Here is a 439228-nt window from a genome sequence, read left to right as displayed (position 1 = left end):
ACTGGCAGTGTATTGTTTTTTTTTTTTGTTGCCTTGAAACGCCTCTTCCTCTAAGTCTCTATTCACACTACCATGACTTGTCAGGCGACTTGTCAGCCTGACAAGTCGCGGCCCATGCAGTGCTACAGGACCCATTCTAATAGGAGCGACACAAGTCGCTCCAACTTAGAAAAAGGATCCTGTACTACTTTGGGGCGACCTCGGAGCGACTTGCATAGACATTCATTATATGAAGTCCGTGCAAGTTGCGTGCAAGTCGCGGTGCACGCGACTTCACAGGTCGCCCCCGTAGTCGTGCCGCTTCAGTGTGAATGCGGTCTAATTGCTTATATGTGCAAGGCCACATAAGAGTTGGTTTACTAAAGGCAAATAGACTGTACACTTTGCAAAGTGCAGTTGCTCCAGAGCTTTGTAAATGAGCAGAAGCTCTGCTAAACTTCCATCATCCAATCATGTACAAGTGTAGCACCCTCTCCTAGGTAGGTGCTCTAGATAGAGAGAGTATAGTTTTTGGCTATCAGAGGAGCAGCAGGCAAATTCTATATTGCTTTCTGCTTAACAGAGAGCAGGATCTGTGAAATGGTCTGCTCATGGTGCTCAGTGTGTGATTCATCTGGTCTAGGGAGTGATTCACACTGGTCCAAAAGGGAGGCATATTGGACAGTGAAGGAAACCAGGCCAATGGGTACACAGATTTTGATACAGCTTCAGTGATTGGCACAGACTGGTTGTCTCAGTGCATTCTGGGGTGTGATATAAAAGCCAGGAGCACATGTGTTCAGGGTCTTTGGCTGGTGAGCAGAGTCCTGGAAGGAGGATGGTGGCTGCCTCCTCCTCTGTAGCAGTTGTTGCATGGTCGCAGGCAGTCGGCCTGGTGGACCAGAAGAAAGCTGAACTCAGGTCCAGGAGAACTGACTGGAGGGGTTGAGACACTGTAGACCCTGGAAAAACAGTATCGTGAGTACAGGGGATCATGTCTAAGGGCCTGACCTGAGAGGGGGCCACCCCGGAGTAGTGTAGTCAGAGGACAGGTGTCAGTTGGTGGAGTGAAAGGGCATGCTAGGCGAGTACCCTGAAGATAGTTACCCAATAGTCATCTACTCAGAGACTTATTCCTAAAGTTCATCTAGTGGCAAGGTGAATCTGAAGCTTGGCTGCATCTACAGACAGGAGTCCTCATCTTTTGTGAATAGTTCAATTCTGGGGTATCCCACTCTTCCCTTCTCCCATCCCTATTTAAAATAAAAAACACAAAAACAACTACAACCCCTTGACTGTTTATTGACTGAGCCAGGAAGAAAAGAGTTAAATTGTGCATGCTGCAGTTGCTAACGGTAACCCAGGGGGACCCGAAAGTGTAATATCCAGAAGTCCTCAAGGGGACAGTGCTACATTTGGGGGCTCATCCGGGATTCGCCTCTGGGTTACCGCAATGGTTGCTAATAGCAACGGCCAGAAAATCTTGCAGAATAACGTCATGCTTTTTCAAGAAATGTGCTAGAGTGTCAGCGAAGAGAGTGATGTCTGCTCTACAGGGACCAGGGAGAGTGGGATGGAAGATCGAGTTCACAATGATGGTTGCCAATGGCAACGGATGGACTTTTGTCAAGGAAACAAACTGTTCTTAGAAATGTGCTGGAGTGTCAGCGAAGAGAGTGATGTCTGCTCCACAGGGACCAGGGAGAGTGGGATGGAAGATCGAGTTCACAATGATGGTTGCCAATGGCAACGGATGGACTTTTGTCAAGGAAACAAACTGTTCTTACAAGAAAAGTGCAGGAGAGTTGGTGAAGAGGAGATGCACCATATTGCACAAAAAGACTGTGTCTGCTTTACAGTAATGGGTGCAAGTGTGGAGGAAGAAAGTGGTGACCCAGGACACAGGGATCCGTGTGTGTTGGGGGTCGTGTCTGTACATGCACTATAAAGAAAAATGTTGACCATGCAATTCATGACAGCGGGACAGTTTTCCTGAATAGTGTGGTGAGTGATATCTGTGCGAATACTGCAAAGAAAAGTGTTGACCGTGCAATTCATGACAGCGGGACAACTTTCCAAAACAGTATGGGAAGTTATGTCTGTACATTTGCTGTAAAGAAAAATGTTGGCTGTGCAATGTCTGACAGCGGAACAATTTTCCAAAGCAGCAAGGGAGATCAGTTGGTTTGGCAAGATGGATGTGCAACTGAGGCCCAGGTAGAGACAGTAATGGCGGATGCGTGTGGATTGGGGAACAGGATCTGCCGTACAATGATATTCGTGCTGGCTGAGCAGAGTTGGAGCGGCAGTGAAGAGGTTACTGTACCACGTGCACTGGAGATATCTGCCTAACAGGAGGAGCCACCACCAGAGAGCCAGCTAATCTGAAGTTGTGGGTGGAGTCGCTGCCCACAAGCTGCCAATCCGAACGGAGGAAGGGAGCCAAGACATCACTTCCACATTTGTGTGTAGCTGAGAGAGAGACACATGTGTGGAGGAGCAAGATGGGAGGTGCCGGAGTGAGCTGGAGCGCAGGGGCTATGCCACGTGTTGGCGGAGTACCTGAATGGTTGGAAAAGTCACAGGAGTCGGTCCTGTGGGACACCGGAGTGCGGTTGGTGTCCAAGGGAGCACTGGCGCAGTGCAGCAGGAAGGACAAGGAGCACTTGGGACTGGTATGTGCTTGAACGTGTCTATGCAGCTGCAGGCCTGGAGTCCATGCTGACACTGTGGTGACCTGCTTGTGCAGGCTGTGAAGAGTGACTGTGAGCCCAGAAAGCTGTGTGTGATGTGGGAGATAGGAGTCACTCGGGAAGTGTTGATGCCCATGAGGATCCCTGTAGGCAGAGGAAGGGCAGTGTTGCAAGCGCTGCTGGAGCCAGGGACAGGAGTGCAGACTTACACTGCGCATGCCGGTCCAGGGAGACTCACGCCTCGGAGGTGAAGTGCACCCAGGTTTTTCAGGCCAAGTCGCGGCCGGGAGAAGGGCCAGCTAAACCTTCACAGGCAGAACAAAATCCAATGAAGTCAGAGGGGATTCAATGGGCTCCCGGGAAGAGGGTCAGATGTCAGATGTCAGAGTACAGAGGATCGTGTCTAAGGGCCTGACCTGAGAGGAGGCCACCTCGGAGTAGTATAGTCAGAGGACAGGGGTCAGCTGGTGGAGTGAAAGGGGGTGCTAGGTGAGTACCCTGAAGATAGTTACCCAATCAAGTCATCTACTCAGAGACTTAATCCTAAAGTTCATCTAGTGGCAAGGTGAATCTGCAGCTTAGCTGCATCTCCCGTCCCTATTAAAAAAAACAAAAAAAAACAACTACAGCCCTTAGACTGTTTATTGACTGAGCCAGGAAGAAAAGAGTTAATTTGTGCATGCTGCAGTTTCTAATGGTAACCCAATGGGACCCGAAAGTGTAATATCCAGCAGTCCTCAAGGGGGCAGTGCTACACAGTGAAGCTTTACTTCATTTACTAAATAAACAAGCAAAAAATTGGGGGAGCAAACCCTGAACATGTATATCTAAAGCCGGTGCAGCTATGGACCAAGCGACATGTATATTAAAAAAGAATAGCGCACACATGCAAAAGAAATGACTATCAAATATGGAGACAATCCATAAATAAAAATGGGGATTTGGTCCCACCATATGGCCATATCATGCTCAAGCCCACCACTGCGTCAAAGTACCCCATTATCAGTGGGTCCTACACTATCCATAAAAAAGGGGTGAATCCAGCCTCTCTAACCCTTGGAGACAACACTCCTTGCTGGGGCCTGGGAGAGATGTGCTAATGCACTACAAGGGACTCCTCCTATATCTACTTGATAGTGGACACTGATAGAGTACAGGTGTGTTTGGGGGGTGGGGTGCTCAACCCCAGAAGTCTGGTCAGACCGAATACATAATAAACAAGCAAAAAATTGGGGGAGCAAACCCTGAACATGTATATCTAAAGTCGGTGCAGCTATGGACCAAGCGTCATGTATATTAAAAAAAGAATAGCGCACACATGCAAAAGAAATGACTATCAAATATGGAGACAATCCATAAATAAAAATGGGGATTTGGTCCCACCATATGGCCATATCGTGCTCAAGCCCACCACTGTGTCAAAGTACCCCATTATGAGGTTGAGCACCCCACCCCCCACACACACCTGTACTCTATCAGTGTCCACTATCAAGTAGATATAGGAGGAGTCCCTTGTAGTGCATTAGCACATCTCTCCCAGCCAGGAGTGTTGTCTCCAAGGGTTAGAGAGGCTGGATTCACCCCCTTTTTTATGGATAGTGTAGGACCCACTGATAATGGGGTACTTTGACGCAGTGGTGGGCTTGAGCACGATATGGCCATATGGTGGGACTAAATCCCCATTTTTATTTATGGATTGTCTCCATATTTGATAGTCATTTCTTTTGCATGTGTGCGCTATTCTTTTTTAATATACATGTCGCTTGGTCCATAGCTACACCGGCTTTAGATATACATGTTCAGGGTTTGCTCCCCCAATTTTTTGCTTGTTCATTTACTAAACTCTGGAACAAATGCCTTGTAGAGTGCAAACGTGCTTAGTCTTTTTGCATTTAGTAAATCAATCCCATAGGGTAACATGCAGGGGTATTTAGAAACAGCAGTGTTAAAAACATTCAGTGAGCATGAAGTCTAAAGATTGTGCTCCCTGCTCAAAAAACAACCTGTACCAAGGTATTTCTAAATGGATTGATAAATTGATATCCTTCCACAAACTGTACACAGAATGTATTTTGTGATTTTTTTTTTTTTTTTTTTTAAGTTTAGCTAAATAAAAAAAATTTCCCCTACAGCTTTTAGTTACAATACTTACCTGTAATAAAGCATGTCTCTTGATGTGCATGCTGCTGAATCGTGTAGATCTCTTCACTGCAGGGCTGCCCTGTCCTCTTCCTGCTTCTGAACCTGCAAGTGCTGTGGGGGTTACCAGCTTCAGGTCTCCAGGCTCAGCTGCACTAAAGGTGATTTGATAGGGACATGCCCCTTCCTGACCTCTCCTCCAATGAGAAATGGCCTTTCACTAATTACACTGCCATACCATGATCTGTGAATGGAGGAGAGTCTGATGAGTTACAGGATTATCTCCCCATTCACAGGTTAGTTTACAGGGAGTTTCATCAATGAAAGAACTTTTTTAATAAAGGGGAGGGCAGGAGCAATGTGAGTGTATGTGTGCAATACCTGTGGGATCCCTGTGGAAGATGGGAACCACTGCAGTAAGTACTGTTACCACCACTAGTTTCGTGCCCAGCAGCTGCACTTCTGCCTTTTGAACACAGGAGCTCACCTGTTCGGCATTTGCACCATTTAGAGAACATTGCATTTTATTCATAAATGCAAAGTGTCCTTTAATTGGATGAGGTAGTGATTGTGACTTCACCACCCCACCTCTTGACCTCATCCAATCAGGGAATACTTTCAGTGTTCCCTGAGTGGCATCTGTGCCAAGCGGGTGACCTCCTGTGCTCACAATGCAGCAGGACAGCTGCTCGGCATGGGACTTGTAATCCAGTGGAGATCCCTGAAGTAGTGATGCCTATCTGACATGAATAAGTGATTTGTCTTTTTTGGTAATGCAGTGCAAGCAAAAATGAGGGTTATAAAAATTGCACTTACCCAGGCTAGTGCTAGTGCGGCCGCAGCTTACAGCAGGGGGTCCAGTGCGTCCCTGTTCACCGATTCGGGAGAAATTGGATCTGACTTTTTTTCTGCACTTGCACCTGAAATGGAGCCAGTGACCACGGCCACCCTGGAGGTGTGTGAACCGGCTTCATTGAGAGAAACCCACATCTGACTCGCATCAGCGTAAACCCAGCCTTATGACTACTATCTCACAAATATGGTATTCTAATAATGGTATGCAAGTATACATGTAATGGTACTACTAAGGGGTGCTCATACCTTCATACTTAAGAGCTTGCGAGGGGGGACACCTCAGGGGAAAAAAAGGACTAGTAAAAAGTGAGCATGGTAAGTTACACTAAATATTGCTTATGGCTTAAAAAAGTCTGAGCCTACTTGTATATACACCACACATGTATGCCACAGTCCTTGTACTCACAAAATACTGCCATGGCAAAAAATGACATATTTTCAGGACAATATACACTAAAAAACACAATATAATACTTATTTTTTGGTAAAATATTAAAGAAGGGATTGCATCTAGTATATAGATATCCAGCATATCAAGCCTTAACACCTAAGCCTGTGAAATGGCGGAAAACGTTGGCACCCAAAAATTGTCCACAGATGACACTTCAAACTCCTTATCAATTTTGAGCCTACCATAAATAATGACCCTAGAATTATTGTTCTCATTGTTCTCATTGTGACATTTGTGGCAATAACTTAATAATAAAATGTGTGGGGCGCAATTACCATTTAAGTATACATGCATGCTTTACATGTGCTTTTACAAATGTGTGACCAAAGTGACAGGGGTGCTAATTTTGTTTAAAATTATTTTTATTTAATTATATTTATTTTTGACACTCTTTAATTTTATTTCCATATCCAAAATAGCAAGTGAGAGGATATCTCTACAAAGTGAGGAAATCCCTACTTGGTACCAGGACTGGTGTCCCCACAGGAAGATTTCCACTCTATTCCTGTTCTGGAGACAGTTAAAAATTTGGGGTTTTCTTTCACTTTTGGAGTCACCAGGACACAACGATAAAAAACCAGATAGGTGTTCTAATCCATCTCTGTCCAAACTAAAAAAGGCAAGGGTGATGGACTTTCCAATAACTTGAACACTGTGATTGGCTGTCACAACTTGGTCACTGTGCTGGGAGCGCGCAGTGAGAATGCTCTTCTCAGCCCCCATGAATGCATATGTGCTGCATTGACCACTTAAAGGATTTGTAAAGTCCGAAGGTTTTTTATCTTAATGCACTCTTTGCATTAAGATAAAAAGCCTTCTGTGTGTAGCAGCCTCCCCAGCACCCCTAATACTTACCTGAGCCCCCTCTCTCTCCAGCGATGTCCACGAGTCCCTCAGATGTCCGGGACTCTCCCTCCTAAATGGCTGGGAGTGGGACACAGCAGCGGTGCCATTGGCTCCTGTGGCTGTCAATCAAAGTCAGTTAGCCAATCAGGAGAATGTGGGGACGCTCCGTGTCTGAATGGACACATGAAGCTACAGCTCGGCTCGGGTGCCCCATAATAAGCTGCTTGCTGTGGGGGCACTCGATAGGAGGGAGGGGCCAGGAGCAACAAAGAGGGACACGAGAAGGGGAGGATCCGGGCTGCCTTGTGCAAAACCAACTGCACAGAGGAGGTAAGTATAACATGTTTGTTATTTAACCGATTCCGGCCCACCTGCCGCAGTTTTATGTCGGTATTTTGACATTAAATACCGGGGTTATGGCAGCAGATAGTGACTCTTAAAAAATTACTACAGGTTACCAGTTTGGAGTTAAAAAGAAGGTCTAGAATTATTGCTCTTGCTCTAACAATCGTGGCGATACCTCAGATGTGTGGTTTGAACCCCGTATACATATGTAGGTGCGACTTGCATATGCGTTCGCTTCTGCGTGCGAGCTCGAAGAGATGGGGTGCTTTCAATTTTTTTTTCTTATTTATTTTACTTTTTTATTTTTTATTTAAAGACCTCAGATCTCACATTAACACTTAAAAGCAATAAAAAAAATAAATAAAAAATAATTGGCCCTTTAAGACCATTGGCCATGACGATGCTTTGGTTCTCCAAGGGCATAGAGACGAGTGGGTGCCATCTTGCCCTCACTCGACTTCCTGCCCATCTGCACATGGGATCGGATAGTTTTCCCCACTACCGAGGAAAATGACTGGGAAGTGACGGGAGGGGGGTGGGCACCTCTCCCGCCCCCCATAAAAGTGATCCAGTGGCAAAACCCCCGCTGGGACCACTGTTATGCTAAAGTGGAACGCCCAGCTTTTAAAAATATACCAGGGTTATGGCAGCTATCTGCTGCCATAACCCTGGTACCTACCATCAAAATAGTGATGTAAATACACGGTGGGCAATCAGGAAGTGGGTAAGGCCCACCCTTTCTACTGCTGCACATATGCGTTACGTGATTGGCAAGAGGTAAAGGAGATGCATTGTTGTTGCACGCTGCACATTGGGATTTGTCTTTGCAATGTCTTGGTGAACATTCTATGTACTGTATGTCCGTGGGAAGCTGACCACAGCAGCTGCTTCTCCTATCAATGTCTGCATGGGGCACTGAAGGCATTCTCTCAGACTGACAGACTGCGGGAGATTTCTTTCAGGGGTCGCAGAGATTATTTGTGATATTCCGCAGACATGAGGGGGAAATATGAGATTCTCAGCTACATAAAGAAATAATTGTAATACAGCAGGAAGGAAATTGTCCCTGGTCATATAATACAGTGGGTACGGAAAGTATTCAGACCCCCTTAAATTTTTCACTCTTTGTTATATTGCAGCCATTTGCTAAAATCATTTAAGTTCATTCTTCTTCCTCATGAATGTACACATAGCACCCCATACTGACAGAAAAACACAGAATTGTTGACATTGTTGGAGATTTATTAAAAAAGAAAAACTGAAATATCACATGGTCCTAAGTATTCAGACCCTTTGCTGTGACACTCATATATTTAACTCAGGTGCTTTCCATTTCTTCTGATCATCCTTGAGATGGTTCTACACCTTCATTTGAGTCCAGCTGTGTTTGATTATACTGATTGGACTTGATTAGGAAAGCCACACACCTATCTATATAAGACCTTCCAGATCACAATGCATATCAGAGCAAATGAGAATCATGAGGTCAAAGGAACTGCCTGAAGAGCTCAGAGACAGAATTGTGGCAAGGCACAGATCTGGCCAAGGTTAAAAAAAGATTTCTGCTGCACTTAAGGTTCCTAAGAGCACAGTGGCCTCCATAATCCTCAAATGGAAGACGTTTGGGACGACCAGAACCCTTCCTAGAGCTGGCCGTCCGGCCAAACTGAGCTATCGGGGGAGAAGAGCCTTGGTGAGAGAGGTAAAGAAGAACCCAAAGATCACTGTGGCTGAGCTCCAGAGATGCAGTCAGGAGATGGGAGAAAGTTGTAGAAAGTCAACCATCACTGCAGCCCTCCACCAGTCGGGGCTTTATGGCAGAGTTGCCCGACGGAAGCCTCTCCTCAGTGTAAGACACATGAAAGCCCGCATGGAGTTTGCTAAAAAACACCTGAAGGACTCCAAGATGGTGAGAAATAAGATTCTCTGGTCTGATGAGACCAAAATATAACTTTTTGGCCTTAATTCTAAGCGGTATGTGTGGAGAAAACCAGGCACTGCTCATCACCTGTCCAATACAGTCCCAACAGTGAAGCATGGTGGTGGCAGCATCATGCTGTGGGGGTGTTTTTCAGCTGCAGGGACAGGACGACTGGTTGCAATCGAGGGAAAGATGAATGCGGCCAAGTACAGGGATATCCTGGACAAAAACCTTCTCCAGAGTGCTCTGGACCTCAGACTGGGCCGAAGGTTTACCTTCCAACAAGACAATGACCCTAAGCACACAGCTAAAATAACGAAGGAGTGGCTTCACAACAACTCCGTGACTGTTCTTGAATGGCCCAGCCAGAGCCCTGACTTAAACCCAATTGAGCATCTCTGGAGAGACCTAAAAATGGCTGTCCACCAACGTTTACCATCCAACCTGACAGTACTGGAGAGGATCTGCAAGGAGGAATGGCAGAGGATCCCCAAATCCAGGTGTGAAAGACTTGTTGAATCTTTCCCAAAAAGACTCCTGGCTGTATTAGATCAAAAGGGGGCTTCTACTAAATACTGAGCAAAGGGTCTGAATACTTAGGACCATGTGATATTTCAGTTTTTCTTTTTTAATAAATCTGCAACAATGTCAACAATTCTGTGTTTTTCTGTCAGTATGGGGTGCTATGTGTACATTCATGAGGAAGAAGAATGAACTTAAATGATTTTAGCAAATGGCTGCAATATAACAAAGAGTGAAAAATTTAAGGGGGTCTGAATACTTTCCGTACCCACTGTATGTCTATTTATGTAGGCCGAGATAAAGCCTGACTTGAGCCTTGTACTGTATTGTTCACTCACATGAACCAACAGAGATTCAGGGAAGTTTTTTTTTTTTTTTTCACGTAAAATACACATTACAATACTGTTTTTTTAGACAGTATTTATCTTTTTTACATTTTAGGCCCATTGTGCACAGAAGTATTTGATGTATCTATGAACAGGAGAGGTGCACCGGAATTGTGCCCTGTGAGGAGGTATGTAGGCAGGTGCAGGTTTTCCTCTGTCTAGTAGGTGGCACTGTGCCATCATACAGATAGAGTGGAGTTTGTTAAAGGGTCAGTGGGAGCAGCTGTCCGATTGGATGCTGCAGCCTCAGGTGACCTTCAGTAGCCATCTTTGATGAGGGAACTTTCAAAATAAGGAACCTCACGTAATTTTAGCGTGCCTCTGGTGGAGCCTATCTCCCAACTTTTTGAGATAGGAACGAGGGACACTTATTAGCAAAGATTTTATAGATATAGGACAGACACCCTGCCACGCCCCCTTAAAGAAGAATTGTACAGAAAAAATGATGTGTACTGGTGTCCTTTATACTGGCTTTTGGAATTTACAAATGCAACAATTTAGAAACTAGATGAAAGTTTTAGCACTGGGAAACACTCTTTGTTAGATAAGTAGTGCATTTTATGTACAATTATATGGCTCACACCAAAATTAGGGACAAATAAGGAGGAAAGGAGGACTTTGTTCTGAATGAGGGACAGTCCCTCAAAATCAGGGACAGCTGGGAGCTATGGGTGAGTGAATGGTGAAGAGAGGAACTTGCTTGTGAGGAACAGTGTTTAATGCTGGCCATACACTATACGAAAAATCGTTCAAACTCATTTTCGAAAAACGAACACTCGGCCATGAGAGTAGACGATCGTGCCATCATGTAATGACCGAATTTTGATTGATAAATCATTCAATGGACATAAATGACTACATTTTTCATTCATTTTGTCACATATGCCTAGTGCAAACAGTTTGGGTGAGAAACACATTAACCTTTCAATTTATCCTTCGTTCGGCAGAATTTTCCAAATTGTTCCTATGATTTTTCAGCTCTGAAAAGTTAAAACCAATTTTCTATTTATGCCCATTAACTGGACGAAAAATGAACGAATGGACCAAATGACAGATTTTTGAACAATTTTTCGGCTAGTGTATGGGCAGCATAACTCAGGGTTCGGTTTCCTGGCTTAATGGAATAGCTCAGGGAAGGCTTCTTCTTAATTATTTACACTTCAGTGAGATGTGTGGAGATTTGGAGCCAGTGCAGACTGCAGGGACATCCTCTGCCTTTGCCTAAAAGGTAACTGAAAACTGTCCTTAACATAACATATAGTGTATGTGCTGGGAGACTGTATATACATCTTCACGATACAAGGTACCGAACTTAGGCCCCGCCTACACTTAGGTAAGGGAAGCCCGGGAGTACCTTGTTGCGTTATGTGCTATGGTGCGCTACAGTACTATTATTTCTGAGTCACACCCCAATGCAGCTTGCTGATGAACATGCGTTGAAGTGCAGGGGTGCGGTGCGCTGCCAAGAATGCTACATGTAGGATTTTGGTATGTTTTGGTGTACTGTATTACACAATGTTAACTTGTTTGTGTATTAAACACACAGCAAAATTGTACAAATTTTGGGGTTATGGTAAAGCATGTGCAACTCCAACACATCACCTGTTTTTTTTTTTGCAATGCGGTACCTTCATTCTGAAAGGCACCCCAATGCAACTTGCTGGCAGATGTATGTTGCAGTGTGGTAAAACACTAATGAGCATTGCAGTATGCCGCCATGCACCTTTTATGATGCGCTCTGGTGCATTTGGCACTCTATTCAAATGAGCGGTCTCCCTAAATCCAGTGCGTGGAAACATGTAGCATAACACATGTTAATGCATGTGTGGTAACATACTGCAATATTTTGAATAGGTCCTAAAACAAATCCTTACTCAACTTTGTAGCCACAGGCACTGTGGAGTGATTTGCCTTTTAAAAATTGCTTTAATTGCAAAACATGTGACCCTGTTAGTATTCAAAAAATTAGTTCTTTAATCTCTAATTAGGCAGTTCTCTGCTAAGTTACCCGGAGATTTTAGGTAGCTATCTTAATAAGAGATTCTTTTAAAAGGGTACCAATGTGTAGCGTTTCTCCTGCAGGAGCCACTAGAAGATTTGGGTCCTCTGTTTGTCACTGAGCCCTGGGCCGACATCACTACAGTACCTTGGCCAGGTAGTCACCTGGCTGTAACACAAAGAAAAATATGCACACACTTGTAAAATAAGTTTGTAGTACTACTCCCTTGGGAGCTGCTGGTTACGGATTCCCCTTGGTTACCCATAGCAACAACATCACAATAAAGCATGTTCAAAGTGCTTGGCTCAGTCAGAAAACAGTCTAGGGGTTTTGTTTTTTTGTAGTTTTATTTAAGAACTTGGATAGGAGAAGGGATGAGTGGAATACTCCAACTTGAATGAACTATGCACAATTTGCTGGGACATTTAGACATACCTGAATGCGGCAAGGCCGCTGCTTCACCTTGTCACTAGCAGTGAAGAATAATTTAATGGACTTGTATTGCTCTGTGAATCGCTCTTCAGGGCCCAACTAGGCACCCCCTTTATCCCTATTCTTCAGGGTTCTACACGGCACCCCCTTTACTGTACTTCTCTCTGTGTGAGCTAGCTCCTTGATCCCCTGACTTCATTGGAGTGGTCCCCTTCCTGGGCCGACCCTTTGGCAAGTCCCTTAGTACTCACAGACACTGTTTTTCCCGAGAGACTGTGCCAGCAGCTCCACCGTCAGCTACACTGGATCCTCTGTAGCTTAGCTCAACACCTGGTTCACTAGGCAGACTGCCTAAGGCCACCTTCCTCACACACAGCAGGTGGAGAGACAGCCGTCTGCCTCCTCCTGGGACTCTGCTTCCCACCAAAGACCCCCTGTCAGATGTCCCCCACCGGCTTTTATGAGCAATCCCAGGAGGCATTGCAAGAATGCCCTCCCATTGGGACTCCCATAAAAGCCAATGTGTTACTGGCAGACTTGTATAAAGTACTCAAAATTTCTACTTGAGTAAAAGTACAAGTGCTCGATCAAAAAATTACTTGAGTAGAAGTGGAAGTGCTCGCAGAAAAAGTTACTTAAGTAGAAGTACTAAAGTATTCAACATTTTTTTTACTTAAGTATTGCAAGTAGTTTTTTCAAAAAATTTGCTACTTAAGTACTAAAAGTAAAAAGTACCAGTAGTTTTGAAAAAAAAATTCTACTCAAGTACTGAAAGTAGAAGTACAAGTACTGTGTTATGTAGTTATTAAAGAAATAAGTCAAAAGTTTGAACATCATATTGTTTTTATTATTTCAAATGATTTATTCAAATGATTAACCTGTGTTTGTTAGTAGTTTCTTGATGCACTTTAAGCGCTGTAGCACCATTTATTTGTTTGTTTCATATTTTCTTTTTATTGGAAAGATTTGGTATAGCAGCTTTTATTATACACAGCCTTTATTTTCATATGCGCTGATTTATAAATGACATTATACACATTTTTTTGAGCTTTATGCAACCTGCCATCTACTGTTCTGGCAGTGGTAATTTTTTTAAAAGTAACTAGTAACTATGCAGCACAAAAAAAAAATACTTGAGTAGAAGTATCGAAATCATCGAAAAAATGTAGTGAAGTAAAAGTAGAAGTAGGAGAAAAAAATTCTACTCTAGGAAAGTACAGATACCGCATTTCGGTACTTAAGTACAGTACTTAAGTAGTTCTACTTCGTTACTATACATCTCTGGTTACTGGCTGGGTTTCCTCCACTGTCCAACAAGCTCCCTCACTGGATACAGTGGGGACACTCCCTCAGACCCAGTTAATCACACCTGGAGACATGCAACAGGCAACCTAACAGATCAGGCTCTCATGATAAGCAGAAGGAGCAATAGATGCTTTTTCCTAGCACCTACCTAGGAGGGTGCTACACGTTGTATTAATATCAAAAATAGTATGGAAGGCAAGGAATACAGTCAACTGAAAATATCGATAAACAGCAAAAGAAATAATGCAACACAATACATTACCCCTTTTAGACATGCCCACCCATCCTGCAGGACTGAAGATGTAAACCATAACTCTGGGACTGAGAAATTTTCTTCAAGTGAGCGGAGTAACAAAAACACCACGCTAACTTACTTGGGGCCCTCCATAGGAAGAGACTAAGTTTAGGCTTCAGGGAAATTGTTAAAGTTACCACCCACTAAAAAACCATAAAAATCTGATGGATTTATCTGCCAGCTAGTTGGAGCTAATTAGTTGATGCACAATGAGGGTCACAATCTCTTCAAGAAGTAAACTGAATAATCTCTTAAGATGGTCATCAGCAGAGTTTCCCTTTAATAGATGAAGTTACTTTAGTAGATGGGGGGATGGGGGGGGGATGTACGTCCCTTTAAAGTGATATTAGATTCTTGTTTTTGCTTTTTTTTTAAACAACTCATCTCCTCTGTGCAGTTGGTTTTGCACAGAGCAGCCCGAATCCTCCTCTTCTCAGGTCCCTCACTGGCACTCCTGTCTCTTTCCTCCTGTTGGGTGCCCTAACAGCAAGCAGCTTGCTTTGGGGGTACCCACACAGGTGTGCTCCCAACCAGTGGCTCTTTGTGTCCATTCACACACGAAACCGTCGTTCGCCCCCCTACCCCCCCCCCCCAATCTCCTGATTGGCTAACTGTCTGTAATTGACAGCAGCCAGAGCCAATGGCTCTTGCTACTGCCAAAAGTCAATCAGGAGTTCAAGTCCCCAGAGAGGCAAGGCTCTCGTAGACATCCTTGGATCGAGAGGGGGCTCAGGTAAGTATTAGGGGGGCCGCTGCACACAGAAGGTTTTTCACCTTTTAGAATGCATGAAGGTAAAAAACCTTGTGCCTTTACATCCACTTTAAATAGAGAAGTTTAACTTGAGCAGCTAATTCCTTCCTTGGATGGCTTGAACTTGATTTAGGGTAGGTGCAGAGTTCTGCCTAGTAGGAAGTGATAGGGTCAACCAGGGTTTTTTTTCTCATAGAAAAGGTGCAGGAACTCACCCTCCCTGCTTAACTCTCCACCCCAACCACGCCAAAACCCCATCCACAGCCACACCTTCCTTAGAGAAGAGAATTATAGCGGCACCAAATAATTGTAATAAGTTAAGGCTTAGAATACAAGGCGCGGAAAAAAAAAATCAGCAAAAGGGATTGTACTTACATTTAATACGAATATGCAACATACAGCCCTGTGTACAGCGTGCAAGGGTCAGGAATATGTAACAAACAGCCCTGTGTACAGTGTGCAAGGGTCAGGAATATGCAACACACAGCCCTGTGTACGGCGTGCAAGGGTCAGGAATATGTAACATAGAGCCATCACACAGAGCGCAGTGGTAAAGCATTTGTAATATGCAGGCCAGAATGCAGGGCTCAGGAGTATGTAACATAAAACCCAATGTACAGAATACTGCATTCAGGAGTGCCATCCAGAGGCCATTATTATGTAACATACAGCATAGGATACAGAGTATAGAGGTTCTGAGTATGTAATGTACAAGGTGTTACAAAATTCTCACCACTGGACCCTGCATACTGTGCCATACATTACATACTCTTGGTCACTGAATTCCGTATGCTTTACTGTCAAAAGTAAACATCAAATCCTCCTCTCTTCACATCTCTTTTCTTACCTCTGCATCCCTCATCCACATCTCCCCTTTTCTTTCCCCTGTCCACAGCTCCAATCTGCACCCCCTCATCCACAATTCACCTTTGCCTCCCCATCAACATTTCACCTCTACACCCCTCCAACCACAGCTTACACCCCCAGTCTGCAACTCACCTCTCCACCCCCATCCACATTATTTAAGCCCCCCTCATGCACAACATCTAAAGGTCATCCCAATCCACAGCTCTCACCTTTGCCACCCCCATCATGTTTCACCTCCAGCTTCCCCCCACAGCTCTCACTTCTGCACAACCTGCCCCACCCTCCACAACTCTCATTTTGCACAACCTGCCTTCTGCTCTCTGCAGCTCTATTTTTTGCACAAAGCTCCCCCCTCCTCATCTCTCACTTTGCACAACCTGCCTTCTGCTCTCTGCAGCTCTATTTTTTGCACAAAGCTCCCCCCTTCCTAGTTCTCCTCCCTGCAAACCCCCCCCCAGCTTTCCTCTCTGCATATCCCCCCCCCTGTTCTCTCTGCACAAATCCCCCCAGTTCTCCTCTTTGCAAAATTCCCCCAGTTCTCCTCTCTGCAAAGTTCCCCCAGTTCTCCTCTCTGCATAACCCCCCCCTAGTTCTCCTCCCTGCACACATCCCCCCCCCCAGATTTCCCGTCTACCCAAATCTCTCCCCCCCAGCTTTCCTCTCTGCAAACCCCCCCCCCCCCCCCCCGTTTTCCTCTCTGCACAATTCCCCCTTGGCTCTCCTCTCTACACAAATCCCTGACAGTTCTCTCTGCAAAATTCCCTCCAGTTCTCCTCTCTGCACAAATAACCCCTAGTTCTCCTCTCTGCACACATCCCCCAGTCCTCCTCTCTGCACAAATCCCCCTCAGCCTCTCCTCTCTGCACAAATCCCCCTCAGCTCTCCTCTGTGCACCAATCCTCCCAGTTCTCCTCTCTGCAAAATTCCCACCAATTTTCTCCTCTCTGCACAAATCACCCCTAGTTCTCCTCTCTGCACACATCCCCCCAGTCCTCCTCTCTGCACAAATCCCCCTCAGCTCTCCTCTCTGCACAAATACCCCTCAGATCTCCTCTTTGCACCAATCCTCCCAGTTCTCCTCCTTGCACACATCCCCCCCCAGTTTTCCCCTCTACCCAAATCCCCCCCCCATTTTCCTCTCTGCACAAATCCCCCCAGTTCTCCTCTCTGCAAAGTTCCCCCAGTTCTCCTCTCTGCACAACTCTCCCCCCCCCAGTTCTCCTCCCTGCACAAATCCCCCCCCAGCTTTCCCCTCTGCCCAAATACCTCCCCCCCCCAGCTTTCCTCTCTTCACAAATCTCCCTCAGCTCTCCTCTCTACACAAATCCCCGCCAGTTCTCCTCTCTGCAAAATTCCCTCCAGTTCTCCTCTCTGCACAAATAACCCCTAGTTCTCCTCTCTGCACACATCCCCCAGTCCTCCTCTCTGCACAAATCCCCCTCAGCTCTCCTCTTTGCACCAATCCTCCCAGTTCTCCTCTCTGCAAAATTCCCACCAATGTTCTCCTCTCTGCACAAATCACCCCTAGTTCTCCTCTCTGCACACATCCCCCCAGTCCTCCTCTCTGCACAAATCCCCCTCAGCTCTCCTCTCTGCACAAATACCCCTCAGCTCTCCTCTTTGCACCAATCCTCCCAGTTCTCCTCTCTGCAAAATTCCCACCAATGTTCTCCTCTCTGCACAAATCATCCCTAGTTCTCCTCTCTGCACAAATCCCCCCAGCTCTTCTCTCTGCACAAATTTCCCCCAGTTCTCCTCTCTGCAAATATCCCTGAAGGTCTCCTCTCTGCACAAATCCCCCCAACTCTTCTCTCTGCACAAATCCCCCCCAACTCTCCTCTCTGCACAAATCTCCCCAGTTCTGTTCTCTAGACAAATCCCCCCCAGTTCTCCTCTTTGCACAAATCACCCCTAGTTCTCCTCTCTGCACACATCCCCCCAATCCTCTCTGTACAAATCCCCCCCCCCAGTTCTTCTCTTTGTACAAATCCTCCCAGCTCTTCTCTCTGCACAAATCCCCCCCAACTCTCCTCTCTGCACAAATCTCCCCAGTTCTGTTCTCTAGACAAATCCCCCCACAAAGCTCCCCCCTCCTCATCTCTCACTTGGCACAACCTGCCTTCTGCTCTCTGCTCACACCTGTGTAACCTAAGCATTAGTATGCTATCAATCTATAACAGAACACAAAAACTAGGCCAAGCGACAGGTGTAGGTTAAATTAATGTATTAAACAATGCAGTTAAACAATGCATAAATCAATGAACAGACAATCAAACAGGTACTAGATAAATGAGCACTGGCCAATAAACTAGCAATACCTTTAGCTGTAGCAAAGTTAAACCAAATTATAACTGGTTAAACAGGGTTAAAGTATTGACATCAACCAAAATAAAGGTCCTCATGTGCACGCCATGCATATAGCCCCAATAGGGGCGAGCCTATGTGTTTCTGACAAAGGAGTACTCCTGGAGGTGGCTATAAAGTACTGGCACCTAATTGTCGTGTTGGCTGGCTTTTGTTGGGGCCCTTTTGTCGGTGATACATGTGTATCTGTCCCTTTAAAAATGTGCAGTAGATGGCTAGTAGGCTGCTGAACAAGGAGCAGTCTATATTGTCTTAACTGTGTTAATGTTAGAATAAACACAAATGGTCAGCTCACCCCTCCTGGTACACACCAATCTGCTTCAGATCACCTTGGTCTGCATTTGGAGATTTGGAGAAGGCTGAGAGCAAAATTAGGTATTCCTATACTTGAACAGTATAGCATACTTATTTAAAAGGTCTTTAAGTACACTTACACTTCCTCGAGCGGCTCTGTGAGACAGCGGGTGATTTCACGGCTCCTCCCTTCCGCACGCGTGACGTCCCATAAGGGAAGGGACTTCCTCAGCGGCTTGCCGCTCGAGGAAGTGTATGACTGTTACATTTAGCAAGAGAGGATGTGATGTGCCTGCTGTATGCTGTTATTAAGTAAGAGGCTTTCTTATGTTTTAATTAATAAATGTGTTAGACATACTTCACTATGTGCGATCCCTTGCCTTTCTTTGAGTCACACCACTAAGAGAGCAAGCTTTTGGATTGTCTAATCGGTATCCCCTGGAGGTATTTGGAGCAACTGGGATCATCCCATCCATCCATTCTGCCAAAGGTTTTATCGTCAGTGTTCAGTTGCAAGTGGAATCTGTCCTGGTGTTTTTGACCCTTTGTGGTCAGTGCTTTGAGGTGAGAGGCCATTCTATCTGGTGGTGGATTTGTAGTTTCAAGACCACAGCATTGGTTCTGAGTGCATCTTTATCCACACAGGGCCCTTCCTTCTTTGCATGGACTATATTTCCTATTCAATTGGTTCATTTTAGTTTTAGCTCTGCACTAATTTCCTATCATTGTTTTTTTGGTTATTTAGATTAACTTTGAGTGTCAGCTGCTTTTGTCTTTAGTGGAGGTGTATGCGCTGATATATTTTCACTTTTGAACCTGGTCTTGTCTGCTTTAACAAAAAAAAATGTTTTGAATCACCTAGAAGCAGGACTGGATTAACATAGGAGCTATTGGAGCGGCAGCTTCAGGACCCTCCCTCAATATAGGCCCATGCCAGTGGCTTATCAATATCTATGAGTGCCATCTTGAAGGAAGAGCCCACTGTGCACTGCACACATGGAGGAGACACGTCTCAGCTGCTGCAGCCCAGTCCTGTTTCTGCTGATGCCTGGCTCCTATCACAGGATCTGTTACACTCACACAGATCCTCAGTGTTTGGGAGCTGCAGGCAGCTGTCTAGGGTAGGGGTGCTGATATCATTCTAACCAGCAGGAGCCCGGGAGGAAGGAAATATTCCATGCTGCTGAGATGAGGTCAGTAAACCTATTAGAGAGGGCGGATTGTGCAAAAACTGACCTGGGGGGTGTAATGATTGTGTTGGGGGACAGAATGCTGCTACCCCCATGTAATGTGCTCTCTTGTGCCCACAATGTAATGTCCTGTACTATGCATTGCCCTCTATGTAATGTTAAATGCTGCCAACCATATAATGTGCTGTGCCATGCAGTGCCCACAATGTCATGTGATGTGCCATGCAGTGATCACCATGCCATGTGCAGTGCCCACCATGGCATGTGCTGTGTTGTGCCATGCAGTGCCAACCATGTAATGTTTTATGCCCATAATGTCATGTGCTTTGGCATGCAGTGCTTATAATGTCATGTGTTTTGGCATGCATTGCCCACCATGTAATGTGCTTTTCCGTGCAGTGCCCACCATGTAATGTGCAATGCCATGCAGTGCCCACCATGTAATGTGCTGTGACATGCAGTGCCCACCATGTAATGTTTTGTGCCCATAATGTCATGTGCTTTGGCCTGCAGTGCCCGCCATGTAATGTTTGTGCCCATAATGTCATGTGCTTTGGCCTGCAGTGCCCACCATGTAATGTGCTGTACCATGCAGTGCCCACCATGTAATGTTTTGTGCTCATAATGTTATGTGCTTTGCCGTGCAGTGCCCACCATGTAATATGCGGTGCCATGCAGTGCCCACTATGTAATGTGCTGGGCCTGCAGTGCCCACCAAGTAATGTGCGATGCCATGCAGTGCCCACCATGTAATGTGCTGTTTCATGCAGTGCCCACCATGCAATGTGCTGGGCCATGCAGTGCCCACCATGTAATGTGCTGTGCCTTGCAGTGCCCACCATGTCACATGCAGTGCTCACCATGTCATGTGCTATGCAGTATCCACCATGTCATGTGCTGTGCCAACCATGTCATGTGCTGTGCCCAGCATGTAATGTGTTGTGTCCACTGTGTAATACGCTGTGCAGCAGTGTCCAACATGTCATGTGCAGTTCGCACCATGTAATGTGCTGTGCATCGCTCACCATGTAATGTGCTATGCCATACAGTGCCCACCATGTAATGTGCTGTGCCATGAAGTGCCCACCATGTAATGTGCAGTGCCCACAATGTCATGTGCTGCGCCATGCAGTGCCCATCATGTAGTGTGCTGTACCCACCATGTAATGTGCTGTGCCGTGCAGTTCCCACCATGCCATGTGCAGTGCCCACCATGTAAATTGCTGCGCCATGCAGTGCCTACCATGTAATGCGCTGTGAATTGCCCACCATGTCATGTGCCGTGCAGTACCCACAATAGAATGTGCTGTGCCGTGCAATGCTCACCATGTAATGTCCTATGCTGTACAGTGCCCACCATGCCATGTGCTATGCCATGCAGTGCCCACCATGTCATGTGCTGTATCCACCATGTAATGTAGTGTCATGCAGTGCCCACCATGTAATATGATGTACCCACCATGTAATGTGGTGTCATGCAGTGCCCACCATGTCATGTGCAGTACCCACCAAATGTTGCGCTGTATCCACCATATATTGTGCTGTGCAGTGCCCACTTGTAATGTGCAGTGCCCACCATGTAATCTGTTCATCAGTGCCCGCCATGTCATGTGCTGTGCCCACCATATAAGGTGCTGTGCCCACCATGTGCGTGTGCTGTTCTGTGCCCACCATGTAATGTGCTGTGTTGTGCAGTGCCAACCATGTCATGTGCTGTTCCCACCATATAATGTGCTGTGCCCACCATGTATTGTGCTGTATTTTGCAGTACCAACCATATAATGTGCTGTGCCCACCATGTAATGTGCTGTGCCATGCTCACCATTGAATGTGCTGTGCAGTGCCCACCATGTAATGTACTGTGCTTTGCCCACCATGTAATGCGCTGTATACATGTATCCGCCATTTATTTTGCTGTGCTCACCATGTGATGTGCCGTGTTGTGCCCACCATGTAATGTACTGTGCTTTGCCCCCCGCCCTATGTAACATACTCTGCTGTGCCACCCATGTAATGTACTGTGCTATTACCCCCCATGTAATGTACTAAACTGCCCCCCCCCCACATAATTACCCCCTCTCTCTTACCCCCCTCTCTCTCTCATCCTCTTAACCACCATATCTCTCTCACCCCCTTCACCCCCTCTCTCCTACCACCCTCTCTCTCACTTCTCTCTCTCTCTTTTTCACCCCCCTTGCTCTCTCTCGCACTCTCTTTCACCCCCTCTCTCCTACCACCCACTCTCTCTCTCACCCTCTCTCTATCCCTCTTTTTCTCAGCCCCCCTTCTCTCTCTCACTCCCTTTCTCTCTCTTTTTCTTTCTCTCACCCCCTCTCTCTCACTTTTACCCCCCATCTCCCCCCTCTCTCTCATCCCCTCTCTTTTAGCCCCCTCTCTCTCTTTCAACTCCCCCCTCTCCCTCAACCCCTATTTCACCCCCTCTCTCTCTCTCTCTTTAATTAAATTTGTTTTAACAAAAAAAATTGCAAGTTTGCTTTTTCATTTTATTTAGTTTCATAAAGAGGCCCACCAAAATCCTTAGCACCAGGCCCATGATGCTCTTAATCTGGCCCTGCCTAGAAGGTGATTTTTTGGTGGAAATCACTACAAGGGTAAGGGTAAGGGTAAGGCTCCACCTATTCAAATAAAGACTCAATCTACTAGTAGTGTGGAGGCCTTCTGGGCTACCTGTCATTAGGTGTCTGCGGCTCAGGTCTGAAAAGCTGCAAAATGGTCTTCAATACATGCAGTACCTTTTTGGAGTTTTACCAAGTGGACATAAGGGCTGCTGAGGATACAGCTTTTGGCTGCAGTGTTTTGCAAGCTGTGGATTATATGGTGATTTATGATAAAAAAAAAACTGGACTTCTGTATTTACCTGTAAAATCCATTGTTTGGAGTACATCACGGGACACGGAGGTCCCTCCCCTTTTTCTGGGAGTTCATTGCCTGCTACAAAACTGAGGAGCTTGAGGAGCTTCCTGAGTGGCGGTGGTGGTGGTAGGGGGTGGGAGACGGTATATAGGGGAGGACTTCCTGTCTGTTTGGTCTGCCAGTGTCCACTCGGGTTGAAGTAAATGAAGATCATATGTGGTTTACAAATCCCCACAAGGGAGAGTATTGTACCCAATCCTCATGTAGAAACAGCCAAACTAGCCTCCCTGGCTTGAAGGATAATAATTAATAAGGATAATAATTATCCCTAATTATGAAGGATAATTATCCTTCAAGCCAGGGGGCTAATTTGGCTGTTTCTACATGAGGATTGGGTACAATACTCTCCCTTGTGAAGATTTGTAAACCACATATGCTCTTCATTTACTTCAACCCTATCCGGTGGACTATCAGTCATCTTTTAACCCCTTGAACATCAGGATATATATATATATATATATATATATATATATATATATATATATACTGTATATATATATAGATATACATATATATATCTATATATATACTGTCCCTGTAGATGGTGGGGCATTCCGCCTAGTTCCCCTGGCTTGTACCCCATATGTTTGTGGTTATACTAATCAGCAGGTTTTATGTTCTATAGTCCCCCGTGTTTCGCAATTCTGGACGACCAGTGGGCCTTAGTTTGAGAAATTAAAACAATCAATCTCCTGAAGAAGCTGGTCATTACCTGCGAAACATGTTGGGGAAATAAAATGCTCAAATCTGGAAGTTTCTTATGTCATGCCTTTTGAGTGTACTAAACATCTATTGCCTTAGTAAATATCCAGCCCTGTATGGTTATATAAAGTGCCTTGCGAAAGTACCCGGCCCCCTTGAACTTTTCAACCTTTGGCCACATTTCAGGCTTCAAACATAAAGATATAAAACTGTAATTTTTTGTGAAGAATCAACAACAAGTGGGACACAATCATGAAGTGGAACGAAATTTATTGGATATTTCAAACTTTGTTAACAAATAAAAAATTGGGCGTGCAAAATTATTCAGCCCCTTTACTTTCAGTGCAGCAAACTCTCTCCAGAAGTTCAGTGAGGATCTCTGAATGATCCAATGTTGACCTAAATGACTAATGATGATAAATAGAATCCACCTGTGTGTAATCAAGTCTCCGTATAAATGCACCTGCACTGTGATAGTCTCAGAGCTGGTTCACACTACCACTACCAGAAAGTCGCCCCGTGACTTGAAGAGACTTGTTTAGAGACTTGGAAGAGACTTGGAAGAGACTTGTGCACTACTTTGAAGAGACAGGCGACTTTGTCTGTGGGGAATGCCTGGCTAATCTCTTTCTTCTTCCTGGAAAGTCTGATAACAAGTCGTGTCAATTAAGATAAGGAGGCAACTCCCATTGAAGTATATGGGACAGTCGGATCACAGGTCGCTTCAAAGTAGTACAGGACCCTTTTCTGAAGTCGGAGCAACTTCAGTAGTGCCAATTAAGACGGCACTGATTGATTAACATTGCTTTTGTTATGTCAAGCTACCTGGGGCAACACAAGTTGCCTCACAAGTCGCGCTAGTGTGAATGGGCTCTTAGAGGTCCGTTTTAAAGAGCAGAGAGCATCATGAAGAACAAGGAACACACTAGACAGGTCCGAGATACTGTTGTGGAGAAGTTTAAAGACGGATTTGGATACAAAAAGATTTCCCAAGCTTTAAACATCCCAAGGAGCACTGTGCAAGCGATAATATTGAAATGGAAGGAGTATCAGACCACTGCAAATCTACGAAGACCTGGCCGTCCCTCTAAACTTTCAGCTCATACAAGGAGAAGACTGATCAGAGATGCAGCCAAGAGGCCCATGATCACTCTGGATGAACTGCAGAGATCTACAGCTGAGGTGGGAGACTCTGTCCATAGGACAACAATCAGTCGTATACTGCACAAATCTGGCCTTTATGGAAGAGTGGCAAGAAGAAAGCCATTTTTTAAAGATATCCATAAAAAGTGTCATTTAAAGTTTGCCACAAGCCACCTGGGAGACACACCAAACATGTGGAAGAAGGTGCTGTGTTCAGATGAAACTAAAATCGAACTTTTTGGCAACAATGCAAAACGTTATGTTTGGCGTAAAAGCAACACAGCTCATCACCCTGAACACACCATCCCCACTGTCAAACATGGTGGTGGCAGCATCATGGTTTGGGCCTGCTTTTCTTCAGCAGGGACAGGGAAGATGGTTAAAATTGATGGGAAGATGGATGGAGCCAAATACAGGACCATTCTGGAAGAAAACCTGATGGAGTCTGCAAAAGACCTGAGACTGGGATGGAGATTTGTCTTCCAACAAGACAATGATCCAAAACATAAAGCAAAATCTATAATGGAATGGTTCACAAATAAACATATCCAGGTGTTAGAATGGCCAAGTCAAAGTCCAGACCTGAATCCAACCGAGAATCTGTGGAAAGAACTGAAAACTGCTGTTCACAAACGCTCTCCATCCAACATCACTGAGCTCGAGCTGTTTTGCAAGGAGGAATGGGCAAAAATTTCAGTCTCTCGATGTGCAAAACTGATAGAGACATACCCCAAGCGACTTACAGCTGTAAACGCAGCAAAAAGTGGTGCTACAAAGTATTAACTTAAGGGGGCTGAATAATTTTGCACGCCCAATTTTTCAGTTTTTTATTTGTTAAAAAAGTTTGAAATATCCAATAAATTTCGTTCCACTTCATGATTGTTTCCCACTTGTTGTTGATTCTTCACAAAAAATTGCAGTTTTATATCTTTATGTTTGAAGCCTGAAATGTGGCAAAAGGTCGAAAAGTTCAAGGGGGCCGAATACTTTCGCAAGACACTGTATATGTACTCCCCCTATGAATATCAATTATTTGGGCATGTGTCTTTTGTTTCTATTTTAAATCTATTTAATTGTTTAATTAAAATTTATATTTTTTATATTCCTTTTGTATATGTCTATGTGCTTAAGGTACCTAGAAAGTCCTATGTCTTCTTTCTCTGGAGACTTCTAAGTTGGGGAACCAGTCTCCTTTTTCTTTTTTGCACAATATTTGTTGGACGTTGGTACTAGTACCTGGGTTTTATTAAGTGGCTCTTTCAACTTTTTTTGTTTTTTAATATGTTAAAATCTGTTTTTGAATAAAGCTTGTAATTATGTAAGTTCATGTTTGGCTATACAATATTTGCTTAATATACATGCAAGGGGTACTCTTTGCTTAACAGTGATGCACAATATCGTGTCTTGCTGATCCTTTTGCTTTATACTAGACAGGGTCTACCTGATTAAAAAACAACGCTACATTCTCTAATATTGGGAAACAACAATACTCCTTGTAACTGGATACCATGTGATTTAAGCTTCTTAAGCTGGCCATACATGGGGAACGAAACTAGTTGGTTTGCAATTCTTCGTACGATTTTCTAATAGTTAATGGGTTCCAGTTGACGATCGTTTTCGACCATACTGGCACATGGTGGCAAGGAAAATCGCAAGGAAAATTGTACTTGTTTGTTATCAGAACAAATTAAACTCCAAAGCTGGCCAGAAAATAAAATAGTAGGAACATTTCTGTGAAAACATGAACATTGATGCCTCAACTAATTTTGTGCGAAAGCAACAAAAAAAATGTGTTTGATGCCCTGCGGCTTATTAGACTAAAGAGGGAGGTGTGGAACAGCAGCTTATTAATGGCAAGAGGTACATTTTAAGCATAATAGTAATAATAATAATCTGACTTGGTAATCAGGCACTCTATTCATCAGATGGTTATATTTAGTGATTGCAACAACTCCTCACTATTTAAAAAAAAACTCTGTTTTTCCATTGGACCAGAATTGTTCTGTAACCAGACATTTCCAGAGACAAATCCCAAACTCTAGAAAAGTCTTTATGGTTGCCACACAGGCTTCAATTTTATTACCATTATCAATATACGGTTGGATCAAGATGATCAAATTGGCAAATAATCAATTTACCCTTCTGATCGATTTAGACTTGCTTTAGATTGGATTTAATGAAACAGTGGTTTGGCCAGGGCAGAAGATTATAATTTAGCGGCATCACTGAGATGCTTTGTTTATTAATACGATTGTATTGCCATTGATCATAAGACTACATGGTGGAAACAGAGATAATGCTAATGATATGCAAACTTTTTTATCTTTAAGAGGAACTTTACTCTGTTTAAAAAAAAAAAAAAAAACTCAGCAGCTACAAATACTGTAGCTACTGACTTTTAAGAAATAGATGCTTATCAACCTGTGGAGTCCAGTGCTGTTTTCCTCTGATGCGATTCTTCATTGGGCTCTCTGGCGCCGCTGGGTGCTGCAGCAATAGCCAGCTGGAAACTGGTAATGTCACAGATTAACATACATATTTAATAGTGATATCCACTCCAAAGGCTTTTATTCAGAATAATCACATCACAAAAAAAAAGTGCAGCGTTTCGGGGTCACCCAGGACCCCTTCCTCAGGCATGCCTGACATCACATGGTCCTGTTACATGCTTGATGAAGGGGTCCTGCATGGCCCTGAAATATTCCTGTGATGTCATCACTCTAAATGAAAGCTTTGGACATTACTTGAAGATCAATGGTGTGCTGGCAAATATGTACATGTCCCAGGAGGTTTCGGGTGTGGGGGGGGGGGGGTAGGGGTTCCGTGTAGGAGGGTTGGACCAGGCTGACTTATAGTAGAACATCACTCTCTCAATAACTATTGTCTATTTTTGATCCTTATGCAGTTAGCATTAGTAAAAAGATAGGGAAGTATGTTGTATTTACCTGTTTTATTTTTTTCATTTACTTCCTTGTTTCCCGGTCTAGGCAAATTATGTCATACGTCCCAGCAGTCTTCAGGAGGGGGAGGGATTTTCTCAGCTAAGCACACCCTCCTGCATGCATGCCTGAGCTAAGGGCAGATGGAAGTAAATGTTACATGAATCATCTTCAGCTTCTCAAGATGGCCATAGGCCAGAAATGTTAGAGGGTGTTTTTTAACGTGATTTTTCAGCAAAATAAAAGCATGGAGATCTGGATTGATGAGTGCGTTTGCTTTGAATATTACTAATGAATTAAATATTATTTTTGGTTTGTGATGCTCAGATGCAGTGTAGTTCCACTTTAATTCAAATTAATTCTAAGTAATTGTAGAAGGGAGCAGGGACTCATCACAAAAAGATACCCCCCCTTCCCCAAAAGAACTAAAAAAACAAATTTGTCAGAGCGCAAGGGGAGGTAAGGGATGAGCGGTCCTCTTATTTTTAAGTGAAGGTTTGATTTAACTATTAACCACTTCCCGACCACCCGTCGCCTTTTCACTGTGGCAGGGTGGCTCTCCTGCGCAAACCAACGTAGGTCTACGTCGGTCGCGTGTGTGCCGGCGGCGGCGTGCTCCCGCCCCCACTCGGCAGCGGGGAAGCCGATGCATGGGTCAGGCGGCTTTGATTGCTGCCTGACACCCCCGATCGCTTCCCGCTGAGAGAGGAGAGTTTACAACAGCCGACCGTTCTTCTCCCTGCAATGACCATAGAGCTCATGTGATCCTTCTATATAGGATCATGGACATGTCTCTATGGTAATTTCAGAAGCCACCCCCCCCCCCCACAGTTAGAATCACTCCCCTAGGGTCACCTTTAACCCCTTGATCACCTATACTGTTAACCCTTTCCCTGGCAGTTTCATTATTACAATAACAGTGCAGATTTTTAGCACTGATTACTGTAGTAATGTCACTGGTACCCCCAAAAGTGTCAAAAATGTAAGTCAGGGGTCCAATCTGTCTACCGCAATGTCGCAGTCCCGCAAAAAATTGCAGATCGCCGCCATTACTAGTAAAAATAAAAAAAAAACAATAAAAATTACTGTCAGGTCCCGGACTTGAACCTGGGACCTCCATGGTGTCTGGCAATGACTCTACTCACTGAGCTACCTGGAATGCTGGACAGCTCCCTGGACAAATCCTTGAATGATCCTGCTGTGAATCTTTATTGCCTTGAACCTTGAACCCTTTGCTCCTCCCATGAACTTCCTGTTATAAACCATGTCTTTGCACTTCCTGGTCGCCAGAATATTGTGCCTTAAACAGCCGATATCTCGCTTGTCTCTCCTGCTGCCGTCTGTATCTTTGCTACCATCCGTTATCGACACTTGGCTTGTTCCTCGACTACTCTTCTGTTTGATCCCAACCTGCAACTACTGGTTACCGACCTTTGGCTACTCCTTGACTACGCTTCAGCTTAATCCCTATCTGCTACTGGACTCTGACTTGCTCACTTCCTGGTGGGGCGATCTTGAGGACCGCGACCTGGTGCTAACACGCAGCAAAATCCATCTCCACCTTCAGGAGCGCTGGTGAAGACCGGTTAGTACTTAGACTCCGCACCTCAGGTGAGCCTGCGTCATCTGCCTGGGTGACCTGTCAGTGTTCCTATCCTGCTGGTTCCTGTGTGACCTGCGACTGCTATAGCTACTGGTCTTCGAGCCTGACCCCGGATCGTGACAGAATATTCTGGCCCAAAATATGGAGGCCGCTATAGCAAGCATCGTGACTCCTCTTAGGCAACAAATTGCTGAGCTGCAAGAATTTGGTGTTACCTGCCAAGAAAAAGTTAATAAACTAGAAAGTCTATTGGAAAGACAACAGAAGGAGATTCATGCTCTGCAGAGACTACTACTGGACCGAGGTGATACTATCACACATATGCCTCAGCCTTTACCATCCAAGTTTAATGGAGACCGCCATCATTACAGGGGTTTCCTAAATCAGTGTCGTTTATATTTTCAAACACACCCTGCTGCATTTCCTTCTGAGAAGAGAAAGGTAACCTTGATTCTCGAACTTCTGACTGGAGAAGCTCTAGCTTGGGCCTCCCCATATATTGAGCAGGACAGTGCTATTTTAAATAATCTGCAGACCTTTTTGACCGCAATGGATCAGGTTTTTGATGATCCCAACCGCTGTGCTACTGCTGAAGCAAAGCTGCATAGTATGAGGCAGGGAAGACGCTCTGTCGCTGAGTACACAGCAGAATTCAGATGTTGGGTTGCAGATACTACTTGGAACCCTGCTGCGCAAAAGAGTCAGTTCCGCCGAGGGCTTTCTGAACAGGTAAAGGATGAGCTCGCTAGAGTTGAGACTCCTGATGATCTTGATGCCTTCATCCAATTATGTATCAAAATTGATCAGAGACTTACAGAAAGGAGGAAGGAGAGGCTGGGAATGTTTGCAAGTAAGAGTGGCATGCGTTTCTCTGCTACTCCATTTGTTCAGCAGGATTTCAAAGTTGCTCCTAATTCTAACACTCCTGAGCCAATGCAGGTAGATGCAATTAAGAGATCCATTTCCATTCAGGAGAAAGAAAGAAGACGTTCTGAGAACCTATGTCTTTACTGTGGAGATTCTGGTCATTATGCAATTAACTGCCCTAACAAGGTTAGAAGAACAATTGCATCGGTTGATGTGATCACGCCTGAACAAATAAACTCCATTAGCCAGTCCATCTCCCCGTTGGTCCAGGAAGAAAATAAAGTAAATTCTTCACTACCTCATTTTGTCCTCCCTATTAAACTTATCTCTGAGGGCATTGAGATTCCTTGCTCTGCTATGCTGGACTCTGGTGCAGGGGGGAACTTTATGGACATAGACTTTGCCAAAAACAATATGATTCAGACAAGAAATAAATTAGCCCCAGTCGATATGGAGACAGTGGATGGATCACCCTTAACTTCAGGACCTGTTACCCATGAAACAGTCCCTTTGGTTCTCCAATTTGAGGCTAACCATCGTGAGACCATCAGTTTTCAGCTGATTACGTCACCTAAATTTCCTGTGATCTTAGGCATCCCTTGGTTTTCCACCCATAATCCCTCAATCAATTGGGAAGCACGCGTTATAAATTTTACATCCCCCCATTGTGAGGAATACTGTAGAGAGCCTTGTCCAATTAGTTCTCCACAGATTAAGGAAACGCAGTTGGATGTGGTTACAGCACAGTCATATCTCAAACTGCCTCCACAATACCATGAGTTTCAGGATGTCTGTGATAAGAAGAACGCCGACCAGTTACCTCCTCATCGCCCATATGATTGCCCCATTGAGCTACTCCCAGGTGCAGAAATACCTTTCGGCCGCCTATTCAATTTATCAGAACCTGAATTAAAGGTGCTCAGGGAGTGGCTTGATGAGAATTTAGAGAAGGGGTTTATTAGACACTCAACATCCCCTGCTGGAGCAGCCTTGTTCTTTGTTGAAAAGAAAGACTCTACCTTACGTCCTTGCATTGATTACAGGCACATGAATAAAGTTACTATTAAAAACCGTTATCCTCTCCCGTTGATCTCTGAAATGTTGGAAAGACTTCGTTCTGCCAAGATTTTCACAAAGCTTGACTTGCGGGGGGCTTATAACCTTGTTCGTATCCGCCAAGGAGATGAATGGAAAACCGCCTTTAGAACCAGATACGGACACTTCGAGTCCTTGGTTATGCCTTTTGGTCTTTGTAATGCCCCTGCAACCTTTCAACACTTCATCAACGATGTTTTTCGAGATCTGTTGGACCAATTTGTAGTTGCTTATTTGGATGACATCCTCATTTTTTCCAATAACCTAGAGGAGCATCGCAAGCATGTTTGCACTGTCCTTGAAAGATTAAGGCAGAATCGACTTTATATCAAATTGGAGAAATGTGAGTTTGAACAAACCCAGATCCAGTTTCTGGGGTATATTATTTCACCAGATGGAGTAAGCATGGATCCTGAGAAGATTAGAGCAGTAGTAGATTGGCCTGTCCCTGCAAACGTTAAGGAAATTCAAAGATTCATCGGGTTTGCCAATTTCTACAGGAAATTCATCAGAAATTTCTCTAAGGTGATAGCTCCGATTACACAGCTGACAAAGAAAGGGGTGCCCTTTGTGTGGTCATCTAATGCTCAGGCTGCTTTTGATAAGTTAAAGACTCTGTTCACTTCTGCACCAGTATTGGTACATCCCAATCCTGAGCTACCGTTTGTAGTGGAAGTGGATGCTTCTGACTCTGCTGTGGGAGCTATCCTTTCACAACGAAGCGGTGAAAAGATGCAGCTTCATCCTTGTGCTTACTTTTCTCGTTTAATGTCTTCAGCCGAGAGGAATTATGACATAGGGAATAAGGAGTTACTGGCAATTAAGGAAGCCTTTTCTGAATGGAGGCATTTGCTGGAAGGTACTAAGCATCCTGTGACTGTTCTCACTGATCACAGAAATCTAGAATTCATTTGTTCGGCCAAAAGATTGTCTTCTAGACAAGCACGTTGGTCGCTGTTCTTTTCTAGATTTAATTTTATTATCTCATATAGACCTGGGTCAAGAAATGGTAAGGCTGATGCCTTATCACGGATGTTGTCTGGGCCTTCCCAGGAGAACAATGCTGAATGCACAATCCTGTCTCAAAAGAACTTCCTAGGTGTCACAAGTTCAAAGGCATTCTTGAGTCTCCTCAAAGAAAGTTACGAGAATGACTCACTCCTCAATAATCCTCCTATGGACATCAGTCTTGAGTTCAAGAATGGCTTTTGGATTAAAACGCATCGCCTCTATGTACCTGAGTCTGCTCGGGTTGAAGTCCTCCGGTTGAGTCATGACTCAAAACTTGCTGGACATTTTGGAGTTTCTAAAACAGAGGAACTTTTATCACGCTCCTTTTGGTGGCCTGGGTACAAGAAAGATGTTAAAAGGTATGTAGCCTCGTGCCTGACCTGTGCACGCAATAAGACACCCCGAGCTTCTCCTTTGGGGTTGCTCCAACCACTCCCTATCCCATCAAGACCATGGGGGTCAATTTCTATGGACTTTGTGGTTGATTTACCCCCCTCAAAAGGAATGACCACTATCTTGGTGGTCGTTGACCGCCTCACCAAGATGGCTCACTTTATACCAGTTAAGGGGGTACCCTCTTCGGAACAAACTGCAGAGTTGATGGTTCGAGAAATCTTCAGACTACATGGAATTCCTGAAGACGTTGTGTCAGATCGAGGAGTACAGTTTACTTCAAAGTTTTGGAAAAGCTTTTGCTCAGCTTTAGGAGTAGCAATCAACCTGTCTTCTGCTTTTCATCCTCAGTCTAATGGTCAGACTGAAAGGACCAATCAAACTTTAGAACAGTACCTTCGATGTTTTGTTAGTTATCTTCAGGATGACTGGGTGGACTATCTTCCCACGGCAGAGTTTTCTTACAACAATTCTAGACATAGCTCAACCTCTCAAAGCCCGTTTTTCTTAAACAATGGTTATCATCCAGTTTTTATTCCTGATCTCCCTATCTCAACTCCAATTCCTGCTGTAGCCAACAGATTAACTATGTTGCAAGAGATTCAGGAGAAATTAATTGAGACTTTGAAGGAGGCTCAGGAATGTTACAAGAAGGCTGCTGATAGACATCGCCGATCACTTCCTACCTTTCAAGTGGGTGACAAGGTTTGGTTATCAACCAAAAATTTGAAGGTCCATGTTCCATCTGCAAAGTTGGGACAAAAGTTTGTGGGACCTTTCCAGATTTCTGCTCAGGTCAACCCAGTCACTTTCCGTTTAAAACTTCCCGACAGTATGAGAATTCACCCAGTTTTTCACATATCACTGCTCAAGCCATTTAAGGAAAATCCCTTTCCTGGAAGAATTCTTCCGCCTCCTCCACCTGTTGAAGTACAGGGTGAAGAAGAATTTGTAGTGGAGAGAATTCTTGATTCCAGGATGTTTAGGAATAAATTACAATATCTGGTTCAATGGGAAGGATATGGACCAGAAGAAAATTCCTGGGAGCCAGAAGAAAATGTTCATGCCCCTAGATTAACAAAGGAGTTCCACCAGAGGTTTCCTCTTAAACCTGGTCCTAAGACGTCCAGCGGACGTCCTGGGAGGAGGGGAGTACTGTCAGGTCCCGGACTTGAACCTGGGACCTCCATGGTGTCTGGCAATGACTCTACTCACTGAGCTACCTGGAATGCTGGACAGCTCCCTGGACAAATCCTTGAATGATCCTGCTGTGAATCTTTATTGCCTTGAACCTTGAACCCTTTGCTCCTCCCATGAACTTCCTGTTATAAACCATGTCTTTGCACTTCCTGGTCGCCAGAATATTGTGCCTTAAACAGCCGATATCTCGCTTGTCTCTCCTGCTGCCGTCTGTATCTTTGCTACCATCCGTTATCGACACTTGGCTTGTTCCTCGACTACTCTTCTGTTTGATCCCAACCTGCAACTACTGGTTACCGACCTTTGGCTACTCCTTGACTACGCTTCAGCTTAATCCCTATCTGCTACTGGACTCTGACTTGCTCACTTCCTGGTGGGGCGATCTTGAGGACCGCGACCTGGTGCTAACACGCAGCAAAATCCATCTCCACCTTCAGGAGCGCTGGTGAAGACCGGTTAGTACTTAGACTCCGCACCTCAGGTGAGCCTGCGTCATCTGCCTGGGTGACCTGTCAGTGTTCCTATCCTGCTGGTTCCTGTGTGACCTGCGACTGCTATAGCTACTGGTCTTCGAGCCTGACCCCGGATCGTGACAATTACATAAATCTTTCCCGTAGTTAGTAGACGCGATACCTTTTGCGCAAACCAATCAAAATACACTTATTGCGATTTTTTTTACCAAAAATATGTACCTGAATACAAATTGGCCTAAAATGTTTTTTATTTTGAGAATGTCATATTGCAGAATGTGAAAAATATTGTTTTTTTCTTTTCAAAATTGTTGCTATTTTTTTTTTATAGCGCAAAAAATAAAAATCGCACAGGTGATCAAATACCACCAAAAGAAAGCTCTATTTGTGGGAAAAAAAGTATTTTGGGTACAGCATCGCACGACCGCGCAATTGTCCGTTAAAATAACACAGCGTCGAATCGCAAAATAGGGCCTGGTCATTAAGGGGGCAAATCCTTCCGGTCCTAAAGTGGTTAATCAAAATCCTCTTCCACTGTCATATCGAATGAATGGGTTGACAATTATAGATCAATTATTCCTATCGGTAGAGATTAAACAGAAAATAAATTGTTCATTGATTGAAGTGTGTATGGACATCATACGAATTCAGGGACAGTTTGCAGCCATGATCATTGAAGGAAATAGTTCAGACCTACAGAGTAGAACAGGTGGAGCCCCAACCGTTCATTGATATATCATCATGATCGCATAGCGTGAGCCCTGTCAGCATCCTGAATCATATAAAAGACTCCTGCTTTGATAATGGGATTTCTTAAACTTTGGTGCCCACCTCGCCCCCACAGTTCCTAAGCCCCGAGGTATAAAGATAATAAGCAGGATTACTGCCTACAAGTCCCAACAGCCGTCCACTCCTACTTATTCCTTACAGAAGAAATGTCTCTGTCTTGAATACAAACTCCTTGCATTACATTGTTTCTGCCCTTAAAGGGTCAAAAGCTTAGACAGTTGTCGAAATCTCTGTGCCCACTTGCCCTGGTAAGAGGCAGTGGGAGGCGGCTGGAAAAGTTAGTGGCCATTTGCTCGGGGGGCTGCGTGTCACAAAATGCAGCTCTCCCTGTCTGCGCGTCTCCTGCCAGGCAGAGCTATTAAAGCTATTTTGAAAGTGACCCTTGGGCTTAAGTACATTCAGAAAGAGAGAGGGGAGAGAGCAGGCAGCAGCTGTTTGGAACCATGACTGAAGATGACGGATTCGGTTGTGGTGGAGGGTCAAGTCAGATTGAGAGATGGAAAAAAGGTCAGCGAAATGGACATTACTTTTTTTTTTTCCGCCCGCTTTTAACTTTGATTTTCGGAAAACATTTTACCCTGGAATTTTTAATTTGCCTGTTCATGCCGCTGCCTAATACTTTACTTTGTTTTCCTGTTTCAGTGGAAGAATAGGTGGGTGCTGCTTCGGAAGCCCTCTCCTGTGGCAGGTACTGTTCTCGTATTTTTCACCATTGCGTCTGTTCTTTAGCCTGTACTGTAGACATAAATTAAGAAGAATAAATGAGCATGCTGTCGTTGGCCGGATTCTATTCTAGCCGGCCATCCTGATTATAAAGTTGACTCACTGAAGTCATGCTGTCAGGGGAGCATGCTTCTGGGAACGAGCTGTGTGTCTGACAAATAGACCTCAGCTGTCTCAAAATCTTTCAGTATAACGTCTTCAGTAAGGCCAGCCATATGGCCGAATTTTTCTAGCAAGTCCTGATCATAGTTTTCAACTGTCCCTCTTTTAACACTGAATCTCTGTGTCTGTTTTATTGTCATATCTGTACCTTTTTGAATTGACTTATAGATCCTTTAAAAATGTTGTTTTCCTCGACGGGAAGATTGGATATGAGGTTAGGGTTACACATGTAATCATAGAAAAATATCACATTTATTTAGTCCAAACTGTACAATTTGATTTAGAGATCATTTAAGACATTTTTTTTCCTCAGCAGGAATGTTGGACTTTAAATTTACCACCACACTTGTAATCATTACAAAAAAAAAAATCACTTTTAATAGTATTAATTTAGGAACCCAAAAAAATAATTTGTATGTTATTTCAAATGAATTCTAAATAAATGTGATATTTTTAAATAATTGTACCATTAAAGTTCTACACGCCTGTTTTGGGAAATAAAAAAAAAAATCTTAAAGGATCTATAAATCAAATGGTACAGATAGGACTATATAAATGTGATATTTTATACACTTATCATGTATAACCCTAATCCCAAGTCTGACATTCTTGTTGAGGAAAAAACAATTCTTGAATGATCTATTAATCAAATATTACAGATAGGACTATATAAATGTAATATTTTATACACTTATACATGTGCAATCCTAACCCTAACCCCAAGTCTTACATTCCTGTTGAGGAAAAAACAATTCTTGAATGATCTATAAATCAAATATTACAGATAGGACTATATAAATGTAATATTTTATACACTTATAAATGTGTAACCCTAACCCCAACCCCAACCGCAAGTCTGACTTTCCTGTTGAGGAAAAATAAATCTTGAATGATCTCTAAATCCAATATTACAGATAGGACTCTATAAATGTAATATTTTATACACTTATAAATGTGTAACCCTAACCCTAACCCCAAGTATGACATTCCTGTTGAGGAAAAACATTTCTTGAAGTATCTATAAATTTAAATGTTACAGATAGGACTAAATAAATGTTATATTGTTATAAATATAAAGTGTAACCCTCACCCCAAATCGGACATTTCTATTGGGAAAGGGAAAAAAATGTCCTTGATGCAGGTTTACGCATGTGTACTTTGGCCCAGGATCTTGAATATTGAGTTATATATCCTTCAAATGAATGTGCTGGTTCCACAGTCCATCGTGTATATTATTGCAGAGGTCAGTTGACATGGCGGTATGCAGGAAAAACAATGATCTCATTCATAGAAGCAAATCCTTTGTTGAAATGTTTTATCACAGAGTGTTTTTATGTTTCTTGTAGTAGCTCATTTTGTGCTGATATTGACCAAAGTGCCTCATAAATGGTGATAGGCTACTCTGCCTAAAGGTTTGGTGTATTTGGTTTGAAGTTTGGGGAACCTAAGGCTTCACTTGCACGGGTGTTTACACATGCTGCAAATCCTATCGGCAAGAATTTGTGGATTCCTGCGGCAGGGATTGATAGATGTGTGCAGATAGCCATGATCATCACATCATCACAAGTGGTTGCTGGCTGTGTGAACAGCCACAAATAGCTGTGACCACCACCAGTCTGCCATTCACTGTATGGGTCAATCAAATTCACTGGGATTCACAGCCTGTGTAAACGCCCTCACAAATAAAGCCTTACTGTCTTATCTGCACTTAGGATTTGTTTTTTAGATGCGTTGATAATGCAGTGTATGTTAGAGTCAGTGGCAGAGCACTCAGTGCACACTAACTGCAAGAGGGTTGGGGCCACTGTGCTCTCACTCACTGCACACATTTGGGATTTGATTCATGGCTGCGACACTGTCCTTTAAGCTGCTGCCATGCCTCTCACTTGGGGCTTCAGCTCAAATTTGATCCATGTATGCCAGCAGTGAACCTGCCTTGTGAAAGGCTCTATAGTTAACTCAACTAAGCACCATGGCAGCATATAAACTGTCTAATTGGCTGGGGCCAGTTTGTGTGTAGACAGAACCCTGCAGAAATGACAACCCTGTTCTGTTCACATAAAACTTCTTGGGTGAACAGCATATATTGATTTGTACTGAGTGGAAAATCAGGCAGGTGCCTGAGAACAGGTTAAAATGCCTTTCCTAGAGGCATCCTCTTCTCTGGGTCCGGCCCACTAATCCTAATAAATATGGGACAGTGGTTCAGTACAAGAGTGCCCTCGGAGAGTCCCACAAGAGTTCAGCTCAAGAGTCAGCTCCCGAGAGAGATGCAGTAGAGAGCCGCAAAGTCTAGGGCCTGCATCAGGTCCATTGCCTGGAAGTCATTTGAACCTGGGATTTGCCCCAAAGACACTAGCACTGGAAGAATGCCTAATTTGGACTTTGTACTGCATGAATACTACCTGTGCAGGTATGACGGGGCAGCGCACAGCCTGTAGTAAGAATTAAGGAAGGATTACACTTTTCAGTGTTGGACTCTAATTACCTTTGCATTTTTCAAAGTAAAGCATTTGAAATGTTGTCCCTGCCTGGTCTAAGTTACTAAAAGGGGTGTAATGCAATGTAATGTAACTGGCACACACATGGTTCACCGAGTGGGTCCTAAACACATTGGGGTATGAAGATCTCACTGTGGGGAAGAGAAGTGTGAAGACACAAGTGGTTACCTAGGGTAAAAGACATTTTACAGCAGCCTGTTGTGCATGTACCTGTTATAGGTGGAATAGCCTCTAGCAGTGAGAGAGATGTTGTCAGCACTCCTTCCGCCAGCGGTATATCTCTTATGGCTACGGTAGTGGATTTGCACCACAGAGGTTCCCATCCGGTATAGAGGTGCAGAAGTTTGAGAGCTTTGTTAAGTGGACATTTGGAGCCCACGTAGAATTCACGGCGGGGCCCACTCCACTACTGGGGAATTGTATTAGAAAACACTGGAAAGGTGGATGTGGACAAGGCTCGGCATGTCCCTCCTAAATTCAGAATACAGAGAAGGTGTACATTGTTATGGGGAACCGAGAGTTAACTGAAGAACAGTTGCAATGCAAGTATACTGGGTGAACATTTATCTCTAAAAGTAGAGGCCCACCCTAAGGTTGAGTATTTCTCCACGGCAGCCTCAGCCTTGTTCCAGGGCATTGATAAAAACTGCACAAAGCAAAGGTGCCCCATGTGTAATGAACTTACCCTGTACAAGGTGCCTAGCATAGCCCAGAAGAACCCACCATGGGGTAGGCCTCCTATGTGACCCACACTTGGCACCCAAGGATGAGAGGAACATTGAGGAGGTACCACCCACCTACCCTTGTACGCCTGTGACAGCTGATGCTGGTCACACACAGTTTTTTCAGACAGTATTTACAGCTACCTACAAGAATCTGCCAATTCTTGATATAAGTCGCTTAATGTCCACTGCTATTAAACTGTGTAAATGTAGCCTTATAGAACTTCACAGGACTGATAATATTGTTTGATTAAGGTACTGTGGACACTGCATTGCCCTATTAAAGGGGCAGGTGCAGTGTCATATTATAGTTGCCAAAAGCCCAAATCCTGTGGGACAGTCTTGGGATTTTGGACAACACCCCACAGTTTTCATGTCCTGGGGGTTATCCTGCATTATCCAGGACAATGAGCACTTGCCCATTGTGAATCCTCAGCAGCTGGTGGCTGGTACTCTGAGAATGCTAGGATAGGTGGAAGAGTCATGTGACATATGGCCCTATGGTTTTCAGGCTGCCTTCCTATCAATGCTCCCTCCTCCTTTTACACGTGCTGCCGATCTAAGGTTAGATACTGTGAAGCGGCATTATCTTATTCAGAAACATATGGTTTCCGGAGTTCAGTCCCTTCTTCCAGAAAGCTGCATGTTTTATCTTGGGCTTGAGAAGTAGCGTTGTTATCCTAGGACAGAAAGTGTTTTATAACTACAGAATACTTCTGGCTCTCCCCATCTCAATAACATAGAGGATAAGTGTTCTGTAGTTCAGCTAGAGAACTGAAGCTGGCCATAAATTTTTCAAATTTCGTCCCGTTCCTGATGAACCAGTTGAAATCTGCTTAGTGGGTGGTCCTTTTTGCCTCACGCCCCTCGTCCTTTGATTGAATATGAAATGGAGGCAGCCAGAAAATAACTGCTCGAATGCAGATGTAGCTACTATTTGGTATTTTGACAACTGCCATCGGTGTCTGTCAAAATACAATAGCCCAGCAGGGGGCTGTAGTGTTGGTGGAGAAATCTAGTAGATTTTTTTTTGTACAGCCAGTGTTAGGCAAGCTATCCATTATGCAGATTTCTTTCCTTTAACCACAGGTTGAAGGAAAAAAAAATTGCTTGATTCCCCCATCAACACAGTCAGTGTTTATAGGGTAAATAAACAAAATAAAGTGTAGCGCCAATATATAAAGTACAAATATTTCTGTATATTCCTTTGTACTTTATATATTGGCGCTACACTTTATTTTGTTTATTTAAATTTTTAGGTTGGAAAGGCTCCTTTCACACGGGTGGTGCACCCAACGGTGTCCGTTCTGCTCAGCGGGGATTGGCGGATCGACAGGCGGATGACAGGTCCGTTTTCGCTCTGTGTGCAGAGATGGAGCTGTCAGATCCCCACTCTCCTCTATGAGGAGATCAGATGAGAACGGACCGCCTGTCCATTCTCATCCGGTCTTATCCGACCCGATCCTCCAGACGAATGGAATATAGGGTTTCCATCCGTCCAGATTTCACGGACAGGATCAGATCGGATAGCAGCGGGTGTCAGCAGACATGTCACCGCTGACATCCGGCGCTCCATAGGGCTGCATGGAGCATCCGATCCGGTCCGCCTGAAAAACTGACAGGTGGATCGGATCGGAAAGCCCGTGTGAAAGGGGCTTTATACTGCCTTTATGTGCAAGCAGCCTCACACATATTTTTTTGTATCACAGATTTTTTCACTTATACAGGTTTTCTTTTGCAGCGTTGATAGGGGAATACCTCCCACAGCACTATTGTGTTCTGCTGGCAGGGAGCGCGGGGAACCATCCCCACTTGCAGAAGACAGTAATCACTGCCGGCAGCTATAGGACGTCATCGTGGCTCCGGCCACTTACACAGCCGTAGTGCGCAAACCCGGAAAGAAGACTGGGGGGAAGATGGAATGCCCTGTCAGCGGTGACAGCGCACCGCTGAAGGGATTTGTTCAAAGGTAAGTATTTAATAATGTGCGATGCGTTGTCCTTGTGGCACCCCTCACCTCACACGATACCATAGTGTCTAGGGCAGCTATCCCTCCTGCCCACCCCTTGTCCAAACCCTGCCCCCTAGAATAACAGTGCTGTTGTCCAAAGAGGTCCCTATGCTGCTTAATCTAGAGTGTAGGCACTCTAATACAGGAGGTGTGTTACTGGCCAGATCATGAAAACAAAGGGAAAAAAGCCTACAACATAAAAAAAAAAAAAAAAAAAAAAAAAAAAACGAATGCAGCCACCACATCTAATGATTGGTAAGCTGCAATATATTACATTTATGGTTTGGGGTTTAGTATCACTTTAAATAAGTGTTCTTGGATTTTGATACACTTTAATGCATGCGTTATTCAATCTGCAAGTGTTCAAATTTAGAGTTGCATGTCCTGGAATTTAGGAAAAATCTCTGGAAGTAATAAATACAGCTAGTATCTTTAAAATATTAAATAAAGTTTAAGGTTCCCTCCTGAAACTGCCTATAGTTATATCAATGGAGACAGAGGGGGACTGGTTACATCAAAGCACATTGCTGTCATATAAATAGAAAGAGGATACAGAAGTCAGGTTAGCGTGTGAGCAAGAGGACTGCGAGGAAGGGGAGAGACGGAGGCCTCCGCCGTGGTTTCATGTTACTGGACAGGCAGCGGACAGAACTGAGAAAGCTAAACTTCCTATTCCTTCTGATTTCTGCTACATACTGAAAGAACTGTAAAAATGTTTTTAAATCAGGTAGATTTCAGTCTTGTTCATCTACAGTGATTGCGGTGACTTTGAAATGGTGCCCGCTCTGCTTTGGTGCGACTTTTATAGCGACTTTGATCCAAAGAATGTAAGGTCGGATCAAATTTTTGAGCAAAAATTGCATTAAAGTTGTGTTCCAAAGTCGCAATAGAAATCGTGTGAAATAATGAATATTGAGCCAAAAGAATGATAGCAGAGAGCCATGACTTCATCAGCTTGTTGTTGTTCCCACAGGCTGGGAGACTAGAAAAAAACATGCACCAATGGAAGGAACGCCAGACTAAAGTCTAAAAGAGTCTAAATGTATTTAACCGGTTGCCGACTGCGCACAGTATATTTACTGCGGCAGTCAGCCCCGGCCAGGCAGAGTGACGTAGATCTACGTCGCTAGCCTGTCACCGGGTTTTGAGCCAATAGCGGGAGCGAGCGCGTGCCCGCTGAGGCTCGTTCACAGAGGAGTCCGGGCGTGTGACCGGCGGACTCGATGTCCGCCGGTCACACTACGATCGTCGGTAGAGCGGGAGAAAGGCGGACGGCTTATGTAAACAAGCCGCCTGTCATTCTCCCCTGTGTAAAAATGGAGATCAGACGGTTCTACTATGTTGAACTGTTGATCTCTGTTTTTACAATAGGAGACCTGTCCCATCACAGTTAGAATCACGCCCCTAGGACACACTTAACCCCTCCCTCTCCAATACAGTTAACCCCTTCCCTGCCAGTGTCATTTTTACAGTAACAGTGCATATGTATAGCACTGATTACTGCATTAATGTCACTGGTACCCCCAAAAGTGTCAAAAATGTCAGTCAAGGGTCCGATCTGTTCGCCGCAATGTCGCAGTACCGCAAAAAAAATCGCAGATCGCCGCCATTACTCGTTAAAAAAAAAACACCAAAAATGACAAAAATCTTTCCCTTTGTTAGTAAACGCGATAACTTTGGCGCAAACCAATCAAAATACGCTTTTTGCGATTTTTTTTACCAAACATATGTAGCATAAAACAAATTGGCCGAAAATGTTAAAAAATTTTGATTTTTACATTTTTTTGGGGGCAATTTGAATAAAAAAAAGTGAAAAATATTGTTATTTTTGCAAAATTTACGCTCTTTTTTTTGTTTATAGCGCATGATCAAAAAATCGCACAGGTGATCAAATACCACCAAAAGAAAGCTCTGTTTGTGGGAAAAAAAGGACGTGAAATTCGTTTAGGTACAGCGTCGCACGACCGCGCAATTGTCCGTTAAAGTCGCACAGTAAAAAATCGCAAAAAAACCCCCTGGTCAGGAAGGGGGTAAAATCTTCCGGGGCTTAAGTGGTTAATTTCGTGTTAACTCCTGAATTAATTTGGATACTCTTATCCTTCCATTCCATATTTTATTCTATTGGTGAATGTTTTTTTCTGGTAACCTGCTGGGTACCCACTGGAGGGTAGCCCTGCCTGTTGTAAGCAGCCTAACCGGAGCCAGTCAGCTCTCTGAATGCTTTTGTCCTCTCACAGTCCCTTTGCCTCTTTAGTGTTTTTTCTTCATTGAAGCCTTCACAATCTGGTGTAAGAGAGGTGACAAAGTTTAGTTGCTTAACTGCACCAGAGAACTGTCAGGCAGTGGGGTGCGTCAGACCATATCTGGAACTGAGTGCTGATTAATGAATCTAACACTGGTGTCTATTGAACTGCACTGTCATATTAGTCATATTTCTCAATTGCTGTAACAGGAAAGAAGACCATCAAAATGGATGTTAATACATTGTTGGCTTGATTGTAAATCTATTTATTTTCTTTTCCTGGGGTGGTGTGCCGGGAAGGGCGCAGCTGCCCTGTGGTAATGTGCAGGGAAAAGAGTGGCAGCTCTGAGGTGGTGTGCTGGGAAGGTAGTGGGGGCCAAGGGATGATATGCACAGAAGGAAGTGAACCTCTGGGGTGGTGTGCAGAGAAGGAAGTGGCAGCTCTGGGGTGGTGTACAGAGAAGGTAGTGGTAGCCCTGGGGTGGTGTGCAGAGAAAGGTAGTGGTAGCCCTGGGGTGGTGTGCAGAGAAGGAAGTGGTAGCCCTGGGGTGGTGTGCAGAGAAGGTAGTGGTAGCCATGGGGTGGTGTGCAGAGAAGGAAGTTGAAGCTCTGGGGTGGTGTGCAGAGAAGGTAGTGGTAGCCCTGGGGTGGTGTGCAGAGAAGGAAATGGCAGCTCTGGGGTGGTGTGCAGAGAAGGTAGTGGTAGCCCTGGGGTGGTGTGCAGAGAAGGAAGTGGAAGCTCTGGGGTGGTGTGCAGAGAAGGTAGTGGTAGCCCTGGGGTGGTGTGCAGAGAAGGTAGTGGTAGCCATGGGGTGGTGTGCAGAGAAGGAAGTGGAAGCTCTGGGGTGGTGTGCAGAGAAGGTAGTGGTAGCCCTGGGGTGGTGTGCAGAGAAGGTAGTGGTAGCCATGGGGTGGTGTGCAGAGAAGGAAGTGGAAGCTCTGGGGTGGTGTGCAGAGAAGGAAGTGGTAGCCCTGGGGTGGTGTGCAGAGAAGGTAGTGGTAGCCATGGGGTGGTGTGCAGAGAAGGAAGTGGAAGCTCTGGGGTGGTGTGCAGAGAAGGTAGTGGAAGCTCTGGGGTGGTGTGCAGAGAAGGAAGTGGAAACTCTGGGGTGGTGTGCAGAGAAGGTAGTGGTAGCCCTGGGGTGGTGTGCAGAGAAGGAAATGGCAGCTCTGGGGTGGTTTGCAGAGAAGGTAGTTGCAGCTCTGGAGTAGTGTGCAGAGAAGGAAGCGGTGGCTCTGGGATGGTTTGCAGAGAAGGTAGTAGTAGTAGCCCTGGGGTGGTTTGCAGAGAAGGTAGTGGCAGCTCTGGGGTGGATTGCAGAGAAGGTAGTAGTAGCCCTGGGGTGGTTTGCAGTGAAGGTAGTGGCAGCTCTGGGGTGGTGTGCTGGGAAGAGTGTGGCAGCCTTGGGAAAGAGTGCAGAGAAGACACTGGCAACCCTGGGGTCATGTGCCTGAAAGAGCACGGCAGCCCCAGGGAGGGGCACCTGGAGGTGTGCCCTTCTCTGTATAACACAATATCAAACAGGCACTCATTCATTACAGAGGGGACTTTATATATCACTAGCTACCAATTTCAAGCTTACATAGACAGGCAGGGATGAATGTTGCTGCAAAGTCAGGCTAGATTTGCTAATGTTACTAATTTTGTTTCCTTGATTTGCTTCGTAATTTAGTTTATTATTTTCTAACAAATTCCAAACTTTTAGAACAATTCAAAATCAATTTAACAACTGATTACTCATCAGCTGTCAGCGGGCTTCCCCACTGACAGCTGAATTGTATATAAAAGAATGCTTGCAATTGAAACTTCTGGGGAAAAAAACAGCGTGCCCTCCCCCCCAAAATTCAGGTCAGAGGTCCCCTCCTCCTGAACCATACCAGGCTACATGCCCTCAACAACAGGGGGGGGGGGTGCTTTGTTGATGGGGACAAGGGCTTCTTTCCCACAACCCTGGGCAGGGGTTGTTGCGGTCTGTGGGTGGGGGGCTTATCAGAATCTGGAATATGTACCCTATACTCATTCACAAGGGGGGTGGGCGGGATCCGGGGGATCTTCAAGGATCTGATAAGTCCCCCATCTGCAGACTACAACAACTACCACTGAGGTGCTCGCTCAACACCCCCCCCCCCCCCTTCCTGACCTGCTGGGCTGATATGTATTTTGTTTTTGTTTTTTTTCTGAATTTTCTATTACAGGCATTCTTTTGTTGTTTACATTTCAGCTGTTAGTGGGGAAGCCCATTGACAGCTAATGAGTCATCGGTTGTTAAGGACACAGTGGCCAGCTTCCCAGCCCACTCCTTAGCAACTAGCTATTCTTCAGAATTTGAATCGGTTGATCATTTTTTGACCGATCGGAATTCGAATTGTTCCAAAAATTCTGAATTCATTAGAAAACGAATAAACTAAACTAATGTAGCAAGGTTTCCAGGCCTGTGGCCTGTGGCCTGATGTGGGTCTGCCATTAGTACCGGTAGTCTCTCCAGCCCATGTGAGCTGTGACCCTGGGTGTGATAACTGAAGCAGCGACAACTCCGGCATCTTTGTTTGTGGTTTTTATTTGATTTAAAGGGGATGGGAGAAGGGAATGAGTGGGATACTCCTTGAAGCTTGAACTAATTACACATGGGACTTTACTCCTGAAAATGCCCGTTGGCGTTTCCTCACCACCAGCCGGTGCTCACTAACGCTGAATACTTTGTAGAACACAGAAGTCCTGAATCCTCAACTTTTAATCCAGAAGACTCAGGACTGAGAACTGTAGAACTCCTGACCCTGTGGTGCTGTATAAATCACTGAATACTGTCCCCCGCTTTGGCCAGCTTGAGGTAGTAAGAAGTAGAACTCTGTATAGCTGTACTTGCAACTGACACACTCTATACAATTAAGGGCCCAGCTGCAGGTGCCCCCCTTTGACTTTAACTTTTCAGGGTCCACTGACTATGTACCCCCTTTGTAGCTTCAGGGTCCTCAACCTAGGTACCCCCTTTGCAGCTAGCTAACACTGGATCCCAGAACCTCTTCCGGAGTGGTCCCCTCTAACTTCAGGCAGACCCCCAGGGGCGATCATCAGTACTCACGACCTGTGTAGGCTTTCCTGGGACTGGACCCCTCTCTCTCTCCGCAGGCTCTCGGCACACCGGATCCCCTCAGCTCAACTCAGCTCTCCCTGGACACTCAGGCGTCACCCTGAGACATCCACCTTCCTGGGACTCTGCTCCCGCCAAAGACACAGTGCCACGCACTTCCCCCCAAACTTATACCCACTCCCAGAATCCTTTGCAGCATAATCTGCCTTCTGGGGTAGTTGCAAGCTGGGATGTGTCCCCTGATTGGGCTTCCCACACTGCCCTATGAGAAACCTCTGACAGGAGCCAGTGGGGATACTTCTCCCCTCAGCAGGCACATCTGGAAGCCCTGACACCCTAGCTAAATAAAATCACAGCCCTGCTGTTAGGCAGAAAAGGCCCACTATACATTTACCTAGCACCTACCTGTAGGGTGCTACTCTAATTTTCATGAATTTCAACAAATTACTATTTCATTCAGAGATTCAGATACATCCAAATCTCTGAATAACTGAAAATTCCTCTGAATATATAGGAATGTTGGCTAGCAAAACAGGGAACTTAAAATTGTGCTAAATCCATAGCCAATGTCCTATTTCAAGCATCCAGAAGAGGCAAGTGTGTGAAATGGGGAGTTGGTTTCCCTTCCTTCAGGTTGCAGTCAGTAATTATTTTCTCAGCATGTGCATTGTGGCTCAAGTGTTCTCATTAATGAATCAGAAAGTATTGCAGTCACACAGCTAGGCAAATAGCATTTTCAGGAAGCGGACAGCAATGACAACTCCTATATTTCTTCCACTGCAGTTTTCCTTTAAAGTTTAAATTCATCATGTATCACCTCCACATTTTAGCTTACAATTTGTAACATTTATTGATAACAAATCTACAATTAAAATTGCACCAAAATCTGAGCTTATATTTGACTTTAATTTCATTTTCAAAATTCAGAATTTGACTGTGCAAATTATTTGTCCCACTTCTGAGCTCTTCTGTAATTCAGTAATTTGCAAGCCGTACATCGTTTTTTTTCTTCTTTTTTTTCGCATTTATAAATCCTTTTCCTTTCTGTTACCCCTGCATCCCACTATAAATAAATAGAAGAAATTATTTCAAAACTGCATCAAAAGCAGAACATCATGAATAAAACATGGGCCTTCTATGCTATCATTATTCAGCATTTGTAAAAAGGCATTTACATAACTCTGTAAAATTTGTAAGTAAACCTCAAATCTCCCAACGAAAATCAAATTAATAAAGAGGCTTATGACAGGGCTCTTTTTTTTGTAGTTTTATCATGGCAGTCACGTATGAATTCTAAAAATATTGCTCATTCTTTGGTAATTCTTTATCTTTTCCGGTCTCCAAAAGAATCTGGTTATGTGCTTATTCGTAGAAATAAAAGAGAACCGGAGGAAAAGAAAAGTCACTGCCTTGCCCAGCATCATCCAGGGAGATTTGTGTTACCTAGTGCAAGTTGTAAAGTGCAGTTACATTTGATTACAACAGGCAGCACATATGCTTACTAGCTGTTAGGAACCAGAACCATTTTTATTATATTTTTTTTTGCAAATTTTTCAAAACAGGGCAAGCGTGTGGAAACCAAACATTCTTTTAGAATCCTATTATGGTTCAAGATATATGGAATAATATACATGTCCACACTCCTTGGTACCATGCTGTGAAACAACATGTTGAGTATTAGTGGCTCTTGGTTCCAGAGCTGTGGGGCTGTAGTTCCTGCATAGGGAAGGGGGTGGGGGTCAAAGATGATAGAAATAAACTATCCCAATTCATCTGAAGAGAAAGAAGGAGGATAGGTAAAATAGAAGGGGCTTAGGGGATGTGGGATGTGGGAAAGGCAGGGAAGGGTGTGATGAATAAAAGGGAGGGGAGAGGGGTAGGGGTGGGGGGCTTTGCACCAGTTTTCACCACCCACCTTCCTTTTCTCCCAGAGGGTGGAGAGGACAGTATCTATATTTAGTAGCTATATTTATTGTGATGCACAGCTTAAAGTCTTGGTCAGGGACTATAGTGTGGTATTTCTTCTGCCTATAGCAGCTTCTGTTTCCTAGGCATTGAGGGCAGGGGTAGTAGATGGGTGACACTTCCTCCATGTTCCCCTCCTCTCTTCCTGTTAATGTATACCACTACTGTCATCTTTGCATTTAGGAGGGACATGCAGAGCCGATGCCCTCTCCACCTGTCCAGCCTATCTCCGCCGCTTCACTCTAGATAATGGAATGGGGTCCCACCATACTCATGCGTGCACTCACCTAACTCTTCTGCTTTCATACCCGTGTACAGCTTGAGGACCTCCGTGGCGCTAATCTGCTCCCATTGTTATGGGAGACGGACCGCTCACAGAGAGATTTCCGACAGCATCTCCCTCTCTGCAGCAGGCTGTCTCACCTGCCACAAGCACACACTTCAAGAAAGACTGCTTGCTAAGCCTTAGGTAACCACTTGCTTGTATTCCACACTGTATTAACTCTTACAAAGCTGTCTTCATACCCCAATGCGCTTTTAACTGACCCGAGCTGTAGACTATGTGTGTCGGTTTCTTGCATTGCACCTCTTTAGTAACTTCAGACCAGGCAAAGAGAAGTCTCAAAAGCTTTACTCAAATAACTTAGGCATGACAGTCAAACAAAGGCAACAGACTTGCCCTAAACTAACTAACTCAAGGTTTGTGGCTGCCCCAGCCTACCTGCACAGGTAAGAGTCCATTTTTGGCAAAATCCACGCTGGCAGTGTCCAGGATTGGTATCTTCAGAATGGACTGCAGGTACCAACAATCCCTCTATGCCATGGAAGGCTCCTGAAACCAGGCTTTCATCAGCAGGAACTTTGGACTTGGTATGTCACAGCAGATTGGTAGGATAGACTCCAGCAATGGCATCAGCAGTGGAGACGGCAATGAGTGACCCCAGGATCCGGACCCCTATTCCTTATCTAATGCCACATTCCACAGGGTGGGTGCTTCAGCTACCATCACTGATGTCTGGTCATCAACTGAAAGGGCCATTGGGTTTTTTTCCCTTTTATAATTTGTAGAACATTAGCTTATATCCTAGGCAAACATCTACAGGCTCCTGACTGGATATTGGCAGTGGTGAATGACAGACTCCCATTTAACATCAAGTACATAAATGAAATATTGAGCCCCACCAGTTTACTATAGATGAAAAGGGTGCTAATTTCTACCAGTGCTCAGTCAGTGACCTACAGCAAATGAATGGATTGCAGGGTAAAAATCACAGGATCATTGGCGGAGCAAGAAAGAATGTGGAAATCTCCTAACCATGGGCCACAATCTAACCTTGGGGGTCACCTAAACTATTGCTTGTTTAGTGGTTTCAAGCCTGAGAAAAAACAGCTTCAAAGTGGACCTAGCACATAGTTTTCCATGCTGAGTGCATAAGTAATTTGTGACAATTAAAAGTGGTTATTACCTCTCACAGAAATCATAGAACTCCTGACAATGCCTTTAGTTGCATTTTCTATCCCCAAAGACAGCACCATTTTTGTTCAGGCATTATCAAGGCCCTAGATTGAGATGCTGGTTCAGGAATGACACAACCTGTTGCTTGTGCTATTCTTGATGGAAATTAAAATTGTTGAACACAGACTAGGCACTACTGCAACTTCTCCCTTTATGACTTGCTACAGTTACAATTTTGCAGTCCATACAATAGTGGTGAAAAAATAAGACTAGGCAAATTATAAAATGTACAGCTTTTTAAAAAAATATGCTGTTGCTTTAATTTATAAGTTAGGAATTTATTAATGAAGGCTTGCAAAGTTACTGAAAGGACCACTCCAATGTTGTAGTAGTCATAGGCATAGCGTCTAGATGTTTTTAGAAAGGCTTCTGAATGCCAATGGAGTTGAAAACCAAGCACATTTTAGTGATCCAGTAGACCCCCATCTGGCTTACAAGTGAAGGCAAATGAAAGAAAATGTTTTTAAAGAGAAACTGGGTTTTATTTACTAAGGGAAACTAGGCTTCTCACTTTGTATGGGAAGTTGCACTTGCAAGGGAATTTTCCCAAGAGCTTAGAAAATGTGGTTTCATGTTAGAAAGAATACCCAATTAGGTGCAAGGTAAATAAAAGTAAGGTAAAATAACAAAATTTTTGCTTGCACACAATAAGATGATGGAAGCCAGCAGAGCTTCACCTCATTCACTAAGCCCTGGGGGAGATTGCCTTGCGAAGTGCAACTTCCCTTGCAAAATAAACAGCCTATTTGCCTTTGGTAAATAAACCTCCATGTCAGCTTGCCAACATAGTGCAAAGTGAAAGTGACTTCGCAACGGGCTGACCCCTTACTACTAACGTTGCCAGCAATCCCATGCTGCTCCTTTATTCTCTGAAGCGACTACTAAAATATCTGGTGTGGATGACTTGAAGGAGCAGTGATATCATTCCCCAATCACGTGACAGTGCTTACACCCAGCGATTGGTTGTTAGCACTGTCAAAAGGGAGGAGGTCATGTACTCCATATAAAGGGAGATGAATGGCAGCCTTAGCCCAGGCTCTAGCCAAGCCATGCATGGCGTAGGGGGCATGGCCTGGCTGGAGTCCGGGCTGAGGCTGCCATTCATCTCACTTCATGCACATGGGCCTGCTTCATGATGTGCAGTTTATGGATCTTTTCCTTTAACATTTCTGCAGGCATGCAAGGTATTGTAGACAGTTGCAGAGAAGAAAGGAGTGGCATGGGTGGAACAAGGAGTTGGGAATTGTGTTTGCAGAGATATTGTTCCTTTGTCCTGCATGGACAAATCACAGTGTCCCTTTAACAATACAGCGAATCATATATGTAAAAATATTAAAAAAGTTTTTCTCTTTGCTGCTATTCTTTTTTTTAAATTCAAGTTCAAACCTCCTACAATTTTCTAATGAAATGTGTTAAATCTAAAATGTATTTCTTGGGATTCAGATATATATTTGTAATAATTATTAGAAACCATTAGCTGGTTATATCATGTTCTGTAGTCTGAACAGTATGTAGATAGATTTCTCAGTATTTAATCATCCTCCTGAAATAAAATGCAGACATATTTAGAATGGAGCCACTGATGTAAGGTGTTATTGAAGGATAATGCAATAGTACTAAAGGCAAAAAGGCTGTTCACTTTGCAAGGGGAGTTGCACTTTGCAAGGGAATTTCACTTGCAAAGTGATCAGCCCATTTTCCTTTAGTAAATCAACCCCAGTGAAGTTTAGTGGACACACCAGAAACAAAGAATGAGACAGAGTTCCACACTCACTTATGTATTCTGAGTTTGGCAAGAAAGATGGAGAAACTTTTAGTTGTTTCCACTTTAATAAATCCTAGCAGGTGCCAGGGACTGCAGTAACCAAATCTGTGTAACTGGATTGGCAATCAAAGCTATAGCTCTGTGGTTTTATTGGCTTTCACAAATTACTCATTGATGCATACATATCATTCATTATCAATATAAAGTCTGTGTAGGCCTCTTTAACACTGAAGCTGAGATTTACCACACTCAATAGGTTTCAGAGCATGAACATGATGCCTAGAACTTGCACATTGGGCAGGATATCAGATCAGAATCCAGGAGAGAGTGCAGTTATCTAGAAAAAGTAGCGAGCCAAAAAACCCTAGGAGGATAGAACATCTGGGAACTCCTGCAAAAAGTTTTGGTGTCATAGTTGTGATTGAATGTTGAATCATTTAGGAGATCATAGTTGGCTGTGGATTTAAATGGAAAAGCAATTTATAATAACCATTTGTGGACATTGGACGTGTCAAGTACATCCCGAAGAACTTTAAGAGTATGTAGCGCACAGACAAGACTGGTCTGGCGGTTAGTTCCCGGATTCCATTCCATTTTTTTTCTTTTGGGTAGAACTTGGATAGGGTATGGGTGAGCCAAGAGATACTTTACTAACTGTAAAGTTGAAAATGAGGACATTAACTCTGCACTAAGACTTCAGGGTGAAGGCACCGCCTTTAAAGTGTTTAGATGAACAGTACTAAACAGGGACTCCTCAATAGGAATACAGTCCTAAGTACAAATAGTGGCTACTAATCTCCCAGAAAAGCCAACGAAAGTCTCTAGATCCAGAAGGCTGGCACTCACTGTTTCCTGATCACTGTGCAGCCACGTGCAAGGTCAGTCAATGCCTGTACTCCAGTTGCCTGTGTCCTGGATCCTTAGGAAGCTTTCTGTAAATGCTCCAGGAGGATTGAACAGAGGTCCCCCAACCAAGCAGTAGCTGGGACCACACATAAGTTGCTTGTAGCTCCAAGCAAATTTCCCAAGGATGCCACAGGCCTCAGGCTGGGTCTTACTCCCCCAGGAACAAGGGATCTTTTCTCTGGACTAGCACATTTATATCCCCCATAGCCCCCTGCTGGTCATCGGCCATATTGACCAGGCCGTATTGGCTCAAGAGATATTAACATGCAGGCTGGGGTCATATCTTCCAACCCACTATGCTCCAGGGGAAACAATTGAGGGGGGAAGTAATGCATACAATGCATTTAGGTACAAAAAAACCTGAAGCCTTTACTTTAAAGCAGAGTTCCAACCAAAAGTGAAAATTCTGCTATAAGGCCTTCTCCCCGACTCCTGTTTGTGAAAGGGAGCTTTCGGGGAGAAGGAGGGAGCAGGTAACCGATTTTGACAGGTACCTGCTCCCACTTCCGTTCCGGTCACCTTAAGTGGTTGGAAGTGGAAGGGGTCCTCCCTGAAGTCTACTGGGACACATGACAGGTCCTAGAAGACTTTGAGACCAGTCACAGAGTGCAGCACCGCTCACGCATGCTTAGTGGGCACCCGGCTGTGAAGCCGCAAGTTGCCACAGACAGATGCCTATAGTAGAGATGCTGACGCCACCGAGGGAGGACACGGGGAGAACATGGCTGGATCGTGGGACAGGTGAGTGGCTGTTTAGTAAGTCAGCAGCTACACTTTTTGTAGCTGCTGACATTTAATAAACAAAAAAATGACTGTAACTCAGCTTTAAACTTTTTTCTTAGGACTTGTTCACACCTGACTAAATTTCTAGTGCTTAACAAACGCTGCTATAGCGTTTTTATGGAATTAGTATGGGTATCAGACTGGCGTCAATGAGACATTTTCCAATCATTAAAAAACGCCTCCTAAATGCCCTATGTGCGGTTTTGAAGCGTTTGATGAGCGTTAAGGTGCGTTAAAACTGTTCCACAATGGAAAGTGACAGAAATAAACAAATTTTAATGCCCCAAAACCGCACTGCAACTGCGTCGCAAGAACCTGCCAGAGCGTTTGCTGAGCATTACAATAGACTTGAATGGGAGGCATTGAAAGGCTCAAACACCTCCTGACTCAACATGAGGCATACATTTTGAAGCGACACTAACGCTTCATGCTTTGATAATGTAAACAGCACTGTGTGCTGTCTATTTTATTTTGTGCATAGGCGTTTGAGGGGCATTTTTAACGCCTCTCAAACGCCTGCTTTTAATGCCAGTGTAAACTCAGCCTTATCTGCTGCCATGTTTATTCATTTTTGTAGCAGTGTGCTGAAAATACACACACAATTGCATAAATAAAACAGCTTTTTCATTTGTAGATAACTTTTGCAGTGCTTTGTACTAAAAACTTAATTTTGATATTATTTTAAGCAGGGCAAATTATAGAACAGAATCCTCATTTATCTGCAGAAGCACAGGTTGTTTAAAAGCTATTACTTCTTAAACTAGAACAAAGCATTACCTAGTAGATTCCTTAGAAAAAATAATCAATTTTGCAAGACAACATTGCCAAAAGAAGTCTTTGTCCTTAAAAGAAAAAAACAATCTATACATGCCTTGCTATCTTATTATAAGTAATGAAAAAATAATCTGGCCTTCTCTATAAGTGGTGTACAGATGCAGGAGTTGAAATGCCTAAAGTGGTTGTAAAGGCTCAAAGTTTTTTTACCTTCATGCATTTTTTGCATGAAAGTAAAAAACCTTCTGTGTGCAGCAGCCCTCCCCCCCCCCAATATTTACCTGAGCCCCATCTCGATCCAGCGATGTACACAAGAGCAGCGGCTCTCTGGGGACTCTCCCTCCTCATTGGCTGAGACCTCAGCTGGAGCCAGTGAGCTAATAAGAAGAGAGAGGGGGCGGGGCTTAGCCGCTGTCCAGTGTGTGAATGGACATGCAGAGCCATGTCCTGGAAACAAGCCTACTTGGGTGCCCCCATTGCAAGCTGCTTGCTGTTGGGGCACTTGGCAGGAGGGAAGAGCCAAGAGTACTGGCGAGGGACTCAAGAAGAGGAGGATGCTTGTTTGTTATTTGTGAGATGTTTGTTATTTTTAAAATAGAAAGCTTTTGCTATTACTTTAAATAGTAAAGCAGATTTTCTTTTAAGGAAATATATGCTGTATTCATAAGTTAAAGAGGAAGTAAACCCTCCTCTGCAAGTTGTACCTATAGGTAAGCCTATGATAAGGCTTACCTATAGGTACTGTAAATATCTCCTAAACATGTACCGTTTAGGAGATATTTACCTTACATGCAGCCAGTGACATCACTGGCACATGCGCTCTGAAGGAACGGCCGCTGGTGCCATTGCTTCAGAGCCCCGTGCCGTGGCCGTCGGCTCCCGCGCGCGAGCGTGGGAGTGACGTCACCGCGGCTCCGGCCAGTCAGATGGCCAGATGCCGCGATCCCAGAAGACGGGAGCGACTGAACATGTCGTCTGTCATACAGGTAAGCGGGCGGCACGGCGGGGGCTCATTCTAAGGTAAGTATTTCATAATGAGCTAGTATGCGATGCATACTAGCTCATTATGTGTTTCTCTTTCAGGGTGAAAAAAATAAAAAAAAACTGGGTTTACAACCTCTTTAAGTGGAGTTTCCCTTTTAGTGCCTATAGGCTCTACCTCTGTATTTAAAGCCAGCTCTCCCATACACATCTTCAATTACATGGCTGTAACCTACACCAGGGTGAAGACAGTTGTCCAGCTTGCATGTTTACATTTTATACGTTGGCTAAGAACACTCCGAGTTGTTTTAAATAAAGCATGGGCCAAAATAACCGGCAGAACTGGATATTGTTGCTTTGGTTTTATTATCATAGCGTAGAAAGAAAGAGGAGAATGTAATTTACATAACCGAGCTCTGTATAAAAATAATATGGAATTTGACAGGAAATGTAGCACTTCATTAAAAGGCTCCAGATTATTCCTGTCCAGGCAGATATAGAATATTGTAAATGTTCTCATCTCCAATGTGTTTCTTCTCTTCCAGACTGCCTGCTGATGCTGGTGTACAAGGATAAGTCAGACAGGACGAAGGGGCACAAGGAGAAGATCAGTGTCACATTGGAGGACATCTGTGGAGTAGATGCTGGGCTTTCCTATGAGGGCATGGGCCACACTGTTGCCATTATCAGTTTCTCACAAGTCATCATGCTGGGATTTGATAATAAGGATATTATGAATGCTTGGGATGTACGGATACGTTACAGCTTAGGGGAAGGTAACTACATTTTTTCCCCTAAAAATTTAAACCTCAATATATTCCTTACCTAAAGAGTACAAATATTTTAATGCAACTTCAAACTCCAAAATCAACATTTCTGGATACATCAGTCTCCTTGGTCCCCCACTGCTCTCACTGGTTTCTCCTGTTGGCTTCCACGTCACTACAGGAGATAAGCAAATACAAGTTTAATAAATAAAGTACAAGGTAGATCACAGTCAGTATAACACAAACTAATACATATCAAAAAGGTTGTTGAGAAGGAATTGTACAGATACAGAAGGCCATATTGTAGGACCCTCATAAAAGACAAACAAAAATTGGTATATACCTGCAGATTACATGCAAATACATGCAAACCCTAAACAGTCTAATTTGGCACCCTAGCCAGCCAGTTGTTCCAAAATGTAGAATCATCCTTGGCATTAAAAACATAATAAACATTAGGGAGAGCTCAGAGAGATCCTAACCAAAAAAAGAAAAAAAAGGGGGGGGGGGAGCGGAGGAAAAGGGGAGGTAGACAAAACAAAGAGGAAGGAAGGAGGGGAAGAGCCGGAACAGGAAAACGGTCAAAGGGAGAAGAAGGAGGAAAAGAAGTGAGGGGGAAAGGATAAGAATGGGGAGAAACCAAGAGAAGGGGGGGGGGGGCACAGCAGAAACATAGCCATTATACAATGCATGTACAAATCATCAGAAACAAGCTTTTGAAGGCAGTTCCGTCTCATATGTCAACTTATAAAGCGGTAAGACTGTGTGCACTGCAGTTTTCCAGCTAGCCACAGTGGGTGGAGTGGACTGTTTTCACCTCACAAGAATTTCAATGTAAGTTTCAAAAAATTAATAAATAGGAATAATTTCAACCATTTAGTAGTCTCTATGTCCTCCATGAATCCCAGGAGCACAAGTCATGGATCAAGCCTAAGAGAGAAATCACATAGAGTATTTAGAGCATCAATCACTGACTCCCAATAGGAGCAAATAAGTGGGCACTGCCACATTATTTGAAAGAAAGTGTCAGTAGAGGCACTGTGTACAAAGAACACTAACCATAGGTTAGATTGTAGCTAGTCTCTACAAGGGTGCAATATACCCTGTGTAAAAACTATAATTGTATGAATCTATCCTTAGCAATGATCATATTGGTAAAGTAGGAACTGATACAGTCTTCACAATCGTCCTCAGTGAGATCAGAATATCTCTCTTCCATTTGTCAAAAGTTCTAGTCAAGGTTGAGGCATGACTCCAGATCAACATTCTTTGCAAACATTCTGCAAGTCTGCTGCAAGTTCTGGTTTAGATATGTTGTGAAATAGTTAATCCACCACAGGGGTCACTATTGTTGAATTGTCATGCTGTAGACCAGAGGCGTAACTAGAACCTTTGGGGTCCTGGTGCAAGAAACCATGAAGGGCCCCCCAATCCCCTGGCCGGAGCCCTTTCCTTCAAGCCTGGGGCTCTTCCCACTGATCCTGGGGCCCTTTACTCTCATTGCGGGGCCCTTTATTATGGGGGGATCTTTCACAAGTTCTGCAGTGGGCCCCCTTCCTGCCATCTTGGGGCCTTCCCACGGTGATGGAATGCCAGGGCCTGGTCGCCAGTGTGACCTTTGCGATCCTGGAAGTTCACCCACTGGTGTCAGTAGTTTTTATTTTTTGGTATTTTAATTGTATTATTTTTTATCATTTTATTTTATTTTTCTATAATGTCACTGACTATGACTCTGTCCATTCAGAAAAGGAAGGAGCTGGTAAATTACATATTTACCGACCCCTTCCTGGTTCTCTATTGTGACACATCCCTTGCAGCAGCTGGCAGGAGAGGGAAGGGAGGTAAGGGGGGGGGGGGACCAGGAGAGCGCACAGGGGCCCAGAGACAGCAGAACACAAGTGAACTTGATAGAAGGAGTGGCCTGGGCAGCATACAGAGGAACCAATCTCCTCCTTTTTCCTCCTGCAGCTGCAGGAAAAAGGAGGACAGTGATTTCTCTACATGCTGCCCCCACTGCCCCTCCTATCCAGGTGTACAGGGGAGCCGCACAGGCCCCCTGGAGTATGGGGCCCGGTTTCAATTGCAACCACTGTAGTTACGCCCCTGCTGTAGACTTGCAGAGCTCTTGCTGTAGACTCACCACTGCAACTTTTCTCTTGCTAGATACTTGCCATGCAAATTTGCTACAAATTGGAAAAGTGTCAACTAGAACTTGTGCTTCCAGTGCTCTGCAAGTGTACAACAATGAAAATGTGCACCAAGTTAACAGACTTACAATTCAACACTGCCACAAATTTGTGTCAAGTTATTCTTGCTATCTGGGCTGTCCCTTGCTATAAGCCTGACTAACCCTATCAGACTCTCCCTGACTACACTTTTTAATTATTAAAGGCCCCTTCTGTGATTCAGATTGTGCTATAGATAGCACATCTGCACATATAATGGCCACTAAAATCGTGCAAGATCTCTTAGACATGAACCTTAGGAGAGGCTTCCCAAGATTGGTTTTATTCTGTGCTCCACCTAGTGCCTGTAGAAAATGTCAGGCTTGCTACCGCTGTGTTAATGACTAAAAGGAGCTAGTGGTTTAGTGATCACGGGACTGCTGTATCACTTCCTTTTAAGGCTGGGGTTCACATTTTAAGACTCTTATCAGAGCATGGAGTCTCCCTGCTAAGGAATGGTGGGGATAGAGAGCATATGGCTACCTCCCATCTGACCCATACCAGCCCACATGCTCTCAACGTGGAGATGGTACTTTGTTGGGGGGGGGGGGGGGGGTCATGCCAAAGCACCTTGTCCCCATGGTTCCTCTGGTTGCTCATTTACAAAAAAATACAATGAAAATAAACACACCACGCATTTGAAAAAATCCTTTCTGAAAAAAAAGTCCCATAGTATAAATCCTTAATCAATGATGTCGTTCAGCAATGTAGATTCTAATCCTTTCCCCAGTGGGCAGTTAAATGTAAATAAAGGGATGAGGGATCCTGGCTGATGTCAGTGACCATATATGGCCATGACAAAATATAGCCCCCTTCCTGGCCCATACTAGGGCACATACCTTAAGGGTCTTGTATGGATTTGTATGCCGTTTTGTGCTTTGTTTTTTTGCATGGGTGCCCATTAAATCCATACCAGACCCTCATCAAAGATAAGACTACATTCACACGGGCAATAATGAATGAACAGTGCAATCCGGTGGCAGGAGTTCCAGATGTATGTGAACAGTTGCAGCCAGAAAGTCTGTTCAAATAAACGCAAGGCTGACAGTGGTCTGTAGTTGTCTGCATGGAATTTAACATGGAGCAACTACCTGCAGCTAGGAACAGATGATCGACTTTGGACTTAATTGCTTCATGTATAAATGTGGACAGCCTGGTATTCATTTGTACAGGTTTCCTAGACACATCTGTTCGCATACACCTGTGGTTTCTGATGCAGGAGTTTGCTGTTTGGTCATAATTGCCCATGTGAATGTAGCCTAAGGGTTTGGAATGTACTTTTAGGGGGAACCCCATGCCATTTTAAATGCTCTACCAGACACTTGCCTAGGATCTGAGTCTGGTATAGCTAAAGAGAATCTCCAGCTGATTTTTTTTTTTTTCTAATGAAGCAGCTGGGAAATGTCATTTACAGTCAAATTAAATGTTTTTTATTTTGTAAATGTCACTTTTGCTGTAGCACATCCTACAGATCTACTTCACTTCATATTCCTAAAGCATGCTATTTAAAGGAATTGTGTATTTTTAATGCTTCTTCTTTATTAAAAAAAAAAGAGCTGCTTCCTGTCAAATGATATTTTTAACATTCTTTTTACATTGGTACTTGTCCCCCAGGACAGTGCCCAGCTACCTTTGCCCTTTGACAATTCTTTGCCTATTAGCCTTGAAAATTGAGAAATTGATTTTCAAGACTCTCCTACCATTGATTTTAATGAGGTTCACATTAAACTCCACAATATTCAGATTTTGGATGTGTTTCCCGAACTTGCCCTCTAATTAAAACCAACCAGATTCCCTGTTCAATACTTCCTATTATCACTAACCCGATTGAGCAGCAGCAACACTCTTTGGGTTAACAACTACTGCTGCTGCTCACCTACTCTACCTGCTCACAGGCAGTGATCCTTAAGCCCCGTACACACGATCAGATTATGGAACGATCTGTCGTCCGTTTTTTGTGGCATGCTAGTCTGATGTGGAAAGCGAAGAGGTTATTTTCATACGAATTTTCCCGTACAACAGAATTCTACTTCAGAAGTGATGTCATGTGTTGGATTGTTTTGTATGTGTTCTTTCGTCTGAGCATGCCTAGTCTTGCTCTTAAGATTTTTTTCCGTTGAAATCTGTACTAATGAGACGAAAATCGCACGTTGTTTTGACAGACGGCAAAAATTATATAGCCTGCACATCAGGATTTTGTCTGCCGAAAAGTCGGAGTCAGCTGTCGAAAGCACCATACTAACAATCCGAAAATCGGCAGATCGGTCGTCGGAAAAAATTTCCTTTCATATTTTCTTATCGTGTGTATGGGCCTTTACGCTCCAGCACTTCTAAGTGTCTCCTTGTGCTGCTTTTCCTCCCCTTCTTTGAGCTATGCTGTACAGGGACTTCATGAGGCTAATGTCAAGTCAAATGCAGGTACTGTACTTACACTATTTGCATTTAAAAAATACTTGTCATGAAGAATTACCAGCAGATGAATAAATGGCGGAGCTGCATTAATTTGTGTCTTATATGTCTGCCTGAAGTAAGGATTTAAATTAGTAAGTGCCATTTTCTGAACTTTGATCAACCACGAATAATCCCACTAATTAGTTAGAGCAGGCTTTGGTATAATTTGTTATTATGGAGTTTTCCTCTCTTTCATTTTAATCTGGACATATGGTATTTTAATGTGTGTTTATGTGAATGTATCTGGTATGTGGATTATCCCATCAGCAAATGTTTAAGACCATAGAAAATTGATTTATATTTTTCAGGGAATCATGACAAAATTGACTTACTTCAAAAAGTGAAACAGAATTGCTGACAACTGACGAGTGTTAAGTACAGCTTCAGGTTGCTATTCTTTTGCTCAGTGCAGTCTCTTTATCCCATATTTAAAGCTAAACTCCAAGCAGATATAAAAGCACACCAATTATTGCAGTAATATATTTGTTAAAAAAAAAAAAAATAACAAAATACATTTTGAACTGAAGCTAGTTACTTCTGAGTTAATATCAGCCTTTTATGAACTACTGTACAGCGACACTAACAGAGAGGGAGGGGCACCGCAAAGAGCCAATCAGGTATGCTGAAGTGTACATGTGCTGACAAGAAACATGCTGAAAGGAGAGAGCAGTGTGAGCCCAGAGGTGAACTTCTGCTGTTCATTTTATCTAATCACAGGACGGAGGCAGGAAGAGGACCTAAATTTACTGGTATTTTTTGGGCATTTTTTTTAAAAGTGTTTTTGCAGCTTTTTACAATAGTTTTTAAAGCGTTTTAGAAGTTTATTACAAACATTTTATAGCTTCTGCGTTTTTGTTTAGCCAATAGAAAGCCCTAGAGGAAGGAGAGGGAGGGGAAATTAGGGGTGGAGAGCCGCTGTTTAAGCAAAAAACGACAAGCGACAAAATGCTTGTAAAATGCTTTAGTCAGGCATTTCTATTGAAGTCTATGGGACCAAAAACACTTGCAATCTGCTTAAAAGACTCTCATGTACTTTTTTAACGTTTTTTTCTTCAGACGACAGAATGCTCAGATTTGAACAGGGGCCATTGAAATGAATGGGATTTGGCTTATTGAGCGTTTTAGAGCTTCAAGCAGAAAATGGCTCAGGTGTTTATAGGGCCTAAGTTGTAGTAGAGAAGGTGTGTAGTGTGTAAGATTGAATAAATCTCAGCATTACAGAGTTTGGCCTTTACTTGCCACTCAGGCCAACTCTGACACTTTTCTCCTACATGTAAAAATCATAATTTGTTTGCTAAAAAATTACCCAGAAACCCCCAAACATTATATATATATATATATATATATATATATACTGTATATATAGGTTAACAGAGGCCCTAGGGAATAAAATGGCAGTCATTGCAATTTGTTATGTCACACGGTATTTGCTCAGCAATTTTTCAAATGCAATTTTATGGAAAAAAAAAAAACTTTCATTAATAAAAAAAAACAAAAAACACAATATTTACCCGAAATTATAATGTGACAGATGACATTGCGCCGAGTAAATAGATACCTAACATGTCACACTTTAAAATTACGTACGCTCGTGGAATGGCGCCAAACTTCGGTACCTAAAAACCTCTATACGCTACGCTTTAAAAATGTTTAAAGGTTACCAGTTTACAGTTACAGAGGAGGTCTTGCACTTGAAATATTGCTCTAACTCTAACGATTGCAGCGATACCTCACATCTGTGGTTTGAATGCTGTTTACATATGCCGTCATATACATATGGTAAACCGCTGCCGCTGGTGCATTTATTCTCCCTGATGGCATGAGCGGGATCAGAGGGCCGTGGGATGGGGGTGGGGGTCCCCTCCCGCCACCTGTAAAAGCAATCAAGCAGCTAAACAGCTGCTATGACAGCTTTTACATTGCAGGTAATCCCTTGCTGAAGAAAAGATATCTGAATGATGCCTGCAGCTGTAGGCATCATTCAGATATTGCCACTTCAATTCTCCGATGTCATATGATGTCAACCTGGGGAAAGTGGTTAAAGAAGATCTGCCATTATAATTTCTGTTTACAGTTGGTCACCTATGGGACAAAGTACATATAGTACTTTCCAATGTTTCTAAGTGCTTTCTAACAAACGTTAAGAGGTCTGACCGGTCCGAAAACAGTTACGAAGGCTGATTCATACCTGAAGCTTGTCTTGGCTGTGTGCACTTTCCCGACATAAGCATCGGCAAGAGTAATGCATAGGCTGACACAACCTCCTACCTCTGTATTGTGATAGGGCTTAGAATTTACACTGAAAAAAATTATTAAGCTGGTGAGTCCATGCAAACAGCTGAAAAAATTCACGTGAAAAGTTAATTGCGCTGATTCTCCCCTCTTCCCTGACAACCTCTGTCAATAGCACTGGTCCCTAGTAGTATACTGACTATGCTCTCTTGCTACCTGTTCTTGATGTAGACATGCCTAATGTTAAAATCAATGACAGTAGGGAGGTTGCCACGGGACCTCATCAAAAGTTTTCTAAGGGGCCCCATGATCTGTAGTTAGACCCTTGTTTAAACCATAAATCAAAAATGTAATGTCATGCTTTGCCTTGTGAATAGTCCCGTAGTCTTCTGGGACCTGTGATATGTCCCAGAAAACTGCTGGATGTCATTTGCCATTTTCCCAAAGGGAAAAAAAAACAATGTTGCTGTAGCTGCTTGAAAAGTCTTGGCTGGAGTTAAGCTTTAAAATGCAAGCCAAGTCTATCTAAATCTAATAGTGCATCTAACACTACCCTCCCCCAGAATGACAATTTCGAGGTCCAAGGGGGACTTCAATGCTCCTCTGTCCAGAGTGGAGACACCTTAAGAAACTGTATCACTTGCTGGGTCACCAGATGAAAATAATGGAAAGAAGTCTAAAATAAAAAAAAAGAAAACCTAATGCAACCATCGAAATTTAGGACTGGTAAGCTGCAGCTAGGGATGCACTCAGGCGTGTTCAGATCCTAGTCCCAACCCACCTGAGCAATCCTGCCAGAAAGCTGTCACTGCGCATCGCAAATCATAGGCAGTGAGGCATTTCCCGGCCCGCAGCTGCACATATGATTGATATGATTCATGATTGGCGATGTGCAGTGACGGTTGACTGGTACGATTGCTCAGGTGGGTTGAGACTAGGATAATTAACCTCACATCCCCTGGAAATATTTACATTAACATGTAACCAGCAGGCATTACAAAAGGCCACCAAAAGCTAGGGAGAACCACTTGGTTTTTGTCCAGTCATATAAATTACACTGTGTTGTACTTTCTTTGTTTTGATAAATTATTGTCTTTTTGTAGATAATTTTGCTCTCTAAAAATACTCCTAAAGAAGCTGATATATTCACAAAACATGTTGAGAAGATATGGATAAACTTCGTGTGATAGATAGACCATTAGGTTCAAGCAATTGGTATCACTATGTAATTATCCACTTAAGAGAGAGTAGTTTTAGTTCTTATGTCAAGGCATAATAATCATTTATGTGTTTGTTGTCCATTTGGGTACCATGAAAGTCCGCATAGCCTCCATATCATTTTTTCTATACAAAGATACTTCAGAAGATATTGCCGTGTAAAATTGTCCAGTAGCAGGATTGTTTTAATTTGGTATAATCAGTGGAAATGTAGTCTCTTTATGAAAAAGTACAAGACCTTAGTATGCTGAAAAAATAGAGGAAAGTCACACAAGAAAGAAAGATACACAACAACAATAACAACATGCTGATGCATTTGACCACAGAACTTTTACCTTCTCAGTTCACAGGTTTCATATTGCTGTACTGCCTGGCACCAAACTCGAAACTGGACCTGCCACACTGCATCTGTGCAATGACATCTTAATTCTCGCTAGAGATCTTCCGCCAGTTGTGATCGGGCAATGGAAGTTGTCTGACTTAAGACGATATGGAGCTGTTCCGAATGGCTTTGTCTTTGAAGGAGGAACACGGTGTGGATACTGTAAGTAGTGCATTATGCATGTGATTATTCAAGTAATTTTTAACAAATTTGAGAAGACTTGTCAGAAGGTGTCACTCCTGATAATTGGGGCTAAACTGCTTTATCTTGGAGTTTACATGAGCTTGTTAAGTTGGGTTCTACTACTACTAATCGCGTATAGCACATGTTAAAAAACAATTTATTACCTCCACTGTGCTCTAGCTTTTAGCTAGTCTCCACACTTTCATAGATGCATGCATATGTCATCACAATGTACGTCTTGCACAGCAACGTGCATATACACATGCTTATCACCTGGACTTTGTTCTTGTTGTTGCATTTGCCCCAGGGAGTGATTGTGCATTTAATAAATGCAGTTGACTGGCTACTTCAGGATATTATTTATTTTGTATTTTTAACCATCACGGGGTGTATTTAGTCTTGGAGGATATGCTTATAGTGCCAGCTTTCCATTGTCAACTTTATTGAATTCCTAGTTGCTATGTTGTGCTGCCTGCCCTGACCCTGAACCTACATTTTGTTTTATTTTTTTGGTTTTCAAGTGTTTGTTGTTTATTTTCTTGTTTTGACATTTCGTTTGTTCTTACTACTTCTTCTGGCAATTTTGAATGGTCTTGGCATCTTAGTGGTCAGATGCTTTATTCCAGCTTAAATGTCCTGTAGAAATCCAACCACTGGTATGCACATAAAAAAGGCTGCTGGTAAGGTGAAGACTGCTGTGGGGTGGGTAATTTATCTGAACAGCTGCAGAACCTTACTTTGTATACTTGTATACTTGTATACTTGGACTTTGTATACTTGACTTAAAATGGAGGAAAAGCCTAACTTTAGCTATTCTTCAAAATGTTCCCTCACCATTACTTTGCTTATCCTACCTAACCTGTATAAATAAAGATGTGTATACTTATTATGTACCTATTTTTAAACCCCTCTGGTGACATGATCCGACAACTCTAGCTCCCCTGTGTCAGTGAGCAGCAGTTGCAAGGGAGATGAATGAACGCTGACAATGGCTGGGCCATGAGAGCCTATAGGACATTACAGTTGCAACTCACTGTCTTACTAACATCCCCATGTATTGGTCTAAGTGACATTCTTCTTTACTTATTGGGCCCATATTCGGAGAGGTGATATCTTTTCATAGTCACTTAATGTAGCTAATCAAAGCCTCCCCAAGAATCACAGGATTAATGATCAGAAGCCCCTGGATTCCTTATGATAGGACAATTACTGTGTCTGTTTACTGTCTATATATGTAAGCGATTTGGACTTGTGCACAGACATTTCTGCAGTTCTATTGCATAGAGCAGAGTGCAAGTCATTGGCTAGAATTAGGTCTGTTAAGCAAGTAAGCATTTGTCATTTTGCACAGTAGAGTAAGTATTGGCCAGTGATGGATGCATTTGGCCACTTAAATCTGTATTGCAATATGTGAAAACTAAGAATCCCTGTTTTTATTTCAACTTTTACTTAAAATATGTAAGGGAGTATAGCAGTATAGAGAACTTTAGAATTGTCTATTTTCTGCCTTGCCAGAGAGTCTCTTGTGTCTGAAATTGTGTTTGAAAGTGTCTGTTGGCACATGAGAACTCATTGGGTTGATCTGCCTCATTTAGTCCACTGTTAATAAAATAGCACAGTCTGCCACAGTCTTACCAATGTCCTTTGGTATCAGTTCCTAGACAATATAGTCCTGTAAACATATGCATGTTTGGCCACAAGTAGAAATGTGAGCTAATGGGTTCTTTGTGCCAAGGTAAATTTTTCGCTCTTCTGTCTATCTTTAACATATCAGGTGTATCTGATTTGCAGGTTTTTAGGACTGTGCTTGGAAATGCCCCAATTCACATATTTGTGTCTGTACTGTAGATTTGTTTCTTTTTATACATTATCAATCAAATGGCTTTTAGTTAAAGCAATAATTTATCTTTAACAGATAAATAAACCTATACAGTAAATGCCAGTAAGCACATCCTAATTGTGAATCCAGTGTTGTATGGCCTACTAAGATTGAACCATCCATGAGAGGCTTGAAGTGGTTGTAAAGGCAGAAGGTTTTTTGTCTTAATGCATTAAGATATAAAAAACCTTCTGTGTGCAGCAGCTTCTCTCAGCCCCCCTAATACCACCTGAGCCCCATTTTGATCCAGCGATGTTGCACGAGAGACTCAGCTGTCCGGGACTCTCCCTCCTCATTGGCTGAAACAGCAGCGAAATTGACTCCCACTGCTGTCAAAGTCAGTGAGCCAATGAGGAGTGAGAGGGGCCAAGCCGCATCTCCGTGCCTGAAGTCTCGACCAAAAATCTAGAAAAAACATACCTGATATAAATGTTATAAATTAAGTTGCAGTTCAGTGACTAAAATAAGTATTTGTTCCCCAAGCAAAACATTAGCTAGTACTTGGTGGAGAAACCCTCATTGGCATACAAGGGCATGCAATAAGGTAAGACGTTTCTTGTAGTGGGTTAACAGGTTTGCACATGTCTCAGGAGAGATTTTGGTCCACTCTTCTTTACAGATCTTCTCTTAATCCTTAAGGTTTCTTGGCTGTCGCTTGGCAACTCGAAGTTTCAGCTCCCTCTGTAAATTTTCTATAGGAATAAGGTCTGGAGAATGGCTAGGCCACTCTATGACTTTAATGTGCTTCTTCTTGAGCTACTCCTTTGTTTCTTTGGCAGTATGCTTTGGTCATGTTTATGCTGGAAGACCCATTAACGACCCATCTTCAGTGTTCTGGCTGAGGGAAGAAGGTTCTCATCCAAGATTTTACAATTCATGGCCCTGTCCATTGGACCCTCAATGTGGCAAAGTTGGCCTTTACCTTCTCACTAAGGTTCTTGCTGATTGTTTTGTAGACCATTCCAGCCTTGTGCAGGTCTACAATCTTGTCACTGACGTTCTTTGAAAGCTCTTTTGTCTTGCCCATGATGGTGGATTTGAATGGAAGAAAGAGATTCTGTGGATAGGTGTCTTTTATACACATGACGAGTTGTTAGGAGCACCTTCTAAATTTCTCAAAAACAGGACTAATCTGTGTACCACATGAGAATATACTGTGGCCAGTCTTTGGGAGCCAGAATTATTGTTGGTTGATAGGGGATCGAATATTTTTTTTACTCACTGAACTGCAACTTAATTTATAACATTTGTGGGCAAACTTACAAAATCTGCAGAGGATCAAATCATTATTTTCTCCACTGCTCAAATGAACAGTAAACAGCACATAAAAATATGTTCTTTGGAGTTCTGGCATATAGAGCCAACTCCGGACTCACAACTATAACAATGTAAAATAATGAGTTTGAGTGTTTCAGCACTCTCACTGAATTTACCAAAGTTCAATAATGTAATATGTCATACAAAACAATAACTGTCATTTTTGTGGTTTCCTGACCTCCTTATCCCCTTAAGCCAATAACACATCGAAACACAATATAGTAAGCAAACATATACATCTCACAGGACTGGAGGTGCCGTACATTGCTATGGCTTAAGCTTTAGACAGAAAAATAATGAATAACCATAAAGAGCTGATCACATAGAAACAAAGGCATTGGGAGTTCGAGTTCTTACAGAATGGCCAACTGTGTATATAAATGTATATAATGATATCACACTACTACAATGATGTACACAGCTGTCCTGGCACGTATGCCTGATGCCTTTTTTTTATGTGATGAACTCTTTATTCCTATTCATGAATATTCATTGTTTTTTGTGTGAAGCTTAAACTAAATACACTCCTACAAAAAAATCTGACACATTAATTATATAGAAGGCACTTGTCGGCTCTTACTCTCAATGTGCTCCCTCGACGCTGGTGTCCGCTAAAAATCCTGTGCAAACAAGAGCTGGGATTTGTATAGGGCTTGCCGCCTTATAGTGCATGTTCTATACACTGTGGGGCTGATACACTGAAATGTTTTATTTAGCTTAGTCAATCAGGTGTATATGTGTTGACTTAATATATATAATCATTTGTGAGCAGAGATCTTGATTTTTATTTTTTTTTTTCTTGTGCGTGATTTGGTATTGTTTGCAATTGAATTCATTTTTTAATTGAATTTGCTTGTTTATTCCATTTTATTTTTTCAATATCATTTAATTAAAATTTTCACTTAGCTTCATCCTCAATCACCAAGATAAGGTCAAATTTACTGTTCATTGCGGTGTTAATGTTTTGTCCTTGTGGTGCTTTGACAGCACAGTGATATTGAGTGGGCTGCCTGAATGAAATGTACATTAGTGCGTATCATAATGTACAATAACAATGGAATGTACATTAATAATGGAACTTTTAAACTCCTTGCACAGTGGGTCGTCTAGCTGCTGTGTGTCTCTCCTGGTGTTGTAGTGCACTTGGGAGGCATAGGTGCAGTGCCAAACCCTTCTTCCTGTAGCTTTTCAAAGTCTATGGCAGGCTATGGCTGGACAGGGCTAAATTCTGTACTGAGCAGTACTCTTGTTGTTTAGGGACCTATGTGTTCTGTGGCATACGGTACAAATATCCTATGCAAGTTACGGTATTTGTGAGTAATTAAAGTGTACTCAAAGATATGACTGGCAATTGAACAAGCTGAATTAGTCTGTATCAGGTGGCAAGTGTGACGTCTGTGGTTGTGTTATAATAAAGCAGACATCCTTGACACCAGTTTTGCAGAGAAAAGCTGATTGGTTGTGTTGGACTTGCTGCCTCATTGCAAGTGAGCATTTTTAATTTCCCTGGCGATGGGCTTTAATAAGGAGATAATCTCCTGAAATGTATCCTAATTGAAATACATAGTCTTTTAAAGTGGTATAAAGCATTAATGAAATGCATTTTTTGTATTAAGGTAAAGAAGTGTTTAGGTATTAGTATCCCCCTCACCCCCCCCCCCTTTTTACTTACCTGAGCACTTATTGAATCCAGCGCTGTGCCCATCTGCAGCGGCTGGCTCCCCTTACTTCCTGTTCTCATGGCTTTGCTGAGGCTCCCACGGTTGTCAATCAAAGCTAGTGATGAGGTAGTGGGTGGTGGAGCAGTGTCCCACTGTCTGTTTTAATAGACCCAGACAGTGAGACCCAGGAGCAAGCCTGCATGAGTGCCCCCATAGAAAGCAGATTTCTATGGAGGCACTCACCAGAGGGAAGGAGCCAGAAGCACCAGCAGGAGGCCCAAAAAAAGGAGGTTCGGGGCCATTCTATGCATTTCTATTGCCCAGAGCAGGTAGGTATACATTTACAATACCTTTAATGAGAGGGGGAGTGGAAGCAATGTGTACTCCAGATGGCCCCATGTCTGCTTGTAGGTTGGTGGTAATCAACTGCCTGTGTTAACCATCTCCCTGGCTGCCTTGTGAAAGGAGGTATAAACCTTTAAAGAGGTTGTAAACATCGGTCAGGAAATCTGAACAAAGCACACATATCGGTAGTGTTTACTTGTCTCTTTCCAATGCTCTAAGTGTCGTTTCTCTCTGGCGCTTCATTCCTCTGCTATCAGCATGAATCTCTTCTGACAAGTTGTCTTGACATCAGAGATAAAATGGTAACGGGGAGGGAGCTCAGCACACAGCTTGTCTATTCACAACACAGCTCTGCACTTTCCTTTGTTCCTGTGCCATGTGTGTGTGTGTGTGTGGGGAGGGGGGGGGGGGTGTCCTTTTCCTCTAATCAGCTCTCACACACTATACAAGAGCTCTAACTGCAGCTCCCCACCCACTCCAAAGATGCAGAAGGATTTTATCTAAATTCAGCACTTTAAAGGGATGTAGAGAAGAGAAGACTGCAGATAAACAAGTAAAACTTATGTAGGAGAATTTGTTTAATTTCTGTGTATCATATGAGGCCAGTCACTTCACTGGGTATATTGAAGGGTTTACAACACTTTAAATAAAAACAAAATGTACAGACAAAAAAGAAGTACGGGTAATAATACTGTAGCTTCATTTGTGTGTATTTAATATTTTTACTCTTTTTTTTTTTAACATTTAAACTTATAGTTTGCAGTTTTTGCACTTTTGTGCCCTTTAAGTCCATTAGGAGTACTGTGCGTGCTTAGTCATCTTACAAATTCTATAAACTAATATTTTTTTTCTTCTTTATTTTGATCTGATAAAGTTCTTTTTAGCATTTTACTCCTTTTTACCTTTCAATGTAAAATAAAAATGAAATGTAAAAAACAAAAAAGACGGCCAGATAATAATAGTTTCATTTGTGTTACACTTCCATACTTAACAAAGTTGCAGTTTTTGCACTTTTGTGCTCTTTTAGTCCAGTAGGAGTATTGCACTTGCTAAACTCATCTTACAAATTCTATAAAACTTCTTTTTTATATCGAACAAACCTTTTTTTTTTTAAGTTTAGTGATATCCTTCTGATAACTCTGCTATGATTCAGTTACTTTCCCTCTTACTAATTGTTATGAAAGACGCTGCTTAGTACTTGTCAGGCAGACTCTGACTCCAATGATTTCCTTTTTCTTCCTTTATCTTGATATTCTTCTCTTCGGTGTATTAACCATTCTCATCTATAGTCATTCCGCCTCCCAAAAGACTGCCACAGATGATTACTCCAGGCAAAGGTACCATTGTATTTCCCGAAAAGAATCTTATCATGCGTTACAGAACATTTAGCTGAAAAGAAAGGCGATGGAATAATTTTTTTCAGTAAATATTTTAAAGTGCACCTGTCACCTCTAGATAGGATTTTCTATGAGCTGACTCATTATTCAGTTTGGAAGAAACAAATGAAATCGCTGAGGTGTGACTCACTATGTCGTGTTATATCACAGGGAAACTGCCACCCCCCCCCCCCCCCCGCCCCTTCAGCACAGCAGCATGACATCTATGTATCAGGCCATGCATTGCTCTAAATTAAGCCAGAAAGGAAAAGTATTAAAGCAATGTAAGTCTTAGTTTACCCTTTTGTTTGGGATGGGGGGCATAAAAATAGGTGTATTTTTTGCTCCCCAGCTGCCCTCCTTAAAGTGGAACTCTCCCCTTACTATCAAAAATAACATTAGGAAAAAATGGGTAAGAAAGATATCAGACTGTGCAGGCCAGAGGAAGGATCATATATTCAATTAGTAAAAAATGTCCATATTTTTTTGGTATCAAACATTTAAAAACATTGATGCCGATGCATCCATTTGCATTTAAAAGCACAAAAGTAACAGTTTTCTGCATGTGGTGATATAGCCAGAGAGTGAGCACTAATATATATTGGGTCCTCACATGCCGATGCGTTTCACCAATTGCTTCATCAGGGCTTTGAATGGCTGATCATACATGCATTGGCATTAATGTTTTTAAATGTTTGATATCTAAATAAAATATGGAATTTTTTACTAATTGAATGTATGCTCCTTCCTCTGGTCTGTACAGTTCGATATCTTTCTTCCCTATTTTTTCCTAATTGTTTACACTACGGATGATGGCCTTATATGTCACACCAATTACCAAACATTTTTAAATCTTAAAGTTAATCCTCTATAAAAGAGATCTAAAAAAGTCTGTGCCAGGTCTGTGTCTCTGTTTATGTGCATATACACATGCACAGAAATGCTGCAACAGATCAGAGAGTGACCTGCTGCGTTCCTGCGCATGTGTGGGGTCCGAGTACGTCTTTCTCGCCTAGACGAGAATGATAGATCTGAACTTCCTAGTAAAAAATTACTTATAGGGAGGTATGTGGAGAAAGAAGAGGAAAACAATATTTAAAAAATGGTGAAGGTGTGCTTTAAGCGGACAGGAGTGTACGTATGACGTGTCCGCAATGCTTTGTTTTGCACTGTGACAAAAATGTTCCCCCCTGTTGCGTTCAGTTGGCACAAAAAACAAAACCACAGGCATTCTGGAAATTACAGTTTTGTCTCCTGAATGCCTTTCAGTCTCACCATTGCCTGATAAGCAGTTTACCCCGCATCACCCTTCGAAAGCCCAATTTAGTGGTTCATGTATTCTCTCTTCAACTCTAGCTGCTCATTGGACAATTAATTGCTGTCATCACATCTTTCCAATGAACGGATGAATGACCTAGAAAAATGGAAAGCAAAAGCAGGAAATAATAGAATGAACATCCTGACTGTGCAGGGTGGCAGTTGTGAGAATTTCTAGACTGACAGTCACTGCTCTGCACACAGAGCAGATTGAGAACTGAGCGGTCGTTCAGTTCTCAATCTTAGAGCTGACATGGGACAGCTGCAGCATCAGGGTAATAGAGGTGAGTATGTTTGTTAATTTTTTTTAAACTCACACTACTCCTTTAGGCTCTATTCAGGATGGCACGGTACTGGAGGGTCAGAAGGGGAGGGCCAGGAGGGCACTGTACTGGAGGATCAGGAGGGTATAGTACTGGAGGGTCAGGAGGGGACGATACTGGAGGGTCAGGAAGGCTGGGGTGTCAGAAGGACATGGTGCTAGGTGTCAGGAGAGCATGGTGCTGGGGGTCAGTGCTGGGGGTCAGGAGGGCATGGTACTGGGGGTCAGGAGGGCATTGTGCTGAGGGTCAGGAGGGCATGGTACTGGGTGTTGGGAGGGCATGGTGATGGGGGTTGGTGCTGGGTGTCAGGAGGGCATGGTGCTAGGTGTGAGGGGGCATAGAGCTGGGCATTAGGAGGGCATGGTGTGACGGAGGAGGGTATCAGATCCCTGCCCTTCTCACTAACTCGTGACCAAGGGCCAGCCAATCTCACACCCTGCCGTCACTTGCGTAACAATGCCACTCTCAGTTGCACCCGGCACACAGATTTTCCAGCTTGCGGGACCACAATCTAGATGCCAGCAGGCTGAGAGCGATTGTCACCGGGCTAATTAAGCAATTAACCCTTTCACTGCCACCACCGCTACATTATTATGAGCCCATCGGACGCTCGTAATTTTAGCAATACCAATTATGACTTTAGAATAATCATCTGTAACACGCGCTGTCACCACAGACAGGAATATTCAGAGGATTTATTCTATACAGTAGCACTCCTCAAGAGGCAGGTTTGTTGTTAGTTTTCATTAAGAGCTTAGGGACAAGTATAACACTTTTCAAAATAAAGTTTAATAATAAAAAGGTTAAAATTGGTGCAAATAAAATATTTACCGAAAAAAGTGTTTCAAAGAAATAGCGACATAATTCAGCAATTTAGAAAATTAAGATAAAATTGAGAAGTAATGATACTTGCATTCAATGTCCTAAGTATTTATCAGATTTCAGAAGCTTAGCCAGTGTGATCAGTCCTCAAACTTGATAGATGTTTCTTTCTTGATGGTACATGAGAACTCACTAACCCCATCTGCCTCTCTGTTTTTCTCTGAGACCACAGAGGGTGGTAACAGAGGTCCCTGACCAATAAACACAGTGGCCATGGGCGGCCCTAAAGTTTACGACAATACCAAGGAACCTCCCGTATAGACAGATTTATAACATAATTCATATCTCGAAATATGTAATGGTTACATTCTTTAAACTGCTACTTTATCATTCAGCATGTGATTTGGTTTCAAAAGATACTAAACATGAATATATTATCACACAGGGAATATCTTATTGCGATTTTCTATTCTATATGTGATAGGGTGATCATGCAGGGTCTCGATTCGATCAGTATTTTATTTTGTATTTAACTATATACTTTCTAGAGACATATCTTGTTTGTGTTTAAAGTTATGAATTTGTGTGTAAATGTGTTTAATTAACAGAGCTCTTGAATGGCTCTGTTTTATGACCCATTAGCCATTATCCTCCTTTGCTCGGTTATGGCCCTACGACCTGGCCGGAGTATCAGAACAGATATCCGTCCAGACATTTGTTCAGATAAGGCTTGTTTGAAGTCGGCTTGTTTGAAGTCGGCTTTCTGCATTCCAGGAATTTATTGAGGTAGGGTGTGTGAGTGAGGGCCTTTGGTAAACTGTCATGGCTGCTTGACAAAATGGTTGCTGTGACAAAATGGTATATCCAGTGCAGGATATCATTAGACATGGTGCTGGAAGTCAGGAGGGCATAGAGCTGGGTGTCAGGAGGGCATGGTGCTGGTGGACAGTGATGGGTGTTAGGAGGGCACAGAAGTTGTTGTTTTTTTAATGCAGAGTGGTGCAGGGAAGGTGCAATGGCAAACCCACACATCCCTGCTGGCAATAACTGCTTCCCACCTGGTATCACCCACAAGTCCCTTGGAACAGGGAGGAGGGCTGGTGGGGATAAGAGCAGAAGAGGAAGAGCTCGGGCATGTACAGGGAAGAGCTCAAACCCACATGGGCTATTCCTAAAGGCTTCCCCCACCACAGCTACACATATGCCAGGGGCAGGGGCTGGCTCTGCACTCTAGGATTGGGTGAGCGTGCACCTGCGCCACTCGGTAGCACTTGGGAAAAGACCTGGTTGGCAGGACAGGGACATGTTTGCGAGTTACCCGTCATTCGCCCGCGATCGACAGGTAGCACGTGATGAATGGGTTTCCGACCCCCGATAAGGTGTCCATTTAAAAGCAATCTAATTCCAATCTGTTACAGTTAGGTTCAGAACTACAGAAAGGGATGCAGTCCCTTCCCTTTATTTCCAGGCTTAGATGGACTTGAATATAATGGGATGTAACAAGTCTGCTCATAGACCTACATGAAACTTCCAAACAGGTCCATCTGAAAAAGTAATAGAAATGCTGTGTGAAAAGGGCTTAAGGGAGGTCCAAATATCAATTTAGAACTTTAAAACACACCACTGTTTGCTTTTTTCATTTGGATGTAATGTTACAACGCAGAAAAATAAAATAATGTGCTATAAAATTTTGGCATCATAGCAGGGAATATGTCATTCTAGGACATGGTTCTTTTCCTGTATAGGTATGTACAATCTAGATTATGTAGTTCGGACCTCCAGTGAACCTTTCCACCATATTCTCAGCCACAAACTGCTGTGATTAGGAACTGGCCTCGCTGTATTTAATCTTATAGATCTTAAAACTGGTAGTTGGGTTTGGCACCAACATCCCTCACAATACAGAAGAAGAGAAATCTAAATAAATGGGACTTTAAGGCCTCATGTACACTGCTGCTGATAAACGGACATTTAGGAGCAGTTGGGTGTTTTTTCAGCAGCCCCTGAACTCTCCTCTATGTTATCGTTTCTGTCCATGTACACGGAGACGTTTATAGTCATTTAGAGGCAGTTGAGTTTAGTGGCATTTTTTTTTTTAAAGCAAAAAAATGCATTCATACGGAAGTTTATTGGCATTTGAAACGCCAATTGCTTGTAACAGCGTGCAAATGCATCTAAACTTGGTAATACGCATTTATAAGTGTTTAGTTTATAGCTGTTTTCAATGGGGATACATTTCTAACAATTTTACAATGTAAAAAAGCTTCTAAACGGAAACGCCGCTAAACGTGCATAAACGCGGCATGTAAATGCAAAGAAACGGACGTTTTTAACCGTCGGTTACTAACTGTCAAGTTCCATCGCTCAGGAGAGGCCTTCAAACGCCCTGTGTACATGAAGCCTAAAACATTAACTATCATTAAAATTTCTTACGCTTTAATTTTTATTCATCCCAAAATTGATCATTAGATCCATAAAGGGCATACAGCTATGGCCACCAAAGTCCTGTACTTTATCACAAAACAATATATGTGACTATTATTAAAATGATTGTTTCAAATTTTGCAATCTTTACCCACACCCTTCTGCATATTACTTACATGTTTCTCTATTATACAAATGGTCAGGGAGGCCCAATGACAGATACAGTTTGTTTAGTGGGTTCAAGAGCCAGTGGCATCACTACAGGGGGGAGTCCTCCCCTCTGTGTGCCCCCCACCTCCGCTAAATTAGACTGCTGCATTGGGAACGTTGGGACTGTCAGATTGGGACATCTTGCAGAGTACCAGTTTTGATTATGGTATCTTATATGCCTCCCCTATATATTGTTCCTGGAGTCACCACTGCCAAGAGCACCCCACTTCTTCAGTTTCAGTGAAACAATAAGAGAAACAAAAAGTCTGCTACAAATAAAAGAACAAGAGTACAATTTGTACCTCTCTGCAAGACCAAGATGGGTTAGGATCCCCGGTAGATTAAGATACCAAAGAGAAAAAGAATAAGCTATTGCGCTGACTGGAACCCAACCATCATTAAATGGGGTACATAGGAGGGCCAGTAGAGTAGTAGGGAACACCAGGTATAGTGGATCCAGCTACTCTCAGATTAGGTCTTGAGACAGGGGCGTAACTACAGGGGTTGCAGGGGTTGCAATCGCTACCGGGCCCCATGCTCCAGGGGGCCCGGTAGCAAACCAGTGGGTGAACTTCCAGGATCGCAAAGGTCACACTTGCAACCGGACCCTGGCATTGCACCACTGTGGGGAGGCCCCAAGATTGCAGGAAGGGGGCCCACTGCAGAACTTGTGAAAGAATCCTGCTGCGGGACCGTAATAAAAGGCCATGCAACGAGTGTAAAGAGCCCCAGGATTAGTGGGAAGAGCCCTGGGCTTGAAGGTAAGGGCCCCGGCCAGGGGTCTGGGGGGCCCTTCATGGTTTCTTGCATCAGGGCCCTGAAGGTTCTAGTTACGCCTCTGTCTTGAGATCCTAATGCACATATAAAAAACAAACACAAGAGACTGCCTCCATCTAGGTGTACCGATTTATTAAAAAAAAAAAGTCAAAAAAAAATGAACACTTTAAATAAAAGTGGATCAAGGCTTGTCATAAACCCATGTAGACCTTCAAAGGATCACCACGAGGCTGTAGACCTTTGCAGGCATGTGGCTAGTTGAAGCAGATTTCTTGATGGAAGTGCAGCTGTCAGGATTCAGGCTGGAACATAAGCAAAAGCACCTTCCAGAAGTGGCTGTGGCTCTAAACAGCACCTCTCTCAGCTGGGTGATATCAGGAAGTGGAGGGGATGTGGAACATGTAGTCACACCCCCCCCCCCATTTTCTGTCATCACCCTGCCGAGAGATAGCCAACTAGCCTGCAGCCTTACGGTGGTCCTATGAAGGCCTTTATGGGTCTATGACAAGCCTTGATACATTTTTATCTAGTTAGTGTATTTCTATTGCCTTTATACTTTTTAAAAATAGATTAAACCAGTCCCCCAAAAAGGTGGAAAGGCCTGAGATTAAGTAAAGAGACCTAGTACTTTAAGTGTGACAGATTCCATAAAATCCCAACTCCTGAAAAACAACCCCACACCATGATCCCCCTCTCCACCAAATGATTTGGGATGAGCAAGTTTGGGGTGGAGGAACTTGACTGGCCTGCAGAGAGTCCTTACCCCAACCAGATAGAATACCTTTGGGATGAATTAGAGCGGAGACTGTGAGCCAGGCCTTCTCGTCAACATCAGTGCCTAACCTCACAAATGAACTTCTGGAAAAATGGTCAAACATTCCCACAGACACACTCCTAAACCTTGTGGACAGCCTTCCCAGAAGAGTTGAAACTGTTATAGCTGCAAAGGGTGGGCCAACTTAATATTGAACCTTACGGACTAAGACTGGGATGCCAATAAAGTTAATGTGGGTGTAAAGGCAGATGTCCCAATACTTTTGGTAATATAGTGTACATAGGTAGTGGCTAAGGTCAGCTAATTTTAACTTAAAAGATAAGGTAAAGAGGTCACAGTAACTGATCCAGACTTTCAATGTATAAATAAATGTATGGTCAGAGCAGAAACCATACATCATCCCATGTTATTTTTCCATGGAATGACCTCTAAACATATCAAATGAACCCGATGGGGGACTGGAATATGGCAATTAGTCTAAGTGTTGAGGACTTAGCTTAACAAACAATCTGAAACAGAAACTATCTGCACTGTTTGTAGCACCTAATCAGATGTTTTTATCCAATCTACTGATACTGTCAAAATATGAAAAGTAATATAAGAGGTTTCTTTAAACCAGAACCGTGTCCAGGCTGTGGGCAATCAAATAGGAACATATTCCTTACAAGCAATAATTAGACTAAAAAAAGCCCTTACTGGCCTCTGTAGCTGCATGCACTGCTGAGGAATCCATCCTCAAAGTTCACAATTGAAGCAGTGAAGTTGTTCAACATTAGAGATAAGAAGGCTTGAAGGCTGTCAATGCTGGCAGGGGGGAGCCCAGCTGTTAAGAGAAAATTAAACTATAAAACTCCTACTGTAGACTTTGAGGGTGAATTGTTTAGCAGTGCCATGTCACACTTCCCAGAAAGCTGTGGGCCTCACCTGACAGTGCATCTTTATCTCTTACTATTGGGTTTGGTATTGTTAATAGCATAAGACCCAATAGTGTGATTATGTCGGAGTTTGGGGAGCTTTGCTCTGAGGCCTATTACATAGAATTGTATCGCTGGTTGACAAGGCTTAAATGCCTTATCCCAAGATAGGGAACTTGCTACCCATCTGGTTTTGAACAATATGGTATTAGAACTGAAAAGGTTCTTTTATTGCAAAGTAATGTGTCCAGTTTGGGATATTAAAGCTAACCTTTCAGTTCTTTTATTGGGCAACTTTCTGCAGCCCAACATATAGCTATATCTAGTTGGATGAAGTTCCTGTGATCCTCATTAATCCACATTGAATTGTTAATGCTCCCTGAGGCTCCATTAGAGAAATTTAACTTCACTTTTCTGTTCTGCTAACATTTTATTAACAGTCCGCTCATTTTTCAAGAAAATTGTCAGGCCTAAGGGGAAATCACATAGATGTAATGACTGTGGATGCCTGGAAGATTGTGGGTATGGAGATGTCTATAATATGCTCACTACATTTGCCAAACTCTCTCCCTCTACTGAACTAAGCATATACTGTATTTGGGATTATTATTGCAGTTTCCCTAAAGTAGTTTTGAGTTGATTTTCACAAATTTACAGGCTCACAATTCCTTTTTTATGTTACTGTATTGAAGGGAAAAACAGATATTATAGGTAATGAGATAAACATGCCATTGCTGATCTCTTTTTCTGATAATGCTAATTTCATGGCTGTCATGTTCCACCAATAGCTTTAATACTTTGAGCCACTGACACAGATCAAGTATGCAAGCACTGTGGCTCAAAATATTAAAGCTATTATGGCAGTATAAGTTAGACTAGGTTCATATTATTGCTAGCTGAATGTAGGGAGCCCATTTATTTTAATGGGCTCACCTACCTGCAGAAACAAGATATACCTGTGCTCAGATCCTGATAGCTTGTACATGCATATAAACTACCAAGTGCTAAAGGGGTATGACAACCAGGATTACTGGTTTCCCACCTCTAGCTGGATTCTGCGTAACAAATATGGCAGCAGCTGAACCAGAGGAAAGGCATAGATCAGGGAAAACTCCTCTCAAGGAGTCATCAAGGCATCCACTCCGACTGCGAGTGGATCTCTGGTCCTGGACACAAATCTTTTCAACTTGTTGTTGAACCTGGATGCCAACAGATCTACATCTGGGACCCCCCAGCATTGGCAGATTGATGCAAAGATCTCGAGGGGTAAGGAAAAATCACCCTGAAACATCTTTATACGACTCAGAAAGTCTGCCTGCCAGTTTTCTATTCCTGGAATGAAAACTGCTGACAGGCCTGGAACAATATTTTCTGCCTTGGATAGAATGATATCCACCTCCTTCTGGGCTGCCTGACTTTTGGTGCCTCCCTGATGGTTGATATAAGCCACAGCAGTGGCATTGTCAGATTGTACCCTGACAAGGTAACCCTGAAGTCTGGGCTTCCAGTACTTTAAAGTCCGACAAACTCTCAGGTAGCTAGGTTGAGGCCGAGGTGCTGAGAGGGCTTCCCTTGCAGCTCGGTGCGAGTCACCCCTGGAGGTGGTACAGGAGGTGACGCGTCCCAAGGAGCGCTGGATGCGTATGGAGTCCAGGTGGGTGGAGCAGGTACGCACCTGAGACAACTTCCAGGATCTCCAGTGGTATAAAGCAACATTGGTGCAATAGTAAAGGCCAAGCTGGGGGTCATACACAGGTTATCAGTCCGAAGGTAAACAGAGCAAGCCGGGATTGCAGCAGAAAGAGGAGCAGGCAAAAGCAGAGTCCGTTAGGCAGGCCGAGGTCATTCACAGGTAATCAAGCAGGAAGGGAGCAGGAGAAAGGGTAGTCAGGCAAGCCGGAGGTCAAACACTGGAGAGAGAGATCAGACGGGTCCGGAGATAAGCCGGGTCACAATGGGTAAGTAAGAAGGATTCAAAGGGCACAGGTCACAGAAAGCTGACGATAATCCAGCACTGGATGGAGCCGGAAGTAAGCTCATATAGGGGCCGGGCTGGTGCGCTGTGCGTCATGTCGCACATGCGCCATGCCGGCACGCACGCGTGCACGCGCAGGCGCGCTCCCGCGCATGCGCACTGGCAGCCGTCTGTGGCGTCCACTGGCCGCAAAGCTACGGCCACGTCCCTGACAAAAACATTTTGACTTAGAGTTGAAGCCGATTGATCTATTACCAATAGATTATCTTCATATCCTATTACTGATATCCCCTGAGACCTTAGAGCGGCCAATACTGGAGCTAGGATCTTTGTGAACCCTCTTGGAGCCGTGGCCAATCCGAAGGGCAGGGCCACAAACTGAAAATGATGGTTTTCTACTGCAAAGAAGGTTTTCTACTGCGCATATGCACTGTCAAAAGGGCAAATTGTGACATTTGCTGTATGGAGTCTTTAAGAGCATCCACTGCAAAACATAAAGTGTGGGGCAGATCTGTCAAATCTTCCACAGACTGTCCTTGAGAAGGAACCATCCTGGAAATGCGCTTAATACGGTCTTTTAAAGACTGACAAACTCCTATAGCTGCTACTGCTGGTTGTATCGCAGAACCTGCAACAACAAAGAAGGCTTTTAGCAAGGATTCGAACTTCTTATCAGCTGGATCTTTACAAACCTGGGCATTATCCACAGGACAAGTTAAACTTTTGTTAACTGAAGAAATGGCAGCATCCACAGTAGGTATACTCCATTTTCTCGTGAAATTTTCCTCCATGGGATACAATAGTGAAAACCTTTTAAGAGAAACAAAAATCCTATCAGGATGATCCCAATCAACATACATTACCTACTCTAAGCAAAGAAAAAGAGACTTTAGACATCTCTAAGGGAGGATATTTGTATTCAAACCGGACCATTTCAGTGAGAGACTGAATTAACAATCTGTGGGGTTGAGAGGCCGAATATGACTCCTCAGATCCTGACTCCCCAGAAGTGGAAACCTCAGCTTGACCTTCTACAGGGTAATTTACAGCTACTTCTTCCACATTCTCTGCCCAATCCTGAAACAAAATCAGGGGGTGGATCGGGTGAGGGGGATCCGTCACATTTCCTCCCGCCTTGTGATGCTGCGATCATGCCAATCTTACCCTCAAGCCCGGTTAATGCCGATGCCAAATCGTACTTAGTGATGTAGGTTGCAATTGAAGTGTTGGATGTAGCTACTATGCCTTAAAACCATAATGGCTCAGTTTGGCTAGTCGCCTTTGGCCTATCAGGGGAGGAGAACACAGAGGAAGCACGACTAGGATCTTCAAGTTCTGAAGGCGGCACCACAATGTCCCTTCCAGCTGTGCCCCCCACTCCTCTTTCAGGAGGACATTGCTCTGAGGCAAGACAAACTTGAGGTACTAACTTTAGTGTACTAATGGCTTGTGCCAAGCTACACAGCTTATCACACACAGTACTGATTATCCCAAAGATACAGAACCTGTCTGTGCCTGTAAACCTACACCCACAGTGACTCACGCAACCCTGCTGCTGCTGCTGCTGCTCTGTGTCCCTCCAGCCTTCTGACAGAGGCTTGCGTGTTGGAAACACTTCCTTAAAAATTATGCAGATTGCGGTTGTACTGCACATGCACGGCATGCTCTGTGGTGTTCACATGCACTCCAATCGCGTCATGACACGCCCCTCCTGCTCCAAGCATATGCTTGTTTCTTTAAATGACGAGTCTTCGCGGACGATCCTTCGTCACAGACACACCACTGGAGGCGTTGCTTGATCCGGAGCTTCTAAAGAGACAAATGCACAGGTGCTTTTGCGCCAAGGCAAAAAACTACACGCCAAACAACATGGAGTGAGAACAGCATAAGCAAGCAAGCGCGCTTTGTCACAGCTGATACCTTTCAGGTGATCAGCATAGGGTGAAACAATATGTTTAAACAAACAAGGTGTGCTTTAACACAGCAGATTTACTTTCTGTTTTGCACAGGGAGAACAAATAAAATGTTTAAACAACCAAGGTGTGCTTTAACATGCTTTAGCATAGCTAATACACCTATTGTCGTCTCTTGTAGAGACCAACATGGCACTTGGTAACTGTTATATTTAAAGGGAGCAGTGCATAAAAATATTTTTACAAATATTTTTAAAACTGACTTACCAGTCTCACTGCAGGATTCCGTCTTGTAACAAGAATCCAATCTTCACCCATCTAGGTGAGTTTAGGTCACTTGCTGACCTATAAGGATTGGGTCCCCTTGTTTTGAGGGACCACTCCCTTGGACCTGTAGAGCCCCCTGCCGGAGCGCCTTTGGGATTGGTTTTACCAAGGGTCGGGATCCCAGGGTCCAGTGCCTAAAAAGGACAACGTTTCAGGCAAAACCTTTATATCTGCTTTCCCGAGGATCAGGTACCATCCTTTTAGTCTTTGACTATTTTGGATGGATTTGATTGCTAACCCCTTCGATTCAGAAATAACTGATCGGGATTTGTAGCATAATCTTCTTTCTTCTTCTTTGAAAAAACATAAAAATGTGGAGAGCTTCTCCACATTTGACCATCACCTTTAAGACACTGGCGAAAAAACTGAGGTACTTCCTGTTTAGGAGGGGTTATATTGGGGGACTTCCTGTCTGATTGGTTGCCAGTGTTCATTCACCTGAAGGTGGCCTATAACTCATATAGTAATGAATATTGCTTAGTGTCCCGTGATGTATGATAAAGAAATATATAATGCTGGAAGAAGGAAAGCCTGGGCATAAGACCTGCCAAATGATGTGATTAGTCTCTTCTACCATCACTAAGTTCTGACTGCAGGATCATAAATAATATCTAATTAAAAAAATAAATATACATACACAAAGAACAATTAATATTATATAAATAAGCACAATGTGAAAAATTATTGGACAACTCACAGGAAATATAAACTTAAAGAGTCCACCCCTATCACAAATACTGTGTTTCTCCAAAAATAAGACCTACCTTGAAAATAAGACCTACTGTTTTTTTGGGGGAGGGCTGCAATATAAGCCCTACCCCGAAAATAAGCCCTAGTTTAAAGTGTTTTTTAAATCCTAGAATCCACTCTATTACTGTTTTATATAATGTCCAATGTGTGTGTTTCTGTATTATAATTGTGTCAAATACCTTCGGTACAGTGCCGCTCGGCGCTCAGCTGATCCCCTTTTCTTCTCCCTGCTGTCAATGGGGAATCTCAGCCCCTCCCCTCTGCAGTGCTAAGAGCGGGTCACAGAAGTGTCGAGTATTATATTATAATTGTGTGAAAAACCTTCGTTAGAGCCCCACTTGGCACTTCCGTGACCCGCTCAGAGGGGAGGGGCTGAGATCCCCCACTGACAGCTGGGAGAAGAGAAGGAGATTGGACATTATATAATACTAGGACATTATATAATACTAGGAGAAGAGCACTCCAGGGGGTCACGGAAGTGCAGAGTGGCGCTCTAACAAAGGTATTTCACACAATTATAATACAGGAACACACACATTGGACATTATATAATACTAGGAGAAGAGCGCTCCAGGGGGTCACGGAAGCGCAGAGCGCTGTAAGGAAGGTATTTGGCACAATTATAATACAGGAGGGAACACACACAATGGACATGATATAATACTAATAAGAGTGGATTCTTGGATTTTACAAACTTTTTTACTTGGTTCACACAAGGGATTCCTGAAAGGCAGGGAGGGAGAGGGGGAGAGAATACAGCACATTACAGGATTAGCCCTCCCCCGAAAATAAGCCCTACTGTGTCTTTTAGTGTGAAAATTAATATAAGACCTGGCCTTATTTTTAGGGAAACACGGTAGCTCTTTTACAGGGATAGTCCACTCATCCTTTAGTTTGATGGGAATGTCATTTTTGCATGTTGTACAGTATGTACTACACTTCAATGACAATAACGCTGTAAATCCCAAGAAACGATGGCGAGAATGACATTCAAGTCAGATTATATGGGGAATTGTGCTGCACAGTTTGTCTGTAATGAAAGCTGGGGCTTTCCAATGAATACAAATTCAACTACAAATGTTTGAAATCTGGGACTGCCCCTAAATATTTAGCACATTTGACAGCTATGAGAATGGCATGCAAATGTGATCATTGTTATTCCCCAGGACAGACCCTGCAAACCTAACTTCTTTTATTTTTAAAGGTGAATGCCATATGTACAATTCATATCTTTTGATGTAGCAGACTGAAATGTTGCATGGTTATGCATACAGGTGGCCCAAATTTAAGTGCATAGGGCTTTTGTTTTTTTACCGGGGCATTCTTTCTGTGTAAAATGTTCTGATGGGAACAGCCAAACACACAATTATTCTGCTGGACAGGTATTCCTAACTTTACCCATCTGAGTCTCCCTGCAGTCTAAATATGCACAGCCATAATCCTTCAGAAAGAAATGATTTACAATCCTGCACTGCCCTATTGCATTCTATAGTTAGCATTCATAGGGAGGCGTAAATTTTAAAGTGGATCTTCAAGTAATCCTTGACTCCACCAGCTGCTTATGTTTACCTTTCTTTTGCTCTTCCACTACTGCATCCAGGCTTCAAAAGTGAAGAGAAAAAGCACTTCATTTGCTTTAAATTGCAAATAAAAAGCTGATGAAGGACTAAGGACAAAAATGGGTCATTGCTGGAGCTGAACTGAACATAAGCACTGCCGTTTTGGAGGAAGAGAAGTCCCAAAATACCCCTACATGTTAGAACTGGGTATTTTGCTTCCTCCGAATGGGTCGGCATGGGAGTAAAGGAGCAGCTAGCTCTACAGTATATTAAACATAGAAACAAAGAAGCAACAACATGCTCCCACTCTGTTTTTATCTCTTGTGGCTGAGTATGTTGAAGTAATAAACACAATCTGGTCAGTAACTTTGACAACTACATGTTATGTGCATTGCTGTATGAACATACAGTATGAGATTTAATGCTATCTTTGTATTAACTACTTCCCAACCGGGCCAATTCTGACACTTCTTTTTATTTTTGCTAGAAAATTACTTAGAACCCTTAAACATTATATATACAATATATATTTTTAGCAGAGGCCCTATAGAATAAAATGATTGTGTTGCAAATTTTTAAGTCACACGGTATTTGCGCAGAGGTTTTTTCAAACGCAATTTTGTTGGAAAAAATACACCTTTAATTCATTTTATTGTACACAAACACAATAAAATCACTTTTTTTTTTTTTGTAAAATATAAAAGATGATTACGCTAAATAAATAGATACCTAACTTGTCACGCTTTAAAATTAAAGTCCACCCATGGAATGGTGCCAAACTATGGTACAGTACTTAAAATTCTCCATAGACAATGCTTTAAACGCCTTTACAGATTAACAGTTTACAGATACACAGAAGGTCTTGTGCTGGAATTGTTGCTCTCACTCTGACGTTCGTGACAATACATCACATGTGTGGTGCCATCACTGTTTACATATGTGTGCGAAATTAAGGTATGCGTTCACATTTGCATGTAAGCACAGGGGGACAGGGGGCGCTTTACATTTTTTAATATTGTTAATATTTATTTCATAAAAAACTTTTTTTTTTTACACTCTTTAAATTTTTCTTTTCGTATTACCTTTATTGCTATCACAAGGGATGAACAACATCCCTTGTGACAGCATGGGCCGTGACAGGTCTTCTTCATGGAGAGATCTGGGGTCTATTAGACCCCAAATCTCTCTTCTGCCTCCAATGCAGTGGATAAGGTTGATCTGATCAGCTGCTTTCTTGGCCGCTAATGGCCAGGAAAACAGAGAGGCAGAACTAGAAGTGACAATCTACTCATCGTTTTCTGTTTCTGGGGTCACAGAGAGGGAGGAGCAATGTCAGTTTCTCTCTGTCTTCTGTGCAGACGTTGCCGCTGGTCGTATCACTCCCAGACTCCGCGATCAGATGGCAGAGCTGGGGAAAGGCAGCGGCTGGGGGGGGGGTTCGGTCCTCCTTCCACTACCCACAGAATTGAGTAGCTGTTCAGCCACTAAAATCAATTCGCCGGCTGAAATTTTTCATACCGGGATGATGCCTGCAGGTGTTTGCATCATCCCGGTGTAACCACTGCACACCGAGGACTTCCATGGACGTCCTACGGTGGGCAAGTGGTTAAAGAACATCCTTGTACTTATATTTGAGCATCCCTAAAGAAGAGCAAAAATCCTTATTGTCGAAACGCATTGGATGTCTCTATAGGCTGCTTATCATGGTCAATGATTTAATCCATAACTAATAATGTGTTGCTATTGTTTACTGTTTACAAGCTGCAATTTTTTTTAATTAATTTTCTATATTTGTTTTGTAATAAAGTACAATGTTTATACTTTGGAGTTTCAATAGTTTGTTGTGCCTATAATAGTCCCCCTTGGTCTTTTGGAGGGTATTCGTTCTTTTGTTAACTTTAGGATGATGTCACTCCCTTAGAACTCCACCATGCATGTGTATCTAGAAACAAAGAAGAGAAAAAACAAAAAAGGACGAAGTGGTCAATCAACTCCAACCCATTTTATTACTTTTTGTCTAAGTATAGATCTATGTTTGTCCCAATTAGTGACAGGCTTGGATTTGGTCAGAACTTGAGTTCGGCTGAACCTAGTAGGCAGCTGTCATTCCTGGGCCAATGATCTGTGGCCAGGACCACTGCATGTACACAATGGGGCAGTAATGCTCATAAATCACTGATCTAATTAGGCCCTGTGGCCATAAGAAGTCTATGATGTCTTAAGAATCCCCACCCTTTTGTGTATGAGCAGCTGCGGGGAGCGGAATTCCCCTTCCTCAGCTCAATTGTCCTGCATGGAAGACTTTCAGGTTCAACAAGGGTTCAATCTGAATCCAAAAGGAAGCCCATGGTCATCCTTGTTCCTGAGCATCTTTAATTTCACTTACTGTTGATTGACTCACTACCTTTGCTTGAAGTCTGCTCCAAACATCAAGTACTCTTTCAGTAAATAAAGTACATCGAAACCCAAAGATTTGTTTTAAATATAGTAGGCATTGGGCAATGGTAAAACCTCTTTAGGCTTTGTGTTTTTTTTTCTGTATTTGTCCATTAGGGAGATTTCCTTTTATTTCTTCTCTGGGAGACACAACTAAAGGTTAGAATAAATCTCTCAAAAGTCATAATTTTATGTCTTAATGTGACTTGATTGGGGGGATTTCCCTCCATTCCTTTCCCTGTGACACCTGCACAACAGGAGGAACTACAATACCCGGAGGAATTGTGGAAGTATTTAACTCTTAACTTATCCTCTGCATCAAATACCTGCCGCTGGTGGCTTGGAAGCAGAATGCAGCAACTTTGGAATACAAAGGTAAGTATAGAAGTGTTTCTTTTACAGGTGATCTTTTGGTAAAAGTGACTGCAGTGGGTCATTTCAAGGTGAGCACAGGAGAGATTAAAACTGCTTAAAATCTGAGTTTTCTTTTAACCTCCCTGGCGGTATGATTATGTCAGGAATTATGTACCAAAAGCGGTACAATTTTTTGATATTTATAATTTATAATATATATATATAATATATATATTATAAAATATAAATATTATATTAATAATAAATATATTATAAAATATAAATTATAAAATATAAATATTATAATATATATAATATATATAATATATATTAATAATATAATTTATAATTTACAATTTATACAATTTTATATTTTTCTGATACTAAGGTGATACAGTGTAATCCTCTCAGATTACATTGTATCACCTCCTTTTTATGTGTTTTTGTTGGTGCAACATTTGAATTTCCCTCCCAGTTCCGCTCCCATGCATCATTGCTGCAGGGAACGGAACCAGGAAGTCATCAGAGCGACGGACGGCGCGGCGGGGATCTCGGCGGCGATCACAGCAATGGTAAGGAACCCCGCTGCAGGCTCTGCACATCTACTTCGAGCGTGACTCGGGGATACCGATCCTAGCATGAAAAAACCACCCCGAGTTACGCTCGGGGTTACCGCTAAGGGAGTTAAGCCTAGTACACATGGGCCGAATGTCTGGCGATATTGGCTGGTTCAAAAAAATTGTCCGACATTTGGCCTGTGTGTATGGCAGCCGTTCTGACAGAAGCCGGCCGCGCATTCTGGAAAACCAGCAACTGACCGGCTCCCTATCAACGCTCTCAGCCAATGACTGAGAGCGCTGATCGGAGTGTTCTGGCGGGGGCCGCCTCCTGTCAGAACACATTAGAACAGCAGGGGGAGATCGCTGTACTAACATTGGATTGTTAGTACAGCGGCTCTGGCCAGAGCTGTAAAAAAAAACTAGTGGTGTGTGCTAGGATTTAGTCTGGAGGGTCTTTTTGTTATTTTTACCATCCTATTAGAGAGTGGTCTTCAGCAAAAACACATTTTCAACTAGGATAATTCTCTCTTGTTTTGTGATATTCACAGCCAGATGATGGCTTTGATGTGCCATTTGTTACTTATTTAAAGCTAACCTCATTTAATGCAATTAGGCTAGATTAATGAAAGTAACTGGATAGCATTGTAGAACAAGTGAAGCACAATCGTACAGCACACATAATAGTCTATGTCACGGCATTCCCATCAATCTTCTCTTCTAAGTTCTGAACTCCCAATGTCACGGAAAGGTGACAGGTTGATCTGTGTGTTGGCGAGAGGCATTGCCCACGGGGTAGAAATGAGGCAATAGACTAAGACAGGCGTCCTAGAAATTCATTAAATTAATGTTGTAGGAATCTTTTTAATTGTGTTTGGTCAATGTATAGAACTAATGTTATACCTAATATGCATTTTCTCCTCACTGTGCACCAGGAACAAAGCAGTAATTGTATGCATTAGCATTACGGTTGTCTGTATGAGCTTGGAAGGCTGTGGTGTCTGTTAGGAATCACCGAGATACTTTTTCAACAAGAGCAGACATTGAAATAGCCAGCAGCAATCTTTATCCTTTGTATTAAGAGTGAATCATAAGTTCGTTGCAGACTTACAGGAATCAGGGGCTCTATATTTAATGGGTTTGCATAATAAATAAAAATGGAACTCCAGGCAATTTTTCTTTTCAGTTTAGATAAGTAAGAAACGGATAGGTAAATTCTTTCTCTCCCTTTACACCTCTCTTTTCTTTTTTACACTTTTTTTTTTTTTTACCATAAATGATCTTTTATTTTGAAAAATTATAAAAGATACAAATGTAGCAGGATTCCCAACCGTTTTGCTGGATATGGGTCCCCCTGGGCCACCGGGTGCAACAAAAGTACCCTTGTGCATATTCCTCCAAGTGTGAGCGATGAGACAATGATCAGTCCAGTAGCTTTGGGTTTTTTAGGTTTATTTGAGAACTTGGATGGGAGAAGGGAATGAGTGGGATATTCCTTTGGCTCAACTATGCACAATTTCCTAGAGACAACTGAAAATGCTTCTTGGCGCTGACTTGACGCTGGCTAAATGCCGGTCAATGCCGGTTGATGCTGGTTAACGCTGGCTTGCTGCCTGTTAACTCCAAACTGACCTTGGACTGCTTTCTCACTTAAAGAAGTCCTTGCTTTAGCTCCCTAAGCACTTCTTGCTGAGGTAGCTACGTGTGCTGCTGCTGCGCTGCTAAACACTTCAGGGCCCACACCGGCACCCTCTTTCTCTCACTTATGTTCAGGGCTTCAACACTGGCACCCCCTTTCTCTAAACCTTCTCCTTAGGTTAGCTGGCTCCTGGATCCCCTTGACCTTCTGGAGTGGTCCCCTCTCCTAGGCAGACTCCTGGGCAGTCTCAAGTACTCACGATACTGTTTTTCGTCGAAACGTTTGCCCAGCAGCTCCACTCGGTCCACAGCACTCTGGATCCCTCTCTGCAGCCCAGCTCAACCTTCGTCCTCTAGGCCAACTGCCCAGGATACTCTCACTTGTGCTGACAGGAGGAAAAACAGCCGTCACCCTCCTCCAGGGGCTCTGCATCCCACCAAAGACACTGCTTCATGTGCTCCCCTCAGACTTATACCCTATACCAGGATGCTTTGCAGCAGATTCTGCCCTCTGAGATGGATACAAGCCCTGGCGTGCTATTGGTCAGGTTTCCTCCACTGTCCAATAAGAACCCTCATTGGACACAGTAGGGAGACTCCCCAGACTCAACAGACACCCTGACAGCACATGACAGCCTAACAAAATGACCCTACTGATATGCAGACAGGGCCACCCATATGCTTCTTCCTAGCACCTATCTAGGAGGGTGCTACACAAAGAAATAAGGCACACAAATCAAATCTTCAATCATTGCATCAATAAGAATAGTAATCCAGCCATGCTGTGGGTTGCCCTTCTATTATCCTTTTCTCCTTTTCTCTATGCTTTTTCTCAACTACACCTGCAAAAATACTGAATATCTGGCATACAAAAAATCCCCTAAACATGCCCTGCTGGGGGGCAGTAGTGGAGGGCGCCCCCGAGACACACCAGACTACTAATCAGATTTATATTTGTAGCAGCAAGAATAGTGATTGCAAAGTAATGGAAGTCGACCGCCATACCATTTGAACTGCTCAAGGCAAAATTATTTTTGTTAATGGTCAATGAATGCCTTTCGGCACGACTAAATGACAAAGTGAGGCTCTTTGAAAAGGTTTGGAGCCCGTGGATGGCATATATGGAGGGGGATCCCCGAGTTGGACCAATATAGGCCACATCTATTACGAGCGAGCTGGTAATTTACTTTAATTTATGCTAATCTAATCTAACCTGAAGTATCTCCATCTAATCTATAATATCATACCATCCTATCCCCTCTTTCTCCATTTCTCCCCCCCTTTTTTTTGTCTTTCTTATTCTAATCTCTTTTGTATTTCTTTTTTATTGTCTAAGTATATTTTAAATATAAAGAATGTTCCGGCTGGGCCACATTTACTAATATTTATCCCCATCAAGGTCAACCCATATATGTTACTCTCAGCAATACTGACAATGCTTTTGTGGCATAATAACCATGATCATCTATCAATGTGTCTGTACAACATTGTTTGTCTGTATTTCCGTATTGAATATTCAAATAAAAACATTGGAAAAGAATATCTGGCATACATCAGACTCGTATAAGTGCCGGATAGAATACCCCTTTTGTGAGATGTGGAAATAACAATTCATGCTTTTCATACTGTAGTGTAATGCATGTCAACATACACTATATTGTCAAAAGTATTGGGACGCCTGCCTTTACACGCACATGAAACTTTAATGGCATCCCGGTCTTAGTCCGTAGATTTCAATTTTGAGTTGGCCTACCCTTTTTAGCTTTAACAGCTTCAACTCTTCTGGGAAGGCTGTCCACAAGCTTTAGGAGTACATCTATGGGAAGGTTTGGCCATTCTTCCAGGAGCGCATTTGTGAGGTCAGGCACTGATGTTGGATGAGAAGGCCTGGCTCGCAGTCTCTGCTCTAATTCATCCCAAAGGTGTTACACCATAATCCCCCTCTACCAAATTATTTGGATGAAAGCTGATAAAAAAGGGGGGTAGGACCTCTCTCAGCTATATATAGCTGTCTGTGTACACTTTACAAGGCTTTAGAGCTCTGCTCCTGCCCCCCCACCCAAACCAATCACTGCAGCCAAAAATGAAAATTCTAATCTAAAGATTTAAAATACATAGGTAAAATCTGTGGTTATGTGACGTGCCATGTCCTGAGGTATCTGCCCTCGTTGCTGCCTGGGTCACACTTACCCATTGGCTGTCCAGTAGAGGGGTCTCTCAGGATCCAGAAGACTGTAATGACATAATGGCATCATGATGGGGGGACCAGTTGGAACTGACTGCAGTAATGTTCATCAGTCTCCACTCCTACAAGAGATGCCAACAAGAGACACGGATAGAGAATTTAGGTAAGTTGGGACTGGGTGGATGGCAGGAATCGGCAGGGGCATTTTTATTTGTCCTAAGATGGGTTTTAATTTATTAACCACTTTATCACCGGAGGATTTTGCTGTCTTACGTCCAGGCCACTTTTTGTGATTCGGCACTGTGCAACTTTAACTGACAATTGCGCGGTCGTGCGACGCCATGCCCAAACTAAACTTACGTCCTTTTTTCCCCACAAACAGAGCTTTCATTTGGTGGTATTTGATCACCTGTGCGATTTTTACTTTTTGCGCTATAAACAGAAAAAGAGCGTAAATTTTGGAAAAATAACAATATTTTTCACATTTTTTTATGTGAAATTCCCCCCCAAAAAATTAATGTTTTATTTTTATAATTACATTTGTGGCCAATTTGTTTTCTGCTACCTATGTTTGGTAAAAAAAAATCACAATAAGCGTATTTTGATTGGTTTGCACAAAAGTTATTGCGTTTACTTAACTAAGGGAAAGATTTATTTCATTTTTGGTGTTTTTTTTTTAACGAGTAATGGCGGCAATCTGCGATTTTTTTTGCGGGACTGCGACATTGCGGCGGACAGATCGGACCCTTGACTGACATTTTTGACACTTTTGGGGGTACCAGTGACATTACTACAGTAATCAGTGCTATACATATGCACCGTTACTGTAAAAATGACACTGGCAGGGAAGGGGTTCATTTTATTGGAGAGGGAGGGGTTAATGTATGCCTGGTGCTTACTAACGTGTGTGGGGGGAGGTGACTGAGTGACATAGGGACAGATCGCAGGTTCAGCTATGCTGAACCCTGCAATCTGACCCTGCCTGTCACTTAGGAGATCTGCCCGCTTTGTTTACACAAGCGGGCGGATCTCCAGACTCGATTCCCCGACGATCGGGGAAGAGCGGCGGAGATCACCGCCGCTCCTCCCCTGGCCCGACTCCTGCTGTGACTGAAAACAGCGGGAGCGAGCCTCCGGCGGCGCGCCGCCCACAAGGGGAGGAGTCCAGCGACGTAGGTCTACGTCGCTGGATGGGAACGAGCCACTTTGCCGCAGTACAGTCAATGTGACTGGTCGGCAAGTGGTTAAAGGAAGAAAAGACCAACACCATTTTTTAACATCAAGGCCTGTTCACGCCAATAAGGTCTATTGCTGTGTATTTAACACACACTACATTGCACATTAACATGCATTGTGTTAAGGCAGCCCATTCAATTGACTAAAAAAATGACATGCACAGGCAGGCACAAGTGCATTGCGAAAGTGCCATTCACAGTACATGGCACTGCAATACACCAAAATGCGTAACATGCATTACAGCACGTATTACCACAGCTCAGTGGTGTAAATGGGCCCCTACACTTTGCTTGCAAATGAAATAACTGAATCATTCAGCTCATTGGAGTAAGTGGGAGTTAAGAGTTTAGGTTAGAGATGAGTTCGGAGAACACTCAAAATCATCTACGTACCTTATATATCATTTTTTGATTCAGCCTTGACAGGGCTTTTATGGCCTCCTCATGGATCTCAGCAGAGCCATAACATGTGAAGTCATGTGTGGGAGGTATTTCCAAAGGAACAGTGTAATTACTGAGTGATGTGACTCTTTGGCAGTGTGAGATTGAATACCTCTCATGCCAGACCTGGGCCATTATTACATTGGGTATAACTGTGTCCAGGGGAATTAAGGAACAGGTGCAGGCAACAAGTGAAAGTATTCAGTGAGCTATATGCGTTGTTCATTTTTATTTTAGATGTTTACAACCACTATAACCACTTCAACACCAGGCCAGTCCTGACACTTCCCACATATATGTAAAAATCCACATTCTTTTTTTTTGCTAGAAAATCACTTAGAACCCCCCCCCCCCCCCAAAAAAAATGATATAGCAGTGGCCCTAGAGAATAAAATGGTAGGCGTTCCCATTTTTTATGTCACACAGTATTTGGTCAGGACTTTTTTAAACACAATTTTTTTGAAATAATACACTTCAGTGAGTTTTAAAACACAATATAATACCCAATTGTTTGGTAAAATATAAAAGATGGTGTTGCGCCGAGTAAATAGATACCTAGCATGCAGTGGCGGCTGGTGCTCAGTAATTCGGAGGGGGGCGGCAGACCAACGCAGCTATAATGTTCACAGTGATACCTCATGTGTGGTGCGAACACTCTTTACATGTGTGTGCACGACTGCATATGTGTTTGCCTTTACGTGTGAGCACAGGGGGACGAAGGCATTTTAGGTTTTTTTTATTTTATTTTATTATTTATTTAAAAATTACATGGTATCTTTAATTTTTTTAATCTCCTTTATTGTAATCAGAAGGCATGAAGGCATGAACAACATCCCTTGTGTTAGCATGGGCTTTGACAGGTCCTCCTTATGGAAAGATCGGGGGTTAATTACATTCTTTAACTATTGCATGCCTGGACCATTTCCTTATTACCGTATGCATTTACTGTATGTAATTATTTCCTTTAGTGAATTGACTTTAATGCATTAAATACTGAATGTTTTTGCTTTTAAGGTAAATACGACATAAAAGGAATAGTAAATTAAAATTTTTAAGCATCGCATTTGGTTTTTGGGAAAAATGTGGCAGATTACCTAAATACCGCATGTGAAATGCTTTAGTGAATTGAGCCCTGGATATTTACGCTGTTGGGAGGTGAGATAATGAAAGTCGTGGCGTCTCTTTTTTTCAATCTTCATTGTATTGTTACGTGTGTTTTGGTAATTGATTGAAGCTAATTATCACTGATCCTACTAAGATAGATAGATAGATAGATAGATAGATAGATAGATAGATAGATAGATAGATAGATAGATAGATAGATAGTCTATCTATCTATCTATCTATCTATCTATCTATCTATCTATCTATCTATCTATCTATCTATCTATCTATCTATCTATCTATCTATCTATCTATCTATCTATCTATCTATCTATCTATCTATCTATCTATCTATCTATCTATCTATCTATGAAACTGCTTTTTTGCTTGACGAAGGGGTGGTGGGAAACTGTTGCCAGTTTGTAACAAGTTATGCTGAGCTTACTGAACCATATAGGCTAATTAGAGCAGAGACTGCGAGCCAGGCCTTCTTGTCCACATCAGTGCCTCACTTCACAAATGCGCTTCAGGAAGAATGGTTAAACATTCTCATAGACACACTCCTAAACCTTGTGGACAGCCTTCTCAGAAGAGTTGAAGCTGTTATAGCTGTAAAGGGTGAGCAAACTCAATATTGAACCCTACAGACTTAGACTGGAATGCCAATAAAGTTCATGTGCCTATAAAGTCACTATATTTTTGGTAATATAGTGTACAGTATGTTTCTAAAGGTGCTATTAACATGACATTTTCATCACATGTCGGTAACATCCTATGCAACCCATACAAACAAAGAAACCAAAACAATAAAGTTCAGAAATGACTGTAGGTTATGTGTAATAAAATGGAATGGCACAGGGAAAAAATATTGAACACGCTAACTGAATCCTTTGTTGGTAATTACAGCTTCAAGATGCCTCCTGTATGGAGAAACTAGTCACATGCATCGCTCAGGTGTGATTTTGGCCCACACAAACAATCTTTAGTTCTTTCCATAGATTTTCTATTGGATTCAAGTCAGGTGATTGGCTGGGCCATTCTAGCGGCTTTATTTTCTTTCTTTGAAACCAATTGGGAGTTTCCTTGGCTTTGTGTTCGGGATAATTGTCTTGCTGAAATGTCCATCCTTGTTTCATCTTCATCATCCTGGTAGATGGCAACAGATTTTTATCAAGAATGTCTTGGTACATTTTTTCATTCATCTTTTCTTCAATGATATGAAGTTTGCTGGAAAACAGTCCAACACCATGATGTTCCCACCTCCAAACATCAGTGCTAATATGGTGTTTTTGGGTTGATGTGCAGTGCCATTTGACCTCCAAACATTTGTTTTATGGCATCCAAAGAGTTCAATTTTGGTCTCATCTGACCAGACTATATTCTTCCAGTATTTTACAGGCTTGTCTAAATGTTGTGCAGCAAACGTTAAATGAGCTTCAACATGCTTTTTCCTCACCAATGGAGTCTTGTATACAGGCCATAACGGTGGAGTGCATTATTTATTGTTTTTATTATTATTATTTAAAAGATACTTGTCCACAGAATCTCTTTCTTTCATTCAAACCCCACCATCAAGGGCAAGACCAAAGAGCTGTCAAAGGACATCAGGGACAAGATTGTAGACTTGCACAAGGCTGGAATGGGCTACAAGACCATTAGCAAGAAGCTTGATGAGAAGGAGACAACTGTTTAAATGATTATTTGCAAATAAAAGAAATACTGTATAAAATACCCATCAATCACCCTCTGTATTTCGCCTCATGGGGTAAGGATGATCATAAGAAAGTGAGGGATCAGCCCACAACTAAATGGGAGGAGCTTGTGATTGATCTCAAGGCAGTTGGGTCCACAGTCACAAAACAAACCATTGATAACACAATACGCCGCCATGGATTGAAATCCTGCAGTGCCCGCAAGGTCCCTCTTCTCAAGAAGGGACATGTACTGGCCCATTTGAATTTGGTTAATGACCATCTAAATGATTCAGAGAAGGGTTGGGAGAAAGCGCTGTGGTCAGATAAGACCAAAATTGAGCTTGGATTTAACTCGATTGCCGTGTTTGGAGGGAGAAAAATGCTGACTTTGACTCTAAGAACACCATCCCTACAGTCAAGCACGGAGGTGGAAACATTATGCTTTGTTTTTTTTTTCGCTAATTGTACCAATGGATGAGCCATGTATTGTAAAATATTGGATGAGAACCTTCTTCCCTTAACCAGAACACTGAAGATGGGTCGTGGATGGGTCGTCCAGCATGACAATGACCCAAAACTTACTGCCAAGGGAACAAAGGAGTAGCTCAAGAAGAAGCACATTAAGGTCATGGAATGGCCTAGCCAGTCTCGAGACCTTAATCCTGTAGAAAAATTATGAAGGGAGCTGAAACTTTGAGTTGCCAAGGGACAGCCAAGAAACAAGGATTTAGAGATCTGTAAGAAGAATGAACCAAAATCAATCCTGAGATGTGTGCAAACCTGGTCACCAACTACTAGAAACGTCTTACCTCGGTGCTTGCCAGCAAGGGTTTCTCTACCAAGTACTAAGTCATGTTTTGCTTGGGGATCAAATACTTATTTTACTCACTAAACGGCAGCCAAACTTATAATATTTGTATCATGTGTTTTTCTGGATTTTTTGGTTCATATACTGTCTCTAACATTTAAAATACATCTATGATAGAAATTATAAACCCTTCATTTCTGTCTATAAGTGGGCAAACTTACAAAATCTGTAGGGGATCAAATATGTATTTCCCCCACTGTGTGTATACAGTCAGGTCCATAAATATTGGGACATCGACACAATTCTAATCTTTTTAGCTCTATACACCACCACAATGGATTTGAAATGAAACAAACAAGATGTGCTTTAACTGCAGACTTTTAGCTTTAATTTGAGGGTATTTACATCCAAATCAGGTGAACTGTGTAGGAATTACAACAGTTTGTATATGTGCCTCCCACTTTTTTAAGGGACCAAAAGTAATGGGACAAATTGGCTGCTCAGCTGTTCCATGGCCAGGTGTGTGTTATTCCCTCATTATCCCATTTACAAGAAGCAGATAAAAGGTCCAGAGTTAATTTCAAGGGTACTATTTGCATTTGGAATCTGTTGCTGTCAACTCTCAATTTGAGATCCAAAGAGCTGTCACTATCAGTGAAGCAAGCCATCATTAGGCTGGAAAAAAAAACAAAACAAACTCCTCAGAGAGATAGAAAAAACATTAGGTGTGGCCAAATCAACTGTTTGGAACATCCTTAAAAAGAAAGAACGCACCGGTGAGCTCAGCAACACCAAAAGACCCAGAAGACCACGGAAAACACCCTTCACAACAGTTGGCCAGATCAAGAACACTCTCCAGGAGGTAGGTGTATGTGTGTCAAAGTCAACAATCAAGAGAAGACTTCACCAGAGTGAATACAGAAGGTTCACCACAAGATGTAAACCATTGGTGAGCCTCAAAAACAGGAAGGCCAGATTAGAGTTTGCCAAACAACATCTAAAAAAGCCTTCACAGTTCTGGAACAACATCCTATGGACAGATGAGACCAAGGTCAACTTGTACCAGAGTGATGGGAAGAGAAGAGTATGGAGAAGGAAAGGAACTGCTCATGATCCAAAGCATACCACCTCATCAGTGAAGCATGGTGGTGGTAGTGTCATGGCGTGGACATGTATGGCTGCCAGTGGAACTGGTTCTCTTGTATTTATTGATGATGTGACTGCTGACAAAAGCAGCAATATTATCTGCTCATATTCAGCCAAATGCTTCAGAACTCATTGGACGGCGCTTCACAGTGCAGATGGACCCGAAGCATACTGTGAAAGCAAGCAAAGAGTTTTTTAAGGGAAAGAAGTGGAATGTTATGCAATGGCCAAGTTAATCACCTGACCTGAATCCGATTGAGCATGCATTTCACTTGCTGAAGACAGAACTGAAGGGAAAATGCCCCACGAACAAGCAGGAACTGAAGACAGTTGCAGTAGAGGCCTGGCAGAGCATCACCAGGGATGAAACCCAGCGTCTAGTGATGTCTATGTGTTCCAGACTTCAGGCTGTAATTGACTGCAAAGGATTTGCAACCAAGTATTAAAAAGTGAAAGTTTGATTTATGATTGTTAATCTGTCCCATTACTTTTGGTACCTTAAAAAGTGGGAGGCACATATACAAACTGTTGTAATTCCTACACCGTTCACCTGATTTGGATATAAATACCCTCAAATTAAAGCTGAAAGTCTCCAGTTAAAGCACATCTTGTTTGTTTCATTTCAAATCCATTGTGATGGTGTATAGAGCCAAAAAGATTAGAACTGTGTCGATGTCCCAATATTTATGGACCTGACTGTATATATATATATATATATATATATATATATATTATCTCAAAAAAGTGAGTACACCCCTCACATTTTTGTAAATATTTTATTATATCTTTTCATGTGACAACACTGAAGAAATTATACTTTGCTACAATGTAAAGTAGTCAGTGTACAGCTTGTATAACAGTGTACATTTGCTGTCCCCTCATAATAACTCAACACACAGCTATTAATATCTAAACTGCTGGCAACAAAAGTGAGTACACCCCTAAGTGAAATTTTCCAAATTGGACCCAAAGAGTCAAAATTTTGTGTGGCTACCATTATTTTCCAGCACTGCCTTAACCCTCTTGGGCATGGAGTTCACCAGAACTTCACAGGTTGCCACTGGAGTCCTCTTCCACTCCTCCATGACGACATCACGGAGCTGGTGGATGATAGAGACCTTGCGCTCCTCCACCTTCTGTTTGAGGATGCTCCACAGCTGCTTAATAGGGATAAGGTCTGGAGACATGTTTGGCCAGTCCATCACCTTTACCCTCAGCTTTTTTAGCAAGGCAGTTTTCGTCTTGGAGGTGTGTTTGGGGTCGTTATAATGTTGGAATACTGCCCTGCGGCCCAGTCTACGAAGGGAGGGGTCATGCTCTGCTTCAGTATGTCACAGTACATGTTGGCATTCATGATTCCCTCAATGAACTGTAGCTCCCCTGTGCCAGCAAAACTCATGCAGCCTGCAGCCCCAGACCATGACATATACTGTATATATTTTGTGTATATATAATTTTGATGTGTGCATTTAGTAGTTAATATATATATATATATATATATATATATATATATATATATACTGTATATATATATATATATTAATACCTGTTATACAATCCTGAAATGATAATGGAATGACCAGACGGATAGGCAGACAGTGTGGTTGGTTTTTGTTACACAATGATCATGCACACTCTCATTATTGCAGACAAGGTCAGCAAGTGTGTGGAATGTTTATATGCTGCTAATTTGCTTCATGCTATCTACAATGTTAAATCAGATTTAATTCTACTTATTTGTTGCCATAATAAAGCAGAAATGGAAGAAGCAAGTGGCATGCTGTCAAAACCTTAACAGCCATCTGCCGCTGAAACAAGCTGAAAGTCTGAAACCACTGCGAGTCTTTGTATTAAAAAGACACATGGAGCAGGCAGCGGAACCTGTCAGAGTGACACCCACAATACGTTAGGAAAGTTTCTAGCAGCTGTATACATTTTATGAGACAGATCAGGGCTGATTTGATAAGAGAAGTGGGGGTTTTGTCTGTTACATCCAGATGCTACCTTCAGATTTTTAACTGCACAGAAAATGACAGCTAGAATCTGATTGGAGGTATCGTTCAATCTTTTTTTTTCTTTTCATAAGTATAATTAATCTGCAGATAGAAGTAATCCAAATCTAAGTTTTAAGCAGATAGCAATGCAGTTAAAGCAGTGAGAAATGTGTTTAACCACTTCTGGACCAGAAGGATTTTCCCCCTTAATGACCAGGCCATTTTTTGCAATTTCGCACTGCATGATTTTAACTGACAATTGCGCGGTAATGCACAAAAATTACATCCTTTTATTTTTTGCGATATAAACAAAAAAAGAGCAAAAATATTAACAAAAAATGACATTTTCTACTTTTTCCACTGAACTTAATGTTTGTCATACATTTAGGCCAAAATGTTTTTTTAACTACATGTCTTTGACAAAAAAAATATCAATAAGCGTATTTTTATTGGTTTGCGCAAAAGTTATAGCGTCTACAAACTATGGTGTATATACTGGAATTTACGCAGCTTTTACTTTCTGACTGCCTATCTCATTTCTTGAAGTGCTAAAATGGCAGGGCAGTACAAAATTCCCCCAAATTACCCCCTTTTGGAAAGTAGACACCCCAAAGAATTTCCTGAGAGAGATGTTGAATCCATTGAATATTTAATTTTTTTTTTTGTCGCAGGTGTTTGAAAAATGAGGAAAAATTACTAAAAAAAAAAACCAAATGATTTTTTTTTTTACACAAAGTTGTCATTGAAAGGATATATTGCTCATGCATGTCATGGGTATACAGTGGGTACGGAAAGTATTCAGACCCCCTTAAATTTTTCACTTCATATTGCAGCCATTTGCTAAAATCATTTAAGTTCATTCTTCTTCCTCATGAATGTACACATAGCACCCCATACTGACAGAAAAACACAGAATTGTTGACATTGTTGCAGATTTATTAAAAAAGAAAAACTGAAATATCACATGTAATTCAGACCCTTTGCTGTGACACTCATATATTTAACTCAGGTGCTTTCCATTTCTTCTGATCATCCTTGAGATGGTTCTACACCTTCATTTGAGTCCAGCTGTGTTTGATTATACTGATTGGACTTGATTAGGAAAGCCACACACCTGTCTATATAAGACCTTCCAGATCACAATGCATGTCAGAGCAAATGAGAATCATGAGGTCAAAGGAACTGCCTGAAGAGCTCAGAGACAGAATTGTGGCAAGGCACAGATCTGGCCAAGGTTACAAAAAGATTTCTGCTGCACTTAAGGTTCCTAAGAGCACAGTGGCCTCCATAATCCTCAAATGGAAGACGTTTGGGACGACCAGAACCCTTCCTAGAGCTGGCCGTCCGGCCAAACTGAGCTATCGGGGGAGAAGAGCCTTGGTGAGAGAGGTAAAGAAGAACCCAAAGATCACTGTGGCTGAGCTCCAGAGATGCAGTCAGGAGATGGGAGAAAGTTGTAGAAAGTCAACCATCACTGCAGCCCTCCACCAGTCGGGGCTTTATGGCAGAGTGGCCCGACGGAAGCCTATCCTCAGTGTAAGACACATGAAAGCCGCATGGAGTTTGCTAAAAAACACCTGAAGGACTCCAAGATGGTGAGAAATAAGATTCTCTGGTCTGATGAGACCAAAATAGAATTTTTTGGCCTTAATTCTAAGCGGTATGTGTGGAGAAAACCAGGCACTGCTCATCACCTGTCAAATACAGTCCCAACAGTGAAGCATGGTGGTGGCAGCATCATGCTGTGGGGGTGTTTTTCAGCTGCAGGGACAGGGCGACTGGTTGCAATCGAGGGAAAGATGAATGCGGCCAAGTACAGGGATATCCTGGACAAAAACCTTCTCCAGAGTGCTCTGGACCTCAGACTGGGCCGAAGGTTTACCTTCCAACAAGACAATGACCCTAAGAACACAGCTAAAATAACGAAGGAGTGGCTTCACAACAACTCCGTGACTGTTCTTGAATGGCTCAGCCAGAGCCCTGACTTAAACCCAATTGAGCATCTCTGGAGAGACCTAAAAATGTCTGTCCACCAACGTTTACCATCCAACCTGACAGAACTGGAGAGGATCTGCAAGGAGGAATGGCAGAGGATCCCCAAATCCAGGTGTGAAAGACTTTTTGCATCTTTCCCAAAAAGACTCCTGGCTGTATTAGATCAAAAGGGGGCTTCTACTAAATACTGAGCAAAGGGTCTGAATACTTAGGACCATGTGATATTTCAGTTTTTCTTTTTTAATAAATCTGCAACAATGTCAACAATTCTGTGTTTTTCTGTCAGTATGGGGTGCTATGTGTACATTCATGAGGAAGAAGAATGAACTTAAATTATTTTAGCAAATGGCTGCAATATAACAAAGAGTGAAAAATTTAAGGGGGTCTGAATACTTTCCGTACCCACTGTATGTGGAATTACTCTCCAAAATACATTCTGCTGCTTCTCCTGAGTACAGGGATACCACATATGTGAGACTTTTTAGCAGTCTAGCCGCATACAGAACCCTGAAAACCAATCACTACCTTCAGGCTTTCTAAGGGTGTAAATTGTTGATTTCACTCCTCACTACCTATCAGTTTCGGAGGCCATGAAATGCCAAGACAGCACAAACCCCCCCCCCCCCCAATGACCCCTTTTTGGAAAGTAGACAACCTATTCTATTTGCTGAGAGGCATGTTGAGTGTTTTGCAGATCTCACTTTTTGTCACAAAGTTTTGAAAATTAAAAAAAGAAAAAAAATGCATGTTCCTTTTTTTTTCTTCATTTTCCAAAATAAATGAGAGCTGCAAAACACTCACCATGCATCTTTGCAAATACCTTGGGGTGTCTATCTTCCGAAAAGGGGTAATTTAGGGGGGTTTTGTGCTATCTTGGCATTTCATGGCCTCCAAAACTGTGATAGGTAGTGAGGAGTGAAATCAACAATTTACGCCCTTAGAAAGCCTGAAGGCGGTGATTGGTTTTCGGGGTCCTGTACGTGGGTAGACTGCCAAAAAGTCTCACACATGTGGTATCTCCATACTTAGAAGAAGCAGCAGAATGTATTTTGGGGTGTCATTTCAAGTATATTCATGGCATGTGTGAGCAATATATCATTTAGTGACAACTTTGTGTAAAAAAAAAAAAAACATTTAATTGTGGCAAAATATAAAATATTCCATGGATTCAACATGCCTCTCAGCAAATAGCTTGGAGTGTCTACTTTGCAAATTGGGGTAATTTGGGGGGTTTTGTGCTATCTTAAAATTTCAGGGCCTCCGAAACTTTGATAGGTAGTGAGGAAGTAAAATAAGATGACTGGTTTTCGGGGTCCCGTACACAGATAGGCTTCCAAAAAGTCTCACGCATGTGGTATCCCTGTACTCAGGAGAAGCAGCAGAATGTATTTTGGGGTGTCATTCCACATATACCCATGGCATGTGTGAGCAATATATCATTAAGTGACAACTTTGTGTAAAAAAAACCCCATAAAAAAACAAATTGTCATATTCCCGAAACTTGTGGCAAAATAGAAAATACTCCCATGGACTTAAAATGCCTCTCAGCAAATAGCTTGGGGTGTCTACTTTCCAAAAATGAGTCATTTGGGGGGTGTTTGAACTGTCCTGGCATTTTATGCTCAATCTTAGAAGCTTATGCCACACATCACCCACTCTCGAAGACCAAGCCTTTTCTGTGACTTTTTGTTTACATGAAAAAATATATATTTTTTTACTAGAAATATACTTTGAACCCACAAACAGTATGTTCATTTTTTAAAGCAGAGGCTCTACAGAACAAAATGGTGGGTGTTGCAATTTTTTTGTCATACGGTATTTGTGCAGAGATTTTCCAAACGCAATTTTTACGAAAAAATTATTATTTTTTAAATTTAATGCATAAATACACTATGTATTTTCTAATTGTTTGTTAAAATGTAAAATATGATCTTGTGATGAGTACATAGATACCAAACATGACATTCTTTAAAATTGCGCACGCCCGTGCAGCGGCAACAAACTACGTACATTTTTAAAAGCCTTTAAAAGTCTTTACAGGTTATCACTTTAGACTTACAGAGGAGGTCTACTGCAAGAATTACTGCCCTCGATCTGACGTTCGCGGCGATGTCTCACATGCATGCTGCGATTGCTGTTTACATATGACACTAGATCAACGCTTGTGTGCGCCTTTGCGCACAAACACGGGGGGGGTCAATGGTGCTTGAATTTTTTTTTTAAATATCCCCTATGATAGCAATCTGTAGTGACAGGTACTCTTTTTTAAAAAAAATTGGGGTCTATTAGACTTTATCTTTAGATCTCTCCTCTGCCCTTAAAGCATCTGATCACACCAAGATTGGTGTGATAAGATGCTTTCCCAATATCCCAATGGCGCTGTTTATATCTGGTGAGACTGAAGTCATGGAATGCTCGTAGCTTCCGGTATCTTAGGCCATAGAGATGATTGGAGCCATTCTTGTCTCCAATCAGCTCTATGGTCAGATGATGGAACCACTGGCTGCACACTCGGGTTACCCAGTGGGACTGGAGAGACTGAGAAACTGTGGAAGGCAGCGGGAGGGGGAGGGAGTTCCCTCCCACTGCTTGTAAAAGCAGTCTAGCGGCTAATTATCCACTAGGATCACTTTTACATGTATGCCGACCGATGGCTGTAAAAAATGATACCAAGATGATGCCTAAATCTGTAGGCATCATCCTGGTTTGACCACTCAAAGTCCAACGACGTACCAGTATATTCCTTGTCCTTGTTTGGCATATATTGTATAGTTCTTTTTTTTCAGGCAGCCTGTGGGATCTGACGCTGTCCTAGATTGACGCTAAGGATCTGAAAGATCTGTACACTATAAAAGTGACACTGTGACAAGTCAATGAAAGCGTTAACTGGTGTTGATCAGGGGGTTAAATCTTTATTGGGGGGGGTGGCTGGTAACCTAAACCTATTAGGGACAGAAACTAATGGTCTCTAAAGCTAAATGAAGTTACAGGGCACACTATTACAGTAATCAGTAAAAAAGCTGTATACTGTATATAGTGTGCACTGTGACAGGGAGTGAAAGGGTTAACTAGGAAGTGATCAATGGGTTAAATGTGCCTATGTGTACAGGTGTCAGTGTGATGATTGTGTACTCAGGGTTAGATGCTCTCTTCTCTCAAGCTTGAACTGAAAAGAGCTCCATGAGGGGAGAGAGCATAATTTCCTGTGCCTGTGTTTACAAAACACAGGCACAGGACAGTCTGGCATTGGACTCAGAACCGATCAGGTCAAGGCCAAAAATCATTGGCCTGGACCTGATGACTGATCAGTTCTAAACCGAATCAGACCATCGCGGGGAAGGAGGGCGCGCTCGTGCAGGAGAGGCTGCCTGCTGCAGTAAAACTGCAACGGGAGGTCTGGAACAGATTAATTCATGTAAGATTTTTTTTATAACATTTTTTAAAACTTAAGATAACAATGAATTGCCCATTAAAAGATAGAATAACAAAACTAGCCTTTGTTGCAATATTCAGTTTGAATCTAGAGATTTTCCCTGCAGTGCTTTTTTTTAACCACTAGATGTCCTCCATCTGATGGCCAGAATAATGTAACTCACTTCTTCTGAGCCCAGGTTTTTCCAGACCCGCCCCAATTTGTTACTAGATAGTGAAAGGATAAACTACAATGTAAAGAGTTCATCTCCCTGTTGCTGTGCTTTCTACTAATGACATCATGCACAGCTGTCTCTATCACTCTCGTGAAAGTTTGCCAGCAGGGGGGAGTCATAGGAGAGCCAAGGAGAGCTGAAGAGCTGGAGGGGGCTGTATGAGGGTGGAGATACCAGATGGCTGCAGAGATCCATGAGTATCATCAGGAGAGGAGAAATATTCAAGTAAGCAGTGGTGTGTCTGTCTGTATATATGTGAGTGTGTGTGTGTGTGTGTGTGTGTGTGTGTGTGTGTTTGTGTGCTTCTGTGTGTCTGTGTAAATCCAGGAAATGAACAGTCAGAAGCTTTATCTGCCAACAGTTAAAATGGCTGCAGCCAGTCTTAGTGGAGGGAGATTTCTGCAGCATATTTGGCAAGTATAGAATCACAGTATTTTTAAAAAAATATGCAAAGTGATTGGAGGGAAGCTTCAGAATGGCAAATATGTTTTTATTACAAATTATGTGAGCAGTCCCTCTTTTTCTTAATTTTCCCTTTTTTTAAATGTTTTCAAAATTAAATCCAAGGGTACCCTACTGACCACAACCACTTTTATTGGGGGTGGGGGAAGAGGCGGAGTGGGGGTGGAGATAATAGTGGCATTGCAAGCATGCCACACCAAATGTTGGGTGTGGACAAATTGTGGGAGGGGCTTAAAGGGGTATGGTTTAAACGCTTGCCGACCGCCTCACATAAGAGTATGGTGGCAGACCAGCTCTCCTATGCCATATCACATATCTAGTTTGTGGTCCAGGCTCTCCATCTGTTCTGTGAATAGTCACAGCACAAAGAAAATATATACCTGAAATCCCAATAGCTTGTTCATGTATTTGAACTATCTATAAGCTATTGGGATTTGAGCACAGGTATATCTTTTTTCTGTTGTAATGCAGGTCACTGACCAAATCTGAACCTAGTTGCTCCCCCCCACCATGAGTCTTGACCTTGGATCTTGATCAATATAAACAGTATAGAGCTCTGTCCTGTCAGCGGGGATGTTCCGGTTTTTATTTCCTTGGACAGCAGGGAATAATAACCGTCACATGCCTTAGTAAAAGCAGCTCACAGTACACACATAAACACAGGTTAGGCACATATTTAACCCTTTGATCGCCCTAGATGTTTAACCCTTTCCCAGCCAATGTCATTAATACAGTGACAGTGCATATTTTTAGCACTGATCACTGTATTAGTCTCACTGGTTCCCACAAAGTTTCAAAAGTGTCAGTGTTAGATTTCCCACCATACTATTGCAGTCCCGCTATAAGTCGCTTATTACCGCCATTACTTATATTAAAAAAAAAAAAAAAAAATTCCAGTATATATACCATAGTTTGTACATTCTAAAACTTTCATGCAAACCAATCAATATACACTTATTGGGATTTTTGTTTACCAAAAATATGGAGCAGAATACATACTGGCCTAAATTAATGAAGAAATTTGATTCTTTTATTTCTTAGTGGATGTGTTTTATAGCAGAAAGTAAAAAACATTGTAATTTTTTCTTAATTTTTCAGACTTTTTTTGTGTATATCGCAACCAATAAAAAAAAAACAGTGGTAATCAAATACACCAAAAGAAAGCTCTTTTTGTGTGAAAAAAATGGTCTGAATGTCATTTGAGTACAGCGTTGCATGACTGCGCAATTGTCAGTTAATGTAATACAGTGTCAAAAAGCAAAAATCTTCGTGGTCATGAAGGGGGGGGGGGGGTGTTAAATCTTCCAGAGGTCAAGTGGGTAATAATAACACCTGAACCTAATTTTCAGTGCAGGCCTGTGCAGGCACTGTGACAACCAAGGGCAAGGAGGGAAATAATCCACATCCTTACCTTCTGCAATAACATCTGCACAAGCTGAGGGGGGGGTTTCATCAGTAACCCCTGCCATAGCCTAGAGCAGACACCCCTCCCTTCTCCTGTTTGATGCCAATCACATATATTTTGCTAAGATGGATTACCCTGTACCCGCCTGGTCTTGAAGCACCATTATTAAAGCTGGAAAGAAATCAGGGACACATTCTTTTACCTGAGACAAAAACAAGGACATCTGGGGCTGTGCTTGGAAGCCAGGGACAAATGATAAGCTTATATGATCCTCTGGGATTCGTAGCGCCAGTTACCATCCAGGGTAAAATGATGCTAAGAGACTTCACCACAGAAAACGCTGATTGGGATGATCCACTTCCCATGGAAAAAAAAGACCTGTGGATAGGATGGAGAAAGTCTCTTGAAGGTTTGTCCAGCCTTCAGGTAGCACGTCCATATGCTTCCGTGTCATCAACTGAAGTCAAGACATCCGACCGAGGCCCTACATCTGTTTTCCAACCCCTCTTGAAAGGCAACAACAGACTTTGCACATGTAGCACTGCCCCCTTGAGGGCTGCTGAGAATTACACTTCTCGGGTCCCCCTGGGTTACCACTAGCAACTGACAGTAGATAAACACCATTAAAAGTTCTTAGCTCAGTCAATGATCAGTCCAGGGGATTGTTTTTTTTTTTTTTTATAACTGGGATGGGAGAAGGGATGAGTGGGATACTCCAACTAGTAACTATGCACAATTCTGAGGACATACAAATGAAATACAAATGAAATACAATTTCATTTGATTGTGTCTTTCACTCACCTATTAGCAGCAACCATGGATATATTTGATTATTTTGATAATAGGAATATTATAATTGATGACATCTTCTCAGGAGATAAAAACAGAGGCAGATATGAGGACATTACACAGTCCTTTAAGAAATTAGGTATTCTTATGCAAAAGAAAACCAGGGCTTGGTGGGATATTGTGTCATTTGAGCAGTATATAGCCCACCAACTCACCCCAAGACGTCTAAGGTGGGAAGTCCCACCTAATGACGGACTTGAGGATGAGGAGTCATTAGATGAGTGGTTTATCTTTTTCAATTCTAAAGGACAAGACCTCATGAACTTCCTGCTTACTCGCAAACGCAGGAAACTTGCGATAATTGAATCGCATATAGCTGAGCTCAAAAAGAAATTGGAGTCACTTAAAGACTCTCCTGAATTTAACCAAATAGCAGGAGAACTAAAGAAAAAATTAGAAAAAACAGATAAAGAAACTCAGGAAAAAAAGAGAAAGAAGTTCATTAGGGATATGAATGATTATAGAGGGAATGAAGTCTTTAAGTGGCAGAAAGATCTTCAGAGTAACTCTATATTACCATCCCGTGACAGTACACCGGAGAGAGTAAACATGACACCCCCTGTATGGAGCAGAGCGCCGCCTGCTCCTGCAAGGCGGGAATCTAACAACACTCCTGTACCCACCTACCATGCACCACAAAGAGGTAATGGAAGGGGGAGGAGAGCAGGAAGAGGTGGACCAAGAGGAAGAGGTAGAGGTCAAGGGAGGAACAATGGTGGCCCTTATCATCAAACACAGGGAAATGGCGGCCCATATCAACAGGCACCAAGGAATAGTAATGGCCCGTATTTCCCAACACAAGGGAACAGGAATGGTCCCTATCAGGCAGAACAAGGGAATTGGTACCCCCAGGAACCAAGGGGCACCCTGGATCAACGACAAGACATGAGGGACGAGTCAATATATGACTCCCCTCGCCCGTCTACGTCATATAATATCCCCACCATGAATAGGTTCACCCCACTCTACCCGACAGCCGCAAACAACAATCCCCCGGATGTTTTTTTAGAGAAACCCGGTGCCCTGTGGGGGTACAAGGGTCCAATTGGAAAACAATCTGGGGAAAAAAGAAAAGGAAAAGAGGACGACGAGCAGGTCGACGCCTCCAAAAAGAGCAAAACCCAATAGGAGCAGGCATATTCAACATCAGTGGCATACCTTTGACCAAGGAGGAGACGAAAGTCTTAGATAAAGGGTTAAAATATGCCCCAGTGAAAAACCTAAATAAATTCGACACATATGTTAGCTTACAGAAATACATGAGGGGTTTAAATCAGAAGAAGTATTTCCTATCTAAACCAGACCATCGCCCCATGAATAGTGAGAGAACACACTACTCGATGTTGAAAAACAAATCTGTGTTCAATCCACCAAATAAAGATAGTAAATATATGGAGGTTTTTAAAAATCTGGTGTCACAAGATATCGAGCAATTAAAAGTTAGGAAAATTCAAGACCCCCAATGGATTAAAAATGGTATTACTAGCCTGGAAGCTAATAAACAGCTGGTGATAAGACCAGCGGATAAAGGGGGGGGGTATTGTTGTCATGAGTAAAGATTATTATAATAATGAAATGGAAAGACAACTTTCAGACCCGAATACATATTGTTGCTTGAGGGGTAACCCACTCAATGTATATAAAAAAGAACTGGATGTACTAATTCAAAATGGGCTGGATGACGCCATTTTGAATAAAAAAGAAGCACTTTATTTAAACCCTACCGCCTGTCGAACCCCTATTATATACTTTCTCCCTAAAATCCATAAGTCTGTGGAGAAACCTCCGGGGAGACCAATCATTAACGGTATTGACTCCCTGAGCTCCAGATTGGGCCAATACATTGATTTTTACTTGCAGCCATTGGTTACCCGGACACCAGCATATACAAAAGATACCAAACATATCATTCAGGACCTACAATCCCTTCCTATCTCAGAGAACTGCATTCTGGCGACTGCAGATGTAGGCTCTCTGTACACGATCATCGGGCATGATGCCGCAATGAGGGCCGCATCATGGGCCCTGGATGAGTCGGGATTGGATGGTGATCATATAGAATTCCTGTTAGAAAGTTTGGATTTTTGTTTAAAACATAATTATTTTTGGTACTCAGGGGACTTTTTCTTACAAACCAAAGGCGTGGCTATGGGGGCTAGATTTGCCCCCAGTGTAGCCAATTTATTCATGGCCCAATGGGAAGCAGAAGAGGTTTTATCCAACAGACCCCCAGAACTGATCTTTTACAAGAGATTTATAGATGATCTGATCATGATTTGGGAGGGAGATTTGAATTCTTTTAATGATTTTAAAGGTAGAATGAATTTTAACAATAGGAACATTGTTTTATCATGGACTGAGAGCAAAGAAAAGATACAGTTCCTCGATCTAGAGATTTTTGTTCTAGACGGCCAGTTACACACTAGAAATTTTTTTTAAACCTACTGACCGTAACTCGTATTTGTCTATGGACAGCTGCCACCACAGGAATTGGCTTTTTAATATTCCGAGGGGTCAGCTGATCCGTATTAAGAGGAACTGTTCTAAGGAGGAAGATTTCAAAGCACAGTCCCAAATATTGGTAGACAGGTTTAAAATTAAAGGGTACGATATGAAAAAAGTGTCTTCTGATTTACAACAAGTATCCAATCTGAATAGAACAGAACTTTTAGCCAACAAGGCTGTTGCGTCCAGGGATGATAATAGAAACAACAGCAACTTTAAACTAGTGCTAGATTACAAAGTTCAGCATAAACAGGTTGAACGCATTGTGTTCTGTCTTCTTACACATTCATACAGTGTGTAGTCCAACATTCAGCATAAACCATTCCTGTCTCCCAAATAAAAGGCCTGTTGTATGTAGTTTAACAGGTTTATTATGTGATGGCAAACAGGGTTGTAGAAATATGGTAAAACTATAAGAATACAAAAGGACATGTATAAGTACAGAGTATAAGAACTGCATGCATCATACATAACATAACAGTGAAGCACATGGTACAATGACTGCCTATACATAGGACTGCATGGCTAGCTAACAGTCTAACATCTACACAGTTAACTTTCCTGAGTAGTAATACAAACAACTACACAGCTCTGCATACTAGATGCCCTAGTTACAGAGGTAAGTGACTCACCAGATATGCTGTTACACAGATGGTGGAGTTTTAGAAGAGAGACATGAAGAAGCAGCTCTGATTCTGTGTCCAGGAGACTGAGGACTGCCCCTTCCTCTTCCCAGAGTGCCTTGCAAGAACCCACAATAAGTAGGACCTCCCACAAGGCAAAATTATACAAGAAAAACAAGATGTAGTACAACTAACGCCACTAGATGGTGCTATTACCTAGCTAATAGACTATTATTGACAGACTATGGCAAATGGTTATGAAACCCTGGCTGGACAGAACACTCCCCGCCTGGCGTCAACTGACGCCACTACAAGGTAGATTAGGTGAAAACAACAAAACAAGTTCCGCCACTGGCCTAAGGAATAACTTGCACTCGCCAAGCTTCCGCTTTGCGTATGTTCCCATCTTTGCTTGGGAATGTGTTGGTGATGAGGCCCAATGGCCACTCATTTCGATGCAACTGGTTCTAAGATGAGCTTGCTCAAACACCTCTTAGCGACGACTATCCATAGTCCGGCAGCTCGTAGATTCCCTTCGGTAAACAATAGGCCTTGATGTTTCACTTGAATGTGATGGTGCCGTACAAGCAAGGTCGTGACGTGATGATGTCCAGGAATTATTACAGGATGTTTCTCCCCAAATTCCACTTTGGCTTCTTGAAGACGGCCTCCTATTCTGAGCAGCCCATTTTTGTCAATGATGGGATCAAACTTCTTCAAAGCGCTATCCTTGGAGACTGTTTGGCCTTTGTTGAGGTAATCTCTCTCTTTAGCATAACATTCACCTAGTATAGTGCGAATTATTAAGTCTTTGGACCTTTCCATATTTGGAACAGTAAATGCGTGCTTACAGTGATGCCAACCTTTGCATGGCTTCTGGTTAACCGGAAATGTCAACTTGTATGGTTGAGCTATATGAACAAGACAGGCTATAGCACGAACAAGTGACATCCAGGTGGAGAAACTTTCAAAACGATGAGACTTGAGTTGGTGGTCTGAAGTCACCGTATGTAGAACCGATACTTCAGGTCGGATTTCTTCATCCACATCCGGGTCTACTAAGTCGAACAAGTCAGATTCGATGTTGCAAGACATAGAACGGTACAGGAATGCAGGGCCCGTAAACCACATCGTGTCTTTAAGATGGCTTGCTGCGACAGATCTAGTCGCATGGTCTGCAGGATTATGGTGTGTGGACACATAGTGCCACTGTTTAGGACAAGTGGATCTCCTGATCCTAAGTACCCGATTGCTGAGATAGACATAGAAGCGTCTTATTTCATTGCAAATGTATCCTAGGACTACCTTGCTGTCTGTGTAGAACTCGACTTCCTTGATTTCCAGATGTAGTCCTGTTGTTATAAGTTCCGCCAACTCCACTGCAAGCACCGCTGCACAGAGTTCCAATCTGGGTATCGTGTGCTCGCGGAGTGGTGCCAGTTTGGTCCTGCTCATAACGAAACCCACATGGCATTGTTCTTTGACATCTATAGTCTTTAGGTACGCTACAGCTGCAATCGCCTTGACTGAAGCATCGCAGAAAATATACAGTCTTTGCATCTTGACTTCAGTTGATGACACGGAAGCATATGGACGTGCTACCTGAAGGCTGGACAAACCTTCAAGAGACTTTCTCCATCCTATCCACAGGTCTTTTTTTTCCATGGGAAGTGGATCATCCCAATCAGCGTTTTCTGTGGTGAAGTCTCTTAGCATCATTTTACCCTGCATGGTAACTGGCGCTACGAATCCCAGAGGATCATATAAGCTGTTTATAGTAGACAGGACTCCTCTGCGTGTGAAGGGTTTTTCGTCTGTGCTGATTTGAAAGGTGAATGTGTCTGCCTTTAAATCCCAAAGCAAACCAAGGCTTCGCTGCATAGGAAGGGAGTCTGTACTAAGATCCAAGTCCTTTAGACCACTTGGGTGGTCTTGGGTGAGAAGGCCTCCATTAACTCACGGCTGTTGGAGGCGATTTTGTTCAACCTCAAATTAGATAAGGCGAGCATCTCTTGAGCTCTTTTCAGGAGACTGATTGCGGTCTCAGTCGTGGGTGTAGGTTTCAAAAAGTCGTCCACATACTCTTCTGAATATTGTAGGGGGGGTGCCATCTCTGCGTGGTTGTTCTGAAATATTCTTTCCATGAAGGTAAAGAAGTGTTCTTTCATCACTAGGTTCCTCTGGAGTTTGTGTCTGAGGGAGATAAATCGATTGTAAACAAGTTCCTTGTTGTTAGGTAGGCGCCGTCTTTGGGGTCTAAACGGTAAAGGTGCGACCCAGCCGTTTGATTTGTCTTTTACTATTCCTTGATCCATGATATCCAAGAACAGCCTGTCTTCTATGGACATTGCAACCCTGTTGTCTTCTCTTGTTCTGTGGAAGACTGTGCACCCTAGGTGATCTTGCTCACCATCACAGGCATGATCTTCACAGGAGGAATCCACATAAGGACAAGGCACAGGATCTTTGTGTGGAAATTCTTTTATCAGGAAACTACTCTGACATGGCTGGAATAGGGATGGACGTCCATTTTCAAGTGTGTTGGTGAGCATACTGTAGACTGAGGTCGGCTTGTGTACCCCTCCTAGACAGACGTCTCCTATGATGACCCATCCTAGGTCAAGTCTCTGGGCGTATGGAGCGTTTTGGGGTCCATTAATCTGTCCTCTAGCCTTGTGAACTTGTAGTATGTCTCTTCCAAGGAGTAGGATTATTGGAGCTTCTGGGTCCAGCTCCGGTATCAGGTGAGCTATACGCTTCAAGTGGGGGTGGTGTGCTGCCACCTCAGGTGTAGGTATCTCAGATCGGTTGTCAGGAATGTGATTACACTCCAGTATGGTTGGCAGAGACAAGCAGGTCTGACCATCTATGGACTCTACTTTGTAACCAGTTGCCTTCCTCCCCGCCGTCTCAACGGTACCTGCACATGTTCTTAAGGAGTAGGGAGAACCAGGCCCTATGATGTTGAATGTGTTGAAGAAGGTGGATTTAGCTAGAGACCTGTTGCTTTGGTCATCCAAGATTGCGTATACCTTGATCGCCTTGTCTCGGTAACCGGCCGGGTAAACTCTGACAAGGCAGATTTTTGAGCAGGACTTCCCTCCAGTAAGTCCTTTACATATCTCTGTACACTGAGAAGTGACTATTGCAGTGTCTACGTCGGTGTCTATCTGCTTTCTGTCATGCTCCTCTGCTTGGGATGATACCTGAGAGGGTGGTCCAGGGTGCAAAGCCGTGTTGTGTTCCGTGCTCCCACATTCTGTGCATGTCACACTGACCTTACAGTTCCTGGCGAAGTGTGTTGTTGTAGTGCAGCACCTGAAGCAGACGTTGTTCTCTTTGAGGAATTCTTTGCGGTCCTCTAAAGACTTCTCCCTGAAGGCTCTGCATTTCTGTAGAGGATGTGGTTTTTTGTGCAATGGGCATTGCTTGCTAACGTCTTCCAGTTTGTTCCCTTCTTGATAAGGCTTGAACGACCTGAAAGGAGAACCTGTGGAAGCAACATTCGTTTTGTGGACTGCCACTGGTGTTTTGTGAAGTTTGACACCAGGGGCAGTGGGACATGACAGTGTAAAATCAAAACTGGGATCATTTCTGATCCTTGCCTGTTGAGCAACAAAGTCTACAAACACCCTGAAGGGAGGAAATGGTACATTATGAGACTGTTTATAATGAGAACCATGTGTGATCCACTTCTCCTGTAAATTATAAGGAAGTTTTTGGACAATCGGATTAACACCTCTGGCAGTGTCCAGGAATGCTAGCCCTGGTAGATCTCCTTCTGCCTGAGCAACCTGTAACTCTATTAACAAGTCACTGAGTTCCCTGAGCTTTTGGTAACTCCTTCCAGCCACTCTGGGAAAAGTTTCAATTCTTTTATATAAAGCATTTTCTATAGCTTCTATTGACCCGTAACATTCATCTAGTCTTTCCCACACCATCTTTAAACCTTTGCCCGGGTAGTTTATGTTAATGTCTCTGATTCTTTTGGCATGTTCAGCAGATTCATTTCCAAGCCATTTTACCAAGAGATCCAACTCTTCACTACAGGAAAGATCTAAGTCCCGTATGGCGTTCTGGAAGGAGGCTCGCCATGACCTGTAGTTCTCAGGTCGATCAGTGAACTTTATAAGTCCCTTGGTAACCAGTTCCCGTTTAGCAAAGAACTTAGCAAAGTCCATGACCGCATGGTTGGCGCCAACACTACCTGGTGTGCTGTTATGCTGCGTGTGTGGTGTATCACCATACCTTTTGGAAGTTTCTGGCTTAGGAAAATCTGTATAATACCGCTCTGATGCGAAGGGTGTCCCTTTAAGTTGAAGCGAAGGTCGTAGCTTTTGTCCCGTAGAGCGGTAGTTGTGGTCGCGATCACTTTGCCGCATACCTTCTTGCTCGAGGTACTGTGATTCAAGGTAGGGTCTTTGACTCACTGTATACGCTGGCTGATATACCGGATCATAGGTGTCATCTGTCTTGGGATGCTGGTAGACATATTCTGAGACGCGCTGTGCTGGATCTTGTTGATCTAAGTCTGGTCCGAGTACTTGGCTGTGTTTCTCAGATTTAGGACAGTCTATGGCTTCTAAGCACTCTGCTTTGGCTATTGCGGCTGCCGCTTCTTTCTCTGCTGCAAGTTTTTCCAGTGATATCTTTAGTTGCATCTCTTGTGCAGCAAAGGAAGCCCTTACTTTTGCAGCCTCAGCTTCTGCACGGGCGAGAGCAGCCATTTCTTTTATGGAGGACTTGCTAGAGCGGCTCGCTTGTGACCTTGTCCTGTATGATGATGCCTGGCTGGTGGACATGGTGTTTCTGTTGCTGGCTGCTTAATGACTCCGTGCAGGCTCAGTCTAGGTAACAACAGACTTCAGTGTGGTATGGCTTGAGCTGTGCTTGCTGGGGGTTACACTCTCACTTCTTGTGACTGTGTGGCAACCGCTGCAATCATGTGCGCGGGAGCGCGTGGCTGATGGCGGTTCCGTATAGTCAGATCCACTATCGCTGGTGACTAGCATCTGTTTTACTGTTCTGTCTTCTTACACATTCATACAGTGTGTAGTCCAACATTCAGCATAAACCATTCCTGTCTCCCAAATAAAAGGCCTGTTGTATGTAGTTTAACAGGTTTATTATGTGATGGCAAACAGGGTTGTAGAAATATGGTAAAACTATAAGAATACAAAAGGACATGTATAAGTACAGAGTATAAGAACTGCATGCATCATACATAACATAACAGTGAAGCACATGGTACAATGACTGCCTATACATAGGACTGCATGGCTAGCTAACAGTCTAACATCTACACAGTTAACTTTCCTGAGTAGTAATACAAACAACTACACAGCTCTGCATACTAGAAGCCCTAGTTACAGAGGTAAGTGACTCACCAGATATGCTGTTACACAGATGGTGGAGTTTTAGAAGAGAGACATGAAGAAGCAGCTCTGATTCTGTGTCCAGGAGACTGAGGACTGCCCCTTCCTCTTCCCAGAGTGCCTTGCAAGAACCCACAATAAGTAGGACCTCCCACAAGGCAGAATTATACAAGAAAAACAAGATGTAGTACAACTAACGCCACTAGATGGTGCTATTACCTAGCTAATAGACTATTATTGACAGACTATGGCAAATGGTTATGAAACCCTGGCTGGACAGAACACATTGTAAGAAAGCACTGGGGGGTGCTTAAACAAGATGGAATTTTGGGACCCCACCTCCCGGAGAGACCTGGCTTCATATATAGGAGAGCTCCTATTTTGAAGGACAGGCTGGCCCCGGGAGTGATAGATCCCCCTAGACCCAAGAAAAATACAATTTTTCAGTTCTTGTCTGGATTCCATGCGTGCGGCAGATGTGGTGTTTGCCAGCAGACTAAAAAAAACACCAAAAAGAAGAAAACTTTTATTTGTAATAGCACAGGTAAAGAATACCAGATTAAAGACCTAATAACATGTACCACAATTGGGGTTGTTTACATGATGGAATATGGGTGCGGACTCCAGTACGTAGGACGCACCTCCAGAGCCCTAAACGTGAGGATAGGGGAACATATCTCTAACATAAAGAAGGGGGAGGTTTCACACAACGTATCCAAGCACTTTAAAATGTTTCATGATAAGAAACCTCATTCCCTGAAATTCTGGGGAATTGAACATGTCCAACCACACTGGCGAGGAGGTAATTATATTCGCCAGCTTAGTAGAAGGGAATCCTTTTGGGTCTTCGTGGCCAAGGTGTTGGCACCCAGAGGTTTAAATAAGGATTTTGATCTAAATTGTTTTATTAGTAATAGATAACACCCCATCATGCATTATATTTTTATCTGAGACCAAACATTTTAATAAAAAAAAAAAAAAAATTTACATATATATATTTTATAACATTTATTTCAATTGCCAACATTTATTATTCCAGGTTTTAGCTTATTGATGTACTTTTAATATTTTTAATATTGTTAATTATGGTATGAGATTTTGTGAATACGTGTTTTAGTTGTTTTAATGTAAACCAGAGAGGTATCTGCGCCACCACGCGATCTCCGCAATGTGCAATAGTAATTTGATCAATGCCCATACATTAAAATTGCCCCATTAGCGATATGAGCCAGTGACACCGCCGTAAACATGCCTGGTTCGGAGGTTCAGATGTCCTGTTGTGAGCTATGAGCAGGGGGAGGGACTGAGATCTGCTGGCCAATCCACCTGAGTGTTGATATATTTAAAGTGAGGCTTGGCACGCACTAGCCACCCCTACCGAGGAAGTCAAAGGAGCATTACGCTAGACGTAACGCGTGTAGGGGGACGGAGCGTGCGTGGCCGACGCAGAGTCTCTCTCTGGTAACAGATCGCTGACATCGCTTATACAGCAGGCACGGCTGAGTGCCCAACAAATGTGAGTTGATCTGCCTTTCTCTAATAAAGCACACCCTTATTAGTAAGCAGAGAGCACTAGATTTCTTCATCTGTTTTTTATATGTCCCGGGATCCCTCGAGGTGCAATACAGTGTGGCTCTTTCCTGGAAGTCTGATCCATGATACATGTGATTGCTGGCCCGTTTGGGTCCTTTAGGAAGGTGAGAGGCTAATTCACCTGGTGGAGGGATTCACTAATTGGTGTTTACAACTTGTTTTCATCACTGGATTTTCTTCAATTGGATACGGGGACACTCTTCATATCACTTTATTGGAAGCACACACATTGCTATGTGCCTTATGAACTGGATATGATTTATTGTATTTAAAGTCATCACTTTTTTATTATATTTCTGGCGCATCACATTTTGGTAGGATTGACAATTCTGAGGACAACTGACTGCAGAATGCGGCAAGGCCGCTGCTTCACCCTGCCACCGAAGTGAAGATACATTGCCTATTCCCGCTTGAATATTCTCTTCAGGGTTAACAACTTGGCACCCCCTTTATTCTCACTGCCTGTGTGCTGACACCCGTCTGCTGACTCTGGAGTGGTCCCCTTCCTGGAAAGACCCTTTGGCAAGCTCCCCTGCACTCACGGACACTGTTTTTCCAGAGTTTCTCTGCCTTCCCCTCCACAGTCAGCTTCCACTAGACCTCTGGGTTCAGCCACACTTTCTGGTCCACTAGGCCGACTGCCTGTGACCACCATCCACAGCAAACAGGAGGAGAGACAGCCGTCACCCTCCTCCTGGGATCTGGCTTCCCAAAGACCCCCTGTCACATGTGCCCTTGACTTTTATAACGTATCCCAGGATGCACCACTGTTTGTGCCAACCCACTGAGATAGTTACAAAAGCCAGTGTGTCACTGGCTGGGTTTCCTCCCCTGTCCAACATGCTCCTCTAATGGATACAGTGGGGACACTCCCTCAGCCCAGATGAATCACTCCCTTGACGCATGCACCAGGCCTAACTACTAATCAGGCTCCCCTGATAAGCAGACAGAGCAACTATATTTTCCCTGCCTAGCACCTACCTAGGAGGGTGCTACACGCACTTTGCTGTGATAAAGCTTTGAAGTTAAAGAAATGTGATCCTATGTGCTCTTAGCAGTAGCTACATTAGTGAGTACAGGAGTGTCTAAAATTCCCATGTACATAGTTTTAATTATGCCAGGAGAGTGTTGGGAAGCTGCAAGTATTGAAAAAAAAAAAAAAAAGGTTTATCAGAAAATGATGTTCCTCCAGTAGAGTTGAACATGATTTAGGCATATGGCCCATTTAAAGTTGATGAACATGCACCATTTCCTGCCTAATCCACAATTCAAATCCTGTTACTTTCTGAAGTGCTGGATAATTGTAATTATCCCACATGGAAGTAAACTGAAATATCCCTTTAAGGGCATTGTTGATTTCACTTTTGACCAGATGATATCCAGCATATGCAGGGTGGGTGCACTATATAACATGTACAGTAGCTCACAAAAGTGAGTACACCCCTCACATTTTTGTAAATATTTTATTATATCTTTTCATGTGACAACACTGAAGAAATGACACTTTGCTACAATATAAAGTAGTGAGTGTACAGGTTGTATAACAGTGTAAATTTGCTGTCTCCTTAAAATAACTCAACACAAAGCCATTCATTTCTAAATCGCTGGCAACAAAAGTGAGTACATCCCCTAAGTGAAAATGTCCAAATTGGGTCAAATTAGCCATTTTGCATCCCCAGTGTCATGTGACTCATTAGTGTTACAAGGTCTTAGGTGTAAATGGGGAGAAGATGTGGTAAATTTGGTGTTATCTCTCTAAGTCTCACATACTGGTCACCTGAAGTTCAACATGGCACCTCATGGCAAAGAACTCTCTGAGGATCTGAAAAAAAGAATTGTTGCTCTACATAAAGATGGCCTAGGCTATAAGAAGATTGCCAAGACCCTGAAACTGAGCTGCAGCACGGTGACCAAGACCATAAAGTGGTTTAAGCAGGTTCCACTCAGAACAGGCCTCGTCATGGTCGACCACAGAGGTTGAGTGCACGTGTTCAGCGTCATATCCAGAGTTTGTCTTTGGCAAATAGACGTAAGAGTGCTGCCAGCATTGCTGCAGAGGTTGAAGGAGTGGGGGGTCAGCCTATCAGTGCTCAGACCATACACCGCACACTGCATCAAATTGGTCTGCATGGTTGTCATCCCAGAAGGAAGCCTCTTCTAAAGATGATACACAAGAAAGCCTGCAAACAGTTTGCTGAAGACAAGCAGACTAAGGACATGGATTACTGGGACCATGTCCTGTGGTCTGATGAGACCAAGATAAATGTATTTGGTTCAGATGGTGTCAAGTGTGTGTGGCGGCAACCAGGTGAGGAGTACAAAGACAAGAGTGTCTTGCCTACAGTCAAGCATGGTGGTGGCAGTGTCATAGTCTGGGGCTGCATGAGTGCTGCCAGCACTGGGGAGCTGCAGTTCATTGAGGGAACCATGAATGCCAACATATACTGTGACATACTGAAGCAGAGCATGATCCCCTCCCTTGGGAGACTGGGTATTCCAACATGATAACGATCTCAAACACACCTCCAAGGCGACCACAGCCTTGCTAAAGAAGCTGAGGGTAAATGTGATGGACTGGCCAAGCATGTCTCCAGACCTAAACGCTATTAAGCATCCTCAAACGGAAGGTGGAGGAGTGCAAGGTCTCTTAACATCCACCAGCTCTGTGATGTCTTCATAGAAGAGTGGAAGAGGACTCCAGTGGCAACCTGTGAAGCTCTGGTGAAACCCATACCCAAGAGGGTTAAAGAAGTGCTAGAAAATAATGGTGGCCACACAAAATATTGACACTTTGGGCCCAATGTGGACATTTTCATTTAGGGGTGTACTCACTTTGGTTGCCAGCGGTTTAGAGATTAATGGCTGTATGTTGAGTTATTTTTAGGGGACAGCAAATGTACACTGTTATACAAGCTGTACACTCACTACTTTACATTGTAGCAAAGAGTAATTTCTTTAGTGTTGTCACGTGAAAAGATATAATAAAATATTTACAAAAATGTGAGGGGTGTACTAACTTTTGTGAGATACTGTAAATGCCAATTAGGGAAGATTTTACTTAACTGTGTTTCATATAACATAAAAAAAACGCAAAGTAAGCAAATAATTTCACGCAAACCACATTAATAAAAAGCTTCCTTTATAATGTATAACCACAGCGATATAAGGTAATATAAAATATATATTGCCCTTGAGAATGTCTATGGTGACAAAACGTGTTGGGAAGAGGTGCAAATATTGTACAGGTGGCATTTTTTTCAAAGCTAAATGCACTTTTAAGATTTTTTAATAACCAACCTCAAATGATCTATCCTATTGAGGCATTTATTTTTAGTTTGTGAGGATACCGGTGGATTTGAATATGACGTCAGAGGTGGCTAAGGCCCATTCCTAATGCTATATGGCAGTGATGGGGAACCTTGGCACCCCAGATGTTTTAGAACTACATTTCCCATGATTCTCTACTACACTGCAGAGTGCATGAGCATCATGGGAAATGTAGTTCCAAAACATCTGGGGTGCCAAGGTTTGCCATCACTGCTATATGGTGATTGTACCGTACCTATAAGCTTTGAGGTCCACCGTTCTGGTAAGCCTTAACTTCATATTCAGATTTGGCACGAGTCTCACTTCTAATGTTGGATTTTAGAGCAAGATTTGTGTATAAAATATACTTGCTCATTTGGAAGCATTTCTAGCAATAACTACATTTTTCACCCAGGATAAGTTTGGTAAAGTACAACGTACAGATTCCAGGCAAATGGCTAAATGCATCGTTGAAATACATGTATGCTGACTGTCTTACCAACCAAAGTATTTGTAATTCTGTACCTTTCAACTTTCTGAAATGAGAAAGGGGGAGCTTTTTAACACAAAGTATATAGTGAAAGGATGCACCCCAATTAAGCAGGTTATCCGAAAAATGAAAGCCTAACTTTAGGTAATACATTTTTTTAAATCAGCACAGTACTTACATTTAATGAGAAATGTCCCTTGTGCTGATGCTGGCTGTCCTAGTTGAAATCTGAAGTCCTCCGCCCCCCACTTTCGCTATACCCCTACGGCTTTAATCCCATGGTGCTGTGGAGGTTAAAACAAGCCTTGGACCTTGTCCTCCCTTTCTGCCCTCTCCACCATTCATAGAAGCTGTACTATAGCTTCCATCAGTGAAAAGCACACTATGATTGGAGGAGGTGGACCTTTCATTCCTCCGCCCATCTTCCATCATTGAGCACTATTGAATGATGGAAGCTACAATGATACAAAGTATTAAAGTAATAAATATTTATCCTACCAAATATCTGGTAAAACCTGGTAGTTAAGGCCTCCCTCCCTTTTCATCTCCACCCATCAATTTTTAACCGACCGCCATTCATCCTGGTGCTCACTGTGACTCCTTTACTAGACCCTGTTCTACTAGTTTACTTTTGAACCATTTTTTTTAAGAACTGTATATTGTCATTTTCAATTCTTTCTTCGGGCACATGTTGTGGCCCCTGAAATGCGTTCTCACCAAAAATATAAATAAAATAAAAATATATTTGTTCTACCTTGGCCGATCGCTGAAAAATGTATTCTAGTGATGCGTTTTGGGGAAGGAAATAAAAATAGAGATGCACCAAAATTTCGGCGGTCAAAAGATACTGGGCGAAAATGGTGTTTTTGGCATTTTGCCGATAGAGGAAAATGGTGCCGATAATGGCACCGAAAACATGTGCGACTTTGCTACGATTCTGCCACGATTTTTACCACGATTTTACTGCGATTATGGTGCATTTTTCATAGGTCATGTGACTAAAAAAATGCATCAAAAACGTAACACGAGTTGCGTTTTTGATGCGTTCTTGCTGCATTTTCATTGCATTCAATAGGGAGGTGCGTTTTTAATGCAGTTTTTTTAACTGACCAAAAATGCAGCAAGCAAGATTCTTAACACCACAAAAGAAGTGCAATGGACCAGTGTGAAGCCATACATGGAATTTAAAGGGATGCATTTTTATTGAGCTTTTCTTGCGCTAAAGGTGCTGATAATAGCCGACAATAAATTCATATTCATTTTTCATGATATTAATTAAAAAGTTAAATATAATACAATTATATATAAATATACTGTGTATATAAATATATATATATATATATATATATATATATATATAAATAAATATATATATATATATATATATATATATCTATATATATATACGTATATATATGTTTAAAAACTGTAATTTTCGGTTTTGGTTTTTGGCCAAGTGCATCCTGCATTTTTGGTTTCCATTTCCGCACCAAAATTTACATTCAGTGCACCTCTAGAAATAAAGATTCAGGGTTACTTTTAGAAGGGTCTTTGACTCCCAGGCTTGTCCTTGCTAGGATGCCAGTATAAGAAGGATCTTTGTGTCCTGGCCGGGCTCTTGCCAGGAGAGGAGGTCTTCCCCCTTGAACTTCTGCATGGAGAAGAAGCCAGTGTGACGAGAATCTTCACAGTTAGGCTTTGTCCCACCCAGGGGTTTGTGTTAGAGGCCTGTTGGAGCATGGATATAGTTGCCTCCATGGGGCATCCTAGAGATCTGGGAAAATAAGCAAATATTGTCAAACAATAAGTGGCGTGCATTGAATAGAGGCATATGTTACTTGAATCTTGGTGTGCTTTGTGTATTTCTTCCAGATTTGTCCAGTGATCCAGTGTGAAACTTTGCCCCTGCGTAGGATCTTCCTGTAATGAAGACCGCTCACTGCTGTTCTCTCTGGGTGACTGGTCTTGTCTCCACTCCCTTTTGTTGTTTTCTGCAGGCAGCCTGTAGTGGGTGGAGTCTGCTGGGTCACTGCTCTTTGCACAGGGTAAGTGCAGCACAGTGATGATGTCACTGCTATGTTTAAAAGGTAATAACTGGGTTCGGAAAGGCATGTGGTGCTTCACAAACTGTCTGAACGTACCGTATATCCTTTTTGGTTACTAAGGAATACATTTTAAATGAACATTTTTGTGCCTTGAATTCAGTTTTAAGGTTAGTATAACTTCCTTACCAAAAGTGGTTTGCTTTCTCATTGCTGCCTATGCATTTGGAAAATTCATTGTACAACGTATGATAACATTACAGCCAAGTGTTGCTAATGACAGGATTAGTCTTTTAACGTGGTACGGCTTGCAGCATATTGCATTACACTCAGCTCCTCTGCTCTCACAGAAGAGAGAGGCCTTCTATCCAGTAAACAGCTGTGTGGTATTACACTGATACATGACACATATAACTCGGCTGCCAAATGTTTGTGGGATGAACTCAGATCCAAGACATGACGAAGATGTAGGGTAGTTGCAGTAGGATTTCTGAATTGGGGCTTTAACCTTTTACAAGGACGGAAAATGTACATTGATAAAAGACAGATCTCTTCTGTGGGAGTTGCCGCGGTCTGACCCGTCAGCTAAAGGGTCACAGGGCTGTGCCGCGTGGGCTGCCATGATTCAGGAGGCAAGGATGGTTCTCCTTTTATTAAAGTGTTTCTATTTGTTTGCCAAAAAGACACACATGAATTGTCTCCTATTTATCCATATATTTTAGCAGTGCAGCATAGTCCGTAGAAAAAAAAATGATGTCATTCTGGAACTTGGATGAGGGCAGAGACTATTGTCTATGAGAAGACTTCAGGCATATCTAAACTGAAGAACAAAAAATGTTACATATTGCAGCTTACGAGTCCATAGATGTGGTGGCTTCATTATTTTCTATTATTTTTTAGGTAAATTGTTCACAATTACCAAAAAAGCACCTGTGGATCCTGTCAAAAATCATGTCATTGTAATTTCCTGTACACTGTACTGATATATCAAACAATATTTATTAGCTATCTCAGGGATCTACTGTGAACTACAAAGCAAAACTCCTCTATGCAATGTAGATGGGATGAAGGGAGGGGAGGAGTTTTCTAGTCCAAATCAGTAGCGCAATCTATTGTAACAATGCTGTTGCTCCTTAAATACAGTGCAGTGAGTGAACTTCAGGGGTATGAGGAGAGTTCAGCTAGCGAATTCCACCTAGAAGTTTCTTGTAGATACCTGGCAATGGCATCACTGCCAAAAATATTTTCTTTCTTTATTTATGGTGGTAAGTTTTTTTTTTAGTTATACACTGCTCAAAAAATGAAAGGAACACTTTGAAAACACATCATATCTATCGGGTCTGCAGATCAACTTCTCCAAGACTACGGCCATGAACATTACTCTGTCTGCCGATGTAGTGGAACAGCTCCAAGAACATTTTCCATAGTGCTGGGCTCCTCAGTCAGTCGTTTACCTGGGCATCAGATTACCACCCTCATACTCATCCTTGTTCTCGGCCAATTACTATACATTGCTCCCCACCCTATCCTCTCTTATGCAGGCATGACCTGTTTCTTTCTTGGATCGAGAAAATCTATGCAGTCAAAATGACAATTCTATCAAAGATTCTCTACTATTTCCACACTCTACCAATACAAGTACCCTCCTTTTTCCTCCGACTGCTCCAAAATCAAATCTTACAATTCATCTGGGCCCTAAAACACCCTAAGGTCCCTAGAGCCACCCATTACGCTCATAGATTACAGGGGGGCTTTGGGATCCCCAATATTTCTAAATATTACACCGCAGCGCAGATTTCCCAGCTGACAATGCTTCATGTGGTGTTGGATCTTTGGGTGTTGCTTGAACTTCCCAATTGTGACCCGCTCTCAACACAATCCCCACTCTGACTACCCCATAACTTGCGCCCCCCTTCTCTGAGTCCCCTGATGCTTTAAAGCTTACAGATTAGGGACTCAGGCAACTTGATGTCTACCTTCTTACCACTATTGCCTATCACAAACAATCCTTATTTCCCTCCCGGCTTATTGGAACCCCAAGCGTTCTCATGGTGGACATCAAAGGGCTTTACGCAGGTCTGGGACTTCCTCTCCTCTCGCTCCTTCCCATCCTGGAGGGACATTCACGAATCGCATGAGTTCCCTAACGGGGAACACTTCTGCTATCTCCAGATGAAACACTGGATCACAGCTCTACGCTGTACCTCCACATATCCTTACCAAAAGACCTTCTTTGAACATACATGCCAACATGCGCCAGGAGCCCCAGGTCTCATCTCATCCATATACGCCTCCCTAAACGGATGTGCATCATCGTCACCCCTCTCCTGTATGTTACAATGGGAGCGGGACCTCCAGTCCCCAATAGACAGGGAAGACTGGGGGAAGGCCTGGAAGATAGTAGCAAAATGTTCTTTCAATACAAATACACTGGAAGCCACATACAAGGTATTATTTAGGTGGTACTGGGTCCCCTCACAAATTTCCCATGCTTACCCAGGGAGTGATGATAGGTGCTTTCGCAGATGCGGGCAAAGAGGGGACGTTCTGCATACCTGGTGGTCCTGTCTGAGACTGGTGGGGTTTTGGTCCAGGGTTTTTGGCTTGCTCCAATCCCTTTTTCATATCACGATTCGTTGAGACGCAAAACCTCTTACACTGTCCAATCCCTGGGCTGTTTGCGTCCCAACAGAAGTTGGCCATCTACCTTTTTTTTCTCAGCCAAGCGGACCATAGCCCAGGCCTCGAAGACCCATAGCCTTCCAAGGAGTAAAGTCTCATATGTTCGCCCTGATGTTTCAGCAACAAACGATTCACACTCTAGATTCTCAAAATTTGGGGACCATGGATTTCCTATGAGTTCCCCTCGCTCCAGACGGCTTGTGCAGGCCTCCTCTGACTGTTCCCGGCGGCGTCCATGAGTCCCAACTCATCCCTTCTCTCTTTTCTCTCCCTCTTCTGAAGCTATAACCTCTTCCAGCTCTCTCTTGCTGGCTCCCTAGATCCCTTCTCTATCTCCCCTTCTTTATATTCTCAGGAAAAATATGGGGCTTGTTCCAGAGTCAACCCCCGCGGAGTGACTTAAGATTGGGCAAAGATGTGCGATTTTCTGCATTACCTTGCCCTCAGGGGAATTCCCCCTCTATTCTGCTTTGTTTGCCCCAATACATTAAGCATTTACTGTTATTATCTCTATGATAGAAAGGTTTACAATGATGTATAAACTTTCGATCTATGTTACAATTTATTCTTCCTGTATTACCTGTACATTGGTAGCCCCTGCGTGGGCAATATTTGTGCTGTAGTGAATTCTATATTCTCCTTGAAAACCAATAAACATATTGAAACAGAAAACACATCATATCTCAATGGGGAAAAAATCTCATGCTGGATATCTATACTGATATGGACTGATTAATGTGTTAGGATCAAAATGTGTTAGGATCAAAAGGATGCCACATTGTTTGATGAAAATGAAAATTATCAACCTACAGAGAGCTGAATTCAAAGACACCCCAAAAATCAAAGTGAAAAAAAAAATGATGCAGCAGGCTAGTCCATTTTGCTGAAATTTCATTGCAGCAACTCAAAATGGTACTTAGTAGTTTCTATGGCCCTCACATGCTTGTATGCATGCCTGAAGGCATGCTCCTATTGAGACGATGGTGTTGTCCTGGGGTATTTCCTTCCAGATCCTTGACCAGGGCATCACTGAGCTCCTGAACAGACTGAGGTGCATTGGCTGAACCAAAACATATTGTCCCAGAGGTGTTTTATTGGATTTAGGTCAGGCGAGCACGGGGGCCATTCAATGGTATCAATTCCTTCATTCTCCAGGAATTGGCTGCATACTCTCGCCACATGAGGCCCGGGCATTGTCGTGCACCAGGAGGAAACCAGGACCCACTGCACCAGCGTAGGGTCTGACAATGGGTCCAAGGATTTCATCCCCAACCTAATGGCTTAGGGTACCATTGTCTAGCCTGTAGAGGTCTGTGCGTCCCTCCATGGATATGCCTCCCCAGACCATCACTGACCTACCACCAAACAGGTCATGCTGAATGATGTTACAGGCAGCATAACGTTCTCCACGGCTTCTCCAGACCCTTTCATGTCTGTCACATGTGCTCAGGGTGAACCTGCTTTAATCTGTGAAAAGCAAAGGTCACCAGTGGCAGATCTGCCAATTCTGGTATTCAATGGCAAATGCCACTCAAGCTCTATGGTGCCAGGCAGTGAGCACAGGGCCCACTAGAGGATGTCAGGCCCCTAGGCCACCCTCATGAAGTCTGTTTCTGATTGTTTGGTCAGAGACATTCACACCAGTGGCCTGCTGGAGGTCATTTTGCAGGGCTTTGACAGTGCTCATCCTATTCCTCCTTGCACAAAGTAGCAGATACTGATCCTGCAGACTTTCTATGGCCCTGTTCAGCTCTCCTAGAGTAACTGCCTGTCTCCTGGAATCTCCTCCATGCTCTTGAGACTGTGCTGGGAGACACAGCAAACCTTCTGGCAATGGCACGTATTGGTGTGCCATCCTGGAGGAATTGGACTGCTTGTTCAACCTCAATAGGGTCCAGGTATCGCCTCATGCTGCCAGTAGTGACAATGACCCTAGCCAAATGCAAAACTAGTGAAAAACAGTCAGAAAAGATGAGTAGGGGAAAAAATGTCAGTGGCCTTCCTGTAAAACAATTCCTGTTTTGGAAGTTGTCTCATTGTTGCTCATTTCATTAACAGCAAAGCGGCTGAAACTGATTAACAACCCTCTCTGCTACTTAACTGACAAGAGTTTAATTAACCTGATGCTCTACTCTGATTAAAAAGTGTTCCTTTAATTTTTTGAGCAGTGGTATAGTTGTAAAATATTGCATTTTATTATTTAGCATTTTCCATTTGGCATGTGGCATTTTAGGCTGCTTTTCTATGTTTTAGTCTCTCCATTTGCTTCTTTAATGAAAAATTACATCTTTAGTACAAAGAAATGAAGGACATTTTGTAATATGATCTAGTTTTCTAGCCAGCTAGCAGGTGTGGCTTTAACCTTCTTAGCGGTATTCCCGAGCGTGGCTCGGGGTTAAATTTCAGAGCCAAAAGCGGTAACCCTGAGCCACACTCGGGGTACCGCCAGAAGCATCGCTGGATCCTGTAAAAGAGGTTTCTTACCTTGTCACCGGGATCCAGCGATGTATCTCAGCAGTATGCGGCGGCGGATCTTCCTCCCGATCGTCGATATATATATATATATGTGTGTATACATACATACATACTTTAACTTATTTATAGTTTTTTATTATATTATAATTTATGAATTTGTGTCTCAAACTTTATAATACCCAATATGTTATAAAGAACAACGCACAGTAAAAAAAAAAAAAAATATGTAAATCGTTGGTTTGGGCTGCTCATTCTCAAGAATTACATATTATGGTACCGCTTTCAGCACCTAAAATCCGAAAGAATCATACCGCCAGGGAGGTTAAAGCCCAACTCCTAACAAAAATATTTGTTATAATTTTGAATATTTTGTTCCAGTGAATGCAGGACAAGAAATGAGGGCAGATGTTCTCACAAAGACAGGAAGACACATATAGTAAAAATTTCCTGGCCAAGGTTTTAACCCGTCCCCATTTTGCAAAAAAAAAAGTGTTCTTTTCCTGGAAAGATTTCAGTGCGTGAGCATGTACGGCTAGGCTATATGTAGGCTTACATCTATATGTGTCGGGAATGCACGAAAAAAAATTCACACAGGATGCGCAGCTCTTTAGCAGATATGTGGCTGTACCATTTATTGTTAATGGAACCTTCACACATATTCAAATACACACGCTTGTGGTTTGGTGCAGTGCATTTTATTTTGGAAAAGAGAGACTTCTTTTCCTCATTTGTTGTGTGTAGGGCAGTCTATTTAAATGAATGGGCTTCCCTACACACAATGTGGGGGATCACGTCACCACTTGGTCGCACTGGTAGGTATTAACCAAGCCTAAAAGGGTGTTAAGTGGTAGACGGTTTAGTTCTCTGGTCACAAGAGGTCACCCATTCCCTATATTTATTTGATTTATTTATTTCAGGTACTTTGTACCTGAAGTTGGATTGTACAAAGAGAGCTGTGGAAAACAGTAAGAAAAGTACGGGTGTCAGAAAAAGGGAGCAGGGTTGGGCCCCATGAGAAATCTTGGGCGCCACTTCTGAAGAATGTAGTCTACCCAGAAAACACCTTTCCAAAGTGGGGTAACACCACCAAGACTTTCTTTTCTAGTGGGCTTTGCTCACGGTAGAAAAAAGACATTTAGAACTCCCCTGGTTGAGTACAAGAAGTTAAATCATTGCATCGTCCATGATCTATTCTAAGCTATTGTTTTGCTGCCGTTTGCACATCAGTAAATACAAAAGCAGAAGAGAACTTTGGGACTCATCACTTCTTATTCTCATCGCCAAAGGCCTACATCTGGGGAAGTAAATCGACCTATGGATCGTCCTGAGGAGGGGCAGAAGTTGTGTGTGGTTTTACTTTACTGTTTAAGTGGTACAAGGACTTGGGGTGCAACGGGTCCTTCTGAGAATATAGGTTCACGTTAGCAAGATTTGGACCTGAAGCCTGCAAATGACACCCGAGAAATAGTATGTTGTCCCTGCATTTACTTGGCCCCACCTACAAGTGTTGTCAAGCTAGGACAGGAAATGTGTTACTGGCATAATTATCAAGGGAAAATAAAAGGAAAAAGCGAGAAAAAAAAGGAAAAATAATTCAGCCACCACAATTAAGGACTGTTAGCACTTGCCGACTGCCCCATAGCAGCGTGTGTGCCGCTGGAGCGCCGCTTTTGCTGTGACAAATCAGTGGGTGTCGGCCAACTGATGTCTGCCGGCCCTCTCTGATCATCGGGAAGACACACAGGACAGAGATCTGCCTATGTAAACTAGGCAGAGCTCCATTCTGACAGGGGGGAAGTGATGGATTTTCTTTCCCTGCAAAGCGGGGATAAAATCCATCACTTCCCTTAGTAAAAGCACCTCATACAGTACACAAAAACACTGCTTATGCACACATTTAACCCTTTGATCATCCTACATTGTTTACCCCTGCCCAGACAGTTTCATTAGTACAGTGACAGTGCATATTTTTTAGCACTAATCACTGTATTAGTGTCACTGGTTCCCACAAAAATGCCAGTGTCTGATTGCCCACCGCAATATCGCTATAAGTCATTAATCACCGTCATAACTAGTATAAAAAAAAAAATTACAATATGTATCCCAAAGTTTGTTGACGCTATAACTTTTGCGCAAACCAATATACAGTTATTGGGATTTTTTTACCAAAAATATTTAGCAGAATTTATGAATAAATTCCTTTTTTTTACATTTTTTTGTTGGATATGTTTTATAGCAGAAAGTAAAAATGATTGTTTTTTTTCCCAAAAATGTTTTATTTTTTTTCATAGAGCAAAAAATAAAAAAGGCAGTGGTGATCAAATACCACCAAAAGAAAGCTCTCTTTGTTGTACTGCGTTGCATGACTGTGCAATTGTTAGTTAAATTGATGCAGTGCCATAAAGCAAAAAAATGGCCTGGTCATGAAGGGGGTAAATCTTCGGGGGGTCAAGCGGTTAAGCTGCTATGTATATATAAGATTTTTTGTTTTTATATATTTTTTAACTTTATACACAAGTATATATATATATATATTATTGTTGATAGTTATTGTTTTCTAGTAACCCCTGTAACTATCAATTTGCATACCTCCCAACTTTCTGAGATTGACATGAGGATCACCTATAAGCTAAAGTATGTAGGCATAGGACACACCCCCTGCCACGTCCTCCGGAGAATTCTCCCAAAAAAAATGATTGGTTAAACCCATAAGTGATTTTTTTTACCACTACTATGCCTTTATATTGGCCTTAGGAATGCAGACATTTAGAATTGGATGAAAGGTTTAGCCCTGTAAAACACTTTTTGATAGATAAGTTGTGCATTTTATATACAAACCCAATTCCAAAAAAGTTGGGACACTACAAATTGTGAGTAAAAAAGGGATGGACTAATTTACAAATCTCATAAACTTATATTTTATTCACAATATAATATAGATAACATATCAAATGTTGAAAGTGAGACATTTTAAATGTCATGCCAAATATTGGCTCATTTTGGATTTCATGAGAGCTACACATTCCAAAAAAGTTGGGACAGGTAGCAATAAGAGGCTGGAAAAGTTAAATGTACATATAAGGAACAGCTGGAGGACCAGATTGCAACTTGTTAGGTCAATTGGCAACATGATTGGGTATAAAAAGAGCCTCTCAGAGTGGCAGTGTCTCTCAGAAGTCAAGATGAGCAGAAGATCATCAATTCCCCCAATGCTGCGGCCAAAAATAGTGGAGCAATATCAAAAAGGAGTTTCTCAGAGAAAAATTGCAAATAGTTAGAAGTTATCATCGTCTACAGTGCATAATATCATCCAAAGATTCAGAGGATCTGGAACAAACTCTGTGCGTAAGGGTCAAAGCCGGAAAACCATACTGGATGCCCATGATCTTCGGGCCCTTAGACGGCACTGCATCACATAAAGGAATGCTACTGTAATGGAAATCACAACATGGCCTCAGGAATACTTCCAGAAAACATTGTCGGTGAACACAATCCACCGTGCCATTTGCCATTGCCAGCTAAAACTCTGTGGACCAAAAAAGAAGCCATATCTAAACATTTCTCTGGGCCAAGGCTCATTTAAAATGGACTGTGGCAAAGTGGAAAACTGTTCTGTGGTCAGACGAATCAAAATTTGAAGTTCTTTTTGGAAAATTGGGATGCTGTGTCATCCGGACTAAAGAGGACAAGGACAACCTAAGTTGTTATCAGCACTCAGTTCAGAAGCCTGCATCTCTGATGGTATGGGGTTGCATGAGTGCGTGTGGCATGGGCAGCTTACACATCTGGAAAAGCAACATCAATGCGGAAAGGTATATCCAAGTTCTAGAACAACATATGCTCCCATCCAGACGTCGTCTCTTTCAGGGAAGACCTTGCATTTTCCAACATGACAATGGCAGACCACATCCTGCATCAATTACAACATCATGGCTGCATAGAAGAAGGATCCGGGTACTGAAATGGCCAGCCTGCAGTCCAGATCTTTCACCCATAGAAAACATTTGGTGCATCATAAAGAGGAAGATGCGACAAAGAAGACCTAAGCTGAGTTGAGCAACTAGAAGCCTGTATTAGACAAGAATGATACAACATTCCTATTCCTAAACTTGAGCAACTTGCCTTCTCAGTCCCCAGATGTTTGCAGACTGTTATAAAAAGAAGAGGGGATGCCACACAGTGGTAAACATGGCCTTGTTCCAACTTTTTTGAGATGTTCTGATGCCATGAAATTTAAAATCGACTTATTTTCCCCTTAGAATGATACATTTTCTCAGTTTAAACATTTGATATGTCATCTATGTTGTATTCTGAATAAAATATGGAAATTTGAAACTTCCACATCATTTCATTCTGTTTTTATTCACAATGTGTACAGTTTCCCAACTTTTTTGGAATCGGGTTTGTACAACTATATAGATCAGACCAAAATGAGGGACAAATGAGGAGGACAGAGGGACAGAGGGACTTTGTTTCTGAGCCAAGGACAGTCCCTCAAAATCAGGGACAGTTGGGATCTATGATTTTGACCATTGAAAATGAAAAACACTAAAATAATGGATCAGTCACAACAATGTCCCAAGTCTTCTGATCTTAAATGTTTCTATTTGATTGATTCAATTTAAAGATCAGAAAGCTGTATATCATTTTCTGGGAAATACAATGGTTAAGCTGCAACCCTGAAAGCAAAAGGATTACTCATCACTGGACTGCAGGAAAACTTGTATCACGACAGCACAGAGCTTTTTCAAGGAATACACTTAAAAATGAACGCAATGAGCAGCGCAGAATGTGTAGGATTATGTATTCCTGTTTGCCGTAATGCAATAAATAATTTTTGCACAGTCCAGTGATGCTGTAATCCTATTGCTTTATATTTGTATTCTGTTTTGATAAAAGCAAACCAAACTGGCTCCTGGTGTTTGCAGAGAAATGACTCACATTGGAGCCGTATATTCTTTTCATCATTAAAAAAATGTGAACTTGATGTAAACAATTTGAAACTTTTACTAAATGAAAATACACAGCACTTTCCCTGCAAACAACCACATGGCATGGAGTTAGTAGTGTCAGTTGATACAGCCAAAGGGGTGTGATCAGAGGAAAAGAAGACGCCTAGTCATGTCCTATACTATAGCATGGGGTTCACTGTGAATTTTGTGCTCTCAATGTCAGGTTTATTATAAGGTGATGTAAATAACACAGCATTTATGTCTAAGCATAGAGCGTGCCTTACATGTCAGCGAGCAAAGACGTAGAAGAAACAGAGAGCGAGCTAAACAGGCGGCACAAGCACTCCAGCTATTTCAGGTATATCATTTAGCTCAGCTATACATATAATTTTCTCTATTTATATGCCAGCTACGTTTATTTGCTCTGTAACACACTAAGGCTAAGATCTCACTAGCCCATGCTTTTAAAAACAATCCACAGTGTATCATTTTTCAGAGTGTAGCTAAGCAGCCACTGTCATGCATTCAGGAGGCGAGCCTGACACCCCCCCCCCCCCCGATGTCAGCTTTCTTTTTCTTTTTTTTGCTGAACATCAATTTACAATGTGGCTAATGTGCTGCAAATGTGAACAAACCATTTGGCTCATGGTTGGGGCTCTACCCCATTGACTTGAATAGATGAGTTTGACAGGCAATGTCACCTGTCAAAGCATCGTGACGGGGGCATGTGAACAACCTCCTCCGACTGTATTTTATAACTTGGGGGGTGGCTGGGGGGCATTAAAAATGTGGCTCACCCATCTGTTTTTACTGACCCCCCCAGCCGCTTGTAAAAGAGGCCTTATAGTAGATAGTATAGAGCCATTTACAACATACATAATACATACTGAAAATGTGTTTTCCATTTTTCGTGAAAGCTTTAATCCACCCAGAATTAAGAACTGATTTTTGAGTAGAGTATATAGATGCAGTAACGCACACATTTAGGCGTGAATGGACCCATTTAGTTTACTTAGGCCTCATTCACATTTGTGAATGCGGCCTTTGGCAATTACCGACAGGAGACTCAGTGGGCACCTATTTACAGAGTTTCTCACTGGTTCTCCTGTATGTAATTGTAAATTACCCCGATTTGAAAGTGTGAAAGGGGCCTTAATACTGTTCTATATTGCAGTGCATATATGTAAACCAACCACATAGAAAACAATGGTGTTTCTAATAGAAATACAGTTTGATGCTGTAAAATTCAATTTTTATTTTTTTTTTTGTAGGAATTCAATAGGTCCTAAAGAAAAACAATCAGTTTTTCAGAAAAAAAAGATTTTTTTTCAGAAAATCAGTAAACTAAATACACTGTGGTTGGTTAGCTTTAATACTAAAGTTCTACCTCTTCGGGCATGTACTAGGAAATTAAACTTGTCTATAGACATTTGTTGCTTCAATAGGGTTAATTTATTCCTGTTTTAACCAAACATTCACACATATCTCAGTTTAATACAATTTGAAAATGTGTGAACCATGGGCAAAAGTTATGTGAATATTGGGTGAAAACATTGATAAATAAAGTATATGTTAAAAACAAGTTTTCCATTACCCACAAATTCTTTTGTTCTGACAGTAGAACCTGTTCCATTCGCTAAGGACATCAAATGGGAAGTGAATGTTAGCTTTCAGCACTGGTACAGCTGCAGCTTACAATAAAAACAAGTCCATCTATCTATCTACCTAGCACTATAAAGCTCCAATAAATAGGACACAATTCAGTTCTGGAGACTGCTGAAGTCTTTCTTGGAATTAGAACTGTCTGAGATGGCATAAATCTACCTAATGACTGATTCATGAAACCTGATTCACAGATTCCTTGCTCGTCACGTCAGATAACTGTGGAGGTTCTCCGTCACAGCTTGGACTAGCATGTCCCAGGCCTATTTCCAGAGCTCCCTGCTAGAGTCTGAACCAGCATACAACGAGCCAGCATTGGATTCCATAATCACTGGCAAGTTCAGTTAGCACAAGAGTATAAAGTGAAAATGCTGGGAAAGGAGAATGGAGCTCCTAAATTGTTGTGTGAGGTCTACTTCATTACATTAGTATATATGTATTATGTATTCAGGGGAGAAAACCAAAGCTTGATGGGATTTCACAATCTGCAGGGATCTCAGAGTTGCTGTAAAACATGTCTGGGTTTTGGCTCCATGCTTCTCATTGCCCTCTATTGTTTGGCTTCTTTTCTCTTACATTCATTGACGGACACAGCCCCATTGGGTTATACTGCCCCCTACAGGAGTAGGACACTAGGCAAAAAATAGTCTGGCTATGCCTATGGGCAGTCCCAGGGAGTATACTCCCTCTCTCTGCTATAGGTCTCTCAGATTTGTTCTGCCTAGTCAGGACCTAGCTCCTTGTTGGGATCTCTGGTCCTGGCAATTTTTTCTTTTTAGATAGACTTTTTTCTCCTGTTTTTTTTTTCCTGTGATATCTACAATCAACTGCCAGACTGGGTGACAGGCTGGATAATCTAGATCTAGTGGTCACCCCAGTCTGGCCAGCGAGCACATGCAGACCTCAGCTCCGTGCTAGGTAGGCCGCAACATAGCCCCACTGGACGGGGGATAGCCTGCGCCTTGCGAGGTTGCATATGACCGGGTCTCGGCTTGAGTGGCAGCGTTCTTTCTGACCGACAGCCCCCCATTTCGGTGATGAGGGGTTCTGTCTGGAACAGTGCCCATCTGGTTCCTGATATGGTGGGTAGCTGTACCCCTTCTCCACTGGAGGGTTTTGGGGTGGACGTGGGCCCCTCCTTGGGATGGTCGGACACCCAGGTTTCCCTCCTTCCCGTCAGGCACCCCCCTTCATCTGTCCCCCCATCCTACCCCCCTCACCTTTTGCTGGGGCTGTGTGGGTCATCTGGTCGACCTCCGGGGGTGGGGGCAAGGCGCTATGCTGGTGGATTTAGCACTTTGACCTTATAAGACTCCTGGCACACACTCTGTGTGTTATTCTAGATTACAAACAAAAGAACTGGGGGGGGGGGGTGGCACACCCTTAACATGCATGTCTAAAGCTGGTGCAGCATTGAACCAAGCAACATGCATATTTACAGAGAATAGGGCACACATGCAAATGACTATCAAATATGAAGGCAATCAATAAATAAAAATGGGGATTTTGTCCCACCATATGTTATTCTAGATTGCCTGGATCTTCTGTCCCAATGATGGAACTTACTTTACAGTCACTGTCTTTAATGGCATGGCTATTGAAGCCCAGGTGCTGAGGCTGAGGCATATTTTGCATGGTGGCAGGAATGGAAATTCCATCACAGGAAATACTTCATGGGATGCATCCTTACCTTTCTACTAACCAGTCTAGATCAACTTTTGGCTTACTCTCAAGGTTAGATCTTGGCTCTAGCAATTATCTTTCAAAGATCGCTTGTGTCTCAGTACCTTAAAAAAGCCTTTGTACAAGGTGTTGCTCACAAAGCTTTTCTTATTGTATACAAGAAAAGGTTGTCTTGATGCCTGGGTCCTCTTGTCTATCTAAGGTAGTCTTTTTTCATCGTAACTAGGACTTTATCGTTTTCTCTTGCTGCTCCTGCTCCTTTTTTTTTGGGGGGGGGGGCGCAAACAGAAAAATATAATAGGCATTGCTTCGCGGCAAAAAACGCAGCAAAAAATTGCGTGACTTTGAGGTCACACAAGTGTGAAAGGGGCCTTCAGTAATCAAGGTACAGTGCCTTGAAACAACAATAGATCCCCTAAAGCAACAATAGATGCCCCAGAACAATAGACCCGAGCAACAATAGATCCCACAGTAAAGATAGACCACTTTCCACAAAATAACTCCCCCTCCAGCAACAATAGCACCACTTAAACAACAATAATAGATCTCCCAGTAGCCAGCATCAATAGGCCCTATAGCAGAGGTGTAGGAGAGCACTGGGGGTGTAGAAGAGCCCTGGGGGGTGTAGGAGAGCCATGGGGGGTGTAGGAGAGCACTGGGGGGTATAGGAGAGCACTGGGGGGTATAGGAGAGCACTGGGGGATGTAGGAGAGCACTGGGGGGTGTAGGAGAGCCCTGGGGGTGTACGAGAGCCCTGGGGGGTGTAGGAGAGCCCTGGGGGTGTAGTAGAGCCCTGGGGGGTTTAGGAAAGCACTGGGGGTGTAGGAGAGCCCTGGGGGGTGTATGAGAGCACTCTGGGGGGTGTAGGAGAGCCCTCGGGGGTGTAGGAGAGCCCTGGGGGGTGTAGGAGAGCCCTGGGGGACGGAGAGCACTGGGGGATGTTGGAGAGCAGTTGGGTTGAAGAGCCCTGGGGCTGGTCAGAGAGCACTGGGGGTCAGTAGAATGACACCGGATAAGAGGAGCAGTAGAGGCAGCTGCATTTTGAAGAATCAAGCTCTGCATTTCCTTCTGCAGCCTAAGAATGCCTGCTTCTCCTCCTCCCCCCTCCTACAGGCTTTCAGAGGATGCAGAAGGAAATGTAGAGCTTGATTCTTCTAAATGAAGCCGCCTCGTCATTCCTCCTACCCAGGTTCACAAGGGGGGCGGCGGCCGCACTCACGGTTCTCTCTAATCCAGGATCTGTGGTGCCTACAGCAGCTGCCTCCTCTAGCTCCTCTCCCCTTCATGGTCATGCTGAACCTAGCTGGCTGCCATGTGCCCACGTTGAGGGGCAATCGAGAGACTGGATGAGAGGCTGTGACGCCCAGCCCAAGCACCGCCCCTATGACGTTAGACGTCCTGATTGGTCCAGGCTGGGCGAATCACAGAACGGCAATCGTGAATGGGAGTGTCGGGGGCGCATCGCTCTGCGCCCCAAGGACACTCTAAAAGGTAATCACATCAAAAGAAAAAAGGGACATGATGCCAAAACCCCCACTCCTCCCATAGCCAGCAATGTGTCCGGCGCCCCGCTGCAATATTAAAGGTACACTTTTTTATGCTAATTTTACTGTGACTAGCCTTGGGGGGGGGGGGGGGGTGGCGCCCGTGCGCCCCCTATTGACCAGCCGCCACTGCTATGGGCATAAGGACAAGGTTCTGCCTTTTCCTGTCAAGGCACAATCCACTAGATCAGTTGGTCCCTCTTGGACTTTTCAGCATCGGGCAATCTATCCCAGGCTGCCACCCATTCTTCTGTTCACATGCTTCCCAAGTTTTAACAGGTGATATTAATGCCTAAGCTAATGCAAGCTTTGAACATAAGGTCCTTCAGGCAACTCTTTGAGCTGCAAGTAGCCCACAGTTAACCCTGTTGTAGGCCTGTTGGTGTTTTGTTTGCTTTGATGGACATCTGATATATTTCAGAACCCTGTGTGTCTTAACAACTTTACGTCTGCCTGCAGTAATATTACTGCGGCAGAGTGGCTCGTTATTATCTGACGACGTAGTACTACGTCGTCAGACAGTCCCCTTTCTCTCATCGGGAGTCACAGCGGGAGTCGGGCCAGGGGAGGAGCAGCGGTAATCGCCGCCGCTCTTCCCCGATCGTCGGGGATCTAGTGTGGAGATCCGCCTGCTTGTGTAAGCGGGCGGATCTCCTAAGTGACAGGCAGGGTCAGATTGCAGGGTTCAGCATAGCTGAACCCTGGATCTGTCCTTGTGTCACTCAGTCACCTCCCCCCACACACGTCAGTAAGCACCAGGCATACATTAACCCCTCCCTCTCCAATAAAATTAACCCCTTCCCTGCCAGTGTCATTTTTACAGTAACAGTGCATATATATAGCACTGATTACTGCAGTAATGTCACTGGTACCCCCAAAAGTGTCAAAAATGTCAGTCAAGGGTCCGATCTGTCCACTGCAATGTCGCAGTCCCGCAAAAAAAATCGCAGATCGCCGCCATTACGCGTTAAAAAAAAAACCACCAAAAATGACAGAAATCTTTCCCTTTGTTAGTAAACGCAATAACTTTTGCGCAAACCAATCAAAATACGCTTATTGTGAATTTTTTTACCAAACATAGGTAGCAGAAAACAAATTGGCCAAAAATGTAAAAAAATTTTGATTTTTACATTTTTTTGGGGGGAATTTCATATAAAAAAAATGTGAAAAATATTGTTGTTTTTTCAAAATTTACGCTCTTTTTTTGTTTATAGCACAAAAAGTAAAAATTGCACAGGTGATCAAATACCACCAAAAGAAAGCTCTGCTTGTGGGAAAAAAAGGACATAAATTTCGTTTGGTTATGGCGTCGCATGACCGCGCAATTGTCAGTTAAATTCGCACAGCGCCGAATCGCAAAAAGTGGCCCAGACGTAAGACAGCAAAATCCTCTAGTGGTAAAGTGGTTAATAAACGATAAAGAAAATGTTTTTTTCTCCTTCGTTCATTGACAGACACAGCTCCTGATTCTTCTTAACACGTGGGTTATACTGCCTCCTACAGGAGTAGGACACTAGGCAGGAAAAAGCTTGGCTACGCTATGGGCAGTCCCAGGTAGTATACACCCACTCTCAGCTATAGGCACTCAGTTTTTTCTGCCTAGTCCAGAGTAAGGACCTGGTTCCTTGCTGGGATCTCTGGTCCTGGCATTTTTTTCTTTTTGAATGGAAGTTTTTCCTATGTTTTTTCCTTTTCCTTTGTTATTTTGTTCCTGTGAGAATCTACAATCAATTGGCGGACTGGACGACAGACTGGATAATCTAGATCCAGAGTGCCCCCCCAGTCTGGCCAACAAGCGTGTGCAGACCGCAGCTTTGCGCTAGGGCAGTCGCAACATAGCCCAACTGGACGGGGGCTGGCCTGCGAGATAAACGTCTCGCCAGGACGCATACGACCTGGCCTTGGCCTGAGTCGCAGCATTTCTCCTGGCTGACTGCACCCACATGAGGTTATGAGCTGGCTGTTGCCACATGCTCTTAAGGGGGGCTGGTTGGAGTTGCTGCTGACCTTATTTTTCCTGGTGCAGGGTTCTTTGCCACTCTGAGGGTTGGTGACTGGGACAGGGATGTCCTCTGGGCTCCTTGCGGCTGTTGTTGGCCTGGGAGAGTGGATAGTTTAGCATCTGCGGGTACGCGCCTCACGTAGACCTCGGCTTTGCGATCTACTAGTTGGAAACTACGTGAGGCGGCCTCTGTGAGGGTAGCTGAAGCCACTGCCTCCTGTTTGGGCATCTGCCCTACCCTCCGCTGCCCTTGGGTGGTCTGCTCCATTGGGGCTCGTGTCCAAGCGGCTGGGCCCCCACAAAAATGTAGGCAGCGGCTTACGGCTGAGTCAGGTGCCTCCATTTGGGGTCAGCCCCAGTGCATTTAGCTGAAGCCCCCACTCTTCTTTTGGGCATCTGCTGAGCTGGGATCCGTGCACTTGTTGCTGGGCCTCCACAAAAATGTAGCCCACGGCTTGCGGCCTGCTAGGCCGCGTGGTCAACTTGGTGCCTCCTTTGGAAGGGGTGGCGCTGTCGGGACACTTCATTTTTTAATTTTTTTGCTCAGGGGGTCTGGACTCTGGCAGAGTCTAGACTGCCGATTAATGTTCTGGAAATCCGAGCGATCAGCCTTTGTCTGGCTCATTGGACAATTCGTCTTCAGGGGTGTCCGGTACAAATTCATTTGGACAATGCCATGGCCGTGGTTTGTGACAATCACCAAGGGGGCACAAGTAGTGTCCTGGCAGCTCAGTAAGTAGCCAGCATTCTAGAGTGGGCTGATCGATTTTTTTCCAGCCCCCTCAAATTTCTGCCATGACTCCTGTGCAGGATCAAAGGGATTCCGTCCAGACTGACATCGCCGGTCTTGATACGCCGATCGGGTACGGCTGGTCGCAGATGCTCCTTGGGGACTTCCTCTCAGGGACGATCTGCTGTCCATAGGATCGATCTTCCATACTGCTTTACAGTCGCTGGCTTTGATGGCTTGGCTGTTGAACGCCAGGTGCTGAAGGATGAAGGTTTGTCTGAGTTGGTAATTCCTACGCTGTTGAAAGCTAGGAAATCTACTTCTAGGAAGATTTACCATTGTACATGGAAGACGTACTTTGCATGGTGTGAGTCTCTTGGGGTTCATCCTCACTCCTTCTGGGTGGATCAGATCTTAACCTTTCTTCAATGGGGGGTTGAACAGAAATTGAACTTGAATACCATCAAGGGCCAGGTATCGGCTTTTGTGGTCTTTTTCCAACGACCTTTGGCCCCACACTCCCTGGTGCGTACCTTTCTTCAGTATGTCCGACATTTGGTTCCTTCAGTGTTGCCATCCTGGGATCTTAATGGGGTGCTTTCAGCTCTACAGAAGCCTCCCTTTTAAAATATTCAGGAGGTTTCCCTGATTGCACTGCCCCAGAAGCTGGCCTTTTTTGGTGGCTATCACCTCTGGACGCAGGGTGTCGGAAATGGTGGCGTTATCCTGTCATTCACCTTATTGGTGATTCAAAGGATTAAATGGCGCTTCACCCCTGTCCGTCATTCCTTCCTAAGGTGGTCTTTGTCATTTGTTTGAAGACATTGTGTTGCCTTCCCTGTGTCCCATGCAAAACATCTGAAGGAAATTGCCTTGCATGCCTTAGATGTGGTCCGGGCAATTAGGGTGCACTTGGCAGCTACGAAGTCTTTTAGGAAGTTAGACTCTCTATTTGTCCTCACAGGCAGACCTCACAAAGGGTTGTCCACTTCTTCTGCAACCATTTCCAGATGGATCAGACAGACGGTGGTTCAGGCCTATTGCATCAGGGGTCAGGTTCTACTCTTCTAGAGTCTTCTCGGCTTCTGTTATCAAGCATCAGTGATGCAGTTTTGCAAGGCGACCACCTGGTTGTACAAAATTTTTATATAGTGGATCTGGTGGCATCTGCGGATGCTTCTTTTGGCCTCAAGGTTTTGCTGGCTGCTGCTTAGAGAACCTGGTCCTCTTTGAGGGTGTATTTTTTATTTTTTATTTTTTTCAGGTGAGCTCCAGTTGTTTATGGTTTAGCTCCATGTTACCTGGTTGGCTATGGTTAGCCTTGGGAATTATTTTCTGCTTTTTTTTTTTACACCTCATGTTTAACACTGCTTTGGGATGTCCCAATGGTTAAGAAGAATCGAGAGCTATGTCCGTCAATGAAGGAAAGAGAAAATAGGATTTTTGACTTACCGTATCCATTTCTCTGATGTTCATTGACGGACACACTGCTTTAAACAAAAACTGAGCGCCTATAGCTGAGAGTAGGTGTATAACCCCTGGGACTGCCCATAGGCGTAGTAAAGCTTTTTCCTGCCCAGTGTACTACTCCTGTAGGGGGCAGTGTAACCCAATGGTTAAGAAGAATCAGGAGCTGTGTTCTTCAATGAACATCAGAGAAATGGATTTTACGGTAAGTCAAAAATCCCATTATTATCCTGCCATAAACGTCTTTTCTGGTAGGTCATTACAGGACAAAGGTCTCACTCCTCTGTCCTTTGATTATGCCTGGTCCTGCTTTTGCACAAAACTAAAGTATGATGGGAGAGGAATGGGTTATCCTGTCTGGCTGACAGCTTTGTTTGCTCAATCTCTTATAAACAGCAGTGTAGCCTATACATTTCAGGATTACTTTTACCCTTTGTCCCTTAATAACCCCCCCCCCCCCAAAAAAAAAAAAATTATAGGCAGTCAAAAGTCCTGTTTTAGTTTGCGTCTGTGTCCTTATTGGATACTTGCCACAACATCATCTATCTTGATACAGTTTTTCCCCAATGGGGGATGCCACACTGTATCCAAAACAAATAAAAAGTTGGATGGAGCCAGGCTTTATTCTAATGGAGCTGCCCCACCTTATCCAAAACAGAGAAATCAATGTTAAATCTGAGTTACTCTTAAAAGCTAATGTATCCTTTCTTTAGTAATCAAATATGCATAGTATCTACGTAGGTGTCATGCAACAGGGAGTGCAAGAGAAACCATTGGGCTAGATATAGGAATTCAGGGACAGAAATGTTGTTGCCAGGGTCCAAGAGACAAAAAGACCAGTGAATCATAGCACACCTTGGTTTCTGGATATAAATGTTTACAGTATATGTTTTAGGATGATTGACCTTTTAATATTCATTCATATATTTCTACATTACCTTTTTTGGTAGCCTACTATGATTATTCTAAAATAGAGAAAAGCTTAGTTCATTCATCTCCATGTGTAGATTTATCTCATGTTTTAAATAAGTGTGTGTTATAGTAAGACTTATTAGCTTATTTTTTAAAGCGCCGTGGGTTGTAAAAGTCAAACATCAATGTGTAACTGGCAGCTATAAAATAATATACCATGTACAATCAAATATGATTAAATTGAATGCATGAATTAAGCCATCATTAAAATGGCTTAAAATGAGTAGTTTTACCATATAAGGACATGAGTGATAGAAATGATAAACTTCAATTAAAATAAGTGTAACACCAGTGTGCCGTGTACATACTGTCTACTGCTGTGTGCTGTGTGCGTTCATTTATCTATGTAGCGCAGTAATACAGGACACTGGTTATTTCTAGAGTGACAGAAACATGTGTCTTGGTGTCAACTGTCACTGGAACAGGAAGAAATAGCAAATCTTCCCAGGGGGAGGCGGACAGCAATAAAAACCCCATAGAGGTTCTAAACCTTCCTTAGGGCCTGCGTTGACAGGCTTTGGGCTTTTAATGATGGCTTCAGTTTGAGATGCAAACGACCTGCAATTGACCTCCTTCTGATTTGTATCTGACCTTCATCACTTAGGTTTTGCATTCCTTTAGACTTGTATTGCAATACAAAACTTTATTGAAGCAAACAAAAGTTGGCGGACACCAGTCCAATCCCTGTCCATATCCATAGAATATACAGATAGCAAAAGAATTGTTACATTTTCATCTCATTTATTGGAGAATATATTTAAAACAAATGGCACCTACTGCACTGATGATTAACCTCTTTACAACCGCCCATCACCTAACCATGCAACAAAAATGTAGGGCAGTAGGGAAGGGTTTAATGCCCACATGCTGCACATATGCGTCACTGGGCAGCCAAAGTTTATGTACTGAGAGTGTGATGGCTCTTGGTCTGGGCTAAAAATAGGTAGCCGGTGGGACCAGCTTTCGAGCATGTGACTACTGTGACAGTGCATTGTCAATCTTCTATGGATGGAGAACATGATAGCAAACAATGACTTCAAACAAGATCGTATTCTCTCAAAATAGTACATATATCCTGTCTCTCTGCACAGCTCACAGCAAGGAAGCCATACTACCACAGGTCAGTATTCACTAAGACTTGATTGATTATTTAAACCTAATCAATAAAGATTATGTCAACACTGACCAGGGGTATTGCAGCTTCCTTTCTAAGGAAAGGTACTTGCAAATGGATTTCTTTAGGAACCTCTCTTCTTACTTTACTATGACCCCCTTAACTCCATTTACTTACCTATCCAATGGTGATTGTTGCTTTCTCTTACTGTCCTGGGCTGAGTCAACACCTTCCCATCCCTTCCTTTTCCTGTACTCCTTTTTGGATTGTATTATCACCTGTAGATGAATTTAAAGTGAGTGAATAAATAAAAATATAAGTGAAAGTATATTGTGTGTTGCGGTAAATTTGTGCCAGGCTTAAGTGCAAGGTCACACGCAGTGAGGTGAAAGAAGGGGAGGGGTTGTCGGGACTTTTGATGAGGTGCCTGATGGAAACTCAGGCCCCTCCATCCCTGATTCATATATAAAATGGGGGAAAAGTTGAGACTTTAAATGAGACGCATAAGCGTGCCAATATCATAATGAGACATATTTAATGCAATAGTAAAAGCATCGCAAATTACAAAAATCAAGAAAAGTTTGTTAAATAAAATACAAAGTAGAAATGAGCTGGAGTGCATGGATAAAAGTGTTTTTTCACAAATGGACACACTATGGTATGGTAAAGTAGTCGATATATGGTGCTGAATAGCATCGAAGTAAGCCCGACGCGTTTCTGTGGGTACTGATCCACTTCATCAGGGGAAAGTATTGTAGTGTGTCTGAAAAAAGTAATATGTATGTAATATATTACACAAGTACCAAAAAATATGTGTAATATTGAAAAGGAAGAGGTATATCAAAACTAGTCAACTTACAATGCAGCTCAGATCTACTGGTGTGCTCGTATGGATTGCGGGGTATAGCCGGAAGTGCAAACATCTCTCCCCGGAGCTGAGGGGGTACGTGGAATGCAGACAGGCAGGGCACAGAGATTGGCGGAGACTAAAGGGAACGAATGAAAAGGAAGAATGATAATAGGAAAAAATATGAAAAAATAGATAATGAAAGAAGGGAAAAGAATGAGTGAAATGAATAAAATAGAATAGACTTGATACTGTGAAGAGGCATAGATAATGGATGGCTGAGCAAACGCCAAGTCTTGAGTAAATGGGTATGGAAATATACCAGCTTTGGAGCATGTGACTACTGTGACAGTGCATTGTCAATCTTCTATGGATGGAGAACATGATAGCAAACAATGACTTCAAACAAGATCGTATTCTCTCAAAATAGTACATATATCCTGTCTCTCTGCACAGCTCACAGCAAGGAAGCCATACTACCACAGGTCAGTATTCACTAAGACTTGATTGATTATTTAAACCTAATCAATAAAGATTATGTCAACACTGACCAGGGGTATTGCAGCTTCCTTTCTAAGGAAAGGTACTTGCAAATGGATTTCTTTAGGAACCTCTCTTCTTACTTTACTATGACCCCCTTAACTCCATTTACTTACCTATCCAATGGTGATTGTTGCTTTCTCTTAATGTCCTGGGCTGAGTCAACACCTTCCCATCCCTTCCTTTTCCTGTACTCCTTTTTGGATTGTATTATCACCTGTAGATGAATTTAAAGTGAGTGAATAAATAAAAATATAAGTGAAAGTATATTGTGTGTTGCGGTAAATTTGTGCCAGGCTTAAGTGCAAGGTCACACGCAGTGAGGTGAAAGAAGGGGAGGGGTTGTCGGGACTTTTGATGAGGTGCCTGATGGAAACTCAGGCCCCTCCATCCCTGATTCATATATAAAATGGGGGAAAAGTTGAGACTTTAAATGAGACGCATAAGCTTGCCAATATCATAATGAGACATATTTAAGGCAATAGTAAAAGCATCGCAAGTTACAAAAATCAAGAAAAGTTTGTTAAATAAAATACAAAGTAGAAATGAGCTGGAGTGCATGGATAAAAGTGTTTTTTCACAAATGGACACACTATGGTATGGTAAAGTAGTCGATATATGGTGCTGAATAGCATCGAAGTAAGCCCGACGCGTTTCTGTGGGTACTGATCCACTTCATCAGGTGCAAGTATTGTAGTGTGTCTGAAAAAAGTAGTATGTATGTAATATATTACACAAGTACCAAAAATATGTGTAATATTGAAAAGGAAGAGGTATATCAAAACTAGTCAACTTACAATGCAGCTCAGATCTACTGGTGTGCTCGTATGGATTGCGGGGTATAGCCGGAAGTGCAAACATCTCTCCCCGGAGCTGAGGGGGTACGTGGAATGCAGACAGCCAGGGCACAGAGATTGGCGGAGACTAAAGGGAACGAATGAAAAGGAAGAATGATAATAGGAAAAAATATGAAAAAATAGATAATGAAAGAAGGGAAAAGAATGAGTGAAATGAATAAAATAGAATAGACTTGATACTGTGAAGAGGCATAGATAATGGATGGCTGAGCAAACGCCAAGTCTTGAGTAAATGGGTATGGAAATATACCAGCTTTGGAGCATGTGACTACTGTGACAGTGCATTGTCAACCTTCTATGGATGGAGAACATGATAGCAAACAATGACTTCAAACAAGATCGTATTCTCTCAAAATAGTACATATATCCTGTCTCTCTGCACAGCTCACAGCAAGAAAGCCATACTACCACAGGTCAGTATTCACTAAGACCTGATTGATTATTTAAACCTAATCGATAAAGATTATGTCAACACTGACCAGGGGTATTGCAGCTTCCTTTCTAAGGAAAGGTACTTGCAAATGGATTTCTTTAGGAACCTCTCTTCTTACTTTACTATGACCCCCTTAACTCCATTTACTTACCTATCCAATGGTGATTGTTGCTTTCTCTTAATGTCCTGGGCTGAGTCAACACCTTTCCATCCCTTCCTTTTCCTGTACTCCTATTTGGATTGTATTATCACCTGTAGATGAATTTAAAGTGAGTGAATAAATAAAAATATAAGTGAAAGTATATTGTGTGTTGCAGTAAATCTGTGGCTTAAGTGCAAGGTCACACGCAGTGAGGTGAGGCACCCACCCGAGGGGGGAATCGCACCGTGATTGTTTTTTACCAGGATAATCTCAAACACTGGTGATTGGGACCCCCTCCACCACATAGGAGCACTTCATATGGACAGTTTTGAATTTATATTGTTTATATTATTTTTCACATAGTAACATATCGAGCACGTTTACCAGGGGCGTAACTACAGGGGTTGCAGGGGTTGCAATTGCAACCGGGCCCCATGCTCCAGGGGGCCTGTGCAGCTCCCCTGTACACCTGGATAGGAGGGAGGGGCGGTGGGGGCAGCATGTAGAGAAATCACTGTCCTCCTTTTTCCTCCTGTAGCTGCAGGAGGAAAATGGAGGAGATTGCTTCCTCTGTATGCTGCCCCCACCGCCCCTCCTATCCAGTTCACTTGTGTTCTGCTGTCTCTGGGCCCCTGTGTGCCCCCCCCCCCTCACTGTGCTGATGGCTTCCTCCCTCCCCTCTCCTGCCGGCTGCTGCAGGGGATGTGTCACAATAGAGAACCTGGATGGGGTCGGTAAATATGTAATTTACCAGCTCCTTCCTTTTCTGATTGGACAGAGTCATAGTCAGTGACATTGTAAAAAAATAAAATAAAATGATCAAAAAATAATACAATTAAAATACCAAAAAATAAAAACTACTGACACCAGTGGGTGAACTTCCAGGATTGCAAAGGTCACACTTGCGACCGGGCCCTGGCATTCCACCACCATGGGGAGGCCCCAAGATGGCAGGAAGGGGGCCCATTGAAGAACTTGTGAAAGGGTCCCGCTGCGGGACCGTAATTAAGGGCCCCGCAACGAGGTTAAAGGGCCCCAGGATCAGTGGGAAGAGCCCCAGGCTTGAAGGGAAGGGCCCCGGCCAGGGGTCCGGGGGGCCCTTCATGGTTTCTTGCACCGGGGCCCTGAAGGTTCTAGTTACGCCTCTGACGTTTATATTGCACGTGGTTTTTGACCATTATGATATTGTGTTCACATTCACAGTTATTCCATTCACACTGTGTCATTTTCATGCAAATTTGTAAACTATACACATCTGGCCACTCATTAGAGCGATTTTCTGGCTCTCAGGTATAGCACTGTTCTATTTAGGATTTATCTCTCTATTGGGAGACTATTGAGTCAGCAAGTATTCAAGCACACCAGGCACAGATTTACTGCAACACACAATATATTTTCACTTATATTTTTATTTATTCACTCACTTTAAATTAAACTACAGGTGATAATAGTTATAGCAACACATAGTGACATATAGGTTTGCGCAGCACATAAACACAATCCATTCATCTTTATCACACTCTATTTAGGGGAGTGAACCATGCTAGCAGCATTACCACCATAGATTGCTCGCAGTCTTATTTAGTATTACTGTACTCCTATTTCTTTGAATGCTAGAACAACATTTTTTTTGCCATTCGTTTGGGGATATTTGTCCTCACTTCCTAGCCAAAAGGCACAACATGAACTTGAGGAGAAATGCCCCTATAGGAAGTAATATTTGGGACAAATGCTCTCAATGGAGGATTTCCCCTAATTTCTCTTTTAGTGACAACTAAACATTTTCTGTCTGGGTGACAGTGGTGGACAGTGGCTCTTTTCTGAGATGCGTTTTCTTAGGTTGTATTTGTTCAGAATTGGCAACAGAGTTTTTGGAATCAGAGAGATAGGTGGGGTGGCTTGGTATAATAAAAGGGTCAGGAGGGGTTACATTTTATTTAAAGCTATTCTTTCTTTTTCCACCAGTGGTACTAACAGAGATAAATGTAGTTTACTAGCTTAGATTGCATTTTACTGAACCTTAGATTGAGAGTCAGTAGGATTGATTTTGTAAAACTGGAAGCACAGAAGGAAGCACATACTGTATGTATTGATTATTCTTCAGATGTGAGAACGCTTTATAACCTGAGCATTTTTTTCACTCTATGTTCACTAACAATTTTCATGCTATTATCAAAATAGCCATGTAATAACATTAATGATCGCAATATAGGGGTAGTTTTAGATTTTTTCCACTTGAGATAAAATCACAACTACTGCTTTAAAAAAAAAAAAAAAAGCTGTGTTCTATAAATGCCTAGTAAGCTGTTGTTGTTTTTTTTTTTTTTTTTCAGTACGAGCCAAAATACTGATATGAAAAGTCAGATATTTTGGGAAGATTAAATTAGTTTTAAATACAATTGAGTGCCTATATATTTGTATATTATGTTTTGAATTTACAGGAACTCATAGTAAAGAACTACTGTATAATGGCAGGTTGCTGGCGTATCATGGCTATTAAGGGCCTGTGGAGCTTGGGACTTATTGTCCCTTCTATCAGCATGAAATAGCGATACATATATGTACTTCTTTCCTGCCTGGAGCCATCCCTGCACCACAAATAGGTTATTCATTGCTGTCGCCCGGGACTTTCAGGTCCGGGATATGTCGCCCTCTTTGGTCGCATGAAAAGTGCATCCCTCTGTCCGCCTGAGGCTACCCCTACACCATAATAGATCCTTTATACCTAAAGTTGAGTATCCATAACTTTGAATATACCAGGGAGAGGGTTCGGGTAGTCGAGTTTCCCAGGAGACTACTATCAGTGGAGACTATAAGCCTTGCCTCTGTGGTATACGAGGGTCCAAATATTTGAATCCAGCGTAATGAGATTATATATGACGCTAACATGGATTTTGTATTCTGAATATGGAAGCAGTGATCTCTAACCAGTAGTTGTGTCGCCACAACCTTGTCATCTACTCGGAGTCATTACCAATAAGGAAATACCGGTCTGTCATGGTCTCTCAGGCCCTGAGGAAGCCTTGAGCGAAACGCGTCGGCTTGCTGGGGACCTACATTGACCGTAATCCATCTTGAGACCTACCCTCCATCCTATACAGGCTTTTTGGTTTTGTTTCCCTCATGGGATGTATTTCTATGTTGTGAATGACTCATTTTGCTTGATTTTAACAATTTTGTATGTTAGTCTATTGCACAAAATATGCATGGTAGCCCATGCTTTTTACCGTATATACCAATAAAATGTTATTTGGTTTTATAAATTGGTTTTGCGTCTGATCCTTCTACTGCCACTAGCCTGCAAAGCCCCATCCTTTCTTTCTCTATCTATTTTTGCTGGTATCCCCATAGGGGTAAGGGCCCAAACTACACGGCAATTTTTGTATACTGTATAATGGCTGCCATTCCTCTCCCCTTCTGAAAGTAGTTCTCTGGCCCAATGCCTTTGGTGAGATATCCCAATGTTTGAAGTGACTGTAAAAGATTTTTTTTTTTTTCACAAATCACAAACATCCCTATACTTACCTGCTCTGTGCAATGGAATTGCACAGATTCCAATGAAATTGCACAGAGAGACCCTGAACCTACTCTTCTCAGGGCCCCTGCCAGTGCTTCTGGCTACTCTGCATTATCCAGTGCCCCCAGGGGAAGCCGCTTACCATAGAGGCACTCCTGCGTGCTCGCTCCGAAGCCTGCCCCCTGCTCCCTCATTTCTAGCTTTGATTTATAGCACTAGGAACCAATGACCAAAACCCCAGCAAAGCCAGTGAGTCAGCGAAGTGAGGGGAGAGAAGAGCTGCACAGCGCTAGTTTGAATGAGGGCTCAGGTAAGTATAAGGCAAAATGAGAGCCAAATTCGATGCCTAAACATTTTTTACCTTAAGGAATGCATTAGGGTAAAAAATGTTTAGGCTTTAGAACCAGTTTACATCTGTGAATTTTGTTAAAGTTCAATGAAACACATATTTTTCACATGCTACCACAAAGCATAGTAACATTTTATTTTGAACGGCACCCCAGTGCAACTTGCAAACACATGTGTATTGCAGCACAACGTACAGATGGGAAATATTTGTGCGTTGCATTTAAAAAATGATGTTTGTTTAATTTTAGGTGCATTGTGGGGCATTGTCAGTCCCTTCAAAATTAATGGGATGCCTTATTGCAATGCATGTTATTCCACAGAATTCCCCCCCCCCCCCCACAAAGTTTTTTTTTGTTTTTTTTGTTTTTTTTTCAGTAATTTAAATCATAAAGTGAAACTCATATATTTTATATAGATTCGTTACACACAGAGTGACATTTTTCAAGCATTTCTTTTAAAATTAGAATATTTTACAATACCAATAAAAAAAAAGGATTTTTAAAACAGAAATGTTGGTTTGAAAAGTATGTTCATGTACAGTATAGTATACATTCAGTACTTGGCCGGGGCTCCTTTTGCATGAATTACTGCTGAGGTGTTATGGAAGTCCAAGTTTCTTTGATAACGGCTTTCAGCTCGTCTGTATTGTTGGGTTTGGTGTCTCTCCTCTTTCTCTTGACAATACCCCACAGATTCTCTATGAGATTTTGGTCAGACGAGTTTGCTGGCCAATCAAGCACTGTGATACCATGATCATTAAACCAGATATTGGTACTATTGGCAGTGTGGGCAGGTGCCAAGTCCTGCTTGAAAATGAAATCCGCAGCTATAACTTTTGTTGCGCAAACCAACCAATTTTGCTTATTTGGATTTCTTTTTACCAAAAATCAATGGCGGAATTCAAATTGGCCTAAATTTATGAAGAAATTTAATTTTTTTACATTTTTTTATTGGATGTGTTTTAGAGCAGAAATGTAAAAATATTGTTTTTTGTTGCTCTTTTTGTGGGGAAAAAAAGACATAAATGTTATTTGGGTACAGTGTCGCACGACCGCACAGTTGTCAGTTGAAGTAATGCAGTGCAATATCGCAAAAAATGGCCTGGTCAGGAAGGGGGGTAAATCTTCCGGAGGTTAAGTGGTAATGAGTACAGACTTAGGGCAGGCTTACTCTAATGTTGTTCAAAAAACATGACACCTTCTCCTGAGAAACTTCTACAAAATGTTTTAAGCATGCTACGTGAATAGGAACAAATACCAAACACGTTTCTCAAATATTCTCAATTTAATCAAATTTGACAGCAAACGTAAATATGCTTTAACCACTTGTCTGCTCACCACTGCTCTTCCCCGATCGTCAGGGATTTAGTGTGGAGATCCACCTGCTGGTGTAAACGCAAGCGGGAGGATCTCCTAAGTGACATGCAGGGACCGATTGCAGGGTTCAGCATAGCTGAACATGCGATCTGTCCCTGTGTCACTCAGTCACCTCCCCCCACACACGTTAGTAAGCACCAGGCATACATTAACCCCTCCCTCTCCAATAAAATTAACCTCATTCCCTGCCAGTGTCATTTTTACAGTAACAGTGCATATATATAGCACTGATTACTGCAGTAATGTCACTGGTACCCCCAAATGTGTCAAAAATGTCAGTCAAGGGTCCGATCTGTCCACCGCAATGTCGTAGTCCCGCAAAAAAAAAACGCAGATCGCCGCCATTACTCGTTAAAAAAAAAAAAAAACACCAAAAATGACAGAAATCTTTCCCTTAGTTAGTAAACGCAATAACTTTTGCGCAAACCAATCAAAATACGCTTATTGTGATTTTTTTTTACCAAACATAGGTAGCAGAAAAAATTTTGATTTTTACATTTTTTGGGGGGGAATTTCATATAAAAAAAATGTGAAAAATATTGTTATTTTTTCAAAATTTACGCTGTTTTTTTGTTTATAGCGCAAAAAGTAAAAATTGCACAGGTGATCAAATACCACCAAAAGAAAGCTCTGTTTGTGGGAAAAAAAGGACGTAACTTTTGTTTGGGTACGGCGTCGCATGACCGCGCAATTGTCAGTTAAAGTCACACAGTGCCGAATCGCGAAAAGTGGCCCTTACGTAAAACAGCAAAATCCTCCGGTGGTAAAGTGGTTAAATAATCTAAAACTGCAAACTAAAACTGTAATCATTAATGTACATGGGACATCTACTGCCTGCACCCAGAGATTATAGAGATGCCAAGGCTTAGACAATGCACAGGCAGGATTATTAAACTATCTAGCAAACTTGCCATACTTATTTGATGTTTGTGAAACATTAAGGAGACTGACAGAAGAAGACAGGGTATGGATCTGGAAAACCAGCTACGATGAGTCCCTGAACAAATAAAAAAACTTTTGACTGCCACATCCAGTCCTCCGTTACTAAGATCTCAATGAAGAAAGAATAGTTCAATGTGATGCCAGTGAGAAATGACTCTATTGCAAAGCAGTCAGCCAGTTGCCTTTGCATTAAGGACACTGTCACCAACAGCGCACAGATTGAAAAGAAATGTCTGGCTATTGTATATGGCTGTCAAAAAATGTGCCCAGTATATATGGAAAAAAAGCTTATCAACATTGAATTTGAACACAAGCCACTGGAAAGTTATTTACAAAAAAAACTTTTCCTGGAGCCCCAAGAAATATACAGTGAAACTACAAAAATACAACCTAAATGTGACATACAAAAAAAGAGTCCAAAATATATATTGCAGACTTGGCCAGAGCAGCACTGCTAAAAAGACAGGTCAAATAAGATACTCCAGACCATGAAATATTTTCAATCCAAGCTGAAGAAACTTTTTTTTAGAAAAAAAAAAAAAAAAACAAACCCAGTGGTGATTAAATACCACTAAAAGAAAGCTCTATTTGTGGGAAAAAATGATAAAAATGTAATTTGGGTACAGCGTTGCATGACCGTGCATTTGTTATTCAAAGTGCGACAGCACTGAAAGCTGAAAATTGGTCAGGGCAGGAAGGGGGTGAAAGTGCCCAGCATTGAAGGGGTTAAGGGGGTCGAACACTAGACTGCGACAAATGAAAACTGAGCATAGAGATTTTTCAGTCATTAAAATGGTCTGACAAAAATGAAAAAGTTTTAGAGATGAAATCAGTATGGAATTCTGTATAAAGAACACGGGGTCATCCAATTCACCTAGGCATGAATCTATTCAAATGGGTCCAGATGCAATTCCAGCAATAAAGGACTAAAACCTGCAGCAAATATCTATGTACCCAAGCAGACAAAAGAACCCCTTATGACACACAGATTACCCTGGAGTAAGCTGGGCATGGATTCTGTATCAGGACATTACTACTTAATAATAGCTGATTATTATTCAGACTTCTGGGAGATAGATGAACTGTGCAAAACCAATAATTGCATTCTACAAGGTACATTTTAATTGCCATGGAACACCCAACTCTGTCATCACAGATAGTGGAAAAATAGGGATTTACACTTTACATCGTACATAGTTAGCTATATATTTTATTTTTATGTGTTGTATCTTCAGGACAGGAGTCAAGGGCAGCAAAGAGAGATAATCAAATGGAACAACTGCAGCAATAAAAAAAAAGTTCCAACCCTCTCTTAGTGGAAAAAGAACATTTTTACGGTGGATAAGTCTTGAATTGGAACTCAAAACCAACAATAAATAGGAGAAGTTTGTTTTTTTAGCAGAAGAGACGTGCAAAGTTGTTTTTTTTATTTTATTTTTTTTGCCTAAAACATTTTTCTCCTGGCTACTATCAGTTTTTGAAGTTCTATGTACAGTATATTGAAAGACACATTCACATACAGTGTATACTACTGACTCAGTCCCAGCATCTGTAAGATGTCGACAATGAAACATGGAGTGTTGGAGATGATGGAACTCCTGTTCACATGCACAGGAGTTTACAACATCAGTGGCTGGTTAGTGTCTAAAATAAAGAGCAGACATAGACAGCCTGGACCTGGAGAGGAGAGGCAAGTGGACCATAATGTGCAGATGCTGATGATGATGTCCTATTTGACAAAATGTGTTGGGTGGAGCCAGACGTCATAATGTTACCATGCACGCGGATGTACACTGATTGGTTCCTGGACATTGGGAATTTAAAGGGCTATTATTATTCATTACATTTGAGTATTTTTAACCTATTTTTTAAATAAAGTCAGTCATTGGTTTTACAGTATAAAGTGAACTTGAGTGCAGAGCTGATGATTATGACAGTGTTTAAAGAAGTGAAAGTCCAAACAAAGGAAAAATTCCTCATAAAGTGATGAAAGTATATTTATACATAAATATAAAGTCCGAAGGGTGAATCCAAATATGTAATTAGCAGTCAAGAGACAGCTGTATGAATCGCTATATTTAGAAAGGATCCTCCAGTGATAGACACAAAGGGGTTGAGTTACTAAAGGCAAATAGACTGTGCACTTTGCAAAGTGCAATTGTACTCTGCAAGAGCAGATGCTCTAGAGCTTATTAAATTAGGTAAACCTTCACTTTGCAAAAAAGTACCCAATCACGTGCAAGGAAAATAAAAACACCTGTATTTTTGCTTGCACATGATTGAATGATGGAAGTCAGCAGAGCTTTTGTTCATTTACAAAACTCTGGAGCAACTGCACTCTGCAAAGTGCACAGTCTTTTTGTCTTTAGTAAATCAGCCCCAGAGTGTCGGCAATGGTTTTACACTATTGGGAGTGTCTGGCTCTTTTTTCTTCTCTTTCCATATATATGTGGTCTTTAGAGGTTATATACAGAAAGAAGTGGTGGAGTTCCATATTATACTGGCTTCATTGCAATTATAATGGCTAAGCACACTTTGATTACTCATAAAATGGGGGTCTTGTTTCTCTGGTAAGCATTCACATATGGCACGTTTATGTGGATGAGCCTAGTTGAAGATTAATTTGTTTTAACTCTGTTACACAGAAGGACTTTGTGTATGTTTTTATTGGAGTTTTAATTATCTGTACACTTCTTGGTATTTATATACACTTTTTTGCATTCATACGTATTGGCCATTTTTTGGAATAATTCTGCACTAGCTTTTAATTTAATGTTTATTTATATGATATATCTGAGACGCGAGCAAGTGCAAGCTGCTTTTCTTTTGTTTTAGTCTATTGTGACCATAAGGGGGGTTTCATTAGTGTTTGTGCGTGTATGCTGCGACAGTTGTTTTACAATATCGATGTGTCTACTTTATAGTTGCATTAATCAATACTGTGAGCACCTTGCATATTCAGGTCCTCACAATTCAAATATCTGATGAAAGTTTTGCCAATCAACTACATGTAATGCAAACATAACAGACATTTAACAGTCATTACACGGCAGGATGTGCAGAACAAGCATTTTACTGCACTCCACGTGTAGAGTATTCGTGGATTTCTAAAATTACAGTATGTTGTTTTTTTTCCAATTTCCCCAGTCAATCATGAAACTCCAGGGCATCAAGCAAAGTCAATCAATGAACTGTTACTACTCTCCAGGGGAAATTACAGCTGTGCTAGAAGTCATAAAGGCCATGTACTTTTGCTCACTTTTCCTTTTTTTTTGTTAAATATTTTTCTTTTATTGTTTTTTCCAAAAGCAAAGGACTTGCAACTAAAGTTATAAACTTTTACCCAGAGTTTTATATTAAAGCTGCCAACAAACTTCACATGATGACTTGCTGTGCATGCAATATCCATCATGAAAGCTATTGGAGAGGATCATTCAAATTGGGTGAATGTGCATGTTTGACTTATGAAAGATGGAGGGGGAACATGTATGTGCCAGCTTATCCAGGGAAGAAATGACCACTCTGAAAAATCCATCTCCATCTAGTTGAATGCTTAGACTGCTCAGACCATGGATGTCTGTGGGATCAGGAAGGACCAACAGACATTAGTCGGTTGCCTGTTCTGAACATTAGTTCTGAATGAGAAAATGTTCTTTTCTGATTGTAGACACCTTCATCATGTTTTCATCAAGAGTGTAACTATAGTCAGTAGGCCGTGATACTGCTCTAGATCCCGAATGAACATATTTTGAGCATTCCCTGGCTACACAATACAAATAGCAATATTATTTAATAAATGCAGTTCGATGAAATTAATGTATATTATGTTTGGGAACCTCTTTACCATTGCTATACAAAAAATAATTTTAAACAGTATATACAGGTGGGGATATATTTTACATAGTTACATTGGGCCAGCTTAGACCGATGTAACTATGTATATACCATACCGGCTAATGCCCCTGGAAGCTGAAAATTACTGAAGTAGATGATGGGACTCCAGTGATCTCCACTTGCTTCCAGGTCCCACACTAAGGGACTGCCGTACTGAATTCTACACACATGACCCTGGTGCCATTCATGAAATGCTTTGCATTTTCTAGATAATTATATGATTGGATGAGGTAGAGAGGCGGGACAGTGATTAGTTCAAGCTGTATAGCTGTATCTATGTATCTATACCTGAAATGGAATGAATTCTGTATTACTAAAGGATATGCCTTCAAGAGAAATGAGGGCCCCATAATGGTTGTACTATAGGCCTCATCAAAAATAGTTAGAGCCCTGCTTTTAGCATTATATCTAGGTGGAATTGTGGCCTCTGTTCACTTGAATCTGTTCTGTACAACCTCCCTCAAGTCCTCCATTTTGTGTAGGTGACATTGCATTATAAGGTTTAGTAAAGCTTCCTAAGAGAGGGTGGTGCAGAAACTAGTACACACACACTGATATGCATTTTCACAAACTCGGATTCAAGTCCATTCTGGAAATTCCAAAATATGAAAGAGGATGGTACTGGTAACAACTGAGATCCCATTAAAAGGACAACTAGCTACAGAAAATAGATTTAAAAATCCAAATGGAAGCATTTAGCAGGCAGTGAAGTGAACGTACCTTTAAAAAAATAGCATACCAATTGCATCAAACATAATATTAGCTATGCTAGTTTGGTGACCTAGGCTCAGTTCGGTATAAGTTCTGTCTGTAGGCTGATGATTGAAAACGAACATTTTACTTTCCTGTCTTTGAAGACTGACATTTAAATGGAATGTGCTCACTCAATAGGAGCGGCAACCCAACAGAACGTACAACGAAGTTGTCTTCAGCATTCTTGCCAACTCTCCTTGATTTACAGGCTGGGATAGTTGCAGCTATATGAATGGTATTCACTGCAGTATCACTCGATTGGAATGTTCAGTGCTTCTCAATGGCATTTATATTGTTCTATATTTCCTATGATACCTTTATACATGTTTTATGACTATAGTATGTCCTACTTCATTCATACTACAGTCATTTGATGTTCCCATGTACTGTAAAAGCTCATTCCCCTGCCAGTATGCGGCATTAGGAGGATACATAAAAACAAGTTATGGAATGAATTTGCGATCTTGCATTACATGCCAGTTAATTTGTTTATGCTGATTGCCCTCCTCTGTACACAAATGTGATGTGCATACCACAGAGAGCTGCTGTTTGAGCAGAAAACAAGCGACAAAAAGCACGTAAAACGCTCATGTTGCACATTCTCAGGCATTCACATTGAAATCTGTGGGGCCCAGTCTGCCTCCAATCTGCCAAAATTTGAAGTTCATGTACTTTTCTGATCAACAGATGTTATGCTTTAGGTGAAAGAACGCTCAGATGTGAAAAGGGGCCTTTGAAATTAATGGGCTTTGCCAATCACAACACTATCTGCCTGGAGTTTGCACATTCTCCTTGTGGGTTTTTTTCCCACACTCCAAAGACATATATTTGTAGGTTTATTGGTTCCTGTATAAATAGGCTCTAGTATGTATATGTATGAATGTGAGTTTGGGACCTTAGATTGTAAGCTCCTTGAGTGCAGGGACTAATGTTAATGTGTTATATATTTGGGTAAAGCACAGAGTAAATTGTCTATGCTATATAAAACCAATAATAAATTGGTTAGAATATATTTTATCCTAGGTTAAGTGTGCTTTATACCGCATTTTATATCCCTATTACATAGTAGGTGAGGTTGAATAAAGACAATAGTCCATCCAGTTCAACCTGTGTAGGTGTGTGTGGCCGTAATCATCTTGCATACCCCTGAATGTTCTGATTCTTGAGATGTACGTCTAAGAGTCTTTTGAAAGCCACCATACTTCCCGCAGAAACCACCTCTTGTGGTAGAGAATTCCACAATCGTGTAGCTCTAACCGTAAAGAACCCCCCTCGTTGCCTGAGGTTAAAACGCTTCTCCTCCAGACGCATTGTATGCCCTCTAGTCCTCATGCAGTCCTTCCGACTGAATAGTTTTTTTTTCTATGCTGAGATCACCATTGAGATATTTATAAATTGCTATCATGTACCCTCTCAGGCGTCTCTTCTCCAGGGAGAATAAATCAAGCGATTGCAGATGCTCTTCATAATTAAAGTGGAGTTCCACCCTAATTTAATACTTACCTCCATCTTCTCGCTCCGGGTCACCTGAAAAAGAAATGGATAATCGCATATTTTTATTTTTTTTACTTACCTCGTAGCGAAGAAAAAATACTTACCTTACTTCCTTCTTCCTCCTTCCTCGGCCGCGGCTCGTCGTCACTTCCTGGCTCTGCAATGATTCCTGGGAGCTGAACGTCATAGCTCCCAGGAATCATTGCGCCTGCACCGGCCCTGACGTCAGTTCCGGGTCGAGCGCGTCATCCCCTTCTAAACAGCTTCTGGGCATGCCGACCCGGAAGTGACGTCGGGGCCGGCACAGAGCATCGTGGGACCAAAGAAGGCGGAAGACGCCGAAGGGGATCTCGCTGGCTTCAAGCTGCCCACATCTGAGATGGCAGCGCTGGACAAGACGTTTTCAAGGTAAGTATTTGTCCTAACAGGTAAGTGCAACCCAGGACAGATCAGAGGCTAGCCATTGTGGAATGTACTAGCCCTGACTGTTCCGGGGGTATTAAAAAAAAATAAAATCCAGGGTGGAACTCCGCTTTAAGGTCCTCCAATCCCCTAATTAGTTTAGCTGCCATTCTCTGGACCTTCTCCAGCTCCAACACATCCCTCCTGAGGACCGGCAACCAGAACTGGACAGAATACTCCAGATGCAGTCGGACCAGAGTTTTATAAAGTGGTAGGATTATAGTTTTATCTCTGGAATTCATCCCTTTCTTTATGCATGCTAATATTCTGCTGGCTTTGGCAGTTGCCGCTTGACATTGCATGCTATTGCTTAGTCTATCCTCTACCAGGACTCCCAGATCCTTCTCCATTTTTGATTCCCCCAAAGGTTCCCCCCCCTAAAGTGTATTGTGCTTTTATGTTTTTAGTCCCCAAGTGCAAAACCTTACACTTCTCCACATTAAACCTCATTTGCCATGTCGTTGCCCACTCTGTTATTTTGTCCAGGTCATTCTGTAGGATATCTGCTTCATGCTGTGCAGTTATTGCCCTGCCCAATTTTGTGTCATCTGCAAAAACTGATATAGAGCTACTGATCCCGTCTTCAATGCTATTTATGAATAAATTGAACAGGGTTGGTCCCAGGACTGAGCCTTGGGGGACCCCACTTACCACCTCAGACCAGTCTGAGTATGCGCTATTTATTACCACCCTTTGGACACGCCCTTTTAGCCAGTTCCGTATCCAAGAGCAAACCTTGCGGTCGATGCCTGCAGACCTTATTTTATAAATTAAGCGCTTGTGGGGAACTGTATCAAACGCCTTAGCGAAATCCAGGTACACCACATCCACTGGTCTCCCCCTATCTAGCTCACAGCTCATCAGGGGTGAACTTCATACCGCTGGCCTGGATTAAAGGACAAACAATTAGTCCTAACATGGTGGGGCAGATTTCTGTGGGCTACAAAAAGTGTAAAGTGTGCTATGGTGCCTTAATAATTGGACAGGCAGCAGGTAGCTACCAAATATAATCCCTAGTATATGTTACTGACTGTAAATCCAGATCAGATTGATTTAAATGGTGCATTAACCCCACTCAGGGTCACCAGCCCAATATAACTTATTAGTACTGGCTTAGTTTGGAAATGCCTCCCAGTCCTCCAGCCCAGTTTTTCCCCAATCGTCATTTAATTATTAAAAACAAGTAGAGACCTTAGAAGCTGCCTAATGAATGTTCTCTTTGCAAGCAAGAATGGTGAGGCAGATAATAGTCTTCATTACTACTTACAGTCCCGATAAGGGAAGCAGGCTATAGAATTTGTGATAAAATGCAGTTGGGGAGAATACACACATATCGTCATTAAGGTGTCAAGTGCAGATGTGTAAATCAGGATTCAGCCATAAATGCACTGATTAATATGCTAACAAATGAAGAACAGATTGGATGTAATAGATGCAATTTCATTATATGACCAATATAAAAGTATGTATGTGTGGTGCGGAGAGCATCCAGAGCAAATAACGTTTGTGAAAGCTTATGTCAGATAATCCTTTTATCTCCTTCCAAAGCTGTCCTATAAATCTGGTTGAAGTGTGATAATCCCCTTAAAATACAAGTAGCTTGAAGAAGAGATTTATTGGCAATCTGCTATGTGTGACATCATAAGTATGCATCATTACATCATCACTAGTCACATTGCCAGATTAGCAAAAGACAATAAATATGACAGAGGACAAAGCTGACAGGCAGCATTCTATGTTTCTCTACAGGCAGCACACATAACAATACATACAATTATGTGCAGCATGTACATTCTCCTATGTTTACACTGCACACTTTTTTTCTTCAGTGTGCTTCTATATATACTGGAGAATTGTGTCCTTGTTAACCAAGGAATTATATTTCCACTTTATTGTTTCTAACTTAAGGTACATTCCAATCAAGCCTAATTTCAGCCATTGCATTCTGCAGGAAAGGGAGCCATGCCCAGTTGAGTTTCTCTATAGCCTATTCATGCACACTTCTTTCACTAAGAAATAAACTATTCACATCCATCCATTTGCCCCACTGAGCTTGAAGGAAGTCTGACATGTAGAAAAGGAAGGTGCATAGCACAGAATAGCTGATAAAACACTGTCATCCTGCCCCAAGCTACTTGAAATGCAGTTTCACAAGTGTAAAATTCTTTAATACTTACACCAATGTAAAATGGGTAGAATTTGTGGTTTTGCATAATTTCAAAGTTCCCTGGAGGCCATTGTCAGGACACTGGTTGATTCTACTTGATGTGTACAGATGTTACTGCCTTGTATAGATTCCACCACTTTTCCTTTTCATTCAGCTATACTTTCTTATGGACAGGGATGAATGCTTTAGCTGAGATGGAAGCTTTCAATTTTATTAATCAAGCTGATAAGGCCATATTGCTTTCAAAAGAATTATCTACTCTTTTTTTGGGGTGGGGTGGAGGAGTATTTAGGGTAGTTTAATTTATTTAGTGTTCTTTATAATTGTGCTTTTTCTTTTTGGAAATATTTATTTATGCATAGTTGCTTTACATTTTTTACTTTTTTTTTCCATTGTGTAATTTTATCATTCAGTAAAAAAAAAAGTAAAATAATGTGTTAACACCTTTTGGCACAAGAACAGGTGGAGGATAGTTGAAAGGAGTATTTAGGGTATTTAGGGTAGTTTAATTTATTTTGTGTTATTTATAATTATGCTTTTCTTTATTTGAAATATTTATTTATGCATAATTGCTTTACATGTTTTACTTTTTTTCCATTGTGTCATTTTATCATTCTGTAAAAAAAAAAATGTAAAATAATGTGTGAACAGCTTTTGGCACAAGAACAGATGGAGGATAGTTGAAAGGATCTAAAGTAACTCGCCAAAAAATACTTTAAAGTGATCCTGTACCCAGACTACGTACAGTATAAAGTATTAACACAGGCATGAGCAACCCTCGGCACGTGTGACCGAGCAGGCACCAAATGTGCTGGCAGGGGATGGCATTGTTTGTAATTGATGGCTTACTAGGCTGTCAGTTACATACCCAGGCCCACCCAACTCTCTGATGTCAGTGAAAGCCCACTGTTGGCTGGTCTGCTTTACTGCAGAAGCCTGCCTTCAGGTCTACAGCAGTAGATTGCATTTCAAACATTATAGGATTTTGGGGTCAATCTGAAATCTGAAGTGCATGCATTGGGGCTGATCTGAGGTATGAAGTTCCCTACATGCATTGGGCTCATTTAAGGTGTGAAGTACATGCTTTGGGGCTGATCTGAGGTCTAAAGTACATGCACTGCGGCTGATTTGAGGTCTAGAAGTACAGAAGTTGGGGCTGATCTGAGGTTTGAATAAGCAGAAACTGGTGCTGATCTGAGGTCTGCAGTGCATGCATTGGAACTGAGCATGTTATGTGTGCGCATCAGTTAATACATTTCTGCACTCATAGTTGTACTGCTAATTAGGGATGATCGAAAGTAGCAGAACCCCAAAAAAATGCCCCAAAAAAAGGCCTACAACAACACACCTGGGCGTTTTTGTAGCAGGCGTATTTTTGGGCATTTTTTGGGCGTCTTTGGAGGCAGGCATAACACCTGAACTTGTGTATAGGGGTATATATACACACACACTTATATGTATATATACACATACACATATATAGGTGTGAAAGTAGCAGAACCCTATGGCTGAGCTAATGAAATTATTAACAGCCATAGGACTTCGCTCCTTTCACACCTATATGTGTGTATGTGTATAAATACATATAAGTGTGTGTGTATATATACCCCTATACACAAGTTCAGATGTTATGCCTGCCTCCAAAGACACCCAAAAAATGCCCAAAAAAAACGCCTGCAACAACACACCTGGGCGTTTTTGTAGCAGGCGTTTTTTTGGGCGTCTTTGGAGGCAGGCATAAAATCTGAACTTGTGTATAGGGGTATATATACACACATTCATTAGCGCAGCCATAGGGTTCTGCTACTTTCACACATATATATGTGTATGTGTATATATACATACATGTGTGTGTGTATATATACCCCTACACAGAAGTTCAGATTTTATGCCTGCCTCCAAAGACGCCCAAAAAATGCCTGCTACAAAAACGCCCAGGTGTGTTGTTGCAGGCGTTTTTTTGGGCATTTTTTGGGCGTCTTTGGAGGCAGGCATAACATCTGAACTTGTGTATAGGGGTATATATACACACACACTTATATGTATTTATACACATTAGCGCAGCCATAGGGTTCTGCTACTTTCACACCTATATATGTGTATGTGTATATATACATACATGTGTGTGTGTGTATATATACCCCTACACAGAAGTTCAGATGTCATGCCTGCCTCCAAACACGTCCACAAAAAAGCCCTATAAACGCCTGCAACAAAATACCGGGTGTGAAAATAGCGAAGCCACTATCCTGCTCTACTGCAATTCTAATACAAACAAACTTTTTTTTCTGGTTCTGGACATGCTACAGAGCTGAAACTTCACATGAACACTTTTTAGACCCCCCAGACACTGAATCCAAAGAAATCTAATTTTTTTTGCAATAATTTTTTAATAATTGGCTCTCTATCAAAAATTACAATTTTTAAGAACTTAGTCCCTGGACTTCTCACCGAGTACTCTCCTCCTACACTTACATCATCAATACAATCCACCATCATATAAATCCTTGACAACATTTCTAATTAATGCTGCAAGATTATGTATTCCAAGACATTGGGGAACAGCTGCAACTCCCTCTATCAGAGAATGGTTCACGCAAGTTGAAAAATTATCTGAGATGGAAGAACTTATCGCAATTGCACACAACACTCCTGTCAAATTTGCTAAGATCTGGCAGCCTTGGCGAACATTTAAAAACACAGTAGCTTACACTCAGATTATGATCTGATTCTAAGAAACAAAATTATTCAGTTCCGATAGATGCTTATCCCCTCTCACATCCATTTGGGGTAAATCTTCTCATGTCTTAACAGCGTGTGACCCTTGCTTGTCTCTACACCCCCCCCTTCTCTCCCTTCCCTCATATCCCACCCATTCTTCCCCCCCTCCCCCCACCCAGGGGAGCATGCTGGCATGCTCCCCTGTTATATCTTTTTCACAAGATCTTCACTTACAGCCACTTCCAAGATACAAGATTGATCCTTTTCATTTATAGAAACTCTTTGTGTTTTTATGATACTATGTAATTGTGGTTTATTAATACCTTAGTTATTATTGGATCACCGAGAATGTTGATCGGAATTATCCAACTGTTGTACACTTTTCTAATGTGTATTTTGTTCAATAAAGCTTTTTGGAAAAAAAAAAATAGTCCCTGGGGCATGACCCAGAACCCTAGGCACTTTTTAAGGGCATTTATTGGGTTTTAGGGCTTCAAAATGGTGTTTTTTGATTACCGAAGTTCGGGTCCCATTGATTTCAATGGGGTTCTGAAATTCGGGCCGAACTTTCGTGAAGTTCGGGTGTTCTGGTCGAACTGAACTTTTCAAAAGTTCGATCATCCCTATTGCTAATTGCAGGTAAAACCCATCAATTATAATATACTAAAAAATGTATAAGTTTAACTTGCCATTGCCAGTACAGCTATGAGTGAAAAAACTGAAAATAAATGAAGACTTTGCAGGCAGGTTTACTGGCTTGTCGGTTGTCCAATGCTTGTATACTTAAACGTAGGTTCCCTTGCACCCAGGGTTGTCTAGCTGCACAGTGTGCATTAGGGATTGGCTCATAATGTTTTTTCATTGCCGATACCGATATTTTGGTCATCGCATATCGGTATCGGCCAATATGGGCCGATATTTTCATACATTTAAAAAATATATTTTTTTTTGTTTGACAGGTACTCTTGTGGAGGAATCTGGGGGTCTAAAATACCTCAAACCCCTCCTCTGCACTTAAAAGCATTCAAATGCTGTCATTTTTTTAATCTGGTGCCAGTACCCTGAAGTGATGTCATGACATCACTACCGGGTTTTTGCATGGAGACCCGATCAGAGCCAAATGCGGCTTTGATCGGGTCTTCGGCGCCCATGCAGGGTGGTTGCCCATTTCTCCCGTTGGGACAGGAGACTCAGGCTAGCCGTGGAAGGTGGCGGGAGGGGGGGATGTCCCTTCCCACTCCTTGTAATGACAGTCGAGCGACTTCTCAGCCGCATCGGTTGTCATTACAAGACAGCCGACCGTCGGCTATGGACTCCGGTACCGGGGTGATGCCTCTAGCTGCAGGCATTACTCCGGTACAAGCACTTTCCAAAATATCGGTAATATCGGCCACCTTGGTGGTGGCTGATTCCGATATATCGGGGAAAGTGCATATCGGCCCTCGATATATCGGCTTTGCCGATAATCCTTGGATCTCTAGTGTGCATCCCATCTTTTTGGTGTAACCCACTGTTAAAGTGAACTAGTGCACAGATTATGCACAGGTATTAAAGCCTGTTATGTTTCAGTAACTTTAACAAATAAGGAGCATTACTTACATTTATTTAGAAGTTTCCCCCTGTGTTCCCTTAGTCTCACCCCACACTATAAAAGTATTCTTTCAATAGCGGCCATTTGTAGTGTGATATTGGCATGGAGAGAAAAAGAACAGGGCTCTGTTCAGTGCTACTAGAGAGTTAGTGTGCTATAGTGTGCTATTCTGATTCTATTGTCAGTGTAGAATATCAGTTTAGTGTGAATCTAGTGATAGTTCAGTCAGTGTGAGTGTAGTGCGACCATACATTTTTACATTAGTGTGAATCTAGTGATATTTCAGTCAGTGTAGTAAACGTTCATTTTTCGTTTAGTGTCACTTTATTCTGAATCTAGTGATAATTCAGTCACTGTGAGTGTAATGAAAAAAAGAAAAGACAGGGGAAATGGGTGAAGGAGGATAGACCCTCCAAACCACGTCCACCTAAATTTGCATATGCGCTTCAGAGAAAGGGGTTACTCCCATAAGACTATCAGGAGGGCACGGAAGAAAGTTGCTCTCAGACAAAGGTCGGAATTACTCCTCAACAGTGGAGACTCCATACCTCTGTCTGAGCAGTCCCAGCAAACATACCCTAGAATTGTGACCCTTTATGGTACACAATGGGACCAAGTGAAAGCTGTCATTTCTAAGCATTGGCAGGTACTAACTGTGTCACCATTGATAGAGAAAATTGTTGGACCTAGACCTCTTATTACAGCCAAATGGGCTAAAAATTTGAAGGACAGCTTGGTCCACTCTGAGTTCATCAGAACCAAAAAATAGGGAAATTGGCTAACATCTTTACCCCCACTAAAGGGGATGTTTGCATGTGGTACATGTTCCATTTGCAAACTTGTAATCAATTCCAAGACCTTCTTAAGCTGTGATAAGCAGCAAGAATTCACTATCAATGGTTTCATAAACTGCCAAACCGAACGCGTCATTTACCAACTAATTTGTCCATGCAATAAATCTTATATAGGCAAGACAAAGCGCCAATTAAAAATCAGAATCCTTGAACATCTAGCGGACATCAAAAATAGGGTTGACAATAAAACTATTACCCTACATTTCTTGGAATACCATAATGCCAACCCTGACTGACTGCTTTTTAGAGGCATTTATACCCTAAAGCTGCCTGCCAGACGTGGCGATTTTGATACAGTTTTACTACAGAAAGAAAAATTATGGATCTATAAGATGGGTTCCCTTGCTCCGGCTGGATTAAACGTTGAATTCAGTCTCAAACCTTTTCTGTCCCCTTAGCAATAACGAGAGTTCCTTTCCAGTATTGCTCTGCTTGAGATCTGTTGTGCGATCACCAGTGGACCAACAGTGAGGTGCATCTTTTTCCAGGATCTAACTTGCTCTAATTAATATGAGTACTGGGACTATGCTCCTCAGGAGAGTGGTCTCTGGCAATTCTGTCATATAGGGGCCTATATTATGTGGATGTCCTCCACTGGTGGCATGTTATTATAACTGCCCTTCTACCTGTTCAGGCATTATATGGCCCTCTGTTATGCGGATCTGGGTGATGCGGGGTATTCATTCCTGCCTACTGGATGAAGGAATTATAATTAGTTTTATTTTTATATATTTTTTTATTAATTTTTTTTTTCATTCCAACCCACAACAATAATTTTTCTTCGATGCACTTAACTTCCTTCATCCATGATAACCTCATCCCTCTCGTATAGCACCACACGATCAATTCGGGGAAAAAATGGGTGTACAGGGGTGTACTCTTGGGTTTAGTCTACTTTTGGCATTGTAATATACTATATCCTTTTGTATAACATATAGGAAAAATTATTCTCTTTCCAAATAACTGCCACCCCTTGTTTCGGCAGTCATTCAGGCCAATTCACTAAGATCTCCCTCAGGGATTCCTGTACGGCCCATTCATTTTATACCCTGGTAACTAATTAGGAAGGGGGGCCATGCCTACGCCAGATTGATGTTGGTGATCAATGCGTTGGCATTTATTTATATTTGTACTTTTATTTTTATTTGTGTTTATACTACAGCACTGGTGGTGGATTTTTATATACAATCTTGTATATATTCATGTTTTATTATTATTTTTCCTCAATTTATGATGTGGATGCTGTCTCGACCCTCTTAATATCTTTTTATATTTTTTACACAAAACCAGGTTCACCCTCTTGGAAACCTTAGCCTTACTGCAATATGAGGCTCATACTTAATACTATTAGCCCTCTGCAATATACTAATATGACCCTCGGGTTTCCATGGTGGTTAATCGTTGGGACGCCTGGAAGCAGGCGATGTTGCTATCTTCGTACCAGGATAGTCGTGATATCGACATCTTGTGGTGGAAGAAGATAGTGCTCAGCGAGTGTGGTTAATTGATCATATACACCTGTACCTGATCTGTTGATTAGAGGATGAACACTATATATATGCACACCCTTTGCTTCCCTAATTAGCTCTGAAGAAACCGACGCAAAGTCGGTGAAACGCGTCAGCGGCAGCGTCCACTGAACTGCACTTTCTGAACTAGCCTTCCCTGTGTATATCCGACTCAAGCACGGCCGGCTTTCCCGCGGCTCCCCCTGCTTCAAGCTCGCCGTACCGGACATGGCCTCAAGCCGCCACTGACGGACCCACACGCCAACTCGGAACGAGGCTCGAGCAAGCATGGTGATGGAACGCCGATACAGAGGACTCTAAGTGCCGGCTGAGTCAGGATACATTACACAGAGGTATGAACTTTACATTATTTGGCTATATTCTTCTGTTCATGACTACCTGCATGCAAAGGATCACTGAGGACTTTTGTTATCAGCATTACCATTGACAATTGCATACTCCAGCCAGTTAACCTGATTACCCCACATAACCAGTATTGGACTTTCAGGACTGGATTCTACACTTTTTTGTCAACGCTGAATGCGCCCATAGGAGGTGTACACATCATTCCCGGGATTCCCTCCTTTAGGCGGAATCATCTTCACATTACCACTGTTGTTGTTTTATTCTTGGAGGAACGGCCTGAGTGAACTCTCCTTGCTGATCATCAGCATATCCACATGATTGAGTAAACCATCTTACCTCATCAATTATTAGGAACGATTCCTGAGTGTTTGTTTAACACCATTTGAAGTTTTTGTTTCCTATAACATGGTCATTCACATTCGATCCACAGAACAATCATCGTTGTGTCTATGGACCATTCTTTGATGATCACATTCATGTCGCATAGGGTAGTATCATGAAGTATTTCAGCCTGTTTATTGCATTACCAGTTCCAGGCTCCAGTTAAGTGCACGTTCTTCTTGTTGGTTTTAATTGATTTTATTATTGTGTGTTGTGTCCTTCTATGTGCACAGTTTTCTCACCAGGCACAAGTGCCAAATAAAATATACCTATTATAGCACCACAACCACTTCCTTGTCTCATTGGTACCATGTATTGATCGCCCTTTAGGTGGACGTGGTTTGGAGGGTCTATCCTCCTTCACCCATTTCCCCTGTTTTTTCTTTTTTTTATGCGTTTTTTGGATTAACAGGTACCTGATGAGCTGTCTTTGAGTGTGCCCCTACATATAATCTTTTGAAGTTAACAGAGGCCATTAATGGAACACCCTTATTTTACTGTGAGTGTAATGACCTGACCATTCCTTTATAATTTAGTGTCAGTTTATTTTGTCAGGGCAGGTTTACTGCACTATAAATAAGTGCGTTTTAAATAAGTGCGTTAGAGAACGTTTAACGCAGTATATGTCTGTGCAATTTGTGCTGTTTAATGCAGTATATTTCAGTGCATTAGGTCCTATTGAATGCAGTATATTTCAGTGCGTTACTGCATGTTTAACGGAGTATATTTCTGTGCATTACTGCACATTTACCGCAGTATATTTCTGTGCGTTAGTGCACGTCTAACACAGTATATTTTTGTACGTTATTGCAAGTATATTTCAGTGTGTTACGTGCTATTTACCACAGTATTTTTCAGTGCCATAGTGCACGTTTAATGCAGTATATTTCTGTGCGTTATGTGCCATTTAAAGCTGTATATTTCTGTGCATTAGTGCACGTTTAGCACAGTGTATTTCTGTGCGTTAGTGCATGTATAACGCAGTATATTTCAGTGCGTTATGTGCCATTTCCCACAGTATATTTCAGCACATTAGTGCACGTTTAACACAGTATATTTCAGTGTGTTACATGCCATTTCCCACAGTACATTTTAGTGCGTTAGTGCACGTTTAACAGCATATTTCTGTGCGTTACTACGAGTTTAACGCAGTATATTTCAGTGGGTTACTGCACGTTTAACGCAGTATATTTCTGTGCTTTATGTGCCATTTAACGCGGTATATTTCTGTGCGTTAGTGCGCGTTTAACACAGTATATTTCTGTTCGTTACGTGTCTTTTTAACGCAGTATATTTCTGAGCGTTGCTGCAGGTTTAATGCAGTATATTTCAGTGCGTTACTGCACGTTTAACGCAGTATATTTCTGTGCATTAGTGCATGTTTAATGCAGTACATTTCTTTGCATTATTGCACGTTTACTGCAGTATATTTCAGTGCATTATTGCATTTTTCATGCAGTATATTTCAGTAGGTTACGTGCCATTTACCACAGTATATTTTAGTGTGTTAGTGCATGTTTAACACAGTATGTCTCTGTCTTCTTTGCATTAGTGCATGTTTAAGGCAGTATACTTCTGTGCATTAAGTGCCATTTAATGCAGTATATTTATGTGCATTAGAGCACATTTAACGCAGTATATTTCTGTGCATTATTACATGTTAACGCATTTCAGCTCGTTAGTGTATGTTTATTACTGCACGTTTAACGCATTATATTTCTGTGCGTTACGGCGCGCTTAATGCAGTATATATAAGTGCGTTATTGCACGTTTAATGCGGTATATTTCAGTGCATTACTGCATGTTTAACGCAGTATATTTCTGTGCTTTAGTGCCCCTTTAACGCAGTATATTTCAGTGTGTTACTGCATGTTTAACGCAGTATATTTCTGTGCGTTAGTGCACGTTTAACGTACTATATTTCTGTGCATTATTACATGTTAACGCATTTCAGTATATTTCTGTGCGTTAGTGCACGTTTAACGTAGTATATTTCTGTGCATTATTACATGTTAACGCATTTCAGCTCGTTAGTGTATGTTTAACACAGTACATTTCTGTGTGTTACTGCACGTTTAACGCAGTATATATCTGTGCATTACGGCACGCTTAATGCAGTATATTTAAGTGCGTTATTGCATGATTAATGCAGTATATTTCAGTGCATTACTGCATGTTTATTGAAGTATATTTCAGTGCGTTAATGCACATTTAACACAGTATATTTCAGTGCGTTACGTGCCACTTAATGCAGTATATTTCTGTGCATTACTGCACGTTTAACGCAGTATATTTCTGTGCATTAGTGCACGTTTAACACAATATATTTCAGTGCGTTACTGCACGTTTAACGCAGTCAATTTCTGTGCTTTAGTGCATGTATAATGCAGTATATTTCAATGTTTTACTGCATGTTTAACATAATATATTTCTGTGTGTCACTGCATGTTTAACGCAGTATATTTCTGTGCATTAGTGCAGTTTTACTGCAGTATATTGTAGAGTGTCGGTGTAGTAAGTACTCAGGTTAAAGCGCACCAAACACCACTTTCCATTGAATAAAGTGCATTGTAATAAGCACCATCCCCATCATGTCTGGGAGGCCAAAAAGGAGAGGCAGATGTGAGGGGGCCAGCAGCGTATGTGCCCACAGGCAAAGGTGGACATGGTCAGTCCTCAGGCAGGGCATCATTTCCTTTCGTTTAGTTATGTTGCCCATGCTATGCAGCCACAGCATGCAGAGGAGGTGTTGGACTGGCTTACTAAACCATCCTTATCCTCCTCATCCTCCATCACCCAAGCAGAGACTAGTGCGCAGTCCACTGCAGCTGCCAGAGTGGCTAAATCTGCCTCCTTGTCCACAGCTATTCCTGCTATAGCGCCATCATCAGGCATGGAGGAGTCAGCTGAGTTATTTGAAAACAGCGTCAGCCACTTGCTCCTTGATGATGCACAGCCATTACTTGATTCAGATGTTGGTTTTGAGGTTAAAGAAGATAGGAACATGAGCCTACAGTGAGGGGACAACACTGGAACACAAATTGGCAGTCAGGTTCCCCAAGCCACAGTGTATTGCCAAGTTGTCTCCAGTGCTAATGAGGATGGAGGAAATGATGATGAGATCACTGATGTGACTTGGGTGCCAGATAGAGCAGAGGAGGAAAGTAAAGGTGAGGCACAACCCAAACGAGGCAACCTTCATGAAAGAGTAGAGAGCAGCCACCCCATTCCATCATATTGTGGAGCTGTTATCTCCCAGCTTTTTTTAGCACATGTGCAGCTGATCGCACTGCTGCAATTTGCAAACTTTGTCTCAAACACCTCAAGCGTGGAAAAAACACCAGCCATTGACAAGGCATTTAACATCCCATCACTCAGCCTGTTGGCAAGAGCAGCTGAAAGCCACACAAAAGGGACGCAATTCTGTTCCTCCTCCTTACTCACCTCAGTCTACCCCCGCTATACCTCATGACCTCTCAGCAGCCTTCACTGACAGGGATTCTGGTCAGGGACGTGCGGTGAGGTCAGTGGCTGGTGAGGCACTGGCTAGTATCAGAGCCAGATACACACAGGTTGCATATTCACAAGTTACGTATTAGATTCCCATTATGTAGGCAATTGCAGTTTTGCTAGTTCTACTACTCATTTAACAAAAATGTTTACAAACGCTGTCCCTTTAAGATGTTTTTCAGTCACCCTTTTTGTTAATGCTGGAAACAATATTACTAGCAACCTGGATATAAATATATATCTTTTTAAATATTCTTTTGTATTATTCCACACTTATATTTTAACCTAAAAGTTTGGATCTTATAAAATATAAAATAATTATGAAGAGACCACACACTGATATATTAATACTATTTTACACTAACATAAGGGGTTTATATATTAGTATAACAAAGGGGATGCATAGGAATATAGTAGATTGTTATATTTACTGTGTGCTTTTAAATATCATTTTAATTTATGGGAAGATATAGGAACTATATATACAATGTTTATAGAGCTATATTATACTATAGGCCATGGGAGAATACACTGTATATAGAGGTATATCCTTTTAATAGCTAGATTGAGAATTTCATGAAATATTGTCATTTATATTTATTTTATAGGGGGATTCAAGTTCATTTTTTATGTACATTTTTGCAATATTGTTTTTAGTTTATACTATATAGGGAACTGTGCAATATGTATACCTATCACAATCTCGGGTCACCATCTAGTTTGTAAATGAACTGGTGGTACATTGGAATAAATGACACAGGATCCTATGTAGATACATCTAGCTAGTGGGGACATTTCTGCATTATAATTAACTCCCGGAATCAACCCAACAAGGCGGAGTAAGGGGCGGTGTTAACCGAATATAAGATCACCATGCACTGTGCCTTCCTATCTCTGAAGACGTCACCGGATGTGACGAAACGCGTAAGTTTGGAATGCACAGCGTGACGTGTGACGGCAGGTGGAACGCAAGCTGGATATCTCCCACTCGCCACTCTGCAGCTAACTGATAATAGAGCGTACACGGTCACAGGCGGCTTATAACCATATTTTAACGACTTTTTTGCCAATTGACTTGTATTTGTTTTATATAATTTGCCCATGGAATGGGAATAAAAATTATTTTTAAATACTACACTATCCGGAGCACCTTTTCTTTCTTCCTATACTGGCCCCATATCCAATGAGGTGAGAGGAGAGGAGGAAACCCACCATCCCATCTATCCCATAATTGGAGAGCCACAAGGAGATTCCCATTAGCCTGGAGGCTGTTAAAGCGATACTGGTCTTGATGCTATAAGGCATACAAGACTCACTTTATCTGGTAAGTGATCCACCCTTACCTTACCACGGTGGAGAGGATTCAGAGCTGCACTATTGTCACAAAGTGGACTGGAAAATTTCCACGTTGAGCACCTGCACTTTTTTTGCGTTGGATAAGCATTATTTGCACAAGAAATCTACTATTTTGAACTTTGTCACTACAGTCACATTTATGGACTTGATTGATAAGCCACAAGCACTTTATACTTCACTATTATATATATTTATTTATTATTTGCACTATTGTATGAAATATATGTATATTATTTATATCACTATTTATTGATTTTGCCAATGAATCAGATGTTTTATATGGTGTGAATTAGTCATCATATTGTTTTTTAAAACACAAGGGTTGCACTTACAATTTTCTACCACAGATATACAAACATTATTACTAATATTTTTTTGCACAAAACCTCCCTGCCAAGGTTGTGTACATACCAGCAAGCGCTATAGGTAGCTTCACCACAAGGCTATTATTGTTAAACATATTTTTTAGATGAACTGTTCCACTGTTTTACCTTTTGTTTTAAATTCTCCTGCATGTCACCTTTTAGTAAATAACCCTGAACCCTTTTTTATTTACCTGTTTATTACTGAACATTACTGTTACATTTCTGGCTTTAGAAAATAAAGAGACATGTTTTATTTTTTCTACAATTTTTTTGTCATCTTTGCTAGTAATATTGTTTCCAGCATCAACAAAAAGGGTGACTGAAAAACATCTTAAAGAGACAGCGTTTGTAAATATTTTTGTTAAATGAGTAGTAGAACTAGCAAAACTGCAATCGCCTACATAATGGGAATCTAATACGTAACTTGTAGCCATTATTGTTAAACACTCACTCACCTTTTCTATAGCTGCTGCTAATATATATATTTATATTTATTCTATATTTATATACCATCAGGCGCGGGGAATATACTCTGGTATATTTTTTTATTACAACTAAAAAAAAAAAAAAAAAAAAAAAATATATATATATATATATATATATATATATATATATATATATATATATATATATATATATAATGTTTGGGGGTTCTAAGTAATTTTATAGCAAAAAAATGATGACTTTTACATGTAGGAGAGAAGTGTCAGAATCTGCCTGGGTGGCAAGTGGTTAATTACCATAAGTAAGTAATATACAACTAATTATTATATAGTGTTTTTAAGGTAATTTACTATACTTTCAAAAACTGTACACAAACAGGTGGCTTAACAGACAAATTACTGAAGTTTGAAGTTATAACTTCAAACCAGTAATTTCACAGTAAATAGATAAATTATAAATTATTATGTTATAACATATAGCATAATACTTTACTATTTTGCTTGATTAAAAAAGTACTTTTCAGTAGCAGCAGATTCTCCCGCTTAATTGTGTGAGAAAATATGGTATTATGGGTAAACCTTATGCCCATAAACCCATGTTTTTTCCTTGTAGTTAAGAGGACTGGGCTGGAAGGGAGCATTTGTATTTTAGACACGTGCCCCTTTCTATGACACCAAAGTGAAAGCCTCCACTTCAGCATTTCTATTGGACAGCTTGGACCAATGGTGCTTTACTATTGGTCCAGCACTGTGAGCTCATCCTCTCAGTTTGCTGCAAACAGCATGTGCCAGCTTGTATTTAAACTGACTGTGCTGTGTGTAGCTTCTGACAGGCTGTGCAAGGAGCCCTATATCTCCGGAACCATAGGTGCTAGCCCAGTAGTGACCAGTGGTGAAGTAGGACTTTGGCTACCTACACCCTGAATTTGGGATCTCTGTGACCCCAGGTCGCCAAACTAAGACCCTTGAAGGCCTCATCTGCCTCCCCTGACAGTATGTCCTTGATGTTGGTATAGCGCAGGGTGTCCCAGGTCCTTGCAGCACATCTGCCAGTAGCACACCACCAGCTGTTGACTATAGCCGGCAAATTTCTCTGCCCCATCTGCTGCAGCGGAAAAACATGCCCAGCTAAATGCAAGCTTGTCAAAGCTGCTGGCTTTACAACATATGCCTTTCCTTCTGGTGGATTCTGCTTCCTTCCGTTAATTTGCATAATGTGCTGTACCACAATGGCAGGTTCCCAGTTGGTATCTCTTTTCACGTAAGGCCATTACAGCTCTATACCATCACATGGAAGTCAATTTGGTGACATCGTTGGGCAAGGCAGTCAGACGCAAAGTCTACGTTACTGCTGACACGTGTTCCAGCATGCATAGTCAGGGACAATATGTTTCAATCACAGCACACTGGGTAACTCTGCTTGCAATTTGGAAGGATGCAGGGCAGGGCTCAGTGCTGCAGCTTGTTGTGCCGCCATGTCTCCATACAGCTAGTGGTGATGATGTGGGATTTGTCAGCTCTACCCCCTCCTCCTCCATGCCCTCCTCTGCTGAATTGTCCTACGAACCACAAGTACCCCCTAAGCGTTCAAGGGGTTATTCAATGAATCATGCTAAAAGGTGCCATGCAGTGCTTCAGTTGGTGTGTCTAGGGGACAGGAATCTCACCGGAGCAGAGATTCTTGACTTGACTTTGGCAATGCTACAGCGGCTGCACATGCGGCAGAGGGCCATCAACGAGTACCTGTGTGAATATGGCACAACAACAGCCTCAGGACGGCTCGTCTTTTTTTCCCAACGGCAGTGGCTTCTGATAAAAGATGCATGCACTGTACTGTCACCTTTTGAGGAAGCTACAAGGATGGTGAGTCATGACAATGCATGCATCAGTGGCACAGTTCCTGTTATGTTCTTTCTGGAGCAGACTCTGCGTGGCATTTTGGACAGGGCACTCGAGGCAGAGAAGCATGAGGAAGAGGGGACTTCAATTCCTCTCAAGGCCCGCTTTAAAAAGACACCATTCTTCCTATGCCACAGAATGTACAAGAGGAGAGGGAGGAGGAGGATTCTGACAGTTTTGGAGGCATTGAAGCAGAGGTAGACATATGTCAACCATCAACAGATTGTTTTCCATCCCCAGAACCCTTGGGAGTAGTACGTGGCTTGGAGGAGGCAGTTCCAGATACTGTAATCCCCAGTGACCCTGAGGAGTCTGCCTCCGCAAACTTGCAGTGCTTGGGCTCCCTCATGCTTTGAAAGGACCCAGGAATACGTGGCATCAAGGAGAGGGATCACTATTGGTTTGCAACCCTCCTTGACCACCGTTACAAGGGGAAAGTCTCAGAACTCATCCTGTCCCCACAGAGGGTGCAGAAGATGAAATCTCTTGAGGACACTTTAAAGAGGAGTTTATCTAATGCTTTTCATGACTCTGGTAGGTTACAGTGTTGTGGAAAATGTAGTTTTGAGGCTTCTGTTGGTCAAGAGAGAAGCGGTGGAGAAGGAGGGCTACCTAAGTGATGCATTTCACAATTTATTTTTAATCCTCGCTGCCCAGAGATCTTAGCTTTTACAAACCATCAGCAGCGTCTGCACCATATGGTGGACGATTATCTAGGGGTGAAAACAGAGATGGAGAGCTTTCCAGTTGACAATCCATTGGGTTACTGGATCATGAGAATAGACCTCTGGCCAGAACTTGCCCAGTATTCAATTGAGCTGCTGGGCTACCCTGCATCCAGCGTGCTTTCTGATGGGCATTCAGTGCTCTTGAAGGTTTTGTTACTGATAATAGAACCCGTCTGTCCACAGACTCTGTGGACCATCTGACATTTATCAAAATGAATCGCCCCTTGATTACCAGCAGCTATGAAGCCCCTGATGCCCATTTCACTGATTAAGTGTTTTTGGGATGTGGAATCACTGCAAGACTTCTAGGCTGCCTAGTGTTGTGGGTGTTGATTTTATTTGATGTAGGTTTCATGGGCACAATTATCACACAAAGACCAATTTTCCACACCTTTTTGACAGGTGCATATCATTTCAATTTTTGGAAGCAAGGCCAATTCTTTCATCAAAAGTACCTCTATAGGGTTACAGTGTGAAGGCGCCCCCAACACCGAAAGACCAATTTTTCCGCACCTGTTTGACAAGTGCATATCATTTACATTTTTGACAGCAAGGCCAATTCTTGCTTTCATCAAGAGTACCTCTATAGGGTTACAGTGTGAAGGTGCCACAGACACCCAAAGACCAATTTTTCCGCACTTGTTTGACAGGTACATATCATTTCAATTTTTGACAGCAAGGCCAATTCTTGCTTTCATCAAGAGTACCTCTATAGGGTTACGGTGTGAAGGTGCCACAGACACCCAAAGACCAATTTTTCCACACTTATTTGACAGGTACATATTTACATTTTTGACAGCAAGGCCAATTCTTGCTTTCATCAAGAGTACCTCTATAGGGTTATGGCGTAAAGGCGCCACAGACACCCAAAGACCAATTTTTCCGCACCTGTTACTTTTATCCAAAGTCTGCGGAAGAGACACCAGAATTTATCCAAAAAAATCTCTAATCTTGTTCCCAGTGCACTACATTGTGGCCTCATTATACAGAATGGCTCCCCAAGCCGTTGTTTACAAAATGAAGAAAGCTAGCAGGGAAAATGTCATTTTTTTGGCCTTATAAATGCAATTATTTCTACAGCAGCTTCTATACATATTACAGATGTGCCACTTTACAGGGAGACTAAGGGAAACCCCAGGCACTATATTGAAAGGATTTTTTCATTTTTATTGTTATTTCTTATTTCAATGCTTTCACATTAAGCATCAGTAAATAACTGCTCATTTAAAAAGGACGTTTTACAAACTTTTTTATCATTAATACTTGTCCCCCAGGGCAGTACCCGGACCCCCATAACCATTGTATGCCCATTTACTTGCATATAAGCCTTCAAAATGGGCACTTTTTATTTTTTCCAGTTCGGGCCCATAGACTTCAATGGGGTTCCAAACTTTTGCGATGTTCGAAAGTTCTGGTGCGAACCGAACAGGGGGTCATTCAACCCATCCCTAGTTATATATCGCAAAAAGGATAGTAACCTTTTTATTGGAGTCCAAATTCATGCCTTGTCTGACAAGTTTTACAGCTAATTTATTACCATGCGTTGCTTCTGGTACTTCTTTTTAAAGGGGGTTGACTATTTTGCCTACATAGACTAAAGAGCAAGTGTGATTAGTGTTGAAGTTTTAATATTTATCAAAATTGCCAGTATGTGGATGATTAAAGACCTCCCCTGTAGTATGCAGTAGTATGTAGTGTAGCACATATTGCACTTAGAACATTTGTAACATCCCTTTTTGTTAGTAGAGAAATATTTTGGGGTCTCATATTTCTCTCTGGGGGTCTGGGGCCTGCACCTTTATGTCTCTAAGTGATTTATTTTTAGAGTACACCACTGTGATGGTTGTCTGATTAATGATGTTAGTGTTTTGTCTGCCTCTAGGATGTGTTACTGTGGATGATCTTTCTAATGTGCCCTGAAAGGCAGCTATATCTTGTGATCATCAGTAATTTCCTTCACTGGTTTGGGTATGGAGGATTTTGCTCTGGCAAATTGTGATCTTCATAGTTTTTGTAAAAAAATAAGGTGCAATCCTTTTTTGTTTTTATTTCTCTCCTTTGTAGGGTCTTTTTTTTTCAGTTAAACCTATTGGCTGTAATTAATTAGTTAGAGGTCTGGTTTACCTTAAGTCCACTCACAGTGGAAATAAGATATCTTTTTATCCCCGGCCAGGAGTTGGCCAGGCCAATCATGGAGGAGATACACATCCATGTTTCCAGTTACCTTATTCTCCTTTTACTATGGGGAATACTAACCTCACTGTATTGAGAAATTGGCAATCTGTGTGTATTCTTTTGAAAATGAAAAGATGGTGTAACCTGTTAGTTGATGACACTTAGTGCTCACATGGTAATTTTGTGTTACAACCCCAATGTTGCTCAATGATTTTGTAACACGTAGTCTGGATTTATTGACGTTGCACTATTTATGCTTAAAAGCAAAATAAACTTAAAAAATGTGGGCATCAATTTTAAATATATATTTTTAATTATACTAAATGCATGGGAATATGTAAAAAAATATAGGTGTTATCCCAATTCATCTGCAAAAGTGGAAATACATTATAAGGTTCTTTAAGCTGCTCACAAAAAAAAAAAAAAAAAAATCACCTAATAAGTCATGTTGTGTTTTATAGACGGCAAGGCGCCCCCGGTAATCACCATGACGGTTGGATAATACAAAACAAGTTGTTGCTAGTTTATACCTTCTCTGTGTTGTTGTTGCTGCTCTTCAGATTTAGCTCTTATAAAACACAAATAGATATAGTGAATTATGTGCTGCGGTCATCTAACCTATGTAAAACACAGCAACAAACATTGCTAATTATACCAGAATGGCATGTAGCTGGCACAGAGTCTTACTTTATTTAAGCATCACAGCGTGGATAGCTGACACAACTCGTAGGCATTCATGGCTACTGTCTCTTCCTAGGACCATGATAGACATGCCTGGAATTAGAGATTCTGGATTCACTTATTATGATATTGGGATCTTCCAATAACCTTGGTCTTAAAACGGCTTAAAAACATTTGATGGCTAGTTATCATGTGTGCATAATTAGCCACTTCAGCCCCGGGAGGTTTTACCCCCCTTAATGACCAGAGATTTTTGTGTGTCACCGCAGGATGACACTGCGGACACCAGGGTAATAGCTGTGCCTCGTCCTAATATTAGTTAACAAGGAAAGAATGGAGGTAGTGGGACTTTGTTGGCACAACCACAGGACAAAATTTAATAAAAAGGTTAGTTTTATTAGAACATTAATTAAAAATTTAAAGCAAAAAAGGGATTTTGTAGAAAATATAGAATCCACATCTAAAGAGACAAGAGTTTTAAAATCAATGCTGACAAAATATGGACTAATGACATATGAAAATCCCATACAATCATATAGTTGGAGTGCACCACACAAAAGAAGATGTTTTGCAAAAAATAATAAAATAGTGGTTAAACCAATAATACCCAGAAAAGGCCTTTTGATGGTAGAACAAGTAGAGTAATGTGTTCCAACAGTGGCGATGGGTTCATTCACTTATAATGATGGAATATTCATCTCATTTCATGATAACATTCTCTACATGTTTTGCGTGAATGCGCTTCTTCTGGAGAGTGTCGTTATACAAATTAGTTAAATACTCGCATAGTTAAATATTGATTTTAGAATGCAGGGAAAATTTCCATAATATATCAGTAGTTACTAAAAAGGCAGTAGCGGATCAGCAGAGGCTTGTGGTCCAGAACCACCGGTGGGGGTGGGGGGATATTTAAGATGAAAAGGTATCAAACAAAAAATGATGAGGACTGTTAAACTTCATTTATATGTTGAGAAGTTAGACGGGTATCCCGCAAGAAAGGCTCATAGGGCACGGCAAGGCAGGAAAAGGCAGCAACATAAACTTCCCCACAGTGTGTATAAAGAGAATAGATATATCCCCAGAAAACTTGATGGTAAAAATATGTATAATGTAGTTGTGCCACTGTGCAGCACAAGAAACATATACTATACAGTCAGTTATAATGGAGGGATTGTTGGATGCCAAAACGAACAGCAAGGTGTTTCCCAAATAGTGCTAGAGTGGTCTGCACCTTGAATATTGCCGGCCAAGAGCATAAAAAGCGCCAAATGAAAGGGCAGGTGATACAATGTCACGTCAAAGCGCCATCCCCTGGCTGCTAAGACCATGCAGTAACAGTGGCGGCTGGTGCTCAAAATTTTTGGGGGGGGGGCGCAAAAAGAAAAATGTAATAGGTATTGCTTCGCGTCAAAAAACGCAGTAAAAAATTGCGTGACTTTGAAGTCATGGTACAGGCATGGCATAGGTGATGGTACAGGCATGGCACAGGTGATGGTAAAGGAGATGGTATAGGCATGGCACAGATATGGTATAGGCATGGCACAGATATGGTATAGGCATGTCACAGGTCATGGTACAGGAGATGGTATATGCCCCCTTTCAATGCAGAGACCAGCGTACATGCCCCCTTTCAATGCAGTGACCAGCGTACATGCCCCCTTTCAATGCAGGCACCAGAGTACATGCCCCCTTTCAATGCAGAGACCAGCGTACATGCCCCCTTCAATGTAGTGACCAGCGTTCGTGCCCCCTTTTAATGCAGAGATCAGCGTGCATGCCCCCTTCAATGCAATGAACACTGTGCTGTGCCCCCTTCAATGCAATGAACACTGTGCTGTGCCCCCTTCAATGCAATAAACACTGTGCTGTGCCCCCTTCAATGCAATAAACACTGTGCTGTGCCCCCTTCAATGCAATGAACACTGTGCTGTACCCCCACAATGCAGAGTTCAGCGTGCATGCCCCCTTCAATGCAACTGTGCTGTGCCCCCTTCAATGCAATGAACAATGTGCTGTGCCCCCTTCAATGCAATAAACACTGTGCTGTGACCCCTTCAATGCAATAAACACTGTGCTGGGCCCCCTTCAATGCAACTGAGCTGTGCCCCTTTCAATGCAATGAACAATGTGCTGTGCCCCCTTCAATGCAATAAACACTGTGCTGTGCCCCCTTCAATGCAATAAACACTGTCCTGTGCCCCCTTCAATGCAATGAACACTGTGCTGTGCCCCCACAATGCAGAGTTCAGCGTGCGTACCCCCTTCAATGCAACTGTGCTGTGCCCCCTTCAATGCAATGAACACTGTTCCGTGCCCCCATCAATGCAGAGTTCAGCGTGCGAGCCCCTTTCAATGCAGAGCGCCACAGCATTGTCCCTAATCACTGCAGAGCGCCACAGAATTGTCCCCAATCACTGCAGAGCGCCACAGCATTGTCCCCAATCACTGCATAGCGCCACAGCATTGTGCCCAATCAATGCAGAGCGCCATAGAATTGTCCCCAATGATTGCAGAGCGCCACACCATTGTCCCCAATCATTGCAGAGTGCCACAGCATTGTCCCCAATCATTGCAGAGCGCCATAGAATTGTCCCCAATCATTGCAGAGCGCCACAGCATTGTCCCCCAATGATTGCAGGGTGCCACAGCATTGTCCCCCAATGATTGCAGAGTGCCACAGCATTGTCTCCAATGATTGCAGAGTGCCACAGCATTGTCCCCAATGATTGCAGAGTGCCACAGCATTGTCCCCAATGATTGCAGAGTGCCACAGCATTGTCCCCCAATCAATGCAGAGACCAGCGTGCGTGCTCCCTTCAATCCAATGCACTTACCTGGCGGCGGCTCGGCTCCCGGCGGCGGCTTCTCCCCTCCTCGATACTTCGTCCTCTTCTGTGGCGGCGGGAAGGTGAGCGGCTTCTCCCTCTCGGCCTCTCCTCTTCTCTGCGGCGGAAGGCGGGAACCGGCGGGAAGGTGAGCGGCGCCGGCTTCTCCTCTCCTCGAGACTCCTCTCTGCGGCGGCGAGAAGGTGACCGGGCGGTGACGGTGAGTGACTGATGCACGCACCGGCACTGCCCCCATTGCGACGTCAGCGGGATGTCCTGGATGATGATTGGTCCAGGCTGGAGACTGGACCAATCACAGCCAGGATATCACGAAAGTGGGGGTGTCCTAGCGCTATGACCTGCGCCCAGGTTATGCCCCCAGAAGGCAGCCAATCGGTGCCTCTTCTGGGTCGTAAACCCCACCCCCCACCCTAGCCACCACATAGGAAGGCGTACGCGTTTTTTTTTTTTTTTCTTTTAAACTTTATTGTTCTTTTTGTAATTTTTTTCCCTTTTTTTTAGGGGGGGCGGCACCCTGGCGCTCCCTATGCACAGGCCGCCACTGTGCAGTAAACGCATTCTTAGCCCAGTGCCTGCTCAATGACACATATTTGCTGAGTCTGGGCATGTAGGCAGGCCCAGGCTGTTGGTACCCACATTTGAAGAAATTTTGCATAGACCCCAAGGAATAGTTACACAATTGTTATTTTGTTTAGTTGCAGGTATACAGATAACAGCAAGTTAGGTGGAGCAACAATCGGCGATCACTAGCACTAGTATTGTTGCTACAGTAACTGCAGCAGAACAATCTTTTTTGGTTTCAAACAGTATGGTAACCCTGTTAATACTTGTTATGTTAAAAATGATTCTTCATATTCGTTCTTTGCAGATATTGTTAAATTTTCTCCAGAGCTAAAAAAAATAACATATTGGTAGTGGTACTTGCTTTGTATTAAATGCTTTGTCAGTTGATCTCTCATTGTCTGGATGGATGAACAAGATGATAGAACACAATGATAAAGAGCCAAGTCCTATTAAAGGTTTCAAATGTGTTAATGCATTGATAATACATCATCCTATAATGCATGGAAAACACAAAAATTTCATTTGCAGAAGCACTCTTGCTATCAATTCTCATTTATTTGTATTCCTAAAAGTCAGTAATTATGATTTAAAATGATAAAATACAAATGACTTATTCTAAGCAAACATTAATCTTCTTCTCTCTCTTGCCAGGGGCTGGTGTGTTTTTTCTCTCCAGTTCCGAAGGAGATCAAATCAGTTTCCTGTTTGACTGTATTGTCCGAGGCATCTCTCCGACAAAAGGACCGTTTGGACTTCGCCCAGTACTCCCAGGTTAATATAAAGGAGGAACTATGCAAAGATCAAGTTATGAGGACCACTCTATCTATCTATCTATCTATCTATCTATCTATCTATCTATCTATCTATCTATCTATCTATCTATCTATCTATCTATCTATCTATCTATCTATCTATCTATCTATCTTTCTTTATCAAAAACAGAAAAGTTTCTCTTTTTCTTTTGGATGAAGTAGGAAATGGTTAAAACCAATGTCAGTTGTTTCTTTATTTATTTTTTGAAACCTATGTCTCATTGGTTCAATTTTGCTTTACTTCCTGTCATGTAGACACAACACGCAGTATAAAGATTTCATGTTCTGGTGACAATGGTCACCAGGACATATAGAGTGTGTGAAAACAGTAATATAAATATGACAGGGGTTCTAACTCTCCACTTACCATTCTATCCAAAACTCATGTAGCGCTACTCCCAAAGGAGCCACTGGAAATTGCTCAGGTTCTTTTTTCCCAGTAATTGCCCCGCAGCCAGGCACGCATTCACAGTTCCTCTTTGGCTAAACAACAAGTCTAGGGGTGTTCTTTTTGGTGTTTTCAGTTTTCTGGTATCTTGCTTAGGGTTGGGGAATTGGGTGGGATACTCCAAAAAGAACTATGTACCAGATGAGGAAAGTAAACTTCCTTCCGTAGAGCTGAAGCAGAAGTCTTGGCAAATTGACTTGGCAGTACTGGACTTTGTAGTAGAAGCGGTTAAAAGCACAAAAGCTTCTCCTTTAGAGCAACAAGAGCAGATTCCCTTCAAACAGAACTAGCTGGACTGAGCTCTTTAGAATACCAGCCCAGCTGAGGCCCACAAACAGCAAGCACATGGCAGGGCTGTCCAGAGGGCTGGACTTCTCTACAGGGTAAGACGGAGAAAATCTGTGTCTCATAGTATTTATACAGACCCAGCAGCCTTCAGGGACACCCTCCCTGGGATTGGCCAGGGCTGCATAAATATTTATACTGCTATCTGCATTTCTCCACACATATGTTCCAGAGAATTCTAGGAGGGAGAATCTGTGCCATACAGAGTGATTGGGGCTGGCACACCCAGGGCTGCTGATAGAAATCACGGGGCCTCGTAAAGATTACCTAACAGGGATAACAAGAGATAATTAAAGCTATATTTCGATAAAAATACAATTAAATCATTATTAGCAGATATAAATACAACATAACTCACAGAATTTATGCTAAATCTAAAAGATGAAACTGAGTGTATAAATAAATCTATGTGTGTGAATGAGATGTTGGGGCTCATGCACATGGGTGCTGTGGTCTGTGACTCTGTGGTTCATTTATGTGGCTTGAGCCACCTGGAGCTGTACGTACACAGCTTCTGGACCTAATTTGAAAGAAGTGGGGATGTAGGTGTACAGCCCACACACAGACAATGTGCATTTGGGGACCGCTCACCTGCACACCTGTCCAATAAGGCAGTGGTCCTCAACTCCGGTCCTCGGGGCCCACTAACAGGCCAGATTTTAAGTATTACCTTGGGGAGATGCAGACTAGAATACTGCAATCACTGAGCAGCAAATGAGATCACCTGTGATGTAATTTAGTTATCTTGCAAACCTGGCCTGTTAGTGGGCCCCGAGGACCGGAGTTGAGGACCACTGCAAAAAGGGACTGCAGCTGTGTTCGTACAGGCGCTGCTTCCGCATAGAATGACAGCTGGCTCCAGTCCAAACCCTTCCTTCACACAGCCAGAGTATAATTAATGGAATGACCCCTAATTATTTTTTTCTAACCTAAAAAACAGATCTCTCCAGCGGTGTGCTGTCACTAATGAGTAAGATTCCATCTTCATCTCGTCTTCTCTCTGGTTTCTTGGACTCCAGTTATTTGGCCAAACTGCAATGATGTAACTCAAAAGCATGCACGTGGCTGTCATGGTCACAGCACAGCTCTCTCAATAGATAGTATACTGTTCATTGAGAGTGCAGTGCACATGTGTCGGTGCTGTCACCGGCTGCTACGTTTAGGAGATATTCACTGAACCTACATGTAAGCCCTATTAAAGGCTTACCTGTAGATACAAGATAAAAAATTGAGTTTACTACTGCCAGATCAGTTAGTAAATGGTTAAATAGAAGGAGTTGATACATGGATGCAGGGGGAACCGACAGTATAGGGAAGAAGAAGCAAAGTTGAATAGTTCAGGAAGCAGTCTGGTGGAGAAATGGGAAGCCCAGCTACATAAAGTACACTAAACTGCACTGGGACAAGATAAGAGGCAGCTATGGAACCATGTAACAGTAAATTCTTCAACCCATGGGAATGCAGCTGATCAGCTGTGACTGTGTCAGGAAGACAGAGCAATGGAGGAGAGAGATGAAAAAATATACAGGCTGCGACAAGGAGTATAGGAAGAACTGCAGGGAGAGAAACAAAGTTACAGAGATAACAAACTAAGCAGCAGAGCTAACATTAGAGCCAGTGCTGAGAGGGGGGGCCCACACAGGGAGGGGGATTAGGGAGGGACAACTGTTTGTTTTTTCCAGCAGATAAAAGCTGTCAGCAGGGAGAGGGGGGGAGATCAGCTTTCAGCTGCTGGAGGAAGATTTCTGTATATGTTGTTCATCACTAATCCCCCTCTCCTTTAAAGGCTCAAAGAGTAAACGTATACTTACGTTAAAAAATTATAATTTTATTTGTAGAAAATTTTTTTTTTATACAGTACACAAAATCAAATCATATGATTATGCAAGATAAAAGTATGGTACAATGTTTCTCACAGGAAAATCACACAGTTTTACTGTTAAAGTCGGCACGCAGAGGTTGCATAGGCAAAATCCGACACATTCTAAAACTCCTTCCTAAGGGAAATTTCTGCACTGTGAAGTTAGTATGGTCTAAGGATAAAAAAAATCATGTCACATTATCCAGAACACATAATTGTACACATAGGCATTATATGGCAATATATATAGCAAGGAATGAGTCCAAAACTTAATACTCAAAGGATATATCCACATAATGTCATGACTAGAGTTGAGCGGACACCTGGATGTCCGTGTTCAGTGGGTTCGGCCGAACTTGAAAAAAAAGTCCGGGTCCGTGTCCCGGACTTTTTCCGAACTTTACCCGGACACCGAAACCCATTGAAGTCAATGGGGACCCGAACTTTCAGGCACTAAAATGGCTCTAAAACACCAATGGAAAGGGCTAGAGTGCTGCAAATGGCAGCAAAACGTAGTTAAGAGCATGGCAAGTGCTCTGCAAACAAATGTGCATAGGGAAATAACTTAAAACAACAAAAAAAAAAACAGAAAAATAAAACAATGTTCTTCATCTGTGAAGGACGAGGCCCATATGGAGTAGGAGGGAGGTTGATGTGGTGGTGGATGTGGCGGTGTCATAGGCGTGTGCACAGGGTGTGCCGGGTGTACCTGGGCACACCCTAATCACCTAGGGCACATTAGCATTATCGCTCTGTTTGCCAGTGAGGAGATGGAAATGATCTCGGACCTGCTCTGCCATAAGAGAAGTGCCACACACTTTCATTTCACTTTGCCAGTAGGGAGAGTAATGTACCGGGGCCATATACATGTAGGCAAACACATGCATGTGTATTTAAACTTTGGGGTGCACACCCTAATGCAATAGGCTGCGCACACCTATGGGCGGTGTAGGTGGAAGCGGCGGGGGAGGAGGACGAGGTAGCCAACACTGCTTTTTTCAGTCATTTTAAATGAGGGTACACCCCAAAAAGTGAGAACGATCAAAAATAGAACAATGGCTGGGTAAGGTCGGTATCCATCTCTATTCTGCACAAGGTACGAAAAAGTCCTGTGGGATCCATGCCTGGTTCATTTTAATGAACGTGAGCTTGTCCACATTGTCTCTGGACAGGCGGCTGCGCTTGTCTGTGATAACGCCCCCAGCCATGCTAAATACACGTTCAGATAATACACTGGCTGCAGGGCACGCCAGCACCTCCAAGGCGTAAAGGGCAAGCTCAGGCCATGTGCCCAATTTGGAGACCCAGAAGTTGAAGGGGGCAGACCCGTCATTCACTACATGTAGGCGTGTGCACACATACTGCTCCACCATGTTGGTGAAATGCTGCCTCCTGCTAAGACGTTCCATATGAGCTGCTGGTGCTGCTGTTTGTTGTGGTGTGCTGACAAAGCTTTTCCACATTTCGGCCATGCTAACCCTGCCTTCTGAGGTGCTGGCGGTGCCCTGGTTGCGTTGGCGACCTCTTCCTCCTCTTCCTCTGCCTTGGCCTTGTGCTTCCACTGTGGCCCCGCTGTCAGGTGGGAATGCCAGCAGCAATGCGTCTAGCAGCGTGCGCTTGTACTCGCGCATCTTGCGATCGCGCTCCAGTGAGTGAATTAAGGACGGTACGTTGTCCTTGTAACGGGGATCCAGCAGCGTGGCCACCCAGTAATCAGCACAAGTTAGAATGTGGACAACTCGGCGGTCGTTGTGGAGACACTGCAGCATGTAATCGCTCATGTGTGCCAGGCTGCCCAGAGGCAACGAAAGGCTGTCCTCTGTGGGAGGTGTATCGTCTGTGTCCTCTGTATCCCCCCAGCCACGCACCAGTGATGGCCATGAGCTGGCCTGGGTGCCACCCTGATGTGAACATGGTTCCATCTCCTCCTCCATCTCCTCCTCCTCTTCCTCCAGAACTGTGCCCCTGCTGGACAATTGTGTCCCTGGCGTTTGTGGGTGCAGGAACCCACCCTCGGAGCCACTTGCGAATGACTGCCCTGAAGGCCTTGGAAATGTTACCTCTTCATCCTCCTCCTCCTCCTTATCCTGTGCCACATCCTCTTCCATCATTGCCCGAATCGTTTTTTGAAGGAGGCATAGAAGTGGGATAGTTAAGCTGACAACGGCGTCATCAGCACTGGCCATGTTGGTGGAGTACTCAAAACAGCGCAACAAGGCACATAGGTCTCGCATGGAGGCCCAGTTATTGGTGGTGAAGTGGTGCTGTTCCGCAGAGCGACTCACGCGTGCGTGCTGCAGCTGAAACTCCACTATGGCCTGCTGCTGCTCGCACAGTCTTTCCAGCATGTGCAAGGTGGAGTTCCACCTTGTGGGCACGTCACATATGAGGCGGTGAGCGGAAAGGCCGAAGTTACGCTGCAGCGCTGACAGGCGAGCAGCAGCAGGGTGAGAACGCCAAAAGTGCGCACAGATGGCCCGCACTTTCTGCAGCAGCTCTGACATATCGGGGTAATTTTTAAGGAACCTCTGCACCACCAAATTCAGCACATGCGCCAGGCAAGGGATGTGCGTCAAACCGGCTAGGCCCAGAGCTGCTATAAGATTTTGCCCGTTATCGCACACCACCAGGCCGGGCTTGAGGCTCGCTGGCAGCAACCACTCATTTTTCTGCTGTTCCATGCTCCTCCACAACTCCTGCGCGGTGTGTGGTTTGTCCCCCAAACAGGCAAGTTTTAAAACTGCCTGCTGTCGCTTACCCCTGGCGGTTGGTGGTGAAGGTGTTACGCTGACCGGATGAGGAGGCGGTAGAGGATGAGGAAGCGGAGTAGGAGGAGTTAGGAACAGGAGGCAAACTTAAGCGCCCTGCAATCCTCGGTGGTGGAAGGACATGCGCCAAATTGCTATCCGCCTCAGGCCCATCCACCACTGCATTTACCCAGTGTGCCTGTTAGGGAGATATAACGCCCCTGACTGTGCTTACTGGTCCACGTATCGGTAGTTAGGTGGACCTCGGCACAGACGGCGTTGCGCAGTGCACACCTGATGTTTTCCCCCACTTGGTTGTGCAGGGAAGGGATGGCTTGCCTGGAAAAGTAGTGGCGGCTGGGCACGATGTACTGTGGGACAGCCACCGACATAAGGCTTTTAAAACTGTGCGTCTCCACCAGACGGAATGACAGCATTTCAAAGGCCAAGAATTTTGAAATGCTGGCATTCAGGGCCAGGGATCGCGGGTGGGTAGGGGGGTACTTCCTCTTCCTCTGAAGTGTTTGGGAGATGGAAAGCTGAACGCTTCCATGGGACATTGTGGAGATGGTTGGTGACCCAGGTGGTGGTGTTGCTGACAGATCGTCTGTTTGTGGGGTGGCAGGTGCCGGTATCACTACAGATGTGGATGGAGAGGCCGAGACTGCAGCAGAAGAGGAAGCAGGAGGAGCCAGAGACCTTTCTTGGTTTTGAAGGTGTCTACTCCACTGCAGCTCGTATTTTGCACTTAGATGCCTGATCATGCAGGTTGTGCTCAGGTTGAGAAGGTTTATGCCTCGCTTCAGGCTCTGATTGCACAAAGTGCAAACCACTCGTGTCCTGTCATCAGCACATTTTCTGAAGAACTTCCACGCTAGAGAACTCCTTTGAGCTCGCTTTGGTGCACTCGTTCCCTTGCTGCGTTGGGCAGTAGCAGGCGTAGTGTCTAGGGCACGGCCGCTCCGCTTCTGCACCCTGCTCCCTCTTCTGCTGTGCTGGTGGCTCTGTGCGACCACCGCCTCTTCCTCCAAACTACTCAGGTCACCTGCATGACCTTCATTCCATGTGGGGTCGAGGACCTCATCGTCCTCCACATCATCTTCCACCCAGTCTTCACCCCTGCCCTCGTTGTCGGTCTCCACAATTCTGAATGCCGCAGCAGTTGGCACCTGCGTTTCGTCATCATCGGAGATGTGCTGCGATGGTCCTTCCATGTACTCATCTTGAGAAATAAGTGATTGGGCATCGCTGCACTCAATCTCTTCCACTTCTGGGGCAGGGCTAGGTGGATGGCCCTGGGAAACCCTGCTGACAGAGTCATCAAAAAGAAGAAGAGACTGCTGCATGACTTGGGGCTCAGACTGCTTGCCTGATTTGCAAGGGGGTGAGGTGAAAGACGGTTGGACATTGGCTGCAGGTGCCAACTCTGACCCTACTGCAGTAGACTGGGTGGGAGACAATGTGAAGGAACTGGAGGCACTGTCAGCAACCCAATCTACTATCGCCTGTACTTCTTCTGGCCTCATCACTTCTAGAGGCGCATGATGCCCTACCAAATACTGCTGCAGGTTTGGTCGCCTACTCACACTTGAGGAAGGTGTTTCACTTGTGCGTGTAGCTGGCACAGATCGACCACGTCCTCTCCTTGCAACAGGAGCTCTACCAGCAGCACTACGACCCAGGCCACGGCCCCTATTTGACGGTCTCCTCATATTTCTGTAATTTATGATCTTGCCCTAGAAAGGTGTTTATTGAATAGCGGAACAAAACAACAACAGTATCGCACGGGTGTATCTCACAGTCAAATATGCAAACTATGCCGCAATTTAATTTTTTTTACCCCAAAAGGGTGTATATTGAATAGCGGAATAGAAAAAAGGATAAAAAACGGTGTATCTCACACGTACAAACACAAACTAGGCCCCGATTAAATTTTTTTGTACCCTAAAGGGAGGATGAGGAAGAGGAGTAGGAGGAGTTCGGAACAGGAGGCAAACTGAAGCGCCCTGCAATCCTTGGCGGTGGAAGGAGATGCGCCAAACAAATTTAAAAGGTGTATCTCACACGTACCAATACAGACTATGCCGTAATTTAATTTTTTACACTCCAAAAGGGTGTATATTGAATAGCGGAATAGGAAAATTTTTATAATAAGGTGTATCTCACACGTACAAACACAGACTAGGCCCCGATTACAATTTTTTGTACCCTAAAGGCAAGATGAAGAGGAGTAGGAGGAGTTGGGAACAGGAGGCAAACTGAAGCGCCCTGCAATCCTCGGCAGTGGAAGGAGATGTGCCAAACAAATTTAAAAAGGTGTATCTCACATGTACCGATACAGACTATGCCATAATTTAATTTTTTACACTCAAACAGTGTGTATATTGAATAGCGGAATAGGAAAATTTTTATAAAACGGTGTATCTCACACGTACAAACACAGACTAGGCCCCGATTACAATTTTTTGTACCCTAAAGGCAGGATGAGGATGAGGAGTAGGAGTAGGTCCGAACAGGAGGCAAAATGAAGCACCCTGCAATCCTCGGCGGTATGAGATGCGCCCCAAAAATTGGAAAGGTGTATCTCACGCGTACCGATACAGACTATCCCGCAATTTAATTGTTTTTACTCCAAGGGTGTAGATTGAATAGCGGAATAGAAAATATGATATCAAAAGGTGTATGTATCTCACACGTACAGACCCAGACTAGGCCCAAATTACTATTTTTTGTACCCCCAAAGGCAGGATGAGGAGTAGGAGGAGTTCGGAACAGGCAGGAGGCACACTGAAGCACCCTGCAATCCTCGGTGGTATGAGATGCGCCCCAAAAATTGGAAAGGTGTATCTCACACGTACCGATACAGACTATCCCGCAATTTAATTGTTTTTACCCCAAAGGTGTAGATTGAATAGCAGAATAGAAAATATGATATCAAAAGGTGTATGTATCTCACACGTACAGACCCAGACTAGGCCCAAATTACTATTTTTTGTACCCCCAAAGGCAGGATGAGGAGTAGGAGGAGTTCGGAACAGGCAGGAGGCACACTGAAGCACCCTGCAATCCTCGGCGGTATGAGATGCGCCCCAAAAATTGGAAAGGTGTATCTCACACGTACCGATACATACTATCCCGCAATTTAATTGTTTTTACCCCAAAGGTGTAGATTGAATAGCGGAATAGAAAATATGGTATCAAAAGGTGTATGTATCTCACACGTACATACCCAGACTAGGCCCAAATTACTATTTTTTGTACCCCCAAAGGCAGGATGAGGAGTAGGAGGAGTTCGGAACAGGCCGGAGGCACACTGAAGCACCCTACAATCCTCGGCGGTATGAGATGCGCCCCAAAAATTGGAAAGGTGTATCTCACACGTACCGATACAGACTATCCCGCAATTTAATTGTTTTTACCCCAAAGGTGTAGATTGAATAGCGGAATAGAAGATATGATATCAAAAGGTGTATGTATCTCACACGTACAGACCCAGACTAGGCCCAAATTACTATTTTTTGTACCCCCAAAGGCAGGATGAGGAGTAGGAGGAGTTCGGAACAGGCAGGAGGCAGACTGAAGCACCCTGCAATCCTCGGCGGTATGAGATGCGCCCCAAAAATTGGAAAGGTGTATCTCACACGTACCGATACAGACTATCCCGCAATTTAATTGTTTTTACCCCAAAGGTGTAGATTGAATAGCGGAATAGAAAATATGATATCAAAAGGTATATGTATCTCACACGTACAGACCCAGACTAGGCCCAAATTACTATTTTTTGTACCCCCAAAGGCAGGATGAGGAGTAGGAGGAGTTCGGAACAGGCAGGAGGCAGACTGAAGCACCCTGCAATCCTCGGCGGTATGAGATGCGCCCCAAAAATTGGAAAGGTGTATCTCACATGTACCGATACAGACTATCCCGCAATTTAATTGTTTTTACCCCAAAGGTGTAGATTGAATAGCGGAATAGAAAATATGATATCAAAAGGTGTATGTATCTCACACGTACAGACCCAGACTAGGCCCAAATTACTATTTTTTGTACCCCCAAAGGCAGGATGAGGAGTAGGAGGAGTTCGGAACAGGCAGGAGGCACACTGAAGCACCCTGCAATCCTTGGCGGTATGAGGTGCGCCCCAAAAATTGTAAAGGTGTATCTCACACGTACCGATACAGACTATCCCGCAATTTAATTGTTTTTACCCCAAAGGTGTAGATTGAATAGCGGAATAGAAGATATGATATCAAAAGGTGTATGTATGTCACACGTACAGACCAGACTAGGCCCAAATTACTATTTTTTGTACCCCCAAAGGCAGGATGAGGAGTAGGAGGAGTTCGGAACAGGCAGGAGGCACACTGAAGCACCCTGCAATCCTCGGCGGTATGAGATGCGCCCCAAAAATTGTAAAGGTGTATCTCACACGTACCGATACAGACTATCCCGCAATTTAATTGTTTTTACCCCAAAGGTGTAGATTGAATAGCGGAATAGAAAATATGATATCAAAAGGTGTATGTATCTCACACGTACAGACCCAGACTAGGCCCAAATTACTATTTTTTGTACCCCCAAAGGCAGGATGAGGAGTAGGAGGAGTTTGGAACAGGCAGAAGGCACACTGAAGCACCCTGCAATCCTCGGCAGTATGAGATGCGCCCCAAAAATTGGAAAGGTGTATCTCACACATACCGATACAGACTATCCCGCAATTTAATTGTTTTTACCACAAGGGTGTAGATTGAATAGCGGAATAGAAAATATGATATCAAAAGGTGTATGTATCTCACACGTACAGACCCAGACTAGGCCCAAATTACTATTTTTTGTACCCCCAAAGGCAGGATGAGGAGTAGGAGGAGTTCGGAACAGGCAGGAGGCACACTGAAGCACCCTGCAATCCTTGGCGGTATGAGGTGCGCCCCAAAAATTGGAAAGGTGTATCTCACACGTACCGATACAGACTATCCCGCAATTTAATTGTTTTTACCCCAAAGGTGTAGATTGAATAGCGGAATAGAAGATATGATATCAAAAGGTGTATGTATGTCACACGTACAGACCAGACTAGGCCCAAATTACTATTTTTTGTACCCCCAAAGGCAGGATGAGGAGTAGGAGGAGTTCGGAACAGGCAGGAGGCAGACTGAAGCACCCTGCAATCCTCGGCGGTATGAGATGCGCCCCAAAAATTGTAAAGGTGTATCTCACACGTACCGATACAGACTATCCCGCAATTTAATTGTTTTTACCCCAAAGGTGTAGATTGAATAGCGGAATAGAAAATATGATATCAAAAGGTGTATGTATCTCACACGTACAGACCCAGACTAGGCCCAAATTACTATTTTTTGTACCCCCAAAGGCAGGATGAGGAGTAGGAGGAGTTTGGAACAGGCAGAAGGCACACTGAAGCACCCTGCAATCCTCGGCAGTATGAGATGCGCCCCAAAAATTGGAAAGGTGTATCTCACACATACCGATACAGACTATCCCGCAATTTAATTGTTTTTACCACAAGGGTGTAGATTGAATAGCGGAATAGAAAATATGATATAAAATTGGTGATTTTTCAATAGCACATGTGAACAGCAGTGTCTTACATCAGTCAGCTCGGCTGCAGGCTTTGGAGGGAAAAAAAAAAGAAAATTCCCCTTTTAAGTTTGTAATTTTTAAATATATTAGTACAGACTATGCCACAATTTAATTTTTTAACCCAAAAGGGTGTATATTTAATAGTGGAATAGAAAAAAGTGTATACGTTTTGAAATCACTCAATAATAGCACATGTGAACACAGCAGTGTATTATCACAGTCAGCAGCACTGAAGGAAAAACACTGCACACAACTGACTGATAAAAAAGACTTTTTTCTCCCTCCTCCTCAGCGGGCAAAAAGATTGTGTTCACACCACCCCACACACAGCAAAATCGATGTGGACCACTGACCCTGCCTATCTCCAGCCTCGCCCTAAAATGATCGATAAGATCGGTCACTGCCGGCACTGCAAACCCCCCACACAGCAAAATCGATTGTAGAACACTGACCCTGCCTATCTCCAGCCTGGCCCTAAAATGATCGATAAGATCGGTCACTGCCGGCACTGCAAACACCCCCCCCACACAGCAAAATCGATTGAAGAACACTGACCCTGCCTATCTCCAGCTTCGCCCTAAAATGCCCTAATATCTCGCCCTGCCTGCACTCCGACCTGTCCCTGAATTCTTTTCGGACGCAATATAATTTTTGACTGTCTGTCCCTAATCAGCAGCCAGCACGTATGATGTGTGCTCTGTCCCTGTACTACAGCAGAATGACGCAGCGGCGGTCTCGAACTTATAAAGACTTGGTCACATGCTTCAGATGGCCAATCACAGCTACTAATACATTTGTAGGCATGGCTGGGATGGCTTAAGGCACACCAGTTAAACGCTTGTTTATTGGCTGTTGAAAGCCCGCCATTAAAAGCGCGCCAATACATTCAAACCCGGAAATAAAATGACCGAACACGGATTTTAAACCCGAACATACAGTAAAGTTTTCGGGTCCGTGTTCGGGTAACAAAAATCCAATTATTCGGTACGAACACGATTAATACAGTCCGTGTTCGCTCAACACTAGTCATGACCAATCACATCATAAAAACAAAATAAACTGCCAACACATCCAAAGGACCTCCTGAGATGGTAAAAGAGTGTAAAACATAATCATAGGGTACTGCGCTATAAATCACATACCCAGTCTGTTGCGTGTCCAAGGTAGGCTTACAGGAAGGCGTATATAGAAAAATGCAAGCATGCATCAGTTTCTCCTCTATTAGGCAAGAGTGTAGGGACAGTCTACAGTTGGATCTATAGATAAAGTGTAAATACATCTTAGCTGGGTAAACCGGGTCTATATAGGAGCAAGTAACAAATACTGATGGGAGACAATCGCCCCCATATAGAAATGATGTTCAGACACAGTATACAAGTGTATGTAGGGTATAGGAGTTTACCTCTTGCCAGATCTGTTTCTCTTAAGGCTCGTACACACTATAAGAAAATCGGGCGAACATTTTTGTCCAAAGAATTTTCGTACAATTTCCGTATAGAGTTGTACAGAACTTTCTACAGACGATTCAGAATTTTCATAGGGACAATCTCTAAACTTTTTCTCTTACGGGAAAAAAACTAACGATTTTTATTTAATGTGTACCGTTTTCTTACGATTTTTGTACAAGAAAAATCAGAAAAGAAAGACTGCGCATGATCAGAAACAATAAACAATGAAAAAAAAACCTTTGTCGTACAAAAATGTTTGTACGAATCTTTGTTCATCGGTTCCGATTTGCTGTGAAACAATTAGAGAAATTAATGTGTAAGTAGGCCCATGCCCCAATAATATAATCACAACTGTCTTAAAGATAAAGTAAGGGTTTCTAGGCTAGTTGGGAGAAGGAAGACCAGAGAACCAGCACAATAAAAATTAAATTACTTTATTAAATGTATTAAAACAGAATAGATATACACATAGGGATGTATAGAGATACATATAGAACATCCCTTATATGCAAAACATACATTAAAAACCACAGCACAGAAATATTTCCCTATTGGGAGCAATACATGCTTCAAGCTGATGTTGGTGCATGAAGTCTTAGATGATATTTGGTTTGTGGGTCCCAATGAGCCAACGCGTTTCACAGCAGGCTTTGCCAGGGCCAGAGAGACCGAGCAATACCGATATTTCTTGCTGTAAATGATGATTACATGACAGGTAGGGAGAATCACAATCCCTGAAGTTAGATAATGGCTGTGGGTGTTGAATTCTGTCTATACTGCTCTCTCATGTAAGAAAGTAAGGATCCCCCATATATCAGTGGCAATTATTCCATCTTGTCCTTAGTAAAAGTTTATTTCTCCTTTCTGGTTTATAGTTCCAGAGGAATAGAATAACCAGGCTCATGCGCTACAGTTCATTTTAATCCCATACGGACTCATTTGTCCGACTCAACCATAGAGTCCACCTTACTGGGAAATGGGGAATAATCCGCACAAAGCCAGGTAATGTGCTTCCAAGCAATCCACTGTAAATATATGGAGGCAGGCCTGTGAATGGTTTAAAGTATATACCATTCAGAAGTCATGATGCCCATTCATGACCCTCAAAAAACAACCTCAGCAACGATGATCCTCCTCATATGCCTGCCTCGTGTGAAACAATGAGAAAAATCAGACGATTGTTCGCCCAATTTTCTTATAGTGTGTAACCCACTTTAGCCTCTCTGTATAGAGTGATGGATCAGTGCTAGTGTGCCTACCCTGGAGCCTTAAATAGGGTGGTACAAATTACTGATCTCCCCCTGGTGTGTGTAGGGAAGAGTCCTGTGTGTGTGCAGCGTTCCCCGCAGAGGCCAGTGCCATTGCCAGGTCCTCCGAGTATCGGCGTAACCCCACCCAACTGCCAGAGGAGGGGACATGTGTGGGATGATGCCACATGTCAAAGGCCTGCCGACACACTCAACAGCTGGCTTGAATGTTGCCAAGCAACAAGGAGGAAGTGAGGGTGCAAGAGTGTCCTGCTCAGGGGACACATTCAATCACTCTGTATCCAATCAGGCAGACCCATGCATTACATGGGTGAGCTAAAGGAAATAGTACAATCAGACTGTAACGTGTGTAGAGTTTAAGGACTCATTCATATAATGTCTGTTAATCTACACCGATGCAGGTTTAACGCAAGGGCGCATAGGAAACAGTCACATTTTTACGCAGCCTAAGGCACATGGCCACATCTTGAATAAAGTTAAATTCATTTCATTTTGTCGCATTTCAATTAAGTCAAAAACAGTAAACAGCGAAATGCGCTGTAACAATGCATCACACCGCCCTTCACTTCTCATACCAGCACGCATGCATTGTACGGTGCATACCGCTGGCAGGCTGGTGTGAAGGAGCCCTATTACATCTGAGACTGATAGGAAATTACGAGTTGTTGTCTGATGAATGGAATACCAGTGTTTGCCATGCTGTGTATTGTTTACATTTTTATTATACTGCTGTTTTCTACAACATTACTACCCAGTGGGTTCTAAATTCCATGCTGTGTAAGGATTGCACAATGACATTTCTGTAGGATGACACAATGTAACGTGGCTCTATATATGTTCTTACTCTGCGCATGATAGGACTAAAAGGGAAGTATGTACTCTATGTGCTAATGCTTTATGCCCCAGAATGCACTGCAAATCCAATTATAAACATGCATACAGACGGCTCAGTATCCTAAAGGGTTTAAGGTTGCAGAGGAGGAGAAGGCTGGGGGATGTGCAAAGTAAATCTAGGAAGAATGGAAAATTCTAGAAGAATTACCACCTACTATTAATAGAATGGCACGCAGAAACTCATTTTAATTGCATTTACTCTGTTCGTTGGTTAGGCCACCATTAATGGGTCTTCTTGTGTTATGGCAAGGTGAAATAATAATGATATCCCCGCCAATTTAAATTACTATTATTATTTTGGAGAGCAATCTCCCACCACCCCTTACAGACTAAAGCTGGCCATTCCAATGTTCGTATAGAAATTTAGAAAAATCATTTGTCAGAGCATTCAATAGTACCATTATAGGCCTGACAGATTTCATATGAAAACCCTGATAAATTATAGCTGGTTGACACGCAAATGGTTTCGGTTCTACGTTCAATTTAGGGATCCAAGTGTATAAATGCTCAGAGAACCTTTTTTTTTTCTAACACAATTCTACTAGTGTATGGCCACCTTTGAACAATTACTGTCCTAAGATATTTCTATATTCCAGTGAAGAAGCTGATGGAGTATCCTTCATAGAAATACATTGGGAACTCACAAGCTGGTGACACATGTAGCTTAAATTATCCCCAAAAAATATATTTTTGTGATGTCATATGAGTGTTTTATTATATACAGTATTTTGCTTTGCTGATTTATGAAGTTTAATCTGATGGTGTAATAACAATAATGGCTATTATTCTTTGTTTCATAAAGTCACAAATCTTAAGTTGCCAACTGATGCCATGTTTCTTTGCCTTAAGATCCAAATTTAAACCCCGCTTACATGGAGGACAGAGTGGCCCATGAGACCCTGCAGTTGGAGAAACGGCTTAGCATGCTGTCTCATCACAGCCTAGGAGGTAAGGAAAGAATTACAATATATAAAAGGGCACCTGTCATGATAGAACTGCAGGAACTGCCCTTTCTGAAGGTTCTGGTTTCAGGCTAGTCATCCTTATGTGTCATTCACTACCGTGAGAGTCACTGAAGGAGTGACTATGCTTAACAAGTATGTGCATATATCGTTCCCTAATGCTTTACTAGCTGTATGCTTGTTCCAGGTCAATTACTTGCCAAATAGGAAAGTGCCAAATAGGAAAGTGAAATAGTGACATCTTGAACCCTCTAAATAAAAAGGCAATGGCAACTCTCATAGTTATGTCCTCAAACGTTTCCTTTGATTCTTAAAAGATCCATTTACAATTTCTTGGATTTAAGTTTGTAGTGGTGTAACCATACTGACATGTTTTGGTGAAAAACTGTCATAATGTTGTCTGTGAAGGTTCTCACTTATCCAGGTCATAGTATATCTATTAGTAGTAGTCGCCTTCAACTAGACTTGTTCTGTAATGTTGAAGACATTTTATAGCTTGCCAAGTCAAGTGGCTAACCGCTAGTAGCTATCTCATAATGTTAATGTGGTTCTAAACCCTTACATATACCCAGTGAAGTGATTAGCCTCAGGTGACACAGAGACATGAAAAAAATCCTCCTACATAAGTTGCACCTGTTTATCTGCAGCCTTCTCCCTCTAAGCCCCCGTTCACATTAGGTCGATCCGACTTAGGGGGCGACCTGTGAAGTAACATGAATATCTATGCAAGTCGCATCCAGGTCGCCCCGAAGTAGTACAGGACCCTTTTTCTAAGTCGGAGCGACTTGTGTCGCTCCTATTAGAACGGCTCCTGTACTATACAGTGGGAGCGTGAGGACCGCGACTTGTCAGGCTCACAAGTCACCTGACAAGTCGGATCAATGTGAATGGACACTAAAGAAGTGTTTCTCAAACTTTTTTCAGTCAAGGCACCCTTTAAACTTATGGACAGTCTAGAGGCACCCCATTCTAAAATGTAAAAAACTATTCTAATAGCTTTAAATACATATACAAGTAGGACACCCAATCTTAGAGATGATTTATTCTTCGAAAGCAAATACACTTTTGCACACTGATACGGACTAGTATTGCAATGTTTCTCTTCTACCTCAATTTCTCTCCATCGGTCAGCTAATGTCAACCCAGTACCGAGGGAGAGGGGCAGAGGAGGGTTAAATGAGGATGCCGTGGAGGCAACAGACATCCTCATTCTCAACTGATGACATCATTGGTTGTTAGGATGCTCGTGTATAGAAAGTTGTAATGGTGTATAATAAAAACCCATGTCTTTGTGTAACTAAAAAAGAAAGCTTGATCAACCTGCTGGCTTGTATACAATTTTTGATAAAGTTTTGGGGCATTTTGCCAAGGCACCTCTGAAAAAACCTCAAGGCACCCCAGGGTGCCTGGGCACCCTGGTTGAAAAAGACTGCTCTAAAGCATCCTAAAGCACACATTTTACACAGCATTTGTGAGCTCTAACAGGCAAGGGGAAGGAATCTGATGTCACACTGCAGAGCACAGAGAAGGGATTGGAATCTAAGACCTGGTTGGAGGGGAAGGACACAATCCCCTCAACAAAGTCTCATTGAGAAACATGCACAGCTAAGGCTGTCAATCACCTTCTGTGTGGTGGAGAGGGGTGGGATCATCCCCCGGGGACCCTGTGGTATTGGGATAGAATGTAGACATGTGCATGACGAAAAAAATTATTTTGTTATGTTTAAATTCGTTAATCTTGTTATTTAGTTTAGCTAAATGTGGTTGATTCATTCAATTCGTATTTGGGATTCATATTCAGAATTCGTTTTATGTCTTTTTCAAATTTTTTAGGAATTTACCGATTTTTTTTGATTAGAAACATTTGAATTGATAAATTTTGAATCAGTCAAATTGAAAACTTTATTTATTTGTTTTCAATTTGAATGTGGCAAAGTGAACAAACAAAAGAAAAATCTTCATGAAATAATTACAATGACTCTTTTAATCATCTTTGGCTTAACACAAACAGCATTATTTTTCGTAATGGTACTCTAATAACACACATACGTAGTCTTTGATTTCAGAAATATGTTTACAGTTCAAATTCAACTGGAAGTCGATGTAAAAAAAAAAAACGAATTTCAATTCACATTTCCAAAATTCGGACGATTTTCGTTTAGTTATTCGGAGCATTCAGTAGACTTCGTTTATATTGCAGTTCGGGGGGTATTTGGATATATCTGAATCTACGCATAACGAAAAGTTTGTTCGTATATTTATTCAGAATAAAACAAACAGCACATGTCTAATAGAATGTCAGAAGTGACTTATGGAGATAAAAGAGAGAAGAGAGAGCGCATTAAACTACACTAAGTGGTTTGTATTGAGGCTAGTACACACTATATAGCAGTGATGGGGAACCTTGGCACCCTAGATGTTTTGGAACTACATTTCTAATGGTGTTCAGCTACACTGCAGAGTGAATGAGCATCATGGGAAATGTAGTTCCAAAACATCTGGAGTGCCAAGGTTCACCATCACTGCTAAAGAGGGATATACTGTTCATTTTTCTTAACAGGGGTTTACACTTTAACCATTTCCTGACCAGCAGTTCAACATCTACTGTTGGCGTGGCTTCTGCCTGGTTGGACACAGCATAAGTTTATTGGTAGGCTTACAGCCAATGATTTTGGCTTTGAACCTGCTGATGGCTGTGGCCAACCATAGCACATAAATCACTGTGTTAGTAAACATAGTGAACAGAGCTGGCTGCTTCTTTCTCCCTGATCTCACTTACCGCTAAGAGCTGAGATCAGGGAGAAAAGCCAGCCAATCTGTAAGTAAAATCAGTGCATATGCACTTGTTAGGCACACCGTTAACCCTTTAATTTGTCTTCCTGATTACCCCTGTCACCCAGCCAGTCAGTGACAGTGTACAGTATTATCACTGATCATGGTATTAGTGTCACTAGCGACATCAGATAGTGTCAGTTAGCGCCAGTCCCTGAATGCCCACCATACTATCACAGTCACACTAGAAATGTGATAGGCAGTCAGAAAGTCAGAGCTGTTTAAAAGCTGCGTAAATTCCAGTATATATAACATAGTTTGTAGATGCTATAACTTTCATACAAACCAATTAATATACACTTACTGGGATTTATTTTTACAAAGACCTGTAGGAGAATACATGTTGGCCTAAATTTATGATGAAATTTGATTTCATTGGATATGTTTTCTAGCTGAAAGTAGAAAATATTGTTTTTTTCCAAAATTTTCGGTCTTTATTTTGTTTATATATTAAAACTTAAAAAAAAAAAACAGCGGTGATCAAATTCCATCAAAAGAAATCTTTATTTGTATGGAAAAAAAAGGGTTATCAATGGCATTTGGGTACAGTGTTGCTTGACTGCACAATTGCCAGTTAAAGTAGCGCAGTTCTGAATAGAAAAAAATGGTCTGGTCATGAAGGGGGTAAAACCTTGAAAGTGGTAAAAATTATTATTTATATGTCATCATCATTTTCTGTGGCTTTGTACAAGGAAGCATTATAAACAAAGAAGTACATATACATAAAAAAATTACAATGTTATATATACAATATATCCACCTGCAGTCTTTCTGAGAAAGGAGTTAAAATTGCAAATGTCCCTTCCAGCACCATCTGCTGTTAAAAGTGGTATTTGGGTATGGCCATAAAGGAAGTCTGTAGTGACAGTGCTTGGAAGCCACCATTGCTAACCTCTCCTTTTGAAAATGCTAGTTATCTGGCTTTCATACTTTAACCATTTCCATATTGAGCACTTTTACCCCTTCCTGCCCAGGCTAATTTTTAGCTTTCAGTGCTGTCGCAAATTTGAATGACAATTATGCAAAACTGCATATTGTTCACAGAAATAGAGCTTTCTTTTGGTGGTATTTAATCACCACTGGGTTTTTTATTTTTATGTTAAATAAATTAAAAAAGACCAAATATTTTGAAAACAAAATATGTTTTTCTTTGTTACTATTATAAAATTTTGCAAATAAATAATCTTTCCTCATGAATTTAGGCTAAAATATATTCTGCTACATTTCATAACCCAAATCAGTGTATATTATTTAGTCTGTAGGAAAGTTTTAGAATCCACAAACTTTGATATATATCTGAAAATTGATCAATCCTGATGTATGGCCTATCTCATTTCTTGAGGCCCAAAAATCCCAGGACAGTACAAATACCCGCCAAATGTCCCCTTTTTGGAAAGTAGAGAATTAAAAGTATTTAGTAAGAGGTATGGTGAGTTTTTTAAAGTTGTCATTTTTTTTATCTTAAGTTTTTGGAAATTGAAGAAACTCATTTTTTAATGGTGACAGTACGAAAAGAAAAAAAAAAATGTATTTATTATTTATTATACATTTTTTTCTTTATTTTACGATTTTTTTTTAACACAGTTTGAACCAGAGAAATATAATGTTACCATAGTAACATTGTACTACTCTGAGGAAGTGATAACTTTCTTTTTTTTTTTTATACACATTATGTTTACATATAGCAGTGCATTACATTGATATATGCAAGCATTTTACAAAAATAAATAAATTCATTCAGTTTCTTTTGTTGTGATTAGCTGTGATTGGTCATTGGCCAGTCTGTACCATGTGATCACACTGACCATTCACAGCTCGCAACACAATTGTATACAATGGATGGCTTAAAAAGGAAGCCATCCACTGTTTATAACTGTCATGTGGCCTGCTTTGTATGGTTAGCCGCAGTGGGCCAGTACAGTGATCGGTCATTGGCTTTGTCCAGTGGACGCAGCAGGTGACAGATCGCGCCACTGTGCGGCCCAGCGTGGGGTGCGATCTGGGAGGATGCCATATGAAGTCCACCAGGATAGAAAGAGGTTCCCGCCAGTGTCATTATGCAATAGGCTGGGCTGGAATTGGTTAAAAGGCTTCAATATGTTTTGAGGCACAGGTCTGGAAAAAGTATGTAGATCAGGAGTACGGACTTCACTCTGACTTTCTAATCTAGATATTTGTTCTGGATCATTGAAACAGAATAAATTGAAGCCTGGAATGCAGACTGCTTGCATTTTGGATATTTGTACCTGGGCCCAGCCTCATCCTGCTGTATCAGCTACCAGACGTACAATTTGACAGGCTGCTGGCAGCAACCTGGATGGTGCCCCTTTGCCTTCCAGCTGCAGCTAAACATCAGAGTCTCATGCATGGTGCTGAACTCCCAGTGTGCAGTAGGCCTTAGGGCCCTTTCACACACGGAGTCCATCAGGCGGCCTCTGCTTTTCTCAGTGGGGGAATGATCCGCCGATACCCTGCTGAGCAGGACGATGACTGCTGTATCTCCGTGCTGTGTGACACAGCTGTCAGGTCCCCACGCAACTCTATGGGGGAATCGGATGAGAACGCACCGTCTGTCCGTTCTCATCCGATCCCATCCGATCCGCTGGACGGATGGAAAATAGGGTTTCCATCCGTCCAGATTTGACGGATCGGATCGGATGTCAGCGGACATGTCTCCACTGGCATCCAATGCCCCATAGAGATGCATGGGGTGACCGCTCAGATCCGCCAAAAAAACTGACAGCGGATCTGAACGGTCCTCCTATGTGAAAGGGGCCTTAAAGCTGAACTAAACTCATACCAAAATATTATTTTTAAAGTAGAATTCCAGGCATGGTATATTTTCATATGGTAACATTGATCCAGTTTGGAATTTCATTTTGTATATACCACACCTAGCCGATGCCCCTGGAAGCTGGAAATCATTGCAGTAGACACTGCTACTCCAGTGATCGTCACTTGATCTACAGCGGATCCTGTTCTGCGTGACCAGCCTGATGCATTCTGAACACTGCTTACGTTTTCTAATGAATGCAACGTGTTCTATGATGGTACAAAGTGACAGTTTAAATACCAAGCAGTAATGTACAAACATTCATTACTGAACGAGTCTACAAATTTATGTAGACAGATAGTACCTGTTACCAGGGATTAGATATAGATGAAGCCTATGATTGATTTACATGAATTCTCAATAAAATCCATATCCAGGAACAACCACATAATACCCAAGAGAACATGAATACAGTGAATCTCAGCGTATATTATACAATGGAAACTCTCCGTATCGACAGACTGTAGCAGCCTCTTCCTACATAAATTACAATTTAAATACCAAGCAGAAATAAATCATTCTGCGTTTACATGTATATTGAATTTACAGAATCATTTTTAGATTATCCTATTTTTGTGGTTCACATACCTATTTTCTTGCACAGATTGTGCATTGTATAGGATCACAACCTGTAATAGGTTTTTTTTTTTTTCATAAAGAAAATGTAATTTTGTGGTATATATTTTCTGTTCTATTTTATTCATTGTTATTTATGCTTATGAATACATCATACACTTTATGACTGCATCCTTGTTCTGCTATGTAATACATGAATGACAGTTGGACATTGCTTGGTTGTTATAGACAGGAAGTAGAGCTCCTGTTAGCACACTTTTCAGACATAAGCAGCAAGGTGTTATTAAGCCTGCAGTAATGAGTATAATGAATGGAGCTAGTATTAGGAAACTACGTGAATCGCCAGTTTTTAAACTTCATTGCAAAAGGAAAAAAAAAGGAAATGAAACTAACTCAGAAACATTGTACTCTGTTCAGGCTGGTTTCACATCTGTATTTTAATGCAATAAAATATGCATTTTATCAAGTGTTACCACAAAGCACAGTAACATTCCTTTTCGAATGGCACCCCAATACACATTGCAAATGCATGTGTATTGCAGCACACCACAATGCACAGATGGGAACTATCTGTGTATTGCATTTTAAAAAATCATGCTTATCTGATTTTAGGTAGGTAATGGTGTGTTGGCAGCCTGTTCCAGATGAATATGCTGCCTTAAAGTGTTACTAAACCCAGGACTCTGCAATCACTATATCTGGTCTCCCACAGTACACAGAACATGGAAATGCATTTTTTTTTTATGAATATAATCTGCTAAACACTTTTCTCATCAGCAGTATATAGCAGTCTTTTGACTACTATCAGTGTCTGGTTAAAGCTTGTAGGAGGAGTTTTCATTTTCCCACGACTGTTCCATGAGAATGCAGGACCCCTGACCCTCTGTCTGGACAGTGTTGATTGGCCCTGTGCTGATCACATGCACCCTCCCAAGAAAAAAAAACTCTCTAACAATACACACCAAACTGAGCATGTGCAGCTTGTCCCCTATCTCTGTAAATTTCAGGAAATATATTGGAGTCAGTGGAAGAAGGTGAGTATCAGAGAAGACAGGATCAAACAGTCTTTTTACATAATGCAGAGGATTAACCCTTTAGGTTCCACAGTGAGTATAACAAGCATGCTTTATTGCATAAACAGACTGATTTTTCTGTTGTGGGTTTAGTAACACTTTAATGCAATGTATATTAATGCACAGAATATACAGTGCATCCGGAATGTATTCACAGAACTTCACTTTTTCCACATTTTGTTATGTTCCAGCCTTATTCCAAAATGCATTAAATTCATTATTTTCCTCAAAACTCCACAAACAATATACCATAATAACAATGTGAAAGAAGTTTGTTTGAAATCTTTGCAAATGTATTAAAAATAAAAATGAAACAAAACCTATGGACATAAGTATACACAGCCTTTGCTCAATACTTTGTTGAAGCACCTTTGGCATCAATTACAGCCTCAAGTCTTTTTGAGTATGATGCTACAAGCTTGGCACACCTATTTTTGGGCAGTTTCTCGCATTCTTCTTTGCAGGACCTCCCAAGCTCCATCAGGTTGGATGGGGGGAATTGGTGCACAGCCATTTTTAGATCTCTCCAGAAATGTTCAATCGGGTTCAAGCTATGGCTGAGCCACTCAAGGACATTCACGGAGTTGTACCATAGCCACTCCTTTGTTATCTTGGCTTTTTGCTTAGGGTGGTCGTTGTCCTGTTGGAAGATGAACTTTTGCCCCAGTCTGAGGTCCAGAGTGCTCTGGAGTAGGTTTTCATCAAGGATGTCTCTGTACATTGCTGTATTCATCTTTCCCTCAATTCTGACTAGTCTCCCTTATCCTGCCGCTGAAAAACATCCCCACAGAATGATGCTGCCACCACTATGCTTCATTGTAGGGATGGTATTGGCTAGGTGATGAGCAGTGCCTGGTTTCCTACAGACATTACACTTGCCATTCAGGCCAAAAAGTTCAATTTTTGTTTCATCAGACCATATCATTTTGTTTCTCATGGTCTGAGAGTTCTTCAGGTTCCTTTTGGCAAACTTGAGGTGGGCTGTCATGTGCCTTTTACTGAGGAGCGGCTTCCATCTGGCCACTTTACTTTACAGACCCTGATTAGTATAGTGCTGTAGAGATGGTTGTTCTTCTGACAGGTTCTCTTCTCTCCACAGAGAAATGCTGGAGCTCTGGCAGAGTGACCACTAGGTTCTTGGTCACCTCTCTGACTAAGGCCCTTCTCTCCGATCGCTCAGTTTGGCTGAATGGCCCCATCTAGGAAGAGTCCTGATGTTTCCAAACTTCTTCTATTTATGGATGATGGAGGCCACTGTGCTCATTGAGACCTTCAATGCTGCAAAAATGTTTCTGTACCCTTCCCCAGATCTGTGCCTCTACACAAACCTGTCTCGGAGGTCTACAGGCATTTCCCTGAACTTCATTGCTTGGTTTGTGCTCTGACATGCACTGTTAACTGTGAGACCTTATATAGACAGGTGTGTGCCTTTCCAAATCATGTCCAGTCAACTGAATTTACCACAGGTGGACTCCAACCAAGTTGTAGAAACATCTCAAGCATGATCAGTGGAAACAGGATGCACCTGAGCTCAATTTTGAGTGTCATGGCAAAGGCTGCGAATACTTATGTACATGTGATTTTTTTTATTTTTAATACATTTGCAAAGATTTCAAACAAATGTCTTTCATTTTGTCAATATGGGGTATTGTTTGTAAAATTTGGAGAAAAATAATGCATTTAATACATTTTGGAATAAGGCTGTAACAAAACAAAATATGAGAAAAGTGAAGCGCTGTGAATACTTTCTGGATGCACTGTTTGTACAAGCAAAAATACTGTTTTTTTCCCATTTTACTTGCGCTTGATTGGGTATTCTTTGAAAAGTTAACCACTTGACGTCTGCTCACGTTGAGCTTACTGCGGCAAAGTGGTTCGTTATCGTCGACACTCCCCTTTCTCGGCGGGGCGCGCGCGCCGCCGGAGGCCTGCTCCCGCTGTATTCAGTCACAGTGGGAGTCGGGCCAGGGGAGGAGCAGCGGCGATCGTCGGGGAATCGAGTGTGGAGATTGTAAACACAAGCGGGCGGATCTCCTAAGTGACAGGCAGTGTCAGATTGCAGGGTTCAGCATAGTTGAACCCTCGATCTGTCCTTGTGTCACACAGTCACCTCCCCCCACACACGTTAGTAAGCACCAGGCATACATTAACCCCTCCCTCTCCAATAAAATTAACCCCTTCCCTGCCAGTGTCATTTTTACAGTAACAGTGCATATATATAGCACTGATTACTGCAATAATGTCACTGGTACCCCCAAAAGTGTCAAAAATGTCAGTCGAGGGTCCGATCTGTCCGCCGCAATGTCGCAGTCCCGCAAAAAAAATCGCAGATCGCCGCCATTATGCGTTAAAAAAAAAAAACATCAAAAATCTTTTTTCAAAATAAACGCTCTTTTTTTGTTTATAGCGCAAAAAGTAAAAATCGCACAGGTGATCAAATACCACCAAAAGAAAGCTCTGTTTGTGGGAAAAAAAGGACATAAAATTTGGTTTGGGTACGGCGTCTCACGACCGCGCAATTGTCAGTTAAAGTCGCACAGTGCCGAATCGCAAAAAGTGGCCCAGACGTAAGACAGCAAAATCCTCTAGTGGTAAAGTGGTTAATTTTCACTACGTTCCCTAAGCCTGCCTTTTTTCAACCATAGTGCCTTCAGGTTTCTCAAAGGGTGCCTTGGATTAAGATGGAAACTCACAGATTTTCATTGTGCACCATTACAACCTTCCAGTCGCTGGCATGCTAACAACCAATGGCGTCATTGGTTGATAGGAAGGGTAATTGTTGCCTGCATAGCATCCTTGTGTAGACCCTTCCCTGCCTCTTTCCATCAGAACTGGGGTCATGTTCTTCTGAGTGAGGGAGAGAAACATTGCAGTAGTAGTCAGAACCAGTATGCAGTAGAAGGCTTTGCTTTGGAAGACTAAATCACTTATAACATTGGGGATTATACGTGTGTGGATGTTGCTGCATTACTTTATTTTTTTAAGAATGTGGTGCCTCGAGATTGGGCATACTTTCAAAGGGTGCCTTGACAGAAAAAAAGGTTGAGATACACTGCACTAAGCTAAGGGAAAATCCCCTTGCAAAGTGAACAGCCTTTTAGCCTTTATCAAATTATTCTTCTCAATTCTGATGATTTATTCTCTAATAATATATTTGCTCATTTTGCTTCAGGTGATGATAGAAGTATATCCAGCTCTTCCTCAGACACCAGCCATTCGGATGCCAGTGCAGGAAGCAGACTGACCATATGGGCAGAGCCTTCTTCAGCTAGCACATCCGCTGAGAGTCATGGGATGCCAGCAGCGAAGGGCATCCACCTGGGAGAAGATAAATCCTATGCTGAAGCCTTTCGTGCCTCCAAGCCACCTCCTAAGCCTGCTGCGTCTAGACATTTACAGGAAATTGGCCGTCAAAGCTCTTCTGACAGTGGCATAGCTACAGGCAGTCACTCTTCCTACTCAGGGAGCTTTTCCTCCTATGCTGAGAGCCTGGACATTTGCCACGGTGAAGAGTTTGGATCATTACTTAGCTTACCTTTAACCATGGCTACAGATCAAAATCTATGCACGTGTCAGCATGCTGATCCACAGAGAGGGTCTGAATATCAGATTCCTGCCTCTGTAAGACATCTCTATGACACACCCCGAAGTGTATTACAGGCAGCTGCTCGAGAAACTCAACATAAGAGTTCAGATTCCACTTTATCCAAGGACCAGGCACAAGGAACTCAAAGCATTAGTGATGCTAAGCTATTGGTACCCCATGGAGAGGCCAGAGCCTCATCGTTATTGCCAGAAAGCAAAGACTCAGGTGATGAAACCTATGTGGATTTTGTTCCAAAGTGGACAGCTACAAAAGCACAACCACAGGGAACTGAACCCAAAGGGAGTGACTTGGCTGCTACAGGCACAAGTGACACTTGTGAAATCTGTAGCCCCCATCCTGGTGTTACAAGGGCACTTTTTTCAGCTTGTCCGGTATGCGGAGGACTTAAGGTAAACTGTTGTTACATAGTTACATTGTTAATCTGGTTGAAAAAAGACACAAGTCCATCTAGTTCAATACAAAAAGAAAAAAAAACCACACACACACACACACACAAACCAAAAATCTCCAAATACGCTATCCTATACCCACAGTTGGTCCAGAGAAAGACAAAAAAAAAAACACCAATAAAGCATGATACAATTTGCTCCAGCAGGAGGAAGATATCCTTCCTGATCCTCAAAGAGGCAATTGGATATTCCCTGGATAAACGTGTATATTATCATATGCTCACATTCTCAAAGGTGTACTGGTGTACCTTGTGCTACTAGGCAAACATACCCAGTTACTGTCCAATAGCAACCCATGTCTACCTTCACTACTAACTGCTAGTTATTGCATTTATTTACTGTACTTGTTGTTGTATCACCAGGCATTTAAGGTGCAATTCCACTTTTGTCTTCTCCATATTTACAAGAAATTTGGAATACCTTATTGCACCCTCTTACCTTTATAAATGTATATTCCTGTCATTCCCTCCATCCTCCGTGCTGAGTGGGAGTGTGTGGCTGCTTTGGTCTAATGATCTGCCCCAATGATGTAATTGAAACTATTGAAAAAGCAGGAAGTCAAAAGGAGGTAGGACATTTCTAGCGGAGTTTTGTGAACATAATCATGTACAGATCACCATCATTTTCAATGTTTATAAGGAAGGAACAGCAGATATTGAAAATCATGCCTGGTGTGAAGTCGAAATGAAGAGGCAAATGTTAAAAACATAAAATGGCTTGAGTAACAATTGTACATGCTATGTCATGGGTGTCCAACCTTTTGGCTTCTCTGGGCCACATTGAGTGTAGAGAAATGTTCTCGGGTCGCAAATAAAATATATACTGTACTATAGTTAAGGTATATAAGTAATAAAACACCGCCGCACCCTTCCCGTGCCACCCGCGCACCCCCCCCCCCCCTCGCACTAATTTAACACAACTTGAGGATGATGAAATGAAATGGAATCAGTATACAGAGGTTTACTTTTTCTGAGAAATATTAAAGTAACACTCTAACCACCATGACCACTTCAGTGATTTGAAGTGGTCATGGTGGGAGGAGTCAGAAACACTGCACATGCTAGGATATTTACAGTTATGTGCTGGGGGCTAGTTGCACCCCTAGCACATATGACTTAGGCAGCCAGAAAATGTCATGTTCTTATTCATACATGTATGAACAAGGACATGACATATTATGACAAAACACAACTAGCTATTAAAAAACATATTGCAACAATTTGCACGCGCTAATGCACATACCTTTTCTACCTATTTTGCAGACTGCTGGCGGGAACTGCTGGTGTGGTTACTGTTGGCAGGTAATGCTGGTGGTTACTGCTGGTGGGTAGTGCTAGCGGGTAATGCTGGCGATTACTGCTGGTGGGTAATGCTGGCGGGTAATGCTGGTGGGTACTACTGGTGGGTACTGCTGGTGGATAATGCTGGTGGGTAATGCTGGTGGGTAATGCTGGTGGGTAATGCTGGTGGGTAATGCTGGTGGTTACTGCTGGCAAGTAATGCTGGTGGGCACTGCTGGCACTGCTGGCGGGTAAAACTGGTCATGCGGGTACTGCTGGTCATGACGTTGGGTACTAATGGAGGAAGCAGCGGCTGCAGTAGAGAGCCAGTGCCCATCAATATAGCCTTACCGCTACTCATCAATGCAGCCTCACCAGTGCCCATCAATGCAGCCGCACCAGTGCCCATCACTGTGGGTCCTGCTGGCCATTGGCCTGTAGGTTCTGTTGGGAGGTGGCCATGGCTTATGGGTCCTGCTGGCCACTGGCCTGTAGGTTCTGCTGGGAGCAGGCCATGGCCTTTGGGTCCTGCTGGCCTGTAGGTTCTGCTGGGAGTTGGCCATACCCTGTGGGCCATAGGCCATGGCCAGCTCCCAGCAGGACCCACAGGCCAGCAGGATCCACAGGCCATGGTCAGCAGGACCCGCAGGCTGTGGTCAGCAGGACCCACAGGCCGTGGTCAGCAGGACCCACAGGCCATGGTCAGCAGGACCCACAGGCCATGGTCAGCAGGACCCACAGGCAGTGGCCAGCAGGGCCCACAGGCGGTGGCCAGCAGGACCCACAGGCCATGGTCAGCAGGACCCACAGGCCATGGTCAGCAGGACCCACAGGCTGTGGTCAGCAGGACCCACAGGCCGTGGTCAGCAGGACCCACAGGCAGTGGCCAGCAGGACCCACAGGCGGTGGCCAGCAAGACCCACAGGCCGTGGTCAGCAGGACCCACAGGCGGTGGCCAGCAGGACCCACAGGCCATGGTCAGCAGGACCCACAGGCCGTGGCCAGCAGGACCCACAGGCTGTGGCCAGCAGGGTCCACAGGCCGTGACCAGCAGGTTCCACAGGCAGTGGCCAGCAGTATCCACAGGCCACGGTAGCAGGACCCAGCAGGACCCACAGTGTTGAGGGCTTTTTTGAGGTTACAGGGTGGGCACTGGGGCAGGATAAATGTGGGTTATATAGATGGAATGTGGGGGTCAGCTGGGGGTGTCAGGGTCTCACCTCAGCAATGGCAGCTGCCAGCTCAGCAGGTCCCTGCATGGTCTCCTCCAGTCCTGGGGGGGGGGGGGTTGATGCTCCTGTCCTGGGGTCAAGTAAAGTTGCCAGTGCTCAGCCCCGCAGCCTAAGTCAATCAAGTCACATGTGTCTTGACTTCCTAGCGCTCCCTGCCTCTGCCTGCCTCCAAGATCTGGGAGTTGTAGTTTCCTGGCTGGCTGCGCTGCTCTCAAGTCTCCACCCACCAGGAGATTGAGCACAGCTGTGGACTACAACTCCCAGAATGCATCAGCGCTGTCAGCTAGTTAGCGGCTGGCCGCTGCGGCTGGCCGCTGCGGCTGTGCCCTTTGCCTGACAGAAACCACAAGAGGAAAAAAAATTGTTAAGGCGGGAGACTGTCGGGAGTTCTGCGGCCGGTAGGCCACATTGCCTGCGGCTCTGGACCGCAGGTTGGACATGCCTGTGCTATGTCATTTTTTGTAAACAAAAGCAGAGCTACTCTTTTAAAAAAAACAGCAAAGTGCGCCTGTTGTCTCTAACATGCAGACAAGGGGTAAAAGTTTGGCAGGATATTAGGTGTGCTAAAACATAGGCAAGAAATGAAGTGGAAGATTGGAAGATCACTGCTGGAAAATTGTGGCAGTACATGGCAGGAGTAGGGGGTGGGGGGTCACAGTTGAATGGCTAAAGGGAGTACATGAAGGGGTGAAGGACCATGTCCAGCTGCTTCAGCTGTCTCTGCAGTCTCTCATGACATTGGTAAGACACCACAGCTCAATGGGTTGAAAAGTAGCACCTTTGCTGCCTGAAACTTGCAAATTCTGAGTGATCTGGCTGCATTTAGTAATGAAAGAATAATCTATTATGAAAAATGTACTCAGTCCTGGTAAAATTCATGTAAAATATTACCCCCTACAGTGTATAACACTTTGTTCTGTCTGCTGTTGTTCCCAAATATCATCACTAAACTCCAAAGTCATAAATGTAATTGAACACCAAAGACCAAACCCTACCAGACTTGCTTATACGCTGCAAACCATATACATATCCATTATGTTTGAATAGTATGAGTGTTCTCTAATAGGCCCTGCCGTACTCATTACCTGCATGAGACATTGCATGAGAGGATACAGCATTAAATTGTGATGTTCTGATGTCTTTAGGCTATAAGACTCAGCTTCAATGTATAGACAGACTACCCTTTTTTTCCTCTTTAGAGAATAAATGGTGCCCCACATACATATCAGAGTTCAGATTAATGTGTTCCTCAAATTAGGCCTCGGAGTGCTTGTCTTCATTACACCATGAAGAAGTCATTTGTACTCTTTGCAGGCTCACTTTCAATAATTTAATGACACCAATTTGCACATTTAAAACAAGCTTGGATAACAATCTCTCTGGATCTCACAGAGTTTTCATCATAAATTCTATTGAAGCACTGGGTGACACTCCTGTGCAAATTGGTAATAACTATATGACTGCATTATGCAGAATATCAGAAAAGAGCTGGAAAATCAGGAAGCTGACGTAGGAGGTGATGCAAGGGTCAATTCCATTATAGTTTTAAATGGCGTGGGGAAGGATTACTACCTTTGTTGTTTGGAATTTCCCCTACTTTTTATCCCTATTACCACACAAGAACACATAGATGAAAAAAATAAAACCTGCCAATAGTTCATCTACCAAAAACATGTTTTTTTCCTTCTTCATTGCAGAGATTGCTCTCACTTCTTGTGTCGGTGACCGAGTGAGAATCAAACATTTCCCTACCCCAAATATGGTTTTAGTTAAGACTTTAAAGCGATACTAAACACACACTGTTTAGTTTACATTGCCCCTTCTATTTCTGTATATGGATGATGGAACTATAATTGTTTTAATAAAAAAAAGAAATCGGAGTACCTTTTTCCTAATCGGTATACAGCCGTCACATGACCCAAATCTTTCCCAGCCTGTCTACAGGGAAATATAAGCAGGAAGAGCCTTTATTCCTCTGCTGCGTTACATGTTCAAAACTAAAATAAAAAAAACAGCCTTTAGAATACAGAGTAAAAATAAATAATGAATATCAATAAATTGTTTTAAATTGTCATACAAATATATATTCAAAATCAAATCTTTATTATTTTTTTGGCAATAACATGGTGTGGGGGGATTTCTGCCAGTCACAGGCTGTATCTTGCCCCTCCAGTCTGTGTTTTAGAATAAGAGGGAGGTGAAACCTCCATAAATCTAGCCGTAATTTCCTGCCCCAATTGTGTTTAGCTGGTTAGTGGGCATGGAGAAGGAGGGAGAGAGTGGGCTTTCATTTACCACTGTGTATTCAACCACATGTGTGACTCTATAGTCACATGGACTGCTCAGATGGGATAGGGAGGAAATGCTCAGCATAGAAACTCACTAAAAAATAAGCATGTGCAGAGCTGCCAAAACTGCTCTGCAAAATCCCTAACTGAATTGGGGACAAGGACAGCGAGGGAGACAGCAGGATCAACCAGTTTTTGTGCAGAATACAGAAAACAAATCTCATAGTGACTGCGTGAGTATGTTTTTTATGATTTGGGTTTAGTGGCACAGAGTAAATATGTTAATTTTGATGTACAGTATGTATGTATATATATATATATTATATACAGTATATACAATATATACACTGCTCAAAAAAATTAAAGGAACACTTTTTTATCAGAGTATAGCATCAAGTCAAATTTTTGATCTGGTCAGTTAAGTAGCAGAAGGGGTTGTTAATCAGTTTCAGCTGCTTTGCTGTTAATGACTGTTAATGAATGTTAACAACAGGGGCACTAGATGGGCAACAATGAGATGACCTCCAAAACAGATTGGTTTTACAGGTGGAGGCCACTGACATTTGTTTTCCTACTCATCTTTTCTGACTGTTTTCCACTAGTTTTGCATTTGGCTAGGGTCAGTGTCAATACTGCTAGCATGAGGAGATACCTGGACCCTATAGAGGTTGCACAGGCATTCCAAAAATTCTCCAGGATGGCACATCAATACATACCATTGCCAGAAGGTTTGCTGTGTCTCCCACCACAGTCTCAAGAGCATAAAGGAGATTCCAGGAGACAGGCAGTTACTCTAACAGAGCTGGACATCTAACGCTACCAGGTGGCACCTCAGTCTGTTCAGTAGTGCAGTAATGCCCTGGTCTAGATCTGGGAGGAAATAACCCAGGAGTCACTCAGGACACATCCATCGTCTCAAAAGGAGCATGCCCCGACATTGTCAGGCATGCATACAAGCACGTGGGGGCCATACAAAGTACTGAGTACCATTTTGAGTTGTTGCAATGAATTTTCAGCAAAATGGACTAGCCTGCTGCATCATTTTTTTCACTTTGATTTTGGGGGTGTCTTTGAATTCAGCCCTCTGTAGGTTGATAATTTTCATTTTCATTAAATAATGTGACATCCTTTCGTTCCTTACACATTACCCAGTCCATATCATTATAGATATAGCATAATATTTTTTCCCACTGAGATCTGATCTGTTTTCAAAGTGTTCCTTTAATTTTTTTTGAGCAGTATACACTATATATGTACAGTATATGTATGTGTATATATATATATATATATATATATATATATACACACACACAGTAGAAGAATTATTATACAAAGAATGATTAGTTAAACTCACAAAAGCTTCTTTAGCCACCCCTTCTTCCTTTATACTAGTGTCTCAGAATAAAAAGAAAAAAAATCAATAGCTTGGATATAAGGTTTAGTAATGTGTAACATTTTGCCAGTTAAATAGTATTTTGGGACAGTGGGATTTAGCTTCAACAGAGGGACAGTCTGTCCAAATGAAGAACAGTTAGGATTTATGGAATTGGGACATTCAACTGTGCAGACTCTATTGGCTACGGAATCCAGGGATTGGTCATCAGCAATGATGAGCACACTTAGGTTGGTTTAAATAAGGCATTGGTGTATATCGGTCCCTTGCTAGACTAGGACTAAGTCGTTTGTTAAGGCTCTTGCTTTATATTGGAGAATATATTGTATTTTAGGACATTGTTATCAGTCATTTTGTTATACAGGATATGCAGTATATGGCACCAAGAGTTTGCACATTGCTTTTGAAAATAATGGAAAGCAATACGGTTGCAATACCATTTAATACAAAAGGGCTTAGGAGAGCCCTGCTCATGAGAGTTTAAAAATTTAAGGGGAGAGGCAAGTGATACAAAAAATATCACTGTAAGGGGGATGGGCTCAACAGTCATTGACAGTGGTAAACCATGCATGAGACAGAGGGACACACAGGAACAGTCTAAACAGGTTTGTCCTGCACTTGTATTCAGCGAGAAAACACAGTTTCAATGCAGGAGAAGAAATTACAGTAAGTCCATATATAAACAACAAAACATCTGCTCCTCTGAGCAACAATTAACCAAAGTAATTTCAGGTCCTGACAGGGTGCCTCCAATAGGTTTCCCCAATACAATTATGCGTCACCTGTGCCTTTTTGGTGTTCAGTTAGCAATTTGCCTTTTCATACAGCAGAAGGCTTCCACAGCAGAGCGAGCAAGAAAGAACGCCCCAAGCGTCAGCTAGCTCACAAATATAATGCTCAGGGATATAAAAATAACACGTGGACTTAGGATTTGAGGCCTAATTTCACCCAATGTTCTACAAGGCTCACGGACTCCAGGGCCCAGAACAGGACTTATTACGATTCTGGGAAAACAACAAGTTTGTTTTCTATACATCAGTTAGCATCGCTAGAACCCCTCACTGTTTGTAGATGGGAAACCTATGTGACATTTACACATACATATACACAGACCCTAATCCTGGCAGAAAGTGCCTCACATACTCTCCGCCTCTGCTCGGATGTATAGGAAGGAGCACATTTTGCCATACTGGACATGTGACAATCCATCAGCATTTCCCTGCTGAGTCCCTGGTCTGTGTTTTACATAAAACGTACAGTTTTGCAGAGACAGAACCATCTCTTGACCCTTCAGTTTTTACCTTTGTTCCAAGATATCCTCTGTAGCGGAGAATCGGCACTGTATGCCCAAGGTAATACCTCTATAAGTTTGGTGCCCATTTTCTAGCCAGACATTTGTTTTCCATTGTTAAAAACTTCCTCTCTGCAGGGTTTAATTTCCAGCTGTGGTATGCTTTTGGATGTTCTTTGCCAATGATTTCTTGAGACAAGATTGCTCCCAGCCCAACATCCACCCAACATCGGCCATATCTGTTTGTACAAAAAATTCCTTAGTAAAGTTGTAGGTGCCCTCCACACAATTCAGCCTTCAGCGTTTGAATGGTTCTCTCTGGCCTTTTATTCCTTCACCTCACTTTGGTGGGATCAGTAAGTAGAGTTGCTAGAGTAGCGCATTTTTGGCATTATTCTACAATCCATAGAAACACTCTAAACTGTTTTTTTTTTTACACTGGCTGGGCCAACTTTTAATCGTTTCACACTTTTTCATTGGAGGCTTCATGAACCCCTTGCCAAACGATGTAGCCCAACTATTGGGCCTCTTCAACCCCTTTTAAGCAGTGGCTGTTAAAATGGACTTACAAATGGATCTTCTGTAGGTGGGAGTCCCAGTCAAGATTAAAAATGGCAAAATGATCTCGATATGTCAAAGCATATGGTTTGTGGAGCCTAAGAATGTGGCTCAGCATTCTTTTGGCCCTGTGTAGGCTAAAAGGGAGGAACAAACACTAATACAGTGCATCTGTTATTGCAAAACTGTCTTTTTATTTTTTTCCTGTCTGTTGAGGGAATCTGTCAATACCCTTTTTAAGACTGAGGGTGATAATGTGCCCAACCTTTCTATCTACTCATCCACCAAGGCATGGGATAAGCATCAAAGTGTCCGTGTTCGGCGGGTTCGGCCGAACTTTAAAAAAAAGTCCGGGTCCATGTCCCGGACTTTTGCCAAACTTTTCCCGGACACCGAACCCCATTGAAGTCAATGGGGACCCGAACTTTAAGGCACTAAAATGGCTCTAAAACACCAATGGAAAGGGCTAGAGTGCTGCAAATGGCAGCAAAACGTAATTAAGAGCATGGCAAGTGCTCTGCAAACAAATGTGGATAGGGAAATAACTTAAAACAACAAAAAAAACCTGAAAAATAAAACAATGTTCTTCATCTCTGAAGGACGAGTCCCATATGGAGTAGGAGGGAGGTTGAGGTGGTGGTGGATGTGGCAGTGTCATAGGCGTGCGCACAGGGTGTGCCGGGTGTACCTGGGCACACCCTAATCACCTAGGGCACATAGCATTATTGCTCTGTTTGCCAGTGAGGAGATGGGAAAGATCTCCCTCGGACCTGCTCTGCTCTATTTCACTTTGCCAGCAGGGAGAGTAATGTATCGGGGCCATGTACATGTAGGCAAACACATGCATGTGTATTTAAACTTTGGGGTGCACACCCTAATGCAATAGGCTGCGCACACCTATGGGCGGTGTAGGTGGAAGCGGCGGTGGAGGAGGACCAGGGCTGGATTAAGAGCATCATGGGCTTGGTGCTGAGGATTTTGAAGGGCCTTAAGGGCCGTGCCTTGGCATGCACCCAGAGGAGGAAGGGTGCAGCCATGCATGCCTAATTCCACATGGGATGCTGTCTCTGAAGCCCATAAACACATCCATGCATCGGCAACTGTCCCTCCTTGTCCGGCCTTCGTGCTGTGTGGGGAGGTTCTGAGGGAGCTGCCTGGGGAAGCGAGCATAGAAGCCAGACTTCTGTGTTTACAAGTGACAGAAGAGCGGTAACAATGAATATGGCCAACCTGGGGCCTATATAAAGGTAGGGGCCTGGAGCTGCAGCTCCAATAGCCCCTACGTTAATCTGGCCCTGAGGAGGACGAGGTAGCCAACACTGCTTCTTTTCACAAATTTTAAATGAGGGTACATCCCAAAAGAGTGAAAAAATGCAAAAATAGAACAATGGCTGGGTAAGGTCGGTATCCATCGCTATTCTGCACAAGGTACGGAAAAGTCCCGTGGGATCCATGCCTGGTTCATTTTAATGAACGTGAGCTTGTCCACATTGTCTCTGGACAGGCGGCTGCGCTTGTCTGTGATAACGCCCCCAGCCGTGCTAAATACCCGTTCAGATAATACACTGGCTGCAGGGCACGCCAGCACCTCCAAGGCGTAAAGGGCAAGCTCAGACCATGTGCCCAACTTGGAGACCCAGAAGTTGAAGGGGGCAGACCCCTCATTCAGTACGTCTAGGCGTGTGCACACATACTGCTCCACCATGTTGGTGAAATGCTGCCTCCTGCTAAGACGTTCCATATGAGCTGCTGGTGCTGCTGTTTGTTGTGGCGTGCTGACAAAGCATTTCCACATCTCGGCCATGCTAACCCTGCCTTCTGAGGTGCTGGCGGTGCCCTGGTTGCGTTGGCGACCTCTTCCTCCTCCTCCTCCTCTGCCTTGTGCTTCCACTGTGGCCCCGCTGTCAGGTGGGAATGCCAGCAGCATGGCATCTACCAGCGTGCGCTTGTACTCGCGCATCTTGCGATCGCGCTCCAGTGAGTGAATTAGGGACGGTACGTTGTCTTTGTAACGGGGATCCAGCAGCGTGGCCACCCAGTAATCAGCACAAGTTAGAATGTGGGCAACTCGGCGGTCGTTGTGGAGACACTGCAGCATGTAATCGCTCATGTGTGCCAGGCTGCCCAGAGGCAACGAAAGGCTGTCCTCTGTGGGAGGTGTATCGTCCGTGTCCTCTGTATCCCCCCAACCACGCACCAGTGATGGCCATGAGCTGGCCTGGGTGCCACCCTGCTGTGAACATGCTTCCATCTCCTCCTCCAGCTCCTCCTCCTCATCCTCCAGAACTGTGCCCCTGCTGGACAATTGTGTCCCTGGCGTTTGTGTGTGCAGGAACCCACCCTCGGAGCCCCTTGCGAATGACTGCCCTGAAAGCCTTGGAAATGTTACCTCTTCATCCTCCTCCTCCTCCTCCTCATCCTGTGCCACATCCTCTTCCATCATCGCCCGAATTGTTTTTTCAAGGAGGCATAGAAGTGGGATAGTTAAGCTGAGAACGGCGTCATCGGCACTGGCCATGTTGGTGGAGTACTCAAAACAGTGCAACAAGGCACACAGGTCTCGCATGGAGGCCCAGTTATTGGTGGTGAAGTGGTGCTGTTCCGCAGAGCGACTCACACGTGCGTGCTGCAGCTGAAACTCCACTATGGCCTGCTGCTGCTCGCACAGTCTTTCCAGCATGTGCAAGGTGGAGTTCCACCTTGTGGGCACGTCACATATAAGGCGGTGAGCGGGAAGGCCGAAGTTACGCTGCAGCGCTGACAGGCGAGCAGCAGCAGGGTGAGAACGCCGAAAGTGCGCACAGACGGCCCGCACTTTCTGCAGGGGTAGTTTTTAAGGAACCTCTGCACCACCAAATTCAGCACATGCGCCAGGCAAGGGATGTGCGTCAAACCGGCTAGGCCCAGAGCTGCTATGAGATTTTGCCCGTTATCGCACACCACCAGGCCGGGCTTGAGGCTCGCTGGCAGCAACCACTCATTTGTCTGCTGTTCCATGCTCCTCCACAACTCCTGCGCGGTGTGTGGTTTGTCCCCCCAACAGGCAAGTTTTAAAACTGCCTGCTGTCGTTTACCCCTGGCCGTGCTGAAGTTGGTGGTGAAGGTGTTACGCTGTCCGGATGAGGAGGCGGTAGAGGATAAGGAAGCGGAGTAGGAGGAGTTAGGAACAGGAGGCAAACTGAAGCGCCCTGCAATCCTCGGTGGTAGAAGGAGATGCGCCAAACAAATTTAAAAAGGTGTATCTCACATGTACCGGTACAGACTATTCCGCAATTTAATTTTTTACACTCAAACAGGGTGTATATTGAATAGCGGAATAGGACAAATTTTACAAAACGGTGTATCTCACACGTACAAACACCAACTAGGCCTCGATTACAATTTTTTGTACCCTAAAGGCAGGATGAGGAAGAGGAGTAGGAGGAGTTGGGAACAGGAGCCAAACTGAAGCGCCCTGCAATCCTCAGCAGTAGAAGGAGATGCGCCAAACAAATTTAAAAAGGTGTATCTCACATGTACCGGTACAGACTATCCCGCAATTTAATTTTTTACACTCAAACAGGGTGTATATTGAATAGCGGAATAGGACAAATTTTACAAAACGGTGTATCTCACACGTACAAACACAATCTAGGCCCCGATTACAATTTTTTGTACCCTAAAGGCAGGATGAGGAGTAGGAGGAGTTCGGAACAGGCAGGAGGCAGACTGAAGCACCCTCAAATCCTCGGCAGTATGAGATGCGCCCCAAAAATTGGAAAGGTGTATCTCACACGTACCGACACAGACTATCCCGCAATTTAATTGTTTATATCCAAAGGTTTTGATTAAATAGCGGAATAGAAAATATGATCAAAAAAAGTGTATGTATCTCACACGTACAGAAGCCCACTAGGCCCCAATTACTATTGTTTGTACCCCTAAAGGCAGGATGAGGAGTAGGAGGAGTTTGGAACAGGCAGCACCCTCAAATCTTCAGAAGTATTAGATGAACCCCAAAAACTTGGAAAGGTGGATCTCACATGTACCAACACAAACTATCCCACAATTTAATTGATCCCCAAAGGTTTTTATTGAATAGCAGAATAGGAAATATGATCAAAAAAAGTGTATGTATCTCACACGTACAGAAGCACACTAGGCCCCAATTACTATTGTTTGTACCCCTAAAGGCAGGATGAGGAGTAGGAGGAGTTTGGAACAGGCAGCACCCTCAAATCTTCAGAAGTATGAGATGAACCCCAAAAACTTGGAAAGGTGGATCTCACACGTACCAACACAGACTATCCCGCAATTTAATTGATCCCCAAAGGTTTTTATTGAATAGCGGAATAGAAAATATGATAAAAAAGTGTATGTATCTCACACGTACAAAACCACACTAGGCCCCAATTACTATTGTTTGTACCCCTAAAAGGCTGAATGAGGAGTAGGAGGAGTATGGAACAGGCAGCACCCTCAAATCTTCAGAAGTATGAGATGAACCCCAAAAACTTGGAAAGGTGGATCTCACACGTACCAACACAGACTATCCCGCAATTTAATTGATCCCCAAAGGTTTTTATTGAATAGCGGAATAGGAAATATGATAAAAAAAATGTATGTATCTCACACGTACAAAACCACACTAGGCCCCAATTACTATTGTTTGTACCCCTAAAAGGCTGAATGAGGAGTAGGAGGAGTATGGAACAGGCAGCACCCTCAAATCTTCAGAAGTATGAGATGAACCCCAAAAACTTGGAAAGGTGGATCTCGCACGTACCAACACAGACTATCCCGCAATTTAATTGATCCCCAAAGGTTTTTATTGAATAGCGGAATAGGAAATATGATCAAAAAAAGTGTATGTATCTCACACGTACAAAACCACACTAGGCCCCAATTACTATTGTTTGTACCCCTAAAAGGCTGAATGAGGAGTAGGAGGAGTATGGAACAGGCAGCACCCTCAAATCTTCAGAAGTATGAGATGAACCCCAAAAACTTGGAAAGGTGGATCTCACACGTACCAACACAGACTATCCCGCAATTTAATTGATCCCCAAAGGTTTTTATTGAATAGCGGAATAGGAAATATGATAAAAAAAAGTGTATGTATCTCACACGTACAAAACCACACTAGGCCCCAATTACTATTGTTTGTACCCCTAAAAGGCTGGATGAGGAGTAGGAGGAGTATGGAACAGGCAGCACCCTCAAATCTTCAGAAGTATGAGATGAACCCCAAAAACCCCAAATATCATTCAGCTCTGCTGCAGGCCACAATTTAATTTTTTTTGTAACCCAAGGCTGTATATTGAATAGTGGAATAGAAATAAAGTGTATGATTTTTGAAACCACTCAATATTAGCACATGTGAACTGAACACAGCAATGTATGATCAGTCACTCAGCACAGCACAGCTGAAGGAAAAATGCTGCACACAGTGCCTGATAGAAAAATACTTTTCTCCCTCCTTCTCAGTGGGCAAAAAAGATTGTGTTCACTGCACCCCAAAAAGATTGTGTTCACTGCACCCCAAAAAGATTGTGTTCACTGTACCCCAAAAAGATTGTGTTCACTGCACCCCAAAAAGATTGTGTTCACTGCAGCCCACACACAGCAAAATGGATGTGGACCACTGACACCTGCCTATCTCCTATCCCACACCACACAGCAATATCGATTGTAGTTTGTAGAACACACTGTCTGACCCTAAAAATCAGCAGACTCTGTCCCTAAAAGGATTGATAAGATTGTAGATCGGGTGACTGCAAACCCCCCCCCCCCACACACAGCAATATCGATTGTAGTTTGTAGAACGCAGTGTCTGACCCTAAAAATCAGCAGACTCTGTCCCTAAAAGGATTGATAAGATCGTAGATCGGTCACTGCAAACCCCACCCCACACAGCAATATCGATTGTAGTTTGTAGAACACACTGACCCTAAAAATCAGCAGACTCTCTCCCTAAAATGCCTACAACTCGCCCTGCCTAACACACTCCGACCTGTCCCTCAATTCTATCCGGACACAAATGTTTTTTTTTCCTGTCTGTCCCTAACCAGCAGCCAGCACCCCAAAAAGATTGTGTTCACTGTACCCCAAAAAGATTGTGTTCACTGCACCCCAAAAAGATTGTGTTCACTGCAGTCCACACACAGCAAAATGGATGTGGACCACTGACACCTGCCTATCTCCTATCCCACACCACACAGCAATATCGATTGTAGTTTGTAGAACACACTGTCTGACCCTAAAAATCAGCAGACTCTGTCCCTAAAAGGATTGATAAGATCGTAGATCGGGTGACTGCAAACCCCCCCCCCACACAGCAATATCGATTGTAGTTTGTAGAACACACTGTCTGACCCTAAAAATCAGCAGACTCTGTCCCTAAAAGGATTGCTAAGATCGTAGATCGGTCACTGCAAACCCCACCCCACACAGCAATATCGATTGTAGTTTGTAGAACGCACTGTCTGACCCTAAAAATCAGCAGACTCTGTCCCTAAAAGGATTGCTAAGATTGTAGATCGGTCACTGCAAACCCCACCCCACACAGCAATATCGATTGTAGTTTGTAGAACACACTGACCCTAAAAATCAGCAGACTCTCTCCCTAAAATGCCTACAACTTGCCCTGCCTAACACACTCCGATCTGTCCCTCAATTCTATCCGGACACAAATGTTTTTTTTTTCCTGTCTGTCCCTAATCAGCAGCCAGCACGTTGATGTGTGCTCTCTACCTGAACTAAACAGCAGAATGACGCCGCAGCGGCGCTGCCTCGAACTTATAAAGACTTTGTCACATGCTTCAGACGGCCAATCACAGCTACTGATACATTTGTAGGCATGGCTGGGAAGGCTTAGGCACACCAGTTAAACGCTTGTTGATTGGCTGTTGAAAGCCCGCCATGAAAAGCGCGCCAAAGCATGCAAAACCCGGAAATAAAACGACCGAACACGGATTTTTACCCGAATATACAGTAAAGTTTTCGGGTCCGTGTTCGGGTAACAAAAATCCAATTATTCGGTACGAACACGAATAATACAGTCCGTGTTAGCTCAACCCTAGTTACAATGTCATGATACATTATGTTAGTTCAGCCAGGTAATTCCAAAATGATCTATCTATTTTTCTGCAAGAACCACCTACATCTGAGTATCAGATAGGGTACCTGACATCCTAACATATAGGACATATACCTTTTATACCAATAGGTGTCTGTGTGTGTAAGGTGTTGCCCGCATATGAGCACAGAGCTGTAAGGGAGATGGGCCCAATTGGTATTGGTAAACCATGCACAAGACAGGGACACCAAGGAACAGTCCAAGCAGGTCTGTCCTGCACTTTTATTTAACAAGGCAATAGACAAACACAGTTTTAATGCTGGTGGGCTTTATACACCATGTCCAAAGTGTAAAACAAACAAAACGTGTTCATGATGAACAAATAACTAAACTCAGGTCAGCTCCTCATTACTAACATAGTGCTCCCTAATGAATTTCCCGAAAGAAACTGGCAGCATCATACTGATACTAGTAATAAGGTCTGGCTACTAGGTAATGTGGATCTAGGAAGGGAGGCTTTATCTCACCCAAAGCTCTACAAAGCCTTCATGCTCCAGGACGCAGAACAGAACTTACTATGGATCTGAGGAAACAACAAGTTTACTTTTTCCATATCAATCATCAAACCAATCAATCAACAATCAAAGAGTAGGTGACCCAAGTTGCCTGAGTTTAGGGGCCCCCGAGCAGTATGGGAGCCAAATTGTACCAATAGTTATGCATTGGTACCTTGTATTATTGTGAGAGGATACTCATTTAGGTTAATACAATCAGTTTGTTCAGAGAGAAATGATAATGTGAAATAACAAACAGCAACCAGTCAGATTTCAGTTTATGTAGTCAGAAGAGAAAAAGATTACGTTTGAGAATCACTGGGTTTTGCCTATTGTGGTTTAAACAAAAGACAAAAGTAAGCACATAAGGAAATGAGCCTGCCTTCTACTCACCAGATACAAGTCAGCAGAATTCTCCTGGTTATAAACATCTTTAACATATACTTTTGTAAACAGCAGAGGACAATGGAAAAGTCAGTGATAATTACAGATCATCTTGTTGTCAGCCCCGCACAATAGAACATTAATCCATGTGTGCAATTCCTTTTTTAGGAATTTTGGAAGAATATGAACAAAGTGACTTAATTGATAATCAAAGATGTTTAATTACTCAATCATTCTCTCCTTAATACAATTTGTAATTTGAAGGATGATGCATCTGCTATCTAAATAGAATAACTTATTGCATTCAGGAATTGTTTGAAATGTGTGCACTGATTATTTTAAAGAGACTCAAGAAAAAGCTCCTTAAAAGTATAAAGCACAGTTACCTATTTGTGCCAATATACTGTAGATCTGCAATAGCTTGCACTGTCCCCTGTACTCCCAAAAGCCAGATCATTCTAACTGGACAGAGCCGTTGCATACCATGGATTAATGGAGCTTGCCCACCCCTCCTAAATTGATGGGGCAGTAGAATGCAGGAAAGCTCTGACGCTAACTTTGTGGGGAGAGAGGCAATGAAAGCTGCTGCCTGCACTTTATACTTGCTAGCATGCATTTTATTTTATTTCTATATTTTATGTATGTAGCACTACTCCCTTGGGAGCTGCTGGTTATGGGTTCCCCTGGGTTACCATTAGCAACAACACGACAGTTCAACATTCTCTAAGTGATTTTTGGCTCAGTCAGGAAACAGTCTAGGAGCTTTGGTTTTTGTGTTTTTTTTTTATTGAGAACTTGGATGGGAGAAAGCAAAGTGTGCGATACTCCAACTTGTATAACTATGCACAATTAGATGGAACGACTGATTAATGCTGATTAACGCTGAGTAACGCTGAGTAGTACTGTATAACGCTAGTCATGGCTAGGCCGCTGCTTCACCTTGTCATAAGCAGTGAAGTAGAATTGAGTGAACTTCCTGAGGTAAAATGTACTGTACTGCAGAACAATCTTCAGGGCCCTTCCTGGCACCCCCGTTGTTCTTATGGGATAGTAGCCCGGATCCCCTTTCATCTTAAAACACATCACTACTTAAATAAATAAGACACCACACCATCTGTTTATGGATAAAAATTAAATAGGCCGCGGCCGTTTTATTATTTGTATTAATAATAAATATAAAATTCAACAATTCATAATATATAAATACTGAAACCAAACAAACCTGATCACCACGATCCAGGCTGTACACAAAGAAATACATTTTTTACATATTATCCAACAATAAAACCACATTAAAATTGTCCCCCTTTGCAAAAACAAAGGTGACCCACAAATAATAAATTTGGCCGCGACAGCCAAGGGAGGGGGGGTGGGGTAGAAAATAAAAGAAATCCTTCCTCTTTTCTTCTTGAGGTGGTCTGAGGGTCTAGGCGGCAGTGGAGCCCCTTAAATAGCCCTTAGAGCGGCAGTTTAGGCAGTAAAATTGAGCGGGAAGCCCGGGTGAGAGCCCAAATCTCCCCAGATACAAGGGAGGTTTGGGCGGGAAGATCAATAAAAATAGAAAATCTCCCCACATACCCGACTTTGAGCAGGAAAAGAGGGGCAAACCCAGGTCTCTAGGTCAAAAGTTCAAGCAACCTTGTTACCTCAAAGGCCTTATACCTATCTAACTGTAAACTAAGCCCTAAAACCCTTATCTGCCCTGACACTATCCCATGAGGAAAATGGGCATATCCATGCCCCTTTTCCTTTCATTCTTCAGGGTCAACTACACGGCACCCCCTTTATTGTTAAACTTCCTGTGTGAGCTAGCTCCTTGATCCCCTGACTTCTCTGGAGTGCTCCCCTTTCCTAGGCAGACCCTGTGGCAAATCCCGAGTAGTCACAACACTGTTTTTCCTGAGAGACTCTGCCACCAGCTCCACTGTCAGCACTCTGGATCCTCTGCAGCTCAGCTTCACACCCGGTTCACTAGGCTGACTGCCTGAACCACCTTCCTCACACCTGCAGGTGGAGAGACCAACCGTCTGCCTCCTTCTGGGACTCTGCTTCCCGCCAAAGATGCCCTGTCACATGTCCCCTCCGTATTTATGGACAATCCCAGGATGCATTGCAGGAATACCTTCCCACTGGGACTGCCATAAAACATGATCTGTCACTGGCTGGGTTTCCTCCACTTTCCAACAAGCTCACTCATTGGATACAGTGGGCACACTCCCTCAGACCCAGTGAATTACACCTGGAAACATGTGACAGGCAAACTAATAGATCAGGCTCCCCTGATAAGCAGCAGGAGCAACATATGCTTTTACCTAGCACCTACCTAACTAGGAGGGTGCTACATTTATTTTTGTTGTAAGTGTGTATGTATACAAAGGCATTCATAAAGTATTCAAACCCCCTTCCCTTTTTTCAATTTTGTTATGTTGCAGCCTGATAATACAATTGTTTGAATTACATTTTTTTCTCGTTAATCTAAACTCAGTACCCCATAATGGCAAAGTAAAAATATAATTTTAGAAATGTCTGTGAATTTTTTAAAAAGAAAAAACTGAAACATGTACTTAAAGTGGAAGTAAACCCTCCTATAATTTTCAGCCAAAGAAGCTGCCATCTTGGCCTCTGTTTAATCTACAACTGCCATGATGCTGCACTAGAGATGGGTCGAACATTTACATTTAAATTGCCGTCTGGTGTGGATTTTAAGGGGAACCCAATGCCAAAATGTTAAAAAAAATGGCGTGGGGTTCCCCCCCCCCCCCAATGTCCATACCAAACCCTTATTTGAGCATGCCAGCCTGGCAGGCCAGGAAGGGGGGGGGGGTGATCGAGCTCCATTCCTAACACATTACACAGTCCATATCAGTGTAGATATCCAGCATGATCTTTTTCCCCATTGAAATCTGATGTGTTTTCAAAGTTTTCCTTTAGTTTTATTGAGCAGTGCATATTGTGAAAAGTATTGGGATGCCTGCCTTTGTGCACTGGTTCAAAGCATTTAGTTGAGGGGGGATTATGGTGTGAGGTTGATTTTTAGGGGTTGGGCTTGGACCCTTAATTCCAATGAAGGGAACTTAAAGGGCATCATCAGCATACCAAGACATTTTGGACAATTTCATGCTCCGAACTTTGTGGGAACAGTTTGGAGATGGCCCCTTCCTGCTCCAACATGGCTGCAGACAAGTGCACAAAGCAAGGTCCATAAAGACATGGATGAGCGAGTTCGGGGTGGAGAAACTAGATTGGTCTGCACAGAGTCCTGACCCTTATTCGATAGAACACCTTTGGGATAAATTAGAGCGGACACTGCAAGCCAGGCCTTCTCGTCCAACGTCAGTGCCTGACCTCACAAATGCGCTTCTGGAAGAATGGTCAAATATTCGCAAAGACACACTCCTAAACCTTGTGCTCTTTCCAGAAGAGTTGAAGCTATCATAACAGCAAAGGGTGGGCCAGCTCAAAATTGAACCCTACGGACTAAGATTGGGATGCCATTCAAGTTCAAGTGCATGTAAAAGCAGGCGTCCCAATACTTATGACAATATAGTGTGTGTGTATGTGTATGTGTATATATATATATATATATATATATATATATACTGTATATATATATATATATATATATATATATACACATGTAGCACCCTACGGGTAGGTGCAAGGTAAATGTATAGTGGGCCTTGCCTGCCTAACAGCAGGGCTGTGATTTATTTAGTCAGGGTGTCAGGGCTTCCAGATGTGACTGCTGAGGGGAGAAGTATCCTCACTGGCTCCTCCTATGAGCTTCTCATAGGGCGGTGAAGGAAACCCAATCAGGGGACACATCCAAACTTCTAACTACCCCAGAATGCAGATTTTGCTGCAAAGGATTCTGGGAGTGGGTATAAGTTTGGGGGAAGTGTGTGACAGGGTGTCTTTGGCGGGAGCAGAGTCCCAGGAGGGAGAGTGCGGCTGTCTCTCCTCCTGTCTGAGGAGGTGGATGTCTCAGGGTGTCGCCTAAGGATGTAGAGAGTGTTGAGCTGAGCTGAGGGGATCCGGTGTGCAGAGAGCCTGCGGAGCATGAGAGGGTCCATTCCCAGGAAAGCCTACACAGGTCGCAAGTACTGCGGATTGCCCCTGGGGGTCTGCCAGAGTCAGAGGGGACCACTCCGTAAGAGGTTCTGGGATACAGTGCCAGCTAGCTGAAAGGGGGTACTTAGGTTGAGGACCCTGAAGTTACAGAGGGGGGTACGTAGTCCGTGAACCCCGAAGAATTCAAGTTAAAGGGGGCACCTGCAGTTGGGCCCTGAAGTGTACAGTGTGTGTCAGTTAACAGTTGCAGCTTTACAGAAACCTACAGTGTACTCCCTCAAGCCAGTGCAAGGCGGGAGGGGAGTATTCATTGACTTTGCAGTGCAGCAGTGTCAGTAAATCTACAATTTACAGTCTTGGGTCTACTGGACTTTGAGTCCAGGATCTAGCACTTCTAGCAAGTTACAGTGTGTTCTCAGTGTTAATTAACGTTGGCTGGTGCCGGCTAGCGTCACGGAAGTCCCAAGTGTAATTAGTTGAGCCTAAAGGAGTATCCCACTCATTCCCTTCACCCATTCCCTTAAATCCAATAAAACAACAAAACAAAGATGCCGGAGTCGCAATGTCTCAGTTCTCACACCCAGGGTCGCAGCTCACATGGGCTGGAGAGGTAACCAGTAACAATGGCAGACCCACATCAGGCCACAGGCCTGGAAACCTTGCTACGTACAGTATCTCACAAAAGTGAGTATACCCCTCACATTTTTGTAAATATTTTAATATATCTTTTCATGTGACAACACTGAAGTAATGACACTTTGCTACAATGTAAAGTAGTGAGTGTACAGCTTGTATAATGGTATACATTTTCTGTCCCTCTCAAAATAACTCAACACACAGCCATTAATGTCTAAACTGCTGGCAACAAAAGTGAGTACACCCCTAAGTAAAAATGTCAAAATTGGGCCAAAATGTCAATATTTTGTGTGGCTACCATTAATTTCCAGCACTGCCTTAACCCTCTTGGGCATGGAGTTCACCAGAGCTTCACAGGTTGCCACTGGAATCCTGTTCCACTTCTCCATGAAGACACCACAGAGCTGGTGGATGTTAGAGACCTTGCGCTTCTCCGCCTTCTGTTTGAGGATGCCCCACAGCTCAATAGGGTTTAGGTCTGGAAACTTCCCTTGCCAGTCCATTACCTTTTTCCTCAGCTTCTTTAGCAAGGCGGTGGTTCTCTTGGAGGTGTGTTTAGGGTCGTTATCATGTTGGAATACTGCCCTGCCTCCCAGTCTCCAAAGGGAGGGGGTCATGCTCTGCTTTAGTATTTCACAGTACATGTTGGCATTCATGGTTCCCTCAATTAAGTGTAGCTCCCCAGTGGCGGCAGCACTTGTACTCCTCCCCTGGTTGCCGCCACACATGCTTGACACCATCTGAACCAAATAAGTTTATCTTGGTCTCATCGGACCACAGGACATGGTTCCAGTAATCCATGTCCTTGTCTTCAGCAAACTGTTTGCGGGCTTTCTTGTGCATCATCTTTAGAAGAGGCTTCCCTCTGGGACGACAGCCATGCAGACCAATTTGATGCAATGTGCAGCGTATGGTCTGAGCACTGACAGGCTGACCCCCCCACCCCTTCAACCTCTGCAGCAATGTTGGCAGCACTCATACATCTATTTCCCAAAGACAACCTCTGGATATGACGCTGAGCACATGCACTCAACTTCTATGGTCGACCATGGCGAGACCTGTTCTAAAGTGGAACCTGTCCTGTTATACCGCTGTATGGTCTTGACCACCATGCTGAAGCTCAGTTTCAGGGTATTGGTAATCTTCTTATAGCCTAGGCCATCTTTATGTAGAGCAACAATTCTTTTTTTCAGATCCTCAGAGAGGTCTTTGCCATGAGGTGCAATGTTGAACTTCCAGTGACCAGTATGAGAGAGTTAGAGCGATAACACCCAATTTAACACACCTGCTCCCCATTCACACCTGAGACCTTGTAACACTAACAAGTCACATGAGAACGGGGAGGGAAATGGCAAATTGAGCCCAATTTGGACATTTTTACTTAGGGGTGTACTCACTGTTGTACTCAGTACTGTTGCCAGCGGTTTAGACATTAATGGCTGTGTGTTGAGTTATTTTGAGGGGACGGCAAATTTACACTGTTATACAAGCTGTACATTCACTACATTACATTGTAGCAAAGTGTAATTTCTTCAGTGTTGTCACATGAAAAGAAATAATAAAATATTTACAAAAATGTGAGGGTGTACTTACTTATGTGAGATACTGTGTATATATATATATATATATATTACATTACGTTTTGCAAATGCCAGGCATAAGCTGCATTTAGAGTGAGCCTTTTTTTACCAGTTGCCTATATTAAATATAACAGTATATAGTCACAAATACACAAATCTATAGCGCACACAAGTGTAGTCAACTCTTCTTCCACTAGACACAATAACTATACAAAATCCATCATCATTTGCACAATATGTGGATTCATTTATAAAGCACCATAAGAAGCTAAGTGCTAGGTGTTAAATGCAGAACACATGGCAACAGCCAAAATGCATCTTGTACTGGTCTGACTAATGCAAAGTTAATTTTGTTTGATTGCTATTGGCCTCTGCATTTTTTTTTAAGTGTTACTAAACTTACAACAGTAAAATCAGTCTGTATATGCAGTAAAGCATGCTTGTTATACTCACTATGGAACATAAGGGGTTATTTCTCTGCATTGTGTAAAAAGGCTGTTTGATCCTGTATGCACAGATCCTTTTCTTTTTTACTGTCCCCAATCCATCCGCTGATAGAACAGAGCCTTGGGGGCACTCTGCACATGCTCAGTTTGGTGTGTACAGAGAGTTTTATTTTTTCTTTGGAGAGTGCATGTGATCAGCACAGTCCAGTCCAATCCGCACTGTCCAGATAGAGTGTCAGGGGTCCTGCAGCCTCATAGGACAGTCAGAGGAAAATGAAAACTCCTCCTACAAGCTTTAACCAGACACTGATAGAAGTCGCTCCACTGCTATACACTGCTGATGAGAAAAGGTATTTAGCAGTTTAAATTTACTAAAATAATTGCATTTCCATGTTCTGTGTACCGTGGGAGACCAGATATAGTGAATGCAGGTTCCTTGGATAGTAACACTTTAACTGCTTTACTCTTTACACTGTTTATAAGCCTAAACACTGGGTATAATGAGATGAGTGTGAATTTAATTAAACTGTAATTCACTGCAAAATTAGAGATCTGCTTACTATACAGATGAAGAACATAGAAGTCAATTCACAAAAATGCTGTTTATGCCTAGTCATGATGTATATTGGGGTCACTTGCCCTATGGCAATAATAAATTCAGCTCTTACACATACAAGTCATTAATTGTTTATAAGATCGTGATAGTGAATTGCATTACTGTCATCACTGCTACACCTAAATTGGAAGCAAAATTCCAATGCATTTGCATTTTATCTTTATTTTAGGGTGCTACAGCCTTCCATCCGGGAGCTTTAACCACATCTCCTCTGCAAGGTAAGCAAGAAATGTGATCCAGCATTAACTGAATGGTTTAATATTTGCAGCATAATTTCCATTAAAATTGAACTCCAGGCAAACAATCAAATGGTATAAGATAAACCTCTGGCTTATGGTATAAGTGCAACAAATACAAAGTAAATGTGTAGCTGCTGCTGACAATAGAGTGCAAGTGCCTTTAAAGTTATTGTGAAGATGTGTCAGCGCTGCTGATCAAATGTTACCACTGATGCTAAATGAATAAATACAACAAATAAATAGAATGTCACAAATACATATAAATACTAAAGTGACAAGTGCATAAAGTGAAAAATAAAATAAAAATAAATAAATGTCCTTCAAATGCAAATAACCGTTCTCCAATTACTGGAAAAAAGTGACAGAAGTACTTTGTGCTCCACTCTTGTATAAAGTGCTGGTGCTCCCCCTTCTGCTTCCCTACTCACCAGAAACCAAATACTCATGGATCCATAGATACTTGCAGATCACTCTGCAATGTGGAACTCTCCTATATGGCAAAAAACGGGGGTCCCAATAGTGGTCCTGTGTGGATCTGCAAGGAGCTGCTGGAAAATGGTGCGGGTCTTGTTGTCCCTCAGTAAAAGAAAAGGCCCGCCATAGTGAAGTATATCAAATGTATGGGCTTTATTAACGCATAAAAAACACACTTACAAACAATGGTAGAAAAATGGCAGTGACCGGTCCGGTGGTTGCTGCTCCTGCAGCGTGCGTTCCACCGGCCGGACATGACGTATCTCGCTCTGTCCTCGCTATACGTACGTTTCGCCCTCCCTTGGGCGTCTTCTGTAGCAGCTACAGAAGACGCCCAAGGGGAGGCCGAAACGTACATATAGCGAGGACAGAGCGAGATACGGTGTGCTTAGCTGAGAAAGTCCCCTCTCCCCTTCTCCAGATAAAAGAAAATAAATGCCCATAAAGACTCCTATTTACTACTGATAGCAGCATAATGACTAAAAAATAGTTTATATTTTGATTTAAATTCAGATAAATCCAGGCACATCTGGCCTATCGAAATTCCCCTGTACTTGCTGACAGTTCAATCTGCAAATTTGCTTAATTTGTAAAACCATTTTTGAAATCTTCCTCTTCAAACTGCAAATGTCACAAAGCGGGGGAAAGGCCCAGCTGACGCTATGTTGGCCGATTCATGGCAAATTTTGTTGAGACCTAGATTTTCCCTTTGAAAAATTGAAAAAAAAAACCTCTGAGGGGGGTCATCATTTTTCACAAATTTTTCTCAAATTTATAACTTAATAATTTGTTAATTCTTTATCCCTTTGCTTTTACTTTCACTTGCAGTATCTATAAATAAATGCAACCGTTACAAAATATTCCTTACAATTTTCATGTATTATTAAGGAAAATATTCTTCAGTTGCTGTTTTTTTTAAAGGGTTAGTGCTCCAGCATATGGATAAAGGGCCATCTATATTTCAGGTTTTTTTTATATGCTTAATTAAATCTTGGTCAGCCTAGGCTCTGTTTTGATTATCAATGTTCTGTTGGTTACATTTTTGGGTTATCCCATAATACACTATGACCAAGTTATACTATTCTATCTCCCCTTATCTTCATTTTGTCTCTAATTTTCATTATTTTATTTGTTTATTATTATTATTTTTATGAGGTTTCCAGCAGTTCATACTACTACTGGTTTTGTTACTGCTTCTGCTGTTGCTACTGTTGGCTGTTTCTGCTAATTCCTAATATTATTACTGGCATTAATAGTGGTATTAGTATAATCACCATGTGAAAGAGTCAGGAATGACGTGTTCTTTCCCCCTCTTTCTTTACTTTTTTTCCAGATCTAGAAATTGATTGGTTAATCCATAAGTACTAATTCATAAGAATAGGTGTTTTTTTAGCCCTGCTGTTCCTAAAACATGATAAAATATGAGCATTAACATACACATTTATAAGAAGTATGGATTATGCAGGCGTTCTCTCGTATCAACCATATGTGTCATCACATTAGTTCCACAATAACCAGTAATTCTCAAAGCCTAATTCTCATCTTGTGGTCAATATCAGCCCTCTTTCTCAGCCAAGTTAGAGTTTTTAATAGACAATTGTCAATTGCTGCTATTTTTGGTATAATATAATTAACAATGTTTATTGCTGTTTGTATTTTATGTACTGGTTGCAGCTTCCTCCTCTACATCAACGTCGACAGGAGCCTCTAAACCACACAAAATCCCTCCTATGTTAGTTCTTTCTGGTAAGTATAGTGATAACTTCACTTCCTATAACTTATCTTCCTTTGGTTACCTTCTTTCAGTTTTTAAATTGTAAAAAATGTAAACTCATTTGTTTAGATTAAAAAGTAGCAGTCAACAAGATTTTACCCTTCATCGATCAGATCAGATAATGATAATTGCAAAACATAAAGACAGAGAATATAAACCTAAGCCCAATTTCTCTATCACCCTGCGCTGGTAGGAGGATGTGAACTTGCTAAACTGTATAATACAGTAAATAGCAGTGTCTAGCAGCTGCTTTAATAAATAAAAACTGATAAAAGGATGTGAATAGCCTCAAAGTCAAAGACAAGGAAGTACCACATAAGCAGCGCTTAAATGAGTGCATACATAAACCATATGTGCAAAATACAGCAATCAAGTGAGATAGATGTCCTAGTAATCAATACAAAAGTCCATCTTGACCAGTCGGAAAGGGGATGACCCGTCACCATGAAGTGAAAAGATAATGGATGGCAAACTTCCACCACACCGCGTGACCCCTTAGGCAGTCAACACTCACCGAATGCCTGAAACAACTGAGCCTTCAGAGTACCAATATAAATCCCGGATCACTCTTCAGGATAATCAACACTGGCAGGTGAATCTCTCTCAGGAAAGCTCACAGAAGACTGGAACACTCAGAACGGCATCACATGTGTATGAAAGGGAAAACTCATAGGGCAGTAGTTCTAAAACTTTATTGTAAAAAAAATCCAAGCCCCGTCCCCCTCACATAAAACTCACATGTAAATAGTAAAAATCAGGCATATAAACGAGAGGAGATGGCCAGAAGGTTCAGCGACCGATGGCTCACCAGTATCATACCGTCCCCAGGGTACCGGATCAAGACACCGCCGCTGCTCCCCAGACAGTCCTACTATCACGTTCGCCTATCTCCGCTCCGCCGTGTTCCCGACACTTGGTAGCACTCGTCAGCGTTCGGCGATTTAGAAAATCGCCGAACGCTGACGAGTGCTACCAAGTGTCGGGAACACGGCGGAGCGGAGATAGGCGAACGTGATAGTAGGACTGTCTGGGGAGCAGCGGCGGTGTCTTGATCCGGTACCCTGGGGACGGTATGATACTGGTGAGCCATCGGTCGCTGAACCTTCTGGCCATCTCCTCTCGTTTATATGCCTGATTTTTACTATTTACATGTGAGTTTTATGTGAGGGGGACGGGGCTTGGGTTTTTTTTACAATAAAGTTTTAGAACTACTGCCCTATGAGTTTTCCCTTTCATACACATGTGATGCCGTTCTGAGTGTTCCAGTCTTCTGTGAGCTTTCCTGAGAGAGATTCACCTGCCAGTGTTGATTATCCTGAAGAGTGATCCGGGATTTATATTGGTACTCTGAAGGCTCAGTTGTTTCAGGCATTCGGTGAGTGTTGACTGCCTAAGGGGTCACGCGGTGTGGTGGAAGTTTGCCATCCATTATCTTTTCACTTCATGGTGACGGGTCATCCCCTTTCCGATTGGTCAAGATGGACTTTTGTATTGATTACTAGGACATCTATCTCACTTGATTGCTGTATTTTGCACATATGGTTTATGTATGCACTCATTTAAGCGCTGCTTATGTGGTACTTCCTTGTCTTTGACTTTGAGGCTATTCACATCCTTTTATCAGATAATGATAATTGTTGATTAATTGCTGTAAGTGGCTGTACATTACTCCTTGGCTCATTCTAAAAACCCAACATTAGGAAGCTAGTTGTGGTAAAAAAAAAAAAGGGAAGATCACAATAGGCTAAAAAACATAATTATTTTGACTTTGATCCTCAGATGTCTTCTATCCACAGTCAACTGTAGGTTAAGGTCAATGTGGCACTTACAATCCAATTTGCAAACAACTCATCAGGAACAGGATCCCTATAGAGAGCAGTGAGAGTACTTTCTTACTTTCATGTGTTACTTCCTCGCTGCCCAGATAAGCAAACCCTTCCCTCACTGGCAGACATTCTGCAGTGCTTCTATCAGCAGTAGAGTCACAACGCTTATCTAGCCAGTAAGGAAGCAGCCTATGTAAACAGGTGAGTAATTCTCTAAACTGTCCCGCATAGCAATCCTGTTGCTGGTGAGTTCTCCCCAGTGACTGGATTGCAAGTGTGCACATTGGCCTTAGCCTATCTAAGTCGTGCTCTCTGTTCTTCTGTAAAAGTTTCAGAGCTCTTCAGGTGAACCTATGAACAATGAAGCTCATAATAAGTGAATCTAATTGGACGCTCAAGTAGAGGTAGCCAATACCTGCGTCTGCCTTACACAAAACTCTACCTCTTCCCAACCATAGAAGCTTAAGTGTCAGAGAAGCAGCATATTGTAGGACCTAGGTATATACTGTATTCACGGTGGTAGCTGCTGTTTATATTATGGGAGGAGCATATCCTGAGGTCACTTTTAGGATCAGATTGGGAGATAGGGATATGTGTGGGGCTGGGTCAGGTTAAGAGTTAATGGTAAAGGTTATAATAATGTTAGAGTCTGGAGTTAGATTAAGGGTAACTTGTCATGTGCAAATACATTTTTTTGTTTTTTTTTTAATTTCCTTGCATGTGATTGGGTATTCTTTGCAAAGTGAAACTTCAGCACATTCAACTGCCAATCTGCTTTTAGTAAATCAACACCATAAGATTGGATCTGTCTAGCCCCCTAAAGTCTATAAAAGAAAGCCCTGCTTTCTTAAGCAGAATGCTAATTCTTAGCTTACCCCTACTCTTAATATGAACACAATGAACTGTTAACAGTGCTAAAAACATGACCAAAAACTATACCCTACCCTAACTAGAACTTAAAGCCCTTAAGTAACCCTAAAATGACCCTTAAACTAAATGATTGCATTTACATTTTATTGTAATTTCTTTCATTTTTATTGACACAAAAATTGCATTTCAATTAACAAGCATGGCAAGGTTATTTACAAATTAAATATAGTTTTTTTTTTTGTTTTTTAATTTTGAGTGTTATTTGAAATGTGCCACCAAAATAAAATTAGGGAAACAAAATAAACAAACTGAAAATAAAAAAAAAAACTGTAGCAAAATACAAGCTATGAGAAAAGGTAAAGAAGGTGTTAACCGCTTGCCGACTGCTCACAGTATATTTACTGCGGCAGTCGGCCCCTCACAGGCAGAGTGACGTAGGTCTACGTCGCTCGTCTGTGAGGCTCTGGGGAGCGAGCGCGCGCCCGCGGAGGCGCGCTCCTGCTCCCGCGCGGTCACGGACCCCCCCGCGCGTGTGACCAGCGGACCCGATGTCCGCCGGTCACTCGGCGATCGGCGGGGGAGAGGGAGAATGTCAGGCAGCTTGTGTAAACAAGCCACCTGTCATTCTCCTCGCTGTAAAGACACTGATCACTCGGATCTAGTATGTAGATCCGTTGATCAGTGTCCTTACAGCTCAAGCCACAGCCAATCACAGTAGAAAGCACGCCCCTAGGGACACACACAGCCCCTCCCTCCCAAATAAAGTTAACCCCTTCACTACCAGTGTATTTTTACAGTAACAGTGCATATATATAGCACTGATTACTGTAGAAATGTCACTGGTAACCCCAAAAGTGTCAAAAATGTCAGTCAAGGGTCCAAACTGTCCGCCCCAATGTCGCAGTACCGCAAAAAAAATCGCAGATCGCCGCCATTACACGTTAAAAAAAAAACACCAAAAATGACAGAAATCTTTCCCTTTGTTAGTAAACGCGATAACTTTTGCGCAAACCAATCAAAATACGCTTTTTGCGATTTTTTTTACCAAACATAGGTAGCATAAAACAAATTGGCCGAAAATTTTAAAAAATTTTGATTTTTACATTTTTTTTGGGGGAATTTCATATAAAAAAATGTGAAAAATATTGTTATTTTTGCAAAATGTACGCTCTTTTTTTGTTTATAGCGCAAAAAATAAAAATCGCACGGGTGATCAAATACCACCAAAAGAAAGCTCTGTTTGTGGGAAAAAAAGGACGCCAAATTTGTTTAGATACAGCGTTGCACGACCGCGCAATTGTCTGTTAAAGTCACGCAGTGCCGAATCGCAAAATACCCCCTGGTCGTTTAGCAGGAAAATCCTCCGGGGCTTAAGTGGTTAAAGCATGTGTCAGAGCAAAAAAATAGTATATCTCTGCAATATATGCACATTTCCCCATGTTTTATCCCTTTATTCATGCTGCAGGTCCTTAAAAATAGCTGTTGATATGTCAGAAATACAGTGGGCTCCAACCTCTTCCTTTTTGACATGACAACACAGCACTGAATTCTTAAGCATTGTGTCATTGTGTTCATTTCTGGTGCATTACAAAGAACACAGATCTCCTTCAGTAATTTCAGTAAGACAAAGCAATGGAATTCAAAATAAATTTGAGCCCATCAGGGTCCCCCTTTACGTCAGAGGCCCCATCAGAGCCTCTTTAAATCAGATTCCAGTTCTAAACTTCTCCTTACATCAGAGTTCTTCTTATATGAGAGATCCCATCAGAACCCCATCACATCACAGTTCCACCCTTACATGGGAGTCACCATCACAGCCCCCCCCCCCCCCTTACATCAAAGGGCTGAATAAAATCTTGCCAGAATTGGACTGCAGCTGTAGTTTGGAGACCCCTGACCTAGACCTAATGTAGGAAGAAATGTGTTTATTGTAAAGAAATAGACACTTGAAAATGTTGGAGGTGATTGCATAAAAGCAAGCTTTATGAACCAAGATTAAAGTGTACTTGCCACTTATAACTTCATGGAGGAAGATACTTTGTCTACAAAACTGATATGCACTGTTCCAATTACCTATGATCTGTAGATTATATTAGGACTGTGAATCACACCTTGCAGCACCCTTTTAGGTTGGCTAAGGCAGCAGGTGTAGTTGGAGAGGCAAGATGCTAATGGCAATTGGTTTATTCAATTCAGAAGAGCAAAAAGCAAATCTGATGTGAAATCAGAACTTTACAAAAGTCGTACCCCTAAAAAGATTCATTCTACAGAGGTTATGGCTCTCGACTCTGTCATCTATACCCTAACATATACACTTTCTTTTAGTATTTTCTAGGTCTGCATTTTTATGTAAATCTGACAATTATGATGACACTAAACAATATCTTTATTTTCCAAAAATCTTTCATACGCATCTACTATTTCCACACTCCTGAAGTTTCTTTTTTATGAAATAACTCCCTACTGTGGTTTTCTGCCTCCTTGTTACATCTTTCCTGAGCTCCTGCACCTTTTCACCTTCACTTTAATTTGTTTGTGATGAACAGTACATGTCGGTTGCTGTCATGTGCACTGCTCAATACACACTATAAAACGCATAGTACTTGGTCCATCTTAGGAGCAAGCCAGAGAGGGTGGCTATGTTCTTACTTATCATTGGACGATGGAGAATGAACATAGCCACACTCAATAGGAAGTCAGATCACAGCAGCAAAAAAAAAAAAACCCCAAAGAAGGCTAGATTTCCCAAAAGGGAAGTTCTGCTTTTCCACCATTTTTTCCCCTACCTTTGAACAGTTTTATTTTTTTGTTGGGGGGGGGGGGGGGGGGCTGGTACCTTGTTTTGATAGGTGCAACTCCCACTTCTGCTCGGATCACCTAGGAGATCCGTAGGGAAGTTTGGCCCCTCCTTTTGCCTGCAGCCTTCTTTTACATGGCACAGGTCTCAGAGGGCTGTGGGACCATTCGCACATGCACAGTGGAAAGCCAGCTGTGAAGCTACGAGGAATCACTGCTGGCTTCCCACACAAAAGATCATGGCGCAGGGGGCCCGAACACCAGTGAAGAACTGGCTCGAGTGAGGATGGCGCTGGATCCTTGGACAGGTAGGTGTCTTTTTTTAAAAAAAGTTAGCAGCTACAGTGTTTTTAGCTGCTGACTGTTAGTTTTTTGTTCATAGGATGAAGAACCGCTTTTCAACTGTATCCATACTGGAATAGATTCATTTTTTAAACCAGTTTAGTGTCACTTAATTTACCATTGTTTATTGAGTACATATGAACAGTTTGCCTCCAGAAATAAGTGTTTTGTGTTGGAAAAAAGTCGACCTATATGAATACCTAGTCACTTAGTCATGTGAGCTGAGAGAGAAGTTCAGCCAAATAAACTCTAGGCTTATCCTTCAGCAGAGATCAGATAACCAAATAGACCATGTGACTAGCCCTATAGACATGTGACCAGAACAGAAGTAAGCATTGGGTTGCATTTTTTCCAAGAAAGTATTTCAGCTCATATGGTATTATTTACAGTATCTATACCACCCAGACTGTGAACAGGGCTTTATGTTGAGTGTAGGGCGAGGCTAGGCAACTATACACACTATACAATGTTGGGAAGCTTTGCACAAAAGAAACAGATTATGCATATTGTGTAAGATATTTTAATAATCCCAACTGAATGTTTAAAAATGTCCACACCTGTACAGGAAATGAAAATGTTAACATTTATATATCTCTAATAGGCAACTTATTTTTTTATGTTGGCTGCTACTGTAGACCAAATGAGGCAACACATGATCATTGGTATTATTTTAGTACGTGTGTGGAGGGAACTACTAGAAAAGAAACAAGAATTATGCTTTAAAATAATGTACCCCTACTATTCTATTGTCACATCAAATAACAATTCCTAAAATTTCCTTAAGTGTTTGATATATTTATGCATAAATGTTTGGACTACGGCGGGGGGGCTCACCTCTCCTGCCTCCCATAAAAGTGATCCCACAGTGAATCTGCCACTAGGTCCATTTTTATGTGAAAGAGGACTGCCTGCCCTGTAAGAAAATACCAGAGTAATGGCAGCTGCCATAACACCAGTATTTAATGTCAAAGTACCAACGCAAAACTGCGGCGGGCAGTCTGGAAGTGGTTAAAGGCATTGTAAAAATATGTCATCCGTTTTGTAAAAAGATTATATAATGTCCAGTGTGTCTCCTTTTGTAACTTTAAAAAAAGATTAAATAATGTCTAGTTAGTCTCCTTCTCCTCTCCGTCTTAAAGCAGGATATTTTCCCCCTCTACTAAAATTCTTCTTCCAAGCTCCCAATACATGTGTGTAACACCAGCACTGCCAGACTGATAACTTGGATCTTCTCCGGTCCAGAGAACTACAGGGAGTGGAGCCATGACTCCCTGTGCACTAAAGTCTGTGTTGAATGGTGCTGTGGGTCATTCAACCTGGAAGTGAGCCAGCAGCTATTTGACTCAGCAGAAATTCTGCAGGTAACATTGCCAGGAAGAAGTTGCAAAAGCTGCTATTTATTATTTTTTTTTAATGGGGTAAAGGATATAAAAAAATATTTTAGTTGGAGTTTGACCTCCTAAAAACTATATGTAAAACCCTTTTTTTTATTAAAGAGTTCTTTTTTTTTAATTATATATAGGAACAAAAACACTGACATCAAGAAAATACAAGTTTAAGTTAATAGATATTACGTTAAACAATACATTTTATACAAGGAAATATGATGTTATTTAGAGCAGAATCACTAATTAAAAATAGTAGGCAACAGTCTAGTAAGTTGAATATAAAACAGTTCAATGACTTTCTAGATCTGTATTTTAGGCTAGCCCCATATAATTATCAGTAACTTGGAGTAGAACAGGAAAAGGAATAAGGAAAAAAAAGGTCTGGGGGATTTAAATACTTTTCTTTTTAATTTCAGACTTTTTGCATTTAAGAAAAATAATTGTAAACTATTTTAGAACAGGGCTTCTCGACCAGAGTTTCATGGAGCCCTAGGTTTCCTCTAGAGGTTGCTAGGGGTTCCTTGAGCAATAAGCAATTTTTGTCAGATAAGTTCCCACGGACACAATTGATGTTTTTAGCTACCTGTAATATGGTAATTTTTCACAATGACCACAAGGCCAACCATACACAATGCAAAACATTTTCTGCAGCCATGGGATAGACATCTTATGGTTGTGCATTGGAAAAGACCACTTAAGACAAATATGTATGTATGATTCTAGTATTTTAAAAGAATTGTATCAGGAAAAATAGATTAAAAACTGCTTCAGGTATAAGGTGTGGGCACCTTGAGCTCCAAAACCTTCCAGTTATGGCTAAACATCCGGTTGGTCTAATAGGCAAAGCTTCGGCATTCACTGATAGTTTGCCTGCCTCTTCTTACCTCCTGTACATTCCAATTAATTAGTGAGGCTGCCCATCATAATGATGGTCCAGCTGGAATGTTTGAGGCATTGGCTTGATGGCAAGCTACACTACCCAGAATTTCTAAAGCTTTGCTTATCGAAATGGCCCAAGATTCAGCCGTGACAAGAAGGTTTGGGGAGGCTACAGGTATGTGCAAGTACCTCTCAGGGTCAGTACTTTCTACCAGCCATAGTTACCCCCAACACCACATATTGACAGTGTGTGAGTATTTTTAAAGTCAGATTATTTATTTAGTCAAGAGGGGGTTATAGTATAGGTTTCTGGTCAATTATTCTAGGTGTAACTGTAGTTATGTATATAGGTGCATTTAGACTCAAAACAGCTCAACGCTACAGATTCATTCACGCACTAGCAGCGCTACAGTCCATGAAATAAACCATGAATCAAATATTGAATGTATGGATGAACAAAATCAATGAAGGAAAATCCATGCATGCAGTCCCAGATTGTGAGAAGATGATGTCAATGGGTATATCCTTGCAGACCCCCAAAAAAGCCTTCACCACACCGCTGTGTACACCCAGTAGTGGGGACACTTACCAGAACCAATCTGTATATAAGCAGAATATAGTAAGCGGGAATGCCTTGGACGCCTTACTCCTCTGCGTAGAGAACACCAACCGGGACCACCAGCAAGTATCTCATGTATATCCCCTCATCAGCATAGAACATATGTGTGGGAAATAAAACAGCAACATAGCGTAATACTGCTAAAATATGTATGCCTTTATTCCCAGCCGTAACCCTTCACACATTGCACTTACAGAAATGACAATTCTTTAAACATGTCAGGAAAGTCAGCCGTTAGTTCCTACCGCTATGTCCCGTCCTAGACGAATACAGCCCGGTACCTGGCCGTAAGCCTCGGGGGATCGCGTGTCACCACGGCTTCCTGCTTCCTACGTGATTGCGTCACCACGCTTTGACGCGTTTCGTCATCAAGTGACTTCCACCGAGGGGTAACTGTAGTTATAGTTCCTTTTTTTTTGTCATTGCCCAGAAAAGGCTATATCATATTGGTACTGGTAATGTATTTTATCTTCAAATAATTTTAACAAATTAATTTACTGTAAGTGAACTTGTAGAAGCTGTAGAATTTAGCACTGATATAAACATTGGATGAAACAATAGATAAGTTCTGTTGTAGCAGTTGTAGAGTAAATGGAAACAAAAAAAGCCAGGCAAGCAAGTTTACAAACTGGGAACATATTGAGAACTGTAGCATCTGACATCTACTCCTCACACTGTAAGATGATGACCATGGGTGTTCTTCAAAGGTAGCTGGTAGGTATCTTACCCAGATTTTCAGCAAATATTTTATAATTTTAAGACACAATAAAAAAGAATTTTGTTTTATGACAGATTACGTATTTCAAATGATATCATGAGGGCATAACCTGATTTATATCCTGTGTAGGTACAGACAACGGTGATATATTTAAGTCGAAATATTTTTTTCAGCAGCCTGTGCTGCAATGTTTCTCTTGGCTAACATTCACAGATCTGAGCTGCAATAAAATGCCATGAGCATGAATTAATCAGAATATATCTGCTTCATCTGGTCAGCAGGGGCAGCAGGTTATCCAGCCGAGCCACTGGTTTCTGACCGACCTCGCAGTGAGACAGCAACATATGTAAATATCCCTATCAGCCCTACATCAAAGAAACAGCTCCATTACATGGCATTAGAACTTCAAGATCCTAGTACAGGAATACGAGGTAACATCCATTGCTCTCATCCAAACAGATCTTTCACTCATCACCATGACAATGACTGATTATTAACCTACTTCATCAGCAGTATCTTAAAGAAGCATGGGGAAGACTAACATCCTACTTGTTCATTTAGCTCCAGCCCATTGTGCTGTAGCTAATGCCTTCTGTGCAGTTGGCAGTAACTTGTCCTGTGGACACATTTCAAAGCCTTACAAAACCTTTCACACCCAACCAGCAAGAAGCCACACAGTAAAGCTTCCCCAACCAGCATATTTTTGAAGATAGAACTTACCTGCAGAGGGTACATTAGTCTCCAGGCTCATAGGGTCAGGGGTCCAAAAGTAAATTCTGTTCTAGCTAATACAGAATTTGCCAACCCTAACCCTGCTTTTTTTTTCCAGTTTTCTTTCTTATACGGAGTTAGGCATATTGAAGTGTAAGTAAAGGCATTTTGTTTTTAAAAAAATGGGAAGTGTTAGCTCCCCCCCTGTCAGCTTTTTATTGCTGCCTGTGTCCCTGCTATGTAGATTTAGCCTTTTTATTTGGCCTGGTGACCATTGTAATGAGTAATGGAAAATCCAAAATCTGAGAGTAGTCACCAGAGCAAAAGCAAGGGAAAATTCTCCAATCAGGATGGGTTTTCTTTTCACTTTAAGAGATTTTCTCTCATTTCCTGTTCTGTTTCCAGGGAAATAAGTGAAAGGAAATCAGCCTAGCAGGCCAGACAGCAAAAAAGATACAAGGTAATAAATTAGAATTTTAGGCCAAACTTTTTTGTTTCCCCTTTTGGATAGAATAAAGGAGGGTTATAACTCCTGTAAGGTTTATTTTTGTCCTCTTTGTCCCAATGGGTAGATTTACCTTCACTTCCTGCCCCATAGCCAAAACAGGAAGTGAAGGGAAATCCCTACAAATTAAGGGAATCTCTTGGGGACCCCAAGGCCACAAGAACTAGTGTTCCCATTAAAAGATGTCCCCTCTATTACTTTTCTGGGGGACAACCCAAAATTTGTAATTTTCCTTTACTTTGATTTTCAGTGATAATAGTAAACAGGAGAAATAGAAAGGGCTATTAGCCCTAATGGGGGCACGGACAGCAATAAAATATGAGAGGTTTTCTAATCCCTCTCCCCCTTCTATCCAAAACTAAAAAAAAGCTGTGACCTAAGATACACTTCAATAATATTTCCTTCATGAAGATAACACAAAAAATGTAAATGTAATTTATTTTTCCTTTTTTTTTTTTTTAAAGTGGAAAGTAGGAAACAGCACATGCTGCTTTTCTTTTTTATAGGGATTAGAAATGCTGTTCAATTTTATTAAACAAAATAATAATTTTAATCGTTCGGACTCTAGATACATTTTGCTGTAGTGCCCTGTAGCTCTTAGTTACAGCTCACCAGTCAGAATGCAAAAAGTATTCGTTTATATTACCACTAGTTCTAAAAACTGAACAAAAGTCAAGATGTTAAAATATTTAGTAGTGTATAGTCACTTTTAACTGAGGAAGTCACTCTGATGAGTAGTGGAACAATTTCAAGATTGCAAAACAAATAAAATTTAATATAACTAACTAGTACTAACTACACCATTACCTAAATATTGTTTTTTTTTTTTTATATATTTACATTTTTCTGTTGTTCAGCTCTGCCGAAAATTAAAGTATTGCCCCCCCTCCCCTTTTTATGACCATTGCCAAATGAGAAGTTTAACCCTAGGTGATTAAATATCTTACTAATTTTGATAAAGGTATCATTTACAACTGTTTGTTAATGGTAACATAAAGGTGACTTCTAATTTTGTTTAGTGATCCTTTAAAAAAAAGTCCTGCACTGGAGTAATAAAAGCCAGTAGAATAGGCAGACAGCGTAGATGGAGAGGTATTTGTTAATCAAATGGTTTGTTATAGTGACCTTGACTTTGGAAGACAGCAGTAAAGTCAGCCGAGATTATGAGCTCTGTTTAAAGTCAATTACGTGAAGAATAACTGAGCTCATTAAAATAAGATTTACAGGCATACATATTCATAGACCATTCTTTTAACTCAATATATATGCATAATTTGCCACTATATGAACTTGTTTTAACCATTCTAGTGACCTCTGACATTATATACTGGTGCACCAGCTTCTCAATTAAACACAGAGCTAGAATCTACAATATGTTGTGATTAGAACAATTAAATACCTAATATAAGTAATTTTATTCAGATAAATGATTTAACAAATACATTTTTCAAATTCTGTTAAGCAAAAGATTGCCTATATATATATATATATATATATATATATATATATATATAGTAGCTGAATATGAATTTTTAAACATTTAATATACCTAATTTTGCTACAAAGAATTTATGCCAAAACATAAAGCAAATGACTTGGGAAAGCTTTTTAAAATGAGTTTGTTCTAGTAAAAACGTATATCAATTTTAGTTGTATATTTCAAATATACAGTATCTCACAAAAGTGAGTACACCCCTCACATTTTTGTAAATATTGTATTTTATCTTTTCATGTGACAACACTGAAGAAATTATACTTTGCTACAATGTAAAGTAGTGAGTGTACAGCTTGTATAACAGTGTAAATTTGTTGTCCCCTCAAAATAACTCAACACACAGCCATAAATGTCTAAACTGCTGGCAACAAAAGTGAGTACACCTCTAAGTGAAAATGTCCAAATTGGGCCCAATTTGCCATTTTCCTTCCCCGGTTTCATGTGACTCGTTAGTGTTACAAGGTCTCAGGTGTGAATGGGGAGCAGGTGCGTTAAATTTTTTGTTCTCGCTCTCACTCTCTCATACTGGTCACTGGAAGTTCAACACGGCACCTCATGGCAAAGAACTCTGAGGATCTGATAAAAAGAATTGTTGCTCTACATAAAGATGGCCTAGGCTATAAGAAGATTGTCAAGACCCTGAAACTTAGCTGCAGAACAGTGGCCAAGACCATACAGCAGTTTAACAGGGCAGGTTCCACTCAGAATAGGCCTCGCCATGGTCGACCAAAGCAGTTGAGTTCATGTGCTCAGCATCATATCCAGAGGTTGAAGGGGTGGGGGGTCAGCCCATTGGTGCTCAGACCATACGCTGCACACTGCATCAAATTGGTCTGCATGGCTGTCATACAAGAAGGAAGCCTCTTCTAAAGATGATGCACAAGAAAGCCCACAAACAGTTTGCTGAAGACAAGCGGACTAAATACATGGATTACTAGAACCATGTCCTGTGGTCTGATGAGACCAAGATAAACATTCAGGTTCAGATAGTGTCAAGTGTGTGTGGCAGCAACCAGTTGAGGAGTACAAAGACAATGGTGTCTTGCCTACAGTCAAGCATGGTGGTGGGAGTGTCATGGTCTGGGGCTGCAGGAATGCTGCCGGCACTGGGGAGCTACAGGTTATTGAGGGAACCATGAATGCCAACATGTACTGTGACATACTGAAGCAGAGCATGATCCCCTTCCTTCAGAGACTGGGCCGCAGGGCAGTATTCCAACATGATAATGACCCCAAACACACCTCCATGATGACAATTGCCTTGCTAAAGAAGCTGAGGGTAAAGGTGATGGACTGGCCAAGCATGTCACCAGACCTAAACCCTATTAAGAATCTGTGGGGCATCATCAAAGGGAAGGTGGAGGAGCGCAAGGTCTCTAACATCCAACAGCATGATGTCATCATGGAGGAGTGGAAGAGGACTCCAGTGGCAACCTGTGAAGCTCTGGGGAACTCCATGCCCAAGAGGGTTAAGACAGAGCTGGAAAATAATGGTGGCCACACAAAACATTGACACTTTGGGCCCAATTTGGACATTTGCACTTAGGGGTGTACTCACTTTCTTTGCCAGTGGTTTAGACATTAATGGCTGTGTGTTGAGTAATTCTGAGGGGACAACTAATTTACACTGTTATACAAGCTGTAAGCTCACTACTGTACATTGTAACAAAGTGTAATTTCTTCAGTGTTGTCACATGAAAAGGTATAATAAAATATTTACAAAAATGTGAGTTGTGTACTCACTTTTTTGAGATACTGTATATATATATATTTTTTTTTTTTCCAACAAGATTTAAAATGCTTCAATTAATATGCTAAGAAAAAAAATTGCAATAATGAGATACAAGGGTAGAACTCAGCAAATTCTCCATAGACTATTCCTAAAATATGAGATTTATAATGTGTGTAAGAATGGAACTCTCAGAATCACAGTGTCAGTGGAGTGTTTCATCAGAATAAATTGGTAAATAGTATACAGATAAATGGTGGGATTTGAATTACCCCTCCAATGAACGCAAATACTTCACTTACAAAGTCAATAAAAATCTTTATTTCATCCATTAAAAAACTTGTAAAAACTTCAATCAAATCATATATCAAAAATGCAAGAATGTTCAAACTACCAATCATGCCTCATTGAAGGGCTCGAGATTGTTTAACAAGGTAGTCTTTTGAGACTAGGTAAGGACGGTCGACACGTTTTGCAGGAACACTTGCTTCCTCCGGACCTCCTAGCTCATATACAGGTACAGTGACAAAGAGTTCTACAAACAAAAATACATGTAAGTCACATAATATCTACATATACAATTGTAATCATAATCCATCAATATAAAAATAATAAATAATTACCCCGAGGACTAGGGGGAAATGGGGGGGGGGGGGAAGAGGGGAAAGGTGGCCAGCTCCCACAGACCTTATAGTAGAGCTTACCTACACAGATCTATAGAGAAAAACATTGGTTGCCATGTCAAAGGAAAGATGCAGCAGACCCTAAAGCCAGGTAGGTGTTATCCCAGACAGAAATGGAAAAGTGGGTGCCCAGCACTCCTCCCATTTTCCCTTTTCTGCCTGGAATAACACCTACCTGGTTTTAGGATCTATTGCATCTTTTCTTTGACATGGTGACCAGTGTTTTTCTCTATAGATTTGTGTATGTAAGCTCTAGGTAAGTATATGGTCTGTTGGAGCAGTCCACCTTTCCCACAATATATATATATATATATATATATATATATATATATATATATATATATATATATATATTTTTTTTTTTTTTTTTACTTTATGGAGGACTTTTCTGGCCCCCACATAGAAACTTCTGTATAAGCATATTTTTTTTTTCTTTGTAGTTTAGCGTCCGGGGATTTGTTAACCTTCCCACGGGCCGACAAAACTTTATTCACTTGAAATATAATCAACTTGTCCATACTGGTGATCTAAAAATGGTAATTGGATTTTACACAGCTATAGCAAGGTATTTTGAAAGGATATATTTCAATTTTCCTTCCCCTTCCCCCTTCCTACATGGGGGATAGTTATTAATTATTGTGATATTGATGGATTATGATAAGAATTGTATATGTAAATACATAGGGCCTAACTCACTATAGCACCTAGTTTGCAAATGGGTGAACAAATGGTCACAAACGACTAAAACTAGTCAGAAACGGTTTTCACTATAGCACTTGGTGAATATTTACTCACAAATTTAATTCACTATAGGTCACATAAATCAGAGACCATCTAAATCACTAGTCATGCTAGAAGCAGGTGAATTGCACATGGAAATAATGTTTAGAGCTTAATCTCATAGATTAAATGGCTCCTAAACATGTGGTATATTGTTTGGAGGTGTTCTGCTTTTAAATGTCTTGAAATATTGTTGTGAAAGCAGAAATATGCTTGAAAGTCTGAGAAGAGATAAATTCACCCTGTTTTTAGAACTCTGTACTGACAAACTGAGCATGCCCAGACTAGAAAACTAGTCACAAACCTACTCTCATTTTGTTTAAGCCCCGTGCTATAGTGAATTCCAAAATGTGTGAAAGTCTAACAAGCGTGAATTTGTGAGAGCTAGCAAACTATGTACTATTTATATATAAATGCAAAAAAATAAAAAAAAATAAATGCAAGTGTCAATCGTTGATTCTCATTGTATAACTGTTACTTACAAAAAAAACATACATTTTAATTTTGAGATTAACTCTTTAATTCCTAAAACAAATTGTCCTTGCTGGGATTTTTGTTGCTCCCTTTTTTTTTGTTAAACAAAGCTATTAATGAGTAATGTTTCCTGTTTATTTATATATATATATATATATTTTTTTTTTTTTATATATATATAGAGAGAGACTTTTTAAGCAGAGTAGTATAGCATCAAGTCAGTTAAACTACAGGGATATTGATCTGATCAGTTAAGTAGCAGAGGGGGTTGTTAATCCGTTTCAGCTGCTTTGGTGTTAATGAAATTAACAACAGGTACACAAGATGGGCAACAGTGAGACGACCATCAAAACAGAAATGGTTCTACAGTTGGAGGCCACTGACATTTTTTTCCCTAATAATATTTTCTGCCTCTTTTTCATTCGTTTTGCAATTGGCTAGGGTCAGTGTCACCTCTGGGAGCATGAAGCGATACCTGGACCTTATGGAGGTTGCACAGGCAGTCCAACTCCTCCAGGATGGCATATCATAACATGCCATTGCCAGAAAGTTGGCTGTGTCTCCCAGCACAGTCTCAAGAGCATGGAGGAGATTCCAGGAGACAGGCAGTTACTCTAGGAGAGTTGGACAGAGCTGTAGAAGGTCCTTAACTGATCAGCAAGACCGGTATCTGCTCCTTTGTGCAAGAGGAAACAGGATAAGCACTGCCAGAGTCCTACAAATAGACCTAATGCGGGCCACTGGTGTAAATGTCTCTGAACAAAGGGTGGCCTGAGGGCCCAACATCCTCTAGTGGGCCTTGTGCTCACTACCGAGCATTGTGGAGCTTGATTGGCATTTTCTATTGAACACCAGAATTGGTAGGTCCACCACTGGTGCCCTATGCTTTTCACAGATTAGAGCAGGTTCACCCTGAGCACATGTAACAGACATGAAAGGGTCTGGAGAAGCCATGGAGAACGTTATGCTGCCTGTAGCATCATTCAGCATGACCGGTTTGGTGATGGGTCAGTGATGGTCTGGAGAAGCATATCCATGGAGGGACGCACAGACCTCTACAGGCTACCTCTACACCCTGACTGCCATTAGGTATCGGGATGAAATCCTTGGACCCATTGTCAGACCCTACGCTGGTACAGTGGGTCCTGGGTTTCTCCTGGTGCGGGACAATGCCGGCCTCATGTGATGAGAGTATGCAGCCAGTTCCTGGAGGATGAAGAAATTCAAACCATTGAACAGCCTCCACGCTTTCCTGATCTAAATCCAATAGAACCGCTCTGGCACATTATGTTTCGGTCCATCTGACACCTGCCAGGTTGCACCTCAGTCTGTTCAGGAGCTCATTGATTCCCTGGTCCAGATCTGGGAAGAAATACCCCAGGACACCATCTGTCGTCTCATTAAGAGCATGCCTTGACATTGTCAGGCATGCATACAAGCACGGGTTTGGGCCATACAAACTACTTTTTTGTAGTACCATTTTGAGTTGCTGCATTGAAATTTCAGCAAAATGGACTAGTCTGCTGCATCATTTTTTCACTTTGATTTTGGGGTGTCTTTGAATTCAGCCCTCTGTAGATTGATCATTTTCATTTCCATCAAATGATGTGGCATTATTTGATTTCTAACACATTACCCAGTACATATCAGTATAGATCTTAACACATTACCCAGTCCATATCAGTATAGATATTCAGTATGATATTTTTCCCCATTGAGATCTGATGTGTTTTCAGAGTGTTCCTTTAATTTTTTGGAGCAGTGTATATATAGATATATACATTTTGTTAACATATGATAGATAGATAGATGCATTCTCTGTATTATATATATTTTTGTGTATATCCTGCCATGTGCATTGTGTATGCCCCAGGACATTGCCATTTTGTTTGCCATATCTTTTGTTACACTGAGCATGCTCAGCCACTTTGCAATTTGAGCCATATCTCTGGTCATACTGGGCATTCTCAGAGACTTAGCTGTTTGACATCTGATAAGTAAATGGTAGATAATGCACTTGTTGCTCTCCACCTCAGATAAATCTAAACCATAACTCCCACAGCTGTCTTCACAAACCACACACAATACCATTGCTGATGCAAATTTAAAATGAGTAACAATTTTGTGTGTTGTTTAGTATTTCCAAATGATCATCATTTTCACCACAAAAATGTAATATGTGTACCAACATCATTAATCCAAATCAAAATGTCATTACCAAAATTCAGAAGGTAACAGAACTAATCTACACTCACACACCAATAAACGCCAAATATCACAGAATAAATCAAGAAACAGAACTCCTGCCTGATGCAATTCCACCACCTATAGGTTAATGCCTAAAGAAATTTAGTATTTAGGTGTAGGAGGGTTCCACCACCATTGCAAATCTTGCCATATGTGTTCCACAGGGAAGGACAAAAAGCAGCCTTGAGAATTGAACACCAGCACCAATTGCAGCCTCTTACCAAGCAAAAAGCCCCAAAATTAGAGATGGTCCTATAGGAGCATGCAGACAGTAATCAGCTATAACCTGCCTTGGAACCAGATGACATATCACAGAAACGGGTTGGTCAATGGCATTTAGGACTTCCAGGGTACATCTGCATTGATTAACTTTTTGCGCCCCAGTGACTTTGGGCTGTTTAACACCACAGAGATGAAGGCTCCATGCATGTGGCAGCACAGTAGCTAGCTGGATAGCACTTCTGCCTTGCAGCACCGGCGTCATTGGTTCGAAACCCAACCATGCCACTATCTGGTTAGAGGTTTGTATGTTCTTCCTCTGTTGCGGTGTTATAGCTTCTTTTTCACAAGGTATTATATTTCTCACGGGTTTCATATAATGGAAACAAAAGAAATGACATTGTAAATAAAGCGAGTGTGATGATGAATGTGCTTATCAACAATTTGTGTGAAGCAGCCCTCACAAAGTTTACATTTCCTGCTTTGTAGCCTCCACATGCCAAACAAATTACAACTTGAATTGTTTTGTTTTTGGTACCATTGATCATGGCCAGAGACTTAGACATTTGATCTTTTCCATTATACACTGCACAGATACATATGTTTATATAGCTGATGCATTCTTTCATTTGCAGAGATTGTGTGTTCTTGATCAACAGGTGTGAGTACTTGAGGCATAGATGAAGAGACTGAATTATTTACACTGGTGGGCATGTCCTTTATTGGGTGGATGTAGGTGTGCTATCAATCCAACCTATGTTATATAAAGGCCTGCACTAGTGGGTTTTGCTTTGCCTGAGAAGAGGCCAGGTTATTTGCAGGCAGGGTGCGATAGTGTACATAATGACCCACACTGGCTGTGGTTTGATGAATGTTTTGTCTGTTTGCTGTAATTGTTTTGCATTTTGGCCCTCAAAAGTGGCTTTTTGTGTGTCTTTGTCCAGTGTGACCATACGTTTCTTCTTTGTGAGCATTAGCTGACCCTTCTCTTTTTATTGTTACTTACAAATCCCACGTGTTTGACAACTCCTAATGTTGATCTAGTTTCCTAAATTTTTTATAAATATGAAGCTTCCTGTTAACCCTAACCAGAATTGTATGTGTGTGAATTTGGAGGGGTGTAGTTATTGTGCTGCCTTTTATTTTGTCAATTTTATATCTTGTCTGTTTTGTTTTTTTAATCCTGCACTTAAACTTTTGATGGGGGTGGGGTGGTGAGAGTTGTTATAATGTTATGTTTGACCTGGTTATGCTCACCTTATTTTTGTCCCTGCTGCACACTATGAAATTGAAGGCGTGTCCAATTTAAGTGTTTCTCTTTTAGATGGTAAGCTCTTTAGAGCTGGGCCCTTCTAACCATATTCTAAAGTGCTGTAAAAAATAAAATGTCGGTCAATTTTTTGAGCAAAGTAACTGAATGAACAAAATAGTGTTCCTATTCTCCAAATAAAATGTAGAATCGGTTTTGAATTTTTTTTTTTTTTTTTTTGAGGTTTGATAAAATATTTTAGAAGTGGAATGTCTTAACACATCTTCCAATCTCTACTAAATCTACTTTGCTACAAAACAATTTTATTCTGCACACATGCAGGTAAAAAAGAAAGTATAAATCCAAAACTAAAAGAAGAAGCTTTTAACAGCTCCAATGCTGATTTTCAGGTTCCAATCATTTTTGCTATGGTCTAGGTAGACAATTGAACATCTCAACATCTCAAATTAGGTATTCATTTTCTCTAATCATCAGTTACCCACCCCTTAAACACAATTTTTTAAATAATTATTTAGCGAAATAAGCATATTGAACATATTTTCACAATGGCACACAACTGGTTGCCCGGGCCAGCTCCTGGCCTGGAAATGCATCCTCATATGTGTAAGGACGTTAGGACGCACTTATAAGTGTTATTGCTACTCAGAGTTGTCAGCAAGTTAACACGGTAAGATCACTTTTTTAGCATGAGATTTTGCTGATTTGCGAGGTACGTGTGGGAGATGTCTTGGTGTTTGCAGTGTTTAGGGGGATGTAGTATTGGAATTTTGTGTTTAGTGATCCTCAGAACACATGTTACTTCCTGATTCTATGCATAGTAGACTTCCTGCATGTGTACATGTAAATACAGTGTGGAATATGTGTGTGCATTTTAGCAAGTGCTCCACAAACTGTTGGCTAAAATGAAAAAATAGGTTGCGCTAATACTGTAAATATTGACAATCATAAAGCATTATATATAAATAAAAGTAGTAAAAAATTGAAAGAAATAAAAAATTATTGTTGGATTGATCCAAAAACAAAAAATGGGATGAAAACACTAAAAAATGTGTACACCAGTGATAGTCCAAAATATTGATGAATCCTCGATCGTGAAATGACACTCGGAATGTATCAGCGAACAAATAAGAACATCCGCCAAAGATTGGAATATCCACCACCGCTAAACCTGCTTCCAGACATCCTGACGCCAAGGGTCAACTGTGCTCTGAATGATACAAAAACACGGCCTCCAACTCCCAATTGAGACACTCCTCTGTGCACATCCATTAGAAGTTCACCTGGCGGCGTGAATAACTCTCCATTAAATGTAAAGGAAGAAGCACCATAGTGTAAAACCTTTACATTTATTAAAAAAAAAAAAATGCAATTGCACTTACACAGATAAAATGGAAAGAAGCAAAGACAATGCCGCCGGCTGCAACAGCTACACCGTCCCTCCAGGATTAGTACAAGGCTCGGTGACCTTAGCACCTCGCTGAACTGACGCGTTTTGTCACAACTGGCAGTGTCCTGGGACACAGGCGGCGTGCTGACTCACCGCATTAAGTACAGAATCAACTACAATGCCACGTCTCGGTCTGAGCCCCAAGTCGTCTGCAGCTGATCCACCATTTTGGACAAGGGAAAAAGGACCGTCTCCCCTGATCGAATAACCTTACCCATTTGTATAAAAATATAAAATGGAATAAAAATAAAATGAAAAATAACAATAAAAATACCCTATAGCCATACCAACTCTGTATAGAGACATATGACAAAATAAACTACCAGATAAAAACTTGAATACTGAAGCATTGGAACCTCTATTGGATACTGGGTAAGATTCACCATAATGTTGTTTGTGTTAAATCCAATTCTAATATACCCTATAGATTTAAATGAGTAGCACGTGAAATGCAATCACTATATAAAATGATCAGCATCAATCTATTGCGCACCAACCGGATATAAGCACTGGAAGTTCCATCTAAAGGAATGTGGGACAACTAGTAAAGAGACCTCCAGTGGCGACACATAACTATTTTTGGTTCGATAACCAATTTTTTTTGTCAGGATAGGGGTGTTGCAATGGGGGACAAATATGCCCCTAGTCTGGAAAATATTTTCATGGCCCAGTGGGAGGAGGAGGGCGTCTATGCTTAACATCGACCTCAGGTCCTTTTTTGGGCCAGGTACATAGACGACGTCCTCCTCCTATGGGATGGTGAAAGCTCTGATTTATCTCAATTTATGGATTTCCTGAATGATAATGATCAAAGGATACATTTGAATTATGAGGCTAGCCAGAAGAAAAGGTAGTAGTAACAAAACAATCCCCTTTAATTGAGATAGCCAGATCCAAAAAAATTACCATCTCAATTAAAGTGAGGAAAAGGGGATAGTTTTGTTACTACTACCTTTTTTAAACCAACTGACAGGAATTCCTATATTCCTGTGGATAGTTGCCACAGCTCTTGGTTACAATTAGTACTGAAAAGCCAATATATGAGGCTGCGGTGTAACTGCACAAAGGTGAGTGACTTTTGGACCCAGACTGAGGTCCTCACTCAGAGGTTTGTGGAGAAGGGATACAGTCTCCAATTTCTCCAAGACACTAACGAGAGTCAGGTCACCCATATAAATAGGATGGACCTTTTAAAGGAAAAGTCCCCACAAGACAACGTTAATTCCTCACCAACAGTCCCTGTTATTACCACCTTTTCTACCCAATGTAGGGGAGTTAAGCGCTTCATTTAACATTGGCATATTTTAAGTAATGATCAGGTGCTGGGCAAAGTTCTGCCTGCTAACCCTCAGGTGGTGTTTTGAGGGGTTTCCACCCTTAAAGATCGAATTCCCCCCAACACACTGAACCCTTCCGCTCAAAAATTGAGTTTTTTTCCACAACCTTACGGGGTAATACCAATGTAAGAGATGTCAGGTATGTTAAATAAATGATTGTAAACACAGGAGAACCAATGAGTTTGTCTCTACTAGTATGATGGGTACATTTAAAATTAAACCCTTTATCACTTGCTCGAGTACAGGGGTGGTGTACTTGTTGCAGTGCCCCTGTGGGCTCCAGTATGTGAGCAGAACCAAACGTTCCTTACAGGTCCGGCTGAATAAGCAGATAAACAATATTAGAAAGGTTTTCAAACAGCACTCAGTTTCCAAGCATTATCTTTTGGCACATAATAAAGATTCCCAGGAACACTATCTTTTTAAGGATAGATAAATTTAGCCCACATTGGCAACGAGGCTCCCTAGTGAGGGGGATCTCCAAACTTGAGATGGCTTGGATTCATAGGGTCAAAATGTACGCGCCTTATGGGCTAAATGTTGATGTTAATGCATTTATTGATAATTCTTAAAACCCATGGGTTCATTACGATGTGATGGGTACTATGTTGCAATATATGTATCCTTTGTGAACTCGGTATGAGTCTTAGAATTGTCTTTTAATTGGGAAATTTTCTATATTGGGTTACTTTTTCGCCCGTAATATAGGTTTTGGTTATTTTAGTTTCATTGGGGTATTTTATGCCCATATTTAGCTGTTTTATTTTTATGCATTTCTCTAGTCATAGTAACTGTAATTTCCCATTTAATTTTATGTAAGGGCCAATTCAATCTGGTATTGGTCTTTCTATTCATTGATTGATCACTAGAGGTCTTCTTACTAGTTGTCCTCATATTCCTCTAGATGAAACTTCCAATGCCTATATCTGGTATGGCACGCAACATATCGATGCTGATCATTTTTAGAGTGATTGCATCCTATGAGCCATTCTTTTATTTACTGGGTTTATTGGAGTTGAATTTAGCATAACAACAGTATGGTGAATCTAGCCTAGTATTTAATAAGAGGTTTCGTGTTTTCTATTCATTGATTGGCCACTAGAGGTCTCTTTACTAGTTGTCCCCACATTCTTTTGGATGGAACTTCCGGTGCTTATATCTGGTCGGTACGCAACATATTCACGCTGATCATTTTATATAGTGATTGCATTTCACGTGCTATTCATTTAAATCTATATGGTATATTAGAATTGGATTTAACACAAACAACATTATGGTGAACCTTACCCAGTATCCAATAGAGGTTCCATTGTTTCAGTATTCAAGTTTTTATCTGGTAGTTTATTTTGTGCCAACATATGTCTCTATACAGAATTGGTATGGTTATAGGGTATTTTTATTGGGTTTTTTTTTTTCATTTTATTTTTATTCCATTTTATATTTATATATAAATCGATCAGGTGGGACAGTCCTTTTTTCCCTTGTCCAAAATGGTGGATTAGCTGCAGACGACTTGACGCTCAGACCGAGGCGTGGCATTTTAGTTGTTTTTGTACTTAATGAGCCATTCTTTTATTTACTGGGTTTATTAGAGTTAAATTTAGCATAACAACAGTATGGTGAATCTAGCCTAGTATTTAATAAGAGGTTTCGTGTTTTCTATTCATTGATTGGCCACTAGAGGTCTCTTTACTAGTTGTCCCCACATTCTTTTGGATGGAACTTCCGGTGCTTATATCTGGTCGGTACGCAACATATTCACGCTGATCATTTTATATAGTGATTGCATTTCACGTGCTATTCATTTAAATCTATATGGTATATTAGAATTGGATTTAACACAAACAACATTATGGTGAACCTTACCCAGTATCCAATAGAGGTTCCATTGTTTCAGTATTCAAGTTTTTATCTGGTAGTTTATTTTGTGCCAACATATGTCTCTATACAGAATTGGTATGGTTATAGGGTATTTTTATTGGGTTTTTTTTTTTTTCATTTTATTTTTATTCCATTTTATATTTATATATAAATCGATCAGGTGGGACAGTCCTTTTTTCCCTTGTCCAAAATGGTGGATTAGCTGCAGACGACTTGACGCTCAGACCGAGGCGTGGCATTTTAGTTGTTTCTGTACTTAATGCGGTGAGTCAGCACGCTGCCCATGCCCCAGGATGACATCAGTTGTGACAAAAGGCGTCAGTTCAGTGACGTGTTGTCGGCACAGTGCCTTGTACTATCCTGGAGGGATAGGTGTAGCTTTTGTCTTTGGTTCATTCTATTTTATCTGTGTAAGTGCAATTGCATATATTTATTAATACATTTTAAGGTTTTCACTATGGTGCTTCTTCCTTTACATTTTATGGGGAGCTATTCACGTGGCCAGGTGAACTTCTAATGGATGTGTCAATTGGAGTTGGAGGCCGTGTTTTTGTATCATTCAGAGCACAGTTGACCCTTGAGGTCAGGATGTCTGGTAAGCGGGTTCTCCTTTAGCAGTGGTGGATAATCCAATCGGTGGCGGATGTCCTAATTTGTTCACTGATACATTCCAAGTGTCATTTCACGATCGAGGATTCATTACTCCTTATCATTGTTTTGGACTACCACTGGTATTCACTGGTATTCACATTTTTTAGTGTTTTCATAACATTTTTTGTTTTTGGATCAATCCAACAATAATTTTTTATTTCTTTCAATTTTTTACTACTTTTATGTTTATATAATGCTTTATGATTGTCAATATTTACAATATTAGCTCAACTTATGTTTTGATTTTTGGTTTGTTTGGTGTATTTCTCACTATATAGTTGCTGCTCCAGAACACACATAGTTTATCACAGTTTATTTTTCCATTACTAAAATGAAATCCAGTATAGTCCTAATAAACTCTACTCACATGTAACTTAGCCAGCAATTTTCACCACCCTATGCATATGTGTCTTGTTTTTGGTTGCCTCATTCTGGTGATGTTTACGTCACCCAATCAAAAGTTCACTATTCACAGAAAATGCCACAGATGAGTCATCTCTGGTCACATCTTACCAGTTTCCCTGACAGCTGAGTGTGTCTGCATCTACCTCACTTAAAGGCTAAGTTCACTTTTAATTTTGCTAAATTCCAGCTCCCCTATGTAACAATAAACTATTAATGTACCTCTGTTGCAAAACAATACACAGTTTCTTTAATTGAGAGAAGGCCTTACCTGCGCTTTTGCTATATTTCCTTAGACTGCTTCATCTCTTGCTGGTATGTAGATATTAGACACAGAAGCCAGTAATGCTGGCCATACACTATACGAAAAATCATTCAAACTTGTTTTCTAAAAACGAACACTCAGCCGTGAGAGTAAACGATAGTGCCATCATGTAATGACTGATAAATCGTTCAATGGACATAAATTAATCAGTTTTTTGTACATTTTTTCAAATATGCCAAGTGCAAACAGTTTGGACGAGAAACACATTAACCTTTCAATTATTTGTTCATTCAGCAGAAATTTTTCAAACTTGCCCTTCATCTTTTGGCTCAAAACATCACAACTTATTACCCGTTTGTGCCCATTAACTGGCCATAAAACAAAAGAACTGCCCAAATGACGAATTTCGGCCGATTTTTTGTATAGTGTATGGCCAACAAAAGACACAGGAAGGAATTCATCAGCTGACCTCATTAGCACACACCTGTGGCTGAGTTTCCTCCTTCCAGCAGATCCCAACCACCCCCAGCTAGGTGCACGCTTTTCTAATACAATTAATCAGGGATCACTGGTCTCACTAAATACAGACATTTTTGTTTTTGTCTTAAATTCATCTTGCATAGATCTGTTCATTTGCAGAGTGCAGGAAATGAGAGATCATTTAACCGCCTATATGGATAAAGCTGTAGTACCTAAAAGAAGAGACACATGTCCTGGGTTCTGTAAAGTCCAGCATACACTATACAATCTGATTGTACAATCTCCTTTAGATCTACTATCAATTTTGTAGTGCAAGGGCCTGCCTGATTGGATACAGAGTGATCGGATAGCTGGTGTGTCCTCCCATTATATAGTTTTGATAAATCTAAAGGAGATTGTACAGAGCTTGTACAATGAGATTGTATAATGTATGGCCACCTTTAACTACTTCTAATCCTTGTTTGCTTCGCAACAACATTTTCAAACTGCAAATCCACTTCAGTAACATTTAGGGGTAGCTCTTAATTGTGTCCAGGGAATTCTATATAGCTTTATTGAGTGGAGTTGTGCTGCCTGCCACAAGTGGGTGTAACAAACCAAATTTGATCGAAAAAAAAATCAGCGTGGGGGGTCCCCCCAATCCACACCAGGCTCTTAGGTCTTTATTATATGATAAAAAATTGTTAATGTCTAAATAGAATTTTATCTTCTGGTTATATATGTTTATGCTTTTATCATGGTACTACTATATATCCCATGTATAAATATGATCAACACAGTGGCTTAGTAGTTAGTGCTCTGATCTAGCAACAGTCAGATCATGGGTTCAAAACCCACCTATGCTACATACCACCTCCCTAAAGTGTCATTGGCGAATGGATATGTGTGTAGGTGAAAGCATGTTTGCCATCAGTTTATCTCTCACTGATGGCACTCATGCGTTCGCCAAAGCACATACGTTTTTGCAATTCTAGGGAGGTGGAAGCATTGGTGGGATTTCAGCTCATGACCTAAGGGCTGCTAGCTAAGTGTACCAAAGATTACTGGAAAACAATTGGAAAACAATTGATACCGAAGTATCGACACCCAGTGGGTTTTTAGGCAGCACGGTAGATAGTAAAGAAGTATGAGAGTATGATAAAAATATATACTTTATTAACAAATAACATATACACTTGATAAAACCCCAAATAGGGGAAACATGAAAGCTCCAATTACATCCAATAACAATTCATCTCAATAAATCTCATAACATATCATGACATCATGGCATGGTGGTATACTGCATCAACCCCAGAATGGGTGCTGGGGGAGCACACACCCCAACGCGTTTCCACCTACAACAGGTCTTCCTCAGGGGGACTGTATTGTCATGAGAGTGAGGTCAATTGAGGATCAGGGAGCAAATAAAATCGTTGTATCCTCTACATCCGGAGAGGAGCGGCGCCTCCTGCCCTGGGCGGCTGAACATGCGTGAAGGTCTACAAGGAGTCACCAAACCATACCAGCGTACAAGGGAGCATACGACACCCGGCTGCCACTGTCAGAGACCTGTTCTTTACAAGATACTGCACGAAGTCAATAGACCTCACTCTCATGACAATACAGTCCCCCTGAGGAAGACCTGTTGTAGGTTGAAACGCGTTGGGGTGTGTGCTCCCCCATCACCCATTCTGGGGTTGATGCAGTATACCACCATGCCATGATGTCATGATATGTTATGAGATTTATTGAGATTAATTGTTATTGGATGTAATTGGAGCTTTCATGTTTCCCCTATTTGGGGTTTTATGAAGTGTATATGTTATTTGTTAATAAAGTATATATTTTTATCATACTCTCATACTTCTTTACTATCTACGGTGCTGCATAAAAACCCACTGGAGGTCGATACTTCAGTATCAATTGTTTTCCAGTAATCATTATTGGGTGAGCATTTTTCAGTGTTGTATCTCTACTATATAGAGTACCAAAGATTAAGCCACTGTGCTGAATACAATTAAACCTAGAATATAAAGAAGTACCATATTTACAGAATGAACATATAGAAATAGAACATATAGAACATATAGAAATAGAACTCAACATTTTCATAAAATACGAATTTGACATATATAGAGTAGAGATATAACTCTAACATCAATGATATTAATATAAATATCAGCAAAAGAAGCAAAACAAGTCATATCTACTAATTTTTGACGATTTAGCAAGGATCTTGCATTTGTATTTTAGGGGAATATAGATTCTCTTGATCTATATTAATTTGTTAATCATGGTACTAATGTATATTCTAAACATAAGCGTGCTCCTCTCAATGGCTTAGTGGGTAGCACTCCTACCTAGAAAGACTCAGACCATAGGTTTGAATCCCAAGCATGTTATCACCTGCTTACATTTTAAACAGCAGAGTGTGCTTTAAAAAGGGAAAACCTATTTGCCACTGCCACTGCCACTGCCACTGCCACATCAGAATGGTTGTTTCTATAATTTGCATGTTCAATTGCATGCAATGGTATGTTATTTAGCAAAAATATTATTGTGTGGAAATAAAATAATCAAACACTAGTGAACACACAGGGTTTTAGCATGGTTGGGATTTAAACTCATGACCTAAGGGCTTTTTGCTCATGAGCACAGACCACTAATCCAATGTGCCAAGTACAATTAGACTTGCGTAATAGTTTAGTGTGATTAAAGAATGAACATAGATAATTAGAACTCTATAGTCTCCTAAAAAATAAATGTAATATGAAAAAAAATTAACATATAGCAGATATGTAGTTGTAAATGATAAATACATGTAACCTAATAGAAAAGCAGACATTACTCTGTAATAATGTTTTAGAACAGCATTCGTTAGCAAAAGAAGAAAACAAACTATGCATAATAATTGTAATATAAATAAATAGGGACACACAAGGTAGAGCACACCCCATATTTATTGGCATACATGTACACACATGATCATAGCTAAATATTGCAGTGCAGGTTCATATAGTAAACTCGTTGGCATTAGCCAGGTATGGAACCGTGACTATGCCGATTTGGAATTCATGAAAGCATATTCGCCTATTTGCACTCCTACTTTTCTTGTTCACATGTTCATGTAGTTGAGGTCTCAGTTGTTTTAATTGCAGCTAATTAACTGAAGAATGACTATTTATTCTCCTTATTCTTAGTGAATTAGGCCCTATGAGACTTACATGTATTTTATGTTTTTAGAACTCTTTTCCACTGTACCTATATATGAGATAGGAGGTTCTGAGAAAGCAGGTGTTCCCGCGAAACGCATCAACCATCCTTACCTAATTTTAAAAGACTACCTTATTAAACAATCTCCATCCCTTCAATGATGGTTGATTGATATTATGAATGTTCTTGCTTTTTTGATATATGATTTTATCAAAGTTCTTTAATTGGATAAAATAAAGATTTGTATTGACTTTTTAAGTGAAGTATTTGTGTCCATTGGAGGGGTAATAAAATCCTACAATTTATCTGTATACTATTCCTAAAACATATGTTGTGATTTCTTCAGATAATTAAAGGAGAAGTACAGCCAAAACTAGTTTGGCTGTACTTCTGTGATTTACAGGAGTGAAGTTCATTCTGCACTCCTGTGACCTGTTTTTTAGAAGCCCGCTGTCAGCTGATTTCATAGAATCGGTCCAGGCTTAGGCAAGATCATGATAATTAAGTCGGGATCTGCTCACATTCCTGGACCGTCATCCAGCTCAGCCTCTCAGTGAGCTGCTGAGAACTTGAGCTGGCCACTCCCACCCCTCCACAGCCCAGTGCTCCAGTGGGCGAGGGGGAGGGGGGGGGGCAGACCGTCACCAGCTCTCTGCTCAGGGAGCCCTGAAAACTGAAGGATTGCTGGTGTTTGAGCGATTAGTTCTCAGTGTTAGAGTCGATGGGGGGACAGATGCAGCTTCAGATCAATGCAGAATCCATTTAGGTAAGTACGATTCTGCAAAAAAAAAAAAAAAAAACATACTTCTCTTTTAAGTTAGTTTACAAATTAAAACATGCAAAATAAAAATAAAATCACTGACATTAAATGGTGATTTTATTAACTCATAAAAACATTGTTATTTATTATGTAATATTTATAGTTTTTATATACCTTTTATTCCAGTTAGGATCACTGGGTAAACGTATTTAGGCTACAACCATCTTGTAACCTCATGGCATTATTTTTACTTATTTTATCCAGCCAATCAAGAATTTGTTTTGTTTCTGCCAAGACTGGAAAATACTGTAATATATTATTATACACCTTGATAAGCCAGGGAAAATCATTTTATGCCCACAAAAACTTTTGTAACCAGTGGCATAAAACTTATTTTTACACCACAATTGCAATAAGGGTTTAAAGACCCCCCTGTTCGATTCACACAAGAACATCTTAAACAGGGGAAAAAGTTCTAGCGAACATGCGAACTCTATTAAAGTGTATGGGACACGAACATGAAAAATAAAAAGTTCTCATTTTAAAGGCTTATATGCAAGTTATTGCCATAGAAAGTGTATGGGGACCTGGGTACTGCCCTGGGGAACATGTATCAATGCAAAATACATTTTTTAAAACAATCATTTTGCACCCCTCCTCCTTAACCAGACCAGGCCGCTTGCCCTCAACATGGGGAGGGTGCTTTGGGAAGCCCCCTAAAGCACCTTGTCCCCATGTTGATGGGGACAAGGGCCTCTTCCCGGCAACCCTGGGCTGTGGTTGTGGGGGGCTTATCAAAATCTGGAAGCCCCCTTTAAGGTCATGACATCAGAAGGGGGCGGTGCCACCAGGTGACGTAACCAGGGGTCCCCGCCCCTTGCCTATAAAAGAGCTGTCATGGCTCAAGGGGCTCATTAGCCAGGAGGCATCTGAAGAGACAGGAGCGTCTTTTTTTTTTCTATTTTTCGGGTGTGGCAGGCAACGTGATTGATGATGGATTTACATTGAGGGGCACTATTTTTTTATTTTTGAATAAAGAACTTGTCAAAAACTGGATTTTTTTTTTTACACTTTTTTGGTGTAGGGGTACAATGTACCTGATATCCATTCACATAGGGGGGTGGGATCTGGAGGCCCCCTTGCCCCCCCTGCCTAGACCAATTTTCAGCTTTCAGTGCTCATTGGCGTCTATGGGAAATCTCGGTCAGCTTGGCATGGCACTGCTCCCTATCTTTAACATTGGCATCTATGGGAAATCTCCATCCGCTTGAGATGGCACTGCTCCGTGTCTTTAACATTGGCGTCTATGGGAAATCTCGGTCAGCTTGGCATGGCACTTCTCACAAAGTAAAAGTGACAGGACACAAAACTTGGGAAGCACTAGGAGGTGACCCAGGACTACAACATATCTATACATTATAAAAGTGGGGTATGCCTGTTCACTACACTGACTGCACTAAACTAACTCAACTCACTATCCACTAACTACCTACCTAACCTCTATTATCATACACTATACACGGGTGACGTGTAAGCAGCAGCCTTATTTAGCGTGGGTCGTGGACTTAGCCCCTGAGCCATGACAGGACAGGACAGGACACTGTGATATGATTGGCCAAAGCATATAGGTCATGTGCATGCTTTGGCCAATCATCAGTAAATTATTTACCACATCAGCGCAGTGCATTATGGGGCGCTCATCGGTGGGCAAATTTCCAGCCGTGCGCCTCATTTGTTTTTTGTGTTCAGCGAACAGTGAACTTACGTTTGACTCGTACATCAAGCCCATCCCTAGTTTTAAAGCCCAGAAAGGTGTTCATTATACTTTTCTATCTAGAACATATGGTATACACTATATTATCAACGTTTGTAGGCTCTTCACCATCACACCTTTGTTATATATCTCATTTCAGAAGCATATGGAGCTAACCCTCTTTATTTGCGGATGTAACACCTTACATTCTTATGGCTTTCCACAAAAGTTTGTGTCTGTGGGAAATTGTTCTTTTTTAGTCAGAAGAATATTTCTGAGATCAGGTACAGTACTGATGTTTGAAATATCAGAGTGAAGCATTATCCAGTTGATAAGAGTTGCAGTGGGTCAGCTGAGTCTGAAGTTGAAAAGACAACAAACAGAACTCTCATTGCCCACCATTTTCAGAAAAGAATTGGAATATACTGTATATGGGCATTCTGTCTTACTGTTACCACATCAGCCACCTTGTTGGATTATGCTAGACTCATTCCCCCAACTTGGTTACTGACCATAAGAAGATATGTATATCATTGTAGGTGAGTGGCTCACCACCGGCTCCGCTGCAAAATCCCCAGTTGATGGTCTAGTTCATTGCACTCTGGCGAACAAAAAGAAAATGTATCACTGCACTCCAGGTTTAGCAAACACTGACACAATTTACCAGTTCATGCGCTGATCCACAACTCCTCTACCCAGGCTGGTAATCCTTTTAAAACACACAGAGATTTCAATGATGGGGTGTTGCAGCTCACCTTACCCTGTGGGACCTGAAGAAGGAGGCCACGCCTCCGAAACGCATTGTCTTAGCAACCAAAATTGTGTAGAGTGACGTCAGGAGACATCTCCTTCTCCTTTGTGCTTCTGCCTGTGGTCTCCATAGGACTCTCTTCACGTCATCGGGCATGGCGCCGGCTAGTCTGGGCGCACTCCAGCCTGCAGGCTCTGAATCGGATGTCGTCACTCCCGGAAGTCATTGCCTGCGAAATGGAGAGGGAATGGGTGGCGGTTCGCAGCGTTCGCCTTCATACAGGAGAAGGCTATAGACGTTCTGTCATGTATTTGATGTGCATTTGATGTGCCTGACAGTTTTTCTTATTTATTTAAAAAAGAAGTATGGCCAAAGCTTTTTTGGCTGTACTTCTCCTATGGATCACAGTTCTGCACTCCTGTGAACCATTTTCAGTTTACAGCAGGCTAAATCCCTCTGCCAGCTGATGTCATTCAGCTGGTCCAGGCTCCGGAAAGATCCTTACTTTACAGTCAGAATCCACTCCGATGCCTGGACTGGCAGCTGGCTCGGCCTTAGCTTGCCACTGAGAGCCTGAGCCAGCTGTTTCCGCCCCTTCACAGCCCAGAACTCCAGTTAGCCCAGAGTAGAGAGCTGGTGGCTGACAGTTAATGTTTTCTGCTCAGAGCGGAGGGGAGAACTAAGCGATGAGAGGTGTTTGATTATTCAGTTCTCAGCGCAGAGCCACCAAGGGACAGATGCAGCATAGGATTGATAATGCATCCACCTAGGTGAGTATAATTTTTTTTCTCAAACCCCATACTACTTTTTTAAAGTTTATGTAAACCCTCACCTTGTAAAACAACTCATTTAGTTTAAATAGAAATGAAAGTCAAAACATTTGTGTATACATATAAAAAACATTATAAATGTTTTTTTTTTTCCTTTTATTTAAGTGATCACATTCTCTCTGTTCTCAACTGCATAAGGTGCTCAGAGAGCTGGAGAGGAGAAACAGCACTACATTGATCTTCCCAGTGAATGACTCTGCAATGGGGAGGGGTTAAGGTCAGCACAAGCCTGATCATTGGGTTAGCTTCACATAAGCTGAAGACTTCAAGCAGCTTGTATAAAGTGACAATCAGCACTTCCCATAGGGTCTGTGTTTAATATTTACAAACTGGACTAAAATTATACTTTAAAAGCTTGCTGAAAGCTCTGCAAATTCTTTGTAGAAACTAGCTATTCACACTGTTTTTATGCAAGCTGAAGGCCCTGTGAAACAGGCCTAAAACACTCAATGCATGGTGATTCATTTTAATTTTTTATTGGTTGATAAACATGAGTCAGCAGTCGATTGCAGACATTTTGCAACCATTTTGAAAAATGTGTGCAATGATATCTTTTATTTCCTGTAAACCTCTTACTATTAGCTTAATTTAAAGTGTGATAATTTACTCTATAAATCTTCTTACTACAGCTTATGATAGAAATTGTACCCCCACCAGCCTGTACTACCAGACCTGAACAGTGTTTATAGGCCAAGCTCAAGCTTACCGTTAGAGTACTCCATATCTGGTTTTGTAGTAAGTAATGGTGCCTGTACTCTGAACTAGTGTATTTGTGCACAATTTGCATAGCTCACAACTGTCCCTGATTTCAAAGGTGCTGTCCCTGATTTGGAACAAAGTCCCTCTGTCCTCGTCACTTATCATTTTGGTCTAATCTATATAGTTGTATATAAAATGCACCTTTTACCTTTCAAAAAGTGTTTCCCAGTGCTAAACCTTTCATCCAATTTCTAAATTGATGCATTTGTACATTTCAAAAGCCAAGATAAAGGAATAGTAGTATTTAAAAAAAAGGGGCACTTATGGGTTTAACTAATCATTTTTTTTTTGTATAAGACGGTTAATCCAATTTACTTCACATGTTTCGCTATAGTTTAGCTTCTTCAGGAGATAACTTTTGAATGCCGCACATGTAAAGCACTATGAGAAAATATAAATAAAGAGTTATTTAACAATGAACAAAAACCAACTTGCAACATCAGTAAACAAAAAGTCTTAACATCCTGGATAGTATGTTGATGATGCTTACTTTTAAGATCCTTTGGAGGAATTTGTAGTCCTAATAGATGTATCAAAGCAATCTAGTGTGTATTAACCACTTTAGCCCCAGCCCTATTTCGGACACTTTTTGTTCACAAGTTAAAACCAGTATTTTTTCCTAGAAAACTACTTAGAACCCCCAAACATTATATATATTTTTTTAGCAAAGACTCTGGAGAATAAAATGTCGGTCATTGCAAAATTTTTTGTCACGCGGTATTTGCGCAGCGGTCTTTAAAACGCCATTTTTTTGGAAAAAATTTGAAAAATCACATTTCACTGCATTTAAAAAATACTAAACAGTAAAGTTAGCCCATTTTTTTTGTATATTGTGAAAGATGATGTCACGCCGAGTAAATAGATACCAAACATGTTACGGTTTAAAATTGCGCCCCCCCGTGGGATGGCGACAAACTACGGTCAATAGAGATCTCAATCTGCGACGCTTTAAATTTATTTAACGGTTACCAGTTTAGAGTTAGAGTGTAGCTCTTTTTTTTAAATTATTGCCCACGCTCTGGCGATCGCGGCGATACCTCACATGTGTGGTTTGAACAGCGATTTCATTTGCGGCTCGACTTGCGTATACGTTTTTTTTTGTGCGCGAGCTAACGGTGACGGGGACGGCTAAATTTTTTTTTTTTTTTTTTCCTATTTATTTTTTCTTTTTTTTTAAACTTTATTACAGGTTTTTAAAAAAAAAAAAATCTGATCACTTTTATTGCTGTCACAAGCAATGTAAACATCCCTGGTGACAGCAATATGTCGTGACAGGTACTCTTTATGGAGGGATCGAGGGTCTAAAAGACCCTAGACCCCTCCACTACACTTCCCTGTATGCAAAACGCCGAAAACGGCATTTTTGCATACAGCCGTTTTTCAAATCTGCCGCCTTTTGCAGCACAGTAACCCGGACGTGACGTCATGGACGCCGCCTCCGGGTTACGTCATCGGAGACCCGATCGATGCCGTTTCCGGCATTCATCGGGACTCCATCCAGCCGGCGGACGTGCCGGCTGGGTGCTCGGGGCTCCCGGTGGGACGGTAGCCCCGAGCAAAGCCGCGGAAGGCGGCGGGAGGGGGGGGACGTCCCCTCCCGCCCCCCCCGGGTAACGATCGAGCGGCTCCCGAGCAGCATCGATCGTTACCGACGGAAAGCCGACCGTCGGCTTCAAACAACGGTACCGGGATGATGCCTCTAGCTAGAGGCATCATCCCGGTATAACCCCGCAAAGTCTGATCACGTAGAGGTTACGTGACTGGTAGTAAAGTGGTTAAGGACAGAGGAGACACTTATGCTTTAACCAATGGTGTTTTGTAGAAAGATATCAGCATACCATAGGGGGAGACAGACCAAGGACTAGGATACCTAGGAGGGGACACATATATAACATGCTGAATTCTCCTTTAAGGGGTCATGGCAAGGGGTGTGTCCTAGGCCTACATACTTTTGCTAATAGGTGTCTCTCAAAAGGTTGGGAGGTAGGAATTTGGATCACAGAAACTAGAGTATGAAAGAGAAAAGGCTGGAGCCACAGCATGTAAACAATGCCCAGCCCTTGGCAACTGGTCAGTATGATGTAGAGTTTATTTACTGAGCTATAATGAGGAGGGCCTCTTAAAGCGGAGTTCCGGCCATGAAAAAAAATTTTCAATAAAAATACCCCTGGGACAGTCAGGGCTAGTGCATTCCACAATGGATAGCCTCTGTACTGTCCCGGGTCGCACTTACCTGTAACACGAAATACTCACCTTTAAATTTTCTGCTCCAGTGTTGCCATCTCGGATGTGGGCAGCTGAAGCCAGCGCGATCCTCTTCTGCGTCCTCTTCCGTGTCCTCTTCGCCCAGAATGCGCCTGCACCGGCCCCGCTCATCATTTCGGGTGCGGCGCCGCATTCCTCCACAGCTTCTGGGCATGTCCAGAAGCTGTTTAGCAGGGAATGCGGCGCCGCACTGGAAGTGACGAGCCGGCGCATTGATTCCTGGGAGCGATGACGTTCAGCTCCCAGGAATCATTGCAAACCGGAAGTGACGGCGCGGGCCACGGCCGCCGAGGGAGGAAGTGGAAGAAAGGTGAGTGTATAAGTAAAAAAAAAAAAATCGTAATTATCCATTTCCTTTTCAGGTGATGAAAAGCAAGCGGATGGCCACAAAATCGATTATGTCGATTTTGTGACCGGAACTCCCCTTTAAGTGCATTAACAATGCAGCTCCTAAAGGGTTTAGTTATCTTAAGCAGTGCTTAATTGAGCTGCACTACTTGGTTTTATCAGCTTGTGTTTTCCACCCTTAGAACTTAAACCCTTTTATAATAGTAAGTTATGTAGCCATTGTGAATGCAACTGAAGATAAATGTCTGTTTTCTGGGAATGTATAATATATGATTGTTCTGTACATTAGCAGAGAATAGCTAACACTTGCAGAATACATTATAGGTGACTATTACTCATTCTTGCACTTGTAATTAGCCAGCCAGAGCACGATGCTATTCACCTTCCACTTACCTTCTGTAATTATATTGAGGTTTAATTTCCTGGCCATCAGCATACATGCAACACTGAAATTTATTCTGCTAAGAGTGATTACATGTTAGCACAAAATAATGAGCAATAATGTTTTGCACGTAAAAAAGAAATGGAACATATTCATTCCATAATGATTATAATTAGGGCCGAGCAATTAATAAAGTCACCACCAGTCAAGTTACTCCTGTTTTCGTGTTGTTGCTGCCGCTTATGTTTGCTCAGAACTTTAATGAATACTATTTTTAGTGAAATATTTTTGCCTTTAGGAGAACAAAATAAATTAAAATTGTAATGGTCGATATTACTAAATATTTGGAGGGTTAAGACTTTATTTTACATATGTTTTAAACCATGACATCCTTTACCATCTATTTTTTTTTTATTAAATGGTACCGTATTTTCCGGCGTATAAGACGACTGGGCGTATAAGACGACCCCCCTATTACATGATCTACCGGTAATACTTATACTTAGGTTACCTTGGAGATATTATACTTGGTGTATAAGACGACCTCCCATTTTTGGGGGATTTTTTTGAGGTTCAAAAGTAGTCTTATACGCCAGAAAATACAGTACTTGTTTGTTAGCATTTATGGAGGTCTTATCTACATGGCTTAACCTCTTTAGTTCCCTGTAGGGTGCACTCATACTAGCACTTTAAACCAGTCCCAGGCATGGTTCAGCCCCTTGGTCTGATTCATTTGTGTAGTGTGAGTGCTCCAAACTGCGAGCCGGACTGGTTAATCGAACTGCACCTGCTCTGCAACCATACAGTTTGAAGGCAAACTTTGCTCACTATATAGAACGGGTCTGGTTAGTAGGAAAGTGTGCCAAGGGACACTTCCTAACAAGCCAGTGTAAGCGCAAACCAGCGGGGGAGTAGAGAAGGGGGAGAAGTGGACCCCGGACAGGTTCACTTAAAATACTACGAGTGTGAGAGCACCCTTAATTCAGGCTCTTTAGTTCACTAGAGGTCTTATGCTGTAATCTCTGCATGTTAAAATTCAAGTAACCAGTCTAGAAGACAAAGGGCTTTTTAAAGCAGCTATATATATATATATATATATATATATACATATATACTGTTTTATGTGCCTCAAAATTTGCATTTCCCTTTCTCTGCTGTAGTTAAGTAATAAAACTAGGTCTTATCCCTCCCCCAACCTATGGCTGGCCAGGGAAGTATAACCAACAGACTGATGAGCTTTTTTCAATGTCACTCTGCTCTCTCCTCCTATCGGCATACTTACTGTGTGTCTTCTACCTCCTAGTCTGAGCTCTGCTGTACAGGGAATTAAAAAAACCTCACACCAGGTCAAACTCAGGTACATATTCTGCCTGATTTAAAAATGAAAAAAACAATGTTGTCTTAAAGTCGATTTTTTAAAAAACATAGTAACTTACAGTTCAGAATTTCCACATTCAGTCGAGTCGGCTAAGATGACATGACTCCTGATGATGTCAGACGCCTGCTGACGAAACGTGTCGGGACTGAGATACGTACTACGTCACTGCCGGCCTTTGGAACGCAGGTGGAACATAGAACTGCATCCCCTGCATGAAACAATGCTCCAGCTTAGCTGATTCAGGTGAATGTGGAAATCCTGAACTGTAAGTTACTATGCTTTTTAATAAATTATATTTTAACCCTACTACATCATGAGAAGCCTTTCTATCTCCCTTCTATACATACCTGGATAACTCTATTACCTTCCGGCCTCGATCTGTGGACTTCTAAGTGGCATCGATAGGTAAACTGTCTACTTCTGATATAAACAAATTGATCTGGTGCCTTTTTTGGCTACCTGTAATGGGGGTCAAATATATCTGGTAAGCATTCTATGCATGAGGATATCGGCGGAGGATTTATCTACCACACAGTCACAGGTGGCTGGTTTTAAAGGAGAAGCTGTTATTTATCTATTTATTTATATGTAACTTTTTTGGAACACCTAGTTCACTTATATGTGTGTGATTCACAAATTTATAGTTTTAATTTGTTTTTGTTTTTTCTGAGTGCGGTCTATAAATATTTTTTCATCATATTTTTTCATCAACTTTTAAAATATACCTTTTTAAAAATAAGTAGATTTCCAAAAATTACTTTCTTATTATTTTGAAGCCTCACCGATGGGAAATCTGCCACTACCAGAAAATCTGGGTGGCCAAAACAATTCTATTCTGGTCACTAAGCACAACACAACATGTATGCAATAACAGCTTAAACACTTTTTTCTTGTTACTGACTACCACGCTAATGTTTCATGAGCTGTAGATATAGTAATTTTTTTTTTTTATAAATAGATATAGTAATTTTTAGCAGGGGTTCCTTTGTATAGAAAAGTTTGAGAAAGTCTGGTTTAATCTGGTAATTAGGTCATCCATGATAATCAATACGGAGGTTTTGCAAACGCAAAAATCAATGGCTTTGGCATAGCATTCAGAGTACATAATAGAAAAGTTAGTATGAGAATTGCATTTACACGCCATTGAGGTCCTTATAGAATTGTATTTTCCTTCCCAGCTGATTGATAATCAAGTCTTTCTTAACTAGTAATTGTGGCCACCATTAGTCTTGTTCCAAGAAGGCCATTATTTTTGGATAGACAGAAAGAAAAAACAACACAACATCACAGCAGAGGCACACAAGGTAGAGTCACCTGTGGAATTTTTTAGGCAGACTCTCCCTTGGGCATATCTCTTATAAATGTAAAGGTTTTTCCAACATTTCTCTACCACATCTCACTAACCTAATGTTTTCCATATGAGCGACATAGGCTTAGTTTCTTCTTAGCATTGAGAGCAGCCAGTAATTAGGAGAAGTTATTAATTAGGTTGTGACCCATTTTCATCTCGCATCCTTCGGGGTTGTATATAGAACATTCAATTTCCTCCGCTTTATAATAACTAGATCTAAATCAATCAACTACTACACGTTAAAGATATCTCCCATTTACTTTCAACATTCATCTGTTTTGTCTACTATTTATTTTGTTTTAAAGGTACGCACACAAATTGTTTTTTGAGAAACTTGATTATAGATTTGGAATATTATGTAGGCTTGTAAACTACAATAATTTATATTAAATGAGCTGCCATGATTTTGTAAAACATTACTCAATGTTGCCTAAAATGTAGTGCTTATTACACCATGTTGTTACCTTATATTAAATAGTATACTTAAAATGTTCTACATCTTTTGCATTGTTTACTTGGCTTAAACATTTCCAGAAACAACTTATCAGACTTTAAATAAAAGGATCTCCAGGCTGTCAGATGTATTAATATAATAACTAATAATAAATTATTATATTATAATATAACTAACTACTTCAGCCCTGGAAGGTTTTACCCCCTTCATGACCAGGACATTGTTTGCAATACAGCACTCTGTTACTTTACCTTACAATTGCGTGGTCATGCGATGCTGTGCCCAAATAAAATTAATGTTCTTTTTTTACCACAAAAAGAGCTTTCTTTTGGTGGTATTTGATCACCTCTACGTTTTGTTTTTGTTTTTTTTCTTTTTGGCTATAAACAAAAAAGACAGACAATTTTCTTTCTGCTATAAAACATACCCAATAAAAAAATGTAAAAAATCGAATTTCTTCATCAATTTAGGCCAATATGTATTTTGCTAAAAACATTTGGTAAAAAAAATCCCAATAAGCGTATATTGATTGGTTTGTGCAAAAGTTATAGCGTCTACAAACTAGGGGATATTTATATGGAATTTATTTTCTTTTTTTACTAGTATTTTCGGCAACTTATAGTGGGACTGCAACATTGCGGGGGACAGATCGGCCACTAAGTTACACTTTTTTGGGGACAAGTGACACTATAACAGTGATCAGTGCTAAAAATATGCACTGTCACTGTACTAAAGACACTGACTGTAAGGGGTTAACATCAGAGGCAATCGAAGGGTTAATTGTGTCCCTAGGGAGAGCTTTCTAACTGTGTGGGGTGCTTGTACTGTAAGAAAACAGAGATCCGTGTTCCTGCTTAACAGAAACACAAGATCTATCTTCTGTCACAGAACAGTTGCCTTGTTTACATAAGCAGACTGCCGTTCTGTCTGCCTCGGGAACGATTGGCGGGTCCAATCACAGCGGGAGCGGGTCATCAGTGGCGTGTGTGCGCCCCAGACCCGGAAGAAAACATCATGTACAGGAACGTGATTTCACGCTAAAGGGCCACCCTGCCGCAGTATGCTGTAGGGTGTCTTTAAGTGGTTAAACAACAGTTTGTGCAGTGATTTACAATATAAAGGGGAAAAGTACAATTACAACACAGTTCAATACAGAAGGAATAAGAGGGCCTTGCTTGTAGATCTTACAGTCTAAAGGGAGGGGGAGTGGGTACAAAAGTTATTAGTTGCAGGGGGTGATCTAATGGAGGTGACTCAAGTACAGTTTTCTTAGGTGGGGGATGGGATTGGCTTCCCAGAATAAATGCATTTTTAAGGATCAACTAAAGGGGGAAAGGGAGGAGATGTATAGTAATTTGTACAGACGCTACGAGGTATTGTAAAAGATAAAAAAAAAAATTTGATTTACACTAAAGTATAACTGAATTTTAAAATAAGGTTCTCTATTCCACCACCTGCTCTCCTAAATAAATGATAAATTACAATACCGATTTCAGATCCAGAAAAATAAGCTGTTACTGTTTTGGCCTTTCCAGTGCTGGACAAGTTTCCCATTTTGTTGCACCCAAATTCTTCTATAGCCGGTATCCCAGCCAGCATACATAAGCTGGATTTGGCTCTAGAGAATAATGGCCAGCTAAAATCCATTGGTACAGGCTGCTTAATAATGATTCTTTATAGCCAGGTCCATGTGCGCTGACGGGAGAAAAGGCTGCGGGAGGATTGGACATTGTAAAATGGAAAACACTGCCTGGGACACTTTACATCTCATGTAAATAAAATTATATTTAGTATTCAATTCTTAATTTTATGCAATGGATGAGATATTACATGCCTAGGCTTTTATTCTAGCTTTACTTAAATTCTGGTTTGTCCTAATAGAGCTGATGAAACTGATCATCACAAAACAACAATATGATCATTAATGTTAGTGGATCTCACAAAACAATAATCATTTTCATCCAAGCATCAAATACGGACTAACATTTTTGTACATTTTTTCAGGAGGAGGTTCCACAAGGTATGCTCAGATAGACATTGCTGCAACCGAGACAGCTCATAAGGTGGGTTCCCAGCATGCTCAAGCCAGAGAAGAACGTCTTCAGGAGTTGGAGCAGAAGAAAAAAGGAACTCAGCAATGATTTGACATTTGTGAAGAGTGAATTTAGAGATTAAGGCTGAGAAACCTCAATCCTGTTAGTACCGGAAGAGATGGTACTAGAATTAGGTGCATAACTTTTGGTTGCCCATCGGCGATGTTGGGTCAAATGAGTTTCAAACTGTCCTTTTTTAAATGTGTGCTGAAACCTAACCCTAAGGGTCTGTGGTTATCTTAGCACAACTTTTATCAAACAAGGAATTTTGTGTGGTCTGTTGACACAGGGGTCATTCCAAAAGTGATATTCCTTCCTGGAAATGAGAAAGTTTTGGTGGAAGTAAAGGAAGTAAATGCCCTTTAAACCTGAGACAGAATTTGAAAAAATAATCATAAATGAAAACTTGTATTTTTGTGTTTTTTTTTTTTTTTGGAAAGTGTCGATATAGTTTTATATGCACAATTACTATTAAATATTTATTGTTCTAGTCAACTTGTAGTATTTAACTTTATTTGCATATTATTTTGTACATGGAAGTTGTCTGCAACATACCTCCTCAGTTGTATTGTCTTACACTCGAGACTTTTTTTTTTTTTTAGGCAAAACATTAGCAGTTTAAATTTTACTGTATTCATTAAATAATAATATCGGGCATTTATGTAAAGTATTGGTACATTTTTACAATTAACAGTTTTTTTTTTTTTTGAACATTCATGACTTTATATTATTTAAACACAGGAAGTTACTTTGGGGTTTTTCTACTGTTATGGTTTTGCATGTATGTAAATAGTATATACTTAGATAGTGGAAAACTATATATTCTACAGCGATATATAGAATGTAATATTACAAATTTAAACATTACACGAATATAAGTTGTTGGCATAAATTTAAAATACCGATAAAATGTGTGCAATATTTTGCAATCTATTGAGTATTTTTTAAATTATTTTATGCACCTTTAAAACTTGGTACATGCACTGCTACTTTTGTATGCATTGTATATGTTATGTTGTAATTACATCTACACTTTGGTATTTGTCACATATTGCATCACCCAAAAAAATAATTTAGCTGCTCCATTTTGGATAAATATTTCAAATAAATGTATTAAAATGAATGCATTTAAACATTTTAAAATATTTACCTAAATTTAAAATAAAATGTTTATTGCAAGTTGGCAAGTTTACCCCATGCCATTTGTGGTGTTGAGTTTTATTTTTGTAACACGGCATATCTATCATATGAAAATTGTTGGCAGTAATGAGGGTGAAAGGTGCAGAAGAATTAAAAGAGGAAACGATTTTGGTTGATAGAAAGAATAGAGGATTTTAGAGGATACAATGAAAAGGAGAAGAAAAAAATCAAGAGAGGAGCAGTTGGGATAGTGTGTATGTGAAACTGTGTGTGTGTGTGTGCGTGTGTGCACCAATGCACTGTTTCTGTTAGTATAAATGTTAATTATTTACACCTTTATTATTATTATTATATATACAATTAATTAACCTCCTGCTGATAGACGGCTACAGCGCGGACTCGCATTTCCGGGAGGCCGTCTTTATACGGCCTCCCAGAGACAGTCTCCCCGCGCGCTCCCGCGAGCGCGCATCGGGGAAAATCTGTGTTGGCCGTGTCCCTTGGACACAGCCAATCACAGATCGTGGTAAATGGCCAATCACAGCGGCCATTTACCACGTGATCGGCCCATGCAATGAGAGATGATCTCATATGTAAACATATGAGATCATCTCTCATCGTCAGCGCTCCTTCCTCACACGGAGACTGCAGTGTGAGGAAGGAGGAGAACCGATCAGCCGTCGGGGACACAGTGGAATGTAATCAGGGCACCGATCACCAGTGCCCTGATTACTACAGAGGTAAAAAAAAAACAATGTGCCCACCATCAGTGCCCACAGTGCCCTCCATCAGTGCCCCCCATCAGTGCCCACAATCAGTGCCCATAGTGCTGCCAGTCAGTGCCCATCAGTGTCTGCTCATCTAGGCACTGATGAGCACTGACTGGCAGCACTATGGGCACTGAGTGTGGGCACTGATGGTGCTGCCCATCAGTGCTCATCAGTGCCGCCCATCAGTGCCACCCGCCAGTGCCCATCAGTGCCGCCTATCAGTGCCCATCAGTGCCGCCCGTCAGTGCCGCCTCTCAGTGCCCAGCAGTGCCACCTCTGTGCCCAGCAGTGCCACCTCTGTGCCCAGCAGTGCCACCTCTCAGTGCCCAGCAGTGCCACCTATCAGTGCTCATCAGTGCCGCCTATCAGTGCTCATCAGTGCCACCTATCAGTGCTCCTCAGTGCGGCATATTAGTCCTCCTCATCAGTGCCACCTCATCAGTGCCCATAAGTGCCACCTCATCAGTGCCCATCAGTTCAGCCTATCAGTGCCCATCAGTGCCGCCTCATCAGCGCACATCAGTGAAGGAGAAAAATGTATTTATTTTCAAAATTTACTCGCAGAAAATAAGAAAAACTTTTTTTTTTTCAAAACTTTCTGTCTTTTTTCTTTTTTTTTGTAAAAAATAAAAAACCCAGAGATTATTAAATACCACCAAAAGAAAGCTCTATTTGTGTGAAAAAATTATTAAAATTTCATATGGGTACAGTGTAGCATGACCGCGCAATTGTCATTCAAAGCATGAGAGCACTGAAAGCTAAAAATTGGCGTGGATGGGAAGGGGGTGAAAGTGCTCGGTAGGCAAGTGGTTAATCATGCCAACATCCCATGAGTCAGAAAATTATTTCAGGGGGTTCTCTGAGACCAGAATTTTTGTTTTCAAAGGTTCCTTATACATAAAGCAACTGCAGTAGAAAAGCCTGTCCCCTGCCAGCATTCTGTAGAGTGAGACCCTTGTTAGCTGTGGGGTCATCTGACACAGCTCCCCCCCACCACCCCACTTCCTTCTGAACCTGAGAGCATAAGCATTGATGATTGTAGAGCTAAAGGTGTGACCCTGTAGGGGGTGTTGGAGCCGAAACCACTGCTTCCCTGCAGAGAGCAACAGTCCCATTCTGCAGCTGCTGGCAGGGAAGAGGCTTTTCTACTCAGATTTTAGCTTCCTCAGAAAGAAAACAAACTGGAAGATATTGAACATCATTTTGTTTTATGCAGTTGGAATGTTTTATGTAATTTAAAATGAGAGTTCAGTTGGACTTTAAAGTGGAACTTTATCGGACAAAAATAAAAATATGCTAACAGGGAGGATTTTCAAGGCTCCATTCACACTCTTTGAATCTACCCACGATTCTAAAGCGCAAGGCAATCGCAGCACAACACACTGCATGCGTTTGGATGCTATTATCTTTAACCACTTTACCACCGGAGGATTTTGCTGTCTTACGTCCAGGCCACTTTTTGCGATTCGGCACTGTGCGACTTTAACTGACAATTGCGCGGTCATGCAACGCCGTACCCAAATTAAATTTACGTCCTTTTTTTCCCACAAACAGAGCTTTCTTTTGGTGGTATTTGATTACCTCTGCGCTTTTCATTTTTTGCGATATTAATAAAAAAATGCGACAATTTTGAAAAAGTAACAATATTTTTCTACTTTGACAGTTAAAAAATATCCAATATATTCAATTTTTGTCATATATTTAGGCCAAAATGTATTTAAATACATGTCTTTGACAAAAAAATTCTCAATGAGCGTATTTTTAATCGCTTTAAGACCGGAAGATTTTACCCCCTTCCTGACCAGGCCATATTTTGCGATTCGGCACTGCGTTAATTTACCGGACAATTGCGCGGTCGAGCGATGCTGTACCCAAATTAAATGTATGTCCTCTTTTCCCCACAAATAGAGCTTTCTTTTGGTGGTATTTGATCACCTGTTCGATTTTTACTTTTTGCGCTATATACAAAAAAAGAGCGACAATTTTGAAAAAATAACATTTTTCACATTTTTTTTTATGAAATTACCCCCCCCCCCCCCCAAAAAAAATGTAAAAATCTAAATTTTTTAACTTTTTTTGACAATTTGTTTTCTGCTACATATTTTTGGTAAAAAAAATCGCAATAAACCTCCGGCGGCGCCCACAAGGGGAGGAGTCCAGCGACGTAGGTCTACGTCGCTGGACGGTAACGAGCCACATTGCCGCATTAGCAGCAATGTGAGCGGTCATAAAGTGGTTAAATGGCACCCCAAATTTGATGAGATTTTACTGCGATTTTCACACAAAAGGATGGCAAGGCAATCGCGGCAAATTGTGTCTTTAAAAATTACGTGAGCTGGACCTTTTTTTCAGGTGACAAACGTGCAACCCATTCAAGTGCATGTGTACGTGATTATCACACACAAGTGTATGAATTATTAAAGCTGCAAGTGTGAAGTGAAAAAATCATTTGAATGTATATAAAAGAATAAATGCTGCGCAACATTTACTCTTATATACATTCAAGTGAATGGGCTGCTTTATGCAACATGCAGAATCTCGTGGAAATCATGGGAGTCAAAATGTGAATGGGGCCTAATGCAGAAGTTGTCTCTACTTAGCTGCTTGTCCGCCCCTGTACAGTGATCGCCGCATGCCCAGTCGTTGTACTAATTCAGCAATGCTGAAGCTGACATTTCGGCCCAGCCAATGAAAGCAGCTGGCAATTGAGTCCCATTGCGGGAAGCTCTGAGATGCTGCATTGCTGGACTGAAGGTAAGTATAATTTCTCTTTGATCGTTTTAAAAGTGATAATTAAATGTTGTAACATAATGGTGTTATACAAGTAGAAATATATGAAAGCTTTCAATTACCTACATGCACACACACCACACATACACACACGCACACACACATATATATATATACACTATATTACAAAAATTATTGGGACACCCGCCTTTACACACACATGAACTTTAATGGCATCCCAGTCTTAGTCCATAGGGTTCAATATTGAGTTGGCCCACCATTTGCGGCTATAACAGCTTCAGCTGTTCTGGGAAGGCTGTCCACAAGGTTTAGTAATGTGTCTATGGGAATGTTTGACCATTCTTCCAGAAGCCTATTTGTGAGGTCAGGCACTGATGTGGACGAGAAGGCCTGGCTCACAGTCTCCACTCTTATTCATCCCAAAGATGTTCTATCGGGTTGAGTTCAGACTCTGCAGGCCCAGGGGAGGACTGGGCCAGGGGGCAGGGGGGCAATTGCCCCCTGGGCCGCTCTGATGTCCTGTAAAAAGGGCTGCACTGCTTCTGCTACAGACGTGCCTAAAGGATTCCTGGTGAAGAGAAGTAAAAAGTCCCCACTGCTGACCTACTGAGTGCGGGATGAGGAGTCCCAATGTTCCCTCTAATTTTTTACTGTGCTGAGCAAATAAAAACATTTCTGAGCGCAAACCTTTAGACTGAGCAATGGGGGGGGGGACGTCAATGCAGAGTGACCAGCGTGCCCCCAATCAATGCACAGTGCCCACAGCATTGCCCCCAATCAATGCAGAGTACCCACAGCATTGCCCCCAATCAATGCAAAGTGCCCACAGCATTGCCCCCAATCAATGCAGAGTACCCACAGCATTGCCCCCAATCAATGCAGAGTGCCCACAGAATTTCCCCCAATCAATGCAGAGTACCCACAGCATTGCCCCCAATCAATGCAGAGTGCCCACAGCATTGCCCCCAATCAATGCAGAGTGCCCACAGCATTGCCCCCAATTAATGCAGAGTGCCCACAGCATTGCCCCCAATCAATGCAGAGTACCCACAGAATTGCCCCCAATCAATGCAGAGTGCCCACAGCATTGCCCCCAATCAATGCAGAGTGCCCACAGCATTGCCCCCAATCAATGCAGAGTGCCCACAGCATTGCCCCCAATCAATGCAGAGATGCCAGCGTTCCCCCCCCCGCGAGACCCGTGCACTTACCTCACGGCAGCTTCTCTTCAGTCCCCACATCTCCTCAGTCCTCCCGCCTCCTCCTCGGACCTCGGGCCAATGGCATGGGGTGGTTTGTCTTTCGGCCAATCAGGAAGAGGGAGGACCCGCTCCCTGATTGGCCAGGAGGAGGATCCGTGTGACAATAGCGAATTTTAATTCGCTATTGTCACACAATGGGCGGGATCTCGGGGCGCACTGCTCACTACCTTCACCATCTTCACGGGGCTGTGTGGTCTGAACTCGTGCTGCGCCGGACCGTCAATTAGATTGCACCTTAGAGGGAACATTGGTGAGGACAAAGACAGAACGCAGGCCTCCCCCCCCCCCAGCATGGATGGTGTAAACTGTGTCTGAGCAGAGGCCGGTTCCATGCCCCACTGGAGACTCTCCTCCTCTGGCCAGCCCCAACTGAGCTGTCCCAGCTCCCCCCCAACCGCCCCCTGCTGGCCAGGTTGGGAACCCCGATTCAGCCAGTGAGTAGAGAGTAACTGGAGCGGAGCTTCAGCCTGGAATGGGGGTCAGGAGGAGGATGGTAAGAGGGAGAGTGGGAGGGGGGCCGAGTGGCTGCACCATGGGCCTCTGGTTTGTACTTGCCCCCTGGGCCGAAAGTTGCCAGTCTGCCCCTGTGCAGGCCAGTCAAATTCCTCCACTCCAAACTCGCTCATCCATGTCTTTATGGACCTTGCTTTGTGCACTGGTCCAAATCATTTGGTGGAGGAGGGATTGTGGCGTGGACTTGTTTTTCAGGGGTTGGGCTTCCAACTTAGTGCCAACTCAATATTGAACCCTACGGACTAAGCCTGGGATGCCATTAAATTTCATGTGCAGGCGTTCCAATACTTTTGGTAATATAGTGTATATATATTTTGCCATGTTAAACATATCACCTGCATTATCCATATATTTTTTTATTGGTTGCAGAAGGATTAATGAACATTGCAGAGTTGTCCACCCACATCAACAGCGACCCACGAGTTGGTATTAAACCTGGCATTTCCAGAATAATAATGTTATTTTTGGTTCAGTGTTACTTTTAAATTATGTATGTAATTGTGTTTTTATCTTTTAATATGCAGACATAAATTTACTGGGAAGTAAAATATTCATATACTGTAAGCCTCTGTAAGACTATTGGGCTTTATAATACACATGAGAATTTTGCAACGTATGCATATAATGGCCACATTTGTTACATAGGCAAATAGCAAGAATAATGACGTATCAACACAATATTCAAGTCTCTTGCTCTCAGACCATTATGTGTGTGGGACCTTTTATTTTCCTTCTATACTTCATGAAGAATTTTGCCCACTGTATTGCTAGAAAGCTTGTGAACAATGACCCTGATTTACTAAAGGAGTATGGTAAAGGTTAATTTTTACTTAGCTTAGTGAATAAGGGAAAGATGTGATAACTTCAATAATCCAATCAAGTGTGAACAAATATCCATTCTTTAAAATTTTACTTGCATCATTGGGTATTCTTTGCAAAGAGAATTTTCACTTTGTTTCATCATATTCTTTTAAGTGGTTGTAAACCTTGCAGCGTTCTCTTCTTTATAGCCTTTTTAAAAATGCAGATCAAAGGCTATTTCTCAGCTCCAGCATGAGGATCTGATGTCACACACTGCACAGCACACAGAGGAAAGCTGAGTGTAATCTGAGACCTGAGTGGAACGAGGACACCCTCCCCCTCTACACAGTCTCATAGAGAAAAATGCCCAGCAGAGGCTGTCAATCACCTTATGTGTGCTGGAGGAGTGGCGGGCTGTCTCCTAAGATTCTGTGGTGTCTGCATGACCTGTCAGAAATTACTCATGCAGGTAGCCGAGGAAGTAGAGAGGAGACAGAAGTTATACTAGATGCTTTGGGTTGAATCAGTAAAAGGATATGCTTAGTAATTTTTTGCTTCAGAGGTATGGAAACACTTTAAGATAGATGAAAATTTACTTTGCAAAAAGAATATGCTATACTCCTTTAATAAATCAACCTGAGTGTATTGAAGGTGCTATTAATGGAGAGACATTGTGCTGCTTGCTTTGTGCTTTGTGCTATCAAAGCGGTAGTAAAGTCCTACACACAAAATGGGTGTTCCCAGGCAGTTTAAGTTATATTATGCTAGTATGCACCTCATACTAGCACATTATGAATGACTTACCTTAAAACGTAGCCCTCCAGTGGTGCACTGTCACCATTGTTAGCCATTCCTTCTTCACCCAGTCTTTGTTCCGGGTTCCAGCTCTCCAATCGTTTGAATGGCCAGACTGCAATGACGTCATTCCCATGCATGCACACTGGAGTCACAATCATGGCACAGTGCCCTCAATGGATGATTATTTCAGTGTGCCATCCATGTAGAGTGCAGTGCACATCACTGGCCACTACAAATGTGAATATCTCCTAAACAGTGCACATGGAGGGAAACCGAGCTCGCAGCATGCAGAATGGCAGGAGACTTAAAGCTGGCAACCCAAAAAGAGCTGGTCCACACTTGTGTGAATAAAAAATGCAAGTAAAAACTCATATGGAAGCACTTGAATTTACCTTCATTTTTTTGTTTCTATATACTGTACAGTGAAGAAAATATCTATTTGATCCCCTGCAGATTCTTTAAATTTGCCCACTTACAAAGAAATTAAGGGTCTATAATTTTTATCATAAGTGTATTTTAAATGATAGAGGCAGAATATCAACCAAAAATCCAGAAAAAACACATGATACAAATGTTTCAAATTTAGTTGCAGTTCAGTGAGTAAAATAAGTATTTGATCCCCAAGCAAAACATGACTTAGTACTTGGTGGAGAAACCCTTGTTGGCAAGCACAGAGGTACGATGTTTCTTGTAGTTGGTGACCAGGTTTGCACACATTTCAGGAGGGATTTTGGTCCACTCTTCTTTACAGATCTTCTCTAAATCCCTTAAGATTTCTTGGCTGTCGCTTAGCAAACTTGAGACGGACCTGTATATGTGCCTTCTTATATTGTATATGTTTGCTAATAATAGCTCCAACAGTTGTCTCCTTCTCACCACGCTTCTTGCTGATGGTCTTGTAGACTATACCAGCCTTGTGCAGGTCTACAATCTTGTCCCTGAAGTCCCTTGACAGGTCTTTGGTCTTGCCCATGATGGAGGCTTTGAATGAAAGTGATTCTGTGGACAAGTGTATTTTATACACATAACGGGTTGTCGTTAGGAGCACCTTCTTAACCACTTCCGCACTGCTCACTAGAGCTCTACTGCGGCAAAGTGGCTCGATAACGTCTGTCGACGTAGACCTACGTCACCAGACATTCCCCTCTCTCGGCGGCGCGCGCGCACTGCCGGAGGCTCGCTCCCGCTGTATTCAGTTACAGCGGGAGTCGGGCCAGGGGAGGAGCGGCGGCGATCGCCGCTGCTCTTCCCCGATCGTCGGGGAATCGAGTGTGGAGATCCGCCTGCTTGTGTAAACAAAGCGGGCGGATCTCCTAAGTAACAGATTGCAGGGTTCAGCATAGCTGAACCTGCGATCTGTCCCTGTGTCATACAGTCCCCTCCCCCCACACACGTCAGTAAGCACCAGGCATACATTAACCCCTTGATCACCAATAAAAATTAACCCCTTCCCTGCCAGTGTCATTTTTAAAGTAACAGTGCATATTTATAGCACTGATTACTGTGGTAATGTCACTGGTACCCCCAAAAGTGTCAAAAATGTCAGTTAAGGGTCCGTTCTGTCCGCCACAATGTCGCAGTCCTGAAAAAAAAAAAAAAACCCAGATCGCCGCCATTACTCGTTAAAAAAAAAAACACCAAAAATGACATAAATCTTTCCCTTAGTTAGTAAACGCAATAACTTTTGCGCAAACCAATCAAAATATGCTTATTGCGATTTTTTTTTTACCAAACATAGGTAGCAGAAAACAAATTGGCCAAAAATGTAAAAAAATTTTGATTTTTACTTTTTTTTGGGGGGGGGAATTTCATATTAAAAAATGTGAAAAATATTGTTATTTTTTCAAAATGTACTCTTTTTTTTTTTTTTTATAGCGCAAAAAGTAAAAATCACACAGGTGATCAAGTACCACCACAAGAAAGCTCTGTTTGTGGGAAAAAAAGGACGTAATTTAGTTTGGGTATGGCGTAGTACGACCGCACAATTGTTAGTTAAAGTTGCACAGTGCCGAATCGCAAAAAGTGGCCTGGACGTAAGACAGCAAAATCCTCCGGTGGTAAAGTGGTTAAATTAACAGGACTAATCTGTGTACCACATGAGTACATACTGTAGCCACCCTGTGGGATCAAATACTTATTTTACTTAGTGAGCTGCAACTAAATTTATAACATTGGTATCATGTGTTTTTTCTGGATTTTTGGTTGAAATTCTGTCTCTATCATTTAAAATACACCTATGGTAAAAATTATAGACCCTTCATTTCTTTGTAGGTGGGTAAACTTACAAAATCTGCAGAGGATCAAATAATTATTTCCCCACTGTATATATACAGTACATTCACATCAGTTCCTGCCCTCAAGGAGCTTACAATCTAAGGTCCCATTCATGCATACACATACTAGGGCCAATTTGGACAGGAGCCAAAAACAGATTGCAGTACGAAGCTGGTCTAAATTGCACACAGCAATTTCTTATTTAGAAAAAATTAAATTAAATTCCGGCATTCAAACTTCGCATTCGACCTGATGGTCTGCCTTCACAATCTGCTGATTTTTCATTTCTGCAGTTGTTACCACAATCATTTCCATAGTGCTTAAGTAAGGAGAACAGTGATGAGAGTTATCAAAATGCTTACGAACTGCAAACTAACAACACTCTTGTAAATTACCCTTTGGTCATTATAAGCCAAATTTAATATATGAAATTGCTTTATATAACATCTCTGGAGGAAATGCATATCTGTTTCTCTAAAGAAGAGCATCTGCTATGTCAGCTGTCTTTTACATTTATAAGTGTAGGATGACTAAATCTGAAAAATCAGCTACCACAATAGCTCTTATCATAAGAGTCTTATGTTAAAATATCTCTTAATTAAACTTATGGGTGAATCAATACGTTATGTAAAGCTTCGTCATACCGATGGTATCAAGGTTTATGTATTTGTGAGCTTCTGTTAAACAGGTTTCTTGATGTCATTGGACACTATTGTTAAAAAAATTTGCTTATTAGCACCCAAAATTCTAGAGGACAAAAAAACAGTATGCTGGAATAGTTTTGAATGGGCCCAGTGGCGGGACCGGACTCTTTTTTGCCACATGGTTGATATTTTACCATCAGGGCTTTTGTTAGGGCTGCTACTGGCTTTTATATAAACCTTCCATTCCCAGAGCTCTGTGAAGTTTAGGTGCCCAACTAATACCCAGTGCCATTCAGTGATCCTCACTGTTACAGTATCCAGACAATATTTTCCCTCTTCAGTAGATCTGGAGCATTGCCCATTTTGGAGCTGCAATCTTTCATGCCAATGGCTTTATTTAAAAAAAGCATGTTACATAGTTACATAGTAGGTGAGGTTGAATAAAGACAATAGTCCATCCAGTTCAACCTGTGTAGGTGTGTGTGGCTGTAATCATTTCACATAGCCCTGAATGTTCTGATCCTTGAGATGTACGTCTAATAGTCTTTTGAAAGCCACCATACTTCCCGCAGAAACCACCTCTTGTGGTAGAGAATTCCACAATCTTGTAGCCCTCACAGTAAAGAACCCCCCACGTTGCCTGAGGTTAAAACGCTTCTCCTCTAATCGCATTGTATGCCCTCGAGTCCTCGTGCAATCCCTTCGATTGAACAGCTTTTTTTCTAAGCTGAGATCCCCATTGAGATATTTATAAATTGCTATCATGTCCTCCCTCAGGCGTCTCTTCTCCAGGGAGAATAAATCAAGAGATTGCAGACGCTCTTCATAATCAAGGTCCTCCAATCCCCTAATCAGTTTAGTTGCCCTTCTCTGTTATTTCCTAGCATTAGTTCGTAGCTAGCATGCATACTATGTAATGTGTAAGTATAATATTTGCAGATATTTATAGAATCACAGCAAGCCTTGTACCTTTGGTAAAAGTGGCCCCACCCCGCTGAGTGTAGTCCACGTAGTCTGATACTTACCTCTGTGCATCCCTACCTTTCTTCAGAAATCCCCCTCACTGGGTCCTCTTCATCATGACAATGTATAGCTCTCCCCTAGGACTGAATAGGGCCATGACATGTGATGAGTGATGAATCTGTAATGGATCATAATGCAGGGCTGAAGATAACAAAATCGCACCGTGCAGGAGCGACGTCCCCCGAGATTTGGGATCCTCAGCTTCCCCATGACCTCAGGGAATATCCAGGGATATCACACTTGCTTTGGCAAGCTTGCCAGAAGCTGGGTGTAGAGTAAGGTTTTTTTCTTTCCTTCTAATTTTTTTTCTTTGATTCAGTGTTTTTCTTTGGAGGGTCCACATGCAATGTCTGCTTTAGCTTTATCTTCACACTGGCTAGCTTTATCTTCATGCTCTAAACTGGAAATTTTGATCAATATTTTGAAACAGAAGTATCTCCTATTGCCAGAAGTACCACCTTGGGCACAAGTACTACTGGGTAAAACCACCAGTCTGTCAGGAGCACTTTTTATGGTGACCATTCACAAGTGGCTCTTTTATCTGCACAAATGATACACACAACAATATAAGTCATATGATATGTAGGATGTAGTAACACTTTCTATTAGCAAGCGTTTATTAACCACTTAAGCCCCGGTAGATTTTACCCCCTTCCTGACCAGGGGGATTTTTGTGATTTTTTACTGCGTGAATTTAACGGATAATTGCGCGGTCATGCGACGCTGTACCTAAACGAATTTGACGTCATTTTTTTCCCACAAACAGAGCTTTCTTTTGGTGGTATTTGATCACCTGTGCGATTTTTTGATCATGCGCTATAAACAAAAAAAGAGCGTCAATTTTGCAAAAATAACAATATTTTTCACATTTTTTTATATGAAATTCCCCCCCCAAAAAATGTAAAAATCAAAATATTTTAACATTTTTGGCCAATTTGTTTTCTGCTACATATGTTTGGTAAAAAAAATCGCAAAAAGCGTATTTTGATTGGTTTGCGCAAAAGTTATTGCGTTTACTAACAAAGGGAAAGATTTCTGTCATTTTTGGTGTTTTCTTTTTAACGCGTAATGGCGGCAATCTGCGATTTTTTTGCGGTACTGCGACATTGCGGCGGACAGATCGGACCCTTGACTGGCATTTTTGATACTTTTGGGGTTACCAGTGACATTACTGCAGTAATCAGTGCTATACATATGCACTGTTACTGCAAAATGACACTGGCAGGGAAGGTGTTAACTTTATTGGGGAAGGAGGGGTTAAATGTGTCCCTAGGGGCGTGCTTCTAACTGTGATGGGACATGGCTGCTGGTGTAGGAACAGTGATCAACGGTCCTACATAGTAGAACTGTATGATCACCATTTCTACACAGGGGAGAATGAAAGGCGGCTTGTTTACATCAGCCGCCTGCCTTTCTCCCTCTGCACCGATGATCGGCGAGTGACCGGCGGACATGGGGTCCGCCGGTCACACGCACGGACTTGCTGGGGAATGAGCCGGGCTGGGGCTGACCGCCGCCATATATAGTCGTGCGGCGGTCGGCAACCGGTTAAAGTAGAAGCCTGATACATACCCCACTGCTTAATGTGGGCACAAACACTTACAGTAGGTTCTATTCTCCATCGCTGCTCTGGGTGCCTCCGCTCAGCTTCCCCAAACTTCCTATTGGGTAGTGCATGCACTCCAGAGCACCCCCCCCCATGTTGAGGGCTTGTGGCCTGGTATGGTTAAGAAGGGCTGCATGCTCGAATAAGGGTCTGGTATGGATATTGGGGGGAGGCCCACACGTTTTTTATTTTTTTTTTTATTTTGGCATGGGGTTTCCCTTTAAATTAAAGACCTGAAGGGCCTGGTATAGATTGGGAGGGGGGACCCCAGGCTTTTTTTTTTTTAAGAATTATTTATTGCCAACATTCTACTGTTTACATTTCTGCTTTCAGAGGGGAAGGCTGCTGACAGCTGATGAGTCATTGATTGTTAAGGACTCGGTGGCTGGCTTCCTGGCCCGCTCCTTAACAACCAGCTATTCTTAACACAGAATTCAAATCGGTTGATCATTTTTCGACTGATCCGAATTAGAATTGTTCCAAAAATTTGAAATTTGTTAGAAAACGAATAAACCAGTGTTAATTTTGGCAGCAAATTTCAATTTCGTTTTAGTCTTAGGACTAAAATGGCATTTTAGTTTTAGTCCCATTTTAGTCTTCTACAAGTGTTTTAGTTTTAGTCGTATTTAGTCAACTAAAACTCCAGTACATTTTAGTCGACTAAAACGTCCTACATTTTAGTCGACTAAAACGTCCTACATTTTAGTTGACTAAAACTAATTTTAGTCATCTATAATCAAATGGGTGTAGTTCAATTGTAATTTGTAATCCATTATTTAAGCATTTCTCTACAATTTCCAAACTCATTATATACTACTGCTGGTCCTGGAGTGAAAAATCGAATATGTTATTATTTATGGTATTAAGCTTTGAGCATGCACCAGTGCTAATTTTGGCAGCAAATTTCAATTTAGTTTTAGTTATAGTCTTTTGACTAAAATGCCATTTTAGTTTTAGTCGTATTTTAGTCATCTGAATTGTTTTAGTTGAATCGTATTTTAGTCGACTAAAATTGTGTTAATTTAGTCGTCGAAAACGTTTTAGTCGGTTTTAGTTGACAAAATTAGCACTGGAATAAACAAAATGAAATTGAATGAATTTCAACTAAATTTCATTTGGAGATTCGGATACATCCGAATTTCTGAATAACCAAACATTTGTCCGAATTTACATTCGGACCGAAACAAATTGCATATGTCTAATGTTATGCCTCGTACACACGCATTGATTATTAGCCGGGAATTTTCGGCCAACGTCCGATCGGCCGATTTTCGGCTTGTTAGTATGATGCTTTCGACAACCGACTCCGACTTTTCGGCCGAAAAAAATCTGGTGTGCAGGCTATAAAATTTTTGTTGGCCGTCAACACAACAGCCGATTTTCCGTCAGTCATTTCAACCAACAAAACACAACTCTGGACAAAAGTCGGACGATCGATCGGCCGATAATCTTTGCGTGTGTACGAGGCATAAGTGCTATCTTTAAAAGTCAAAGAAAGAAATAATTCTGCAATAACATTCTACAATACTGCTTCTGATGTTCATGATAGTAAATTCAACATAAGCCTAGCTTTCCTCTTTTTCTGTATTTCTGGAAAGATAAATAAAAGGATTGATGGAGGGTTCTGAATGTGTATTATCTTGGGTCACATAAAGGACATAGATTGTATTATGTGTATCATGTCAGGATGGTCTGAGTTGAAGACGGTTCTCCACATGTCATGAATATCAGAGCGGCTTTCAGTGAAAGGAAACAATCTATTCCACATATGCAGCTCTAGGATCAGAAGCCATTCCTAATTCTGCAATTATTCTTAGATGAATGACACAATGCCAGACAAAATGTCAACATTTATGCATTACATTATCTGTAAAAAGCAACAAGTTTATGCTGAGAGCGCTCCAGTCTGGTCAGATGATCTTCCCAGCGGCAGGCTTCAATAAGGAGGAGATATTAACCACTTGCCGACCGCCGCAAGTACTGTACATATACTGTGGCGGTCAGTCCCTCACAGGCAAAGTGACGTACCGGTACGTCACTAGCCTGTGGGGCTCTGGGGAGCGAGCACGCGCCGCCGGAGGCGCGCTTCCGCTCCCGCGCGGTCACGGACCCCCCCGCGCGTGTGAGCGGCGGACCCGATGTCCGCCACTCACTCACGATCGTCCGTGACAGCGGGAGAAAGGCAGGCGGCTAGTGTAAACAAGCCGCCTGTCATTCTCCCCTGTGTAGGAACAGTGATCATACGGTTCTACTATGTAGGACCGTTGATCATTGTCCCTACACCTCAAGCCACAGCCAATCACAGTTAGAATCACGCCCCTAGGGACACACACAGCCCCTCCCTCTCAAATAAAGTTAACCCCTTCACTACCAGTGTCATTTTACAGTAACAGTGCATATGTATAGCACTGATTACTGCAGTATTGTCACTGGTAACCCCAAAAGTGTCAAAAATGTCAGTCAAGGGTCCGATCTGTCCGCCCCAATGTCGCAGTCCCGCAAAAAAAAAAATCGCAGATCGCCGCCATTACGCGTTAAAAAAAAAACAACAAAAATGACAAAAATCTTTCCCTTTGTTAGTAAACGCAATAACTTTTGCGCAAACCAATCAAAATACACTTTTTGCGATTTTTTTTACCAAACATATGTAGCATAAAACAAATTGGCCGAAAATGTTAAAAAATTTTGATTTTTACATTTTTTTGGGGAATTTCATATAAAAAAATGTGAAAAATATTGTTATTTTTGCAAAATTGACGCTCTTTTTTTTGTTTATAGCGCATGATCAAAAAATCGCACAGGTGATCAAATACCACCAAAAGAAAGCTCTGTTTGTGGGAAAAAAAGGACGCCAAATTCGTTTAGGTACAGCGTCGCACGACAGCGCAATTGTCTGTTAAAGTCACGCAGTGCAGAATCGCAAAATACCCCCTGGTCAGGAAGGGGGTAAAATCTTCCGGGGCTTAAGTGGTTAACAACAACAGCAGCAGAGCTAGGGCCATGATATCTCTCATAGACTTACTATGGGGCATCTGTTGTTGGCTGTCCCTCCTCTACACCGAAGCTGGCACTGGGACCTGATCATGTGACCGAACCAGAGCACCCTCAGAATAGGTAAGTATACAGATCTTTCCTTTCACAGGGTAGATGGAATAGGCTTAAAATGGGGGTGGTAGTAGATTTAGGTATAGATTGTGTTTGACTGAACTTCCACTTTAATGTATTGTATAGTGAGATTGGGATAATGGTGCACTGTTCAGGGCTGCAAGGCAGGAGTGCTAGCAGGTATGAGTGGTGTCAGTTTACTGGATTTATGTATCTAAATCTAAAACAGAAATGTCATTTATTGAGTTTACCAGTCCTTATATATATGGTGACAACATTAGTGACAACAATGGCTGCCTCATAGATAAAGAGTGTTAACATGAAGGCATGAGAAATGTGTTATATGCAGCATTACAAGGGGAAAATAAAGAGAAAGGAAAGGACGGGTAAGCTGCAATATATTACATTTCTGTTTTTGGGTTTAGATGGACTTTATTTAGCTGTCAAAATCACAAATTTTATCTTCCCTAGAATTAGCGTCAAATTTCACTGTGTGGACTGTTTAGGCAAAATTAGCCGGAGAAAAAAAAACCATGGCTTTGTTTTCTCATGACATTTTGACAGAATAAATGACATAATAAACAAAGCATTAATGTTAGGAATAGTGTTAACTCCTTCTTACCCCTTCCCGGCATCCCTTTAACTGGGTCTTACCACCAGGAGCCATGCCAACTTGCCAATCACAAGATCATTGTGATTGGCTGTAACAGTGATCACATGATTGGGAGCCCATCCGACCGACTCCTGATCATAAACAGAGATTGTGGGCTGTCTGTGACAGTCCAGTCACTGTGCTGGGAGCGCGCCTTTCAGTACAGAAACCTCAATACACACATACAGTATGTGTGGCAGTTGTGCGTTATGCCCACCCTCCCTACGGCTGCATATGATTCCTCTGTTCCTCAATATCTAGTGTCATGTTTCCAGCTAATAAACGGCGTTTTGGATCAAGAACAGATCCAGCATAGTTCAAATCGGGTTTCCTAACCCTCAGGTGCCATTTGATGCCTGTTTTACCCCTAAAAGTTATCTAAACCCAAGATCAAAAATGTAATATATTGAAGATTACTAGTCCTAAGATATTGTGGCTGCATTTCTGGCTAAGAACATTTTCAGCAAGTACAGAAAATACCTGTTGTTCTTGCCAGAAATGCAGGGACTTCACTTCATGTGAACTGATCTGGAAGCACATATATCCTGGTAAATCCTGGTAGATCAGGGTAAATCGCCAATTTACCATGTAATCAGCTGTCAGCCAATGACAGCTGATCACAGGATGCAAACACAAGCCGAGAGCATGAGGAGAGAAGAAGAAAGCCGATAACTGGCTTCTGTTAAAGGGACATCGGTCCCAACAGTGCCCATGAGTGCCCACCAGTGCTGCCAATCAGTGCCCACCAGTGCTGCTAATCAGTGCCCATCAGTGCTGCCAATCAGTGCCCATCAGTGCCTTATCGTCAGTGTCACTTATCAGTGCCGCCTACCAGTGCCTATTAGTTTAGTGCCCATCAGTGCCACCTATCAGTGCCCATCAGTGCTGCCTATCAGTGCCACCTCTTGGTGCCCTTCAGTGCCACCTAACAGAGCCCACCGGTGCCACCTATCAGTGCCCATCAGTGCCAACTATCAGTGCAGCCTCATCAGTGCCTTCTCATCAGTGCCCACCAGTCCCGCCTCATCAGTGTCACCTATCAGTGCAGTCTACCAGTGCCTATTAGTGCCCATCATTGCCACCTATCTGTGCCCATCAGTGTCACCTATCAGTGCCCATCAGTGCTGCCTATCAATGCCACCTCTCGGTGCCCTTCAGTGCCACCTAACAGAGCCCATCGGTGCCACCTATCAGTGCCAACTATCAGTTCAGCCTCTTCAGTGCCGCCTCATCAGTGCCCACCAGTCCCGCCTCATCAGTGCCACCTATCAGTGCTGCCTCATCAGTGCCCATCAGTGCAGCCTCATCAGCAAACATCAGTGAAGGAAAAAACATTACCTGTTTACAAAATTTTATAACAAACTATAAAACATTTTTGGTCTTTTTTTGTTTGTTTAGCAAAAAAATAAAAAAAAAACAGTGGTGATTAAATACCACCAAAAGAAAGCTCTATTTGTGTAAAAAAATGATAAAAATGCCATATGGGTACAGTGTTGCATGAGCGCACAATTGTCATTCAAAGTGTGACAGCGCTGAAAGCTTAAAATTGGCCTGGGCAGGAAGGTGATAAAAGTGCTCAGTAGGCAAGCGGTAACGGAGAAGTATATCCAAATCTTTTTTTGGCCATACTTCTATTGAACAGAGGATTGTAGTTCATTTGCTAAAACCCGCTGTCGGCTGACGTCACTCAGCCGGTCCAGGGTCTGGAAAAATCCCGACCATATGGTCAGTATCCACCCAGAAGCCTAGACCGACACCTGGCTCAGCCTCTCAGCGATCTGCCCCCTCCACAGCCCAGTCCTCCAGTGAGCACTGGAAGGGAGAGCAGAGAGCCACTGACTGAAAGTTATGGCTCTCTGCTCAGAGCGGATGGGGGAGAACTGAGCGATCAGCGGTGTTTGATCACTCAATTCTCACTACAGAGACAGCGGGGGACAAATGCAGCATCGGATCGATAGTACATCCACCTAGGTGATATCCACCCAGAAGCCTAGACTGACACCTGGCTCAGCCTCTCAGCGATCTGCCCCCTCCACAGCCCAGTCCTTCAGTGAGCACTGGAAGGGAGAGCAGAGAGCCACTGACTGAAAGTTATGGCTCTCTGCTCAGAGCGGATGGGGGAGAACTGAGCGATCAGCGGTGTTTGATCACTCAATTCTCACTGCAGAGACAGCGAGGGACAGATGCCATATGCTTCCATAAGTAGCAGGTATTCTTCTCACTCTCCATGGCTGATTGTAGCGCAGGGGGAGTGTATGCTGAGAATGGCATTAAAGTGAAACAGATACTTTGCACTGCATAGGCAAAACACAGGTTTGCTTTTAAGTGAATATGCACTTTGCCTGCCCATGCAGAACCAAGAAAACAGATTCACTTCAATGCAACCTCTACAGATGCAATCACTTGAATTTTTTCCCTCCTGGAGACCTCAGAGCTTACAGAGGGCTATAGACTCCTGATGTGAAAACCGTGATTGGCCCAGAGGCTGTCATATGGAAGTACGTCACATGCTCCTTCACACATGGAAGTACCTGACACTCATTGGGGCAGAAAGGAAAGGTAAGTATATGGGGCTGGGGAGGAAGGAGGGGGGTTAAAACAAACCGGCATGGGCAAAGCACAGATTTCAGGGTAAATATTGCAATAGTAACTAAAAAAAAAAAAAAAGTTCTCATTGAACATACAGTACTATATACTTTCATTATAAGTAAAGAAGAAATGTATTATATTCTAGAATCCGAACACTGCCAATAAATGCCTTTATTCCTGAAGCTATGGCTTTCTTAATCACTGAATTCCCCAGCATAGATAAGCCTTGGATTCTCTGGTGTCCTGGTGTCATGTGCGGAGACCTCATTTAAGGGAACATCTGAAGCAGAACCACCGCGTTTTATCAGTAGTGGAGGAGAAAATTGATTGCCGTTTGCCCTTGACATTCACTGGATTAGAAGGTTTTATCCTTAAACTCTACTTTTGTCAAATTTCTTCTGCATTCCCTGTCCTTCAGTGATTTCTATAATAGAGTGCTGAGTTCGAGGTGATCCATTTTCCAATCCCTCTCATATATTTTTCATAGCCTTTTTGTAAATGCTGTATAATTATTGTGCTAGCCTTTACTATTCCCATTTGTTTTGGGTTCAATGAGCTATTAAAGGTAAGGTATGTATGGGACTTTGACATTGCTTGCTGTACATTGTTCCGGTTAATATATAAAATATGCAGGTTTGTAAATTCGCCACTAGAGGGAAATATGCTTTTCACTGCAGTCACTCAGTCTCTATGATTATAGAGGACCCCCCCCCCCCCCACCATAAAACTGACAATAATATGTAAAGGGGGAAATAATATACACAAAAGTGTGGCCCTAAAAAAAATGAAATTTCGAAATCACATATTTCAAGCAAATATGCCAAATACAGCCCACTAGGCCTTGTTATGGGGCCCTCGACCCTAGTTTTGCAGCCAGAAAGTGTGAGAACTCCATTCCGACACCTCCTGCTCCCACCCTTCGCTCCCCGTCCCTGCTTTCACCTGTAAACACAGCACTTGTAAGCATTCTGTGTTTACAAGGGACAGCTTTGCTCTCAGTAACTCCTGGAACTAACAGATCCCTACACACACTCATGGAAGGCACAGCGGGGACAGATCTCAAGAATCTGGGGAAGAGATGAAATCTCCCTGCAAGGCAAAGCAGAGCTGGCTACACAAGGAGGTACTAGAGCTGGGCAAGATAGGAGAGAGATGCGAAGATGCTTTGGGGGGGGGGGGGGGGTTGCACGCTGTGCATAGCTTTCTCCTAAACCCTACACTCTGTGCACAGCACACCCCTAATCCCTGCACTCTGTGCACAGCACTCCCCTAATCCCTGCACTCTGTGCACAGCACTCCCCTAATCCCTGAACTCTGTGCACAGCACTCCCCTTATCCCTGCACTCTATGCACAGCACACCCCTAATCCCTGCTCTCCATGCACAGTACACCCCTAATCCCTGTACTCTGTGCACAGCACACCCCTAATCCCTGCACTCTGTGCACAGCACTCCCCTAATCCCTGAACTCTGTGCACAGCACTCCCCTAATCCCTGCACTCTGTGCACAGCACACCCCTAATCCCTGCACTCTGTGCACAGCACACCCCTAATCCCTGCACTCTGTGCACAGCACACCCCTTATCCCTGCACTCTGTGCACAGCACTCCCCTAATCCCTGAACTCTGTGCACAGCACTCCCCTAATCCCTGAACTCTGTGCACAGCACTCCCCTAATCCCTGCACTCTGTGCACAGCACACCCCTAATCCCTGCACTCCATGCACAGTACACCCCTAATCCCTGCACTCCATGCACAGTACACCCCTAATCCCTGCACTCTGTGCACAGCACACCCCTAATCCCTGAACTCTGTGCACAGCACTCCCCTAATCCCTGCACTCTGTGCACAGCACACCCCTAATCCCTGCACTCCATGCACAGTACACCCCTAATCCCTGCACTCCATGCACAGTACACCCCTAATCCCTGCACTCTGTGCACAGCACACCCCTAATCCCTGCACTCTGTGCACAGCACACCCCTAATCCCTGCACTCTGTGCACAGCACTCCCCTAATCCCTGAACTCTGTGCACAGCACTCCCCTAATCCATGCACTCTGTGCACAGCACTCCCCCAATCCCTGCACTCTGTGCACAGCACACCCCTAATCCCTGCACTCTGTGCACAGCACACCTCAAATCCCTTCACTCTGTGCATAACATACCCCCAAACTCTGCACTGTGTACATAACACACTTCTGAACTCTTCACTCTCTTCATAGCACACCCCCGAACTCTGCACTCTGTACGTAGTACACCACTGAACTCTGCACTCTGTATGTAGCACACCCCTAAACTCTGTACATAGCACACCCCTGAACTCTGCACTCTATACATAGCACACCCCTGAACTCTGCACTCTATACATAGCACACCCCTGAACTCTGCGCTCTGTGCATAGCACACCCCTGAATTCTGCACTCTGTGCATAGGGCACTCCTGAACTGTACACTCTGTACATAATGCACTCCTGAACTCTGTAATCTGTACATAGCTCACCCCAGCTACAACTGGCCATTTGAGGGCAACCATATTTCTGATGCAGCCAACGATGAAATTGAGTTTGACACCCCTGTTCTAAATTGAATATACAAAGAATACATATATGGTACATGTAAAAAGCATTCTTTGTTGTGTAAGATTTACAAGTTTTACACTTATATGTATTCTTTGTACATTTAATTTAGAGATTTTGTTTATATAGTTTGGATATCTTGTATCAGGATATTGTGTAGGTTTCTTTGTTTTCTTTTTTTGACCTAAGTGCAGATTACATTTCCATATAAAGTGGGAAAATAAACAAGTACTAATGTCCATGTGACTATTTCTTCATTTTTAACCATTTTTGTTCTGCCTCTGTGCACCCCCACTCCCACGCCTCCATTTCCATGCCGAAATTTGCATTACGATTCTATCATACTGTGCAGGCGTAAGATGAAGTGCATGATGTCATGCACCTCATTTAGCTGATGCGCCCCATGACATTGCATCTGATCTTGTGGTATCTCAGGGGAATTTTTTATTTTACCAGCAAATTAGTGTAATTTCATACAGCGCATGCATGGGATGAGGCACATGACATTGTGCTCTTCATTTCACACGTGTACAGTATACCGAGAGATGTTTGACAGTTTGGTTGAGAGCACAACCAATGAGACAATTTGCATTTCCAGCATGGCGGGAATGTAACTGTTTTGAAGCTAATAAATCAATGGGTTTACTTCCACTTTAATCAGTGCCTGCTGCCAGGATGAAACCTCTTTTGGCAATATGGAGGCAACTCAAACTTAAAAAAATGTAGTACATTCACACCAGGGGCGTAACTACAGGGGTTGCAGGGGTTGCAATCGCTACCGGGCCCCATGCTCCAGGGGGCCCGGTAGCAAACCAGTGGGTGAACTTCTAGGATCTCAAAGGTCACACTTGCGACCGGGCCCTGGCATTTCACCACTGTGGGGAGGCCCCAAGATTGCAGGAAGGGGGCCCACTGCAGAACTTGTGAAAGGATCCGGATGCGGGACCATAATAAAAGGCCATGCAATGAGATTAAAGAGCCCCAGGATTAGTGGGAAGAGCCCCGGGCTTGAAGGGAAGGGCCCCGGCCAGGGGTCTGGGGGGCCCTTCATGGTTTCTTGCATCGGGGCCCTGAAGGTTCTAGTTACGCCTCTGATTCACACTCAAATCTGTATTAAAAGCTCTACCCTTACTGCAAAAGCAAGGTGCTACAAAATAGTCAAGCTCCCATTTCACATAGCCATGTTTCCGTTTCCCTAGCCCTTTATCAAGTTAAGAGCAAACTGAGTTACTTTTTTTTTTTTTTACAGTGCTAAAAGAGATTTTATATAATCCCTCAATGACCTCTGTAGTTGCAGGCACTTTGGAGCAATTTTTCATCTCAAAGGAAAATCAAAGGATTTTCCATCTTTCATCTCCACTCTTCTAGGACGGCTTTCCACAATAATTAAAAGTTTGTCTGTGGCAATGTGTTCCCATTCAATCAAAAAATGCAGTTGTTTGTGAGGTCAGGTAGATGTCAGGTCAGAGGAGAGCCGACTGGCAACTGCCATTACCAGTTTATCTTAAAAGTGTTTAATAATGTTGAAGTTGGACTCAGTGCAGGCCACTCAAGTACCTCCAAGCCGAATTTGTCACACTATATCTTTATTAACCTGGCTTTATGCACTCAGTAATTTGAAGAGGTGTTTGCATGCTTTAGAGGGGTATTAAACCCAAAACCAAAAATGTAACATGTTGCAGCTTACCAATTGTTAAAAAAAAAAAAAGAACATTTTAAATTCTGTATAAAATTGTATTCTATTTTATACGGTTTTCCTATGTATTGAACTTTGCACTCATTGTGCACATGGCACTAATAATGTTTTCATTACATGTTTGCATTCTTTCTTTTCATTTGAGTCCTGATTAGAATGAGCCTGGCTATGTTACGCCCCTTGTTACCATAAAAGTACAATTGTAATAATAATATGATACCTACGTAATCATGTGTAAAAAAAACTTTAATTGCCTCAAATAAAGGAGAACAGTTATTTTTGAAAGATGCTGAATCTATCTTTTTGTGTCTGTTCCCTATTTCAGTAGTTATTAACCACTTTAGCCCCGGAAGATTTGGCTGCTCAAAGACCAGGCCCTATTTTGCGATTTGGCACTGCGTGATTTTAACGGACAATTGCGCGGTCGTGCAACGCTGTACCCAAACGAAATTGACGTCCTTTTTTTCCCCACAAACAGAGCTTTCTTTTGGTGGTATTTGATCACCTGTGCAATTTTAATTTTTTGCGCTATAAACAAAAAAAAGAGCGACAATTTTGAAAAAATAACAATATTTTTCACATTTTTTTATATGAAATTCTAAAAAATAATTCTCAAAAAAAAAAAAAGTAAAAATCAACATTTTTTAACATTTTAGGCCAATTTGTTTTCTGCTACATATTTTTGGTAAAAAAAAATCGCAATAAGCGTATTTTTATTGGTTTGCGCAAAAGTTATTGCGTTTACTAACTACGGGAAAGATTTATGTAATTTTTATTGTGTTTTTTTTTTAACTAGTAATGGCGGCGATCTGTGATTTTTTTTGCAGGACTGCGACATTGCGGCGGACAAATTGAACCCCTAACTGACATTTTTGACACTTTTGTACCAGTGACATTACTACAGTAATCAGTGCTAAAAATATGCACTGTTACTGTAAAAATGACACTGGCAGGGAAGGGGTTAAGTTTACTGGTGATCAAGGGGTTATGTGTGTCCCTAGGGGCGTGATTCTGTCAGGGGGCGTGGCTTGTGAAGTAATCACAGAGACATGCGATCCTATATAGCAGGATCACATAGCCTCTGTGATCACTTCAGGCAGAATGACAAACGGCTGTGTTTACATCAACCGTCTGTCTTTCTCTCTCTGCTGCGGGAGATTGCGAATGGCCGTCGGCCATCGGAACCGCCTGTCACACGCACTGGCTCCCCAGCTAACGAGCGGCGGTGGGCGCTCGCCCCCTACAGTCTCCTGAGCGAGCGACGTAGGGCTACGTCGCTTTGCCCAGCAGCGGCAGAGTGCCGCAGTAAATGTACGGTGGGCGGGGCTAAACCGGTTAATTTGGAACCACTAATCAATATGAGGATAGGAGTTGCCTATCTATTAAATTTCCAGAACACCAAACATTAGATATGGTGGCTGCTTTATTTTTGTTTTTTAGGCTTTTTTCCTCTGTTTTTACCTGGTGATCTTGCCAGTAACACAACTCCTGTATTAGAGTGCCCCCACCCTTAATGAAGGAACACAGGGGGAGGGGAGTGTTAGATGTACTAGCAGATTTAGACACACTAACAAATTGAAGCCAAACTTCAGCTCACACTGCAGTTAGAGCAAGAGTTTTTATTTTCCTTTTGGGATAACATTTTTTACATTAATAAATTGCTGATTATTGTAAAAAACCCTCTCAGTGGTAAATGATTTGTCTCAAAACTCTAACTGTTACATCTGCAGGACAGCTTATTTTGTTTAAAAAAACAACAGACTTACTGGCAGAATCACAAGGCAAAAATAAAGGAAAGAAGGCCTAAAAGGAAAATGAATGCATCCATCACATCTAGGAATTGGTAAACTGCAATATAACAAATTCTTGCTTATGGGATGAATACTGTTTAATCCATATAGTGTAAAGAAAACATTTACGAAATTCCTACACATTCTCTTTTAAGGACACGTAGCAGACAGCATGCCTACCTTTAAGCTTTTAATTCTGTCTTGCTAGCACATGGCTGAGATTTTGTCTGAAGCTGGCCATAGATGGATCTAAATTCAGATGATTCAGGAGGGGACCGGATGAATTTCAATCCATCTATGACCATTCCTGCTTGAAAGAATCAGTGGCTGCCACTGATCAGCGTATTCTGACAGTGGAGGTTTCCCACTCTCAGAATACAATGGCACAGCGGGGAGAATTTCTTTAACCACCTCGCTTGTGTAGATGGAGGAATCCTTTTTTTTTCGTTCGGCTGCTGGCTGACTGAAAAAAAATAAAAATAAAAAAGGATTAATCTAGGGCCAACCTTACCCAAGTTATGGGAACCCTTGCTAATAATTACTATATTTAAAGCTCATAGTACATCAGTGTGATGATAACTTGGAAGAATGCCTCCTATGCCTAGTACACACTATCAGTTCTTTTTTTCGTTCAACCCAGCGGTTGTAAAAAAAAAAAAAAGAGGAGCTCGCTGTACTAACATCAGATTAGTACAGCGAGCTCCTCTTTTTTTTTTTTCTCCCCACTGAGCTATTGTATTCTGACTCTTGACCCCCCCACCAGAACACAGCGGTCAGCGTCCACAGCCATTGACTGCCAGCGCTGATCGGATACCAATCGGATGCTGGTTTTCCGGCATGCCTGTTCGACAGAAGCCGACCTGTCAGACAAGCTGGTGTACACAGAAGCCGAATGTCGGCTGGTTTCTGTTGAACGGCCAATACCAGCTAATATAGGGGCCATATGTACCAGGCAGAGGCATGCGCAGGGGGTGTTCCAGGTGTGCCTGGGCCCACCCTAATTACTGCATGTGGTGCCGATTCCCCCTACTGCCTGGGTTTCTCCCCCTGTGTTGCCCCTCCTCCTTCCCCCCTGCAGTGCTGCTGCTTTCCCTTCTCTCCTCTTCACCCACAGCTGAGGGGGATGTTTCAGGATGGAGAGTGGGGGGAGGGGCTAGTAAATATGTAATTTACCAGCCCCTTCCTTTTCTAAATCAACACAGTGAACACACTTGCTCACTCTGTTCATTCATAACATAAGCATAGTAAACTGTGTTTACTATGCTTCAGTTTGTGAATGAACAGGAAGCAGCTAAGCACAGAGAACTTCCCATTCATTCACTGCCCCATGCAACTGAAGCTGCAGAGAAAGGCATGTGTGTTTAAACTTTTGGGTGCACTCTCTAATGCAATAGGCTGCACACACCTATGGTACCAGGCTTTACATTTGTGGCCACTTGGAATAATCCTCTCCTAAAAGATCACTGATGTCAGTGGTAACTAGAGGCAGAGATTGCTATTTGCTCAGGAACTCCAAGCAACATCTGGAGGAACCCTTGGGGTCCACAGAGCCCAGGCTGAGAAAAGCTGCTATCGGTAAAGAGAGCGTGTTTGTGTTTACATAGCCTTCCTGTATGTAGAGCCCGAGTGATGAACAATGCAATCAGGAATCAGGACATGCTAGGACAGCCTTTCAAGTTGAAAGATTCTTTTTATCTCATCTGCTCTTTTCAGATGAATTCATCAACTCCTGACAGAGCTATACACAATAGAAGGACGATTTAATAAACTCTTGACAGTTTGAGTTCCCTGTGCTTCTGTCAAGTACGAAGACATCAAGATGTGTCCAGACTTCAAATCTATATTGTTATAAACTGTTTAAGTCTTGTTGTATCTCACTCAAGCTTTCATTATTTTGCTGACATACAGTGCCTTGCGAAAGTATTCGGCCCCCTTGAACTTTGCGACCTTTTGCCACATTTCAGGCTTCAAACATAAAGATATAAAACTGTAATTTTTTGTGAAGAATCAACAACAAGTGGGACACAATCATGAAGTGGAATGAAATTTATTGGATATTTCAAACTTTGGTAACAAATAAAAAACTGAAAAATTGGGCGTGCAAAATTATTCAGCCCCTTTACTTTCAGTGCAGCAAACTCTCTCCAGAAGTTCAGTGAGGATCTCTGAATGATCCAATGCTGACCTAAATGACTAATAATGATAAATAGAATCCACCTGTGTGTAATCAAGTCTCCGTATAAATGCACCTGCACTGTGATAGTCTCAGAGGTCCATTTAAAGCGCAGAGAGCATCATGAAGAACAAGGAACACACCAGGCAGGTCCGAGATAATGTTGTGGAGAAGTTTAAAGCCAGATTTGGATACAAAAAGATTTCCCAAGCTTTAAACATCCCAAGGAGCACTGTGCAAGCGATAATATTGAAATGGAAGGAGTATCAGACCACTGCAAATCTACGAAGACCTGGCCGTCCCTCTAAATTTTCAGCTCATACAAGGAGAAGACTGATCAGAGATGCAGCCAAGAGGCCCATGATCACTCTGGATGAACTGCAGAGATCTACAGCTGAGGTGGGAGACTCTGTCCATAGGACAACAATCAGTCGTATACTGCACAAATCTGGCCTTTATGGAAGAGTGGCAAGAAGAAAGCCATTTCTTAAAGATATCCATAAAAAGTGTAGTTTAAAGTTTGCCACAAGCCACCTGGGAGACACACCAAACATGTGGAAGAAGGTGCTGTGGTCAGATGAAACCAAAATCAAACTTTTTGGCAACAATGCAAAACGTTATGTTTGGCGTAAAAGCAACACAGCTCATCACCCTGAACACACCATCCCCACTGTCAAACATGGTGGTGGCAGCATTATGGTTTGGGCCTGCTTTTCTTCAGCAGGGACAGGGAAGATGGTTAAAATTGATGGGAAGATGGATGGAGCCAAATACAGGACCATTCTGGAAGAAAACCTGATGGAGTCTGCAAAAGACCTGAGAGTGGGATGGAGATTTGTCTTCCAACAAGACAATGATCCAAAACATAAAGCAAAATCTACAATGGAATGGTTCACAAATAAACATATCCAGGTGTTAGAATGGCCAAGTCAAAGTCCAGACCTGAATCCAATCGAGAATCTGTGGAAAGAACTGAAAACTGCTGTTCACAAACACTCTCCATCCAACCTCACTGAGCTCGAGCTGTTTTGCAAGGATGAATGGGCAAACATTTCAGTCTGTCGATGTGCAAAACTGATAGAGACATACCCCCGGTGACTTACAGCTGTAATCGCAGCAAAAGATGGTGCTACAAAGTATTAACTTAAGGGGGCTGAATCATTTTGCACGCCCAGTTTTTCAGTTTTTTATTTGTTAAAAAAGTTTGAAATATCCAATAAATTGCGTTCCACTTCATGATTATGTCCCACTTGTTGATTCTTCACAAAAAAATTACAGTTTTATATCTTTATGTTTGAAGCCTGAAATGTGGCAAAAGATCGAAAAGTTCAAGGGGGCCGAATACTTTCGCAAAGCACTGTATTATAAACTTCTGTACAGAGCACATAAAACAGTTGGCATCATTCCCTGTCCCTGTCCCAGGATGTCCCAACTACAGTTATATTCACATACAACTAGAGCATATTCATACAGACACCCTTGGGACATCCTGGTTAGATGGCAGTCAGGAAGGAACCTGTCAACAGAACATGTGCCATCTTGTATTAAAGTGATATTAAAGGCAATTTGTTTAAAAAATAAAAAAAAAATACTTACCTGCTCTGTGTAGTGGTTTTGTCCGATCCTCATCTTTTCGGGTTCCACACCAGCTCTCCTGGCCCCTCCCACCTGCAAAGTGCTCCCACAGCAAGCAGTTTGCTCTGGGGGCACCCGAGCAAGCTCACTCCCGAGTAGCTGCATGTCCATTCGCGCACAGTTCAAAGAAGAGAAAAAGCGGCACCTCCAGCAATAAAAGAAACAACGTTTTATTGAAAAATCACAGGTCCAGAAATCAACATAACACAAGAGCACACAGTTCAGCAGACGCGTTTCACACAAAGTGCTTAATCAATCTTAAGCACTTTGTGTGAAACGCATCTGCTGAACTGTGTGCTCTTGTGTTATGTCAATTTCTGGACCTGTGATTTTTCAATAAAACATTGTTTCTTTTATTGCTGGAGGTGCCACTTTTTCTCTTCTTTGATCTATGCACTTCTGGGGCTACGGACCCTAGCGAGCACCCAGATGTAAAGAATATTGCAGTCCTTATTGGAATTATCTACTACAGGCAGCCTTTGAGCGGTGTGCATTCTCTTTTCCTTCCATTCACGCACAGTGCCGTGGCTGGGCCCCACTCCCTCTCTGTCCTCATTGGCTCACTGGCTGTGACTGACAGCAGCGGGAGCCAGTGGTTCCTACTGCTGTCTTAGCCAATGAAGAGGGGGAGTCCCTAGAGCCGGGGCTGTCATGCACATTGCTGGATCCCGATGAGGTTCAGGTAGGTATTAGGGGGCTGCTACACAGAGAAGGTTTTTTACCTTCATGCATAGGCAATACTTGCCTGCTAAATTTGCACTTACATGTGCCTTCCTCTCTTTCAAACTTAGCTCGCTTACTCGCTTCTCTTGGTTTTATTCTTGAATACACCTTACTTATTTCAGTAAATGACTCCACACTTGCTATAACCCAATGCATGTCACTAATGTATGTAGCAATATTTCCAGGCATTGGGCCTGATGTGGGTCTGCCATGGTCACCGGTAACACCAACAGCAGATTTAAGCTGATTGCCCAAGTGTGAGATTTGAGTCAGAGAACGAACAGGCTGGCATCTTTGGTTTGTTTATTTTATAAGGGGATGGGAGAAGGGAATGAGTGGGATACTCCTCTGGCTCAACTAGGTACAAATTGGGACACTTGAGAAACTGACTTGACGCCGGCTGAATGCCAACCAATGCTTGCTGGAGCTTGAGATCACTGACTTGCTGTACTGTATTGAAAACTGACTTCTGAAGCACTGGTTAGCTCAAAAGTCTCTGACACTGCTCCCTCCAGTCCTTCCTGACTTAGGTAGCTTTGTTAACGCTGCTGCAACTCCCAACACTGTACACTGCACACTGTACACTTCCACTCCACTGTACACTGAATACTTCAGGGCCCACTCACTGGCACCCTCTTTACTCTTCAGGGTCAACACTGGCACCCCCTTTACTTTGCTCCTGCACCGGCTAGCTAGCTCCTGGATCCCTCTGACCTTCTCCGCAGTGGTCCCCTCTCACTAGGCAGACCCCCAGGGGCAGTTTGCAGTACTCACGACTGGGAATGCTTTCCTGAAACTCAACCCCTCTCAGCTCCGCTGGTCCTCTGCACACCGGATCCTCTCTGCAGCCCAGCTAAGCCCTCTGTCCCCTCAGGCCAGTCGCCTGGGACACCCGATTCCTCGACAAGAGGAGAGACAGCCATACTCTCCCTCCTGGGACTCTGCTTCCCGCCAAAGACGCTGCATCATGTGCTCCCCTCAAACTTTTACCAACTCCCAGAATGCTGTGCGGCAGAATCTGCCTTTCTGGGGTAGATACAAGCCTGGGTGAGCCATTGGCTGGATTTCCTCCACAGCCCAATGAGAGCCCTTATTGAGCACAGTGGGGAGACTCCCCAGTCTCAACAGCCACACCTGGGAACCATGACAGCTCAGCTGAAAACCACGGCCCTGCTGATAAGCAGACAAGGCCTACTATACTTTACCTAGTAACTATCTTGTACAGTGCTACATTTATAATGCATAAATGTCCAGTATATGCATTGAGAATCCTGCAAGTGCACAATATACATACAATGATTATTGGGTTAGTGACACTATGGACAGATGCTGGTCCTCAGCTGCCATACCTGGTACTAAAGCACATGTTGGTACAGGAAGCATACATCAGTACCAGATAATGCTATAGGATGGGTGTAACTAGAGGAAGATGGGGGAGGAAACGACTGGGGCTTCCAGTCAAAGAGGAGAGAGTATATGCAATAGTGTGCATGTGTGCACTATTCTCTATGGTTAAATTTGTAAATGCAATAGTACCCCCCCCCCCCCCCCCCCCCCCAGCATTGGTGTCAGTGGAAGCAATAATAACCCCTAGCTTTGATGTCAGTAAGTGCAAGCATAACCGCCAGTATTGGTGTCAGTGAGTGCAATATTAGCCCCCAACATTGGTGCCAGTGGACACAACAATAGAGGTTGCCCAGAGTTCCTTCAACAGTGAACGGAAGTGGATCTCCTGCCTGTTGGAGAACATTATTATCACTGACCACAAATGTAAAGAACATTGTTCTCACTGTACCCCAATGTAAGGGGGCACTAAACTGACCACCAATGTGCTGTAAGGTACTTATTTGCCTTTGAGATGTATAAACTCCGCGCAAGAGGACTCTAATAGGATATGCCCAAAAAATTGTGCAAAGAAAATATATCCCAGTGACAAGTGTGTGGAGTAAATATAATATATAGATAGTGTGTGTGAGTGTAGGCTGCAGCCTCCCTGAATATTAGTCCGGGGACTAAATATAAAATGAATAAAAGATAGGGTGTTGGCGCTGCCTATTTAAAAAACAATAAAAACGTACAAACTGTAAATACTATAAAGTGACAGTGACAAATAATTTAGTGTAAATATTGCATGCTAAAACATAACTCAATACAAATGAGTGCTAATCAAAATAAAGGTGCTTAGCAGATAAAGTGCTTATCAAATAAAGTGTTGTAGTGCATGTGCAAAGAATTCCCAACTGTATCATACAGTATATGGAAAGTGCTGTAAAGAGCTGGGGAAAGAACTAGTATGCAAAGGATAAATATACAAATACAAGAAAAATGTAATAAAATGAAAACACAATCAGAATAGTGTTGGTGTACAAATAGAATATACTAAAAGGAAACACAATCCAAATAGTGCTGGTGTGCAACCAATCTGTGAATAGTCCCAACACAATCCAAATAGTGCTGGTGTGCAACCAATCTGTGAATAGTCCCAATGATGGAATTTCTGTAGTCCAGTGACTGAGTATATTGTGCAGGAAAAAAATATATATATGAGTGGTAGGTGACAATCACTGTATTCAAAAGGGTGACCCCGTGCCGTGTGGTAGGGTGCTGCGTGGTCCTTTCTGGTGAAAAGGCTCACTTACCAGAAGCACCCACCCCACACAGGGGTATAAGGCGGGTGTATAAGAATCAAGGGTCTCGGTGTCTCCCCTCCTCCTGGGTCGATGGGTCCCTGAAGTGGTCCCTGAGGTCCTAACTGGAGGTATCCCTGGGGTATTAGTGGATCCTACTATTCTCCTATAGGCTGGGGATGATCCGAGAGGTCCGCCAGATATAGCTCATAGCCGTATACCAAGGGATGATAGATAGACAAGGCACATAGCGTAATACTGTCTAGGAGGTTTATTCAATATAAAACAGAGAGGTACTCACAATCAGAAATAAGTAAACAAGCACAGGTACGAGTGTGGAGCGCGATGTGGTCCAAGCCTCGTTCTCTATGTGCGGGAACCGGAAGTGACGCGACACGCCGTACGCGTTTCGTAATCAATACGTCCTCAGCAGCATTGGCTGCTGAGGATGTATTGATTACGAAACGCGTACGGCGTGTCGCGTCACTTCCGGTTCCCGCACATAGAGAACGAGGCTTGGACCACATCGCGCTCCACACTCGTACCTGTGCTTGTTTACTTATTTCTGATTCTGAGTACCTCTCTGTTTTATATTGAATAAACCTCCTAGACAGTATTACGCTATGTGCCTTGTCCATCTATCATCCCTTGGTATACAGCTATGAGCTATATCTGGCGGACCTCTCGGATCATCCCCAGCCTATAGGAGAATAGTAGGATCCACTAATACCCCAGGGATACCTCCATTTAGGACCTCAGGGACCACTTCAGGGACCCATCGACCCAGGAGGAGGGGAGACACCGAGACCCTTGATTCTTATACACCCGCCTTATACCCCTGTGTGGGGTGGGTGCTTCTGGTAAGTGAGCCTTTTCACCAGAAAGGACCACGCAGCACCCTACCACACGGCACGGGGTCACCCTTTTGAATACAGTGATTGTCACCTACCACTCATATATATATTTTTTTCCTGCACAATATACTCAGTCACTGGACTACAGAAATTCCATCATTGGGACTATTCACAGATTGGTTGCACACCAGCACTATTTGGATTGTGTTGGGACTATTCACAGATTGGTTGCACACCAGCACTATTTGGATTGTGTTTCCTTTTAGTATATTCTATTTGTACACCAACACTATTCTGCTTGTGTTTTCATTTTATTACATTTTTCTTGTATTTGTATATTTATCCTTTGCATACTAGTTCTTTCCCCAGCTCTTTACAGCACTTTCCATATACTGTATGATACAGTTGGGAATTCTTTGCACGTGCACTACAACACTTTATTTGATAAGCACTTTATCTGCTAAGCACCTTTATTTTGATTAGCACTCATTTGTATTGAGTTATGTTTTAGCATGCAATATTTACGCTAAATTATTTGTCACTGTCACTTTATAGTATTTACAGTTTGTACGTTTTTATTGTTTTTTAAATAGGCAGCGCCAACACCCTATCTTTTATTCATTACTTATTTGCCTTTGACAACCCATGTAACAGGACATTCTTTCCAGCATTTTAAGGGGTCTTTTTCCCAATGGTCACCAGTGTGGTGTGGCTAATGTTCCTTGAGAGGTACATTAAAGCATTTAGATCAGGGATTGCCTATAGCCCAAATAAAAAAAGAAACAAAATGCCTACATTTTAACTGTTATTAGTATAAATACACTGAACAAAATTATAAAAACGCAACACTTTTGTTTTTACCCCCATTTTTCATGAGCTGAACTCAAAAAGCTAAAACTTTTTCTATGTACCCAAAAGGCCTATTTCTCTCAAATATTGTTCACAAATCTGTCTAAATCTGTGTTAGTGAGCACTTCTCCTTTGCCGAGATAATCCATCCACCTCACAGGTGTGGCATATCAAGATGCTGATTAGACAGCATGATTATTGCACAGGTGTGCCTTAGGCTGCCCACAATAAAGTCCATTTTAAAATGTGCAGTTTTAACTGTATTGGGGTTGGGGGGGTCCGGAGGGTCCGAAAACCAGTCAGTATCTGGTGTGACCACCATTTGCCTTACGCAGTGCAACACCTCTCCTTCTCATAGAGTTGATCAGGTTGTTGATTGTGGCCTGTGGAATGTTGGTCTACTCTTCTTCAATTGGAAAGTAAAATATCAGCGCACACACAAATGAAACCTAAGAATAAACAGCAGCTGTACACTCAGGTTCAAAATACAAAACCAGCATTAAATCACAGAAAGAAAAATAGTGCAGCACTCATGGGTCACAATCTGAAACATATGTGACTGTAAAAGACATACTAAAACAGGTAAAATTAGAACATAAAGTCCATACATAAGCCAGTGAGTGAGGAATGTGGATTCCTGGGATAATAACACAGGTGCTCTTCAGTGAATTGTTGCCCACCACCACATGAAATGGTCTCTCACCTTAAATCAGAAAGGTGTGTCCAAATCAGATCACCATACTGGTAACAGTCTAATGTGTAGCACACTCAGCAGCGCTTAATCCTCCTATGACAATACAATGAAGGTTCATAATCCAAAACTGTCTCTTTCACATCAAGAGGTGAAACGATGGTGTCCAATCTTTAAGCAAGGAAAAAACTTTAAGGTTGAAATGCTCCTGGCTTAAAAAAACACCCGTGTTCCTTAGTTTGAAATCAGCAGCCTTCACCACACCTTTTCATTCTCAGGTCCTCAGTTGAAGTCCCACGTGACGAAACGAGTCAGGACACTCGTACGTCGTTACCCAGGAGACCGGTTGTGTGACCAAGCTTGTCAGCGTGAGTTCCGGAACGAGCACAGAGCCGGAGGTTGCTGTTTTTTTAGTTTTAAGGTGGAGGCCACTGATATTTTTTCCCTACTCCTCTTTTCCGACTGTTTTTCACTAGTTTTGCATTTGGTTAGGTTCAGTGTCACTAATGGTAACATGAGGCGATACCTGGACCCTATAGAGGTTGCACAGACAGACCAACTCCTCCAGGAAGGCACGTCAATACGTGCCATTGCCAGAAGGTTTGCTGTATCTCCCAGCACAGTCTCAAGATCATGGAGGAGATTCCAGGAGACCGGCAGTTACTCTAGGAGAGCTAAACAGGGCTAAAGAAATTACTTAACCCATCAGCAGGACTGGTATCTGCTTCTTTGGGCAAGGAAGAACAGGATGAGCACTGCCAGAGCAACAGAGCAATACAAACTGACCTCCAGCAGGCCTCTGTGTGAAGATCTTTGACCAAACAATCAGAAACAGACTTCCGAGGGGTAGCCAACATCCTCTAATGGGCCCTGTGCTCACTGTCCAGTACCGTGGAGCTCAATTGGCATTTGCCATTGATCACCAGAATTGGCAGGTCGGCCACTGACGCCATGTGCTTTTTACAGAGAGCAGGTTCACCCTGAGCACATGTGACAAACATGAAAGGGTCTGGAGAAGCCATGAAAATGTTATTGCCTGTAGCATCGTTCAGCATGACCAGTTTGGTGGTGGGTCAGTGATGGTCTGGGGAGGCATATCAATAGAAGGACGCACAGACCTCTGCAGGCTAGACCATGGCACCCTGACTGCCATTAAATAAATCGGGATGAAATCCTTGGACCTATAGCCAGACCCTATACTGGTGTAGTTGGTCCTGGGTTTCTCCTGGTGCACAGCAATGCCCGGCCTCATGCGGCGAGAGTATGCAGCCAGTTCCTGGATGAAGAAAGAATTGATACCTTTGAATGTCCCCCACGCTCGCCCAAACTAAATCAGATAGAACACCTCTGGGACATAAGGTTTCGGTCCATACAATGCCGCCAGGTGGCACCTCAGTATGTTCAGGAGCTCAGCGATACCCTCATCCAGATCTGGGAGGAAATACCCCAGGAGACCATCCGTCGCCTCATTAGAAGCATGCCCTGACATTGTCAGGTATGCATAAAAGCATGCGGGGGCCAAACAAACTACTGAGTACCATTCCGAGTTGCTTCAATGAAATTTCAGCAAATATAACTAGCCTGCAGCATCATTTGTTCACTTTGATTTTTGGGGTGTCTTTGAATTCAGCCCTCTGTAGGTTGATAACTATAATTTTCATCAAACGATGTGGCATCCTTTCGTTCCTGACACATTGCCCAGTCCATATCAGTATAGATATCCAGCATGATATCTTTCCCCATTGAGATCTAATGTGTTTTCAAAGTGTCCCTTTCCTTATTGTGTGTATATTAGATTTTGAGCATAAACTATACTGAACCACTATGTGAACCCTTGTCTATGGAGGGCAAAGCTACAGGTTTGCATTATTGGCTACCTCCCCCTCCCCTTCCTAACCTAGCAGCACACTCAACTTTCCCTCCCTGCTACTCCATGACAGCCCATTGTGAGTGGTTGTCTGATTTCCAATCAGATTACACAAGGTTAGCGGTCTTCCCCATCCAAATGTGACAGCACTGAGTCAAGAATCAGTGCTATTACACAGAATCACATTTCCTGCATACTGAATAGTACCACTTATTTTCTTCACTCCTGTATAAAGAGGAAAGGAAAGAAAGTATGTACTGCTGGGGATGGAAGACCTTTAGCAAACGTGTTGCTTTACATGGTATGGGAAAATCACAGGTTTGCTTTCAAGCTGAACTCCAGGGATGATCTATTTTGCATACCAACATTGTTCACCCACAGAGTATGTCAGGTATTGCATAGGCATACTTACATTGGGCCAGTTCTCTTTCACTGTACAAAGTATATCTTTTTCTTTTTTACAGTTTGACTTCAGCTATGAGTGACAAGCTACCATTCTGAATAATATATCCCATAATTTAAGGATTTATTTTGGCAGGATTGAATGGAGAAAAAAAAAAGAAAGGCAGAAAATTCATAGAAAATATTTATTTTAAAGATTTCAATCAATAAATCTCTGAAGACAATGCAAAAGTCAGCTGGTGCAATAACAAACATAACACTGTGGGAGGATGAATATTAAAAAAACAACATTACATATTAATATAATATAGGAAGTTAACAGCAAATCCTTCAGGAAACTACTAGTTCTAGTTGATTTAAAGAAAGATTTTTTTTTTCCTGAAATGAAAATAAAAAAGGAGAGACTGCAGAATAACTGATCGGCCATCACAAAGTACAGAGGAACACATTCATGTATGGTTGATGCCTATAGACTGATGGAATGAGGCAGTTTTGAAAGCAGCAGGAAGAGCCTCTTGGTACCATATTGATGACACGATGAAATGTCTAGTTCTTATAAAGTAATCTGTCTCAGAGTTCATTGTGCGAGAGACCATTCTTGGAGATACGGCTGCTCAGGTCTTGAAGATGTTTTTTAACCTAAATGAAATAAATCCGAAAGTACAGTTATGTTTACAAGGCTGATAAACAACAATATACTAAAAAAAAAAAAAAAACACCAAACCACACACACCGGAAACTGATGCCAGTTTGTCCTTACAGGTAGGGACATTTTTTTCTCCTGTACCGTTATTCTGCATTCAGATTCAGGCTAATCGTAGATGGTTAGTCTCCCTCAGGGTGATGGGCTGGGGGACAGGTACCTGTCAGTTGTTGCGCTACGGCCACTTGTGTTATTCTTGTTTGCACTTTCTCCACATTAAAAGCTGCCCATCAGAACTTCTTAAAAGGAGAAGCTTGGTTCCATATGGTCGGGATCCAACCAAGAGCCTGGACCGGCACCTGGCTCAGCCTCTGAGCGAGCCGCTGAGAGCCTGAGCCAGCTGCTCCTGCCCCATCCACAACCCAGCGAGCTCCAGAAGGGAGAGCAGAGAGCAAGTGATTGCTTTGATCACTCTGGTTCTCAGTCTCCGAGCCAGTAGGGGACCGATGCTGCATCCACCTAGGCAATGATGATTCTTAACAGGGTTGGAGCCTGAGCACGAGCACCGCTTTATCGATTTTGCAGGCACTGTGACGAAATGTGGGATAAATAGATACCCGACATTTCAAACCTTTAGGCTGGATTCACACCTATGCATGTTGCTTCAGTAGGGGTCCCTACTGAAGAAGTCTGTGATTGGATGTAACGTGTATGGGGACAGACGCCACATCTCAGCCAGCCCTTAGGAAGTGTGTATCGTTCTATCGCTTGACAAGCCCGCACTGCACTCTGCTCTCAGTGCCTAGTTTGTGGGTTTTTTTGAAGATACTGATTGTTTACTTTGAGTCGAATAAATCATTTTTACGGTGAGCACTAGAGGGTCTTGTTTATTTTCCCCAAATATATCGTGGAGCGGAGTGTGAGTTCACCAAAAAGAAGGAGCAGAGGAGTGAGATTTCTTCCTGATTGATATCCCTAGAGCTGGGATCCTCAAACTACGGCCCTCCAGCTGTTGCGGAACTACACATCCCATGAGGCATTGTAAAACTCTGACATTCACAGACGTGACTAGGCATGATGGGAATTTTAGTTCCTGAACAACTGGAGGGCCATTGTTTGAAGACCCCTGCCCTAGAGGGTAAAAAGCTTTGACTCAATGGTAATACATGAGTCAAACGTTGAGGTGAGCTGCTTGTGAGCACGGGAAAAGCACACATTAGCACCTTTGTCTGTGGATTGATTGCACCAGCACTTTAATATTGTTAAAGGCACGGCATGGTGGAATTGCACTAAAGGACATGATCATATTATAATATTTCACATGGGCTTTTGAATCACTCATTTATCTATCATATGTTTTTGTTGCACATATTTATAGAAAATCAATATTTATTCAATAGCACTTTAGTGGGTCTTTTTATGCTCCCTAATATCACTGTGGTGTGAAGTCATATTTTTCATATATATATATGTATATTTTTTTTTTAATTGGCACAACTTTTCACATTTTTAGGAATTGGTGGATACGGCTGTGGTTTAATTATTATATTGTATTTAATTAATGATGAATAATTATTCGGTTTGTATCAGCACATATTGGCCACCTGGGTTAGACTCTTAGCGAGTTGCTACTGCCCCTCCACAGCCCAGCACTCCAGTGAGCGATAGGAGGCAGAGCAAACAAGGGTGACTGAGTCACCAGCTCTCTGCTCAGAGCGGCAGGGAGAACTGAGTGATCAGCAGTGTTCAGTTGCTCAGTTCTCAGTCTTAAATGCTGCATCCACCTAAGTAAGTAGGATTTAAAACAAAACCAAAGCCCATACTTCTCTTAACTCCATATTTGGTAACTGACTCCAAAAAGTACAAAACTAAGAAAAGAGAATTCAGAGAATCAGCAAAAAAGGTCAGCAATAGCAGAATTTGAATTGTGTGATAGCTTTACTCTAATGGCGCTTTTCCATTGCATGGAACCGAACGGTTCGGCTCGCTTTTGTGCTTTTCCACTGCTGGTACCGCATGGTACGGTGTAGGAACAGTTGTGTACGGTACGGTACGGCGGCGCTTTTCTACTACATGGAACCGAACTGTACGGCTCTCTAAAACAGTACCACCTCGATTGTGGTTCCAAGAGGCACCATACCGGTACCATATCCCACAATCCTTTGCATGCAGTCACTACTAGCCACTGATTGGTCAGAGAATCGTTGTTATCCCACCCACTTAACTTTAGCACTACTTTAGTGGAAAAGCAAACCATACCAAACCGTACCGAACCGTTCCAACATCGTACCAACACCGTACCATGCGGTACCAGCAGTGGAAAAGCAAACCGGGCCAAGCAGGGCTGAGTAGAGCCAAGCCGGTACCTGCAGTGGAAAAGTGACATTACAGAACAACCAAGTCAAACAGGTGAGGCCCAGCCTCTCCCCTCTTCAGTAAGACTGCTTCACATTCTCACCTTGTAGCCCATCTCCTTTATCTTCTCTGTTAGGGCATTATGTTTTTCTTTGCTCTTCTTGATGTGTTCCTTGTCGCCGGTTTCAACAACATGTTTCAGCTTTTCATGTGAGATTTCAAGCTGCTTCTGGTAATGCTGGTGTTTTTCAACTTTGGTTTCGAAGTGTTTCAGCTCGTCCTTTAGGAGAGAGAGGAAAATTGTGAAAGACGTGATCGATACCATTATCAACAAAGCCCCTAGGATAGAGATGTATGTGCAGGTTGCAATGATCAATATATTGATGGTAATGCTTCTACTTAGTTTCAGGAAACTGACCTCACTAGTAAAGCGATAGGGCTATAGTCTTACATAAAATGTAAACTAGATCCCTGGTCTCCTCTATAAATGTTAGCATAAAGAAACTTTGCCTATTCCCAGTTATTAAAACTGATTGCAAAAGGAAAATATTCCTCATTTTTAAAATAACAAAACGTCAAACTTACCTGCTGCTCTGTGTAATGGTTTTCCACAGAGCTACCCCAATCCTACTCTTCTGAGGTCCCCTGCCGACACTGCCTTACAGGGACCATCAGCAAAGAAAAAGTATTTCTGAAAGAATCAGTAGCTGCAAGAAACTCTCAAAGCCTGAACTACATCCACGCTATGGAGGGAAATCTACTGATGAATTGGAGCCAGACAAATAAAGGGTCGCCAGAACAATGTCCTGGTTGAGGTGAAAGTTCTGGGCCTCAGCACCACCCTCTCCTTGTGTAAAATCAGAACGGGTTCTTTAAGAAGGTGACCAGCTCAGACGCTTGCTTCACAGAGAGAATCACAACAAGAAACACAATCATGTGAGTGAGTGGAAAATCCATGAGGATAGGTTCAGAAAAGCGGTTTCTTAAGTGCCAAAAAAAAAAAAAAAAAAACCCAGGGGAGCTACATGAGGGGACGTGTCGGGAGGAGGCCCTTGTTCCCATCAACATGGGGACAAGGTGCTCTGGGGTGCCCCTACCCCTGGGCACCCCTCCGTGTTGAGGGCATGTGGCCTGATATGGTTCAGGAAGGGGGAGGGGGCGCTTGCTCACCCCCCCCCCCTTCCTGACCTACCAGGCTTTGTACCCAGATAAGGGTCTGGTATGGATTTTGGGGGGGGGGGCATGCCTCTTTTTTATTTTGGCGAGGGGTTTCCCTTAAAAGCCATACCAGACCCAAAGGGAGCCAGCAATTGCAGCCGCGAGTCATTTTAATAATGGGATTTGACTCGTTTTTTTTTTCCCCTTTAGCAATGCCATTTTTTTTTTAGCATGATCTATACATGCTACAGATGTGCCACTTTACAGGAACATTAAGAGGACCAGGCACTATATTTAAAGGAATTATTCATTTTATTGTTGCACTTAATAAATATCACTGCTCCTGAAAAACGATAAATTAAAAAAAAAAAAAAAAAAAAAAAAAAAATGTTATTGATACCTGTCCCCCAGGGCAGTACCCAGACCCCCAATACCCCTTTTATGGCCAACTAGTTCCATATAAGCCTTCAAAATGGGCACTTGATTTTTCCTGTTCGGCTCCAAATGGGGTTCGCCGTTCGGTTCACAGCAGAACTCCCGAACAGCGGAAATGTTCTAACCCGAACAGGGGGTTGTTCAGCCGATCTCTACTGATCAGTGTACCGGTGTAACGTTAAAAAACCATACCCCGTGGAGAAACCATACCGTCGTCACTTCCGGTCTGAAACAGCTGAGCAGCGCAGCAGTGCGCATGCTTAGAGCCCCGGATACGTAAATAAACATGAAAGAATTTGACAAGTGCGCACGCTCGGTGGGCATGAAATTCTCACGGCACTGTGTCTAATGTAATACTTGCGGCGGGTACATTAAAACACTTCGGCTGCAACATAAATCATCTCCTCTCCTATCGCTGTAACTTCCCTCATCTCCGATAATAAATATAAAAGCGGCAGCGGGAGTATGAGATGTAAATGTGACGGCGATCGCGGCTCCGTGATCCGCTTTTATATTTATTACCGGAGATGAGGGCAGTGACAAGGCGAAGAGCGGAGATGATTTATGATGCAGATAAGCTGTTTTAATGTAAGCGCCGCAAGTTTAACTACCGTGAGAAATCCATACCCTCCGTAGCTGAACCGGAAGTGACGAGGGTATGGTTTTCTCACGGGTATGGTTTTTTCACGGAACACCGGCTCGCTGCTGGTACCATGTGACAAATAATACCAGGTCACATGACAGCTGTAAACAATGGATGGCTTCCTTTAATGCCATCCATTGTGTACAACTGTGCTGCTAGCTGTGACTGGTCAATGTGATCACATGGTATAGTCAGGGCCCATCACATCTGAACCATGTGACTAGCCTTGACCAATCACAGCTAATAACAAAACAAACTGAATAAATCAGTTTTATTCAGTAAAATGTTTGCTTGCTAGCAATGTAACTCACTACTATAAGCAATCATATGTGAAAAAAAAGAAAAAAATATTATATATACACACATACACCATATTTATATACGGAAAGGTACGGAAAGTTTTCAGACCCCCGTTAAATTTTTCACTCTTTGTTAAATGATTTTAGCAAATGGCTGCAATATAAGTTCATTCTTCTTCCTCATGAATGTACACATAGCACCCCATACTGACAGAAAAACACAGAATTGTTGGCATTGTTGCAGATTTATTAAAAAAGAAAAACTGAAATATCACATGGTCCTAAGTATTCAGACCCTTTGCTGTGACACTCATATATTTAACTCAGGTGCTTTCCATTTCTTCTGATCATCCGTGAGATGGTTCTACACCTTCATTTGAGTCCAGCTGTGTTTGATTATACTGATTGGACTTGATTAGGAAAGCCACACACCTGTCTATATAAGACCTTCCAGATCACAATGCATGTCAGAGCAAATGAGAATCATGAGGTCAAAAGGAACTGCCTGAAGAGCTCAGAGACAGAATTGTGGCAAGGCACAGATCTGGCCAAGGTTACAAAAAGATTTCTGCTGCACTTAAGGTTCCTAAGAGCACAGTGGCCTCCATAATCCTCAAATGGAAGACGTTTGGGACGACCAGAACCCTTCCTAGAGCTGGCCGTCCGGCCAAACTGAGCTATCGGGGTGAAGAGCCTTGGTGAGAGAGGTAAAGAAGAACCCAAAGATCACTGTGGCTGAGCTCCAGAGATGCAGTCAGGAGATGGGAGAAAGTTGTAGAAAGTCAACCATCACTGCAGCCCTCCACCAGTCGGGGCTTTATGGCAGAGTGGCCCGACGGAAGCCTCTCCTCAGTGTAAGACACATAAAAGCCCGCATGGAGTTTGCTAAAAAACACCTGAAGGACTCCAAGATGGTGAGACATAAGATTCTCTGGTCTGATGAGACCAAAATAGAACTTTTTGGCCTTAATTCTAAGCGGTATGTGTGGAGAAAACCAGGCACTGCTCATCACCTGTCCAATACAGTCCCAACGGTGAAGCATGGTGGTGGCAGCATCATGCTGTGGGGGGTGTTTTTCAGCTGCAGGGACAGGACGACTGGTTGCAATCGAGGGAAAGATGAATGCGGCCAAGTACAGGGATATCCTGGACAAAAACCTTCTCCAGAGTGCTCTGGACCTCAGACTGGGCCGAAGGTTTACCTTCCAACAAGACAATGACCCTAAGCACACAGCTAAAATAACAAAGGAGTGGCTTCACAACAACTCTGTGACTGTTCTTGAATGGCCCAGCCAGAGCCCTGACTTAAACCCAATTGAGCATCTCTGGAGAGACCTAAAAATGGCTGTCCACCAACTTTTACCATCCAACCTGACAGAACTGGAGAGGATCTGCAAGGAGGAATGGCAGAGGATCCCCAAATCCAGGTGTGAAAGACTTGTTGCATCTTTCCCAAAAAGACTCCTGGCTGTATTAGATCAAAAGGGGGCTTCTACTAAATACTGAGCAAAGGGTCTGAATACTTAGGACCATGTGATATTTCAGTTTTTCTTTTTTAATAAATCTGCAACAATGTCAACAATTCTGTGTTTTTCTGTCAGTATGGGGTGCTATGTGTACATTCATGAGGAAGAAGAATGAACTTAAATGATTTTAGCAAATGGCTGCAATATAACAGAGTGAAAAATTTAAGGGGGTCTGAATAATTTCCGTACCCACTATATGTGTGTGTGTATATATATATATATATATATATATATATATAGGTCCATAAATATTGGGACATTGGCCCAATTCTAATCTTTTTGGCTCTATACACCACCACAATGGGGTAAATGTAAATGGGCTAATGAGGGAATAACACACACCTGGCCATGGAACAGCTGAGCAGCCAATTGTCCCATTACTTTTGGTCCCTTAAAAAGTGGGAGGCACATATACAAACTGTTGTAATTCCTACACCTTTCACCTGATTTGGATGTAAATACCCTCAAATTAAAGCTGAAAGTCTGCAGTTAAAGCACATCTTGTTTGTTTCATTTCAAATCCATTGTGGTGGTGTATAGAGCCAAAAAGATTAGAATTGTGTCAATGTCCCAATATTTATGGACCTGACATATTTTTTTTTTAGTACTGTCACCAGTGAGTGTACATGACCACCGCCACACCAGTTATAGGATAATGTACTGCACGGACGACAGAATGTAATAAAAAAATATTTTAATTAATTTTCCAAAAAATTACAACTTCAAAAAAAACTTGCCATGCCACTTACTAAATACCTTGGACTGTCTACTTTCCAAAAAGGGGTAGAGGGGTGCTGTCCTGGCATTTTAGGGGCCTCATAAAATGAGATAAGCCTTCAGTACATCGGGATTTTTTAATTTTCAGATATATACCATAGTTTGTGGATGCTATAATTTTCCTACAGATTAAATGTACATGAAATTGGGTTATTTTCACCAAAGAAATGTAGCAGAACACATTTTGGCCTAAATTTATGAACAAAAACGATTGTTTATAAAATTTAGCAAATCAAAGAAAAAAAAAAAAAAAAAATGGGATTTTTTACTTACCGTAAAATCCATTTCTCTGATGTTCATTGACGAACACAGCTCCTGATTCTTCTTAACCATTGGGTTACACTGCCCCCTACAGGAGTATGACACTAGGCCGAAATAAGCTTGACTAAGCCTATGGGCAGTCCCAGGGGGTATGCACCCACTCTCAGCTACAGGCAGTGTCAGAAGAAAGCCAACTCCACAGAGGGGTGGGTGCTGTGTCAGCCAATGAGCATCAGAGAAATGGATTTTACAGTAAGTCAAAAATCCCTTTTCTCTTTCGTTCATTGAAGAAGATAGCTCATGATTCTTGTTAACCATTGGGACATCCCAAAGCAGTGTATAAACATAAGGGGTGGAAAAAAAAAAAAAAAAAAAAAGCAGAAAAAGATTCCCAAGGCTAACCATAGCCAACCAGGTAACATGGAGCTCACCTCTTAACCACTTAAGCCCCGGAAGATTTTACCCCCATTCTGACCAGGGGGTATTTTGCGATTCGGCACTGCGTGACTTTAACGGACAATTGCGCGGTCGTGCGACGCTGTACCTAAACGAATTTGGCGTCCTTTTTTTCCCACAAACAGAGCTTTCTTTTGGTGGTATTTGATCACCTGTGCGATTTTTTGATCACGCGCTATAAACAAAAAAAAGAGCGTCAATTTTGCAAAAATAACAATATTTTTCACATTTTTTTATATGAAATTCCCCCCAAAAAAAATGTAAAAATCAAAATTTTTTAACATTTTTGGCCAATTTGTTTTATGCTACCTATGTTTGGTTAAAAAAAAAAAAAAAAAAAAAAAAAAAAAAAAAAAATCGCAAAAAGCGTATTTTGATTGGTTTGCGCAAAAGTTATCGCGTTTACTAACAAAGGGAAAGATTTTTGTCATTTTTGTTGTTTTTTTTTTTTAACGCGTAATGGCGGCGATCTGCGATTTTTTTTGCGGTACTGCGACATTGCGGCGGACAGATCGGACCCTTGACTGAAATTTTTGACACTTTTGGGGTTACCAGTGACATTTCTACAGTAATCAGTGCTATATATATGCACTGTTACTGTAAAAATACACTGGTAGTGAAGGGGTTAACTTTATTTGGGAGGGAGGGGCTGTGTGTGTCCCTAGGGGCGTGCTTTCTACTGTGATTGGCTGTGGCTTCAGCTGTAAGGACACTGATCAACGGATCTACATAGTAGATCCATGTGATCTGTGTCTTTGCAGCGAGGAGAATGACAGGCAGCTTGTTTACACAAGCTGCCTGACATTCTCCCTCTCCCCCGCCGATCGCAGAGTGACCGGCGGACATCGGGTCCGCTGGTCACACGCGCGGGGGTGTCCGTGACCACGCGGGAGCGCGCCTCCGGGGGCGCGCGCTCGCTCCCTAGACCCTCACAAGCAAGCAACGTAGCCCTACGTTAGTTTGCCTGTGAGGGGCTGACCGCCGACGTAGATAGTCGTGCGGCGGTCGGCAAGTGGTTAACAGCAGCCAGCAAAACCTTGCGGCCAAAAGAAGCATCCACAGATGCCCACACATCCACAGATGGCCGCCTTGCAAACCTGCGTCAATGACGCTTGATGACAGAAAGCCCAGGAGACACTAAGTGCCCTTGCAGAGTGCTCTTTGACAGGGAAAGGAGGAACCTGACCCCTGATGCAATAGGCCTGAACCACTGTCTGTCTGATCCATCTGGAAATGTTCGCAGAAGAAGCGGAAACCCCTTTGTGAGGTCCGTCCATGAGCTCAAATAGAGAGTCTGACTTCCTAAAAGACTCCGTAGCTGCCAAATACACCCTAATTGCCGGACCACATCCAAGGTATGCAAGGTAATTTCCTTCGGATATTTCGCTTTGGACACAGGGAAGGTTACACAATGTCTTCATTCAAATGAGAGTCAGAGATCACCTTAGGAAGAAATGACGGACAGGGGTGAAGCACCGCCTTATTTTTGTGAATCACCATAGAAGGTGAATGACAGAATAATGCCACCAAATAGAGCCACCTTCGGGGGCAGCACAGAAATGCAGAAACCTGAATATTTGCAAGAGGAGACTTATGTAGAGCTGAAAGCACCACATTAAGATCCCAGGCGGCAACGGAGCCATCACCGAAGGAACCAAATGCCGGACACCCTGAAGAAAAGTACAAACGAGGGAGTGCGAGGACAAAGGACATTGGAAAAAGACTGCCAAAGCTGATACCTGGCCCTTGAGGGTAATGAAGGCCAATTTCTGTTCCAATCCACGAGAAGTGAGGATAAACCCCAAGAGACTCACACCACGCAATGTACTTCTTCCACGTATGAATGTAGATCTTCCTAGAAGTAGATTTTCTAGCTTTCAACATTGTAGGAATCACTGACTCAGACAAACCCCCATCCTTCAGCACCTGGCGTTCAAGAGCCAAGCCGCAAAGCCAGAGACTGTAAAGCAGGATGGAAGATCGGTCCTTGGGACAGCCGATCCTCCCTGGGAGGAAGCCCCTCCAGGAGCATCAATGACCAGCCATACCCGATCGGCATACCAAGACCGGCGAGGTCAGTCTGGATGGAATCCCTTCTGCTTTGATCCTGCACAGGATTAATGGCAGAAATTTGAGAGGACTGAAACGAAATCGGTCAGCCCACCTTGGAATGCCGGCTACTTGCCAGGACACTACTTGTGCCTCCTTGGTGATTGACATAGACCACGGCAGTGGCTTTGTCTAAATTAATTCGTACCGGACACCCCTGAAGATGAATTGCCCAGTGAGCCAGACAAGGTCTGATCGCTTGGAGTTCTAGAACATTGATTGGGAGTCTAGACTCTGCCAGAGTCCAGACCCCCTGAGCACATCTGGACTGAGGACTCCTCCCCACCCGGACAGACTGGCATCCGTGGTGACAACCGTCTAGTACAGGGGGAGAAAGGATTTTCCCTGTCGAAGTGCCAGAGAATGAAGCCATCTCTAGAGGCCGTGGATCCTTGTCCCATTTCACCAGAATCTCTTTAGCAGAGATCTTGTGTGGAACTCTGCAAACAGACCTCCTTGAAGGTGGACAAGCCCGGAGGGATATCCGTCTGCTGAACAACAGAAGCTGAATTGCCTCCTGCAATGTCTGGAGTTTTTCCAGTGGAAGAAACACTCTGGCTGAGGCCGAGTCCAGAATCAGACCCAGATAGTCTAGTTTTTATGGACAGAACCAAAGCAGACTTCTGAAGGTTCAGAATCCACCCGAACTCCCTCAGGGTTCGCAGAGCAACCTCCAGTTTTCCATCAGAGCAGTCGAAGACTCCGATCGAAGAAGACCGACCGGCAAAAAAAAAAAAAAAAAAGGGAGGAAGCGTTGGGTGACCTGCACATATTTGAATGTGCAGGTAGCCATCCTTGAGGTCGATAGAAACAAGAAAAAATCCCCCTGACATAGGGACGCCACTACCGTGTGAATAGACAAAAGCTGAATTTCTAGATGGCTAAAAATAAAAAAAAAAAAAAAGAGAAGGGAAGAAGAGGGGGGCTTCTTCCGGACAGCCCTAGAAGCAGAACTGATGAGCTCAAAAAACCTATAGAATATAGTTTTATTGAGTTATAGTAAATCTCATTAAATACTTGGATTTGTATGACCTTGTCTTTAGCTGAGAAAAGATTGGACATGCATGACTTCTCGAATACCTGCCAACTCTCCTGTTAACCTTGATATAAGGAGTACCTACCACTCCTAGGTGGAAGATATTGAGTAGCAGCTAGATGTCTAGTTCCAGTGGGGTGAAGGCACAGTAGTTAATTATAGCTCCTTGGAGTGCACAAGCATGTAAGGCGCAGATGTGGTAATGATCTTTAGATATCCACTGCAAAGGGGCCAGACGTTTACATCAGCCTGCTGAGTCTACGGCCAGTTCAGATGGATGATGGGTGCCCATGCTTCCACATGGTCATCATTCTAAAGGAATGGCAGGCAAACCAGGGAATGTTTGCAGAGAAATGAATTTGGAGTATTTGGAAATTTGGAGTATCTGGAGATGGTAGTCCTGACTGGTGCACGGCTTGCATTTAAACAAAACAAAGTAATCTCTAACTTTCTCTTGAGTTGCACTTCAACCAAAAAAAAAAAAAAACCAAACACACACACACACACCTCAAACAATTAAAAGAACACTTTTTGATCAGAGTATAGCCTCAAGTCAATAAAACTCCTGGGATATTGATCTGGTCAGTTAAGTAGCAGAGGGTGTTAGTTTCAGCTTTAGTGTTTATGAAATTAAATAACAGGTGCACTAGATGGGCAACAATTAGACAACCTCCAAAACAGGAATGGTTTTACAGGTGATGGCCACTGACATTTCAATCTATAAAGGGAAGCACACGCAAACCTCGGGCAATAACGCTTTATTATAGGACAATAACACAGTACAGTAGAAATGCACTCACACTTTGTCTTTATGGCAATTGCATAACGGCATTCCAACAGGAGCTGCTTGCTCCTCCCGTCCCTCCAGATGGTGACTCTCCGGTCTCCTCATCCGCGGCTGCCGCCGCTGTTACCCCCGCTCTCCTCCACTTCCTGTATTGCCGGGTCACCGGGTGCCAGTTCCAGTGCGCCTGCGCACTATACCGACGTAATCTACGGCGACTCAGGGGAGCCTCAGCCGAAGCCACAAGCTGTACGGAGCTTAGAGGTGGAGGGTTCAAAACATGGGTACACTGCCTCTGCTGTTGCTATGGACAACGTGTTTCGGAGGCGGAGCCTCCTTCCTCAGGTCCCTTTATAGATTGGAATTGCCTTTTATCCGCCCCCCCCCCCCCCCCCCCCAGTGGAGTGTGAGAGGAGCAGCAGCAACCAGGACATCACAGCTTAAAGGCATACATCCAAAGGAGGTGGACACATGGACAGCGCCATGGGCTGGTGAAGTACTCCTCCATGTATATGTTGTATATCAGCATGTGCAGGAGCTGTTCTTTTTGACTGACATTTTTTTCCCCTACTCATCTTTCTGACTATTGATCACTAGCTTTGCATTTGGCTAGGGTCAGTGTCACTACTGGTAACATGAGGCGATACCTGGACCCTATAGAGGTTGCACAGGCAAGCCAACTCCTCCAGCATGGCACATCAATACCTGCCATTGCCAGAAGGTTTGCTGTATCTCCCAGTACAGTTTCAAGAGCATGGAGGATATTCCAGAAGACAGGCAGTTACTCTTGGAAAGCTGGACAGGGCCATATAAAGGTCCTTAACGTATCAGCAGGACCGGTATATGCTCTGTGCAAGGAGAAACAGATAAGCACTGCCAGAGCCCTACAAAATGACCTTCAGCAGGCCACTAGTGTGAATGTCTCTGACCAATAAGAAACAGGCTTCATGAGGCCCGGGTGGCCTGAGGGCCCGTCGTCCTCTAGTGGGCCCTGTGATCACTGCCCGGCACTGTGGAGCTCGACTTGCATTTTCCATTTAACACCAGAATTGGCAGGTCTGCCACTAGTGCCCTGTGATTTTCACAGAGGAGAGCAGGTTCACCCTGAGCACTTGACAGACGTGAAATTGTCTGGAGAAGCCGTGGAGAACGTAATGCTGTATGTCTGTAACATCGTTCAGCATGATCGGTTTGATGGTGGATCAGTGATGGTCTCGGGAGGCATATCCATGGAGGGACGCACAGACTTCTACAGGCTAGACAAGGGCACCCTGACTGCCATTAGGTATCAGGATAAAGTCTTTGGACCCATTGTCAGACCCTACGCTGGTGCAGTGGGTCCTGGGTTCCTCCTGGTGCACGACAATGTCCCGGCCTCATGTGGCAAAATTATGCAGCCAGTTCCTGGAGGATGAAGGATATTGATACCATTATATGGCCCCCCATGCTTGCTTGACCTAAATGCAATAGAACACCTCTGGGACATTGGGTTTTGTTCCATCCGATACCACCAGGTTGCACCTCCGTCTGTTCAGGAGCTCAGTGAGGCCCTGGTCCAGATCTGGGAGGAAATACCCCAGAACACCATCCATCCTCTCATTAGGAGCAAGCCCCAATGTTGTCAGGCATGTGTACAAGAATGTGGGGGCCATACAAACTACTAAGTACCATTTTGAGTTTCAGCAATGAAATTTCAGCAAAATGGACTAGCCTGCTGCATCATTTTTTTCACTTTGATTTTTGCTGTGTCTTAATTCAGCTCTCTGTAGGTTGATCATTTTAATTTCCTTCAAATGATGTGGCATCCTTTCCCAACACATATCAGTATAGGGAATATCGAGCATAATTTTCCCAATGGAAATCTGATGTGTCTTCAAAGTGTTCCTTTAATTTTTCTGAATATATATATATTACACACACACAAAATTAGATGTTTTTTTGTGGAGTGGAGGTAAACGCAACTATTTAATAGTTTAAAAAAAAAACAGTTAACATTCCCAGCATGACAGAGATGCTAACCGTCACATTGGTTGTGCTCTCAAACAAACGTTTAAGCCATCCAATGGCTGGTGTCATAATGGATCACATGTGCAGCTTCGTTGCAGATTAAACAGAGGCCAAGATGACAGACTGCTTGGCTGAAAACGATAGTAGGGTTTACTCCCACTTTAATTAATTCTATGCAATAAGATAAAAAACCTACTGTGTGCAGCAACCCCACCAACACTTACTCGAGTCCCATCTCGATTCAACAATGTTGCACGAGAGACTCGACTGTCCAGGACTCTCCCTGATTGGCTGAGACAGCAGTGGGCGCCATTGGCTCCTGTTGCTGTCAATCCAAGTCAGTGAACCAATCAGGAGATGGAGGGGGTGGGGCCAAGCCACAATTCCGTGTCTGAATGGACACAGACAAGCGGCTCAGCTGCCCCCATAGCAAACAACTTGCTCTGGGAGAAATCGGCAGGAGGGAGGGGCCAGAAGCACTGACGGGAGACCCGAGAAGGAGGATCTGGGCTGCTCTGTGCAAAACCATTACAGAGGGCAGGCGAGTAGCAGGTTTGTTTGTTTTTTTTGGGTTAAAATAAGGGCCAAGATTTAGTATCACTTTTAACTTCAACTTATTGTCATGTTGGAGCCAATTAATTTGAATAGATAGGAGGGAGAAAAGAAAAAGGGGGGGGGGGGGTAGGAGGAAGAGAGAAAGGAAAGTGGAGGACAACTAAAGGGTTATTTCTACTTGATGGTGAACACAGAAACAAAACTCGTATCCCAGTGGTGATATCTCCCATCAAAAATAAAGAGACACCAAAAACAACTGTCCTGACTTACAGGACCTAGTCAATCTACCCTTTTTTAATTGTTACTTACCTTAAAGGATTCTAATTCAGTATCAGAAAAATTGGCGGTCTTTGCCATATCCCATAAATCATTGACACGGGGCTCAGTAAAATCTGAAAGAAACATTTAATGCAAAACGGTAATTATCCCTACAAGTTTATTTTTGCTCTTGCAATTCAAAGTAAAAAGAAAATTTATCAAGAGTAACTTATCCTAGGATGCTAAACTTTACATACCCAATCAACCTTGGCATATAATTGCACATTCACTAGACATCATACATTTGTGTTCTCTAATGCCTCATTTCCACTGAGCGGATCGGTTCGGTACGGTACGCTATTTTGAGTGTTTCCATTATGAAAGTGGTCCATACAACCGAACCAAACCGCACCATTCCTGTTCCTCCTTCAGATGTAGGGCCATAGGAAATGGTACGGTACGGTTAGGGCAGAGCTACTGGGGTAACACAATAAATTCCACTGATTGGTGGACAGGAAAACGTCAATGCTCACATCAAACAAAAGCACAAAACAAACACCACATTTCGTGTGAACCCTGCATGGCCCCTGGCGGTCCCACTTGCAGTGGAAACGCTCACCTGAATAGGCCGGACCATTCTAACCCTTCCAAACTGTACCAACCCGAACCGTTCCACTCAGTGGAAACAAGGCATATAAAGCCTAGGCAAACATGCCAATATTAATGGTCATTTTTCGGAGGATATTCCTGCTTCCAGCAGCATGGCCTGGCCATATGTTTGCATCCATCATTGCTGTAAATAAGCTGTCCCTGACTATAAACAGATGGCACTGGCAGTGATCGGAGAGGAGATGCACTGATTTTACCTGAGCAATCTGACTTCAGACAGCAAGTTTTTTTACTGCACAGCAAAAGTCACAGACAATATTGCAGACAAACAAGATGTCTTTCGAAGAGGTATTACATCATACTGGCATTTTTAGAGGCTGGTAGGACAAGTACAGCATTTTTATTTTCAGTGAAAGTACAGTGAAAGAGGACTTCCAGTCATTTCTATGTTTAATAAAAAAAAGTCACCAGCTATAAAAAAATGTAGCTGCTGACTTTTAATAAACACACATACACCTGTCCCACTCCACACCCAAGCCATTGCTTCTCTCCCCGATGTCAGCATTTCAACTGTGGGCACCCGTCTGACAGCTTGTGGCTCCACAGCCGGGTGAGCACTGTGCATTCACGAGTCGCACTGCGTGTCCTGAATGGTTCAGCAGTCATTTGGGACCTGTGGCGTGTCCCAGATGACTGCAGGGAGGGAGGGGAACTTCTGCTCGGACCGCCCTAGGCGATCTGAGCGGTAGTGGAAGAGGGTACCTGCTGCCCCCCCAAAACAAGTTACATTCCAAAAGTGGTGAGGGGAGGGGTGATGGGGTAAATTTCCCCTTTTGGGTGAAGCTCTATTGTCAGTGTTGAACGCAACATTTTTTTTCCTTTAGATTTCCCCTTAATTCTTTTTCTGGTGGAAACTCAAAATTTTTCATGTATCCTTCCATTTATTCCTGGTGACAAATTTAAATCAAGATAATTAGAGACACAGAGAAAAACAAAAACAAAAAAGAAAACAGTAGTTTAGCTCTTTGGACGTACTACAGCTTGTGCGGTCTCTTCAGCCAGTTCCCGGATTGAAAGTGATCCTGTGATCACTTTCAGTGTAGGCAGTGCGGTCCCCAGACTTTTCCACTCTTACCTGGAGCCTGGGACAACACCAAGGGCTTCAACATGGCACCTTGGGAGGAGACCAAAGACTTGGCATGTTTGGTATCCATTTACTTCACATAACCCCATGTTTTAGATTTTACCAAAAAATTGCATATTATATTGTGTTTGTGTACACTAAAAGTTCATTTTATTTTTTCTCAAAAATATGCGTTGAGTTGCGCAAATGTCATGCAACATAAAAAATTACAACTACTATCATTTTATTCTACAAGGCCTCTGCTTTCAAAAAATAAATAATGTTCGAGGGGGTTAAGTAATTGTATGGCCAAGAATTCAGACTTTTACAGGTGTGCAAAGTCTCCGACAGTCGCCGCCTCTTCATATTCGTCACATATGGGTATTAGACTTTGCTCCGAAGGAGTAGCTAGGCAACAGAATATGTTAACAATAAAGCTTTAACATATCCCACCCTCAAGGGGTGGTCCCCTCAGTCAATACCCTCCTACTTCCTGCAACCATATCTCAGTTTTAGTGGAATAGCAGTAGAGTATACAATCAAACCCCAAAAGAGGGGCGGGGGCGGCGACTGTCGGAGGACTCAGAGAAAGGAATTTTACAGGTAAGATTTTACAAAAATTCTGTTTTCTCTTGCGTCCTCCGACAGTCGCCGCCTCTTCATATTCGTCACATATGGGGACGTCCCAAAGCAGTGCAAACATGAGGGGTGGGAAACGCATCCGCGCCGAAAGGCAACGCAGTCTCCGCATCAAAGAAGGAACCTTACCAAAGGAAGGAAACCAGCTGGGCAACAGCAAAAAACAAGTGCTCAACAGGAGCAACAACCCAGGAAAAGACAAAAAACCAGGGGATACAAAACTTATCCCAACAGCCAGGAGTCCCCAACAAGGGACCCTAGGGAACAGCCGCACTAAGAACCTTGCGGCCAAAGGAAGCATCCGCCGATGCCTGAACATCTACTTTGTAGAATTTTGTGAAAGTGTGCACGGTCGACCAAGTCGCCGCCTTACACACCTGGGCTACAGAAGCCCCATGACGACAGGCCCAAGACGTACTCAGAGATCTAGTAGAGTGCGCCTTCACAGGCACAGGGGGAACCTTCCCCTGCAAGGCATAGGCCTGTTCAATGGTCTGCCTGATCCATTTGGCGATGGTAGAGGCCGAAGCCGCCATGCCCTTCCGAGGACCCTCTGGAAGAACAAACAAGGAGTCCGTCTTTCGAAAAGACTCAGTCGATTTAAGGTAAACCCTTATCGCCCGAACAACATCCAGAGAGTGCAATCTCACCTCCTTTGGATGTTTAGGCTTCGTGCACAACGAAGGCAAGACAATATCCTCATTAAGATGGAAGTCCGAAACTCGTTTCGGAAGAAAAGAAGGATTAGGTCGCAAGACCACCTTATCCAAATGAATAACCAGGTACAGAGACTTGCAGGACAAAGCCGCCAGCTCCGACACTCTGCGAGCCGAAGTGATCGCCACCAAAAAGGCGACCTTTTTGGACAACATAGACAACGAGATCTCCCTGATCTGTTCAAAAGGAGCACGTTGTAACACAGATAGAACGAGATTCAAGTCCCAAGGGGGCAGAGGATCCCGCCTCGGGGGAACCAGATGGCGCACACCCTGAACAAAAGGTGCCAACCAATGGGTTGGAAGCCACGGGACGTTAAAACAGAACGGCCAGAGCAGACACCTGACCCTTTATCGTAGCCAGCGCCAAACGCTGATCAACCCCCGTTTGAAGGAAAGACAGCACACGGGACACCGAGTACGTGCGGGGTGAAAACCCCCTGGACTCACACCAGGCAAAATAGGCCTTCCAAGTACGGTAATAAACCTTCCCCGAGGAAGACTTCCTCGCGTTGATTAAAGTATGAACGACCTCCGGAGAGAGACCCCTCTCCTTCAGGACCTCGGTCTCAACAGCCAGGCCGTCAAAGCCAGCGACTGTAAAGCAGGATGGTATATCGGTCCTTGAGACAGTAGATCGTCTCGAAGAGGCAGACGCCACGGGGCGTCGACCGCCAGATTCACGAGGTCTGCGTACCAGGACCGGCGAGGCCAGTCCGGTGCCACAAGAATCACCGTGTTGCGTTCCGAGTGTAACCTGCGAAGGAACCTGGACAGCAACTGAATCGGTGGAAACGCGTACATCAGCCTGTACTGATGCCACGGGGCCACTAACGCGTCCGACGCGTCTGCCCGAGGGTCGCGCGTCCTTGCCACGAACCTCTTCACCTTGTTGTTGAGGCGAGACGCGAACAGGTCCACATCTGGAAGACCCCACTTCGCGCACAACGTCTGGAAGACAGCCGGATGGAGAGACCATTCCCCCTGATCCAGGGTCTGGCGACTCAGATAGTCCGCCTGCCAGTTCTCCACTCCCGGAATGTGAACCGCCGTTATCGCCGGGACATGAGTCTCGGCCCAAGACAGAATGTCGGCCACTTCTCGAGCCGCTCGGGCACTCCTGGTGCCCCCTTGGTGGTTGATGTAGGCCACCGCCGTGGCATTGTCCGTCTGCACCCGAACCGGGCAACCCTGCAGCCGGTCCGTCCAGCGATGAAGACAGAGACTTATCGCACGCAATTCCAGAATGTTGATCGGAAGGGAAGACTCCCCCTCCGACCAAGTCCCCTGAGCGGACAGAACGCCCAGAACTCCACCCCAGCCCGACAGGCTGGCATCCGTGGTGATTACCGTCCACGAGATCGGACGAAACGACTTGCCCCCGGACACCAACGGGGACTGGAGCCACCACAGAAGGTTTTCCCTGGTGCGAAGACTCAACGAGATTTGAAGATCCAGAGATTGAGGTCGCCCGTCCCACCTGGACAGGATCTCTGCTTGGAGACCCCGCGTGTGAAACTGTGCGAAAGGAATCGCCTCGAAGGCCGAGACCATCAATCCCAGACATCTCATACACGTCCGCAGAGACGAGTTCGGAACGTCCCTGAGGGACCCGACTTCCTCCCGGAGAGTCCTGAGTTTGTCTTCCGGCAGGAAGACCTTCGCCTGCACCGAGTCCAGTATCATTCCCAGATAGGGGAGACGAACCGACGGACTCAGTGTCGACTTTGGAAAATTTATCGTCCAACCAAACTCCTGCAGAGTTTGCATCGTGACAGACAGGTCCTCCTCCAGACCCTGGCTGGTCGCAGACCGAACCAGAATGTCGTCCAGATACCCCAGGACAGAAACGCCCTGGGCCCTCAATAATGCCAGAACCGGTGCAAGCACCTTGGTGAAGACCCGCGGAGCCGAGGCGAGACCAAAGGGCAACGCCACGAACTGGTAGTGATCCTCCGCAATGGCAAATCGAAGGTACCTCTGATGACCCTCGAATATGGGGATGCGAAGGTACGCATCCTTCAAATCGATGGAGGCCATGAATTCCCCCGGAACCAGGGCAGCCACCACCGACCGCAGGGATTCCATGCGGAACTTGCGAACCCGCACAGAGCGGTTCAGAGCCTTCAAGTCCAGAATCGGACGAACCTTGCCCTCCTTTCTGGGCACGGTGAACAGATTGGAATAAAACCCCCGAAACCTGTCCCGATGAGGCACCGGAACCACCACTCCCTGAGCCCTCAGGTCCCGCACCGCCAGGTGCAGGTCCCGCAAGCGCTCTGGAGACAGTTGAAGATTTGAGGGAAAAAATCTGCTCTCCGGCCGAGAGAGAAACTCGATCTTGTAACCAGATCGAACGATTTCCAGAACCCATCTGTCCCGCACACGGGCCAACCAGGGCTGAAGAAAACCGAGCAAGCGTCCCCCCACCCCAAAACTGGGTGAGGGCGCCCCTTCAGGCCGAACTGTTATGGGCTGCAGGTCCGGATTGGCCGGACTTCTGTTTACCAGACCAGGGCTTCTTCTGAGAGCCTTGACCTTTGAACGGTTTGCCCTTGTAGTGCGGCCGAAAGGCACGAAAGGACCCCTGAGGGGGCCGAAAATTAGCATGCTTCTTCCCAGAAGCCCCCTTAGCCTTGGGGAAATGGGGCAAGAGAGTGCTCTTACCCCCAGTGATCCCCTTAATCAACACATCCAGGGACTCCCCAAAAAGGCGAGACCCATCATAAGGCAGATTGGCTAAGGTCTTACGTGAAGATTGGTCCACCGACCAACATTTTAACCAAACCAGGCGGCGAGACAACACCGCCACGCTGTGCACACGTGCAGCCAACGGAATCAGGTCCAGGTCCGCATCACACAGATACATGACACCCTGGTGGATCTGATCCACCATATCCAGGGTCGCCGGCGAGGCCGAGTCGGCCACTAGGACGCGCCTAAGCATCTGCGTCCAACTTGCGATCGCCTGGGCCGCCATGAGAGAAGCAAACAGAGCCTTAAGCATAGAACCCGTAACAGAATAAGTATGACGGGCAAGAGACTCCAGTCTCCTATCCGTGGCATCACGGAAAACAGGGGAACCCTCTGCAGGAATCGCAGTGGCTTTGTTCAAAACCGCAATTGCATGATCCACTGGTGGAGGCACACACCACCTTTCATCAGTGGCAGGCGAAAAAGGATAACGCAGCTTGAATTTACTTGGTACCGCAAAAGGTTTGCGCAGATCGCGCCATTGATCCTTAACAGCGCGCTGAAAATCAGCATTGCAGGGAAAAACCTGCGGCGTCCTGCGTTTCCTCTGCGTCCCATAAGCCGCCAAGGCAGCGGGGGGACACACTTCGTCCTGCAAACGCAGCGTTTGCTTAATGGAAGCAATCAACTCATCCATGATTGCAAGCTCTTCAGGCGAGCCAGGGGGAGAATTATCAACCCCCTCAACTTCAGCCTCCACCTCAGACCCCACTAGATCAAGAGAGGAGCGGGACCCCGATAAGGGAGTCCCTGCCAGAACAGCCCCATCACCTTCACCCTCAGAATCAGAGGAAAGAGTAACTCTGGGCCTTTTAGTAGATTGAGCAGCCACCAGCATTTGCACCTGGGCAGCAAGGCCAGCCACAATAGTGGCTAAATCCCCCCCTGGGGGGGAAACAGCGGTCCCCTGGCTTTCCACCAATACTGTAGGAAATTTGCCCTCCTGAGAATCCATTGCCCCTGTAATGCCAGACAACCAAGGGTTAACTGCCCCTTTTAAGCAAGCGCGGCAAGCGCAGCCCACCGCACCACACTCAAGCACAATGAGACCCCCACAGGGAATATGCAAACTGAACACAGGCAATGGATAGCAAGAACAGAAGGATAAAACCTGAGGAGACCCTCGCCGCTGCTGCTGCCTCGATCGGTGTTCCTGGAAAGAGGAAGTGATGCTGCCAGGGCGCTCTATGTAAGCCTATGGAGGCTACAAGAAAATGGCCGCCATGTATGTAAACCATGCGGCCGGAGCGGGTGTAGGCAAAATGGCGTCGTTTGGCGCCGAAACCGCCGCTCCACAGTGCAATAAAACACACATTACATTCCAATATCAGAATACATGTCAGATCGCCGCAGCGATCGCTGTATATGCCCAAACATGCCAAAAAAACATGCCCCACAGCACACAGCTTCTCACACTGACCAGTCTGACACACACAGTGTCATACAGCTCCCCCCCCCCCTTGCAGCCCACAGCATGCAGCCGAGAGATAGGGAGACAAGCAGTGTGAATAGAGGCAGGTTACACAGTCCCAGACTGACACCCCCCCAGACAGACAGGTCCCCACATAAATACACTTACCTCACATGGCGTGGGGGACCCGCACAGGCGAACAAGCCGCTGCACATGAGGCAGGGAGAGTCGCAATTCAAGACGCACAAAATGGGGGTTAAGAAACCGCACAGCGTCCAGTGAGGTAGCCACCTCACCAATCATCCCTGCACCGAACAGGGATGGGTCGTTCACTATGCCAGGAGCGTTACCTGGCTGAACGCTCGATGGCAGACTGGGAAGCCACTGACCCACGACCTGCGACCAGGGGGATCAGCCCGAGACCCAGTCCGCATGATCCTCTTCGTCCGAAGAACTAACTAACGCTGACAAAATAACAGCTAAATAAAAGGTAGAGAGAAAAACTCAAACAAAATATTAAAAAGAAGAAAGAGTCTGGGACAGAAAGTCCCAGCACAGAGAGAGCCAGCCACTCCTGACAAGCTAGACATTAAAACTGAGATATGGTTGCAGGAAGTAGGAGGGTATTGACTGAGGGGACCACCCCTTGAGGGTGGGATATGTTAAAGCTTTATTGTTAACATATTCTGTTGCCTAGCTACTCCTTCGGAGCAAAGTCTAATACCCATATGTGACGAATATGAAGAGGCGGCGACTGTCGGAGGACGTAAGAGAAAAGAAAAATTGCTCTGGTGCCAAAGCAGTTAAAAAGAGAGTTGTTATGTGATGGACAATGGAGAAGGAAGAATGGCTTCTGCATGAAGCTCCATATTTAACCCTGGGATGTACCTCTTCCACCAGCATATCCTTCATGGCTCAGTTTCCGCAGACGCTCAAATCCGTGGTTGATGCTGTGGAGTTTCTCTTTAAGATCTGCATGTTTGCTGTGCAAGAAGTCGGTTTTCAGCTCATGTTCATCTGGGTTGATAACATTTTTGTGGACCTCTGTTAATTTAAATAATAATATACATTTACACTCTTTATATACAGCTTACTCTCTGCAACTTACATTTAACAGTTTAGATTATTTGTTAAAAATCCTGTCAATCGCCTATAAATCACCTACGGTGAAAAAGGAACTGAAATCCTTGATGTATATGGAAACGCTGGACATAACACAAGCACTTAACTCTACAAAAGGTTTCTTTAGCCAATGGTAAAGATTTATGGAACATTCATTTTCCAACTTGGAAATATCCAAACTGATGACACCATTTATTTATACTGAATGGTACATTAAAGCAAATATGAATAATTCTCTAGGCAAACTAAAGCCGGGTACACACTATTCGTTTTTTTTCTTTCCACCCAACGGGTTAAACGAAAAAAAAAAAAACGGGTCAGCTCCGATCAGAGTCACTGTACTAACCATCCAACGTTAGTTCAGCGATCTCCCTCGCTGCGCTGTTGTGTTCTGATAGGGGAGGGCCCCCCCCACTAGAACACTCTGATCAGCACGCTTCGCCATTGGCTGAGAGCGCTGATTGGGATTCGGTCGAATGCTGGTTTTCCAGCATGCATGTCCGACAGAAGCTGGCTGAACATACACAAGAACTGAACGTTCTGTGTTTTTTTTTTTCTTAACTGGCCGTTGTCTCCCGAAATTTGGCCCGCGTGTACCCAACTTAAGCATTCAACCAAAAGATTCCTAGTATCAACAATTTTTCTCCACCAAGCGTCTGCGGAAATTCCAAGGACTTTCAACATAGTGAACCACAATACGATCGATGAACAACTGTTAGGCCCCTTTCACACTTGTCTGACCTAAAAAAAACACATCAAAGTCAGACCAAAGTAGAGCAGGAACTACTGTAAAGTCTTTGAGACTTGAAGCCGCACAGATATGAACCATACTCATTGCAAATCATGGGGTACAACTTGTCATGTGACTATACAACACAAGTTGCAGGACAAGTTGTACAAATGTGAAGCGGGCCTTACTGCTAGAAAACTAAAAAAAAAAAAAAAAAATCCTTTTATTTCTCTCTTTTCTGTTTCTATATTTTTCATAATAGATCTTCTATACAGATTAATTGGTTATACAAGTTAAACACAAATTACTCATACATGCTTCCACTATAAATGAATAGTTTGGTAATAGTTCCATATTTACATATATGTTAATGTAACTAAAAAACTGCATGATATTTAGGTACAAAGACATAATATCAATGCAGTAAAAGAAAACATTGGTAGGGAGTTAGATACAAGCTTTGTAAATCCACCCCTTTCTGTTTCAGGCTTGAAAATTTCCAATTTACAATAAAAATATTTGAAAAAAAAAAAAAAAAAAAAAAAAAAGGATTTTTGAAAGAACTTATCATAAAATCCTTTTCTCTATCGTTCATTGACAGACACAGCTCTCATACTTCTTATCCATTGGGTTATGCTGCCCCCTGCAGGAGTAGTACCAGGCAGGAAAAAAAAACATTCACCACGCCCACGGGGCTGTCCCTAAAGGCATAACCCCACACACCCTGCTCCAGCAAAACAGTTTCATTGCAAGCAGTGAAAGAAGACACAAAACCATCCCCATATCAGAGGGGCGGGTGCTGCGTCTGTCAATGGACTCAAGAGAAAAGGATTTTACGGTAAGTTCTTACAAAAATCGTCCATTGACAGACGCAGCTCTCATACTTCTTATCCATTGGGATGTCCCAAAGCAGTGTAGGCATGAGGGGTGGGGAGAACGCAACCAGATAGTAAACAAACTCCAAAGGTTAAACTTAGCCAACTGGGTAACATGAAGCTCAACCAGAAACAAACAGGAGCTCACCCATGAAAGAAAAAACCCCTAAAAGAGAAATAAACAATTCTCTTATGAAACAGCAGCCTGCAAAACCTTGCGGCCAAAGGAAGCATCCGAAGAGGCCAAAAAATCTACCTTGTAGAATTTTGTAAAAAAGTGTGCACAGACAACCAAGTCGCTGCTTTACAAACTTGCACTACTGAGGCCTGATGGTGAAAAGACCAAGCGCTCTAGTAGAATGAGCCTTCACAGGGAAAGGAGGAACCTGACCCTTCAGTGAATAAGGCTGAACATAAGTCTGCCTGATCCACCTGGATATGGTCGTGGCAGACGCAGCCAAACCTTTTGGGTCCTTCGGTAAGAACAAAAAGCGAGTCTGATCTCCTAAAAGTCTCAAGTACCGTCAGATAAACTTATCGCCCGAACCACATCCAGAGAGTGCAAGGCAATTTTCTTTGGGATGCTTAGGCTTAGGACATAAGGCAACAGAATGTCTTCATTGAGCTAAAAATCCGACACCACCTTAGGAAGAAGATGTATTAGGTGGACCACCAAATAAGGCGAACGACAGGACAGTGCCGCCAACTAAGACACTCTGCAAGCAGAAGTAATTGCCACCAAAAAAGCAACCTTCTGTAACAAAGAAAGCAGAGAAATCTGCCTAATGTTCTCAAAAGAAGGCTTTTCAAGAACTGACAAAACTAGATTGAGATCCCACGGAGGCAACAGAGATCTCCTCGGAGGAGCCAAATGACGCACCCCCTGAATAAAAAGTGCAAATCAGGGCATTAGCAGCCAACGGAGGTTGGAAGTAAATGGCCAAGGCCGACACTTGACCCTTGATAGTGCCCAAAGCCAACCGCTGCTTAACCCCTTTTGTAAAAAGGCCAAAACCCTAGCTATAGAAAACAAGCGAGGGTGCAGCTGCAGCTATTCACACAAGGAAATGTACGATTTCCACGCACGATGATAGATCTTCCTGGACTTCGACTTCCTGGCCTTCAAAAGTGTAGGAATCACAGAGTCAGAAAGAATTCTACCCCTCAACACCTCACTTTCAACAGCCATGCCCTTAAAGCCAACGACCGTAAAGCAGGATGGAAGATTCGGTCCCTGGGACAGCAGATCCTCCCGCAGAGGAAGTCTCCACAGAGGATCGACGACCATTTTTACTAGGTCTGTGTACCAAGACCGACGAGCCAGTCTGGGGCCACCAGAACAACTGGAATTCCTTCCACCACTATTCTGAGAAGAAAGCAAGGTAGGAGTTTGAGCGGAGGGAAGGCATAAGTCAGCCAATACTGGCTCCAAGGAGCCACCAAAGCGTCTGTGGCGTCAGCCAGAGGATCCCGAGACCTGGCCACAAACCTCTGGACTTTCCTTTTGAGGCGAGACACAAACAGATCCAGCTCTGGAGTCCCCCACCGGACACACAGGAGATGAAACACCTCCGGATGAAGGGACCATTGCCCTTGATCCAGGATGCAGCACCTGACGATTCAGGTAATCCGCTTGCCAATTCTCCATACCCGGAATGTGGACTGAGGAAAGAGCCGGAAAAAAATTGTCTTCTGCCCATACCAGAATCTCGGCCACCTCCTTGGCCACAAGAACACTCTTGGTGCCCCCTTGAGGATCGATGCAAGCCACAGCCGTGGCATTGTCCGATTGCATCTGAACCGGAGAGCCGTGTAGCCGACTCGTCCAGTGAAACAGGCAAATCTTGATTGCTCTGAGCTCCAGAATATTGATCGGCAAGGAAGACCCCTCTGTCGACCAAGTCCCCTGGGCACTGAGCTCCCCCGTCACTCCACCCCAGCCTGAAAGGTTGGTGTCCGTGACGACCACTGTCCAGAACAGCGTCAGGAAAGACTTGCCCTGACACAATGCTGGTGACTGAATCCACCAGGGTAGAGCCAACCTCGTGAGATGGCTCAAACTTATCTTCTGGTCCAACGATCCCTGTTCCATTTTGCAAGAATCTCTTTTTGCAGAGGCCTCGAGTGAGAATGAGCAAATGGAACTGCCTCGAAGGTCGATACCATTAGACCCAGGGCTCTCATGCAAGTCCGTAGGGAAGACCGATCGGTTTCCAACAGCAACCTGATCGCCCCTTGCAACTTCTGAAGTTTATCCAATGGAAGAAAGACCTTCACCAGGGCTGAGTCTAAAGTTAGCCCCAGATAAGTCACCCGTATGGAGGGCGTCATAGCAGATTTTTTAAAATTGATCGTCCACCCGAATTCCTGAAGGGTCTGAACTGTAATTGAGAGGTCGCTCAACAGATCCGAGTGAATCTGCTCGTAACAGGAGATTGTCCAGATATCCCAAGATTGCAATCACTCTCTGATGCAACAAGGCCAACACCGGGGCCCGAACCTTGGTAAAAACTCTGGGAGCGGAGGTGAGACCAAAGGGTAATGCCACAAATTGAAAATGCTCCTCTGCCACCGCAAAGCAGAGGAATCGCTGGTGTCCCTCGAAGATGGGCACATGCAAATACGCATCTTTAAAATCGATGGAGGCCAGAAAATCCCTCTAATTCAAAGATGCCACCACCGGCCAAATGGATTCCATTGGAAACATCTGCACCCGCACAAAGCGATCCAGAGCCTTGAGATCCAGGATTGGATGCACCTTGCCCTCTTTTCTGGGCACCGTGAACAGGTTTGAATAGAAACCTTGAAAGCGTTCCTGCGGAGGAACTGGCAAATCACTCCTTGAGCAAGGAGATCCTGCACAGCCTCCCGGAGATTCAAACGATCCGAAGACAGGTGAAGATTTGACCTGAAAAAAACCTGTCCCCCAGCTGGGACCAAAATTCGATCTTGTTCCCAGAACAAAATCAGTTCATGAACCCATTTGACATGAACGAAGGAAATCCAGGGGTCCTGAAAGAAGAGCAGACATCCCCCCACCCCAGAAACAGGTGAGGGCGCCCCTTCATGCTGAAGAGGACTTGTCCGCAGAACCGAGCTGACTGGTCTTGGGCTTGCCTCAGGGCTTCTTAGTCCCTCCAGAAGCTCTGAACGGCTTACCTTTGTCTTGCGCCCCGGAGGCAAGAAAAAAAACAAACAAACAGTCTATGAGCGGTGAAGGAAGGTCCCTGCTTATTACGGGGTGCTTTACCATTGGAGGATTGAGGAGTACTCTTCCCACCAGTCAGACCCTTAAATAACTCATCCAGCGAGTCCCCAAATAATCGCTCTCCCAGAAAAGAAAGATCTGTTAAGACCTTCTTGGAAGCCTGGTCAGCGGACCAGCTCTTCAGCCAAACCATGTGTCTCAAGGCAATCCCCACAGCCAACACTCTGGCAACCAGGGGAGCCACATCTAAGGACGCATCACACTGAAACATCAGGGCCTGGGCCATCTGGTCCAAAAGTTCCATTATTTATGGGGGAACTATGTCAGGATCCAAGTTCCCTTTTAGAACCGTCACCCATTCCGTAACTGTCTGACACAAAAACAGGGCATTCCAGGTCGTCTCATCCCAGCGAGGCATCCACTCGCAGGCTCGTCCCCATTCAAAAAGGGCCTCCGTCGTGGCAAGGCAAGGATCTAGATTATCCAGTGCGAAACCTCAGCCGGCATTGCTTGCAGATCACCAGGAGGATCCCCCTGAACACTAACTAGCAAAGTGAGTAAAGATAAAATAAAACAATCTTTTTAAAAGAATAAAAAAAAAAAAACCTGAGACCGAAGTCCCAGCAGGAAACCTAGTTCCTACTCCTTCACTAGTCAGAAGCAACCTGTTTTGCTGGAGCAGGGTGTGTGGGGTTATGCCTATTTGCTGGAGCAGGGTGTGTGGGGTTATGCCTATAGGAACAGCCCCGTGGGCGTGGTGAATAGCTTTTTTCCCTGCCTAGTACTACTTCTGCAGGGGGCAGCATAACCCAATGGATAAGAAGTATGAGAGCTGCGTCTGTCAACGGACGATCGAGAAAAAAGTTCTGTCAAAAGGTTCTCATGTTGTTAGATTACAGATTAATGTATAAAAATAACAGCAAACCCTTTTATTATTTTTGGATACAGTGGAGTGGAGTAGGGAGATTTACCCTATTTACCATTGTCCCAGAGAATGAAAATAAATACTAAATATTGGATTGCCTCTCGAACAGTAATAGAGGGGGAAAACATTCCATTGGTGACACCGGTCCTGATGACAACCAGGGGCTCCCTCACTTTGGAGGAATTACCTCGCACATCCGGTTTTGGTTGTGAGACAGGAAATCCCCAATAGATTATAAATCATCAAATGAAAGAAAAAAAAAAAAAAAAAGTTGCTTTTAGTTCAGGCTAGGTTCACATCTGTGTGAGTGATGCTCCTGCGGGACCTGCATACATACATACATACATACATACATACATACATACAGTGCCTTGCAAAAGTATTCGGCCCCCTGGAACTTTTCGACCTTTTGCCACATTTCAGGCATCAAACATAGATATAAAACTGTAAATTTTTGTGAAGAATCAACAAGTGGGACACAATCATGAAGTGGAACAAAATTTATTGGATATTTCAAACTTTAACAAATAAAAAACTGAAAAATTGGGCGTGCAAAATTATTGAGTCCTCTTAAGTTAATACTTTGTAGCGCCACCTTTTGCTGCGATTACAGCTGTAAGTCGCTTGGGGTATGTCTCTATCAGTTTTGCACATCGAGAGACTGACATTTTTGCCCATTCCTCCTTGCAAAACAGCTTGAGCTCAGTGAGGTTGGATGGAGAGCGTTTGTGAACAGCAGTTTTCAGTTCTTTCCACAGATTCTCGATTGGATTCAGGTCTGGACTTTGACTTGGCCATTCTAACACCTGGATATGTTTATTTGTGAACCATTCCATTGTAGATGTTGCTTTTTTGTTTTGGATCATTGTCTTTTTGGAAGACAAATCTCCGTCCCAGTCTCAGGTCTTTTGCAGACTCCATCAGGTCTTCTTCCAGAATGGTCCTGTATTTGGCTCCATCCATCTTCCCATCAATTTTAACCATCTTCCCTGTCCCTGCTGAAGAAAAGCAGGCCCAAACCATGATGCTGCCACCACCATGTTTGACAGTGGGGATGGCGTGTTTAGGGTGATAAGCTGTGTTGCTTTTACGCCAAACATAACGTTTTGCATTGTTGCCAAAAAGTTCGATTTTGGTTTCATCTGACCAGAGCACCTTCTTCCACATGTTTGGTGTGTCTCCCAGGTGGCTTGTGGCAAACTTTAAACAACACTTTTTATGGATATCTTTTAAGAAATGGCTTTCTTCTTGCCACTCTTCCATAAAGGCCAGATTTGTGCAGTATACGACTGATTGTTGTCCTATGGACAGAGTCTCCCACCTCAGCTGTAGATCTCTGCAGTTCATCCAGAGTGATCATGGGCCTCTTGGCTGCATCTCTGATCAGTCTTCTCCTTGTATAAGCTGAAAGTTTAGAGGGACGGCCAGGTCTTCGTAGAATTGCAGTGGTCTGATACTCCTTCCATTTCAATATTATCGCTTGCACAGTGCTCCTTGGGATCTTTAAAGCTTGGGAAATCTTTTTGTATCCAAATCCAGCTTTAATCTTCTCCACAACAGTATCTCGGACCTGCCTGGTGTGTTCCTTGTTCTTCATGATGCTCTCTGCGCTTTAAACGGACCTCTGAGACTATCACAGTGCAGGTGCATTTATATCTTTATGTTTGAAGCCTGAAATGTGGCAAAAGGTCGCAAAGTTCAAGGGGGCCGAATACTTTCGCAAGGCACTGTACATACCGGCAGACCCAACCACCCACCCAGAGAAAGGCGAGTGCCATTAATTCCAATTGGCACACTGCCTGCACTGGAAATCACACTTGTACTGGGAACCTCTGTTCCAGTGCGGGCTGTGATTTCAAGACAAACTGCACCTATTATTTTTGCTCTGACTTAAAGTGGTTCTAAAGGCTCTAGGTTTCTTACCTTAATGCATTAAGATTAGGGCAAAGATGCAGAAAGGATAAGTGCGATTAATTGGCAAATACATTAACGAATTTAGGAGCCAGTCAGGCCAAATCTATAATTACAAGGTTCTCCAAATCAGATTATCTTACTGAAATGATTCCACCGTGGCTGTACCCATATTGCTATTATCACAGGTTCACTTTAAATAGGGTACTTAACATAAATTTATTACAACGTGCAAGTGACAACTACATGCTGATTATTGAAGTACTAGGGCACATAGCTTCAAGAAGAAAATCCCATCTATTGTCATGAAAGGAGAGCTCCGCACTTTGTTTAGAGGTCTCATGTTGCTATTTGTTATCCGTTTCTCTGCAAAACAAATGTCAGTTAAGGTTACGGATTAGACTGGAACCATACATTTGCCAGCGGCTTATCCAGAACCTCTTACAGACCTTTACTTTGTCATCATCACCTGCACCTCAACCTGAAAAGGGCGACTGTAATTTCCCTGAAATCCTCCAGCAAACACCAAGATCTTTTCCTGAGCCAGTGTTCTGTAGTGCCTGGAGCGCCGTGTGTGAACCTCCTGTGAAAGCTTTCCGCCCTACTCTTAATCGTCTCAGTATTGACAATTCTCCAACAAGTCTGATACGCAGGCCAAACAAGAAAAAACAAAAAACACACTCTGGCACGTGCAGCTACTGTACGTTTATTACAAAGGCCATCTTCAAATCTGAGCCTGAGAGCCGAGTGAGGAGATTAATAAAAACGGTACAAATCTGAAAGACTCACAGAAAAGGTGTCGGAGTCAATACTAGTTATTGAACGACAGATAAAAACTACTGCAGGATTAAATCTTCCCCCGGGGGTTTAACTTTTTGCCTTCTCAGAACTTACTTTTTTTGTTTTACCATCCAAATACAGTGCCTTGAAAAAGTATTCATATCCGCTTAACAATTTTCCAATTTTTTTGCCATGTTACAACTATAAAAATGTAAATGTATTTTATTGGGATTTTATGTGATAGACTAACAAAGTGGCACATAATTGTGAAGCGAAAGGAAAATGATAAATGGTTTTCAACATTTTTTACAAATATATGAAAAGTGTGGTGTGCATTTCTATTCAGCCCCCCACTGCAATTACAGCTGCAAGTCTTTTTGGGGATGTCTCTACCAGCTTTGCACATCTAGAGAGTGACATTTTTGCTCATTATGCTTTGCAAAATAGTTCAAGCTCTGTCAGATTGGATGGAGAGCATTTGAACAGCAATTTTCCACATATTTTCAAATGGATTTAGGTCTGGTCTTTGACTGGGCCATTCTAACACATGAATATACTTTGATCTAAACCAGGGATCCTCAAACTACGGCCCTCCAGCTGTTGCAGAACTACACATCCCACAAGGCATTGTAAAACTGACATTCCAAGACATGACTAGGCATGATGGGAATTGTAGTTCCTGAACAACTTGGAGGGCCATAGTTTGAAGACCCCTGATCTAAACCATTCTATTGTAGCTCTGGCTGTATGTTTAGGGTCATTGTCCTGCTGAAAGTCTTTAGCAGACAGGTTTTCTTCTAAGATTGTCCTGTATTTTGCTACATCCATCTTCTCATCAAGTCTGAACAGCTTCCCTGCTGCCACCACCATGTTTCACAGCGGGGAGGGTGGGTTCAGGGTGATGTGCAGTGTTCGTTTTCTGCTAGTTATTTGCCTTTAGGCCAAAAAAAATACGATTTTTGTAAGATCTTACCGTAAAAAAAAAATTTCTGATGTCCATCGACAGACGCAGTCGCATCTCCATGAGCTGAGTGGGTTTATGCTCCTCCCATCAGGAGTAGTCTAGGTCACTGCTTTTAAACTAAACTAATGTGATGGGTTGTGCAGTAGGGGTTTATGCCTGGAGGGGCAGCCCTCTGGGCGTGTATTCAAATTTTCCTGCCTAGACTACTTCTGATGTGAGGAGCATAAACCCACTCAACTCATGCAGATGAGGCTGCGTCTGTCGATGAACAATAGAGAAAGTTCAATTTTGGTTTCATCTGACCAGAGCACCTTCTTTCGCATGTTTGCTGTGGCCCCCACATGGCTTCTCAAACTGCAAACTGAACTTCTTATGGCTTTCTGTCAAACAATGGCTTTCTTCTTGTCACTCTTCCAGAAGAGCCAGATTTGTGGAGTGCATGACTAATCATTGTCCTGTTCTCTCACCTGAGCTGTGCATCTCTGCAGCTCCTCCAGGGTTACCATGGGCTTTTTGTTCACTAAGGTTCTCTAACCTCTGAGGGCTTCACAGAACAGTTGTATTTATACAGTGATTAAATTACACACAGGTGGGGGCGGGTGGGGAAATGGAAGGTGCCAGAGAACATTGGATGGCAATTTAGCTGGGCCCCGTCCTCTTTACCCTAGACAGGGAGAACAAGGTCAATGAGCGCGCTAGTAAAGCATCATCCAAAATGTAAAGGAGTAGGAGGGCAAGGAGTGCCCAAGAGTGAACATCAACTACTTCAGGACCACGGAGTGGGTCAAATTTACATCATGCCAAACACAGTGGTAGGGAGGTGGGGAATGGAGAGGTTAATTGAGAAGTCATGGGATAGGGGAGGGGTAGCTGGGGACGGTATTAACCACTTGCCGACCGCCGCACGACTATCTACGTCGGCGGTCAGCCCCTCACAGGCAAACTAACATAGGGCTACGTTGCTTGCTTGTGAGGGTCTAGGGAGCGAGCGCGCGCCCCCGGAGGCGCGCTCCCGCTCCCGCGTGGTCACGGACCCCCCCGCGCGTGTGACCAGCGGACCCGATGTCCGCCGGCCACTCGGCGATCGGCGGGGGAGAGGGAGAATGTCAGGCAGCTTGTGTAAACAAACTGCCTGTCATTCTCCTCGCTGCAAAGACACTGATAAAACGGATCTGGTATGTAGATCCGTTGATCAGTGTCCTTACAGCTAGAGCCACAGCCAATCACAGTAGAAACCACGCCCCTAGGGACACACACAGCCCCTCCCTTCCAAATAAAGTTAACCCCTTCACTACCAGTGTATTTTTACAGTAACAGTGCATATGTATAGCACTGATTACTGTAGAAATGTCACTGGTAACCCCAAAAGTGTCAAAAATGTCAGTCAAGGGTCCGATCTGTCCGCCCCAATGTCGCAGTACCGCAAAAAAAAAAAAAAATCGCAGATCGCCGCCATTACGCGTTAAAAAAAAAAAACAACAAAAATGACAAAAATCTTTCCCTTTGTTAGTAAACGCGATAACTTTTGCGCAAACCAATCAAAATACGCTTTTTGCGATTTTTTTTACCAAACATAGGTAGCATAAAACAAATTGGCCGAAATTTTTTAAAAATTTTGATTTTTACATTTTTTTTGGGGGGAATTTCATATAAAAAAAATGTGAAAAATATTGTTATTTTTGCAAAATTGACGCTCTTTTTTTGTTTATAGCGCGTGATCAAAAAATCGCACAGGTGATCAAATACCACCAAAAGAAAGCTCTGTTTGTGGGAAAAAAAGGACGTCAAATTCGTTTAGGTACAGCGTCGCACGACCGCGCAATTGTGCGTTAAATTCACGCAGTGCCGAATCGCAAAATACCCCCTGGTCGGAATGGGGGTAAAATCTTCCGGGGCTTAAGTGGTTAAGGAAAACACAAGCTTTTTAAATAAATGGAGAAAATGAGCAGACTTCAAAAAGACTAATAAATATACAGAAGTATGGGTAGATTAATGGGCCATACACACTATAAGATTTTCTGAAGACTTTTTCCTTTAGACTTACCAAAACCATATAATACAAGGTCAAACCTAAACACTTTCAATTTGCATGCAATCTGGCAGGCCCTTGCACTACATAGAAAAGGTAAATCTGAAGGAAATCTAACCACAAAAGTTGGATAGTGTGTATCCAGCTTAAGGGTGCGACAGAGGAGGTTGGTAATGGATAAGTAGGAGAAGACACATTAAAGGAATAGAAGAGCAAAAGAAGTGGGGAGGGAGGATGAGGGAGGGATCACAGGTAGGGGAGATAGTTACAGCAAAACATTTTTCCCCCCATCGAAATGTATTTTTGTATTTTTCACTGCTGAAAATTAATAAAAAAGTATTTTATATATAAGAGAAGGACAGAAGATTTTCACTACACACAGATGGACTCTATTTACTAATTAGGTGATGTCTGAAGGCAATTGGTTCCACTAGATTTTAGTTATGGGTATGAGTGTAAAGGGGGCCGAATATAAATGCACGCCATACTTTTCAGATATTTATTTCCTTATTCACAATTGTGTGCCACTTTGGTTTTGGTCTATCACATAAAACATTTACGTTTTTGGTTGTAACATGACAAGGTGTGGAAAATTTCAAGGGGTATGAATACTTTTTCAAGGCATTGTAAGCCACACCTGCATCATTCAACAGTCTACTGGCTGCTACTTCGCCTGCATTAGAATGCTGAATGGTGGGGACAGGCTTAAGTAGAGGAACTCGAAGCCTCTGGTTATGCATGCACCCAGGATCTGGGGCATCCCATGTACACAGAAAGCCATTTGGTGGATTAACAAATGTACATTAGGCCCCACAGGGTGCATGCACCATGATGGCCCTTTGTGTTTGATGAGCCCGAGGTCGTGACAGCAGTTAAGGATTCCTTAGGACAAAAGCACCCCAATATGGACCCTTAGAGGTATCCCGGGACCACGGATAAGACCCTTGAGATAGGATACGCGAGCCGTGGAGCACCAAACCGGGGGATAGATATATATACACAGGCGATTTATACACATCATTAAGGTGAGAGTTTAGAGCACCTAGAAGTGACACCTGGTGGAGGAGCAAGTCACAGCACCTTTGTTTGCACGGAAGCACCTTGTGATTTAAGTTGAATATTTTTTCTGTGGTGGTTTGGAATAAACAGACATTCACTAGCATCACACTTTTTCGATTTAAAGGAGTTTTAAAGACTTTGTTGGCAATATTTGTATTTATTGAAGAGTTACAGCACCTAGCACCTTATAAACTGGAATACTTGTTTAGCACTTTATAGATTGGAATACTTGTTTATTTATTTAATCACAATTGTTATTGAAGCACAACATATTCACAGTTGCAAGGATACGGAATCATTTAAAAACAGCACCTTATTTATCCGTACACTACAAACGTATTCTATTATACTTTAGTTATAATGAATGTTTTTTGAGTTCAATTCACTTCTGAAGCGCGCCACAAACCCCCTCATTTAAATTATTCTTACTAATTGGATCCAACCTTCAGCCCAAACCATCGGACAGCTTACAAAGGAACTGCGTGCTCTTCTTCAGAAGGATTACCTTAAACACGGATTTCAAACATGCACCATCCAAAACCCGTTACGAGCTCAAATGGCAACTCTTTGCCACCAAAGCGTGGCCCTCCCATGATGCCGACTTTCAAAACAATGGCTTCACCCATTTCTCAGCTCGGGCCCTCGACTTGGGTGGATAGAGAACCTTTTCCCATGGACACTTGATTACCCTACTGCCCCTACGTAGCAACCTCTCCTTTCGCCCATTAGTGTTGGCTCCCAAGTGCCCCCCCCTTATACTCTCTCAGACCCATCCATCCTTAACCGTATTCATATGTATTGCTCTAATGACTGAAATAAAACCTGACCTTATTCTTTTGGGTCCCCCTTATATTTCGATATCTAAATCTGTCACCCCTCTTTCTTCTTGCTTATTCTCCTCCCTCCCCCTTCTTTACCACCCCTTACGCCTCTGTTATACCCCCTGATACTTTGTTAGCCATAGTTGTGCGACACAGAGCCTACTGTTACCAATCTAAAATGTTTTTTGACACACTGTTGTACTTCTGTACTGTTCGAGAATTTTTTTTTTCAATAAATTCTACTTAAAAAAAAAAGCACTGCTTGAAACCGCATTGTGGAAGTTCTCTGTTCAGATTGACTTAAAAGCAAGGATTGGATTCAAAGTTCTCTACGGGACTGTACTGGAAAAGTATACATACTAAAACAGGTCCACTTTAGTTTCACAGCTATTTTGTTCTCAGGTTGTATTTAATCTCAAATGGAAGCTACTTTTCTCCAACTGCGAGAAAAACATACTAGACAACACTAAAGCTGAATCAATCCAGTTTCAAGTGACCAGGCATTAAAATCGATTGTAAAGTCTGTTTTTTTCTTATAAAAAATAACATATATATTATGTGCTTACCTGCTCTGTTGCAGTGGAGTTGCACAGAGCAGCCTTATCCTCCTCTTCTGCTCTCCTGGCCCCTCTCTCCTGTTCAGTGCCCCCACAGCAAGCAGCTTACTGTGGGGGCACCTGAGCAGAGTCACAGCTCCCTGTATACATTCAGACACGGAGCCCCGCCTCCCTCTCCTGATTGGCTAGCTGACTTTGATTGACAGCAGCGGCAGCAAATGGCACCACTGCTGTGTCTAAGCCAAAAAGGAGGGAGAATCTCGGACGGCTGGGACACTCATGGACATCGCTAGACAGAGTAACCCTTAGGTAAGTGTAAGGGGGGCCGGGGGGAGCTGCTGCACACGTTTTTTTATCTTAATGCATAAATATAAAAAAACCTTCTGCCTTTCAATGCCTTTAAAGTAGATCTACCAGTTTTTAGTGAGGTTTTACTGCTTCCCGTACGGGCAAATTGACGTTCAGGCAGGAACCCTACTGTTCTAGGAGGACATCATAGGACGTCTTCCCAGAACGGGCCTCTCGCTGGGCTGCACAGCGGCGCGATCTGTCATTATCAGCTGTGTCCACCAGACACAGCTAATGACTGATCACTGTACCAGTCCACTCTCAGTACCATGTGATCGTTGTGACCAATCACAGCAGATCACATGACAGTTGTAAACAATAGATAGCATCCATTGAATACAATTGGGTTTCTAGCTGTGATTAGACACAGAGATCACATAGTACAGACAGGGCCAATCGCAGCCCCTCTGTACCATGTGATTAACCTAAGCCAATCTCAGCTAATCAGAACAAAAGACACTGCACAAACCAGATTCATTAAAAATTCATGAATGAAAAAATTCATTAAAAATGGCTGCTTATACCAATAAAATTAATTGCAATCATAAGGTGTAAAAGAAAAAAAAAAAATCTTGATCACTTCCCCAGAGTAGTACCGTGTTACCATGGTAACACTGTATTGCTCTGGTAACAGTGTGTTGGGAGGACACAAAAAAAAAAAAAAAAAAAAAAATTATTACACACACACACACACACACACACACACACACACACTATAAATCTTTCTTGTAGACTAAATAATAAACACTCATTTGGGTTATTATTTTCAGGAAATAAATAATGTAACAGAAACAAAGAAAAAAAGTGGTTTCTCCCCCCCCCCCCCCAATTTTTTTTTTCTTTTTTCGTTGATCAAAAATTAAAAAAACCCACTGGTGATTAAATACCACTAAAAGAAAGCTCTATTTGTGTGAAAAAAAAAAGGATAAAAATTTAAGGGTACAGTGTTGCGTAATTGTCATTCAAAGTGTGTCTGCTGGGCAGGAAGGGAGTAAAGTGTCTGGTATTGAAGTGGTTAAATAGCTCATTTGGACCAAGCTGGTCCACAGAAACAATTACCGTCACTAAGATGCAGCAGCTGTGTGCACTGTATAAACTGTAAGTAGTAAGAGAACATGGACACCTGTACTTTATCTTAACCCCCACAATATATGGCAGCTGCCCATGGATGTTCAAACCCCCGAACATCTGAACACAAAAGAGAATTAAATAATGTGCACTGCTCTTATATAAAATCAATAGAACCTTAATATGTGCAAAATATAAATAGGAGTGACAAGAAAACGTATGTAAACTCCTTGCAATTAAATCGTTTTCCACAGTTTGCCATAAAATGTGATCACAGCAATAGAGCAAAAACACAATGTGCCTAAGCTGATAACACAATATTTTAACTCACCAATTAAACATTCACAGTGGCGGAGGAAAAAGTAAGGGAACCCTTGGCGTTAATAGGTGGCCATACCTCCTTTGGCAGCAAGGACTTCAAGCAAGGACTTTCAGTAGCTCGGGATCAGGCTTGCACATTGTTTAGGAGGAATTTTTGACCATTCTACTTTACAAAACTGCTTCAGCTCAGACACATTTGTAGGAGGTCTGGGGTGAATGGCTCTCTAGAGGTCATTCCACAGCATCTCTATGGGGTTAAGGTCTGGGCTCTGACTGGACCACTCCAGGCACATTTTTTTTTTTCTGAAGCTAGTCTGTGGTTGATTTACTCCTATGCTTAGTGTCATTTACCTGCAGCATCACCCAGCTTCAACTGGCAACAGCCACCCTGACATTACCCTGTAGGATATTTTGGTTAATGTTGGAATTAATTTTTCCCCGGATGATGGCAAGAGGTCCAGGCCCTGAGGCAGTGAACTAAGCCAAATCATGATGTTCCCTCCACTATACATAGTGCTGAATATTTTTCACCAACAATTCAACTTTTGGTTTCATCAGTCCACAAAACATTTTTCCAGTAGCATTGTGGTTTGCCAAACTTCAGGCACCCAGTAAGGTTTTTTTAAGGAGAGCAGCAGCTTCCTCCGTGGTGTTCTGCCATGGACACCCTGTCTGTTCAAAGACTCATTAACAGGGACAATTGCCAGTTCCAATGATGCGTTTAAGGCTTTAGCTGTTACTCGTGGGAGCTTATTTACCTTATTGGAGATTCTGTGTTGTGTTTTGAGAGTCACTTTGGCTGGGCACCCCACTTCTAGGAAGCCACAGTACTAAACTGTTTTATTTATAGACAATTTCTCAAACGGTCAAATGATGGTTGCTTAAACACTGAGATTGCTTTCTATCGCTTTGCAGCCTTATGCAGATCAATCACTCAAGCTACTGCTTGTGAGGCATGGCTCACATCAGCTGAGGCGAATTATAGTCATACGGTTCACACAGTCGCTGCATCGGTTAGTGAAGGCTTGGTCCAAATGAATGATTTACACATCACTAAAAGCTGGAGATCTACTTTAACCACTTGCCTACCAGGCACTTTCACCCCCTTCCTGCCCAGGCCAATTTTCAGCTTTCAGTGCTCTCACGCTTTGAATGACAATTGCGCGGTCATGCTACACTGTACCCATATGAAATTTTTATCATTTTTTTCACACAAATAGAGCTTTCTTTTGGTGGTATTTAATCAATCGCTGGGTTTTTTATTTCTTACAAAAAAAAAAAAAGAAAAAAAAGACAGAAAATTTTGAAAAAAAAAAAAAAAAAAGTTTTCTTATTTTCTGCAAGTAAATTTTGAAAATAAATAAATTTTTCTCCTTCACTGATGTGCGCTGATGAGGCGGCACTGATAAGGTACTAATATGCCGCACTGATGAGCACTGATAGGTGGCACTGAGGTGGCACTGCTGGGCACTGAGAGGCGGCACTGACGGACACTGACGGGTGGCACTGATGGACACTGATGGGCGGCACCATCAGTGCCCACACTCAGTGCCCATAGTGCTGCCAGTCAGTGCTCATCAGTGCCTAGATGAGCAGGCACTGATGGGCACTGACTGGCAGCACTATGGGCACTGATTGTGGGCACTGATGGAGGGTACTGATGGTGGGCACATTGTATTTTATTTACCTCTGTTGTAATCAGGGCACTGGCTGATCGGCTCTGCTCCTTCCTCACACTGCAGTCTCTGTGTGAGGAAGGAGAGCTGGCAATGAGAGATGATCTCATATGTTTACATATGAGATCATCTCTCATTGCATGGGCCGATCACGTGGTAAATGGCCGCTGCAATTGGCCATTTACCACGATCTGTGATTGGCTGTGTCCAAGGGACACGGCCGACACAGATTTTCCCCCGATGTGCGCTCGAGGGAGTGCGCGGGGAGGCCGTATAAAGACGGCCTCCCGGAAATTAGAGCCTGCGCTGTAGCCGTCTTTCGGCTATAGTGCGGGCCGGAAGAAGTTAAAGCCACTGCATAGCAGATTACACATCTTAAAAACTTTTTCAATCCTTTCACAGTTTAAATTGCCACATAATGCAAATACAAGCTTACACAAGAAAACCTTTACCAGCACAATGTAGTAAAGGGTGGTCATCGATCTTCTAAGGCAGGTTAGGCAGTTGGTCTGCATGGGACCTTCTCTCCCACTGCTAGGAATGGAGCTTATGTTTAGTAATGTTAAGACCTTCTTTTCAGTTAGAGGGGAACAAAAAACAAATACACACACTGTACCTTCAGTCCTGGTGACGGTGTCCATTAGAATGTTGTATTCATTGGTCTTCTCTTTGTGATGGAGGAACTCCCGCCACAGATTATCCAACTCTTCCTCTGAGAATTTCCCAGAGCTCTTTGCCTGTACAATTAAATGTGACTGCTCTATGAGAATATTCACCTCAGCAGTTTCAAATTACAAAGTTAAATAACCATGTACATAACTGTGCTATAACAATTCGATTTTATTGATGTAGCTAGAATGAAGATCATTTGATTGGCTATGGTTTGTTGCCTAATAGCAAGAAGAGGTCTGCGGAAAGCATCTAGGAAACTGAAATACCTTTAAAAAGGATTTCAAGATTTTTTTTATACTTTTTGAGATGATGCTTAACCACTTGCCGACCGACTATATACGGCGGCGGTCAGCCCCTCCCAGGCAAAGTGACGTACCTGTATGTCACTAGCCTGGGAGCGAATAGGGGGCGAGCGCCCCCGCTCGTACCCGAAGAAGCCGGCGCGTGTGATCGCAATTGTCGGGTAGAGAGGGAGAAAGGCAGGCGGCTAATGTAAACAAAGCCGCCTGTCACTCTCCCCTGCTATGTAGGACCGTTGATCTGTGCTTTTACACACAAAGCCACATCCAATCACAGTAAGAAACACTTAACCCCCTCCCTCTCCAATAAAGTTTAACCCCTTCCCTCCCTGTGTCATTTTTACAGTAACAGTGCATATGTATAGCACTGATTACTGTAGTAATGTCACTGGTACCCCCAAAAGTGTCAAACATGTCAGTCAAGGGTCCGATCTGTCCGCCACAATGTCGCAGTACCGCAAAAAAAAAAAAAAAAAATAAATAAAAAAAAAAACGCAGGCAGATCACCGCCGTTACTCGTTAAAAAACAATAAAAAAAAAAAAAAAAAAGACAAAAATCTTTCCCTTAGTAAACGCAATAACTTTAGCGCAAACCATTCAAAATACGCTTTTTGCGTTTTTTTTTTTACCAAACATAGGTAGCAGAAAACAAATTGGCCAAAAATATAAAAAAAAAATTTTGATTTTTACATTTTTTTGGGGGGAATTTCATTAAAAAAAAAATGTGAAAAATATTGTTATTTTTGCAAAATTGTCGCTTTTTTTGTTTATAGCGCATTAAAAAAAAAAAAAAAAAAAAAAAAACGCACAGGTGAGCAAATACCACCAAAAGAAAGCTCTGTTTGTGGGGAAAAAAAGGACGTCAATTTCATTTGGGTACAGCGTCGCACGACCGCGCAATTGTCCGTTAAAGTCACGCAGTGCCGAATCGCAAAATAGGCCCCGGTCAGGAAGGGGGTAAAATCTTCCGGGGCTTAAGTGGTTAATATACCCTAGAATGTACAGTCAAAGTCCCTCATATTTCTATGGTTTTTGGTACCTTAAGGCTCCTTTCACACGGCCGCTCCGTGTGTCCGCAAATCATCCAATCCGTTTGCGGATGATTTGCGGACATAATGTAAGTGAATGGCACTGCGGGTGTCAGCGGAATACCACCCGCTGACACCCGATTTTCCTCCATTCAGTTCTGTTCTGTTTTTACAAATGGAACAGAACCCATTTTTTCTTCCGTGTAAAACACGGAAAGGAAGGAAAATCGGATGTCAGCGGTGTCATCCGCTGACATCCGCAGTGCCATAGACATACATTATGTCCGCATATCATCCGCAAACGGATGGGATGATATGCGGGCACACGGAGCGGATGACAGAAATGTCATCCGCTCCGTGGTAAAAAAAAAAAAAAAAGTCCCGCAGCGGACCTTTCACACGGAGCGGCCGTGTGAAAGGAGCCTAAAAAGGATAAAAGTTCACCTTTATAATTTTTTAAATAAAAAATAAATAAAAATTTTTGCAGGGGGAAAAAAAAACAAACAAACAAACAATGTGCATTTATTTTTATTTTTTTTTTTTAAAGGAGCTTGCAGCGCATTGCTGATCGCAGGTGCAATGTCTAGCTCCGTATAGCTGCCTGCCTGTATTTTGTATGGGCAGACAGTTACCTAAAGACTGGAAGAATCAATGAACTACGAGGACGCTCAGCAGAGCAACTAGTGATATCGGCTCACTGCTAAAGATACTATAAATACCCCACCCCGAGCGATGTATGGGCAAAGAGTCTGGCATTAGAAGATACTCTGTAGAATATGGATATAAAAATAAACACACCACTGCTACACTTCTAATATATGTAAAAAAAAAAAAAAAGATTTCTGTACGATATGTTGTTCATACTAACTCAATCCCTGTGAGACTTGTTTTCTGTATACTGGGGGAAAAAAAACAAAAAAAAACAAAACCACCACAACACGCACACTGGTTGATCCTGCTGTTCTATCTCCACCTTCTGTCCATGTCCCCAATTCAGCTCGGGATTTTGCAGCTGTGGTGGCAGCTCTGCACATGCTCAGTTTTCAGTGAGTTTCTATGCTGAGCATTTCCTCCCCATCACATCTGAGCAGCCCATGTGACTATAGTGTCACACATGTGGGTGTATACACAGTGGTAAATGACAGCCCACTTCCTCTTTCCTCCTCCATGCCCACTAACCAGCTAAAACACAATGGGGTGGGATATTACATGTAGATTAATGGAGGCTTCACATCCCTTTTATTCTAAGACACAAGCTGGAGGGGAGTGACACAGCTTGTGACTGTCAGAAATCCACCCACACCATGTAACTGCCAAAAATAAAGATTTCATTTCAAATATATATTTGTATGACAACTTGAAATAGTTGATTGCTTATTTATCTTTACGTTAAAACCATTACAGTAACTTTTTCTCTTCGTTCCCCCCCCATTACAGCAAATTTTTCACCTACAAAAATGGGATAAAAAAGTATCACCAATATTTTATTATTGTACAAACTTTTTGTGCTGCGAGGTGAAACATTTTGGAGGCTGTGAGGCAAAGCGTTTTAAGACGTCCCTCTTTTTTAAGCCTCTGAGGCTTGATGAAAGAAAAACCTCCTTAAACGCAGCGCCTCACCACCTAGACTCATGCCTGTACACAACCAGCACCTTATTTTCCAAGCCGGTACAGCCAGAAGAATCAGATCTGTGAGTGGATCTCATTTGCAGGAGTAACAGCGGCTACAACCTCCTCTAGGCCCGCCACTAGCTGTGGGGAGCAAGCTAAGACAGAACTGTACCCTGCTGCCCTGATCTGCACCAGTACAAGCCAAGCCTATGCAAGTTGCCATTCGTTTTATAAAATAAATGTTACATTTATTACTGAACAAGGTTTGCATGCTTTTTTCTGCTTTTGCCTTTTAATATATGAATACCTTCTAATGTGCTTCAGAAGCCAGATCAAGTTAAATTTTACACATGTGGATTTACTTACTATCCCGATTACCAGTGCAGTTTGTGAACCCTATTAATTTCCCCCTGAGGACACTGATTACCCTTTCCTGTGTGCTTTTTTCTACCCTCTTTTTTTTTTTTTATTTACTTCCTAATATTCTGTGACACGCATTACTATGCTGTGTGAGTAAGCACTGCTGTGTCACACATTTCACAGAGCTCTGATCTACAGAAGTGCTGAGGGGAGAAGTTTTAGAAGGAGTCAGTAAAGGAATTGCTGCTTGCAGACAGCAGAGCACCATGGGATATGTAGTCCTGAAAGTAAACAAGAAATTGCAAAGTATGCAGGGAATCCAGGAAGCTGTGGAAAGAGATGGCCACCAGACAGGCAGAACTCACAACAGGAAAGGAGATTTTTGAAATTGGTTCATATTTGATTGCCAAAATAACTATTACTTGTGTGTTTTTTTACAATACTGATGTTACAAAATGAATGTGTATGCTGTGACCATAGAAATCCCTTAACACGACTCATGCTTCTCCGCAGTCAGTGGCACTTCTGGGTGAAGAAGAGCATGCAAGTTCCTCCCTTGTGACAAAGTTACTAAGATGAGGAGAGGGGGAAGGGGGGGGGGTGATGTGCTGACGTAGGCCAGCAAAAAAGATATCAGACAGCGCTGACAACACTTCTGTGCTTGCAGCATTTTTAAAAAGGAACAAAACCAATGTAGGGAAATGTGCATGTTTTGCATAGATGCGTTGATTTTTTTTCTCCCCAATTGCCTAGGACTAAATAGTAAAACCTTTTTTTTTTAGGATTTTAATATTAGTGAGGGATTTTAGTGTTGCACCAGGATGTTTGTACGCTTCTTTTAAATTTGGATTATTAAAAAAAAAAAAAAAAAAAAAAAAAAAGTCAGCAGCTACAAATACTGTAGTTGCAGACTTTTGATATTAGGGCACTTACCTGTCCAGGGATCCAGTGATGTCCTTACCTGAGCCAATTATTCAATTGGTTTCAGGTGCAGGTATCTGAAGGGAAACCAGTTTTCTAATACGCATGCGCGAGCTGTGCTTCATGAATGGTCCAGCAGTCTTCTGGGACCTATGATGAGGCTGCAGGGGTGGGGGCGAACTTCCAGCAGAGATCGCTGCGGCACATCTGACCAGAAGTGGGTACCTGGGAAAACCAAGTACCCACTCCCCCCAAAAAAAAGAACCAAATGTAGCAGTGGAGGGAAGTGGAGGTTAAAGAATGTCAACAAGCCGAACTTCCCCTTTTGGGTGAAGTTGCGCTTTAATCACCCCTAACAATCAATCTACTGATCAAATTATGAGCAACAAGCAGCAGCCTCTTTGGTCTCCAATGTGGAGTTTGGTAGCAGTGTCTACGGAGGACAGGCATCGTTCTAGTCTCCTGCTGGACCGCACTGACAAAACCAAGCGTCTTCAAAAGATTTTATGAAACCCATGTGCTTGGGATCTGGAATCTGCATATGGCTCCCAAGACACTACTCCGTGCCTTACCTTGTTCCACAGCTTCTCCAAACGGGGATCATTCAGCACATCGTTTTCTGTGCCATCTTTAATATAGTTGTTCTCTTCAGTTTGCATCTGTTTTTTGCCATCCAGTCCATACTTGGCCAAAATAACTATATGGAAAACAAAGCATCAGACACTACAAGTTATACTATGCAAAGGGATTAAACCAACTGTATTCCATCAATAATCTAGTTACCAGAGAACAAGATCAATATATACTAGTTTTTCTTGCAGAAGTATACACCAAAAAGTACTAAAGTATACTGTACTAGTGAATAGACAAAATTAGGTATGCAAGAGACATTTAAATACAATAGAAGTACATATCCCCCTCAATGCCCAAACTTACCCATCCACCCTTCAGTCTTGGCTGCGCAGCTTCCAAAAAACAGCCATGTGATAGGACATGTAGCACTTGCGTGGGGGCAGCATTATCAAGGAGATTATATATATATATATATATATATATATAAAGAATATCTTGTCCATACAGATAATTGCACCCCAACTCCTGCCCAAGGCAACTGTCCCTTACTCTTGATTAATATTCATCGTGATTTAGCATGACACAGAGCCTTTCTCCCAGCCAGAAACTGGGGACTGGCACATTTAATGGCATCAAACTGTGGCATGCCAACAAAGAAATAGAGCTCATAAATCTCAGCAAACTGTAAAACCACCTATTCTAGGGGCTCAGTTATTAGAGTTAGGAAAACCGCTCCTATATATATATATATATATATATATATATATATATATATATATATATATATATATATATATATATATATATATATATATATATATATATATATATATATATATATATATATTTATTTTTAAAAACGGTCAGAAGACCTCATAGGAGAATATTTACCATTGAGTGATCGCCTGAGTTTGGCTTCTTTCTCTCCATCATCATCTAGTCCTTCAGCCTTTAGCTTTTTCCAGTTTAGTTCATCCTTTTCTTGTATTTTCAGATCGCTGTGGAGTTCTGCTAATTTTACAGGAGAAAGCTGGAGCTGAAAGACAGAAAAATTAATCTTGTGAGCCAGGTGCATCTCATAAAATTAGAATATCACCAAAAAGTTACAATTTATTTCAGTAATTCAATTCAAAAAGTGACACTCATATTTTATATACAGCTGCAAGAAAAAGTATGTGAACCCTTTGGAATGATATGGATTTCTGCACAACAATAGACAATCACAGTCTGCTTAAACTAATAACACACAAAGAATGAAATGTTGCCAATGGTTGAACCTCCTTTGGCAGCAATAACTTCAACCAAATGTTTTCTGTAGTTGCAGATCAGACGTGCACAACGGTCAGGAGTAATTCTTGACAATTCCTCTTTACAGAACTGTTTCAGTTCAGCAATATTCTTGATGTCTGGTGTGAAATCGCTTTCTTGAGGTCATGCCACAGAATCTCAATCGGTTTGAGGTCAGGACTCTGACTGGGCCACTTCAGAAGGCGTATTTTCTTCTGTATAAGCCATTCTGTTGTTGATTTACTTCTATGCTTTGGGTCATTGTCTTGTTGCAACACCCATCTTCTGTTGAGCTTCAGCTGGTAGACAAACTGCCTTAAGTTCTCCTGCAAAAATGTCTTGATAAACTTAGGAAAAATGAATTCCCTCGATGATAGCAATCCATCCAGGCCCTGACGCAGCAAAGCAGCCCCAAACCATGGTACCCTCACCACCATACTTCACAGTTGGGATGAGGTTTTGATGTTGGTGTGCTGTGCCTCTTTTTCGCCACACATAGTGTTGTGCGTTTCTTCCAAACAACTCAACTTTGGTTTCACCTGTCCACAGAATATTTTGCCAGTACTGCTGTGGAACATCCAGGTGCTCTTGTGCAAACTGTAAACGTGCAGCAATGTTTTGTTTGGACAGCAGTGGCTTCCTCTGTGGTATCCTCCCATGAAATCCATTCTTGTTTAGTGTTTTACGTATTGTAGATTCGCTAACAGGGATGTTAGCATTTGCCAGTGACTTTTGTAAGTCTTTAGCTGACACTCTAGGATTCTTCTTCACCTCATTGAGCAATCTGCGCTGTGCTCTTGAAGTCATCTTTACAGGACGGCCACTCCCAGGGAGAGTAGCAGCAGTGCTGAACTTTCTCCATTTATAGACAATTTGTCTTACCGTGGACTGATTAACAGCAAGGCTTTTGGAGATAATTTTATAACCCTTTCCAGCTTTATGCAAGTCAACAATTCTTAATCGTAGGTCTTCTGAGAGCTCTTTTGTGCGAGGCATCATTCACATCAGGCAATGCTTCTTGTGAAAAGCAAACCCAGAACTGGTGTGTGTTTTTTATAGGGCAGGGCAGCTGTAACCAAACACCTCCAATCTCATCTCCTTGATTGGACTCCAGTTGGCTGACATCTCACTCCAATTAGCTCTTGGAGATTTCATTAGTCTAGGGGTTTACATACTTTTTCCACCTGCACTGTGAATGTTTACATGGTGTGTTCAATAAAAACATGGCAACATATTCTTTGTGTGTTATTAGTTTAAGCAGACTGTGATTGTCTATTGTTGTGACTTAGATGACGATCAGATCACATTTATGACCAATTTGTGCAAAAATCCATATCATTCCAAAGGGTTCACATACTTTTTCTTGCCGCTGAAGATGTGTTACACACAGAGTGATATTTCAAGCATTTTTCTTTCTTTTAATTTTGATGATTATGGCTTACAGCTAGTGAAAACCCATAATTCAGTAGGATTTTTAAATAAAGAAATGCTGGCTTACAGAAAAAAAAAAAAAAAAATATATATATATAAGATAAATAAGACAATGGTGTTGAACCTGTTCGCAGTATAATTACAAAAGATGAAGATGGGGTTAGCAGATCCTCCCCTAAAAAAATAATGAACATTGCACATCGTTGTAACCCAATTTAATGCAACTAAACCACCAAGTATGAATGAATAGATTAGTTTAAAACCTTTCCTATGTAGCACCCTACAGGTAGGTGCTAGGTAAAAGATAGGGAGCCTTGTCTGCCTAACAGCAGGGCTTTGATTTGTTAGGTAGGGTGTCAGGGCTTCCAGATGTGCCTCCTGGGGGGAGAAGTATCCCCACTGGCTCCTGTGAGAGGCTTCTCATAGGGCAGTGTGGGAAGCCCAATCAGGGGACACATCCCAGCTTGTAACTACCGCAGAAGGCAGATTAGGCTGCAAAGGATTCTGGGAGTGGGTATAAGTTTGGGGGAAGTGAGTGGCACGGTGTCTTTGGCGGGAGCAGAGTCCCAGGAAGGAGAGGGCGGCTGTCTCTCCTCCTGTCTGAGGAAGGTGGATGTCCGGGGGGGGGGGGGGGGGGGGTCGCCTGAGAGTGCCGAGTTGAGCTGCGGGAGATCCGGTGTGCTGAGAGAGGAGTCCAGTCTCAGGAAAGCCTACACAGGTCGTGAGTACTGCGCATTGCCCCTGGTGGTCTGCCTAGAGTCAGAGGGGACCACTCCGAAAGAGGTTTGGGGATCCAAGGTCAGATAGCTGTAAAGGGGGTACCTAGGTTGAGGACCCTGAAGTGTAAAGGGGGTACATAGTCAGTGGACCCTGAAGAGTTCAAGTAGCATAAAGGGGGCTGTCATGATTTGCCACGCCCACTAGCTAACCGAGATGTGGTTTCGTGACTGGGATTTATAAGGGAATAAGGGAAATTCCTACTGAGTAATTAGACTGACTGTGATACTTTCACAGCCTGCACTGCCTTTGGTCACCACTAGAGGGAGACCACACACAGGCAGATACAAATCTTACATACAATCTGGTGCACTCTAAGGGTTAGGGAGCAGTCTAGCAATTATCACACACTACTAGGATTCCTCCAGCTATCCTACAAGCTAGAACCCTGGTGTTAATCACTCTTCCCACTGTCCCCACACCCACAAACGATAGCCTGCCACCACCCAATAGTTTGTCCTCAGACTGGTCTGCTGGGACACCACACACACGCAGATCTCCGTCTGGTTTACAATCTGCATGCAATCTGCCAACACACAGTGCAATTGCATACAGATTGACATGTAGCGTAGAGCAAGCAATTAGGCACTAAAATGCAACAATCTCTCTAGAGATATGAGTCCTAGCTTAGTACACAGAAGTCACTTATTAATTTTATAATTTAATATCCCGAAAGTGGGCAGTGCATAAAAAATATATACAGTACAAAGCAAAAGCAGTTACAAAAAATACACAAAAGATAAAAAGACACACAATTGGCAATTTGCTATGAAAATAAAAAGGAATAAAACAGAAAATAAAACTTTACCAAAGCTTATCCTTGGTAGAAGCATACCGGAAATCGTGTGGGAACTCCCCAGTTCAGAACTGGCTTCAAGGAAGAACAATGTGCAAATCTCAGGTTTCCCAATTTATTGGAATATTGATGTGGGCTGGACTTTAGCCCTTGACCAATCAACCCCAGGGGGTGTCCCCACCTCAGCCCACACTATGTTCTGTGTTCTGAACTGATTGACCCAGAATGGTGTTGACAGCTGAATCAGGGATAGAAATTCTGACACCAGCGCATCGGTCTGATTGCGACAGTACCAAACACCGCTTGCCTGCAGCAATCAAGCGCCATATAACAGTTTTGCGCAATTCTCTCGGACCCCACACATGCCACAGACACAGATTTACATGTACTTGTAGCCCAACATATGAGCCACAAGAAGGAATTATTTTTATCTCTCTGCCACTAATATTTTAACTTTTATGAGAGATAAAATACATTCCTTTGATCTGATGACACCACTCAAATCTTGCAGACTGTTGGGAGCCTATCGTCACCCCCCTGCGGATTTAATTAGCACCCAGGTGTCAACTCTATCCCAGAGAGCAGCTCTGTCCTTTCAAATGCTAATAAAAAGGACATATTGACTGATAATAAATACTATTTCTTAATAGCCCAAAATGACACTACATTTACAATTATACTATTTCTACAGATCACTTCATATCCCGCTAATGCAAAGCTACGCTACTTTGACATTTATGTTACAGGGGCGCCAGCAGTCTGGGCCTTGAATTGTATTGCGTGTGCCAGTTACAGTGCTAGCTATTTGGAGTTCTACACAATACTACCTCAAGCTGTGCCAGGCGGGGGAAAGTTTAGAGACTTACACAGTGTCAGAAGTTCTACAGTTTTCAGTCTTGGATCTACTGGACTATAGGTCGGGGATTCAACACTTCCTCTGTTGTACAGAGAGTTCTCAGAGTCCGTGAGCGTTAGCTGGTGCTGGCTAGCGTTAAGGAAGCTCCAACGGGCATTTTTCCAGGATCAAAGTCCCACTTGTAATTAGTTCAAGCCGAGAGGAGTATCCCACTCATTCCCTCCTCCCATCCCCTTAATTTATAATAAAAACCACAAACAAAGATGCCGGAGTTGTCACGGTTTCAATTCTCACACCTGGGTACTCAGCTCACATGGGCTGGAGAGGATTCTGGTACTAATGGCAGACCCACATCAGGCCACAGGCCTGAAAACCTTGCTACACCTAGAAATCCTATAAAACCTTTCCTATAAATCTTCCCAATCCTATCATACTAATCATCATGAGTGCTTAACGTTGGAAATTAGAGGGGGTTTTAGTACCTTTAATAATCTACTTTACATAATAAAACACACAGTTGTATATTGTTGCCTATTTTAGGTCTATTGAAAGTTTATGTGGAGGAACAAGTCTCTCTCCTTTGTGGCAGATACACCTTGAGCATGCTGGACTTGTACAATATGGCTGGGTTTACATTTTGTCTAGGGCCAGGGGTGTCCACTGGGGAGGGGGGGGAAGTGTGTGAGCCTAAATAGTAGGTCAATGTATTTGGGGGGCCTTGATTTCGCCCCCCCCCCAATTATACTGGATAGGATGATATTACTAATTACTTCTTAAGGATCAGGACCATTAAGGGTACTACCATTACTAACACATTTGTGTGTGATCCGCCTCGGTTTTTAGCTTTATTATGGGGTTTAAACAGTTTAGGACCATGGTTGTGGAATTTTCTATATATCCTTTGGATGATCAAAACATTTTTTGATGTGGTTTATACTATTATCCACAAGATGGCGATACGGATGTCTGCCTATTGTTTATTCTGGTATGAGCCCATAAGATGGCCGTAAGCCATTATGATGAGGTACGGTGATGGATCTCGGTTATACAGGCTCGTGGCAGGACGTGGCAGTAACATTTAAGCTTCCCCCTGCTTTCGCCTCCTCCGCCGGTAGGGAGAGGAGAGCGAGGTTAGGTGGGTGAGGGACGGCTTTGGCCACCCACCCCGCCATTACCACAAATGCGCGGTAGCACATTCCAATTAGCCGAATCTCTGGCGTTTGCTATGCTGGAGACGGCGAAGGCGGGGCGGGCGAAGAAGCGAGAGTTTTTTGGTGCCGATCTCCCCCTATATAAACAGGGTGGGACGTGACTCACACAGGCCATCCATGACACAACACCATCTCCAAGGATTGTTGCTTTAAGTGAGCAAGTAACTGCATGAGGGCGACCTACAGGTATTTGGGAGAGACATTATTAAATATATACATAAATACAAACACACATACACTCTCTATCTCACAAAAGAGCGTATACCCCTCACATTTTTGTAAATATTTTAGGGATGCACCGAATATTCGGCGGCCGAACATTATTCGGCCGAAAATAGAGAAAATAGCACTTTCGGCCGAATAAGTCAAAAGGCTGAATAATTTTGAGCCGAACAATGTCAGCTTCCGCCCTGACCGCTCACCTTCCTCATTGCGGCTCGCGGCTCCCTTCTCACACGCCGCCGGTGTCCTGTCCGGCCGCGAGTAGGGGGTGTGACGTCACGCGCGCGTCCCGCCCCCTGCTCCTGACTGCGGCTCCTTCACACTAGGTCCACGCCCCGCCCCCCTGTTCGCGGCTTTTGGCTCTGGCTGCAGTTCAGGTATGTGATGTGGAGCTGAGCACATTTGGGGGAGAATACGGTAGCTGGCAGCTGCACAAGCATTAGTGTGCAGACTGCCATATGTTGTTGCCACTTTCCATGCTCATTACATTAGAGTGCCCTATAAAGTGCCCCTTAAAAAAAAAAAAAAAAAAGAAAAAAAATGTGCCCAACAGAGTGCTCCCTTAACATAAAATGTGGCCATCAGCGTGCCCCTTATTTTATGCTAAGGGACATGCTGATGAGCATATTTTATGTTAAGGGGCACTCTGATGGGCATATTTTATTTTAAGGGGCACGCTAATGGGCATATTTTATGTTAAGAGCAACGCTGATTTAAATGTTTTGTTTTGCCCATCAGAGTGCCCCCTAACATAAAATGTGCCCATCAGCGTGCCCCCTAAAAATTGGCAAAATAAATGGAAAAAATGCGAAACACTGCGTTCGGTATTCGGCCAAGCATTTCATTACTATTCGGCTTCGGCCAAGAATTTCATTTCGGTGCATCCCTAAAATATTTTATTATATCTTTTCATGTGACACTTTGCTACAATGTAAAGTAGTGAGTGTACAGCTTGTATAACAGTGCAAACTTGCTGTCCCCTCAAAATAACTCAACACAGCCATTTATGTCTAAACTGCGTACACCCCAAGTGAAAATATCCAAACTTGGATACAATTAGCCATTTTCCCCGCTGTGTTACAAGGTCTCAGGTGTGAATGGGGAGCGGGTGTGTTAAATTTGGTGTTATCGCTCTCACTCTCTCATACTGGTGACTGGAAGTTCAACATGGCACCTTATGGCAAAGAACTCTGAGGACCTGAAAAAAAGAATTGTTGCTCAACATAAAGACGGCCTAGGCTATAAGAAGGTAGCCAAGACCTTGAAACGGAGCTGCATGGTGGCCAAGACCATACAGCAGTTTAACAGGACAGGTTCCACACAGAACAGGCCTCACCATGGTTGACCAAAGAAGTTGGGTGCAGGTGCTCAGCGTCATATCCAGAGGTTGTCTTTGGGAAACAGATGTATGAGTGCTGCCAGCATTACTGCAGAGGTTGAAGGGGTGGGGGTCAGCCTGTCAGTGCTCAGACCATATGCCGCACACTGCATCAAAATTGGTCTGCATGGCTGTCGTCCCAGAAAGAAGCCTCTTCTAAAGAGGATGATGCACAAGAAAGCCCGCAAACATTTTAATGAAGACAAGCAGACTAAGGACGTGGATTACTGGAACCATGTCCTGTGGTCTGAGGAGACCAAGATAAACTTATTTGGTTCAGATGGTGTCAAGTGTGTGTGGCAGCAACCAGGTGGGGATTACAAGGACAAGTGGGTCCTGCCTACAGTCAAGCATGGTGGTGGAAGTGTCATGGGCTGGGGCTGCATGAGTGCTGCCAGCATTGAGGGAACCATGAATGCCAACATGAACTATGCCAACATGAACTGTGACATACTGAAGCAGAGCATGATCCCCTCCATTCGGAGGCTGGGCTGCAGGGCAGTATTCCAACATGATAACAACCCCAAACACACCAAGATGACCACTGCCTTGCTAAGGGAGCTGAGGTTAGAGGTGATGGACTGGCCAAGCATGTCTCCAGACCTAAACCCTATTGAGCTTCTGTGGGGCATTCTCAAAATGGAAGGTGGAGGAGCGCAAGGTCTCTAACATCCACCAGCTCCGTGATGTCATCTTGGAGTGCAAAAGGGCTCCAGTGACAACCTGGGGAGCTCTGGTGAACTCCATGCCAAAGAGGGTTAAGGCAGTGATGGAAAAATTGGATTTTTTGTCTTACAGTAAAATCCATTTCTCTGATGTTCATTGACGGACACAGCTCCCGATCTTCTTAACCATTTGGTTGTACTGCCCCCTACAGGAGTAGGACATTCGTCAAAGAAAAAAAAAAAAAAAAAAGGCTGGCTATGCCTATGGGCAGTCACAGAGGGGGTATTCTCCCCCTCTCTGCTATAGGTACTCAGTTTTTTTATTACAGTGTCAGAAGAATTACAACTCCACACAGGGGTGGGTGCTGTATCCCATCAATAAACATCAGAGAAATGGATTTTAAAGTAAGTCAAAAATCCCATTTCTCTTTTGTTCACTGACAAACAGCTCCTGATCTTCTTAACTATTGGGATGTCCCAAAGCAGTGTTAAACATGATGGGTGGGAACAGCGAAAAAGAAATTCCCAAGACTAACTATAGCCAACCAGGTAGCCAGGAGCTCAACTGAAAAAAAAAATAATAAATTATTATTATTATTATTAATAATATACACCCTCAGAGGAGGACCAGGTCCTCTAAACAGCAGCCGGCAAAAACCATGCGGCCAAAAAAGGAAGCATCCGCAGATGCCAACACATCCACTTTATAGAGCTTTGTGAAAGTGTGCACCGACAACCAGGAGGCTGCCTTGCAAACCTGCGTCACTGACGCCTGATGACTGAAGGCCCATGAGGCACGGAGCGCCTGAGTAGAGGGTGCCTTGACAGGGAAAGGAGGAACCTGACCCCTGATGGAATAGGCCCGGATCACCGTCTGTCTGATCCATCTTCAAATGGTCGCAGAGGAAGCGGACAACACTTTCCGAGGCCCATTCTTTAGCACAAATAGTGCGACTTCCTAAAAGACTCTGTAGCTGCCAGGTACACCCTTATTGCCCAGACCACATCCAAGGCATGCGAGGCAATTTCCTTCGGATGTTCTGGCCTGGGACACAGGGAAGGCAACACAATGTCTTCATTCAAATAAAAATCAGAGACAACCTTTGGAAGGAACGACGGACAGGGACGAAGAACCACCTTATCTCTGTGAATCAACAGTAAGGTGAACGACAGAATGTTGCTAATTCCAACACCCTGTGAGCAGAGGTGATAGCCACCAAGAAGGCCACCTTTCAGGACAGCGTAAACAGGAGAATCTCCTGAAAATTCTCAAAAGGAGGCTTCAAAGCACCAAATTGAGATCCTATGGTGGCAACAGAGACCACACTGGAGGGGCCAAATGCCTAACTCCCTGATGAAAAAGTATGCACCAGGGAGTATGTGGCCAAAGGCCTTTGAAAGAAGACTGCTAAGGCCAAAAACTGACCCTTGATAGTACTCGAGGGCAGTTTCTGCTCAACCCCCCGTTGAAGGAAGGTAAAGATCCGAGCCACCGAGAAAGAGGGAGGATGAACCCCAATAGAGACTCATACCACGCAATGTACAATTTCCACGTATGATGGTAGATCTTCCTAGAAGTAGATTTCCTAGCTTTTAACAGCCTTGGAATCACCGGCTCAGACAAACCTCTATTCATCAGTCTCTGGCGTTCAACAGCCAAGCTGTCAAAGCCAGCGACTGTAAAGCAGGGTGGAAGATTGGTCCTTGGGACAGCAGATCCTCCCTGAGAGGAAGCTTCCAAGTAACGTCAGCGACCAGCCACACCAAAATCGGCGTACCAACCCCGGCGAGGTCAGTCCGGAGCCACTAAGATGACCAAAATCCCTTCTGCCTCGAGCCTAAGTAGAAGTCTTGGCAGAAGCTTGAGAAGAGGGAAGGTGTAAAAATCAGACGATACTGACGCCATGGGGCCACCAGCATGTCTGTGGCGTTTGCCAGAGCCGAGATGTGAACAGATCCACCTCGGGGATGCCCCACCAGAGACACAACTGATGAAACACCTCCGGATGAAGGGACCACTACCCTTGGTCTAACGCCTGCCAACTGAGGTAATCCGCCTGCCAGTTCTCCATCCCGGAAAGGTGTACGGCGGAGGGCTGGAACGAACAGTTTTGCCCACCTTAGAATGTCATAATATACAGTGCAGCGCAATCATGATGGTAAAACAATCAAAAAAGTCTCAAAGAATTCAGGTGTCAATATCAAACAGATGGACTGTCTCCAGTGGTAAGTGGTCCTAGAGCGATTTCATGCAATTCAGTGTCCACAGGAGTGCTCATGCGATCCCACCACCTAGCATCCACTGCAGCTCACCTTATCTTTGAGACCCTACAGGGTCAAACAGCATGTCACATCAATTGGATAAGTAAATAAACATCACTCCTCCTCTCCTTAGTTAGCAAATTGTGAACTTCCAATCCTCAGAGTAAACTGCATTCCTCACACAGATGATCTGACCAGTATGTCCGTGGTGTATGCAAAACAGAATAGGCGATCTAAACGCTCTCTGTATAAACTATTACTATACTTTATTGCACAAATGATTACAACAACGTTTAAAAGATTAACTTCACACATTAATGCAGAGCTTGCAAGAGAGCGTGCATCACACCAGCCAGACCGGGAGGAGTTCAAAGATGGCCGCGGGTCACATGACGTCCCCCTTAGAATGTCGGCTATCTCCAGAGCCACCAGGACACTTCTTGTGCCTCCCTGGTGATTGACATAAGCCACGGCCGTGGCATTGTCTGGTTGAATGCGCACTGGACATCCCTGAAGGTGATCCGTACAATGGTCCAGGCACAGTCTGATTGCTCAAGAGTTCCAAGACATTGATCTGTAGTCTGGACTTTCAATGTCCAGAGCTGCGGAGCAGAATTTTTGCAGAGGATGCCTCCCTAGCTAGACAGGCTGGCATCCGGGATGACCACTGTCCAATACAAAGGGAGGAAGGATTTGCCCAGCCGAAGCACTGGAGAATGAAGCCACTAGATCAGGGACTCCTTCGTTCGCTCAGGCGGGTCTGACTGTCCAGAGATTGTGGAGTCTTGTCCCATTAGGCCAGAATCTCCCATTGCAGGGACCTTGTATGGAATCGTATTTTATATCTGCTGGACAGCAGGAGACGAATTGTCACCTGCAATTCTGGAGTTTGTTCAGAGGTAGGAGCACTCTGGCTAAGGACGAGTCCAGAGTCAGATCCAGATAGTTCAGCTTTGTGGACGGAACCAGAGCAGACTTCTGAAAATTCAGAAACCAGCCAAACTCCCTCAGAGTTCATATGGTGATATCCAGGTTTTCCACCAGAGCAGTAGGAGACTCCGCTTGCAGAAGGAAGTTGTCCAAGTAGCCTAGTATTCCCTATCCCCCCGCTGGCGTAACAATGCTAGCACCGGGGCCAACATTTTTGTGAATACCCCAGGAGAAGAGGAAAGATCAAAGGGTGGCGCCACAAACTGATAATGCTCCTCTGACATGGCAAAGCGGATGAAGCGCTGGTGACCAGCACATATTGGAATGTGAAGGTAAGCATCCTTGAGGTTAATAGAGGCAAGAAAATCCTCCTGATGCAGAGATGCCACCACTGTGCGAATGGACTCCATCCTGAACTTCTGCACCCGCACAAAGCAGTTCAGCGCCTTGAGGTCCAGGATTGGATGCCCCTTGCCTTCCTTCCTGGGAACTGTAGACAGATTTGAGTAAAAACCCTAAAAACGTTCTGAAGTCAGAAAAGGACAATCGCCCCTTGAATGAACAGGTCTTGCATCGCCCAAACAGACCCTTTAAGCGCTCCGGGGAGAAGAGACAGACAGACAGACAGAGACGCTTTGGTCGTCCCCAGTATTTAGCGACAATTCTGCCAAAATAGGCGGGGAAAGGAAACACCTTTGCCTCTCTGAATGGCTTGGGAGTGCCAAAGGGAACCTGCGCCTCCCTCGCAGCTGCGTCCTCCATCTTTAAAAGGTCTCACACAGATGCAATCAGTGCGTCCACCAGCACCTTTTCGGGCGCGGTTGCAGATGTGGAGGAATTATTCTCACTACCAGTGGATTCCAGGTGCGTGGTCGCAGACCCACATCCGCGGGCAGGCCGAATACGATTCAGGATCTGATGAGACAGATGAGGTAGAGGAAGGCAGGGGGTGCTTTTTGCAAGTCAGTCACCTGAAAGCCACCTACACCCAGGACACAAAGGACTCCAGGACCAGCGATCGATGGAAGCTGTGCTCAAAAGGGGGGACACCACAAAAAGTGTAAAACACTGCAAACCCCCACGAGCTGGCAGCATCACCCAGTTGCCAGACACAAAGCACCAAGCGATCTTAGCAAACCGGGAGAGGAACCCCACCAGACTCACCACCCAGCGGAAACAGGCACCTGCAGCCACCAGGATAATCTGTACTCTACGTGCTGCAATCAGGAACTGAAAAGATCCAGGAGTCCACACCATGGAGGGGATGAGGAGGGGCTCCCACTGCCAAAAATCGCCACCCACAAGGCTTCACTGTCATGGCCCTGCTATTTTCAATGGCAAAACACTGCAAAATGGCTGCCAAACTACACAAACATGGCCACTGTGCATAGAGCACACAGACTACAGCAAAATGGCGACACCATGAGGCTCCCAGGGACCCAGGAGGGATCCCTAGGCCTATAGGACAGGCCCAGGCAGGACAGGGGGCCCTGGCAGGAGCCCCCACCAGGTACAACCCCCCCCGCATAACCGATCGTCCGGTCGCCGCACCTCCCCCATAGCCAGCATAGTGCCCTGCCCCCACCCCAGGAGGTGGACCAGACAACCCACACAGCCCCAGCATAAGTTGAGAAGTGGAGGGGGGGGTAGATGGGGGTGGGGACAGATGAAGGGGGGTGCCTGGTGGAAAGGAGGGGAACCCGGGGTCTGACCATCCCAAGGAGGGGCCCATGTCCTCCCCAAAACCCTCTAAGGGGAACAGCTACTCATCCTACCAGGAACCAGACAGGCACTGCTGCAGACAGAACCCCTCACCATCATAATGGGGGGGCTGTCGGCCAGGAGAAACGCTGCGTTTTGCATATCATCATTAACTTGACTTCGTCAGTAGGGGAGAGCCACCCCTATTGACAAAGTCAAAATAACGATGATGCGCGTATAGGGGAAGGAGCCTGCTGTCGGATGTCTCCCCGCTGATTATACTGATGAGAGATCAGAGTATTCCAATTGAGCTTGTCTGGCTCGCACAGCCTTGATGTGCCTTTTAATGCGAGTCTGTTACTTTTTGATTTGTTTTCCAATACATTTTGCTACACGGAGAGCACTAGATCTGTCCCATTTTTTGTCTTATACTGGAGACACAGCTAAGGGGATACAAGATTGGAGATTGAAGGATCATCAGCCAGTCATCATCCTTAGGAATATATCCCTCTTTGGGAACAGCTATTTCTGACCCACTGGTAACACAGGGGTCAGACCGGGATGTGAGCAGCCACTTTTTATTGGTAAAAGGATTGCACCTCAGAAGATTCACTTTCAAGTCCTGGCACTTTTCTATTTTGTGATATTTTTGGTCATTTTCACCACAGGACTTTTATATTTATAGATTTGTTCTTTTTGAAAGACTTTTTCAAAAATGTATTCACTTTAAAATACTTTTTTTCACGATTTGTATTTATTTAATATGAATGAAATATTTTTTTATTTCACTTAGATTTATAAAATGTACTAATCTTTTGGATCAGTTTTTCATACCTGTATATCATCTGGGCTAGGTAGGTTTATACATGGTGAATGGTGGTGGTTTTGGTATAGCAATACTTAATGTATAAGGGACCTCATTGGTAATTCATGCGTTTCCTTTTTTGCTAGTATTGTTCAAATACACTCTAAACGGGGGTAGTGCTGTATTCTCTCTCTCCTCCCCCCCCCTTTTGGGCGCTGTTTGGTGGCCCCCCTCCCTTTGGTGGAGATCTTTGGCCCACCCAGCCTCCGGTGTCTTGATCTGCTTTGGGGGTCTGGCTATAGAGAGAGTAGTATTTGTAATAGATCCTCCGGTTTTTACAACCTATTTTATAGCTGCCTGCTCGCGACTGATGTAGACCTACGTCGATTCGCGCAGCAGAGCCACATTGCTGCAGTAAAAAGGCGGCGGCCGGTCGGGAACCGGTTAAATGGATATGTTCACCTTTAGGCTACATGCATATTACAGGTGTAACAAGTTACAGATACACTGGTCCCTGCACACCCCCCCCCCCCCCCCCATTTTGAAAGCAAAAAGGGGGAACTTCTCCCTGCACTTGCTGTCACAATTTAATTCACAGCATCATTTAGGCCCCTTTCACACTAATGCGACGCAATTTTACCGCGATTTTGCCGCGATTTCGCGGCGCGATTTTTGCCGCGATTTTGAGAGCAATGGCAAGTCTATATGCCTCAAAACGCATTAAAATCATGGAAAAGTAGTGCAGGAACTACTTTGAAGTCGGTGCGACTTCAAAACGCACTAATATGAATGGGGCTCATTGAAAATAATGGGAAACGACTTGTCATGCGATTTTGCGGTCCAAAATCGCGGGACAAGTCGCACTAGTGTGAATGGGGCCTTATTCACAATGTTCTGTGAATGTAACAACAACAAGTACCGACAGCCTTTGCGGCTGTTGGCTTCTAGTTCTCAATGTACTACCAGGGTGTGGTTGAGTGTTCTAGTAGTTCACAGAGTCTTCCTGTCAGTGTGTTACTGCCTGCCTGTACGAGGCGACAGGTTACATCGACTGTCTGCAAAAACCCTTTATTGCATCCATTATCCACTGATCATGGATGCAATGCTTTGTAGGCTCATTTACCTGCAAAAAGATGTGCATTTATTATTAATATTATATATATATATATATATATATATATATATATTTTTTTTTTTTTTTTTTTTTTTTACATTTTTTTTTAAATTTTTGCACAAGTGACTGAAGCTCCTCTTTAAGAAAATACAAAGCACTCTGAATAGTGGCCTGTTGAACAAGAGAACCCCTGTGAATATTATAGAGAAGGGAAGCCACTAGCGCAGAACTCGGAAGATTGCTACTATTGTTGCATTAGTGTCCACTATTCCAATGATTTGCAACTTCCACAGCCATTGTTCAGGGATGAGATATGTGTACCTACATTGGTCCAAGCTTCAATAACATTGGTCCAAGCTTCAATAAAAATCCTATCTAAACTTCAGATTAAAAGCCAGAATGCTACCATAATAGCCAGGCAGCTAGCAATTGGAGAGAGACCAACAGAAGGTGGAGGTTGCCAGTTACTACATTGAAGGAGGGGTGGTTGGCATGTTTAGTGTAAATACTTTTCCAGGACCTAACTATGCCAATACTAACCCTATACTAGGGCAAAGGCCAGAAATACCAAAACAGATTCCAAATTCTTATTTTATTTTTTTAGCTCTGCATTCTGATCTTCCAAGTGCTCTTTTGTATGTGTCATTACTTCATGAAAATATTCTTATGTTCAGCTTTACTGCAGTCTTTTAATTATTATGATAGGCTGCTGTAGTCATTTCCAAATTATGTCACATGACCTGTAAGAGCATTAACATTTCAACAAACCACATTCATATTTACACGGATTTCACAAGAATAGAAGAAGTACTGTATTACTGTATTGCTCAATTTACCAGCTGCAATGTTTCACAACATTTTAATTATTTTTAAAATCCTAAAGTACTAACCTTTTAAGTTTTTTTTCTTTTAAAAAATTCTTTTAATTGGACCTATATATGGCATTTGAGCGGAGGACAAGTAAAAAGTACAGAAACATTTGCAAGTTGCCTTGTTTACAAGCACAGCCTCTAGGTTCTGCCCCCCCCCCCCCCCCCATACTTCCAGGCGGGGAGCATGCCATTATAACTTCATGGAAACTTCCCGGATCCCCCTCCTCAGGACTACATGCTTAGTCCCTCCCCAGGAGGTGTACAAGTGGTTGGATCCATAGAATTTTGCAGGTGAACAGAAGGACCCAAGAAGAGGAAACCTGGGAAAACATTGGCCCTCTTAGTTCTGCAGTTGTAACCTCCTCAAAAAAATATAATGTCCTGCCGATAATACATGTCGCAAACACTACCCATCTGGATCCCTCAAGCCTACTTCTGATCCGTTTAGGTGGCGTTTATAAAATGGCAGGGCAAAGCATCCCAAATTAACAAAACTATTTTAAATCAGATCCAAACTCAAAAAATGGGATTTCTGGATCCTGCCATGTACTACACTGCTTTGCACACGACAAGAGGGAGTGGTTGACTGGTGCAGACAGGGCCGGCGTTAGGGGGGGCAAACTGGGCAACTGCCCAGGGCCCCGAATGTCCAGGGGCCCCGGGCCCCGTGTCACTGTCAGAGTCCCGGTGGGCCGCGGCGCTCAGATTCACAGACACTAGAAGACGTTCCGTTAGTGCGGGCGGCCGCCGGCCGGTGTGTACTTGCCAGCTACACCGGCTCCGCGGCCAATCAGCCTTCTGCTCAGGGGGGGTGTGACCGTGTGAGTCACACCCCCCTGAGCAGAAGGCTGATTGGCCGCGGAGCCGGTCCGGAAGTCATGTAGTCAGCGTGTGTGTTCCTTCCCGCGGCCGCCGATGATCAGTGAAGCTGCTGCAGATGGGAGCTCCTTCAGCCCGACTTCGGGCTGCTCGTGGGGGCGGCGGCGGGGAGAGGGAAGGTAAGTGACTGCCTGCAGTGCAGCCTGTGCAGCCCCGGCCGTGTGTGCTGAATAGGAGGGGGTGGGGCGGCTCGGCTGCATATAGAGGATTTGATGTTTCCTTATGCCGCTGGATGGAGGGATGGATTCTTCTCCTCCCTTCTGCAGGCATTCTGCGGCTGCAGGAGAAATATGGAAATATCAATTTCTCTATATGCAGCTGAGCTGTCCCATCCCCCTCCTATTCAAATTCTTTTACTGTCCCCCCAGTGATCTTAGCCCCCCCCCCCATGTTCTTAGGCCCCCCCCATGTTCTTAGTCCCCCCCATGTTCTTAGCCCCCCCCAGTACTCTTTAGCCCCCCGCCCTGTGCTCCTTAGCCCCCCCCCCCGTGCTCTTCAAGTCCCCACAGTGCTTTTCATCTCCCCCTATGCTCTCTGGCTCCCCCAGTGCTCTCCACCCCCCTGTGCTCCCTGGCTCCCCCCTAAGTGATTTCCAGTGATCTCCAGTCCCCCCCCCCCATGCTCTCCATCCCCCTGGTTTTCCCTGCCCGCCACCCCCCCTCCCCAGTGCTATCCCCACCCTGCGCCTTCCAACCCTTCTGCAATGCTTTCCAAACTCCCCCCCCCCCTTAATTCTCTCCAGTCCCCCCCCCCTTGCCCTTCAGCTCCTCCAGTGCTATCTGCTTTCCCTGTGCTCTCCGGCCCCCCTAGTGTCCTTCTATCTTCTATCATGTCTGCAGTCTCTGACCTTCTCTTGTATCACATCCGCAGTCTCTGGACCATCTCCTGTACTACGTCTGCAGTCTCTGACCAGCTCTTGTATCACGTCTGCAGTCTGACCAGCTCTTGTATCACATCTGAAGTCTCTGACCAGCTCTTGTATCATGTCAGCAGTCTCTGACCATCTCTTGTATCGTCTCGGACCATCTCTTGTATCACGTCTGCACTCTCTGACCATCTACTGTATCATGTCTGTAGTCTCTGACCATCTCCTGTATCATGTCTTCAGTCTCTGACCATCTCCTGTATCATGTCTTCAGTCTCTGACCATCTCCTGTATCATGTCTTCAGTCTCTGACCATCTCCTGTATCATGTCTTCAGTCTCTGACCATCTCCTGTATCATGTTTGCAGTCTCTGACCATCTCCTGTACTATGTCCAGCGGGAACACTCTGCAGCCACACCGCACAGCACACCCAAGGTAAGTGGAGGACTGGAGAGAGGAGTGACTTCTACTTAGGGATTTATTTTGCAGATAGGCTGGGCTGGCACTGGCAGCAACAATTTAATTCAAATCAGGATTTCTTTTGCAAATAGGCTGGCCTGGCACTGGCAGCCAGGCATAGTACTAGTCTAGTACAATGCCTGCCAGTGCCTTGTCTGATCTGATGATGTCACTGCCAGGCTATTTGCAGAAGAAATCCTTATTTTTCCTCATTTTTTGATCATGTGTCATGATGACATTGGTTTTGGTAATTGTCTGACTCTGATGCCAGCCTATTTGCAGAAGAAATCCTCATTTGAATAAAATATTTGCTGCCAGTGCCAGCCTACCAGGGGCTGATCTGAGGTGTGAAGGTGCAGGAATTGGGGCTGATCTGAGGTGTGAAGGTGCAGGAATTGGGGTGGTCTGAGGTGTGAAGGTGCAGGAATTGGGGTGGCCTGAGGTGTGAAGGTGCAGGAATTGGGGTGGCCTGAGGTGTGAAGGTGCAGGAATTGGGGTGGCCTGAGGTGTGAAGGTGCAGGAATTGGGGTGGCCTGAGGTGTGAAGGTGCAGGAATTGGGGTGGCCTGAGGTGTGAAGGTGCAGGAATTGGGGTGGCCTGAGGTGTGAAGGTGCAGGAATTGGGGTGGTCTGAGGTGTGAAGGTGCAGGAATTGGGGTGGTCTGAGGTGTGAAGGTGCAAAGCTCACTTGATTTCTTATTTATTCTATTTAATGTTATTTAATTAAAGCATATTTTCATGTAGTTGTATGTTTTATTTGGCTAAATTGATTAAATGCGCCTATATTTTTGGTAGAATATAAAAAAATTTGGGGCCCCACTTTTAGGTTTGCCCAGGGCCACACTTTGTCTAAAACCGGCCCTGGGTGCAGACATGCATCTCAAAAACTATGGACTTTTCTGTAACAAAACTTCACACCCTCTCCCCTTGCAGGACTTCCATGGGCTGGTAGGCAGTATACCCAAGGCCACCATGGCCATGCTTTGATTGGGACAACCTTAAGCTAGACAGATATTACATATTGGCAGCAATAAGAGCATTCCTACAAACATGTTGCAAAAGGTGAACCCATCTTTTTGCAAGTCCAGGGGTTGATGAGAATTGTTGGATCGTTACATGTACAGTATCTCACAAAAGTGAGTACACCCCTCACATTATTGTAAATATTTTATTATATCTTTTCATGTGACAACACTGAAGAAATTACACTTTGCTACAATATAAAGTAGTGAGTATACAGCTTGTGTAACAGTTTACATTTGCTGTCCTCTCAAAATAACACACAGCCATTAATTTCTAAACCAGTGGCAACAAAAGTGAGTACACCCCTAAGTGAAAATGTCCAATTTGGGCACAATTAGCCACCCCCCCAGTGTCATGTGACTCATTGACAAACCCAAGGGGCCAGGTCACATTGGCGACTAATATTAGCAGCCTGGTGTCTGGTTTACACTGCGGCAGGTGTCTTATCGCCAGACATTCCGATTCTCCTGCCGGGTTCGGGAGTCTGCTGCAAGTGCTGCGCCTGCATGCGGGAGACTCCCACTCCTCGCAGGAGACTTGGGATGTCTGGCGACAGAACGGGGTCTGTCAGCTGTGACAGAACAGGGCTGATGCTTCCTGTATAGTTCCAGCTCCGTCTTATCATAGGCGGAGTGATATCAAATGCACTGCCTGTGAGAGGAGAGATACAGGAAGCATCGGCTCGGCTCTGCATACTTCCTCCAGTGCCGATCCTCACACTCTCCGCCAGCAGTACCTGCCAGCACCCACAGCAGTACCTCACATGTGCTAGGGGTGCAACTAGCCCCCCACTACATAATTGTAAATATCCCAGCATGTGTAGTGTTTCTGACTCCTACCACCATGACCACTTCAAATCACTGAAGTGGTCATGGTGGTTGGTGTGTTCCTTTAATATCTCTCAGAAGAAGTAAACCTAGTAAACACGGGTCGAATGCCGGGCAACATCAGCCAGTTCCATTAAGAACTGGCTGCCTTTGGGCCATGTGTATGGAAACTGGTCCGACAGAAGCAGGCCATTCGGTGTGCACAAAAAAAAAAAAAAAAAAAACTGGCTCCTAACTTTTTTAGCTGGCTCCTAGATTTCAAGCAAATTTGTCAAGCCCTGGCCTAGGCTATAAGATTGTCAAGACCCTGAAACTGAGCTGCAGCATGGTGGCCAAGACCATACACCGGTTTAACAGGACAAGTTCCACTCAGAACAGGCCTGGTCACTTGGTATTGACACTCCCAGCAGTTCTGCATAGGGCAGTGCGGGATGCCTGCGAGTCGGGTGCGATGCAGGAACCTGCAGTGGATTTGCAGGGCTCCCACATCGCACCAGTGTGAACCAGCACAAATGGATTCTGCATCAATTCAAAGAAGGGCTGAATCGCGATTGCATCAGTTAGGTCATCAGCCTTGTCACAGTCCTCCCCTGCCTCAATGTATATGTGTGATCACACACAGTGGGGATGTCCCACTGTGCCCACCACCAACGAAACACAGTGGTGTGAATTGAACACACAGGCATTTTGTTTTGTCCATGCAGTGGGATTGCACTGCATTAGCCACCCTATGCAGTCCTACTGCATCTGGTGTGAAGCATCCCTTCAAAATTCTTTCCCATTCACATTTTAATAAAAATAGTGTTCTGTACACTGCAATACACAGCCCCGGAGTGAGTACATACTAGGGATGCACCGATTCGATATTCAGATCGGATATCGGCGCCGATATGGCCAGTTTAGATGGATAGGGGGGGGGGAATCGGTAACATTGACCGATCCACTGGCCGATCTGGTTTTTGCTTGGTAACGGCTCAGCCATCCCTTACTAGGTGCAGTAGTAGTATGGGATGGGAGCCGCTACTTCCTGTATAGGTCCAGCTCACAGGCGGAGTGATATCAGATGCACTCCTGTGAATGAAGGAGCCGAACACATGAAGCAGTGGCTTTGCTCTGTACTGCAGCCGCTTGCTTTGTGTGTAGCTCTGGATCGGTTCCGGTATCGGCAATTTCACAACGCCAGATATCGGGTCCAAAAAAGTCGGATCGGTGCATCCCTAGTACATACAGGTGATCCTCAGGTGACAAACATCTGACTTACAAACGGAGAGAGACAACAGGAAGTGAGAAGTAATCTACTCCTAGGAAGGAAAATTCACTCCTGTAAGAGTTCCAATGGGACAAAGGTGTCTCCACTGAAGCCTTATCACCAATCCTTGTTTCCACAACAACCCAAATTTTTCAAAATCCAGTTGTCATAGGGACAGAAAGTGAGATGGCATCTTCTGAACAGGGGTGCAGACAGCAAAACAAATGGTACAGGGGTGTTAATCCTTCCCTATACTATCCAAAAAAACGTATTATTATTTCGGCTGGAGCTACACTTAAATGTACCTGTTCCGACTTCCAAACAAATTTGACTTAAGACCAAACCTACAGATTCTATCTTGTTTGTAACCCGGGGGACTGCCTGTATCCATCATAATGCTCACAATCAAAAAAAATTGGTGTCAGCGCTTAATCGCGTATATATAGCGGCTAGCAATTAGTGCAGATATACAAAACACTTTAGTAATAATAACAAAGAAAAATTGCAGCGCTCAACACAAAATAAAAAAATCTAAACACCTAAAGTGCAAGAATAGGGAGTCCAGAATAGAAATTATTCAAAAATTCAAATATGCCGAAAGTTCAAAATAAATCTTTGCAAGGAAGTATCAAGTAATATATTTCACGTGATCTCTCCTTTAGTGTTACAATCACCCAGTGCGACCTCCACCAATACCAGAAAAAACGCACTCACCAGATAAAGTTGCGGTCTAAAGATAAGAACAGCAAAAATCGCATATGGTATGATCCAGGTCATCAGAGGTATGTAGTCGTCACTAACTCGCACTTTCCACCTCTATCGGAATTCAAGGACCTTCCTTTGGAATGCGAGATTGAGATTCTCTTTTTCTGTCATGGTGACATATTGCTTTGGATGGGGATTGTTTTTACTATGATAATGGAACATTCTGGTCATGATCTATATACCCCCGTACATTACAAAAGAAGGTCCTTGGAGTCCGATAGAGGTGGAAAGTGCGAGTTAGTGATGACTACATACCTCTGATGACCTGGATCTTGCCATATGCGATTTTTGCTGTTCTAATCTTTAGACATCAACTTTATCTGGTGAGTGCGTTTTTACTGGCATTGGTGGAGGTCGCACTGGCTGTAACACTAAGGGCTCTTTCACACGGTCCGCCTCCGTAGGCGGATCCGTGTTGCTCAGCGGGGATCGGCGGGTGACAGCTCCGTCTCCGCTTGCAGTGCGGAGAGGGAGGTGTCTCAGCCCCCGCTGCTCTCTATGGGGGATCGGATGAGAGCGGACCGCCTGTCCGCTCTCATCAGATCCGATCCGCTCCGATTACTGAACGGATGGAAAAATAGGGTTTCCATCCGTCCAGATTTCACGGACAGGATCGGATGCAGATGGCAGCGGGTGTCAGCGGAGGTGTCTCCTCTGACACCCGCTGCCCCATAGAGCTGCATGGAGGATCAGATGCGCCTAAAAAAAACTGACAGGCGGATCTGATCGGATCGCCCGTGTGAAAGAGCCCTTAAAGAGAGAGATCACCTGAAATAGATTACTTCATACTTCCTTACAAAGATTTATTTTGAAATTTCTACATATTTGACTTTTTGAATAATTTCTATTCAATAATGCTCATAATGACCACATGTCTGCACTGACCACTTAGAAGCACATCTGAGCTGCTTTGTCCAGTGAGGTGACCCAAAAGAAGGAGGAGCTTCCCATTGGTCAATATGGTCAGTGAGAAGGAAGTGCTTGCCATTGACAGAAATGTGATGGATCCTCACTGTGGGACTGGGAGGCTTTTACAGGGAGAGGACATGCCTAGAATAAGTTAGATGCACCCAGAACCCTACAGGAAGATTTCTGTTGAAAAGGATGACAGGGTCTCTTTAATCACTTGCTACAAAATCATGTACCAGTACGTCCTTTTGCTCAAGTGGTTGTATGGGGGTAATGCTTGCAGCTATTGCCCCAGTACTGTTTTTATACAAAAAAGGAGAAAAATGCCCTGGGACTTTGATTGAGGTGAACACAAAGGGCCACTAGATACATAATGATGAAATAGTAGATTCATTGGAAATAGAAAAATCGTCATGTACATATACATAACAAATAAATCCATCATATATACATAAGTATATACATGCTTGTAAGAACAGTAAAAATGGTGAAGGATGGTAATACTCCACTAGACATTTTGATGTATACTCATATTTTGGCAATGATACTTTATGTACCGTTCAGATAGGTCTATGAGCATCTACTCTTGAAGAAGTGAGCTGTGTTCTCACGAAACACGTTGAGTTTCAAGATGCTTTATGTCCATCATACACCATTTTTACTGTACTTACAAGCATGTATATATGATCGATTTATTTGTTATGTATATGTGGCCATACATGACGATTTTTCTATTTCCAATAAATCTACTATTTTCATCATTATATATCTAGTGGCCCTTTGTGTTCACCTCAAAGTCCCAGGGCATTTTTCTCCTTTTCTGCATATTGATATTAGTGATGGAGGTGTATCTATGGCAGTACCGGACCTTTTTTAATCCTTTTCAGTACCGCCTTTATAGCCGTCGTTGTAATTTCAACTGATGCGGCTAATCAGCGGGAAGGGATGCCCCCCCCCTTCTCCTGCCACTCTGCCCGGGTCTTCCGTCCCTCCAGGAGACCCGAGCCACCAGCCGATGGGTGGCCGGAGACCTGAACAAAGCCAGAATTGACTCTAATTGGGTTTCCGATGTAGTAACCCGGAAGCGACATCACTTCCAGGTTAACGCAGGAGCAAACTGCACCAGTTTGAAAAAATCCAAAGTATTTAAAATGCCGATCTTGGTGTTTTGAATACTTTCAAATGCAGAGGAGGTGTTTGGGGTCTTTTTGAAACCAAAACCCTCCATAAAGAGTACCTGGCACTGCCTATTACTGTCACAAGGGATGCTTACATTCCTTCTGACAGCAACAAAAGTGATCAGATTTTTTTTTTTTTTTTTTTTTTAAAGGACAGCGTAAAAAAAAAAAAAAAAAAAGGAAAGAAAAAGAAATTATGTTTAAAGCACCCCATCTCTTCGTGCTTGCACGCCAAAGCAGACGCATGCATAAGTCACTCACGCAAATGTAAACAGCGTTCAAACCACATGTGAGGAGGTATCGCCGTGATCATTAAAGCGAGAGCAATCATTCTAGCACTAGAACTCCTCTGGAACTCTAAACAGGTAACTGTTAAACCGTTTGAAAGCGTCACCTGTGGAGATAAAGTACCGCAGTTTGTCGCCATTCCACAAGCGTGCACAATTTTAAAGAAGGAGATGTTAGGTATCTATTTACTCAGCATAACATCTTTCATCATATAAAAAAAAAAAAAAAAAAATTGTACTTACTTTAGTTTCATTTTTTGTTTTAATTCACAAAAGTGTATTAAAAAAAAAAAAAAAAAAAAATAGAATAAAATAGCAATTGTTGCAATATTTTATTTTTTTTTTTTTAATACAAACATAAAATATTGCAACAATTGCTATTTTATTCTATTTTTTTTTTTTTTTTTTTTAAAGAAGGATTTATAATATTTGGGGATTCTAAGTTATTTTCTAGCAAAAAATACTGATGTTTATTGTAAACAACAAATGTCAGAAAAAAGGCCTGGTCCAGAAGTGGTTAATCCTATTCCAGCAGGAATGTAAGGCAGCGGTCACATGGTACAGGACAGGCTAAGGTCACATGACCTTCACCCAGCTCTGCAGGTACAGGTACCCTGTGTTCCGTGAGAATTGCAACCCCTATAAAACAGCGGTCTATGGAGGAGGTCACATGACTCCCGCAGACCACACATCCTCCATAGATGGAGGTCACATGACCCGCACATCACTCACCCGCTGCGCCTTGTCCCAGACCTGATTGAGCTTCTGTATGCGGAACTCCACCCCCTCCGGCCGGTTCTCATTCTTCTCCCGGGAATATCTCCCTCCTCCGCCCGCCTGGGCACCCAGCACCGACAGGGAGCACAGCAACAGCCAGCGGCACACAGCGGAGCTCATGTCTGCAGAGGAGCACAGGGATACGGGAGAAACCGGCCACTCCGCCTGTTTATTGGCACGCTGGTGCTGCTGAACACGATCTGGATCCTCATTGGATTGGAGAAGGCAACAGGGATCCGCCCACTCCGACTAACCCTAACCGCGCTGGAAGGAATTGAACCATTGCTGCCTCTCACAGTCCGAGGATGAAAGGCGGCTGATCAATCACATTGCTGTACTGATGAGATCATTCAATACATGCAATATCATGAAATATGTAAAAATAAATATATATACAGTATATGTTGAAAAATATAAATGTCTTAAACATAAATAAATACGGGTTAAAATATGTATAACAAAGATGCTGTACATAATATTTAAAAAAAAAAAAATATATATATATATATATAAAAAAAGAAATAGTTAAAATATACATTAACCGCTTCCATAACACGCAAATTCCGCCATTCCTCTCCTACATGTATTATATCATAATATATCATCATTTTTTTTTCTAGAAAATTACTCAGAACCCCCAAACATTATATATATATATATATGTATATTTTTTTTTCAGCATAGACCCTAGGGAATAAAATGGCGGTCATTGCAATTTTTTATATCACACGGTATTTGCGCAGCAATTTTTCAAACGTGATTCTTTTTGAAAAAAAAAAAAACACTTCCAGGAATTTAAAATAAAAATGAAAAACAGTAAAGTTAGCCAATTTTTTTTGTATAATGTGAAAGATGATGTAAAGGTGAGTAAATAGATACCTAACATGTCACACTTTAAAATTACGCACGCCTATGGAAATATGCTAAACTTGGGTTCTTACAAATCTCCATAGGCAATGCTTTAAATTTTTTTCCCAGGTTACCAGTTTAGAGTTACAGAGGAGGTCTTGGGCTAGAATGATTGATCTCACTCTAAAGTTTGCGGTGATACCTCACGTGTGGTTTAAATGTCATTTACCTAAGCAGGTGCAACCTACCTATGTGTTAGCTTCTGTGTGCGAGCACGAGGTAACGGAGACGCTTTAATTTTTATTGTTTATATTATTTAATTTTTTTTATTTTTAAGCTTCCCCTTTAATTTATTATTATTATTTTTTTATCACTTTTATTCCTATTGCAAGGATTGCAAACATCCCTTGTAATAGGAATAAGGATGGCAAGTCTTCTTTATGAAGAGATCTATAAGACCCCACATCTCTCCTCTAGGCTGGAAAGCCTGAGATAAAAAAAAAATGATCTCAGGCTTTTCAGCTAAAGCAGGAGTTCCCAAACTGTGGGTCGCAAGCTGCGTTTGAGTGGGTTGCGTTGAGCCAGAAATTACTGAGAGCGGGCTCGCTTAAATACTGCTGTGCGAGCCCGCGCAAATTACAGAGAGCCAGAGCAGTCAAATTGCGATAGATTCAGGACCCCGCCCACGCAGTTTATGGAGGCTGGTCTGCATTTCCCGCTAGGAGGATACTTGCATCAGTGAGTACGTATGTGGGCTGTTATGAAGGATATGTTCATTGGGTGAGAGCCAGCTCCTCAGTCCTGCTGGCAGCAGCGGTGGTGGCTAGACTGGCGGCAGGATTCTCTCAGCTATAGCGGCAGAGACGGCAGCCTCGGTGTCATAGGAGGACCAGGTGGCCCGGCGGTGTCAGGAGTTCATGGCAACTTCTGTGACCCCAGTAGAGGATCTGTAGGAGAAGAGCCAGGACACCAAGACCAGCATAGAGCTCCTCATCATGGACATGGTGAGGTGTGCTGGGCCATGGAGAGGGCAAACAGGGGCTTCACCTTCACTGTGGACCGCTGGGAGAGGAAGGAGGGTGAGTACCATATAGCCTGCTAATCATTGTCCTGGGGTGGGTGATTTCTGTCGTCTGCCTGCCTTATACTGTCTATGAGGGTGCTGATTACTTACAACTCCGCTTATATGCCACACGTCACAGGCTTCTGACACCTCACTTAGAACATCTGGCAAGTGTATTCAATAATAAATTGAAAAGTAATAAATTGATATTTTTAATTTATCATCCCCCTCCCTTTAAAATATGCATTATTATTTTTATTTGCATTTATATAGCGCCAACAAATTCTGTAGCGCTTTACAATATTCAATTACAAGCAAGTGGGTCCCGAAAAATAACTGTATTTAGAAGTGGGTCTCGGCCCAAAAAAGTTTGGTAAGCCCTGAGCTAAACATACAGCAGTGTTTACACCTCAGAGAGTCATAGAGATCACCGGGGACTATCTGGTCCTTGGTTAGATTTATGGTAAACTTCCACTGCTTCCAGCTAGAAGCACTAGAGGGTGGCAGGAGAGGGGGACACGTCCCCTACCGCCACTTGTAAAAACAAGCCGCTTAACTGCCGCTATGATTGTTTTTACTCTGCAGGGAATTACCAGCTGAAAATTAAGATACAGTATCTAAATGGTGCCTCTAGCTGCACCCATCATTCAGATATCTCCACTTCAACCTAAGGACATCATATGACAGCCGGCGGTATTTAAGTGGTAAAAATGTTTTATTACAAATATAAATAATCTATATAGGTCCGGAGCACCTGCTGCCATTTTTCGGCACCCCAGTTCCTATATTTCCCTGCATGTGACGTGGAAACAAGGCTAATCGACTTAACTAACTATGCATGTAAACATAAGAGCTGGGGTGCGGAAAAAAAGGCAGCAGATGTTCTGGACTGATGAGCAAACATGTGAAATATTTTGCTGTAGCAGGAGGCAGTTTGTTGGCGAAGGTCTGGAGAGCGGTACAATAATGAGTGTCTGCAGCCAACCGTGAAGCATGGGGGAGGTTCCTAGAAAGTTTGGGGCTGCATTTTTGCAAATGGAGTTGGAGGTTTGGTCAGGATTAGGGTTGAGCGGACACCTAGATGTCCGTGTTCGACGGGTTCGGCCGAACTTTAAAAAAAAGTCCGGGTCCGTGTCCCGGACTTTTACCGAACTTTTCCCGGACACCGAACCCCATTGAAGTCAATGGGGACCCGAACTTTAAGGCACTAAAATGGCTCTAAAACACCAAAGGAAAGGGCTAGAGTGCTGCAAATGGCAGCAAAACGTAATTAAGAGCATGGCAAGTGCTCTGCAAACAAATGTGGATAGGGAAATAACTTAAAACAACAAAAAAAAACAGAAAAATAAAACAATGTTCTTCTTCATCTCTGAAGGACGAGGCCCATATGGAGTAGGAGGGAGGTTGAGGTGGTGGTGGATGTGGCGGTGACATAGGCGTGCGCACAGGGTGTGCTGGGTGTGCCTGGGCACACCCTAATCACCTAGGGCACATAGCATTGCCAGTGAGGAGATGGGAAAGATCTCCCTGGGACCTGCTCTGCTCTATTTCTCCTTGCCTACAGGTACATGGCCCCGATACATTACTCTCCCTGCTGGCAAACACATGCATGTGTATTTCAACTTTGGGGTGCACACCTTAATGCAATAGGCTGCGCACACCTATGGGCGGTGTAGGTGGAAGCGGCGGTGGAGGAGGACCAGGGCCGGATTAACAGCATCATGGGCTTGGTGCTGAGGATTTTGAAGGGCCTTAAGGGCCGTGCCTTGCCATGCACCCAGAGGAGGAAGGGTGCAGCCATGCATGCCTAATTCAACATGGGATGCTGTCTCTGAAGCCCATAAACACATCCATGCATCGCCAACTGTCCCTCCTTGTCCGGCCTTCACGCTGTGTGGGGAGGTTCTGAGGGTGCTGCCTGGGGAAGCGAGCATAGAATATAAAAGGTAGGGGCCTGGAGCTGCAGCTCCAATAGCCCCTACATTAATCTGGCCCTGAGGAGGAGGACGAGGTAGCCAACACTGCTTCTTTTCAAAAATTTTAAATGAGGGTACACCCCAAAAGAGTGAGAAAGAGCAAAAATGGAACAATGGGTGGGTAAGGTCGGTATCCATTGCTATTCTGCATAAGGTACGGAAAAGTCCCGTGGGATCCATGCCTGGTTCATTTTAATGAACGTGAGCTTGTCCACATTGTCTCTGGACAGGCGGCTGCGCTTGTCTGTTATAACGCCCCCAGCCGTGCTAAATACCCGTTCAGATAATACACTGGCTGCAGGGCACGCCAGCACCTCCAAGGCGTAAAGGGCAAGCTCAGGCCATGTGCCCAATTTGGAGACCCAGAAGTTGAAGGGGGCAGACCCGTCATTCACTACATGTAGGCGTGTGCACACATACTGCTCCACCATGTTGGTAAAATGCTGCCTCCTGCTAAGACGTTCCATCTGAGCTGCTGGTGCTGCTGTTTGTTGTGGCGTGCTGACAAAGCTTTTCCACATTTCGGCCATGCTAACCCTGCCTTCTGAGGTGCTGGCGGTGCCCTGGTTGCGTTGGCGACCTCCTCCTCCTCTGCCTTGTGCTTCCACTGTGGCCCCGCTGTCAGATGGGAATGCCAGCAGCATGGCGTCTACCAGCGTGCGCTTGTACTCGCGCATCTTGCGATCGCGCTCCAGTGAGTGAATTAAGGACGGTACGTTGTCCTTGTAACGGGGATCCAGCAGCGTGGCCACCCAGTAATCAGCACAAGTTAGAATGTGGGCAACTCGGCGGTCGTTGTGGAGACACTGCAGCATGTAATCGCTCATGTGTGCCAGGCTGCCCAGAGGCGACGAAAGGCTGTCCTCTGTGGGAGGTGTATCGTCCGTGTCCTCTGTATCCCCCCAGCCACGCACCAGTGATGGCCATGAGCTGGCCTGGGTGCCACCCTGCTGTGAACATGGTTCCATCTCCTCCTCCAGCTCCTCCTCCTCCTCATCCTCCTCATCCTCCAGAACTGTGCCCCTGCTGGACAATTGCGTCCCTGGCGTTTGCGTGTGCAGGAACCCACCCTCGGAGCCCCTTGCGAATGACTGCCCTGAAAGCCTTGGAAATGTTACCTCTTCATCCTCCTCCTCCTCCTCATCCTGTGCCACATCCTCTTCCATCATCGCCCGAATTGTTTTTTCAAGGAGGCATAGAAGTGGGATAGTTAAGCTGAGAACGGCGTCATTGCCACTGGCCATGTTGGTGGAGTACTCAAAACAGCGCAACAAGGCAAACAGGTCTCGCATGGAGGCCCAGTTATTGGTGGTGAAGTGGTGCTGTTCCGCAGAGCGACTCACGCGTGCGTGCTAGAGCTGAAACTCCACTATGGCCTGCTGCTGCTCGCACAGTCTTTCCAGCATGTGCAAGGTGGAGTTCCACCTTGTGGGCACGTCACATATGAGGCGGTGAGCGGGAAGGCCGAAGTTACGCTGCAGCGCTGCCAGGCGAGCAGCAGCAGGGTGAGAACGCCGAAAGTGCGCACAAACGGCCCGCACTTTCTGCAGCAGCTCTGACATATCGGGGTAGTTTTTAAGGAACCTCTGCACCACCAAATTCAGCACATGCGCCAGGCAAGGGATGTGCGTCAAACCGGCTAGGCCCAGAGCTGCTATGAGATTTCGCCCGTTATCGCACACCACCAGGCCGGGCTTGAGGCTCGCTGGCAGCAACCACTCATTTGTCTGCTGTTCCATGCTCCTCCACAACTCCTGCGCGGTGTGTGGTTTGTCCCCCAAACAGGCAAGTTGTAAAACTGCCTGCTGTCGTTTACCCCTGGCCGTGCTGAAGTTGGTGGTGAAGGTGTTACGCTGTCCGGATGAGGAGGCGGTAGAGGATGAGGAAGCGGAGTAGGAGGAGTTAGGAACAGGAGGCAAACTGAAGCGCCCTGCAATCCTCGGTGGTGGAAGGACATGCGCCAAATTGCTATCCGCCTCAGGCCCATCCGCCACTGCATTTACCCAGTGTGCCGTTAGGGAGATATAACGCCCCTGACCGTGCTTACTGGTCCACGTATCCGTAGTTAGGTGGACCTTGGCACAGATGGCGTTGCGCAGTGCACACCTGATATTTTCCCCCACTTGGTTGTGCAGGGAAGGGATGGCTTGCCTGGAAAAGTAGTGGCGGCTGGGCACGACGTACTGTGGGACAGCCACCGACATAAGGTTTTTAAAACTGTGCGTCTCCACCAGACGGAATGACAGCATTTCAAAGGCCAATAATTTTGAAATGCTGGCATTCAGGGCCAGGGATCGCGGGTGGGTAGGGGGGTACTTCCTCTTCCTCTCAAGTGTTTGGGAGATGGAAAGCTGAACGCTTCCACGGGACATTGTGGAGATGGTTGTTGGTGACCCAGGTGGTGGTGTTGCTGACAGATCGTCTGTTTGCGGGGTGGCAGGTGCCGGTATCACTACAGATGTGGCTGGAGCGGCCGAGACTGCAGCAGAAGAGGAAGCAGGATGAGCCAGAGACGTTTCTTGGTTTTGAAGGTGTGTACTCCACTGCAGCTCGTGCTTTGCACTTAGATGCCTGATCATGCAGGTTGTGCTCAGGTTGAGAAGGTTTATGCCTCGCTTCAAGCTCTGATTGCACAGGGTGCAAACCACTCGTGTCCTGTCATCAGCACATTTTCTAAAGAACTTCCACGCTAGAGAACTCCTTTGAGCTGACTTTGGTGCGCTCGTTCCCTTGCTGCGTTGGGCAGTAGCGGGCGTAGTGTCTAGGGCACGGCCGCTCCGCTTCTGCACCCTGCTCCCTCTTCTGCTGTGCTGGTGGCTCTGTGCGACCACCGCCTCTTCCTCCAAACTACTCAGGTCACCTGCATGACGTTCATTCCATGTGGGGTCGAGGACCTCATCGTCCTCCACATCATCTTCCACCCAGTCTTCACCCCTGCCCTCCTTGTCGGTCTCCACAATGCTGAACGCCGCAGCAGTTGGCACCTGCGTTTCGTCATCATCGGAGACGTGCTGCGATGATCCTTGCATGTACTCATCTTGAGAAATAAGTGGTTGGGCATCGCTGCACTCAATCTCTTCCACTTCTGGGGCAGGGCTAGGTGGATGGCCCTGGGAAACCCTGCTGACAGAGTCCTCAAAAAGAATAAGAGACTGCTGTATGGCTTGGGGCTCAGACTGCTGGCCTGATTTGCAAGGGGGTGAGGTGAAAGACGGTTGGACATTGGCTGCAGGTGCCAACTCTGACCTTTCTGCAGTAGACTGGGTGGGAGACAATGTGAAGGAACTGGAGGCACTGTCAGCAGCAAACCAATCTACTATCGCCTCAACTTGTTCTGGCCTCATCACTTCTAGGGGCGTTTGATGCCCTACCAAATACTGATGCAGGTTCTGTCGCCTACTCACACTTGAGGAAGGTGTTTCACTTGTGCGTGTAGCTGGCACAGATCGACCACGTCCTCTCCTTGCAACAGGAGCTCTACCAGCAGCACCACGACCCAGGCCACGGCCCTTATTTGATGGTCTCCTCATATTTCTGTAATTTAAGATCTTGCCCTAGAAAGGTTTTTATTGAATAGCGGAATAGGAAATATGATCCAAAAAAGTGTATGTATCTCGCACGTACAAAACCACACTAGGCCCCAATTACTATTGTTTCTACCCCTAAAAGGATGGATGAGGAGTAGGAGGAGTATGGAACAGACAGCACCCTCAAATCTTCAGAAGTATGAGATGAACCCCAAAAACTTGGAAAGGTGGATCTCACACGTACCGACACAGACTATCCCGCAATTCAATTGATCCTCAAAGGTTTTTATTGAATAGCGGAATAGGAAATATGATCAAAAAAAGTGTATGTATCTCGCACGTACACAACCACACTAGGCCCCAATTACTATTGTTTGTACCCCTAAAAGGATGGATGAGGAGTAGGAGGAGGAGTATGGAACAGGCAGCACCCTCAAATCTTCAGAAGTATGAGATGAACCCCAAAAACTTGGAAAGGTGGATCTCACACGTACCGACACAGACTATCCCGCAATTCAATTGATCCTCAAAGGTTTTTATTGAATAGCGGAATAGGAAATATGATCAAAAAAAGTGTATGTATCTCGCACGTACACAACCACACTAGGCCCCAATTACTATTGTTTGTACCCCTAAAAGGATGGATGAGGAGTAGGAGGAGGAGTATGGAACAGGCAGCACCCTCAAATCTTCAGAAGTATGAGATGAACCCCAAAAACTTGGAAAGGTGGATCTCACACGTACCGACACAGACTATCCCGCAATTCAATTGATCCTCAAAGGTTTTTATTGAATAGCGGAATAGGAAATATGATAAAAAAAGGTGTATGTATCTCGCACGTACACAACCACACTAGGCCCCAATTACTATTGTTTGTACCCCTAAAAGGATGGTTGAGCAGTAGGAGCAGGAGTATGGAACAGGCAGCACCCTCAAATCTTCAGAAGTATGAGATGAACCCCAACAACTTGGAAAGGTGGATCTCACACGTACCGACACAGACTATCTCGCAATTGAATTGATCCCCAAAGGTTTTAATTGAATAGCGGAATAGAAAATATGATCAAAAAGAAAGTGTATGTATCTCGCACGTACACCACCACACTAGGCCCCAACTACTATTGTTTGTACCCCTAAAAGGATGGTTGAGCAGTAGGAGGAGGAGTATGGAACAGGCAGCACCCTCAAATCTTCAGAAGTATGAGATGAACCCCAAAAACTTGGAAAGGTGGATCTCTCTCACACGTACCAACACAGACTATCCCCCAATTTAACTGATCCCCAAAGGTTTTTGATTAAATAGCGGAATAGAAAATATGATCCAAAAAAAGTGTATGTATATCACACGTACACAACCACACTAGGCCCCAATTACTATTGTTTGTACCCCTAAAAGGCTAGATGAGGAGTAGGGGGGGTATGGAACAGGCAGCACCCTCAAATCTTCAGAAGTATGAGATGAACCCCAAAAACTTGGAAAGGTGGATCTCTCTCACACGTACCAACACAGACTATCCCCCAATTTAACTGATCCCCAAAGGTTTTTGATTAAATAGCGGAATAGAAAATATGATCCAAAAAAAGTGTATGTATATCACACGTACACAACCACACTAGGCCCCAATTACTATTGTTTGTACCCCTAAAAGGCTAGATGAGGAGTAGGGGGGGTATGGAACAGGCAGCACCCTCAAATCTTCAGAAGTATGAGATGAACCCCAAAAACTTGGAAAGGTGGATCTCTCTCACACGTACCAACACAGACTATCCCCCAATTTAACTGATCCCCAAAGGTTTTTGATTAAATAGCGGAATAGAAAATATGATCCAAAAAAAGTGTATGTATATCACACGTACACAACCACACTAGGCCCCAATGACTATTGTTTGTACCCCTAAAAGGCTAGATGAGGAGTAGGGGGGGTATGGAACAGGCAGCACCCTCAAATCTTCAGAAGTATGAGATGAACCCCAAAAACTTGGAAAGGTGGATCTCTCTCACACGTACCAACACAGACTATCCCCCAATTTAACTGATCCCCAAAGGTTTTTGATTAAATAGCGGAATAGAAAATATGATCCAAAAAAAGTGTATGTATATCACACGTACACAACCACACTAGGCCCCAATTACTATTGTTTGTACCCCTAAAAGGCTAGATGAGGAGTAGGGGGGGTATGGAACAGGCAGCACCCTCAAACCTTCAGAAGTATGAGATGAACCCCAACAACTTGGAAAGGTGGATCTCTCTCACACGTACCAACACAGACTATCCCCCAATTTAACTGATCCCCAAAGGTTTTTGATTAAATAGCGGAATAGAAAATATGATCCAAAAAAAGTGTATGTATATCACACGTACACAACCACACTGGGCCCCAATTACTATTGTTTGTACCCCTAAAAGGCTAGATGAGGAGTAGGGGGAGTATGGAACAGGCAGCACCCTCAAACCTTCAGAAGTATGAGATGAACCCCAACAACTTGGAAAGGTGGATCTCTCTCACACGTACCAACACAGACTATCCCCCAATTTAACTGATCCCCAAAGGTTTTTGATTAAATAGCGGAATAGAAAATATGATCCAAAAAAAGTGTATGTATATCACACGTACACAACCACACTAGGCCCCAATTACTATTGTTTGTACCCCTAAAAGGCTAGGAGTAGGGGGGGTATGGAACAGGCAGCACCCTCAAACCTTCAGAAGTATGAGATGAACCCCAACAACTTGGAAAGGTGGATCTCTCTCACACGTACCAACACAGACTATCCCCCAATTTAACTGATCCCCAAAGGTTTTTGATTAAATAGCGGAATAGAAAATATGATCCAAAAAAAGTGTATGTATATCACACGTACACAACCACACTAGGCCCCAATTACTATTGTTTGTACCCCTAAAAGGCTAGGAGTAGGGGGAGTATGGAACAGGCAGCACCCTCAAACCTTCAGAAGTATGAGATGAACCCCAACAACTTGGAAAGGTGGATCTCTCTCACACGTACCAACACAGACTATCCCCCAATTTAACTGATCCCCAAAGATTTTTGATTAAATAGCGGAATAGAAAATATGATCCAAAAAAAGTGTATGTATATCACACGTACACAACCACACTAGGCCCCAATTACTATTGTTTGTACCCCTAAAAGGCTAGATGAGGAGTAGGGGGAGTATGGAACAGGCAGCACCCTCAAACCTTCAGAAGTATGAGATGAACCCCAACAACTTGGAAAGGTGGATCTCTCTCACACGTACCAACACAGACTATCCCCCAATTTAACTGATCCCCAAAGGTTTTTGATTAAATAGCGGAATAGAAAATATGATCCAAAAAAAGTGTATGTATATCACACGTACACAACCACACTAGGCCCCAATTACTATTGTTTGTACCCCTAAAAGGCTAGGAGTAGGGGGAGTATGGAACAGGCAGCACCCTCAAACCTTCAGAAGTATGAGATGAACCCCAACAACTTGGAAAGGTGGATCTCTCTCACACGTACCAACACAGACTATCCCCCAATTTAACTGATCCCCAAAGATTTTTGATTAAATAGCGGAATAGAAAATATGATCCAAAAAAAGTGTATGTATATCACACGTACACAACCACACTAGGCCCCAATTACTATTGTTTGTACCCCTAAAAGGCTAGATGAGGAGTAGGGGGAGTATGGAACAGGCAGCACCCTCAAACCTTCAGAAGTATGAGATGAACCCCAACAACTTGGAAAGGTGGATCTCTCTCACACGTACCAACACAGACTATCCCCCAATTTAACTGATCCCCAAAGGTTTTTGATTAAATAGCGGAATAGAAAATATGATCCAAAAAAAGTGTATGTATATCACACGTACACAACCACACTAGGCCCCAATTACTATTGTTTGTACCCCTAAAAGGCTAGATGAGGAGTAGGGGGGGTATGGAACAGGCAGCACCCTCAAACCTTCAGAAGTATGAGATGAACCCCAACAACTTGGAAAGGTGGATCTCTCTCACACGTACCAACACAGACTATCCCCCAATTTAACTGATCCCCAAAGGTTTTTGATTAAATAGCGGAATAGAAAATATGATCCAAAAAAAGTGTATGTATATCACACGTACACAACCACACTGGGCCCCAATTACTATTGTTTGTACCCCTAAAAGGCTAGATGAGGAGTAGGGGGAGTATGGAACAGGCAGCACCCTCAAACCTTCAGAAGTATGAGATGAACCCCAACAACTTGGAAAGGTGGATCTCTCTCACACGTACCAACACAGACTATCCCCCAATTTAACTGATCCCCAAAGGTTTTTGATTAAATAGCGGAATAGAAAATATGATCCAAAAAAAGTGTATGTATATCACACGTACACAACCACACTAGGCCCCAATTACTATTGTTTGTACCCCTAAAAGGCTAGATGAGGAGTAGGGGGAGTATGGAACAGGCAGCACCCTCAAACCTTCAGAAGTATGAGATGAACCCCAACAACTTGGAAAGGTGGATCTCTCTCACACGTACCAACACAGACTATCCCCCAATTTAACTGATCCCCAAAGGTTTTTGATTAAATAGCGGAATAGAAAATATGATCCAAAAAAAGTGTATGTATATCACACGTACACAACCACACTAGGCCCCAATTACTATTGTTTGTACCCCTAAAAGGCTAGATGAGGAGTAGGGGGAGTATGGAACAGGCAGCACCCTCAAACCTTCAGAAGTATGAGATGAACCCCAACAACTTGGAAAGGTGGATCTCTCTCACACGTACCAACACAGACTATCCCCCAATTTAACTGATCCCCAAAGGTTTTTGATTAAATAGCGGAATAGAAAATATGATCCAAAAAAAGTGTATGTATATCACACGTACACAACCACACTAGGCCCCAATTACTATTGTTTGTACCCCTAAAAGGCTAGATGAGGAGTAGGGGGGGTATGGAACAGGCAGCACCCTCAAACCTTCAGAAGTATGAGATGAACCCCAACAACTTGGAAAGGTGGATCTCTCTCACACGTACCAACACAGACTATCCCCCAATTTAACTGATCCCCAAAGGTTTTTGATTAAATAGCGGAATAGAAAATATGATCCAAAAAAAGTGTATGTATATCACACGTACACAACCACACTAGGCCCCAATTACTATTGTTTGTACCCCTAAAAGGCTAGGAGTAGGGGGAGTATGGAACAGGCAGCACCCTCAAACCTTCAGAAGTATGAGATGAACCCCAACAACTTGGAAAGGTGGATCTCTCTCACACGTACCAACACAGACTATCCCCCAATTTAACTGATCCCCAAAGGTTTTTGATTAAATAGCGGAATAGAAAATATGATCCAAAAAAAGTGTATGTATATCACACGTACACAACCACACTAGGCCCCAATTACTATTGTTTGTACCCCTAAAAGGCTAGATGAGGAGTAGGGGGAGTATGGAACAGGCAGCACCCTCAAATCTTCAGAAGTATGAGATTGTGTTCACTGTACCCCACAAAGATTGAGTTCACTGCACCCCACAATGATTGTGTTCACTGCACCCCACAAAGATTGTGTTCACTGCACCTCACAAAGATTGTGTTCACTGTACCCCCCAAAGATTGTGTTCACTGCACCCCACAAAGATTCTGTTCACTGTACCCCACAAAGATTGTGTTCACTGCACCCTAAAAGGATGTTGTTCACTGCACCCCACAAAGATTGTGTTCACTGCACCCTAAAAGGATGTTGTTCACTGCACCCCAAAAAGATTGTGTTCACTGTACCCCCCCAAAGATTGTGTTCACTGCACCCCACAAAGATTGTGTTCACTGCACCCCAAAAAGATTGTGTTCACTGTACCCCCCAAAGATTGTGTTCACTGCACCCCAAAAAGATTGTGTTCACTGTACCCCCCAAAGATTGTGTTCACTGCACCCCACAAAGATTCTGTTCACTGTACCCCACAAAGATTGTGTTCACTGCACCCCAAAAAGATTGTGTTCACTGTACCCCCCCAAAGATTGTGTTCACTGCACCCCACAAAGATTCTGTTCACTGCACCCCACAAAGGATTTTGTTCACTGCACCCCAAAAAGATTGTGTTCACTGCACCCCAAAAAGGATTTTGATCACTGCACCCCAAAAAGGATGTTGTTCACTGCACCCCAAAAATGATTTTGTTCACTCCACCCCAAAAAGATTGTGTTCACTGCACCCCACAAAGATTGTGTTCACTGCACCCCAAAAAGATTGTGTTCACTGTACCCCCCAAAGATTGTGTTCACTGCACCCCACAAAGATTCTGTTCACTGTACCCCACAAAGATTGTGTTCACTGCACCCCAAAAAGATTGTGTTCACTGCACCCCAAAAAGGATGTTGTTCACTGCACCCCAAAAAGGATGTTGTTCACTCCACCCCAAAAAGATTGTGTTCACTGCACCCCACAAAGATTGTGTTCACTGCACCCCAAAAATGATTTTGTTCACTGCACCCCAAAAAGGATTTTGTTCACTGCACCCCAAAAAGGATGTTGTTCACTCCACCCCAAAAAGATTGTGTTCACTGCACCCCAAAAAGATTGTGTTCACTGCACCCCACAAAGGATTTTGTTCACTGCACCCCAAAAAGATTGTGTTCACTGCACCCCAAAAAGGATGTTGTTCACTGCACCCCAAAAAGGATTTTGTTCACTGCACCCCAAAAAGATTGTGTTCACTGCACCCCACAAAGGATTTTGTTCACTGCACCCCACAAAGATTGTGTTCACTGCACACCAAAAAGGATTGTGTTCACTGCACCCCAAAAAGATTTTGTTCACTGCACCCCAAAAAGATTGTGTTCACTGCAGCCCAAAAAGATTGTGTTCACTGCAGCCCAAAAAGATTGTGTTCACTGCAGCCCAAAAAGATTGTGTTCACTGCAGCTCACACACAGAAAAATGGATGTGGATCACTGACACCTGCCTATCTCCAATCCCACACCACACAGCAATATCGATTGTAGTTTGTAGAACACAGTTTCCCTAAAATTCAGCAGACTCTGTCCCTAACAGGATTGAGAAGAGATCGTAGATCAGGATTGAGTGCAGATTCACCCCACCCCCCACACAGCAATATCGATTGTAGTTTGTAGAAGACACTGACCCTATAATTCAGCAGACTCTATCCCTAAAATGCCTACAACTCGCCCTGCCTAAACACTCCGACCTGTCCCTCAATTCTATCCGGACACAAATGGTTTTTTCCTGCCTATCTTTCCCTAATCAGCAGCCAGCACGTTGATGTGTGCTCTGTCCCTGATATAAGCAGCATAATGACGCCGCTGCGGCTGCCTCGAACTTATAAAGACTTGGTCACATGCTTCAGACGGCCAATCACAGCTACTAAGACATTTGCAGGCATGGCTGGGATGGCTTAAGGCACACCAGTTAAACGATTGTTGATTGGCTGTTGAAAGCCCGCCATGAAAAGAGCGCCAAAGCATGCAAAACCCGGAAATAAAACGACCGAACACGGATTTTTACCCGAACATACAGTAAAGTGTCCGTGTCCGTGTTCGGGTACAAAAAATCCAATTATTCGGTACGAACACGAATAATACAGTCCGTGTTCGCTCAACACTAGTCAGGATCAATGGTGTCCTCAATGCTATGAAATACAGGCAGATACTTCTCCATTATGTGATACCATCAGGGAGGCGTGTGATTGGTCCCAAATGTATTCTGCAGCAGGACAACGACCCCAAACATGCAGCCAATGTCATTAAGAACTAAAGTGCCTTGAAAAAGTATTCATACCCCTTGAAGTTTTCCACATTTTGTCATGTTACAAAAAAAACATAAATGTGTTTTATTGGGATTTTATGTGATAGACCAACACTAAATGGCACAGAATTGTGAAGTGGAAGGAAAATGATAAATGGTTTTCAAAACTTTTTACAAATAAATATGTGAAAAGTGTGGCATGCATTTTTATTCGGCCCCCCTGAGTCAATACTTTGTAGAACCACCTTTGGCTGCAATTACAGCTGCAAGTCTTTTTGGGGATGTCTCTACCAGCTTTGCACATCTAGAGAGTGACATTTTTGCCCATTCTTCTTTGCAAAATAGCTCAGGCTCTGTCAGATTGGATGGAGAGCGTCTGCGAACAACAATTTTTAAGTCTCGCCACAGATTCTCAATTAGATTTAGGTCTGAACTTTGACTGGGTCATTCTAACATATGAATATGCTTTGATCTAAACCATTCGGTTATAGCTCTGGCTGTATGTTTAGGGTCCTTATCCTGCTGGAAGGAGAACCTCTGCCTCAGTCTCATGTCTATTGCAGACTCTAACAGGTTTTCTTCTAAGGTTCCTTGTATTCCATCTTCTCATCAATTTTGACCAGCTTCCCTGTCCCTGCTGAAGTAAAGCATCCCCAAAACATGATGCTGCCACCACCATGTCTCACGGTGGGAATGGTGCGTTCAGGGTGATGTGCAGTGTTAGTTTTCTGCCACACATAGTGTTTTGCTTTTGGGCCAAAAAGTTTACTTTTGGTCTCATCTGACCAGAGCACCTTCTTCCACGTTTGCTTGTCTCCCACATGGCTTCTCGCAAACTGCAAACGGGACTTTTTATGGCTTTTTTTTAAATAATGGCTTTCTTCTTGCCACTCTTCCATAATGGCCAGATTTGTGAGGTGCACAACTAATAGTTGTCCTGTGGACAGATTCTCCCTCCTGAGCTATGGATCTATGCAGCTTCTGCATTGTTACCATGGGCATCTTGCCTGTTTCTCTGATTAATGCTCTCATTGCTCGGCCTGTCAGTTTAGGTGGGCGGCCATGTCTTGGTAGGTTTGCATTTGTGCCATACTCTTTCCATTTTCTGATGATGGATTGAACAATGCTCTATGAGATATCAAAGCTTGGGATAGGGTCCTGTGTGTCTTTGGGTCCGGTTCAGGTGCGAATTTAGGCAAAAATTCGGACCTGAATTGCATCTGAATCAGTGAACAGACATGAACCAGATCCCAGGCACAAACCCGCGGCCGCACATATGTGAACCCGGCCTTTCACACAGGTAGACTCTATTTACTAATTAGGTGAATTCTGAAGACAATTGCTTCCACTAGATTTTTTTTAGGGGTATCAAAGTAAAGGGGGCTGAATACAAAAGCATGCCACACTTTTCAGATATTTATTTTTAAAAAATTTGGAAAATCATTTATAATTTTCCTTCCACTTCACAATTATGTGCCACTTTGTGTTGGTCTATCACATAAAATCTCAATAAAATACATTTACATTCTTGGTTGTAACATGACAAAATGTGGAAAATTTCAAGGAGAATGATTACTTTTTCAAGGCACTGTATCTTCTGTGTAAAGAAGGAGTCCTGCAAGTGATGGTCTGGCCCCTCGGATCCCGGATCTCAACATCAGCGAGTCTGTCAGGGATTACAGGAAGAGGCAGAAGGATCTGAGGCAGCCAACATCCACAGAAGACCCGTGGTTAGTTCTCCAAGATGTTTGGAACAACCTACCTGTGAAGTTCCTTCCAAATACTGTGTGCAAATGTACCTAGAAAAATTGAAGAATTGAATGTGTTTTAAGGTCAAAGGGCGATCGCACCAAATATTAATTTGATTTGGATTTCTCCTCTGTTCATTTACTTTCCATTTTGTTAATTGATAAAAACTATTAACAGTTCTAACAGTTATATATACTGTGTATGTATGTGTGTAATATATTTACACCGAACCAAATTCTAAACGCAACACTTTTTTGTTTTTGCCCCCATTTTTCATGAGCTGAACTCAAAGATCTAAGACTTTTTCTATGTACACAAAAGGTCTATTTCTCTCAAATATTGTTCACAAATCTGTCTAAATCTGTGTTAGTGAGCACTTCTCCTTTGCTGAGATAATCCCTCAACTTCACAGGTGTAGCATATCAAGATGCTGAATAGACCACATGATTATTGCACAGGTGTGCCTTAGGCTGGCCACAATAAAGGCCACTCTAAAATGTGCAGTTTTACTGTATTGGGGGGGGTCCCAAAACCAGTCATTATCTGGAGTGACCACCATTTCCCTCACGCAGTGCAACACATCTCCTTCCCATAGAGTTGATTATCCCGGCAAAGGAGAAGTGCTCACTAACACAGATGTAGACAGATTTGTGAACAATATTTGAGAGAAATATACTGTTGTGTACATAGAACAAGTCTTAGATCTTTGAGCTCAGCTCATGAAAATGGGGGCAAAAGCAAAAGTGTTGCATTTATAATTTTGTTCAGTGTGTATGTATATATATATATATATATATATATATATACACACACACACACACACACACATATATATATATATATATATATATATATATATATATATATATATATATATACAGTATATATATATATTTAAAAATATAAATAATATTCAGAATATCCACTAAAATATATATTCAAAATTAAAAAAAATATATATTCTACTGTATATTCTGTATAGATACATTGTACATACACAAATGAAAGATGGCTTGGCTCAGTTAGGGAAGGTGCAGGAGGTTTTTTTTTTTTTTTGTTACTTTATGAGGTGTTTAAATCACATTGTAACTGGATTTGGTACTCATTTAGATTGTTATGTAGGAGCCTTTTTCAATTCCACCAGAACAGGTGAACTTCAACCTGGCCTCCCATGGCGGGTCCAAGTCTTCTCTTACCATCAGCAAAGTGATTTTACTTTTTTCACTGTCTATGATCCACACATCCCAGCACTAGGTGATACCTTTCCACCAATCGTAGAATAGAGCCATGCAATGGTGGGTAAAACAGGTCGGTTTTCTTAAGCACGTTGTTACGTCCCCTTTCGAGCAGTCCTCTTAGCTCTTGAAATGAATGCTAGTGTAGAACCCTTGCCTTAAACAGGTGCTACTGATAAATTTAGCTGTACTAAGTGGTAACTAACCTGGCTGATTTATAGTCTTTGTGATCATTTAGGTTTCCTCTTAAGCCTGGTTTTACTGTGGTTCCTCCCTTCTGTCACTAGGTGGTACTGTTTCCTTTGGCATTAGCATGACGAGATGCAGTAAGACTTAGTTATGAATATACATATCACTTTAAGCCAATCAGCAGGAGTTTCAGGCCACTGAGCAAGCTGGGAGAGACTATATATTTGGAGGAAGCCGGGTGATCGAGGTCCTCCCAACAATGTTGCCAACTGTCAGTATTTTTACTGGCATCCAGTAAAAAACAGGCACTTTTCAAAGAGTATGGCTGTGACACTCGGATCAGAACTGCGCATGCTACAGTGTGTTTAGGCAGCACCAGCGCGCGGGGGGCGGGGGTTTGGTCTGGCAGAGGCGGTGTCTGAGCATGTCTTGTGATGTCATGGTGCAAGGGAGCCGAGTTGAGAGGCTGGATCTGCGGGATGGGAGCAAGGCAAGCCAAGAGCTGTTTGGACTGGAGTGGACTGAAGGGATCACCTGGTGTGGAGAGAGACTGTCACTGTGACTCAGGAAGGGACGTGTCGTTATTATCTGTGCTGCTGCACACAGCGGTAGTCAATTTAATGTGTGTGTGTGTGTATGTGTGTGTGTGCCTTCCCATTCTAATTTCTTGCCCTCCTCAGTCCTTTCCCTAAGCTACTTAGTTACTATATCAAAAATAAAATAGGACACCTTGGATACATTTCACGACTTTACCAGATTTTCAAAGTCTCAGTCCTACCCCATAACTTGTCATCATGACCTGACCCTCCTTTCCCAAAGTCGGCGTTTGCCATTCCTTCCTCAGGATTCGTTACTACATTTTCTTATACTTCACTGTCGGCTCCTCTGTAATCTTTTACCCCTTCAAATCCTTTTTCACTCTCTCCCTCCCTGTTTTCCCTTCCTTCTTCTCCCCCCCTCCCCTTCCTTCCCCCCCTTCCCCTCCCCTCATCCCTCCTTGACGGACCTGCATTGACTTATGGGCTGCCGCGCCCTCCTCTCATTGACTGTCCCTGTTGGCCACTTCTTGCATATTTGCTCTAGAATGGGTACCATACCTAAATGGTGGCTGCCCCCTGTGTTCGGACACAGCTAGTTCTCCGTTGGGGGTGTCGATACACAGGTGACACCACATCCGTCCACATTTGCTCTAACACCCAACACCTCCATACTTTTATGGAGGATGTCGCTGAGGTGGCTTATGGGACAAGCCTCTAGCCCTAAAACATACTACAGTTACTCACATGGCTTTCAGTACAAGTGTGGTCTCACCCTGCACATTCATAACCGTCATGTATGTTTCTGTATTTTCTTATGCGACTGAGCTCGGGTCTGTTTCAACCCGACTCGTCCACTGTTCTTCTGGTTCCTGTTCCTAATTTTTGCACTTAATGTACTATCTGATGTATTGTACACCTGCTTTAACAATGTTTCAATAAAAAGTTTTGGAAAAATAAATAAATAAATAAAAATAAAATAGGAAATATGTTTTTTGCCTTAATATCTACCTTAAATCAAATTGCTAATTGCATACTGTACTTGTTTATAGCCTAAATAATGACATTTGCATTTAAAACTGAAATTTTGTAACTTTAGGAAATGCCAGTATAAACATGGATGTGGCAGTAAATTTTGGGTGTCCTGTCAGTAAATTTCAATTTGGTAGGATGGCAACACTGCCTCCCATCCAGACCTTGGTGTAGAGTGGATTTCTGAGGAACAGCTGCGTTGGGTGAGGCCTGGAGTCTAAGGCCTGGCCATGTGGTCAGGGTTCTGCCAGGAAGAGCCTGTTGTTGCCTGGAGGTAGGGACGGGCCGAACAACCCCCTGTTAGGTTCGCACCAGAACACGGGGGAAAAACACGGGGGAAAACTATGTTTGAACATTCGAACTCCATTAAAGTCTATGGGACTCAAACCTGAAAAATCAAAAGTCCTAATTTTAAAGGCTTAAATGCAAGTTATTGTTCAAAAAAAGTGTATGGAGTTCCGGGTACTGACCTGGGGGACATGTACCAATTCAAATTTTTTTTTTTTAAACAATCGGTTTTAAAGGAGAAGTAATTTTAATGATGTTTAAAGTGAAACCATAAAAATGAAAAATTCCTTTTTAAATATTGTGCCTGGGGGGTCCCCTTAATGTGCCTGCAAAGTGGCGCATTTCTACGATGTATAGATCTTGCTACAGCAATACTGACATTTCTAAAGGAAAAATGTCAGTTAACCACTTTACGACCGCCGCCGCATGTACTGCTGCAGGCAGCCACTCACAGGCAAATCGCCGTACATGTATGGCGCTCGCTCTCGGGAGGCTAGGGGGCGAGTGCGCCGCCAGCGGTGCGCTCCTGCCCCTGCTTGTTAGCGGGGAAGCCGATGCAGCGGGCAAGCGGCTACGATTGCCGCCTGACACCCGCGATCGCTCCCCGCTGAGAGAGAAGAACAGTCAGCTGTTGTAAAAACATCTGACCGTTCTTCTCCCTGCAATGGTCATAGAGCCCATGTGATCCTTCTAAATAGGATCACATGTCTCTATGGTCATTTCAGAAGCCACGCCTCCCCCACAGTTAGAATCACTCCCCTAGGCTCACATTTAACCCCTTGATCACCCACAGTGTTAACCCCTTCCCTGCCAGTGTCCTTATTACAGTAACAAAGCATATTTTTTAGCACTGATTACTGTAGTAATGTCACTGGTCCCCCCAAAAGTGTCAAAAATGTCAGTCAGTGGTCCAATCTGTCTGCCGCAATGTTGCAGTTCCGCAAAAAATCGCAGATTGCTGCCATTACTAGTAAGAAAAAAAAAAAACAATAAAAATTACATCTTTCCCATAGTTAGTAGACACAAAAACCTTTGCGCAAACCAATCAAAACAAATTTTTTTACCAAATATATGTAGCAGAAAACAAATTGGTCTAAAATGTTAAAAAATTTTAATTTTTTGAAAATGTCATATAGCAGAATGAGAAAAATATAATTTTTTTTTTCAAAATTGTCGCTCTTTTTTTGTTTATAGCACAAAAAATAAAAATCGCACAGGTGATAAAATACCACCAAAAGAAAGCTCTATTTGTGGGAAATACCACCAAAAGAAAGCTCTATTTGTGGGAAAAAAGGACATCAATTTTATTTTGGTAAAGCGTCGCACGATTGTGCAATTGTACATTAAATTAACGCAGTGCCGAATCGCAAAATAGGGCCTGGTCAGGAAGGGGGTAAAATCTTCCGGGGCTGAAATGGTTAAACTTGCTCGCAGCTGTAATGTATTGTCGGCTCCCCGCAATACAGATAAAAATACCTTTGGGTCTGGTATGGATTTGGATCTGGCACACCAAAATTATAAAAAAAAAAAAAAAACACGCAGGGCACAGGAACGAGCCCTGCTGTTAAAAATTTGATACACATTTGAAATCCAATGTACTTGTCATACAGGTGCAGAAAAATTGGGCCTTGGGTGTTGGTGATGCCTGAACACTGCAACCCCTCGCAGTTACTCTTGCTGGGGCAGGAATGGGCCCTGCTGTTAAAAATTCGATACAAATTTGAAATCCCATGTACTTGTCATACAGGTGCAGAAAAATTGATCCTTGTTTGTTGGTGGTGCCTGAACACCGCAACCCTCACAGTTACTCTTGCTGGGTGCAGGAACGGGCGCTGCTGTTAAAAATTAGATTTGAAATTGCATGTACATTTCATACAGGTGCAGAAAAATTGGGCCTTGTGTGTTGGTGGTGCCTGAACACCGTAACCCCTCGCAGTTAATCTTGCTGGGCGTAGGAACGGGCCCTGCTGTTAAAAATTAGATTTGTAATTGCATGTACTTGTCATACAGGTGCAGAAAAATTGGGCCTTGTGTGTTGGTGGTGCCTGGACACCGTAAACCCCTCATAGTTACTGATGCTGGGCGCAGGAATGGGCCCTGCTGTTAATAATGCCATAGAAAATTCAAATCGCATGTACTTGTCATACAGGGGCAGAAAGATTGGGCCTTGGGTGTTGGTGGTGCCTGAACAACGTTACCCCTTGCAGTTACTCATGCTGGGCGCAGGAACGGGCCCTGCTGTTAAAAATGAGATTTGAAATCTAATGTACTTGTCATACAGGTGCAGAAAAATTGGGCCTTGGGTGTTGGTGGTGCCTGAACACTGTAACCTCTTGCAGTTACTCTTGCTGGGTAAAGGAAAGGTCCCTGCTGTTAAAATTAGATTTGAAATTGCCTTTACCTGTCATACAGGTGCAGAAAAATTGGTCCTTGGGTGTATGTGGTCCCTGAACACCACAACCCCTCGCAGTTACTCTTGCTGGGCGCCGGAATGAGCCCTAATGTAAAAAATTACATGTCATAGAAGTGCAGAACAATTAGGCCTTGTGTGTTGGTGTTGCCCTAAACCAAAAATATTATTGGAAGCTAGCATTATGAAGATTGAGGAATAGGATAGCCAACATATGCAGTCTTCAAGGGATGGCAGACCCCTAGCAAATTCAATCAGTTACATCAGCATCAGGGGCTTGATAGCTGCTGTTGATCCAGGACTGATTAATTTTAATAAAAGTCAGTTGGTCAACGGAGTCTGTGGACAGATGCACTCCTTTGTCCGTCACAAAACCACCAGAAGCACTGAATGTCGGTTCGGAAAGCTAGCTGGAAGCAGGACAGGCCAGTAGCTCCACTGCATATTGAGCAAGTTCTGGCCAGTGGTCCATCCTCAAGGCACAGTAACCCAGTGGATGCTCAGTTGGAAAGATTTCCAAATCTGCTCTTGCCCCTAGATAATCCTGCACCATATGATGGAGACGCTACCGGTGGTTGCTTAAACCTAACAGTCCTGGGCGCTGAGGACTAAAGAACTGATTAAAGGCATCATTCAGCTGGCCTTCTCCACCTCTCCTCCTTTGGCTGAATGATGCCTCAGAAACAGGTCCAGAGAATGTTAACCTCCCAGTGTCTGGAAAGCAGTTACACAAATTTTTCTTCAAGACGTCTCCAAGATGTTTTATTCTCTGCTTCCTTTGTGAAGGCAGGATGAGCTCTGCAACTTTACCCTTGTAACGTGGACCAAGAAGGGCTGCCAACCTGTAATAATCCCTCTCCTTGATACCACAAATCCTCTGGTCCTTTTTCAGGCTTTGCAGAATCAGAGAGCCCATGCAGCATAAGTTTGAGATTCTGAGTCCTCTGGGTCACCAAGGAGGACATTGTCAGGAGCAACCCCTCCCCAGCCACATACAACTCCTGGGGTTTCTGGGGAATGACAACCATCCCTTGAAGACTGCTGTATGTAAACCTCTACATCCATGCTGCCACAATCCTGCTCCTTCTCTTCCTCCTCTTCCTCCTGTGTGTTTTGTGGACCTGCAGGAATGATATCTACATAAAGGGAGCCTTGTGAGGAAAGGAAATCCTCCTCTTCCTCCCGCTGTTCTGCCTCAAGTGCCCTGTCCATGATTCCATGAAGCGTGTGCTACAGCAGGAAGGATAATGTCACTGATGCATGCATTGTCGCGGCTCACTATCCTTGTGTCCTCCTCAACTGGTGACAGGACAGTGCATGCATCCTTTATCAGCAGCCACTGGCGTGGCGAAAAGAAGCCAAGCTCCCCTGAGCTTACCCTTGTGCCATACTCACACAGGTTCTCATCGACGGCCCTCTGCTGCATGTGCAGCCACTGCAGCATTGCCAATGTTGGGATTGATGATGGGTATGTCACAAAAGAGGCGGTTGGTGGGCAGGTTGAATTCCCATTGAATGTCAGATAGCCGAGCACTGGCATTGTACGAGTGCTGGAAATGGCCACAGACTTTTCTGGCCTGCCTCAGAAGATCTTGTAAGCCCGGGTACCTTTTCAGAACATGTGCCAAGCATGGAACATGTGTCAAGTGTCCCTGTTGGAGGGCGGAGAAAAAGTTGGTGCCATTGTCGCATACAACCATTCCTGGCTCAAGCTGCTGTGACGTCAACCACCTCTCAGCCTGCCCCTGCAGAGCAGACAGAATCTCTGGCCCCATGTGCCTCCTGTCCCCTAGACAGACCAACTGAAGCATTGCATGGCATTTTTTAACGTGACTGCTTGCATAGCCCCATGAACGCTTAGAGAGCATTGCTGCCTTAGAGGACATAGAGGAAGAAGAGGAGGAGGGGGTAGAGTAGACAGATGTGGCAGAATCAGCACCAGTTTTTTGGATGCGTGGTGGCAGAACAAGCTTCAGCACTGAACACTGTCCTGCATCCTTCCCAGCTGCCAGCAGAGGTACCCAGTGCGTCATGAAAGAAATATAACATCCCTGCCCATGCCTGCTGGACCAAGAGTCAGCAGTAATGTGAACCTTCCTGCTGACTGCTCTGTCCATGGAGGCCAAAACACTACCTTCCACATGATGGTAAAGAGATAAAATGGCCTTACATGAAAAGAAATGGCTTTTTGGAACCTGCCACTGTGGTACAGCACATTCTGCAAATTCACAAAAGAGGGCAGAGTCTACCAGATGAAAAGGCAGCAGTTGTAGTGCTAGCAATTTGGCCAAGCTAGCATTTAGATGCTGAGCATGTGGGTGGCTGGGACAGTATTTCTTTTCATGGTTCAGCAACTGGGGTAGCGAAATTTGCCTGCTGGTCAAATCAACAGGTGGTGTACTGCTAGCAGATTGGGTGCAAGTATCTGTGGCACTCATTGCTATACCATCATCCCTCTCAGTGCAGGTTTTTGAGAAGACATGAGGAATAGTAGGGGTAGATATCTCAGATGAGGAGCAAGGTGAAGTATGCTTTTTTTTATGATGTTGGTCTTTCAGGTGTTATTGCCAATGGAATTCATGGCAGGTCGTCATATGTCTTGTCAAGCATGAGGTGCCCAAGCGGCTGGTGTTCTGTCCACGCTTGATCCGCTTCAGACAGAGATTGCAAACAGCAACGCTGCGGTCTAATGCACATGTGTTGAAAAAAGCCCACACCAATGAACTTTTGGAAGTCAGCGGGGAGTTAGCAGCGCCCTGACCTGTGGGGCTATGTGGTGTGATGTAATAGGGTGGCTTCCCTTAAGGCAGCCCCTGGAGCACATCCTGCCTCGTTGGAGTCGTGTCACCTCCTCCTCCTCCTCACTTTCCTATTCTATTCTCTCAGGCACCCAAGTACACTCAGTGACCTCATCATCCCCTTCCTCCTCATTACTAGAGCAAACTTGGCAGTATGCTGCAGCTGTGGCAATATGACTGCTAGTTTATTGTCCGTCATTGTAACCCCCTCTCTCTAGGCTCACTTTATTCCCATTCTCAATCTGGGAACCAACATCGGAGCATTCGAATTGCTGCGCATCCTCCAGCATCATGCAACTGACACTATGATAAAATAATTCAGGTGACTCCTCCATGCATGATGGCGAGGCTACGGAAGGAGTAGCTGTAGACAAGGAGCCTGTGGAACGGGACACTTTGGCAGCTGCGGTGGAATGCAAACTAGTATGAGCCTCTGTGACAGAGGACAAGGAGGATGAGGACGGTGTAGTTATCCACTCCACCAACTCTTCTGCATGTTGTGGCTCAATAACATGGCCAGCACCGGAAAAAAAGGACAAGCATCCCCCGCCTGCAGAGGATGCATCATGTCCATGGCCACCACTTTTCACTGCCGACACAGAGGCTGCTTGCCCTCTTTTAGTGGCCTGTGAGCGTCTGCCTCTCCTTGTTGGCCTTTCGGACATGATGGGGATTTTGGGGGGGTTTTATAACTGATTGTTATAGAATTTGTAATGGAAATATGATGCTTGGGTGCAAGAATTTTGTGCTTGGTGCACTATAAACTGTTTTCTTAAAAAATAAAATGTGTTTTATTCTTAGGGGGGGATTTTTATAACCTTTTAGTATAGAGTATGGAAAGGGAATATGGTGCTTGGGTGCAATACTTTTATGCTTGGTGCACTATAAACCATTTTATTATATATTTTTTATTATTAAAAAAAAAAAAAAAAAAAAAAAAAGAAGAAAACCCCTGCTGAGGCAGAAGGAATAGCGCCTGAGATGCACAAGGGGGTACAGCAATTATGCCCCTAATATTATTGATGCTTATTCACCACCAAAAAAACACATCTGGAGGAGAAGGAAGAGTGCCTGAGATGCACAAGGGGGTACAGCAAATTTTGCCCTTAATATTATTAGTGCTGGTGCACCAACAACAAAAACACCCACGTCTGGAGCAGAAGGAAGAGCTTTTGAGATGCACAAGGGGGTACAGCAATTATGCCCTTAATATTATTGGTGCCCCTTCACCACCAAAAAAAACACCCACGTCTGGTGCAGAAGGAAGAGCGTTTGAGATGCACAAGGGGGTACAGCAAATATGCCCCTAATATTATTGGTGCTGATTCACCACCAAAAAAAACACTGATGTCTGGAGCAGAAGGACGAGCGTCTGAGATAAACAAGGGGGTACAGCAAATTTGACCCTAATATTATTAGTGCTGGTGCACCAACAACAAAAACACCCACGTCTGGAGCAGAAGGAAGAGCATATGAGATGCACAAGGGGGTAAAGCAATTATGGCCCTAATATTATTGGTGCTGGCTCACCACCAAAAAAAAAAAACACCCACATCTGGAGCAGAAGGAAGAGCGTCTGAGATGCACAAGGGGGTACAGCAATTATACCCCTTATATAATCAGTGCTGGTTCACCACCAAAAAAAAAAACACCTACTTCTAGAGCTGAAGAAATAGTGCCTGAGATGCACAAGGGGAGCAGCAATTATGCCCTTAATATTTTTAGTGCTGCTGCGCAAAAAAAAAAAAAAATCGCTACAGAAAGACGCACTAGCACATGCGACAAAGGAGGGGGAGTACTAATGTTGCAGCAACAGAACCAGAAGCTGCTGCTAAAAAAAAGATATATATACAGTATATATATATATATACAGTATATACAGTGCCTTGCGAAAGTATTCGGCCCCCTTGAACTTTGCGACCTTTTGCCACATTTCAGGCTTCAAACATAAAGATATAAATGCACCTGCACTGTGATAGTCTCAGAGGTCCGTTTAAAGTGCAGAGAGCATCATGAAGAACAAGGAACACACCAGGCAGGTCTGAGATACTGTTGTGGAGAAGTTTAAAGCTGGATTTGGATACAAAAAGATTTCCCAAGCTTTAAAGATCCCAAGGAGCACTGTGCAAGCGATAATATTGAAATGGAAGGAGTATCAGACCACTGCAAATCTACGAAGACCTGGCCGTCCCTCTAAACTTTCAGCTTATACAAGGAGAAGACTGATCAGAGATGCAGCCAAGAGGCCCATGATCACTCTGGATGAACTGCAGAGATCTACAGCTGAGGTGGGAGACTCTGTCCATAGGACAACAATCAGTCGTATACTGCACAAATCTGGCCTTTATGGAAGAGTGGCAAGAAGAAAGCCATTTCTTAAAGATATACATAAAAAGTGTTGTTTAAAGTTTGCCACAAGCCACCTGGGAGACACACCAAACATGTGGAAGAAGGTGCTCTGGTCAGATGAAACCAAAATCTAACTTTTTGGCAACAATGCAAAACGTTATGTTTGGCGTAAAACCAACACAGCTTATCACCCTAAACACGCCATCCCCACTGTCAAACATGGTGGTGGCAGCATCATGGTTTGAGCCTGCTTTTCTTCAGCAGGGACAGGGAAGATGGTTAAAATTGATGGGAAGATGGATGGAGCCAAATACAGGACCATTCTGGAAGAAGACCTGATGGAGTCTGCAAAAGACCTGAGACTGGGACGGAGATTTGTCTTCCAAAAAGACAATGATCCAAAACAAAAAAGCAACATCTACAATGGAATGGTTCACAAATAAACATATCCAGGTGTTAGAATGGCCAAGTCAAAGTCCAGACCTGAATCCAATCGAGAATCTGTGGAAAGAACTGAAAACTGCTGTTCACAAACGCTCTCCATCCAACCTCACTGAGCTCAAGCTGTTTTGCAAGGAGGAATGGTCAAAAATGTCAGTCTCTTGATGTGCAAAACTGATAGAGACATACCCCAAGCGACTTACAGCTGTAATCGCAGCAAAAGGTGGCGCTACAAAGTATTAACTTAAGGGGGCTGAATAATTTTGCACGCCCAATTTTTCAGTTTTTTATTTGTTAAAAAAGTTTGAAATATCCAATAAATTTCGTTCCACTTCATGATTGTGTCCCACTTGTTGTTGATTCTTCACGAAAAATTACAGTTTTATATCTTTATGTTTGAAGCCTGAAATGTGGCAAAAGGTCGCAAAGTTCAAGGGGGCCGAATACTTTCGCAAGGCACTGTATATGTAATATGTGTATATGGAAAAGGATGGAGTTCTGAGATGAAGTAGCAGAGGTTACTCTTCCATGAGCTGGGGACTGTGAAGAGGCTGTGAAAATGTCAAGAGGGACTCATCCAAGGAAACCCTGCATGGTGCTTTAAGTTTTTGGTTGCTATAGGAAACCGCTGTTGCTACATAGGTACAGAACATTGGGTGCAGGCCTAAGGCCCTTGTTCTGTATTTCTGTCTACCTGGCTGTTTTGTTTTTAGAGTCTGCTGATCTGTCTGCCTACTGTCATAGAATTTCCTGAGCCCTAACCCTCTCTCCTGCATTTTTCTGTTGTGAGCAAGAAACTCACTTTTGTTAATCCTAAAAGTGACTGGTGCCCATCTTTTCTACAACTGTCGGCACCCACCATGCTAAAGAACCAGCACCCTGAGGTGAAATGTCAGCCCTCCCTGACTCAGGGGGTTGCTAAACTAGCTTGAAAAAACAGAAACTGTTCCCAATTCTAAAATTTTTGGTCAACTTCCCATGTTCTAATTGGAGGCACTCGTTGTTGCATAAGGGGAGCAGGTTCTCAGTCTGCACTCCTGTATAAAAAACAAAACATCAGAAACTTTACCTTTGCACCAATGTCTGGTGTGGAGTGCAGTCATTTCAGATGCTTGTGGAAATCATACAAACATGCAGGGCATTGTCAACAGGTGGATGACGATTAAGGCAGCCATTTTTCCCAGCCCTTTTCCCCGCTGTCGTTGGTTGCTAAGAAGCTGGTGGTTGGGCTGCACAGCATCATCAATTGCTAGGATGCTGGTAGCAGTGTTTAATTTTGTCAATTAAAACAACTTCGTCAAATTTTCTTCAGCAGCCTTTTTACAATGACGAAAACTAAACAAAAAGTATGACTAAAATAAAGTCCTTTTTCGGTAATGAATGAAAACGAAAATGTGAGGGAGGGACATTTACCCTCGTGAACTTTCAGTTTCCACGGAGCTCCATGCATAGCAGTTAGCACTGTGCAGCATCTCAGGCCTAATCAAACGACCATCTAGAGCAGCACTGTGCATTGCAGGCCTCCCCTCAGACCACAATCCAGAGCACTGTGCAGCATTACAGGCCTCCCCTCAGACCACCACCCAGAGCACTGTGCATCTTTACAGGCCTCCCCTCATACCACCATCTAGCACTGTGCAGCATTACAGGCCTCTCAGACCACTATCCCAGAACACTGTATTACAGGCCTCTCAGACCACCATCCCAGAACACTGTGCATTACAGGCCTCTCAGACCAGCATCCCAGAACACCGTGCATTACAGGCCTCCTCTCAGACCACCATCCAGAGCACTGTGCAGCATTACAGGCCTCCCCTCAGACCACCATCCAGAGCACTGTGCAGCATTACAGGCCTCTCATACCACCATCCAGAGAACTTTGCATTACAGGCCTCCTAAGATCACTGTCTAAAACACTGTGCAGCATTACAGCCCTCTCAGACCACCATCCAGAGCACCATCCAGAGCACTGTGTGCATTACAGGCCTCCTCAGACCACCATCCAGAGCACTGTGCAGCATTACAGGCCTTTCATACCACCGTCCAGAGCACTTTCCATTACAGGCCTCCTAAGACCACTGTCCAAAACACTGTGTAGCATTACAGCCCTCTCAGGCCACCATCCAGAGCACCATCCAGAGCACTGTGTGCATTACAGGCCTCCTCAGACCACCATCCAGAGCACTGTGCAGCATTACAGGCCTTTCATACCACCGTCCAGAGCACTTTCCATTACAGGCCTCCTAAGACCACTGTCCAAAACACTGTGCCGCATTACAGCCCTATCAGACCACCATCCAGAGCACCATCCAGAGCACTGTGTGCATTACAGGCCTCCTCAGACCACCATCCAAAGCACTGTGCAGCATTACAGGCCTCCTCAGACTATCCAGAGAGGGTAAATCGGTATCTGTGAGTTTGTTCAAACCTTAATACCGTAAATAATAACATAATATAATTTTTTACTCCAGGAGTATATAATACATTTGGAAATGCTAGAGAAATGGTTAAACAATGCATTGCAATTTACCTTAACACATTCCATTTTAGAAGACTAAAATTATTTTAGTCAACTAAAATGTGAGATATTTTTAACTAAAATGTATTGCAGATTTAGTCGCCTAACTAGGACTAAAACTAAAACAATTTCAGCTGACTATAATGGGACTAAAACTAAAATGACATTTTAGTCAAAAGACTAAACATAAATGGAAATTGGCTGCCATAATTAACACTGGCTGGCAGTAGGTCATTGGTTGCTAGGACATACTGTAGGTGGCCAGACCAAACAGAATAAGTGGCTGATATGGTAGATGTGCCTGCCTGCACCATAACAGCCAATAATGCTATGCAGGCTAGTGGCATAGGGCTGAACATGCACTGAGGATAGAATGCTCAATTCAAACTGCCCTCTGCAGTGCCTCCATGAGCGCTGGTAGAGGCAACTGCCTTAATTGGCCTCATGGGCGGCTCAGCCCAGCAGGCAGACAGTTCATCATTATTAGGAAGATATCTACCCATCTATGGGCAGCCGAACACAGGCCTTAACAGCTTGGCATTAGAAACTGTACATAAAGTATTTGCTTATACTGGATTTTTATTTATTTCTGCCCCAAATAGAAATTCCAGTTTCATTGCTAATGACAGCCCTTGGCATGCTTCCAGAATCATGTTAATTTATATCGCCATGAGAGCGCTGGACAGATTTACAGAGCGAGTGTTTCCACCAAGTTGATCTGCCAGGAAAAGCTCAGCGGTAGACCTGACCTTTCTGATCCTGGCAAGAGAGCTTTTGACATGCTGTTAGCAAGACAAATGGTGAAATTTAGTTTTATCGGCTGCCTTATGTTGTACATTTATTTTATTATTTCCCTAGCAATAAATATCTATCTTTATTATGAGTCTATAAAAGCTTTTGATTTATTTCCAGAACAAAACCAGTTAAACAATGTGTGCACATTATGTTCTGGATACCATGATATAAAAGTTATATTAAACCCTCAGTTTTTTTAGCAATCTCCCCCCTCCCCCCTCCGGTGCTTCTTTCGGCTCGACCGTCTCGGTTTACCATAGAGCTGACCACGGACCGGATCCCTGGCCATCTCTATGACCCTTTTTTTTTTTAGCTGGGAAGCCTGACATCGATTTGTTTTTTGATCTTTCTAGCATAGAGGAGAGATGTGGGGACTTATAGACCCCAGATCTCCCTGTAAAGAGGACCTGTCATGCCCTTTTCCTATTACAAGGGATGTTTACATTCCTTGTAATAGGAATAAAAGTGTTTAAAAAAATGTAAAGGGAAAGTGTAAAAATAAAAAATACAGAAGAGAACCCACCTGCATATGTAACAGCGTTTTAACCACACATGTGAGGTTTCACCGCGAGCGTTAGAGCTAGAGCAATAAATCTAGTGTAAGACCTCCTCTGTAATTTTAAACTGGTAGCCTATAAAATTTTTTAAAGCACCGCCTATAGAAATTTTTAAATACCAAAGTTTGGCACCATACTACGAGAATCATAAAGCGTGACATGTTAGGCATCTATTTACTCGGCGTAACATCATGTTTCACATTATATATAAAAATGGGGCTAACTTTAGTGTGATGCGCAAATACCATATGATATAAAAGTTACAACGACCGCCATTATACTCCCTAGGGTCATGGATATATGTGAACTTACTCACTCACATCCTCTTCTTAAAACCTTGCAGCCTCTCAACAGCATTACTGGGTCTTACAGAGCGGGGAAACCGGCACATGTGCAGTTCCTATCCTAGAGTGAGAGGGTGAAACAACAGTGATGCGGGGTGGGCGGTGAGAGAGGATGTAATTTCTCTGATAGCCCGCCGCACAATGATCAGTGCAGTCTTCGCAGCCTGCCACCAGCTGTATGTCCCTTGCCACCTGTCCTCAGATGCAGTTTGTCACTTGCCATCATCACCTGTCATCAGATGCAGCATGTCACTTGCCACCCGTCGCCTGTCATCAAAAGCACCGTGTCACTTGCCACACGTCGCCTGCCACCAGATGCAGCTTGTCACTTGCCACCATTGCCTGTCACCAGATACAGCGCATAACTTGCCATCTGTCACCTGTTACCTATCACTTGCCACTGTCGCTTGTAACCAGGTGCAGCATATAATTTGCCAACCATCGCCTGTCACCAGATGCAGCATGTCACTTGCTAACCGTCACCTGTCACCAGATACAGCGTGTCATTTGCCACCCGTTGCCTGTCCCCAGATGTAGCTTGTCACTTGCCAACCATCACCTGTCACCAGATGCAGTGTGTCATTTGCCACCCAGTGCCTGTTACCAGATGCAGCTTGTCACTTGCCACAATTCGCCTGCTACTAGATGCAACGTGTCATTTGCCATCATCGTCTGTCACCAGATGCAGCGTGTCACTTGCCACCCATCACCTGCCACCAAATGCAGCGTGTCACTTGCCACCATTGCCTGTTATCAGATGCAGCGTGTTACTTGCCATCCGTCACCTGCCCCCAGATGCAACGTGTCACTTCCCACCATTGCCCGCCACCAGATGCAGCGTGTCATTTGCCATCTGTCACCTGCCCCAATATGCAGTGTGTCACTTCCCACCATTGCCCATCACCAGATGCAGCGTGTCACTTGCCATCATCACCAGTCACCAGATGCTGCTTGTCACCAGATGCAGCGTGTCACTTGCCACCATCACCTGTCACCAGATGCAGTATTTATACAGTATCCCAGCATGCACTGAGGCACTTCCTCTGCCAATCACCAGGGCTGTAACAATACCTGTGCCCTCACTTGTCAGGTTTCCTCCCACTGTCCAATATACTCCCTATTGGACCAGTGTGAAACATTACAGACAAGCTGAGCTGCACCTGAGCACAATGAGCAGACCCTACCAATGGATCCTGCTCTCTGATAGGCAGAGAGCAATATAAATTTACCTGGTCATCTCTTTGGTAAGCAGAAAGACCCAAAAACTATGCTCTCTTCTAGCACCTACCTAGGAGGGTGCTACATGTCTTCAATCAACCTAACACCAAATCAACCGTGGTTTACTGATGATTGAAACTCTAACACCTGCCATTGTCACGACAGATCACCTGCGACCGAGGCCCCCAAACAACCCCCCAGTCCTTGGCAACATTTTCTTCCACAACACCGGCCCCTGATGCCAAAAACATTGGGGATCACTTGTGTAGAGGACTGAAGATTTCAACTGAGAACAATCTGGAAAACTAGGGACATTGAATGTAAGTACTGTCCCTTGTTCTGACTTAAACAAAAAAATGTAACTTAGGTTTTAATCATCTTGCCTAACAATATGCATACAAATTGGGTTTTTCAATAAAGTGAATTGAAAAAAAAAAAAATAATGTCACAATATAACACCCACATCCGTTTTTGATATAGTTATAATTATCTTTATTCTGCTGTAAGGTCATTTTAATACTGTAATTTATCTATGTAGAGACAAGTATACACTTAATGCAGGAACAATTCTCATGTGTTCAATAGACAGAGACCCCCTGTATGTCTGTAACCTGATTCATGAGATTAGAAAGTGAAGCATTGCAATGAAACTCTATGTTGGCTCAGCTAGCTTAAATTATGCTTTGTATTATTTCAATTGTTTTAAGCACTGGGTGTGTAGAATTATATTCTGTATTATAAAAATGTTTATTGAATGTATTACTGTAAAAGCCAGCTTGATAATCGATTTTTTACTTATGCTTGTAATGCTTTGTTCCCATTTGTGCACACGGGAACAATATAACTAAAGGCAAAATAAAAAAAAGAAAAACCCCTCTCAAAAAGGGAGGGTTTTAACCCTTGTTCATATTTTGAAGAATTCTGAAAAAATGGACTTTAAAGTCACGTACACAATTAGATTTCCTAAAAATATCTCATATTTATACACAATGTCAAAAAATTATTACATACAAAATGTCTATATAAAAAACCATTACAGCACTATAGAATCCACACATGGTGTAATGCATGTGTACCACACACCAGGAGGCTTGTCAAGATGTCAGCTACCAGCCTTAAAAGTCTCTCCAGGTGCTAGGATTTCCTTACACCGGTATGGTTTGCTCTACATGTTTTGAGACATAGTCACTTCTTCAGGAGCCAATAGTGCGTCTATTTATAGAAGATCATTATAATATGAGATTGATAAACCTACACTATATTACCAAAAGTATTGGGACACCTGCCTTCACCTGCACATGAACTTTAAGGGTATCCCAGTCTTAGTTCGTAGGGTTCAGTATTGAGTTGGCCCACCCTTTGCAGCTATAACAGCTTCAACTCTTCTGGGAAGGCTGTCCACAAAGTTTAGGACTGTGTCTATGGGAAGTTTTGACCATTCTTCCAGAAGTACATTTGTAAGGTCAGGCACTGATGTTGGACAAGAAGGCCTGGCTCGCAGTCTCTGCTCTTATTCATCCCAGAGGTGATCTATCGGGTTGAGGTCAGGACTCTGTGCAGGCCAGTCAAGTCCCTCCACCCCAAACTCACTCATTCATATCTTTAGGGACCTGGTGGTGGTGTTTTCGGGTGGACCCAAGTATTATGGGTATACTACTGCTCTGGATCATTCCATACATGCCGGAGATATGGTCCCCATAAGAGAGAGATACTGCAACATATCCCACCCTGCCCTGTCTCAGAAAGTCAAAGGCTTATTCCATAATATGCTACAGAGTGGGGTTGACTGACAAAGTCAGAGGCCGTTGGCCACCCCCATAGTCCTAGTTAGAGAAAATTATGGAAGCCTATGCTTCTATGTGGATTTTACTAAGCTAAATGCATGTACTCAAAGAGATGCATACCCCCCTGCTGAAGGTGAAGAAGCCTCTTATGGCCTTAGGGCAGGTATGTTATTTTTCAACTTTGGATTTGGCTAGTGATTATTGGCATGTGCCTGTGAGAGTGGATGATTGAGAAAAGGCAGCTTTTATCACTCCTCTAGGACTGTACAAGTTTAATCCAATGCCCTTTGGCCTAAAGCAGACATGTCCAACCTGCGGCCCAGGGGCCACGTGCGGCCCAGTACCCCAGGCCATGCGGCCCACTGCCCACTGACAATTTTTTTTTTGCTGGGGAGGAAGGAAGGAAGTTGGGTCGGGGGCATGGCCACAGCGTCTTCCAACTAACGGTAGGCAGAGGCTGCCTCTGAGGGAAGGGGGGGGGGGGGGTAGGCGAGCATGTGCAGTGTTTCTGACTCCTACCACCATGACCACTTCAAATCACTGAAGTGGTCATGGGGATTGGAGTGTTCCTTTAATATCTCTCAGAAAAGGTAAACATCTGTATACTGATTCCATTTCATTTCATCATCCTCTAGCTGTGTTAAATTAGTGTGGGGGGTGCGGCAGGGCGGGAAGGGCGCGGCGGCATTTTATTACTTATATATCTTAACTATAGTATATATTTTATATGCGGCCCGAGAAAATTTCTCTACACTCAATGTGGCCCAGAGAAGCCAAAAGGTTGGACACCCATGGCCTAAAGAATGCCCCTAGTACATTTTAGAGACTCATGGAACAGTGCTTGGGGGACCTCAACTTTGAGACAGTTCATTTATCTGTATGACATCATCATCTTTACTAAACCTTTTTAAGATCATATCCATCATCTTGATAAAGCTTTCACCTGATTGACACAGTATAGGTTAAACCTCAAGCCAGGTAAATGTTATCTGTTGAGAAGCAGAAGACAGTATCTAGGCTATGTAGTGGAGGGTGGAGAAGTTCCACCAGATCATGTAAGATATAGGCAGTATGGAATAGGCCGCCCCCCAAACCCATGGAAGAACTGAGTTTTTTTCTTGGGCAGGTAAATTATTACCAATGCTTAAGCCTCAAATCTGCTCAGATTGCAGCTCTACTTACACAGTTGCAGTGCAGACAGTCCACTCAGCAGAAAGGCATGTTGTCTCCCTCCATTCAGTTCAATTGGCAAACAGCTTAGAAAGAAGCTTTTGAAATCCTTCAGGAACAGTTGAACACAGCCCTCCTCCTAGTGTATAATGATTACACAAAACCTTTCTGTATTGATGGCATTTTCCAAGGACTGTTTGCTGTGCTCAGCCAAGAACAAGATGGAGATGAGCATGCTATTGCCCATGCCAGCCATGATTTGCATCCAGTGGAACATAATCTGACCAAATATAGCTTCTTCAAGTTGAAACTATTGGCATTGGTATGGGCCATAACTGAGAAATGTGCAAAGAACTTGATAGGGGGGACACATGGATGACTATACAGACAAAAACGCCCTGGCTCACTTGGAAACCATCAAGCTGGGAGCACTGGAGCAGTGTTAGATGGCTTGTTTAGCTCATTTAAACTCCAAGATTTATTATAAGCCAGGAAGACTGTACAGCAATTTGGATGATCTGTCCTGCTGTCTTATGGAGCAGTAACACAGGGATGTAGATCAGTATTTTATTAGAATCCAAAATTGTTCCCTTTCAGGTACAGTACTGGTACAAGTGGATAGTTGGAACATGTCAGTCATGCAACCTGAACAGCAACCACTGCAGGTAGCTGAAATATCCACTTTGAAGGAATGGGCTACTCAACTGACTCAACAGGACTCGACTGACATAGCAGGAAGGTGGCAATTTCCTCTCCAAGAACAAGAGCCCTCTTGTTGGGAAAGCTTTCGGCGCAGCTGTAACGCAGCAGATGACCTGATAATGGGACCGTCTGGAAGTACGTGATGGGGTGTTGTACCAGTGGGCTCGCATTCCTACCTACTAAACAGCGAGATATTTACCAGATAGTAGTCCTTCTTCTGGCTGCCTTGGAATTTTGGAGGTTTGCCTTGGAGGTTTTTGGATTCTGCAATGTCCCGCAGGACATTTTGGTGTTGACTGCACAGAGGCCTATGTTTGGCAGTACTTCTACTGTCTGGGAATTGGCATATTGGGTACATCAGGCTTTTTGAGAGTATCAAGGAGTATCAAAGCTGTGCCCTACACAAAGTACCAGCGGAACAGTCTGCTCCTTTATTTATCTCTGTAGCTAGTCATTTGAACTACTAACTATGAGCTTCCTGACAGTAGCTAAGACATCGTCATTCGATTATGCCCTTCTGTTCTTGGACCACTAGCAGATCCTGCTCTCTGGTAGGCAGAGAACAATATAGATATACTGTACCTGGCAATCCTTCTGGTAAGCAGAAAGGATCCAAAACTATACTCTCTCTCTCTAGCACCTACCTAGGAGGGTGCTACATAATTATAGATTAAAAAGGGCAAGTCCAACAAACCTGCTTTTTCTATTTAGTTACTGGATTCTTAAGTTTTGATGTTATCAGATGTGAGAGATCTCTTAATATCTCTCCTCTTCAGCATCCTTTGGCTCCATTTTAAGGATGTTAACAAACATTCTTATGAGGATATTAGCTGTGACTAAAAAAAACAAACATGTTATACTTGCCTGCCCTGTGAAGTGGTTTTGCACAGAGCAGCCTGGATCCTCCTCTTCTCAGGTTCCTCTTTGCTGCTCCTAGCCCCTTCCTTTAGTCCAGTGCCCCTACAGCAAGCAACTTGCTATGGGGGCACCTGAGTTGAGCTTCAGCTCCGTGTGTCCATTCAGACTGACATTCTCTTTCCTGATTGGCTGACTGACTTTGATTGACATCCGCAAGTGCTAATGGTGCCACTGCTGTCTCAGCCAATCAGGAGGGAGAGTCCCAGACAGCTGAGGGACTTGGTGACATCGCTGGACAGAGAAGGAGCTCAGGTAACTATTAGGGGGTGCTGGGGAGGCTGCGTTACACAGAAGGCTTTTTATCTTAATGCACAGTATGCATTAAGATAAAAAAAAACCTTCTGCCTTCACAACTCCTTTAACACCTGCAAACTCGAGCTGAAGATCAGGGTGTCAAGGAAACAGTTTTAATCTTGCAAAAACCTACTAAAATCTTTAGAAAGCTTGCTGCACACACTTCTCTGAATCTGGTGTGTACAAGGCCATAGACATTTTAGGGGCATTTTATACCATTTTGTACAAAACAAATTCCATTCATATCCCTAGTTGTATTATCACTAAATATCCTGTAATTTATTAAGCCTGTTGCTTGTTAAATCATTCATTTGTAACTTGCTTTTCCCCACAATCATTGTTTTAGTTTGTGATTTTTAATGTGTATCTGTTTTACTTTGGCCTACAGAGTATTTAGAACCTGTCTATGTCTAGTGTTCTAGTGAAATCTTGAGTAAAATATTTATTGAATGTTCCTTCTCCTAATGTAATATTGTCTTTAGACAGTGGTCTAAAGTGTACCTGTACAAGTACTAGGTATACATATCTCCCTCATTTCGAGGGACTGTCCCTGATTTGGAATAAAAAGTCCCTCTGTCCCTCTTTCCTCCTCATTTGTCTCTCATTTTGGTCTGAAGCTATATACAGTGGGTACGGAAAGTATTCAGACCCTCTTAAATTTTTCACTCTTTGTTATATTGCAGCCATTTGCTAAAATCATTTAAGTTCATTCTTCTTCCTCATGAATGTACACATAGCACCCCATACTGACAGAAAAACACAGAATTGTTGACATTGTTGCAGATTTATTAAAAAAGAAAAACTGAAATATCACATGGTCCTAAGTATTCAGACCCTTTGCTGTGACACTCATATATTTAACTCAGATGCTTTCCATTTCTTCTGATCATCCTTGAGATGGTTCTACACCTTCATTTGAGTCCAGCTGTGTTTGATTATACTGATTGGACTTGATTAGGAAAGCCACACACCTGTCTATATAAGACCTTCCAGATCACAATGCATGTCAGAGCAAATGAGAATCATGAGGTCAAAGGAACTGCCTAAAAGAGCTCAGAGACAGAATTGTGGCAAGGCACAGATCTGGCCAAGGTTACAAAAAGATTTCTGCTGCACTTAAGGTTTCTAAGAGCACAGTGGCCTCCATAATCCTCAAATGGAAGACGTTTGGGACGACCAGAACCCTTCCTAGAGCTGGCCGTCCGGCCAAACTGAGCTATCGGGGGAGAAGAGCCTTGGTGAGAGAGGTAAAGAAGAACCCAAAGATCACTGTGGCTGAGCTCCAGAGATGCAGTCAGGAGATGGGAGAAAGTTGTAGAAAGTCAACCATCACTGCAGCCCTCCACCAGTCGGGGCTTTATGGCAGAGTGGCCCGACGGAAGCCTCTCCTCAGTGTAAGACACATGAAAGCCCGCATGGAGTTTGCTAAAAAAACACCTGAAGGACTCCAAGATGGTGAGAAATAAGATTCTCTGGTCTGATGAGACCAAAATAGAACTTTTTGGCCTTAATTCTAAGCGGTATGTGTGGAGAAAACCAGGCACTGCTCATCACCTGTCCAATACAGTCCCAACAGTGAAGCATGGTGGTGGCAGCATCATGCTGTGGGGGTGTTTTTCAGCTGCAGGGACAGGACGACTGGTTGCAATCGAGGGAAAGATGAATGCGGCCAAGTACAGGGATATCCTGGACAAAAACCTTCTCCAGAGTGCTCTGGACCTCAGACTGGGCCGAAGGTTTACCTTCCAACAAGACAAAAACCCTAAGCACACAGCTAAAATAACGAAGGAGTGGCTTCACAACAACTCCGTGACTGTTCTTGAATGGCCCAGCCAGAGCCCTGACTTAAACCTAATTGAGCATCTCTGGAGAGACCTAAAAATGGCTGTCCACCAACGTTTACCATCCAACCTGACAGAACTGGAGAGGATTTGCAAGGAGGAATGGCAGAGGATCCCCAAATCCAGGTGTGAAAGACTTGTTGCATCTTTCCCAAAAAGACTCCTGGCTGTATTAGATCAAAAGGGGGCTTGTAGTAAATACTGAGGAAAGGGTCTGAATACTTAGGACCATGTGATATTTCAGTTTTTCTTTTTTAATAAATCTGCAACAATGTGTCCGAAACTGCGAGACTTTTGGACCGCGGTGGGCTCCCTACTGCGAGATCTGACCGAACATACTATCCCAGACACGCCAGAATTTTTCCTCCTGCAGCGCACCAGCATCCCTCTGAGGAAATATAAACTCTCTATTGTGCCCCATGTCCTCTGTGCGGCTAAATCCTGCATCCCGCAGTACTGGAAGACCTCCCGATCGCCCACCATCAGGGACTGCATGCGGAGGCTGGTCGAGGTGAATAGACTAGAGGATCTGACCCTCACGGCGCTCCACCAACGTGAGAAATATGAAAAGGTATGGGGATACTGGAAGGTCTTCGTCCTGTCGGAACGGGGGACATCTCTGTTGGGTTCCTGAATCCGGACGAGAAAGTCATCTGCGGAGGGAGTGGTCCCCGGGAGCCAGTGCGGAGCGGCCCCCCCCCTTCCTCCCTCCCCCCCCCTCCCTCCCTATTTCTTCGCCCCCCCTGTTGATGTGTGTTTGTCCCCCTCTCTGCCTGTCCTCCTCTTTCTCTTTCTTGTTCTCCCTCTATCTCTCTATTGCGGTCTTAGCCTTACTTGCTGAACCTTGAACTGGATCTGTGCTGCGCAGACGATGAGCCTGCATTGGTCACTACCACTTGTTTGGTGCTGGCGCACGACAACCTTAAGTACCTCCACATGGGCCTAGTGCCCCGGAAACTTGGTTATTTGTATTTGTAGATGCTTACATGACGCACTTGTTTTCTTCTGTCGATGCTTCAGTATTTGTCCTGACCTTTGCACTAGCAGCACGTATATGCGTGCTCTCCTCCTACTTATGTGTTATTTACCTCGGTGATTTACATGTTTTGGTTACATTACACTGTATTGTACTGTTTATCTGGTTCAACCTTTACAATAAAATCATATATTTGAAAAAAAAATCTGCAACAATGTCAACAATTCTGTGTTTTTCTGTCAGTATGGGGTGCTATGTGTACATTCATGAGGAAGAAGAATGAACTTAAATGATTTTAGCAAATGGCTGCAATATAACAAAGAGTGAAAAATTTAAGAGGGTCTGAATACTTTCCGTACCCACTGTAGTTGTATATAAATTGCACTATTTATCTTTCAAAAAGTGTTTCCCAGTGCTAGACCTTTCATTCAATTTCTAAGTGGCTGCATTGTAAAAGCCAGTATAAAGGAGTATTAGTGGTAAAAAAAGCACTTGTGGGTTTAACTAATAATTTATGTATAATTCTCCTTTAGGGGGACATGGCAGGGGTGTGTGTCCTATGGCTACATACTCTGCTAATGAGTGTCCATCGTTCCCATCTCAAAAAGTTGTTAGGTATATAGGTACTAAGGGTTTGGTATTGCTTGCCCGTGGCAGTCTACAAAATGTTATGCCGCTGCTGGTTTGCTCTAGGTTTTTTTATTTATCATGTATTGATGCATTCAGAAAGTTTTTTTTATATATTTTTTTATATGATAACCTTTGCAATTTTATTTGTATACTTAAAGATGAACAATCCCCAAGGACTGAAACAGGGCACCTTTTTTGTGAGTGTCAGAATACCCAATTCATGCTTTCTTGCTTCTTTTATATTTAAAAGGGAATCGATAATGGTATGTAGATAATTTTCTTTGTTTTTTTATGGTCAGGACAACATTTTTTTTTTTTTTAAATTGTATTTTTGTTTTCTATGAAACATATTGTATGGTATATTTCAGCAACATCGTTCAATTCTCTCCTTACCAACTGTTTAAAAACATCTGTTGTGTAAAAAAGCTCAATAGTATACACCAAGATTTACACACAAAAGTGAGTGATTCACGAGAGTGACTTATCACTTTATCAGATGGCTTTATCTGAGGCTCCATTCACATCTAGGTGTGCCTCTAAGCCTCAGTTCTAAAAACGTTCAACAAAACAAATCCCATTCATTTTAATGGCCCCTGTTCACATCTGAGCATTCTGTCGCCCGTCGCTCAAAAAAGTACATAAGCTTCTTTTTTGGCAGATTACAGGCATTTTTTATTATTTTTTTATTGGTCACTTGTCAATCTAAAAACGCCTGTGCAAAAACGCCTTTAAAATAGCAACGCCTAGATGTAAACTTAGCCTTAGGGCACATAAGATTATTTTTTTTTTTCAACCAGCGGGTAAAAGGAAAATAACAAAAAACAGCCAATTCCCCTATCCACACATTCCATATGGATTGGGGAATCCTTCCCGCTGAGCTAATGTATTCTGTTGGTGGTGAGCTCTCTCCATCTGCAGAATACAATTTTCAGTGTTGCTGGCTAAGCCCAGGGACACTGATTGTTCGGGTAAAACCCTACAGGCTGGTTCTACCCAGGTCCATCGATAAAATGACTTGGGTACAACCAGCTAGCCCATACATTAGTCAAAATGTGGCCAGTCCCTTCTGAACCAGCTGAATTTTGATCCATGTATGGCCGGCTTTAGGTTTCAGTTAGACAGATCAGATCTGAGGGGAGGCAGCTTTTGATGTGCTGTGTGTAGGCAGGTTGCTTACTGTGAGTTAGCTAGCCAGCTCAGCTGCCCAAGTCAGGGAGAAGGGGTTAATGTTTTAACATATTCTTTGGGCTAATTCACTGGCTTTTTGGAGTCCGGGCGGAGTCCCATCCTGTGTATTATAAAAGGTCCAGTTCCCCAGAGTACAGGAACTGTATAAGAAGAAAAGGGCTGCTGGGCCCTGTTGTCCGTTTCAGGGGCGCCGACTCATCAGGACATTGTAATGATGGATATTACCACTCTGGATCTTCAGTTATAAAATTTAGCTTAAGGGCTTTAACTGTACTGGGGCAGCCGCAATTAGTGTTAGTGTTAGTTAGGGAAAGGACGTTCTGCTCTGCTGTAAATGTTATGTCAAGTTTATAGTAAAGTTGTTTCAACTGCTTTGAGCCTGGTCTAAAGACATTCAAAGGGCTGCATGTTGGGTTTTGGCATATTCCAAACAACCTGGGTCTGTAAAGCACTACGAGGTATGTGTAACACCACTACAATGAGTTAACTCGCAAAGTAAAGAAGTGGAGGTAGTTGTCATGGGAAACCAAAGAGAAGAACACGCTAAAAGCAACCATTCGTTTGGCGCGGTACCTGGTAAGGTGACAGGTCATTCAGTAGGAAGGGGGTCAGTGCTCTGACTCCCTCCCTAGGTGTCTTCCACAGCTTTCTTAAATTGTCCATCTAGGCTGACCAAATCACTTTATTTTAAAACTATTCTAGGTTGTCCCTCACTACAGCATAAAATATACATTTATTACATCACCTTGTACCAATAATTACCTAAAGCTTTGCCATACCCCTGAATGCAGCCTACCCTGTCCTTTACTTACCTCTGCCACTGTGTCAGCAATCTTTATCATGCAGCTTTGCTCTAATTTGACTCTTCTTCAGTAAGTGCCTTTGCTGAGTCTTCTACCTGTGTATGAATGCTATGACCCTATTCATTCTCATAGGGACCCATCCTTACAGTGGCCTTTAGTAGTCCTTCAGAGTATGGATTTCCTTCTAGGAATTAATGGGGCAGCGTCATAGATGCGCAGGACAAAGAAGACCTGGCGAGGACATTTTCTATTCCAAGCAAGGCTGAGCAGTGAAGATCGCTGGAACTGGGATACTCTTAGGAAGGTGGTGCCATTAGTCAAGAGAAAATGTTTTCCAAAAGTACAGTTGACCTTTAAAAAAAAATTGCCCAAAAATCATTATCTTTAAAGAGAAGTTGCCTTCACAAGTGATTAAACCTCATTTGCTATTATGGCTACCATGCCAGGAAACCCTACATAGAATTCCTTTCCTGGTGCCTACAGGTGAAGATAGCTTTTTGATTCTAGTAACATTTACAGGTGAAGAATAGATGGTTTTTGGCTTCTTCTATTTGTTCCTAGTAACATTTATAAAGGAGTTGTCTTGTTAGTTGTGTTCCAAAATTAAATGTCTTGTTGCTTTTCATTTTGAGTTAGGATTTTATTAAGCCAAGATAACAAAACTACAGTAATGTTCATGTCCGCTCATGCATCACAAGTCTAATCAAATAACACTGGCACAGATGGGTTATCTTGTAAATGTTCCACACTTAAGGCTGCAAATTGCCTTATGTGACGATAACTCAATTCCTGCTGGGAGGCCGGATTGGAAACTGCAAGCAGTAGAGTGCGGATTTGAACAGCTAAGTATCATCTGATATTGGCTTGGGTGACAAGCCTTGTTCAAACTGGTTTGCCTAATGAAGGGCATACAGGAAAAAAATGCATTATTACCAGCCAGAAATATTCTTTAAAACATATGGATAACCACTTTAGTCTCCAAACCTCTCTCCCTATCTCTTGAATCCCAGAGAGTTTTTCAGTTTCGGTGATGTCTTCGTTTTTCACAATACATTTTTTAGGTTTTGTAGTTTACCCTAAAGTTTTTTGAAGGGCAAAAAAGGGCTTTTATTTGGTAGCAAATTTGGTAAAAAAAAATTAATTTATTTGGTTTTTATTGGGCATAAATAGTAAACATCTAAAAAATTAATTTTCCAGTAATTTTTCCCAAGGCATCATAATTTGTGCACCCCCATATATTTTCTGCAAAATAGAATCAACAAAGTCTGTTGATTAAAATTAGATCATATTGGTGAGACTTTTATCTTACACAGCGCAATGGTAAAGCTCAAAATGAACATATTTTTTTTTTACTTTAGGAAAGCTTTATTCCCCTCTTACAGCTACATTGTAACATGTGCAATGAAAAAAAAGTTGTGTAAATTGTTTGCAAAACCTTAGGCTGGGTTCAAACTTATGCAAATTGGATTCCCCACATCCAATTGGCATTAAAGGAGATTGTGACCAACTCTAAATGGAGCCAGGTTCACACATCCCCGGGGTGGCTGCGGAGCTTTGGCTCAGTTTTAGGTCCGAATTTAACCAAAAATGTGGGCCTGATTCGTCCCTGAAGTGGAGAACAGGGACGCACCAGACCAGGGCAATGCAGAGACCTTTGGAGGGGCAGGTGCTCAAAGTATAAAAGGGGCACATGGAACAGGGCTTTAAATAGAGCTGTGCTCAAAATATCAATACAGCAATGTATTGTGACGCATTCCTTCCTGATACGCATATCGATACGGATGATTCAGTATTGATAGGGTAGAAAAATGTAGGAGTCAGAAACACTGCACATGCTGGGATATTTACAGTTATGTGCTGGGGGCTAGTTGCACCCCTACCACATGTGACTTAGACAGCCAGAAAATGTCATGTCCTTGCTCATACATGAATGAACAAGGACATGACATTTTATTATGACATAACACAACTAGGTATTAAAAAACATATTGCAACAACTTTCACATGCTAATGCATAGACCGATCGTTTGAAAAGGGGCCTAAGGCTGCTTTCACACGGATGCACTATGGTTTACCTGCAGGTTGGTACTGCTGGTGGGTACTGCTGGCTGGTACTGCTGGTGGGTACTGCTGGCTGGTACTGCTGGAGGGTAATGCTGGCTGGTACTGCTGGTGGGTACTTCTGGCTGGTACTGCTGGTGGGTAATGCTGGCTGGTACTTCTGGCTGGTACTGCTGGCGGGAAACGCTGGCTCCTCTGAGACACTTCAATGCCGGAGTATAAAGAGCGGCGCTGGAGGAAGCATGCAGAGCCGATGCTTCCTGTATCTCTCCTCTCATAGGCAGAGTGCATTTGATATCACTTCATCTGTGACAGGACGGAGCTGGAACTATTCAGGAAGCATCGGCTCTGTTCTGACTCGGGGATACGCTGACAGCTGACAGCCGGGCAGCCGGGACATTGCGCGCCACTTGGGTGTCAGAGAGCCGCAGCCCAAATGTGGGAGACTCCCACACCTCAAATAAATAAATAAATACAAACTCCAGTATATTTACCATTATTTTTTAGATGCTATAACTTTCATGCAAACAAATAGGTTTACACTTATTGAGATTTTTTTTTTTTAACCAAAGACATGTAGCAGAATAAATTTAGGAAGAAATTAGATTTTTCTAAATATTTTTTGGGATATGTTTTTTAGCAGAAGGTAAAAAAAATATATATATTTTTTTCAAATTTTTTGGACTTTTTTGTTTATATATTAAAACATAAAAAACCCACTGGTGATCAAATACCACCAAAAGGAAGCTCTATTTGTGTGAAAAAAAATAATATAAAAAATGTATTTCGGAATAGCATTGCATGACTGCCAATTACCAGTTAAAATAGCTCAGTGCTGAATAGCAAAAAATGGCCTGGTCATCTAGGGGGTAAAACCTTCCGGAGCAGAAGTGGTTAAAAAATCAATTTTGTTGCTTTATCCCGTGCTCTTTCCCATGCAGCCTTTTTGACATTCCATGATGTAAAGCCACTAAACTTTACCTTTGCAGCATGTAAAATAATAATATTAATAATATTAATAACTGGGAATCCATCATGACGTTCCTTGTTCAGCTACTTCCTATTATGGGGTGACAACATTATGTCTCTGTCTTAAAAATTGCTACCTTGGAATGTCGCCCTGTCACCTGAGCTTCCAGTTGAGTCTACGGGGGTGGCCACACACTAATCAAAATTCATCCACTCTCTGCTGAACTGAGAGAATCTTGATCAGTTTATTCTAACTCAATAGGATTAATTTAATAAAGGCAAATAGACTGTTCACTTTGCAAGGGCATTTTTTCCCACAGTTTAGGGAATGTGGTGAATATTCACTTTGCAAAGAATAGCCAATCACATGCTACTAAAATTTAAAAAAAAATCTGTATTTTTTCTTGAACATGATTGGATGCTGGAAGTTAGCAGAACTTCACCTCAAAATTCAAATCTTGGGGAAATTTTGAACAGTGAACAGTCTCTTTCCCTTTAATAACTCAAACACTATACCCAGCCAATCCATCTTTCATTGCTTGGGCCTATTCCGTTGTTTCTACCATCAGGAAGCCTGATCT

General features: G+C 43.0%; 2 protein-coding genes across 2 annotated transcripts; one reads left to right on the top strand and one right to left on the bottom strand.

The window, feature by feature from the left end:
• Positions 1 to 35010: 35010 nt before the first annotated feature.
• DOK7 (docking protein 7) lies at positions 35011 to 282653 on the top strand. The gene is made up of 11 exons (XM_082256433.1): positions 35011 to 35287; positions 35423 to 35468; positions 55466 to 55696; positions 64157 to 64357; positions 186621 to 186740; positions 202243 to 202341; positions 212842 to 213665; positions 237281 to 237329; positions 239499 to 239570; positions 249315 to 249467; positions 281843 to 282653. Exons 1-11 carry the CDS (start codon positions 35234 to 35236, stop codon positions 281977 to 281979), a joined length of 1986 nt encoding a protein of 661 aa, XP_082112559.1. The 5' UTR covers positions 35011 to 35233; the 3' UTR covers positions 281980 to 282653.
• A 37260-nt stretch (positions 282654 to 319913) lies between these two features.
• LRPAP1 (LDL receptor related protein associated protein 1) lies at positions 319914 to 391869 on the bottom strand. Its single transcript, XM_082256453.1, has 8 exons — positions 391634 to 391869; positions 367046 to 367190; positions 366154 to 366278; positions 361307 to 361427; positions 343185 to 343340; positions 335096 to 335178; positions 322844 to 323020; positions 319914 to 320381 (listed from the first exon to the last, which is right to left on the bottom strand). The coding sequence occupies exons 1-8, from the start codon at positions 391796 to 391798 to the stop codon at positions 320313 to 320315; spliced, it is 1041 nt and encodes a 346-aa protein (XP_082112579.1). The 5' UTR covers positions 391799 to 391869; the 3' UTR covers positions 319914 to 320312.
• Between the last annotated feature and the right edge of the window lie 47359 nt (positions 391870 to 439228).

The sequence above is a fragment of the Pelophylax lessonae genome (genome assembly GCF_965119305.1).
Source record: "Pelophylax lessonae genome assembly, chromosome: 1".
NCBI classification, from domain to species: domain Eukaryota; kingdom Metazoa; phylum Chordata; class Amphibia; order Anura; family Ranidae; genus Pelophylax; species Pelophylax lessonae.
Note: the sequence above shows the minus strand (reverse complement) of the source record. Positions and strands in the feature narration are given on the sequence as shown.

Bases quoted from the DNA above. Each gene is read 5' to 3' on its own strand.
- DOK7 (XM_082256433.1), top strand. From the start codon at position 35,234: ATGACGGATTCGGTTGTGGTGGAGGGTCAAGTCAGATTGAGAGATGGA. The intron at 64,358-186,620 runs GTAAGTAGTGCA...CTCTCTTGCCAG, and splicing joins AGGAACACGGTGTGGATACT to GGGCTGGTGTGTTTTTTCTC. The intron at 202,342-212,841 runs GTAAGGAAAGAA...ATTTTGCTTCAG, and splicing joins GTCTCATCACAGCCTAGGAG to GTGATGATAGAAGTATATCC.
- LRPAP1 (XM_082256453.1), bottom strand. From the start codon at position 391,798: ATGAGCTCCGCTGTGTGCCGCTGGCTGTTGCTGTGCTCCCTGTCGGTG. The intron at 367,191-391,633 runs GTGAGTGATGTG...TCTGTCTTTCAG, and splicing joins TCTGGGACAAGGCGCAGCGG to CTCCAGCTTTCTCCTGTAAA. The intron at 323,021-335,095 runs GTAAGTAACAAT...TCTCTCCTAAAG, and splicing joins CTGAATTAGAATCCTTTAAG to GACGAGCTGAAACACTTCGA.